General features: G+C 41.8%; 17 protein-coding genes and 2 long non-coding RNA genes across 39 annotated transcripts; 9 read left to right on the forward strand and 10 right to left on the reverse strand.

The window, feature by feature from the left end:
• Positions 1-54,002: 54,002 nt before the first annotated feature.
• On the reverse strand, positions 54,003-123,232 carry bahcc1b (BAH domain and coiled-coil containing 1b). Of its 4 annotated transcripts, none has more exons than XM_049563087.1 (28): positions 122,856-123,232; positions 111,544-111,878; positions 90,655-90,813; positions 86,043-86,153; positions 83,022-85,064; positions 82,506-82,617; positions 81,787-81,971; positions 80,431-80,571; positions 78,930-79,117; positions 77,710-78,094; positions 75,800-76,744; positions 72,770-72,936; positions 70,921-71,057; positions 70,510-70,614; positions 67,161-67,239; positions 66,829-67,015; positions 66,571-66,738; positions 65,368-65,541; positions 64,689-64,933; positions 62,598-62,763; positions 62,262-62,379; positions 61,623-61,698; positions 61,431-61,539; positions 61,221-61,337; positions 60,986-61,123; positions 58,022-59,475; positions 56,849-57,085; positions 54,003-56,309 (listed from the first exon to the last, which is right to left on the reverse strand). In XM_049563087.1, the coding sequence occupies exons 2-28, from the start codon at positions 111,713-111,715 to the stop codon at positions 56,100-56,102; spliced, it is 8,328 nt and encodes a 2,775-aa protein (XP_049419044.1). In that variant the 5' UTR covers positions 111,716-111,878; positions 122,856-123,232; the 3' UTR covers positions 54,003-56,099. The 4 variants fall into 4 exon arrangements, with proteins under 4 accessions (XP_049419044.1, XP_049419043.1, XP_049419046.1 ...); XM_049563086.1 differs by lacking the exon at positions 122,856-123,232 and adding an exon at positions 115,282-115,492; XM_049563089.1 differs by lacking the exons at positions 111,544-111,878; positions 122,856-123,232 and adding an exon at positions 98,260-98,356.
• On the forward strand, positions 59,476-77,699 carry LOC125880529 (uncharacterized). Its single transcript, XR_007448078.1, has 3 exons — positions 59,476-59,613; positions 73,794-73,908; positions 77,120-77,699. It is a non-coding gene; the product is annotated as an uncharacterized LOC125880529 (long non-coding RNA).
• Positions 123,233-154,759: 31,527 nt separating the features above from the next.
• slc38a10 (solute carrier family 38 member 10) lies at positions 154,760-178,099 on the forward strand. Of its 2 annotated transcripts, none has more exons than XM_049562712.1 (17): positions 154,760-154,969; positions 155,146-155,410; positions 157,472-157,589; positions 157,778-157,823; positions 158,002-158,095; positions 158,471-158,614; positions 161,236-161,360; positions 167,643-167,745; positions 168,169-168,351; positions 169,677-169,788; positions 171,209-171,315; positions 171,418-171,571; positions 173,306-173,470; positions 173,552-173,998; positions 174,087-174,155; positions 175,599-175,739; positions 175,833-178,099. In XM_049562712.1, exons 2-17 carry the CDS (start codon positions 155,321-155,323, stop codon positions 177,107-177,109), a joined length of 3,375 nt encoding a protein of 1,124 aa, XP_049418669.1. In that variant the 5' UTR covers positions 154,760-154,969; positions 155,146-155,320; the 3' UTR covers positions 177,110-178,099. The 2 variants fall into 2 exon arrangements, with proteins under 2 accessions (XP_049418669.1, XP_049418670.1); XM_049562713.1 differs by lacking the exon at positions 161,236-161,360 and adding an exon at positions 162,125-162,249.
• A 43-nt stretch (positions 178,100-178,142) lies between these two features.
• On the reverse strand, positions 178,143-181,198 carry ndufaf8 (NADH:ubiquinone oxidoreductase complex assembly factor 8). The gene is made up of 3 exons (XM_049562717.1): positions 180,926-181,198; positions 178,554-178,664; positions 178,143-178,461 (listed from the first exon to the last, which is right to left on the reverse strand). The coding sequence occupies exons 1-3, from the start codon at positions 181,004-181,006 to the stop codon at positions 178,441-178,443; spliced, it is 213 nt and encodes a 70-aa protein (XP_049418674.1). The 5' UTR covers positions 181,007-181,198; the 3' UTR covers positions 178,143-178,440.
• Positions 181,199-181,338: 140 nt separating this feature from the next.
• On the forward strand, positions 181,339-188,738 carry tepsin (TEPSIN adaptor related protein complex 4 accessory protein). 2 transcript variants are annotated; one of them, XM_049562714.1, is made up of 13 exons: positions 181,339-181,475; positions 181,958-182,030; positions 182,305-182,396; positions 182,531-182,624; positions 182,731-182,798; positions 184,742-184,832; positions 185,338-185,409; positions 185,542-185,733; positions 185,820-186,006; positions 186,125-186,238; positions 186,355-186,433; positions 186,529-186,663; positions 186,764-188,738. In XM_049562714.1, exons 1-13 carry the CDS (start codon positions 181,437-181,439, stop codon positions 187,376-187,378), a joined length of 1,851 nt encoding a protein of 616 aa, XP_049418671.1. In that variant the 5' UTR covers positions 181,339-181,436; the 3' UTR covers positions 187,379-188,738. The 2 variants fall into 2 exon arrangements, with proteins under 2 accessions (XP_049418671.1, XP_049418672.1); XM_049562715.1 differs by having other exon boundaries at positions 185,545-185,733.
• A 53-nt stretch (positions 188,739-188,791) lies between these two features.
• On the reverse strand, positions 188,792-191,149 carry si:dkey-21c1.1 (uncharacterized protein LOC100150256 homolog). The gene is made up of 3 exons (XM_049563043.1): positions 191,016-191,149; positions 190,453-190,558; positions 188,792-190,151 (listed from the first exon to the last, which is right to left on the reverse strand). Exons 1-3 carry the CDS (start codon positions 191,030-191,032, stop codon positions 189,894-189,896), a joined length of 381 nt encoding a protein of 126 aa, XP_049419000.1. The 5' UTR covers positions 191,033-191,149; the 3' UTR covers positions 188,792-189,893.
• A 573-nt stretch (positions 191,150-191,722) lies between these two features.
• LOC125880500 (archaemetzincin-2) lies at positions 191,723-197,148 on the forward strand. 2 transcript variants are annotated; one of them, XM_049563041.1, is made up of 8 exons: positions 191,723-191,858; positions 192,244-192,310; positions 194,021-194,309; positions 194,646-194,819; positions 195,321-195,449; positions 195,729-195,892; positions 196,069-196,245; positions 196,471-197,148. In XM_049563041.1, the coding sequence occupies exons 3-8, from the start codon at positions 194,021-194,023 to the stop codon at positions 196,627-196,629; spliced, it is 1,092 nt and encodes a 363-aa protein (XP_049418998.1). In that variant the 5' UTR covers positions 191,723-191,858; positions 192,244-192,310; the 3' UTR covers positions 196,630-197,148. The 2 variants fall into 2 exon arrangements, with proteins under 2 accessions (XP_049418998.1, XP_049418999.1); XM_049563042.1 differs by having other exon boundaries at positions 191,827-191,962.
• Positions 197,149-197,452: 304 nt separating this feature from the next.
• On the reverse strand, positions 197,453-212,452 carry LOC125880497 (monocarboxylate transporter 7). 4 transcript variants are annotated; one of them, XM_049563034.1, is made up of 6 exons: positions 212,164-212,452; positions 204,187-204,427; positions 203,908-204,051; positions 203,676-203,804; positions 201,623-202,606; positions 197,453-200,051 (listed from the first exon to the last, which is right to left on the reverse strand). In XM_049563034.1, the coding sequence occupies exons 1-6, from the start codon at positions 212,164-212,166 to the stop codon at positions 199,759-199,761; spliced, it is 1,794 nt and encodes a 597-aa protein (XP_049418991.1). In that variant the 5' UTR covers positions 212,167-212,452; the 3' UTR covers positions 197,453-199,758. The 4 variants fall into 4 exon arrangements, with proteins under 4 accessions (XP_049418991.1, XP_049418992.1, XP_049418994.1 ...); XM_049563035.1 differs by lacking the exon at positions 212,164-212,452 and adding an exon at positions 207,823-208,203; XM_049563037.1 differs by lacking the exon at positions 212,164-212,452 and adding an exon at positions 208,013-208,037.
• arsg (arylsulfatase G) lies at positions 207,571-221,476 on the forward strand. Of its 2 annotated transcripts, XM_049563038.1 has the most exons (11): positions 207,571-207,691; positions 210,418-210,657; positions 210,856-211,091; positions 213,012-213,126; positions 213,337-213,483; positions 217,814-218,028; positions 218,133-218,213; positions 218,340-218,448; positions 218,820-218,940; positions 220,367-220,457; positions 220,832-221,476. In XM_049563038.1, the coding sequence occupies exons 2-11, from the start codon at positions 210,431-210,433 to the stop codon at positions 221,110-221,112; spliced, it is 1,623 nt and encodes a 540-aa protein (XP_049418995.1). In that variant the 5' UTR covers positions 207,571-207,691; positions 210,418-210,430; the 3' UTR covers positions 221,113-221,476. The 2 variants fall into 2 exon arrangements, with proteins under 2 accessions (XP_049418995.1, XP_049418997.1); XM_049563040.1 differs by lacking the exon at positions 220,367-220,457 and having other exon boundaries at positions 220,832-221,012.
• Positions 221,477-223,178: 1,702 nt separating this feature from the next.
• On the reverse strand, positions 223,179-234,341 carry LOC125880735 (WD repeat domain phosphoinositide-interacting protein 1-like). Of its 2 annotated transcripts, none has more exons than XM_049563451.1 (12): positions 233,915-234,341; positions 231,857-231,939; positions 230,715-230,881; positions 230,515-230,611; positions 228,943-229,040; positions 228,307-228,399; positions 228,146-228,216; positions 227,578-227,685; positions 227,055-227,219; positions 226,854-226,961; positions 226,592-226,731; positions 223,179-226,149 (listed from the first exon to the last, which is right to left on the reverse strand). In XM_049563451.1, exons 1-12 carry the CDS (start codon positions 233,998-234,000, stop codon positions 226,028-226,030), a joined length of 1,338 nt encoding a protein of 445 aa, XP_049419408.1. In that variant the 5' UTR covers positions 234,001-234,341; the 3' UTR covers positions 223,179-226,027. The 2 variants fall into 2 exon arrangements, with proteins under 2 accessions (XP_049419408.1, XP_049419407.1); XM_049563450.1 differs by having other exon boundaries at positions 230,715-230,884.
• A 2,214-nt stretch (positions 234,342-236,555) lies between these two features.
• On the forward strand, positions 236,556-248,320 carry LOC125880548 (cAMP-dependent protein kinase type I-alpha regulatory subunit). Its single transcript, XM_049563120.1, has 11 exons — positions 236,556-236,715; positions 238,324-238,539; positions 240,797-240,967; positions 241,075-241,166; positions 241,251-241,312; positions 241,404-241,450; positions 241,549-241,707; positions 241,808-241,868; positions 242,092-242,213; positions 244,205-244,286; positions 245,194-248,320. Exons 2-11 carry the CDS (start codon positions 238,366-238,368, stop codon positions 245,364-245,366), a joined length of 1,143 nt encoding a protein of 380 aa, XP_049419077.1. The 5' UTR covers positions 236,556-236,715; positions 238,324-238,365; the 3' UTR covers positions 245,367-248,320.
• A 2,594-nt stretch (positions 248,321-250,914) lies between these two features.
• Positions 250,915-269,188, reverse strand: fam20a (FAM20A golgi associated secretory pathway pseudokinase). Its single transcript, XM_049563719.1, has 11 exons — positions 267,659-269,188; positions 264,001-264,194; positions 263,695-263,745; positions 261,089-261,167; positions 260,708-260,800; positions 257,920-258,035; positions 255,696-255,876; positions 253,612-253,721; positions 253,438-253,519; positions 253,295-253,354; positions 250,915-251,708 (listed from the first exon to the last, which is right to left on the reverse strand). Exons 1-11 carry the CDS (start codon positions 268,027-268,029, stop codon positions 251,438-251,440), a joined length of 1,608 nt encoding a protein of 535 aa, XP_049419676.1. The 5' UTR covers positions 268,030-269,188; the 3' UTR covers positions 250,915-251,437.
• Positions 269,189-273,987: 4,799 nt separating this feature from the next.
• On the reverse strand, positions 273,988-297,215 carry LOC125881300 (WD repeat-containing protein on Y chromosome). Of its 5 annotated transcripts, none has more exons than XM_049564389.1 (19): positions 296,672-297,215; positions 295,328-295,574; positions 295,027-295,173; positions 292,472-292,594; positions 292,211-292,382; positions 292,055-292,101; positions 291,822-291,959; positions 291,459-291,647; positions 289,602-289,793; positions 289,039-289,506; positions 288,740-288,889; positions 285,826-286,010; positions 283,757-283,896; positions 282,922-283,070; positions 282,609-282,790; positions 278,412-278,557; positions 277,728-277,780; positions 277,499-277,607; positions 274,325-274,415 (listed from the first exon to the last, which is right to left on the reverse strand). In XM_049564389.1, exons 1-18 carry the CDS (start codon positions 296,740-296,742, stop codon positions 277,536-277,538), a joined length of 2,871 nt encoding a protein of 956 aa, XP_049420346.1. In that variant the 5' UTR covers positions 296,743-297,215; the 3' UTR covers positions 274,325-274,415; positions 277,499-277,535. The 5 variants fall into 5 exon arrangements, 4 of the variants coding, with proteins under 4 accessions (XP_049420347.1, XP_049420345.1, XP_049420346.1 ...); XM_049564387.1 differs by having other exon boundaries at positions 282,609-282,820; positions 296,672-297,213; XM_049564390.1 differs by lacking the exon at positions 277,499-277,607 and having other exon boundaries at positions 273,988-274,415; positions 277,728-277,770; positions 282,609-282,820; positions 296,672-297,213.
• Positions 297,216-299,436: 2,221 nt separating this feature from the next.
• LOC125880457 (myoferlin-like) lies at positions 299,437-332,755 on the forward strand. Of its 4 annotated transcripts, XM_049562968.1 has the most exons (55): positions 299,437-299,673; positions 300,575-300,630; positions 301,015-301,106; positions 309,606-309,714; positions 309,814-309,907; positions 309,996-310,159; positions 311,067-311,195; positions 311,397-311,459; positions 311,539-311,589; positions 311,690-311,720; positions 312,598-312,713; positions 312,861-312,987; positions 314,831-314,934; positions 315,049-315,117; positions 315,221-315,264; positions 315,925-316,007; positions 316,118-316,156; positions 317,940-318,064; positions 318,178-318,291; positions 318,441-318,618; positions 318,698-318,822; positions 319,002-319,111; positions 319,447-319,639; positions 319,752-319,907; positions 320,523-320,654; positions 320,802-320,965; positions 321,480-321,594; positions 321,882-321,984; positions 322,265-322,407; positions 322,640-322,810; positions 323,112-323,205; positions 323,304-323,381; positions 323,661-323,842; positions 324,184-324,342; positions 324,451-324,552; positions 324,639-324,800; positions 325,021-325,186; positions 325,271-325,347; positions 325,495-325,554; positions 327,669-327,680; positions 327,776-327,874; positions 327,978-328,106; positions 328,228-328,383; positions 328,486-328,577; positions 328,692-328,862; positions 329,158-329,306; positions 329,893-330,032; positions 330,122-330,210; positions 330,296-330,391; positions 330,584-330,725; positions 330,842-330,941; positions 331,052-331,245; positions 331,457-331,566; positions 331,710-331,857; positions 332,015-332,755. In XM_049562968.1, exons 1-55 carry the CDS (start codon positions 299,586-299,588, stop codon positions 332,051-332,053), a joined length of 6,234 nt encoding a protein of 2,077 aa, XP_049418925.1. In that variant the 5' UTR covers positions 299,437-299,585; the 3' UTR covers positions 332,054-332,755. The 4 variants fall into 4 exon arrangements, with proteins under 4 accessions (XP_049418925.1, XP_049418922.1, XP_049418923.1 ...); XM_049562965.1 differs by lacking the exon at positions 325,495-325,554; XM_049562966.1 differs by lacking the exons at positions 325,495-325,554; positions 327,669-327,680.
• A 561-nt stretch (positions 332,756-333,316) lies between these two features.
• On the reverse strand, positions 333,317-337,753 carry aarsd1 (alanyl-tRNA synthetase domain containing 1). The gene is made up of 12 exons (XM_049564237.1): positions 337,634-337,753; positions 337,048-337,176; positions 336,186-336,345; positions 336,030-336,087; positions 335,786-335,942; positions 335,477-335,593; positions 334,821-334,951; positions 334,668-334,734; positions 334,119-334,210; positions 333,982-334,036; positions 333,807-333,901; positions 333,317-333,728 (listed from the first exon to the last, which is right to left on the reverse strand). The coding sequence occupies exons 1-12, from the start codon at positions 337,670-337,672 to the stop codon at positions 333,593-333,595; spliced, it is 1,236 nt and encodes a 411-aa protein (XP_049420194.1). The 5' UTR covers positions 337,673-337,753; the 3' UTR covers positions 333,317-333,592.
• A 985-nt stretch (positions 337,754-338,738) lies between these two features.
• Positions 338,739-342,172, reverse strand: ptges3l (prostaglandin E synthase 3 like). Its single transcript, XM_049564239.1, has 7 exons — positions 341,885-342,172; positions 341,636-341,749; positions 341,355-341,421; positions 341,139-341,237; positions 339,354-339,443; positions 339,162-339,224; positions 338,739-338,950 (listed from the first exon to the last, which is right to left on the reverse strand). The coding sequence occupies exons 1-7, from the start codon at positions 341,917-341,919 to the stop codon at positions 338,942-338,944; spliced, it is 477 nt and encodes a 158-aa protein (XP_049420196.1). The 5' UTR covers positions 341,920-342,172; the 3' UTR covers positions 338,739-338,941.
• A 1,698-nt stretch (positions 342,173-343,870) lies between these two features.
• kat7b (K(lysine) acetyltransferase 7b) lies at positions 343,871-353,164 on the forward strand. Of its 2 annotated transcripts, XM_049563187.1 has the most exons (14): positions 343,871-344,076; positions 345,101-345,251; positions 345,348-345,596; positions 345,748-345,830; positions 345,949-346,032; positions 346,179-346,277; positions 346,373-346,483; positions 346,577-346,768; positions 346,890-346,979; positions 347,098-347,238; positions 347,368-347,461; positions 349,425-349,571; positions 350,571-350,677; positions 352,106-353,162. In XM_049563187.1, the coding sequence occupies exons 1-14, from the start codon at positions 344,059-344,061 to the stop codon at positions 352,205-352,207; spliced, it is 1,668 nt and encodes a 555-aa protein (XP_049419144.1). In that variant the 5' UTR covers positions 343,871-344,058; the 3' UTR covers positions 352,208-353,162. The 2 variants fall into 2 exon arrangements, with proteins under 2 accessions (XP_049419144.1, XP_049419143.1); XM_049563186.1 differs by having other exon boundaries at positions 346,373-346,768; positions 352,106-353,164.
• si:ch211-131k2.2 (uncharacterized) lies at positions 352,347-358,530 on the reverse strand. Of its 2 annotated transcripts, XM_049563191.1 has the most exons (6): positions 358,464-358,530; positions 353,981-354,132; positions 353,651-353,747; positions 353,499-353,528; positions 353,215-353,262; positions 352,347-353,054 (listed from the first exon to the last, which is right to left on the reverse strand). In XM_049563191.1, the coding sequence occupies exons 2-6, from the start codon at positions 354,092-354,094 to the stop codon at positions 352,963-352,965; spliced, it is 381 nt and encodes a 126-aa protein (XP_049419148.1). In that variant the 5' UTR covers positions 354,095-354,132; positions 358,464-358,530; the 3' UTR covers positions 352,347-352,962. The 2 variants fall into 2 exon arrangements, with proteins under 2 accessions (XP_049419148.1, XP_049419147.1); XM_049563190.1 differs by lacking the exon at positions 358,464-358,530 and having other exon boundaries at positions 353,981-354,169.
• Positions 358,531-358,620: 90 nt separating this feature from the next.
• On the forward strand, positions 358,621-429,782 carry LOC125880596 (uncharacterized). Its single transcript, XR_007448135.1, has 3 exons — positions 358,621-358,703; positions 414,154-414,252; positions 429,737-429,782. It is a non-coding gene; the product is annotated as an uncharacterized LOC125880596 (long non-coding RNA).
• The last annotated feature ends 1,412 nt before the right edge of the window (positions 429,783-431,194 follow it).

Here is a 431,194-nt window from a genome sequence, read left to right on the forward strand (position 1 = left end):
TCGTTGTTGTTTGGGGCTCAAAACCCACGTGGGGGCACGAACCCTCATTTGCGCTGTCATTGGCTGAGACCCCACACTCAAGACCCGCCCACAGAGGGGCTCACTGCGTTATTGGCCCAGCTTCCGCCTTTGACTCCTCCCCCTCCCTCACCGACTCCCCTCCGCCCCCCCCCCCCCCGCCTTGTTTTTCCGTCCGAGAGGAAAGGAAATATCCCTCTCGCGAGCTCCATGGGCTCGCGCGGGCAGCCGCGCCGCCGCCGCCGCCGCAGTCGTTTCACATCTATCAGGAGGCGCGCGAACTCACATCTGACATTTCGCACCGATCCTCTTACCGGCCCGAAAATACGAAAAAACACGATTACCAGATATGATATTTAACTCAGCGTCAGCGCGCGAGGAGTTTCCCGTCCTGTCGTTTTATCGCCGGTTTCACCGAGACGTCTCTCTGTTTCTTCATTTTCTCTTCATAAAGCAGCCAGCAGCTTCGCTCTGCCGCTATACCGGACACACACACACACACACACACACACACACACACACACACACACATACTTGTCCATGTTCATATGTGCAGTTTTGCAGTGACAGGACCATTAACCTTTAATGAATTAATTATATTACTAAAGATTAACAGGCAAGGGAGCTTAATCAAATTTGGTGGGTGAGAGTATAGCCTCTGGCCTCTATCTATCTATCTATATCTATCTATCTATCTATCTATCTATCTATCTATCTATCTATCTATCTATCCCAACAGTTAGGCTGTATCAGTCTGCACCACTAGAATGTATGGATATCCTATTAAATGACTTATTAATTTGTTACTGCAAAACACTAAATGTACAGTTGCAGTTTAGATAAAGTGCTTCATTTAAGCCTCTGATGCTTTTTGTGGACAGTATTCTATAAGACTGAGATGAAACACTGAACAACATATTCTCATCTCAACTTGTCAAATATTGCCGCTTTGTTAGTGGACTTTCATGTGTAATTGTGACATGCTAGATACCCTCCTGAGTCTGTTATTGACGTTCCGGGACAGCGTGTCAATTTACGCTTTACATGCAGTGTGTCTTTTCAAAATACACTTCTGTTTTCCCAGGAAATGTATAGTTTCTGCTCCTTAGATGCATATGCAGTCTTTTTAAGAATTAATGTGCAACGTCAGTAAAACACCTCGTATTTATGTTTACTTTCTTGTGCAACAAAAGCACGAGTTTCCAGCTCCTTATGTTATGCGGACATCCATTGACATAGCACCGGTATTTGACGACTTTGGTTGGTGGCTGCTGTGTCAATAATTGCTGCTGCCCAGTGTTATACCACTGCGAAAGGTACCTTTGTGCTTTGGTATCCAACACCCAGATCACTGACAAAGTGGCAGCATATGACAAGTTTTTTTTTTTTTGTTTTTTTTTGTTTACATGTAAATTGATTTCTGAGAAACACTAAATATGCCGTTATGGTTTAGATAAAGTGTTTAATTTAACCCTCTAACCTCATTTTTTAGTTAGACAGTGTTCTATATGGGACTGATATAACCCGTTGTAACAATATTGTATCGTGGTCAAAGCTAATCTAAACTCATCTCAATCATTAAACTTGAAGAAATGCAGCCACATGGGCTGTAAAAACAAGCTGCATGTACAGTAAGTGGTAAGAAAACTATATTTTCAGTTGCAACACTCCTTGCTTGATTCTGTTCATATTTTATCATGATTTTATCCATTAGACCAACTTGATGTTGCTGAACAAACTTACATTTCTAGTAAATTGTTTACCTTCTTCCCTCCACAGATGAGAGGCTGTCTGGGAGCTGAACATGTTCAGATAAGTACAATGAGGGCATGTTTTTTGTGTGTAAAAAGTAAGGCACCCAGGCTGTGTAAAAGGCTCAGGAACAACTAAACTTGTTGAATTAGGAGACAGTGATTCTCAGTGCCAGAAACACACAGTGGGTTCCCTCCTCAGAAGCTTAGACTGGAGCTGTGCTGAGAGTTGTTGAATGCCCACAAAATAATTGTCCTTATAGCTGAGTTCAAATGATAAGTTGTTCAGTACAGTCAGCTTCAAAAATGGACAAGATTCTCTCCAATATTTTATGTTTCAGACAAATTGAGGAAAATTTGCGTGGACTTGTGGAAGTGAAGCCTGTTGGCAGCAAGGCGGGACTTCTTAATCAACTTCCATTCTCTTTGTCTTTGCCATGGTCTGCATCAAGTCCTGAGAAAAATATTCCACTCTTTAGCTTGCCAAATTATTATTTAAAAATCTTTTTACAGTTTCTTGCTAACTTTATCTGCTGTTTGGTGCTGGGCAGGGAGGGTAGAGATTTATCTGAGCTTTACTGCTTCACTGCAGCAGACGGTGAAGATGTGGTTGGCAAAACCAAAACACAAATGATCTATGAGTGGTTGAAAAACTCTGTAACAGCTGCAGAATTGGGAATCCATCTTTGCAATTTTAGTATTATGAGTGACCCCTTTCACAGTACATAGAATCAGTGGTGTACTGGTGTAGCACTACTGGGTAGATGGGAAGGTTACAAAGGAGGTAGTGGGTATACTCCTCTATATATTGCAATGGCTTTTAGGCTGGTAGGTGGGTATACTGTAGACAACCAGAAGTGGATGCTCCTTATACTTGTGTATACCCTTCACTACAAGGTATCAAGTCATCTCATGCAGTGTTAATGTACCACCAAGCTTATTTAAATCATGGTAAACTTACTGCATCCTTACGCATGCTTCCTTTTTATTTAAAATGAAGGGCAACTATTCTCTTGATATTGTGTCTTCCATATACCTTATTCGTGAGCCTCACAGACCAGCCACAGTGACTCTTTGGGGGATTTCTGCCTCCAGAACATCCCTCACCCTTCCTCCTCCTCTTGAATTGTTAAATAATTCTGCTAAACTCGGCTCAGATTGAATCTCCTGTCCATTCAGTTCACCTCAGAATCGAGATCAGTCAGCTTTTTCTCGCCTCATCCTATGCCGGAGCCGTGCTGCGGATTTAGCTTGCCTCTGATCCAGCAGCAGCAGGCACGGCGGCCCTCGCTGTGTGACGGCTGCAGGAGGGGAGCTGGGCCAGCGGGGAAGGGGGATACCCCCCGTGTGCGCTCGGCAATTGTTGTCGTGGCGATGGTGGCCGTAGTGGTGGTTGCCAGGGAGATGGCGGTTGCTTGTCTGACCCGTCCCCCTCGTGCTGTCACCGGCATTATTGATGCACGCCGCTGCTTGGCATTGTGGGAGTGCGGGAGGGAGGGCGAAGAGGACAACGGTTAATGAGTTCAGGAGGAACAGGGACTCTCCTGCTCCCTCTTTCCTTTCTCTGTTTCCTCATCACCTCACTCCCTCTCTCCAGCTCCCTCCCCCTCTCTGCTCCCTCTCTCACCCCTTCATTTCTCATGGGTGTCTGTCTTGTGCGAGTGTGCATTAAGAATGTGGGTCTCTCATGATCCATCATGGCAAAATGCACTTTCCCTCTCCTTCACACACACACACACACACACACACACAAAAGCACACGTACACACAAATGCTCACACACCTAAACGGCATACAGACGGTGCACTCACAAAAACATGTTCTCCCACACCTTTGCTCGAACAGCGTAACTGACTCATTCGCAACCACTCCTTTCCCCCTCACTTATACACACACACAGACACATGCACACACACAGATGCTGCCCTGCTGTTATGCCTGAAGGTAGGAGAGCTTGCAAGATTAATAATGACCCCTGACTCCCCACAGACAGACCCAAATATACACAGTTTGGAGAGAGAGGGAAAAAGAGCCAAGGCAAAGAGAATGAGGGGAAGAACAAGGTGAAGCCAAATGGTGACTAAAAATACACACTTTAGACACAAAGACGGAGAGAAAATGTATACAGTTTAGAAAGTGATAGAAAGAAAGAGTGGATGAAGAGGTGGGAAGCCAAACATGCAAAATTGGGCGAGAGGAGTTGTGGATATACGAGACCAGACGATATGTCAACACTAATTGGGCTATATTTAATGTTTTTGTATGTGGACACCTGAAAACCAGGGCCATTTTCAAAGATGGTCTCCAGGGTAGATAAATACAAAATTACCTGCCATGAATTTTTAGTGTGGGTAAGGAAAACCGAGCTTTTGGAAAGTAGTGATGTAAGCCTGGTTAGGGAGTGTGTGTCAAGGTCTCACTTCCTTAAAGTTAGGGGACATGCAAGAGACAGATTGAAGAAAGAATGGTCAAAATGGAAGCAGCAGAGGCCGCAATAGCTGGACTTTTATTGACTGGTAGTTGCCAAAAATGTTGGATCCTAAAATCCCCATAATGCAACTCAATAGTGTTTTTCAATAGACGTAAATATTTGTAGTCCCCAAGCCAAGATCAGTCATCGGGGCTGTAGTGGTTCATGTTTTCATAGCCGCCACACAATACACAGGATGTTGACTGATGCAAATTATGTGGAACCAAAGTTCACAAGCACAAGTTCTGCCCAGAAACTTTTAGCTGGACGCCATTAGCAACATAATGTTGAGGTTAGATTGACAAGCAGATTGGCATGCAAGTCAGTTACACCAAGGCGAGTGCAAGGCAAGAGCTGGAAGACCCGCCTGCGGGTTCCTGTTATGCTACAGTGACAACAGAGAAAGAGTTTGTGTATAAAACAAGGACAATATGCCAGTGTTGCTTCACCAGTGTAGGGGATGCCAATGGAAACACGCCCAACACACAGATGCAGGCATTCAGTGGCATCACCCAGATGTGCCACTCACCAGCATGATACATGTTTGAGCGCTCTGAAAGTTAAAATACAGTCCTAGTGGAACTATTTAAGATACTTTCATAATGCACAAGTTTTCTTTAATTAATCTGTGGGGTTTTTTTTTTTGTATTTTCAGTTTCATAGTATAAGAGATGTAGGTTATAAGAGTCTGTTGTGACCTTTTGCCTTTTGGGAAAGTGTTCAGTGTTTGTACAGTGTAATACAGTGTTTGAAATGCTCCTTATTTGTATAATCAAAAAATCAAAGTTGCCAGTGGGTAAAATGTTACCTGCAAGAGGATTTCATCTGTCTATGACACTTGCACAAAAATGAACAAAAAAAGGAAGAGTTTCCTTACGCGTATGCTTTTTTTCTAGCTACACAGACCTCTTACTGGACTGTGACTCTTACACTAAGGTATGAACTAAACTACGACTTTTATGTACTGTTATACCCCTAATACCCATAATATACAATACTATACTTGGAGGTTGAGTAGTACTACCAATAGGCCCGTTTCCACCGCAGGAACTTCGGGGTAATTTTACAGGGCCGGGGCCGTTGGTACGTGTCTCCACCGCAGGAACCACCCCCGAAGGACAGAGTTCCGGAACTTTTACAGGGGCTAAACAAGTCCCTGCCTCGGGGTAGGTACTCAGAATGGCCCCGAAAGACTCCTGGCTGGGGCTTGGGGATTACTTGGTGCTGATTGGATATACTCAAGGAGGGATGTGACGACAACAGAAAGCAACAAAATAGCCAGCATTTTTTAAACTCAGCAGATGAGGGTTAACTCGTTCATATAGCTTCCGCCGCCATCTAAAAAAAACCTCACTATATGACCCGTGAAAAAAATATTTTTTCCAGCGGATATCTTAGTTACAACATGATTGAGCTAGCAAAGCAGTTTTGTGTTGATATGTGTGGTATTTATTAGTTACGGGAAGTCACGATGTCTAGAAAGCATCAGCTACATCAGGACGTCATCTGTTAAAAGCCTCCCGTTGTCGGATATGACATGAAACTACTCCAGTTAGCTCAATCATGTTGTAACTAAGACATCCGCGGAAAAAAATATTTTCTTCACAGGTCATTTAGTGAGTTATTACAGACACCGCTATTGGCTAACGGCGTCCCTACGTCACCCCAGCCAAAATGGTTGCGCAACGATTACGTCACATCCAGAGGCAGCCCGTAACTTTACAGGAACCTTCCTTGTACTCCGCTCTCAGTGCAGACACAGCGGTTGAGAGGGCCTAGCGAGAGGACGTTCCTGTAGTAGTTCCTGCCCCCCAAATAGTACCAGGAACTTCTTCAGTGGAAACGGGCCTTATGATGAGTAAACTGGAGTGTAAAATTGGTGAAGCAGCCACATGGATTTGTGACTTTCAACAGAGCCAGGTTAGCTGCTTCCCCCTGTCTCCTGTCTTTGTGCTAAGCTAAGCTAAGCTAAGCTAACTGCCCACGAGCTATAGCCTCATATTTGAATGGAGATATTGGTGCATTTCTGCAAACATGACACAAATAGAGTTACAGAAAGATTGTGATCATGGGTGTAAGAAACTGTTGACTGCTGGTAGGAACATAAGCCTTTTTTCTATCAAGCAGTCCAGTCCAGTTCAGTTCAGTTCGGCACACATTGGAATGGTTACTTTTGCGTTTCCATGGTAAAAAGTTGTAAATGGTACCAGTAGAAACGTTTCATAAGGTCCCTATTTTTCACTTTGTTGAGGTACCTAGCACACTGATGTGATACTAAAACTTGAAGCTAGAAGCACTGCAGTCTGTCGATTGGTCAATAGAGAATCAACACTCTTGCTAAGTGGTCAGTTGTGGCTGGTTTTGAAGCTTAAGTAATCACTGTTTATACATTAGTAAACAGTAACTATGCTTTGCTGCCATTTAATTCACTCTGTCAACTACTGGCAGCTGCCGGCAACTTTTAAGGTGGAGTGTTTACTTGCATGTACTCAGTGCATGAGCTGACGACATGACACAATGAACACACATTTTAAGTTTTAATAAAACAACTCTGACCATTCCATTTGTTTTTATTGTCTCTCTTGGATGACATACAGTAAACTTAAGTCATTGGATCTTCAAGTTTTAAAAAATGTGAATATAAATTTCGAGCAGATTAGATGATCTGCAAATATTCTGTTTCCTCACTTTGAGAAAAAAACATGACGTAGTGTCGTTGCAGTGCACTTCAGTGTGTTCCTGAAGCACTACACCCCTGCTCTTGCTTTCCGAGAACTCAATGCACAAACCTGCTGTTTTTAAATATCCCATTGTGAGAGACTCTCACTCCAGCCTGTTCCTCTCTGTACTGAAAATGTGCAACTCTGTTCCGTGGACAATAAACGAGGTGCAGACGTTCCTCTGCATCACTGGTAGAGAGGAAATACAGCTAGAGCTGGACGGGGCGGTGAGTAACAACAACCCCGCCTATATTTCAAAGAATTGTCTGCTGTAGAAACACTTAACTGATCTAGGATCTATATACATGTCCGTATGGTTACATATGGTACTAAAGGTACTAAAGGTACTGGACCCAAAGTTTTTGGTGGCTCTAGGTACTTTTACGCATTCAAATGAGCAGCCCATGCCTTAGTCTTCCTTTGTTAGAACAGTCTCAGTACAGGTGTTGTAATTAATCTGTTTTTGTGTTGAGTTTTTTCCGACAAATAACGCCAAAGTTTAATTGAAGTCTCTGCAAGCTAAAACACTAGTTTAGACACTCATTGTTTAACACCTAACCAGTGTTTTCCACACAAGCTTAGTGTGAGCGTAGCTTAAAGAGAGTGACGGCGAGAGTATTTGCTTTGACAGTGTGTTACTACCTCTCACTTTCTTACGCTAAAGCGCTCTCCGAGTTTTTTCAGCTGTTCCTCTGTCTCTCTCGGTCACACACACACACAGAGAGAGGCTTGTGTGTGCATGTGTGTATAGACACAAAAAAACACTCACAGATACCAGCGGCAATATGCAGACAAATACAGGGATACACACACACATACACACATGCACAGAAGCAGCGGCGTGGATTAATGTGTTTGGCTCAACTATTTCATTTATTACTGTCGGAGGCCTTTTGTGATGAGGGCATTTTTCAGGTTGCTAACCATTATTCCCTCTAGGCCCCAGGCTCATCAAAGGACTGTGTGTGTGTGTGTGCATGTGTGTGTCAGTGTGAGATTTACTCAGCCTTATGGTTATGGTTATGGTCTAACCAAGTAGTCAGTTTTTTTCTTTTTTATTCTTCAGGGGATTCACGTTGCCATTTCTGACTGTACTTAACGCTCCCTCCCCATTTGTCAACACAAGCCTAAGCAGCTCGAAGGCCTGTTTGTTTTGCCATGAAAGGGTTTTTTTTTTTTTGCACCTCTATCATACCTTGAAATATTGCTGAGTGTGCTGTATCCATCAACATACCAAAAGTGTCTGAGAGAGGGAGGGAGAGACGTGGATAGAGAGAGACCACGTCACTCGTCTCTGTCCTGATGTTCTTTTCCCCCCAGTGTATTAAAATGTGTTTACACAGTACTCGGATCAACTGCAGCACAAATTACATGCACATAGAGATATAAACTCAAACCAGATGGCATTGCTTCTGCTCTGAATAATAGTTGGTGTTTGGTTCTGTTTTCATGGGCTTGACTCTGCCATCGCCTCAAGAATAAATTAATTCATCGGTTTATTCTTGGTTTTCTTTGTTTGTCGAGGAACTGGCCAGTGGGCTCATGTGTGACAGTAATGCAATATTTAATTGGAATCATTATGTGGGTAGACCTTGTAAAAGACAGGAAGCCATCGCCATCAAGGGCCTGTCTTCCACCTCATTGCACTATAACTAAAATATATGATTGGCTTAGAGGTACTAAAACACTTCACGTGTTGCACTGTACTGAATGTAACAGGTTGAACCAGCAACATAATGAATTACAGCTTAACTGAGAACAACGTTATGAACTGTGATGTGTTCACTGACTGCTGTACATACTAAAATCCATTTGCTTACCATTGGAAAAATGTAAACACACTAATACATTGATTTTGTTTTTTTAACTTTCCTCACCAACAGCAGGGTCAAAATCATAAATCAGGAGAGCTCCAGGACAAACTTGTACAGAAATTGTGCATTTCCACTGCATGGTACAGCTTCATTTGACTTGACTCGACCATAGGCTGTATAAAGTAATGGACGTAGCTACTGTGACGTCACCCATTGGTTTTAGACTGCTGTTTGGAAGCCTTGAGTTTGGCATTTCACTCGTTGCGATTCTGATTTTTAGAGCCAAAACTGACCGTATTTGGTCGAGGAGGTGGAGCTGTAGATAAGCAAGAGTTGGATCTGACTTGTAAACTGTAGCAAGGCCTCACTGACAATCTGTCATTTAAGTGGCCCCTCCCTTAAAGGAATACTCTGACGATTTGGGAGTTATGCCCTTTTTCTATCATTTTCATATTGAGACAACATGATCGATATCTTTCTTGTGTCCGTACGTCCAGTGGCTGGGTCTTAGCGGTTAGCATTGTGGCTTAGCTTAGCGAATACAATTGAAGTCTATACAGGGTCAGTAGCCTACGGTAAAAGTGAACAAATAAACGTTACAGAAACCCTGAAGCTGGCATTTCTGCACGTGCATTTAAAATAAACATGTTTAAACATTAATTCGAAAAACGAGAGTCCTTTTTGGTCGCTTTAGAAGAAGTTTGATACACGGAACTATAGTGTGTTTACGCCCTGCGCAAAGGAATACACCAGTGAGCAACAGCTGCAGCTGGCTCTGGGACAGGTATGCTAGGTCACTCGGTAAACGAAGAGACGACACGGACCATATTACTCACTCCACTGAAAGATGTCCATCAGCTCCTGCAGGCCTGGGTGTTTTTTCCAGTTTATCTTAGGAACATGAAAAAAAAGTTCCAATCATGCCAGGATTAGTGATTGCTACAAAGTTTTCACTTCTTGTGATGCACTCTCTGTGGTGGTTCCCCTCCTGATGATATATCTGTAGCCTCCCCAACGATGGTAGCACCGAATCGCATTCTGTGCAGAAAAATGATTCCACCTCCGTATGCATAGGTTGGCAAGCCCCGCAGCTACACCCCCAGTCCTCCCCTGACCTCCGTCTCCCCTCGGCCCCTTGCTGTTCCGTTGCCTCAGAGGATTCAGCCTCTCTTCTCGCCTGCTCAGCATCCAACACCTGGAGTTCCTCATCTGTATACTCTGGCTCAAACAGGTATGGCTCTGGATCTGTGTCCGCTACAAGAAACTCTTCAAAATCGCGTTCAAAGTAGTCCATTGCAGCTACTATAGTCCGGAGATATCGTTAGGCTGAATAAACAACTGAGTTCTGTTTACAGGCTACGTCTGTGCCTGTGCCTGTGCGCGGATCACAGTGCAGGATGTAAACACACTATACTTCCATGTATCAAACTTCTTCTAAAACGACTAAAAAGGACTCTCGTTTTTCAAATTAATGTTTAAATATGTTTATTTTAAATGCACGTGCAGAAATGCCAGCTTCAGGGTTTCTGTACGTTTATTTGTTCACTTTTACCAAGTAGGCTACTGACCCCCTATAGACTTCAATTGTATTCGCTAAGCTAAGCCGCAATGCTAACCACTAAGACCCAGCCACTGGACGTACAGACACAAAAAAGATATCGATCATGTTGTCTCACTATGAAAATGATAGAGAAAGAGCATAACTCCAAAATTGTCGGAGTATTCTTTTATGTGTAGCTGTAAGGCTTAATAAAATGTAAATGAATGAGTTACATGAAAATTCAGCCCTCGTACAATTGGCATAAATGTTGAAATTAGCTGTTTTGGAGCAAGCCGCAAGTGGGCATTTAGGGAACTGCAGTTTTTGGCACTTGCACGTTGGCTTCATTTTTCAGCCCTGAAGGCTGCCGCTTGAACTTGACTGAAGTCATTTGTTGCACCAGGTTCTTTTCTCTAATTCGTTGCCCACTGCAGATAGTACCCCCTCTCTGTAAGCGGGATTCTACGCTGATCGCTAGCTACGCCACATGAAACTGGCGTAACATCATTTTCAATGCAACTCTCACAAGAGAGGAAATGGCAAAGTGTATATAGTGTACAGAGTGGTGTATGGTGTAGTTTTGTGGGCTGCCAATTTTAAAAATCTGGGGCGAGTGAATGAAAAAATCGTTGTTGCTATTAATGTAGCCTAGCTATTTAAAAATGGGGCATTTGCGCAGGATGTCCTGTGTTACGCAAGTAACCATTCTAGTAACGACTCTCTCTGACCAATCAGTTGTCTGCAGAACATATGGATGCTCCTTTCTCTTTTATTATGTAAAACACTGAATTGCTGTGTGGAGGAATTGTGCTATCGAAATACATTTGCTATTGCTATTGCAGTGTTTGAAATCCACCTTCTAATGTCAGCTCAGCTTGCTTGGAACCTCCACTGAAGTGGTACTAGATAAAAGTACCAAGTACCAGGTACTCAACACAACTTCTGCAAATGGAAGACCAAAAACAGAGCGAGTGAAGTTGAATAGAGCCAGGCTGTAACATGCAGTGAAAATGCAGCATTAACATACACAGAGTTAAAATTTTTAATTCTTGAACTAATTTCTCCAAGATCAAGAGTTAACATCCAAAGGCAAATTTTGCAGCAATTTGTTCTGGGTAATTCGACACAGCTGCCATGGCCCTTGCTTTTGCCATGAAACCCCATTTAGATATATCTGAGATTCTAGATTTGAAAAGACATGTAAAAACATGTCAATGTTCAAGACAGCCTTGAACTGGAGTGTCAGAGCATACCTGTAAAAACTGAAAATCACAGTAATACTGCTGTTTTTTTTTTTTTTTTTTGCTGTGATTAAATCATCGTTATGTGTTTGCTTTCATTAAAGGGCTAATTGCATTCCTATGTATTGAGCAACTAAGCCTGTGAAACTATTTGTGAAATATGTTGTCATGAAGTTAAAAAAGAAAAAGAACGATTCTCTGAAAAGTTGACATGTTGGTAATAAAAGAGTCCTCATCAGTGTGTGGCTTTTATGAGCAACATGAGTCCAACACACACGAAATGGGAAAAAAAAGAAAAAAGATCTTTCATGCATTAATTTAATGGATGAAAGGGCCAAGAGGGAAAGTGGTTTCGAGTCAAAGCTCAGCCACAGAGATAGACAAACATTTACCGTAACGGGAAAGCTGCTAACATTTCTAGAAATAAAGTGTCAAATTTGACCACAGATTTTAATCAACCTCTCAAACCTTCGGTGACACAGTGTCGACCAGCGCCGTAGAACGTGAGTGTCACAAAGCGAGTATTCAGGGCTACCTTTCACAAACAGCCTTTTACTAAGGCCAATGCACAAAGATACAGTTGGTGTAAGGAGCACAAAACCCAGCGCCCTGAGCAATGGACAGGAATAAGATGATCTAATGAGCTGCCTTCATGTTTCTCTTACAGGTGTCATGAGAGTCTGCTGGGTCCAATGGTTCCTTTGTATGGCTTTATAACAGTTGAGGAATATGAGGCTACTTTTGTGCATCATTTCCCCATATTCCAAGATGATGATGTCTGCATGTTAGAGAAATTGAAGAGTGGTTTCATGAGCTCCGAAATGAAGTCAAACGCCTTCTATCAGTCCAGTGCAGAAATCCATCTTTGTCATCTCTCAAAGAACTGCAGGCTGTTTTATCTTGCACAATCAAAACACTGTTCAGCTCTTGTACAGAAGCACTGGAAGCAGGATTAAGAGGAAAGAATTATACAAATCCAGTAAGGAATGGAGTCATGCAAATCTTTAAGACCACAGATTTTGAAGCAAAAATATATTGAACAATTAAAAGTAAAGATTTCTTGTCTCTCATTACATCTCTCAATCAAAATGATTTCACTCTACTTTGGTGGCTTAAAGTGTAATTAATTTTTTTGTTTATCTCTGTCATCTATCTAAATTGAGTTTCAGGTCTTTCCCTCAGTTTAACAGGCCTTAAAGGTTTTTTTTAATCACTACAATTCCCACATAACGTCATATATATTAAATCAAAATATAGGAAAATGATGTCAAATTAGTTAATTTCAATGTACAGAATGACCTTTGGGTAAAACACACTGCACATGTCAAAAGACACTGACTTGTATCGTGTGGGAGTTATAAAGTTCATAGTCTTTCATTAACAGGAAAAAGCAATAGGGTTCGTTCGAAGCTAAGGTCAAAAATAACTAAACCACAGGAAGTGTTGGGATGTCGGTGTCCACACCATACTTCAACATAGCTTTTTTCTATTGCATAGGTCGTTTTCCCATTAGGGTTATTAAACTTAAAAATGTATAATGTCAAACTCAACGTAATTAAACTGGCATATTAAGAAAAACAAAAATACATGACACATTGTGCCGACAGTGTTCATGACTGTTTCAGCTCTTACTCACATCTCACTGGTCTGGCAGCGGCTGAGATAGTCACGTCCTGGCTCGTGAGAGACCGTTTGCCTGGGCATGTGGGCAATGCGCAGTATGTTGCAGATAAGAAGGCATATCAGCCACATGAGTGGAAGTAGTGAAATATTTTTTCACAGCTAAGTAAGTAGTTGCTTCAAGTGTTCAAATTGTAATCCCCAGATGGTTTTGCGCATCATTGGAATCTTTTTAAAACCTCACATTTTTTTGTCAGACATTCATAAATAAAAACTTGTCACAACTGCGGTCTGTATCTGGAATGCCCACTTGTCAGCAGGTGATGAATGTAACAACAGAATAGACCCGGGCACACTTGGTGATTCTGCACCAGAGCTAGTGTAAGAGCCATGAATACATCTACAACGCTGAAACTTAGGCAAATCTGGCAGCCATATGAGCCACAACAGGGTCATATTCAGTCTCCCAGTGCCAGTGGCGCCCCTAGAAATGTTCTCACAGGGGTGGCCAGATGGGGCCACTGTAAATTTTGGAGTGGCAGAGCAAAACTAAAAGCCATAACTGCATTTCTGGAATTCTTTTATACTGCTGCAGTATGTCTACTCGAAAAAATGTCAAAATGGGAGTTAAAGCTTGGATAGGCAGTTTAATTTTGGTGCCAGTGGGCAAAAATCCTGTCATAACCTTCAAGCGTATTGTAATTCAGGTGGACTACGAGAACACTAGACTTCTGCACCTCCCTGTGACTCTGCTTTTAGGCCATGTTTACATGAAAACGATCATTTTCGTTTTGATAACTATCGTTGTGATGGTCGCCTTCCTCGCGCATGCTGAGTGACTAGAACCGTAATGCGCATATGCGAAAAGTCTCCGTTTTCAGAGGAACTGCATATCGCAAGTTTACATGACAACGGAGATGGTGTCGTTTCCAAAAAATTGCACTCTGGAACCCATTTTCAAAATGTTGCATTTTCAGGCACCCAAAATGCTGCTGTCATGTAAACAATCAGCCAAAACGCGACTTAAGTTTACCGTTTTCTGTTGAAATCATTATATCTGGGCAGCGACAGGAATCCAAAAAGGGAAAATGGACTGAAAAGAGTTGCTAATACCGCACTTTGGCCATCTGTTAACCAAAGCTAAAGACTCACAGCTGTGTCTTCGAGTTCATGTTTATGTACCTAATGTTAGATAAAGCCTCGAATCACAGTGTGTCCTCTGCCTCACTACCCACTGATACAGACCACCTCACTGGAAGGGGAACAGGCAGCAGCTCTGGAGTCCTAGTTATAAAAGACTAAATGACTTTTAGGTTATACAAGGCTATTACTATAGGTTAATACATCAGATGTAGTGTGTAGTGTTTTATCATAAATGGTTTTAAATTCATTAATTGTTTTCGTAAATATAATAAGAGAAGGAATAGACACGTATACAGTAAATAAACAACACTTTAAATGTCTGACTGATCTCCATCTAGTTGGATTTGAGTCATTTGTTTGTCTTTCAGGAGCACTTTGTAAAGAAACCATATATAGTATGTGCTGCTGCTGACTGCCACTGCTGGTGAATTTGGCTGGGGGTGGGGAGTGTGAATGGGGAGCTTCCACATCTGCATCATCAGGTATTAAAACCAAAACCCTGTGGTGTTGTTGCTATGATCACTGACCAGACTGTTCAACGATCTCAGCTGTAAGTGTAATAATTTATGTTGTTTATTATTAATTATGCTGTTTGTAACATGGCTTTTGTTCTAATGCTTGATCTTTAAGAGTTTGATAAGTTACTTAAAACAAAAGTCTGAATCTAAATGGATCCCTGTATTTTTTGTAGCTTTATGTCACAGAGTAAAACAAATAACCAGGAAATTTGTAAATGATGTGTAACAGAAAAGTGGTTATCTAATCTTACAATAAAAGCTTCTGTTAATTTTAACTTATTACCAACATGATTTCTGTTGTAACACGGAGTGTACATCTTTCCCTTCATATCTCTTTACTTTGTGAATTCTGGTGCAGTGCAGTTGAAGCACCAATGGGGGTGAGGGCAGCAGGAACTGTTTTGTGGGCCATCTTTCTGGTGCTGTTTCTTGTGTCAGGTACAGGTCTGCATCACACCATTGCGGTTTGGATATTCAACTCAAAGTCCCAAGAGTGTTAATGACGCCTGTGCATTTTGTGTTTTATTTCAGTTCAACCTTGGTGCGTGACCTACGAACACAGAGAAACCTGTGGCTTAAAGGGCTCATCTGTAGAGTTTCCCTGCTCCTATCCCAGTAATAGTCAGATATTCTCAATACTGGGGTGGTCAAAAAAATTGCAACCTAACATGAGACCTAAGCCCTTGAATCAGACGTCAGCTTATTCGTTTCGTATGAACTACCTTCAGCGTGGAAAAAATGACTGCAGCATGACACTTAGAGGCTTAAAAAAGACTGACGCATCCATCTATTATTTTGTTTACAATTTTAGAAAAGTTACAGGCGATATTGTGACGTGTAAAGGTCTCCCTGGTGTGAAACTTAACATTTTTACATCTCCTGTGAGCATCCGGAAGCGTGTTAGTGGCCAGCATGTGTCTGTTACAAATCTGACATTGATGGAGGGTCAGAGGATAACACTGACTTGTGTCCCCACCTGCGCTTATCTGAACTCCAACCCAGGCTACATCTGGTACAAGAACAACCTGCAATTAAATGGCAGCGCAAACTCGTGCATGTCTTTGGACCCAATCAGTGAGGAGGATATGGGCAGTTATGTCTGCGCCATGATTGGCTATGAGGACCTCCCCTCGCGTGCTGTCAATCTCAAAGTCCATAAAGCACCCAGAAACACTGTGGTGTCTGAAATCCCTGACGGTGGATCGCAGACGGACAGCGTCCTGACTCAGACACGTGGCTATGATGCTCAGAACTCCACGGACCAAATCGACAACGTTTACCTGGAACCCAAAGGTAAAACCATGTTTACATTCTCTATAACACTTGCTGCCGGTGTTTGCGTCGGATGGGTAATTGCAGTAACAGTGACTATATTAGTTATCAAAGTAAAGAAGAGGAAAAGGAGATGTGCTGATTCAGCTCCCAGGCCTCCAAACCCTAACGGTGACATCTACATGGCTCTGGATATCAAATCCATGTCTGATGAATATGACACACTGGACACAAACAGACGCAGCTCAGCTGAGGACACTATTTATGAGAACGTATGTCAACCTGGAAACTCCCTGAGATGAGAAGGAATTACAGTAGCCCATCACCAGTTTTGTATATTATTATAATGTGTATACATTTCATATTATTTCCAATTTATATATATACATTTTGCATGCACAACCAAATTCAGTTCGGTTTACTACAATATGGAAAATAACTTGACTCAAAACTCATATTAAACATGGCTTAAAACAATTTCAAACACAAGTACACAAACTGGCTTCACTATAATTCGCAGCATTCATAGACACACACTTTTAATTATATAAATTAGCCTAGCTGCTAGCGGCCTTTTCCTCTACTCATTTGAAGCCAGGGACAACAGCAACATCTAACAAAGGTAACGTTACAAGATTCAGTTCTATTACAACTCCCAAGGTTCACCGACAAAACAACTTTTCCAAACAAATGTAACATGCTAAGGTTGTTAGCACATGCACGTGGCATTTTACATTGTATAAATTAGCCTAGCGACTACCGAGGGTTCCTCTGTTCTTATGAAGTCAGGATAAATAACACACAAGACTTTAAATGCTATTTTTGTGAGACTTTATTGTCTTAACAATTCATTGTTTCTTATCTGTGAAATAAAAGTAAATAAAAGTTTAGTTTCCACTGAAGGAAATGGTTTTCGGCCTACAAAAATTGCCAGGAAGTCTGCGTTGCAGCAACGTGTAGTTACATTTCTGGGGATGTGCACATCAGGTTGCGGCGTAGATGCAGAGCCCATGCCATAGGTATGGTGTCATTTTAACGCAGAAGTATAAATCCCGCTTAAAGCCTCACTACTCTCCTAAATATACATTTTAGCTAAGCGGTGACCTCTGGGGCTGAAAAGTGAAGCCAACACAGAAGTGCCAAAAACTGCAACTCTTTGAACGGCCGCTTGAGGCTGGCTCCAAAAGCCAGTCAGTCTCCATAGACACCCATGTTAAAATGCCCAACTTTACAGCAGAAATAAACATGTTATTATAGCCTCGCACAAAAAAACTGTTTTGGTCTCTATGGCTAATTTTATCCTTCAAAAGAACTGTACAGGGATTTTTTTATTATTCACCTGTTTATAAAGGCTTAAAGTTACACATAGGCCTAATTAAGCGCTATGGTAGTTACATCTATTGTTATTACAGTCTATGGTTTTAGCTAAGTTTATCATGATAAGTACCTGTTCAGCTGGTCACACAAAGGCTTCAGTTTTTAGATTTCATTGCTGTTTCATGAGATTTTGTGAGACTGTGTTGCATAAGAAGAGAAAAATGCACAAACCTGACTGTGTCTCTTTTTTTAATCATTTATTTATCTCTGTAGATGTTTTTGTTCTGTTTTGTGTAAGTGCAGGCCTGTTAAGAGACAGACGCACACACTTTTGCACAGGATTAGTATCTGCCATCATGGCTAGGGTGTATCACGGTACTAAAACACATACTTTTGTTTTACCAACATGTCATCACTGTCTTTTGCTTTCTGTTTCCGCGTGTGTGTGTCTCTGTACCTGCCATCATTTGCCGTGTGTTTGCGTACTCAGTAGCTCGGGCTAATGACATAAGTAAGCAGACATGTTCAACAACGTATTGGTGCATGTAAACATTGTACGCTGCAGCAGCCACTCCCTCCCTCCTTCTGTTCCTCCACGCTTTTATCTCTCCTCTTATCTCCTGCCCTCTAAATCTGCTCATCCATCGCTCCCTGCCTCTTCTGTCTCTACTCGCCTCTATCTGTTTATCTGTCTCTCTTCCCCGGGCATTCAAATCCTTCCTCGCTGCGCTTTTCTTTCCTTTTTTCCTCTCTTCTCTCTCTTTATTATAATTTTCCCTCTCTTTTTCCTTCTTCTCAAACACCTCCACTGGCATTATTTATTTCTCCCCGCAACTCCATCTGTCTGACGGTCTGCCTGCCTCTCCAGCCATTCATCCACCATCACTCTGTTGCTGATGTGGTGTGATGGAGGAAGTAAATAAACAGAGCCAAAGCCAGGAATCCTAAAAGATCTTGTCTTTGCATGGATGATGGTAATTCATCACCACCTTGTCTCTTCCCTCCCTGTTTCTTCTGCGTATAGGAGGGAGATTTATCTCTAATTGTAATAGTGAGTCAGGTGATCGAGGGAGGGAGGGAAGGGGCGAGGGTTAGCGGGAGAGAGGGAATTATTAAATGTCACCAGTAGTTTGATGCCACCTGGGGCTGAGATGCCATCTTTGTTTTGGGCTTACAGTTTGCTGCTGGTCACATGGATGTTGTTTGGTTTATTGGCAGGTATTTTCATTCCAACTTTCCCTCCTGGCAACAGCTTTTTTTTTTCCAAAAAGAAGGAAGAGGTGTCTGGAAAGCTTCTTCTTTTAGGTGTAAAGCGATAGATGTGATGAATAATTGCAAACAATAGGTGGTGAGAAATAGAGGAAATATTCTCCGGAGGTGCACCTCATTGTAGAAATCCCCCTCCTGCTCTCTTTACCCAGCCCTCCACCTCTACCTCCGCCTCCCTTCCCCCTCCTTTTCCTCACCCCCCCTCCCCATTACCAATTAGCTCTAAGGCCATAATGGATGTTGTTTGCCGTGTTTCCCTGTCAGCGGATTGAGTTAGCGCCTCTGTGTGTGCGAATGTGTGTGTATGTGAGCGTGAGTGATCATCTTATCGGCTCTTAGTACAGTAATGAAACACAGTTATAAATGGCTGCAATCCTGTTAACAAAACAGCACCTGAGTGTAGGCTGCTAGATAAATCAGAACTGGGTCCGTCGCCACGCCGACCCAGCGGCTGTTGCTAAGGCGTGGAATCACCAGGAGACAATTGAATCATTTGCTCACTGTCTGATAAAGCATCTGTCTTTAACAACCGGATCAGTGCTATAAAAAATAACACCATTTGTTATCACTGTGTTTTTTTCCCTTCAGAGTGTTTAGGAGAAGTCTGGTTGAATTTCTGGTTTCGTTATCAAACTGATACTATTAAAAAAATGGCAGCATATTTCTTTGTTTTGCAACATTTGGTGCTTTAAACAGTCATTGCTTTGCTTCTGGTCTTTCTTCATCGCACCATGGTGATAGGGGTTGTCATGCATGCACTGTCTCACACACACACGCACACATTCCTCTGTCTTTGTGCTGGGGGACTATTAAGACAGTGTCTAATGCTGCGACATACTCCAGTGCTCACACACTTAATTGTGTTAATGTTTGAGTTCACATAATCTTTCAGGGCTGTCATTCTCTCAGATTATTCAGCCCTGTTTTCAATTACTGAACGCCTTGACACTGTAGGCCCAGAATGCATGATATACCTGTCCCTGTGTGTGTGTGTGTGTGTGTGTGTGTGTGTGTTTTAATGCCAGTGTTTGGGTGTGTGAACCAAACCAGCAAAACAAAGATTGGGGATTAAGTAGCGTGACTTATTTTCATGATGCCTTTACTTATTTTGCTACAAGGCAGTGTGTGTGTGTTTGTACATCTGTGTATTTGAGCATGCACATACATGATGTGTCTACGCACATTCGTGTATTTATACAAGCAGCTCGGGCTTTCAACGGCCAGTCAGTTGAAAAATTGAACAGCTCCTCCTCAAACTCATTTTGAAACCTGCCTGCAATAGTTTTGGCTACACTCACCGATCACACCACATCATCAGTTATTGTGAATATGAGAGGAGTGAACTCTGTTAGCGTTTCGACACACACACACCCACACACACTAGGCAGCGGAGCATGAGTCAACTGTACGGGAGTAAGAAAAATAAAAAGCACATAGCACAGTCATTGCGTGCCAGAGAGAGCCCATTCAAGCAGATCAGTGGAGTGTGAGACAGAATGTGTGCAAATTGTGTTTGTGTGTGTGTGTTTGCGTGTGTGTGTACTCATGTCAATCATCCCTCAGTCTCGTTACTGCCTATCAACTGCAGGAATGTCCTCACCACGGTTTACTTACTGTCACACAAAGTTGTGTGTGTAACTATGTACAGTCAGGATTATGGTTGGATATTCATCTTGTCCTGTGAAAGCTGTTTATACCAACTCTCACAAAGCTGTAAATATCCAGGTGTATTATGTTCTGTAAATTCTTCATGATGTTTTGAAAAAAATAGTAAAGATAGCATAGCAGTGATAAAGTAGGCTCAAAACCCAAGTACGTATGTTTCACTTATGATGTGATAGCTGGCAAATTATGTACCAGTTAATGATAAATATATCCCTATAACAGGTAACCATCAATGAAGTGATGCACAACATGTTCAGGCAGCAAATAGGAGCAAACTCAGCTTGTTACCTAAAGACGACCCAAAAAAGTGACTTGTAAGAACAATATGTTTGCTCTATTTCCTCACTTTGGATGATGTAATCAACGGAACAAACACACCATTTGAAGTTACTGTTTTGAGATAAATAGGGCTGTATGCAATATGCTGGATGTGTGCGAGTTTATAAGGAGCCCAGTCTCACTCCAAAGTCATCGAAATTCGATGCTTGGGCAGTGACTTGTGGCATCAAACACTGATGACAAAAGCCATCTTTTAATGCCGGCACGATACGTGGCCGGTCACTGTTAGAGTTTAACAGTGCTCGGCTACATCAGGGGGAAACACGATGGGACGAGAACGAAAGTTAATTTGGTGAAAGTCCGAGTAAGGTTGGCTGGAGGGGTGCTGGATGGGTCCAACAAACACTGACTTTCAACTGGGAGAGCAATGTTCGCACCCCGTAACATTATAAAGCCAAACCATGTTATTTTTTTCCTAAACTTAACCACGTGCTTTTGTTGCGTAAACCCAACCATGTGCGGTAGTTGGTGGGGGAAGAAAATCCTCATTTGCATTGTTATACTGACATAGTGCGTTTATTTTGAAAGAGACCGTATGTAAATTGTTAGTCTGAGTGGGCAGAAGTTCGCTGCATAGATCAGCCTCTCATTGGGCGGAACGAGCCACCCGCTGAAGTCCCGCCCTACCACCTCCGGTTGTGTAGCAGTTTTCAACCGTTTTCAGCACGTCCTTTACTAACTTTTGCTGTGTTTGATCTTGCGGGGATGTAGCCATTTTTCTGCCATGGTTCACGTCCTGTAGGCGATATTTTTGTGGGCGTGTTACACCAAAACCTTTTCCCCCTGGCAATTTTTTGCAAGCACCGCCCAGAACGATTGTGATTGGTTGAAAGAAATACAAGCAGCCGGGGCGTTTTTTTCTCCAATCTCAAAGTGAGAGTCGGCCCAGCCAGACCTTTCTTTTCTTGAGAAAGGTCTGGTGAGCGAGACTAGTAAATTGTAAATTACCTGTGAAAACAGAAGTGTATTTTGAAAGAAGACAATGCATGTAACTGGCACAGTGTCCCAGAATGTCAACACTCAACACACCCAGGGTACCTTTCACGTCGTATCTGGACGTACATGGTCCATGAGCAAACGTCGATATGTGACAAGGTCGGAGTGAGAATGTGTTACGATAACAGGACAAGCATTGTCAACAGGATATGATACACTGTATTTGGTCTTGAAAAGTGGAATTTATAGGAGCTGGTCCCTGGGACAGAACCATGCGGCAACCTCCAGAGTTGAAAAATTCAACCAAGATGGAAGTGCCAAGAACTGCAGTTCTTTGAATGGCCACTAAAGGCTGTCTCCAGAGGCCAGTCAATCGGCTGATAGTGTCCTCGGTTTCTCAGTCAGATCCACCCCTTTCTCTTCACAGTGGCAGCCTCTCGCCCAAGTATCTTAACTTCTGGCTCCAAAGAACCAAGATGGCGATGGCAGAAATACCAAAATTGAAGCTTAAAAAAGGGGGCATGCACTGCTTACCTCCATTGACCAACTCCCAATATTCGCATAACAGTAGTGGATGGAAGAGCAAATAAATTCCTCTTTTCTTTAGCAGGCTTTCTGAAAATTCAACTAAAATTTGCATCACATTTGGATGGAAGCCCAACTAGTGTTGTGACATAATACAAAGTGATTTTTCTTCAAACTTCAAAGCTAGACTTCTTACACATAAAGGAACTTCTGCCACATTGGAGCCCTTGCCAGACCAGTTCACACAATGATGATTAAGCCTTTGGCCACCAGGGAATGTTCTCTGTGTGTCGCAGTACACCTGAATTCTAGCGTCTGGTGCCTGTGGCAACTTCTATTTGTGTAATAATTCTCACCACCAGAGGGGGGGATTGAAGTTCCATCCTCCAGCTTTAACTTGTTGCCTATTTAGTCATAATTTAATAGAGATATACTGGTGTATAAGATTTGAAACTCAGGGGTTTTATGGGAAAATCTACAGGTCTCTCTAAAAATGAAAAGGTGTTACGTGTTCATATTACATCATTTCCTTCATTTTTTCATCTAAATACTGATCAAAGAAGACCATCATCATGGAGAGATGTGGTCTAATTTGTGCTGGGGTCGATAGTGCACTGTGTAAGAGGTGAAGAACATGACTTTTCTATATGAGGATAACCTGTCGCTGGAGGGGGTGACAAAAGTCACACCTATGTTTCTATTGACTGATCTTTAAAAGTCAAAGTGTAAAGACAGTTGACAAACCTTTGATCATGAGAGACGTCTCCCTTCACAAACACTCATAAACACAAATGTCAGGTGTGTTTTGCATACTGTGTAGGTGAGCTGATTTATAACCTATCTTACTGTCTGCACAACTGACGAGAAACTCTCCTTTTCCTGTGTCTGGCTGTCTTTATCTATCCAGGATCATCATGTTCATTGGGGTGCTAATGTGAGCGCCTAAATTTCTGTCGCTTTCTCTGATGAGTACAAGGAGGCGAAATAAGGCCTAGTCACAGGGAAAGAAGAGAGGTGATCACACTGCTCTGACAGTTTTATGATGCTCCGTCTTTGTAGGTGGCTGGGCCGACGGCTCTGAAAGCTTCTGCAGTAATTTGCAAGGTGCACCTGTCATTTTATTACTGCTAAAATTAAACGCTTATTAGCTACTCTAAAGGGCATTTCATGCAAAAATACACTCATCCCTATAATCAAAAACATTCTACTTTCTGTGGAAAGTAAAATTTGTAATTAAAAAGGACATGTATATATGTTGATTTCATCATCAGAAAACGTGTGGATTTTTTTTGTCAGCTCACCTCTCTCACAAAAAAGGAAATTTATGAGCAAATTAGAAACAGTGTCTCTACAATTGTATTAAACAGCTGCTTATTGTCATTTAAGATTGGTGGCTTGGGTTTATGATATTTGTCCAGTAAGGCAGCTTGGTCAGTGGCCCCACGCTTCAAACTCTCGGTACTCCGCTAGTGTCACTTTCAGACATGTCAGTTGCTGTGTCAACTTTCCCTCTTTACATGCGACAGTGTTTCAAAAAAAACTTTTGTCTTCACAGAACACAAAGTTTTCGTCACTTAAACTACTTTAGGTTCAGGCGACAAAACTACTTGGCTAGGTTTAGAAAAACAAACATGCTTTGGGTTGAAATAATTATAATAATCAAGAAGTACATCATGGGAAGTGTCAAGTGCCAGTAACTACGTTACGTCATGGATGGATGGATTACTGAACAGGCCTATCAGGCACAGGCCCAGGAGCCCAAAGTGTCAGGGGCTCCCCATCCTTTACCTGCAAATGTCACTAAAATGAACATTTACCAACCAGGCAGAGACTCAAAATGACCTTAGAGGCACAAAAAGACCACAAGGAGATGCAAAGAAACCATAAAGAGACACAAAATAGCCACAGAAAGGGGCAAAATAATGGCCTAACAGGGACTTTTGATTTGAAGCAGGAAGTGGCTGGCTGTCTCCCAATGACTCAGGCTTATAGGGCGAGCCTTGACTCTACTGTCCAGGCAAAAAGACACGATGCATTAAAAAAGCATGCAAAACAGCAACAGCCTTGTCTATCTTGTTAATCTATAGTAGTATATATAGTAGAGGTGATGGGGCCTTTTGCATGTGTGTGCCCAGGGGCCCATTGTCACGTAATCCACCCATGCATTATGTGGCTGACATGAACACCAGTCTCCAATGTGAAAGTTTAGTGTGTCTTTGACCTTACTTGGACTTCTCACTCTGTATACTACGTTATTGCAGCAGATGGGATTATACTGGAGATAGTTGAAAGCCTGGTGCATCTCATACAGCAAGCTGTTCTCACAAACTGTTCGTATGTCTTCCTACGAAAAGTAATGCATCCAAATTCATTACTAACAAATGTATTTTGAAAGGCTGCGATTATGTGACCAGTGTGCTAACGGGAGTAAACAAGGAAACAGTCCTGGTCGCCGAAAGCCACTGACCAGGCTGCCGTATTTGACAACCTGGAAATGAGAACAGTTTGGGAACCTTGTATTTTTCCTACCCAGTCAGATAAACCCTCTCATGCATCAGTTTAGATTTGAGTTTAACCTATATGTTAACATATACCATCTATTCCTAGATATCAACCAGATTAATTTGACGTAGAATACATCTTAAGATATGTCAGATCCTTTTTTGCTCACGTTTTTACACAAGCAGGATTGCTGGTCATGCAGTCGTGGTTTATGAATAAACTAATCTAGGATAATCTCACCATTTAAATGAATAGAGACAGGCTTCCATGGGGAAAGAGGAAAAATAGGGAAATTAATTTCATATACTGTACCTGTATGGCAAAGAGTAGACCAATTTTCAGGAGAATACATTGTCATTTTTGACAAAATGCAAATTAAGTTCCTCAGTTGGTCAGAAATCCAATTTTCCAGAGAAGGATTTTGGAAGTGTTAAAGCTCTGTACCTTCTTTTTTTTTTATTTTATTTTTTTTAACCTTTCTGTTTCTGCCTTTTGACAAACGGGTCTTAATAGCTGTGTTGGGGCTGACCCTTTGTAAACAGGCTGTGGGTCCGGTCAAGGCTGCAGGAGCTCCGTTAGAAGAAGGACAGGCCGGGGAGACAACTGAGGTTGTTTGCCATCAGGTGTGTGTGAAGATATCTCCAAACATTTGGACCCTGGAGATAACAACATGCCAGAGAGGGGGAGGCAGGGAGACAGACAGGGATGAGTGTATTTCCCTGGGACCACCTAAGCTGCCTAATCAAGATATGACTCCACTGCGTGTGAGTGTGTGTGTGTGTGTGTGTGTGTGTGTGTGAGAGAGAGAGAGAGAGAGAGAGAGAGTTTCTGTGTGTCTGTATGTGCCCAAGATAAAAGGCAGTGAATCAGAGGTTTCCCTCATCCTGATCCCCTATAGCAGGTGAAGCTAGGTGTGTGTGTGTGTGTGTGTGTGTGTGTGTGTGTGTGTGTGTGTGTGTGTGTCAGACGACTGGGAGGCTGCTCCCACAGCCCCCATCACATCACCTAGACCATGGAGACCAGACCTGCACAGGAGTAATGAGCAGTGTGCTGTTGTGTCTATGTCACTCAGTATATGTGTGTGTGGGTGGGTGTGTGCGCATGTGTGTGTGTTTGTGTGTGTGTGCGCGTGTGTGTGCATGTGTGTGTGTGTGTGTGTGTGTGTGTCTGTGTGTCTATGGGGGCGAGTGATAAACGTTAGTGCTGTGATGTTGCATTAATTGCGTGCAGAGTCTTTGGTTCCCTCTCGCACAGTTAATGAAGACACGACACGTCGCTCATCCCTCTCTGACGCTCTGCTTTGAGTGCCACTGTGGCCTCCACTGCATTTGAGCACTGTAATTTGGCTTTTAAATGAAATAAATGAGTTATCCGGGAGATCCCAAGGATTACGATTATCATTATTTTTCCCTTAGTGACAAACGCCATGCTGTGATTGGTTAATGACTTTCTTCTGAGTGGCAGCCGTCCTATGGGGTCGTCCGGAGCGAGGAAAATGGAGAGGGAGTGGAAGGCGCCAATCTGTACGACTAATGAGGTGCAATTATATCACTGACTTTCTGTTGACGTGACCCCACCAAAACCCTCTACACACACACATACGCACACACACATTCATGGTGAGCCCTTCAGAGACCCAATTTTAGGTGGTTGAATATGTGGATGTTCGCTGAACTGACAGCTAGCTCATGACAAAAACAATTATTTATGGATGATTTATGTCTTGCCTACACTCCTCTTTGTAGGAGTTTGGTTTATGTTTGTTTTATATATTAATGTTGTGATTTAAAGGGGTACTCCACTCGTTGTACACCTCAAAGTTTTTTGACAGGTCTTGAGGAGGACTGTTATTCTATGGGCTTGAGTTTTCTGTTTGTTCCTTGTTTCATGTTATTCATTCATGTTGAATCTACTTCCTGTTTTATTTTGTAGATTCTCTCCTCATGTGTCATGTATGGTTTTACTTCCTGTCTTTGTGTGTTTTCCCGCCTGTTTTCTGTCACACCTGTCTCGTTAGTCCTTCCCTGTTCCCAGAGTCTTCCCTTCACAACTGTTCTATATTAGAGGCCGTTTACACGTACACAGTGATTTTGATAAACGGAAACATCTTCCTTCGTTTGTGCCCTTCGTTTACACGCAAACGGAGATTTCTCCTCTGAAAACAAGTCTTTCTAAAAACTCCGGCCAGAGTGGAGATTTTGGAAAATTCCGGTTGCGCGTTTGCATGTAAACTGAGATAAACGGAGATAAACGGAGTTATAGGCATAGACATATAGGCAGCCGACGTCACAGTATGCGCCATAACTTGCGCCTGTGTCAAAAGTGCGACCTATGTTGCTATGGTGACAATGGATACATGGAAGGCTTGAGCTTCTCGTTACACTGCCACCTACAGGTTTGGTGTGCTCTTGTGTATATATACACGGGTAAGTGTAAACGAAGATCTTTTTGAAAACGGAGACGGTGAAATGTCCGTTTATGAAAATAGCCGGCAACGTGTAAACGGCCTCTCAGTCTTGTTTGCTCCACCCTAGTGTTTCCTTCCAAACCCTTGTTGTTAGCCAAGGACAATCCCATGTCCTCCTACTCCAGCTGTGTCTCGTTCTTGTGATTAGTTTTCTGTGTATATATACCTATGTGTTTCCCTTTGTTCCTTGTCAGTTCGTCCTGTGTCCTCCCAGTCTTCGTGTTGTCGTTTCTTCTTGGTCTTGCGTGTTCCATTTTGGATTTCTCCCCAAGTTCTTCCTTGTGTTTGTCATGCTGCCCTGGTTGGTTTTCAGTTTAGTTTTGGTTCTTCTTTCATTTGGACTTTTAGTTACCTGCCTGTTCTTGATGTTTTAATTAAAGCTTGCTTTTTGTGAAAACTTCAACCTGCCTGTTACTCTGCATTTGGGTCTTCCCTGAACTGATTTGTGACAGTGATATATAAGCTGACGATTATCATACCGTGTACACTGAAAATAAAATGCAACTGGATGTTAAATCTCCCCTTTATTTTAGTCATTTTCCAAGGGGAGTCAAAATGGTTTCAAGTTTCAATTATGGTAATAAAACATTTGTTAAATCAACAGTAAACCTTCTGTTTTCATTCCTTTAAAGGTCATTCGGACTGATAGTAAGAAATTCTCTAATACCGTCATGCTGTGAAACCACGATTATATTTGGAAATGGTTAACATACCATGAAAATCTCATCCTGTTGCAACCCTAGTAACAATGTATGCAATGCAAACACTTGCAGCAGCATGCCTGGATCATCTGACCATAAAAAGAAATATGTCACAAGCTGACACTGGCTTGTCTCGGAAGTAGAAAATAACATTTGGAAATAGAGTCTTCAGAACAGACTTAAGCCTGAGGTTTTTGCTCACAGGAATTACTTTTACTTACTTTTAATCAATTTGTAGGTTACATGAAAGTTCCAGTGCTTCTTTTTGAACAACACCCTGATAGAAAGTTGAATCAACCAATTACACAGGACCACAAAACACATTTAGTTTCAGGAGGTGTGTTCATTGTCCCCTCTGTTACCCATAACAACATTTACATTTATCTGTGTACCCTTAAAAGGTTGTACCATAGCCAATGAAGAAGCCATAATTTTACCCCTGTGGGATTAACCACTTAAAATAAAACACAGACTCTGACCTGACCAAAGGGAAATGGGACTAGAATTCTGAATTGCCCCCTGTTTGGTTCTAAAGGTTCAGATGGACCTGCGGTAAGAATATACGACCTAGGGATTAAGTGTCTAGTCATGAATTTCTTCTAATTTGTTGTAAGCCTTTGCATCACAGCTACATTATACCCAAGTGACCAAAATTTTTTTGATAGTTAAATGTCTTGTTCTCAAACTTTTCCTCAGTCAAGTAAAGATTAAAATGTACTGGAAAGTCTACCTCACTACTAAAATCAGACCTGAACCAGTGGTGAGGTAGACTTCACTCAACAGAGAAGCGTTTTCAGGCCAAACAGTTCTAGGGACTCCCTGAGAGGAACTGCCAAATGAGGAGCTCCCCCAAATTCTATAAACCATCAAGGGCTTTTTATCTGGTGGCATTTGCATCACTAATGGTAAAGCTAAACTGAAGTACTGTAAGGCAGCCAGTGGTTTTTATAACAATGTTACTTTGACAAGTCATAATCACATCCTATGTCCACCATCGCGAGCTGCTGTTTGTGTTTTGTGTGGTCTATTGTTTTTTTAAAATGGTGCTTGCCAGTGCTGCATTGGCTGTGTTTGACCACTCAACTTACACTTACATTGTTCCTCTTGTGCTAGGAGAGTACTGAAACAGGAGCTCAAAATGTTGCTCTAAGGACTCAATCATTCCTGGATCTTGCAGTGCAGACACCACAAAAAGGGCCTTTCCTGGAACTAGGTTCTCCTAACTATCAAAAACAATCCTCCAGTTATGTCCTTGGTCAACCAGAGTATCATGAGCTAATACATTCTTGCTTTTACAAGACAGGGTTGATGATATTCTCTATTTTTCTGATAGTCAACAAATCACACAAAAAAGCACATGAACAAGGTCTCGGTAAAGTTGGGAAGTATTCAAAGATGGACTAAAGCATTGTTGATTTGTTGATAATAAGAAAAATACAGAATAACATAAGCTTTGACTTTTATCATTGATTTATTTTCTCTCTCAGGTGTAGCCGTGATTTGACTCTGTTACTCCACTTTGATTAATGCACATTGGTGGAGTTGCAGGGCCTATATTCTTCTCGTTTCTTTCTTTTCTACAAGTCTATCTTGTATGGTCCTTCAGCCCATCACCTTAGATACTTCATGTGCGTATGCAAGGAAGATGATGATGTTAATTACTGTATGTTCACACGTTAATGAAGACTAGAAGTCTTTATGTCCACGCTGAAAGCAAAACTGAAGATCTGTTTGAGATGAATTCGCGGCACTGACGAGGCTGGACGTTTTTTTTCTCCAGTGCAGTTTGTAGAAAGCCTTCCACTCTTCCCTTTGTCTGTTTCTCTGAATGCTTCTCTCATTGTCTTCGACTTCTTTCAGATAATCTCATTTAGACTTCCCCTCTTGATTCTCAAGCCTCCTTCTCTTTCTCTCAGCGGAGCTCCCTGCCTCTCTCCCATGGCTCTGTCTTTCTCTCTCTTTCTCACTCACTTCCTCTAAATGCACACAGTATTGATGTTTTTCTCTCCATCATGGCCCCTGTGATGCTTTTCCTCCTTTTAGTTCGCCCCTTTGTCTCCCACCTTTTATTTGTCAAAGGTTCTCTGCAGTGTTTTCTCCCCAGGTATACTCTCCCTCATGCACACAGATGTATAGATATACCAGGGGTTTGACAGAGGTTTTGAAGGCCAAGACCAATACTGGGTTTTATTCTGAAACTGCTGATGGACAATATATATGTCAATGTACAATGTCTATAAAAAAAATGACAATTTTCCTGCTGACCAAATGAACTATAGAAATGTCAATCCCCTAACAAAGATGCTGTGTGTTAGCGTTAGAGGAAAACATGCTGTAGTATGTTTGTGGAAAGAAATACAGACAAATAAGAGACTATGAAAATACCTGAACTGAGTGGACTGCTGCTCAAACATAGGATTTTTTTTTTACTGAAATTCAAAGCTCAAAGTAAGCACAATAGGTTATACCTAGGCTCTTGTGGCTCTTTGTCTGAATGTGTCTGAGGACTGTAATGTGTGGAGCTGAACTGGACTCAAGTCCATAGATGGAAAGATTGTGGATAAAGTTAAGGTATTTTGCTGACTTAATACAATACTACAATACTAATACTGCAGAGCCACCACAAATGAACTAAACAACATAAACTCTTTGATGGTTTAGGTTTAGGATTAGGTGCATTGAAGGGGAATGAAGGAGGAAGCCATCCCCTTCGTTAACAAAATGACAGAAGCTCTCTCCATCCCGACATCATCTGGACACAGAAGTTGTCCTATTCGGACCCAGACCTATAACTGACAATTTATTGAAAATTATTAAATTTGGATGGAACGTTTCTATTTTAACAGCACTTGTTCAGCAGACCAGGAAAATCACAAACCAATTGCATGTGGTAAATCATTTTATGTCATGCTACTCAGCCTATCAAATCTGTATGTTACGACTTGAGTGAGTGAGATACACACACACAGTGAGACAGGAGACAACGGTTGATTAAAAAAAGTGAGTTGAATAAAAGTAATATCACATGGTGTATTCTAAAGAAATAAAAATAGACAGCCAAAACAAAGCTTTTAATCAAGAATGGACTCTAATATGTTCATTCTTCCCACCAGTGGTTCAAAACCAGTATATCTCCTCATATGTTTCAAGACCGTGGCAGTTATTAAAATCAGCAATGTGAAGCATCACTATGAGAAAAAGCACAAGAGTTTCGTTTGAGCAAACATTACCAACATCCCTGTTAAAAATCAACAGATCGCTGGCTGGGATTCGGGCACTTTGTTTGGTTTGAAAATATCTAAAATAAGTTCCCGAACCTGAGTGAATCTGATGAAGCGATATGCGAAACACGTGGTTAGCTTCTTCCTTTGTTTTTAATGTAAGCTGTTAATAAAGTAAGTGTCAACCTGAGTATCCTGGAACTTGAATTTCCTTGATTCATGTGGTTTATCCTGCACCGGCTGGTACCCAGGAGAGAGGCACAGCAGTGCACAGGGTTTCAGTGTTTTTGAAGTTCCTGTACCTGTCGATACAAGTAAACCTTGTTGGAGGTTTTTAAGACAATCCATGTAATGTTTGTGAGAATGCTAGTAGAGATGCACCGATTCAGCTTTTTCAGTGTCAATACCGATCCCGATGCTGTGGCTTTGGGTATCAACCGATACCCGATACCGGTCCGATACCATGGTTGACCTAAAAAGATATATAACTTTACATGTAGAACAGAAAAGACTAGAGGCATCAGGCATTGATGACTACACAGTTCTTTCCTACGATAAAATGAAACAAGATGAAACAGATTAATGCAATGATGAACTACTTATTTTTTAACAAAAATAAGCAATTGGGCAACAGCAGTTGAAATATTGTGAAATAGCTCCACATAGCAGATTCTCTCCTTCGCTCCATGACGTATGACATAGCTCGCGTCACAGTAGATTTAAAGGGAAAGGATTGCCTCAGGCTTTGGTTGCATTTTCTGATACCCGATCCATCTATTTTGATGATATCGGGGCTGATATTCGATCCAGATATCAGATATGTTGCAAGTTGTGACAAAATTTTAAACATCGCAGTCTTCAACATGTTGGCTTGTTGGTCTGTGCGACTTCCAATTCAATCTAATTTTTTTTGGCTCCTTTCAAAACGTACCAGCAGCCAGATAGCCAACATATTTATAAAGACCAAAGGAACACAAAAGCAAGTAGAAAACAACACATAACACATGTTGAACACACAGATTGTATTAAAGAAGTTAACGTAGCCACTGTGACGAAACAGCAATATTAAAACCTTTTGGCTATTGGTGAAATTATTTTAAACATTGGTATCAATATCGGCTTAGAATTTAAAATTGGTGCATCCCTAGTTCAATTAGGAAGTTTATTTTTACATAGCCATGCCCAAAGCATGGCTTGGTTTATTGTCTATGCTACTCTAAATGGGACCATAATTTACAATATGAACACCATGCTGTATTTAAGAAGACTTGAAACTAGCCATTGAGACCATAAACTCAAAAGGAAAATGTTTATTGAGGTCATAAATCAAGTGAGAAGCAGGGCCATTTTCAAATACGTTCCTATGCAATCACACTTCTGTTTGCAACCAGTGGAGTTGCCTCCTGCTGGCCATTAGGAAGAATGCAGGTTTAATGCGCTCTCACATTGGCTTCACTTTTCAGACCTGGAGGTGATGTAAACTTCTTTAATATAGTCTCAGTTGTTTTCTCCTTTAGCCTTCCTAGATGCATTTTTTTCTGAAACATTATTTACTGCAGGTCATCGTGGCACACAGACATTCAACACTGAAAAAGATGACACTTCTTTACAACAACATGACCAAAATGGCTTTGTAGTAGTTAATCTTGGACCCAACAGAGCCCTGACATGAGGATTAATTTACAGTGAAACTGGTGGTTTCTGGTGGTGATTCAGCTGTAACCTTCATGCTTCCTGCAATGTTCACTATTTAATAAAGATAATTTCAGCTTGATATATTGGGCTACCTGTAATAAAACACACACACACACACACACACACACTTGAATGCACATACCACCTTTGCACCTTCTCCTTTTGACTGTAAAAAGCAGCAGTAATAGAAAGCCACGCACCATGTCAAGCTGTATTTTACATTTACAAGCATATCTCCCAACAAGCCAATCTGAGGTGGTGAGGCCAGATGAGGCTGGCTGTATCACGGTCCATCTAGTCAGCAGTTGCTGGTCTTATAAGATGGCCTGTATCTATGCAGAAAGGATATTTAGGGAGAGACGTAGGGCGAGATGAATGATGGGTGGAAGGGAGGACGGATGAGAGATGTAAAAAGAGAAGGCTCATGTACAAGAGACGCCTTAAAGAGCGGAGAGGTTGGTTTCAGTGTGTTTAAGAGCTTTGGCAGAGGAGCGACTACCGCTACTGCGACTGTGGTTTCTGGAGGAATCGATGTGTGTGTCTATGCATGTGTGTGTGTCAGATATGGGGAAAAGGATCCAGGGTATTTTCCTGGCATTTGATGGACAGCTTAACGCTCGGCTTGTAAAAACAGCAGAGCAAAATGTTCCACGTGCCAAAGGACAGGAGGAGGTCACACACACACACACACACACACACACACTCACGCACAATAAAAGTGAAGTGCGGAGTTGTAGTCTTATTTATTAGGGATCCTGTGGTGTGGGTGAACAGTCACTGGGTGGTAGGGCAGTGTGGGCTAAAACCAGATGATGTTTTCTTAACATTTCCCCTGATTACCTCCAACATCTCCCATCTGTAATCAGATTTCCAACATTTCCCTGTAGCCTGTTAAAACCCTCCTGCTGGTGACCACATAGCCTCAATTGGCTCTTGTAGAAATCTTGTGCGCAACTAATAAGATCAAGAGCAATAGAAATAGTGACAGACTGAAAGAGAAATGGCCTTGTTTGCACAATGGCATACAGCACTTGGACTCAATGATGAAATTAACAGATGAGGGACTTTAACACACTACTTTTCTACTTCTTTAATACACTTGTGGAAAGATAGTTCATATTTCTTTGGGTAGGTCATCAGCTACTCACCGTCTCCCCTCCGCTCCCCCTGCCTTTCACCTTCCACATGGCATTCATCTCCTCGTTCTTCTCTGCAAACATCCAGTTTAGTCCAGTGAACCACATCGGAGACGACGTCATTCTTCCGCAGCACAGCCAGCATTGCACAAGCTTTCTGTTTCACTGCCCCCGACCTCTTGGTTTCCTCATACCTATTCCAATCTCAACATGACAATCTTGAACGAGTGTTACAACATTTTCTGTTTGTTGCATTTTGTTGGGTGATTGAGCAACGGAAATGGGAGGCTTGCTGGAAACAGCGGTGGATGATTTTTTTTAAAGTACATCACATTTTGCTTTTCAGCAAGAGCAGAAAAAGCAAAGGTTTATGTAACTATAAAGGCTCTTGTTGTGCGACTTGTTAGGAACTGAATTGAAAGCAGAAATGTTAAGCGAATTATTTGTGAGTTTCAGTGAAGATATCAGAGTTGATGTTGTGATTGTTGCTGTTGCCATGTTGCTTCACATGGCAGCATACAATCAAATACCACATGGTATTTTCAAGGACATATTAAATGAACACTGCTGACCTTCAATAAATCAAATCTTGACTCAAACACTATTAAGATAAAGGAGGGAGAACATACAGAGTTTTTATTGTAGGGAAATTACATCATGCGATGCTGGCCATACACTTTCTGAGAAACCTTTTCTGAGAAATGGTTTCTAGCCATGCTGGCTCTTGGAAATGTTGGTCAGTTGCTCCATCGCATTGGTCTGTACTAAAAATATCTTTATTTCAAGACATTTGGGAATTCCTTCTTTTTCCATGTTGCGCCATCATCAAGTCTAAATTTCCATTTGTCCAGTATTTCAGTTTATGACTAAATACCTTCAGAACATTCCCATCAGCCTCAACTGCACTTTGTGTTTAGTGAATTTAGCTCAAAGCGCCACTGTGCCTGGGTTCAGCCTCATAGAACTGTTAGTGGAAGACCCTTAGTTCAATGCATTCTCAATGCAGGTCGTCATATGCTGATGCTCTCTCATGCCCCTTGCATGTGATACCAATGCCAAAGGCACCTTTTCTGTCTCATGAGACCCTTCAGTGTCTGTATGTGACGCAATGTCTCCTGGGTGAAACTCATAACACGTGGTTGAAGTTGTCAAACAGTTGTTGCAAAAAACATGTTTTGAGTTAAAATACATACATAATTTGTCATAAATACGTCACATGAGTAACATAAGTACATAACAGACTGTGAATGTAGAAAGACAACTGGATACATGATTGGAGGCGGGGCGCTCTTCATTCCTATAAAAGTTGCTCAGTGGTGCATGAAGCTAAAAAAGATTTCCACAGTATCTTCCCCATCATGGGGCCCATAGAGCAAGCACACCAGAAACTAATGGCGGCCAATCGGCTAACTCCCAGTTTAGACCTTTGCTAACTTAAATGTGGGGATAAAGTTATTTCATTCTGCGACTTTCGAATGTTATTAGACCGAAGGAATCAAATCCGGACAGTGGAACAAGTCATTCTGAGGGGGTTGTGACGCTCCCAAAAATGTATCTACTGATTTACAGATGTCTCTTTCACACTTAAAGGATACTGGAAAAAATCTTTTTGAGCCCCATGGCATCACGTGCCGAATGCTGAAGTTGTAATTCCATGTTTGACCACTATAAAATTGTCTTCAAAGCCTGGCGTTGTTCGTGGGGGCTTGTCACATGAGTTATGCAGCATTACATTAAAAAAGCAGCTGACTGGTCTCGTGGGCATGCTTGGGCTGGCCATCAGGCATTTCTGGCAAATGCTGGATGGGGCTTGTGGGCTTCAAGGCCACCACCATCAATGCTGAAAAGAAATTTTAGGGAAAAAAAGACCTGTGGTTGTGGCTGTTGGATGTTGGAACAATCCATCTGATTAGGGGTTAAGGCTCATTTATGCTCAACGTTAAATACGGATTCGGATACGGACGGAGCCTTCTGTCCGTGCTCCGCGTTCATTTTGTCCATACTTCTGCACATTTCCATAAAGCTTACAGATACGGGCCAAACGGAGCAGTACCACCGGGAACCATGGGGGCAGTGTTGCTGTCACTACCCGATACGTAGCTCTAGTGAGAAACGAAGGAGAAATAACAATTCAATTTCTCTCATCGGCAATACTAGAGAAAAGAATTCTCCATCCTCCAGTCGCGATGTATTTAACGGCCTCACCGACCACCGCCTCCTACAACGCTGCATCTGTTTTTGTCTTTTATGCAAGAGGTACATTATCAATATCTCCTCCACAGTCGCCATGTTTGTTTTTGAGTTGTTTGTTGTCATAAACTTTTGACACCGGGCTGCCTCCTGGTGGATATATTGCTTAACATCCATGCCAATGTAAAGGGCGCATGGAAGTATGTGGGCGGTGAAGGTAACATCGTTTGAAATGGACGTATACATTTTCGTACGTAAAGGGAACATAAATGAGCCCTTACGCAGTCCCAAAAAGTTTTATAGACTACCTATACTATAAGGTATGTGCAGCAGTACCAGCCATCTCCATCACCCTCCACCCAGTCAGGTGGTTGTCCTGTATGCTGCTGAACAAAATTCGGCCCTGGCCTTTTTCCTTTACACCGACCCCCCAGAGTGTCAGTTTTTGAGGACGTGAAAATGAGAACGGGCTGCTGAGTCTTGTTAATGAGGAAATTTTGCTCTCACCAGCTTTGTATGAATTAGTAAAATATACTATTTTAAGTAACATATTTTAAGTGTACAGAATGCAACATACTACTTATATATACAAATCTATATAGACACATGAAACACCACCATGACACTTTCGCTGTGTGCGATCAGAGTGATGAGCGATTGATTACATGAATGATGAAATAAGTATTAGTAACAGATGGCTTTACGGTTATCTGATGTTTACATAATGAAAATGATGAAAAGATTGAATGACTCATTGCATTGTGATCAGTTTGTCATGATTAAAGTTTCACAGTGAAGAACATGTTTTTCTAATCTAGCTTTATAGCACCTATCATTTATCATTTATTATCCAGTTGATACAATACATAATGGTGCAATTTTCTAAGAAAAAAAAAGGGAGATACATCCTACGGATATGAAATGTCCCGGAGTTATAAAACCACCCTGGTGTGAGCCAGGCTCAGCTAACTCAAATGTGTAAGAAGCATGTGGTGCCAAATGTCTCAGAATGAAAGAAGCAGAGACTCATTTATCCCTGCAGCAACACTGATTCATTTGCACATATATAACGATGTTGCTCCTTTTGCCTCAGTACTGAAAAAAACTTTGTGTTGCAGTGATGAGTACTTTTTCCTGCACTGTTAATATACTGTCTCTGTTTCTGAGATCGTCTGTTTGGTTAAACAGTACATCAGCTCAGTTGAATTAACAACACATAACTATGTTCAAACTGCCTCAATTCAGATTTTGTATTATTTTTATTTTTCAGACTTGATTTTATTTGTTTGGCTGTTTACATTAATTTTGAAATAGATTCCAGTGAGAACTGGTTGTGGTCCTGAACTGACCCACATGCACAAAAGAACAATAACAAAGACACCACACGCAGCTCACTGTCGTACAGAACCAAGCATGGTTATGTTTTCACTTATAAGTTGATGTGCAGTGGCAGCTATCAATTATGTGAGCAGATAATTACAAGGACAAGGATGGAGGAAGGGTGAGAAATCTTTGATAATTTGTTTTAGTGGAGAAAAGGCTGCTACTTTTGCATGGAGGTGTGTGTGGATGCATATTCAGAGCAAGGAGTGGTAGGATCGTGACATGACGTTAATGGCTTCACTGAAACAGACTTCATCCAAAATTTTAGGATGTAAAGGCCTACTTTTAACGACATCTGTCAGTGCCTTGCCACAATAAGACACTGAGTTCAGGTGAGCTAACTGTGAGTGACATGAAAGTCCCATGATTTCCAAGAGACTGTTCAGACTGCGTTTGCATTGCAAGACTCTGACCTGTATCTGATTTAGGACCACATATGAGAGGCTACGTTCAGACTGCAGGCAAAACAGATTTGTTTCTCAAAGCAGATCTTGAAAGCAGACTGTCCAAATTGTTATTTGCAGGTAATCAGATTGGATTTGTGTGTCCAGACATCACTAACCTATCTGCATGGGTTGCTGTGGTAACGACATAGGCTTCAGTTAATACATAGCAATGCTGGTGACTGGGATTTCCTATGCGGAAGCACGAGATCTGGAGGTCCTTTATTTTGCCCTCCAAACAATTTATTTTGGCGGCAGCCCACAGACTGTTGTTCCTCATGATGTCCTCTTTAGTACTCTGCTAGCAGCAGCAAGGATCTGCTCAGCACTTCCGTCACTTAGAGCTCTGATTCTCTGCCCAAGCCGGATTGGGCCTGAATCATCCCACCATGTTCGGGCTGTACTTTCTCATTATTCCCCCAGGCTTGAATCAGTTTAGGTTCTTGCTTATTTACCTGTGTGTATTTATTCTTTTATTTTTATTTGTAATAAACTGGCTGTTCTTGTGCCTCAGTGGCAGGAGTTTTAATGGACTGAATCAAGAGAGAAAGCAAGAGAAAGAGGGGGATTGTGACTAAAAGAGGGACAGTGAGCAAGTGGAGAACCGAGGGAGAGAGATGGAGCATGTGTGAGAGAGGGACTGAAAACAAGAGAAAGAGACACAGGGGCTGCAAGGCGACTTGGTTGGCAGTGTTTCCCTCCGCTTCCCCAACAGCTGGAGGGATTGATTTTAGGAAGTCCAAACCACATTTGGAGGAGGTTTGAAATGACATTTCAAAGGCATTTTTACAGATGTGGCTTAGTCTGGACACTTTGGCCAACCAAATAGGATTTCAAAGTGTCTTTGAACACAACACACAACAGCGAGGTCACATTCAGATCAGAGCACTGATCAGGCCCAAAACATCCGTTAACACTAAAGAACAAACCAATCAACCAACCATCCAACCAACCAACAAACAAACAAACAACCAAAAAACTGATCTGAGTCACATTTGGGCAAAAACATATCTATTTGGGCCTGCAGTCTGTACATAGCCTAAATGCAATCATAGTCGCAGCCAAAAATAATTATGCAGACCCTGAAGATGGCAAAAACCTACAACAATTAGATTCTAATGAATTAAACTTGTAGTTTTCAACCTCCACTTAATCACTGCACGAAAAATGACGAATCAATAAGTTTATGGCATTATTCACACTAATTAAAATCAATCAAAATAGACTGATAAGCTTATAACAAACTCTAAGACATGTCAAACTGCTGAAACAATCATGAAACCCAAAGAAATTAAAGACATAAAAGAACTCCCTATAGTACATTCTATATGTTGTGCTGATTTGTTATGTGCATTTATCCTGAACCCTGTCAGCAAAGTGGATTCCCTTTGGGGCACCATAAAAAAAGTTCAAGTTAACATAGTGTCTCCACCATAAATGAAGCAGGCATTAACATGAGGCTTCAGCCCTCCAAACATCATCATACTGTCTGAAATGGACTCCTCCATTAGGCTAATATGCCACAACACAATCATCTGCCTTCAGTTCAACGCAGCCTACAAAAGTACACATTTGGACGGAATAAGTCAACATGCACCAACTAAAACAGTATGCTCTCACTCGCAGTGTCTTTCCCTCATGAAGCAGATACAGAATGACATGTGGCAAAAGTCACTTAATCCCCTAGGCCACCGGGGCGCCCCAACCCTTACCTCGTCTGGTCACACTCAACTAGAAGCTGTTCAGTACACTGAAACTAGGTTTCGGCAGTATTATGGTATGCTAGGATATTTAGAAATCCCAGCTGCATAATTTTCAACACTGTCCAAAATGCAGATGTTCCTCTTTCTATTAAACTGATACAGAAATGCTGTATTGAGGTGATATATTGTAGAGCACAGCATACGCCACCAGAGGTCAGTCTCTGCTGGTGAAACAGGCAGTGGTGGGGATAACATTAAAGGACTAGTAAAAAGAGATAGACAGTGGGGAATACTGCTTTAGCTTTATTTCACCCTAACCAGAGTTAGTGATCGATGAAACAGTGGAAAGACAAACCAAAATGTTTTTTTTTTACTGAGATTTATTTTTGAATAATGACTTACCAGCACAAGTAGTCTTACTTCAGGGTGCTCTGGTAGCTCACCACCTACAGTGTGTGCCATTAAGACTGCGTCCTTACCCAGTGGCCTGTGTTCTAGTCTTGCCGTGGGCCCTTTGCTGCAGGTCCTTCCCAAAAATATCTAAGCTATTGTCTTAGTTCAGTAAAAGAGAGAAACTTGAATTAATAAGGTGTACAGTTGTATTTTAAGTTAGAATATTTCCTTGTTGACATTTTGTGAGCCTGTTCGGTTAATAAAGCCAAGAGTTTGTGAAATGTAGTGAACTCGCTGCTCGAACACATCTCCCTGTTGAATCTACAAATGCTTTCATTCATGGTGTACCACGATAAAGTGTCAGGAAGGTATGAAAAAAGTAGATATCGCCTAATCCTGACTGAAACTTTGAAAAAGACAAATAGACAACACTGGTTTCTTCTCTTTTAAAAGACAGTTGGTTGAGGTCACATAATGTGAGGCCCCAAAATGGCGTCTGGTGGAGGCTTTACACCATGCTGTGCTAGACCCTCATGAACAACTGTCATGATCCATGCACTGGTTATCACAGAGACTACATCAATGCTTTTCTACCAAATCCCTTCCACAATGTGACACTGAGGGCTGTGGTTGTTGTCCAGGTTGTTGTTGTTGTTGTGAGGACAGTCCTTCTGCCCAGCAAAGCCCCAACATGCGGTGGTGGTGACTCACAGGAAATGAAGGGATCATCTTAAGCATTAATCACAACCATAGTGTGACGAGGCCTCTTTTCACAGTCTCTGACAGAACAACCAGTCTGTTCGCCCCCTCCCTCCTTCCATCCATACCACACTTACTCTGTCATAATGAGGAGCTGCCACTCAAACTGCTTCAAGCTGCACTTATTGCAACACCGTGGAGGTTACAGGACGAGCCAGCTCAGCTGGGATTAAAGTCTCAGTTGCATTTGTTGAAACAGACTTTAGAGCAATTCAGTGGGCAAATCTGGAGGAAAGAGTTTGGGAACAAAGACTGCCTGTGCTGCAACACACTGGATGGGCCAGATGAAATTTAGCTTATGAATTGAAACACATGCATTATGCATAATGAACAGAGGCCGAAGGGAAGGAGAGACAGAGAGGAGACATCTTGTCATCACTAAAGGAGAGCGATGGAAAGATGGACAAAGGAGATGTCCCAAGGGACTATGCACTCATTCTGCATGGCTGCCTATCCGTCACCATGGAAACTGTGTGTGTATGTGTATATGTGTGTGTGCACTGGCGACCAACAGTGAGCTGGAGGGTGTGTGTGTGTGTTACGAGGAGGGGGAAAAATGTGTAGGTGCTACGCGGGAGGCCTCCAACTGTGTTAGCAAGAATACCTTCGAAACTCACTATGATCACATTCCACGTTGCATGTGTGCGTGTGTGTGTGTGTGTGTGTGTGACTGTGTGTGTGACAGAGAGAGTGTGTGGACTGAGAGATCTTATCATTTAAAAGCAGGACCCTCTGTTGATGAGTGATCTGTTGGATGGTGTGATTGATGAAGGACGGAGTGATGAACGCTTGATGAGATGAAAGAGTGAAGAGCCATCAGCACGCAAAGGCCGACTCACACACACACACACACACACACACACTGAGACGAAGCCCATGACTAAGGCCTCTTATGTGCGTGTGCAGGCAACACACATGCAGGCGCACTTGAACGGACACACAAACTTATAGAACCCAAAGACACATTATGCAAACACACACGCACGCACACACTCGAACACACACCTCCGTGGAAGATGAAGGGACGATTATAGATGAAACGTTTTCTTTGAGCCAACAGAAACGTGACATGAATAGCACAGAGGACGCTGTACAACCCTATAAATGCTCACAAACACACACTTAAACAAACATAGATAGATAGATAGATAGATAGATAGATAGATAGATAGATAGATAGCAGACGTGTGGGCTCTAGTCACATGACTTGGACTCAAATCAGACTTGAGTCACAGAGTCTTAAAAAACAATCAAAAACACTTGAGACTCGACGTGGACTTAAACACCAAATATTTGATGCTTTCCCCAAAGATTTAAAAGTGTGTCATTTTAAAGCGTGCCACAAACCAATAAATTCCCTTTCATCTCCTGATTCAACTAACTTTAATGCAATTTATTCTCAGCAAGTCAAAGCTTAAATCCCTTAATGATCCAGTTTGTTTGAACCAATCTGACAGCATCCAGTCAAGTTGCAGGCGAGAAACTTGAAGAGCTAACTTTATGTTACTGAGCGCCAGCTGGAGAAAATGATACTGAAGGTAATTATGTGGTGGTCAACAAAAACAAATTACAGAATACAAACTAGTAGGTTGAAAGTTGCAGACCAAGACACAACTTCCAACGCCCTTCAACATTTGAAGTTCCACAAAGAACTGTAAGTCAATGCTAATATTAACATAGTTAGTGGGCTTAGCTAACGTTAAGTTAACAGCTAAGAAAGATTTTTAACAAACTTGTTTTTAAAAAATAGACGCAAATTTTATAAAGAATTAAGGAGTTTTGTAAATTTATTATTTTATTTGGTGAAGAGCGAACTCTGTCTTTCTTAGGACAAAAACTGTTTTTGAAATTGTACCAGTATTGAGTGAGACCACTGCAGATGTCAGTAGCAAAACAGGCTGCAATGTAATCAGCTGGGGCAATTGTACACAGTCAATTTACATTCACTAAAAGTACTTGTTTTGGCCACCAGCGGTATCAGATTGTTATTCTAAATGTCTGACAACATACAGGAAAGGATCCCTACAAGGACAGACCCTTTTGTTAAAGAGTAAGATCCTTTTAGTTTAACTGGAAATGGCCTCAAAATCGCCATCATCAAAACCACCAGACTCAATTTAAAGAAACAGTGATTTTGTCATTGTAAAACACACTTCATTCAAAGTCCACAAAAACAAAATAAAACTCACAAAAACCATCTTGGTTTGTCTTCCCACTTTCTCCAACGATCACCAACTCTGGTTTGGTTGAAATAAACTCTTAATTCTACCAGTTAGATGTTAATATATGCTGGCTCATACATGCTAAAATTACTGTTTATTTAAATGGAGTCTGGTGGCTTTGGTGATGGCAATTTTGGGGCCTTAAACTTTAACACAAAAGTCTGTCTCTGTAAGGATCTTTTCAATAATGTTGTCAGACACTTATAATAATAATCTGAGACTGTCGGTGGAAAAAACAAGCACTTTAAGTGGACACACACAGGGTGTGCAGTTGCCCCAAATGATTACACTGCAGCCTATTTTCACTGCTGCCGACTGCAGCCCTCTCACTCAATACTGGACCAGTTTCAAAAATTGTCAGCCGCTGAAACACAAACGTGTTGGAAAATAGGGTCTAAGTTGAAAAATTCCCAAGTTACCCTTTAAGTTCAGTCACACGTGTTTCAACGTACTTGTTTTAACAAATGAATACAATCTTTAAGAAGCATTGATTCATTTCTAAAAAAATGTATTTTTTATCACTCAGTTGTTAAAATGGCATTACATTTGGTGAAGACTACTTTATGACTGAAACTCTGAAACTCAGAGCCAAGGACTTGGGACTTGACTCGGTACTTGAGTGTAAAGACTTGAGACTTCATTGTGACTTGCAATACAATGACTTGGTCCCAACAGACAGACAGACAGACAGACAGACAGACAGATAAACAGGTAGAGTTAAACCTCCTTCTTCCTTTGGTTTTGCTTGTAATTTATTTTTTTCCTGCAAGGTAATTTGTTTGTGGTCAGGCCACACACACAAATGCACGCACACGCACACACACGCACACACACAGAATGAGAGAGAGACCCCTGGCACCTGAGTAGAGTGCCCTTGCTGTGCCAGGCTGTGCCAACATGTGGGTGCAGTTACAGTAAAGAAGCACTGCCAAGACCACTCTGGGCAGGGCAAACAGCTGCCAGGGGCACACACACACACACACACACACACACACACACACACACACACAATCCCTGATCTTAAACCTGCTGCCTCGCTCACACACCTATCCTGCGCTTTCACTACCACAAGAGCACAGCCACAAATTCTGCACACAACTTCCTCGCGCACACACGGCACATAATCCACACATAATCCTCCACCTCTTCCTCTGTCTTCCTTTCTCATGCAAACACACACACACACACACACATACACACACACACACACACACACCTACACACAAACACTTTGCTGAGTCAATGCGGATAACAAAAGACCAAAATATAACCAGGATTTCCCCCGCCTGTCTTGATTTCTGTTGTGTGATATATAGGAAGCTTAACTGTTCCATTGATTTTGTACTGTACATTCCTGGTGTGTTGGTTCAGCTCTGCTCACTCAGCGTGGCGTCTTAATCTCTCAGGATCGCTGTCAGTTGATGAATCGTACAGACAGTGCAGAGCAGCTCTCAGCTTTAGAGACTATAGGCAGAGAAGTTTCGACAGAAAACGTAAAGCAGTGTATGACGGCGGCTGTCTTTGCAGCACGTGCTCTTTGTGTGTCTTACACGGTCTTACATTATCAGTCTGAGCTTGAACGGGTCCACTGAGGCTACTTTGGGTGCAGAAATTGCTATGTTTACCAATTATTCTCTAAATTGTTAATTAATTTTCTGCCATTTATTACCATGGTAACTATGTCTTGACATTAGCCCTGTTCAAATGGGACTGGTATTACCTGGGCTCCTCTTGTGATTTGTAATAACTGCAGAGGTCGTCTGTTTTCTTAATTGCTATGAATCTGCCGTGTGCGTGCAGTGTAAAGTAAAAAAAAAAAAAAATCATCGCAAATTACCCTGTTTCACCAAACACATAGGTCATCAGGTATCATATATACCACATCTCAGTAATTAGAGAGTTTTTTGTTTTGTCTTGTTTTTAAAACTAGAAAATAAAACGATTTGGGGGATTTGTCTGTGCATGTTTTTTTTTCTTTCTTGTTTGGGCCAAGAACTGCCCTGACTGCACTGGTTAATTGTGATTGAGAGCTTGGATTGGATTTTGGGTGAAAATGCAGGAGGCTCATCCAGCTACTCAGCATGGGGAGCCATTTGGAGAGAGGCAGCTTATTGTAAATCAGTAATATTAGGAATTTACCCCCCACGTCTGTGTTTTATGCAGGAAACACAAAAAGGGGGGGGGGGGGTAAATTCCCAAATCGCATTAAGTTTATTGGTGAATCTAGGACAGGGCTACCATTAGATTTCAGTTATGGGAAGAGAAAACTTATAATAAAAGTAAAAAATGAAATAAATTAAAATAATAATAACACATTTTGAAATGTGGCAAACTGGGGCAGCAAGAGGGTTCCTGGTTCAACCCTGGGGTGGGGGAGTCCCTCTGTGTGGAGTTTGCATGTTCTCCCTGTGTCAGCATGGGTTTCTCAGGGTACTCCAGCTTCCTCCCACAGTCCAAAGACATGCAGATTAGGTCAATTAGTGCCTTTAAACTGGCTGTAGGTGTGAATGTGAGCGTGAATGGTTGTCTGTTTCTATGTCTCAGCCCTGCAATAGTTTGATGACCTGTCCCCTGCTCCAGCCCCCCAACAATGCTTTACAGGATAAGCAGTTATGGAAAATGAATGAATCAAAGAAATGAATCCCAAGCTGTTAATTTCAGGTAGGTGTTTACAGGAATCAACATTTTTGCCTTTTAGTCTGTAGTTTGTCATGTGCAGGCTGTTTTCATACATTGTTCGTATGTGTAGCTATGAACAATAATGCACCAAAAACCTAACCTAAAGCTAACCTACGTAAATTAACTTGCCTAACCTATGTAACTTTTCTTACCTAACCTGCGTAACATTATTAACCTAAAACAAACCTACGTAACTTTACTTGGCTGACTTACGTAACTTTACTTACCTAAAGCTGACCTACGTAACTTTACTTGCCTAACCTACGTAACTTTATACCTAAGGCTAACCTACGCAACTGAACTTACCCTAAAACTAACCTACGTAACTTTAGTTACCTAAAGCTAACCTACATAACTCTACTTGCCTAAACCTACCCTATGTAACCTTACTTACCTAAACCCAACCTACATAACTTAACTTACCTAAAGCTAACCTACATAACTTTACACTAAGTAAGTCACTTTGTGATAAGTACGTAATGTGACTAGCCATTTGTACAAACATTCATACAAACCATCATATGAAGATATATTGTCATGTGACACTTGCCTTGTAGGTTGTGGTTGTCCGTTGAGAGTCTCCCCATGGGGAGCTATAGGGCTTTTTCATTGGCACTTTTGGCCACAGAGAGTCAAACCATTCAGCACTGATTTTGCATTTCCGTTAGCAGTTTAAACATGCCGAGTCGCGCCCAAGGCAGATGGGTTAAATCGTGCCTCAAAGTGGGTTGCAGTGACATCAGATGGGCTTCATTATCATTCAGGGATGATTCAGCATTAACTTCCTGTGATGGCTCAACAACATGTTTGTGCCATCCCAGCTCCGTTTTTTAAAGCAATAAGCAGTAATTATAAGACAAAATAGAAACAACTGCCTGAAAATCCATGATGATAAGTAGCTTTCTACCAAGAAGCAAATTTCTGCAGTGCTGGGCTGACACACTGAGTTAAACCGAGTCATGCCGGGCCAGCACATTGTACTGAAAGGGGCTACAGGCCTGGCTCTGTGCACAGGTAACAAGATCTGCCAACTGGCTCCTCTGAAGCTCTCTAATTTACACATTATGTGTTTGTTTCCCTGCTTCTGGTCCCCATAAAGCCTTGTTTACACATGTGCATCATGATGTGGCACATGCCTACAGAGATGACACGCAAACTACAAGCATGCGAAGGTGTTAACATTTAACTATTGTTCGTCGCAGTATTCTCTGAAATGCCAGGGGTCGTACCAATAAAACAAGGATGCCATTTCTAGCTTGGTCACCCTCGTGCCGGGGACACTACTTTGATTATAAACCTAACTTTAAACCACAACTTGTAGTCAGAACATTTCAGTCTAAGATATAACATGTTTGTGAGTGAGCTTCAGAGATACTGGTAGGCAGATGTTTTCCTTTTGGATAGAGCCAGGCTAGCAGTTTACCCCTGCCTCCAGTCTTAATGCTAAGCTAAGCTAACACTCTCCTGTTTAATTTTACAGATAGCTATGACAGTGGTATCCATCTTCTCATCTAACTGTCTGCAAAAAAGCTAAAAGATAATGCTTCCCCAAATCTCAAATGATTCTTTTAAGCATCAAAGCAGACTTTTCCTTTAGAAACTAATTTCTGTCTTTAGAGAAATGCATGTTTACAGCGATATTTAGCATTTGGCTCTGTGCTCCTTTTGCTGTCAGTGTAAGAAGTTACATTGCGGTTGTGCTGCAGTTTTCATTTAATGTGAGAAAGTCTGATGAAATGTAAGGAAATGCAACCTGAATGTCTGCCCGTTAACATCACGAATGTTGCGTCAATTCCCATTTTAAGTGGCGATGGAAGCATGTGAGGAGATAAATCCTCAAACACTGTCACACTGCTCAGGTTTCACATTAATTTACTGTACGTATAACAACCAGACAGGTGTACAGTTACAAGTATTTTGATGACCCCCGCAGTGTAGCTGACAACTCATCAGGAGGAAAGAACATACAGGGCCGTTTGAGGTGTGTGCGTGAATGTGTGTATGTGTGTGTGTGTGCTCGGGTTTGCAGCAGTTGTTTTATATAAATATACTGTACATATCTTTTCTCGTGCTGTCACTGGGGTAGAGATGGCAAGCCTGGCAATCAAGTGCCTCACACACACACACACACACACACACATACACACACATATAAATTCCACCCTGCATCCAGATCGTATCATAAATATCACACACACATTCCCACACAGCAGCTATCTGGTGTCTGTGGCTCGGGTTGCTGTGTCCACTAAGACTTTACAGGATGTTTGACCTATTCTGACCGTTGGAGCAGGCAGCCTCGAGCCGGCCAAGACTCCTCTACTATTCCAAATATCAAATACCAGCATCAGCGATAACCACCAGAGCTGCTCCGAGTAACGTACAACCTGATGTGTATGTGTGTGTGTGTGTGTGTGTCTTGCTTGCATTAAGGAGAGGAAAATCATCACGGTGGTTTTTCTGCAGTTTCCTGTTAAAATCTCGTGGATTAGGAGGTTACGGATGGAGTTTGACCCCAGATGACCCCAAGCCAGCGCACAGGCTATAAAACACTCCTCATCTCTTGCTCTTCCTCCAGCCCCCTGCTCATCTTTATCCCTTTCTACTATTCATGGTTTAGCTTCTTTTTTCCTTCTCTTCTTTCTGCTCTTTGTGCTCTATTTGTTTTCTACAAAACTTGAGTTTGTAGAGAAGTGCATTATGGGTAAATGTTGGGGGGAAAAAATTCCAAATATATGTACAATATGTTTAGAATTACAAAGACTTTTTTTTCATTTTTTAAATTTTTAAATATTTTATTTTAAAAATATATATATATTTTAAATGTTTTTTAAGTCTCACATACGTTTTTTTTAAATTTTACATTTGCCGATATTTAACAATTGAGACGATTTTTAAAAAATGATTTTTTGTTGAAAAACATGTGAGATGTGTTTTGTCCACAATGAGAAAAAAGCTGGTAATTTACAAAGGGATTTTAAGTAAGGATTTTCCTTTTGAGTAATTATCTACGAAGTATTTAAATATTAAAATACACACATAAAATTCTGATAGTTATTTTTAATGTAAATTAACTAAATTAAAGACATACAGTAGAAATAGAAAAAAACATAACATCGAAATAAAACCTGCGACATGTGGTTGAAAAATAAAATAAATAAAAATCAATTGTTAATAATAAAAAAGTAACTCCCCAAGTTTGTACTACCCCAGACTTTGTGCTCAATACACCAGATGCAGTTGGTGTAAAAATAATTATAGAGACAATGTGTATCTCAAAATGTGCAGCTTTAATTTACTGATGGTGCCTCAAATTAAATATAAAAAATGTGTTAATGATCATTTTACCCACGTTAGACCCAATGCCAATAGTCTAAATTCGACAGCAGATTTTACTACAAGCATTGACAGCGAGTTTAAAAAGCTCTTTAAAAACACCAAATCCTGATATATACTGCTGCCGCTGTAGAGCAGAATATATTGCCTTTACATCTACATATGGCCACTTATCCGTGGGAAATATAGCCGACTGCATCACTGTTTTTTTTCTTTATTCTGTGAAATGAGCCAGAAAGTGAAACAAGTCATAAAATTGGGGGGAAATAGAAAGAACAGTGGAGGTTTGTTGGTGTTGTAATGTAGGAGAACATGGACACGACTTCCACACTGCCAAGAATCCATGATTTATGTAAGCCTACCATCTGTTGCCACAGAATACGTTGCACAACTACCAATGAGTCAGTTTGGCTATACGGACATCTACAATGTCACACACATATACACGCACACACACACACACACACACACACACGGATAGTAAGACGGATACTGGTGGCGAGCTCGCAGAGGCTCATATGAACGATGGATGAGGTGAGAGAGAAGACTGCTGATCTCCTTACTCCCACTCTGAGTGACCTGAATACACCCCAGTGCACGCATGGACATACACACACTCACACACACACATACACATACACGGGGCATCTCACTGCAGCTGACAGCCATTCATTCACTTCAGTGACATGCTCAGGCTATATCTAAATGGAGGGCTTTCTCTGGATTGGACACACACACACACACACACACACGCGCTCACACACACTCAAGTCTTTTTTCAATTCAATAATTTTTACATTTTCATCACTCACCACCTCACTCTATTTATTCCATAATTATGTAATAAAGCAGAACACAGATACACACTCTCGCACAAATACAAGCACATAATTACACACACACACACACACACACACACACACATACACACATGCCTACACACCGACAGAGCAGCTCACGATCTATAGCACCTATATTCCTCTAAACTGGCAAGGTGCCTCGGATGTAGTGTCTTTGCTCGCGTCCGCCAGCCCCCACCCGAAAAACTAAAGAAATACAAGAAAAACCTGCCACACCTTTCTCTGACACCTTGACCCTTCACACACACACCTACACACACACACACACACACACACACACCAGCTCGCGGCATGTTTGCTCTCACAACGTGAAAGCCCTCTCTCATTAACCCAGAGGGCACCCCCAGCCTCCCATTGTGCCCCTATCTCCCGCAGCATTCTGGGTAAAGTAGTTTAACAATGTCAACCAGATAAGCCCAATGCAAACCTGCTGATAAGCAGTCAAAGACTGCACTTAATGTCTGTGTGTTTTAAAGGCGTTGGTTGATTGAGGGGCCAATGAGGAGGATGTGAAAGACCAGCAGTGAGCAGAATGGGTGCAGATGTGTGTGCATGCCTGTGTGTGTGTATGTGTGTGGTCACACTGGCAAGCGTACTGTTTCATATCTTTGTAATAACAAGTTAAACTGCCGAAACAGCTAAATGCAGAATACAAAAGGAAAGCAAACACGCAAGCGCACACACATACGGCTGGACAAAGAGCCTGAGTGTGTGCATGTGTGTGTGATTTCAATCTATGGCCAAGGACCATTAGCAAAGTTATTCAGAAAAAATGTGAGTCAACTTTTCTTGTATTGACAAGTAAAGCAGAGAAAAAGGGCAGAGGAGGAGCCGACATTAAAGGTGAACACCACCTAAATAAAAAGTTTGAATATGTTATTTTCATGGCCTAGAAATGTGTAATCAATATTTGCAAACATGAGCTAAGACATTAGTCTCAAACTTGTGATGTCATAGGGTGAAAAGTCTGGAGCTGCTCCATAGAAATAAATACCAGCCTGATTTTGTGGACTCACAGAATGTTTGCTTTCTCTTTTATACCCAAAAAGCTGTATTCTCGTGTAGCGCTCTCAGTTCTGACACAGAAAATGTCCCAATACACAAAATGGTTAGACAGGAAAAGACTATTTGTCATGGTCATTTGACTTGTACAAAAGAAAATGACGATTGTTGTTGATGTTATGGTGACCACGCATATGTGGGGCACACTCACTAGTTTGAGAGTGATTTTATGGTTGATGCTTACACTTATTCTTCTTATCAAACAGAAAAATACAACTGTACACCACTCATCGTAAAATAGACTTCATTCAAACTCGTTGGTCATCTTGTTAGTTAGTCCAGTGTTCCAACAATCACCTCTGGTTTGGTTGAGATAAACCCTTAATTTACTGAGTTAAATGTGAAAACATGTTGATCTGCACGCTGCTTATCCCGGCGGTCTCTGTCTCTCAGCTATCCACTGAGCAGCTGCTCTCACTCGTTCTTTGGAGGCAGCGAAATTAACGTTACATCATGTTCCGACAAATATTAGATCAATGGCAACAAAAGAAAAAATAAAAGAGTAATATCTGTAAAGTTACTACTGATTGTTTATTTGAAAATGTATGCTATCAGGAAGTTTGTACAGAAGTTAGCCCGCTACAGTGGTTACAATGGCAGCAGTACTAAGAAAAATGGCTCGCTAGTCCAACTATCCCTCTACTTCAATTTTAATAGGAATGTCCGTTGTACTCTCATTATATTTATATGCTCAGAACATTCCCCTGGGTGCTTTTTTTGGCCCTCATTTATGAAACAAACATGCGTCAGAAAACTGGGTGCACGGTCATTTCCACGTAAAGCTCGGCATTTATCAGTGTGGACGTGAGCGGATGCTACGATCAAATCTTGCGTCACGTCTCAGCTCGTGATTGAGTCAGCATGGACTTGCAATGCAGTAGTAAATCTGACTGAGTTGGACAGCTGTTATTGGAACAAACTCTGATTGGCATCCAAGCATTTGCAGCCACCTAAAAATGTATAGCCACCACACTGACGCTCGCTTTCTATCATAGCTTGCAGATCCCTGGCTCTGTGGGACTGACTCTAGGCTGACCACAGGATGAACGCCACTTATGCCCGACTCTTAACTTATCTAGGACTTTTCTTTTTTCTTTTTATAGCGACAGATAATTAGAAAGGAATAAGTAATACCTGCAATAGTGTAAATATTTCAACACTAGTGGCCTATAGGTTAATAGACTCTTATCGGTGTCCAACTCAGACACAGGTGCTGAGGTCTGTGTCCTCTGCCACCTGTTATGCCCAAATGGAAGCAGACCCGATATGCACGGACAAACGCCTCTCAGTTAAAAGCTTTTATTTGACTAGGCTATTATAAGAATATCAATATTATATAAAAGCCAAGGACCTAAGCATTTCCATTTCAAGCTCAGAGAAGTTTCTCTTCTTTGTCGTATTACCCTCTAGGTGCGAGGACTCTAAACCCAGAATATATTGGGGCAGGATAAGTAAATGGCGATTGTTTTCAGCTGCAACATTTATAAACGCCTGATCATTCAGTGATTGGCGAGATGAGAACGTTTCATGAATCACACGCAAATCCTATCATAAGGCGATTTCGGCGCTCAGATCTGCACTGGTTTAAATGTTAGATTGATAAATGAGGGACAGCGACATCCTGAACATCTTACCCAATTCATTGTCTGTGGAGCAGCTCCAGACTTAATACGTGGTGACATCACAAATTTGAGTTTTAACGCTTCAGTTTTTGGATTTGGGAGAGAATTGTTCATGTTTACTAGTATTTTTGGACTGTCTTAGACCATAGGAATAACAGTTCCCCTTTAAAAACGCAGCTCAGTAACAATAAAGTTTACTGCCGACATGCAGAGCTGTGCTCCAGAATTCTTCTTCGCGGGATGTCACGAGGCAGCCAGACAGTAATTCAAGGGCAAAGGTAAATCCACCATCCAGACTTTAATGTTGCAATAAGCCGCGTCACAAAGGCTCTGGTTACAGTGCGATAAAAAGGTGTGAATATTTCACAGGAAGTCTCAAATAAAGTGCAGTAAATTTGCGCACTTTGTCCCAGAAACTCCACACCCTGCAGGGGATAATCTCTGTTCTATCCAGCTCTCGCATTACACATATATGGCCTACAAACATACACACACACACACACACACACACACTTAGAGGCGAGCAAAAAAGCCCACAGAAGTACAGAAGTGCATTCAGACTGCATGGATTTATATTGATGTATACACAAGACTAGTACGCTCTGTCTGATGAGCACATGTGCTGCATTTCTGGTATTCTCACACACATATGTGCTCACACACATGCACAAAGTGAGGATCTGAAATCTTGGCAGGCCGAAAGCCGATATCCTCTCTTTGTTCTCTTAATGGTCCTGTTCCGTTTTTATTATTCTGAATACCTGACCCACCTGTACAGCCAGAGGAGACTCTATCCCGCCCGTCGTCTCTCATGAAACTCATGAGATACAGTTTCCCTTTCTCTCCCCATTCTTCCCCTTCTATCAGCTACAGCTACAGTTTCAAATTGCTTCCTCCTCTCGTGTTTTCCCTTTTTGTTGTCTCTCCTTTTCCTCATTCTTCCACGCTTTCTTCTGTGGTCCATTTTCCTCCAGCAGACAAATGATCGGCATTGATGAACACAAGGCGGTATTCAGAGGACTCACACCCAGCAGAAAAGGGGAAAAAAACAATCAAGATGTGTATTTTTTTGTAAGAATCTTTTTTTAATGAAACACAAAAAGGCAATAAAATTAAGATAAATAATTTTTTTCCTTTTGTACATGAGGAAATATTTAAGTCATATTTCCAAAGAATGACTGAAATTACATAATATATTTTAGTAGGCTATCTCAACCATACAAAGCAGTTTTCCAGTGGGTCTAAAAAAAAAAAAAAGAAAAGAAAATACACAATGATGTCGCTTCTGTCAAAAACGTGATGGTTAGAACTGAATCCAGTGTTTCTTAAAGAAAATACAGCTTTAAAAAATAATCAATTAAAGACCCATAAAAGTAATATTTCAAAATTGAGTTTCACATTAGATTCCTTTTAAAGCTTTTGCTTTGCAGTGTAACAGCAACATTGTTGTTAAAAGTCAGTCAACATCCTAAAAAAAAAAAAAAATGAAAAAAGAAAAGAAAAAGGCAATTGTGTTCTTCCCCCCTGTACATCCTATACACTGGCAACAGTCATCACAGGCTTGCATAAACAGTAAGACGATGAGGAAAACAAGCAAACATAAAACACACACACACACAGACAGTTTTTTGGCAAAGCAGGAATAAAAGTGACAAGAAGCATAATTTGTGATTTGATCCTTATGTTTCCTTTTTTGTCTCTCAACATTGTCCCATTGATTGGCTCTGATTGTCCTTCACAGTCACGTGATGCCATTCTGGTTGCCATAGTGACCTCAAGTGCATCAGCTGGGCAGCGTGCAGACAATGTTGCTGCAACGTTTCTCGGAGGCTGTCATAGCAACGCTGGATGAACACGAGAAGACAACGAGAGGAACTCTACTTAAAATACCTCTGTGATTGCAGGGGTCCCGGATTCAGATTTGATTGAACGTTTTTATGTCTTTTTTTTTTTTTTTTTTTTTTTTACATAATTTTTTTTCTTCTAATGCAGTGAAGCGTAAACTCACAGGTGCTTTGGTATGTTTCTTTTTGATGCCAGATAAATATCTACATTTTATATAGGAATACAGGCTAAAATAGATAAAGAAGATTCTTTTAGGATCGGAGAACAGCAGAAACTCAGTTTCTTTTCCAGTATTTGTTTAAAAATAAGCTCCCAACAGGAAATGCACATTCTAAACCCAACAGAGTAAAATAAAGACAAAAAGATTTAGACACATGTTTAAAAAGAGCCTTTTTCTGATTTCCTTATAAAAACATTTCCCAAACACCCTTTCGACATATTCACCCTTCGCCTTAAGCGGGGCTTACAACCACAAAGTCTTCACATCAGTTGTACAGTTTGACCCCAAATCCAAACCTCCAATCCTGTTCAGTGCAGTGAGAGTGAAGGAAACTAACCCGACCTCCTCCCTCTGTCCCCAAAAACCCACCCACACACACCCTAAAAAAATCTAAATAAAATAATCTTCTCTGCAAAAGAAAAAAGAAACAAGAACAAATATATATGTATACTATTTACAACGTGTTATATTATACATGATGCTGTACAAAGCGCACACACACGCTCCATGCATACGTACGCACGCACGCTGCCATGCACGCACATTTCAAATAAACAATCCCAACTACCTGTACATGTGTCTTCGCACCTGAATAGAAGGATGCGAGAGCGAGGTATTGACGTGTATGGCTTGGCGGGAGAAAAAAATTCATATTCCAGCCGCGAGCGCTGAAAACTGCACGTTAAGTACTGGACAGATTAATATTTAGAGTGTTAGACATACTGACAATGTATCATGACATCATCCCTGTTCGATGAGCACAGGTGTACATGTGCATGACCACACACACACGCACGCTAAAGCACTATTTACTTAAGAGCTCATTAAATGCCAAACAGGGCAGCCACTCTGCAAACACACACACACACACACACACACACACACACACACACGCACACACATACACATACACACAAAGTCCAAACTACAGTGTTTTTTGGTCCTGTTGGGGATCTCTCAATCACGTTGTCATCGTCAAACTACCAGTATAAGACCATTAAAACCCTCCAAACCAGTGTGGTTTACAGTAAGTCTGTCCTTACCATACAGTCTCTCCCACTCTCTGAGTCAGTCTTTGTTTTAGAAAGCCAAGTCTGACACCCTCCCTTCATAGCATATCCAAGCGACTGTACTCCAAAGTGCTCATGTCCTTGGTTCATGTTCTTTTGTTGCAGTAATCTTGTCGCAGTGACGAGATACTCTGTTATTTCAGCCACAGGGAAGGCTGGAGACTCTCACTGCGACAAGGAGCCTCAGTCCACATCTGATAAAGAGGTTAAATCTGACATGGATCAGACTTTTCCCCAGAACAAACCTCTAAGTGCCAGTACTGTCGGGCTTTATCCAGTGGACTAGCTCCTTCTCTTACAAGGGACAGATCAATACGCAGAGCCAAGGCTCTTTGTCTTGGTTTCCTCTCTGTCCCCAGCTCCATTCTGAAGGACCATCCTGGAACTCCAGGGCTCAGGTTCAATATTTGGATTTCTCTCTAGCTTGGGGTGCTAGGACACAATGGCCAGGCCGTCGGCACTGATCAGCTGGCCCGTGGTTGGTTCGTAAGTTCCGGCAAGGTAGAACAGGTCGTTGGTTGCGCTGCCGGGCTTACGGTCACGCATCAGGTGATCATACTCGACCTTGCTGACCACCTGGCAACGATGGGAGATGGTCTGCACGTCATTCTCATCCTCATGGCTTGACTGATACAAGGCATTCTGGGAGAGAGACAGGAAAAGTGGTTGATAGATGAGCATGATAATATATTCGACAATCAAAATGTTGATTTCATGAGAAAAGCGGTAAGGCTGTTATCTTTGGTGCTGTTTTCACTCTGCACTTCCCACACATAGTCTCTTTGTCATGTCTTTTAGCGTGGGTTTTCTCATGATGAAGTTTCTGCAAGTGGTGATCTTTTATGTTTGCTCAGCCACGGTGGTTGTTGCTGTTCATGCTAACTACCCAGCTCTTTTTCTATTTATTCCAAACAAACCACTACTGCTGTTGCCAGAAATGCAAAATGCATGACTTCCTGTGTGGCAGAGATTTTTCCTGGGAAAGACCCACCTTACACTGAGTCTTTAGAACTGCAAATGTAACAGTTTCACGAACTAAGTGGAGGTTCAGCCATTCATATCAGATGAGAACAGGGAATAAAAAGAAGCAAAGAGGTAATATATTTATATGAAAATGTCACGGACTGTTACTTTGACCATTCCAGTTTTAGAAATTCTACTTTGCACTCCCTGGCCTTTACCTTGCCGTCGCGGTGTCGCTTCCCCAGGCGAGTCTCCTCCGGGTGGTAGAACCATTTGACCCTGACCACCATGCTGGAGCTCCATGACTCCCAGAGGCTCTCCACTCTGCCCACGTAGGGCAGCTGGGGCCGGCCAGGTGACAGGAACACAGCACAGTCCCCGACACGCACCGTCTCCTTGCCCCTCACGATGGCCTTGTAGAAAAGCTTGCGGGCTTTACCCTTCAGACCTCTCCTCTGTTGGGGAGAGAGAGTAAAAATAGCACTCTCAGTCAATTTATTCAGCGTGGAGGGTTTATTTCACCAATGGCCTCATTTTAGAAATCAATTAAGATTTTTGTTTGGTTTGCTAAATCCAGTCTACCAAAGTATGTTACATTTTGCATGTCAAAAAATAGCTAATGCCTAACACCAATCATAACACCCTGACCCTACTGAGTTACAGAAGTATGTTTTGTGGATTCTCTCTCATCCTTATAAAGACAATACCACTGAAACTCATGTAGAAATTACAAGTACAGTACAGGAACCAGAACCTTGATAGCACACCTATATACCCACCCCATCCTTTCATTTGTTGGGGCATGTCTACACCTTGAGCGTCTTTTAAGCTGCATATCTCAGTCGACAGATGCAGTCACGTTTACAAAGCAAACAACACGGCAGAATGGAAGCCGAGAGTGGCAGTGGTTGCTCAAAACTGTTTTGTTCCGTTATCTCAGGATTGTGACTTAATAATCAGGATAACAGATTCAGAGTAAGTAACTGTAAGTAAGCTTTACAGTGCTGCCACTGTGTACAAAGACTGAGGCAGAATAAGCACTGCAAAGAGAGATCGTATTTGACCGGCACATTTAGTATATGTAATCACAGTATGACCCAGCAGAAACTGCGACAACAATCGGTAGTGAGCTTAAGTAGGTTACTGATACCCAGGACAACAGTTTTGAAACCATATAACCAAGATAATAACGTATCATCGTGAGAAAACAACGATCTGATTAAGTCAGGATTTCAATGTAATGGGATTTAGTTACAAGAAATCACAATTGCTTTAGTTTTGCACGGTGATGAAAAAGCAGAACAGTAACTAAAAGAAGACAGAGACCTTGGAAAAACTCTTCAATAACATCTTGGATAGGGCAAAAGAACATACAAGCCAAAGTGTCGTACCTGTGTGGGGTTGCCGGACCATTTCCAGAGCTGGCGTCCAGGCACATGAGGGGCCATGTTAGGTAGGGGTTCAGGTGAGGACATCCGCTGCCTCTTAGCTGTTGCCGGGTCCTTGGACGCAGGTTTCGGCTGCTGGCTCACAGGACTGCTTTGACTCTGATGGTGGCTGCTAGAAATTCCTTCTTTCCTCTTCAGCTGGGTCTTAGCTGTGCCACTGTTAGCCACCATACTTCCTTTTGACACGAACTCCTTCCTGTCTTCTGCTCTGTCAGCCCGCACCTTTGACCCTGAGACGGCCATGCTGGCTTTGGCCACAAAGCCATGAGCCGGTGCTGGGGCAGTGGGAGAAGAGTTGGAGGTGGTAGGGTCGGGGCTCAGGAGGTCAGAGGCCATGTTCTGCCTGTGCTTTTGTTTGTCCTGCTGGAGCAGTGCACGGCGCAGCAGCACAGAGGAGGACTCTTCGTCAGAGGAGTATGAGGAGTCGTTGTCTGAGGAGCAGAGGGACGAGGAGGAGATGGAGCCGGAGGAGGAAGAGGAGGAAGAAGATGAGGAGAAGCAGGTGGAGAGACGGGAGAGAAAACGGCCACCGCGGTGGGATGTGACTGCTGCACTTCTTCTTGGTGCTTCAGCATCCTGACCATCATCCTCATCATCCTCATCCAGCTCAGAGTAAGAGCTGGGGCAGTCACTCGGGTAGTCCAAACTGAAATCTCCACCTTGAACTCCAAGACCTGCTGACAGAAGATCCTTTCTCAGAGGTGGAGCGCCCTTTACAATAGGCTCAGAACGGACCACAGCACCATCTCTTTCCCCTCCTCCCTTCTTGCCATCTTTAACCAGCAGCGCAGGGTGGATGTATCGCAGCGGTGCTCCAGCAGAGGCGAGACTCTTTCCTCCTTTCCCTCCACTCCCCCCAAGTCGAAGCAGTGCCTTGCCGTTCTTTGTTTTAGGAGAGGTCACTCCTTCATGGTCGAGCTTCACTAGAAACTGTTTCCTGTCACGTTCGCTTACTGGCTTTCTGCTCCCAGCTGCCATTGCCATGGTGACAGCTGAGGAGAGAGGAGAGGACGAGGAGTCCCGAAGCCCCATGGAGGCCACTGTGGCAACCGGTCGCCCTGCTCCAGAGTTTCCACCATTTTTGAAGGTAGAGAAACTGTTGGCGATGCTACTGAAGGAGTCACCTTCAAAAGGAGAACCAAAGATGCCTTTGATAGGCATTGGAGGTGCGAGAAGGTGTGAGGCGGGCCGATGAAACAGCCCCAAGTCTCGCTCTCGTATCCTCCTCTGGGTCTTCCGAGACGTCCCATTGAAGAGGAAGAAGTCAACTGGCGGTCTTTTCCTGGGCGGCGCAGACCAGTTTAACAAGGAAGTGTTGCCTTTGGTTACAGTTTCTGTTACTGATGTCGGTGTGCTGGCAGTCTTGGGCACTGAGTGGACTTTCTTAGGCCTGCCAACTGAAAAAGGAGTCGGCAACAGAGAAGAGTTATAATCAATACAAACTGACAGGTCTGAAGAGCACACTGAGATAATTGTGGAACTAAGAGCTTTGGAGAAACTTAATAACTTTATCTCCTTGATCTCCACCGAGCCAGGTAAGTTTCAACATATCCATTACTCAAACTACAACAAACCTGGTAAACCTGTCTGTCCCTCCGCTTGCAGCGTCAACTGGAGTTTGTGATGAGTTACATGTTGCTCAACTACACAAAACACGCTGATGTCACCTCGTAAAAGCATGATTAATGTGGTCATATAGAGGTTAATTGATAGGCGGCAAACAAGGAATTTTAATTTATGAGACTTTGGGTTTATGCGCCTTTGCTCAGTGCTCTCATCTGACTCGGAGGCATCTGATAAGTGGTTGACAGTTGCAACTGTAAATGAGGTGTTGTTTGGGAGAATTTTAGCATGGCCTGAAGCGCTGTGTGTCTGTGAATGTATCCACCAGTTAGACCAGTACTTCTCAGACAACATATATTAAAGCTTCAGTAGCTGAGTGATGTTCAGTCCCTTAATGAATTCCTCAGACATCAAATAGAAAGCCAGTCTTTCAAACACATGTTTAACTAATAATAGCTGGTTAAAAATGACCTTTCAAATATGCAAAGCTTGACAAAACATGTTTTATTTGGATGGGTGACGAAATATTAAATACAAGGATAGTGAATGTCTGGTTCAGAGCAAGCAGCAACCTCAGAGGCTAAAAAAGGAAGCTAATGTAAAAGTACCAAAAACTGCAGTTCTATAAATGGCCACTTGAAGCTGGCTTTAAAATGAAGTAAATCCGCATAGACCCCCATGTTAAAATGCCCAACTTAAGAGCGGAATAAACATATTTACAGCCTGGTACAAAAAATGATTATGGTCTCTATAGCTAATTTCAAAATTCATAACCGTACGGAGGATAATTTTTTTATCAAATCACCTGGTTAACTGTTATTAAGGCCTAAAGTGCAATGCAAAATTATGGGCATGGGTGCTTTGAGTGATAGGTGGGTGCTATCCGTTGGCAAGTAACTACCAAGGCAACAGCGTAGAGTATAGCCATTAGCTGTTGCTATTTCAGTGTTTTCAGTTCATGAAAGTTAATTGTAATGATTTGGTGTTCTAAAAAATTTGTAGTGTGTTTGGTTGTACTAAAAGACCCTCTAATGAGTCGGATTTTATGGTAAGTACATTTTGTTTTAATAGTTTAAGACTGTTTTTTGCTAGCAAAAATTAGCATTGTCTTGATTAACCATAGATGTAAATGCACCATGCTAACCAAGCTAGGACCTAGCTTTAGAATGATCTCCACCCTCTCATCCAAGTATGGTTACTTCTGGCTCGAACTTAACCAAGATGACGATGGCCAAAATCTAAACTTGAGGCTTCAAAACAGGAGTCCACATCCAATGGCTGATGTGACAGTGGCTACGTCCACTATTGTATACAGAGTGCTGAATATGCTCCTTCCTCCCTCACCTGGTCTTTTCTCTTGGGGCCTCCCTGTTGGATCCTCATTGGCTGGTTTCTCTGTGGGTGTGTCTTTCCTGTCCTGGGTGGAGCTTCGTCGACCGCGACGACCAGGTGAGACCAGAAGTGCTGGAGAGGGTTCCGCACCTGACAGAGAAGGGTTGTTAAATGGTGGTGTCTTTTCTTTCTTTCTTTCTTTCTTTCTTTCTTTCTTTCTTATCCCTCTATTTAAAGCCATACTCACAGCAGATTTGGTATCCTGGGGGCAGAAGTCTGATGTTTGCGAGGGAGATCCTTCCCCTGTCTCCATCATCAAACTCCACCATCACGCTCCCCTCCTTCTCCTCCTCACCTGGTCCTCCTAAAGCAAATCAAACAGGACATTGAACATGAGTTGCTGGGGACGTAATAGTGCATATCTGCAGTATTGATGTTATAGGTGCATCTTGCTCACCTCGGTGGACGTATCCGGGGTAAAGACAGCGAGAACGCTCGCTCCAGTAGGCACAAACTCGCGTCCCTGCAGTCAGGATGGCCTCATTCTGGGGCCGCACATCTAACACCTGGAAAAATCACAAAATTATAACATATGTGGAGTTTCAGTTAAAGCTACTATGTTAAAGATGCTATGGTGACTTAAACTCACAGCTTCCTGAAGTAGTTGCTCCAACGAGTAAATACGGGGGCGATTGCCTCTTTCTCCTTCGATGACAACACTGAATCTAAGAAAAAAAAGGAAAGGAAAATGATTTAAAAATAAAATTTGTCAAAATGTTATTTTAATTTGTAAGGTATAATTTTAGCACAATTTCCACTGTTAGATTTCAAGGTTGTCTTTTTCAAAAAGGGTTTTTGTCATGAGTGCCCAGGTTTTTCACTGGCAGCTGGGTTGGCCGCCACTGCTGTGTGTCTTGGCTTTTGTAGTTGTCTAGACTTCTTGTTTGTCAAGATTCACACAGCTGTCAGGCATTTAACTAAGCTAACGTTTCAACTCTTTTGTAAATCAGAGAAGACTCTTGTTGCAATATGTCTTTTTAGTACTTAACTCCAGGGTTTCCCCCAGGAAATCGTTAAGCTGAGGCGGTTATCCACCCAGATTTTGATGCTCCTCGTATTGGGATCAATAGAAGACGGGAAAAAAAACAATGGTCATATACGGCAGTAGCTGTGTGAAATAGTCACTGTGCTCTTTTCCCTGGAAGGTTGATGTTTTATTTCATGAAGGAGTGTTTTTAGAGAAGGTGGTTTGTATCTGTAGTGAGACAGCAGGGAAGAGGGGGCTTACATGTCAGGCAGGTCCAGAGTTTGAACGCAGGCAGCATACAGCAGCTCGTCCTCCTTGGAGATCAGGATCTTCAGCCCGTCCACCAACATCTCTTTACTCAACACACAGTTTGGCAGGGCTGTGGAGGGAGGGCGTGGCAGAAAGATGGATGGATGGAGAAGATAAAGGGGTGAGATATAGATAATTTGTGAGTGTGTTGAATAATTGCTATGTGAAGTGGAAAGGAGGGACAAAAAAGGCAGAGAAAGAGGTGTGTATGAATGTGTGAAACGGATCCAACATGCTTTTAAAACCTGCATGTGTGTGCGTAATTATACATGATGTGTCACTGCCTACCGGGTATTCTGCAAGGCATGTTGGGAGGGAGGTGGGTCAACTTCATCTCCTCCTCCGCCTCCTCTTCCTCCTCCTCCCCCTCGGAGAAGCTGCTTTCCTCATCCAACCGAAAGCCGTCGTCGGCTGCGAAGCTCTGCAGGAGTCGGCTCACTGCGTGGCCTTTGGCCTGGACAGGAAACAGGATGTGACATCAGTGAGCCTAAAGCAGGATATTGTATCACTTCATCACACTATGCCAAAATGCATCTGCAGTATAAACAGGATCTGCAGGTGACTGAAGTGACTCTGATGTGGCTGATGTGGTGAATTCGTCAGTGAAAAGCAACCGCAGGCACTAACGCCTCTTGTAATGTGATACTTCAATTAAGTCTGCAGATTTTTTTTTTTTTTTACACACCACCAGTGTTCACTCAAAGGTCAAGAGGTCACAGTCAGTAATAACGGCAGCTCTTGAACTGGTGGGACTTCAGCGCATTGCTCAAGGACACTTCAGCAGTGTGGACGCCTTCTAATATAAAAGCTTGAACCCTAATTTAAATTATCAATATCAGACACACACACACACACACACACACACACACACACACACAAGATACTATCCATCTCCAAACTGGTTTAGGCTAGTCTATCCAAAGATGACTGATGACTAATGATGGAAAGTCAGCTCACCCAACAGGTTCCTGCTTGTCTTTAGGCTTTCCAAAGAAAAGACTATAATATAACACATGAGAGATGGTGTGTGTGTGTGTGTGTGTGTGTGTGTGTGTGTTAATGTGTGTTGTCTCTTGGAGTTTTCCACATCAGGAGACCATATATTTTAGTGACAGAAGTTTCATCACCAGAGGGCATGGGTGATTATTTCTCTTTAGTGCTAGTGGTGTGTGTGTGTGTGTGTGTGTGTGTGTGTAGGCATGCATGGGTGTGTAAGGGTTATGGCCAATGATTATCTTTATACTTTACTGTTTGGTTTGGAGTTATGCGTTATTGGACATTCCCTCACTATGAGTCAAAGACTAAGGCAACCTTGGGGCATCTCTCATTAAAATGAATGTGGGTGTCTCGCCAGTGGCTGCTTGCACGAAGACAGTGGGGCCAGAGGTGTGTTGGCACAACAGGCCGGTATGCAAACTCACACCTACGACATGAGCAAATGGTATATTTGACAAAGTCACTGATTTACAGCTGATGCGACGCGTCTCCCCATGAGGGAGTCAAGGTTATTGGCAGATTGAGTCACTTGTAATTTACAGGATTTCCAAACCTCCTGACAGGGTGTGGCTCACTTTTAAGGAAGGATTGAACTTGAGGCGAGGGCTTTTCCAAATTCTCGTTCTCAGCCTTTACCTGCATGCATCAGAAGGCCAAAGGGCGTGACCTTGTGTTAGTCACCTTTCTTTCACTCACATTCCCAGTCCGCCTGAAACACTGTCAGGTTCGGCACATAAAACCACAGCATGTCCCTTTTTTGCTCGTTAACTCATTTCAAGAGTAATGTACGTAATTACGTTCCTTACAACTCAGTGACAGCGGTAATTTATTATGATACTCATTATGTAACCTTTCTGTCACACCTCTAAAATTGGCAACTGCGTCTCACCTTTCCCGTCTCAGTTTTCTTTCCCATGCAGTTCGGTGTGACTGAATAAATATGCCAGCAAAGCCCACAGATTCTGTCGCCCTTAAATGGATGCTGAACTTTAGGGGAGCATTTAGTTGCACGGCCTCCTGCCCATGATATTATCTCCAAATATTGTTGATTTTCTTTTTGATTTAGCTCCAACTGGCAGAATATGTTTTGTGACCTCCTGGATTACAGGAGCAACTGATAAACATGACCAACAGGTATACTGCACAACAACACTTGCTATTTACTTCCCCTGATCATGTACAAAGAAGTACACACATGACGCAGCTGAGGAGGGAAATGCAAGATACAGATGGCAGTTTTGAGCGTGTAAATATGACAGAGAGGTGTCATAAATCACTGCTGTCAGGGAGTAATTTACTTGGTTGAATAGCTGTCACTGGCAAAGGTGAAATATTGCTGTGTCACTGTAGAGTTACAAGCCGCCACCCAACACTGGTCCTCACCTTTCCCAGAATGACCTGTCCTGATGAGCTCTTCCTCATGGTTTCCTTGCTTGCCCTGTTTGCTTCCGTCAGACCTCCATGGTTCCCCCGGCCGTCACCAAAACTGCAGCCCACTGATGGTGCACCCCAGCTTGGCAGAGACGCTCTTTTGGTCCCCTGGTGGTCTGGATGTCCCCTGTCTGTGTTGGCGAGGCTCGGCCTTCTGGGCGCTCTCCTCTGATCTACGCTGGGCATACTCCCAGTGCCTGAGGGTGAAGGGGACATCATGGAAATTAGAGCTGACAGATACAATGCAAAAATGTCAATATCTAATATTAGAATAGATACAGTCATAGCACTGACACAATTTTCTGAGCTATATTAGATTGTTCTGGATGATTTCATGAACAAAGACAATTGCTTTGCATCATATCAACATCACTAACATCAATATTTCTTTCAAAACCCTAGTTAGATTGTAAAAAAAAATCATAGTTGCACACAGACCATCCATAATACCCTGTTAGTGTTTAGCTGCAAGTTTATCCTTGTACATTTTAAAGCATTTCAAAACTAAAACTAATGTAGATTTCTCTAAACCCTATGAAATGTATGTTATCCTTCACTTCAAGTAAAAAAAAACTAAAAGTCACAAAGTTACAAAGTCATAAAGTTGTAAAGACATGTAGAAAGGTCTCACCGGGAGGCCCTGGTCTCTTACTCCTGGCTTTCTGGTTCACTTGGAGCTTGGAGGACTGCGATGAAAAAGGCACGATCCCAGCAGGGTTTGCAGGAGCTTCTTTAGAGGATGAGCTAATCTTGGTGTCACCGGCTCCATCTTCGCTGTCGTAGCTGCCCTCCTCCTCCTCCTCCTCTGTGGAATCACAACATCGATATGATCAGTTGGAAAGCTCCAAGTGATCTAAATGTAAACACTGTTAACTAAGGCCAGGGACTTGCTTGATGAGATGTATTGACAGCAAGCTTTCAATATTCCTTTAGCATCCACACTTCAGTTCACAAGGCTGTGGCCAAACTTCTGTAGTCGTGAATACAAAAGTTGGATGAGAAATGTTGCCGGTACGTGCTCGATCGAACTTTTCTTTGAGGGTTTTGGGACATATTAACTCTATTATTATGCAGCTTGTTCCTCAACTGCAGTTACAGGAAGCAAATGTTGACACACATGCATATATGCAGCGCACACTCACACACAGATTGTTATTGGCAGCTGTGTGTCGCTGACTGCGGGGGTCGTGTCGGGTGTCGACACATCTCTGACACACTTGTCACTTACATGGCGTTCTCGTCAACACTTTGCCTCAGTCACACACACATACACACACCACACACACATCCAACCACTGCTTCTCCATGGTGTCAAGGCCATGAGGTCAGTCAGATTTTCCTGAAGTTTTCACATCAGACCGTCCTCTCTTGTGATGCATTCATTTAAAAATTAGGATGAGTGTCATTGTTTCTCCTCATCTCAAGCCTCCGAGGAGGACATTTTCACAAGGTTGGGGAGGTGAAGAAGAGTGGGGAGGAACCCGGGGTGTGAGATTCTGAACGGAGCCAGAGCGGGCTCACGTTACTGTGTGGTGTTGAGGGCAGGGGTGGCTGTGTTGCATGCCTGTGGCAAGTCGTTAACGGTTTTAACGGTGTGACAGACGAGCCGGGAAGTGAGAGGAGAGCCCCCTGATGACGGCAGACATCTCACTCTCAGACGCTTCACGTGCACACACTCACAGATGCACTCTCATCACGAAATCTCTCAATGTCTGGTTGATGTTCTTCGAGCCATCAGCCAAATCAGCACTATTTGACTCATGTGTGTAACAGCCTGTGAACTCTGCTGGTTGACATGACTACATACTTATATGCAACCTGTAGTTTAACTCACCGCGCTCTGAGCTTTCACTGTCACTCTTCTCTTCCTTAACTTCCTGCTTTTTGGAGCCTTGATCGTCCTTGTGGTGAGCTCTGCTTGCGTTGACGCCCATCAACACTTTTGGCTTTCGACCCCTCTTCCTCTTTGCAGTCTGACCAGCTGCCCAGTCCTGCTGCAGGTCTGACAGATCAACAACAGGAGGGAGAGTTTAGTTTTAGGGTGCTGCTTAATAGAAAAGTGCCTGTCTATATATGCTCCCTCTGTACCCACCTTTTCTTCCTTGTCTGCAGTGACTCTTGGAGGCATCTTCCTCACCAGGAGTCCCTCTGCAGTGCAGCATGCTCGCCGATGGTGCACCACGCTGGGCCGCAGCCTTCTGCTTCAGCTGGGTCACCCGCCTGGCCAGCCTGGAGCTCAGGGCGCTCGGTCGACCTCTGTGCTTACAGCGAGCTTTCATCTGCGGACCGGGAGTGGAAAGCTAATTATTGACTCATTTCTTTCCGCTAATTGAAATATCCAGGAAAGAAAAAAAAAAACATTAGCAGCAGGAAGTGGTTGTCAGTGTGTGTGGATGAACCAGAAGGAACCCCAGAGAGACAGACCTGTGCAGAGCTTAGGCTGTTGAAGCCGTGATTGGACATTTTCTTCCTGGCTTTTTCCTCCAGTAAAGTCAGCCCCGCTCTGGAAAACATGAAGATGCGACACAGACGTACTTCAATGAGAATTTATCATATATAAAACAGATCACAGAACCAATCTGATCACACATTTCTTTCCTTTCATGGATGCTTTTCTCAGCCTCTCTGCTCTCCTCTTTCTAGTTTCGTCTCCCTCTCCACTGGGTTCATTCATTGTCTCACTCTCTCCCCACTCTTCCTCTCTGTCTCATAACTTTGATGAGGTAAGAGACCGACCGTCTGCGCAGATTGACGGCAAACACAGAAATATTCAGCGGCCGTGTGAATATGAAACTCTGCTGAATCACCACATGAAAGGGTAAGAATTATCTGGTGTGAAGGAGAGTGGAGAAGAGACGGAGAGACAGAGAGGAGGAGGAGAATGGTTGAGGGGGAAGGGAAAGAGACAGAGAGAGAGAGATGAAGCAGTCTCGGGGGAGTCTGTCCGTTGACCGGAGCTTCAGGGCTCGATCGATAAACACTAACCTCTATTGAACACCACTCCTCCCTCTCTCTCTCCCTCTCTCTCTCTGTCATTCCTTCATTGTATGCATGCTCTCTCACACCACAGGCAGCCAGCACACACACTCACACACACAGCTCACACACTCTGTTAGCAGCTGGTGTCTGAGGCAGGTGAATCCTATATTCCCACAGAGGGAAGGTTTGGCTCTCAGCATCTCCGCTCCCGGGAGAAGAGAGGAGAGGAGAGGAGAGGAGAGGTGAAAGCAAAGGAAAAGACAGAGCGGTATCTATCTATCCTCCTGTCCATCCAGAACCACATCTGTCTGTTGCAACCCCCACCCAACCTTTGTTCACCTCTGACCCCTCTGAACTTCTAAGCCCTAAAGTTCACCACATGTCACATGCTCACCAATGGTGCAAACTTGACAACAGTTTAGTGAGGCCAGGTGCATAAAGGGCTAATTTTCCAAATTCTGTTGTTGAAGAACCTGTCTGGCCTACACAGAGCCCGACCCTGGCTCCATCGACACCTTTGGGATGGACTGGAATGCCAAATGTCAGTCAGGCCTCAAGGCGTCAGTATGCTTTAAACGCAGTGCTTTTCAGATCATTGAACAGCAGCTGAAACCAGCCCCCCCTCCAAGCACACACACACCTTTCAGGTGCCAGAATTGCAAGGGCTACATCGAACATTTTTTGTAACTTTCCAAAAAGACAATCCAACAATCAAGCCCACTTTGCACGGCCAGATGAGCAGAGCAGAGACAGTGAGTGGGGTTTAAACTTTTCTCTCAAGCTCTCTTTTTCAATTTTTCACATGACTATTGCAACCTAATCTCACTCCCGACTTGTCAAACACTGATGCTTAGTCAGTAGCCCTTGGCGTGAGATATCAACGCACAGAGGCACCCTTTAGTGGCACACACAAGTGTCCTTTTTTGACGCTTCAAGCAACTGCTGTGGTGTAAAGAGCAAGAAAGTACGCATAGGGCAGGTAGGAGGCAAGATGGATGGGTCATACAATTAACTGGGAGACCGCTGTTCGTTTCCCGTGTGAAACCAGAAGTCAATCTAAGTATTTTAACAACAACATAGTGTTCTATAAGTGTAGCATACAAGGCTGGGAACGTATATTACATGACATATGCGACATATGTTGTGGTTTTATTGGCAAAATCTGAAGACCAACGTTTTTCTTTTGCCTTCGTCCTAGGTTTATTTTTGAAGACTGTATGCATTGTACATTTCCTGTAAAAATGGAGGTTTACTTTGAAAAGACAAAGCATGTCATGAGCATAAACTGACACGCCATCCCTGAGCATCCAAAAATGATGTTGAAGTGGTGCTTACAGCATCATAGTTTATCATGTAGGGCCACTGACCAAGCATCAGTATTTGACAAGTTGGGAGTGAGAGTGTGTTGACTATTTTCATCACTTTTAGTGTGTACAGTCTCTCCTTGAACACCTTTAAGGAGTGTGTGGTGTTTTTCCTGTTTGACCAATTGTTGTGTCTTGGCTTTTTCTATGATGGCAGGCTTTTCACCCAACTTTCAAGTGTGACTTTTTTCCTAAGATGTGATTAGTTTGTTTCAGGCCTAACCCGGCCTTTACTGTCCGACAGCAGTGGCCTATCTCACTAATGCTCCTGTAGCAGAATGGGAGCAAATTCATACAGCCAGGTTACTGATGAAAAGCTGACCCAAAGAAATGGATACGTTTTTAGAAGTATCATAATGACATTGGTTTTGGAATGACATCTTCAACGATCACACATAGACGCTCAGGTGTCCACATACTTTTGGTCATATACTGCCGATCAAGAGGGATTGTCTGCCATGTTTGGAAACGTTACTACTCATCTCTATGTCTCACTCTCTCGCTGTTTCATTTCAACCCACAACTCTCTCGAGAAGATGAAAGCGTAAACAAATGATACATCGCTTGTTAATAACAACAGAAACGCTGCTCAGGCACGTAGCGACCAGCGCTACTAATTAAACAAGTTCTGAGTGTGTGTGTGTGTGTGTGTGTGTGTGTGTGTGTGTGTGTGTGTGTGTGTGTGTGTGTGTGTGTTGCACCAGCATGTATGACTAAAGCCTTTCATTGTCATTTTCATTAGCGCTTTCTAATCATGGTAACCGTGACAAACCCTGAGTTTCTCTAATCATTTTATCAAGGCGAGGGGTGCACATGCTAACAGAGGTGGGGCAGCATGAGAAAACACATTTATCATTATGAGTGTTGAACACTGGCTGTGTGTGAGTGTGTGTGTCTGGCTTGTGCGAATGCGTCAGAACGAAAGCGCGCACGTCGAAGGTGTTAAATAATGTGTGGTTGTGTGTGTCGCAGCGGGTGGGTGCGGTGTTGAGTCGTTTATCACTGTAATAACTGTACATCAGGACTTTGTCCGGCTGTATTAATGTATGCTCGAGGTGCACAGGGAATCAGGACATAATCAATGCAAGTGATAAATATGATTAAAAGTGATTAATGATGATTAATGAAGGCCTCATCTCCATTACCTTCTCTCATTTCAAAATCACACCCAACTTACAGCTCCCATCACATAACCCATTGTGTGTGTCTGTAGTGTGTATGTGTGTGCGCACGCATGAGTGTGTGAGCAGCTCTTTCCAGTGCCCAATCAAGCAAATCATCAGCTATAGAGCATTTGAATCATTTCAGCTGAAGAAGAACTTCTTGAAAATCAACTGTGCCTTTCACTAAAAACACAAACAGAAATCAGGATGAATGAGCTGGGCTTGCCAATCACACTGATTATACTGACGCAATATCAGAGGACTGACCTGAGTCTCTTGGAGCTCTCCGCAGCAGCTGGGCCGGGGGTGGACTTGCGCTTGCGGGGGCGACCAGGCCCCCGGCGGGCAGGGCTACGAGACGTCTCCTCTTTCCTGCAGAGAAGAAGACAAGAAGGAGGGGGAGGAGGAGGAGGAGGAGGAGGAGGAGAGAGAGGGAGAGAGATCAAAGATGCAGTCCGGACAGCAGGAGAAATCAGGAGGAAACTTGTATCGGCTACAGGTCAAACTGCATTAGGTATGAGCAGGCAGCAAGTCCTGATAAATCAGGAGGATGCAGCATGACAGCAGAATTGTGAACGTTGGAACGCACGACTCAATCGAGACAAAAAGAAACGTGTGTGTGTGTGTGTGTGTGTGTGTGTGTGTGTGTGTGTGCGCGCGTGTGTGTTGTCTGCTCACTGGTGGTCGTGTTTCCTCTGTAGCTTGGCCAGTTCTCTCTGTTTCTCTTTGTAGCGGCGCTGTAGCTCAGCCAGCTGGACACGCATGGCCAGCTCCTCCCCTCCCATCGTCTCCATGGAGCCCTTCACTGGGCACACCTGACACACACCGCACACACATGGATACACATACATGCACACACAGTCACACACAAAGCAGGGGAATTTCAATGCTGAACACAAACTGAGTTCAACAGTCACTGGATATGTTTGGGCAGCTCGACAATTGGATGGATTTTTCCTGTAACTAGAAGTTTGGTCACTACAACAGTTGGTCTGTGTCAACCATTTACGCTTAAAAGCAAGGATTTCTGGGAGATCGGCCTAATGCTGCATGTAAAAATATAGGTAACAATATAGGTAACCAGCATCAACAAAAGTAAAGAGAACCTTTAAGTGATTTAAAGGTTATTTCTGCACATATTATACTGTGAACTTTTACACCCGCTGGACAAAATTTGCACATCCCTGCACAACTGTGTCACTTTAATACCTTTAAATATTTACATAGTCTTTTACATATCACCATATTTTTTTTTAAATATTCTACTGTAATTATTTGTACATTTAATTTTACATTTGGTCTTTGTATTTTTTTGCACTGTTTAAATTTAGATAATTTAAAATATTCAAAATATTCACTGTAAGTGTAAAGTTGCTTAGCAATTTTTGATTCTGATTCAGATTCATTTATATTTTATTGTTTATTGAATTTTTAAATTTAAAACTAAACATCATTTATTGTAGCTGGATTTATTTCTGGGACTATTTAAAGACAACAAAAGTGTTATTCCACCATGCATCAGGTGGTGATAGTCTCACATCAATTTCACAATTGACGGAATCAGTAAAAAATATTTCTTGCTAGTTCAAAATCACATTTTGTTAAAATATTTACCTTTTAATTTCAGCACAAAACTGCAAGATTCAACCACATAAAAATTACATCACTTCTCATTTCACCTGAAAGCTACAACAGTTATGTCATTACCACAGAGGTAATGATATTTGTCTGACTACAGTGTTTGCACGGATGATTTTAAAGTGTCCATATTTGCACCACTAACTTAGGTGTAGTTTTGCAGGGGACATGTCCACCTCAAAATTTGGAACAAGTGTGGAGGACTTTTACTTTGACAAAATAAAAGACATTTAAACAATAAACTGATGCACAAAAAATGGTGCATAAAAAAATTACCAGAATGCGGGAAATTAAGTGTTTGATGCTGAAAATTTACTTGCCCCCCAAACCCCTTGTTTCATAGGTGCACCCCACCAATATTAAAACAAAATCTCCACCCTTGATCACTAAGGACACTTAAAACTTCATAATTATTGCCATGCAGCATTTAGTGGTAATTGTTTTAGTACAGTATGGTATCTCAGGTCCAGTGCAAAAAAAGAGAGATGAGAAAGAGAAATGTGCAACGGACACCATGAACAGTGCACACAAGCAAAATGTACAATGGTTGATGTATCAGTAGAAACCAGTATGTGCTTTGGGCTAATTTCTTTCAGCTGCTTTGAATAAAAGCATCAGATAAAATCCTAATATACATATACACACTCACATATATATATATACATATATCTATATCTATATAAATATATATATATATTTATATAGATATAGATATAGATATATATAAAAATAGAGCCTACTACAAGTATCATGTTTGGGTTTTAACAGTTCTTTAAAGCAAAGACGAAAATATATGTGTGTCCATTGTTCAACACTTCCCCATATTTTCAGCATGAATGATTTATGTTTGCATGCATAAACACAAAATATGCATTCAGCAAAGCCTCACCGGCTCGTGGCGAGGCGTCCAGCTGCACTTCCTGCGCAGGTTGAGCCTCTTCCTTATTGGACACTGCTGGTCCGTCCCCCCACTGACAACCCCTCCCCCCATCTCCAGGGCACGGGCGGCCGCCAGCGTCGCCAGACTGTGGAGGTCAAAGGTCAGCATGTCCTCACCTGCGTGGAGACGGATTGTTGCGGTTCAGATTGGTACATCACATGGCGGCTGACACAGCGTTATAAAACATGTTGTGCGAATTTACTTCTGGAACGATGAAACCGTGCCTTGAAAAGTGGTGATATTTATGATATTAGCTGTGTAGTTTATTTGATGTACACTGGTGTTCCTGCTTAATCGTACACACGCAAACGACACAAACACACATACACACACACACACACACACACACACATACACGAGGGGGGAGCGGTAGAGAACGATCTCTACATCTGTCACTGTCATTAACTCTGTCATTGTCACAGCACCAGCAGATGAAACAGAATATTCATGAGACGCTCCACACACACATGTAAACACACACACACACACACACACACACACACACACACACACACACACACACAACTATGCAAATAAAACACACTCATTCTGAACACACACGTGCACCTACAGCATTTTCGCTGAGCTGCGCAGACATGGGCATGAGTGTGTGAGGGAGAGTAGGAGAGAAGGAGAACAGTGGGCAGGAGGAAAGGAGGAGGAGGAGTGCAACGCAGAGAGAAGAAGGGAGGGAGGGGATGGGGAGTAAAGGGGAGGAGAAGCAATAAGAGGCAAAGTGTTTATTGAGCTATCTATTTATTCTCCTACATCTCCTCATTATGGACATGGACAGAATCCAATTTCCCCTTTCGAGGAGAGGAGAGGAGAGGAGAGGAGAGGAGAGGAGAGGAGAGGAGAGGAGAGGTTTTTACTGGATCACTCTGTGCACTGGAGCTGCAAGGCCTATTCACTGACATCTGACGTTATTAAAACCTGTGTGTGTGTGTGTGTGTGTGTGTGTGTGTGTGAGCAGGAGATGGAGACCAAGATGCGGTAAACAGAGAAGAAAGAGGAGGGCAGGCACGAAGGATGGAGTCTTCATCTTTTAAAAAAAGAAGACGGGAACGGACAGGATGTGAGAACGACAGGTAACTCCTTAGAGGGAGAGACAGAGCGAGCGGGAATGAGAAGAGAGACGTGGCTTTGTCCTGTCCCGGCTCGCAGAGGTCAATGCCATCTCATCTGTCAGACCTCTGAGCCAATGGCACGCTCCGATTACCCTGACAGGATGACATCACCGCTGACATCACCACGCCTAGTTTAGTATCCTGGAGGATGGCCACAATCAATAGATACCTTCCACCCACAGTATACCACACACTCACACACACACGAACACACACATATCTTTGCACAGTAATAACACCATACTGTGTCCCTAAAGGGAGTGACGGGTGTAATAAGAGGCGGCACAGGGGATTTCAAGGGGAAAAACAAAAACAGTGGAGGAAAATTAAAAACCATTACAGTTGATATGGGCCTAGGCGTCATTAGAGGCCATTAAGGAAGTTTATTGAGCTGAAATTTTAATATAAAGGAAACATGAAGGAATAAAGAAGACTATGACACAAACAGCTCCTCTGTCTATGTGTAAATAGAAGTAATGGTGCTAATTTATACTGGAGGGGAAAGAATCTCTTGATTCCTTAATCTGTAATTGCAATCTCCAGTGAATGGCTGAGATATCCTTCCGCGTCAAGGAGCGGCATAAATGCATCTGTCTGGGATCGGTTTCATCTCCCAAACACATTCAGGATGACAAAAAACGCCATGAGCGGTATTAATAACATTCCATGCGGCGAGGACGGAGCGGGTTTTAAATAAATGTGTTGCAATTTGGAGAGCGTTTTCCACGCCACGACAGGACTTATTGATTTCACACCTATTACACATGCTAAGCACGTGCGTGCACATGTAAACAAATGCACACACACACACACACACACACACACACACACGCCTGTTCTCATGCACAGACAGCTGCAGAGCGACTTATGATTTTTACACTTATTAATTCTGTCGACAAGGCTTGCAGAGGCAGGATTTACACACAAGATTACATTGGTTTAATAAAAAAAAAGGAAAAAGAAGAGGCAGGTGAGGGGGAAAAAATAACAAAGAGGCAGGAGGAGGAGGCGCAGGCAGGGAGCAGGCAGCCTGGTGGAGAGACACATAGACTCTGATGGAGGAGAGCAGGGATTCATCTGGGATTACTTAACAGCTTACACACACACACACACACACACACACACACACACACACACACAGCAGTGCACGCACGCACACAAATGCGGGCGGACGTACGCACACAGATGCTGGCATAAATAAAAACACTTTCTCTCAGAGGGACGAGAGGAAAATAGGAGCGCTTACAGGAGAAGTGTTTTAAAGGAAAGGGTCTAATTAGCAAAGCAAGACGCCAGAGCCTGGGGGACACACTGGGCAGAGCATGTGTGTGTATGTGTGTGTGTGTCCTGGCTTGTGTCTGAAGCTCAGCTTGTTTGTCCATCTCTGTGTCCCCTCCAAACACACACACACACACACACACACACACACACACACACCCTTCCCAAAGGGGAAAATATGGTCTATGGGCAAGAACAGAGAGTCCGAGTTGAGGAAGGAAGCAGGACAGTTAGTGGGAAATGTATGTGTCTATGTGTGTGTGTGTTGAGTTGAGTCGCCACATCTGGGTTGCACACATATGCCAGGCCCCCTTTTTAGTTCACTGTGTGTGTGTGTGTGTTTGTGCAGTCAAGATCTGATTTGATTTTCAAGGGCATTTTGGTCCTTTTTACTGCAACAAGATGATGTAAATTGTACACAGGATGTGTTAAAAACGCCTAATTATTAGGGACATCAGCACATTTTTGGTTTCATTTTGCAAGTGTTTCATATACTTTCAAAGGTTTTAAAAAGAGGTCAATCTGTTAAGTAAGGTTGGAGAGCCACAGCAGAAGAAAAGAAACACAAACTCACCCTCCGTGTCTTTCTCTCTGCTCTCTCTGCTCCTCTGCTGGATCTCCAGCTCCGCAAGTTCTCCCAGTATCTCCATACCATGGTGTGGTGGAGGGCTTGGGGCCTGGACGGCAGGTACTGGTGGATACATGGCATCTCTGGTGGCACACAAAGTTGCAGCAATCAGGAGCTCTAGGCTCCACATGTAGGCCCCTTGGAGCTGAGCCGCTGTGCTCGCTGCAGGAGGGAGGGGGTCAGAGGACGGGGAAGGAGCAGGAGAGTTTGACTTTAGTTCCACCGAATCCTCGCCTGGACTCATCCCACTCCCCTTCTTCTCCTCCTCCTCCTCCTCCTCCTCCTCAACCACCTCTACATTCTCGTCGTCTTTGCCCCCATCCTCCTCCACCTCCTCCTTCTCCTCCACTCCAAATACAGAGTCAGTACATTCTGTTGGTTCAGGCCCCATTTTCTCCCCCTCATCCTCCTCCATGTCCTCTTTTCCATGCTCCTTATCATCCTCCTGCTCTTTGGATAGTTGAGGCTCCTCCAGGCCGGCCTTCTGGCCCAGGCAACCCAGAGAGAGCTCTGCTTTTAGGGCTTTGCCTGTGGCTGTGGCCGCGCAGGCTGGATCTGGAACCGGAGTTGGGGAAGGGCATGGCGGCAATCCAGAAATCTCACTCTCGGGCTCGGAGCATCCCTTTGCTTTCACCCTCCTTTCTTCCTTCTCTTCCTCTGCAACTCCACTTTGGGTTTCCACCGTTTCACAGTCTCTCCCATCCTCTTCTTCCCTCCTCTCCTCTTCTTCAGTGAGAGGCTGGATGTGGCACGGAAGTGGGAGGGACTTGGATTCAGGTTCTGCCGGCTCCGCCTCCACCGTGGCTTGCTCAGCCAGTCGGGCTTCGGGAGGCGAGGGCCCGGCCTTGTAACCCATGGTGAGCGGAGGGTAGGTGTAAACAGGTGGCAGATCTGAAAGACAGAGGAGAACACAAAGGTCAAATAGGTCTTCTGACATAAAACCGTTTTCACAGTCTGACAAACTGCACATAAAATTTATTTACAGGCATCTACAGAAAATAGAAAATCTCCATTGCCTTTAAGTCAGGCCCTTTCCCTTTTAAATTCATTGCCTTTCTGTTCAGGCAGACAGGATGAAGCACGTGATTACAGTTGGCATAATACACTGACAGCAGGGTGCAGAAAACACAGGGAGTGTGTGCTTGCATGTGTATGTGCACAGCAGTGTATATTATACGTACTGTATGTGTGTGTGGGAGTGTGTGAGTGAGTGTATAGATCTATGTGGGATATTGATGACACCCTGCCGTTTTCCTGTGATTGCAGCGCCGGCCCTGTCACCCCTGTGCTCTTATTATTGATGGTATCCCTCCGCCCCCTGACAACACAGCCAGATGAATGCGTATCCTTCCGCCTGTACTTCTCAAGGACCCCTGAAGGATAAGGAGGGCCTGTCTGAAGATTTTCACTGACCTTCCTCTCATGACACACATGCAAGCTCGGACGCACACATGCATGCACGCTGGCAGGTCACACATACACACACTGAGTGCCCATATGCTTTCTCTGACCTTAATGGCTGACCTGCCCGCTGTCCCTCTTTAGCTTTCACAGAAAAAAATTGCACACACACACACACACACACACACACACACACACACACACACACACACACACACACACACTCAAGGACACACAGAGCAAGGGATCAGCCATGCTTCAAACAATTTCTGCAAAATCAAAAGAATACCACGCTTCAAAGACCCGTGCTACATTTCTGCAGCAGCACCCTCCATCTCTCTTTTTTTTTTCTCTCACACTACGTCTCTCTATCTCTGTGTCTTTGTCTCTCAGAGTTCTTCTTTAAATTCAGACACTGTGCTCATTAACCATCCTACAGACTTCTCCACACTCACCTGGTTCTAGGGATTGCGGGTAGTCCTGAGGTGGCTGCCCCTCTCCTCTGTCACTGCCCCTCTCCAGCCCCTTAGAGAGGTGCGAGGGAGCAGGGCTGAGTGCCGGGGAGCGGGGCGCTGCTGCAGCCGGGCTCGGCGCAGGGGTCAGCGGGTTTGGTGGGTGGGGTCGCCTGGACGGGGAGTGGTAGCAAGGCGACTGACGGCTGCTGGGACACATCCCTGGAGATGGCGTGGGCGTCTTGGGTGGAGGAGGGGTATGGGAGAAGGGTTTGGCCACATGAGAGGAGGTGGTGGACAAAGAGGAGGATGAAGAGGAGGGAGTTCTGGATGCGGAGGATTCATGAGGAGAGTCGTCTATGGTGATGGCTTGCTCCTCGGCTTTTCTCTATAGAAACAGAGAGGAAGAAAAATGTAGCTCATGGAATAATCCTCAAAATGTTTGTATAAATACATCATTTTCATATTAATTAAAATATTTCAACCACAGCAATTCAACCCATCTTTTTTTTTTAAATTAAAGGTCCAGTGTGTAGTATTTGGGGGGATATACAGGCAGAATAGAATATAATATAGTATGTTTTCTGCAGTGTACAATAGCCTGAAAAAAAAAGTGTCTTTGTTACTTCAGAATGAGCCATTTATATCAACACAGGGAGAGGGTCCTTGTCCATGGAGATGCACAGCCATGTTTATACAGTAGCCCGGCATGGACAAACCTACCCTACCATACCCTATCTCTCCTACTGCATTATATCTCAAGCAAGAGATGAAGCAGTTTGCTTAAGATAAATAGGACACAAACAGAAATACCAAAATATTTCCAGACAGAAAAGCCTTAAAAAATAAGAAGTCCCCGTCTCAGCCACACTGATTGCCAAATAATATGACAATGTGAGAGTGCAAAAGCATCACACCCACACCTCTTTATTAATAAAACCTTAGTGCCAACAAAAAGAGGAAGTCATTGGTTCAAATAATTATTGCTGACTGTGACTTTGCATATGCCTTTCTTTCAGTGTTGAGAAATATGTGCTGAGAGATCTTCAAACAAATGATTAGCAGTGCTGCATCTTAGTCCTGGCTACTGAAAGGAGGAAGATGGACTAAACTTGCACAAGTTAACAATATTTCCACACTTTCTAGTTCTCTTTTGCAAACAGTTTCACAATATGTTAACAGCACTTCACAAGTTTAGACTACGATGTGACTACTATCCCTACCTGTCCTAAGGAGTGACGCTGCATGTGCTCCATGGCTCGCTGCTGCTGCTGGTGCTGATGCTGCAGGGCGTACAGCTCCTGTTGCCGCAGGAATGAGGAGCGGGAGTAGACGGGGTGATGCTGCAGGTGAGAAGGAGGGCCTCTGCCTCCGTACACAGGGGGCCACAGACCTGACTGCTCCAGAACGTCTGGTGTAGGAAAGAGAGAGAAAGAGACAGATAGGAACATGAGAGTCTTTAGCATACTGTTTGATTTGAATCATAGAACTGGTACCAAAAAAGAGGAAAATAAGACATTTCTACTGGCAAAGTTTTTGAATATATAATCAAAGCAAAACAGTCGGTACAGAAATATTATCATGGCTGCAGTGTCACAGGGAAGTCATAAAGAGAAACTGTGTCAATGGACTCTTGAATTGCTCTTTTGAATATGTGGGATTGCAGAATAGCTCGACCACCTTGGCCAGAGATGTAAAAACTGTGACCTGTGTGAGCTGTGTGTCAGCCTCAGACACCATCAATGAATGCATGCTTCACATCCTCCATTCACCTTCTTTAACTCTTTCTATTTCTAATGATGGTGGTTCTCTATTCAGGGAAACACACAGTTTCTTCAAAGCCCCACCCTGGGCACATATGAATTCAGATACACACACACACACACACGTACATACACACACACCCACGCACATACAACACATCCCTCCTTGGCTGCCTTGTCGCTGGGAACCTTTGTTCTGTGAGATTAGCCTGAGTGGGCTAATGTTTCCCAGGGGAAGGGTTCAGTGGATGCACTTCCCCTCTCTGCAGGAACTCCCACGGAGCGAGGCAAGGGAGGCGGGAGATAATTAAATTTCACAGCCTGTTTGCAAAGCAGCGTTGACGCGCGCGCGCACACACACACACACACACACACACATTCAGACACACACACACACACACAAAAAAGGCACACACATTCTTTTCTCTCTGTAGCAAAGGCTGAGATGTATAGCACAACCCCTAACACTGAGCAATGTCTCATGTTGTTCCAGACATGAACACAACTAACTTTAGATGTTCACACACACACAGACACACAGACACACCCATCCACACACACCCATCCACACACACACACACACACACACACACACACACACACACACACACACACACACACACACACACACACAGAGTCCAGTGCTCCATTACGAAAGAGATGAACGCCAGTTAAAATGGTTTGCATAACGCTGGGCACATGCAGAGGGGGGCAATGGAATGGCTGCTCCCATTAACGAAGCTATAAAACACAGTCCCACTGACAGAGGGACTTAGTTGAGCATTATATTATGATTAGCCAATGATACTAAAACTCTGGGAGAGAAATGGCAGCGGCTCTGATGGTACAAATGGAGAGAAAGAAGGAGGTAGGGGGCAGCAAGTACGGGTAGACAGCGATGTATATGGGCTGTGCTGGATGTATATGTGTGTGCGCTGGTGTAAAAGGGTGCTTAGCGTACCAAGGTGATGATGAGGCCCAGTTTCTGTAGGAAGAACCACCAGCGGGGAGTTGGGGTCTTGGGTGAGTGACCCTAAGACTGGCTGCAGAGGGCTGGGCAGACCTGGCGGGAAGCCTGGGCCCATTCCCACATGGCTCAGACCTGGAATTAAGATAATACAAAACACAGTCAAATGAGGGCAACATTTAAATACTTATTTTAATACTCCAAAAAGATAGTGGTGTGCTCCTTAGAGGGTAAATCTTCAGACTGACTTAACCAGCAAAAAAAAAATAAAAAAAATCACCAGTGCTCTTCAAACATGCAGAAAAGAGGGTAATGAAGAGTTTTGATAAAATGCCTCTGCTCCTCTATGTGTGAGTGCTTGAAGTTTTTTCTTCTCCTCTACATGTTTGATTTTGCTTGCTCATCTCTGTGGCTCATTCATATGATGCAGCTGCCATTCAACCAAAAGCTTTTCAGTTAAAGTTTTTACATTTAATGTTCTAAACAACTTCTGAACCTCTAGATTCAGCATTATTATCAACAATGGCACCATGGTTGAACAAAAGAAAGACAAACATTCATCAATATGAAATCCAAGGAATGTCCCACATGACCCCTGATCCAATGTTATCACTTGATTAAATGGCTGTTATCAGCCTCATAGATATGGGTTAGAAGGCTTCTACTACATCAACCAGTAGGTTCAGTATGTCATTACCAGCTCATTAAATGCCCATGTTTATTATTATGTGGTGACAAAGAAAGCCAGGTGATGTAAGATTAGTATAAAAAGTATGAAAGTGTATGTACAGAGGTGGTTGGGGTGGTGGACGGGTCAAACAAACTCAGGACTTTCACCCAGGAGATGGTGATTTGTGTTCTGTGTGAAACCAGATGTCACCATTGAGTTATTTGGTACATGTAACGTATGTCACGTAACATTATGTTAGTAACAAACATACCTACATTAAACCAAACCATGATGTTTTTTTTTTCTAAATCTAACCACGCAGTATTGGCACCTAAACCAAACGAAAGTAATAGTGAAACCTAATGAAACTGCTCCGGATGCCAACAGGCATTTAATGGGCTGATATCGACATTCTGAACCTACTAGTCGGTGTAGCAGGAACCTGCTTACCCATATCTGTGAGGAAGATATCCACTATTAATGCCCATTTAATCAATTGATGACTTTTGAAAAGGTTGCCACATACCACCCACACTGACTAACATGATCTCAACAAAACAGTACAGAACAAATTAATCTTAAAATGACGAGCATTAAAGGTGTGGACCATGTTGTACATATTAAGAAAAACTGTGCTCACTGGCTGCAAAGACATCATGTGCTGCTCCCATTCTACTCACTATATGAATGCCCCATCCAGAGGGAGGGACTTCCTGTCCTTTGCATCCAGTGGTGGTGAGCCGGGTGAGCAGGGTCCGCCCCTAACCTACTGGCCCCTCCGGGAACCAAGAGGTGAGAGGTCAGGTCACCGTGGCAACTACTGGAAGGGTGGATCCTGGCGAACTCCACGCGATCCTTGTTTTCCCTGTTGTGGCATTAGGCGGGGTGAACTTTGTCATTATCTTGATTATCCCCCTTATTGTCACCATCATCATCACCACCATCATTATGATCATTATCTTCATCCTTGTCATCTTCATTACCACTACTACCATTATAATCATCAAGAAAAGGAAATGTGACGGCAACAGGAACAGCCATCATCTTGTGCCTGGTCTATGAGTTCTCATTATATGTTTTCTTCCCTTAATATGACTACATAATAAGAGCCTGATACTTCAGAGACATCCGTATTAGTCCCCGTAACATTAATGCACCACATCTCATCTTAGAGAGAAGGAGAGAGGGGAAGAGAGGGAGAGAGTGAGGGGGCACAGAAATACCACATCAAAGGGTGAGAAGAGTAAATGGAGTGAGGGGATGAGAGAAAAGGGAACCAGAGCCTCAGACTAGGAAAGAGAAGCCAAAAGAATAAAAGAAATGTAGCTTATCAGATGAGAGGAAAAAACGAATAGATGCTACCGAGTGCATGTGTGTGTCTATGTGAACTTAAGTGTACCTGATGATCATTTCTCTGTCTCTGTCCAAGTGATGAAGGCTGATCTGTTCCTCTGTCATCCTCTTCCTCTCCTCTGCCTCCCGACCGAGTGGATACACAGGGCGTGACACTCCTGAATTGTAAATATGATCAGAGCAACATGCTTATAATACCTGTTAATACCTCACAGATATCATTAGATAATAATAATACTGTTTTAAACATGCATGCTTCTATTCACATTTTCAAAGGAAAAAGCATACCTTCAAATATTCATACACATTATGTCATATTGTGATGTTTATTGCATGCAGGAAATTGAACCCTCAAAATGCTCCCTATATTTCATTACAAAAACTAATGTTCTACAATTCTTAGGACAACCACTGCTCATGCATGAATCTGTATGCCCCTTTACAATGAATTTCTCCCCACCAGTAGCTGTTGTCGAGTATTTAATCTTGGATTTTTCCCTTAATGCAGCCTACAGCACAGAAATAGCATTAATTGACTGTCAGCGCAGTAATGATGTCTGACCTTTCATGCTGGGCAGCACCCTGCCCTGTCTGCTGTGTCCAGGAGTGTTGTCTGGGGAACGATGGGGAGGCCTGGCTACCGCAACCGCAATACCCACTGGAGGCTGACGCACCTCCCCCTCACCTGCCTCCCCCGCCTCCTTTCCACCTCTGTCCCCTCTTTCTCCCTCATTAGTGGAGCCTCGGCGAGGAGGAAGCGATTGTTTGGGAGGTTCTTGCGGCGAGGTGTTGCATTTAGCTCCTCCCCTGTCGCACTTTTCTGATCTCTCTCCACCCTGTTTGAGGCAGCCCAGACCTCCAAAGGGGCCCCGCTGGGGTAGCAGCAAAGGCTGCTGGGAGCTGTAGTTCATTAGGTTCTTCATGGCACTGCCCTCGCCCTCAGTGTTGTGCGATGAGGAGCGGGATAGAGGTGGAGGCGGTTGAGAATGGGGTTGGTTGTGGTCACCGTTTGGAGCTCTGGTGCTGAGCCCTCTTACTTCACCATTACCAACTGATGCATGATGGGAAGCTTTTCTCTGGTCCTCTTGGTAGCCCACTCGAGCCCCCCAGGAAGGTGCTATCTGACCTCCGTCTCTTCCCCTCTCTTCTGTACTTGATCCATGGCTGCTGTGCTGCTGGTGCCGTATCCTTGCAACCTTTTGCCCCTCCCTCTGAGATGTTGCCCCTGACCCCATCCTCCCATCAGGATGAGGACCTGAGTGTGAACAGTCCCTGAAGGGAGGAGTGCTGGTGTCGGTGCCATTCTTGGGTGTGCCCTGTCCAGCACCAGGGTGTGTCCCTTGGGCCTCTAGTGAGGGCCGGTAAACATCGTCCACAACCTCTACATCTCTGAAGGTTGAGGACCTGTCCAAGCTGCAGGACCGCAGCTCAGACTGAGAGCTCACATTGGAGCTGGGTTTGTGGAAATGCTGCGTCTGGTGGCTCCAGTCAGGAGGTTTGTCAGCCTTGCCGTATCCCAGCTGCTGCTGATGTGGCTGAGATCTGTCCTTCTTTTGGCAACTACTTAGTCGGCTAAGGTGATGAGAGGGACTTTCATAAGATCCTTCCCCACTCTTGTCATCTGACTTTCTCCCACCTCCTCCTGCTCCACGGCAGTCAGTGGCTGCCAGGTCTCCCAGTGGCCCAACTGAGGGCACGTAAGTTGGGCCAGTTACTTTTGCCTCCCTGCCAGACCCTCCAGGGGAGGACGCTGGATCTTTGGAGGGCGTCAGTGTAAGAGGTGCTGGGGGACAGTAGAACTCAGGATGAGGGTGGTGGTGTGCATGGTGCAGCCACCCTCCTGCCACTGTGGAGCCCATGTGCAAAGCATGAGGAGGAGGTGGCGGAGGCGGAGGAGGAGGCATGGAGTAGGAGGCCACAGAGTGGGGGTTTGGAGGTGCCAAGATGGCTGTTGCTGCAGCCGCACCTCTTCTCATACATTCATTAGAAGAAGCTGAGGATTCGCTGATCCTCATCTCCCCGTTTATGGCTCCATCCTTGGAGCACCGCCTGCCTCCTCCAGATGGAGGTCTACCCACCCCACCACCGCTGCAGCTGCTCAGTGCTCCCCCTTTTCCTCCAGAGCCAGTCTCTGCTCCTGAACTACTGGACAGTTTACAGGCACTCATGTGTTTTGTATCCTGACTGCCTGAGTCACTGTCTCTGTACTCCTTGTGTCGCTCCAGAGAGTGTCTGTGGTCCTCCTCCCTGCTCTGTGGTGTGAGCTGAGGGAGGAGGGCGTGGTGAGGGTAGGCTTGGTGGTGGTGACTGGATGGGGTGGTGGCAGGGTTCGTCTGATGAAGATGGTGATGATGAAGCTGATGCTGTTTGTCTTTGCCCTCCTGGTGCCGCTCCTTGCTGCTTGATCGCTCCTTCGTCTTTGACACAGATGAAACTCCTTTCTCACCCACATCCTTGGTGCTCTTCCCGCCTCCTCCCCCATTGTCTGTCTCTCGGCTGCAAGAGCCAAGTGGGTGGCCTGGGGCAGTCCTGGACAGCGGAGGAAGGCTGTGACTGGTGGAGAGCAGAGGGGGCTGGGGAGGAAGGCCTCTCAGGTAGAAGTGATCTGGAAGAGAAGAGAGGAATTAAAATGACTTAAGGTGAAGGTTTGTTGAAATCTACAGAGAATCTACGACCTATTGTGCTTATTTTCAGGTTCATACTTGTACATTATATTTCTACTAGAACATGTTTACATGCCTTAATCTCAAAGAAACAAACAAATAAAACACTTAATTTTCCTGTATTCACCCTCAGTCTGTAACGTTCCATTTTAGCGCTGATCTCAGCGCTGTTTCCCATAATGTTAGCATGTAGCTACATGTAGCAGTGTGTGCAGCTGGAGAATGACTATGTATAGCGGCACTTTCTCTCATTAAAACTCACCGATAAAAGCCTCCAAACACCAACAGACATGTTCCAGCAGGAATATGACAACAAAATCGTGGAGAAATTAACAACCTCAGCAACTAAGATTACATGTTTCCCTAATGTTAGCATGAAGCTACATGTAGCAGTGTATATAGTGCAAACACTTGCAGCAGCATGCCTGGAGCATCTGACCATATAAAGAAGTCTGACATCAGCTTGTAGCCAAGGTAGAAAAATATTTTGAAACAGAGTATTTATAACGATCTGAAGCCTGAGCTTTTTGCTCACAGAGATTATTTTACATACATTTATCTCATTATTTGAAACATTTGCCATGTCTATATGAATATCTGACATTTTAACACAATATATACAGTCTGACTGAAAATAAGGGAAAGCATAATGGTTCCCCTCTAAATGTGCAAAGTGGGTTAAAAACATTATTTTTCATATTATTTTTCTAAAATTAAATATGTTAATAGATATGTGGAGAAAAAAAGAAAGAAAAGTTGTCTGACTGTAAAACTAGACCCAGTTACCAGCTGCTCTTACTCCTGTGGTGAGTGCTGATTAAGCAGTTTGGGAAGGTATATATAAAGCAATTTTTTCACTCTGTCACATTCACACACACACACACACACACACACACACACACACACACACCAGCACCCACCTTTCTGAGTTTCATAGAAGCGGTGCTGTCCATAGAGACCGTTGCTATGGTGATCCAGGGGACTCATGGGGAGGAAAGGAGAAGCAAGACTTCCTGAATAGCTGGGGTACCCTGTCAGAGGGAGGGAGAGGGAGAAAGAATTGATGTTTCTCCGCAGCGTTGACATTCAGCAGCCCTCTAAACAAACAGTTTATCTCTACAATCTATCATGAAATGGGGCCATTTTGGAAAACACAGACAAAAAATATGGCCAGTTAGTGCTACTTTCACCATAAATGCACTTTTGCACAAACACGCCACATGAGTTGACATTATTTACAGTGGACAAAGTGGTGACAAAAACCACAGCAGACAGCTACTGCCAAGTGTTTGCAGCATTTAACTGGATGGAATTTGCTCTTCTACAAAACACATTTTTCCCAAACCCAAGACAAATAGTATGAAGCATCGCAAAAACCTCCCTCCTTAAAACACACACACACATAGACACAGTCCTCCCAGGAGGTCACTGGGAGGTGAATGGTCGTTCCACTCTGTTCCTTGTCTTCAAGGACGTTGAACTGCATCACACGATAGAGGAGGTCTTGGTTGTTTGTGTTGTGGGGGCGTATGGATGTAGGGATGGGTGAGGGTCGGTGTGTATGTGTTCAGGGTTGTCGTTGTGGTTGAGGGAGGGGTGTTATTTGGGGGGGGGGGACAGCAAAATCACCACAAGCCCATGCAAATACACAAGTACACAAACACCACATAGGAGGCACACAACTCCACATTAAGGGGCCAAAAGGCTTGAATTGTGTGTGTGTGTGTGTGTGTGTGTGTGTGTGTGTGTGTGTATGTGTGTGTGTGTGTGTGTTCTCCAGCAGCTGGTTTCATGCCCCACAGAGTGTCCTTGCCGGCCCGTTAATTGGCAGCCGTTAAAAGTTTAACGGTGGTGGCCAAAGTAAACAGCACTCCATAAAAACTCATCCTACGCATTCCACAGTCGCACTGCAAAACCACCAACACCCCCTCACTGCTCCCAGCATGTGTGTGTGGGACTCTGTGTGTCTGCGTGTTCATGCTGCAATGTAAATGCATGACTGTGTACACTCCACTGTGTGTGTGTGTGTGTGCGTGTATGTGTGTGTGATTACTCTGACTGGTTAACAACCAGTGAATCTAAATGGCGACAATTAGCCAAAAGGCTCCATCAGCCATCTAAAGCCAATCCCCCGGGTAATGATGAGTGATAAAACTCAGGAGGGAGGGAGGGAGGGAGGGAGGGGAGATGAGAAAGAAGACGAAGAGGGGAACAAAGACGGCAGAGGGACACGGTGGGAAAAAGAAGGAGGGGGAGGAAGAAAGGAAAGGAGGGAAGGAAGGGAAGAAAGGATAGATGAGGTTAGCGATTGAAGGAGCGATGTAAAGACAGTAAAAGTAAAGGAGACACCAGAAGAACAGCGCTGTCAATATGAAAAGCCCCCAATCTGGTGCTGCTGTGAGGCGTATGGAGAGGGGAGTTAGTGTGTGTGTGTGTTGTGGAGGGTGTGTGTGTGTGTTGAGGAGGGTGTGTGTGTAAGTGTGTGAGGGGGGATGGAAGATGAAGGAGGAAGTGAAAGGGAAGTGGAGAGCTTTGAGATGGCTGAGATGAGAGGAAAGAGGAAAGGGAGGTAAGGAGACAAGCGAGAGCACAAAAAACAAGGACAGGTGTGGGAGAGGGAGAGTGAGCCGGTGAGTGAGAGGATAGGTGTGTGTATGTGTGTGTGTGTGTGTGTGTGTGAGGGAGAGGGAGAGAGAGAGAGAGAGAGAGAGAGAAAGAAAGACTTTGCATGTGTGTGTGTGTGTGTGTGTGTGTGTGTGTGTGTGAGGGAATATGTGCTGTTTTTCAAACAACTGTGCATTTCTTCGTGAATATGTCTCATCTGTGACTGTGTGTGTGTGTGTGTGTGTGTGTGTCTTCTCAGTGTGTGTGTGTAGTGTGTGTATCGGCCAGGTTTCTTCTCTCTGTGCTGGCTACGCTCCACTCTCTGGACCGTGGCCAGCTGGCAGACCGCCTACCGGAGCTCCCTGGCTTGAATTCTTAAAAACAATCATTTGTAGTGTGCGTGCGCGTGTCCGTGCACGGGAGTACGCATGTGTGTGTGTGTGTGTGTGTGTTCAGACATCAAAGCCGAGCCACACAGACACAAAATCTGTCTCCCTCTGCACACACACACATTCTTGCTCTCTTTTCACCGCCGCTGCTCTCTCTTGCACGCGCGTTCATGTCGAAGTCCTGCCTCAGACTCTTTCTATGAATCTGATTTAAGACAGTCACTCCAGGCGACATTAGCGTTCATTTTCGGGGCTTAACTGTTGCTATTTATCGCTCGATGAGCTGCAAATGAGGCAGTTGTACAAACAAAACTCTTGTCTCCTTTCAAGCTTTAAAGCTGCATCAGGAGAGATTTCTATATTAAAAAAACAGCTCTTACAAGTTCATTTTATGAGCTTAAATTACAAATGTGGACCACAGTGGAGAAGTGTCCTGTTTCCATGAGTGAGAGACACAGTGTTCAACTTATTGGCCCAAATTAAATTCTGGTGTGTACACATTTTCACCAACAGGATGTGACACATTAAAACTTTAAGGAGGGAAATAAAAACTGTCTCATAAACAGCAGCGTCCTCCAGAAAAATTTGGACAGAGCATCTTTTGCTTCTCTTCCTCTCTTGTACAAAGCCATTAAAAGTTGATATGACTTTTCTTGATTGCACCAAAATTTTGCATCTACAAATCTTGGCACCTGGTAGAATAATGACAGGTAGACAATTTAATTCATGCTTTTTTTTCCACAGCAGACATTTTGACATGTCATAGCAGGAGAAGCACAGGTGTAACTGATATATTTAATGATAGCTCCATTTAACCCTGCATTCACGTGGTGTCAAAATAATCGGAAAAATGAGTTGCCGACCGGGAAAATTCATGTGAACACCCCCTTAAGTCAGATCAGCAACTCAGACAATCGAAAATTTTGGCACAGGAGTTGCTGTATTGACGTTGCATATGCAGAAACATGGAAGATGACAAAGTAAATGTTTGCTTGATGCTAATATAATACAGCACATCTTCTTTGTCGCACCCATGTTGTTTCCACATCACAACTTAAAGCTCATGAACACACCAAAGTCAGAAGAATGACTTCCCAACATCATTTGAGGAGCATGTGAATGCAGCATAAGTGTCCCTGTAAGCTGTGAGTCAGCATGCATAGTAACAGAATGCTGACTCACCTGAGTGGATTGCAGCCAAATTAATGTTACTGAGTGATTACACCTGTGGTCTTCCTGCTATGACATGTCAAAATGCAGTGGAAATGGCCTACTAATGCAGCAGTCAGAGAATTAGCCAAACAGCTTTACTTTGTATGATACCAGAGAGATGAAATGAAGTTTGTGCGTTCACCGCAAGCTGACTGGTTTCCAGTTAATTTGTTGGCAAGAATATTTGGAGATGTCAAATATTTCCCCAAGGCGGCATCACTGGGTGTTATCGTTTACTCACTCGCATTTCTGGGGAAAAACTGACGAAACGTGAAATTCGGATTCTGACCGTTTTCACCGTTAGTTGAGAAACACAGCCTGTGGCGGAAGCTGTCTTTCCACTGAAGCCTTTTTTTGGAGGTTATCTGTTTAGACTCATCTCGCTGTCAAAAGAGAAATCCTCTTACACACACACACACACACACATGCACGCACATACCTGAAAGGGACAGATAACTAAGTCAAGCTCACTCTTTGACCACAAACGGTTAACAGCCGAAAGAGGACATGATGCATGTGGATGCGCACATTTTTTGTGTGCGTGTGTGTGTCTGATCAGGAAGGGGGCCGTTGGAGGTCGGTTAGCCCAGAAGGGGCCCTGAGGGTGGGGCTGCGGTCAGAGGGAGGGGGGGCTGTATAGAGGGAGAGGATGGTGGAAATGGGGGTAAGTTTCAGTGTGTGTGCATGTGTGTGTGTGAGAGAGAGAGAGTGTGTGTGTGTGTGTGTGTGTGTGTGTGTGTGTGTGTGTGTCTGTGTGTGTGTGTGTGTGTGTGTGTGTGAAGGGGGGGTGTAGGAGCTCATGAAACTTAAAACTCACCCCTAAAAGAGAGCAGGGGGCTGAGAGATGATTGAGTGAAAGGAGGGGAGTGAATACAAGAAGGCCGAAGTGTATTGTGAATTACTGTCGGTCATGCTGTTTTTTTCTGTGCTGCATGAAGTGTATTTGTGTGTTTGTTTGTGTGTTTATGTGGCAAGAGGAAGAGGAAGGTTTTGGTCGTGCACCATTTTTGAGAGCGTCGCAGCACGCTCGAGCTCCTGAACTAGAAAACCGCCACAAACACAAAGCCACATGCTTGCTGACATACAGAGGCAGAGGAGGGTTGTGTGTGAGTGTGTGTGTGTTTCTATAAGTAGCATCATCTGAGGCGTCACTGCTGCGCGTGTTTGGCCTCAGCTCAGTGTTGGTTAAACCACTTAATGGCTCCATCACGATCTAATCCCAAACCAAGACCCTGGATTAACCAGAGACCCGAGCACTCTGGGCTGCCTCCTGCATGTGTGTGTGTGTGTGTGTGTGTGTGTGTGTGTGTGTGTGTGTGTGTGTTACCTTCATGTGAGTGGGGGAACCAGATAGGGGAAGCGCTCGAATGGGGTCCAGGCCTGTAGGAGGGGGAGGAAGGGGAGGCAGCAGGTCCCGAGGGGTGAGCAGGGTGGGAGGGCGGCGACCCCAGACTGCTGGCCAGGAAGGAACCCATGAAGGAAGCACCTGAGAGATGCAGAGACTGGAGGTTAGCGAGGTGCACACGTATAAAATCTGACTCTAGCAAGAAAGGGGTGGGGGGTCAACTGAGATACCAATGAGCAAGCAACACCACAGAAGAAGTATTGAGAGAGTCTTATGTATGGCTGTTAAAGTGAGAAAGAGCAGCTGTGCAGCCAAACATCCTCAGAAGTTAAAAAAGGAAATGCTTCATGTTTTCTACACGTCTCAGTTTTTCACACTTATTTGAAAATGCTTCATGCACGTCTGCTTTTAAATCCTTTGACGATGCCTGTGATTTTCCACTTACGCCCAGTTATATAATATGTCGCTTGTTGCTCGCAAACACCCTGTTGCCATTAAAAAATAAAACATGGCGCTGGACATGGTAATCTTCATCTTCAAAATATAAAGCATTTTCCGGCATTACGACAAGAGTTAAAACACTGTTTCAGGACCGAGAACCCTGCATGAGTTTGCGGCTGGATTTTTCTCCTGTTAGCAGGTAAAAAGTCAGACACGGCAGATCTGGATGGTATTACTATAGCTGAGTAGTGTCGTAAAAAAAGAAATTTCATGACCTGCCCTAGAGAAATTAATCCCTTCAAGCTACATTCACACTGCAGCTCAAAGTGTCCCAATTCTGATCATATTTTCTCCTCACATGTGACACACATATCTGACTTTTTTTTCTTTTAAAATTATGATCAGGAAAAAGCTTCAAGGTGACTTTTTTCCCTCCTCAGTTCTGATCTGAATGGGTATAAACTGGGGCCGGAGGCACATGGCTGACATACAGCTCGTATTTGAACGCTCACATAAGAGTTTGTTGATAATTTTCACCATAGACAGAGAAAACAGGGGCCACAAAAGTTGAAGTGAGTGTCTCATGAATTTCACTAATTAATTTTGTTTTGGTGGAGGTATTTTTGGGCCTAATTGGAGGTGTACTATGTTTGCATTATTTGTCAGCGTCCTCTACACTCAGATTGACTTTAAGGGGCTCTGCGAAATTCAGAGCATATTGACTGGACAGAGTTCTCAACATAGTGGTGGCTGATCTGGCGGCTAGCAGCTAATGGTGATAACTTCATAAACAGCATTAAAGAGTGCTGATGTTATTAACAATGGGGGAAATGGAGGGTGGGCGCTACACTTCTGCAACAACGCTGTCCCGTTATCAGCAGTAAAAAAGTGATTTTAAATATTGTTAATTGTTGTGCTGTGCTTTTCTTCTGGTGCTGGTGTTATGTGCAATACATGAATGGCTGATGTGCAATACTGTTACGTTTTTTATGTTTTATGTTTTTATGGTATGTGCATCATTTCCCCCGGACTATTATTGTAAGGCAGCAATACTCATACAGCTCCTGAGTCCAAGATGAATCGTATCGTATCATACTGTATCAGTAACTGCCGTATGATTGCAGTGCAAAGCTGCAGGGATGAGCAAGCCAGTGGGAAACACACGTACTAACATGGACGCATGGCCATACATTCCAACTACAGCAAACCACTGAGTATCTTAGATTACAACACACACAGGCGTAGCTTGACTTTATTTCCTGCTGAGGACGCCACCACAGTATCTTTACGTAGCAAACAGTGGTTTGCTGCTATATGAATGTTCTGAATGCCACATACAGAACCTCTAAGCTTTGCACAAAAAGACACATCCACCTCATTCATTTGAATTAAGCCGGTCTCTTGGCAATAAATCAGGGCGATAAATTTAGCCTGCAACAAGGTGTCATCCACCAGGGTGCTGTAGTGGCCAATCAAATCTTTGCAATTGCACATTCTTGGGAAATCACAACAGGACATAAATACCATTTTTAAAGTTTAGGTCACAATCATTATGATAAAAGATCCAACTATTGCAGCCTTGCTAACTTTTCAGAGTAAACCACATAAGGAAAGCTTCAAAAGTAATGGACCTATTGCTTTAACTGGACTTCCTGCATTGTTGCCCTTCATGTTGTTTTAGCGCAGGACTGTTTGCCCTGAACGTCTGCTTAGATTTGTGTGTTGGGGTTGCTGCTTAAATAAGTATTCATTGCTGGAAGGACAGCCTTTTCATAAAACTGGGCTGTCTATGCAGTAGAAAGATGCAAATACTTTAGATATTTGTGAAACACAACCAGAGAAAACAGAAAAAGATGGTTGTTGCATTTGCTGTTGCTCAAGAGGTAAAAATAAAACTAAAAACCACAAGAATGGAAGCATTGCACCAGACCACTAATGCTCCCGCTGGTGGGTGATGTGATGCAAACTTGGCCATTTTGACACAAGAAACAATATGGTGGAAAGAGACAGAGGGACGGATCTCTCTCTCGATCCACTTTTATACTCTCTGTGTCAGCAGTTGCAGATTAAAAGCTAGTTGGGGACTACTGTGCAGGCCGGTTCAAAACACAAACAAAAAAGTAAAGGTCGTACAAATTGTACATACATAATTCGTCACACCGCAGCTCCTCACAAAATGTTTAGAAATTTAGACTTTCTGGTTGGAACATTACTAACAAAGTAACATGGCCAAGCTTCACAGCCAATGCAGCATCCAGGTTTTCTACAGCCTGTGATCAGCGCAAATAGCAGTTAAACATAACAATGGACGGAGAGGAAATGCAGCGGAAACTTGACACATGTAGGAAACTAGTAGAAAGGATTGTATCTTTTGTTGATTCTCAGCACACACATCTTTTCAACAAGTCTCTTCACTTCTATTCCCACACAAATCAGCTTTTAGTTAGCCCCTGGTAAAGATTTGACCAATCATATTCATAAACATCACACGGGACTCAGTTTTGGAACTCAGAGTAAAAACCTAATTGCACTTTTCATACGGGACTAGGAGTGAGCTCAGATGTTCAATCTCATCCTGTTACAGTTTCAGCGAACTGAGCAAACTGGCTCAGCTCAGTTTGGCTCTGTTTGAATGTATTTCCACTTATCAGCATGCTCTCATTTAGTGGAACAACCCGAACAGTTGTAGGGGAAGGAGGAAACAAATCCATGGGGAATCAGGTAATTAGTCACTGGATGGAGAGAGAGAGAGAGAGAGAGAGAGAGAGAGAGAGAGAGAGAGAGAGAGAGAAAGAGTGGGTTGGGTCGTTACCCATAAATGCTGCCTCGCATCAGAGACAATTACCACAACCACAACAGTCCGCACTGGAGTCACACACACACTCAACTCACACGTGTACATGTACAGTACCCTCACCTCAACCACGACCCGACGCCCTAACAACCACAACCACAAGTGCCTTCAACTGTCTGCCAATCTGTCTCTCTCTTTCGCTCTCTCTCTCTCTCACACACACACACACACACACACACACACACACACATATTAGAAAGAGGGCATGGGATAAATTAAGAGGGAGATGGAGCAGCGGTGTGTATTAGGAGACAAATCAGAAAGAGGTGTGTGCGTCTATTTATACAGCTGGATCTGAAGCAGCGACACACACACAGATGAAGACAATTTAAAAGCCAGAATCCCTCCATCTTTTGCTCTTGATATTTTCACTCTCTGTAGTCATAATAAATTTGGAAGAAGAAGAAACTTTCCCTTCTAGACATTTATTTTCTCTCTTTCGTTCTCTCCCTCACCCTCTCTCAGACAGGATATTTTTACAGTGTTTTTTTTTTCCTTTTCTTTTTTTTTCCTCCTCTAAATCTTTTCTTGTACAACTGTAGATCAGTGGCCTTTCAGCCAGTCATAATAAAACACAGCTCATATAAGACTCAGGCTGGTTTCACAAGGCCCCCCTGGCAGCGCAGACTCTCACACACACATATATAGACACACACACGTCAAATAGAGACCCATACGTGCGCGCTGCTAACTGTATGACATTGACCACAGCAGACATCAGAAAAGAAAGCCAGTTTCCACATGAGCAGCCATGCATTTTTGAAATTACACGAGGCATCTTAAAGTGTCTCAAAGGGCCATAAAAGTTCAGAAGATATTCAAAAAATGATTTCAGACAGTGGTGATACTGATAAGTAAGTTTAGCAGCGTGAATACTCTGCATTCCTTGTTGTCTTTCTTCCCACAGCTGTTCTTTAATCTCTCACCCTCTCAGATCTCCACCCTCCCCCCCATTTCCCCATCTTTTTTCCATTTACTCATCCCTTTCCCTTTCTCCTCTTTTCCCCCATCCCCTCTTTCCTGTCACCTCCCTCCCTCCCTGCCTCCCCCCTCTCTGTCTGTTTTCTGTTGGCGAGTTGAGGAGAAAATCATATTTGCCCGCTCCCTCTGGCCTGCTGATATGGAAAATCATCTCGGAGGCCAGCCACTAACGTAAACCTTATTTCTGTCGCTGTTTTTTTTCTCCTCCTCCTCCTCCACCTCCTCCTCCCCTTCTTTTCTTCCTGCCCTCTGTTTCCGCCTTTGTTTTATCCTGATCCGCACATTCCCTTTCCATCTGTCACCGCTGCATCCTCTCGTAGCTTCCCGTAGCTCTGAGCAGAGATGATGAATGCAAACACACTGAATTAGCCGCAACGGATGAGATATATCGGAGGAATGGTGAGTGAGATAAAACACACGCACTCACAAGTCATCATTGGGTTTGATTTTCTGATCAACCTCAGATCTGTGTCAAAAAATCAACTCTGACCCAAGTGACATGGTGATTATGTGCAGCTTATTACTATATGCATATGTTATTTACCATAAATACAAGCTGCTGACTGAGAAAACAGCTCCATTCAGTCTCCATAGTGGTAATTAAAGTAGAAAATGTGTTCGTATGCCTCCCATTTTTCCCAGTTGGCATCATGACTTGGAAAAGTGTGTCAACACACAAGCAGCGAATCCTCCGATGTTGACAATCCAAGGTAATAAGAAGCCGAATTATGAGTTTCTATTCATACTAATACAGTCAGCTGTACTTACAGTGAGCGAAATCTGCTTTAGTTTATTTATGATTGACTGTAATGTGATTTGCTGAGGGGAAAATCCACTCAAAAACACTTAAACACTGTTTTATAAAAAACAAGTGCTGGAATCGCGCCTTGCTTTTCTGGGCAGGTTTTGCTGCTTGGCATATTTTTGGTATTCTCACGGATAACGGGGCCAAACATAAATTTTGGGATGTCGTTATATTTCCAGCGCAGCCACAATGGAGTTTGATAGCAGCAAATCTGGAGATTCAACAGTATAAACGTCAGGATTTGGTGTTCAGTGCTTCAGAATTTAACAGCCAGAGCTTCAGAGGCGCCATTTTACACTGATGTTTAACAGTCAAACAGGGAGAAATCTATCTCCAAAAGGCAAAAAAAAAAAGCTAAATTCTCCACAGAAAGTAGCTTTTAACTGGGGAAACTGTCACACCATTGCTGCTATGAAAAGTTGATTGAAATAACACCTATGATAATGTGGGAATATTTTACTGTGGAATTTTTGTATTTAACCCCAAAGGATAAAAGTTGCTAAAAAAAAAAAAAAAAGAAAGTTGGCTCAAGTTGTGCAAGAAATGTTGCAATTTTTTTTCTGAGTGCACTCATGTTTTCACACCTTTAAGGCACACTATGACAGTTTTAATTAAGGATGAATCAATCAGGTCTGCTCAAAATGCTTGGCAGTCATGTTTAGAAGCAGTAACACTGTAAACGCTTTCATACAAAATCCAAAGAAAGTGTCTGATGCTGAAAAGCACCCAAAAACGTCAAGGTTATTTTCTCTTTCTTGGATTATAACAGATCAGGTCTTGCATTTATTAAACCAACTCATATACAGTAGATGCAGTATGTTGCATGAACCAAGGTAAAAAAAAAAAAAAAAACTATGTGGAAAAAAAAATAACCCTGCACCCTCTTTTGTGCGTTTGTCTCGGTAGCTGCTGAAGAGTGCTTGATGAAATCTACGGTGAAACAAAACAGCGAGACAACGGATAACAGGCCAGACCGTCCCAAGGTTTCTCACTATTCTAAAGAGAGAAAGAGAGGAGGAGGAGGAGGAAGAGGATGAGGAGGAAGGAGCAAACAGGAGAGGAGAAAAGGGAAGACGCCAAAAGGAAGGGCGATAGTGGTGATATAACGAATGTCACGAGGAGAAAGAAGCAAACACAGATAAAGTAATAGAGTGATAGTCTTTGCTGTAGCTCTCTGAATGGACTGCTGCTGATCAATACACACACACACACACACACACCTGGAAGGATGACGAGTTCAATCGATCTGCATCCGATTGTAGATCAATATCCTCTCGTGCTCTATTGTCACATTTGCCAATTAACAAAAGCCTCTGTCCACACACTGATATACTGAACTCCCTCATACACACACACATACACACACACACACACACACATTTTCCCGACTTCGCCACTGGTGGTGAGTACTGAGAGAGCTCGAGAGCCCGACAGTACAGTCTCAGTGTGTGTGTGCGTGTGTGTGTGTGTGTCAGAGGTTCTGACTCTCGTTAGCTTGGCTGTTACGCTTATTGCCGTACACTTGGCAACCTCTCGTCAGTCCGACCCTTTCATAAGCCTCCAACCACCAAGGGCCCTGGCACTGAGCCTTCAATCTGTGTGTGTGTGTGTGTGTGTGTGTGTGTGTCTGTGTCCGTGTGTCCGTGTGTGTGTGTGTGTGTGTGTATTTAGGGGCAGGAGTCAAGCCAGACCTTTCTGATCTGTTTTGACACCACGGAATTGCACAAGTGACAGGGCTACTCAAACAAGGCGGTTGTGGAAGGCGCTTAGACACACACACGCACGCACACACACACACACACACACACACACACACACACACACACACACACAAAGGTCCGTAAAAGCATTATGGCACTGGGGACACAAACACATTCAATGTGTGAGTAAGCACCCGAGCGGTGCTTACAAAGAATACGTTCAGGGGAGAAAAGGAGTTCTTTTGCTCGACTAGATCCGGATAGCATTTTCCTTCTGCTCTATCTTATTATTCATCAATTGACTCATTCATGTTAGAGAAAGCAGGGTGTGCAAGCAAAGCATGGCATGTCGCCTGGGACGAGCGGCTGTACTGAATCACATTACGGCGGGAAGAAGAGAGAGGACAGAGAAAGAGAAAGGGAGAGAGAGAGGGAGAGAAAAAGAGTGGAGGGGAAAAATGAGATGAAAGAGCTACAAATGAGAGATTTCCCTGTGAGGCGCATAAATCAGCAGACTATGAACAGCACAGCTCAAAGCCTGGCTCCCAGGCTGCGGACCAGAGCCTCGCCATCCACACACACACACACACACACACACACTCCCTCTACTACCATCTCTCTGCATGCACGAGACTACTGTAGTTACATCCCAATCTCACTGCACCTACATGTGTGCGTTTACACCATCAAAAGCCAGTACGGACGCTGAGACGTACATCATCTGCTGGCTGTGACGCTGGGAAAATTACAGGAAATAAAAGCAGGAGGAATTAAATGAAGAGGGAAGAAAACGTGCAACATTGCACCTTGTGTCAACCCAGACTGAAAAGCACCCAAAAAAAAAAGAAAAGAACTCCGTTGTTGTTTTCCGTCAGCGGCGAACGTGGCCCTCAAAAAGCACCAGTAAACTGTGAGTGAGGAGGAAAATGTTCCTGCTTTTGACCACAGACTTTTTGGACGCCACACACCCACCCACCCACGGCAGGAGGAAGGGACATATATGGTCAAGGAGAGCAGGAACTCACAACACATGAGAGATTTTTAGGAAGCAGGAAGGAGGGAGGAAGGGGGGCCATTCGAGTAACTTTTTCCATGTTTTACCAAAGAAAACTGTGGAATTTGGGGAAGAGGGGTCATACGAGACTGGTTCTGCTGCCTGGGTCAGAATGAGACACAAATGGTACGTGCGGGCACACACACACATACTCACACACACACTCACACACTAATTAAAAGCATAAGGTTGCTGATATTTCAGGAAAGCCTGCGGTGAGAGCCAATAATGCAATTCCGTCTAACTGGTGTGTGTACATGTGTGTGTAGCAATCTGTGTGTGATGGCAACCCCCCAACCATAACCCCCACTGTTGCTTTGCAGCTCTGGTAAACACTGAGGAAGCCTGTTTTGGGGGTTCTGGTCGTTCTCCAGTCCGACATGCCTGTGCCACGCCCCTGTGGTCCATTCAGTCTACAGCCACAGCAAACACACACACACACACACACACACAGACTGTAATGATTTGAAGCTGCATGTGCCTGCTGCTGGATGAAATACACCGGGGGGTCAAGACACCAGGAAGAGCACAAAGTGAGTCTAACAGAAAACACGTCACCCTGAGCTGAGAGCAAAGTGGAGACAGAGATGAACAGGTACACATGTGTTTCTTCATGATTCATATGGAGTTCAAACACAATACAAGCTCACCACTTATCAGCGTTTACTACTTTCTGGTTACATATTACAATCTACAGTACATTAGCACACAATCCCTATTAAACACATGTCCTTCAGTGCTGCATTATGGGGCTCTGTTACTTATTAACATGTATTCCTGATTATGATGACGGCTCAAAACCATGACAGTAGACGTTAACAATATGTGAGGACCGTGTGATTCAATGATTTAATATTTGGCCCCGTGTGAAAAAGTACATGCCAAGAGAAGATTGTAGGAGATGAGTCCAGGTTCCACAGCTTCACTTTACATTAAATATACTTTTAAAGAAAATTCACTATTCACCTGCTATGCACTGGAATTCTTTTTAAAGTATTTTAAAATTGTCTTCTTAGCTATCATAACAAATTAAGACAAATCAGGGCAAACCAGCAGCTGCGATGTAGAGCAAGCAAGAGTAGAAACTTTACTATCCATAGTTGAAAGTGTGTAGGATTTAGTGGCATCTAGCATTGAGGTTGAAGAAGTTGCAGTGGCCAATATGAAAATGTAAAAACCCCAGAATTGCAGATGGCACAATCCAGAGCCAGCCTTTGGTTTGTTTGCTCTAGAACGACATGGCGGACTCCATGGAAGAGGACCTGCTCAATATGTAGACATAAATGGCTCATTCCAAGGTAATAAAACACAATTCTTATTTTCAGGTGATTAAACACTAAAGAAAATATAGTTCTAGATATTATATACCATTTCTGCCAATAGATGTCCCTAAATCCTACACACTGGACCTTTGATTGTTCATTGACTAATACCTAAATTTAATAGCATTCTTGCGCTCTGTTTGTCGGCTACAGCAATACTGTTTTTGTTGGTTTGTAAATTTGAATCCATCCACAGATCCTTGGAATTAGATACAATCAATATTTTTACATCAACAGTGCATCACATAACTACTTGTATGTGAAAGGGATTGCTCACAATGACAAACTTGTTCAGAAGTAAGCTCCCCAAAGCGCTACAGAGCATTCTAGCATCTTTTAGCTCATTATTTTAGTTTTCCAGTCTGCAACTTCGCATGTTTAGTTTCAGTCTCACCACTCTCGTAGCATCGTTTTTAGACGCAGCAGGCAACTGTTTACAACAAAAAAAAGCTCAGCATCAAACAGCAGAGAGGCAAAGTTAGCGACTTGCTATTGAACACGGCAGAGCATTTAGCAGCTTAAAAGCCACATATCTCCAACAGTTGGTGGAGACCAAAAATAGAGCTACAAGTGAATATTAGACTGACATTCAGCAAGTGGACAGTAAAAGCACATTAGGAAGGACTAGGCAAAACACTGTCGTTGGGTGAGTACATTCTAGCATCTAACATTTCCACTGCCCCAAAGTAGCCAAAACAAAAAATCAGCTATTGCAGGTTTAGGTAGGAAATACGGTAAAAATTCACTACCCCAAGCTAACTAGAAGCTAGCAAACAACCTAAAAGTAAGAACAATTGTTTAATCCACAAAGTACCATAGCTACAGCAAATATATCTACTTTGATGGTTTACACTTAATTAATGAGTCTGAATGAATTAAGAGGCTTTTTATACATCTTTGCAGCCATATATTTTAAGACAAGGGGATGTTCTTGACTTGGATTTGGTTTAGCTTTCAGGAGAACCTATCTATTTAGAAGTTTTGCAGAAAGAAATGTAAGCCAAGCCATGCAGAAACTGAAGTATTTTGGTGTGTCTTGACTTGTGAAGGCTTGTGATTGCGGCCTCAGATTTTGCAGCATGCAGTGGTGCAGCGTGATCCTGCCTCAGCTAAAGTTAGCTCAAACTCCAGTGGAAACAAACACACCTACGCAGCTGAAGCACAGCAGCAGGGCGGAGGACAACATCCTTTAGGGCTAACCAGCAGAGGCAGCATCCACCCTTCTGAAGTGTCCCTGAGCAAGACACTGAATCCCTACCAACTCTACCAGCGGCTGTAACTGACCCTGCAGTCTGATCCGCCTGCAGCCGAGAAAAGGTGAATATCCCTACGGGGATCAAATATCACATTATTATTACAGTATGCTACTTACAAGCCATCTACAGTGCTTCCTTCAATCCCACACCACAGAGAGTCATATCTCAGTATCACTAGAGCAGGATGTGTGTGTGTCTATGTATAACTCTGTGTGTGTGTGTGTGTGTGTGTGTGTGTGTGTGTGTGTGTTCTACCACGCCGCTCCATATCACCCTCCATCATCGTGAGTTGAGGGGTTGTGGTTCCTAGAGAAGCACTTTACTTAAATTAGACCCTCAACGGCTCGACACGCAGGTGTCAGCGTGTGTGTGTGTGCATGTGTGTGTCTACATGTGTACTGTATCTGTGTGTGTGTGTGTGGGCGTCAGACAGTCAGTGTGTGCCAGTGTGTGTGTGTGTGTGAGGGGGAAGAGACTGAACAAGAGAGAAAAGCGGGATCAGCAGACAGCGAAAACGAGAGAGAGGCAACAAGGGAGCGAGCGGGGGAAGAGAGAGGGAAGGAGCAGGCGAGGGAGGGAGGGAAGGAGGGATAAGGTGAATGAGAGAGCAGGCGAGGGAGGATGGAAGGCTGTGACAGAGCGAGAGAGAGAGAGACAGCAGGTGAGAATAACCCAGTGTGACCTTATTTCAGTATGGCTTTTCCATTCTTTATATTCCCTCATTGCTGTAATATTTACACAGGAATAAAAGATTATTGGAGAGATCCACGGAGAGGAAATAAAGAGGAAGGAAAGAGGGGGGAGAATGGGGAAAATAAACCAAAGAAAGAGGAGGCGAACAGGAGGCTGATGAAGTGGGAAGATTTCAGGGCTGCAACTAACAATTAATTTCATTGTCAATCACTCTGCCAATTATTTTCTCGATTATTCAATTAGTAATTTAGTGTATGAAATGTGGAAAAAAAATAGTGAGAAAAAGCCTATTGCAATTTCTCTGAGCCCAAGGTAATGTCTTTAAACGTCTTGCTCTCTCCAACTAACACAATTGACAATGATATTAAACAGAAACATGCAGGAAATCCTCACATTTGAGAAGCGAGAGCCTGGGATTGAAATGTCTGAAACAACTGATTATCACATTTTAGTTCATGAAAACAGAGGAAAAAAAGGGCGACATCATATCAGCATGCAAATATTCCACCCAAACAAGTCAAACCCTAAAACAAACCTTTATAGTAGAGCTCCATTTACTATTTTTGGTAATTTCTTATTGGTTTAAGTCATTTCGCTAAGCAAAAATACCAAACATCTCCAAGTTCCAATTTCTTAGTTGTGAGGAATAGCTGCTTTACTTTGTCATAGTTGATCATAAACTAAATTTGAACTGTTAATTAGTTTGTGCTAATTATGAAGGGCATTTTCTTCTTGACAAACATTTATTTTCTTGAGAAAGTATTCTTCAGTATTATCAGTAATAAAAGAAATAGTTAGTTGCGCTCATAATTAGAAATTATCGCCATTCAGCAGAAGCATATTGATCAGGTTATAGTATTGTTCAACCAATTCTTAATTTTGTAAAATTGTTTTATACGTCATTTTGTATTCTGATATATATATATATGTGTGTGTTAATATTTTTGATAATGTGCCCTGGCTGCCAAAAGAAGACAAAGGTGTGTTTTCACTGTACACTGCAAGCCGCTGAGACAAAGCTCCACTTCCTGACAGGATGCACCAATTATACACACTTAAGGGAACAATTTTTTACACAAAGCCAGCATCACACTGCATGTCCAGAAATCAGACAAATGAGGGTAAATGTGCTGACATTTTGGGACAGATCAGCAAAACAGATCCCTCGGCTGCAAAATATGTGCGTGTCACAACTGAAGAGAGAAAAACCCAGGAGGCTGCTCCTTTGTTCTACTGTTTTCTGTTATATATCCACAGAATTGTACTGGGTAAGATCATCTTGCGATTGTTTGTCTATTTATTCTTGTGAAGAATTCAGAAATATGTAATTTAGCTTTGGAAATAATGTGAACATCCATGCTACTAAAGCTTTTTTTTTTTAAAAGACAAAGCTGAAACTAATGGAAGAGCTGATGAAACACAGACAAGACCAACACCAAGAGGTTCTGATGAAGCAAGATGTACAAACACACACACACAGGAGGCAGGAGTGAGCGCACAAAGATAAGTGCACACTCACACACAATTGACGTCCCTATATTATGCATGCACACATGCTTCCAAACATTACAAAAACACACATCAAAACGAGCGGAAAAGACAGTAGGCGGTTATTAAAGAGACAAAAGAGGAAAAATAGAGAGAAGGAGAAGAGACACTTTACCAGCAATCAAAGATGCAGAGGAGAAGAGACAGAGAGAAGAAGAAGAAGAAGAAGAAGAAGAAGTGTAGAGGTAGAGAGAGAGAGAGAGAGAGAGAGAGAGAGAGAGAGAGAGATGCAAAAAGGGAGAGTGTGCTTCTAATCAGCCCGGATCCAAAATTTAGACAGGCACACACAGAGGCACAAGCAGTCCCAGTAGGATTAGGACCTCAGCACTGTGTGTGTGTGTGTGTGTGTGTGTGTGTGTGTGTGTGTGTGTGTGTGTGTGTGTGTGTGTGTGTGTGTGTGGTGTGCACGTCCCACGAGACTGATTAGCCATGAATGACTGATGACGGATCTTTGTTGTTGTTTTTTTTTTTTTTTTTCTCCTCTCTCTCTCGTGCTCTCTTTTCTTGTTTTCTTTCTCACTACTCTCAACTCGGGCAAGAGCATGGGAGGGGATTCTCACACACACACACACACACACACACACACACACACACACACACATACATATATAAAGCTGCACACAGCTCCATGTATATTCAAGAAGGCTCCTGAATATACTTAATGCTTTCATGTGTGTCACTGTGTAACGATCCATGCTGTTCCACACAGCTGCTTCTCTCTTTTTCTTACTCTCTTCCCCCCACCTCATACACACACACACACACACACACACACACAGATATATGAACCTTTTTCCTATTAAAGAGCACATTAGCTGTCTTTCACACCAAACACTCAATCTGTTCGATCAGCAGCGTGACTCGGAAAAACCTGAAGGGCCGAGGATTCAGGAGGCAGTCCGTCCACTCTACCTTCCTTAACCTCACCTCCAGATGAACCTACGGCCCCCTCCATCCATCTGAACCCCCTGACAGCAAAACAAACTGGACATAGACCCGCCTGAATGGAGGCCATTACAATATGAATGAGCCAAACAGAGCTGAAATGAATCGAATAGAGAACCAAAACACAACAGCGGAGGAGAGGGCCCTGGCTGAGTCGAACGAGTCAGCTCGAGTGACGATGAGTCAGGCATAAATGTGACCCTGAGACGGATAAAAGCCGCTCGGTCTCAGGTGTCGGAGATAAGGGTTGCCGTGGTTGCACCGCCTTGCTTTGTGGTATGCATTTTCAGGGGGGTGCAGACCTGTGGATGTGGCGAGACTGTGACATCATGTCTGCCCCCCTCCTCTTCTTCCAAGTGATGTCACCTCTCTGTCATGTCGCGTAAACAGGGGGGATTGCCTTGACCCCTCTGAAGAAGTGGAAAGCCATAAAATAGCAGGGAATTATAGCGTCTGCACACACACACACACACACACACATTTGTGCACACACAAGTAGCCACTTTTTTTTCACATATCTTATGACTTTTTCATGCATTCATATCATGAATACCAGCCATGACAGGCGCAAATTCACATAAAACACTGTATATTGTGTTTTTAAATGAACACACACACACACACACACACAGCTCCCCCTCCTCCTGTACAGAGTAAGAAGCTGTTTTAGCCTTGTGTTTTGCGGGCTGTTTAAAATGTCATTTTTCTCTCGTTTCTCTGACTTCAAAGGCGTCGCGCTGAGCTCTCACTCCCTCTTGCCAAATCCTCCAATCGTTTCTGATTTAGTGAGTTGGCCATGGGCCGAGTAGCACCGGGACGGGCCCGTTAACAACCGGCCGAATGCTGGGGGGGGGGGGGGGTATCGAGGGGGGAGAAACAAATGAGGCAATGTGGAAAAGGAGTGGAAGCAGGCTGAAATTGAGACAGAAATAGGAGGAGTGCTGAGAGAAGCTGGTCTGCTAACAACGCAAGGAGGCGATGGGTGTGTGGGGAGTTAGACAGAGATGGGAGCTGGATATAAGAGGTGGGGGGATCGATTGAGAAGAGAAGAGAAGAGAAGAGAAGAGAAGAGAAGAGAAGAGAAGAGAAGGGGTAGGTGGGGGGGAGAGGGAGGTACATGGCTGTGAGGAGGAGGAGGAAGGAGGGCTGGAGGACCACTCGAAAAGCTGAGAGGAGCGAACGCAGAGTGAAGGGGAAGTGAAAGAGGAAAGCAGAAGGAGAGGAGGAAGAGGGAGGGCGAGCATGTGGTCAAAGACGGGTGGAGGAGAGGTCTGGCCAGTAAGGGACAGAAGAAGAAGAAGAAAAAGGGGGAAGAGGAGAGAGAGAGAGAGAGAGAGAGAGAGAGAGAGGGACAGAGAGACAGAGAGAGAGAGAGAAAGAGCACATGGACACAGGAAGTCTGGCGCTTTCCATTCACATGCCAAGTCATCAGATGGTGGTGTGTGTTCACACCCCGGAGATGTCGCAACCAAACGCACCCCACTCCCTTCAAATCACTGCTACCGACAATAAGCAGCTGTTCACATGTTGGATGAGAGTTGGAGATGAGACAAAAGTCCTCTGTCAGTGCAGCAAATGTGCGCTTCACTCAAAAACTCCCAACATCAAAAGGAGTCTCGCTTAATATATTAAAATTATCTATCTCTCCGTTGATGTGACCTTTCAGACGGTTCATATCTTGGTCACAGTTACTGCCGAGGTCAATTTTATAGAGGAATATTCTGGAATATATTTAAATGATGTGCCGTAGTTTGCTTGAAATATCAAAGCATATACACAAGAGTCTAATTTGTAATGGAAATGCCTTTAATGACTTTACTGGCTTTACTTAATGACTTAATGCCTTTAATGCGTCAACACATTTCAAACAGTCAGACTCATTTAACTGATTTCTTTGGCCTTGCTGCATATTTTATTATAAGTTTGGGTAAGTGCAGCGCTCATGTGGGTGTAAAATCAGTTCTCCAATGTTTTGAGGTTGACATAAAAGATTGCGTGCATGTAAAAGATGATTTTTTTTTTCAAATATAATCTGTATGAGAGTGTTATTTTCACATTACTGGTGGGTTATTTGGCCAAAGTAAAATATGATTATTTGCAGGCGGTGTTATGAATGCAGCTAGCTCAACCTTTGTGCATGTGGCATTCAAGTGGATACACATAAAATAATATAGGCTAACAATCATTAATAGAGAAAGGTTGTTATAAGAAAATTCATGCCACAATTATTATGGTCAAAATATTTGTGATTCATGATATTATCCTGATAACTGTCAATATTTGCTTAAAACTCTTAAGTGGCGATATAAATTGTATCACTTTACCTTTAATTTTGTTAAAAAATATGTTTATTCTTATATAAGTGTTGTCTTTTCCTGGTTTTAAAAGCAGCATTACAGTAAAGTGATGTAATTTTCTGAACTTACTAGACATTTTCTTGCTGTTCTATTGTTTGTCTTTACCCATCTGGTCATTAAATCTATATTACTGATGATTATTGATCAAAAATCACATGTCAATATTTTTTGAAAACACTGATAGTCAACCCTACAATATCGTTGCAATATCAGTATTGAGGTATCTGGTCAAAAATATCATGATATTTATTAGATAAGACACATACCTTTTTAAGAGCACCTTTTTTAGTGAAAAACAATCTGAAGTAAGATAAATATAAAACATAAGGTCCACCTGCATAAATAAGGGATACATTCATTTAAAATAAATAGCAACATTGTGTGAGTCTGAGAGTTTTTTATCACGATCCGCAATAAAGTCGAACATCGTCCCATCCCTGAACAGTAACATATATTGACATGTAAGTTTATAAAAAGCTAGAAATCATAGTTTAGTTTAAGGTAAATAGACCAACAGTGATATAAAGATATAACACTGGGTTAAAACAAGCCATTGTCTTTGGTGGCTCTCTGTAAAGGTAAGTGAACCCCGTACTGCACTGGTGCAACACTGACCCAAATCTGGGTACATTGAGACATTTAGAGTATGTGTTTTTTTCTTGAATTGAATTGACAGTTTACACTCTGCTCCTTCCTCACTGCGTCCAATCGCAGCTCGGCTGGCCGCAGCCTCCACCAGCTGTCTCCTGCACACAGGGGGTCGTCTTGCACGCTGCACCCGAGATGTGCCCCTTGTACCCTGGGTAGCTCTGGTGAGGTGAGGGGAGGGGGTTGGGTCTGTCTGAGGCTGATCCACTGCTGACTCATCTCACACACATACACACAAACCATAGACACACACATACACAGAGGCAAGCGTCTCCTCTCTCTCCAGCTTTCACTCTTGAGAGGCAGCGGAGGCGGCAGGCTGAGGAGTCGGGGATGGCGGCCAGTGGGTGCCGTCAGGCAGTGGTAATCTGACTGGATTACCAACCAGGTGGAAACATTCAGCCTCTCGACTCCCTCTCCTCCTCCTCCTCCTCCTCCTCCTCCTCCTCCCTCTCTTCCCCTGCTCCATCCATCTATCATTTACATGCTCATATTCTCTTTTCACCCCAATCTTTCTTTCTTTTATAGGGCCTTTAACATAATCAGTACCCTGCACATGCACACACACACACACACACACACACACACATATCTGCACTACAGACCTGTATGTCTCTAATTGTACAATCATGTACACACACTGAAACTCCCAAGCCCACACACACACACACACACACACACACACACACACACACACAATCTTCTCTCTCTACGTCATACAAATTGTTCGTGTGTGAAGGTGTGTGCAGGTAGGAGGGTGAAGAGGCGTGTCTCATCTGTGCTGCCACGGCGATCAAAGCCAAAGCCGAGAAACTTCCAAGAGAGGAGAGACATTACTGACAGCATCATGATGAATGGACAGGGTGACACACACATGCAGCTACACACACATTTATAGCAAAGAATCGCAGGATTTAGCTGCAGGATCTTCACTAACAAGACTGAACGGGAAGAATGAAGAGGAAGGGGAGAGAGAAGAAGAAGAAAAAGGTCAAAGAGGAAAGATTGGGAGAAATGAAAGAGAGGAGCAGCTCAGAGGTTATCTAGTCCAACCAAAACATTCTGATTATGGTTTATTACTTTTTCAAAGCACAACACACAAGCAGCTTAAGACAGAAACCCTTTAAGGACTGTGTGTATGTGTGTGTGTACAGCTGTGCGCACACATGTAAAATGAATGGAGGCTCTTTCTGTCTGTATTACTAGGTCACACACACACACACATGCACACACACACACATACACAGCCATGTAAACAAAAACCGTCTGCTGTCTGGGAAGTAACACACCTGTTCAATGACAAGCTTTGCCACGCCCTCCATAATACTGCACACCTGTGCTACTGCAGGCTAAACCCAACCTTAATCACACACACATACACACACACACTTGCACAACTACTGCCCAGAGGCTAACATCACAGAAAAAGGGGAAGAAAGAGAGGGAGGCTGGAATAAAAGCAAAGCAGCGAAACAGGGAGGGGAAAGAGAGACAAAGGCTTTCCCACTGCTCCTATCAGTAATCTAAACGCCTGTGTAATATCATTGTGGGGTTTTATCAAATGGGGGCTGAATCTTATGGCGTTGGTATGCGGCTGTCATTCCATCACCTTGTCAAGCGCGACCATATTCAAGCAGACACCATGCTGATCTAAATAAGAGGCTTCAGCAAATTGATGGATTGCAGGTTTTCCGGGATATGAAGAAACAGGGGGGAATGAGAGGTTTTCTTTTTTTACTTTGAATTACTGTAAGTGATATACCCAGTTTGGTCTTGTGAGAAGGTAAAAAAATGTGAGTGTGTGTCTGTTTCCAAAGATCTGAAACAAACCCCCCGTCGAAACCCCCCTCCTGCCCTGGTATGGCCAACCCCACATCATATCTACCCCCTGTGCCGAGGCCTAGGGCCAGGCATACAGCTTTCTGAATCTCTAAGGGGGGCAAGCACAAAGGTAACCCCCATCCTAACCTCCCAGCAAACACACACACACACACGTACCCCAACCCCCATCCCAAAACAACAATCCTCTATGCCCATCATGTCAGTCAAAACCCCATCAGGGACATGCATGGAGAGTCTGGATATCTGGAATCTCAATACAGTGTCATGCACCTTGAGACCCAGTGAGAGGCCCTCTTGAATATATTTCAATAGCATTATCACCCTGCATTACTACGCTTCACCCCCCCTTCCTTTCAACATTACAGAATCATCTTTAAATTATATGTCAGCGGGTAGAAATATCCGTCAAAGTGGAAGTATAATCTGTTTAAATCGTTATGCAAGTTGGATGTGTGTTGTTAAAACAATCCCAACCATCACTTAGGGGTTTATAAATGGCATATTTTATGGTAAAATCATTTCAGTCAAATTTAAAGGAGACATGCAGCTGAATGTCTCGTGAAATATATTAAATATTCTATTAATATAAATCAATTAGATTGAGTTATTGTGTTATATATTTAAATATACTATAGAGCTGTAATTATGTAAATTATTTAATATGTGTTACACCATAATATGTGAATGCACTGCAGAAAAATGCATACTGTAATATATTTTGTACACATTACATTTACAATACACATTTATTAGACACATACATGTTGAATTTTCTTGCATTTTTAGAATATATTCTTAAAAATCCTAAATTATAAAAAATTATAAATATAAATCTTGCACTATTACACCAACATATCTTGTAAATTTAGGATAGGAAATAAAATATGTACTATACACTACAATAATAATTATAAAAATGGCACTTGCCCTCAAGTTTAGAGTCATGAGGACACTTTTTAAGATAAATACATTTTTAATCTGGCTTTCTCTACGTGAAGCACCAGAACCAGGACCTCAAGCACACAAAATATCAAACCAGTTCAGTTTATATTTCTGCAAAAAATGCGCCAAGCTCAGCGTGTTTGACCGTAAATGTGGAAAATATGTGTTTTATTTTAAGAAATTAAGAGTTAAAATTCCGCACTGGACGTCTGCAGTCTTTTTTTTTTTTTTTTTTTTTGCTGTTGTGTAAAACTAATGAATATGCAAATGAGGGGAGACAGAGGATGTGTGGATCCTACACACGACAGACGATATCATTCATAGGCCCGAGTCTCAACGTCTATTTAAAGAAGCCCCTGCATTTGCAAATGATAATTAATGAGATTTCTCATCGGGCACGTTTACATTCATCCGGTTAGTCCAGTTTATAGACACTGTATGATTTCGAGCAGGGGCTTCCTTTCTTTCTTTTCTCTCTCTCTCTCTCTCTCTCTCTCTCTCTCTCTCTCTCTCTCTCCACACACACACACACACACACACACACACAGATACCCCCCACCCCCCTCCCCTATTGAGACAGGATACCAAAGCTACTTGTTAAATCTAATGCATGCACTGTCAACCCATTCGCACCCCGTCACGTCCCCGCTCAATATAGAAACCGGATTTTCTGGTATTACCCGCACCTCTATTAGCCAGAGCTCCCCTCGCCCTCCCCCAGCCACCGCGACCCCCAGTTTGTGACCAGTACACACCAGCATGTGCCCCCCGAACCCAGCAGCACCAAACCCAACCGTGCTCCTGGAGCCACATGTGCAGGAGGAGACTTTGCACAGAAAACTGCAGTCAGCTAATAGCTTTAATTTATTGTTTAATGGGAAATATAAGCAGTGGAATTACCCAATTCTAATTAATTACATCAAATGGCAATGATTAGTACTTTACTAATTGATGAAACCATATAAATCTATGACAAGATTATGCTACTGGAAACGCCTAATAATCCCTGTGTGATAAAGACGAATAATCCTGGAATATTTCTAAAAATTCACGAGAGGTTTAAAGAAAAAAAAAAACACAAAAGGGAGGTGTGTCGTAAATTTAAAGTTAATCTAATTTGCCAAGTTTCCTTGAGGAGGGAAATGTCCCTCAGTGTTACATATTTGGCTTTTACGCGCAACACTAAACTGATCAGTTATATTTATTTTTATCTATAACACACAGAAAGCAGCTTTGTAATAAACAGCTCATTAAATAGAGTCAAACATAAAAGTCTTTAAGATGCCAGCGCTTTTTTGCTAATTTCAAAATGCCCACAAAGTCTGAGCAATTTCCTTCCACAGTAAATTCTAGCTCGTCCCAAAGAGCTTCCCAAGTTTATAATATGGAGAACATATGCTTGAGACAAAAGAGAGCAAGTGAATTTTTTTAAACCCACGCTTGGTCTTTTATGCACATGAAAAGAGCTGCATTGAAAACTGACCTGAGTGCGGACCCATGGAGAGGTGGGACGAGTAGTATTTTCCAGGCTGGAAGTGAGCGGGGTGCTGCACGGAGCCGTGGCCGCCTGGCGCCATCCGAGACGCGGCGCTGTGAACCAACGCGCTCCGCTCCGTCAGGAGGTGGTGCGGAGGAGCGAAATCTCGGCTTTCCATCCCCGGTGAGACGCGATAAATCCCAAATCCGAAGTAAAAAATCCGGAGGCACCGAAGGTCTCAGGCACCCAGATGCAAATAATCCCTTTTATGAACTTCGGGCTCCCCTCGCATTGAGCGGAGTTTGGGCTTTGCAGGGAAGAAACTGAGTCCCCGTCATGTCCTACAAAAGAGAGAGCAGGAGACACGTCAAAGCGCTGACAATAATGAGCCAACCAGGGATGTAGTGCTGAAGAAAAGGCTGAGCTGAGAGACAGTCGCTGTTCATGTTTAGACAAACAACCAGCATTTACAAAAGCAATTCAAATTTCACAAAAACCTTTTAAAAGACCACATTTACATAGCACTCTCACTCGTTTGGTGCTGTCCTCTGCGTTGCATTTAACCACGATTTATGCCAGAACCGGGAAGGTGAGTAAAGTCTGTTCTGCAGATAAAAAGGTGGCTGAACTGAGTTTATGTGGATTTACCCTGCACCTCATCGCTGGCCCCAACAGAGAAGTCTTTGCCCCCCTCTTCCTCCTCCTCATCCTGTGACCAAACACGATGCAAATAACGCACACGGGAGCTTTCTTTATCAGCGAAAAGAATGGAAAGGAAAGGGGGAGGTTTGGCTCAGGTACAAACAAATGGTGCATATACAGTACAAGAGTTCACAGCGGTAAAAGCCTCTCTCGGTGAAGGACGAGTTGTTAAGTATTTAGACTGAACAAGGACTGGTCATAAACAAGCTGGACCTCGGGGGCTCCTGCACTAAAATATGAAGAAAACCATTTGCACAATAACTTCTGAGCGAGGACGCACAAAACCCCTAAAACACAGCGACTAATATCTGTCTTCACAGTGCCAAAAAAACAAAAAGATACGCACACCCTTGTGCTTTGATTAATGGTTGTTGTTTATGTAAATGAAGTTTGATTTCTTTCCTCACTCAGATGTCATAAAATCTGATCCACTGTACACGCGCTTAACATGTGGTTGTGACACTTTAGAGGACAGGATATTCTATGTATTTTTTAAAAACGCAATACAATGTGGGATTGATATAGGATCCAGGAATCAATGGTGTTTGATATGTAGCTTTTAGCAATTACATCTGACTTTACTGATCGCCTTTTTACGCATTAACCAAACTTGTTTCACCCTTTATGTTTGGCTTTTTATAGTTGGCACCGGATTCATAAGTGTGGTGTTGCTTATTAATAAAAACGTTGATGAAACAGCTATTTCTGTCAACTCCTATGGGGTCAGCAGCAGTGGCCCCTCGCCTTCTGGCAATGGCAAACACCATGCATCTCTGCTGCGCACATATACAGTATGTATAGGCTACACTGTAATCACAAACACAAATCAAATCACCTTTATGCTCCAGCGCGAAAGAGCGGGGCAATAAACAGTGAAATAGACTAGGAAATCATCGACTTTATATGTATGCCTTATAGCCTAGGTCATTTACTTAAATAGGGCTCCATGTGACGCTCAGATAGGGAGAGCTGGGCGCCTGCGTTCACCAAACACACCTCAGCAGTCCATCTATTAGGCCTCTCAATGCATGGCACGTCCATCTAGCGCTCTGTAGATGCTGATAGCACCTCCCAGGAATCAACGATAAAGGAACAAAGAAAATATCAAATGCTCTGGTGGACCAGGGGCTTATGAAGTGCATAGGAATATATAGGCTCGGATATTCAAGTCTCCTTTACGCACACACACACGCACGCTGCTCAAGGACTCCCAACTTTCAGGAATTGTGTTTGTAAAGGGGGGAGGAAAAATCTAAGTTCAGCAGCTCTGACAAAGTGAATGTCCAAAGACTCCCAAGCATAAAATATCCAATGCATGCAAATTTCTAAATGCTTCCCATAAGAGTATTTGCCCTGTACTGCAGGTATATTTAAATAATTTAATTTCCTCTTTTGTTTATGGGCACCACGTTATCGTTTCTGACCACATCTAGTCGACAGCAAGAGGAGAAATGAGAGTAGAAAAAGGAGAGAAATGCAGGCTACTGCAAGCGCACTGGGAAAGGCAAAATGGACTCTCTCCTGTCCCCTAGGCTGTGAGAAACAATGGCCCTTCTCTACGGGACATCAATCATAAACCACTCTCGGCTGACATTTGTCTATACATTTTTAAATTTTCAGGCCGTAAACACACGTCCTCGGTGTTTACATTCCACGTCAACAGAGAGCCACTCAGGCTACATTTAACAACCCTGAATCTAAATCCCGTGTTATCGCTCGCCACGCAAACAGAGCGACGTGAGGAGATCGCGCGTAACAGTTTGAGGGAAAATGATCATTTGGATCTACTGTAGTGTGTGTGTGTGTGTGTGTGTGTGTGTGTGTGTGAGTGTGTGTGTGTGTGTATATCTACGTGGAAGGCGTTCAGACTTCCTTCCACTTCACCCAGACTCCCCCAAAGCCCATACACACCTCCCCAAGCGCACACACACACATACACACGCAGACGCGCATTTCCCAAACACGCACACACACACCTCCACCAGCATTGCCCTGCAAAGGGTCAAACTATCGTCAGACCAAAATCCCCCCCTACAAAAGTACCCAATACCGGCCAAAACGACATGACATGCACTCAGCACAAAAGCCAACAAATCCGCAAAGAATTGTGTTTTTCAGATTTCGTGCAACCCACGTTTCAAACACCCCCAAAATACGACGTTTTGTGCCATTTCAAAAGAAATCTATTAAATCATAAACGCGTGGACCTTTGGACAAAAGATAAAAAGGAATTAAAAGACATTCAGTTTCGAAGTGGATCGGGGTTCAGAGGCCAACTGGTTGCCTTCAACAATTTTGCAATAAAGTAAAGTCACAAAGCATAACCGAGACACTAAATCCAGATATTCAGAGGCCGGCTAAACAGGAGAGACAAGCCCGGCCGAGCCGAAGACAGCCCGGCGTCTGCACAGCCTTCATACCGAGGAAGAGGGGAGGGAGGGGGGGATGCAGGGAGCACTGCAGTTTGCAATAAACTGCTCAGTCTCCCTCCCTCTCAAACACACACACACATACACACACACAATAGCAAACTAACAAAGAATAATCTACAATTTAGAATCTATAAAACTACAGGCGTGAGGAGGCGCGCTGAAAAGCGGGTGCTTGTGAATAGTCCTTTGAATGAACCAGAAACACACAAGTAATTTGGCTGTGAAGAGAGGTCAAATCAAAAAGTGACACACATTATCGCCCACAGCTCCAGACTGGACAGGAGAGCACACAGTGAGAATGAGCTCTGTGGAAAATACATCCTTCAAAATGCAGCCAAATTGTGAGAAATGCTGCTTTGATGCAATATTATAATTAGTGAATGAGGGGTGTGTTTAGATTCGGTGAGATAAAGAGATATCAGCTTGTATTTTACTGTTTACTTGTCTAAAGGTATGGCAGGGAGTGTTTTTGAAGAATAGAGCTCCATTTAAATAAAACGGTAAATTTAGGTAAGCCTCTCTTGTATGCAGCACTTGAACTAAAATTTACATTCAGCACAACCGCTAAAAGATTTCTAAAAACACGTCTGTAAAATAATTTCCTACTTACTGGTAAGTTATATCCATAGCGCGGTGAGTCGGTTATAATGAAAGAAAAAGTACAAAAATATTCAAAGTGAAAATCCCCGAGTCGCAGAGATGAAACATGTGGGATTGATTACATCCTATGCTGCTGCAGACTGTGGTGTGCAGTCAGTTGAGGTATGGGAGAGACGCATCGTAGAAGTTCAGGCTTGTAGTGAATCGAGGCTCGTTCATGCAGCCGGAGACTCAGACACGCCGGGAGGAGGAGGAGGAGGAGGAGGAGAAGGAGGATGGAGGGGTGTGTGTGTGTGCGGGGAGGGGTGAACGCGCAGGCCTATTGGTTTGAGAACGACAATGTGAAAGCGTGCCCGTGAGGCGCCCCTCCACCCGCGCCCCCGCCCCACCCTACCCTTTTCCTACACACACCCCCACCTCCTCCTACCCCCCCAGTCGACGGTAAACACACGCCGCGATTGGCTGCCGCTCCGAGCCAATGAGGAAGCCGCCGGAGCCGCGGAGCGAAACGGCGGGCGTTTGATTTGCAGCCCTCGGCGCACTGCGTGCACAAGCAAATGCGAGGAGACAGGCGGCACAGCTCGGCGCTGTTCAGTGCGCGGAGAGGAGAGGAACTGGAGCCGTGCAGCGCTGCCTGCACTTTCTGATCACTGGTGGAGAGCAAACAGCATCTAGCCTATTCCGTGTGATCCCGCTGCAGTTCAGTTCAAATGCTGCATGTGTTCCGAGTGCATCGTTATTTTGCTGTGTGACAGCGATGATGTGATAGTTTTATTGATGCTCCTTTAGGGAAATCCACTTTTTTTCTCCCCCCCCTCTCGCCCCACTGCATGTGTTTTGCTAAATAAATCCTTATTTGCAGAATCTGTATCTGATTTATTGAACATGCAGGCTCGCAGTGCAAGACATTTTACGCACAGCCACATTAAGATAAGAGAAGTTTAGGACCTCTAATTGATAGGCGTAACGTTAAGTGTAAGTTTGATGCTGAAAATGTGTCCACTGGGAGAACATCCATAAAGGATTTTTGTCATATTTAATTCTCTGCTTCCTCTCAGAACATAAAGATTTTTTTTCCAGCTCGCTCAATCCATCAATGTGCCATATATATAAGGGAACATGGATGGACATAGATCCAGACAGGCTTTTGGGGAGAAAGGGTTAATAAAGTTGCTTTATTTTCATCTTTTTTTATAGCTGTATGTCTGTTTACCTGTCTCTGTCAAACACGCACACACACACACAAGCGGGCAAATTGAATCACTGCGTAATTTGAAAGCATTACTGTCCCCGGGGTTAGCCTTGCGCACGGTTCACTAATTTAGCCAATTAAAAGTGGAAGGATATGGGCTTGTGTGTTTCCATGTCGAAATATATGAGCTGCTATAGGCTAATATTCCCGTCCAGGTTTGTTTATACGTGGAGGCAAAGGGTTAAAACTCGGGGCTTCGGCGCTCCAAGGCTCCTGATTGGCTGGCACGCCGCCAGAACTCTGTCAATCACCGAGTGTAAACAAGGCTCTGATTGGCTGCTGGCCAGTCCGCACTGGGCTGCCTGAAAAAAGCAATTACTGCCCCTGCGGTTTCAAGGCGGCCCCGCGCTGAACGATGAAAGGAGATAAGGAGGGGCGGTTTCAAGGCGCCCCCCACGGCGAACCCCGTTGGCCCCAGAGCAAAAGGAGAGTCAAGAGTGACTAAATCAAAGGGAATACGGTAAAAGGGGGGAAATTACACGTTGTATTAAATGTAGAGGCTAGATTCGCGGAATGGTGCAATAACAACTTTGTGTTTAGAAAATGGAGGAGAGAAACGGTAACAAGAAACCGGAAAACAGCTATAGTGCTGCTTCGAGGGAGCTCCTTTCTTTCCTTTTCTTTTTTTTTTTTTTACAAACACGAAGAGAGAAAAGTTTCTGTCCACAAAGACGGACGGAGACGGTGGAGAGAGAGCGATAGGTGTGTGTAGAAATTATAAGATTGAGTGTCGATATTGGAGCTGCAGGACTTGGCTCTTTGTGCCACTGCGCCTAAAATGTCGACTAAAACTTTTTATTGCCAACTGTTCAATAATTAAATGGACATTTCCGCTATTATGCAGCAGCTTAAATGGTAGGTCAGTTGTAATAATACATTAGGTCATTAATTGTCTCTAAAAAAAAAAAAGGGGGAATAGGATTTTTCCAGTATGAAAAAGTGACATGAAAATTAAAAAATATAGGAACTAAATCAATTACATATTTTTAAATATACATCTATATATGTGTGTGTATCCCCAATGAAAAAAAATGTTTGCTTTGTGTCTCCTAAAAAGTAACAAATAGAAAATGATAATATATATATATAATAAAAGCTTGATCCAACTATCAAGTAATATCAAAGTAATACAACTATACATAAGGAGTTTATATGTATATATGTAATCTATATACATACATAGATATAATATATATAATATGTATTTTATATTATATAGGCCTAATATATATGGAGAGAGTTAAAAAAAATAGTTATGTTACTAACTTACTAATTACATATTTATATAAATAAAAAAATATACACATGGCTTGTTTCTTTTTTATAAAATTTTCTATATTTTTTTATGAATATTTCTGATTATTTATATATTTTTTATTTATTCGGGAGCCTTTCTTCAAAGCAACAACGCAGTAAAAATTCAGCTGCATGAAAGCACATCCTCACAGCCTTTCATCTGAACTTGTCCAGAGCTGACAACACTGAACATACACCTCATAAAGTATATGAAGATTGTTCCAACTGATGTCCCCTTACATTATAACACACACTCGCTGCCTTTGCTTTGGTCCAGCCCCCCTCAACAACACACAGTGGACAAAGGAGAGACCCAAGCCGGTCTGCAGCCCATAGATACAGCTTATAAATTGTCTGCGTGGACCAAAACGAGGCTCTCATCTATACAGTAGAATTAATTGATACATATATAATTCAAATCAAATAACGCCAAAGCGAGCAGATTTATCACGTCCGTAATTAGATAATCGTTACCCTCTTTTCCTATTTACATAGCAGCAGCCTGCATTCCAAAGCCCTGCGCTCTCCAATGGGCTTCAGCCACCACGTGTCCACACACACACACGCACGCACGCACGCACGCACGCACACACACACACACACACACACACACACACACACACACGCACACACAATACAAAAAGGTCCAGCTATATTCTGTAGACGTCCACAGTCGTTCCAAGTCGATATTTTAGTAGCTCCAATGTGCTCTCCAAGCAGCAAGACAACCGTGAATCATCATTCATGCATTAACGTCCATTGAAATGACAAGTATAAACTTTGTGCAACTCATAAGCTGCTGCTCCACGCTCATCAGTGTATAGTTGCATACTTATGGATGCAGCCTCACTAAGAAAGAGTATCCATATTACTCTTCAATGTGCCATATGTCACATGTGGACAGTTTGGATCCTGATATTTAGTTTATCCTAACCAAGTTTGCAGTGATGTTGCAAAAACAGTGCAACAAATTAATTTGTATTTTCAGGGTTTTGCATTAAACATCACACCAATATAGGGAAATTGATCATTTTTCCTGATTGCTTAGGACACATTGGAGAAAAAAAAACCTCCTTGCGTAAGTTGGAAATATACATTTTGCGTTTTATTTTGAAATGACTTCCATGGTCTCTCGCCTAACAGTGTTGCCCTCAGCACTAATGACAGAGGGACAATAAAGAATCCTGTTCCGCAGCTCACAAAAGGGGTCCGGCACTTAAAACAGAAATCTGCATTTAATTTATTTAGTGACAAGGAAAAGCCTTTTATAGCTTGATTTTTATTGGTTCGTGCGTGTGGATGAGTGTGCGTGTGCGCAGAGAGAGAGAGACAGCGAGAGAGAGAAATAACACACACACACACACACACACACACACACACACACACACACACACACAGACTCCTCTGGTCCGTGTGCCAGCGCGAGCTACCCTATACGGTGGGGGGGCGCGCGGATAATTAATGCGGATTGACTGATTGCTCTTGAAACAGACCGGTCCTGCGCGCGGATTGTCCTCGAGCAATGAAGCGTTCCTGACTGACACTTTCCACCTTCCCTTCTTCGCTTCCTTCTTCCTTTGCTTCTTCCTTTTTTCTCTCTCTCTCTCTCTTCCCCTTTCTTCCCTCACACTAGACCGGTGTGTGCAAGACTCTTCCTCCGTGGCGAGGAGCCACACATCCCGGCCGCTTCTCTGCCGTCCAGCCCGGCCAGCCGGGGCAGTTTCTCCGCGCTCTGGAGATGTGGCGCCTCCTTACGCGCGTCACAATTGAAAATAAGCATGCAAACATTATTTATAGTCCGTTTTTTTTATTTTGTTTTCACCTACAAGCTGTGGGAAACCACATTATAGTGCAACCTGACATGCAACAGTTCAGCGTTGCTTCTGAGAATATAAGGTCAAACTCACGAGGAGTTATGTCTTCGTTAAAAAGTGGTTTAAGTGCGTTTAAAGTGGGTGCTATACTCTCCACTGCATCCTCAACATTCATTGAATAAACTCCTGAACGTTATATAGCACCACATTTAAAAAAAAGCATAATTCACAGTCAACGGGAAACACATTGGAGAGGCTGGTTTTAAATGAGGTCCAAATGGAGAGCTGTCTCCACGGGAGGCCCTCCATACAGGGCAACCGTCCTATTCTCACCAGATATTTCTGATAGCCCTTTAATGATGCGAATTTCCAAGCGGGGCCGTTCACCAGGGAGACGCCCCGGCTATCTAAAGGTGGTGCAACCTCATGAGACAATAGAGTCATATTAGAGTAGAAAAGCATGCGTAATGTAGCGCTGCCAAGCTTTTGGGGCTGTGTTGTGAAAAACAAGGCTGTTCTGTGCGCTCTGGGCGTGTAACAGCGGTGATGTCGTTCAGAAACCTTTTTTCTTCTTCTGGTGGCCAACACGCTGTGAATATCAACCTCAACAAACAACAATGGCACACATAGAAGGAGAAGAAGACATGATGGAGTCAGAAGTTGACTGGACACAAAAACAACATGACCTTTTCTTCTCTGTGTGTGCAGGACAGATGCTGCTATTTCTGATCATCCTGACAAATAGGCTGGAGAGGAGCTCAGGCCTCTCGCAACGGGGTCACGTGAAATGGTCTGGCGTGTTCTCCTTCACAAAACGCTTTAAAAGACTTTAAACTGTTGGGTGACTAAAGGCGCGTGTCTTCAGATCAAGAGGATGATGGTGCAGTTAGAAGATGATGATGATGGCGATGTTGATGGTGACGGAGGGAATGGCTTGGGCACCAAATTAGTACCTGCCACACAGCCATATATCCGGCTGTAACCACCACCAGGCCTGCGTGGATGAGATGAAAGCACCAGCATCTATTTATGGGCCATCAAAAACACGCAGGTGGAGGCTTTAATTATCATTTGAACATGAGCAGCCATAGCGTGCCGTCCTGCGTGTGTTTGCACTGTAAGCTTATGTAGCAGTTTGTATTCAGACAGGGAGGGGAATTGAATTTTACAGCCGGTGAACTGAGCTGAGCAGATCGTAAAATGTTGATATTATACACGCAAATAATGGGATTAAAGATATCGTGCGTCTGGCACGTGACGGAGCCAGTGCCGCCTCATTTTGTGTATTTGTCTCCCAACATTTCTGTCACAGCAGCACCGTGTACACGCACACACACTTCCATAAAATTAAGATCACGAAACACGTGTTACACTGGGAAAAAGCTCCAAAAATGTTAAAAGTGTATATGTGCCATGGGGTCAACAGGTCAGCTGACCTTCTGCAATTCATCAAAATTTCAAGCAACACAATTGATTACTTCAACCACGACAAAGACTCGGTTTGCAACAATGGTCTTTGCATGACTCATAACTTCAACAGTAACCCATAACGCGCTGCAGTGACGCACTCGCAATTGACTCCCAAGGAAAAAACTTTCAACACTGAGCAAAACATTTTCAGTGATCAGTCATCGTCTCCTCTCGCAGGCTGTTGCTGCTTAACCAATGTTGGTCGTATTTTGTTTGGTGGTGCAGGATTACACCTAATCAGATCACATCTGGATCATCTCTCCAAAGAAAACATCCAGCAACGATTTAATTTAGAGTTTTTAAGTTAAGGCTGCATATCGACAGCAACGGCGTGTTACTGAGTGATCACAAGAGCCAGAGCTGCAGTATCAGACAAAGTTCTGCTTTCAAAAGAAACTGCACGTTATGAATGAGGTATAAACCACTCATATGTCAGCTGCATAATCCAGAATGACACGGTCTCATTACTTGTATTCACAGAAAAAACTACATTTTAATAAAGCTGTAAATTATCATTTCAAACAACGTTTATGTCTAGTATTTTTTTTTTATCATATTAAGTGACATTTACTTAGTGTGTGTTCTTCCTAAAATAAAAATAAATAACAGTATTGTGTGTTTGAGCGATGAGACTAAAGCAGGTGTTAAATGTAGACCCCTCTGCACTGGACACTGGAGCATAACAGTAATACATTGAAGTTTATTTTTCTTTTCTGCAGCTAATGTGCCACAGTGTGCGCATTCAGATGCAAAATATCAGGAACCAGTGTGTGTATGAACATTATATTTGCCTTGACCCCAGGAAGTTAACTACAGTTAATTTGACAGCAAGAAACGAATATAAATAAATAAAGATTTTGAGAAATTAGTGTAAAAGCAAATGTCATAAAAGACTCTCTTCATCAATGTACACATCCAGTCTTATTGCCACTTTTTCGAAGTCAGAAATCAGAAATGTGACCTAAAAAGACGTGTGTCATCTCGCATGGATGGCTTTATGGCCAACGGTGTTGCCAGAAGCTGTTGGTGGTGTGTGTGCGCGCATGTGTGTGAGTGTGTACGTGAAGGTAGGTGTGTGTGTCAGTGTGAGGGAGACACAGAGAGAGTCAGTATCCATATACACTGTTACCGTGTAACTTAATATAACACAAGTAAAGCCTGACAAACTATAACACCCAACTGTGGAGCCGATCAACTAAAGGGAACTACACTTTACATGGTTGAATCACCGTGTTTGTGCGTGCGTGTGCGTGCGCCACGGTATTGGCACATGCGCCCCCCCGAGAGGCCCCAACTGATAAACCTTCTTACATTAACATTAACTCAGTGCTAAAGAAACTGGTCGAGATTTTCAACTCAGAAAATCGCATCCATCTTTTCCGGTTGTCCTTACTGTTAAATTTATATTATAAGATTAAATACAAAAAGTAAATGTTGTGATCACACGTTTAAAATTGTTGGAAGGTTCAAGAAAAAACAATTACGCAAACTTTTTCCCGTGCTTACTGGTAAATAAAACAGACCGCATAATCAGCTCCATCTAAATTTACGCACCTAAATACATAAATAAATAAACACTCCAAATGCGCCTGTCATTAAAAAAACTCTTCGGATTATCCTTAACCCACAACTAACACTTTATAAACTACAACAGTGTCAAAACTCAGTGAAAATACAGCACATAATCCCTTTATAAAAAGTCCTTGCTACATAAATTGACAAATAATTAAACATACAAAATGCAACACCTACCTATAGAACGACCGTGTCCATATGATTGGATTTACGGTTATAATTTTTAAAATAAGCAACCAGAAATGGCTTTCTTCCTCCAAAAACTTGACAACTCGAAAAGGAGAAAAAAATCCTACTTCTACACGCTTTATCCAAAGCAACGCGCTCTCAAAAGTATGGGCTTAAATAGCGCTCCGCTTCCTTTACGCGTTCGCTCTCTGCTGAATTTATCCACCGAGGGGTTTTCCCGGCTACAAGCTCCGGATCCTGTGGATGTGAGTCTCCGTGAGGCTGTGTAATAGCAAATTTATGTCTGCATGACGCGTCCTCTCTCTCCCACAATGGAGCTGGAGCGCTGACATTAAACAGAAAATTGATGGAGAGGCTCTTTCTTTCTTTTCCTCCTCTCCTTCCCTTGCACTCTCTTTCGTCTTAGGAGAGCAGAATGCAGCTTTCTTGCATTTTCAGGGTTTTTTTTTTTAATCAGGGGAGGGGGCAAAGGGACATCATCAATGAGTTACACACCAGGAATACACCCACTTCCATCCCAAGCAACAAAGATATCCTACGAGAAGGCTTCCACACACATTTACGCACCAAGACGCACACACCTTTTTTTCTGACCAGTTTTGTTTGTGATTGTGCTGAACCGAACCGCACAGATGAGAAGGAGGGCAGGAGGCCTATCAATCCTTCAGCATGCATCTTTCTAACCAAACCACCCCTTCCCCTACAAGTTTTTATCAAAGTGAACTATTATGAGTAATCATTCCTCTGTCTATGCACCATGTGTTTAACCTATAACCGTGATGTGGTGGAAGGCAGGCCGTGCTCAGTTTTTATTTGCGGAATAGTTCCGAGTCTGGCATGAAAAGGAGCAATCAGCACTTCTCTGGAAATCCAACTGATATTTGTTTATAGCTGTTTGCTAAATGATATCCCTAATTACCGCCTGGAGGTCACAGTTTACCCACCTTTTTACTACATCAATGCCTGCTATATATAGCTGCTTTCCCCAGTTTCAGAAGGCATTTTGTTGTGAGGATGACCGGCCGGCTCTGCGCACGCAAACACCGGCCGTGCACACACGGGTTCAATTGTAAGAGCACTATAAACATTTAGCACAGGCGTTAAAGAGTCCACGGCATTTGTGCGCGTCTGCCCCGCAGCCTTTGATCAAGTCCAAACGGTCCAGACAAGTTTGTGCGTAAAAGTGAATTTATCTCCCGGAGCTCAGGGCTGCCTCGATGTGTCGCTCTGGACTACAGAAACAAAGACATGATTACAAACAATCGTGCTGTAAAAAAAATCACACAACACACACACAAATAGAGTTTCCATTCGGGGCAGACGTTTTACTGAAGATGCGTAAAACAAATGAGCTGCAGATTGGAGATGAATGCGGAAGGAGCGCAGTGTACGAGCTGCAGCTTGGAAATCATTGCACAAACGCGGCGTGTTGTTGGGAGTCTTCTTCCCTCCCTCCCCAAACGGGACCTCAGCCTCGGCTTTCTCCTCTTCTCCCCCTGCAGCCCCCACCGGCTGCCCCCGTGGGTCACCGCTTCAGGAGCACCACGTCACCACGTTAACCCCTGCATCACCGCGGCGTCCGGGACAGAAGCAGGGCCGGGAAGGGGGGCTGTGCAGAGGGGAGGGAACCCCAAATTGGGTTGTGGGGACCTCCAGGCAGGTCCAGGGGGGCCCCGGCAAAATGAGGAACAGGTTTCTTTCAATTTATTTCAATTCAGGGGAAATTCACCCAACTAGCTTATATTAGAATAACTGCTGTAATTACTCTGCCTGTTTTACTCTTGTTGTTTTCTCTCTATACACACAAGCTCCTGATTTACAAACTACTTTTCTTTCCTTGAAAACTCTAAACAAATGCAATTTAAAATCTTAAAAATGGCTGGAAAAGTCAAACCTCTCTTTTTCTCTCTCATCATATATATTTTCAAGTTATAAGTTGGTCATGTTAAGCAAATTCATGTCAACACTCTCCAGATGTCATGTCTGATTCATATTCCTGATGTGCGTTATTGAAGAGGCATCCAAACACCCATTGACACAATACAACAAAAATCACCCATTGTCTCTTATGTTAAATATTTTTGGGCTGAGTGGACCGAGCTGCGTGAAAACATTTTGACTCGAGTGACATCAGACATTTTCATCTACCAACAAGAAATATGCCTCACCAAAACAAACTCACCAGAGCTCGAGCTAAGTAATTCTATTACGGCTTTTCCAAACCAGCGCTGCCCTCATCACAGCGTTGAAAAATAGAAACTATTCTCAAGACCAAAAGCAACAACAATGCATCCATAAATCCCTCCAGTATGGTTTTGGCTTTGCCTTTGAAAGGATTTATGGGAAGGGGAAGTGGGAGGGTCACGGCAGACCCCACCCACTCGGGAGCGTGACCTTTATTTGTCTCTGTAATGGCCTACTGTTGCATTGTGGGTTTTGCAGTTAGTCCAAGCCCTATTTTACATTTTCAGCAAAGTCATTAAGGATATTTTCGTCTTATTGTGCTATTTTTAAGTCTGATTTATTGTACTGTATGTATGTTATAATCTCATTTAAATAACCACCGGCTTGAATTTAAATTTTAAAACATTTGCAGAACTTAAAATCAGTCTCCCAACCATTACAACCAAAAATATCATTACAGAACAATCATCATCCTCTTCCTGTCTTATCCTAGAAAGTCTTATGATCATAACTTTTCCTGGAAAATATTCACTATGCTTCCTCTTCCTGCACATATTTTCTGTTTCTGTGGTTGGAATGTATCAATGCAAGTTTTTGTCACTTTTAAACAGTTTTTTTCTGCTTTATATTTCACAGAATAGCGTGTAAACTGCAAATTCCTCAGCATAACTTCAAGGAAACTCTGTTGTTCACTTCCTGTCACAGTTGTGAACCCTCGGTCCTCGTCTTCTAACCAAAGTCTCAGCTGTTAGAGAAACGCACAAGCAAACCAGCCTGAGATTGAGCTGTTAAATCGATGCCGTCCATACACTCACTCATCCATCTATTTCAACCCTGATGAAGGACAATTCTGTTGCACACAAGCCACCGCCTGCAGCCTGAAACGTGACCCTTCCCTCCTCATTAGAACGCTCCCAAACAAGGCCAGTTTACAGCTAAACCCCCGGCCGGCCCAGACCCTCTCTGCTCCACACTCTGCTGGTGTTGAGTAAACACACCTCAGCGAGATACAATCAGAGGTGTCAGGTGGTTTTTCACTCCTGGATTCCTTCAGAAAGTATGGATTATATGTGTAGCACCTGTTGGGACAAAGTTTTGTCTCATGGTATTGAAACATCCGTGTTTCTTGAGTGAGTTGTTTCCCAAAATGTCGCACTTTACGGACGTGTTTATGCAGGAAACATCTGCAATATTCATTGCAAAACATGGCAGCTGCAGAAAAGACAATACTTGTCCTTGTGTGTGTGTGTTTCCGACAAGCTTTAAAAGCGACCGTGATGTCGTCCGCACATGGCAGTATTGATAAACGTGGACAAATGTTTGAGATTTACCCTTTGGATGTGATGCTTCTCATTTGCTGTGGTGTAATACAGTTGCTCACTCTTAACCCTGTTCGGAGCCTGCTGCACGTTTATGTGTATGTGGACCCCTGATATTTGTGAGTGTGTGTGTGACACAGCTGTGATAGGTTAAGAATCAGACGCTAAACCTGTTTCTGGTTCCAATTTGAGGCCAGCTCCTCTTTGGCAAATGGAAAACACTTCAAGGTGCCACCGGACCTAAAGATGGTGCCTGTTTCTGCAGTTTACGTGGTCATGTGATTTTTGGAGAATGGAGGTTGTTTGCCCTAGAGGCAAGTGCGCACACACACACACACACACACACACACACAGGCACACTCACACACACACACCAATGCACCTCTTGAAGTTTATAGAGGCCCAGTGACCCCATAGGTGAGCATAGCTGCATAACTGAGACAGCCACAAAAGGGTGAGCTAAGAGAGCAAAGCATCCTGGGATATGACTTCTTGCCAAGGCACTAAATTCTTTCATCTTTGCTCTCATATTGTAATGCATATCATTCATAAAGGAGCGTTACATCACTGCACACACAGTAGTGCCTTTATCTTGGATCTGCCATGTAGGTTTTCATGTCTCTGTATGAGTTATGGCGTGTATGCATATTCTATCAGGCAGCATTAAAACACAGTGGAGTGAAGTGACAAACAGAGACATCTCTTAAATGTCATGCGGGGCCATTCACCCCTCCATGCCATCGTCCATCCATCCTCTTCTCTCTGTGCTTTTTTTTATTGCAGCTGCTAATGCAGCAGCCAGAATTGAAACAAAGCTAGCTTTGTGGCCCCCCCTTCCCTCCACGCTGTCTGCTGACGCGTTTGCTTGTTCTCCATGTCACCCCCTAGCCCTTGTTCCCCTTCCAATCTTTCACTAAAAACTTCTTTTCTTCCTTTTATAATTTTTCCCCCCTTCTCCCCACATCTGCAGCAGCAGCAGCGTCACGCGGGCCTGGCATGGCTGGCCCGGAGAGTCATGTGATCTCCGCCGTGGCTGTTGCCTGAGAGAAGAAAAGGGAAGTGTATGTCAGAGGAACCCTGTTTTTGGCCCAGCTGGGAGGTCAGAGGTCAACTCAACTCTGATCCAATCAGTTCAAACCACAAGAGGGCCCACTCACTTTTAGCCTGTCCTTCCCTCTTGTTGTCCCTAATGCTATGTTTCCTTTCATCTTAGCTTTTTGGCCTCTGGTGTGATGCAAAAAGCCTGTGGCTGACTTCGATTAAAGATGCGCGGATTAACTCCATGAAAGTAAAAGTTACCAAAATATCAGGCGCCTCACCACAACAAGGCCCGGAGCCGGATATTGGCTGTTCGAGGGATAAGTACCACATTCGGATTCATTCATGAAATATCAAAAAGATCAGAAGTGTCATGCCTTTTAGGCCTATGTGTGAAATTAGCAACAGCTGAGCATTAAAGGAATACTTCATCTTCCAAATGATCATTTGTTTATTAATTACTCACGCTGTGTTATCTTGAACTTAGGAAGAAAACTTTGTTTTTCTCACATGCCTCCATGGTGAATGAAGAATCTAAAAACTAAATTAAAGGGCCACTGTGTAAAATGGGTTGAAAACTGTTGAAAACAGTGACATCAGTGGTCAAATTCTGGATTGCAGGGCTCACTCGCTCACCCCTCCGGTCAGGTAAATGACGGTGGCCTCGTAGAGACAAAAAGCCTTGCGCAGACATGAGTTTTTCAGGAGTACGTCTATCTAGCGACAAGGTAAATGTTTATTTAGAAATCTAAACCATGCTACGATATTGTAATAAATCCCTTACGAGCAGGAGACCAGAGTAGCGTTCGGGAAAAAGGCCCGTTTATTTGAGTACTCCAAAAACTCTGGTAACAGTCCAGGGGGTAAAAGACTCCGTCCCAAACTCTGACTCTTCTGGCGTAACACACACAATCCATACACACATTCTCGTTTACGATACCTAGCGGGCACCCCCCCCCCCTCTGCTCCGCCAATCTCCAGCCCGCACACTGACTGACAGCGTAGCCTGTAAACAGAGCTCAGCTGTTTATTTAGCCTAGCAATATCTCCGGACTATAGTAGCTGCAATGGACGACTTTGAACGCGATTTTGAAGAGTTTCTTGAAGCGGACACAGACCAAGAGCCATACCTGTTTGAGCCGGAGCATACAGATGAGGAACTTGGATACTGAGCGGGCGAGAAGAGAGGCTGAATCCTCTGATCCCATTTTGCTGCACAGAATGGGATTCGGTGCTACTGCTGCCATCGTTGGGGAGATATATCATCAGGAGGAAAAGCGCTACAGAGAGTGCATCACAAGGAGTGAAGTCGCTTCTTTTTTTCCTCGTAGATGACGGTTCGGGTTCATTCTCTCCTGTTGCGTGGTAAGTGTGGTCCATTCGCAAACTTTATAACTAAAAGAAAAACTTCCACTACTCTCTATCTACGAACTACTATCTCTCTGCTGTTTCCTCCTCCTTCCTCCTTCCTTCCGCTGTCTTCGTTGGTTTATTTATACACACGAAACGCGTTCTCTGGCTGGCTGGATTGTCCGCTCGGTCTGCCGTACATACATGGCGGCACAAGATGGCGACCTCTCTAAAGCAAAGCCCTTGCTATTAATATATATAAAAACATAATTATAAGGTTACAAAAACCAAACGAATTTTATTTTATGGCAATTATACACTTATATAAACATATTAACGGGTAGAATATTCAGATTCAGATTCAGATTTGACAATAAACCATGCCAAATATTATAACAGGGGTCCACATTCAACAACAAATTTATATTAAAACATCTATAACAACTCATGCAGCATAATCAAAGTCTCATTTTTCCAGTCACATACTCAGTACTTCACAAGCACATGCATTTTTACTAAACCTTACTTTTTATAATACTTCCACATAAACAGTCTCACACATGGACTTGTAGTGCGCCTGGGCAGGCACGTGCGTTCCTGCATTCCATTTACCAGAGCTGCAACACATGCACTTGTCCAGGCACGCTACTTGTCTGCATGTGAGACTGTTTATGTGGAAGTGTTTTAAATAGTAAGGTGTTAGTGAAATCTGTTTTAGGCATGCAAGAACAACAAAGTTTTCTTTACAAATTCAGTGTGACATGAGGTGACATATTCCTTTAACAAACACAAACGCTCTAATGGTGGAATTTCTAGATGAAGGTTTTAAACCAGTTTTGGGAAAAAGCTACACAAGTTCAGATGCACGCTCTATGTAATAGTAGTAATAGTAATAGTAAATATAATTTAGAATGCAACAGAAGGAATTTTCATCAGGGTCAGCACAGGTGCAGCTGCTGCAACACAACTGTAAACTGATGCTGCCACAGGTGTAGTATCAGGAAGTATGGGTGCATTGTCCACTAACAAAGCTCCTTCACTGACTTGAGCCATCTTCCCTGACAACAATAGCTTGTGTATACACCCTCTGTTGATCATGGGATTGGAAGAATGCAGCGATACCAGGGGCCTGAAGAAGAGAGTTAAAAAGTTCTGAGGATTCACCCATGATTGTTTTAAGCATGATTGCTCTGTGTTTGATTTGATTTTAAGCAAATGTGGTTCCAAGAAAACCCTCCGTTGCTCTTTGGTTTCATCACCGCAGAGCTAATCCATCAGACAACACAGAGATCTGTTTTTGAATGCACAGAGAAATGTGAGAGAAACACATGTAGAGAAACTGCACGACTGACAACTCTTCACCACCTTTCTCCTCCAATATCATCCCCGCATCCATAAAGACAGATATGTTTATGTGGCATGTTGTGGAGGACTTTACATGACGCAGATGCATTAAAACATCCATCTTACTTGGATTAAATTATTCTACCTCCCCCACCTCCCCTCCCCTCCCTCCTCTCTGTCTCTATCTCTCCTCTTCCCCAGCCGGCTGTCGTCATCTCCAGCAACAAGTGGCCTCTTCCCCAGATGAATTTTTACATCCGTGGTAATGCAGTCTGCTCCGACACCGAGCAAAACGGGGGCGTTTCATTGATTGTGCTCAGGGGTGACAGGTATATATGGAGGAAGTGGGTTTATTGTTTACAAAAATATAACAGGTACATACACAACACAGCCACTTCGAGGCCTTCCATCTCGCTTTTCTCTTCACCCCCTCTCCCCCCCTCCCTTCTCCTCTTGATCAACCTGAGTGAGCGGGCTGCTCAAATAAAATTTTAGTGCCGTGGTAATGTTGCGGAGCAGCATGGCGCCACAGCTAATGGGGGATCATATCTACATCCCCTCCCGTTCCTGCACCCAGCTCCATGTTAAACCGCAGCGTCTGTCATCATCTTGTGCGCTCGGCACGGGATACAACCGGGCCCGAAAGTTCAAATGTCCGCACATAAAATGAAAATAGAATTACAACAATGTGATATTTCTGTGTTATAGAGGTCATAAAGGAAGTTGGGAAAACAGTCAGTAGGATTTCTTCTTCTGTTGTGGAGGAAAGGTTGGTCACAGTAATTGTGTGGTTTGTGAAATCCCCGAGCAGGCCTTGATTTGATTTAGGAAGCACTCCATCAGGAGAAAATACAGAAAGTAAACAAATAAAAAGCATGATTGTTAATCAATGTACAACTGCAGCGTTTCTCTGCTGCTCAGATAAACATGATGCATGTACAGGGTGGTGTAAATGTTCTGCAGACAACTCCAAATGTTTTATCAAGTCAGCGAAAAGGGTGTGTGTGCATGTGTGTGTACATCATGTGAGCGGAGCATTATTAGGCCTTTCTGGGGAGTTATCCATTAATTCGGGGTTAAAGTCCATTTGCATCTAGACAAAAGGGACATGGGCCATCCATCTCCACGCTGAGGGGAAGGGGGTAACAGAGGGAGGGAAAGGGGGGAGGGGGACGTGTGTGTGCACGGTCATGTGTGTGTGTATGAGAGAGAGAGAGAGAGAGAAAGGGAGGTGAACCGTCCTCTTGCAGATAAATCTGTTGCCCTCAGGGGTGCGTTTACATAGGTGAGGACTGACTGTTCTGCAAGCCGAGAGTGATTTATCTGAAAATACCACCAGTAACCACACACACACACACACACACACACACACACACACACACACCTATAGCACTGCTCTGAATCAATTCCTTCACTATGGATGAAGCAGCCTATTTCACTTCCACTGTTCGTGTGTGCAGATTAACTCACAGCTGCACACTTCCACATGTGCATGCAAACTCTAATATGCACCAAAAGACTGGAGCACAACACACACCAACACACACACACTGCTCAACAACTCCATACACTTTTATATAAAGAGGAGAAAAAAGACTAAAATCTATATTTAAAAGAGGATACAAGTTGATTTCTTTTTTATGTTTTTGCAGAGGATTTTTTTTCCCACTGCAGCTGCCTTCTCATCCTGCTTGTAGATCCTCCCTCACACAACCACAGAAAGGATTTCCTAGCAACGATTATAATGCGCGCGCGCACACTGCACACACACACACACACACACACACACACACACACACACACAAGCTCAACGCTGGGGCTCCCTCCAGCTATCAGCGTGGGCTTCCCCCTCCTTCTCCCTCCTCCTCCTCTTCTCCCTCGCTGCCGCTCCGCCGTGGAGGGAAGGAGAGAGAGAGAGAGAGAGAGAGAGAGAGAGAGAGAGAGAGAGATCCCCTCTTCACAGCTCTCCCCTGGAAGCCCCAGCTGCTGGCTAGACTGCGCGGTTACACGGGCTGCCTGCCTGCCTGCCTGCGCACCGGAATGGCGGTGTGTGGATGTGGAAATGGTTCGTTCTGCGCCAAAAGCGGCCACGGAGAGGAGGAATGGACGGTAGACGGAAAGACTAGGGGGAAAGAGAGAGTGTGTGCGCACGACGCGGCTCGTTTTCACGCGAAAGTCGCGGAAGAGACGGGAAACGGCTCTGTGTTTTCGCAGAGACAGAGAGAGGGAAAGGGGGGATGGGGAAGCTTGGAGAGCTGCGGATACCCGAGAAGTGCGCTTTTTATTCGGTGCGTAATGACACGGCGCGTCTCTCCGATGGTTGTACCGACGTGCTGTTGACGAGAAGAGAGAGAGCGGCAAGGGAGGGAGGGGGGTTCAACTTGTGAGGCTATACCGGCGAATACCGGGGACGGTTTCATATCCAGATACTACAACTGACACGGGAGCAGAGGCTACAGCCCCATTGCGCACAACTCGACGCACATGGCACGCCCCGCTCTGCCCCGCGCCCCCTCCTCCTCCACACTGACAGGGAGGCGTTTGCTGCAGGGCGCCATTTTCAAAAGCCTTCTTTGCATATGAGATTTATTTTGCTGCAGGAGGGCTGCAGCCGTCCTGCCGTCTCATGTTACACTTTATCTGTACAACAACAACACGGACTGAAGAGGAGGAAAAGAGGGGAACGGGACCAAACTTCAACCTGTCAACTATTTTTCTTTTAATGATTATTTTTATTTCAAAGGTGAGAGATTTTATTACTTTGTTTTTAGTAATTTATTAACTAAAACACATGCTGTTTTAAATTAGTAGGGCAATGACTCCACTTGTATCCTTATTGTTTGTTCTTTATGATTTCCACTGCGCTGACATTTTATTTAAATATAAAAAATAAAACACAACAAAAAACGTATTAAGTCAAACAATTTGCAAAATTGCTAATCTATTACACTTATAAAAAGGTCTATAATTATGCAAAATTATAAAATAAAAAAATATAATCAGCCTGTACATAAAATTCACCCAATTTGTCTTTACAAATACAGATGTGAATTAACGTAAAATATAAAACATTACATTCATTAACGGCGATTTCCATCTGTGTCTAAATATTACAGAATTCATCTTATTTAACTTTATTTATTATTTTATTAATTTATTCAGAATATACTTTTTGAAGTTTTTTTTTTCCCTTTTATTTAAATCCTGTTTGAAACACATGCTGGTGCGTTCACGGCGTAAAACCCCGTACTAATAAAACCTAAAAATCGATTTATGGCGGGGTGGGCAAGCTATAATCGCCATGTTGAGATCCTTTGTGTGTGTGTGTGTGTGTGTGTGTGTGTGTGTGTGTGTGTGTGTGTGTGTGTGTGTGTCCAGAGGTCCAACTGCCTGACCTTTTATTTCTACTCAAAATATAGGTTATTTGTTAACAAAAAATAGTCTTTAAATGTTAATATATATTATAAATTATATATTATACTGATTTTATTTGCAAGAAATAAAACAGATTTCCACAATAAGCCGTAGAGAATTTGACACCAGTACGAGAACAGGTTTTTGAACAGATTTAGAGATTTCATCCTGTTTTTATCCACGCTGAAATATTTAATTTTAGGGAAGTCTCCTCTTGTTTCTCGTCGTCTGATCCGGTGTTGGATCTTCCTTTAAAGTGTACAGGCTTCAGAGAAATGTAAAATTACAGGCTGGCTGCAGGAGCAGGCCTACTTTACATAATTACATACGGAGGACTAGTCTGCTCACTTAGAAGAACACGCTTTTAGTTTTACTAATCATCACAGCGAGTACAACAGCAGCTCATTAAAATGCAAACATATTATCCTTATTATCTTATTCGCAGTTTTTGGGATATAGTTTGAACATTTTTGACAAAAGCCAAGATTCTGTTTTCCTCTGTCCGTTCATTTGTTTCACCATCAAACACACTCGGTTACTCTCGGTTACTTTGTATTTTGTTGCACAATCTTTCAATATTGTAAACAACTTCAAACATTTGTCTGGATTTAGGTGTGTTTGGCTAAACTTTACTGACTTTACGCTGTAAGAGTGTGTGTGTGTGTGTGTGTGTGTGTGTGTGTGTGTGTTTTGGGCTGCTGCAGCCAGTGAGGAGTTAACGTGTTGGTGAAGTTAATTCAAAGTGACTGCAGCAGGACGGGCAGCTTTACTGTGGCAGCACGATGAGGCGGTAATAGCAATAATAACAATAACAAGACGCAGACTCACAGGCGGAGCACAAACACCGGAATATTAACGGTATATTAGGTATAGACACGACCATGGCTTGTATTAAATTTTTAACCATGTATGTTTGTTTCTTAAAGCTGCACTAAACTAATGGTGCCTCAGAAAGTTAAACATACAACTACAATAATAATAATAATAATAATAATAATATTTTTTTTTATAAATAATTAAAAATAAAATATTATGAGACAATGCACACATTTTGCTATAGGCTACGTTTGTTATTCTCCATACTTAAATTATTACAATTTTAAAATGTGTCATATGTAGTGGGCACGTTTTGAGGAAAAAAAGTTATACAATATAAAATATTTTTAATTAATAATAAATAAATAAATAAAACCTAAATAATTCTGCTTTGCGAAAATAAAATTGTTTAGATGATACTGTGTCATTGCTGAGTATGCAGTGTCCACGTTTTGACAAAAAAGTGATAAAATACAATATCAAAAAAATTAATAATTAAATAAATAATACACAAAAATTCTAAATAATTCTGCTTTGCGAAAACAAAATTGTTTAAGTGATACTGTTCTTTGATGAGTATGCATTGTCCACGTTTTGACAACAAGTAATAAAATACAATATAAAATATTTAAAATAATTAAATAAATAATAAATAAATACACAAAACTCTAAATAATTGTGCTTTGCAAAAATAAAATTATTTCAGAGATACTTTGAACAAGTAAATACACAATTAAATACTTATAACTCTAAAGCGTGGATAAATATTTTTTGATTTGTTCATTATTTGTTTTTTTTAGTCAGGCTTTGTTATTGTTTTTTTTTGTTTATATATATATATATATATATATATGCTTTATGAGAAGAGAGTTTTGGCAGCTTTACACTTGTGTGCTGTGTTTATTTATTTATTTATTTATGTTCTTTCATATTTGTGCAGAATAAGTTTAAAATAAATGTTTCCAAAACAGTTTGGCCATTTTTGAGTTTCTTCTCTCAAAACGTATCCCAGCCTTTAATAATAAATACACACTGTGTTTATTTTTGATCATTTTTAATAATGTTGCTTGTGTCTTTGTGCCATAATAATTTTTTTAATTAAATAAGTGAAATGATTGAAGATTTTCAGTTGTAGCTTATTTGCCTGTGAAATGATTCTTGTGCGTGCACGTGTGTCTGTTTGTGCATGTGTAATTGTTATAGACGTACCTGAATTATTTAGAAATTTGCAAAACAAACAGTGTGTGTGTGTGTGTGTGTGTGTGTGTGTGTGTGTGTGTGTGTGTGTAACCTATGCAAACCTAAAAGAAAAGGCTGTTGCTGATAACTTCAATTGAATAACGCCTAAAGTGCAAATAGATATAATTAAAAATTTAAAAAAAAACGCACTTAGACCTTCATGTCAGTGGAGCAGAGAGGGTTGTGATGGGGCCACAACAGCAGCGGTGCATGCTGGGATGTGTCCGCGTTGGAGCTGCGTGGCGCACGGAGGTGATTCCAGCAGCCCAGTCGAGGCCACTAAACAGTCAGCGTCAAACCGGGGAGTCAAAGAGTTGATTTACCGGCCTGCACGCTCCTCCTGCAGCACCGATGGGCGTCATGCAGACCATCCATATCTCCGTAATTGCATTGCAGACAATTAAGACGCAAATTAACAAAGTGGTGGGCCTATGAAGAGGAATGTAACGGAGTCAGATGCGTGCGCCATCAGCTTGGCAACAACACAAAAGTTGCGCCTCAGATGTGCAGGTTGTTTCTCCACCTTATGATTTAATTTATTTCCACTCATAAATTCTGATTAAATGAGGACTTTGCACACGTTGCTGCTTTCCTGAAGATATAATTAACTTCCTGGTGTTCACGTTGGAATGGAGGTTACACTTGTTTACCTCCTTTTTTTATTTACCCCATCACTATCATTTAAAACGGACCAGTAAACGCTTTAACATACAAATAAGCACTTTCCCTATTTAGAGAACACAATGTGTGAATGTGCAGCCTGTTGTTGCCTCACTTTACATGAAAGATGCCCATTTTCGCTACCAGTTGATTGTTTGGTAAGACAGAGGCGGAGCTGAGAGGAGGAGGGGTGAGGTGGAGAGGTAGAGGGGGTCTCCTCATCCCTCCTTCGCCTCCACCTCCCCTCTCAGCCCCCGCTGCACCGGGATGGCCTGAGAGAGAATCCCCCACCCTATAGCGAGAAGGCACCCAGCTACGAAATACAATACAAACTCAATTAAATGCAGTCTCCGCTGCGATTTACCGCAATGAATGATAAATTGCTCGTCGTTCTCACACTGTAGGATCTCTGAAATTGCAATAATAGGCAGAATCGTTATGTAAAATATGCACAGGCCCACATTTACCAAATTTAGTCCAGGAGGGGCAACTGTCTGTCTTGGAGCCTTTGTTAGGAAATTCCTGCTCAAATAACCAGGTTTGTCTCTAGAAAAGCTGTGTGTTTAAGGTCAAACTGCAACATGGGCTAAATTGCCACATTGTTATACCCGCAAGAGAAGATGGGCCGCTGCAAAATATATATATATATATATATATATATATAAAATCTATCTACAACTTTCACATATTGCGAGAATGCTGAATAATTTTGTGGCTGTCTAGCGTGAAATTAGTACATGGCAAAAGATGGTTTAGCAGTAAACAATAATTACAAACAGAGAGGAGGTGGAGGAGGAGGAGGGAGGAAGGGAGGGTCTTTACCTGCAGCCTCTGAAGCAGGGAGAACAAAACCACGCTGTGTCATTTGAAACATTCTTTCAAACCCCAAAGAAACACATTTACAACCATTTATTTGCTTTAAAGCACAGAGGTATGTGGGGAGATTGCTTTTTTTTTGCCCTTTGTTGCACATTCATTCAAATTATATATTGCATAAGGATTTCGATATTAAAGAAAGGAAGAGAAGTTTAATTTCTTTACTAAGATTAGATTTTATTGGGGTGAATCTTGTTTAAGTGATTTATGTGTAATTGAAGCCTGGTGAGCGTTTATGTCACTTAGTGACATAATTTTATATAAAGCGAAAAATTTTAATGCGCTTTTTTCTTTGGACTTTTTTTTTTTTAAAACAGCGTTAAAAAAAAAAAAAAAAGCCCCATTGTGGGTTAATATAGCACCAATGCAATAATGGGTTAACTTGACCCAATCCCGATGGGAACTCAAAAGTTATATATTAAAAGAATTAACCCAAAATTGTAAATTGACCTTTACTGGGTCAATATTTAACTCAGTGATTTAAATGGCTATGATTGGATGTACATTTATCGTTATGTAAAATATGCATAGACCCACATTTACCAAATTTAGTCCAGGAGGGGCAACTGTCTGTCTTGCAGCCTCTGTTAGGAAATTAAAATTAAATTGCAGTGTAGTAATTTTATTCTGTTAAAGAACAAACCTGCAACATGTCTGTACTCTGACAGAAATATAAATTCACTATAATCTGTGTAAATCTAAAATACACCGTCATTGCCCATTTTGCAAGTTTAATCTACGGATTTTATAATTTCACTCAGATCATCAGATAAAAGATCAAATTAAAATGTCACCACTCATTTGCAGGCTGACTGTCGCTCATATCCTGCTCAGAGCCAAAACCTCCTGAAGGTTTTTACATAAAAAAAGAAAAGAAAAAAACAATTAAATGATCACGTTAAAAACGTGAATAATCATGCGTTATATACGACTTGACACCGCTGCTTCTAAACTATTTAAAATTATAGATTTTGCAGCCAGAGTCACCTGGTGAGTGTGTAAATATGCAGAGGGTCCAAACCGCTGAAACTCTTTTTATGACTCACATTCACAGCAAATATCACAGTAAGTGGTATCACACTGATGCCAGGTATACGAGGCCCCTGAAGGAGAAGTGAAAACCACAATGACTTTTTAAAAATATGACTTATTTTGGGGTTCTATTAAAAGCTTTTGAGTCCCTCTATGTGTGGAAACTTGTAGATTTCAGAGCAAAGACTGTATCTGGTGAGTCCCTCCTCCCATCAGGCTGTATTCCCTTTGAGACATTCAACGCATAGTTCAATTCTCTCCTTACTGAGGGCATAAAACAACAAGCCCACTATTCATTTGTGAACGTATCTGCACATTCCTTTTTTTCCCCCTGCTCTCTACACACTGAAATTTTCTCATACAAGACTTTCCCAATTACCCTGCTGTGCTGAAACACACTAATTTAATAGAACAGAGAAATCGATGCAGCATTGTGCTCCTTGGGCTCTTTTTTTTTTTTTTTTTTTTTTTTAATTTTAACAGACACCAGCATGTTGACATGATGGGAACGTGTTGGAACTGGGTGCAAAATATCTGCAGAGCGAGCAACGACACTTGCACTTTGCAGGAGTGCGCAGGAAAGCCGTACAGACAGTTTTATTATAAAAATGGAAAACCTCAGGAACACATTCATAAACAAATCAAATACTACAATTTCAAACAGACGTGTCTAATTAACGTACATGTCGGATTGCGAGTTGGGACGGCCAATATTTAGGTTTTGATGGGGATATCTGTGCATATACATACGGCCAACAACGAGAGCTGTGTATCATGGAAAAATATTGATTTTGCAGTGGCCTGAGAAAGACAGACACACACACACCCACTCACTCTTTCACTCCCCCCCCCCTCCCTCCTTTCTTTCCTCTTTATTCCATTAATCTCTCGGAGCAGTGTAAGATACTGGAGGGTTAGTGTAACATAGTGCAGCTCTAATATATTCCAGCCCTCACTTTGCCTGTGGCATCCATATGTTTAATTCCACTACAAATGTTTTGACAGCAAATGAAACTCGTTTCTTTCTCCTTTTTTTCTCCAACATTGTGGAAAAAACAGTTCTTTTCTCTTTTTTTTTTACCTTCTCGCTGCATCTAGAGGGCTTTGCGCTCTCTCTCGTGTGTGTGTGTGTGTGTGTGTGTGTGTGTGTTTCAAAAAGAAGCACTGTGATGCTTTATTTAATTGGTTGTGGACCACCTGGAGTTTCAACATTTCCCCTGGCTGATTTCAGACTCCCTCAGGTCAACTATACATGTGATGTCTATAGCTGCAGAAGAGACAGATGAAATGTGTCATTTGCAATGCTAAACTGGTAATAATGTTGCACGGATTGTTTGTTGTTTGTGTTTTATTTTTTTAAAAAATGCATCAATTTTTTAAAATAAAGAGTTGAAAGGGAGATCTTTGAATGTGTGGCTTTTATTTGTGGAACACACACGCCAATAGCCGCCACCTCGACACACACTCACAAACACGACTATATACTTAAAAGGCACACAAAGCACATAACCTGCAGGTGTGTGTACGACAACGGACAATCGACAAGACACTCTCTGTTTTAGTCTTACACACATGAGGATCTTGTGTGCGTGTGTGGGGAGGGTAGATGTGTCGACCAGGAAGGAAGGAGGCTTCTGAGGTCGCCAGGAGAGAAAGAGGTGAAGAAAGGACTGGAGAGGATGAGAGAAAGCGTGTGTGTGTGTGTGTGTGTGTGTGCGCGTGTGTGCGTGAGAAGCAGGCCAGGGTGGCAGGGGGTTTCTAACTTGTGCTTCCGGTGCAGGATAGCCCATTCATCATTCTCACATGGTGGGTTTACTTTGCCAGTGATAGAGAAAGGGGTGAGGAGCAGCACTACGGGGAGAATTAATGTGTGTGTGTGCGTGTGTGTGCGCACGTGTGAGATGGAGGAAGGGCACGTCAATTGAGAATGGGACCGATGGCCAAACCAGATGTGAAGGTGTGCTGCTGCATTTGCCTGTATATGCCTGTGTGTGTGTTCATGTGGCGGGGTGTGTCACAGGGTCAGATTTACTCCCCCCTCTCCTCCCCCGTAGCTGACACACACATCACATGCCACCTCTCCCTCCGCCCTTTTCTCCCCCATCCTCACCTACGTAAAATGAGGCAAAACACACACACACACACACAGCTGAGCTTTCGCATCGCTACATTCCTCACACACACACACACACACACACACACACATAAAACACAGTGACACACACACTGTCGCAGCAGAAGATGGAGCTTTGCTTAAAGTTAAAGGTGTCTTGTTTGGGATGACATCACACCACAATTGTGTGAGTGGGTTCAGAGTGAGGTCAGGTGACATAACAGATGATCCCGTCATGGTCTCAAACAAACAGCTGCTGCCATGACAACAACTAAATATGCAACAGGCCGGTCCTGAGAAAGAGAAGAGGAGGGGGAGGAGGTCAAAGGCTGGAGGAGGAGGAGGACAGATGAGGAGTCACATCCTCCCGTCAGGGTAAACTTCACCCACCGTGTAGCGACTTCACACCTCCTCTCTGTCTTTCTGCTGCTTTTTTCGTCTGTTAAAATTCTGAATCAGCTCAACTGGAACGGCTTTCTCCGAGGCCCGTGTGGCTGACCTCTGACCAGCAGGATCAGCTGGTGTTGTGTTATGGGAAGTGACAGGAAGGCGTCTCAAAGGATGAGCCACAGCCTCCCCTACTGGCCATATACCTAAACACACTCTGATGAAGACGAGGGGGGACTCGAGGTCTGATCCTGGATCATCTGAATCTGATTAACTGAACCAATTAAAGGATCCGTATGATTAAAAGTCAGCAGACGAGGTGAGATTTGACGGAGAGGTTTTTTTTAAGGGGAAATGGTGAAGGGTGAGAGAGGGGACACTAAGGCGAGGTCGCCGCGGTAACTGGGAATTGGGAACACCTGTGGGATTCTGGGATTCGTCATATCATAGACACGCATGAATAACACACTGATACAGTGTAAATGTGCGCGAGCCTTTCTTCCTTTTTTTCCTACAGACACACACTTAAAAGCACACACACTTTCCTCTGACCTTGTTTGGGGTCACACAGAGGGGGACTGAAATGAGTTTCAAATGTTCACATTATTTATTATTGGGTATCATCTCACTGTACAAATCCCTTACAGATGTTCGCCTCTGGTGCATGCCTGGGTGTGTGTGTTGCTTGTTGTGCGGTGTGTGCGTGGTCAGGAAATGCTATAGAGAGCGCACATAATACTTTTAAAAGGAGGTTGGGTATGTTAGTGATTGGGGAGGCATGGAGGTCAGCAAGCCTTTAAGTGATGGTGCATCTTTGCGTGTGTGTCAGCAGGAGGTGAGGCTCTGAGTGACTGCGGAAGAAATGAGGGATGATCTTTATGTGGCAGCTTATTTGTTTTTAAATGCGGGAGGCTCAGAGGCCCCTAACTAAAGGCATCGAGTGCAAGGGCAAGAGGGGCGTCCGTCACCAGCACTGTCAGCAGACACACAAGCCGCTCCGTCTTGTGATCGGCCCCTTGTGAGTTTCATTTGAGAGAAAACAGCTTCTCGTTTTGCAAAAGGGAAAACAAGCGCGGTGCGGGATGATCAGTCACACACCGGATGCTGTTTCACAAGGTGAAGAGTCAGATGAGTCCGAGAGAAGTGAGAAGCTACACAGTGATGATGTGATCCGGGATCACAAAAAGTTTAAGATACTACAACATTTCACAGTAAAAGTTAAATGTTTGGTTTTCACGTTGTCCTGATCAGTTTGATTTGATCTGGATTCTCAAACAGTAAAACAGTTGTTCCAGTATTTCCCAAATTGTACAAGCAGAATTAAGAACATAGGAAGTAAATATGGTAATATAGCACCTAAATGTAACACAGTGTCCAGATGTATAGCTTCCACTTTGTAATTTTTGCTGAGAATTTGTTTAGTGACCATGCTGAATAAAAAAATTCTGGTAGAGAGATTTTAAAATATTTATTTTATTGGCAAAATTTTATCTAGCTATGCATCTATATATTTTTATATTTTTTCATATATATTTATTTATATATATTATATATTATTTAATTTATTTGTTTGTGCCCAAAATATAGTTAAAATATAAATAAACTAATATACAATAAAAAAAATATTTTTATTCCAGGCCATGTGGACATTCAAACTATATTCTTTTTTTCTTTTGTTTTTAGAAAATACAACTGAAAAGTTCACAAAATAAATAAAATATAAAAATACTAAATTTTACTGACTTTATTTTTGGTGTTAGGTTGCACTAGGAAAATTAACTATCATGACCCTCTGAAGTCCTGGCTGATAACGTCACTAGCAGGCGGTGAAAATCACATGTCTTAAAATTTTAAGTTTCCAGATACGCTGAGGGATTAAAGGGTGGGGGAACGTTGCTTTCTTCTTTGGCCAATAAAACCCACAATAATCTCTGGATTATCTCAAAAAGGTGTTATCACAGAAATGAAAGGCTGTTTTTCTAAGTTAGTTAATAAGATTCATTCAGTTGAACACATACGTGCATTTCTAAAAGGCCAATGACAAAATTTGAATGCAAATTAATTACTTACACTTACACTACATTCTTCATTTTTCTATTGTTAGAAGCAGTCAAATTAGTAATATCAGGATTGCAAAGTATGTTATTAGAATTATTACTAATTTAGAATTTATTCAAATCTGGATTTTCATAAATTTGGTCTTTTGTAGCTTATGGCATTAGTTGGAGGTAGGGAATAAATAGGACAGGTCTACATAAACAAATAAGATCAGATTTGACCATTCTAGGAGGAAAGTCAGCATTTATAACAGCAGAAGAGAGTCTGTAAAGATGGCCTGATTTTCCTGATGAGCTGCAGTTTGTCTGAGGTCTGGTAGCAATGAAACTCTCTGTAAAGGTCAGCGGTGAACTCAGAGGAGAGGAGGAGCGGCGTTGGTCGCCAGGCTCGCCTCAGGACAGGGGGTCAGCTTCGTCGCAGCCTGGACAGGACTGGTGACCTTTCTGATGTCAGAGCAGGGGTCTGTGCATGTGTGTGTGTGTGTGTGTGTGTGTGTGTGTGTGTGTGTGTGTGTGTGTGTGTGTGTGCGTGTGCAGCCTGGCCTGGGGGAGGATTGAAGGCAGGTCATATATAAATGTGCCCACATGTTGAGAAGGGGATACATATCTTTCTGCCTCTGCATTTGGATTTCTGTTTTGTGGGTGGTTCGATGTTGGATATCAGCAAATAAATGAAGAACGCACACATATAGAGGAGGAGGAGGGGGGACATTGGTACTTTGTAAAACACCTCGGGTTTCTGTTTTTGGCCCACACACTAGAGAGTCCTTGGCAGAAGCTAAATGGACGAAAGTAAATAAAAGTGGCCATTATGTGTGGGCTCCAGTAAATAGCTGCTCTCTTGTCTCTCTGTGCTTCAAAAAGAGGGGCGGAAGATGCGATCACGAGGAAAGCCCGTGTCTTTTCTTCTCCAGCCACTATAGAGGGGGTCTGGCTCTCCTTCTCTGCCTCCCCCCTTCCTCTTCTTCTTTACCCCTTTTTTTCTCTCCTCTCTCCCCTTTTCAGCTTTCTCTTTCTGCTTCCTGTTTCTCTCTCCAGTTCACTTTCTGTCATTCCTCTCCTCTTCGTCCTTCTCCTCTCGCTGTCTTGCTTCTGCCCGCCCAGTGTTTCTCAAACATGCAGGAAGGGAGAGATCAATGGTGTCCTCGGAGAGGGAATTACACAGCTGAATTTCGATGAGAACAGAAGAAAAGGAGGAGGAAGGGAGAACAAGTAGAGGCGGGGAAGGCATGTGAAAAGGGAGAGGGGGAAGAAGGATAGTATATCCTTCAAGAAAGAAAAAAAAACAAGAAATGGGAGGAATGTGGAAAACTATGCAGAAGACTGGATGAGTGTGAGTGAGCCTTGCAAGACTTTGAGATCTCAAATGAAAATCCTTCAGAATGAATCTTCATGACTGTAACTTGAGGGGTGTGTGTTTGCATATGTTGCAGGACTGAGATAAGATCCATAACTGTGAGCATCGGCCCATAATTTGTGCTGACAAGTGAATGTGTCTGAGTCTTATTTGCTGGGATTGAAGAGATATTTCCTGTTTATTAGGGGGAATCTGCTGTGTTTGCACACACACACACACACACACACACACACAGAAATCTGACACAAGTGGTATGACAGATGAGAGACACAGCAGCTGTACATTGAGATTTGTATCATCAGTCAAGTCTTTTTTACTGTCCTGGTGTGATGTTATGAGGTGAGATGTTAACATGTATTCAAAGTTGTGGGCTTAAATGTGACCTATGGCCTTTGCTTTAATTCATCTTTAAGGTGGAACATCCTCAAGTTGCAACTGCATTTCGTAGTCAGTTCACCCAAATGCCAAAAATATAAATATATATTTCCCCCCTTACCTCTGACAAAAATTCATGCAGATAGTTGGGGTTTTATTTACTCAGGTTTTTCAGTTATCTGTCTCTTAAATTTTGTAAGTGAGGCTCACAGCACTGAAAATATACATCAATTTAATTCAAGAATATTCAACAAAAATGTCCTGGTTATTTTGGTAATCCACTAACATCATAGAGACATTCTTTCTGATTGATAGTTAATTAGAACATCATTTTAACTTTTTTTTTCCCGAAAAGAAAACAGTTAAAATTGTTTTTAGTTTTTGTTTCTTTGTTTTTTCAAGGGCAGAGGGGGACATTTGTGGGGGACACAAATGAAACAGGAGGGTTTGGAGGTCCTCTGCCTGAAACTTTTGAGCATCAAACACTTACTTTGCTGCATTCTGGTGAATTTTTATGCACCAATTTGTGGTGTAAATGTTTTTTATCAAAATTAAAGTCCTCTGCTACTCTCATGTTTTTATGAAATGGACATGTTCTAAATATTGCGGGGGACATGTCCCCTGCATCAATTTTACACCTATGCCTCCTTATGTTGGGATATCAGCAAAAATCTTAAGGACAGATATCCAAATGTAACCCTTCACAAAAATAACCACATCAAACCCAATCAAATCATACAGGGCTTCTTGGCACAGATTCATCAGAAAAGACAAACTCTGTTTAATTTCAATGTTAAAATCAACATAGAACATCTCAACAACCTCTACACTCACTTCTTCTGCTGATCCGACAGCATTCTGCGCCTCCATGTGGCAAGTTTCATACAGACCTCACAAGAGTCTGTGAGAACATTTCAGTTTTACTAACGAGAAACTTCTCTGCAGGATTTGGAAATGGTCAGCAGAGTTGAGAGCAAAATGTGGCAAACTGTCCGTCCCAGACCTCCAGACTCTTTCACCTCACTACTTTAATGTCAAACCGCTGTCTGTTTCTTGTCATGTCTCCTTTATGTAATCCTTTTGCGGCTGGGAAAATTCCTCTCACTTTCTGTGCGCAGAGCACTTTAAGTGCATTTCAAGAAACAAACATTTAATAAAGGTTTTTTAAGTCTGTATCATACAGGGCCATTTACTGGGTTTGTTCATTCAGGCTGCTGTCTATTCAGTCTCAGTCTGTAATAAATCAGCAAAGCAATAAAAAAAAAACAGGAATAATCAGAATATTCGTTGGGTAAGGACCTGACTGTTCATGTGGTAAGTGCCACTCCTAAAATCCTAATGATGCTGCTGGCACCAGAGAGCCATATAAAGCAGCGTTTCAAATGAAAGGCCTGTTTTCTGGCCGAGCAGCCGCAGACGGCCACAGAGAAAAGAGCGGTGGAGGAGCCTGAGGAGAACCTGGGATAACACCATCTCTGCTGGCTCTGAACTCTGCGCAGGGCCTCGAACGCCGTCAATTACTGGGAGATATACGGGCCGGCCCGTTTCCACCACTTTACTGAGTCCCCTTCAGTTGCAGCCCACTCGGACTGTAAATTATCACTCCCCCGTCCAAGGTTTTGCAGCAGTTTGGAGTCACCAGTGAGACCCTCCTCTGTCTCGGTCCGAATCTGAAGGAATTCCCTCCCTCTGTGTGCCAAACCCCAAACCTTTTGCAAAGCGGAGCTGTGGAGCATGCAGCTGCACGCCCATGTGGACACGCTCACTCGCAAACATTGATTTAAACACACACAAATGCACACAAATGTTCGTATATGGGTATATGAAATCCCCTGGAGCTATAGATCATTGGGAGCAGGTAGAGAATTTAGCATGCGCACACACACACATACACACATACACACAGGCTGTAGATCATTGAGGTGGGCAGGGACGTCAGCACTCCCATACACAGTGAGCCTTATTGCAGAGTTTAATAGAGGAAAGCCAGCATGAATCCCCACAGTCATTCTGTTCCAGTCAAACACACCATTCACTACACTCTGGCCTTGTGTGTGTGTGTGTGTGTGTGTGTGTGTGTTAAGATGCACACATGCAAGTCACTATGTACTGTACATCATGTGCCTCAGTGTGCACTGTGTGACTACATATGTATACAATATGCATGTATGAATGTGACTGAGTGTGTTCTCATGCAATTGTAACACCATGTGTGCTGTATCTGACATCTGAGAGGGAGCGAGTGTGTACGTGTGTGTGTGTGTGTGTGTGTGTGTCTAGGTGTGTGTGTGTCTAGGTGTGTATCTAGGTGTGTGTGTGTGTGCGTGTGGTAGGATGGGGGCCATATTGACCCATCAGTGCTGCTCTGTCACCTCTTCTCTTTATGAGTCTGGCCTTTTAAAAACACACTGGATTTATGGTCAGTTTGGGCGCTATCTCAGACACAGTGTGTGTGTGTGTGTGTGTGTGTGTGTGTGTGCGCGTGCGTGCAGTGTAGGGGAACTTACTTTGAAAGCATAGCTTTTCAAGCTACCAGTTATTTCACATTGGAAGAAGTTGAGCCACAGCAAGGCTATTACAGAGAGAAATCTAATTTGGTTAACTAAAGAAAAAAAATGTTCAAACTATTTTGTAAAATATAGCAAACTGTGCCTCTGATAAGAATTTTTTAAACATGATGACAATTGAGTTCACAGTTCACACATAAATTTTAAAAAATAAAATATGCCATTATTCATGGAAAAGTGCAAAGAATTAAGGAGAATAATTATACGCATGTCACCCAGATGCAAGGTGATCAAACACAGCGTGCACTGAGGAAAGAAGTAATGCCTGCACACTTTTAATTTATTTATTTAGACCTGAAGTTCCAAGTAGGATCAAAACACTGATTTAATTAATGTGTGTGGCATGTAAGCGTGCAGGCGTTTCTCAAAGTGCAAGGAATGCCAGCTTTAGTTTTGTATATCCACCAGTTAGACACCTGACCTCCAGAATCTATGGTACAGGTGGGGGTATTACACCAGGCAGATTTACTCAGTTAGCCAGGTAACTACTAAATTAGCATGCAACAATATCTCTGAACATATGTTAATAAGTAGCGATACTCAATACTTATGACTAGAAAAGTAACGGTAAAATAATAATGATGATAAAAACAAAAAAAATGCCTTTCCTTTTGTGGCCCATAACTGATTGCGGTTTTGGTAGTTAACTACACAAAAAAATGCATAAATATTCAACATGACCAACAGTTTTCATCGGGATATTTTTGATAAATAGTAATTTCTTAGAACACAGTTCACTGTGATGCAGTTTTTCATGTTTGTTTGTTATTTAAAAAAGCCCCATATGTACGATTCCATTCACCTCCATTCAATGGCAGAGGTTTTGTTTCAACATCTTGGGGGGGACACATATGAAACAGGGCGTTTGGAGGTCCTCTGCCAGAAAGTTTTGAGCATCAAACACCTAATTTCATGAATTTTAATGCACCAATTTGTGCCTTTTCTGTATCCATTTGTGGTGTAAATGTTTTTAATGGCAAAAAAATTAGCTAACTGCTTCAATAACTATGCAAATATGAATGTTGTTACACCACCAGTAAGCTACTGCAAACTGCAGTTAAAGTACTAATTTAATTACATGTAGTTCACTACTCCCCTTGCACTGTTTGTGTGTGCGTCTGTGTCGACACTAATGTAGAACATTTGTCTCTTTTGCTGTCAAAAGAGGAATTAAATGCATAAACAATCAAAGTGACAAGAGGGTTACTAGTACTGTGTTACTCCAACTCTACAGAACATTACACTGAGAAAGTTATGAGATATTTAGAAAGGTGAAGATATAATAAATTTGCCATATTCTGAGTTGTTTCCCAGTCTGAGTTTACACACAAGGAATAAAGGAAGAAACAAATTGCCGAAATACTTCTGACCACTTCAGGTATCTTGTCTACAAATAAGTCAGAAGAAAACACATGAAGATGCAGCCTGATGCCTGTTTCAACTGCACCTTAACTTAATTCACATGATGGGAAAATTAAATCTTAGTACTAACAGCAAAACAGGATACAATCAAAAATGTACCCAAATGGGAGCATGCATTTGCAGGCATTAATAAAGTAAAGGACTGAAAAGTTTTCATGCCACAGTAACACATTTAGTTTGGGGTGTAAGCTATCCGAGTTGTGATGTTTACACGTGTTGACCCAAAACCAGGTGATCTGACTCAGAACAGAATTCTTCCTGCATCCAAACAAAGTGATTAATGTCGATATTAACACTTACACACACATTGCACATGCATGCGTACAGAGCTGAGTGGTGCAAATGGCGACTTGGCATCTCTTTCTCTCTGTATGACGCAAAATCCCACGTCATCTGACAATAAAAAAAAAAAAGAAGAAGAAGAAAAAAAAAGCATGCTTCCAAATTGATTTCACAGAGCAAGAACCCCCTCTGGAGATTAACAAAGTAAATTCCACTTCTTCTCTCCAAAAGAAGCACCCACAAATTTTTTTGCTTGAACCCTCAGATAAGCAGACGTGGAGGATTTTCTTGAGACTATACATCCTTTATCTGTGATTCTAGGTGCTATGTAATTGTGGATGGAGTCTAATGTGTGGTCCATTTGCTTCATTAATGGGGCAGACGCGAGCCGTTCAGCCAAGAAAACGCCTATTGTTCCCTTTACCTTCCACATTTTTAATGTGTGGCATTAGTCCAGCAGTTGTTAGTGCTCGACCGTAGTGCTTTGCTGATGGTCAAATGACAAAGTCTTAATAGAATATAGTGGGACGGGCAGGACAAAGGTGGGCAATGTTCAGCTGGATGCAGCCAATTTCTGTGTGAGAGGCCTGCCTAAAAACCCTATTCATAGGCCGTCTAATGCTGGTGCGTAATTAAATGTGATTACTGGAGCAGAGGGCTTCTCTCTCCCTCTCTGAGGGCCACACACAGGACTGGAGGCAGCGTGCATGCGCTCATTAAGGAGGCGCTAACAGATGTACACAAGCAACGACCACAGGCATACCTAAAAATCCAAGCCATATCTCTCTCCCTGGCACACAGACATAAACAGAGGTACAAAATCATGTATCCCCAAAATGTCAACTTTTCAGGCGCTAAGAAAAGCAGGATTGGATTTGAAAGGGAATAAGCCCAAGGGTGGTTGGATTTTTTTAAGCAAGGAGTATGTAATCCTTCAACTGACGTCTAATTGCAGTTGCAAGGTTTTTTACCTGACAGTTCGTAGCCTCCAAAGTGCACAAAAACAAACAAACACATACCAAGTAACACGGCCGTAAATAAAAATCAGGCTAAACTATGACCTTCAGTTGGTGATAATCATAAAGCAAACAAGCAGAAATATAAACAAAAATCAATTATGGTTTCCATCCACACACACACACACACACACACACACACACACCTTGTCTGGCCCGCTCTCCGGTCCAGTTTCCTGGGCAGACACGGTCCCCTGGTGCTCATGGGAAATAGTGAGCATGCCAGGCCCCACAAAGGCGTCCTTTCAGCCGCCCGCATGCTTGACCTGTGCGGGGTCAGCGCTCTGCTTTGTGCCCCGCGCCCCCTGAGTGACCCAGGGTCACAGCGAGGGCCCGAGGTCAAATCCAGATGCCTGCGTCTAATTTCGCCCCAACTGGGTTATCCGTACAAATCTGCCCTAAAATTTGCCCCTGCCAACCCCACCCTAAAACCCACTACTACCTCCACACATGACTGAGTCCCATAGAAATACATAGGCTCTCTGCAGTCTAATTGGACTACTGTGGAGTAGTGCTAACACTCAAGCTCTCTCATACTCTCTGTCTCTCTCTCTCACACACACACACACATGTTGGCCTGACCCCCTGTAACTGCACTAATACCCCATCCCGTGGCCTTTGGTCTATCTTGAGGGATTAGGTGCAGAAAGACACACATACAAGCACAGATACATCCACGCACACACATGCACACACACACTTAAGAGCACAGCAGGCCTGGCTGAGGGTCTACCTTGAGGGATTAGGTGCAGAGAGACAGGACCCTCCAGCCAATCAACCGGTCTGTCACATTGATTTTGAGGGGTCACTGGTGCACAATGGCCAGGGTTTTCCTGTCTTAACCTCTCTGATCACACACATATGCACGCACACACTCATACACATGCACACGTAATGACAATAAACTTTATTTATATCATTTACGAAAAGGGCAGGGCTTGAAAAGTGCATTATGGGAGGGTAAAATCCTGAAAGAATCTTATGAGAATAGAAGCTACAGAAGATTAAAAATGACTGCATATTCAAAGTGTGTTTTCTGAGTTAAAAATTATATTGAAAGAAACTAGAAATTCCTCAGATAGAACTTTGGGCAGTGTTGCCACAAAGGCACACACACATGCGCACACACACACACACACACACACACACAATTCAAACCCCCCCCCGTCCGCCTCTCAAAGCTTCATCACATCCCTGCCTCTGAAAATCCTCCGTCCCCGGGGGAAAAGCTGGGGGGAGAGCTCCCAGGTCAACTCCCCCTTCCAACCCCTCTCTCCTTCTTCTCTTTCCTGGTCAAACAACACAATAGTCATCTATCAGAGAGGGCACCGGGCAGGCGCTGTGCCTAACTGAAATAAACCCGGCCTCTGCCAGCTACATCTCAGGTGCTCGGGCTGAGTTTTTTCTCTGACGTCATCCACAATTTGCCTGTTCTGTTTTAGTCTTTTTAAGTCCCCCCCCCCGCCACACCTCGCATCCCTCTGTTGCCTGTTTCCCTTTCCTGAAGGGAGTCTCTGTGGCATCTGGAAAAACAGGATTCATGTATGTTGGTATTGTTATGATTACAGAGTTCGTCAGTGGTGGGACAACTGGTCAGGTCCTTTAGTTAAGTAAAAATAGCACCATAACAATGGTAAAATACTCAGTTACAGTCCTATAATAGTCCTTCATTCAAAATTGTACTTAAGCAAAGGCGCAGAATTATCAAGCAAAATGTGCTTGAAGTATCAAAAGTACTCATGCTGCAAAAAAATACATGATATTAGTAGACTGTCAGAGATGCATCAAGGTATCAGTAGCATTTTGCTGCCATAGCTGATTGAGGTGGAATTAGTTTTAACTTCTTTACACAGTTTTGTCCAGTGGTTTTAAACCTAGTTCAGATCAGACCCCCACCAAAGAGTCACAAGATAAATTAACTTGTGAGAAGATTACTGAGATAGAAAAAACATAACTGCTCCATAAAGTTGTATCAACTTCCTTTTTTAATAGGCGGATCTTGTTTTTTGTGTGTGTGAAATATTTGACAGTTAGACCACTTTAGGCTACATTTAAAGAAAACTACCTGAAAAATTTAGAAGGTAAATCACTCTTTAGTGGGACTGACAGCAACTCACATATGTATGAAACATGACAAAGGGCCCTAACTAAGTAGACACTGCTGCCATTAAAGGTCAAAAGCTGAAAGCTTGAGAACCACTGGTTAATCTTTAACATTTTATTTTATCAGAAATACTTTATTGGTCCTTTGGGGGGAAAGGGGACACATTGCAGTTGGACTTATACTGTGTATAGGCATAGATAAATTATAAGATAGAAATGAAAATAAGAAGTATGCAAGATAACACGACCTACAATTGCCAGATGGCATAAAATAATATTTGCGCTAATACCAATGGAATATCTAGCATGCAGATTCAAATGTAAAATGAGTGCCTTTTTGAAAGACTTGGTCATCCTTTAAATATACAGGGAAACCTGGCAAGGTGACATTTGTGGATGATAAGGTGGGGTACTTTATTATTTATTTATTTATTTATTTATTTACCTGTTTTCTGATTGATGTGTTCTGCTTTGTACTTGTTTCTTCTCAATTATAATAAATTGTTATTTATTATAATTATTCTGCCATGCTATTTCTTTTAATTGGTATTTATTTTCCTTTCTCTTACTCAGATGTTTAGTTGTTGCATCAGTGTCTTCTGTAACAGGACTGAGTGTTTCCATACACAGTACATATGCATACTTAGATGCTTAACAATATATTGGTGATTGTCTGTAATCACGTCATACAGTATATTGTGTGCTTTATACATTTTGTCTAAGAAAGAGCTAAGATAGATGTGTTGAAAGTACAATAAAAATACTGCAAAAAAAGAAAAAGAAGAAGTATGCAAGACAAAAATTTGATCATGCTACAATATATATCACAATATGTACCACATATAAATATGAAAATATAAGAAATAAGAGACATGTTGTTTAGGAAATAAGGTTTTACAGCTCGGGCTCTTTAAAATATTAGCAACAATAATTGTGGTACAATGTTGCATTTTATTTACTCAATTATAATTATATTATAATATTTACTTTCAAAATATTTTCTTAATGCACTGTACTTTTCATGGGAAAGGGTTTGGAGTGAGCACTTAAAGCGTTCACGGAAAAATGGGACAAAAATTAAGATAAAACGGGATTTTTTTTCTGAAGCCTATCCAGTATGATTTTAATGCCATAAAAATCGTGACTCATGCTCCTATGTGACACTCTGTTATACTAAAGACATTTTTAGGACTTTTGTCCCTTAAAAATATTTAAGATGATGCGGTGAGTCTATGTCAGCCACAACTGTCCAAAGTTAGCCGTCATTGTTACATGCCCACAAGCACACACACACACGTCCACTGTAGAACAAAAGAATAGGGAAAGTTAGGTTAAATCAGTGATTTAATGAATTAATGACTGAACTGATAAATTGATTTAAACATCAAAAAATAAAATAAAATAAACATGACTGTCCCATTTTACCTTTCCAGCTGTCCGATTTTACCTGAACATTTCACTGGGTGAGGTAGGGGTTCTTGATGTGTTTGACAGTCCAATGTGTCTAAAACATTTTACTTGGCAACAGTATTTTCTTTATAAAAATATAGCAGAGAACAACTTCTAAAAGTAGCACTTAAGATAGTATTGTAGCGACATCCACATTTCCCAGCATGCTGGACTGAGTAGTTTGTAGTTCGCTGTTTTCTGTTCTATAATGTCATAACGTTATTTTTGTTATTGTCTATGGCAGTGGTCCCCAACCTTTTTACATAAGGGACCCCTTTTCTATAACGGAGTGAACTGACGACCCCTGACTAAGTGTCATATTTTATGAAAAGTTCAAATTATATTTAATGCAAAACAGTAACAGTACAGAACAACTGAACTGCTCAAATAACCACAAAAGTGAATGCAATTACTGCAGGACGTTTGTGTGAACAAAAAGAAAATAAATCAATTAATTAAAAAAAATAACAATAAAAATCAATAATGAGACTTGGGTGAATTTTATTTGAAGAGTTTCCTTGATATTTAAAAAAAAAAAAAAAACAATTACAAAATACATAATATGGACAAAAAATTGTATAAAAAGTTTCCACAAAATCATTCATAACAGGCTTCTTTTTGGACAAATTCAGTGGTTTCTTCTCCCTGACACTTTGCCATGCCATTCTTTTATTAGCTCTTTGTTTTGTGTTTTTGTTATGGTGTACTTTTCTAAAGCAATTCAAGGCTGTTCAGCAAAGAATGAACGCTCTGTGAATATCACTTGGGCTCAGTTCTTCACTGTGCCTTTATCCTGTGAGATGTATTTTAAAGTTTGTATCTTGAATAATAGTCCAAACTTCAAAAGTAACATTTTAATTTAGTGTTCTTTACTTAAATAAATAAATGAAATCCTGAGATAAAGGCCTAGTGTGTTTATTTGTAAAGTTTTCTTGCACATCTCAAAATGAAGAAGACCTCATGACCCCTCTATGAAGCTTTGGCGCCTTATTGGGGGTCAGGACCCCTTCAATTGGGAATCAGTGGTGTATGGTTTGTCTGCTCAGGACATGATGGTTTATGCTAGTTATTGTTATTTGGTGTTAATTTCGACTTTGCACCATTAGTGAGCTGGCTGTCCCACTTCATGACCCCAGCTGTATTTTTCTTTTGAGTATTTGAGTCTACTGGTAAAGGAATTTGTACTATTAACTGTCAGGTAAATATAGAGAAGTAAAAAAAATAGGCCCTACGTCTCATTTGCCTCTGAAATGTAATGAGGAGAGATGAAGGGAAGGTTTAGTAAAGTAGGCAACAACACAACATGAAATTCCCAACAAATGATAAAACTATGAATATGCTGGAATAAAGTAAAGAGGAATTAAAAATAGGGACGTACCTCCAAGTATATTCAATGGCTCCAAATTCATGACTTTCCCGTGACCACTTGTGGGCGCTCGAGCCTTTCAACCGTCATGGAACCAGCAAGCTGAGTTGTCTTCTCTCCCCTCCTCGACTATACTCTCCACTTCCTGGATACGCGTTCAGAAAAACAGCCAGGTTGGACTTGTCGTTATCCTTACACCGAGGCTCCGTTAACCTGTAGCTCCTACACACACTGAAACGCACATTTGTACCGATAAATGGCCGTTTAACGAGGAAACTTCTCGATGATGACGTAAACAGGACAGCGACGCGGTGGGCGCGGAGGTGGCAGAGAAAGGTGACTAACTAATGAAACTAACGGTTACTTTAGCTTGCTAGCTAAAACCTACAGTCTTTATGACATGTTTTAATTTTAACATATTTTATATTTGTGTTAGTGTGTGTTTTTATAAAGCGACGAAAGGTTAAAGTATGCCACATGTTAAGCTCAGTTGTCTCTGTGTTTACTCCCAGAGCGCCACGTCATTGATCGGCGGAGGAGTCAGACAAACACACCCGGAATTTAGTCCCCCGCTTTCGGACCAAACATTAGACGGTTACACTTCACCGTTTGCCTTCAATGAGCTGCTGTCTCCGTGCTGCTTGACATTTACTTACCGAAGGAGGACCAGACAACAAGAAGGTCAAAATGACGGCGTCTAACTGGGGTCTCATCATGAACGTGGTGAACAGCATTGTCGGAGTCAGTGTGCTCACCATGCCCTTCTGCTTCAAACAGGTGGGTCACCTGCGGATGTGCAGGTGGAAATACGACCCTCTCTTTAAAGCGGTGGTGTTTACTTTATTCACTTGAATAAAAGTAGTCTTGCATTAAGAAGTATCAGCAACAAAATGTACTCAAACAAGTAAAAGTACATATTATGCTAATATGTTATTATTATTATATATATTATAGCCGATATTATTGTTGCATTCAAGGGATAGTTAATAATAATAATTTACTTATACAGCACTTTTTAAACAGTTACAAAACGTCTTAAATTCATGTATGTACACACATACACCAACGTACATACATACACATCCATATGGACAGAACATAGACAAGAGTTACATGATTAAAATAAACAAAAGTAATAGCATACAGACAGAAATTATAAAAACAACATCCTATAGAAATTAGAATTTCAGGAGCTGCTTAAAGCAAATGACAGAACCAGCACTTCTGATGAAATAGGGAAGGCTGTTTCATATGGTTTCACAGTTTGGGAGCAATTTCTGAAAAAGCACAGTCACCTCTGGATTTAAAATATGAACGGGGGAACAGACAGGAGGCCTTGATCAGAGGATTGAAGTAGTCCACTTGTGGAACAGGGGCTCAACATCTCTGCTTTATGTGCAGGGGACAGGCCATGGAAGGCCCTGTAAGCTATTAGGGAAAGATTTTAAATCAATTTCATATTCAACTGGAAGCCAGTGGAGGAAGGCAAGAATGGGATGATGTGGGACTGGTGACTAGTTTATGTTAGCAACCTGGCTGCTGCATTCGACACCAGCTGAAGTTGAGTTATAGAGGACTGTGTAATGCAAGTGAAGATGGAGTTAAATTAACATGCTTCAGTTTGATATAGTTCATCGAGATGACATTTGCAGGCATAAGTAGTGTGGGATGGTACTGAGTTTTACCAAGAGGAGTTTATTTATATTTATCCTCACAGATATAAAACAGCTGGAAAACATTTAATCACACCTTTCAGTGTAACACAACAGAATTCAAAAGCATCACAAACCAGCCATCATAATTACTACACAGTTATTGAGTCAACATCTGTCAGAAGTGGTCTCAGCAAAAAGTAAACACTGTAACCTTCAGCTCGATATTATTTACACTGTGCTTCATTTTGGCCTTTTTGTCCTTTGTGTCACTGTAACCAGTGTGAAGGGAAATTTACACAATGAATGACTGTATCACTTTTTTAACTTCCTCATAAGATCAATGGACGCTTTGTTGGTCACTGACAGCATTTCCATCTGTTTGCGAGGCTGCGTCAACAGTCGTCTTGCTCTCCACATCAAATTATTTGAACACATTGTCTTACAGGTTTTTGCACAAATACCAAACTTGTTTGTTACCCTTTGGTAAAATGCTGTAGAGCAACGCCCACCCTTGTGGAAAACAGAACAAATTTCATGAAGTATCATTATCATCACAGTATGAACTCAGGAAACTGTGCTGTGAAGCGTTTCAGTCTACTTCCTGCCTCACTTTCTCTCTGAGTTTGTTGTGTGGGCTTGCCCCATTTAATGTAGCGTACACCACTGATGACTTTCTCATGTCCATGTAATGTTAGCACACAGGTCTGACATGTCTCAGGTGTTTTATTGCAGCAAATTGTTCTTAAACTGTCATAGACTGAACTGATCTGTAAAATGGCTATGGGTGGATAAAAGTGGTGTCAACTCTCTATACTCTATACTAGGTTGTAGATATCCTGTACATGGATAAGCTGTCCATTCTTCTGCTGTATTGTGAAGTGTGTTTATAATTTTTGGAGATTTTGAGTCTGCTTTATATAAAAGGGCAAGTGTGTTTCCTTAGGACTTAGGTTGTTATTAGTTTCAAGGATGTAAAGTAGTTGAGATAGTTTAGTAGGATGTCAGTTTGAATCCTGGCCAAGGCATCAAGATTCAGTCATGGTCACTTTGAACACAGATGCTTGTATGATGTCATACCAGGACGTTATTTTGCATTTCGTATTTCAATAAGTTGACCAGATTTTAGGATAGCCCTATGTATATGTTAATGTGTGTTTAAGAGTGTCCCTCTGCGCTCTTACAGTGTGGGATAGTGCTGGGAACTCTCCTGTTGTTCTTCTGTTCGTGGATGACCCACAAGTCTTGCATGTTCCTGGTCAACACAGCGAGCAGCACGAAAAGAAGGACCTATGCAGGACTGGGTGAGTTTGAACAGTAAATTATTACTGGCATTTAGCAGTAGCACCCACAGCCATTGTGGCTGAACAGACAGATGAAACAGTTTCAGAAACTTTGCGGAAAACCACATCACTACCCACACTGGTTTTCCCGACACTGCCATCTATTTGTCCACATGTTGCTCACACTGACGTCACTCCCGTCTCCGCAGCCTTCCATGCTTACGGGAAACCAGGAAAAACAGTGGTGGAGATGAGGTAAGTCTTTTTACTAATTCACGACACACATTATGCTGTATTTGTAGTGTACATTATGACTTGATTTTCTACAGATAACTATAGTAGACCTATGAATATAAAGTGGATCTATATCCAAAACCACAGACACTACTAATAATTTGGATTTCCTCTGTACCATCTCTCTCTCCCCCTGCAGTATGATTGGTTTGATGTTGGGGACCTGTATTGCCTTCTACGTCGTGATAGCTGATCTGGGTTCAAATTTCTTCGCTCAGCTGTTGGGTTTACAGGTAGGAGATCTTTATTTGCTGTTCATCTCTCAGTCTGTGTGTTTCATATCCATTATTCACCTCTGCATTCCTTTTAACATTACTGTTAAAGGTCCAGTGTGTAGAATTTAGGGGGAATAATAAATCTAATAAATTTGTTTATTCTAAATAGAAGACATTTCAGCTGGTTGCAATATTCAATCCTCATTGCTACATGCCACTAAATCCCCCTAAATCTTACACACTGCTCCTTTAAGCAGTCAAAACCGCTAATAACTGAAGTAAATGTTGGCGTAATAATATTAAGGTAAACCAACATATTACTGTACGAACAGGTAGAGTCAAGTCTGTAAGATAAGAAACAAGGTTGTATTATTATGTCACTATCCTCTGAAGGTGACCAGCAGTTTTCGCGTGCTGCTGCTGATCGCCGTGTCTCTGTTCATCGTCCTCCCTCTGAGTCTGCAGAGGAACATGATGTCCTCCATCCAGTCCTTTTCCGCTATGGCTCTCATGTTCTACACCCTCTTCATGTTCACGGTGAGCCCACCAACACACAGACAGCTGCACTCTGTGCTATGCATCTGAACACCTTGGCTTGGCTTACAAGGCTTGACAATCAAAATGCATGAGGTAGAACTGCCCTTGAGAAAGCCTTTTAACCACAGTAGGGCATGCAAAGTTGATCATAAAGTACAGTGATAATCAAACATCTGCAGTACAGAAATTTTGATTAAATTTGCTTATAATGGCAAATGATTGCTGAGATTTGTTTTTGCACGTTTATGTTCTCTATGTTGTGTGTTTTCCTGAAGTAATAGAGTTGATTCTGAAGCCAATGTGCTCTTAACTGTTGTCTTCTTACCAAAATATGTAGTACACATAAATATTAGATGCATTAATAACCTGCAACATACTTCATTGGTCTTGCTCTCTGTTTAAATGTGTTTGATTTCCAGATTATTGTTGTATTCTGTGTTAATTTCTGTTTATTCACTCCATTGTACAGGACTGTGTCTTCTTTACTGACAAAGTATTGTCTTGCTCCTCTTTTTTTAAAGAGCAAATTCACACTAAATCACATCAGGCAGAAAACAATTGCTGCACTGCTCTTTATAGGCTGAAACAAAGGCTTTCCCCTGGGAAGAAGACAGCACTTGGAAATGGCCACTAGAGACATTTTAAGCACTGTAAGTGTAAAGTAAATGGAGGTCACATAGTCAACTCCAGTAAATCACAAACAGTTGCACCATAAGGGATTTAACATTCTATATTTGCCCATTTGCTGCCAGATATAAAGATGTCAAATGCATTTTAATATTCCAGACTTTTTTTCAAGCCCATTTATTGCTGTTTGTACAGCATGTCAAACGCATTTGAAATATTACTTGTATTTTTTAGGGAAGACTTTTATTTTCTTAGCCTGACAGTCCTGTTTGCACATATCTTTGTGCCCATGTCATTCAGTGTTTAGTCGCAACAACACTGTGGCAGCGTGCTGTTTAAATATTTCTGAAATTTATGCTAACCTCAACGGTTAGTTGGAAGATTCAAGGTCAGCCCTTTGATAACGTTGCAGTCATGTCTTTCTTTGAAACATTTTAATCATGCTGCACTTCTGGCTACATTCCAACCAGTAATGTCCACACAGGGGACTGTTTAATACAAAACTGATTTGTACTCCTTTAAGATTTTTCTTTTTTCTGGTTGAAAGATATATTCCCTTTCCACTGTGTGTTTTGCAGTAGCCTTTCAGATTTGTTTGCGGGGTGAAAGCAATACATCCACAGTGCAAACAAGCCTCAAATGGTGAGGACTGCAACTAGCTGAAATTCCTCCCATGTGTCAAGCATCAACTCCTGGTTAGGTTTCCTTTACCGCTCCTTGTCCAGGAGATTTTTCAACAGAAGCTGAATTATTCGTAGAAGTCTCTTCCTGTTCAAAATAAACAGACCAGGTGATTAAAACCAGTAATAAAAAAAAGAAGAATAAAGCAGTTTCATGTTACAAATTTTACCCCTTTACTACCAAAAGTAGCATGTGTACGCAGTGGGGCCGCTATCTACGGTGGCCGACACAAAAACACGCAGACACAAATGGCCCTATTTGGAGCTAGTGTTGGCAGTGCAACACAGTGCACTCCTGCTCCTTTTGTAGATATAAACGTCTCATTCTAAGATAACAAAAACACAATTATTGTTTCAGGACACACAAAAGAAAACACACTAGCCAATATTCCATTTCTTCCAATATATCATCCTGAATCCTACACACTGGACCTTTAATTAATTGAATAAACTTAGTCTATAACGTGCCTTGGTGACACGTTCAAATAGCTGTTTTTGTCCTACAGACAGTCCAAAGATACTCGCATTACATCGCTCCCAATTATTGGACCAGTCATTTCAGTACTAGTGCAAACTCGGCAAAGGAGTGCACATTTTCATGCAGACCTTCCAGTCCAAACAGCCATCAGCACAGCATGGAGCACATTTTGGGCTAATAAACATAAATCAAAATCAGTATTCCCACAATTACTCAAATAGGACACATGGTGCTGCACTCATATGCCAATTAGGTAGTGACTGGTGCAGCTATTTCTAATAGGACGTTCTGTTTGCATTTCACATTAAGCAGCACTTAACACACAGCTCTGATGGATTTTTGCTTCTTAGGTTGGGGTGTGGGCAGAGGTGCAACATACTAAAACAGTTGGACTCCAGCAGGAGTTTTCTGCCTCATGTAATTCAATTTACTCTTTAAATGCACACACAGAGTTTGTGTGTGTGGTTCTGTTTTACTGACCCGTATTGCTGCTTTCACAGACCTCTCGCCGCCATTCACAGTCTCTCTGTGTGACGTGACGTGTAGTTCTGTAGCATGGCGGATAACCTGGAGCAGTGGTGTGGTGTGTGTCTGGCTTTAGACCCAGGCCCCAGCCCAGTCCAGACCCTTAACCCTCTAACAGTGATGTATCTCCTTCCCTCCCTCCTTTCAACCTACCCTTCGTTTCTCCTCTCTCATTTGCACCCTTTCCTTCTTTCTCCTCCTCTTTTTTCCCCTCGTGTCCTCCTGCTCTCCCTCACTCTCCTCGACTACCTCCTCTCCTCCTCTGCACCCTTTGTTTGCTCCTCTCTGTCCCACTGCTGCTGTTGCTGTAGATAGTGTTGTCGTCTCTGCGCTACGGCATAATCTCAGGCTCCTGGGTGGAGCGGGTTCACCTGTGGCGCTTCAAGGGCGTCATTCAGTGCCTGCCCATTATCGCCACAACCTTCTGCTGTCACCCGTAAGTAAACCACGGAAACCACCCCCAAAATAACACCACCGTAAGGGCAGTGGGGAGGGGTGGAGAGTGAAGGAAGCCTGATGTTTCCCCAGTAACTTTACGCTCCTTAAATCCCCCTCAGACACCTTTCTGAACCTTCCACCTACTCCTCTCAGTCATCCCCATTTTTTCACCTTCAATTTGGGTTTGGTCTGAGCCATTTCAGCTCTGTGAGTGTGTCTGTGTGTGTGTGTTTGGTGGCAGTAGTAAGGCAGAGGAGTGTAATATACTAAGGTGAAATCTTTGCCGCCCTCCCACCGCTGCCCCACGCCCTGGATGAGCAGCCTGGGTGTGGGTGTGGGAGGCTGGATGGTTATGGAGTGTTCCGCTGTGCTTTTGGGACTTTATCAGGTAATTAAAGGAGCAAGACGTAAGAAACACATGCTGATCGAAAACCTGTGGGACAGTTTTTGTCTAGATTACCCTTTCATAAGCCTTTTGTTTTTATCAAATTTATGATTTTACTTTTATTCATCACATATCATAGTCATTTTTTCAGCTGTGACAGGTTTTTTGTTCAGTATGGGGTCTCTTGTCATGTCTCTTTGTTGTTTCCCTTTCTTCATTTTCTCTGGTTTTCTCTCCTCATTGATTACTTTCATTATCTGTCTGTGAGCCATCAGCATTGGTGTAGCCCCCCACCCTCCTCTTCTTCGTGCTCTTCCCCCACTTGTCTTCATTTGGTTCGGGCCGTAACCCCCCCTCCCCCCCCTCCTTCCCCTCAGATGGTGCTGTCCTCGTTCAAACACGGGCTGCTCAGCGGCTGGTGGCTAGTGCAGGTCAATGTGGTGCGCTGGGAGGGTGTGTTTCGCTGTATCCCCATCTGTGGCATGGCCTTCGCCTGTCAGTCGTAAGTACACCTCTCGCCCCCTCCAACCGCACAGGACCATGTAATGAAACTAATGTCAAACAAGATTCGAAAACAAGCTTCAGATTAAAGAAAGTCTGACAGTTGTCCTGTAATCATGTGGTGGGTAGATTCTTAAACCTACTGTCTCACATCCACAGTGATCCCTCATTGCATGTAGAAATTGAGCAAACGTCACAATCAGTGCATGTGCACTTGCATCACTCCCTTCAGCCAGAGCGGAGGGTTTGTGGTGAGTTTTGCTGTGTAAAGAGACACGCTAATTTGTGCTGGAGATGAGGTGGTTGTTAAGGGATTTCTAGTTTGCAACAGGAGGCTGCTTATTTTTGCTAATGTGCTTTTCACAGCCAGCTCATCCCTTTTTCATCTAAGATATCCTGAGACTTTAAAGACATTTGTCCACACTCTGCTTTTGTCATTTAGTTGTGAAGAGACTTTTAAGGCCCAGACACACCAAACCATATCAAAGAACTAGTGGCTACAGGCTTACATGGCCTGTGTCTCGGCCAAAAAGTTAAACACACAGCAAAGATTACAGCCAGTAGCCAACTACTGTGTATGTTCCGTGCCTGCATAAGAGAAAATGGCTCCATACCAGCCATAGATTTTAATTATACCTAGATACCAGATGCAAAGATGGCAAAATGTTTCTAGTTTCCGTGTTTATTGTGATGATGTCACAGATTTTTAAATTGCCTTTCTTGGCTTGAGGGAAGTTTTACAAATGTAAAACATCCATGAATCAAAAATTCATAATAGAAAGAGTCATAATTATCCTTGTTGGCAGTTTGAGGTGCCCTAGCAACAGTTTTACAGACGTCTCTTTTATAATGGTGGCCTATAGGGAAAATGCCTTATGGGCTGCAGGGGATTTTTTTGCTGCAGTACCGTGAGTGGCCACTGGGAACATTGTAAGCAAGGCTGCGCAGCGCTCCCGAGAGCGTGATAGAAGCAGTGGTCTGTATTTGTCATTAAAAAAAGGGATGCTGGAAGACAGACTGGATGGATTCAAGATGCTAGTTAGCCAGTTAACACATTAATAACACATTAACAGCGCAATTCAATGCTTGGCAATGTTTGCTTTACTTGCTGAAGTTTTTCATTTACGGCACTGATCTGAATGGCCAGTCAGAGTGATTTCACTCACAGGAGAAAAACTTTTTGGTGAATTTTCTGTTCATGTTCCAATCAGTTTTTCTGATCTAATACTATAAAAATGGCGAAATATAAATGGATGCTGACCTAGCTCGTGTGACAAATACTATACATACATTAGATTTTTTTTTTTTTTTTTGCCAATTAGTAAGAGGGCTTTCATGGCAATCTTTGCATTAACTTTACCCACAGTGACTGCAGAGATCACACTACTACTTGTCACTTCTCATGCTGTATTCACTCATTTGTCCGTTTTTATCCATCTGCATGCTCTGTCACTGCCTCTTTTGTCCTGTCCTCTATGCTTTAGTGCTTGCTCTGGGTTTGCCGTGAATTGCGCAGGTGAAGGGTAACGTGAAGGTCTAATGGGATCTGGGTGTACAAAGTCTTATCATTGATTTGAGTGTGGTGCTGGGGAAGGATGTAGGGAGTGTTCTGGTGAGGTCATTAGGGGCCAGATGTTTGGGTGGTGCTGCTGTATGGGTTTGTTTGTGTGAAAGAGAGAGTGAGGTAAGTGGCAGGAGTGGGTGACCGTCGCCTTGAGACTGAAACGAGACTTTAATTAAAGTAATCGCACATGGCCAACATAACATTATGGTATGGCGGGGCGTGTTCATTAGAAGTGAAGTGTGCGCACGTAAGGAGAAGAAGAAAGTGTGCACTTGTGTGTGTTTGCGCTCGTGTGTTTTTGTGCGTTGGTTCCCACTCGCAGTGCTGAGTGATATTTGGCAGGGTGATTTCTTGGCCTGCGGTCAGGCCGAGCGAGGCTCCGTTAGGCGGCAGGCAGCTAAAGCCAAACCACTAATCAACACATTGGACTGCCGCCACCTTACAGACACACACTGATGTATTCACAGGCTGATTAAACAGCTCTCAGCACATTGGATTTTTATTACATTCATGAAATGTGTTTACTTTCAGTTAAAACATTACTTAACATCACCATTATGACGAGATGGGAGCTGGCCCCGTTGTTTTTTGGCTGCGCGCTTGAATAGCGAGGAGCAGTTAGCTCATAATAGAGGGACATAAGAAAAACATGTGCAGCGAAAATGTCCCTCTGTGATGCTACTGTCAGCATGCTCTCAACTCCAAGTTAATGATATTACCTACAGCACACACTCAAGCCCTCCCAGCACACAAACACACACACACACACACTTCCCCACATTCACTTTGAAGACCTTCTCCGTCATATTTCCTCCATTAAAGGCAGCGTCAAAGAAAAACCGCATTAGCCTCTGAGTCAGGACTATTGAGTGACCATTAGGTACTTCAGCTCCCCACTTACAATATGCCGTTTTCTTTAACCTTGGCTATGAGATTTACTGGTTTGCGGATTAAACAAGCGTCAAGAAAAAGCACCACGGGACAGTGCTTGCTCATAAAACCAGAGTGTGTGAAAGAGAGACAGGCAAAGGGGGAACGAGAGGCAGAGAAAGTTATGGTTTCTTGATCTCTCTCTCTCTCTCTGTCTCATGGTCTCTCTTCTCTCTGTTTCTTCCTTCCACATATATATGAGGGAGAGGGAGAAAGAGAGGGGCCGAGCACAAAGAGTCCGCCAGGAAAGTTTATAATGCTCTAAAACCTGCCAGGCGCTTGCTGTTATATATAAAGCCTGTAAATTCATGGGTTAATGTGCCGACGGTCCCCCTCCACGCCGCCACGCTCTCTCTTATAGCGCAGGACAGAAAATGACAGAGGGAGACAGATACCTGTGTTTACAGACAGGCCGTCTCAAGTTCAGCTTCACACAGCCTTGACTGCTGTCACCCACTCTGTGTCACACACATAGATGCACACACTCCTACACGCTTCACCCCCACTGCCGTGACATTACTTCCATCAACTGAAATTAAAATATTTGTTAACATGAATTGTTAGTAAATAAATGTTTGCATTATATTTATGATATGAAAAAAATCCAAATGCTGAAAAACTTTGCATTCATGTGCATGTCAGATGTTCTTACAGATACACAACTTATTATAGCATTATATCCAGACCTACAAGCGTCTAAATTTTATCTGGCTGGTTTGATGGCCCATTTTTGCAGGTAATAATCAACTAATCAGTTAACAAATCACGCAACAAATTATAAATGATGAATTAGTTGGTTTCTAGGTTTAGCAGTTCCTGGATGAATGGGAAAACGGAGTCGATAGATGAAACAAAACAAGCACGTTAGCTAGAAAACAAAAATAATTCACCCTTATATATAAATACAGATAATGTAATTTGAAGGGGAGCACCACCTAAATTAATAATTCCAATATTTTATTTCCAAAGCCTAAGAAAAGTTCTACCAGTATTTGTGGACATGAGCTACTCTCTCTCAAAGCCAGAAACCAGAGAAGTAAGTCTTAAACTTGTGACGTCATAGGGTATAAAGTCTGGAGCCGCTCCACAGACAATGACTCTACATTATGTCCTGTGAATATTGACTCAGACATTAGTCTTCCTGATATGTTAAGGAACTTTTTATATGAATTCTATCTCTATCATAGGTGTTCATTTCAGCACGTCCCCCTCAGTATTTACAACGATAAAAAAAGTAGCAGCTGACTTTTATTTTGACAAAATTAAAGACATTTACATCATAAATTCACACAAAATCACAAATTGGTACAGAAGAATTTGCCAGAATGCAGAAAATTAAAGTGTTGGATGCTCAAAACATTCTGCCAAATGACACCCAAACCCTTTCATTTCATGTGTGTCCCACCCAGTATTGAAACAAAACTTGCAGCCTTGGTCTGTTCACGTATTTTTTTTTTATCTTTAATAATAATCTAGTTTACAAAAAAGAACAATTTACTTTACTTTTCTTCACAGAAATGATTGAAATGCTAACATATAGGCCTACTCTATATATATTTTTAAAGTTGTCATACACCCCTTAAAATCAAGAAGGCCTTCGCGACCCCCCCGTGAAGCTTTGGTGACCCCTAGTGGGGGTTGGGAACAAGTAATCTACAGCATCTTTCCCAATTTATTGTCTCCGGAGCAGCTTCAGGCTTTATACTTTGAATTTTAGCACTCTAGCTTTTGGATTTGGTAGAGATGTTCATGTTAACTCATATTTTTGGACAGTTTTAGAGCATAGGAATAACATGTATGAATGAATTTTGAAAATGGGCATAGCTCCCCTTTTAAGTTAATATTTGAAGGTGGCAAACTGCTGTTAATTGCAGTTATCGCTCAGCTGCTAGTCTGAGTGGGTGGAAGTTCGCTGCAAAGATCAGCCTCTCATTGGGCGGAACGAGCCACCCGCTGAAGTCCCGCCCTACCACCTCCGGTTGCAGTTTTCAACACGTCCTTTACTAACTTTTGCAGTGTTTGATCTTGCGGGGATGTGGCCATTTTTCTGCCATGGTTCGCGTCCTGTAGGCGATATTTTTGTGGGCATGTTACACCAAAACCTGTTTCTCCCCGGCAATATTTTTGCAAGCGCACCGTTGCTGTGGCACAGCCAAGAACGATTGTGATTGGTTGAAAGAAATACAAGCAGCCGGGGCGTTTTTTTCTCCAGTCTTAAAGTGGGAGTCGGCCCAGCCAGACGTTTCTTTTCTTGAGAAAGGTCTGGTGACTACTCAGCTGCTGAAGAAAATTGGTCATTGATCAAAAGTGTCTGTTTTGTTTCTCGTCACTCATAGATTTATGCCATCTTGAGCTCCAGCAGGAGGCTTAAGCCACTGTGATATTTTATTATCTCAAACAAAATCATTTTTTATCAATTTTTTATAGTTTGTTTGATTTGCTTGTTTGGCTTTTGAAGAGATTTAAGAAGTTTTGCAGATGTTGTTGTGAACAAATAATACAGATAATCCGCAAATTTACATCATTCGGAAATCTGAATAAAGTTTAGTAGACAATATAAATCTTAATTTAAAGTGTTAGTGATAACTTTAATTGGCTCCACAACCAAAATGCAATCACTTATCTGAGCTAGATGCTGACAAGGACATGAGGCGAGACACGCATTGTGTGATTATTGAGTGGCATAAATGGGCCTCCATATGGCTGCTCAACAAAAAAATCTACAAAGCAGGTTCAACTATCAAAGTTTAACTAAGTAAATATCAAGACTCTCATATGTTGCACTCAGAAGTTGTGTATCTGATAATCCGGACAGCACATGAAAGCGCAGGAGCCGCACCACTGTGGTCTTGTGTCACGCAGCATGCAGAGTGTGTTCTTGGGCTGCTTGTCTCTCACAGGCAGGTGCTGCCGACCTACGACAGCCTGGACGAGCCGTCCGTCAAACGCATGAGCACCATCTTCACCTCGGCCCTCAACGTAGTCACCATCTTCTACATCACTGTGAGTGGAAACGCACTTCCACACACACCAGCCACCACTGTGTACATTGGCTACATTTGCAGCTGTCACTGCTGTCACATGGAAACATTTTGATGTTGTGATATTACAGACTGTCTTAAAGTTAATAGATGCTGTCAGTCACCATTTTCAATTCTGTATCACAAGAACACTTTTTCCTGTGAGAATTGTGACCGATATTATATTTGTATCAGTGGTAAAATTGATCTTTTGCATAGGCCTTAAAGTCTTTTTGAAAGGAGATGTTTCCAGCTGACACCACAGCACTTAATTTCATATAAAAACAATAAGGAACTTGACCTCAATTCTAAAAAAACAAATTCTCCTACATATTTATGTCTCCTGCTTGCTTTTTGCTTCTGTTCCAACCCTGCATTTGGTTTCCTCCACCTCTCTCTGAACCAGGTGGGCTTCTTCGGTTACGTTAGTTTCACAGAGGACATCGCCGGCAATGTGCTGATGAACTTCCCGTCCAACCTGGTGACAGAGATGATTCGGGTGGGCTTCATGATGTCTGTTGCTGTCGGATTCCCCATGATGATCCTGCCCTGCCGCCAGGCCATCAACACCATGCTTTTTGAGCAGCAGGTGAGCCATACAAGTTCAGGATACAAGTTCAGAAACTGAAGTTAGTGTATGATGTGTGTAACAACACGTCCTTCCTTTTTAAGTAAATGAATTCTAATATAATACAACTCGCTACCTTATTATTGTGGAACCAACACTATAGTAGTTGTTCTCACACATGTGGCTATGGCTATCACACAAGATGCCACCTGCTACTCAGTATTTTGGGGTTCAGTGTCTTCGACATGCAGACTGGACGAAGGGCCAGGGGTTGAACTTGATTAGTGGATAACCCATTCTACTTCCTGAGCAACAGCCGTCTGCCAGAAGAGACTTGGCTATACCGTTTCTACGGCAAGCTATTTGGGGCAGGCAATGTAGCAAATCAGGGACTAATTCTTGCGTAGCTACACGTGATCTCATGTGATCACTTGATCCCATAAATCCAGCTGCCTGTTGTAAATATGGAAACACTTGAAATGTTTGTGCTCAGGAACATTAAAGCTTCCATTTTGAGAGAATTTTAGTTTTACTATTTTGATTATTTAGTTTTAATTCATGTGTTGTCTCATGTGAGGCAGTTACTTCTTTGTTGGTTCCAAATCAGAAAATCAAGAAAATAATTATATGCGATGATGTACTGTACGGTTATTTTAAATTATTTCTTGAGTGAATTTACAAAACAATAATTATATTGTGGTATATGTAAAATTACATATACTGAGATAGAAAATTTTGGCCATGTGGCCCATTCTTACAGCTCTTACCCTCTCTGTAAGGCAGTTTCACAATAAATAAAAACAGAAACATGTTGCTCCATGTAAGCAGAGCCCCCTGTCAGCACCTGCTGTGGAACCAAACTGTTACGTCAATTGAATGTTAATTGTATCCAGACACTGCAAGCACATAAACACATCTGACTTGTAAAAATCCTCTGTGTCCTTTTGTGGTTTAGAAAAAAACCTGTAGCATACAAACAATGTGTACAAGTTGTTCTTGTGTTTTGATCTAGACTGTTGATACCCCATCTTTTGCCTCTGTCAAGGGAAGAGAAATTTCTGCTGGTGTTTTCAGTGAAAGCCACACTAGTAGTACTGACCGTTGGCAGTATGATGATGAGTAATAAGGCAATATTGCGCAAAAGGATTGGTGTGGCCACAACACTTGAATGTAGTGGAAACACTGAGCAGAACAAGCTACCCAAGAAACAAAATTAAAGTCACACTATCCAAAAAAGCAAACCCAATTCTACTGTAAATTTAACGTTTGTGAGAAATGATTCATGGACTTGTTTATGTAGTCTTTTCTCGTGTCTCTCTTGTCTAATCTCTGTCTCCGTCTTACAGCAGAAGGATGGGACGTTTGCTGCCGGGGGATACATGCCTCCTCTGCGCTTCAAGATGATCACCCTCTGCATAGTGTTCGGCACCATGCTGGGAGGCATTCTCATCCCCAACGGTACATCCTGTGTGTGTGTGTGTGTGTGTGTGTGTGTGTGTGTGTGTGTGTGTGTGTGTATATGTGAACAATCAGGCATGGATTGAATGGATTGAAATTGTATGTGTGTGTGTGCGTACGTGTACAGCTCACTGACTGGAGGTCTTTAAGGTGCATGTGTTCCTTTATGTGGGCGGAGTAGCCGGGGAGCTTTACGACGTGTGTGAATGTGACTTTACGAGTCAGTGACTGTCACACTCTAACACAGTCCTTAAATCAGGGCCCTAACTTTTATCTCCTTTTAGACGGGCAGACGGGAAGATAGGGCTATTATTCTCCCAGACTTTCTCTCTCTCACACACACACACATACACACACACAAATATATGTACACACCAATATTGGCTCTCTGTCAGCTTCTTTGAGTCTCTCCGTCCCACTCACAAACGGCTCCAAAATGGTGGAGATGTAAAGGTTAGAATGAGTTTATGTTTTATTCATTCTTTTATATGGTGGCTGTTTGTTAAACTTTTGATTGGGTGCGTGCACACACACACTCAGACACACACACACACACACACACACACACACACACACACACACACACACACACACACACAGCGGGTTTGGCTGGCTCTTTGTGTATCTAATCAGACTAATAGACTGAGGAGAAGGGAGGTAAGGACCCTGGGGAGAATGGACACTAAATCTGAGGGAGACAATATGGTGTCCGTCCTCTGGATGAACGATGGGTTTCCAGGCCCGACGCCCAGCCGGCCCCGGTCCACAGAGACAGGGGTGGGGCCAGGGCTCACTGCTGCCAGGAGCAGGGTGCCATGGACGGGAGCCTGGGGCTGGGCGGGTGCCGGTTATGAATGGCAGAGGCAGGTATGAATGGGGATAGTGATAAAGAGCTCAGATACGAAGAATTGTTCTGGTTTTATTTAAGCAGGCTCAGCAGGACGACCACCAGATTTATTAAAAAAAAAAAGGCAGCCAGCACAAAGTGTTAACTCCTGCGTGGGAGTGCGTGCACCAGAGTAAGGTTGATGTTGTTGAGAGCAAGGCAACAAGTATTGCATGCAACTTAAGGCACACTCTACACCTGTATGTCACAGTCTGTAAAACTGCTCTGCCCCAAGTGCCTTATAACCAACATCCGTGCCCAAATTTGTGAGTTATGAGCGATGCAGTTATCAGAAAAGTAAACAGACTCTCATTCCTGAAGCTGGATCTTTCATCTGTGTCTAAATTACTTTTGTTTAATTATTTAAACTGTTTATTCATTACCTACATTACATTTTTGGTCATTATTTCAACATGCATTATTTATTTCTACAACTGCAGAATTACCCCTCGGGGTTCAAGTACCCCTGGCTGGAAGTCACTCTACAAGACCACAAGATGATCTCTGCTTTTGTCTTTCCCTTTCTGTCTCTAGTGGAAACCATCCTGGGTCTGACTGGAGCCACCATGGGCAGCCTCATCTGCTTCATATGCCCTGCTCTCATCTACAGAAAGATCCAGAAGAACGGCATCATCTCACTGGTGACTTAGTCAGAATCGGCTCTTTCCTAATCAGTTGCTCAGTGAAAACCAGTTTGTAGTCACTGACATGCTGTGCTTCTCCCCTGTCTCTCTGTCCTGTAGCTGGTGCTGTGGGTGGGTCTGGGCATCCTGCTGATCAGCACCTTTACCACCCTCTCAATTTCGGCCAGAAGCCCCGGCACCAAGGGTCCACTTCATCCTCCTCCAGCACCTGTCAAGAACAACCAGCAACTACCAGACTTCGTAGAACTGCTCGGTAAAGATCATGACACGGGCTAATGGCTGGCAATCACTTATCTACTTGATGGACTATAGAAGAGAGTGGTTTACTAATGAGCCATGGAAACATTTACCTCAACGGGCCGGAGCCAGGCTTGTCTGCAGTGTCTGAGCTCGGACAGCAGTGCCACGTGTAATTATTTCATGCAAAAGACACCGGCGGCACAAGAGACATGTTTATTTCTTGTTTTATTTTCAAAGTCGTGGACTACAGCGCCCTAAAACAGCGGCGTAAAGAGAATACGAGCCAGTGGCAAAGGGCCAGCGAGATTCAAAACAAAAGCACAAAGCCACGGCAAAAGAAAGGCTCTCTTTCATCTCTGTGAGAAGAAAAGATGGAGACAGACAGAGTGACTGATAGACAGACAGGCAGGGTGAGGAGATAACCTCTTGATAATATCTGAGAGCAGCGCTGAGTGCTCGACATTGATGGAGCGAGAGTGATGCCCTTCAAACTTCAGTAATTCCTCTCCACCCCTCTACCTCTGTTCATTTCTCCTGCCAACCCCCTTCCCCCCCAAAATACATTGTCTACACCCCCCCCCCCCCAATATCTCCTGTGGCAGCTATAAAATGCCTGCGAGCTCTCGCTGTATAAAGGGAAAAGGGTGATACGGGTTTGGGGAGGGTAGAAGGGTGCAGACGAAACAAATGGAGATGAGATGGAGAGGAAGCGTTTGAGTTAATGTTCACAGTTTTAGCGTGGAACAGAAGGGGCTTTTAGTTTTACCTCTTCTACTTACCTCATGGTTCTTCAATAGCATCTTTTTCTAACCTGTTCACTGACTCCAGCAACATCCTTCAGCCTCCATCTTTGGATTTTTTCTTTCTGTTATTTTAAACTTTTTTACTGCTTTTTTTCCACCTCACATTTTGACTCCAGGTGAAGCCCATGTGGTCCAACCTTACACCTGTTTCCCGTTTGTCACTTTCAATTTTAATTCATCTCCCTCCCTCTCCTCTTCTCAATTATTTCACCAGACCAATTGTGCCCGTTTCACCATTGTCAGTATTTGCTGCCACCTAGTGGATCTACTCCTCAGTAATAGCCGGCTTGAAATCAATTACATCCAAGAGCATCAGCAGGCAGAGTTCATGCGAGATATGCTGAGGTGTTCATTTATTTTAATGCCAGCAGTTAATGTGCGTAATAAACACAACTGTACAAGAAAATAAAATCTGCATGTCAAGGCCGGTGTTAAATAGTAATGCGCTAGAATACAGTCATTTTACTTTTCTCAGACAAGAGAACATAGTGGGCTAAATGAGGTGTCAAAATTATGGTTTCTTAATTTAGTCGCAGTAATGTGCGTCATATTTTTCAGACTGTGTGTACTGGCTGTGTGAGAAAATGCAGCAAAGGCAAATAAAAAGCAGACAGGAGCGTAAAAACTTTTTATGGTTGTGTAAATCTGATGCTAAAGGACTTATTTACTCATTGTGCTTTAAAGGAATACTTCACCCACAAAATCAAATACAAATACCATATGTATAATAATTACTTACTCTGTGTTATGTTGAGTTAGTGTTGTGTTTATTAAAAGCAAAATTCTATCAAAACATCCGTTTACAAACTTTCACACAACTCGAGCAGTATAATCCAAGTCTTATTTATCCAGTCGCACACACTTTGCAGTATTTAAAACAGTCTCACATACGAGGAGCGGTGGTCTGTGTCCTAATAGATGGTGGTCTTTGTGTCTGTGTGTAGAAAATCTTCCAAACAAGAAGCCAGTGGAGATAGAGAAACCTGACCTTCCAGCCGTGGAGGTGGTACAACCGCACAACCAAGCTGAGCCCCCCCAGATTAAAGGACCGGTGGAGCTGCCTGAGAGGAAGAAGGAGGAAGAGGTGCAGCTGGACCGCCCTGATGCTGGTAAGGAAACTGAACCTAAGCTGGAACCTTCACTGGATTATCATTGGACTGTGTAGAGTTAATATCATCTGTTTTTTCCAGGTGTCGCTGTACCAGAGGGCGAGGCCCACCGCCATGAGCCACCCATCCCTCATGACGAGGTCATGGTTGACACGAGAAAAAACAACGAGGAGCTGGAAGAGGAAAAGAAACAACCTGCAGGGGGAGGAGAGGAAGAAGCTAAAATAAATAAAGAGCCAGGTTTAGGGCATGCTGCGGAGGTAGTGGACATAAAAGACAACAAGGTTGAAGAGAAACCAAAGCCAGCAGAGGCTGTTGTGGGGAAAGAGGACGTGGATTTAGGTGGAGGTGAAGTCCAGTCCAATGAGATAGCAGAGAAGCCTGCTGCAAAGGCAGACAAAAAGCAGGATGTTCTCCAGCTAAGAGAAGTGGAGAAGCTCGATCCTGTGAAAGATCCTCTTGCAGGGAACGCAGCTGTGGTCAATCAAGTCGATAAAGTGGGCAAAGCTCCAGATGCTGCAGGGAAACGTGAGTGCTTGTCTTTCTTCTTGTGAAACTGCAGTTTAAAGGAAGCTGGGTAGAAAAACATTGACCTGCTTATTTGGTGATCCTTCAGCTCTACTTCCTGAAGGAGACGAGGCTCTAGCCGCAGACAGCAAAGATACAGCAGACGAGAAGATGGATGGTGAGTAGAGAGGAAAACTTTCAGGGGTCCAGGGGCAAAGACTTGAGTCAATAGTCTGGTTTGATGTGACTTTATCTGAAATACAGCTACTTCAAAATGTTTTGGTCCCGCCAATTCAAGAGATGGTGCACATTTAACCCCCAAACATTTAACAATCATAGAGCAGAGGAGGGGGATGCCAGTTTCTCTGAAATCAGTAGACTGCATTGACCAGAATGCAATGCAGCTGTAGCTTTGTGTGATTGGGGCTTGCAGCTATGAAATTCAGTGTTCCTTTGACAGTGAGACCAGCACATTTCTTTTTTCTGTTCAGCCTTAAGTGGGGTAAAAATGACGGCATCTCGACTGCATTTTCAACCTAGTACTTAACAATTACTTTAAAGTTATTCTTGTAAATGAGAGAAGTAAAATAAAAAAGACTGAGGCAGTTAAATAGCAGTAAAACACTTAATTACAAAATATATATTACAAATGATGAATTAAGGTGGCTTTTTCTTTAATTGGCCATGTTGTAAGATACGTTGAAGGATTTGCTATGTTCTGCTGCATGCTACCTCTCTTCTCCCTACTTCACTTTGCTTGTTTTATCTTACGTAATCTAATGTCCGTGATCGGTTCTTGCTTATTGTGCCTGTTTGTGATGGTGCATATCGGTTAAAAAGACAGCAGAGATATTCAAATCCATTTCTCTCTCCTGCTTCTTGACCCGGCTTGATACACCACACAGTCTTTTTTTGTCTTTTGTTGACTTTCTTGTTCTGTTTACTTTTGCCCTCCCTCTCTCTCTCTCTCTCTCTCTCTCCTCCTCCATCTTTACCCCTCTTTTCTTCCGTCCTTTGCCGGACTCCTATCACAGTGATAAAAAAGCTGGTCGCAGGTATGAACTCCCTCTTGCCTCTTCTCTTTGTCTCGGCCTGTCGCTTAAATGTTCTGTTGTTCACTCAGTGGGCCAAGTTAATAGATGTTTACATGTACGTGCAGCACATACGTTAATAAGCCGGTTTATCATGTAACTTAATAATGTGCCAGTGTAGTGTACACCCACTCACCTTGCCCCCTAACATAGTCTGTGTGTGTCTAAAGCTGCCCATTCCAGTTCATGTTTAAAGAGTTAGTTCAATATTTTTTAACTTGTACCCTATATTACTATGTTTTTGTGTCTAAGCGAGTAATTGGAGCAACAATCATCATTGCTCCCATTCGTCACTTAGACACAAAAACACAGGAAAATAGTGTCCAGTTTGAAAAATACTTAGTTACCCCGTAAGGCTACAATCTAGAAATGTGTGTTAGAATGAATCGATGACAGAACTAAGCCATAGTGAAATATTTCCCCTCCCTTCTCACCTAGAAACTGGCCCTACATCAGCCTAACTAAGCTTCGTAACTAATGCTCTGAGAGCAGGTTGTGATTTATTTTAATTCGATGTTTTTGCCATGTAGAGGGCCAGCTCGACCACGCCGTGCTACTGCAGGTGATCAAGGAGCAGCAAGAACAGCAGAAGAGACTCCTTGACCAGCAGGAGAAACTACTGGCCGTCATAGAGGAGCAACACAAGGAAATCCACCAGAAACAACCTGCTGGTGCGTGCACACATAAGCAGACATGATACTTGATAATAAAAGTGGTAGTGCTGAATTTAAGACATAAATGTGACCGAGTGTTTTAACTTAAAGGGGGTGCTGAAGGTGAGGGAGAGAAAGGCGTCCAGGATGGAGTGGAAGTGGACTCCGACAAGGAGGCAGCTGGAGTTGGAGCCGGGGCCAGAGCCGGGGCTGGAGCCGGAGCCGGAGTAGCAGAGCCTCATGACATGGCCCAGAATCAAGCACAGACCGGGGATAAGGGTGCTGAGGTCGGGGCTCTTAAAGTAGCTGTTCAAGCCAATAACAGGGAGGATGGCCATGCTGCAATTGGAGGAGAATCCCTTAAGCAGAGCGAGCTGGGGGCGAGGGGAGTGCCACTGGGAAAGAAAAGACCTGATGACCGCCAGCCTGTACCCCAAAACGACCAGGTGGCTCAACTTAAAAACGAAGAAAGGAGCCTGGATAAGGAAAAAGAGAACATAGAAAATCTTAAAAAAGAACGGATAGAGAAAGAGGTTCAGGCAAGACTGGAAAAAGAACGCCTTGAAAGAGAGAGAAAAGAGAAGCTGGCCAAAGAGCAGGAGGTGCAGAAGGAAAGAGCAGAGAGAGACAGGATAGAAAAAGAAGTGCAGGCAAGGTTAGAAAAAGAACGGGTGGAAAAGGAGAGACAGGAAAAGCTGGCCAGACAACAGGAACTAGAGAAGGAGAGAGCCGAGAAAGAGAGGATAGAGAAAGAAGTGCAGGCAAGGGTGGAAAAAGAACGACTGGATAGGGAGAGAAGAGAGAAGCTGGCCAGAGAGCAGGAGCTGGAGAAGGAGAGAGCGTTAAAGGAGGAACTCGCACAGAAGAAAGCTGCCGGGGAGAGACTTCAGCAGCAGAAAGCAGACAATGAAGTAGTTGAGAGGGTGAAGAAAGAGAAAAAGGCAGAGGAGGAGGCTCGAGAGAGGCTGGCCCAGCTGAAGCAAGAGGCAGAAGACAGACAGGCTGCACAGGGGGCTGAGAGAGAAGACGGCGAAGCTTTGAAGAAAGGAGGACGAGACCTCAAAGAGAATGATGCCGCTCAGGCGGACCCCAGAGAAGGTGTGGAAGACGGGGCCGTCAAAGCCGAGGCTCACCCCCAGGGCTCCCACGAGAAGGTCAGGGACCAGGGAGAGATGGATCTAAAGCGGAGGCGCAGGGCACTGGGACCCGGAGACGCTGGAGGGCCCCCGGAGGAGACTGGGGTGTCTAGAGGGGTGCCGGGGCTGGAGCCCCTGCTGGAGCTGGGGGGCTCAGACCTGCACGCTGCCCTGGAGGATCGGCTACTGGCTGGGGCTATGGTGCACTCGCGGCAGATTAAACAGGCCTCAGAGGATGAAGGGGCGAAATAACACATCACACGCTCCCAGATTCTCTCTCAACGATTGGACAGTAACTTCAGCACACGCTATACACCTGCAGAAAACTTGTAATACTGTGGACCATGATATCGATGCCTTACGTTCTTTCTTGCCTTCAGAAATGTTGTGGACAAAGAGGAACATTTTCTCTTTCTTGATACTGTGCGCTCCAGAAATAACCCAAAGTCTTTATGAAAGAGCAAAGTGCGTGTAAATATTAACTTATTTTTGTGTTTAAGGAGGAGAATTTTGACAAGGTTATTGTTGAAATGTATATAAATCTATGCAAATACCATTCTATTACGTGTTTAGACAGGGTGGATATATTAATGTCTGTAGTTGAGTTTCTTTTTATCACCACCTCTGTGGCGTCTGTTTGTGCTTTTTGTCTCCTGTGCTGTTTTTTCGTTAAACGTTGGGTTAGTGTGTTTGTGATACTTACTTTGAGCTGTAAATATTGTAAATTCATTTTAATTGTGAACCATGTATTGGATGTGATGTGGGTTCAGGCGCCTTGGTAAGAGTTGTTTCATTATACTTTCATTCGAAAGTAACTGAATTCAAGCTCATGCTGGAGCTACGAGGTATTTAATGTAGCCTTACTGTTTGATAAACTGTGGACGACAAAGCAGCCGGATCCAGGCCATCACTTACGGAGCATTCCATCTTCGAAATCTGTTCCTAGTTGATTTATTAGTGCCTTCAAATCCATATGCTGCTGTTTTATTAACACAAAATGTGGCAGTCTTTTTGTTTCCACTCTTACTGTAAACTACAGTGATTATGAAAGTGGAAGGACATGTGGGCTACATTTGTAATGTTTCTTTGTAATCCAACTTTTCAGATAATTCCTCCATCAGATGGCATTTCAACACATTTTGGACCTTTGCTTAGTACAAAAGGCTATTTTTGTATTTTTCTATGGGGGTTGAATTTCTGTACATTTTGCTGGTAATAATAAATAAAAACATCTCTATTACACCCCATGGCTGTTTGTTTGTGTTTCAACAATAGAAACTGATAATATCGAAAGCAAAATTTTATTCACGTCTGTATATTACAGTCAGTCTTGCATATTCAAGTATAAAGCGGTACAACATAACACGCAGTCTCTATTTTAACAGTGTCATAAAAGGTGTGTGTTGGTTTTTCAACACGTTAAAAATATTCAGCTCATTTACAGTGCCAAGTACAGGAAGTGTTAACATCTACATAAAATGATACACTCAACACGTGGGACTTGGAGTCTTCTCCCACAGCACTGCACCGTAGAGGTCTGTCCACTGTATTCGCCGTTCTAACAAAGCCGCGACAGTTTCCATTCATTTGGCTTTTTTCTTGGCCTGTAATAAAAGATAATTATTTTGGATGATAACTATCCACTATATCACCACTACACAAGACCAACAGGAGGATTGCTGACTTTGCCACTTACTGCATTTGTAAAACAGGTCTTCAGTGCTGTGAATTCCTTGGCACACATGTCCTTGGTCAGCTCCTGTCTGCCTGTAGTGGTAGCTGCTACACACTTCCCATACGCTGCTGCCTGAATCACACACAAGTTGACATTATGCAAAGGGAAACGGTTATCCTTTTCCCTGTCTGTGCAGGATAATGTGTGACTTAACAAGAAAAATTCACATTAAAGTAAATTCTCTTCTCTGTTACTCTACCGTCTCGACTCTGCTGACCTCTTCTGTTTCATTTTTAGCACATCCTTCGCCATTCTCACTACCTGGTTTCTTTTAGGGCTGCAACTAATAACTATTTTCATTGTCAGTTTATCTGTCAGTTACTATCTTCATGATTCATTATTTGATTAGTTGTTGGGTCTAAAATGTTATAAATGGTCAAAAATGTCAATCAGTGTTTCCAAAAGCCCCAAATGGTGTCCTCAAATGTCTTGTTTTGTCCACAACCCAGATATCAGTTTACTGTTTTTTGATTATTTTTTTTTCTTAAAGAATTACACAAACAGAGTAATATGGCTGGGCAATATATGGACATTATCGAGATCATCATATGAGACTAGATATCTTAAAGTTTGGATATTGTTATAAGTGTTATCTGTTCCTGGTAAAGGCTGTAATTACAGTAAAGTGACGTAATTATCAATACTTACTGGACTATTAGCTGTTCTACTGTTTGCCTTAAATCACTTAGTCATTACATTCACATTACTAATGAGTATTTATTTAAAATATCTTTGTGTCAGTATTTTGTGAAAGCACTGACAGTCAACCCTAGAATATTGTTGCAATATCGATACTGAGGTATTTAGTAAAAAAATATTATGATATTTGATTTTCCAAGTTGCTCAGCCCTACCCATTAGTTGATCATCAAATTAATTGTCAATTAATGTAATAGCTGACAATAAATCAATAAATCATTTGCAGCTCTAGTTTCTTTGCACTACAGCTTTAGTTATATTGTACATAATATGTGTATACTACATGTGCATAAATGCACAGTAATGTTTTTCTTCATTGTTGCTATTACTCTATAATTCTATCTTACTTTATGGGCTTGTTTATGATTTCCCAAATGTTTATCCTCTGGTAATTACTATCCATATAGCATAGGGATGTAACTGCATTTCATTTTGCAATCCTGTATTGAGTACTGACAGTAAAGCTCAACCTATTCATCCAAAGCTAATCCCATATCCAATTGCACTGCTAGGCCTGGGTATCTGAGGCTTCAGCCCTGAATGTTTTCAGAAAAGCCACTGATCTAAAAATAAAGGCTATATGTATTTTTAAAAAGAAGAATAGGCCTCATATTTGAAAAAAGGCACAGGATCCAATAATGTGTCATTTTATTGATGCATCAATGCACAAAAATAATATACTGTTGCTCTAAAAAGCAAGTTTTGGGTACTGTATACTGTTTTTATTCAAGCTGTACATTCTGTGTGGTCATGTTCACATGCAAGAGAGAAAGTGCACAGGCGATCACTTTAATGTTGCAGCTGGTAAAGGTGGAGCTCATTTTAAATGCTTTATGTACTGCTGGGTAGTTTAATCTATAACAATACATCATCAGTTAGTTCATTATATTTTACTAAATTTAACTGTATGCTTTAGTTACTTTGAAGTCCCAGATTATTAAAACAAAAAGCACAATATTTCCCTCAGAGATGTAGATGAGTATATGCATAAAGTTGCATAAAATGGAAATACTCACATGCAAGTACCTCAAAATTCTCTTCAATCTAATGACAGCAGTTGTGCGGTATTCTGTTTCAACTCAGTACTAATCACATCACAATTCATAATTAATCTTAAAAGGGAAAAAAACACGACACAATTTTAAGGTAAAATAAGATGCAAAAATAGATAAGGATAAGGATCCCAGGATAAGATCCCCCCAGACCCTTTTACAAAAGGTTGGGACCAAGCCCCCAATGTCCTCAAATTATAGAAAAGCCCCTGCACACATCCTACATATTTCAATAAGCATTCAAATAATTAAAGAAAAGAAAATACAGATGGTCAAGTGGCTGATAGCTGCACAAACGACTGGGTCCAAATGTCTGATATGTTCTTTACAATTTCATAACTGGCCTGCTTTTATAACCTGCACTCCACAGAATCATAGCAGTCAGCATGGTGGCGTTCAAATGCCGTTGGAAAAATAAATGGGATGCTCACTTCAGGGAACTGCAAAAAATACAGCCTATTGCTATATAGGAAAACTGTTATGTGATGCTGTTTGAATTGGCACAGTCGTCTTGCTGGAATGTATTTCAGTGTGAACCATATGTCTGAGTTTAATACGTTCATAGAATTAAAACTAAACTTACCTCTCCTGCACACTGGGCAAAAAGTTCCGGGAAAAGTCTCATTTTTTCTCGACTTCGACTCCAAGCATTAGACCCAGACATGGTTGTTGTTCAGGTGTTAACAGGGGTCCTTTCGGTTTTTATGTCAACTGACGGGCCCGATAGAGAACCGATAATACTTCACAGTCTGTTAAATGTAATAGCAAACTCATAAAGCGTTAAATAAATAAAAAATACACATCAACCAGAAGATGAAGCGTTTATATGAACCACGGACAGCGCCATATTGTTGACCCTGTCATCACGGAAACATCCAGGAAGATATTCAGTAATGTGATTCGCACATTTCTCTGTCAATCAAAGCACTCTTGGAGTTGATTCGCTGTATTTCGACTGTAGGCGTAACCAGAACGCCAATAGACTCTAGGATTGCTACTTGCTGTTCCATGATTGGCTAGCTGTCACCTCGAGCCCCGCCTTCCCCACATACCTCGGAGGAAGATGAGTAACCCGCAGCCAGGATTGCTAAATCATGGCAACATTTATGGAGCGACTGGCCTTTCTTCAGAAAGTAAGTGCTGTTTATGGTCATAACTAGTTGTGGAAACCAGTCACGGATAAACGGAGCATTACGAGTACGACATACGTTACCGTGTCTATTTGAATTTAAGTTGTGCCATCACTAGCTTGCTATTAGCCTGCTAGCTAACAGCAAGAAACACACTTGGTAATTGTACTTCATGTCATTTTTCTGCTGAGCTGCCAGCTTGTTCCGTTGCAGTCTTAAAGCAGCAGCAGCAGACAGGCGCACAGCCATGTTATAAGTGTCTGTCTGGCCAAAGCTAACCTGGTGCTCAGACCCCGGTGTCATGCCAAGTTTGAGTCCATGTCAGTGTGTGTGTTCCCTCGTCAATTAAACTGCTAAACACACAGGTTAGCTTGTGTTTAAACGGTTTGTGGACTGAGCAGTTGTCATAGTGTCATAGTCCTTATTATGAGCTTTGAACTTGTGTCACACCTTTTTCTTACCATCATCTTGTCCACCAACTGAAGGTCCCCACTCTAATGAAGGCTACAGCAGATGATGAAAACCCCTGTCCTGGCTACCTTTTCCAAGAGATTGGAAGTATCCTTTGTCAGCTTCTGTTGTGGTTCAGTCAGCAGCTGCGGTCTCTGATGATGATGTAAGGGTGATAGTGGCTCACATGATGCATGCAAATGAAATGATTCATCTGAAGTTGATTTGAAAGGGTTGAAATCCAGAGTTAATAATATAAACATGCCAGTGGGGAGGTGTTCTTTACAGATATTCTAACCGGGGAAGAATCATTTTGTCCAGATCAGACATACTCGTCTGTTACGCTGTGGTGGTAATATCCTTAACCATCATCGAACTGTAGAAATCTCCCATGAGTCTTCAGGATGCGGTCAGTGTTTGTTGGAGTACCTTCTGGAGAGGCTGCAGGTGGAGTCCTGTCATGTCAAACTCAAGGTCAGAGCAGTGTTACTATTCACATTTCTGTCTGTGATATGAAACTGTGAAAGGAGCTGTGTTTTAAACGGTGGTGATTTTCCTTCCTTTCCTTTCTGTGAGTAATCACTCTGCTCATGCTGCTGGTGTTTCAGGTGCTGAAGATCTTTGTCCATCTTTGCGGTCATGGCTCAAACCATTTCCTCACAGAGCTGAGAAGAAACTCTACCTTCATCCAGCAAGCATCAGGTTAGATATTTGTCATCTGTTCTTTTAGCTGCATTTAACTCTCATCACTCTGCGGCCGCTCCGTCACCTGATTACTCACTCACTGTCAGGTGTTTTGCTTTTTCAGTTTACAGCGGCCCTCCTGATCCCATCCATGGCACAGCATTGTACCAGAAAGTGAGAAACACAGCACAGGTGAGATGTAGCTTACATTTAAAGGGTAAGGTCAGTATTTTCCAACCTGGACTCTATTTTGCCATGTTTTGTGTCTAAAAAACAAATTTTTGAAACTGGTCCAGTATTGAGCAAGAGCACTGAAGCCAGCAGCAATATTATGGAAAGGATCCCTACAGAGATAGAGCTTTTTGGTAAAGAGTAAGATCCTTTTTGTTTAACCAGAAACAGCCTCGAAATCGCTCTCGCCCAACCCACCAGACTTCATTTAAATAAACAGTTATTTCACCTAAATAAATAACAGGCGCCGATAAATATAATAATAATAATAATAATCTGAGTATGTCAGTGGCAAAAACAAGCGCTTTTAGTGGACATAAATTGACAGTGCAAACATGCCCAGAATGGTTACATTGCAGCCAGCTGCAATGGTCCCACTTTATACTGGACCAGTTTCAAAGATTGCTGTTTCCAGTAGTCACTTAGACCCAAAAACACTGGAAAATGGCGTCCAGATTTAAAAATACCTAACTTACCCTTTAATCATCATGTCAAACATACAGTGGTGGAAAACATCATCTCAAACATACAGTGGTGAAAAAAAGTTTTCGGACACCCTTAAAATTTTACACAATCTCAAGCCTTTCACACTGTTGAGGGGTAATCTTGTCCCATTCTTCTTGAATTACTGCTTTTAATTCTTCTAAATTCTTTGGTTTATGCTTTGAAACAGACCTTTTGATAATCCACCACAGATTTTCAATGGGGCTCATGTCCAGGGATTGAGCTGGCCACTCTAAGACCTGGATACTGTGCTCCTGCAGCCAAGTTCTACTGGCCTTGGATGTGTGGCAAGGGGCATTATCTTGTTGAAACATCCAGTTTTTACCTCGACGAAACAGTGCACGCGCAGAAGGGAGCATGTGGGTTTCGAGAATGGTACAATACTTGGTAGAGTTCAATGTGCCATCACAGACAGTGAGATGACCAACACCAGCAGCACTCATGCATCCCCAAACCATGATACTGCCTCCACCATGCTTGACAGTAGGTACTGTACATGCTGGAGATAATGCTTCGCCTGGCCTTCTGCGTACCCTCACATTAGTAGGAGGAAGATAAAGCTGGAAACTGGACTCATCTGACCACGAAATCTTCTTCCAATTCCTGGCTGTCCAGTTCTTGTGTGCCTGGGCCCAACGATGCCGGGCTAACCTCTGTCTCTCATTGATCAGGGGCTTCTTGATAGCCTTGTAGGACCTTAAGCCATGATCTAAAAGTCGGCCACGTACAGTGTGGGTGGAACACTGGACACCAGTTTGGTTTGACCACTGCTGCTGAAGCTCCTGTGATGTCATTCGGCGGTTTTGCCTGCACATGCGGATCAGGATGTGGTCATTTCTTGCTGAAGAAACCCTTGGACGCCCAGATTTTGGTTTGTCTTCCAAGCTGTTGGTTCGTCTGTATTTCTGCAGAGTGTATCCAACTGCTGAAGGACTGCATCTGTACTTCCTGGCTATCTGGCGGCAGCTGTACCCTTCCTGGCTGAGAATCTTTATCTTCAGGCGTGTTTCCTGCGTTAGGTTCCTTGTTTTAGCCATTTTTGTGTCTGAAGAACTTTCAAATGTGCTGGCTTTATGTAGACACGAAGCTTGGCAACAAAAATTGTGTCTTTTAATAAAAAGAACGACCTTCATCACTGGTACCAAAATGACCCAATACTCAAAATTTCTTATGTATTTTTATGGAACCAATCAATTTTAAGTTTTTAATGTTTTTTTTTTAGGATTTATTTAGTATTTTGGCTGTGACTGTACTAAAAGAAATTGCACTTGAAGACCTAAGAGTGATTCTTAATCCAATATTTCACAAATGCACAGGGTGTCCGAAAACTTTTTTCCACCACTGTACATCTGTGACAGCTAAGCACTCTAACACTCAATTTTTACTTTTTCTATTAACAGGAAGTGGCCAGGTTGCTTTTCACAGATACAATTCCCACCAAAAGCGGCATCTCCCCGCTCAAGCAGCCCCACCTAGGAGCCCCAACAATGGGTGAGTAGCAAGAAATTGAAGATTGAAGTTGGGCATAGCAACAGTGAGAAGCATGCGAGGTCCAGATCAAGTCCAAAAAAGAGCGCCAATGTGGCAAAAACACCTGTGCAGATGTACCAGGAGTGTGTAGAGCCTTTAAATATGGAGGACTTAAAATTCAAACAACTGCTATTAAAGGATTTATGTGCTGTTCATCTAAATGAAAATTAAATGTTCTTGGTTTGGGTTTTTACTGATAAAACAGATGACAGATTTGATGATAAGAGATTCATTAGATATGGAGCTAAACAAATGTCGGCATTCAACCAACTTGGAAACAAATCAAAATTGCCGGAACCCATTCTTACTGTTATACATAATGATGCTGTCCATCATCTGAAATATGAGGGAGCACATAAGTGTCTATAAGGAGGCTTGAATGATTTTAATCAGTTACATAAGGTTCTTTGTATCTTGTGAACTGAAAGCCCAGCGTACAATAGGTCTCCTGTGTCTCTCCGTCCAGGTATGGGCTCAGCAACTTCCCACAGGTCAGGAATGCAGGGCTTTGGATACAGTCCAGGGAAACAGGGAGCAGGTGAGTGATAGACCACCACACACACACACACACACACACACACACACACTGACTGCACACAGACACAAATCCAGTCAAGCTTATCATCTGTGTAAATTTCTGTACCGTTATGTCTGTACCTGTGCCTCCCAGCAGGCGGTGACTCACTACTGGATAAGATCCAGAAAGCTGCAGAGGTAGTGGCCAGTGCTGTCCTTCCCCCGACCGAACACCAGGGTATCCGTCTCCATGACAACCATTACCGGGCCGTAGTTGCGCCGTCCGCACCCATAGAGGTGGCGGTGCCTGCGTGTGCCTATAACCTGCCCACTCGGGCACCCAAAGGTGAGATTTTTGCATGTGTTTGACTAGACTTTATCAAGTTTGATTAAAAAAAATTCAGTTTGACCCCTCGTGCGTCTTCATCACAGCATCGACCCAGCGGTTCCCAGGGCAGATAGGAGGCGGCTGGGAAGAGACCGACAGTGGCAACAGCTCTTCTCACAACTCTTCTCAGGATATCGCGGCAAACAGCAGGGCCTCTGTTGGCAGCAAGTCGGCTGGTACCGGGAGCCAATCTGGGGCCAGCAGAGAGAGCAGCGGGGACCTGTCAGACCGGTGAGTGGCAAAGTCGACCCGTTGCACCAGTAGTTTGTTAAGAGCTGGTAGATTAGTCTATGAATGTCCAGTGTCTCCACATCATTGTCAGTCTGCCTCACACATTGTCTGGTTTCAGTGTGGAAGCCCTGCAGTTGGGGGACTGTGGCCAGGAGATGGCGCTAATCAACAGACTAACTGAAGGATGCAAAGTTTTCCTGTCCAGAGAGGAGAGCCAGCACTTCATCAAAGAGTCAGTGCACCTAAAATCAGACCTCAGATACTTCTGATTCCTCCTTTATGAACTGTATTATTTGTCTTTTTTGTTGTTTCACAAATGGCCTTACTTCTGTCTCATCAATCCGTCAGGTGCTCCACTCTCAACTGTGAGGTCGTGCTGGAGTTGCTCTCAAGCAAGCTTCAAGATCCCTCAAATACTGTTAAGATGGTAACAATAAATACGATTCACTCAAGATCCAGGTTTTCTTCATGATATCATTCAATCCTAATGCACATATCTTTGTTTTCCTCCGAATCCTGCAGCGGGCACTGTGTGCCGAATCATGCCTCATGACCTCTGACCTCCTCTCTCTGGAACAAATGTTCGGATCAACGCAACGAAGGCTCCGCCAGCTGAGTGAGGGGGCTCCAGGACCCGTGGCCAACAAAGCCACCAAGGTGAGCAATAAAAAGCTACACATGGTGAAGACTGATAGGACAGAACTAGATAATACTCAAACTGGGGGTGTGTTTTTTTGTTCTTATCTCCTCGTACCAGATCCTGCGACAGTTTGAGGCTCTGATGGGTGGATCTGTACACACACCAAGGCAGGATACAGTGAACAACAGCCACCAAGCAACAACTAATCAGCTTCCAACATCTACATACTCGGACCCTTTGCTACCAACTCACTCTGCTGACACTAACCTCAACCATTATCAGCCGGGCATGTCACCCACAGGTGTCACCCCACCACCAAATCACCCATCTTCCCCCTCTTGTGTAGCCCAGGGAGACTCCTCATGGGAGCTGATGGATGGCGGCGATGAGGAGAAACTTTCTCCTGTTCTGCAAGAGCCACTTAGGACTGCTGAGCGCGATCTTAATTCAGTTGCTGAAAAATCAGAGCTTAACATGGACAGAAGCTCGTCCCCTTCAGCCGAGCCCCAGAGTGAGCAGCCCTGTCTGAGCAGACTGTCCCTGTTCAGCGGTATGGAGCTGGTGACTAAGGGGAGACCTCTGTGTCAAAGAGAGACATCCCAAACAGAGACGGACACCGCGGATGACAGCTTAAGGGAGGAGCTACCTGGCGATGGCGCTCCTTTATTTTGCAATGCAGTCACCTGTGATAGCAGCCAACCAGTATCAGCCTTCTCATTCGTCAACTTTTGACCACAACTTTATACAGCTGGAACTGTCGTGGTTAAACCAATGATGTCATCACGTATATCCTTTTAGAAATCTATTTAATTTTATAAACCAAGATCTGTAAGCTTACTATAAAGAGGGCAGATTCACATTAAGTTGGGGTTTTCTGCTCCTATCTGTATGGTGCCTCCTTGGAAATTGTATTAAAGCAGCAGACTGGGGGAAGAGAAAGAGATTTCGGACACATAATAACCGTAGTCCTTTAGTGCAATCCACAGTCAGCTTGAGAAACCCCTCAACTGTCACACGCGAGGACTAGTATGGAAGCTATGTTGCTGTTTGTCGGCTAATCCCTCAAAAGTATTTAACAAGAATGGTTGTCTTGAATTACCGGTTGTTATTATTGACAGTTGCTTTATCTCAGGATTCCTTTCAGCTAACTGAAACAACTCGTACGCCTCTGCAGCACGGCCTAAACCTCCGAGGGAGAACCCCTCGTTTTGTAATTTGCACTACAGTTGTTTTTCTTATGGACTCATAAACCTTACAAATGAGAGTTGTCTTCCTTATTTTTTTGGTACTAAGCTATTATGTCGGTGTCATGAGTGTTAGTTTACAAATTATTTATTATGTGTGCTCTGTATTGATTAAACATACCTGTGAGAGTGGTGGTAGAGTGCATGTATATGATTAAAGACTAGTTTGGAGAACTAATGGAGGAAGTGATTATTGAGATATTGTGTGTGCATAACAATGTGTGGAGCATTAGCATAATGCAAATGCAAGTTGCTTGGGTAACCAAATCAAAGGCAAGTGATGCACCAGTTTAGTGGACCAATATCAGTGTCAGTCGATATATGTTTCTCTGTTGTGTGGCATCAATTTTTCACAGGGCTTGACACTAACTGTGTATGGAGGAGAGCTAATTAATGTTAGCCGTTAGCAGCTGGTGGCCAGTACTAACAGCTAATGGAGGTTGCATTGAATTACATCATGATGTGTTCCATCTCTACTCAGTAAAAGTGAGTATTGGACAAAGGTAAATTATAACTTCATCGTGATGTGTTCAAATGTAAGCTTGTACAAGTCAGTTTTTGGCAAGAAACTATGTATGAAACTAAGTATGGTATCAGTCCAGAATTTCACAGTTGGTGCATACCTATAAAAGGCAGATTGCCTTCACAATCTCACCCTTGTCGTTTTAGTTACATACTGTACTGTGGTGTTCAGGGCTGTGGAATGTGGCACACACGACACGCCAAAATGGTAATCCAACCCACCCAATGCACATGAACGCCACTGATGCATTTTGTTTGAGTGAACACAAGCTATGCTGCTGCACATGCTGACGAACAATAAAACCTGCTGTATTTTTGTTGCAGCACTTACACTATAAATGAGTCAGTATTTAAATGGCATCAGTGACATAACGCAGTCTTCACTTTCAGTAACGCTTTATTTCAATGTCAAATGATTTTGGAAAATTACATAAAATATGAATCACTTTCACATCTCTCATTTTATTCGCAACACAGTGTACTGGTCATATTGAACCATACATTTAAAAAAAAAAACAAGTATGGCTGACAGGCGTATGACGCATCCACACACATGATGTGTAATATGTTAAACACATGGTTACAAACTGATCAAACTGATTTAGAGAGCTTTTTTTTTTTCTTTTCTTGAGGCTGTTTTTGTGAGACACACTGTGCTGAGCATTGCACCGCCTGAGCCGCAGACTCCAGTGCCTGCTCTCACAACTCTATAATTAGCCAGGGTCTAATCTGAGGTTGGATTTTGGTGGTGAGGCTCATGAAGAATCTCTGTTCTGTTACCTTGAACCCACTCACCAACCACACCAGAATATTTCAGATTTATTTAGATAGCAAAAGTGACTGCAAGTACACTATAATTTAAGGTTGTGACTTTGGTTAGAGAAAACAAAAAAGGCCTGAAATGTTATTTTACTGGATTGTATTAATAATGCTCCTTGGGAGTGACTCTATCGGCCTCCATGGACTTCCTGTGTGAATGGGATCACAGCTCCCACTTCACGGATACAAACATGCGACTGATGTCCCCAGTTGAAAGTAAACAAAATGAGGAGTTATTGAGTAAAGTGCTTAGCTTTATTTAGTTTTGCAAGCACTTTGGATCATCACACGTTTCTCGTGATTAGCACCAATGAAAATGTCCACGCATCAACGCACGCATGTAAAGAGAACGATACCTCTTTATAAAGTGCACAGGGTGCGTGCAAACACACACACACACAAACACACACCAATACTGCACAGAAAACCACAGTGGCTGGGCCATGGAAAGGCGGATGTGCTTATGGTCTTGACAAATGGTACATGGTGAGGTGGGGATGAGCCTTTGTGCCCAAAATCTGTAAACCTCCCCACACGTCATCCCCTTCCCCCTGACCCCCGAGTGTGTCACTTGAGGCTTTCGAGGAGGAGCCACCGTGCCTGTGGTGTCAGCACTGATGGGCCAGGGACTAAAGGTCAGGAGAGGGGGTCAGAGGTCACGGTCATGTTGAGCCCGGACGCCCTCTGGTCTGCAGACTACTGAAGTGCGCCTCCCTCAGGACTCTGTTGATGTAGTCGTAAGAGACACTGCTGCCGTCACCATGGAAACCGTGCTGCAAGGAGCTATTGGAGTCTTCAGGCTTTGGGCTGAGGGAGTACTGGTTGATGCAGTTGTTCTGGCTGTGTATGCACGGCCTGGTGGTTGCCACTATTGCTCTCTCTGGACTGCTGATCCCATTACTGCTGTCGCTGCTGGAAGACTGCAAAACCAGAGAGGAGATAGGCTGTGAATTGTAGCCGCATGGATGGACGCAGAAGCTGTAAATAAAACATCCTGAGCTTTTTCTGACAGTGGTGCATTGCATATGTGATGCGGAGTCAAATGTATTTATACACATGATGCCAGGCTGTTTGCTCTATCTATAAATCCCAATGTGCTTCACACTAGATAGAGAATAAATGACCTTGGCAGTTTCGTCCTGTCCCCAAAGAAGACTTTTATCACAAACCTAAATCTGTGTGATGATCCAAAGGTGGATGTAATGATGAATTCAGTCTCACCTCTGAATCCAAATCTGACACAAACAGGCTGGGACCCCCTCCTGACCTCTTGGCCTGAGGACTCAGCTGTTGGTCCTCCTCACTGTCACAGCTACGGTGTCGTTTCCTGCGTGAAGCAGAAATGGAAAGGAACAGAGAGTGTTGTGAGTGCAGGGGACAGTGGAGTGAACATAAAAGTGAAGAGTAAGAGTGTGACAGACACGATGCAGGCAGGGGGAGCGAGAGATGGGGCGGAGAATGAAAGACTATCAAAAAGAGAGAACATGAAGAGGAACCAAAAATAGCACCTCACACTCAGGCAGTTACATGATCAGACATGTGGCACTCCCATTATGTGAACACACTGATTAACATACCCTGGGGTCTATATAGAGATTTCACATAGTGTGGATATTATATTGGTCCTGCTTTAACAGATGTCTAGATTTTGGTTTTAGATTAATATGTGTAGTATATGATCTAGTTAAGATGTGGCATTACAATAAAGTGATACAGTTATCTAATGTAAGGTTGTGTGTAATGATGAGGCTGTATTCATGACGAAGATGTGTTAAAATGGTTACCTGCTGTCAGTCAGCATTTCTGCAGTCTTGACGGGTGTTATTTGGCAAAGAGAAAGGCTGACACTCCTTGTGAGCCGAACTGAGATATCTTCCTTCAAAGCTTTGGCGATGTCACAGCTCCACGACCATTTTGTAGAAACTCAGCACAGCAGGCTTCCTCTCATCTCATCACAAAGTCTAGGATGTGTGATAGTGAGCAATCTCCACACGGCTGAAGCACAGGTCGCCGTAGGAAAGCACAACCCTCAGCTGTGGGTTAGTTCAGACCTGTCACAGATCCAAGTCCAGTCCGCCCTGCCTGCCTGCCTACGCCTCGGTGGCGGAACAAACTGCTGCTGGGCGTCTGAAAGCTAACCGGCTAACTACCAGGTATTCTCGTTTATATTCTCGTTTACGCAGTGAAGTCTCGAGGAGCTCCAGGCATGACAGCAAAAAAGGAGCAAGCTAGCCTGCTAGCTGCTAACGTTATATCAGCTGCCTGTCAAGCTAACTACTTCGGCTAACTACCGCTGCACTATGCTAACTCAAAGTTCTTCCGCTTTCGTATTCCGTCCGTCCACTTGCCGTTAATAGCGGTTAACTGTTGCCTGTACTTGACAGCACTCCGACGCGAGAAACTCAATAACTAAAGTTTAAAATACATTAAATTCTAATGTTGTCCGAAGTGAGATAAGCGACACTCCAAGACTGTTAGGTGTGACATCGCAGCGAGGCTTGACTTCTTTGCTGGTCGTCAATGTTTCCAAAGTCAGAAGCTCCGCCCCTGTGTTTACCTGACGTCATCGGGATCAGCGCAAGGCGGAAATGGCTTCCGGTGTCAACACGGTTGACTGCGTGTCTACGGTGGGGCATTATATCCTTTATTTTCACGAATAAGTTAATTAATTTGTCATAAAAGGATTATGATAGAGTCTCCAGGACATGCTTTTGTGCCGTTAAACGGAAGTGTAGGTTATATAATATTTTTATTAATGTGTGTAAAGATATAGCTTTTTCATTTCACACTAACACTTCCTTGTTGATTTTGTTTATCTGTTTTTTTTCTGCAGCTACCTCTGCTATTTCACATAGTCTCATTGTGTTGTATTTTACACACTTGCATACATTTCTGTCCAATATTCTGTGTGTATATTGTCTGATATTTTCTCTAACATATTACACATTTTCATAGAAATGGGCATTGTTCAGATTTTCATTGTCACACCATTTTTGTCATATGCATCCACAGGTAGCCATAAGGGAGTGATATTCTTTCAGGATTCACAGTAATTCACACAACCTCCACATCCTCACTGGTAAGTCAGGGAGTCCATCAGTCTTTGCTAGACTTAATTGTGCTATATTTATTTGGGGGGTTTGGCCATGCCTATAGGTGGATTACTGCACAGGCCCAAAGGGCACAGGTCCAAGGGCGTAAAGTGTCAGGGGACCCCCTGGTCTTTACCTGCAAAATGTCACTTATATTAACACGTAATGACGAGGAAGAGACTCAAAGTCACCACAAAAGAACTGCTAAGTGACACAAAACAACTGCACAAAAATGGCAAAACAACCATAAAGAGACACAAAACAACAAAAAATGACACAAAAGTACCTCAAGGAGACAAAAAAATTACCCCAAAAAGACCCAAATGACTACAAAAAGACACAAAACAACCATAAGGAGACACAAAATTAATACAAAGAGACTCAAAGGACTAAAAAACGACAACATTTTCATCCTATATTCTGTATATATATTGTCTGATGTTTTCTGTAACATACATTTTCCTTTGTTAGCAGGATCTTATTTAACTGCTACAACTGGGCATTGTCCAATTTTCATTGTCACATTATCACACCATTTTTGTCATATACATCCATAGGTAGCCATAATGGAGTGATACTCTTTCAAGGTTAAATAACAGTAACTTGCACAACCTTCAGATCCTCACCGGTAAGTTAGATAGTCCATCACTCCTAGCTAGATTTCATTGTGCTACATTTATTGGGGGGGTTGGCCACACCAGGCATAGGTCCAGGGGCCCAAAGTGTCAGAGGGAACCCTGCAAAGTGTTACTTAAATTAACGTAATGTACAACAGACTCACAATCACCACGAAAAGAATACGAAAAGATTCAAAAGGAGCTGCAAAGTGACACAAAATAACTACAAAATCTGGTAAAACAACCATGAAGAGATACAAAACAGCAACAAAGATACACAAAACAACCACAAGGAGACATAACATGACTACAAAGAGACACAAAACAACCAAAAAAATGACACAAAATTACCTCAAAGACACCCAAATGACCACAAAAGACACAAAACAACCAGAAGCAGACACAAAGAGACACAGATGGACTCTTATTTGGTTGCTACAAAGGTTCACATGACTGGGCATAGATCAAATTTTTATTGTCACACCAATTTTTCATAAGCATCCATAGAAAGTCTTAGGGTAGTGATACTCAATCTACAGTCTGCAAGCCAAATCTGGCCCACAATAGAGTGAGCACTGACCATTTTCTAATTGACAATGAGAAAAAAATGTTCACACTGGGAATATTTTTTGTACTTTGAGTGTTAATAAGGTGCCAGAGTGTTTAAAACAGTAGAATATAGATTAGATAATATTAGAATATAGCTTGTTTATCAATTAAAGTTGCAGGGGTGGATCCCCAGGACCCCCTGACAGAGATCTAGGCTAAGTCCTGAATGTCCTTAAATTCTAGAAACGCCCCTGTGTACAGCTGACCTGTGTGAGACTACACAGATAAGTGAGCACAGAAAATGCTGAAAAGTTAAAAACAGGGAATTCAGTCAATATATATATTGATAAACAAGATCAATATTTGTTCATTAACTGGCTCCTGGCCTGTCATTTTCAACAAGTGGCCCCTGGGTAAAGCAAGTTGAGTGTCCCTGTCAGAAAATGATCTCTATGTGACAGCAAAGCTATGTTGAACATTTCACCTTGACTTCATCAGTAACCATCTTGATCATGTATATCTTTCCTTCAGATGAGGGTGATCCAACACTCAGTGGAGACACTGCAAACAGCTTTGGTCTCCAATCGTCAGGACTTGATTAAACACTACAGCAAGTACACAGAGAAAGAAAGGCAGCTTCTGGAGGAAGCATTCCACCCAGGGCAGCCGGGTTCCCTTTTCCAACTCATCACAGTGCACTCTGACTCAGACTGGATCTCCGCTCACCCTGAGGAGCCGCAAGACTTTGAGGGCTTCTACAGAGACCCTTACCGCAAGGTCCCTAATGCAAGCTGCAATACTATTTATATTCAAACCATAGGTGAGTGTGCTTCTGTCTAGCACGGAGAGAGTCTCTGTATTCCTCAGTCCTTGTGAAGTGTGTGGGAGCGTGTGTGAAAATGTTTGCACAGCACTAGCCACAATAAGATGTCCTTTTTTGCTATTTCTGAATGCCAGTACACAATCCATTCAAATAAACATGTGACTATAGTGCACTAAATGACCAAAACAGGACAAGACATGACAGAAACTACGTTTAAACAATGGTGTGGGCTATACAAATGGATGAGGCATGTACAGTATGCTGTACAGCAGGTTTCTGGACTCCTTACAGAGGTGGCTGCCTGGTATCAATTCTACACTATGTTTCTTGTAGGGTCCTTTGGGGAGGCAGGGCCCCAGACAGACCAGTATGTGGAGTGGCTCAGAGAGTACTGCCAGGCCTTCTTCTATGGGCTCTCTGTCAAGTTGCTGCCAGCGGTTACTGTGGCTGAAACAGGATGCTCTTTCAGGGTTAACAGTTACTCGCACAACCTTCAGATCCTCACTCGTAAGTTAGAGAGTACACCACTTTCACCTAGACTTCATTGTACAATATGTATTGGGGGAGGGGGGTTGGCCACACTCATAGATGGATTACTGAACGAGCCTTCTGGGCACAGGCCCGGGAGCTCAAAGTGTAAGGGGACCCCTACACGTACTGACCAGGAGCAAATCACCACCAAAAGACTAAAGATGCAAAAAGATCTAAAATGTGAAACAAAACAACTACAAAATCTGGCAAAACAACCATAGCAAGACACGTAATGACACCAAAGAGACCCAAAACCCCCCAAAAATATGCATAACAACTACAAAGACAAGCAAAACTACCCCAAAGTCTGTGTGTCTTGCTCCTGTGCAGGCAAGATGGTGGGGCCCTTTGTCTTACAAACTGCCCACAGCCACGCTCCATGTAGAAATGCAAGAGGATGAAGTGTAAAATGCAGTGATCTCCAACTGGACTATGCAAGACTTTACTTTGTTATTAATGTTTTCTTGTGAAATTTAGGTGACCTGCTACGATTCCTGGGAAACAGGAAACCTGAAGATGCTTTCTGTATTGTTGGAATCACAATGATCGACCTCTACCCCAAAGACTCGTGGAACTTTGTCTTTGGACAGGCTTCTCTCAGCATGGGTGAGATTTTACCACAAAGACTTAACTTAATAATAATAATAATAATAATGATAATAATACTCCTGTGATTCTAAAGAAACTGTTAATCTGTTAAAATAACCTGTTATGTCGAGGACAATGTCAAAGAAGAAAAAGACACTGCTTGACAGTCAAAGTGTATCATACACCTATTCAAGAGAATCGGTAATGTGGTTGAGCTGCCACTAGATGGTGCTAAAGTAAAATACATACAGCTTTGTCATCGACATCCTCACTGCTATGTCTCAACTGTGTTTGCAGGAATGGGTGTTTTCAGCTTTGCCAGGTATGACGACAACTTCTACAGCAGGAATTATGCTGGGATGCTGAAGAAGAAGCTTCAGCCAAAGCAGAGGGACTACTCTGTGTTTGACGGATATTACACTCCCCCAATCACTAGCACACTGCTGCTTCGATCCTGCAAGGTTACTAACAAACACACTCAACCACTCACTCAATTTTGGTACTATGAACCTCTGAATCGTCCTGCCAAAGGTCGTCCACACATTCACTTTTATCAATACTGATGATAAGTACTGCTAGTTGTTTTTTTGTTTTTGTTTTTTGTCAGAAAACTCTAATGTAAGATATGTCTTTCCAGACAATGACCCATGAGATCGGCCATATGTTTGGAATAAAGCATTGCCAGTGGTTGACCTGTGTCATGCAGGGCTCCAACCACCTGGAGGAGTCTGATCGAAGGCCGCTGGATTTCTGTCCCATCTGCCTTCGTAAGCTACAGAGCGCTATCGGCTTTAACATCACAGACCGGTACAAGGTAATACCAACATAAGTTCATATAAAACTTCATCATTTTAATTCCTTTTTTACAGTATACACATACAAACAACATAGTGCTGCTCTGGTGTTAAAATGAGAACAACATGATTACGTCCTTGTTAAGACAGTACCATCATGACATACATTCCCAATGACAGGTTGAATTTTATTCATTTTTATTGCAGCTCTAGTAAGTATGCTAATGTTAATCTGTGATCAACAGGCCCTATTGCAGTGGATTGGTCAGAGTCAAATGTCCAGACCAGAGGAGGCCTCTGCCTGTCAGTCTGTGCTCCACTTCCCCAAACCCACTGAAGCTTTTCAGACATCCAGACTGTGGCTTTACAGGTGCCTGGACATACTAGGAAATAGTGCGGTATAGTGCTCATCCAAAAATCTGTATAAGTTCAGGATATGCATGCAACAGCTCTTACCTCGATACCCTGCAAAAATATGTGCGGAACATTCTTGCTGCTGTTTGTTAAATAGAATCTTAGTTATGTTTATGGCTGTTGCGGACAATTTCAGAATGACTACATGGCTCACTAGAGACACTGTTAGGTGTATATTGAGTTGTATTGGTTTGACAATGTTAAAGGGCACTTGTGTTTCCAGGCAGAGTGAATCGCTGAGCTTAGATAATGTTTCTAAACTAAAGATGCAATGTGTACATAAAATATATTTTAATGTGAAAGTTTGTTACAAATACAAGAGCAGTTGAATAAGTTGCTTTAAGGTTGAACTTTACAAAAACAAAACCTTTACACTTTATTGAGTGGTTCAAATCACCGTGTTGCTTTATTGTGATTTAACACATTTTCATTACAAAAATAGATTAAATCTGACATCTCATATCACATAACACTGTATCAAATCAAATAAAACACTTTAACTCACATGATCTCCTGAGCTTTATGTTATTTCTATAACACTTGTTACAGAATTTGTGCAAATTATTATTTTGCTGCTACAGTTACATCAGTGTTTCTGGCACTTGTTAAGGTATCATCACCAGCAGGTAATTAGTTCATCAAGTATCAGTGTTGTAATTTGCTTCTGGAATATCTGAAACTGTAGGTGTCCATTGCGGACATGTCCATATTTTCCAGGCACATCTCTCACGATTGTTCATTAAAGGACCAGCATGTAGGATTTAGTGGCATCTAGTGGTGAGGCTGCAGATCACAATCAACTGACAACACTTCCTTCACCTCTCCGTTTTTGTGTGGGAGACCCGAGACCCAACCTGGGTCCATGATTTGCTATGGTCAACAGGTCCGGGTCTGGTCCCATGCTATTACCACAGGTCCCAGGTCTGTTTATCATTGTGAGTAATACCCAAGTGGATCCAAGAAGACCACTAATTAGCACTGCTGACCAGAGAAACACCTAAGTGTGTGTAATGTGTGATGTTCAGGCTGACTTAGGATCAGATAACAATAGCTAAAATGAGGTGAAAAAACCTTGAGCAGTAGCGCCAGCGAGTTGGAGGTGAACCGGAGGAAAGGTGGATAGTGAGCCCGACAATATTCAAATTGATGTTACATGAAAACCCCTTTTGTTTCTCTTGGTTGATGGAGACTTATGGCCTAAAGGAATATAAATGATTGAGGAATGGACACATTCATACTTTATGGCTTCTTCAAAGTTAGAGTCACCACTTTTTTCATCTCTCTTTGTTGCCATAAAATGGACTCAACGACTGAACTGTGGAGAATCTAACCAGGGGAAGCATGCCCATATATACTTAAAAGAAGGAGAGGACCTGACCCAATGGTGTCAGAACAACATACTCAATGTCAGCAAGACTAAGGAGCTTACAGCGGACTTTGGGAAGAAATTACACTCCCCTTAATATCAGTGGGTCCTCAGTGAAGAAAGAGCGGACAGCTTCAAGTACCGTTGTGTCCACATTACTGAAGGCCTGACTTGGACACAGCATACTGACTCGGTGAGAAAGGCAAGGCAGAGACTGTGTCACCATGGATGCTTGGGAAAATTCCAGGTATCCCCTCGAATACTGAGGAACTTCTGCTCCTGCAGCATTAAGAGCGTCCTGACGGGGAACATCACTGCTGCAAAGACTGGTTCATTCAGCTGAACACACTACAGGTGCTTCTCTATCCTGCTTAAAGGATGTTAACACCAGGCGCAGCAAAAGTTAAGAAAAGGAGGGGTGCACTAGTAGGTCACCAGGGACAGCGTGTACCGACCTGGGTTCAAGTATGTCCCAGGGTCTTGCTGCAAGTCCTCTCATTTTATATTTCTCTCTCTTTCACTGTCAATAAAGCATGAATAATGCCCAATAATATCTTAGGTAAGCCAGGAGAATTATTGCGGATCGCAGCCACCCAGATAACCACCTTTGCTCCCTGCTGAGGTTGGGAAGAAGGTAATGGGCCCGGCACTAAAAGGCTCAGGAAGAGCTTCTACCGTCAGGCCACAAGGATCCTAAATAAGGGTACTGCCCTAAAACTGCCCAATCATACAAGCATATTCATTATTACAGTGTTTTTATGCACAAATTAAAGGAACTGTATCTTATGATTTCATAGGACAACTGAATTGATTATTTGACTGATATCAACAAAAGGTTAAGCGTGTTTGTGCGCTTGATCTTAGCAGCTTAAAACTATCGTAAACTGGTCATTGGGAGGAATTACAACAACTCACATACAACAACAACAAAATAAGTGACAGTACAATAAAATTAAAATAGATATCTAAAACATTATTAAATATTACAAACAGTAATATGGCTAGGAACAGTATGTTGTATCTAACATTAAGAACATTTTTAGTGGTAACAGCATTTTTTGGTAGCAATTTTTATTTAAGGGTTTGCGTAGTCTATAAAGTAAAACAGAGTCCAAGGTCTCTGTCCTCTCAGACATGCACCAGGTCAGGTCTGTAATATCTCGGTCAAAAACAAGGTAAAGGTAAATATAATTGTAAAAATGATCAGGTCCAGTCAGTTCTGTCATTTGGATCTGTGAAGACCTTTAATAGAAAGAACCTATGGTGGCCTTCACTTCACCATGTTTGGCATGTAGAAAACATAGCAGGGCTCATGGAGGAGGACCCACTCCCTACGTAGATACGAAGGGTTCTAAGCTAAAAAATGAAAACATGGGCAGAAATATTATACCCCATTTCTGCCAATAGATCTTCCTAAATCCTACACACTGGACCTTTAAAGCAAGACTACATCAAAACCATACTTACATTAATCTAATTTAAAAGTGTAAACTTTATAAATTAGTATTGACTCTGAAAAAAACAGTGTGGTACATTAGGTATGTAAGGCACGATTGTTACATACATATTGTAGTGTAAAAGTTCTTCAGATTGCTCTCAGAGCCCAGACCTACAACAGCAGATCATCAACACTTTTGTTCTTTCTCTTCACCATTTTCATGTCTCTTGAGCACTTGCCAGCTGTACTCTTTAGATACTATTTTACCTTCATATGGCTTGACCCTTTTATTACCCTTATCCTTATCTTATCGCCTCAAGCAAAGCGTATGACCTCCTGGCCATCTTTTGTGGCTTCTGCCTGGTCATCTACAGCAGAGCAGTCCTGGGGACTTTCACTTCTTTTGTCCAGTTCATGCGCTGCACTTTGTTTCTTTGACGCCCCTTCCCTTTGATGTACCTCTTCAGGGCGTTTTGAGTTCTTCCTCCTACAGAGTAATCCTCTCTTAGCAGGTTTGACCAAACCCAGGAACAGGGCACTGAGTCCCATGCCGACTGCACAGGAGTAGAAGGCAGATCCATAGTTCTGAGTCACATCCACCAGCACACCTGGGGACAAAAGGAAAGGAAGCATTGAAAGGAGCACTCCAATGCACTACTTGGCATGACGAATACAACTCAGCATGCGGAAACAGTCGTATAATGTCTTCTGGGGCTTAGAAATGACCCCAATGGTGTCATTGTGATGTCAGTGGGGTTATTCTAGCTTGGGCATGAAAATTTTGACACAGTGTCTGCTGACAAACTAAAATGTAGAGTTTATAGGACATTTACAAAGCTATTCATTTGCATTTTGGGACATGTAGGGTCCAATGTAGACATTTCGGCATCTGCTGCACCATATTTGACCATTCTTTTAGTCAATCTGTCTCTTGCAAGACCCTAAAGTTTATGGAGGTGCAGTACTAAAAAAATGGAATAGCCCTTCAAAGCAGTGGTTCCCAGCTGGTCCAGCCACAGTCAAAATTTCTTTAATACATTCAGCGTCATACTTGTTAAGTTTAGCAATGCAGTTGGGCTAGTTTGCTGTCTCTGTCAAGTAGCTGTCAGTTAGTCTCTTACGCTACGGCAGAAAATGGCACTTCAAAATAAAAGCTCTGTATCAGAAATTCTCTGTACGTCAAAATAAAGTATGTTTTCTACATATTTGACACATTTGCAAGTCACTTGTGGTCCATTCAGGATAGACCCCCACTTTTGGACTGGGACCCACCAGTTGGGAACCACTGACTTAAAGCAGACAACAGCTATTTTACTATCAAGCCTGTATAAAGATGATATATCTGACATTACTGATTATGATTTCAGTGTCAAATGCTACTCTATATATTAGATTTGACATAGATCACATTGCTATTTATCCAAACGAGACCTTTCTACCAACTTTGTATCATAACAATGTGGGTAGTATGTGTAAATGAACTGTAGTAAACGTCCTCCATCCTAATGGTACCCAGATGTCCCTGCTCATCTCTCAGCTCAATTATTTTTGCTGGCTCTTGCTCGAACTACAGATTGTACTTTTGGGTTTTTGTATGCCCGCCACTACACACACAAAAAGTGTAGAAGCGTAATGACAGAGAGAGAGTTCTGGCCTTCTCTATCCCAAATGCAGGCTAAACTCTGATCAAACACTAAATCTAGGCGATGCTGAGCAAATATGAATCAAGATTCTGTTACAGCGTTGCTTTTTTTCTCACCACAAATGTTTTCTGAACAGTTTTTTGAGCTTCTTGTTTAACTATACTACAAGATCATTTGTTACTAGTCACCCACCTATGGAAGCATTTATTAGTCTGGTGTGGTGTAGTGCATTCTGGTAGTTGTAGGTTTTCTACTTCTTGGGCAAAAGCAATTGCCACAGCCCTTTTCTTCAGTTTTCTCTGGTCATGTAGTACCAATTTCAAAAGTATTTGCGTCCTTCTACTGCATAAATGGCCCAGTTTTAGGAAAAGAAGTATAGTGAAATACTTCTTAAAGTCATAGTCTGCCATTCTTTCTTCCTGTGCCTCTCAATCTTTCAGCTTTAATTTTACCGTATTTGCACAATAAATGCATACAGTCATTAGAACCGTCGTGTTTACAATTTATAGTAACCTTCTCATTATGAGATAACTTACCTCCAAGTGGGGGTCCAGCCAGCCCAGCAAAGCTATGTATGAACACATAGACACCAGCAGCTGACGACATCCTCTCTATGCCCACCACATCATCCTCAGCCAGGATGGGGATGTGGGTGCATGCAAGGGTTCCCATAAAGAACCCATACACAGCGCAGCACACAGCCAGGCCGTAGAACTCTCTCACCAAAGTAAACCCGACTAAATCCGCAGTCATTACAATCACACATGCCAGAAGCACGAGCAGCTTCTTCTTCCTTAACCGCTCCCGTGTTAAAACCCACCCGATGGAGAATCGGCCGAAGATTTCAGCCACAGCCATGGTGGAGAGCATGTAGGTAGCACGGTCCCGCTCCACACCTCGACTCACGCTCAGCTCGATGACGTAGAGTTGAGGGGCGAAAAAGCCCAGCGTGGCGAACAGTCCGAACAGAGAGTAGAAGATGAAGCTGCACTCTCTGAGGATGGAGAAGTCCAGAAGCTTCTTTGCAGAAGGCTTTTCATCGCCTGATTTAATTTCCTCATCTTGCATCGCTTGTTTCTCGGCATCTTTGCACATTTTCTCCCCTTCAGACTCTAAAACCTCTGCCTCACTCTTTCCCACAGATTCACTTGCTTCTTTGTGCAGTAAAGTCTTCTCCTCTGCACTGCCGATGTCTGCATCCTTTAGAGACTGGATGCCAGAGTCTCCTGTGCTCTCAGAGCCTCTGGTTAGCTCATTGTCCAGACTGTGGGAGGTATTTTGTGCATGTGAGGTATTGTTTATCATAGAGTCCTCTGGATGTGTGTTCTCTAGCTTCTCTGGTGCACCGAGTGCTTCCAGTTCCTTTGGGGACAATCCTTCAGTCTCTGTCTCTCGGGTTGCTTTGGGTTTGATAACGATTGGCCGAAGCAGAGCGCCACAGATGATGATGGTGCTTTGCAAAGCTCCTATCACTGCCATGGTGTGTCGCCAGCCGATATGGTCCCTCAGTGCAGAAAAAGCTGAGGGGCGAGAGGAGGTGTTTAGTGATTGTTCATCAATAAAACTGCATATATTAATTATGGAGTGTTCAAGATTTGACTGCTGTGGAAATGGACCTAATAGAAACAAATGACCTTGATCCTGTTATCAACAGTTGCTATGAAAAGAGTGTTGCTTTGTCTCTCAACATCCATCTGCTGCTCTTCACTGAAGCCCAGTGATTCCCACTATAGGCATGAATCTTTAAAAACAGTTTACATCCATGTCCAGACTCATATGTTGCCATGACAGTAGACAGTGTTTCAAACATGGATGCTGCTGGAAAGAAGCTATAAAATCTAAACATGGACATACAGTACACGTCTTCAACCCGACAGCACCAGCTGCGCCAGGCTTTGAAGTTAATGTTCATAATGGCCAAACAGTGGACAACTTCTGAGTCCATCACGTGATGACATTTTAGTCCCAAAAAGATTTCCAAGAGATTTCCATAGTGAAAGAGGCATCTGTAAATCAGTGGATACACTTTTTGAGTGTCCTACCCGGACTGCTTTCAACATTTCCAGACTCTGCCCATAACTGTCCCAGTCCGGCACTGAGGTCTTGGTCCATACATTTGTCACATCTCGTACTGACTATTGTAATGGAGTTCTCTCTGGCCTTCCCACCAAACTAATTAACAGGCATCAAATCATTCAAAACTCTGCTGCCCTGATCATTACCCGCACCGAATCATCTGACCACATCACCCCATTCTCATCCAACTACACTGGCTCCCTGTTCAGTACTGGACTGATCACAAAAACCTTCTGCTGACCTTCAAAGCCCTCCAGGAGTCCACTCCCTCCCGCTCCCTGCGCTCTTCCTCTGCTGGTCTCCTGACCATTCCCACCTCACACCTCAGCACCATGGGTGCCAGGGCTTTCAGCTGCACTGCTCCCATGCACTTTAAAATTGAAAACATGATGCCTTTGGCCACCGTTGTCGCCAGTGCGGAGGCATAAAACCACATACGGTTTTCCTAATCCCCCTAGAAAATGCTTGTCTTCACCAACTGTATACAACATCAGTGGAAGCTCTTGCACTCACCTGGTGCCAGAGCAAACATGGACAGGGATTCTCCAGTGGAAGCCACAGCTGTGACCAGAGACCGTCGACGGTTGAAGTACTGGGAAAGTATGGTTACAGTGGGCAGGAAGGTCAAACAGTAGCCCAGTCCTGCACAGTTAAAAATATGCATGTTTTTAAACTGTAATTCAGCTACGTAGACAAGACAAGCTGCTTAACAACGAAGACGAAAGGGGAAAAGGCAAGTCAATACCTGCAACTAATCCATAGGTGATGTACATTTGATTGATGGAGCTGGTAAAGCTGGTTGCAATGGTGCCCGTGGCAATAAGTAATCCTCCAGTCATAACAACAAGTTGGAACCCAAAGCGGTTCGTCATCACAGAGGAGAGAGGACCTGAGGACCCATGGAGAACAAAATGTTTTGTGTAGACTAGTCATTCTCACAACATCATTGTCATTTCAGTCTATAGTCTGTACTTTCTTTGGTTTTACAGGGTTGCACCAAAGTGACCTTATCAGCTCTACTCACCATTAAAGGTCATGACAAACACACAGATGGAAACAATCCAAGAGACCCGACTGTTGGTCTCTCCAAACTCCTCCATTAGGTCCTGGAGGAAGATACCAAAGCTCTTGATGGTGCCATAGGTGAAAACCTCCACCAAGAAGAAGGCAACGGCCACAACCCAACCCCAACCTCCATCAGGGGCTTCTGGGTACACATTGGGCCCCAAGAGGCGTTTCCCCTTGAATCCACACAGTGCCATGCCCTGTAAGAGAAATGAGAGTTATAGCGATTGGCATCGTGGGCCATAGTTCGTAGCAGAGCTGTGAATCAATTCAGTTATGCACTGTGCTGGTTTTTCCAGGGGCAGTCAATAAAACATGAATGTGCACTGTGCACTAACCTCGCTGACTCACAACACAACACTGGGACCCGCAGTGAGTAGCAGCACATCAGATAACTCTGTTTACACTACAGAAACACACATTTAATACAGACATGCTAAGATATTTATAGTTAAATAGACGACAGTTTTGTAAGTTCAGCCATGTTACCGACAGGTTTAGGTAGAAGAACTGTTGTCAGATTTAGTATTTGGATAGTAATGTACATTTTGCCAAAAAGACAGTGAATCTCAGAACATCTTTTCTAAATTTGTAATATTGTTAAGCTTTTTTGGGACACAATGCATTAATGGTTAGTTACAATGAATGTAATACCTACTTTTAAATGTATCATATTGTAAAGTTTGGTGTTTTTATTGTGTTATAATATTTTGATTAAAGGTACTTTTTGAACACAAAAAAACTGAAGAGGAGGCTCTCTGAATTACTGGAGTTAGATATAGATTGAACTGATTGAACTGATTACACAGTTTATTTACATTTATTTATATTTAGGTGTTTATTTGTATTAGCTTTTGGGGTATTTTTTGTTTTCTTTCTTCCCAATTGTTCTTCTTTCTCCTTGTTAAAGTTTGCTGCTTGATGTCATTCTTGTGTGTTTAACAATGATAATGCCTTTTTGCTATTTAAAGATGCTAATGAAGTTTCTTTTGTTAGGTCAAGTTCAGCAACAACAAACATCAAAGGCTACGGATGCCTCCGTCCTGTTCAACTTGTTGCTCAACACCAGTCAGGTTTTGTCAGTTCTGTCAAAACTGAATCACTCTGCGCTGAAATGTTTTGAACTGCTCCTTTTCTCATCAGATAGATACAGTCAGTTGAGGCAAACATGCTCCTGAAACCTGCTGGCTCACCTGTGGGGTAGTAAATGTGATTCTTTAATCCTATTCCCCCTCTTTAATCCTTCTGTCTATAGCAGCTTGCCTTCTGAATGAAGTGGTTCTGTACATACGTACCAGGCTGCTGTTTAATGTAGGCCTGCAAACTCTGTCAGAGCTGTAACCAAAGATGGTAAGGAGGAAAAGGCAGCAGTAGCTGAAGTCCAGCCCCTATTTGTACAAGGCTGGGCCATAATCATTGATAAATGCAAAGCCACATTGGGGGAGATAAATTTGATCTAAAACCCATTTAAATGACCTTTTGGCCCTGATTTTGGGTAAAGCATCACAGAATGGTGCACAGTTTTATTTACAAATTGTTTATATCAGCCCTTTTGCCTTAGAGTCTTCACGGTAAGACTTTTTGTCCCTTTTTTGACTTCACTGTTACTTAAACATAGCACAGTCTTATTCTAATATTTGCTTTTCTTTGTAAGAATGGACAAAAGAATGATAGACAACCATTAACTCAGTCCCATATTTTGAAATTTTGCTAGAGTTATAAGATTATACTGGGCATACCGGGCACAGGTCCAGGGACCTAAAGTATCAAGGTCCCCCCCGGCCTTCACTTGTAAAATGTTAAATGTCAAATTAACATGTATCAACCAGGAAGAGACTTAAAATGATCACAAAGAGACACAAAAAGACCACAAGGAGATGCAAAGGAACTCCAAAGAGACACAAATCAACTACAAAAACAGGCAAAAAACCCACAAAGAGACACAAAACAACCACAAGGAGACACAAAATGACTACAAAACCAAACAAAACAGGCACTAAACTACCTTAGAGAGACACAAAATTATGTCAAAGACACCCAAACAACTACAAATAGACACTTAAAGAAACAGAAGGAGGAGCCCTTCTGTGTGGAGTTTGCATGTTCTCCCCGTGTCAGCCTGGGTTCTCTCCAGGTACTCCGGCTTCCTCCCACAGTCCAAAGACATGCAGATTGGGGACTAGGTTAATTGATAACTCTAAATTGTCCATAGGTGTGAATGTGAGCGTGAATGGTTGTCTGTCTCTATGTGTCAGCCCTGCGATAGTCTGGCAACCTGTCCAGGGTGTACCCCACCTCTCGCCCGATGTCAGCTGGGATAGGCTCCAGCACCCCCGCGACCCTCAAGAGCATGAAGCGGTTAGAAGAAGAAACAGAAGGAGATGCAAAATGACAAAAAAAGACATCAGATTGCCTCACACAGACACCAAACAACGAAAAGAACACATAAAATGACTACAAAGAGACACAATACCACTATAAGACGCATAATGACTACAAAGACAAGCAAAAACACCACATAGTCTGTGTTTCTTGCTCCAGTGTAGGAGAGGTGGCGGGGCTCTTTGCATATCTTTCATATGCCCAGGGGCCCATTGTCTCATGAAACGCCCATGTTTACAGCTTTGACATGATATAGGATAGATCCCCAACCCCAGGCAACTTAAAAACACATTGTTGTGACCTGGTTTGCACTCTTTCCATTGTGACAGTTCAGGGAAATGTCACAATGGAAAGAGTGACAGTTCAGGGAAATCAATAAGCAATTGTAACATGTATTCAAGTTTGGATGTGTTTAGGGTTTGAAGTCTCAACCTGGAACCTGCTAAGGAAATACGAACAACAAACTCCATTCAGTTTTAATCAACAAACATATTTACTGCCTCTGTAATAGGATTATTTCATTAGTCACAACAGTTGACTTTCCTTGTAAAAACCCTCTACTCACAAGTTATTCAAGTGTAAACAAAAACAAAGCATCAACAAAGAGGAACAGAGTCACAAGCTGGAACTAGGCAACAGGGATATTATGGACATTAGTGTGGATAAATACAGTACTTGTGTATCCAAAACCAAAAACTTTTAAAAGTAGTTCCACTAATAAGTATTTAGCCTATTCAAGTATTACTGAATTCTATTATCCATAAGGTACATGGCAGAAAAACACCCCCCCCCCCTCCCCCCTTTGGTTTTGTTTTGTTGGTTGCTGTTTAGTTGGATACACAACCCAGATACACGTCGTTATTTTCTAATGATTATTACATTATTTATCACGCGCAAGTCACGTTTCATTTGATTGTGTTGCAATTTCTTTTTTCTTTTTTCTTTTTTCTTTTTTTTTGGCGGGGGTGGGGGGTAAATTCGTCGCAGTCATAAACTCAGCGCTCGTGCGGCTGACGCAATGAACCGGCTGCGGCTCGTGGTCCGTGTGGACAATGTAACTCAAGTTGCCGCTCACACACTGTGTAAGTACTTTTAATTCGTCCGTTTGCGCCATACGTTTACTTTAAGACGCGCTGAATCTATATCTTGCTACTTACAGTTACTATACTTAAACAAAATAACGAAAAACGTATATTTAAGTCGTCGCTCTCACCTGCTTTGAGCTACTTTCAGACGGAGGTTCGGGAATCCCGTCTTCGCTCGACTTAATCCTGCCCCGGTCGTGTCGCGCGCTGCCTCACTGTACTACACACACTCTCACGTGCACATGTCCGCAAACACTCACACGTGGAGGCTTGCACAGTCACACACACACACACACACACACACACACACACACACACCTATACAAACATGTTCCGTCTGATACAGGCTTGCATTCATGAACACCCCCTCCCCGACAGGCGAGGCGAGGCGAGGGGGGTAAGAAGGGTTAAAGAGATCTGGTTACAGCCAGTTCTCGTCTGCAGAGGCCCCCCTCAAACTGGGGAGCAGAGTTGTTTGGGAGTCACTCAACAAATTCCCCTCACTTGGATATACCCACCCTGTCTGACAGGGGAAATTAGAATACGTTAATTACTCCTCATCCTTAACCACAAATGCTGATATTTTCTATATATAAACACTTAATACTTAATAAAAAATGGTGATGAATCTGTTTAACCCTTTTAAACCTGAGCAAATTGGCTTGATTTCTTTTAAAATCATGGGAAGGCATGAGCAACGAAAGAAGAAATGACTCAAATAAGTAAAAATAAGTAAAGTGGAATAAGTAAAAAAAAAAAAAGAGAGAGAGAGAGAGAGAGAGAGAGAGAGAGAGAAGAAAATTAAAAACAAGAAAATGAGTTTTTAAAAAAAAAAAAAAAAAAAAAAGATAAAATTACCTGGAAAGAGTGCTTAAAGATATAATAATTCTGCAAAATGTAATAATAATAATAATAATAATAATAATAATGATCATTATAAATATTGTTTCCCTGAGCTTTTTTCATTTTTCCCTGTTTTTTTTATTTTTATTTTTAAATAATTTTCTAAATATTTTTATTTATTTATTTTTTTTTTGCAATTTTGTGGCACATTTCTTACCAAATTGCGCATTGCCGTTTTCCCATATTGTTGAAAGAAATTGCACCAATCTGCTCATTGTTCAAAGGATTCAATACTTGTGAAAGAGGTCTGAAAGCAACACAAGGAAAGTGATGTCACTCCAGGTTTCAAAGGGTTAAAGGGACAGTTCACCCCCAAATCAAAAATATATATTGTTCATCTTAGCTGTAGTGCTATTTATCAATCCAGATTGTTTTGGTGAAAGTTGCAGAGTGTTGGCGTTATCGGCTGTAGAGATGCCTGCCTTCTCTCGATTATAATGGAAATAGATGGCACTCCGCTTGTGGTGCCTAAATAAATAAATAAATACATTTGGAAAAACTCAACAGCAAGGTAAGGTAAGGTAAAACTTTAATGTCCCCAGGGAGCAATTTGGGATACAGACAGTAGTCATAAGTAAAACAAAACAGACAGTACAATACATAACACACAGGATCCAGAATCACACACTGTCAGGGGTAAATCATGGACAAATTAGTGGTCACCACTGGTAAAGATACGTGATAGCAGATGGAACAAAGGATGATCTGTAACAACTAGTGCTACATTTAGGGGGACAAAACCTCCAACCTGATGGAAGCATCCAAAACTCAAGATGGAGGGGATGTTGAGAGTCTGAGATTACAGCCTCTCTTCGTACAGATAGGTTATTAAAAGTAACACCAGTGATCTTACAGCACAACTTGACCACTTTCTGTCTCTTTCCAGAAATCATGACCCGGTTACTCAAGATAATCCACAGACATTGTTGTGTTTAATGTAGGAACTATTTTCTTTGTACACAGCTATACCCATCAACTGTATCACCGTGCAGAAGGAGGCATGCATCTACTCCGACCTCACCTAGCACCACTGAGCTAGCCAACGTTACAGCTCAGCGGAGGAGGATGCCATTAATGCTTACACGTCGAGCTGTCACGAGCATGAACCTGTCGTCCATGAATAGATGCATGCCTCCTTTTGTGCAGTGACACAGTTATCAGGTGTAGATCAGTAGAAAGAAAAAAATTCCTACTTAAATCTGCTCACAAGAAGATCTCTGGATTATCTTGAGTAACTGGGTCATGATTTCTGGACATTGCTGTTGAGTTTTTAAAATGTTTTTGGCACTCTGAGCACCACAAGCTGAGTGCCGTGTATTTCAGTTATATTAGAGGCAGGGCATACATCTCCTCAGTCGATATCTCCAGCACTTTGCAACTTATACCACAAAAATCTAGACTGATAAAAAGCACAACAGGTATGAGGAAAACATGTATTTGTGGTCAACTGTTTCCTTGCACTTAGGCTGGAACCACTTGATCAGGCATTCCTTCCTTAGTTGTCTTTGTGTCAAAGAATTTGACCTGCTTTATTAATGACAGGCTGATACACAAGTTGAGCTTGATATTCTTGTATGTTTTAAAGAGGATAGGCACATTAGATAGACACAAACAACTCTGGGCTTACTGTAAGTCATTATCAGAGACACTTAATATCCTCTCATTTTATCAGCATCACAGTGTTTATATGCCCGCAAGGTTATAGGAAGAAATAGGAAAATGGCTGTATTTCTCTTAATGCCTGAATCCAGACAGGTTTCTTGTTTACATGGTGTGCATGCCACCCAAGGTTTAAATGAAACTAACGTAACCCATTGCAGATTTTGACCCAAAATGGCGGAGGGCTTCACCCTGTTTCTTCTGTCTGGAATGCTGATGTGTGGGCTGCTGCTTTACACGGTGTCCCGACATGGAGCTGATGTCGATAAGACCAGTAAGAAGCCCAATTTCATCATCATACTGGCAGATGACATAGGCTGGGGTGACCTGGATGTCAACCAACCTGAAGGGAAGGCAAACAATACGCCTCACCTCAACCTGATGGCCGAGCAAGGCCAGAGGTAGATAGTTTATGATTTTATACTTGATCTGTCTGTGTCTGTAGCACCAAAGGCCATGTCATGTCATTCAAGTTGAAATAAAATCCCATTACCTCACCTTTTTGATACTGAAGTCTCCAGGGCTTGCACTGCACAGGAAAGGTTATCTATGGTCGCCTGAGTATCTCACAATCATTCGGATGTCCCTACTGCTTCCAGATTGACAGACTTCCATTCTCCCGCCTCAACCTGCTCCCCATCCCGTGCTGCCATACTGACAGGCCGCTATGGCCTGAGGAACGGGGTGACACATAACTTTGCTGTGGGCTCTGTGGCCGGTCTGCCTCTGTCTGAAGTCACTTTGCCCCAGCTCCTACAAGAGGCGGGATATTACACCGCCATGATCGGGAAATGGCATCTTGGCCACAATGGACCATACAGCCCAACTAACAGAGGTAAGCATGAGCTTGATATTTATACTCCCAAAACCACCAGGGACCCAACAAAACACAACAGGCAGGAATTTTCAGAAAGGTCTGAAAATTCAGGTTGGACTCATCCCTCATCTTTTCCAGCTATAGCGTAAAGTTTGCTCCCAAAAAAACCCCCAGATTTCATCTAAATTTAGAAACAATAGAGATTGATTTAGGGTTTTGCTTACAGGAATAGACAAATCGAAATGTAAAGGAGCTGTTTATGACATTCAGAGCATTAATATAGCAGCAGATTATTTGCTATGTAAAGATATAGTGGAGTAATGACATCCTTAGCTAAAAATAAAGTTATACTCCCTCTGGGTGTGTTGTAATCCGAGCCTCTGTGTGTATCCCACTGGTAAACCAATTGCGCCACTTTGCACTGTGTTCATACAACGTTGACCAGTGATAATGCTGTCCTGATCCACAGCACTGGACAGCACTGTACCACCTCCATGTTGAGAGCTGTGTGCAGACAATCCCATCTCGTACTCTGAAGCATAGATATACTCTGAATGTCGTATACAGCTCCTCCAAGAGCAAAAAATACATATTCCCATTTACTGTTCGCAATATTTTACCTCTGTCACCTCTTACGAGTCATTTGATAAATGTAAAGTACAAAAAACATACAGGTAAGATTAAATAAAGTTACCTGAAACCTCAGTAAACCAAATGCGGAAAGTCGCCCGCCACATCCGCAAGCTACATTAGGGTAGGTCAAAGAAGAGTAAGATGAAAAAATAAGGAAAGACGTATAAAGGTATGACAAAGACAAAATAAAACAACACTCTAAGGTTACAATTGAGCCTTGAGGATCTGCAAATTGGCAGCATGGTTAGTATCAGTAACAGAAGAAGAGCTGAGACCCAAATACAGTGTAACGCACAAGTATTTGTTTAACAGTTGAAGGATTTCAAACATTACACAAATGCAAAAGTATCTTTATACGCTACATAAAACAATGAGATATGAGCAAACACACTGTTCCTGTTGCACCACACTGTATCTTTCCAGTTCAGTGTTATGGTGTCAGGCAGTGTTTCCATACCATTCCAGCCACATCAAGTGTGAGAGCGAATCCTCACTGCAGGGAACGGACCACTCAGGACACAACTTTACGCAGCTGTGTCTTATGAGATGACACACTTGCTGTTGACTATTGGCCCACCACAGACTGAACAACAGCCCCCACACTCCTCCTCTCAGTCTTTACAGGGGTGGAAGTCCCAGCTCCTCCACCTCACCTCAAATGCCCTTGGCCTGTGTGTCACATTATATTTGGCGCAAGGCTGAATCCCAATATACCCCTTGCCCTTACCCCTCAGTTTTGCATTGTCACGTCTAAGGGTAGGGTTTACGAATCCTTGTTGGGAGAAAAGGTTAGGGCAAAGTGTTAGGGCTACATGGCCCTCCAAAGGTAAGTTTTTCAATGGCACAGAGTGTTCTGAGAAATCAACTCAATTGCACTGAATCGGCACTATCTTGGCAATTGTTGGTTATTATTATAAATTTATGTGATGATACCATAAAAGCTATAGTCGTGTCTCTTTACGTAAACGCCTTCTACGATAACTGGTGACATTTCAGAGTCTTGGAGGGAAGATTTCAACTACTAACCCTTTTAACATTTTTCTGAGGGGCAAAGGGGCACTCAAAAATGAAGGGTTGGGGTAAAAATAAGAAATGAGATTGGGCCAAAGCCATTGGAACACCCATTGTCAATATCTCCTCCAATATGCAATGTGTAAATGAGTGTTTGTAGATGAGTGTATACATTTATAGTCCAGTCCAAATATAATCCAGCAGTGTGGGTTGGGTAGATGCTCTTAAGGTAACAACAAGTAATCACGGCTGTATTTCTGAATATCTGCACCATGTGTATTGTCTCTTGAGCAGGTTTTGACTACTACCTAGGTATTCCTTACAGTAATGACATGGGCTGTACTGACAGACCTGGATATGATTTGCCAAGGTGCCTTCCCTGTGACGCCTCTGGACCTCAGGTGATCAGGTATGGCTCTGTGCTCCTACTTACTGTAAAAGCATGCCACATGCCACTCTTGACGTGTTTTTTCTTTAAGATCAGGCCACACCCTGCCTCCCTACACCTAATTAACTTATTCCAAAACCTGTAACCACTTGACGGCCTCAGTAAAACAAATGTAAACACATACACATACCATTTATCATGTTATTGTGCTTTCTTGTTCACATGGTCCAGATTGAAGAGGAGTGCACATGGAGGCTGTTATTCCAAAGTGGGCCTTCCTCTGATCGAAAACAGCAGTATTGTGGAGCAGCCGCTTGACCTGTGGACACTAACAGAGCAATACAAATCTTCTGCAACCAGGATTATACGCAATGCGAGGTACAATACAGCTGCAATCCAACACAATACACAATGGAACAAACCATTTAGACAACACATTTGAATCTGACATAACCGGTTGTATTACAAATCCTCCTCTCCTTCTCATCTTTCTTATACTGCCGTGTGGGAAATAACATGGGTGTGTGTGTGTGTGTGTGTGTGTGTGGGTGTGTGTGTGTGTTTGCATTCATAAAATGGCCAGAAGTTAGAGGGTTGAGATCTAATGTCAGACCAACAAAGTACAGTGTCATTGTGCCTACATACATATGCAAATAATGATATTGTAAATCATAAGTCTGCACTGATTAAAAACAGCATGCTAGATGCAATCACCTGTTCCCTGTAATAGATGTTCACAGCCTGCTGCAGAGCAAATACACCTTGAATGAACCTCGAGCTAGGGCGGCTACTGAAACTAATAATGCAGACATTGTGTTTTAGCCAAACAGGGCCTCCCACCAGCAATAGTAAGCTTCTACTTCTGTGTCAGAGTGTCAGCCACTGACTCAGCAGCCGGTGAAACCTAGTCTGTCAGGTGTGTCTGCATCACTGTACAGACAGTGTGAGAGTCTACTGAGGAAGTGAAACATGTTAGACAATAAAGAAACGAAACAGCCAGTGAATATCTCAAAGTCCAGTGCACTGTCACTTGAGACAGTGGTGACCTAGTCATGGTGTGACCAAGACAACTTTATACTGGAGGCTATAATAATGATGCACAGAAAAGTCAAGGTCAGGATCACCCAAGATCAAGTCTAAGGAGTTCACATAGGTGTGGATGTCAAGGAGGACGCAAGGGGACACGTTCTCCCTCAATATTTAGAACATGTGCATTTGTCCCCCTCATGTTGGGGTAACATAAGGAGGGAAGCACAGCTAAATCAGCAGCTAACATTAGTAACTACCTGTAGTTCACTGCCTTCTAAAGCCATATACATGACCATGACAGGATGGGGTATGAGGAATTGCTGCAGTCCACAAAGCAGAGCACCAGTCTGTCCTCCATGTTTATGTAAATGAAGGAATACAGTGGGGTCCAGAAGTATGACACCACGTGGAGAATATCTAATATTTTCGTGTAATCCTTTAAGTAATAGGAAAGTTTGAGGACTCAGAAACACATAAAATGAAGAAGAAATACGATCTTTCAACATTTCTAGTTTAGCCTTTAAATTCAAGCAAATTTCTGGCATTGGCCAACTTAACTCGTTTGTACAAAAGGTCATATTTCCTTGAGTTGTATCCCTACCAGTGAGACTGGATTTGACTTGATCTGCTCATCTGAGACTCATTTAAGTAACTCATCTTGTAGCCAGTGTTCACATTATAAATATGGCTGTGTCTCAAGTTTCCTGCAGATTATTGCTCACTAAGTAACTTTGTGATAGTGGGAAACATGGCATCAGAACTAAGTGAAAGTGTCAGAAATTGTTATCATAAGTTGTTGTTGTCATAAGCAAAGAGGGGCTTATCAAATAATGGCTAGACCAAAGGTTTCTAATGGGGCAGAGCACTGAACTCTAAAACACAGTGTGTCCCTGGGCAAGATACTACTAATAATAATAATAATTATACATTTTATTTATAGAGTGCTTTTCATGCTACTCAAAGACACTTTACACAAGTTAGAAATTATCATAAAACAGAATACGGTAAAATACACAGAACACCATTCACACATTAAATGGTGTTTTAATGTTTTTAAAAGATGAGTTTTGATGAGTGATTTGAACTAGGAGGGGTCAGTGCAGTCTCAAATGGGGCAGCTATGGAGAGGGCTCTGTCACCCCAGGTCAAGGTCAAGGTCAAGGTCACATTTATTTCTATAGCACATTTAAAAAGACAGAAGTCACCAAAGTGCTTTACAAGAACACTATGAAAATTACAATACCACATAAATAGAATGATAAATACCAAAATATAAAAACAGATACAAAATACAAAAAAAAAAAAAACAGAAACAAATATAAAAACAGACAGACAGTTAGAAACAACATCAGTTACACATAAAAAAAAACCTGAGACAGAGCATACGTATATTACACAAAGTCAAGTCTGGCTCACAACGGGTTCAAAAGCTAACGAGAAAAGGTAAGTTTTTAACGATGATTTAAATCTTCCCAGGGATTCTGCATGTCTAACATGCAATGGCAAGCTATTCCAGAGCTCCAGTAATTGGTCCTGAGTGGTGGAGTCAGGAGGTTGGCACCATAGGAGCGGAGACTGCGGGAAGGAGTGTGGTGGTGGAGCAGGTCAGTGAGGTAGGAGGGGGCCTGGTTATAGAGGACTTCATGCATTGTTGGATAGGGAACCAGTGGAGGTTCTGAAGGACAGGGTTGATGTGCTCGCGGGAATGGGCAAGCAGACAGGCAGCAGAGTTCTGGATGTACTGAGGACTTTGGATGGTGTTTACTGAATCCCAAATTGCTCCACATGACTGTTCTCTCAGTGTGTGAGTGTGTGTGAATGGTTAACAGAGTAGCAGGTGGCACCTTGTACGGTGGACTCGGCCATCAGTGTATGAATGCATGTGTGAATGGGTGAATGTGACATGTAGTGTTAAAGCACTTTAAGTGGGTGGAAGACTAGAAAGGCACCATACAAATGCAGATCCATTCCATTTACTATGAGGACCAAAGACTTTCCTCTACAGCCACCTGACCTTAACCCCACTGAACATTTTTTTGGGGCACTTGTAGACGAGAAAGCCAGGCATTTTGTGACATCACAACGAGCTCTGGAACATTATCAAATCACGCTGCAGTAACATGGGTCATCAGGTTTTTAAGAAACGTGGAGCCATTAAAGCAAAAGGGGAACATACCAAACACCAAGATATTCTGAAATTCATGTAGGCCTACATTTTTTAAAGATCCAACTTTTCAATGAAATTGCTAAACTGATATTATCATGTTTAACGGGGAAAAAATAGTGTTATATTCGAAAACATTTGCAAAATAAAAGTATCTTGGCTCGTGGTTTCGTTTTTTGGAAAATAGTGGAGTTGTATTTATATATGTTGATACCAAAAAGATGACATAATACCAGCTGGATCCAGTAAAGCGTGAAGCTTGGGGAAACGAGTTCCCTGCTACCCTAGATCAGCTTATCTGAATAATCTGCCAATAGAGTTTAACACAGTATAACACAAACGCCCTTATTATGTACTGCCCTTGTGAGACTTCAGTGTGTGTGTGTGTGTGTGTGTGTGTGTGTGTGTGTGTGTGTGTGAGGGACAGGGAGAGGGCGGTAGATCCTGCTGTGTACAGCTGGCTGTGGGAGGCAACATGCCTTCATGCTATAGTACAGGGTCATGTGAATTTGTGCAGTTATCAGTCATAAGCTGTCAAGACCCAGCAGTGTACACGCATACATTCAGAGTAGTCGTTCGAAGTAACTAATGCTGTGTTCCAGTTATGTCAGGAAGTTGGAAAGTGCACATGGCTACAAAGAAAAATGTAATGGCAACATGGACTTTGAAGTGAAAAATACACTACATTAATTGTGCACATTCACACCCCATGACTAACAGACAGAGGAATTTCCATCATTATATCCACAAAATATTCTTGAGTCAATTTTTCAGCAGTGTATAACTTCAAATCCATAAAAAATACAGCAAGAAGTGTTTGTTTAAAGGGACAGTTCACCCCAAAATCAAAAATACATATATTTCCTCTTACCTGTAGAGCTGTTAATCAGTCTAGATTGTTTTGGTGTGAGTTGCTGATTGTTGGAGATGTCAGCCGTAGACATGTCTGCCTTCTCTTTAATATAGTGGCACTAGATGGCACTCGACTTGTGGTGTTTGAAGTGCTAAAAAAATTGTGCACCAGCTCGAGGAGGACACCATAAGTGCTCTCACACTGTTACAAGTACGAGTCCATGAGTACATGCGCACTTCCTCCTGTGCGATGATATGGTGTAGTTCAGTGTAGTTTGTTAGACAAAAGATAGTTCCTACATGAAACCGCAAGTGTGGATTATCTTGAGTGACTCTGTCATGATTTCTGGAAAGAGACATTGCTGTTTAGTTTCTCAAATACATATTTTTGGCGCTTTGAGCACCACAAGCCGAGTGCCATCTAGTTCCATTATTTTCGACAGAGGGCAGACATTTTTACGGCCAATATCTTCAATACCTGGCAACTCACACCAAAACAATCTAGACTGATAAGCAGCTCTACAGGTAATGGAAGAAAATTGTAGTTTTGGTTTGGAGGTGAACTGTCCCTTTAAACATAAATCTCCTTGTAAACAAATATTGATTCAAAAAACGTTTGCCAGTAATAATTTGTTTGCATCACCAAATTTATTGTCTCTGCAGGGAGCGAGGACAGCCCTATCTCCTCTACATCGCCTTGGCTCACATGCATGTTCCTCTGGCCCCTCCGCTCCCCCCAGATGCCTCTGCCGCCGCCCGTCGCACAGATGACGACACAGTGTACAGTTCCAGCCTGCGGGAGATGGACAGCCTGGTGGGGGCGGTAAAGAGCACCTCTGATGACACAGACATAGACAATACTCTCATCTGGTTCACCGGTTAGTCAGCTGGATGAATTATGTCTGCTCTTCCACACAACCAGGGTAGTCTGTTATTCTCAAAAAGCCTTGATCACAGTCTAATGTGTGTGTGTTGTGTTTAGGTGACAACGGCCCTTGGGAACAGAAGTGCCAGTACGCAGGAAATGTTGGACCTTTTATGGGGAAGTGGCAGACCAGCAGAGGTATAAAAAACTCTTATTGAGAAACTTGAATCTCATTTCATGCATGCTCTATGAGATGATTGATAGTGTACATTGTATTGCTGTGAATCATCATATTCCTAATGTCACTTCTGGCCTGTGTGTTAGGTGGGGGCTCGGCTAAACGGACCACCTGGGAGGGAGGTCACAGGGTGCCAACTGTGGTTTATTGGCCCGGGATGATTCCTGCAAACACCAGCAGCTCAGCCCTGCTCAGGTACTCCTAATTATAGATCCTGTGTTTACTTTACACACCCTATGTGTATGTAAGGACTTAGATTAACTAGATGTGACGGGTATAACCCTGTTTACCAAAGCATAGTGCTACTCCACGAGGCAGGAGGATGTATTCAGAGACATTTGTAACCATGCTAGCAGGAAGGTCTCCACTTTGGTTCAGACTGAAATATCTCAATAACTACTGCATTTTTGGCTTTTACTCAAATATATCGGTGAGTGTTGGATGCATTGCTCAGAGGATAAATCCTAGTGGCTTTGTTGATGCTGTGACTTCTCATCATCAGGTCGAAATTTCAAATAAAAGGTTGAATACATGATGCAGTCCTTCATCTTCATGCCCTTTTGCAGTGGTATGGACATCTTCCCAACCCTTCTGTCCCTGGCCGGGGTGACTCCCCCCTCAGATAGACGTTACGATGGCACTGACACCACAAATGTCCTCCTGCGTGGCGAACAAACCGGCCATGAGGTACTTGTTTTTGTTTTCAATGTTTCTGTGGTTTATATCAAAGCAATAAGCACTTTGAGGCCTTGGTTTACAGCTAAGGGACGTTGTTTGGCACGGTGTGGAGCGGAGGCTTAATAATGCCCTGAGCAGTGGTGTAAGGTAGTCACAACAGGCCCCACTGCACACTATAATGATGAGCCCCAGTGCATGCTAGTTACTGTTCACATGATCAAATAGAGACTTGATATAAGACAACATCAACATACATGTTAAGCAGCATTCATCATTGTATCATTTATCTGTAGGCTATCAAAATATAGGAATAAGAAATTAGACATTTAGTTGAATCGTATAAAGGTTCAAGGTTAAAAAAAAATGAAAAGATGGGTTTACACATTTTGGGTTTACTTGACTTTATACTTCATTCTACCGAACTCAGAGCTGTTGTCCTTGTTCATGGACACTTTTTGTGCCATCTAGTGGTAGTAAGAGCAGAATACACTAACCTATGTAAAAACAAGATGGCAGCCGTCTCTGCCAAGTCAGTCTGCAGCTGATCCTGACACAAAAGTGGACAAGGTCCAAAACCTGATCACATGTTATGGTTTAAACTTGTTATGAAACTTGTTTATCTATGATTACTTATGTTTGTAATTTGATATGGCAAGAAATTTGACCAATTTTAGCATCAGTTACAAGCTAAGAAACTGTTAATTAGGAAGTACTCGTTTGAAGATTTTGGGACATTATTCTTGTCCCATTTAAGGACATTGGGAATTTATTATTATTAATAATGTTTAGTGGTTTTTTTAACAGTTTCACTCTTTGACTTCTTCGAACACAGGTGTATTTCTGAGGTTGCAATCTGAATCACTCAGGAGGGCCTGCACTCCATCCAACACATTGTTGAAGAGCACATGACGAAGCTACACCATAACAGATAGGATATCGCTTGCAATTGACAACATAGCTTGGGAGCAGTGAACCAAATAAAAACATGCAAGCTAAATAAAGTTACGTTGTTAACTTAGCATGGAGGGCTGGTGTAGTTTGTTTGTTTTGGATGGAGCTAACAGGCCAGTGGATTGGGCAGCAGCAACGACAGTTGCCGTTTAACATTATTTCTTCCAACGAAGCAACAGGACACAGTGGGCTCTCTGGCTGCTCAAACATAAATCCCTCTAGGCTCTCTTTTTTCTTTTGCAGCATCTTTGTGGGTTTGTTTGTGCATTAACTGAATGACAGTATTGTGTACATTACTACTGGCGGATGATAAATGATTCGGGCTTCAGTTGGCAGTAGCTCTGGATCCAGCTCTAAATGCAGCTGAGCCAATCATGATAAAGGACTGGAACCTGTTTTACAAAATAATTTTCCCTGTATTGTAAGCGGGGGTTGTGCACTACGGTCTTGTTGCAGATATGAGTTCCTCTCTTCTTCCTTGCAGTTTCTCTTCCACCCTAATAGTGGTGCTGCGGGGAAGTTTGGTGACCTGCAGGCAGTTCGAACAGGGAAATACAAAGCTTTCTTCATCACGGGTACGGGTTATAGACCGGTCATATGTGTCCACAGTGCAAAAATCCATCAGCTGTATTACAGGTGTAATGTTGTAACTCTAATGTGAACTGTTTGTCAGCAAACTGACAAAACGTTGTTCTCTAACAGTGATGATGTGTTAAATCATGTATGTCTGCTGTGCTGCTTGTTATGCCCTACCTCCATGGTGGATGGTATGCATGATATTATGTCAACATGGTGGCGCCAGTCCAGTGGTCTGTCTGCATTCCCAGAGCTTAACTTCGTTCTCATAGTGATATTACTGATATTATGCCTGTTTTCTCACACAAATTTCATATTTATTTAACATTCTTTTTGCCAAACCCAACAGCTGTCTTAAATAATTCTTCTGCAGGTGCAGCAGAGGCATGTGGGGGTGCAACAGGAAGGCAGCAGCTCCACGATCCGCCACTGATATTTAATCTAGAGCATGACGAGGCTGAGGAAACACCCCTGAAGATGGAGACACCTGAGTACCAAGCAGTAGCGGAAAGGGTCGCCCGCAAGAGGGAGGAGTTATTATGGGACATTGCCACTGATAAGTCTGTGTCCTCAGCAGACTACAGCACAGACGTATCAGCAGCGCCTTGCTGCGACCCTACACAGGCTGTTTGCCGCTGCCACCCGCTGGGCTGAGGAGTGGGGAAAGCACACACACACACACACACACACACACACACACAAACACTCTCACAATAGACTGAAAGAGAAGCAAACAGATGTGGAAACAAATGTCTCCTTTAGATGTGCTCAGCTGTTTGTTTGTAGAATGTGGTTTTTGGGAGGTTCAATGTCCAGATGCAGCAGGAGACGTGCAAACAAGCAGAGAGCAAAGAGATGCAGGCCGCTGAACTTTGGCCAGAGGGGGAAAATGAGATCTGATAGAAGACAAAGGTACAATCTGTTAATCACTGTAATTCATGAATTAATGTTTGCTGATGTCTAATACTTAGATTTATCATTATTTTTTGATATTTTATGAATTAAAGGGTAACTATGATATTTTTAGACATGAACCCTATTTTTCCATATTTTTGTCTTAGTCATTTAAGGAAACAACACATTTTGAAATCACTGGTTCCACTTTCCATTACTCCAACTATCACCAGCTCTGATTTGATTAAAATTAACTCTTAAAGGGAAATTTTGGTTTATTTCAACCTGTCTCCTATCGTCCTAAATTTGTTTCAAGTGATTAGTGACATAAAAATAATAGTTAGCATGTTAGCCGTTAGCCTAGATACAGCCGGGGCGCATAGTAGCGTCAGACCTGTTAAAACGTAAGTGAAAGGGCATACTTTAAGTGCAAATTTAGTCCACTAAACAAGTTTTTTTTCCACAAAGACCGCCTCATATCGTTAGGATAAATGTCAGAGAACATATAGAAAATGACATGTAAACGTGTTGTCTTCCCTTACCGGTGTGGTGCCATGTTTGTTTACCATTTAGCTCTGCTTTCCAAAGCGCGGCCAAAATATCGCGAGAACAAGCAGCGATCTCATACCGTGCCTGAAATCTCGAGAGAACAAGCAGCAACAGCTGGAAGGCAGAACTGGACAGTAGCCTGAAAAGTTCATTCATTTATTTTTGAAAGATTTATAGAATAATGGCTGACATTTTGCCAGACTTCGACTTTGTGGAGGAGGAATTTGATTTAGCAGAGTTTGATTGCCGCCCTTATTTATTTGAGCCAGAATACACTGACGAAGAGCTTTGTGAAATTGAAGAACGGAGGAGGAGAGAGAGACAGAGAGGAGCAACAGGTAGAGGACGAGAGAGGAGGAATGGCTGCTGCAAGGCTGCGTAGCTCTGGAGATTGGTGGTGTACCTGTGAATGCTGTGCCCCAGTGCCCACAGAAGAGGAATGCCTCTGTTGCAAGGAATGGGACCGGTTATTTTCAAGGTCTGGATGTGACCAAGGACGAGACATCTCCACCTGGAGTAGTATCCAGCTGGGCTTTATCTAGAGCTCGCGAGATATATTTCGGGCGCGCTTTGGAAAGCAGAGCTAAATGGTAAACAAACATGGCACCACACCGGTAAGGTAAGACAACACGTTTACATGTCGTTTTCTATATGTTCTCTGACACTCTAACGATATGAGGTGGTCTTTGTGGAAAAAAAGCTTGTTTAGTGGACTAACTTTGCACTTGAAGTATGCCCATTCACTTACGTTTTAACAGGTCTGATGCTACTATGCGCCCCGGCTGTATCTAGGCTAACGGCTAACATGCTAACTATTATTTTTATGTCACTAGTCACTTGAAACAAATTTAGGACGATAGGAGACGGGTTGAAATAAACTGAAATTTCCCTTTAATTCACCCAAAAATGAACAAAAGGGTGGGCCTATGCATGCTGAAATTACTACTTATTTAAAAGGCGTCTGGTGGGTTTGGCAAGAGGGATTTCAGGGTTGTTTCTGGTCAAACAAAACGGGTCTTACACTGTCAGTGGCAAAAACAATCACTTGTAAATCCTATTGTCAAATTTCTTTGTAGTTGTTTGATAGATTTCAGACAGAGGGTCTAGTCCAGGGCCCCCTGACCCACATTCAGTAATCCATCCAGCCTGTTAGTCATTTAAACACAAAAACATGGGACAATAAGATCTAGGTTGAAAAACACCAAAGTTAAATTACAGGATTCAAACATAAGCAACTGAAATTAAGCTCTTTAAAATCAAAACTACAATATGCAGAGTTTGAATCACTTCTCAGCTTTAATGAGTCTCTGGTGTAAATGTCCAGTACTGAACAACTCAATGCAGCGTAAGGGTGTCCTAACAGTGCCACCTTTTGGCAAATCAAATGGTATTACCATGTTACTTATTACAACAGTACTATATATAAATGTTATATATATATACATTATACACACAGTAAAAATCCTCAATATGTATTTACGCACGGTAAGTCTATGCGTTGATGTGTAATACTTAAAACATTTTTTTGCAAAAGAATAATTAATACATCAAAGTAAAAATGACTATGACTTGCATGTTAACATGAATTCAGCATCACGTAGTAAATAAAAGGTCTTCAGGATATCACTGAAATTCAATGACCTATAACGTTGTCGTACACAGCTTCACCATAAAAGCTTGTTCACAGTTAGCTGTTTACTGTTCCTCCTCCACAGAGCCGACTCCTCCACATGTATTATCAGGTTACATTTGTGACTTCCGCAGGTGTTTAGTCTCGTCTATCCCTACCATAATTAGTATGACAGCTGCATCTGCAAGTCATATAATACTCACTGCATGTATCATGATTTAAATAGTGTATCGCGCTTACAACATCTATTCCTTCTTGAGTGAACTCCTGCTCGTCTTTACTGAGGTGTGACACATTTAATGCCCATTGATTAGCTCCCAGATTCCTGAGGCCTGACTGACAGAAATGCCCTTATGATACATTTTCTTCAATCTTAAAAGAGATGATTAATTTTATATTAAATTTATATTATTGTCTGATTGAGCTTGGCTTGTTTAGAAGCTGTTAAAGTTACCTTTCAGGTGACATCTCAAGAGCATTTTTGTGAATCTGGCCCCTGGTTATTCTACATCAGCTGCAGGCCAGGTCCGCTTCTCATCTCCTCTACTACCTTGGCATATTCAAGTCTGCTCACCAATACGCTGCCAGATCAATCACATGTTCATCTGATTGCTACCATGATATTGTGCAACAATAACATCATTGTGTTGTCAGAGTTTCATGGTTTTAAAAAGACGTTTAACACTGTTGATAATGGCGTATTATGGGAGTTAAAGCCCCCCCTCCAGACACGTTTTAAAGTATGTTTAAAAAATTACACTATGATTAATATTTCGTTTAACATGTTTTTTCCACATAAAAAAAGGAGGGAAAAAACAGAAATGGTGACGGAGGCACATCTGCTCCTTCTCCAATCTGTATAAACTGGCACATTCAGTTTGCAATGGTTTTCAGGTTGAATGTTGTGCCACAGGCCTTAAGGTACGTTTTTTTCTGAGAAGTTACCCAGTCAGCAGCGACATGTATATAAACCCTACTGTATTAAAAAGGCAGTGCATTTGCATAACACATCGTACACAACAGGGTGTTCAACGCACCACTGTTTCCATCGAAATAAGCTTTTTACTATATGTTTTCGGGGCTGAACGCACCCTGGATATCTGCATATGTATAAAGAATCTGTGGGCAATGGTACAAGATTTTTGTATTGGATCCCACCAGCTAGCTTTTTCCTACTTTACCTGCATTTATATACAGATATCTCCTTATAAACATTAGCTGAAATGTTGTCTGGACCTGTCTCAAGTTGCTAATTGAACCGTAAGCAACACTTGGCCTGGATATCCGCTAGCCACACCGTATCTCCCGAAATATTGGCCATTACAAGCTGTTGCGAGACACTTGTCTTTAGGGCTTTTTGTCAGGGACAGATTTCTTGGTTAAGGTTAGGGAAAGAAATCGTCGTTTGGGTTAAAATAAATAGATGTATAACTTCTCCCATGAACCCGTTACAGCAGAGACTTTACCATTATCAAGCGATAGCTGATGGGGTCCAAGATTGCTGCTTGTGCTAAATTGACCAATGACAGAGCATCAAAAGCATCAAGATGGCTACCGTTAGGGTTAAATAAAACATCAAAGAGATTCAGCCATACGTGTTTAAGTCTCAGTCATATCCAGACTCAGACGAGGAGTCTGTTGTGCACCAAAATCTACGACTAGCAGATGTCTCAGAATGGTAAGTGTAGTTAGCATCTTTTATTGGTTCATGTTGTTTGTTAGCTTGTAGGCTAACTGGCAGTGGCTGACACAGCGTTAGTGGTTGCGAAACATACAATAAAATCTGTTACAATGTTAACAGTGTGTTCACATTGTTATTATGTAATTATACATCAGATGTCTCATCAAAGTTTGCATTAAGATATATTCCGTCTGGCTGAGATTTTATTTTACAGGTAATAAGTTCGCTCTTTCTTTGCCACTGTCTCATCCCCTCGTCGATATGTGTTTGCTGTATTAGTCAGAGATTGGCTTTTGTATTAGTGAAGTACCTAAGCTGGCTTGTGTACGTTTGAATTTTAGGGAAGTGCACAGATATCGCCCCCTTCAGTAGAGGAATGTGAAAACACCTCTCTAGTAACAAACTGGACAGATTCAAGTCAGTATCGTCAAGGTCAGACATTTTAGGGGACATAAACAGACGAAAACACATTTTTGAGTGGAGGGGATCTTTAACAGTGGGACTCTCAGACAGTCTTTGAGTGTGTCTAACATGATGTGAATGTTTTTAAATGATGAGTGGACCGTCCACTCTTTTTTTCTTTTTTTTTTTTTTTAATCTTTATTCCTTACAAAAAGTGAGAGGAACGCAGAATACAGGAACACCAGGAAGTAACATTCTGGTAAGATTTGACCCTAGGCCAGCAGGGGTACACATGGGAGGGGGGGTGGGGGGTGCCACAATGTTTCAACACGAGTATTTTTGTCCACCTTCCCTGCTTGAACCAGTCTGAGTGTTATGCAGGGACGGTTGTTTCACGGGAAGGGAGGGTTTGGTCAGTTACTCTGGTTGCCGACTGGAGGGAACTCGTTCTCGTCATCCAGGCAGACAGGGCCCTCAGCGAACTCGTGTTCTGGGATGACCTCACCCTTCTGGGCTCCACCATCCTCAGAGTAACCTGGGAAGAGAGGGAAAGAGGAGAGGATTTTGTAGCCGCTTACATGCTGACTTTTCTCTCCATATGCTTTGGAATGGATATACCATAGTGTACTGCTGTCAGAGCTGAAATGCCATCTTAGACTAGAGTTGCAAAACTCACTTTATAGGTGCTTTACAGTTTTAATAATCTTCAATTAAGTGTGAATGAAGACATTTTTTTAACATTGTCGTCAACTTCCAGCCCCTAAATCTACAATCCAACCTCAAGTGACAACTAGTTGCTATTACAAAAGCAGGTTTAAGAATTTGCCTAACAACAGTGGAAGCAGTGGTTAAAACATAACACATATAGATGATGTAGTGCACAGTAGGGTTTAAGGAGTAATTTAAGTATCCAGTAAGACAGGCCAGTGTTGAATCTTGGAGAGGTTTTTTTAAGTGTATGTTCAGGAATACTGTACCCATGAGAGTGGTAGAGGAGGGCGGGGTTGAAGGGAGAGCCACTGTGGCAGCGTACGATTGGCTGGCTGGTTGGGGAGAAACATCCTCTTGATTCTCCTCTTCCTTTTCTTCCACCTGCTCCTCGCTGGAGTCAAACAGCCTGTGCAGACAGAGCAGACAAAGACTCAACAACATTGCAGCACCCAAATCTTTCTGATAAAACAAGCAGAAAACAAATCTGTGCGTTCCAATAACCATACTACCACACTAAGACATACACACCTGTGTTTCTGGACCAGGACACACTCGCCTCCATCCTGTGGATCCACATTATAAATGTAGAGAAACCCGTCTGAGGACGCCACCAGCAGGCGAGGGAGCTTCTGAATCCTGACGAACAAAACACACAGGAGACATGAACAAACCTACACATAAATACACCTCTTGTATAAAACACCCCTCTCTTATCTAGCTCTGCCTTACGTAGCCAGGGCGCAGATGTTCTTCAGGCCGAACATGTTGAGCCGAACCGTGGCGAAGGCCCTGTCCTGATGCATCATGTCGGACACTTGAGCGGGCAGGTAGGTGCTGGCTGCTGTGAACATTTTGCCCACATATGCAGACCATGTGGGAGACTCTTCGTCTTGACTGCAAGGAAGTTAAAGTAAATAAAATAAACTAATCATTGCTGGAGACTTCTATAAAACTACATTATCTATAGTAAGCCTCTTAGTTGAATTTCACAGGCACACTCCTGGATGCTTTACATCAGAAATACAGCAGAGGGTGCTGCTCATTCCATGCACTGTCCTTTTCTGAACCATGCAAGGGTCAGGGAAGGACAATGCACTGGAAGCAGACCTCTAATACACAGAAATCACTATCACTATTGTAAAGTAATGTTCAAGAGGACAACATTTTACCAGAGTTTAAAAAAGGTCAGCAAATAACAGGGTTTATTTTGATCTGGATGAACTTAAGTATGTGTATGTTAGTGTGTGTTTACCTAGGGCTGTGCTGCTCCAGTTTAAAGATATGGACCGTCTCAGTGTTGCTGGAGGCACACAGGAACTGGGCATCTGCGCTGAAGGACAATGAACTGATGCTAACATATCTGACAGACACGGAGGAGAGAAGAGGACAGCACTCTTATGGTTAAATGAACATGTTTATTGAAAAAATACATGCACATAATTGATATTTTTTAAATAACTAGGCCGTATGTAAGCCAAATTTAACACCACTTTTAGATTAAACCTGATCACTGAGTGTATATGCATGTGAGTGTGTATATGTGTTTGTGTGCCTCTACAGTGTGCTCAGTCTCATGTTTCCACCATTAAACTGCTCAGATTGCTGTAGTCTTAATCACTGATACTCACTCATTGACACAGTGCAACCACAACCACTTCCACTGTCTTACTCAGCTAACTGCTGAGTAACAGAAGGGTCATTTAAACTGCTGACCATCCTGTCACAAGCCTTTTGTTTAATCTCCACCATGAATCATCTCCTCCACAATTTACTTGTTAATGCTTTTTTTTTTAAAACCACATGAAAATATAAGCGCTAACCTCTTCATCCCTCGGCGGAATTCAAACAGTCTCTGTCCTTCGGGAACACTGAAGACTCTGATGACAGTGCCCTGTAGAGGAGGAAGTGGTCACACAGAAGTTGGAGGGCAATAAAACAGAAAGAGGGGTAAAAAAAAAAAAAAAAAAGAAGGAATCCTTACCTTCTCTGAAGCGCTGGCCAGTTTGGACCCAGAGGCGTTGAAGGTGAGGGCCGCCAGGGGGCTGTCATGGGCTTGGATCAACGTCAAGGTGCTCTAAAGGGGGCAAATATATGTCTAATGACATCGGCAGCAAAACTGAGCTGCTTGCCCTCATGGGGTTTTCAAGAGATATGATAACAGCTCCATTTTTGCCCTCTGTTACCCCGCCACCACTGTCGCAAAGACAACTGGAACCGTTGTCCTTAGAGCCTAGCAGCTACCACAGTTTCCACAGTTACTTCTGTTGTTTCACCATCTACTATCTCCACTACTGAGGATAGTAACTGTAAAGAATTTACCGTACACTAATACTCTTTGGTAACTGGGGAAAGCTATAGATAGCTACTGGGAAAAGACAAAAGCTCTTCCAGTTTTGGATGCGCGATGGTTGACGCTCTTCCCTTGTGCTGTAAATTAAGGCTGTACTTTCCCAGGAGATCCTACCCAGTGGCAGACAGAATTGCGACGTGAAAATGAGGCTTACAGGTAACCAATCAAACTGCAAATGGCCTCATACTTCTATAGCCATGACTTAGAGCAATCAACACTTACTTCATAATAATAGTTAAAGCTGAAAACATTTGTATTTCCTCTCACCAGGTTGTTGGCATCGTAGACAGTGATCTCTCCAATGGTGGCACTGCCCGGGTACGCCAGGTATGAGTTACTGTGGTTGACGGAAAGAGCGCAGAGACCTACAAGGGAGTACAGAAGATGGTTTATAGGCAGTTTCCTCTCTCTTTTTTCTTCAACACACCTACTGGACTGATCTCCCGTTGCCTTACTGTAGAGCTACATATGCGTTGTCTGTCTGGATCTATTGTTACCCTGGAAATCCAGAGTTCTCTCTAAAGCACAATTTGAATTTGCTCAGCGAGTCACTCTGACAATCAGTAATGATGCTCATTACCCATGCCCTTGGAGCCGAGCTGCACCAATCACATCGGTGTATCTGATATAGGCGGGCCAGAGGCGAGCTAAACAGATGACGACAGCTCTGCGATGACGAAGTCCGGAATCAGTCAGTAAACACTGCAAGATGGCTACGGATGAACACCAGTTGTTTGAAACGGCTCTGGCTGTTACAGTGAATGAGTTAGACTTGGCTTTTTCTCTAAAAGAGAAACTGAAGACGGCGCTTGAATCTTTCCTTTGCAAGAAGGACGTTTTTGCTGTTTTACCGACCAGATACGGCAAGAGTCTAATCTACCAGTTAGCTCCGCTGGTAGCACTCTGGATACATCACCCCATGTATTGTTCTGATTGGTCGTAGTGTTATCCAATTGCAGTGATATTTTCAAATGCATGCTTGGTGCCGCCCCTCGAGTTGGGCCATTTGCATTACTCATAGCCAGACACTAAATCTTTCTAGATTTGGGTCTGGATTTCCAGGCTAATCCATTGTAAGTATTGTATTTCATTTTGAGCATCTACTTATAATGCAAGACTAAAGTGTTTCTGTAGGGAAGTAGCTTTAAAGCAGTGCTATGTACATCCTGGAAAACAAAATAACATATTCTTCATCTTTATAATGGACACTGAGCTTATAAGCAATAAAATGCACTCTTGCTCATTTCTTTACCGACGATGGTTTGGCTTCTATAGCCTTTCTTTTTTGGGTATGACCAGTAGCTTCTGTGGGCTAATAAAGGCATCTATCTTATCATGGCTGAAGTTAGCTGACTGTTTGGCCACCTGGTTAGTTTTACAAACTTGTTCTACAACCAACATTACTGAGTCAGTTTGTTGGCTTTATGTCTCCTCTCTGGTTGTACTATGTGCGATAGCATTCAGAACTACGATGATTAGTCAATTACTCGATTAGTTGATGAACAGAAAATTAATTGGCAACTGTTTTTATAATCGAATAACTGTTAAAGCAAATTTTTAAATAAAAAAACAAAACAAACGTTTGCATGATTGATTTTTTTAAAAGATGGCTTCTTTGCTTTTCTTAAAACATGCCATTTGAAGAAGTCGCCCTGGGCTTTGGGGCATAATGGGCAGAGAAACTGCTAATGAAAATAACCCTAACAGCTGTCATCATTGTCCTGTAAGTGTCACTTGTGGCCTCTATGTAGCAAAAGTTACACAACATGACTTTAAAGTGAAGTACTTCACAAGATTTAAGGTCTATTTCAAGATGTCTGTACAACAGCTTGAGCGTACCTGTGGGGTTGGTGGGTGTGTTGAGCAGGGTCTTAAGTAGCTTCATGTCTTTGATATTGTGGATGTAGATCGACTCCTCCAGGCACACCACCAGCCGCTGACGTAACAGTGACACAGTGACAAAGTGACAGCCACAGTTGAAGAGAGATCGCCATAACAAAAACATCACAGCTACAGAAAGATCTACTTCCTGTCCTTACCTGTCTGTTGAGCCTGACGGAGAGGATGTTGTTGGAGTAGCTGTAGTTACAGATCTCGGTGCCTTTCTTGAAATGGTAGACGTTCATTCGCCGTGGCATGGACAGACTGACCACCACCACCAGGCTGCTGGAGAACAGTCTCTCCACTATATATACGTCTGGACACTCTACTGGGAGAGGGGCAACAGGAAGACCTTGGATTGCAATACTTTAACTCAGAAAGCAATGTAAGCTCGTATCACTGGTGCAATAAAGGCAAATATTACATATTTTCTTGTCAAGACCTACACAATTTACTGCACCTCACTGCGCAGAAGGAAGTGTGCATCTACTGCTAGCTCACCTAGCACCACTGAGCTAGCTAATGTTACAGCTCCACAGACGAAGATGCCATAAATGTTTACATTTCTTGCTGTCACAAGCATGAGCCTGTCGTTCATGAGTTGATGCACGCTGTGCGGTGATACATATGATGGGTGTACTTCGGTAGCCTAAAAATAGCTCCTACATGAAACTGCTCACGACAAGGTTTGTGGATTATCTTGAGTAATTGGGTCATGACTTCTGGAAAGAGACATTGCTGTTGAGTTTTTGAATGTATTTTTGGTGCTTGGAGCACCACAAGCAGAGTGCCACCGAGTTCCATTATATTTGAAAGAAGGCAGACGTCTCAGAACTCAGCAACTCACACCAAAACAATCTAGACTGATAAACAGAACTACAGGTTAAAGAAAAGAATAATGTATTTTTGATGTTGGTGTAAACTGTCCCTTTAAGAGAAACTGTCAGTCCCCAGACACAGAGAGCTCAAACTTCCTCAAACCGCCTCCAAACTTTCTTTTTCGTTGTTGGTATTGAGGATTAGAAAATTGAGCGCTCCTGTGTTTACCCTCTGTGTGCAGCAGAGTAAACATGTTGTGGCCTGTCTGAGCCGTTGTACGACCAAGGTGAACCTGACCACAGCTCAAATAATACTGTGTGGACTTCCATCACTCTGCAGTGATGTCACCACAGGGAGGAGATGCTGCTGGTTCACAGTGTACTTTCTGTACATGCATGCTGTCATGTGACATGATATACACTTCCTGTAATTTTAACTCTTTAAGACTACTGCAAACAGTAAAGTACGGCGTCCATCTTACCTCCCTCGTGGATGCAGTCCAGTTTGTCCACAGCAGTGACTGAGAAGAGCCGGTAGCCGGTCTTGGTGCCCACTGACAGAGAACTACAATAGGAACACAAACAGCCTTACAGCCACAGACACCATTGTTATAAGAGGAAAAACACCCTAGTAACACTCGTCAGCAGATTGTGAGACGATGGGCTCCTGGGCACAGACATGCAAAAAGCCTAACTATCCTACCTAATTAGGAGCAAGACACACAGACTTTGTGGTATTTTTCCCTTTTTTTGTTGTTGTTTTGTGTCTCTTTTTAGTCGATGTGCATTTATTAGTGGTTTTGTTTCTCTTTTTAGTCATTTTGTGTCTCTTTGCAGTTCTTTAGCATCTCTTAGTGGTTGTTTTGCATCTCTTTGCGGTCTATTTGTGTCTCTTTGTAGTCGCTGTATGTCTCTTTGAGGTCATTTTGCCTCTCTTTGTGGTTGTTTTGTGTCTCTCTGTAGTCGTTTTATGTCTCTTTAAGGTCATTTTGTGTCTCTATGCAGTTCTTTAGCATTTCTTAGTAGTTGTTTTGCATCTCTTTGTGGTCTATTTGTGTCCCTTTGTAGGCGTTTCATGTCTCTTTGAGGTCATTTTGCCTCTCTTTGTGGTTGTTTTGCATGTCTTTGTGGTTGTTAAGCATCTCTTTGTGGTTGTTTTGTGTCTCTTTGTGGTCTTTTTGTGTCTCTTTTTTGTGATTTTGAGTCTCTTCCTGGCCACTAACTGTTAATTTTAGTGCCAATTTGCAGGTGAAGGCCAGGGGGCCCAATGATAACACATTACAGTTTTCAGTTACAATGATTAAAATAAGTGATTCGATGAGTTATATTTGCTGTCACACAAACGACACACACAATTTGTTGTCAACATTTTGATACACAAAGGCAACTACTTGCTTGCAGTAAAATAATCCCACAAAACATTTTCTATTTGTTTGGTATTACTAGTACAGATTAGTAAATGGATTTGGTTAAAAGGAATAGCTCACTATTGAAAAGAATGAGATTATCCAAGCACACACACGAGCAATCACTCGTATAGTTCTGCACAAAACAGGGTAAAATCTATGTGTATACCACTGTGTCTACGACTGTTAGTTTCCATCAAGGAAACAGTACAGGCTCAGTGTGATCACACGTTTTTACATCATACACTTGAATGAGCTCAGAGAACTTCTTTACAGTACTACTGATAACTGAACCATCACTGGCCACACTGTTCAGGTGGCATGAGACCAACATACAGTATGTTCATAACTGACAAGAGGCAGCCACTGGATCAGATTCAGGCGTTACCTCACCCAAGGATGGCAGCCTATATGACATGATGTCTTCCAGACTATCTTATCTTGTTTAGACAGCAGAGCCATAACGCAGCTGCCTTTTGAAATCTGTTAATTTCCTCTCGGGGAAGCTTGCCTTATCTTATCATGGCTGAAGTTAGCTGGCTGTTTGGCCACCTGGTTAGTTTTACAATCAGAGCCAAAGCAGATGTTTGTGTAAGGTGACACACCTGTGTTCTGCTGGATGTGTCTGTTATAGGTAATAACCCCTGAGCATGGGACGGTGGACACTTGGAGCACAGATGTTAGAGGAAAAAAGTGGCACTGACTGTAAAGCTACTTTCAACAATACTGCTATAACCTTAGAAAAATACCACATTTGCTCTTACAGTTATTTATTAGTGTGTAATATGGTATAATAGTCCGGTTTTCAATTAATTACGTAAAGCTGGGTCTTATTACACAACAGCGATAGGTTTGGTTAGTAAGTGTTTGGTTTAATGTGCAACAAGCCATGAAGATTAACACAGTGGCCTACTTCACTTTCAGCTGCTGGGGACTTATCTGTAAGTTTTAATGAGGGATACAGTAGTGTCATTTTGGACGCGCGCACACACACACACGCATCTGCCTAATTGTTCGCGCTATTATTATTAAGTGGCATGAAAATAAAACATATACTACTGTAAATAATTATGCAACAGTCAGGTGCATCAAGGAGATTGAGTTCAAGCTGGGCCCAGCCCGCAGGTCGCTTACGTGGTGTCCTGGTTAAACGAGGCACAGATGAAGGCTCGGTGCACGGCGGGGCCGTCCGGCACGTCCTGGGACTCCTGGGACTCCATCCGAGCCGCCGAATTCCTTCTCCTCTCGCTGGCCGAGGTCGGAGGCCTTGGGCTCGGGTCGATCCCCGCCGGAACCCGCTTCCCCTCCTCTGCCCCCCGACTCCAAGCGCCACGCTCGCACTCTTCGGGGAGAGGAATATCCGGGCAGGCTGGCTCAGATGGCACACATCACACAGCGCGTGCACTGTCCCAAAATCTGACCAGGGTCAAATAGAAACGATTTCACCTCCTTCACGAGCCGTTTCGCTTCAGTCAGTCGACAGACACTGTTGTTATTATGTTATTAACTTCCAGTATTCACACAGCAAAACAAAAACAGCTGATGGGTGGATGCGTCATTGTGAGGTGCGTCCTGATTGGCTGGCGGCAACGTGTCAAATCCTCCTTCCTGGTGTTCTATTGGTGGAGCTGTTTAGAGCTTCTAAGTGATTTGACATAAGAGCTGTCAATCAATTAAGAACCGCCTATTTAGGTGAAATATGGTTGATTGGCCAATTATACTTTCAGTCTTGTCACGAGGAATTGTTTTGATGATTTCATTGGATGAAAGATGTATCAAGCTTTTTGTCTGACTGTGCAGCGACACATCAACGAGCCAGGGAGAGATGTGCAGCAGCGGCATAAAGCTAACTTAGTCTTATTTGGCTTTTTAAAAAAATGTATTATAATAAAAAGTATAATTTATTTGTTTGTTTTAACTTTTATTTTTTTCATTTATTTATTGTGTTTACATAGCTTCAATGATTAAACCCAAATACAGGTGCTGAATATTGAAACATTCCCTAAAATGTAATGTATTTATTAGGCTACACACAACAAATAGGCTTGGGACAACATATGTAGGCCCTTGTCCCTTGTGAATTACTGAACAGGCCTACCGGTTACTGGCTGAGGGGCCCAGAGTGTCCCCTCTGGCCTTCACCTGCAAAATGTAACTCAAATTAACACATACCAAGACTCAGAATGAACACAAAGGGACAGAAAAAGATGCTAAAGAACTGCAAAGAGACACAAAATAACCAGAAAGGACACAAAATTACCTCAAAATGACACACAACAACTACGCATAGATGCAAAAGTACCAAAAGGATACACAAAGTTACCACCAAGGAAGAAAACTACAAAAAGATGCATAATAACTACAAAGACAAATCACAAAGTCTGTCTGTTTTGCTCCTATGTATGAGAGGTGATGCAGACTTTTGCATGTCTGAGCCCTGGGGCTCACTGTCTCATATTCCATATGTGCTGGTGGAACAGTTACTGTGCTTGATTCAATTTTGTGAGGTACTTGTATTTTATATATATATATATATATATATATATATATATATATATATATATATATATATAATAACAGTTATCAATATCTACATTATCATTATTCAAAAAACATGTTATGAAGACTCATAACACTTAACTGATTCATTTGTGATGCATCTCATCTTGTAAATACATTTTTTGTTGTTGGTAATTTCTATTACTATTATCTATTTGTATTACTGCTTTTTGTTTTTAATGTATGATTATTGTTATTTAATATGTGAAGTATCTTCATAAGCCATTCTTGGCTTCTAAACTCTGCTGGACAATGCTCAAACTTTTCAAATTCTTACTGTCTTTTCTGGGGCAATATTTCTGCTGAGGGACTGTTCATTACTTCTGAGGGATGGGTGGTGCAAAAGAGGGGATGCATGTCAAATAATTTTTTAACACTGGGAATGGACTTGTGATTTTTATTTTTGGCTTAGGGCAGGGGCATATACATTTAAATTGTTGTATTTATTCTACCCCAGACTTTTAAGGAAAACATGCACAGAAGGCATATTTTCTTCATAAGTTGCTAAAATTAAATCATTTATTATAGTCAGAACTTACAAAAACAGGTATCTGTGGATTTTCAAATTTCCGACAGTCCTTGGACACATCATGTGCAATTAAGGCTTCAGTCAGGAAAAAAAAAATATGGAACCAAATCTGAGTTTAAAACGGTGATATTTCATCAAAATCACTTCAGTCTACACCTCATCTAAACTTTGGCCAAAAATGAATGGTTTGCACAAACTAACCAGAATGAAATGAATGAAAAACCGAGGCTTTTTAAATCAAAAATCTAATAACTAATTTATGGTTGAGGGAGGGTCAGACATTTTCATGACTCAGTCACTCAGAGAGGCTCATGTTAAAAAATATTTGTAGCTTCAGGGATGGTCAAAATTAACAAAAAAATTTAAGTCACAGTTTAGCCACCCCCCTCCTTCTGATAAGTAAAGAACAGTCTCTTGGTCTCTTGAGTACTTTTGCTTTTGATAGTTAAATAGGCTAGCCTCATGTTTGAAACCGAAAGAAGTCCATGCATGCTGCAGTGAACCAGGAGCTCTAAACAGAGACAACACTAAGAGATTCCTGTTATCAGTCTAATTTTTAATCGGATATCAATCGATTTTTTTCGCATTTCTGAGCTATTTCCTTGACGTCACGGTTTCCGAGCGGGCTCCTTTAAGGTTGCCAGGGGTTACGGGCTCACATGTCAGAACGAAGAGAATTGACGTCAGTGACGGCTGTTGATTGGTTCTCAGCCGTATCCGGTGGGGCAGCGGTCCAGGGCTCGGGAAAAAAAATCGAAGCGAGGAGGATCTGGTAACGGTACGCTTTGAGAAATACCATCCATCCCGAGTCGCTAACGAAGGGCTCGGCAGGAATTTACAGTTTATTGTGAGTATCTGTGTTTTACAGCTCGCGGCTCTTGTGACCTCTGGATAGGTGAAATTTGTTTCCTCCGTCTCTCGTTTGTTTATGATAGAACTCAAGATGGCGTCATTGGAGGAGAGCTTTGCCTTTGCACGGAGCTAGCGAGCTAGGCATCAAGTAGACACACTCTCTGACATTACGTAGGCCGAAGACAGTTAAGCTAACGTATAATACACATATTATTAACACATTTGGTGCTTACTGGTTGTTGTAAATGAGGGAGGTGGCTTTTTTAGCGTTAGTCCGCTTGCTGTAAGTAACTCGGCTGCAACCGTCAGCCTCCTCATGAAGCCTTGCTGACCTAGACGGTGTTACAGACAGGGCATTTGCCTCACAGTGGCTTTAAAGGCGATAACATTCACTCAACTTGTAAACCATTAGATGCGTTATCATCATCCATCCTCCTGCATACCTCGTTGTCACTTGTTCAGCAAGGTCATTTGTGCATCGCAGTGTTTTCTCTAATTTAATTGACAGCCCGCTTCTTGGTAGACAGAAGATGCGAGGCTGCAACTCAGTAACTGAATTAGAGGATTAACATGTTAATTACACACTTTCACTACCTCACATATTTCAAATTAAATAACACTTACTAGTAATGTTAGGCAGATGAGCCCTGCTGTTGGGTTTCTAGTCTTAGCTCTTAGTTTATCCCACCTGGTCTGAAAACAGTATCATTTGTCACTTAGTTATTCCTGTGGTAGGTTTAGATTAAAGCAAGCCTGCCAAGTTTCCACCATGAGTGTAGTTAGTTGCATAAAGGCTTTGCCAGCCTCATCTTTGATAACATGGCTAGTAATCTCCCCTGGGCCTTGTCAGATTAGAAATTATCTGAATCCTGTTACACTGATGCACTTGCATGATACACTTGCAGGGACAGGATGGAATCGGGCTGTTTGTCATTTTTATGCATCTAAAATGCACATGTTGGTTACACGAGGCCTTCCTGTTTTAGACTACACAGCTAGATCATGCTCAGAGCTATCTGAAGAAGCTTATATCACAGTGGCCAATCACATGATCTGGGATCTGTCAGGCTATTTTGCTCAGCGGCAGCATTGTGGTCTGAAATGTTCAAACCCCGAGCAAGTGCACTCACTTTTATGGGTTTTTTTTTTTAACAGTGGATTGATTCAGTGGCCTTCATTTCAGCATTTGTCTAAAATTAGGCCTTGTGTATGATACTGCCTCTCAGATAGAGGGCTTTTTTCAGGCTGGTGAAAAAGTTGCATTGTTTTGAGTAAATAAACCCAGGCAGGATATACAGTGTGTCTTTCTGAGTTTGTTGTTCGTGGTCAGATATTTGTGATCACATCATATGACCAGCTCTCACTCCTGACACTGAGAAGCTCTCAGGCTCATTGGTGCCAAAACAACACCCCATCTCCCAGTGCCTTCTCACTCTGGTTCTATTTTTCTCACGTTCTCACGTTTTCTGTTTGTCTATTTCTCATGATGACACAGAGACACCCCTACTCTGTGTTGCTCTCTGGTAATCCAGTGAGCCCACGCTGTACGAGCGGTGATCTGAAAATCGTGCCCCTGTTCCTCATTGCTGTCCATTCTCTCCAGTACAAAGGTTAGAGGTCACAGAGCAGGGTCGTGGTTGTCGTCATGGCATCTGGAAGTACGAGCAGTGAGGAGGAGCGGAGCCTGAGGGAGTGCGAGCAGTACGTGCAGAAACACAACATTCAACAGCTGCTGAAGGACTGCATTGTCCAGCTGTGCACCTCCAGGCCGGACAGGCCCATGGCCTTCCTCAGGGAGTACTTCGAGAGGCTTGAGAAGGTTTGTGTGTGTACAGTACATTTTGGTTATCAGTTTGAAAGCTGAACATTGTATACTCTGACATATACACCAGGCATGTACTGTCTCGTAAGCCAGCTAATATTTGCCATCATAAATTCAGTTTATTTACACTTTGTCAGACTGTATGTCCTTTTTATTTCTCAGCTCAGAAAAACACATAACACACTAGATATCATAATGTCATACATGAAGCATTTTTTCAGTAATTTAGCCTGAAGTACTACTACGTACAATTATTTTTTTATTAGGGGTGAGGGAAAATATCGAGACAGCACAGTATCACAATATTTTGCATGGCAATATTGTGATGATACATGGACAACAAGGATTTTTTTTAATACGTCAACTTTTAATTTTGCAGATACAAACTGAACTTTTGGAGGCCTATTAGAATAACAAAAACAAATTATTTTTCAGTCAATTAGATGCATTTTGCTGCAGTAAAACTGAAGTGAGATGAACAGACTAAACACTTTATTTAATTAGATAAGTGGAATTTAGATGAGTGGAAAAAAGGTAATAAATCAAAATATATCACAGTATATTTCATAGCTGTACTCAGCATGTCGCAGAACATTTAAAATATTTGCAAAATATTGTATCATGACTTAATTATGGTGGTAATATTGTCTTGTGAAGCTTCTGGTGTTTCCTACCCCTAATTTTAAGTAATTTTATCAATAAGTTTGCTAATCATGTTATCAATTAAAGCTTCTTTATGTTGTAAACTTTTATTTTGTCATCAATGTGTCCAAGAACAACAATTTGGCTAAGATACACATAGCAATAGCAAAAAAAAAAATAAATGTTTGTAACGTTAAGAGTGGGGAAGCTTTTATGTGCGGAGTTCACATGTTCTCCCCGTGTCAGCGTGGGTTTTCTCCGGGTACACCAGCTTCCTCCCACAGTCCAAAGACATGCAGGTTAATTGTTGACTCTAAATTGCCCGTAGCTGTGACTGGTTGTTTGTCTCTATGTGTCAGCCCTGTGATAGTCTGGCAACCTGTCCAGGGTGAACCCCTCCTCTTGCCTTATGTCAGCTGGGATAGGCTCCAGCCCCCATCACCCAAAACAGGATAAGCGGTTATAAAAAAAATGAAAGAATAATAAGCTTTCTAGCTCATGTGTTGACCCCACTTCAGTGCTCAAGTTTTATTATTTTCTCTTTTCAGTTGTTTCTGCGTCATGCTCACTTAACAAAACACTGCACCACAGGATTTTTGTATACAGTATACACATGCTTTGGACAAGATTTTGGACTTCCTAAGTGAACATTTACACTAGGATCATGCTTGCTGAAGCAGCGCTTAACACAGGATGCTACATTTGCTAAACATACTACTACGAAATAGTTAGGCAAAGCTGCTGGATTCAAACAATTAATTGAATTAAAACACATTGCACATACAATGATTTAAATTCCACATTACCACGACAATGTATTGTTTGCAAAAGTGTTTCTGAAACTACTGCTTGTGTGCTATGTACAGCTAGAATGATGCACTCATAAATAGCTACTAGCTAACTAGCTTTTTAAGTTTAAGGTAGGATTTATTTTCTCATTCTTTTAAGTATCTTTTATAGCTTGTCATCCTCTTATTTAGCAGTTTTTTCTCTCAGATGCCCACCTGACAGTAATTTTTAACTTGTCTTTGAGCATATTATTAGCTATACCAAAACATAGAACTGAACAACTTGGCTGGAAATAGTTTTCATTTATTTTTCTAGCCTCTGGAATGACTTGCCAGGCAGTCTAATAGCTGCAAAAACACTGGATGATTTAAGGAGGAACTCCAGACTTTAGTTTAAGTTGTGCTTTTATTTGAAAACTTGATTGAATTTATTGGTTTTCTTTAATTGTATGTTGTGTTTAATGTGTCAGTATATGTTACAAAGTACTCTTTATGTAGCACTTCATATATTTATTTATTTTTTTAAAGATATTTTTTGGGGCATTTCGGCCTTTAATTGACAGGACAGACAAGCGTGAAATGGGGAGAGAAAGAGGGATTGACATGCAGCAAAGGGCCACGGGCTGGAGTCGAACCTGGGCCGCTGCGGCAACAGCCTTGTACATGGGGCGCCTGCTCTACCACTAAGCCACCGACGTCCCTATGTAGCACTTTATTACACTAAAGTGCTTTCATACATAATCCTTGACTTATGACTTGACTTTGGGTGAAATGCAGCGGCTATAAACCTTGTTGGCTGACTCCATCCTCTCCCTCCCCACCAGGAGGAGGCCAAGCAGATTCAGAACCAGCAGAAGGCCAGCAGTTCCCGTTCAGACTCCCGCGATGAGGAGGTGTCTCCACCCATGAACCCTGTGGTAAAGGGTCGCCGGCGGAGAGGAGCCTTTAGCGCAGAGGTCTACACAGAGGAGGACGCAGCCTCATATGTCAGAAAGGTTAGACATGCATGCAAGTCAGCCATTGCAAGACTGTTGCAACACTTAAAATCTGCATCAGCAATCTTGATAGTATCAGTAAGAAAAGTCGCATGTTGGTTTCTCAGGTCATTCCAAAAGACTACAAGACGATGGCAGCCTTGGCCAAAGCTATTGAAAAGAACGTTCTCTTCTCACACCTGGATGACAATGAGAGGAGGTGTGCGTCTCAAACACATTGTTGTATAAATACAGTTTTGATGAGTGTTCAGGTGATCAACTCACATATTTGCTCCTTTTCCAGTGACATATTTGATGCAATGTTTCCAGTCACCTACATTGCTGGGGAGACAGTTATTCTTCAGGGTAGGATGACGTCTTTTTACTGCTTAGTTAAACAAATTTAAACTATAGCATGTCTTTGTGTGATGCTGACATTATTGTTGTATGCACCCAGGTGATGAAGGTGACAATTTCTATGTTATCGACCAAGGGGAGATGGATGTGAGTATTATATCCTCGTCATAATGTACAGAAAATGTTGGGTGGTTTTTGTCACATTTCATTTTAACGCCTTTGTTTCTACCCTGCTAATCTGCCAGGTGTATGTGAACAATGAATGGGTGACCAGCATCGGGGAGGGAGGCAGCTTCGGAGAGCTGGCCCTGATATACGGCACCCCGAGGGCGGCCACAGTTAGAGCCAAGACCAATGTCAAGCTGTGGGGCATCGACAGAGACAGCTACAGGAGAATACTTATGGTAAGGAAATGTTTTGTGATGAAATTAATTAAATGTAATCCTTCTAAGTCTTGAGTTTAATTTTTATACAGTTACACTAACATAAAAATTGTCTCTTCAGGGAAGCACTTTGAGAAAGAGGAAGATGTACGAGGAATTCCTCAGGAAAGTGTCCATTCTAGGTGCGTTTACTTTCCACATCAGCCTTATCCTGAATCTTAAAAATAGAAAGATGAGATTACTTGTGTCTTTTTTTGCTGAGATGAAAATAACCTGAAAGAGGATATAAAAATATCTCGCCTAAAAACAAAACAGGTTCAACCTTCTCAAATAAGACTTTTTTTTCTTAAGGGTTGTCTGTCATTTCAGCTGACTCCTTTCTTCTGTGCTCTCCCCCCTCCTCAGAGTCTCTTGACAAATGGGAGCGCCTGACAGTCGCTGATGCCTTGGAGCCCGTCCAGTTTGAGGACGGACAGAAGATTGTTGTGCAGGGAGAGCCTGGAGATGAATTCTTCATCATCTTAGAGGTGCACACTTGATCACTAACTTTCTTTCACACACCCACACATGCCTTCGCACACGCTATGTTTGTCACAACAACAGAATTTTACCTTTGAAGTCTGAAGTTTAATCAGTTCTATAATTGACTGCTGCCCCCGTTACATCAAACACTTTAGGAGGTGCTGGATCCACTCGTCGTGACTTAATGCTGTTTCATATTTGCAGCTATTGGACTCCAGTGAAACTGTTACAATCTCTTATCCACACATGCACGCCCTCTTGTGGTGATGTGAAACTCTCGCCTCACCCCCAAACATGTATTTGATCTTTGAGCTTAAACAAATGGTCGACCAACAGAAATTAAATTTGAAGGTTATTTTTTGATCTGCAACAATTATGATCATCAAAATAATAAAATGCAACAATGTGACAAAGGGAATGTGACGTTAATGTCACACTCTTGTGATAATCGCGCTCTGTTACCTGTGCTTGTTATGGTGGTGAAGTATTTGGACAAATGCTGTGTTTAATTAGCCTTGGAATTAAGAGCTGGGAATGATGGCACACCCGAGTTGACTGCCTTCTAGTCAGAAAAGAAAGATGTTGTTAGCGATGCCAGTTTATAACAATGAATTACAGTGTATTTGGCGCAGTCAAACGCTGTAGCAACATTTCCACAGATAGAGGTTGGACAGTACTCTGTGTACAACTGTTTTCATTAGACACAAGTAAGACAGAAGTGCTAATGAACAGTGTGACTTTAGCTTTCATTACTGCTGATGCGCAGAAGAGCCATCTTAGATTTCAAGGTCGGGGTTAGTGAGGTTCCTCTAACTTTCCGAGTTATAAATCTGCCTTCAGGAGGCATTTTAAATGAAAATTTTCCCCGGGAACTTGGAAATTCTAACTTCCGTGTGTAAATGGAATCAATCAAAATCAATCACAATAAATAACCAGAACCATATGACTTGGCAGCCCAAGACTGGATTACAAATCCCGATGCACTATCCACTTACGGACATGGACACATTGTTAATTGTCTGATTTTTGGACTGAGTCGGTAAACTTTACACAAGTTTAAAAGTTACAGATCACTAGAAGCTCATTAACAATATTACAGTGGTTTAGTGCAAGATCTGCTAACTCACAAGCTGACAAACTGTGGGAGCACAGTCATACTTGCAAAGATAACGTGGCACTCAGATATGACCATTTTTTTGCTTCTTTTTTTTCTGTGGGTGAGATAATTAAAACAATTTGAAAACATCATTTGTGAAGGAAATTATGACACCTGAATTTACATTGATTTTTTTTTAAATGAGATTTTTATTGACAAAAACCCCAATTAATCAGGAAAATATGCAGCAGACAAAAATAATCATTAGTTTTATCAAAGTATTCAAAATGAATAAAAAACAAGTATTAAATTTATTCTCACTTAATAGGATTAACCTGCTGAACTGCTGAGTATTGTGAGTTTACATGTATGAGAACATTTCAGTAAATTACTTTATTCAGTATGTAGGTATTTTTGCTTTTGCTTTGACACTGATTCAGTGTTGTCGTTATGTGATAGTTTTATTAAATTGATTGAAATTTGAATGTGATGACTCCAGGGCCTCTGAAATTAATTGTCGACTCTGTCCTAAATGGAGAAAAGACAGATGCTAAGTAATGTGTAACATGTGTGGACAATTCATGATGATTTAATGAACAAAGGCAGGATGTATCATCAAGTCCTGTTTCTCACTATTAAGACATTAAACAATTTATGTGACCCTTTAATGCTTAATGGGTGATGAATTGACTTTAAACTCATGTTTATTATGTTACCAATTATTTTAAAACCTGTTTGCTACTCTTAGACACATTAAGTCATTTAGCTACTTTTAAAAATGCATTTTTATGGAGATGATTTTTTCTTTTCTGCCAATACAAGGGCTCCTGTAACTTAAGGGATAAACAAGATAAAGCTGCTTGATCCAAACTGATCTGTGTGTGTGTGTTTGTTTCTCAGGGTTCTGCAGCTGTGTTGCAGCGTCGCTCAGAGAACGAGGAGTTTGTGGAAGTGGGGAGGTTAGGACCCTCTGACTACTTTGGTAAGAACTGAAACATTATCACAGCAGTCTTTTATTTATTGATTTTATTTTGTGGTGCTGTTTTTAAGTAAAAACAAAAAAAAGGAAACAATAGAAAAGTCCGCTCAGTAGAGAGACAGATCTCTGCCAGGCAGCCATCGGAAGTAATCACAGCCACTATAGACAATACATGCATTACAAGTGCATGAAGTGGAGTTGTCCTTCCCGGGTCCCTTACTTTCAAGATGGCAGCGAAGATAACAATACAGTGAGTTTTTTTTCCCCCCAACTTAAGTGGATCATAACATATCAGGTATGGAATTAATCTGCAGATGGTCCAGTTCAAAGTGAGACCAAACTTTTTAATGGATGTCAGTTTTTTAACCAAGGCCAAAATGTGGCCTTTCACTCTATGATTTTGCTATGTGATTTTGTTGAGGAACTGTGGCCTCTAGTGGCTGGTTAAAAGGAGTGAGGAGTAAGCAGATAATAAGTGGATAAGATAAAATAAGATAAAAAGTGGGGGAAAAAACACTGAATAAAACAGTTTTTTTTTTTTAATCAATTGTGAATCATCACAACCACGAGAGATCCTTGAGCAGACAGTCACAAAAATATTAGAATGGTCCAGTAGTTTGCCAGATTAACTGGAAACAGACATGCATTTACTCACTCATGCACACGTGAATGCACACACACACAACCAAATGCATGATCCCCATCAGGCTTGCACCTGGTGGAAATAATAAACTAGAGGCACCACACACGCGACAAAGATGCCATCCTTTTTTTTTTGCTTAAATTTAAATATTTGCGAACGATGTCTGAAAGCAGCACAAGAAAAGTGTTGTCATTCCATGTTTCAAATGGGTAAGGGGTTTATGTTTTTTGAGATTTTAAACTGTGTGTGTGTTTGTGTGTTCTCCAGGTGAGATTGCTCTGCTCATGAACCGTCCCCGTGCTGCCACCGTGGTCGCCCGCGGCCCCCTAAAGTGCGTCAAGCTTGACCGGCCCCGCTTCGAGCGCGTCCTGGGTCCCTGTTCAGACATTCTCAAACGTAACATCCAACAGTACAACAGCTTCGTCTCGCTGTCTGTCTGAAGGGAGCGTCTCTCCCCACCCTCACCCTTTCCCTCCACCCTTTCCCTCCTTTTCTCCTTTTAGACCCAGGGTCCACCAATGCAATTTGCTTTTTTGTCACTTTCTTCTTCTTCTTTCTGTTTTGCTTTCCTCCCCCCCTTTTTTTTTCTGTTTTACACACTCAGATCATTTTGTTGTTACCACCCGTCACGCTGAGGTGACTTTCAGCCATTCACCAGCGCTTGTACCAGCTGCTGTACGCTACCTTGTAGGCACAGTTACATCACATGTTACCTATGTTATATATGTATTTGCTGGTTACGCTTTCTTTTTAAACACAAAGCAGGATTGCTAGGAGATCTGAAAGATGTTAGGGTCTCAGACTGATGAGACAGGACAATCAAACTTTACATGGCGCTTTTGGGGAATTTGTTACAGATTTATGTTGTAGATTGACATGAAGAGAGGACTCCTTCTTCCCCGTTAAAGAGTTTCCTTTTGGACATCCCTTAGCCTGATTAGATATACAGCGTAGAGCTAAAGGAAGAATATGATCGCATCAAATTTTATCGGACGTTTTTAGGTTCCAGCTACACGATGGTCGTGCTCCGTATGTTGTTTCTGGTTACCTTCGATCGGCATGATGAGACAATGACAAGTCTGTTTTGCTTAGTTCGAGAGAGCTTGAACAACTTAAGGTTTTTAATTTTATTGTGCAGCTACCAGGCTAGTGCCAAATGTCGATTATCGTCACAACGCAAAGATGCATAGCCGTGGAAATGCAGCGCGCGTTCTGTTCCCTGACTATTTGGAGCTCCAAACAGGAAGTAGTTATTACCCTTACTGTCCTCTTAATCGGTAGAATGACCATACAAGAACTGCCTTGACTACTCTGAGGAAAAAAATAAAATAAAAAAAAGAAAGGAAAAAAAACAAGAGTATTAAGTGTATTTCAGTATTCAATTTTTTTAGTATATACCAAATAACTTGGTCACTCTTCTGCTATGGTTTGTAATCAAAAATGTTATCATAGTATAGTTAAAACGATCATAGTTATTATATTATTATCATTGATTAAATGATAAACTTATGGTTTGGAGTGATGGTGATCTTAAAAAAACTATGTTTAACTGTCTTTTGTAAACACTTATTTTTCCATAAATTCTATTTTAGGTGTCCAGTGCCACAAAGTAAATAAATGCTTCTTCTTGTCAACCGACAAAAAAACAAAAAAAAAAACAGTATGTAATCGTATTGTGTAAAACGTCATGGGTTTTTAAAAATAGATCAAATGGGTAATTCCAGGTTTATTGAAGTGAAGTCTTGAAAAGAAAAAAAAAAAAACGAGATGGTTTGTGGATTTCAGGACAACTGAAGTATTTATGTATTGAAGCATCACAGGCAAGCCGATGGGCAGAGTGAGCGGATATTTATTTAAAACTAGTGTCATTGCTTATTGCCTATTAAAAAGGTGGCTGTCTTTTCATCAGAGTAGCTTGTGATCTGTTCTCTATGCTTACTTGGCATGATGTTTTAGGCATCCAGTGATCCGGTATGAATGGAAGCGTGTATTAAAAAAATTTAAAAAATCTTGCCCTGCAGCTGCGTGCAGAAGCAGGAACTTTGTCAAATATTTGGTTTGTTACTCCCTAGCTTAACTGCTTCATGACTATTTAGATGGCATATGATGTTTAAGTCTTTTTTCTTTTTTGTTTTTGTTTTTTAAAGATCTTTACCAAATCACAAAATGTTGACTTCTGAATTATCTGAATTATAGGCTTAACTCTTCATTCCTGCCTCACTTGTCTGTTACCAGAAATGACATAGAACCTGTCATGTGTTTCTGTTTGTACGGAAGCAAATAAGTGTCAAAAGTATTTTAACAACCACTCAATACTTAATAATGAAATTTAAATATTACTGAATTCATAGTATTGAAATATTTTACTTTCTAGCCATTTATGTGAATTTATTTGTTCTGAATTCACCTCTTTGGAATTAAAATATGAATTTTCTTGATTTGCAATTTCAAAAGCTACATTTGAAAATTTTTTTTTTCAGTGTTCATTAACTCGGATCCCCCAAAAAAAACATGTTCCAGATTTTTCAAAAATTAGATATTTTGACTTGAATTGAATTTTTTTTAATGATTTTTTTTTTTTTTTTTTTTTTTTAAATTCTGAAACTTAAATTTTCTGATCTAAAATTTTGAACATGGAGATAAATATTCAAATTCAACTTTAAAATTGCAAACAAAAAATTTGGTATTCTAGTTTTAAAGAGATGAATTCAGAAAAAATAAATTCCTATATATATGGCTTTCAAAGTAAAATTTGTCAATGCTATGAAGTTATCTGTGTTTAAATTTCAACACTTAGTAATCAGTGGCTGATAAAGCTGAAATACTTGTCCCTTACATGCTTCTGTACTTTTGTCTCATTCAGAGCGCTCGCTTAGAATCGAGATGTTTGTTTGTACGTCCAAAAAGATTTGATTTTGGTGCCGATTGCAGGGTAGTCAGGTTAGTGAGGAGAGTATCCGTTAATGGACATGAGTGATGTGTATTTTTCTTTACAGTTACATCGATCATCCTCATCTGATCCTTATCCTGATCCACAGGAGGTGACTCCCGTTAGGGGGCGTGGGTTCGACTCACCTTTTATCGAAATATTGTTTTCGTGTAAATAGCGGCATCATCGGTTTTAGTCCAAAATGTTTTTAGCCACACTGCAATCGTCCCAGTTTGCCTTAGCTTATCTAACCTGGGCTTACAGTAGTCAGTCAGTCACTCCTGCTAGCCCGACCTTCAGTGAGTTTGTTAGGCCTGCAGCACAGAGAGCTGCAGGCGATCAGAGGACCATTCTTTTTCTATTCTACCCTGTATTCAGTTTGACCTCCTGTATGTGCAAAGATGTTTATCCTTTTGGTATAGATTGTTCCAGATGGCAGTTTAAGCAATAAAAAAGTAAAAATGATTCAGCTTTGTCTCAGGAGTATTCCTTTATGTTACACCTTTGACTGTGTTACTGTACCTTTAATGGTGGTTCTGGTTCAGGATCAGGGCTACACAATATAAAGCCACACCACATCACAAAGGTGCCCTACTGGATTGAGATCTGGTGACTGTGGAGGCCATTGGAGTACAGTAAACTCACTGTCATGTTCAAGAAGCCAGTTTGATTTGAGCTTTGTGACATGTTGCGTTATCTTGCAGGAAGTAGCCATCAGAAGATGGGTACACTGTGTTCATAGAGGGATGGACACGGTCAGCAGCAATACTCAGGTAGGCTGTGGTGTTTAAACCATGCTCAGTTGGTACTAAGGGGCCCAAAGTGTGCCAAGAAAATATCCCCCACACCATTACACCACCACCATCAGCCTGAACTGTTTTTCGATATTTTCCCTGTATCGGACCATCCTCTGTAAACCCTAGAGATGGTTGTGGGTGAAAATCCCAGTAGATGAACAACCATGCCATGTTCAAGGTCACCTAAATCACCTTTCTAACCATTCTGATGCTCAGTTTGAATTCAGCAGGTCATCTTGGCCATGTCTACATGCCTAAATGCACTGAGTTGCTGACACGTGATTGGCTGATTAGCTATTCATAGTTGAACAGGTGTACCTAATAATGAACATTCAATTTTGGCACAAACGTCCACTTGGACTCCAACCATGAAGTGACTACAATTTGGTGGTCAAAGGTCACTGTGAGCTGACAAAACAGGATTTTGGCCATAACTCAAGAATTAATTTGCTAATTATGACAAAATTTCACACAAATGTTTGATACATTATTAAGTGACAAAGCTCAGCTTCACTGTGGCATCATAATTTTCTGCAAAAGCACTTTTTGGCCGTTATTTAACGCCATAACTCAGGAACAGAAGGGGAGACATTTGGTTGGATTCTGAATCTGAGACAGTAATCTTAGGTGCCCACTGTGAAACTGTGGTGGTTGTATAGCTCTTCTGTGCTGGGGGGAAGACACGTGTGAAGCATCTGTGTTTTATAGAAGAAAATACACTTAATACCTTTTAAATAAAGTCTTCACTACACAATATTATGAGTCTGGACAGATGCGGATGTAAACTGCAACTTGACTGGTTGGTTGAGGCATTCAAGGCGATAATTCTAGTTTGTGTTAGTTCAAAAAGAGTGTCAGCAGAAAACTGCATTTTAAAATATGCTGTTGCTGGTGTTAATGGGGATCCTAATAAAATAAGAAGAAAAAAGAGAGGAGAAAAAAAAGAAAATGAATCTATCATTGTTTATTGGTGCCTTTTGTGTTCAATTTTTTCTAGTAAATATTGTAAATAATTTATTTTATTTTTTTTATTTAACATGCCTTTTTTTGTATATAAGAATTACACTGAAAGCAGTGGAAATGCAGAACTGAGGACACTTTAATATTCGTTCCTTATTTTGTGCAGCCCCATTTAGGATGCTTCTAATGGACCCCCAGTTATGTAATTACCTCCTGTTACTGTAACTTTAAATGATGTGAAATTAGTTTCAAGACAATCTCACTAAAACTGGACACAGAGTGTGTAACAGGCTCTGAAAACAGCTGTAACATGATATCTGTCCACCAGGGGGAGACAGGTCACTGCCCTGAGTGCGGAGAACCCTTATGATAATGAGTATTTATTCCTGTACTGCAACCTCTATAAAAAGTGTAAAATATTTTAATCTACACCCACATTATAGATGTTTACCTTTCCCTCATCCCTCCTCTGTAAAGTCTCATTATTTTTAAACATGCCTTTTCTGGTTAATAATCATTCAGTTTTTCCTCTAAGAGGATTTTTACGACTGTAGACATCTTAGGTCATTTTTCCGTGCTGTGATATTTTCAAATAATGAGCAAAAGTTTTAAACTTAATTATTAAAAATTGTACTTGGCTCTGGGAGAGCACACCAACATGTGCCGCTTTAAAATTGTTGCTATTTAGTTATTTGGAAAATTTCAGCGTGTTCCTTCATTTCCTAATCTGCCATTCTTCATTTTCGACAGGCATTTTTTAAAAGTTTATTCCTGCTGCTGGGTTTCAGTGAAGATAAACTGTGGTATGAAGGTATTCGCCAGCAGTGTAGTGCACATTGTGGGATCTTGCCTCTTATCAGCCTCCCTGCTTGTGTTGTCAGGCTGATGTCTGACTTGATTTGGCATCATTCCCCCAGCTCTGAAGTCTCTTTAAAATAGTTGTGGTTATTCGTCTTACTTTACATCAGACAAAGACCTGGAATGTTTCAAGTTTGTCAGATAGGAACAAAGAAAATAACAAAGGCCAAAACTCCAGCTTGTTCACAGGAAAACACAGTCACAGAATAATAAAAGGAAAACGTTGGCGTTATTATGATATAACACACATCAGTTGCTTTAGGTTTGTCGTTCCTCTGTCTCAACCCGCTTTAGTTGACAGCTCTGTGGTGAAGCTGTTTAAACACTGAGGGATTTACAAGTCTGGAAAACGGGGTGGAGGAAACTACATGGCTGTTTTAAGAGGTGGTACTTTTTTCACACACATGCATCCAAAAACACACTGACACTACCATTACTTGCAGGTGGTAGTTTCTCTTCAAAATAGTTTTATTTTATAATTATAACATCACATCACAAAATTCACGAGCATTAATTTGGTAAACAACTGATCCAGTGCATCACAGCTTTCTCCTATGAATATTTACTGTATTGCTGATTTTGATGTGTCTGACGATGTAGCTTCATGTATCAAAGAAGTCTTACTGCTTTTTGATGTTTAAAATTTCTCTGAAAATGTTTAACTTAAGAGTATCAATTCCAAATCTAATTGATGGATGAAAAGTTGTCATAAAAGGGAATTTATGACCATGAAAGGAACAAAACCAAATAAAAAGGATCCCTCTGTGATAGGAATTTAAGGCCTGCAGTGATTCACGTCCTGAACCTCCACAGTAAGATTCCTTCCTCTCTGACAAGCTCTCAAGATTTCACAGCATCTTCCATTTATGGCTTGTTCCTGAAAAAACCATCTGAGCCAACCGCGCTTCATTGTGAAGTCATCTATGGTGAAAAGAGCAGCAATGGAGAGCAGCGACGACATCCTGGGTTACCTGACCTTTTCCGTCTCTGTGGCGGTCTGAGGTTTCGCTGTGGATTTGATAAAGTCCTTGGTGATCACCTCGTCCTCACCCAGCCTCCGGACGCAACGCTGGACCGTTTTTAGGACCTTCTGTAACCTGCGGTCCAGGGCTAAGAGGTGGGGCTCCGTTAGGATCGGCTGTAAAGGGTCACCTTTCAAGGACTCCCTCATCACATCGCTGAGTCTGAACTCTGGTCGGGCGAGCAGCTGGAGCCGCAGCAGTGTGGAGCGCTTTATCCTAGAGAAGGAGGATGAGAAATTCATTTTCCTGCCTAAACTTGTTTGCTTCTTTAAAAATGACACAAGGTCTCTTTTTGTTTATAAATTTCAGGTTGCATTTTAAGTGTATATACACAGCTGTATGCAACATTCAGGGTCTGAGCTGAGGTTGCCTGCAAACAGCTCTCAACATGGAGGTGGTTGAGGGAGTCCTTAGCATTGTCCGCGGTTCACTTCAATCTGTGGCTTATTGCTGCATGCCGTCCCTTCTCTCTGTTCCCCCTCTCCTATCTTCAGCTGCTCTATCCAATAAAGGCAAAAAAGCCCCAAAAATAATTTTAGGATAAAAAAAATGGAAGTGGCTGAGCCAGGGCCCCAGGAACGCTACTCAGCCTTGCTGCCAATTTTTCCCAGTGGCCACTCGCAGTATTGCAGCAAAAAAAATTTTCCTGCAGTCCAGAACACCTTGAACTGCTTAAAAGGTCAGCTACGACTCTTTCTATTATGAATTTTTGATCCATGGAGGGTTTTTTTAAATCATAAAACTTGAATCTAGCTGAGAAAAGTAATTAAAAAATCAGTGACATCATCACAATGTAGAGTGTGCGAGCTGAACGGGAACTCTCAGGAGATACACTACTGCGCATATTCAACGGGGAAGTTAGCACAGAAGCTAGAAACTTTTTTGGCATGTACATCAGGCAAGCAACTCAATTGGAATGAACAGGCACCATCTTTGGGTCCGGTATCTATGGGCTGAGCTGGGTGCCTGCAGCAAACGGTGCTAACAGCGCCTACAGTGCTAACAGTGCCTACAGTGCTAACAATGAGCAATGTAGGGTTACCCAAAGTGGACACTCTGCTTCTGCAACAGTTATCAGCGGGAACTACCATATTAACACAGTGCAGAACTGCAGCAATTAGCTAGCCAGTGCAACACTAGTCTCGCTCACCAGGCCTTTCTCAAGAAAAGAAAGGTCTGGCTGGGCCGATTCTCACTTTGAGATTCGAGAAAAAAAATGCCCCGGCTGCTTGTACTTCTTTCAACCAATCACAATCGTTCTGGGCGGTGCCACAGCAACGGTGAGCTTGCAAAAATATTGCCGGGGGGAAACAGGTTTTGGTGTAACACGCCCACAAAAATATCGTCTACAGGACGCGAACCATGGCAGAAAAATGGCTACATCCCCACAAGATCAAACACCGCAAAAGTTAGTAAAGGACGTGTTGAAAACGGTTGAAAACTGCTACACAACCGGAGGTGGTAGGGCGGGACTTCAGCGGGTGGCTCATTCCGCCCAATGAGAGGCTGATCTCTGCAGCGGAATTCCGCCCACTCAGACTAGTGCAACACACACAGGGACTCACGTTCACCAACACACGCATGGCCAGACAACACCACAACAAAAAACAGACAAGCGCAGATTACAACACATGATGGGAGCATGACTTCATTCTCTGCTCAGGACGCCTTTACTCCACTATATCTTCACATGGGAAATAGCTGTTTGTTGCTATATTAATAACCAGAATGTCACATACAGAACCTTAAAACCCTTCAAATGTCCAAAGAAACAAACAAGCACTTTATAATATGTCACTTACATGCAGCACTGAGTTAGTGGAGCCAGGATGGACATCTCATCTTGAGAGTGCCTCCCAAACCTGAGCACAAGATGCAATAAGGGAATGAAACCACAAGGCCTAATTTCACTGTAATTTAATGCTCTGTGTTATTTGTGTCTCACCCTCTGGCATTGTCCAAGTGGAGTAGAAATCCTTCGTCTCCAAATTTAGTAAAAATCTCGTAGTGGTGTCTGTCCATGTTGCCTGTAACACAGAGACAAACACTTTATAGAAAGAACGACCGTAAAAGCTGTAGTGCTTGTGTGAATAGTAGACGATGAAGTGATGTGACATACTTATGAGGAAGTCGAAGATGGACATGTCTATGATGTTGAGGAGCCGGTTGCCTGAGTTATAGGGATACAGCTGCTTTACGGTGTCACAGTAGAAAGGATTCACTTCCCACCTTTAAAAAACAGACATAAATAACATCATTCAAAAGTTCTGATCCAGGACCTGTTTACTACATTTTGACCACACCTTTGAAACAATGCGAGAAAACAACATTTTAAAGCTACCCTTCCGTTAACTTAGATTTTGAGGCATTATTATAATGATATAATGATGAATCCCACTCTGTAGATTTATGGAACAAAACAGGAAGAGGCGGCTGGATGACTAGTGAATGGTCTAGTAAAGAAAGAAAGGGTCAAATTAAACAAAGCACTCTTTCATCTCTTTTACCCTTAAATGGAAAATCCTTTGACCAAAGAGATAAACATCTGATTTGATTCAGCAACAACAGAATTTATGGGCAATCTGGTCTTTTATTGTATTTTGAAAATACTGAAATTTACAATCTGACTGGAGGCCACCAACTGACTCAACCGCAGCTGGATCATAGTCAGCGTCAGTGAAAGACTGTAAATTTCCACCATGTTTAACCTTTAACTAAACCATATGGTGAACATATTTTCAACAATACCCTTGCCACATATACACTGAACAAAATACGAAAGGAATAGTTTTGTTTTTGTTTTTATTTTTTATGAGCTGAAATTAAAGATCTAAGACTTTTTTCTTTGCACACAAAGGGGTTATTCAGCACCATTACAACACAGGTGTGTCTTGGGATGGTCACAGTAAAGGTCACTATGAAATGTTCGGTTTGATCACACAACACAGTGCCACAGATGTCCCAAGGTTTGAGGAGGTGTACCATTGTTATGCTGACTGTAGGAATGTCCACCAAAGCTGTTGTCCCTGAATTGAATCATTTCACTACTATAAGCTATCTCCAGTGTTGCTTCCATGAATTTGGCGGTACAACCAACCAGCCTCACAACAGCCGGCCACATGTAACCACAACAGCTCAGGACCTTCACATCCAGTGCACTTACTTACTAAGTTGGATGTACTGCCAAGAATTTGGATGGACTGCTAAGAATTTCGCAGTACATCCAACTAGTTGAATGAGAAATAATCTACATGTCTAGAGAGATGATGGCCGATTGGATGTACTGACAAATTCACGGCAGTAAAATTACTATTCTGTTAACAGGCATCAGCAATGGCGAATATTCCTGCAATCAGCATACCAATGGCATTGGCATGAATTTCGCAGTTTAACCAATCAGCCTCACCACCACAGGTCACGTGTAATCACATCAGCTCAGGACCTTCGCATCCAGTGTTTTCATTTGCAAGATCGTCTGAGACCCGCCACTCTAACAGCTGATGCTATGACTGGTTTGCACAACCGCAGACTTTTTTCACAAATTGTCATAAATTATCTCAGGGAAGCCCATCTTAGTGACTACTCTCACATGATTATGCAGGTAAAGCAGCTAGATGTGGAGGCCCTAGGCTGGCTCACTAGACCAGTTGGATGTACCCGCCAAGAATTTGGCAGTACATCCAACTGATCTGATGAGAAATTATCTCCATGTGGTCTTTGAATGTGAGGCTGGTTGGATGTACTGCCAAATTCATGGAAAGGGCCTATGGTAGTAAAATGACCATTCAATTGACGGCTAATGGCAATGGTGGACATTCGTGCAGTCAGCACGCCAATAGTACTCTCTCTCAAGGCTTTGTGTTGTGAGATAAAGCTGCACACTTCTGAGTGGCCCTTTATTGTGACCATCCCAAGGCACACCTGTGTAGTAATGATGCTGTTTAATCAGCATCGTCATGCCACAGCTATCAGGTGGATAGATAACACAGATTTACACATATTTGTGAACAATCTAAGAGAAATAAGTCTTTTGTACGCATATAAAAAGTCTTAGACCTCTTATTTGAATGTATTTTAACATAAACAAAAGTATTGCTTTTATATTTTTGTCCCATGCATTTATATTATAGGAGGTCAAATGCAAGTATTTTCCTATGAAATAAAATGTTAATCCTCTTGAGTGCACAGAGATTGGGGTCTTACTCTTCTCGTCCAGTGAAGGTGTAGGAGCGTATCCAGGGGTTGGGGATGGAGATGCGGGGAGCAATGCTGAGGCCGGGCAGGTAGGCAGACAGCGAGCCCTCCAGCAGGTCGGGGCCCCCGCACACTGCGTACTCCGTTTTACACACGTAGAGACACTTGGCAAAGAAACATGTGTTGTTTGCTGTTGGGAAGCAGAGAGAAATGGCGGAATGCAAAATGAGTTTCGTGTTCACATACAATTACATGCTGTTTGATCAGCTCTGCCTTTCCCGCCAACTGTGTGCTGTGCCATTAACAAGAGCAACATCAAACTGAACTAAAATAACTCACAGCCTTAGTTTTACACAGATTTGTCTTGTTTGCAAAGTTATATGTACATACTGCAGACACTGAAGTGTTATTAAAATTACATATAGAATAAACTGGTCACATTGCTGCTGAACATGGTCATAATACTATTTCATCCGTTTAAAATAAAATGAGAAAGTGTGCTGTGAATTACACATATATTTGTCCATTTAAATGATAATTTTGCAAGTCAACAAGGTCACAGTTTGTTGTATTACCACTGAGTTTTGTGTGAAACCACTCAGTGAACTATATCTCTCATTCTGCACAATGTATGTCACCAACTCCAACATGGTCGTTACCTTGGCTCACATGTAACATTGTCTTATGTGATGAGTTTTATCCAGTGACTCCTGTCTTTTTGTCAGCTGGGAAGCAAAAGAACGATTACAACACATTGCTCATGTGAGTACACCTAGGAAAGTCTTGACATCACTCACGCGACTTATGGAGGGTGTAGTCTCTCTAATTATGTATTTTCACGGTCTTATATTTTAAAAGTTGTACAAGAAACTGCGACTTCCTTGACTTGCAAAATTAGCTTTTAAACTGACAATCATATGTGCAATTCATGGCACAACCAACTACAGCGCAATTTTTTCTCCCAAAATAGGGTCCCATGGTGGTCCAACAGAAGGAGAAGGAGTTCCCCTTTCTATTTGTGCTCTTGCTGAGAGTTAGATGGGAAGATTGATATCATTCTCACAGAGGAGAGTGGTATCAATCTCCTCAGCCAAGTCTTGGCAAAAAAAAGTGAAGTGTATTCCTAAATATTAAGAAATTCCTTTAAAGGTTAAGTATGTACAATTTAGGGGGATACATTGGCAGAAATGATATTGTATTCATAACTGTTTTCATTAGAGTATATTCACCAGAAACTAAGAATCATTGTTGTTACCTTAGAGTGAGCAGTTTCTATATATTTGCACATCTACATCTGCCATAGAGTTCACCATGTTGTTCTATGAGACTGTCCTCTTCCAAAATACATCCACAAAGGGCATTTTTACACACAGAAATTACAACCCATATTTTATCATTATGGGAGCAAAGGAAAACAGGGAGGGGGGTCAAACAAACACTGGACTTTCATACCTTATTATCAATTTTAAGCCAAACCATGATGCTTATTCTAAACCTAACAAAAGAGTTTTGTTGCCTAAACCTAACCCTATAATTTTGGTGTAACTCCATCTGTTTCCTAACATTACCCATGTGTTTAACACTACGACAATTAACGGTCATATAAGCTGTTCTGTCGTTTATAAGTTAGGCACACTCATTTAGGAAAAGCTCCAATGGATCACACTCAGATGTATGATTTATGTGGTGGTGTGGTTAGGGGCACAGACTGTATAAAAAAAGATGGACGTCACAACAGCTCCCCTAAAGTCAAAGCCAAAGCATCTTGATTGCTCCCTGGTGGCTGGCTGCCGTGCAGGACATACACCCAACCCACTCCATGTGAGTGGATGAGACATGGGCCAAAAAGATTAAAGTACCCTTAAAATAAAGTAGTTCTTATCATGCTACTGTATGTTCAAGTGTTAGTTTTTCTGATAAGTTTGGTTTTAATTAGTTATTTGATGCTGCTGCTTGCTATTGGTTGGACAGGTGTATGGGGAGGAACTTGAGAGATGGACCCTGGCTCCAAATGAAGTTACCAGCCTAAGATTTTAGCAGCCTTATCCGATAGTTTGGCTTCATTTTTGTACAGTGGGGACAAGTGGAGATGCGTTGTCCATCTTTATACACAGTCTATGTTTTGGTTCTACAGTAGTCCAGAGCTGGCAAACCAAACATGGGCTCTAGACTGTCGTTTTTGCATTGGCCAACATAGCTCTCCTACATGCTTGAAACACAGCTGGTTCTTTACCTGGTGAGGTGAAGAAGACAGCTCGTAGGTCTTCATTGTGGGTGACTTGGAGGACTTCTCCTGTGACGTTCACCAGCCTGCCAGCCACCGGAGGGACTCTCCGGAAGTCCAGGATCCTGAAAAATAAGTTGATAAGAGTCAGAGGAAAACTCCAGTAGGAACTGCTTCTTGGGTGAGGAATACTTCAAAGTTCACACAGTTCATGCTTACATAAATTTAATGTAAGTGTAATGTGAACCCTGTCAGGATGATGGTATCGTTATCTCTGTCTCCTCACCTCATTTCACAGGAACCCGCGGTTTATTTTCACTGATTCTTATCAATGAATGTTTCCCACTGACAGTCTCCACGCTGTATAATTTGGCTGGCTGTGTTCATACACATCATCAAGAGCTTATACCTCCCCAAGGACCCTATTTCAGTCATGTCTCACAAACAGTAATCAAACAACTATCAGTGTGTGTGTGAAGCTGAATGGCTGTTTCTCAGCTCGTCGGCATTCCCCAACTGCTGATTGCTCGCGATGATGATAAGGATTTGGCAGCCACCGCAGACACAACAGAGAGAAACAACACACTGCCACAGATTAAAAACACACCGCCTTAAATTAAAAATAGGAGAGAGCAGACAAATGATCCGTCTGTTTGTGTTTACTAACAGAAACTGTTACTGATTCTAACATTTTAAGGACTAATATATCTTTATAATATGAGCAGATAAACAGAGTAATAATAATTATAGAGACTGTTGAGTTGTTGACGTGGCGTTTCTGTTGTTTTCTGTCTGGTGTGGTGAAGCGGCGACTTATCATTGTGTGTGGCTTCTTAATAATACTGTCTCGCTCAGATGACTATGTTTCAGAGTGAATCACTTCACCTCAGCTGATGTGCAATTACACAGGGATGTGTGTGTGTGTTCTGGTGTTTGCCCATAGCCTGTGGTTTCTACTGATCAGCTAGTTTGGAAATCCTGGGTGGGGAAAACATGTTGCAATCTTTCGCATGGGGTTGGTGGTTTATTTGTTGGCAGCAGGAGACGTAGTTTTCATTTATATGTATTTGTTGGATACCAGTTAGGATTTCTAGGATTTTTTGAAATGATTGTATTTATTTCTGTTTATCAGTGGTATGTTACAATAGGAATGTTTTCTCTGCTTATTCAAAGTTCCTCTCCTGGCAGTGATTAAACCCTTAAGAACGTATCTCTGTTAATCAGAATTACATGTTTGGAAAAGCCCTTCATGCTTTAAAATGGCTTATATGTACCTCTACACAATTGCCATATTTAGTATGCACCATAGACTGGAAGAAATAATGGACGTAGATACCGTGACACATCTCTGACATGAAGTGAAACTGAAACTTTACTTTAAAAATACCAATACGTTGCTACACTTGGCTTCGCCTCTGATACCTCTTTTTTGCCATAGTTTTATGGGAATGGTTCCTAAGGATTGTGATGTAACAAACCCTGGAAGTTAGAATCCGTGTTTTTGAAACTGTCATTCTGTAGGTACACTGCAGTTCCAAGGTGAAAATGCTCCGCCATGATGTTGACTGCTTTTTTCACTCATGATATGTCATGTAGAAAATAAAAAACACCATATGGACATGTTGACAAGACATGCTAACATGCTCGCGATGACAATGCTGAGGCAAAGCAGGTGTCATGTTTATCATGTTGGCCATCTTAGTTCAGCTTGTTAGAATGCTGACCTTTTGTCAACACGCAACTTGTGTCTTAGGTCACTCAAAACAAACCTTTTTTAAAACTCCTCTCCAGAGTGAAGAATGTCAGGAACTCTATTTCCAGTGCTGATGTGAAGACAGGTAAAACTTTTTGACTTGAAATGTCAGAGTGTGCAGCGTTATCTCCTTTGTGAGGCATCACAAAGGAGGTGATATTTTGTGCAAAGGCGGACATTGTCAAAACTAGTGCTGGTTCTAACCTTGCTTTTAACATGTTTACATGTAAATGTACAGTTACTTTTCAGCTATATTGAGAAAGAGAGGCTTCAGAATGTACTATGGAGGTCACTGCCACATAATAGCCTTCTTTTCAGGCATCTGATTGGCCAACATCTTCTTCTTCGTCTTTGCATGGCTCTAGGGTTATGGTAATATCGCTGACTGTGGATGTGACATGGTCTTGACAGCGCTTCAGTTGTGTTTTGTTGTTTTCATTTGGGAATTTCTGTGAGAACAAAGTGTTGTGTGGACTTGGCCTAAAAGTCTTTAGGATTCATCTTCTGAGGACAATGAATGTCAGTACAAATTGCAATGCCAATCCATCCAGTATTTCCTGAGATGTTTCAGTCTGGATCAAGGTGGTGGACCATCCCTACAGCAATGGCACTAGTATGACATCAGAACTTTGATATATGATAATTGAGCATTATATGTGTTTCTCAACTGCTCATAATTTAAAATATAGGCATGTCACACCGCTGTTCAGTAATTTAACAGCACTGGAAGCCACTAATAACTCATTTTTACTTACCTTTTTACTTCCTGCTTTTAGTTGCCCATTTGCATCACGTATTGTGCTTTTAAAATAAAGAGCCCTGACAAAAACATTTGTTGCACTTCAGTATGCACCAGAGCCATAACTGGAGCCAATAAAATGACAGATGTGCAACAAAAAATAAAATTGCCCCCAAGCAGTTACCACTGCTGCATAAATTCACTGAGAGACCACTTAAAATACACAGAGTGTGTCAGAGACGGCAGTAAAACAGGAAAAACAATGAAGTGATGATGAGCGTTACAAGAGGAGAGGAGGGCTGTACCTGTCCAGGTGAAAGGCAGCAATCTCTGCGTTGTGTCTCTGGAAGTCAACGAAGTAGAAGAAGTTCTCTGGCGTCTCCTGGTCCCTCTGCTGCCTGACACACACACACACGCACACACAGTTAAGACGAACACAGTGATTAAGCTGTCAGCTGCAATAGTCAGCAGTATATAATCAACACCACAAATACTGTTATTTTAACACATACTAGATCATTTAGCCTGACGTGAGTTAACATGATGTGAGATATTATACTGTAATATAATGTTTAAGTGTTTAAAATGTATTGCAGAATGCAGAATGCTCCACCTATTGGTCACTGTAGTCCACTGATGGTGTTTGATATGGACCAGGAACTCTATAATGTGGATTCAGTCCTCACCTCATTGGTTTGAACATGGCTTTAGCAAAGTTTTGCATCTTCAGAGCCAGTTTCAGGTGATGTCCGCTGGGCTTCACAACTAGAACAGAGAGACGGAAAGACAAAGAAAGGTTTCGTTTACATAATGTAGAAATTAGACTGTTAGCTCGACAAAGGTAAACACTTAGTCAGTATTTGGTTTTTATCTTATTGCCCCGGAGGCCAGATCAAACTGGAACACTTTCTTGATCTGCCAGTTCCCTGTGATAAAGTAATTGGGGGTTGGTCACACAGCTTGCGCTCTGCTCTCTCAGCAACATGCATTCCTGTCTGTCTTGCTGTCTGGCTGTATATTATGTCACAGCAGTAGCCCAGACTAACCACACACACGCCTTCCCCCTGCTGCGCTCAGTCAGACCCTAGGGTATTAATAGTTAACAATCAATCAAGGTTTACAATCAGTACTTCTGGAAATGAGTAAAAAGGGGACCAAAACTGGCATATGCAGCCTTTCAGGCCGATGAACACTGTCGCTCTTCGGTTATGCTGGAATAATGAGAAAGTCTTTTGAGGTTAAATTTAAACTGACGGGACGGATTGTTTTGTTGCATTTCTTCTTGGCAGTGAATGATGTTTGTGTGGTCAGCCACTTCACTGCTGGTGAGGCAGAGACAGGACAGAAAGCAGAATATAAAAAAATATGTGCAAGTCTGAAAGTTTGGAAAAGTTTGGAGCTCTTTTTGCTAATAAAATTTGATTTAGTGTTCATATTTTGACATGAAAAACTATACCACATTCTGGTGTTTTTCATCCTGGACTCTGTTTTCCTATGTTTTTGTGTCTACGTGACTAATGGAGACAACATTTTTTAGAATTGGTCCAGTATTGAGAGAGAGCAGGGAAACAAGCTGCTACGTAACCATTAAAAGGACTAGTTTTTGCCCCCGACATGCTCAGATTGTTACCGTGGTGTTTAAGATAACCCTAAGCTACCATTTCTATACTACAACACAACAAACTCATCCTGGCACTATCCAGCTCTCATTAATGTCTTCACCATTGTCATCCTGCAACAAGTCACCTCTTGTGAGACTTCTGAACGAGACTTGGTCACAATAACAAACAGACCAGTGAAAGGTAAAGAAAAATGTTTCTCCGTAGGGTCCTTTCCATAATGTTGTCAGACGCTTATAATAACAATCTCAGCCTGTCACTGGCAAAAACAAGCACTTTTAGTTCACGTAAATTGACAATGCGAACATGCCTTGAGTGGTTAAATTGCAGCCTGTTTTGCTGCTGCCTGCGCTCTCTCATTACTGGACCACTTTCAAAAGGGGGGCTGCCCGTTGTTCCGACGGCTCGAAATTCCGAAGCCCTGTTAGTCTTAAAAATGCCTCATTGGACTGAAAGCCCATTACGCCGACAGCCCGTTATCCCAAAAACAAATGGCCATTGCTCTGAAGTTCCATATCTCTGAAAATACACACTCCCTACAGTTAGACAACACAAAATGCTTGCATCGTACATTTCTGCTGACCATGGACACATTTGCTGACAACACTGCTGTTAACGTTTGGTTATGTCTTGGCAGAAAAAACACTTCATTATGTTTTGGAAAAGATCATGTTTTGGCTTGTAACACCCACGTTTGGTGGCACGAAAGTCACTGGAAAAGCAGGGTCTGGTCCGTGAAATACACACGGATTCATTGGCTCAAACGGCTGGCTGGAAAACACCACCAAGGGTCAATAAAAACACCCATGATTGATGGCTCAAACACCACTAGGTAACTGAAACTAACTGACTTTTGGGCAATGGACATTTGTTTTTGGGATAATGGGCTGTTGGAGAAATGGGCTTTCGGTCCAGTGGGACATTTTTTGAAATAATGGGGCTTTGGAATTTTGGGCCATTGGAACAATGGCATGGCACCGTTCTAAAACATTTTTTTCCATCCGTCACAAAAACATGGGAAAATGGGGTCCAGGTTCAAAAACACTAAAGTTTCCATTTAACCCATCCATTTGTATCTGTTATATAAAAGCTTTATTATTTATACTTAGCCAACAGCTAGCTTCACACTCTTCCATCCACCATATCTGCTTTTTTTTCTTACAATAACATCCACTAAAAGCAGCTTTGTCAGTAACTTTTTCAATTATACATCCATACATTTGCAGCTTTGGCTTGCGTGCTGCTCAGAGGTACAGTATGAGATGACAGCGTAGGTGGCGGCTGGTGTGTAGGTTGATGCCTGGAAACACTGGCTTCCCTCAGTGTATGCAGACATCAAACATTTAATTAAGAGTTCTGCCTTTGAACACAAACGCACGCCTGCTTTTTTTTGTTTGCCCCAGAGCAAGTGTCTTACACAGACAGACGAATCTGGATTTTGATGCCAAACCAACACAAAATCCTTCACTATCACAAAGGCAGCAGTGTGTCTCTGACGGTACCGCCAAGCACAGAGAGAAACAAAATGAGAGGAACAAAGAGGCTAGTCAGAAGTTGAGCATTCACGCCGTTACACGCTGTACATAAAACTACAGAGCTACACAACATCACATGCAAGAGAAAGAAAGAAACCCAAACAGATAAAAAAAAAAAAAAAGCCTCATTGATCATACCTTGGGAACAATCGCATGCTCCTTTTAGGGCCTTCTCATCCTGAGTGTAATCTGTGAGAGATAAAGGTTTGTTAGCTCATAATTTAGCACACATTGATCTCATTAAAGGTAATAAATACAGCAATTTTATGTCAACACTTCATCAGCACAAAGATATGGACACAGCCAGAAAGTCTGCATCTCTAACCGCTTTGACTTTATGGCACAAAAACGAAGTGAAACCAAATGGTGGCTACATGTCACATCAATCACGCCAATCACAGTTAATTTTACACTGACATACTGATCCATCCATCCATCTCTCACCTGCGCTGATGACCGTCATGCCTTGCATGTCCTTGAGCAGTTGTGGGATGGCAGGGTCATCTCGGGAGTACAAAGCATAGCGGTTTATTCCCAGGTGGAACTTCATCCAGCTGGCATCGGGGTCGAAGGTCACTTCATGCTCAGTCACAGTGATGTTGGACACAGCCGCCGCTTCGCTGTATAGTTTCATATGTCTGTGGAGTAAGAACAGAGATTAACCGTGGGAAATGACCACAAGTGATATAAAAACTTTATTAAAAGAGTTAGTGATATGTTTTATATGGGTTTTTTTTCACAAGTTAAAAGTAGAAATACTGCAGTCTGAAAATATTCCATTACAAGTGAGAGTCCTGAATTCAAAATGCTACTTAGTAAAACTACAAATGTGTTACTGTACCAGCAAAATGCACCAAAGTATCAAAATAAAAGTACTCATTATGCAGAATGGCTCTTTTCACAGTGTGTTTTATCACCTTTTAAAGTGGAAATTGATCACTTTTTTCTTCAGTTTATCTTTATGCAGTCAATGTTTATGGTACAATTTAATGGCAATAGAATAATGACACTATCGGTGTTTAGACTGGTTCCTTATAAGCCTTACTTTTACTATGAAATTCTATCTGCCACCTGGTACCAACTCACCAAACATGAAGGCTTGATTTATGGCACAAAGGAAGTGTGTCAACTACTGCAGAGCCAAAACAGGAACAGCTTTTGTTTTCCTTGGTAGCTATCTCCAGTTACCAAAGAGTATCATTGGGTGAGGTTACATGATGGCTTCTCATTAGTTAAATAAATCTGAATGAAATCATCCAGAATTAAAGTCTTTCCAAGTAGTTTACATGGGAAATATTCATTCCGAATGAGGGTTTACACGGGAGATCAGTTTAATCGCCTTTATTCGGGTCCACGCAAGGTTTGGGGCAGGGAAGGTTTCTGATTGGATAGGGGGCGGGGCGGATGTTACATGTTTACGTTTACCGGAAGAAAACACTGTAGTCCTCGTTCCAGATAACAAGATGCTTGACGACGCCGTTCTTAGTGCCTTTTTCGGGCTTGTTTTGCTTATATCCTTGAAACAGCAGTACGACAACAACCTTGTTCTGCTAATGCTTCGTCTGTTGAGGAGGAGAAGGGAGGTAGAAGGTTGAAGAAGGGAGATAGAAGACCGTGCTGTGACGAGTGGAAACCGGTTAGTGCAGCGAGTCGCGCGTGTTATATACGTCATCGCGCCAGAAGGGCAAGGAAACGAGCATGTGCAGAAAGACCGGAATGAACTTAAAGAGGAATGAGTGTATATAAATGCGAGAAATTCTTTCATTCAGAATTAGAAACAGAATATTCCAGCCCCTTACATCGGAATGAATTTTCAATCGCATTGGCCATTTTCATTCCAAATTAGGTGTTTACAAGATCACTTTTAATACGAATGAACTTTCATCGCGAATGAAAAGGGAATTAAACTGTCGCACTCATTGTAAGTTCTTTGCAGTTACTATCCCCAGTAGTGGAAATGGCACCTGGTGGAACAACCAAAGTAACTGTGGAAAATCAGTCTACTAACTTTTGTATTATTTATAAATTCCTTTATTCCACTGAACTTGGCTCATCTATTTATGTGTCTACTTGTTACTGTATGTTATAGTATGTGTGGAAGGCAAGCTGTTCAGACAAATTGCCCCTAATGGGATTATAAAGTTGTCTGAATCTGAATCTGAAACTCTAACCAGCAAAAGAAAAAGAGCCTCGTTGCTGGGCTTTGAGGAAAACGGAAAGCGATCCGGTTGTCTTTGCGACAGCGGTGCCAACAATATCACTTAGAAATGCAAGAGGGGAAAAGATGAAAAGTTGTCTAAAGTTGCACTTTATTTAAATGGTGTAGTTTGTCAATGTGGAGCCAATTTCAGATACTTAGTGCTGGAAAAAAGTACAGTGTTTACCTCTGAAATGTAATAGAGTAGAGGCATAAAGTAGCATAAAATGGAAAGTATGTTTAAATTGTTCTTAAGTACAGTACTTGAGTAAATATACGCCTTTCCAGCATGGTTTTATCAAACATTTCCTTGCTGCAGAGGGGTTGTGAAAACCGTGTTACATGAGGCAGGCGACTGAATAAGACCAGGGCTCTTGCTGTGCTCTTGCAAAACCTGGATTGCCAAGTGTCTTAAAAAAAACATTCACTGCTTGCCAATAGTTTCTTACAACATTTTCTAAAGGCTGTATTTTATTTTGGAAAGCCCACAGATCTGGAGCAATGCTTGGTGCCAGAAATCCAAGGCAAAGTGCATTCAACAGGTTTTCTTAGCAGCAGGTCTCACAAGAATGTGTTTGAAAATGAAAGAGGATACGATGTACCACACGGAGATACGATTAATAGCACACCCTGTTTTATAACTGCTTTTATTTGCTTGTTTTTCCCCCCATAGCCCAATCTCGCATCCACATATAGAGTTTTATTAGTTTGTCTTATGGGCTCTCTGTCGTTTTTAACAGCAGTTGTAACAACCCTCTGAATTTCCACAGCCTCCTCTCCTCGCTGCTATACTTAAATCCTGAGCAACAATAATCTGAGACCAAAACAAATAAGTCTGTGGTGAGAGCCGCACCACATTGCCAGGAGCCGACCGCACTGAATGGGACGGTCATCTCCCAACCCAAACAGACTCCAGCACGGGCTGCATGAAGTGCAGAGATGATAGAGCGATGGGCTATAAATATGAGCCATCAGTCACCCGGTCGGCTTAAGTGACAGATCAGGGTAATCAGGACAAAGGACAAGTGCGGACCACAGAGTTTGGAGGAAGTAGAGAACATTCTAACGGTCATTTCCTGCAGTGTTTGCCAATAAGAACAAACACACACAAACACACACAAACAGGTCAACGGGTCAGTTTGTTTTAAACCTGTTTCCTTCTTCAACATACAAATAAAACCGTTTTTCAGAGCCATCATAAAGCTCTCCTAGGTGTGTTTGTTGCAGTGTTGAGATGCTGTTGCAAGATTTAGCAAGTCTTAAACAAGCCTTTGGGCTATCCATTGTTTGTGTGCACATTTGTAAAAGGCAGCAAGGAGAGAGAGAGGAGATCCTTGCTCATATTTCTTCTTATTTTCCACTATGAGAGCCCAAAATCTGTATCTCTGGAGGGAGTGCACTGTGTCGGGAGAGACAGACAGCCTCACAAGCCAAGACGGCAACGGCTCCCACAGATTAAGATGAGCTTTAGCAGTTTTAAATCCGTGTTTACCTTAAAGAGAGCGTTCCAGATGCGAGCTCTCAGAGTGACATGTTTGCGAGGTTTTTTCTGCCACCGTCACACTCGACATTAGACTTTTGTGACGCACAGAATTGTCTACACATCCGGCTGTCTGTCTGTGGGTGTACATCCGTTATCATCAACAAATGCATAAGTGTGTTTATGCGCGTGGATGTGTGTTTGTGTGCGTCTGCGTAGGGTTTGGCCGTGGTGTCAGTGACCCTGCCCCGTGACCACAGTCAAGCCCCAGCGCGCCCTCTCACAGCCAAAATGAGCATGCTCCTCTTTCACAATAAAGTTGAGCAACACAATCCATGTTTAGATGATTGTCAGCTGTTACAAAATCATTTGCTCTGGGAATGTGTAAATGTGATTTTTAAAATCTAAAAACACCTGAAACTCACCTTTCCCAGCGTGACACCTTCTTTCTGTAGTACTCCATCAGCTGCTCCGCTTGCAGCAGCCTCTCCTCCGGCCCCATCGCCGGAGTCTGGATGTTGTACAGAGGGTGAGCGAACAGCCTCCCCAGCTTTGAGCCTCCATCAGTAGGCTCAGATGTGGTACCATCCAGGGGTGGCGCAGAAGTCCAGTTGGAGAGCTGCGGGGTGGCGAGACCCCCGTGTCTGGGAAGGGTGAGGTTGTCAGAACCACATGGGCAGAAGTGATCTGATCTTTGCCCCACGCTCCGCAGCTTTGGCAGGAGGATGAAGTAGAGGTCAGCAGAGAAGATGGCTGTGAGGGTCACGGCCAGGAAGAGACGGTCTCTCCTCATCATTGTAACAGAGAGAGGGGAAAATGTAGAAAGAAATCCCTGACTATGTGCTGCTCCAGAGAGTGCGAGGCATCACTTGTAGGCTGCCTCCAGTCTCCCACACAGTCAGCCAAGGCAGAGGCGAGAGGTAAGCAGTCAGAGGTTGGTCCAAGGCTGTCTCTTTCTCTTTCCTATCTGTGTGTTTCAGTCTGTTCCTTCCAGCCTCACTTCTTCTTCTTCTCCTCCTCCTCCTCCTCCTCCCTTGGCAGCGACTGAAGAAAGAGCCGAGCTGAGAGCAAGCATGTGTTTGCAACAGTCACTGACAGTTTGGCTGCTTCCAGGGAACCTGCTGCTCTTAGGACGAGAGCGAGAGTGTGTGTGTGTGTAAGAGAGAGAGCGGAGAGGGAGTGTGTGCGCTGAGGCTGTGTATCTGCAGGTATGTACACAAACATCAAATTACAGGTTAGTGGGCTGAGAGAGAGTGCAACAAGGGTGCAGAAAACACACACATGCTCTGAAGCAGAAGCCCCTGGGAGTAGGGAGGGGTGGAGACAGTGTATTTCTTCTTGTCACAGCAGATCTGAATGAAACAACATCCAGCTTGCGTGTCCACTCTGATGCAATGTGTGTGTGTGTACAACTGCAGGTCCAAGTCCACATTTCATTCATGTGTGTGTATATAAGCTGGCTGCCTTCCACCCCAATTTTCTGGGAAGGTGGTGAGTGTGCAGGTGTAGCTTTACAGGTATAAAAGTGTCTTAAGTGTGTGTGAGCATGTGACTTGCCTTGACATCCGGCGAAGGTGTGAGGACAAGATTCCCTTCCCTCTGTCATCTTCCAGTCTCTTCATTATGTAAAGTGCACTTTCGCTCCTCCTTCATCACATCAAGTCTTCTCTCCTCCTCCCATCTCACGCTTCATGTCATCCCTGCTTCAATCTTTCATCATCCCCTTTGCTCCTCTGCCATCTTTTCTACCTCTCTCCTCTCTTCTCTTTCCCCTTCTCCTCCCTTTCTCTCGTCTTTTTCGCCACAGACCTCCAGTCTGCTTTGCTCCAGGCAGAAATTCCCAGCTGCACTTTCCTTCCTGCTGCAGTTTCCCACACATGAATCCCCTGCTTTTCTCCCTGTCACGCTGATCTACAGAGAGAAGCAAGTTCAGAAAGAGGCAGCGCTTGAGAAAAAAAACAAGTTCTTGCACAACTTCAAATGAGGAAACACGCAGGGAGAAATAACGCCTCCTCTCGTTCACAAGCCACCTTTTCTTTCCTCTCTCCCTCTCTGATTCCTGTGAAAACATACAGTGTGTAAATCACCATCGCTGCTCGTTGCCCGTTACAGCTCTAAAAGCCTTAAGCAGCTTTATACTGAAGCAATGAAGACCTCAAAGGGCAATTCCCTGCCTGCATCTGCGCTGTTGCTGCCGTGGAACATCTGTCGTCTGTTTATGTGTGTGTGTTGTTGTTGTTTTATGTGTGTGTGTGTCTAAGTCTGGCAAAATTACACGTGAGTGTCTAGGAGTTGTTCTCCAGGGTGTTTTATCCCCTCTGAAGAGAGAACAGGCTGAAAGAAGTCTTTGCTGATGTTGGAAATTAGTGAAAGGAATCTTTAACCTGCCATTTAGCCAGATCGTAAAAGAGCTTCTGTTTTGCTTCCGCACACACACACACACACACACACACACACACACACACACACACACAGGCTAAGTGAGTGAATGCCTCTTGTAAGGTTTTTCGAAGAACACAGCTACAAAAACAACAAAAAAAGAGACGCTTCTGTTGTTCTTTTGACCCAAATGCATGGTGTAAAAAATGTCTGCGTTCAGACCAGTGGAAGCCACATTTTTTACAGCTGAATAAGCTTTCCATTTTAACTTTCTGTCAGTTGTACGTGTTCTCTTGAAACTGTATTTCCAAACTGACTTTCATGGCAAAAAAATCCCTTTAACTAAAGGTCCCACTGTCTCACAGACAACAACCTGAAAAAATGTATGTTATTTGGCTTTTATTCCACTGCACATAAAAAAGGTAAAGATAAATACTTTTGTTTAGAAATGAAGTAACTTAATATCAAAGAATCTGTGCACATCAGTGGAGAGATGATACTTCTGTCAACACAACACATTTCAGCAACGCTATGTCTTACAGATGCCTGAGGAGGCAAAAGATGACTTGCCCTGGTTGTCCCAGCTGTGTCTGTTTGTATTTATCCCAGAGAAACAAACCCTGCCATCTCCCCGCTAAAACATCCAGACCGGTGCTTAAAATAACCCATTTTTTTTAGGGATGAGCGGGCAAGCACATGCAAAGAAGTTGCAAAATCGAATATGGGAAGAAAGCAAGCGAAAATAGGGCACAAAGTCCTGCGTCACCAATTTGTGCAATTCAGCAGACCTGTGATGATACAGGATGCAGGGCTGAGCTGAGATAAATGGGTGAGATGGCTCAGATGTCTGTCTGGATGTCTGTCTGTCTGGATGTCTGTCTGAACGACCCAGAAGTCTCAAATATCAGGAAATTTCATACTGCTGATAAAAAATACAACAGTAAGGGTACTGTGAAGCTGCTGTTTCACAATACAAAGGAAACACACATAGCTAAAATGTTTAAAGCAGTAGTTTGTTAAATACCCTTACTGAGTTAAACATAAAGACTGGAAACAAGGAAACAGCTAGCCTGTCTTTGTCTGAAATTAATGATATGTTCTGGACTATAGACTGTTTCATTGCTACTCTGTTGCTAGGGCAACAGCTTTGGTCCCTGTTTACTTCCTGTGAGCTACCAATCAAACTATAAAAGAAGAAAAGGTCATTTTATTTGGTGCCACTTCTATTGGAGTCAATAGGGCATGCATGGCAAATCACACTATAACATGTCACATGTTTGTTGTTTCATTCAATCATTCTATCAAATTTTTAAAAAATCATGTTATGTGATGTTTACTTACATTTTTTATGTAAATGTGTGTGTTCATTTTCCTTGTAATTGGTCTTTAAACAGATTATGGCTCTGTCCGTCAGCTGCATCTCAGCCCCTGTTGGGTCCAAGGTAGCTAACCTACCTCCTGTTAGCGAATATATGTATAATACATATCAATGGCTACCAAAATTTAAACTGTAAATGATATTAATTAATATTATTGTCAGCAAGTGGCGCTACTCGCAAAATTGTTATATATTCGGACCTTAATCACTTACTACTTGTTACGTTGTTTACAATGAACTAAGTTAGCATTTGCACTATGTTTAGCTAACGTTAGCCAGCGCTATCTCTGCTGAGTTACCCTGAGTAGCAAATGTTGCCTCTGAAGCTTAACCATTGTCATGACTTATATGTGTGCTAGCTAATTAATGTTAGATGACTTACATTAGTACGAATGTAAATTACTGAAGCAAACTGCTGTAGACTAAGGTCTAGACTAGTCCTAGTTAGGCCAATATTTACCTACCCTAACTGAGTCCAGCCAGAATAAACTGAGATGGTTATAATTACAGTCAGGTCAATTATAACATGTAGGACCTGCCTTGTTTGTTTATCTATCATGATATCATGTTTGCCATCTTGAGACAGATCTGTGACCTGTTTGAAGACCAGTAAGAAAACAAACACACACATTTAAAAAAAAAACGTCATTAACATTATATAATGTGTGTTTTGCAATCTGCTGGAAGGTCTTTCAGTTAAAGGTGAAACAACACAGATATGATGTGTGATAGTGTCATTTGTCGTGCCTGCCCCGTTGACTTCAATAGAACTGACACCAAGTCTGGCTCCTAGAACGCTGTCACTAACATCATGTCCTTTTCTTCCTTTATAGTTTCCTTGTCAGCTACTGCAAAAAGAAACACTTCAACAGGAAAAGGGACCCACTCAGAATGTTCATGTTGTCAAGACCAAATCATCGAGACGTCTTGCTAACACCTACAATCACTTCTGGGCAGACAACTGTCAATTTATTTAATTGTGGAGACATGTGCCATCTTAAAGTTTTTTTTTAGGTGACTAAAAGTTAGCATTTGCTCAACACTGGGTTTTCTACCCGCAAATTATTGTAAATAAACATTGCAATTCAGTCTTATAGACTTGGATTGAGACAGTAACTTCCTGGGGTCATTGCTGGTTGCCTGGCAACCTCATAGTAACCTCAAGACTCTGGGAAGTGACTGTAGAGAATGCTAGAAGGTTGCCACCAAATGAAACTGGCATACAGATATCAATACTTGTGTTAGCAGCTAGCTAGCTATGAATGTTTCGGTTAAAATAGAAGGTTAGGGTTACGTCTCATTACGTATAAGATTATGTCTTCAAGTAAAATGAATTATAAGGTAGATTTTTGCTCTGATTTGCCTCATATTAATCTGTGTCATGTTGTGGCAGGATTGAAACAACCATGTAGAAACGCGAGTGCTGATGCTTGTACAGTATGCCTGGGTTGATGTTTGGTGACTACATTTTAGTATCTACCCAGAAATAGCACAGAGCACTATAAAACTCTTCCACTGGCACTTCTGGCTGCGTGGAGTCAAACCATTTCACGTTGATTTGCTTTTCCATGACTAGATGGGCCAAGCTGCACTGAGATGGACCAGCTCAGGAGTTGGGCCCAGGCGCGACCACCTCCAAGCGGGTTGCTGTGACGGCAGATGGGCTTTATCATATTTATTTAATGTCAACATTCAATGATGATTCAGCGACATGTTTAATGTTTGCTATTGTCAGACATAGAAGATATTTCATCAGTTTCATCTGCATCTAAAAAAAAAGCAAAGAGAAAAGAAAAGAGAGTGGCAAGCACTTGGTCTGTGGATGAAACATAAGCCCTGCTTACTGTTTAGAGCAAGAGGACCATGCAGGCAGCAGATGGGCATTCGGCGTGCATTCGTGCGGTGCCAAGAGAAAATTAAAAACTCCTCCAACGGTACAAGAAAGTTGTTGACCACAATAACACCAGCAGGGCGGACAGAAAAATGTTCTATGGGTTCACAAGTACAAGCCCGCCATCAGTTAAAGACAAATCTTAAAGTGGGTCAGGCTGTTCTCATGCACTGATTGTACGTTTTCCTATGAAAAATTAATGCACCAAAACTCTTACACTTCCCACGCAATCATGAGCCAGTTATGTGTGTGCAACCCTTGTATTTGGAAAGTCTGCAATCATGTGACCAATGTGCTGACAAGAGTTAAGTAGGAAGTAGTCCAACAGGGACACACACTAGAGGAGTGGATGGGTCACAAAACACAGGACTTTCCCCAAGGATTTTTCCCAGGGTGAGTTCTTACCCTAACTCTTACCAATCCCACTCCTCTTGCCTAAACCTACCCATCCCAAGGAACGAAGGTGACGAGTACTAGCCAATCAGAGTGAGAGTAGGACGGGTCATGACTGGTGTTCAGAACTTTATGATCTTTGAATGAATTTTGAGTCATTTTAAGGTAAGTTGTCACCATTTTTTCTTCCTAAATCTAACCACAGTAACTTTACTTGCCATGTTTACCTTACTGTGTTTCCTAAAGATGCCCAACCATGTTTCTTTTCCTAAACTTAACCTCAGTAACTTTACGTTAAGTTTGTAACTTTATGTTGCTATATAATACAAACCATTGTATGAGTATGTGTTGAGTGAGTAGCCCTGTTTTATGGAGATGCAAGTTCCTGCCCCACTGGGCTGACGCAGTGTGTCACACGAAGTCAAACCAAGCTAGCACGTGTATGAAAAACGTATGAAGCTAAGGTACAGCCAATTAGTTACAGTAAACTTAGCGTAACTGTAGTTAGGGGGAAACACGACAAGTTGTGATCTTATGGGAGGTCACGTCCTCGGGCAAGAAACAGTCTCGCACATAACCCCCCATTTTTTTTCTCCTTTGAATATAACCAGACTAGCTGTTTCCCTGTTTCCAGTCTTTATGCTATGCTAAGCTAACCGTCACCTGGCTGTATCTCATATTTTGAGTAGAGAGTGGTTTCTATTTTCTTACCTAACTCTCAGCGTATGAGTGCAGGTCTTTCCCAAAATGTCAAAACTACTCCTTTCAAGTAAGAGTTGGACCAAACATCAGGAAGCGAGCAGGGTTTGGAATAGATGAAAAAGAATAAGACAAAAAAGCCAAACGCTATGTGGTGCAGTCAGTATCGCAGGCTGTTTTGAAGAGGGATATGTGCCAGCACAGTATTCATATGACATATTAAAAAAGACATATTCGATTTAGAGTTTCAAGACGACTTTATAAAAAAAAAAAAAGGAAGGCAGAAAAACAGCATTCATGTCTGCATCTTCGTTTATATCTGACTGGACAGGTAGGAATCTCACTTTTCCTTCCAGTTGCTGTGAGCTGAGCCTTTCGCTGCCAGTCAAACTCTGATACCACACCCCAGGGATTGTGGGTAAATCCTCAGTGGAAGCATCTCCTGGAAAAAGAATATGAGTAGAAAAGAGGAAAATGAAGAACAGACTTTTCAGCTTCAGAAAACAATTTTCGTAAAGATGGAACAAGTTTACACAGCAGCAGCAGCATCAAGGCATTTCTGACATTCTTCCTTCAACAAACATCTCAAGTAGTCGGATGAATCAGTGGAAGTCTTTTTAACTTCCTGTCTGACCTCTCGGCAGTCGGTCCAAATAAATTGGCAGCTACAGAAATATCAAGGCCACAAATGCACAGTGTGGCAGAACAACGCATAATATAAAGGGATGAGGACAAGGAGAAGTAAACAGAGACAGGCTGAAGAAGCGCCACAGAGAGAGAAATCAAGAGAAAGATTTAGAGTAGTTAAGATAAAACATAAAAGAAGGACGTGGATAAGACATGCACTTTCCCATCAGATGCATCTAAAATAGAAAGGCAGTATCCCTCTATTTCTTCCTTTTTCCCTCTTTCATTATCCCTTCATTTTCATTTTTCTGGACAACTTCAGCCTGAGCGTGGAGCGCTACAGCCACAGCCCATACAAAAGGAAGTGGAACGGCGCCCTCACATTCCTCCTGAATTGATCGAGCCTTTTATAGTCGCGTGTACTAACCAGTATTTTTATGTTGGCCACTACTGAATGTCCACAAACCTCGACAATAAACACTCCCACTATAGAGTAATTACATAATACACTGAAATTAAAAGTGGCAACGCTGTCTAGAAGAGTTTATTGATTGTTCAGTAGAAAATCAGTCACTATAGCAGCAAAGAGCAGAGCATTTTGAAAAATAAAGAGAGACTATGAGTTATGCTGAACAGCAGCCACTTCAAGTCCCAATACATGGAATAGTGTGCTTAAATAGAAATGCTAAAAAGTAGCTTCATAGTAGCACAAGTAGCATAAAGGCAGAACTTTAGCAAACTGACTCACTTGATCTAAGTTAGCTAACATTAGCCACAACAAGCTAATGCTCATACCATACCAGACCACAATTTTTGTATTCTTTTTTGCACAGCAGATTAAAGGAATAGTTCAGCATTTTGGTGGTACAGTCATCGGCTTTCTTTTCAGTTCAAAGACAAATAAGAAGATCAACCACAGTATATTAATTTTGAAGCTAGACACTTTGCCTGGTTTAGCCTAAAGACTGGAGGAAGGAGGAGACAGCTAGCCTGGCTCTGTCCAAAAGTTAGGGTTGGACTGATGGCAGTTAGTCATCAACCGCATATTCCACCATCATGATTTGAAAGCACCCCGAGTCCGTCCGTCCATCCACACCAACACCAGGGTGCTGGTTTGCGCTGGTGCTAATGGCATTTATTGCGTGCTTAAAAAATAAAGATTCTGATTTGTCTACTAGATGAACTATGGGCTGCCACATGGACAACCAAGTTTGTCGCTGCCATTATGAAGACAAAGCAGCATCCCAAGGAGATTATTAATAAGTTACAAAAACACTGCATGCAACTGTCAGGAATCCCAACTCTGTTTGTTTTCATCTGGTTTTGTTTTCATGTCTAATCACTAACTCTCCTGTCATTTCAGATCACGCCTCCCTCTCAGCCCATTCAGTCTGTTCATTACCTGCACCTGGTTTTCCCCACCCATCTCCACACCTGTGGCTCATTCTCCCATCAGTCCTTCATATATATCAGTCCATTTTCCCCCACCCTCTGCCACATTGCCTTTCTGCCAAGCTATCCAGCATACTTTCCCTTTTTTGCCTGATCTTCTGTTTTTGACCCTGCCTGCCTGCCCCTTGTTGGATTTGTTTGCTGGCTGGACTGATTTCCTGGTTTTAACTCTGCCTGAAATGATCTATTAAAGTTGACTTCCCTGCAACTCTATTGCCTCTTTGTCATGCATTTGGGTTCAAACCTGTACTGGTGAATCTTACAGCAGTAGACCGCACACCACCCACCAACGTCATCATGCATTGTGCATTGTGATGTTTCACTCTAGGTATGTCTTGCCAGTAACTACAGTAGTCTGACATCCTTGTAAAACCCCAAATTGTCATTTTTACACTTCACTTTTTATGTAATTTGAACAAACAGGATATAATGTGTTAATGAGTAGGCTTGAGAGGTTTTAGTTAAAGGCTTTTGATAAGTTTAGAAAGAGCCAGGCTAACTGTTTCCCCCTGTTTCCAGTCTTTGTGCTAAGCTAAGCTAATTAGCTGCTGGCTGTAGCCTCTTATTTGCTGTACAAAAAAAGTGTGGTATCAGGGTGTTGGTATAGTAGCGGATAGTGCCGACGCCCCATGTACAGAGGCATTGCCTTGCTGCAGCGGTCACGGGTTCAAGTCTTGCCTGTGACCCTTTGCTGTGTGTCAGTCCCCACTCACTCACTCTGTTCCCCATTTCACACACTGTCCTGTCCATTAAAGGCAAAAGCCCAGAAAAAAATCTTTAAAAAAAAAAAAAAGTGTGGTATCAATCCTCTCATCCTAATGTTGGCAAGAAAGCAAATAACCAAATTTCTTACGGTGTCAAACTATTAATTTTAAGGTACACTCTGCAGGAATTGTCGGTTATTGTTTGCGAATAGTATTGCCAGTGAAAGTGAGAGCCAACCCCAGATTCCCTCTGGTTTAAAACAAGCTTTGTGCACTTGCTATTTTGCCTCACTGTATTTGCATGTTTTCTCCACTGTGTCCGCAAGTTTTGTAGCTTCCTCTTGGATGCATGCTGCTTACTGTCTGGCACATGGTGCGCCCTGTCACTACCTGTTTATAAAGTCCCGACCTTATCTTTGTGCTGTGCCCAAAGATGAGAAGAAAATAAGAAAATACAGGCAAAGGGCAGAGTCTCTGCAGATTAATACAATTCCACGCACTTCTAGAGGGTTACAAGTGATGATTAAGAGGGATTACCACTGTGTAAGTCTCTACATTGCTCTTTTTTTTAGGAAAAGCAGTATATCTTTAATGTTGATTCGGTAATTTGTACAGTTTTTAAACAACAAAGACATGCAAAAGTTAGAAAGACTTCAATAAATTATTTGTTATCCCAGGTATTAATCCAGCCAGTAGGAGGAGGAGAGAAGGGAAAGGATCAAGTAATCAGTGTGACAGTCACCTGCAGGACCAGCGCCTGATGGGGCGAAAACAGCCAATCAACAGTGATTGCTGTGGCGGATGTCATCACACAGATGTGTCCTCTCTTGACACAAAGCATCACACAGATACTGACACACACACAGTTAATAGATGGATGTGCATGCATGTAGGGAAGAAAAGAAGTCACTTGAGATGAGGATGACAGGTATTAACACTCATCGGCTGCAGATTGTGTGTTTACAGGTTACCATGGGTTGCTGAGGTTGCTCGTGGTCATTCTCTGCTGGGCTGCTGGACGAAGCTAAAGTGGATGACAGGAGACACCATTAGTTAGTGTGTGTGTGTGTGTGTGTGTGTGTGTGTATAACTGTGTCTGGGTGTGGTTGCTAAGAAAGCACAGCTAATCGCTTATTTTGGCAAGCTCTGTGTAACGGGCAGACAGTGAAAGGAAAGTGTAGGAAATGTCTTGCAGACACACACACACACACACACACACACAAACCTTGAGCATTTGTGCACTTTAATTTTTTTTTTTTTAAACAATCTGGCTTGCGTCTCTGGAGCAGAACATTGCCCAAATGTTCCCAAGCTGAGCTCCAGACTTCAGAGGAGGAGAATGTGAAGAATGCTCTGACTCTTCTCTTCATAATGTGGTGAAATTGGACATGATTTAATCAGAGTATCAGGTTTAATTAGCTTGGAAGGCCATCCCGACCTGTACGTTTAAAGCCTTCTCTGCAGCAGCAGCAGCAGCAGCAGCAGCAGCCGCACACATGTGTAGAGGGATTCTGGCGAAAGTGGTAATTACTGGAAGGGAGATTCCCAGTGCACAGTCAAATGTGACTGGAGATGGCCTGGGTCAGGGAGAGGCCATCTGCGTATGTGTGTGTGTTTACAGCACCTCAAAACACCTGTTTGCACAGAATGATTACCTTCAGAACAGCATTCCTGCTGTGAAGTTTGACCCCTGTTGGTGGGGTCAGGCTCTCGACTTTTGACCTCGCTGAGCACCGTTTCGTCACTCTCAGTCCTCTCCTCTGTGTCTTCTGTTGCTTCTGTCAGTTTCTTCTGTGTCTTCCTGTCGATGTCAGAACCAAATGATATTGCTCTTTGCTGAAGGGACCTCACTTGTGCAAACACAAAGCTGTTTACTTTAGATTAGACAGGTTTCCCAGTTCTGTTCATGTCACTGAACGAGACAGGATCAGTGATCTCTGCTGGATAATGTTTTGTCACAAAGTCAGATATCTGTGCGAGTGCTTGTTGTTAGGTTTGATTTAAACCAGAACTGTTCTCCAGTTCTGTGGTGAATTTGGCCTGCACTTGAGTACTCTGTGTGCTCCTTCTGTGTGTGTGTGTGTGTGTGTGTGTGTGTGTGTGTGTGTGTGTGTGTGTGTATCTGTGAGTGTGTGTGCGTATTATAGCACTGCTGTCCTGGGTAAATTGAAACTGACTGATCATAATTTTAACATTTGAAATTTTACACTGATTAACTGTTTAAAAGACAGCTGAAAGGTTCAGGACTTTTGTGGGAAAGTTTTGCAGCCTCTACGTTGAAGACAACATCTTGTTGCAACTATGTATATGTGGAATTCTTTAATGCACTTGCTGTTTACACTGTTTACACTTGCTGATGCATTATTAAAACACGTGGTCCTATACAGTATTTACTGCTTGGCAAAAGGCAAAAGACTGGACATATCCACATAGCCCAAACAAGTCTAAGAGTCTACAGTGTGGTGCAGGAATGAGTCCTTAAACCCAGAGATGAGTTAGCATTTTAGCACCCTTGTCTCATAGGCCATTTATTTTTTGAATGGGTTTTTGGTTAGATGCCTGAAATAAGGTCTGTGGTTGGTTAACACAAGCTTAAGAGTCTTTCACGTTTTGTCCTATGGCGTCAGTAAATACCACCCTTGTAAATTTTGAAGGTTTTAGATGTCTTACAAAAAAGTGGTGGCCAAATGAGACTAAGAGCGTCATCACACTGAACAGCCTCCACAGTCTTGTGGTGGTGGTGACATTGAGTCATACAACCATGGTGTGGTTCGTTTATAGCCTAATGTTAGCCTATTACTTCTGGCAATTGCATTTACATTTCAGTTTTAAAAGTGGTGTTAATTTGTGAAGCTTATGTTGGCAAACAAAAACATGTAAGTATCATAAAGTTCTGCTTGCCACTGAGCTAGTTTTCTGCAATAATCCAAAATTCCATGGAAACATCCTATTGGGTTTTTTGTTGCAGAACAAGGGCAATGTTAACTTCTGCATGGGCCTGCAAAAACATCATCCCTGCAGCACTCTATGACTGTATATAAAGATGAACAGCATGACAGTCAAAACATCTTGATTGCAGTAGGGGTCATAAACCCCGCCCCCTCCCTGTTAGTTGATGAGACATGGGCAAAACTAGAAAAAATTCAAAAGAACATGTCAAATCATTTTTTTCTAAAGATGGTTTCTATAATTTTAGGTGGTTCTTGCTTTATTTGATGGTATAAAAAGGGGTTTGTGACATTACGGTTGACACCAATGAGTGTTAATCAGTGTGCTTGCAACCAATGGCCCTGGACGAGTGTATGGATGGGAACTTGGCATTGTGGTTCCACTTCTCAAATGCTACTGCACAGACTCTCACTCCAAAAGTTCAAGATATCTGGCCATATCCACAGCACTTTAACTCCATTTTTGTAGAACAGGAGTATGTGGAGACGTGTTGTTCATCTTCACATACAGTCTCCAGGCACAGCGCTTTGAGACTAATGCTAATGTCAGCAGAGTAACATGCCCACAATAACAAAGCTAACAGGTAGGTATAATGTTGATCATGTTATTAGTTTAGCATGTTAGCATGCTAACATTTGCTGCAGAGTCCTGCATTGGATACCTGGCAGTGGATCAGCAAAATAGATGATTCAATTGTGGTATTTTGTCCTGATTCTTGGTTCTGGTTGAAAAAACAAACCTATGGGTTGGAATGTGGGTGTTAGAAGATGCATACATCAGAATAAATTGAGAATAATGATAATTGATTTACTGTTTTAATGGTTTTATCCTTTATGTCAGCTCTGTCATTTGAGCCACCTGGAATATTAGAGCTGCTTCACTCAGGTGCATTACTAACAGGCATGTTAACTGTGGAGATGTGCCGCTCAGTATTATGTGAGTAAGCAAAAAAATATTCACTTAAATTGTATTGCCTGAATAATCATCATTTTAAAATATATTATCTTAGTTTCACATGTATAAAAAATCCCCAAATAATCACTTTTAAATGTGCTGCCTAGCTAATTTTTTGGAATAGCAAGTGCATGGTTATAGCATTTGTGGTTTTGGGTCAGGCAGTAGATCTTGTGTTGGCGAGTCGGGTTGGGTTGCAGAACTAATTGGTCATATGTGCGGGTGGCGGGGCGGGAGCTGTAACACATGTTGCGGTTTTGGTTTGGAAGCGGGTCTTGAGAATCAGATCTGTGCTGGACTCTGATTTGCTAATTATCACTAAACACAAAGTACAGCTGAGGCTGATGGAAATGTCATTTGCTTTGCAAGATTTACTTCGGCTGACCGACCAACAATGCCATCCTTGGAGCCGCAGCTCTGGCATGACTAAAAAAAATCTGAATTACACAACACTTATGCAAGAGCTACAGAAGAGACACTGAAATGTTGTCAGCACTCTGTGCACGGTTGCCCAATCAGGAGCCAGAGAGGCAGTGACAGCAAGAGCGTGAGACAAGATGATGCAAACAACATAATTGCCTTTTAGACCACAGTCTTTTTCTCCCTCGCTCTCACATGTATCTAAGCATGTGCTGACTCTGTCTGTCACTTCACTGTACTCTGTCGTCTCTCTTTAAGTTTCATTACTTCAGAGTGTTCTCTCCTTTTTGGTTCATGTTACCCAACATGTGACAGCAATACAGACAAGCACACAGAAAAGGCCTGGGCCAAGCCAGAGTTTGTGACCTTAAACCAAACTGAAGTTTCTATTAAAGACTCGAATGTCTGCGGAAACAACGGGGGAAGTTTCTTTTGGAGGACGCACTCAACCATGACGCACTCCTCTATATTAAATTTGGCACCCAGCATTCCCTGTTGACATCGTTACTTGTTTGGACATCTCCTGCACACTCTACTATGTGTTGGCGGAATTAAATGATAAAATCCCAAAAAGGCTGCCATGTTTACACACGTCATCCTCAAAATTTGGACTTTATGATCCAGTATCCTTCACGGACAGCATGTGTGCAGTCATTTTTAGCATTTATGGCCTCAACCATGGAAGAGTTAGCACACTAAAAGCGACACACAGAGTCAATCTGTTAACCCTCAGTCGGTTTAACAAATTAGGAAAAGTTAGCCACCATTAAATTTTAGATCAACCTGTGGCATTATTTGTGTTTTGTTTCTTGTATTTGAAGGTGCTGTATGGTAAATGGTAAATGGACTGCACCGTATAGCACCTTTCCAGTCTTCTGACCACTCAGAGCGCTTTTTACACTACTCCATTCACACACACATTCACACACTGGTGGCCAAGGCTACCATACAAGGTGTCACTTGCCACTCAGTAACCATTCACACACTCTTACACACTGATGGAACAGCCATCGGGAGCAATTTGGGGTTCAGTATCTTGCCCAAGGACACTTCGACATGCAGACTGGAGGAGCCAAGGTTCGAACCCCCGATCTACCTCTGAACCACAGCTGCCCCTATGCAACTCTGGAGAAGGATAGTAGATAGCTGAATCTTATTACGAGTTTGCCAAATACCAATGCTTTGGGTTGGTAGTCGGACCGAACCACCAACTCAAAGCCTTGGTATTTAACAACATGGGAATGAGGCTTAAACATTTATGGATGAATCCCTCTGATGTTTCCTCTAACGCTACCCATCTTGATGTGCACTTCTCTTTCACCAGTCAACCTAATGTGAGCAGCACTGGAGAAAGCAGAAAGTGAAGCAATACCTATCCCAAGTACATTTCTCAAAGACTTCTCAGAGTTGTTTAAAACTATGTGGGTAAACCATGCCAAACAAAATTAGAGTAAGTAAACTATAAATGTGTCTGTAGAGGGACTTTAATATATTTCCTTGAGATACAGAGACAAGCTCATGAGCCACACCTCTGGTAAGTAGCTGGGTCACTGATATTCCACATCACTTCCTGCCCAAAAGAACCCACGTGTCCACCGTCCTTTGTCCACAGTCCAGCGGAGCCGTCAGCCGAGGCTGTGAGGATGAACAATCTGTCAGCCACCTCAAGGACTTCCACACTTACTAATGCTCTCTCATGAGCCTTCCAACACTGCAGCAGAGGAGGACGATCATAAGCTGGCTGTGTGGAAAGAGAACACCTCAGGTATAGAGGGATATACAGTACAGCATACATTTTTTATGTATTCGCACTGCCTCACACACACAAAGACATACACTCACCTCGCGTTGGATGTCCAGTGCATAGTGATAGATGTCCCAGATCTGAAGCCAGCCCGCTGTGTCTCCGGAGACCAGGATGGTATTTGTAGTCTGATCTGAGCTCAGGCACAGCACACGCTCACCTGGCTGCTGTGGAGCATAGAACTGGCCTGGAATAGGGGAAAAAAAAGAACTTTATTCATGCAGTTTTCCAAACATAACAAACCCAAATAAAATGTAGATGCATTTACATTTTTATAAGAGTCTCCTGTAGGTTTGGACTCCTGAGGGTCTACAAGGATAAAGTTGCATGTGTATAAATGTAGTTATAGTCAGATTATGTTCCAATTTCAAGAACACTGTCTGAACGTCTGAGGCAAATTGCTACCCTTTAATGTTATGTCACACATCTCCCTATTATGTCACGCTATCAAATTCCTCTCTGCTAGAAAAATGTATGGACACATAATACAGACATATACACACACACACAAATGCACACTGGCTCACTCACACACCCATGCATGCTCGTACACATATGCCGCGGTCACAGTGCATGAATCCCACACCACTAAACACAGATGGGATCTGGAAAGAGACATAGTTGTGGGCTGCCAGGAATGGTACAGGCAGGAGGCCAAGTCGACAGTTCAGCCTAACTGTCACTGCTCGGGCTGTTTGTAAATCCATCTTATGGGAGGGTCATTACCACTGACAGCTGCTTGTCAATTGCTCGTACAGTTTGGTGCTTCGACCTCCCTCATACTGGGAGAGTTTTATTCTAAATTCATGTTCTTCATACATTCTTCTGAATTATACACTAAGCATCCACCCTACCTCTCTCTTCCCCACTCACCATAAGTGTGTGTCTGTCCAGTGATGCTCCAAAAGCAGACACAGCCAGCCTGCGATGACACCAGGACACCTCTGTTCCTCAACTTCCTGTTGCTGGCCCGATGCTGAAGGAACAAGAGGCTGTCCACAGGGGGCAAGGTTCTGGATGCACATGAGCAGAGGAAAAAATAAACAAGCAATAACAAAGGATATCATCCACTAAGGATGCAGTACTCATGAGAATATTGTATAGTTTCCATCTAGGCACTTTTTTAAAAATCTTTTACTTGGATGACATTTATGACATATTTGTCAATCCATTTTCATGTGCTTATCCAAGGCTGGGTCGTGGGGGCAGCAGGCCAAGCAAAGCACCCCAGTCGTCCCTCTCCCCAGCAACGCTTTCCAGCTCTTCCTGGGGGACCCCAAGGTGTTCCCAGGTCATATGAGATATGTAACCCCTCCAGTGTGTTCTGGATCTACCCCTGGGCCTCCTACCAGCGGGACGTGCCTGAAACACCTCCAGCGGGAAGCACCCAGGAGGCATCCTGATCAGATGCCCGAACCTCAACTGACCCAACTGATGCAAAGGAGCAGTCCAGATGTCTGCACTCCTTACCCTTTCTCTAAAGCTAAGCCCAGCCACTTCACAGAGGAAACTCATTTCAGCCGCTTGTATCTGTGATCTCATTCTTTTAGTCACTACCCAGAGCTCATGACCATGGGACATGTTATTTGCTTTACTCTCCTTGTGTTTTACATGTGTTTAGTTTATTGTACAGCACTTTGTAACTGTGTTTTGAAAGGTACTATATAAATAAACGTTCAGGGACCATTGGTTTATTCTTTAACAATGTATTGCATTTCGTAGCATATTATATGTTTGTTTTTCTTTAATGCAGTACAATATTGTCCTCTGAAGTGTTGTGGAGTAGAGGTATAAGGTAGCATAGAGTGGAAATAGTTAAGAAAAGTAAATAAGTACCTCAAACACTTACTTAAGTACACTTCTTGAGTAAATATAATCAGTTACAAAGTCTTAGAATTTATTGTGTTATCCTTAACATTTTTGGAGAGTAATAAAAAAAGATTAGTGTCAGTTTGATTAATGTCAAAACTTGTAAGATACATCAAGTATCCCACATCTGGTCAGTGGTGCCTATGATATCACAAGTGATGAAGTGAGGAGACAAATTTTAGCTTGCTCAAAATGAGTTTATACTGGGACGGTTACAAATCTTAGCAGGTCGACCACAGACTATAAAGATAATCGATGTAGCCACCATGACGTCACCCATTGGTTTGTGGGCTCCCATTTTAAAGCCTCTAGTTTGGCATTTGGCCATAGCCAACATGGATATTTAGAGCCAGAAGTGACCTGAGGTATAGGACTACACTGGGATTGGGATCCCAAAAGTCCTGCGGGACCCAACACAAACCTCATAGGAACACTTGGTTTTATCTTTGCTGCTTGTGGGAGCAGGCAGTCGAAAAAAACATGTGGGTTCAAGAGATTAATTAACTTGAAGGATGAAGACGCCAACAAGTGAAGCAGAAAATAAGATAAAAGCAAGACATTACAATACAAAAGAAAAGTAGGGCGTATTATAGATAATTATAATAACACTGAACCCCAGGGACACCAGAATAACTGTAATTATGAATGAAATTATGCACTAGAATGTAATTTCAGTAGCTATTACTAACAGTTATGATTATCTTTCCTAATACCACAATAAAATAATGTGTTTTCCCTGTGGCAAAGTAGAAGACTCAATTTATTGATAATCAATCTCTTGTGTGGGCATGTATGGTCAAAGTGTTTGCGGGTGTAGGCTGGAGCTACACCCAGGGTGTGCAGGAGGAGGATTAGGAAAACAGTCTTGCACAAGGCTTTAACAAGAGGTGACGATATTTGAACGAATTTTAACATGTGTTTTTGGGCATTTTTAACATGGGTGTCTATGGGGACTGACTGGCGTCTGGGGCCTCAAGAGGTCACTTGAGGAACTTCAGTTTTTGGCACTTGGTGTCGGCTTAATTCTTCAGTTGCCACTTGAAGATAACACACACACAGCTACATTTTCTCACCCATTCTGTGTCCGTCTCTGTAAGTGAAGCGCTGGTCCTTGTGTCTCAAGCCTCCAGATAATGACCTCTCCATCATGGCTCGCCGTGGCAACAACGCCCAGAGCAGAGCACTGACACACGGCCAAGATGTCTGATTTGTGGACACCGCTGGACTTCCATGACATGCCAGCTCTTACATACAAATCCTATACGTACAGTAAAGATGGCAATATTAAACAACAGCAAAGCTTGTTACTGATTACATAAATGAAGGAAACATTTGAATGTAATATTCAGGTTCAAAATCAATAGTCCTGTGCTGTATTCCACTGCGTGCCTGAGCTTGTTGGTTGAAATTGTGCAACTCCTTGCACATCACTTCTCACCATGTGACAGTTTACAAATGATCTGAAATCACATGTAATTGTTTGTGTTGCCTTGTGGAAAGCAGCTCTATTTCCTTCTCTGCTTTACTGATTTTGTTTACACCTCTGGGCTACAGTGTTGAGGTCAGCTCTTTAAAATGGACTACGCGGAGGCTCAGCATGATGGACGCCAGAGAAATACTGCTGCAGATGTCTTGCATGGCATGGATGTCTTTGATCTCAGCAGGTGCGTGTGTAAATGTAATTTACGTCATTCACTGATACCATTTATTCTCAAAAAAAAACCCATCACCTGCTTTTTTATTTTTTACTGAAAATGTTTTCTTGCAGACCTGGCTCTGCTGACACAGGGGGCTTTATAATGAGAAACATTATGAGTAGGGGAGAAACAGGACTGGGAATTTGCTGGAGAAGCACAAATACTGCATGTTACTGCTGTAGTCGAGGGATGAATCCCACCGCAGAGCAGATGGTAGTTAAAGGTTGAGAGGTAAAATGTAACACAAGAATTTGAGGTCTAAAAATATGCACGTCTAGACTTTTGTCTCATGTTGCAGGTCATACTGGTGTTTATACTGGCACTGGCAATGCTTCATCTTTATTTCTTATAAAATGCATAAATGTGTCAGTGGATGTGGTGAATCTTTTTTATGCTCTAAAACGTTCTAGACATTACTAACAATAAAAAAGACACAAGAGGTCTGATTTAAAGATACCACAGATTCACCTACATATTTATTGGATGTATTCAAATACAGTTTGTGCTACAATTGCAGGAAATATTTTCTCAGGCTGAACGACAAACTGTTTCTTAACAAAAATGTAGTGTTTTAAGTCTGTACCAGATTAGTCACTATGGTGACAACTGTTTGTGTGGGAATCATCATCCAGCATTCAACATCTGGGGAAGAACTTGTGGATGAGCAAAGGCGTGTAGGCTAAGACTTTTCGATGTGTGCATCTTGATGTATTTAAGATTTTTGGTCATTAGTGAATATGCGTGCTGCACTTCCCGGAATCGCCTGTCAATCTAAAGTTCTTGTAATGCATTTAATGCTGTGATTCTGTCTTTCTTGTCCGTCCGGTAATGATATCTGCTCACGCTAACTGCAGTTATCCTATTTTTCTAAACAAATGGCTCTTACTGTTAGAAACATGACAAAGTATTTTTTGTCCAGCAAAGCATTTTTCCCTGAAAAGACCTACCAAACATGCACAAAATTAAGAATGTCTTGCATTTTTTTCTTACTTCAAGTTTGATTATGTGAGGTATCCTGCGGCAATGCGCTAAAGAAAGCAAGGAAGAACAACACTGCTAGCAAGCAATATACTTGAACAATGTGAGTTCCAAATTTGTACAAAAAAATGGGTGTTACAAATGTTTATTATGTGTTAAGGTTGTACAAATTGGTACCTTATATATTCTGTACCTTGACTTTCAATTGAAAATAAAGGGAAAAATGTAAGACCTGGAATATTATGGTTCATTATTACCTCCATCAACAAGTGTAAGTTTTTGATTCAACTTTTCTTTTTGTCTGTTTGTCAGCAGGATTACAACAAACTGCTGGCCCAATTTTCATGAGACTTGGTGTAAGGCTGTAGCGTGAGCCAAGACAGAATTTTGGAGCAGATCTAACTCATGGGGTGAATACGCTAATTATTTTTCACTTTCGTTAATAATGTTAGATAGGGCATTTGGCCTCAGTGTAATAAATGGCATACATCTTCAAATCCAGTGGATGTTAGTGAAGTTCGGTAGTGCCAGAACAGCCAATTTTAGGAATCCAACAGCTCCATATCACAATCCACATTCACAGATACCAGTAATCCTCTGTAGGGGACGCCTACAGAGGATTACAGAAAGCAGATTCTATAGAGCACTCAGGGAGAACTGATACAATTGTATTGACATTTTTTCTCAAACTAAGTTGTGGCTATGGAAACGTAAGTACACACATAATAGGTTATGCAACTAATTACACTCTTACTCGCATCCAAATGTGAATTATCTGCAATAAAATAAAATAAAATCCAGCAGACATATAAGGAAAAATTTACACTTCCCAAGAGCAAGCAATAAAATTAATGTTGTAAAAATACCTAATAAATGCACAGCTGAGGTAATAAGGTTTCGGTAAGGCACAACAGCATTTTAACATAATTCAAATAGTTTTGGAAATATATCCAGAGATATAGTGGTTGTGCTTGCAGATGTGCATATCAGTAAAGACTGGACTATTGGCCTTGGCAGACTGGTGTGTGCTCTCCAAGTTCCCTTCTATTTATTTTGTTGTGTTAGTTAAAAGTAAACAGTTAAAGAGTAACTTAAAATCTTGTTTTGCTGCTATTCAGGGGTTTATGTTCTCACTTCGTTGTAGTGATACTACATGGCTCTACTCCCTCTGACATCACTGTTATGTGTGATTACAGGTGCAACAGGCCTGAAACATTCAACCAGAGAAGGCAGGGAAACACTGATTCTCAGCCTGGTGTAAAGTCACTCTATGTGAGAGTGCTGTGGATTGTCAATTTAAGTTTCATTTTACCTTGGCAGTTGCAATGTCATACTGAGCGATTCGCTGGCTCCACCCCACAGCCAGCAGCTTGTTGTCATGGAGACAGGTCAACCCGGTGACCTCAGAATTGGTGACAGGCTCCAGTTTGTGCAAATTAAGGCCATTTAGTAAGTTCCACACCTGCTGGGGAAACAATCCTCTCATTAACAAACTCTTTCTCTCTGACTTTCTCATATATGTGAAATAAATATGTATACACATTGTTGGTGCACCAACTGGAACAAATTCAGCATTTTTGTACAAACTGACAGTGAGAAGTGGTATCAAACCTTAACAGTGCCATTGCGAGCCCCAGTAATCAGTCTTTTGTGGGAGGAGTCTAGTGCCATGCAGGTGACGGCATCCTCTCCATGAGCGTTTAAGATCTGAAGTCGCCTCCTTCCTGTCTCCACATCCCACAGAGACATAGATGAATCGACATGTCCAGTCACTACCTGTCTCAGAGCGGGGTTGTACAAAGCGCAGGAGAGGGCAGGACCACTTTGAATTTTTGGTTCCCTCTCTTCATCTGTCAGCCATCCGCCCCCTCCTCTTCTTGTCTCAGCCAGGTTGAGCAGGGCCAGGTAATCTTTGCATCCCACCACCAGATGAGACTGTGTATGCTCAGGAAGAGGAGGGCTCAGCAACAGGAAGGGGAAGTTGCCGTGTTCTGGGATTCGACCTGGCTGCTGGCAGGGGAACTGCAGGGAGACGGCTTTCAAACAGTGATGACTGGAAATGTCCCAAACCCTCAGCTCCTGACAAAGAAACAATTCATTCACTTAAAAATAAACAAGCTCTGTTGTGATCATGTTGCGTAAAACAGATCTAAGCATCATCTTTAATGACTCACAGCATCTCTGGAGTAGCTGAAGATCTGCCCAACAGGTTGGTAGATAGCAACATCCAACACAGTGGTGCGGTGACCCAGCAGCGTAGCTACGGGACGTGTGGTCACAAATCGAGTCCATAGTCTGACTGTTCGGTCACAACTTCCTGTGACTAGCAACTGCAGAGACGCATTGTAGTCAAAACATTTAGCTCCCTGAAATGAGACAAAAAGACCAGGATGGGATACAGAATATGTTGCTTAATGCAGATACACATGAACTGGTGTATAAAGGGACAGTTCACCCCCAAAATCAAAAATACATCTTTTTCCTCATACCTGTAGTGCTGTTTATCCATCTAGATGGTTTTGGTGTGAGTTGTTGGGTGTTGGAGATGTCGGCTGTAGAGATGTCTGCCTTCTCTTGAATGTCATCGAACTAGATGGTACTTGGCTTGTGGTGCTCAAAAAAATACATTTTAAATAGTCAACAACAGTGTCTCTTTCCAGAAATAGTGACCCAGTTACTCAACATAATCCACAAACCTTGTTGTGAACAGTTTCATGTAGGAACTATTTTATTTCTACCAAACTACACCCCCCAACTGTATCACTGCACAGAAGGAAGAGTGCATCTACTGCTATCTCACCTAGCACAACTGAGCTAGCTAACGTTAAAGCTCAGCCGAGGAGGACGGCATTAATGTTTACATTTTGCACTGTCACAAGAACGAGCCTCTGATCCATGAGTAGATGCACACGTCCTTCTGCCTGATTATACAATTGGCGGGTGTAGTTCGGTAGAAAGAAAATAGTTCCTACAGGAAACTGCTCAAAACAATGTCTGTGGATTATCTTGAGTAACCGGCTCATGATTTCTGGAACGAGACATTGCTGTTGAGTTTTACAAATGTATTTTTTGTGCTTTGAACGTCTCTACAGCTGATACCTCCAACACTCTGCAACTCACACCAAAACAATCTAGACTGATAAACAGCACTACAGGTAAGAGGAAAAATATATATTTTGATTTCGGGATGAACCGTCTCCTTAATGGCTCTGTCCCTTGAAAAATAAAGCATGTTCATGCTTCTAAGATATAAATAAAGTCAGCTGGTTTCAATATTTTTGAACTGAGGAGTTTTTCATTGTTAAAATGTCCAGACAGTTAATTGGAGTATAAAATGAGCATGCTTGCTCAAAAAAACCCCATTGTGAATAACAGGAAGCATCACCACCCAGTTTAATAACATTTTGTGCAGTAGCATTACTTTTTCTCTCCACAGTCAGTGGCACCGTCTGCTTCTGCATGCTGAGCAAGAATCAAATTTAGAAAGAAGTAATTTGACTCACATTTCATATTTGTTCTTCTACATAAAATTGGCTCGGGATAATTCAGTGAATGGGGGATGCACTATTTGCATTTGCCATGTAAGGACATTTATTGATTTCTAAATAATTTTAATGGAGTGAAAGTGGATTTCCAAACCCTGACCCACCCAGTTAGGACAGGGTCACCCAGACCAGAGTACTGTGACATGTGTTCATCTGACCTTGATCCACATCAAAAGTATATAATGACAAAAATCATTATACTCTCTCCCTGTTTTTTTATGTTTCATTTTTCTCATTCAACTTTAATAGAGAAATAAATGTCTGGAAAGAGTTGGAATTCTGAGAGACTGAATCACTGAGTGCTTAAACCTGACTTTGTGAACATGTGTTTCTGAAAGTTCTTAAAAATTCAACAACAAAAACTTTCATTATACAAGTATAACCAAAAGAATAAAGTATGATGCACTATTACATAATACACAACACATAATAACCTGCTATTAGCATCAGACAAAATCACACTGTGTCATTTTCACTGTCGGTTACCTGCTTAAGTTTCCAAATATAAGGCTCCTGCTTCAGTGACACATTCATAAAGACCACAGAGGTGGTGTCACTTTCTGATGATGTCATGACTACATTGGTGTCAGGCTCAAACATCACTCTGTTGATTGGCTCCTGGTGGATGTTGGGGATGTGACGGTAGGAGACCATGTCGCTGTGTTTACCGAGGTCCTGTTGTCACGAAGGATAACAATAAATGCTTATATGTAAAATGGTGTGAAATCAATAAGTGCTTATTATTGCTGACTCACTGTTACACTGTTTAAAATTTGGGTTTGCATGGCACTTTTCTCTGTAGGAACCAGAGACTGAGCTAAGTAATTAAATAGACAAGACCATGCTTACTGGAAAAAAGATCCTCTGCGGGCCCTTCTCTGCCTTGGATGGATTTTTGAAAAGACCTTTAGATGGGTTCAGGAACCACATGAGATGTACACCTCCTCTTTCATCCCCCAGTAGCAGCAGTGAAGGTTGCTTTGGACACTTTGAGGGAAAAACCACATGAAGTGATGAGTTTATTGATTTTCGAGTACATCTGTGAAGCAAAAAAGGACATCTCAAGGGAATAGTGGTCCTACCTGAACATCATACCAGTAAAAAAGAGCAGTCGGGACACTACGAAACCCTTGGAGCAAAGATGAGACAAGGAGTTAACACTTGAAAATTTGGATAATTGTACAGTCACTGATTCTTATTAGTGAACAGCTCAGTTTAGTAACAGCAATCACGTATACCAAACAAGTGGACATCTTCAAACAAACTGCCCATGGAGACATTGACAAAATGCAAGTCCCTGCAGTCGGTTGCTATGGCAACCTTGTGGACATTGCCCATAGAGACAGCATCAGTGGTCCAGCCTCTGAATCTCCTGGTGTTGGCCACTTCCTCTGTTGGATCTCCAGCAAGCTGCATTAAATAGAATTAAATATAAAACATGTGAGTGAGTGTGTTGTGCTTCCATGTGAATGTAAAAGTAGTACCATGATGTCACTCACCCCTAGGGTTTTGAAGATGTGTAGGCTGCTGCTCCAGACAGTGATCTGGCCTCCCTTACTGACACTGACATAGCGGAGTGGAGGAGGGTGGGAAACAGCAACCACACGCACTGTTGGCTCCCGCTGTGGAGGAATGAGTTAAACTATAATGAATTAAAAAAAGGTCATTGGAGCAATAAAAGTATTACTTTTAGAAAAATGATGTATAAGAAGAGCAAAGAAAAGAAAATTAGAAAACTGAGTGCAGCTAGTAAACTTGTCACCCCGCAGAGGATGCTAACGGCAACTTCTGGAGCAATCAATATGCCTCAGCCTGCCTTATAGCATTGGCAGCAAACACTTTAAGTATCATTTATAAAAACGTATATGTGCTGTAAGTTTTAAACCCAAATAAAAAGATTAGTGTTAAAGCCCAGGGCAGATATCTAACCTGGGAACAAGAGACAGACAAAAACAAAACTCATTTTGGGGCAGAAAACCTCCATTGGCTAACAACACACACAGCTGGCTAACGTTGTTAATATGCTAGCTAACTGCTAACACATACAGCAGACAGGCAACAGACACAATGCAACATTTTTCTCCACTGGAGCCCTGTTTCTGTCCACCTGACAAATATAAATCTGATATTCACTTTCTTTTTTAACTTCATTTTGGTCTCTGACAACATCTAAGGTGCTTTAGCTTGCTAACGTTGGACTTTCGTCACCAGCTAGCATAACTGCTATCTTTGCCAGTTGGTGCTGGGCAGTGAACTTTGCTGAAAGCCTCTGACTGGTAAGTTGGTAAGAATAAGACTGGCCTGTATACTCTTGCAGTAGGCTTGTCATTATTAGTGACCTTTTTTTTTTTTTTTACATTAAATGTAACATAAGTTGGGGTTACTTACATGTAAGTTAGTGTAGGAATGTTTGTTTTATCAAAGTTACATTTATTTGTTAGGCTTTGACTGAGTAAGGTTTCAAAAACTACCTATTATTGAAGTCCATATTAAAGTTTAAAAATACATATTTTTTCCTCTTACCTGTAGTGCTATTTATCAATCTAGATTGTTTTGGTGTGAGGTAACGAGTGTTGGAGATATCAGCTTTAGAGATGTCTGCCTTCTCTTGAATGTAATGAAACCAGATGACACTGCTTATGGTGCTCAAGGAGGTAAGAAATACATTTGAAAAACTCAGCAGGGATGTCTCTTTCCAGAAATTATGACTCAAGATAACCCACAAACCTTGTTTTGAGCAGTCTCATGTAGGAACTATAGAGTGCCCCAGAAATGAGTCGTAAAACCTGGAAATGAGTTAGTGTTTTTGCACTGTTTTTGCACATGTCAGTGGGTTTTTGGTTAAGATGCCTGAAATGACTTCTTTGGATAACACGAGCTTCAGAGAGTTTCACGTTTTGTTGTACAACATAAAATTTGTCAGTTAGTACCACACCTGTGAATTCTGAAGCTTTATGTGTCTTAAAAAAGGCAGCTGCTGATAGCTAAATGACACTCCAGGATGTCATCACGCCAAACATGGCTTTACAGCCTTGTTGTGGTGGCGATGTTAATTCATACGATTGTGGTGTAGTTCAACAGCCTAACATTAGCTTTTTACTTCTGGTGATTGAATTTTGGCTTCAAAAATCATAAAAGAGGTGTTCATTTGTGAAGATTATCTTGCAGACCAAAACATGTAAGTATCATAAATGTTTGTTTGCCACAGAGTTTAATTTGAGCAAATAATCCAAATCCAATGGAAAAATCCCATAGGCTTGTTGACGAGAGGACCAGGGTAACAGTAACTTAGCCCAGAAAAATAGAAAAACAGGAAAACATCATCCCCAGAGCGCTCTTTTTGCTTTCTACCAAAATACACCTGCTAACCGTATCACCACACAGAAGGAAGCGTGCATCTACTAATGGATGAGAGACTTGTACTCGTGACAGCGCAACATTTAAACCTTAATGTGCATCCTCCTCAGCTGCTGAACTAAAATGTTAGGTAGCTCAGTGGTTGCTAGGTGAGCTAGCAAGAGATGTATGCCTCCTTCTGCGCGGTGATACGGTTGGTGAGTGAAGTTCAGTAGAAAGAAAATAGTTCCTACATTAAACTGCTCACAACAAGGTCTGTGGATTATCGTGAGAAACCGGGTCATGATTTCTGGAGAGAGACATTGCTGTTGAGTTTTTCAAATGTGTTCTTAGGCACGTTGAGTACCATCTAGTTGGCATCTAGTTCCATTATAATGGAACACTCTGCAACTCACTTCAAAACAATCTAGACTGATAAATAGTGCTACAGGTAAGACGAAAAATAGGTATTTTTTCATTTTTGGGTGGACTGTCCCTTTAACCTAGCTTCTGCATTCCTTGAGCAGGTAGACACAAAGTGGGTGCAGTCCGTCTCTACACAAAACTACACAGATCTATAAGTCTTTCAAAAAACCTTTAAATTTGGCACCCCCATTTGGCCTTTCAGTGTATATGTTTAACCACTGGAACATCCTACAAATATGCACACTTACTTCTTACTTCTCATATTACCAGATATCGAATGTTGGATTTCTACCTTGTTATAAGAGCAGTGTCTCATCAGTGGCTGGGAGTCCAGGAGAGCAGCTCTGGGGATGGAGGCTCTTTCTCTCTGAGTGTACTCCAAAAGCAGGTAGGAACAAAGCTGCTGCCAATTCACCTCCCCGGTACAGCGAATATCTACCTGGATATGAAACAATGGCCTTACATCATCATCCTAAAACATGTGTTGGCACAATAAGTTTATGCTGATGGGTGGGCTGTATTACACTATTTTACAGCCTGTAAAGTATGTAGCTAATGTACTTTCTCATAGACATCTCTTTATTTCTCCTTACCTCACTGAAGAACCTTTCAACCCATGTGTCCTCAACATCTGGACCGACCACAGACCTCAAAACATCCCGGAACTCTTCAAATTTCATTCCATGCTCTTCATTTCCTCCTCTGTTCCTTCTACTCCTTCCTTTAGGCCTGTTTTCGTGTGTCTGTGCTCCAGCTTTTGGATGGGTAAATGCATTTCTTAGGTGCTGCAGGTGCTCAGGGCTCAATTTTTCTGCAGGACTTACTCCACAAGCTGGATCACTGCAGCAATGATCATAAAAGAAAATATTAATTTGTGCGGAAATTGGGTAATTTTTCAGTTTACTTAATTCTTGTGTGTGCAGGTGTACAGCTGCTTGAAAAACATGGAGGACATAAGCATAAAGAAAGAAGTAAAGACAGTGTGGCTATGTAGGATTGAAGCCAACAGAGGCCAAAGACTGATTAATTGGGGATAATTTGTTGTCTTAGCATCACTTATTTATAGTTTTTGTTAATAAGTTTTGACTGTTTATTAATTCCATCAATGACTGCCTCACAGCATGAATGAATGCAGCACTCCCAAGTGGCAGCTTTGGGACGACACACTGCTGATCCAAAAGTCAGTCTTTCAAAAAACTCTTTATGATGTATATCCATCTGAAACATCCACTAAGTGAGAGGAATATATGTGATCTGAACAGTGCACCTGGTAAATGTTGCGAATGGGGAATAAGTTTGATTTTGGGGGACGTGCTTAAAACATCAAAGTGTTCTTCACCACCAGCAGCTCCTGTGTGGCCCCGTTGCTCAGGGAGACTCCAAGCTGGAACAATAAGTCACATGTCTCAGCATTGTGAGCTCTTTTCCAGGTCCATCAGGACATGCATGAGTGGTCCTTTACATCATACACATTTCTCACTAATGCTAATGGAACCATAAAATAATTAAGTAATAAAAGTGTATTAGTTTGCTGAAAAGGGAGGTTAGAAATGGCTGCTGTGTCTCAAAGAGTTGGCGACACTGTGTGTGAAGGGTGGAAGAAATCCTTGTCAGTGTCTGAGTGGAGAAAATATGTGAATCTGAACCAGAGAGATGCAAATGTACAACTCAATAGATGACTTGTTTCTTGTACTGTCAGCTGAAGATTGAAACTGGCATATATATTTCACAGTATTTTTTTATTTGACAGGAAGAGAGTTGAGATGTTAAAATGTGAGATGATGTCACACAATATAGACAAATTGTATGACATTATGGTGAAGTATTGTGAGGTATAGCCTGCATACCACATGTAAAATTGACAAACAGGCTTTTGTATGCAGTAACAGGTCATATACAGTTTATTAACAGTGATCAACAAGCCAAAGAAAACTCACCAAAACCTGCTGTATGGCACTTCTGTCTCATAGAGCACCCATGGATTTTTTCTGTTTCTTAAGACATCCATACTGATAACTGGAGCCTCACTGTTTGAACCCTCTTTAAATTCTTCCAATCACCAAACACTGCTCCGTCTTTGCCCGTTGAATTTTACATCCAGTCCAAAGATGCAGCACCTACAAGTGTTGAAGCCAGTCTGAGATCGTCACCATGCTCTGAGTCTAAACATCCAGGGCCTTTGTTGCCATCCCTTCCTCTTGCCTTTCAGGCAAACCTGATGTCCTCAAACAAAGCTTCTCGTCTCCAAACAAGGAAGGAATGTCCACGTCCACGGATCAATAAGTCATCCGTCACAAGAGTTTGATTGCTCAGAGAGGGGGAAAATCAACACATCGCTGGTGAGGAGAGTGTGGAGAGATGAGTGTGTCCAAAATAACTGAAAGTCTGCTGGGGGTAACGGAGCCACAAACCCTACAGACAGGCCCTCGGTGGATTAATCATTTATAGACGCAAAGTTAGTCAGAAGCACCCAGGAGAGTTAATATTGGTAACTTTCACACAGGGACACAGGGACAGGGACAGTTGCACTAACATAATAAGGCCTATGAGGACGTCCTATAAATTGTACCGAAGTAAATGTCCTGTGCAAATATATTCTAATTTAAAAAGAGTTAAATCAATGATTCTTTGTCATAGTTTCACTTCTATAAGGAATGCAGTTTAATTATTGCCAGGCAACTCACAGCACTCTTACTCACCACTTCAATGAGCATGAGCCACACTGGCCTCTCACCATGTCTAATGAAGGTACCCAAGTCCCAGCGGAGTCTGGTCTGCTGGGCAAATCCTTGCACCTGGTCTAATATTAGACCTCCACACACCAGTAGCCTGTACTGTAACTGGCTCAGATATCGGCATAATACATGTGTTATATGATGCAATGGCCAGTAATGAACAACAGAATATAATGGCACACAGTAATATACTTTTTCCCAGCATATTTTGGCTTGTTATAGTGAGATAACCACAGGTGGAAATAGCAAGATGAAAAAAATGTCACCTGTTTTGCCATGTCGCCTTTTTACAGCAGGGTCTGTCATAGCAGTGATTAGTGAATCTTTGAGGGTGACCTCAGGCATCTCAGGAGGACACATTTGTCAGCATTTCTGCAGATATACCAGACTTAAGCTTCTGTTCCAATTAAATCAGGAGGCAGGAATATAATTGTTTCCAAAGGTATAATGTATTATGCAGTAGAAATCAGGAACAGCAATGATATTAAGTAGTGCAAAGACAGAAGCAAGAAATGTAAGCTCACATTCCTGGGCACATTGCATCTGTACAATCAAGGTTAATTTACCGTCATTCTACAACACAGGCATGCAAAACAAAATGCACTAGTAGTCCATTTTAGGCTGCATAACAAACAGTTATCTTATGGTAGAGATGAGGATGAGGTGGAGTTGAGGAGAATTCTATTGCATAAATATTCAGGGTGTTTTCTGTTTGTTTGCTGGAAATGTATCCCCTACTGATGCAGTGCTAGCAGACCTTTTTTTATTATTATTATCAAAGAGCCTTGTATAGTATAGTAGGCTATTTATTAGAGGAGTGGAGGATGAGGTGGAGTTAAGGAATTGCGGTATATTTATGGATTTTTTTATTTGAAATGTATTTATTTATTCATTTATTAATTTAATTTGCCTTTGTTGAAATGTGTTTTTGCAAATACAATGCCATTCAGGCTTTTTTAGGCCTTGCAGTGGTGATGAGGTAGGTTACTTTTAGGCAGGAATGGCTCTCCCAGTCAACTATCAAATATACATGCTATTGCACGGAACGGCCACGAGATGGAGCCACAGCCAAAATATGTGATAGCAGTTGTAGTCTATTATACAAAAGAAGTCATCATGGTGGATTGGAGGATGAGGTAAAGTTGAGAAGTTGCAGTATACTGTATATTTCAATTGCATACATACTCTGTTTTTTGTTTTTTGTTTGTTTGTTATTTTTTTGGTTGGGGTTGGTTTTGCTTTTGTTGAAATGTTTCCTTGCACATGCAATATTATTCAGATATTTTTTTCCTTGACAAAGAGCCTTCCAGTAGTGATAAGGTAGACTATTTATAGGCTGGGGTGGCCCCTCCCAGTGTCAACCACCAAATATATATGCTATTGCGCCGTACAGCCACTAGATGGAGCCACAGCCAAAATATCTAACAGGAGTCTTCCACTTTATGACACACAAGAGAAAAACTATTTTTTAATGGTGAAGTGGAGGATGAGGTGGAGTTGATGAGTTGTCATAAATTCCAATTGAATTTGTTGTTGTTGTTTTGTTTCTGCTTTTGTTGAAATCTGTCCCTGCCCATGCAAAGCCTCCTCCCAGTGCCCCCGTGTCAGCTCTCAAATATACGTGCTATTGCGCAGTACAGCCACTAGATGGCGCCAGAGGCATAATATTTGATCAGTGCTCAACCATGCAGAGGCAGTGTACCCAAAGACTGGCAGGAATCATTAATACAAAGGAAACATCTGGCGCAATTGAATTCACGAAACAAAATAATCGTTAGGGCTATTACAATATGTAAATGCTCTGGATTCAATGAGGAAAAACGGAACTCCTCTCTTCCTCTGTCAGTGATACAGTCTGTGCCATCTCCTCTCAGCTGTACTCACACGATGGCAGCAGCAGCTCACTGACTTCCACTCCGGATAATTACACCCCCGTGATCCGCCCCTATTTCCCCCTTGTTCTCACAGACGGGACTTGGAAATATACTTCCTCAGCCCTGCCCTGTCTGCTTCAGTGATGGGGCAGTGAGGATGCCAAAGCACGACAATCCTGTGTAGACTTTTTTTTTTTTTTTCATTTAATTCCTCAACTTCTCTGATTTAATCATTTTTAACCATGTTGCGGGTTGTGGTAGAGTCGGCTAAAGGTCTGCCTAAGAAGAAAGTTGGAAGCCCTGATCCAATCACCTCTGTGATCTTTAAAGGTAAGACTCATTTTAAAAGTCCTTTAAAGTTTTAAGTGTGTGTGCTGTGCGGGGAAAATCACGTATAGCCTGTTATTTGGGGATCAAGAAGCATGTGAAATGAGCTTTTGACACTAATGTGAAGTTCATAGCCGCTCAATTCACTTTACTTTTATCTAGCATGACGTCATTTTATGGATTTAATAGTTTTACTGTGATTTTATATGGTAGTCCAATAAATAAACTGTACAGCAGTGTTATGCTTAAGTGTTCTTGTACTTGTGTATTAATTGAAAGTCCAGTTTTCCATGTATAATTGAAAAGTTAAAGACAAAAGTGTCAGAGTAGTCCCTGTTTAAATGTACAATGTTTAAAACCCTAATCTGCACAAGTAGTATTGCATCATTAAAGACTTTCCCAACATGTCACTGCACATCCAGATGCAAAGACAGCTGGGTAGGGACCAAGCTTGGACCTGTCGTGTACAGGTGAGCTCAGACATGTCATGGAGAGAAAAGGCACATTAGGTGGTGCAGGGAAATTGGCCTTTAGCTACTGAATTAAAATGGCATCAGATATAGAGTGGCATTGCCTCCCTGATGAGGAAACAGTCCTGGCAATCAGCCCTGGTTACTCTCAGGTGTTTTCTTTGTACCCATGTCATTATCATCACCCACAGGTGTGGCAGCTTCTCTGTTTTTTTAGCCCTCCTTCCCTGTGAAGGCAGCCACTGCAGCCCACTGAAAACAACTATCACTCTTTTTGCAAAGCATTAAGATCTATGTAAATTTACACACAGCAGTGATTTGACGTTTTCCACAAAACAAGTGGGTAAAATGATAATAGGGGTATGCCTGTGTGTCCCAAACTGCAGAGATTGAGTGTAGAATAATTAATATTCACAAATATATTTCCCTTTCAGATGAGAAGAAGAAAACAAAAGCGATCGACAGTGAGCTGAACCCTGTGTGGAACGAGGTAAATCTCCATCACACACACACACACACAAACATGCACATACTTCTGCCTCTCGCTTCTACTTTGATTTTTAATCTGAGTTAATTTCAATCAGCTTCTAAGGAAAGCTGGAAAAAATGATACATTACAAGACGTGCCCACTTTAAATGCAGCATTACACATCACATGGTAAACATATACAGTACTGTGACATCACATCATATGACTCACAGTACATATCGACCATGCCAAAAGATAATGTGATGGATGTAGATAAATCTAAGAGTTTGTTGCACTGGCTGAGTTGACAAATCATTATTTACCCACAATTTTGCTTCTTCAGGACATAACAGAAGCTGAAGTACCACATCTGATGGACTGTGTATCCCTCATCTTGTCTTGCAGGTGCTTGAGTTCGATCTGAAGGGCATTGGGCTGGACTCTAGCTCCTACATAGACGTGGTTGTGAAAGACTATGAAACTCTTGGGAAAGATAAGTAAGTGCAATACAAACTCGAGTTCCCCGTTTAGCTTTGGCTTTTGTGCAACAAGCCGGATCACAGCGATGGGAGAGAAGATGTGTGCCTCACCTTACTGAATCACAGTGCAAACAACTTCTTGTCTGAACAAAGGCTTTCTGGAGAATGGGTCTGTTTTTATTAGACGGACGGTTAGCTAACAGTCGCTTTTTCATTTGTATGGCTGTCAGGTTTTTTTTTTTTTATTACAGTTATTCAGATACAACGAAGGCAATCAAATATAAGCTGTCACTAGCTCAGCCTCAATCTGAAGTACCTTGGCTGCAAAATAAGTATTTGTACACAACCTGCTGGTTAGGATACACGTTAATATCAACACTGTCACTCTAATAGACAAGAAGTTAGATACTATCATAGTAACCCTGTGTTTGAGTTATGTAGCTAGCTGTTCCTGCCCCCTCACACCCTTCTTGCCATGCTGAGACTTGCTGGCTTGTGTGGGATGGCTGATCCTGATTGGGTAACAATGAATGGATGAATTGCTGTTTGTGTTCTCTCCCTCTTTGGGATTTTTGTGGTACTGTGTCACAGAGGACAGGATCAAATCTTAAAGGAAAATACTTTACTTGGCAGTTACTTGCCAGAGCATTGCAGTGGTGTAATCCTAGTGCATACAGTATGAATGAAACTGTGTGAGGAGAGGTGCTGTAAAGCTAAATACTCCCTAAGTTGCCCAAAAACAGTTGAAGCTTGTTGCTTCCATATAAAGCCTGAGTCACATATGGGACCAATCTGAATCAACCACAAAGAATGTTTCCGCGACATCACTAATTACTGTGATCAAAGTCTCATCTATGATAAGAAAACAAAACACATGAAAGTATCTCTTTATAATTTATGTCTAACACACCATGTTCACTGTATATATATTTTTCTGTTCATGAGTTTTATCAAGTTAAAGTTCCTCTAGTGCATGGGACGGTCATAACTGAGGGTGGAGCCTTTCAAATGTGCCTCTCCAGCACTGAGTCCATGTTAACTTGAGTAAAGTTTTCCACTGGGCCAGCCCAGCTGCCACACTCCCTCCAGATCTACGCAATGGGAGCAGAGAAGGACTTCTCTAGCAGTTTTCCAGCTGCTGTAATGGGTAATCCCTGTCGTCATGGCAATGAAAGAGGGGAACCAGAAAAAAGCAATCGGTGTCTTCTTGACTAATTGGTTTTTAGAAAGGAATGAGGACATGGTAGGACAAAGTTCTCCCTGTGTAGATAGCAACACAGTCTTCATCATAGGATCTGAATGTTAAATTCTACCTATAATGAATTTCATGAGTTAAATTATGGGCAAAATGTCTTTTTTCCTTTAAACCTATTCTTTGGGTGTGACATTTGATCAAAGTTTGAATTTCTCTCTGCTTTAATTTAAATCTTTTTAGAGGTTATTTGCGGAAGTAAAGCCATTTTATATTCACCACATGATCCCTTAAAGCAGTGGTTCTTCATGCCCCTCTTCAGAAGCTAAAATTAAGTTCATGAACCCCCAGTCCTACAAGTTTTTTAATCAATCATTAGCAATAGTTGGAGATACAACTAATAAGAGGATGCATGTTGAATTTTAGTGAAATAAAGGTTAGTATTATAGCACAAGCATATATATAATAATCTTATATACTTTCACTTCAACTTTCACTCCCCTGGTCATCGACACCCCACCTACAGTAACTCTATGCCCCCCAGGGGGGCCCGCCCCACTGTTTGAGAGCTGCTGCATTAAAGTATTTCAGACAGGCCAAAACAAGACTGCAGCCACAAGTCTACAGCCATGCCAGCAGCTCTGTGAGGAATTACTTAAGCACAGCTGTGCTTTCAGCCAAATGCTTTAATCAGCAAACTGACATGCTAACAATGCCAGTGCAGGTAATGCTGGTGTGTTAGCAGGCTAGCATTTGTCAATGAGCACACCAAGTACAGCTGAAGTTGGAAGGGAATGTCATTAGTTTTGCAGTAATTCAGTCATAAATTAAAATATTGGACCGATGAAGGCCAGATGACTAGTCAGGGAATCACCAGGGCGGCTACACAATTACAAATCATCCTCTGGGGAGCATGAATATCTGTTTCACAGCAACCCTTTCCATACTTGAGTTTTCAATGAAAAACAAAAACGCCAACCTTATGGTGGTGTCAAAGAAAATGTCAGGGGTTCACCTAAGTCATTTGGATCAATCCTCTGGGAACTATGAATCTCTGTGCAAAATTTTGTGTTAATCCATCAGATAGTGAATTTATATACTTTTCGCTAGCAAGGACCATGCCACAACAATATGTCATTTAAATGTTTATTTGTTACTTGTTGAGGACTGGTGAATGGATATAAGTGGGGGGTGAAGGTGGCAGAGGGATGTCTTCTGTTAGATTGGTCTGGGAGGATGTATTGGAGATCGGGCAGAGACTCAGTGTCGGGTTTCCATCTCAGGCGTTTTTCCACCCAAGCTGATCACAGGCCCCCCAGACAGTACCTAGAATGAGACATAGGAAAGGTGTGCACCAGATTGAATAAGAAGAGATGAGGAGAGAAGGGAAGAGAGGATGAAGGAATGTTGGTAGGCATAAGGTAGGGAGGATGATGGGTTAAAGAAAGGGAAAGTGAGGGTGGGTCGAGAAATCTGAGACAAACAGCAGGATGGGTTGACCAGAGCCCTGTTGTTCGAAACCTAGATAAGGGATTAAGCCAGGATATGTTGGTTATCCTGGCTTAATTTAGCGTTGATTCGGTTGTTCGAAAGCAGAGGCACATATGTTGCCATGGAGATTTATTCTGTACACTGTGTAACAACAACCAGGCTTAGTTTAGCCTGGTGCCTTACCTGTCCAGTCAGCTGTCACTGCGATCAGAAATCAGTGTTTTTTACCATCATTTCATGTTCTTATGTACGTATTTGTCTCATTTTTGAACAAAATACATTAAGCTTACAATAATAAAAAAAAAGGCTGTCAGGCTGTTCAGCATCTGTGTCATGCTACAAATATATTTTCTATGAGCACCACATCACTGACTTCTTATACATTATGTAGTGTGTACAACTGTTAATTTGTGAAAGGAACTTTAATCGTAATTATGACAGATCCATTTGTGCAGCAAGTGTATATTTTTAGATTACTTACGCATGCAGTCGGTCCGCAATTGTCTGCCACGCATTTTCTCTCTGCTTAATAATTGCTGTTGTTTCCTTTTTTAGTTATTATATGTTTAACCTCCTCATAAATCTTCATGCTGTATGTGCACATCCTCATCCTCTGGGGACCTTAAATGTCTGCAGCAGTTCACAACAATCCATCCAATAGTTGTTTAGATACTTTAGTCTGGGCCACAGACTCATTGTGCTGCCAGATAAAAAAGTCAGGGGCTCAACAGAGTCAGTGGGATGCATCCTCTGGGGACCATAAATGTTTGTAAAGATTTCATGGCAATCCATCCAGTAGTAATAGAGAGGTTTCAGTCAGGCAGACTGACATTCAAGTGAATGAAATCAAAAGTGTCTAGACAGTGAAGAAGAATATGTTGTATCTTTGTTCTTCTGAACTGTCTAACATTGACTAATAAACCCTTGTGTGTATTTTAGCCACTCATCCGGGAAAATGGTACTTGAGGTGTTGAAGGGATTAGGGCACCAAGATTGATCAGAATTGTATTGTATTAAATTGTATTGTTAGATAATCCTGTCATAGTTTCCTGATTCCGGTTCACTCTTCTTGCCACTCAGACCTCTTGATTAGCTCAGCCTACAGCCCGTTGTTTTCAGCTAGCCTTTGATATAATAGTATAAAACCTTGCTCTGAATGTCAAAGAGAATTCTACATCCTTGCTGTGAACTTCCGTGTCCACTGCATGCTGAATAAAACTCCCCTGAACCAGCCACAGAATGGGACCTGAAAGAATTCTCTTCAAAAACAGTTAATTTTTAACCCTAATGTCCCGTCATCTACTGCTTTGCATGCTACTGTTAAAGAGCATTTTTTCCTACTCATTTCCACATTAAAATAAGGTTCATGAACTATATGAATACACTGTTAAGTTCTACACAACAGTGCTACAGACTTTTAGAAGTCATTGCAGGGGTTAGTTTTTTGATAACGCTAACATGGCAGGGAAAGGGCCATCTAAATATTATCATTACCATTAAATATTAACCTGTGCTGCATGAATACACTTGGAATGATTAAATGTGTGGATGGTAAAAACCAGGGTTAAAATGTTTCATAGGAAATGGCTGGAAAAGTGTTTCCGCATCAGAACCATAAGAGTATTGTTCCATTTCCCGTCTTATAAAATGCAGAGTCAGTGAGTCTGTCCAAATGTTTAATCTACCTTGTTTGTTGAAAGGAATCCTGGATTTTAGGGCCTTGCAGGGCTGAAATCTCTGTTGATAAATATGTCGCATAATCACAGAGCTGTGATGTTCACACCCTAGTTACAGATCTGAGATGAGTTGTATCATAACGCTCATCCATCTTAACAGATCTGTGACAGTTAGTTATGACAGGGAGAGGGTGCTAACTTTCTGAACTGCAGCCCAGCCAAGGACACTCTTGCTCTTGTGGAGCTGCTACAAATTTAGTGGCAAGCAGCACTGCTGTGTGTTGTCTGACTGTAGGAGGCTGACAAAGGGAAAAACAGCATCTACATCCAATAATAACTCTATACGCATAATTCTACCCTGTCTGTGGGTAAGTGTTGTAGGTTGGGACTTAATCAGCTGTGGTGTGACTCAGGGCTTGGCAATAGTCACAGTGTCTGTTATGGTCATTCCTCTGTGTTTACATAGAAAACAAAGGGGAAAATTGTGCGTCAAAGCATGACTTACATATTCTGCTCACAACATACATGCAGTACTGGGTGGTAATAATTGTCCTATGACTTTTGGGAAATGTTAAGGCAAATGTCAGTGCTAGCCAGGGTTTGATACTGTACAATCATACCTTAATCCTTTTCATATTTGATTGCTGTTATCAGAACGCAGTCAAGCTGAAAACAGGAGTGAAAAATATATGAGAAGGGGCAGTAGTTTGGAGCAAGAGGCAGTTTGCAGGGAAAAAAATCCTAGGAGACCGGATGAGTCACATCCTACCTGAGGCCACTTTTTGATTAAGTTCAACATTATCGCTGAGAAGCCATCGCCAAACTACACTTGAGCATTGTTGGTCACCCAGTGAGAGTCAAGGCTACATACCAGGTTTATAGAGTCACTGACTCTATGGAGAATCCCCATGTCAGCCTCCTTCCTGATGCAGTACTGCCAAAACAATAACTCTCATCCTCTCTCCTCCCAACAAAACACTGTCCAGCTATTTGTGTTGTGACCTAAACTTATGGTAACCTGATATGCAGCTGTCTGAGTAGTTGTATAAAGTGCATTGAATTATTTATTTATATTGCTTGGCTACAGTGGAATGCAGCACAGATTTTATGGTCTAATGCTTCAATGTATGCTCCTGGTATTTGCTTTGTCCTTGGAATTTCTTGTCAGAAGACGTCAAGTTGGGGGTCTTTTATAGGAAATTTCTTGGTCTCATGACATTTTCCATCCAGGCCAAGTAAAAGTTGTTAGCAACATGGAAGAAATACATCACTTTAAATGTTTGGGTCCAGTTGGAAGCTTGTTCTAGCCAGTCTTGGATGTATCCGAGTCTGAACCTACAGTGGTGTCGGTGGATCTAGCGTTCGTAGTGAGTTTCTGTCTTGGGTAAATTCCTCCCATCAGGAATGCTGCCAAAATAATATTAGTTCATCCAAGGAATCATAAAGTTTACATGATGTACTGCATTCCTTTAGCTACATTGTGTAAAACTAATGAAGTCTTGCAATAAAAAATCCTTCATGAATGTTACAATGTTTTTTGTTGAAGGTGCAGTTTGTGGTGCTGTAGAACAGTACTGCATTATACAAATAGGAGTTTCTATTATGTAGCCCACCTCCATGGATATAAATGAGGTGGAAAAAAAAGAAACATCTGTGCTTCAATTGTCTGGGTGTCTAAAGAGATAAGATAGAACTTTATTTATTTAGAGGGAAACTGCCCTGCAGCAGTTGCAATACAAAATGGAGGAGTGCAGATACAAAGAATGCAATATACAAGGACTAAAATAGCATTACACAAAAAAAGGATAGCAAATATTAAATAAATACTGCAAATATAAAAGAAGATAACAGAAAAACTGAGGTAGTTGGTGGAAGAGTTCAAGAGTTCAGGATGGTCGAATGATTTATTTATTGGCAACATTTGAGATTTGGAGAATATTTCTTCTTCCCAGAGTTAATAGTTTGTTGTTGCTTTCATATTTACTCATTAAGTGTCCGGGCATAAACAAGGCGCACACTGAGCTGTGTAGTTTTTGGCTGCACACCAAAACAGGCACAGCAACAAACCACAAGCAATAACAAACTGCTTCGGAGCCATTTATTCAACTGACACAGCGTGAAAAGGCCACTGTACTTGTTTAACAAGAATCCAGTATTATTGTTAGTCAGATCAAACAGGGACAGAGAGACGTTTACATTTAATTTTGTCCTTGAAATACCTAAGACGTTAACAGAGGAATGTGATTGTCACATCTCATAGAAACTCCTCTTCATTTTTATCCGTTACTCACGGCCGTTTCTTGACAACCTTTTGATTCATTTGTTGTTTATTTTCTACTTCATCATTAAATGTTTCTTCATTCCTCAGGGAATGTTGTCATGAACAAACCATAAGGAAAATGTTCACAGAGGCAAATGACTCACTGTGTGATACAGATAATGTTTTTGTCATCAGGAAGTTCCTGTGATTTCCAGCCAGCTTGTCAGGTTTACTGGATTGTTATCTGACCAGTGGAAAAATAAGAGGTGGTCTTGTTTGAACGCCTCTGGTTGTGTTTATAGCTGGTGCTCACATGACCTTCAAATGGAGAGGTTAGTTCATCTCAGTTCTGCAGTCTCCGATGATTTAAACACACCATGAATCAGTGGCAGGTAGCGTCTCTGCCGTGTTGACTGTGCACTGGCTCATGGGGTGCGTTTGTTTGTCTGAGCAGGCAGGGTTTGTTAGCTCTGGGTGGTGACCTGCTATATGCCCCTTTTGTGAGTGTGACTCGGAGTGCACATACAGCATTTCATTTCTGTTTGTTCTGAAACCTAATTACTGATATCTCAGCTCACTTTAATGGCAGGCTGAGTTTTGCTACGTTAAATCTGTTCATGTTATACACGTATGAAATTACAGTATTTGACCATGGACACATACGTGTATGTGTTTATCTTTTTTGTGTTTGTTTTCTGTGTTTATCATCTGAGAAAAAGCACAGAAAAGGAAAAAGTATACACATGTTATATACATAACCATATTCTGACATATACATACACTGCTAAAAAAAATTAAGGGAACACTTAAATCACACATCAGATCTTGATGAACGATTTATTAAAGTTGTAAATCTTTGCTGATGTACATTGTATAATGTGTTGAGAACAAAATTAAGTAACAATGGTCAATGGAAACCCAAATCATCAACTCACTGAGGGCTGGATTCAACATCACACTGAAAATCATAGCTCCTGATGAGTTGATGGGTGGTGTCCTGGGGATCTCTTCCCAGACCTGGATCAGGGCATCAGTGAGCTCCTGGACAATATGTGGTGGTATTCGGCAATGTCTCATGCACCAATACGTAACATCCCATAGGTGCTCAATTAGATTTAGGTCAGGGGAATGAGAGGGCCAGTCAATGGCATCAACACCTTCGTCATCCAGAAACTACCTACACACTCTGGCCACATGAGTCCGGACATTGTCCTGCACCAGGAGGAACCCAGGACCCACTGCACCAGCATAAAGACAGTCACTCTGAGGATTTCATCCTGGTACCCAACAGCAGTCAGGGTACCGTTGGCTATGACATGGAGGTCCGTGCGACCCACAAAGGATATGCCTCCTCCTCAGACCGCCAAGCCGCTTATGCTGGATGATGTTATAGGCAGCATAACGTTGACCACGGGGCGCCAGTGGGGGACCTGCAAATTCTGGTGTTCTCTGCCGAATGCCCTTCGAGCTGCATGGTGCTGGGCTGTGAGCACAGGTTACACTAGAGGACGGTGAGGCCTCATGCCACCCTCATGGAGTCTGTTTCTGACAATTTGGTCAGAAACAAGCACACCAGTAGGTTAACTGACTTGGTGTTATACTGTGACAATAAATTGTTCCCTTAATTTTTTGAACAGTGCACAATCATACGTGTTAGGCCTGTATACTCTGTGTGTATCTTGCACAGTAAAGGTGATGCACATACTGTCCAGAATAAAAGGATTCACTATTTTAAGATACATAAAGTATTAAAAATTTCCAATTCATTTTTCATGAATGTTGAGTTGATGAATAAAGCTGTCCCACCTTTTGATTATATCTGCATTCTTGCTATATTTTTGCTTTGTACAAATCTATTCATGTATGTCACGTTTCCCTGCTGTGTTTTTTCCTACCAGATTCCTTGGGTCAGCCAAAATCTCTCTGAGAGACCTTGCCACAGGTCAAATGAGATCATTACCCTCCAAAAATGTTCCTTTGCTCAATGAAGGTGGACAGAATATTGGAGTAAGTGTCTTTTATAAATTAGAAAATATAAGCAACAGATTAACTTTCTTTTTAAGGAAATAAAAGAAATAATAAACCATCCAATCATTTTCTTTTCAGGCTACAATCAACCTTGTTATTGGCTACGATCCTCCAGCTAATGCTGTCCCAAACCTCAATGATCCTCAAGCAGGAGATGCCACAGTGGATGCTGGTATGCTCATGTAGTGATGCAGTAATAAAGGTTTACTGGAAGCATTAAATTGCTAGGTATTTGATCATGTTGTTTTTCTGATAATTAGGTGGTGGTGGAGGTGGTGAGGAGGGGGATGAAACTCAACCAGATGGGGGGCAAAGTGGCTCCGCTGGGGTACCCTCATCCCCTGGTCAGTCTGCTAACCTTCGCAATCGGGTAGCAAGGGCACAGAATCGCCACCGACTGGCCAATAAACCCCAGGACTTCCAGGTCAGTGTTTTTATATGCAGATGATGAACTCATTTGAGTCTTTTCTTGTATAGCTCCAAATCAAACGATAAAAGTCATTGTTACATGATTAGTTACATAGTTAAAATGTCTTTAAAAGTATTCTGATGACCTACATTTCAAGTTGTAGAAAAACTGTTGATTCTGTGTTGCTTTTGGCCCATCCATCTCACTGTTTGTGGGGGGAGCGATAGCAGTATGCATTGCTGTCTGCACATTTATTTAACTACTTTAAATGAATAAACCCACAGTGGATGCTTGTAGTGACTCATAACAGGGTCACACGCAAGTGTGACCTCCATTCATTTAATCACAAAATAACCATATTCAAATTCAAAGCAATTTATTTGACCCCAGGGGGGAAATTTGCAAAGGCACATGAAGTAGGACAGTGACACACTGTATGGGGAAAATTTAAAAAATGCAAAAAGCTGTCTACCATATGACACCAGTTTAACACGTAAATGCAAAAATAAGCTGCGCACACGATGACAGCAATTATAACGATGCACTTGTACCTCAGGTTGCCTTTTTGTAGGTTACTTTCCCTCTAAATGGTGTTTTTTAAAAGTCAGAAAAATGAACAGTCAGTCAGAAATACATTTTTATTACTTTTTTTTAGCATAAACTACCGGAAAATACTTCACAAACTGCACAGATAAAGAATTATTACCCATCTAGTTTTTTTTTTTTAGTTAAACTTAGAGTCTATGTTAGTTTCAGGTGGCCACAATAGTTATTTCTTGCTAGGTTAGGGTTACTTTGGTCACATAGCTAAAAGTCTACAGTGTATTTAAAGAAACTGAGACGCTCATGGTCACAATTCAGATAGACTCATACTGTCATGAGTTAAATTCATTAATCCGCTGTGATGCCGTGTGTCTTCCAGATTCGTGTCCGCATCATTGAGGCCCGTCAGTTGTCGGGAAACAACATCAAACCAGTGGTGAAGGTTAATGTGTGCGACCAGACCCACAGGACGAGGATCAAGAGAGGAAACAACCCCTTCTTTGATGAGGTACTCTTACTTCAGTCTCACACAGAGATACAACGTACAGCACAGATTTAAAATGGAATAGAAATGTGCTCCTTTGGATTTTGTTGATTCGCCTCACACTTAAAATCATTTTGCAAGGGTTAGGTTGTGTTGGGTGTCCACTTAAAGTGTTTTCCCTTCATCTATCTTTATTGAAACTTTGCATGTTTTGTATTTTCGCAGATATTCTTCTACAATGTCCACATGCTGCCAGCGGATCTGTTTGATAAGCACATCAGCTTCCGGGTCAGTTCACACAGATTTTGACGTCCTTTCCTCTTGTCAATACGTACAAATAAATAAACAGTGAATTCTCTTTCTGCAGGTGTATAACTCCTATTCACTGAGAGCTGACAGTCTCATGGGAGAATTCAAGGTGCCTGGCCTCATTTTATCTCTTCACATCATTGTTACTAAGTAAGAGTGTGGTTAATGTCATATGAGGTTTACTGATCTGGTTTTGTTCTTACACACAGGTGGACGTTGGTTATGTGTATGATGAACCAGGTAAGCTTGTCACAAACCACAGATTTGTGTGTCATTTACATTTGCTCAGAGAGTGCTGTTGTTTGGCTTGTGGAGGTCAAAAAAATCCTATTTTTAGTCGGTTTTCCTGCTGTTTGATAATGTGGAGAACAGGTGTTTCTAAAATGTGATAAATGTTTTTTTTCTCATTTATTGTTAAAGCAACTATTATTGATATGAGTGGTGTCATTCATAGTGATAAACTCACATTTTCACCGGACTCTGCAGTTCTCCTCGACTCTACAGAGCTTTTTCACGTCTTTAGTGTGTCGTCGGTTTTCCAACCTGACTATTAGATTTTCTTCAGAAGTTGGAGGAGACCAAAACAGAGCTAAAAGGAGAGTTAGAGTTAAATTTACATTTGCTAGGTGGCCAGAGACACAATATCCGAAAAGACAATGATGATGATGATGTATATAAGGAACTGTTAGCTAAAAAGTTTGCCATATCGGCTACAAAAGGTGATATGTCAGTGATTTTTTTTTTTCAAAGCCCATTTGATGCTGCACGCAAGCAGCCAAAAAATCAATTTTTGAAGGGTTGATTAGAATTAAACAAACTTTTTTCCTCAAATCATTATTTGTTTATTCGCTGCATAAGAAAAAATATGCAGAATTGCTAGAGAATTCATAATTTAAAATGATTAGTCTTCTCACCTTTTCAGTTTTACTTTGTTGTTTTGTTTTTTCCACTTAGGTTAGTTTTTACAACTTAGAGAGGAAATAATATATACTGTAAGCTGCAAACAAGCACAAAGTGTGAAGTGCTTTTCATTTACATTCTACCTGACAGTGCTGCTTGTGTCAGTGAACTCTGAGTGACCTTCGTGCTGTACATGTATGTACGTGTTTCACTGCAGCCCACTGTGTCATGAGGAAGTGGCTTCTGCTGAACGACCCAGACGACTCCAGCTCGGGGGCTAAAGGCTACCTCAAAGTCAGCCTCTTCGTAGTGGGAGCTGGGGATGAGCCTCCGGTACGACTCCTGACTGACTGACTGCAGCATCACAGATTACTTTCAGTGACGCTGGTTGCTTCCTCTTTCCTCATGTAAATATGGTGGCTCTGCCCCTCACTCTCTCTCACAGTCTCTTTTCTGTTCTTTCTGCCTCACATGCTGCAGGTGGAGAAAAAGGAGTCAAATGATGACCAGGATGACATAGAGAGTAATCTGCTGCTGCCGGCTCGGGTGACTCTGCGATGGGCCACCTTGTCACTGAAGGTGTTCAGAGCTGAGGATGTTCCCCAGAGTAAGACCAGAGTCGTATTTAGAATTAATATAATTAATTTATATATGTAAAACATGTCTTGTGTAAAGTTTAGTTTGTTAAAACTTTATTATTTCTCATTTTATTGATGTCAAAACTGATAAAGCATACAAACATGCAGCCCAAAGTGCTTCACATAGCAAAATTAAAAACTATAAAACTATAAAATATTAAAAATCCATAAATAGAAGTCCATAGAATAACATAAAATAAACACCAAGCATAAAATAATGATTGAAACCAATGATTAAAACTTAAAACTAAGGCTCTAACATTACTCCAAATTAAAATCCAGGATTAAAAGAGAGGTCTTTAATGTCCTTTTTAAAAATACAGAGAACTTTTCATTCTAATATCCCGAGGCAGCGAGTTCCACAGTTTAAGGGCATGAAATCAGAAGGCACTCTCACCAGTGCTTTTACAGGACACATGACAAACATTTAAATGTTAGCAGTGGAGGCTAACAGTGACCTGGCTGGAACATAACATGTAAGAAAATCTCTGATGTATGGAGGAGTGAGGTTATTAAAACTTTATGAACAAGTAAAATAACTTTAAAATCAATTCTAAAAGATACAGATAGCCAGTGTGGTGTCATAGGCAGTGGGGTAATGTGGTCCTTGTCCTTGTTTTAGTTACTTTGGCTGCAGCATTCTCAACTGTTTGTAGTTTTTTTATAGACTTTTTAGGAAGTCCAGTGGAAAGGGAATTACAATGGTCTAAACAGTTGGTAATAACAGCATGAGTGAGTATTTCAGCATTAGATTTGGGCAACATTCGTGAGATTTTTTTTAAAAAAAAGGATGATTTAATGACCTTGTTAAATTCCGCAGTAAAAATTAAATCAGAACCATAAATTACTCCCAAGTTTGTGATGTTTCTTTCTATTTGTTAAGGCCACCAAAGTCCTAAGTCCTACTCTTATCTTAAATAATTAATTTATTATATTTCATTTCACCCATATATAACCAGGTAAGTCCCGTTGAGATCAACAGTCTCTTTTACAAGGGAGACCTGGCCAGGACAGTAGCGCACAAAAAAAAGTTACACTCAAAACAACCACACAATAAAAAACATAAAAGATATACAGTAACATGTAGAAATAATAGAACACCTATGCACAATGACAAAAACCAACCGATTAATTCATCCTTGCACTTATGAGAGCTTTGAGCAGAGCACATCAAATCTTTCTTTCCCAGCTCGGTCCGTGCACCAAGACCAGACAAAACTAAATCTTGACCGTAGCTACAGGGAGATCTCCTGTCAATCAAAGTACAAATGTATGACGGGAGTTTACCCAGTATGGCATTATAAATGAACAAATACCAGAGACTGAGCCTACAGAAGGTCAAAAATGGCCAACCAGCCCTGGAATAAAGTGTACAGTAATGACTGAGGGCTTTACAATTATGATACGCAGTATCTAACGTGTGCCAGCAATGTGCAGATGCATTCATGTACAACAGATCACCATAGTCCAGAACCAGTAAAAACTAGTAGCAACCAGTCTTTTTCTAGCCTCCAAAGGAGAAACACAACTTGTTTCTGAAATAAAAACCCTAACTTCAGCGTCAACTTTGTAAGGAGATTACCAGCCCGAGGTTAAAAAGTCAGGGAGTCATCAAGCCAAATACCAAGATATTTGTAGCAAGTCACAACCTCTAATATTTCCTTCAGCAGTAATCAGGAGTGTTCACAGGCTTCTTCCTAGCATTTGAGTAATGCATAACCTAAGTAGAAGAGTATAGGAGAAGAGTATAATGCCATACTGTTAAAAAAAGAAAAATAGTTCATTAATTTTTCCAATGTGTTCTGATTTCAGTGGATGATGCATTCGTCCAGACCATGAAAGAACTCTTTGGAGGAGATGAAAACAAGAAGAACCTGGTGGATCCCTTCTTAGAGGCTCGCTTCGCTGGCAGAAAGGTTCCCGATCATTTGTCTCTTTATAGCTGCAGGGGTAAATGTAAGAATGCTTAATGTAACACTGCTGCATAACAGAACAAAAGTTCATGTGTTGTGTTTTTTTTGTCTCTCCAGCTGTGCACTCAGATCATTGAGAAAAATGCAAACCCAGAGTGGAACCAAGTACTGAACCTTCAAGTGAAGGTAAGAGAAAGCTGTTTTCTAAACCAGCACAAAAGTAAGAAAGTAATACACACCATGAAAGGATTTCAGTAATTTTTTAACCTGCTGTTTGTATTTTCTGTAGTTTCCCTCCATGTGTGAGCGTGTCAAACTGACAGTTTTCGATTGGTAAGTCAAACAAGATTGCCGTTTATATTTAAGAGATTGTAGCCTGTGATATTGTGTGTTCAAGAAGAGGCAGTGTTATTTTGTTCCTGGAGGATTTAATGGTTGGGAAAGTGTACCACAGAATTCCTGCAGTGAGGTCAGTTGTGTTGTGTGTGTGTGTGTGTGTGTGTGTGTGTGTGTGTGTGTGTGTGTGTGTGTGTTTCCATGCCCCATCACCAACCACATGAGAATACTGTAGCAGCCCTATGACTCAGACTGTGGAGGCCCCTCCCTTCCCCTCTGTAACACGCTCTGGGATCCTGTTGGCACCGTCTGTCAGCTAATTTTCATTATTGTGTGTTTCTGAGCGAGCAATCAGTCAAATAACTCACGTCCAGGAAGGCTGAGGGGAAATAAGTGCAAGAGGAAAGGTTAGAAAAACTGCGCGCCTCTGAAAGTGTTGAAAACACACTCGGATCCCAGGGCCAATAAATACCTTGTTGAAAAGATGCAGGCATGAACACCACAAGAGAGACACTGTTTTTCTTTACTTCCCTCATAGAGTTAGTGAACAGGCAGAGCACAACAATGTCCCTATACTGTGAAATTTGCATGTATTTAACAGTTACAATGGTGTGTGTGTATGCAGTGTGAGTCTAAAGGTGTCCTGTGTGCCTGCAGGGATCGTTTGACAGGAAATGATGCCATTGGCACCACATACCTGAACCTGTCCAAGATAGCCTCCTCTGGTGGAGAGATCGAAGGTATTATTTTTGGATTTTTGATAAGCCTGGATCTTTTGTGAAAACTCTCATGCACCTGTGTGTATTAACATCTAAATGGAACTTGAATTGTCCTTTTTCTCCTGGAATAGAGGAACATGCAGGAAATGAGGAAATGCCATCGTATGAAGGTTCAACTGTGCTCTTTTTTGCTCTGTGTTGCATGCGATGTAACGCATTAAAGGAACAGTAACACCAAAATCAAAATACACATTTTTCCTCTTACCTGTAGTGCTGTTTTGTTAATCCAGATTGTTTTGGTGTGAGTTGTCGAGTGTTGGAGATATCGACTGTAGAGATGTCTATGGCAAGCCGTTTTAACATTTAATCACTAAGTCCGACTATCCGGAATTACCATTATAGATATCTATAACGCCATTTTGACTAGTAGTAATGTCATTGTGACTAGTATGAATTTTAATTTAAGATAACTGTAACGTCATTCTGACAAGTCAAAACTGAATTACAGATATCTGTAATGTCATTTTGACTAGTCAAAACTGAATGACAGATATCTATAACGTCATTCTGACTAGTCAAAACTACAGCTACAGATATCTGTAATTCAGTTTTGACTAGTAAGATTCAAACTATTTTTGCCATTCATGTTTATGGGGTTTGTCATTATAGATATCTACAATTACATTATGACTATCTGTAATTCCAGTTTGAGATATCTACAACGTCATTTTGACTAGTCATAATTCAGTTACAGATATCTACAACGTCATTTTGACTAGTCATAATTTGAATTCAAGATATCTACAACGTCATTCTGACTATCTGAAACTCAATTCAAGATATCTAGAAAGGACCATGTAGATATCTTCAATTGATGATAATTAAAGATATCTTGAACTTGAATTATGACTAGTCAAAATTAAATTGTAGATATCTCAAACTGGAATTACAGATATCCACAATTCAGTTGCAGATATCCGCAATAACAATTGCAGATATCTGCAACTACGTTGGAGATATCTATAATGACAAACCCCAAAAATAGTTTGAATCTTACTAGTCAAAACTGAATTACAGATATCTGTAATTAGAATTTTGACTAGGGAAAATCTAATTAGGGATATCTTGAATAAGAGTTTTGACTAGGCAAAATTATATTGCAGATATCAGTAATGAATATCCAGTCTAGCGATTAAATGTTAAAACGGCTTGCCATAGATGTCTGCCTTCTCTCGAATATAATGGAACTAGATGGCACTCTGCTTGTGGTGCAACCAACCATATCACTGGGCAGAAGGAAGCATGCATCTACTCAAGGACGAGAGGCTCATGCTCGTGATATTAATAGCATCCTCCTCGGCTGAGCTGTAACGTTAGCTTGCTCAGCGCTGTGCGGTTGTGCGTTCAGCGGGTGTAGATCAGTATAAAGAAGACAGTTCCTACGTGAAACTGATCACAACAAGGTCATTGGATTAATCACGTCATGATTTCTGGAAAGAGACATTGCTTTTTGCTGCTTTGTGCACCACAAACTGAGTGCCATCTAGTTCCATTGTATTCAAGAGAAGGCGGACATCTCTCTGGCTGATAGCTCCACCAGTCTGCAGCTCACACCAAAATAATCTAGACTGATAAATAGAGCTACAGGTAAGAGGGAAAATATGTATTTTTGATTTTGGGATGAACTCTCCCTTTAAGCATGTTGTGCACACTGATTTGCTGAATAATTCTAATTCTGTGCGTGCACATTGCTAGTAAAGCCGTGCTGTGCTCTGTTTTGAAAGTAGTATTAGGATGTGTTTAACCGTTTTGTTGCCGCAGTTTCTGCCGCCTGCTTCGTCTGCCCATTACCACCGCCTCCAATGCAGCATCACTGACTTACTAACATTAAAGCTTTGCTTGGCTTAGCTTGAGTCATAATCATATAGAGGTTAAGTCTAATTATCTCCACAGCTAACACAGGGCAGTCTGAAGTGGGTTTCCTCCCTGTGTTCGGGCCCTGCTATGTCAACCTGTACGGCAGCCCCAGAGAGTTCACCGGCCTGCCAGACCCCTATGAGGATCTCAATTATGGCAAGGTAGTGATGACTTGATTTTTCAGAATCCTATCTGTAATATTTCTCTTCACTTCTATCCCTGTCCTACATTCCCTACATTGGTTTTTCAGTAGTTCATATCAATGTCTTTGCAGGGAGAAGGAGTAGCGTACAGGGGCAGGGTCCTGGTGGAGCTGTCCACTAAGCTGGAGGGGAAAGCAGACAAAATAGTCGAAAGTATCTCCAGCGATGACGTCCTGGTGGCGCAGGTACTGTGACTATCTATCCACACAGTGATACCAAGTGTAGCTCAGTTTGACAGTAGTGAGGTTTCTCTTGTTTCTTGTTACAGTTAATTTTAGTTGATTCGGATACTGTCTACCTCTCTTTCCCTTTTCTGTTTTTATCCCGACACCAGAAATACCAGAGGAGGAGGAAGTACAGTCTGTGCGCAGTCTTCCACAGCGCCACCATGATACAGGAACCAGGAGAGCCAATCCAGTTTGAGGTCAGCATCGGTAACTACGGCAACAAATTGGACACCACCTGCAAACCACTGGCCTCAACCACTCAGTATAGCTGTGCTGTATTTGATGGTGAGTGAGGAAGCTACTATCTGATGTGACACACACTGGAGACACATTTAAAACATGAATTTTTGTGTGATTTTTCCAGGTAACCACTACTACTACCTGCCCTGGGCGGACACTAAGCCAGTGGTTGTGGTTCTCTCATTCTGGGAGGACATCAGCCACCGCCTGGATGCTGTCAACATCATACTCTACATTGCTCACCGCCTGGTAATACTGCATTATCTTCTGTCATCTTCAAAACCCTAGAGTTTGATTTATTGATAGGTTTGCAGCCAATAAAGCATACTGTATTGTACTAATGTTTACTGTGTGTCTGTACAGTGTGAGAGTCTATGGTAAAGGTTTCAGATTGGAGCATATTCCTCACCGCTATTGTATTGTTACAGGAAGCCAACCTGGAGGCATTCAAAACTGCCATCTTGGCTAAAGTCCCTGACAACCAACTTGTAGAGGTGTGGCTGAAGTTGCTCACTCAGCTGATTGAAGACCTAGAAAGGTAAATTGGGGATGTGGTGTTGCTGAAAAATTCAGCAAGATGCATGTCTGTTGTCTGTGCCTCTTTTAAAGGAACACTTCACCCCCCAAATGATCATTTGTATATCAACTGCATACTCTGTGTTACATTAAATTCGTCAGGAAAACTTTGTTTTTCTCGCATGCCTCCATGGTGAATGAAGAATCCACAAACAGAGAATATTCTTGATGAATTGAAGGCATAGGGGTCCACATTTAACAACAGCAAAACTTTATCCATAGCAATGTTTAATTCAGTATAATCTCTGTTTGTGTGTTGTTTCGACTGAAATTAATTTTGTATCCGCTCTCCGTCAGTTTCCCCACACCGGAGCTGGAGGGCCGCTCCAACCTGACATCTCTGGACATCCAAATCAAAAAGCTGCGAGACAGCGCATTGACCACCATCAAGGAAGGAGCCAGGCGTATGAGAGAGGAGGCCAGAGAGATCCGTGACACTCTGCCTGACTTAGACTCCTGGCTGGACAAGCTCAATCAGCTGGCTGAGGAGGTACGTACACAGCAAGCTTTTGTTTTGAGCATTTTAAATTATGCTTTCTAAGCATTATGTTGTTTGATTTGCCCATCCACAATGCAGTATTTGTTCACATGTTTTTGTTCAGCCCCAGAACAGCATGCCTGATGTGATCATCTGGATGTTACGAGGTGAGAAGAGGGTGGCCTACAGTCGCATCCCCGCTCACCAAATCCTTTTCTCCACATACAGCGAGCAGGCCTGTGGTCAGTACTGTGGCAAGACACAGACTGTCTTTTTACAGGTACACACCTGCAGTTTCTTATTTGTGCATATCATAAAATGAAATGAAAGAAAACATACAATTAACAAACAGACATAAATATTTTTAAATAATTTAAAAGGAAAAAAAGGATACAGTTTTCAAATATTATATACTAGAAATAAAAAGAAAAAAGCAAGGAGGAAAAAGGAAATAAAAACAAAGATTACAAAAACATATTGGCTTACATACACTGTATCATAACTCATTTACATAGAAATGTACTCCATCAGGAGATGTTGTTTTAAGGTATTATTTTAAATTAAAAACTAAGGAGTGACTGCAAAGTGAAGCAGGACCTTTTTTACTTTATAGAAGATCAATAGCTCTAGTGAGATAATGGTGGATGTGAGCCCACCCAAAGGTGATGGGAAGTGAATTATTAAGAAACTGAAATATAAAAGTATCTATTTGCAGGTTATTGATGTCAAATATGTCAAACAGTTTTTATTGTCTCACCCTAGATAACTCATTTTAAACTCAGAGGTAGCAGCTTGGTACTTTACTGGTGGACTTTCTGGACTTAAAAGGTACTGCACCAGAAACGATTCCTCTAAAATCATGATGCTCATGTGATTTTTTTTTTCCCCCCCTCAGTACCCCATGGACAATAATAAGGGCCAGAAGATGCCTGTTCAGATTAGAGTCAACATGTGGCTGGGTCTGACCGCACAGGAGAAGAAGTTCAATTCCTACTCTGAGGGAACCTTCAGTGTGTTTGCTGAGATGGTACATCACTGTAAAATATAACATATGGTTATAACGCATCTCTCACAATAAATGGTGTAATTTTCTATATTCATAAAGTATTGCCGAAAAAGGCATATGCAGTTAAATCAACATCTAAACCTGAACATGTCCTCCTGTGCATTACAGTACGAGAACCAGGCCCAGGTGTTTGGGAAGTGGGGGACGACGGGACTAGTGGGGCGCCACAAATTCTCAGATGTAACAGGCAAACTGAAGCTGAAACAAGAGTACTTCTTGCCCCCGAGAGGATGGGAGTGGGAAGGTGAATGGTTCATTGACCCAGAGAAAGCGTGAGTATAATTGCAGATGACCATTTTGCATCCTCCCTCCTATAAAATGCACTTGTAATTTGCTGTTTCAGGATTCAGACTAGTTACATGTTTGAGTAGAAAAACAGGTCTTCCACTGGGCATGCACACTCTGTAGGCTCAAGTGGAGGAAGTGGGCTAAATCTGCTCTCTATTGTTTACATTCCTCTCGTGCCTCAGACCATGATTTAATGACAAAGTACCAGATTGTGCCAGTGAGCTGGAAGTTATTTACACTTACTTTTTTAATCTGCCTCTGTCAACGCAAGTACAACCACTATCTATCTGCATATCATGAATGAACCATTAAAACTGCCTATGCTTCATTTTAGAAACTTCATCTTATTAATGTTGCTGCATGCATTTCTGTGGGTTTTTTAGTGCTACCACTGGAGGGTGCCAAATTTCCCACACTGTAGCTGTAAAGTAGGCCTTTGTAAAGTGTGTTTCCATGTGTCACACACAGATGTTACATATGTTTGACATCGCATTTCAGTCTGTTAACAGAAGCAGATGCAGGACACACTGAATTCATGGACGAGGTGTTCCAAAATGAGACTCGCTTCCCTGGTGGAGAGTGGAAGGCTGCCCCTGAGCCTTTTACCGATGTGGTGAGAACAGCACGCTGACATGCAAATGATGTGCAGGGTGGCTTTAAATATTACACAAGCACAGTTTGTAGTTTCCTGGTCCCTTTGACACACAGCACAGAAATATTCATGACTACCACCCCACACTTTCTTTTAGTTATTTATTGACTTTGGTGGCCATTAATATTACCACTCAGGTTTCCTCCAGATGCCTTTTATGGAATCTAATATGAGTCGGCCAAAACACATTATGAAAATACACAAAAACAACGAGCTTATGCAACTAACTGAGGTTTTGTGTTGCACAGAATGGAGAGAAGAGCCGTCACCCTGGAGAGTTCGACTGTCCTCCAGGCTGGGCGTGGGAGGACGAGTGGACTGTGGATGACAACAGAGCCGTGGATGATCAAGGTGCAGCCTCACTGGCCAAAATCTAGAGTGTATTGTTATTCGGAGCATAGGAACCAAATGACTGAATAGTGCTGGATGGTTTTATTTACAGATCTTTTTTTCTCCTGGTTCCCCCGGGGCTCTGACTCATTCTCTCCTTCTTACTAGTGCATAATAATGATAATAATAAATTAAACTCACATGATGAAATACAAACCATATGTTCTTGTATCCAAACAATAATGAAACAAAGTAAAATAGTTTGTGCAAATGTGTCTCTTTGTGTGTGTGCACTCCACAGGCTGGGAGTATGGAGTCACCATTCCCCCAGATGACAAGCCCCGGTCCTGGGTGTCTGCGGAGAAGGTGTACCACATCCACCGCAGGAGGAGGCTGGTCCGACCTCGCAAGAGAGTTGCGCTGCCTGCAGGAGGAGCTATGGAGGTCAGCACAGGACAGGACAAAGGCAAAAAGGGGCAACAGGCCTATGTGGTCGCAGCTATCGCAATTCACATTTGTCATGTAGGAAGTTAATTTTGCAAACTCTGACAATGTGATCAAGAAAACTGATATCCAGGTGTCTCTCACAGTAAATAATCTCACACTACTAATGGCTGTATAACTCAGATTTCCAGTTTAAAAAAAAGGTTAAGCTATTTGTTATCTTTGCTCACAGAGGCGAGACCAAGGTGACCCAGAGGGCTGGGAATTCTCTTCTCTGATTGGCTGGAAGTTCCACAGGAAGGAGCGTTCATCAGATACGTTCCGTCGAAGGCGCTGGAGGCGGAAGATGGCGCCAGAGGACCGGCTCGGAGCGTCAGCCATCTTCCAGCTGGAGGGGGCGCTGGTGAGCAAACACAGAAAAGTATTCTCATTTGAAATGCGTGTTTGCGTCAGGATCTGGGTTCATAAAGACAGCCTGTTTGGCTTAAATAGTCAGAATGCAACACTAAAGTATCTGTCCACATATGAGTCTGAGAGAAATGGCTTGCATAAAAGCATGAACCGGATCTGAGTCACCAAATATTTTCAAATATTTACTTAAGTATTAAACACATCTGCAGTGCCATGGTGTGTTTTGGCAGTGTGTGACGTGTGACGTGTGAACAGGTAGAGGCTTTGAGGCATCCCTTTGGTTTACTCTGCAGGGTGTTGATACTGACGAGAAAGAGAAAGGCTCCAAGGCTGATGCCACCAAGATGTTTGGTGCTAACACGCCCACTGTGTCGTGCTCATTTGACAGTGAGTGATGCACATAGTGACACATATGAATGATCATGCACATACAAACCAACATACTTAAGTATATGCAACTGAATAATGTTTTGTTTTCTCCACAGGGTCACATATGTACCATCTTCGTGTCTACGTCTATCAGGCACAGAACCTGGCATCTATGGACAAAGATAGTTTTTCTGGTAAGAGAGAGGATAAATAAGTTAAGGGATGTCTGACAACAAGGTGAAGTGGGGTATATATTCTAAGTATAGCATAAATTTTAAACTGATTTTTTACGTCCACAGCAATACATTGATTAGCTCCTGTGGTGGTACTCCTGTCTGCTTCTCCAAAACATCCAAACTATCCCCTTTTAAGACTGCTGATGCATTTCAAGTGTCACATTTAAAATGAGAGGAGCCTGATGAATGTGAAAACATGACCATTTAACCACACGTTTTGTTTTTTTTCCTTCGAAGATCCATATGCACACGTTTCATTCCTGCATCTTAGTAAGACAACAGAGAAGCTGCGGGCAACGTTGAACCCAACCTGGGACCAAACTCTGATCTTCAGTGATGTGGAGATTTATGGAGATCCAAAGAATGTTGCTCAGCAGCCACCTAATGTTGTACTGGAGTTCTTGGACCACGACCAAGTGGTAGGATGTTGTAGATATATATTTGTACAACTAATACACCTGGTTTCAGTACTAATGGAACCACAAAATTATGTCCCTTTTTAAATACATCTAACTGTGGGTTGTTGCAGATAATTGCTTAAGTATTTGTCTTTGGGAAAATGAAATAATTTGGGTGAAAATCTCTCAGGCACAAACAGTTCATTGGACATTTTACACTATGAACTGCCTTCCAAATAACTCTTTATGTATTCTCCTTCCTTTTAGTAATGCCCACCTTTCCTCTTCACTGAAACCGTAATGTTTGAGAGCATCATCTAAAGGCGTGAAAATATAACTGTGACATGTTCTCTCCTGCCCAGGGGAAGGATGAGCTGCTGGGCCGCAGTGTTTGTTCACCACTGGTGAAGCTGAATCCAGGCATGGATGAGACACCCAAATTGCTGTGGCATCCCATCATGCAGAAAGGTCAAAAGGCAGGGGAGGCGCTCGTGGCTGCTGAGCTTATCCTTAAAAACAAGGTTTGTCCTGAAGGGAATATAGAAATGGCTACTGTGATGTGAATTCTTGTAAAGTTACTGGTAAAAACATAAAAGTCGGTATAATCCATACTGTCTCTGTCTTTGTAGTCAGGCGAGTCAGAGCTTCCCCTGGTTCCCCCAAAGAGAGCGGAGAACCTCTACATGGTTCCTCAGGGCATCCGGCCTGTGGTGCAGCTCACTGCTGTGGAGGTAACGCACCACCTTTACACACCATCCCTCTGAACAGATGCACATAATGACCCGAACATTAACTCAGTTTGTATGTCTGTGTTTAGATTCTCGCATGGGGCCTGAGGAACATGAAGCCGTACCAGCTGGCCGCAGTGTCTTCACCCAGCCTGATCGTGGAGTGTGGAGGACAGAGGGTGGAGTCAGCCGTCATCAAGAACATGAAGAAGAGCCCCAACTTCCCTAGCTCCGTCCTCTTCATCAAAGTGGTAATAGCAGGGTTACACTGGCTAGAGCATGTATGAAACAAAAGCAAACAAGTGTCTGGGAGAGAAAAGTATAAAGCTAATACAAAGGCTAAATAATGTTAGCCAAAATCAAAAGGAGTATTGTGAAATTTTTGTATCCTCTGCACTAGAAACCTGAAAAACCACCTCAAGGTGAGTCTTAACGCTTCAGTTCTTTCTCTTCTCTACACCCTCCATCCAGCTCCTTCCAAAGGAAGAGATGTACACACCCCCTATTGTGCTGAAGGTTATCGACCACCGTCCATTTGGCAGGAAGCCTGTGGTGGGTCAGTGCACCATCACGTCTCTGGAGCAGTTCAGATGTGACCCATACGTCATCACTGCAGAGGGAACCATGTCTTCCAAAAGTAAGGAGGCAAACAAAAAACTACAAATGACTGAGAGTAATCTGATACAATAATGGCAGATAAATAAGTTCCCACAATTTACAGTGGCTCTGATGATGGCGTCTCCGTCCAAACATCTCTCCATTAACATGGAGGAGAAGAGACCACTGCTTGAAACTCAGGTACAGTTAACTCCACCGCCGTGCCACAACATATCCTCATGTTGTTTGTGATGACTTACTGTTTATTCTTCTTTCCTCTTGTCACCACAAAGTGCAGAATTTGACTCTCTAGTCAAATTTGTCAAACTTAATTACTCTGGCTTACAGTTTATGTACAGCATGTCAGCTGCCATCAACAAAATGGCTTCCCCTACCGCCTCCCACTTTGTATGTATAGTTACTTGTTATAGCTTTCTAATTCACAAGGCTGGGCACCAATGACACTGGAAGGCTGAGATCACTTAATCCAAAGCACGACAGCAAACTCGGCAACAGCCTCATAATAACGTCACAATGCCATTAATCTACTTGGGAACTGTCACAATTACTGTGATTGTACTTAAAGGAATATTTCATCTCCCAAATGACCATTTGTATATCAAGTACTTACACTGTGTAATGTTGAATTTGTGAAGAATGCCTCCACGGTGAATGGAAATCCCAAAATGGAGAAAATTCTTGATGAATTGAAGTCACAGGGGTCCGCATTTACAACAGCAAAACTATATCAAAACATCTGTGTACAAATCCAAGTATCATTTATCCAGTACTTCCCAATCATACAGGGAACTAAATTAAAACTTGAATGTTCTCTTCAAAGCCAGACTCCATTGAGAAAAACAGTGATTTTACCTTACTGAACCTGGGAGCTGCTGGTCTAGCACTGCCTCCATCAGTAGTTAGTTGGTGTTATTGTGTGACTTTGGTGAGTCTGGATGTACCCCTCTAAACACAAAAGTCACACAATGACACCAACAAACTAAATAACCAAGGCACTGGTAGATCGGCAGATCAGGGTTCAGTGAGATAAAATTGCTGTTTTTCCTCAATGGATTCTGGCTTTGAAGAGAGCATAGATAAGTTTCACTTTATGTTCAGTGCTCTGTCGGACAAGGCCATCTGGGATGTATTGAGCATATTGTATTGAATGAGACCTGAATTGTGTGACAGTTTGTAAACAGATGTTTTGATATGTTGTTAAATGTGGGCCCCTATCACTTTAAATTCTTCAAGAATTATCTCCGTTCTTTGATTGATTGTTAACCGTGAAGGCATTTGAGAAAAACAAAGTTGTCTTCACAAATTCAGTGTGACACAGGATAAGTAATTGATATACATATAGTCAGTTTTGGGATGAAGTATTCCTTAAATTGAACTGTCACCCAATTAATGAGCACATTTAATTATTTTTCCACAGCAAGGGCGTAACATGGAGCAATTGTAGGCCCCGAGGCATCCAACTCATAGAGGGCAATTTTGCATTTGAACCATCGCTGCCATTATGTGGTCGGAAGTACAGTTTCTAATTCACTTAAAGTTAGGCATTTTGGGAAATGTGCTTATTTAATTTCTAAGATTCTACTCTGTCTGTAGGCTAAATATGAAGCTAAGTAGCTGTAACCTTATCCTAGCCTGGCTCTGGTCAAAAGTAACAAACTCCACCCACCATCTTTAGAGCTCACTAATTTAATTGTTCACTCTCTAATTGTTTGTTAAATCCATGCAAAAACCAAAGTGTAAAAACAGCACATGGAGGTGTTACAGAGGTTTATGTGCCAGCCAGACTATTTCTTGGCCAGACACAGTCACATCCTGAAGTCTCTGTTGGTTTCTTATCAACCTCACACTGATGACAAGGCTCCAGGAAGTCACTACGCCTGGCCAAGAAATAGTCTGGCACATAATCCCCTGTAACTCGTTGTCTTTACACATATTTTTATGCAGTTAAACACAAGAGGTGTAACATGTTAATAAGTGAGCAATTGAGGTGTGGTAAGTGGATTTTATTACCTTTGGATAGAAACAGGCCAGCTGTTTCCCTGTTTCTAGTCTTCATGCTAAGCTAAGCTAACCAGCTGCTCTTCTCGTCCAACTCCTGGCAAGAAACCAATATATGTGTATTACGCTATTATTATAGACATAACTCAAAGCCAGGTCTCACTCATGGTAGGCTTGAGTATCACAACCACCTGTGCCATGTTGCAAGTGAAGGGACAGGTGGTGGGAGTGGCTCCCCTAGAGGCGCAGGGCCTTAGTGCAGTTGCACATTCTGCACAGCCCTATGTTACGCCCTTGTTTTCAGATTCTCTGTGAATCGTGAAATCGCAGCTGGGATCTCCTTTTCAAACTGTCCTTCACTGTTTCACTTCCCTGTCAATACTTATGGCCTATTGTTTGTACTGTGTGTTTGTGTTTTTGCATATTTTGTCAGTACTGTATGTGTATATATATCTGTGACTTCTCTTCTGTTTTGTGTCACGTCCCATCTTGTTTCTCCAAAGATTGTAGAGAAGGTGAGAGTAAACAACACGACTGAGATTTCATATTCTTATTCCAACTGCAGAGGACCATGTGTATGAATATTAACACTGTGCATTTTAATCTTTAGGAAAAAGAGACAGTTGATTGGTGGAGTAAATTCTACGCTTCAACTGGAGACCAGTTGAAGTGCGGGCCTTACCTCAAAAAGGGATATGACACCCTTAAAGTTAGTTGGCTTTTTTCTTCCTATACAACACACTTCACAATGTTAAGTCACTTGCTTTTTTTCCTGAGCTGTAGATGACCTCAATATGACTGCATATTTTCAGGTGTATGAATGCGAACTGGAGAATGTCCCAGAGTTCAAGGGCCTGACTGATTTCTGCAGCACTTTCAAACTGCAGCGAGGCAAGACTGAAACTGGGGATGATGACCCCACTGTGGTTGGAGAGTTGAAGGTAGATTGAAGCAATTCAGAGCACAAACACTTGATCAGCATCTATCAAAATTAAAGCTGACGAGATTCAGCTCAGGACCAAGCCCAGTTCTTAAAATGTACATGTGTTTACTTACCTGCAGGGTTCATTCAAAGTGTACCCTTTGCCGGATGACCCAGGTGTTGCTCCCCCTCCCCGTCAGTTCAGAGAGCTGCCAGAGAGCGGACCTCAGGAGTGTCTGGTCAGGATTTATGTGGTTCGGGCCATAGACCTGCAGCCCAAGGACAATAACGGCAGAGTGAGAATAAATTTGTATTACCAGCAATAAAAGCAGCATATTTCAACAAACATGGCCTATCCAACACCTTCTGCTTGAACTTGTGTTCTCTCTTCTGCTCAGTGTGATCCATACATAAAGATTTCTCTGGGAAGGAACACGATCGACGACAGAGACCATTATTTGCCCAACACCGTCAGCCCTGTGTTTGGAAGGTAAAAGCTATAAACGGACTCATTTAAGCAATGCAGAATATAAAATGGATCATTCTTTGAAGGTAAATCCAGTGCACCTTCTCACTTGTCAAACACTCTTTTTGTTTTGTTTAGGATGTTTGAGATGACGTGTTTCCTGCCCCAAGACAAGGACCTGAAAATCTCTGTCTATGACTATGATCTCCTGAGCCGTGACGAGAAGGTCGGCGAGACTGTGATTGACCTGGAGAACCGCTTCCTGTCCCGATATAACTCCTACTGTGGTCTACCACAAACCTATTGCATGTAAGGAAACACCTTAGTAGCTCAGTAGGGGGACTTGGTTTGGGAACCAGAGGATAGCCACTGCAAGTCCTTGTACTGACCAAGTATGAAGTGTGGGCTGGAAGCTGGAGAGCTGCCAGTTCATGTTCCTGGGCACTGCTAAAGGTGCCCTTAAGTATGGCACCAAACCCCCAACTGCTCAAGGTGCATGTCTATGGGCATCCACTCACTCTGACATCTCTCTGGGAAAAAATTAGGAAATATTCCTAAAAACCTGCAGTCATCATCCTCACTTTTGTGTCTGTTTGTGTCTCAGTTCTGGTATCAACCAGTGGCGGGACCAGCTGAAGCCATCTCAAATCCTGGAGAACCTGGCTCGTCTAAAAGGCCTGTCCAAACCCAGGACAGAGGACAACGGCACATCGCTCACCTTCCATGGCACAGAATACACGCTGGCTCAGTTTGGTAATGTCAATGGCTTAAAATATAATATGCAGTATGTATATTACACTGATTCCCCCCTACATCAGTAACAAATATTTTATGTAAAAAGTCATTACAAATATATTTTTAAACAGGTATTAAAGGAGAAGTGTGTAGGATTTAGTGGGATCTATTGGCAGACATGGAGTATAATATTCAGAATTATGTTTTTATTAATGTATAATCACCTGAAAATAAGAATCGTGTTTTCGTTAGTTTAGTATCAGTCATTTATATCTACACAAGGAGTGGTTGCCTTGCACAAACCCCTCCATGTACCGCTATGTTTCTTCAGTAGCCCAGAACAGACAAACCAAACCCTGACTCTGGAAAGGGCCTCCTGTGTTTTTATGTCTTCAAGTGGCAGCTTGAATTTGATGCCACAAATGCACCTCAAGGTAATATAGGTAATACCACACACTCTTGAAAAGGAAGCGTTAAGGAGAGGGGTATTCACATGGATGCAATCTGCAATCTTACCACTAGATGTCATTAAATCTTTTTCCCACATCTAATAATATCTAATAACATAAGCCTAACTGAGCTGTAATATGTTTTTCACACCCAGAGAACAACAAGGAAATTCATCAGCACTTGGGTCCGGCCCGAGAACGCCTCTGCCTCCATGTGCTCAGAAAACAGGCACTTGTCCCTGAACATGTGGAGACCAGGACCCTTTACAGCACCTACCAGCCAAATCTCTCTCAGGTTAGATGTCACAGCTCACACATGCTCTATCTGTACACATCAACCGTGACGCAGCTATTTTGTAAAACCTATATATTGTGTGAATTTAGGGAAGGCTTCAGATGTGGGTGGATGTTTTCCCCAAAAGCATCGGGCTCCCTGGACCTCCCTTTGACATCACACCACGCAAGCCTAAGAAGTGAGTTCTGTGCCACTCTTCAGTATCTCATCACTGGTCACATCAGATGTCAATGAGTTAACGTTCACTGTGCTTGAATGTTCAGGTTTTTCCTGCGTGCTGTCATCTGGAACACGACAGACGTGACTTTAGACGAGACCAGCATCACAGGAGAACACATGAGTGACATTTATGTCAAAGGGTAAGGCTGATAAATCATTTTAGTTTTTTTTTTGGTGACTTATGATACTGTTTGTCATCAGCAATCATTTCTCAAATCCTCTTTTAGATAATTTACTATTTAATTCTTCAAAAGCAAAGCTGTATAGTATAATGAGTGAAACCTTTTGAGAGAAGACAATGAATGCTTACACCTCTTGTTCCCATTTGCCAGCTGGATGCCAGGCATGGAGGAGGACAAGCAGAAAACTGATGTCCACTACAGGTCTCTGGACGGAGATGGCAACTTTAACTGGAGGTTCGTCTTTGAATTCGAGTACCTGCCTGCCGAACAACTTTGTCTCGTGTCCAAGAAGGTGAGGCTTGACTAGACTATTGACTTGACATAAAATAAGGACCATTTTGACACTGTACAGATGGAAAATAATATGACCAGTGTTGAACATGTTTTCACTTGTTCTTTATCCAACAGGAGCGCTTTTGGAGTCTTGACAAAACAGAGTTCAGGATCCCTCCCAAGATGATTGTTCAGATATGGGATAACGACAAATTCTCATTGGATGATTACCTCGGTAAGACGCTCTACTCAAAGTTAAACCAAAACTTAACTTCTTTCAAGTGTTTAATTTACCCAAAGACCAACATTACCAAACCTGACCGATAATGAAATTCTCTGGTCCAGGCACGCTGGAGTTGGATCTGCGTAATCTGGTCGCTCCTGCAAAGACTCCAGAGAAGTGTTCTCTGAAGATGATGGATGATGTGGAAATGGGGGCTCCACTGAAGACGGAGAATGCCAAGTCTCTGTTTGCACAGCAGTCAGTCAGAGGCTGGTGGCCCTGCTCCATTGAGAAGGATGGACAGAAAGCCCTGGGTGTAAGTATGAAGAGAAAGTACACCAAGAGATAGATGGCCTTGTTCAAACCTGTACCAATGAGCAAATGAATCAACAGTGACAGGGTTGGATGGAAAGAGAATTCAGTATGAGTTCAAGACTTTTTGCAGTACTCTTGGCAGGAATTTTAGAGGACACTGTTGACTGAAACTTGTTGTATCTTGCTCATGTCTGCTGGTTTTGTGCGTACAGGGCAAAGTGGAGATGACACTGGAGATTGTAAGTGAAGCAGACGTAGATGAGAGACCTGCAGGAAAAGGCAGGGATGAACCCAACATGAACCCAAAACTGGATCCTCCAAAGTAAAAAAAAAAAACCCCACCTTTTTAACCATATCAGTTAACACTCTTCAAATTAAATCTCTGACATGTATTTTATCCATTTGTCTTAACTGCCAAAAGGAGGTAATAAGTTCACTCATGTCTTTCATTTCCATCACCATCAGACGCCCAGAAACATCCTTCTTTTGGTTCACCAACCCATGTAAGACCATGAAGTTCATTGTGTGGAGAAGGTTCAGGTGCCTCTTCATCGGACTCATCATCCTCATCATAGTAGTGCTCTTCCTTGCCATCCTGTTGTACTCTTTACCGGTAAGCACCGTCAAGAAGAACCTGAGGGTAGTGGTCATATATTCGAAAATCATTTGGTCCAACTGTTAGTTGTTATTTGCTCTTATGGGGCAGGTAATTAAAAAGTCTTAACATACACAGAAGCAGAGATGTGACTGTTCTCCTTTACCTTTTCCAGAACTACATCTCAATGAAGATAGTGAAACCACTTCAGTAACTCGACAATGGAGGAGCAGAGGAGCTGGAAAGGACACTTTATGTCTACAGGATGATCAGGATAACTGCCAAAACCATCTCAATATCTCTTTTATTGCCTATAGTATTTTTTAAAGGGCTAAATGGGGCGCTTGCACAATTGCACTATATTGTCATATTTTACCATGAACACTTTGTCTACACTGCTAAACTGTGACAGACTTGTGAGCAATACATTTTTTCAAACCCCTGCTTTTATCACACGCTGAGGGATGAGAAACTAGAACCCCTGTACAGTTTAATGCAGTCTAATACAACTGTCCTGTAATCAGCTCTTATAGTTTTTATATGTTGGTGATGGTGTGTGAAAGAGATTCACCTCATTGAGGGTTACTGGATGCTGTATTTAGTGGTTATGTTGGATTGCACTGTACATTATTGTAAGGTGTTGCTGCTGTTTTGGCATACTGTCTGCAAAAAAGATGATTAACAACAGTTAAATAAAAAAAAATAAATATAGTAACTATTAGAAAGTTTCACTGAGGTAGTATTTATTAGAGGACTGCTGTATTTGATTGCATTAGTGTACAAGGGTTTCTATTTATCTGGTCACTCAAAGTAATCCTGCCAAAAACAACTTAAGACATTTAATGATGTCAAGTGTGTCTGTCTTTTGTATATTATATATTCACCTATCTTTTAAATTAAATATATTAAAACATTATTCAGCCGGTGTTTGTGTCCATTATCAGTGGGGAAAAGAGAGGGGGATTATTGAAATTGTCTTTTAATAAAAGACCATAAACAAATGCTTTCTCTATATAAATGTTATACAGTATATCAGCCACCATCCGTTAAAGCATACCTAAAAAGTTGTGTCAGGCCAAGCACACCTAAGGAGGCTAGAAGGTGCATTCAAAGAGCACATGAGCAGACACCATTCCTTTATTTTTAACGCTATCGCAGCTCCAGTTCAATTGCCCATGCGTTATACCCAAAAGCTCCCATGAGGTCAAAGACCATGCCCCAGTATTCACTAAATAGCCTTGGAGTCGGCCATGTTGCACCACCATGTTTCTACAATAGCCCAGAATGGACCAACCAAACAATGACTCCAGGGAGGACCGTTGACATTTTTACATTCCTTGAGGGGTGTTCACTTGGTTGCAATCTGCAACCTCACCACTAGATGCCACTGAATCCTACACAGTGGCCCTTAAATGCAGCCCCACATTTAAATATAAAATGGCATATTACTGAGGAGAAAAAAAAGACTGAAATCTGATCACAGAAAATAAGGTTTAATGGATAAGGTTTTAAATGAATATAACTGTATGTGACATTTAACATTCAGATATGTACAGCACATGTTGTACATTAGTCCCAGTTATATACAGTACATGTTGACAGAAATGGTCAGTTTCTTGGTATCTGTACCTAAACACATTGATTGTTACCTTAAAATATGACTAGCTAAGACAGTTGGATAAACTAACCTCTTTAGTTTCTGAATGCTTAGTTCATAAAAAAAAAAATCATCTGGTTTGAACCATTGTTGGTTTTATTCTTCCTCTGAGGTGTCTTTACAGTGCTGCTGCAGGAAAGCCTCCACCTCCCCTCTGCGTGCCAGGCTGTTGGCTTTGCCTTGGAAACGTCCATTTTTTCCTGCTCCCTTCCCTTGGAGCATCTCTAACACCCTGGAGAGCACAGAGAGTCATATAGTACATAAACTTTTTTTAAGCTGAGGCTAAAAAATATGTGGTGGCGGCTCTTACTGTGGTCCCATCTCAGCCACTCGTTCACTGGGTCCAGCCAGTAGAAACAAACCAGGTCCCTTCTCCTCTCCAACAGTCAGGAAAACCAGAGTTTCCTAAGAGGAGACAAAAGGATGCTTAACCAAGATATTTAACAGCTAATGCCAAGAAGTAAGCAGTCAGGTTATAAACTTACCTCAGTGTTTATTTCATTGGCAATGATATTCATGAATTCATTGTCACCCTCTTTCCTGTAGAGAAAAAAAAGACACCATTTTCTTTCTGAAGCACTTTTGCAGATGTTTGTACTTCAAACTCAGCCAGGTCTCTTACTTGTGCAAGCTGAAGAAGTTGCCTCTCTGGGGGTTGTTGTTAAAGTTCTGAGAGATGATGACAGCCATGTCTCGTAGCAGGCTCAGGTTCGTCTGCCCAAAACATTTTGAAGAAAGTTAGGGAGTCTATGTACATTGTGTTATGTTGCAAAAACATAGGTGATACAGTGCTTGCCAGGAGGAAACCCAGATCATGGCTGTACCAACTAAACTCCAGCCAGTGCTAGACCTAGAGGGGGTCTGATCCCGGACTGCCCCGACACCCCACCAGATCAGCAAACATTCTGTTGCTGCCTATACATAGGTTATACTCTGAACAGCCCTGGCCCAATTTAAACCCTGGTTGTGTTTGTCTGAGCATGTGTGTGTACAGAAGTGCATCTGTGTTTGGGGTGAGGTGAGGGCGCAAGAAAAATATTTGCACTGGGGCTAAACACAATTATGACACACTGCTACAGCAGGAATTGCTTATCTACAGTTCTCAAACATAAACAGCACGTGCAGTGTGGGAAGCTAGAGCAAAAAAAAATCACTGATGCAATTTTCTTACTTTCTGTAGTAGCTTAACAGACTTCTGCAACTTGTCAACGGCCTCAACGTGCTCATCAGGTCCAGTCCTGTTGAACAACAAGGATTTTTTTCACTTCAAACTCTGTGACTGAGTTTAACTCACATTGGTGATATTTGGATGACTCAGACTTACTTTAGAAGAGACACGAGTGATCGCTCTGTGCTGTAGCTTTTCTCAGCATATTTCAATACCCTGTTTCCCGCCAGGAAGATCAGGTTGGTTTTGTTTTTCTTCCCTTTCTCAGTTCCCAGTAGTTTTATCACCTACAATTCAGATAAAGTGAAATGTTAAAAATATGACATGACCGTGTGAAGTAATGTACGCAAGTTAGATGAGTCTAGGGTTGGGCAATATATCGATATCCTAACAGAACACAAGATATCGTCTTAGTTCTTGGATGCTGTAATATCAGAAGTGTTGTCTTTTCCTAGTTTTTTTTTTTATTATTTGATTTTTTAATTTTATATACTTTAATAATTTATATATTTATATATATAATTTATAGGCTGCATTACAGTAAAGTCATGTAATTTTCTGAACTTACTAGACTATTCTACCTATTGTTTTATTTGCCTTTACCCACTTAGTCATTATGTCTACATTACTGATGATTATATCTCAAAAATCTCATTGTGCAAATATTTAGTGAAAGCACTAACCAACCCACAATATCGACAGAGGTAGTTATTAAAAAAATATCATGACATTTGACTTTCCCCAATATTGCCCAGCCCTAGATGTGGCACATTTAAGTGCTTATGTGTCTGCATGGGTGTATGAAGTCAAACCTGTAAGTGACTGAGGTTAGACACGTGGGTTCCACAGCACATGTTGGCATCGACGCCCTCGATATCAACAATCCGAATGGGCCCTGCATGGTCGTCTGGCAGCCCTCGACTCCTCACCTGGTTCACACACACACACACACACACAACTCATATCACATACTGCACATGTAAAATCTGCTTGTAAAGTTAATAAATGCACTACATTCAACATCAGATTTGTTTTGAAACCATCTAAAACCTTGGCTTTTAAGTCATTGATCACACAGTAAAAGGATTGTATTTTAGCACCAATAATATCAGTATATGGACCTTTTCCACAGCAGGATCGTCTATAGAGAGAAGCTGGACAGTGACAGGGATGTGGACTCTGATCTTTTCATTTACGACTTCTTCCAGGGCCTGGAGCTGGGCAGGCTTCACAGAGGGAGTGTCCAGTTCAATGGTGCTTCTTTGACGCCCCAGCTCCCTGAAGAAAAAGAAAAAAAAAATAGAGGAGAGGTAAGCCCGCAAGTTTTTGTGGTTACAGTGAAATAAATCTGCAGTGGTGATGTACCAGGATGTGGTCTTGTATCCAAAAAGGTTATCTGCCAAAGCTGTGATCAAATGTTGACCTGAGAGACAGAAAGAAGCCAATCATAGCTTGTAACAAGTGTATCACACCAATATATGATGCAAGACTCCCTTACCTTATTCATTTAGTTTTGCTCACCTGAGTGTTGCTGCATGTGATCAAATCTCCTCTCCCAGTCCACCTTTACTTGCACCTCCTGCCCCACCTCCAGAGGTGAGGTCACAAAGTGTACAGCTTCAGGCCCCTGCCTTGTCACCCTTAAGACTGGGACATCTCCTATTAACCCATGGTCATCTGGCTGATAGAGGAGGACACAAAATGTGAAAATTAGTAATAATATCATGTACTATGTTTTCACTGCTATGTTTTAATTTGATACAAACAATTCCCAAATAAGCAACATGAATGTTTATGTACATTCATTCATTCAGACCTTTAATTAAGACTCTGGAAATCAATTGAGGGAGACCCCCATTTTTTAATGATGCCGAGCATGAACAAAGAGCCATCATGCATGTCAATTAAAACAGAAATGAAATCATACAAAACAACAAACAACAATAGCAATAATGATCGCTAAAAGTACAAATACAGGTTGATAAACGTGCTGAGGTGTAGATGTATAGTTATAAGCATTTACACTCAATTAAAACACGATCAGAATTCAGGGAATGTGAAGCAACAACCTATTCTGTGAGCAAGTACCAAGATTATGTGAGGTTCAGCTTTATAAATGAACAAACACCAATGCTGTTCCCGCCTCACAGCCAAATGTGGCCAGCCAACCTTTTGGTGGTAAAGGTTGCAGTGATGGGTGCTTTAACAATCACCTGTTATGAACTTTAGGAATATTGAATAGATTCAGCATGAGTAGCACTGGTGAACAGCATCCATTTGGTTTTGTCTGAGTTTAGTGCATGCTTCTGGTTACACATTTGCAGTTATCAGTGACAGGTAATGCTTGATGCACAAAGTATGATTTTTTTATAAATCATCTTACCTGGCCACCTCCTTCAGGAAACAAGATGGTGTCTTGGAGTTTGACATTGAAGCCCTTTAGAGTTTGTTTCTTCCCACTGACTTCATGTTTGAGCTCAGCTGGGCAGCAGGAGACCACACAGGTAACAAACTAACACAAAAAAACAACACAAGAAAAAAACTTAACTTTACTAAGGTTTGGGTTTGCACAAAAACAGAAGTATGAAAGCAACTGCGTGCATTTTGAGCGCGAGATGCTGAGTAATATTTAAAGAAACAAAAATTGTTGACATTTTGACAGTGGGCTCTGGCTGACAGCATGAATGAGAGAGGCTAGCTAGTAGTACATACATTAAGCTACTACTCTTTTGCATTGCCACAACATTAAATACTTCAACAAATGCTAAATGTGCAGTGCCCTAAAACAAGTTAAACAGTAACTTTATCAGTTACAGTGGGTACCGTTAACCAGCTCGTGCTCACACTGTAGTTAGCAACCATGCTAATCCCCTCAGCAGAAAATGAATGTAGCCTAATATGTAACGTCAGGTGTTGTCGCGTGCTATAAACACTTTAGTCATGACAAACTGTCTTGAAACTGTTCATACCTCTTTCATGTAGCAGTCTCGTTGACACTGAAAAGCCATTGTGGAGTGTTTTAGAGGAGAAAATCCGCCTGAGACACGAGCTGGTGTTATGCAAGTCAAACAGACGGCTACAGCTGTCGGCCTAGTACGGCAATCAATGTAGTCCAAACTTAGTTCAACCGACTTTGTTTGGCTTCGAGTTTTTCTTTCTTTCTTTCTTTCTTTCTTTCTTTCTTTCTTTCTTTATTATTTATTAATATTTTTATGTGACATAGCTTTTACTAAAAAACAGAAAATAGAAAAAAAACATAATAATAATGAATAGTGAATAGAATTTTGCTTTTTAAGTCAAACATTGAACAGACTTGGCCATATAGGTGCATAGATAATAATATACTAATAAAATATATAATAATAAAATACATACAGTGTATGTAAAACATGTGCTAGAAACCCATACATCATTAGGACTAATCATCTGCTGCAATGTAAGCATTTAAAAATTTTTGATGAAGTGATATTTTAAAAAAAAAAACATTTTTAAAAAACTGAACAAAATTGATATTAACAAGATTTTTTTGCACTTTTTTATTGTCTGTGTCTATGTTCTCTGTGTGAACTATTTTTGGCTATACCAAGAGTGAAGAGGGAATTTTATTAAGGATACTTTTGGCAGGTAGAAAGCCATAACTCGCAAATGGTTGCAAGTTGATCCCCCAACATTAGCCCAATGGCTGGGGACATTAACTAAACATACTGTATAGACATACTTACTTTTCTCTTAAGGCTTGAGCTAGAAACATGTACAAAATGTTGGGGGAAATGGATTGTGTATAAACGAGTGTGTATGCCAGAAAGTAAATGAAAAGATGTTCAGAGATTTGACTTTGTAAAACCCATGAAGACCTCTTATTCTTTGTTTAAAAAAAGAATGACGAGGGAATTAAAGAAACTTGCATTTATATTGCTGCATTACTGCCATCTTCTGGAGCTACTGAAACTAACATCCATGTTCTACCACACTCACCCCCATAATCCAGTATAAAACCTTTTAATTACTGGTAAAAGTCTGTTAACATCAAATATTTTTCCCCATTCTCCGTATCATAATCACTTTCAAACCACAGTTGATAAAGGTCTTTTTATTAAAACTGACAAAGATATGTCAGCGTACAGTGGACAATAATATGCCCATAAATAATGCCATAGAAAATATCACATGTATAAGAACTATTTTGGACAATAACATATCAAATCACCTGCAAATATTACAAACTCCAGAAAACAAAGCTTCAGTGTCCTGGCCCTTAAGGAGAGAGGGTGTGAGTCTCAATCAGACTGTGGAGAAGAGGGAAGAAAGTGGTCAGTGCCAACATTTAGATAATCAGTCAAATACTGATTGTAGTCATACACCCAGATTCATACAGGATTGCTATTTATAACCATTACTCTCTTGGCAGTATTTTTAAGGCAAAACACAAGTGATTTAACAGATAAAAGAAAATAATCCATGTTGCATTTAAGTAACCTCTACTAGTACTGCACTTACATCACTAAGATCATCCATATCTGGTGTTTGTCCTTTATTACTGGTAGCCAATTCTTGGATCACCTGAAAAAGAAAAGCCAAGTGTTTACAGAACCTAAGAGAGAAATTATGTGAATAATGCAAAGTACGTGCACGGTTTCCTAAACTCTTAATCATTATCACCATAACAGAAGAGTTACTGCATTTACTCACATCCATGTATCTATCGTACTCTTCCTTTCCTTCATCCTCTTCATGCTCCCAGTCCCTCCAGTTATCAAAGTCTACATTTATCCAGCTAGCCTGTAAAGTGAAGGAGAAGCAGCACAAAGTTAAGTTGAGAGGGGATGCAGGAACACCCCGTTTCATAATTACAGCATTGCTGGCAAGTAGTTGCAGAAGTGTGGACTCAAGTCACATGACTTGGTCTAAAGTTGGGCTTGAATCACAGTTGATGACTTTAGAGTTGACTTGACAAAATCAAAAAATACTTGCAAGTTAATCTGGACTTTAACATTTAAGACTCATGTCTTAATTTGGGTTAGAGCCTTTTGACTTGAAAATACTTTTTGCTTTCTCCCATTATCTAAACAGTGTGCAATGAATCATTTCCTTTTTTTTTTTAAATCAGCTAACGCTAACACTATTCATTCCCAGTCAACACTTAATTTCCCAGATCCACTTTGTTTGAACCAATCCCACAGCACCCAATCAAGCTGCAGGAAAGAACCATGAAGAAGTAACATTACATTACTGAGCACCAGTTTCAAAATTTGATACCAAGGATAATTTCCTTCACATACAAAAACTGGTGGTCAGCAAAAAACTTTACCATACTAAAATTTACCATATTACTCTGTTGTTAAAATGCCATTACTTTTATTAGAGAGCCTGTTATGACTTGTTTTGCACTCGAAACTCAAAATTTAGGACTTGGGACTTGTTAGCCTTGACTTGGGACTGGAGTACAAAGATCTGAGACTTATTTGTGACTTGCAAAACAATAGCTTGGTCCCACCTGTGGTAAACTGTGTTACCTACACACCTACAGAAAAGTGTACTTTGAGATTAAGTGTTATTCAAAGGAGTCAAACCTGTGTCTCTTTTTGAACATGTGTTTTTCTGAGCAGCAACAGTGAGTCAAGAGTTTTTCAACTAAGTGGTCGGAACCTCATGTAGTATCTCTTGATTTGCATGGTGGGAAATACAATAAATCATTCTGAAATATGTCACTATTTCTATATGCTCTTAAAAATACAATGCAAACATATGTCATAAGTAACAGCTAAGTGGGCTCCATCCAATTCAGACAAGTGTTGGTGAAAATGTGGCCCACAAAGTGGAAACCACAGTCATATTTTCTGGTCCTACCCCAAGTTAAGCAACTTTTGGAAGGGTGAGTTAGATGCCCTGAGAGCAAAATATCCCCAAAGATCCAACGTACAACATCTGCATTAAAAAATATATGGGAACTGTATGAAATGGAACAAATCATGTATGCATTGAAGTTGCAAAGACCAAAATCCATTAAGAGGTGGAGTCCTGTAATGCGTCTGTTGATGCAATAAGGGAAAGAGTACATGTCGTCAAACAGGTATGTTTGTATGGATACCTCTTTTATTTATCATCATTACTGGTATCTCATTTTCTTTCTTGTTCCTTGCAAGTTTGAAGTACATCTTATCACACTTGAACACTTCACCGTATTTGTCTTAAACCTGGATAGATGTTATGGCAGCTGAAAACTTTGTAAAATGGTCATAGTACTATGCACTATGTGAGCTATGTAAAAACTGTATTGTTTGTGTGGTCTGCTGAAGTTGAAATAAAAAATTAGTTTAAAAAAAGTGTCAAAAAATTCACATTAACACTGAAAACGTCTGAGATCATGAGAGTGTTTGGACCTAAATTGGGAGCGCTGCAGCCAACGTTGAGAACTAATGATGTAAAAAAAACCTTGTGACCAATCCGTTTTAACACACAAACACACACACTCACCTTTGCCTCATCTCTCTGGAGACGTGGCCATGCATAATCAGGCTTCATTTTCCTCAGCAAGACATTGATGCTGCGGTCAAAGACTTTTTCTCTGCAGTCCTTTAAAAGTGTTTAAAAGATAAAAATGCACACTGACTGTAAATTCCAGCTTACAACATGACATGAAGAAGTGATCATATTCCTCTGGTCTCATCATGTCTGAAATTGGATGCTTACATGCTTTAGAACTTTCTCGTAGAAGTACAGCTCATTGTAGATCACATCATCCTCATCGTTTTTGCAGCTGTTGTGAAGACAGGACAGCATTGTCAAGGGAACAATTTAGTGCAAAATATACACAGCATTTTATTGTATAGACAACTGGCCACATTATCATTTCACTGCCTGGAAAGAAAACCTTGTTGCACTAAGTATATTACACAAGACAGAGGTATAGGGATCAGGAAAGAGATCTCACTGACATGGAAACAAAGCTGCACTTATGTGTTTAAACTCACCATAAAACAATTTTATCTGTCTGGATATCAACCTGGACATCTTTAGGTTTCTGAACCATGAAGTTGATGGTGACATATTTCTTCCTGTCAAACCACCGCGCTTGTGCTGGCTGGCTGTTAAGACATAGAGACACTGTTATACTCATGAATCAAATCATTTTTTAGGATTAGCTGAGAAGCACATGTTGGTCACTAGTAGTAGTAGTAGTCGTAGTAGTAGTAGTAGTAAGAGAGACAGGCAGCACTCACCTCTCCTCTGGTCTGACAATTTTGGGCTTGTTCATTTTAATTCTTGCGCAACACTACGACAGAAATTGCTTTCTTATTCCTTTGACTTCCAGGGAGTTAAAAGCATGTGGCTTGTTCGTTGGGCTGTGTGCTTTAATGCAGTGTCCTGGCTCTGGAGGTTATATATAGAGCAGTTGGTATCAGCTGCTGGGAGGGTTGCCTGCCACAGACCCTTCCCCTGCCCTTTATAGGCTGTCCGTGGAACTCTCGGGAAAACAGATGCATTCTCCTCGTTCTCCTCAGCTGCCCCCCCCGACTAGGTGATGAGAGGGGCTGAAGTGGGGGCAGGGACACACTAAATAGAGGAGTAAGACAACAAATGGGACATGGATAGAAACAGCATGCATTTGGAATCACAGTCAATAAACACCTGACGCAAGCTCTACTCTGAGTATTTGTGTTCTTTTCATACATTAAGTGATGAGCAAACCAACTTACCACAGTTAAGGACGCTGAGCTACATTTAAATTCTAGATATTTTAAGGAACTTAAGGGTACTTTGTATCAGTTTAGATTTTTGACCAAAAATTAAACACATTCTTACATTTTTGTTTCATATTTAAAAAAAAAAAAAAAAAAAAAAAGTTTACAGATGACAAAGTTGTAAGGGCATCTTGACACCACTACACCACTGCTGGAAACTTTGTGGTGATTTTGCCTCCTTTTTTGTTGAAGTTATTTTATGTATCTTCATAGTCATTTTGTGTCACTTTTCAGTTGTTCTGCCCCTTTCTGTAGTCATGGTGTGTCTATTTGGGGATTGTTTTGTCTGTTTTTGTAGTTATTTTGTGTCTTGTCAATTGCTTTGTGTCTCTTTGTGGTGATTTAGTGTATTTTTTGCCTTATCCCTTTATGTAGTTATTTTGTATTTCCTTACTGTGATTTTTTTTGTCTTTTTTTACTTGTTTTGTAGTAATTTTGTGTCTTTTTTTGGTTGTTTGTCTCTTTGAGGTAATGTGTGTTTTTTTTCATTGTTTTGTATCTCTATGTAGTCATTTTATGTCTCTTTTTGGTCGTATTGCCTCTATTTGCCTTTTTGTAGTTATTTTGCGTCTCCTTGAGGTAATTTTGTGTTTTTCTTTCGGGTAATTTCATGTGTTGTTGCAGTCATCTTGTGTCTTTTTCATTTGCTTTGTGTCTCTGTAGTTATTTAGTTTCTTTTTGGATGTTTTGCCCCTTTATGTAATTATTCTGTGTTTCGGTCATTTTCTGTCTTTTATGATCATTCTGTGTCTTCTTGTAGTCATGTTGTGTCTCTTTTTGGTTGTATTGCCTTTATTTGTAGTTACTTTGTATTTCCTTGCTGTCATTTATTTATTTTTTTATTCTTTCGTATCTCTCTGTAGTCATTTTGTGCCTTTTTTTGGGGTTGTTTCCCAACTTTTTTGTAGTAATTTTGTGTCTATTTGAGATAATTCTGTGCCATTTTCATTTAGTGTCTCTTTAGTAATTGTGTGTCTCTTTATGGTTGTTTTTGTAACTACTCTCTCTGTTCCTTTGCAACTCTTTGTGGTCTTTATGTCTTTTCCTGGTCAGTAGGCTACATGTTAATTTGAGTGATATTTTGCAGGATCTGTGTCCAATCCATCTATGCACCTAAGGGTGGTCTTAGTTTGACCAACAACAACACTTACATAGAACCTAAACATTTAACCCATTAGATAAAGTTGAATGCTCAAGAAGACCTAGTTTCTTGATATTTTTGTCTGATTTAGAGACAGTGTTTTATGGCCTATTCATTAGAAAAGTAAGGTGCAAATTTGAATGCAGACACTCTATTGTAAAAGGTCCTGCTAACCTAAATCTAGATTAGATTACTAATCTTCATTTAGTAGCTACTAGATTACTAGTGACTCGATGCTGCACTGCTGTGGGTGCCCATAGCAGTGCGGCACAGAGTCGCCCCCTGCTGGTGTGGCGGCTCACTCTTCACAGACTCTCACCGGAAGTGCTATTCTCTACTCTGTCAGTGCGGGGAATGCGGCGGGTGAGACCCAGGCAACGCTGTGTACATACAAACTTCTGCCCAAAAAAAAATCAATAAATAGTTTCCTTTCGTCTTTTTGTCCAACGTTTGGGGGATTTTACCATTTGTGACTACTAACCCGCAGGAAGTACCGCTCACCAAGCTGAAAATGCCTCGTAGACGACAGGTAGGAACAAATGTAGGTCGCACAAGAGGGTAACGTTAGCTTAGTTAGCTTCACTCTCCGGATGAGGCGAATGTTCCACCATATTCCATTCAATAAGTTGACAATTGAGCATGCCAAAACATTGCATTTGTTTTACATACCTCCAGTCTATCAAACTGCCTTTAACAATTGTGTTGTTTTTAAACTGTATTTACGCTTGTTGTCATGGTTTACGTTTATCAAAATTTTCAGTTATCGTTAAAGTAGGACAACTACACTTTGATGGGCGGCAACGAGAAGCTAAGCCATATCTAAAACTTTAACTCGGGTATTTAATGATAATCGACGTTGCTTTGTGGGTTATATGTGTGCCGAACTAACCATGAGACCATATTAACCTGTATTATTTCTATAATATGTAAATAGGCACATTAACGGAAGCACCAACAACCACAACATCTTAAAATGCAAGATTTGTTAATGGAGTTTGGTACCACCGTCTATTAGCCGTATGAAAAAGAGGACAGTTTAGCTAGCATTACACGCGAAGCTAACAATATTATTAGGTTGCTGAGGTGCTAACTAGGCTATATGTAGGCACTACAATGGCTATCAGCTGCTACATTATTTGAATACGTCAGCTGTTCTTCTAAAAGACGCAAATGCTAACTGTGGTGGAAGTGTTAATCACAGCTGTTTACCATACCACAAATGCAGCTAGCAGCGAGCTAGCAGCTGTGGCCTTTTCTCTCCAGTAATAATTTTAGAGTTAGCTGGATAGAAACAGCGGGCAAACCGATAGGCAGAGCTCTTGATACACAAGCATTTCGTTGTCCCAGATTTTGGGATGCTGGTTTTATTTATCCAAATCAGCCCTCAATAGCAAGCTAACCTCATTGATTGTGCTCTGCAGGGCAGACTCCTATTGTCATGTCTAATGTACATCACTGACACTTGCAATGGCACATCAGCCTTTACATTTGTGATCCATGATTACAGAATTTGTATAGGATGCCTCTCATTTTAAGTTTCCCCCCCCTGATAGAGACACATGGTCGGGAGTGGTTCAGATGGAACTGAAGACTCTGACTCCTCCGCTGAGAGAGAACAAACCAACAGTTCAGAAAGTGATGGAAACATGCCCAAGAGACAGCGCCTCACCAGAGCCTCTACTCGCCTTAGCCAAAGTTCTCAGGGTTGGCCATTATCCTTTAAATACAATACAAAGTTTCTACAATGCACACCATCTTCACTGTTTAGTAAACATGATGGTTTGACTCTCTTTACTTTAGATACTCCCGACTTGAAGCGAGCTGCAGACCAGGATGAATCTCCACCATTGACGCCCACAGGAAACGCCCCCTCCTCTGAGTCTGAGCTGGACATCTCCAGCCCCAATGCCTCCCACGATGAGAGCCAGGCCAAAGATCAAGCTAACAGAGACTCAGATAAGGACCTCTCTCATCGACCCAAGCGCCGCCGCTGTCACGAGACGTATAACTTCAACATGAAATGCCCTACGCCAGGATGCAATTCACTTGGTAAAACCCCTGCCCTTTTGAAAATGTATAGGTTCATCAAGGGTCTCTGACTCTTTACATGAACATTATGTATTTGATTTGTACTCAGTGGCATCCTGCACATAATGTCTCTGTATTCATATACATTACTGTCTTTTCTCAATTTGCCCAGGTCACCTTACAGGAAAACATGAACGTCATTTTGCTGTGTCAGGTTGCCCTCTTTACCACAATCTCTCTGCTGATGAATGCAAGGTGAGTATCTCAGAAATAACTTTTAAAGATATAATTAAAATTACTATAAGTTACTAAGACCTAGCTGCATGGGAAAAAATATTTGACAGTTTGAGCTGCATCTTCCTCTTCATTTCAGGTGAAAGCCATCAGCCGTGAGAAGCAAGAGGAGGAGGTGAAGAGTCAGGAAGAAAACAACTCGCGCCATGCAACTCGTCATCAGGTAGCTTCTTTTTGCAATGATTGGCATCATATCAGTTGTGTTCACTATCCCACAGGAAGAACATGAATGTTATGTAGGACCTCACATTATATAATTGGTTAATACAGTAACAATGAAAGTTAATGTATTTCTGTCTCGATTTTCAGACACCAACATCAAAACAGAGCAAATACAAAGAGCAGGTGGCTGAGATGAGGAAGGGGCGAAACTCTGGCCTTCAGAAGGAGCAGAAGGAAAAGCACATGGTACATCACGTAACATATGACAACTTCATTTTTATATTTGTATAATGGAAGTTATATTTTCTTACCTCCATTCCTCTTTCTGTTCTGGCCCAAAGGAGCATCGGCAAACACACAGCAACACCAGAGAGCCTCTGCTAGAGAACATCACCAGTGAATACGATCTGGAGCTCTTTAGAAAAGCCCAGGCCCGTGCATCTGAAGATCTGGTAATGGGCTGTTTGATATCTCCCATCAGTGTCACTCTTGAGATAAGATTTCATATATTAAAACAATCTTATCACGTATCTTCCCACCTGCAGGAGAAGCTGCGGATCCAAGGTCAGATCACCGAAGGCAGTAACATGATAAAGACCATCCTGTTTGGCCGCTATGAGCTGGACACCTGGTACCATTCGCCCTACCCTGAGGAGTATGCACGCCTGGGTCGCCTCTATGTCTGTGAATTCTGCCTCAAGTACATGAAGAGCCAGACCATTCTGAGGCGACACATGGTGAGAGCCAGAGACCGAAATTTTCAAGTCATATTTATATATCTATTTACTACATGTGTACATGCTACTTAGGGTTTTTTTTAAAATAACACTGATGTGCATTTATTATGTGTCTTTTTAGGCCAAGTGTGTGTGGAAGCACCCTCCAGGAGATGAGGTGTACAGAAAGGGGGGAATATCTGTGTTTGAAGTAGATGGCAAAAAGAATAAGGTAGGCGACTCAGACTTTAAAATCTTGACTCCTTCTGGTTTTGTTGATATTGGGACAGTGACATTTTACTTTTAAGACAATAAATGAAGCAAGAGATTGAGCGCCATTTTCTCCCCAGATCTACTGCCAGAACCTGTGTTTACTCGCCAAGCTCTTCTTGGACCACAAAACGCTCTATTATGACGTGGAGCCTTTTCTCTTCTACGTCATGACTGAGGCTGACAACACTGGCTGCCATTTAGTGGGATACTTTTCAAAGGTATATGGAAAACAAGTGTAGATTTATGGTGTGTGTAAATACAGTATCAAAAAATTGGATATTGTATAAATTAAATTTGTATACAGATACAGCTGGAGTTTTTTTCTTTTTTTTTTTAATCACTTCCAGGAGAAGAATTCCTTCCTCAACTACAACGTATCCTGCATCCTGACAATGCCACAGTACATGAGGCAGGGCTTTGGCAAGATGCTCATCGACTTCAGTATGTATATTTTTTACTGATTTTTCCATTATTTTGTCAATTGTTTATTGAGCCAAAATCACAATCATAAGTGCTGACTGCTCTAACAGTAGGAATACTCAGTGTAAAATGTTTATATTTATTTACTTTTGTAAAGTTATTTATTTTTATTTCTGTGCTTAAAAAAAGTCCTGGTGGAGTATGATAAAATTAAAAAGACTAAAATCTCAAAAAATATTTAGGTATATGAAGGAAAAATGAGTTTTATCTGAAATTGGTTCTTGCTTGTTTAATGAATTGCATAATTTGTCTAAGTTTTAATTAATAAATTACTATCCAGAGCGTTAGCACTATATTGAATGAGACAGTTGTTTGTAGAGCTGCAACAATCAGTCGATCGACAGAAAATTAATTGGCAACTATTTTCATCGTCATTTTTTAAGCAAAAAAGCTAAAACTTTGCTTGTTTCGTGCCTCTTGATCCATCTTCAGTGATACATGATAATAAACTGAGTAGCTGTGGATTTTTGGACTGTTCAGGGTTCCCACAGTCATGGAAAACCTGGAGAAGTCATAGAATTTCACAGCATTGTCCAGGCCTGGAAAAGTCACGTAATTATTAAAAATCTTTGACCATTTTGGAAAAGTCATGGAAATTTGTTGTATATAATGAAATTGTTACAATAATTGTCCATGGATAACCTTCCACATAATATAACATAATTGCAAACTAATTTTTTGTAGTTTTCAATGTAATGTGTCGACGCGTGACAGTGTTTTGTTTACCATCGCGTACGTTTCGTCATTGTCTCCCTAGGTTTGTCTCTCCCCTCCTGTATGCCAGCTAGCTGAAATGAAGTTTAAATAGAGTTTGAATCTCATATGTTTGAAAATGCAGGGCTAATGCAAGAAAACATATTCTTTCTTTGGTCCTTGAAAAGTCATGGAAAAGTCTGGAAATTTTGTCCATGAAAATGTGTGGGAACCCTGACTGTTGGTCTGATAAAACATAACACTTGAAGACGTCACCTAGGGCTCAGGAAAATTACACAGCATGGCACGTTTCACTTTTTCTGACATTTTGTTGGCAAAATTAATCATGACAATTATAGAGTGCCCCAGTGATGTGATGTTTTTCTTTAGGCCGATGTGAAAGTTAGTATTGCACCAGTTCCCTCATCAAAAAGCCAACAGGATTTTTCCATTAAAATTTGGATCACTACAACAAATAAGTTCTGTGGTAAACTGACTACTTACATGTTTTGTTCAAAAAGATAATCTTCACAAATGAACACCACTTTTACAATTATTGAAGCCTTAATGCAATCGCCAGAAGTAAAAAGCTATAACATTAGACTATAAACAAACTACACTATGGTCGCGTGACCTACCATCACCACCGGCATTGCGTGGGCATTCTGTAGTCTCATTTAGCCACTTGTTAGTAGCCTCCTTTTGAAGACGCTTCAAAGTTCATGATGTGTATTTGCAGACACATTTTATGACTTAGAACAAAACGTGAAAGCCCCCTTAGGCTTGTGTTAACCACAGACACTATTTCTGGCATCTAACCAAAAACCCATTGACTTTGAGACAAGTAAACATAAAGGGTAAATGCAAACTCATTTCTGGGTTTTAGAACTTTGTCCTGTGTCACTCTATTTGCAGATTAATCAAAAATGAAAATAATCATTAGTTGCAGCCTTTGTAACTTTATGTCTCCCCTATATATCTCCACTTGTAATAGCATTAGGTAAAGCACAGTGTGCATTTTGTGTGTATGATGCATGAGCCACTGCAATATTTGTCATCCCAGATTTATTGATTAAATTGTGTGTTTTAATTGTTAGGATTTTTGGCATTTTTCGGATAAAATCAGTATTATCTAAATGTTATCACTGTCTCTTTTCAGACCATACTGAAATATAGTTTGAATGTGCTTTTCTAAACTGCTCTTGCTGACCATCTTGTGTGTTTTGTTTAGGCTACCTGCTGTCCAAAGTGGAAGAGAAGGTTGGCTCACCAGAGAGGCCTCTGTCTGACCTTGGCCTCATCAGTTACCGTAGCTACTGGAAGGAAGTGTTACTAAGATACATGTACAATTTCCAAGGCAAGGAGATCTCCATCAAAGGTGAGTGAGGATACAGCTCACAGCTCAAGCAGGTGGCCCGCATGCCTTGCTCTGCCACTGTTAAAGGTTCTGTGTATGACCTTCAGAGCACTGATAAAGCAGCAAACAACTGTTTTCTGTGTAAAGATACGGTGGAGTAACGGTGTCCCGAGCAGAGAATGAAGTCACGCTCCCTGTGTCTTTTGCAATCTGAGCTTCTCTGTTCTTTGTTGTTGTAGCTGGTCAAGTTGCATTCACATTAGTGCATGTGTGCATCCTACTGGTTAGCTCATCTCCACCTCTCTGTCCTCGTATACCGATTATTGCTGACAGCGTCGTCCTGACCTGGAGGCGGGACTGTGTTGTCACAGAACTCTAACGCCCAACCTCCAGTTCCCCGCAGATCAGCACTTTTGCAATTGTCAGCACCGTTTGCTCGGACTGCAACTAAAGTATTATTTTCATTTTTTCAGTTAATCTGTCAGTTATTTTCTCCATTAATCAATTAGTTGATCAGTGTTTCCCAAAGCCCAAGATGCCATCCTCAGATGTCCTGTTTGTCCACAACCCAAAGATAGTCAGTTTACTGTCATAGAGGAGTAAAGAAACCAGAGTGTTCACATTTAAGAGGTTGTAATCAGAATTTTGATATTTTTTTTTCCTTTAAATTTTACTTAAACGGATTAATCAATTACTAAGTTAGTTGGAGATTCATTTAATTGTTGACAACTAATCAATCAATAATTGCAGCTCTACTGTTTGCGCTGTTATCACTGTTAGCTGTGAGCCACCAGCTAAGCCACCTCCATGTTGAGAGCCGTGTGCAGACAATTCTGGCTCAGACTCTGAATCACAGATATGCTCTGAATGTCATATACAGCTCCTTTAAGATAAAATACAAAATGTTTGTAACATGTAGCTTGGTTGAGAAAGCTTTATTAACACATAAAAAGATCATCTTTGAACATAAACATGCTTATACACAACATATTTACTGTTGTAATATTTGTGGATCCGCAGAGATCAGTCAGGAAACTGCAGTTAATCCGGTGGACATTGTGAGCACCCTGCAGTCTCTCCAGATGCTCAAATATTGGAAGGGAAAGCACTTGGTGTTGAAGCGACAGGTAAGATGACGGCCCATTGGCCTGTTCAGATTGTCTGTTGTTTTTTACTGTTGAGTTATCATTTCTCTAAATAATTTTACAAAAACAAAATGTTCATTTTAATAGATCATGTCGACAGAATCCTCATATGCAACTGAAAAGTTAATTCTAAAGTACTTTAATTTTCTCTACTAGTCATACAAATCATATTAAGGATAACTTAATATGCCACACACAACAGGCTGTGATGGAAGCACACGGGGCAACTGAACACCATCACTCTATGTCCATTAAAGTGATTACTTTCAGCACACACTCAGGATCAGATTGTTATTATAAGGGGCTCAAGTGTCTCTTTACCTTTCACTTGATCTGGTCTGTTTATTATTGCCTCATTAAGCAGAAGTGTCCTTCTGAAATATCACGAGATGTCACTTGTTGCAGACAACAGTGGAAAACGAGTGAGATTTTGAGAGAGTATAATAACTGGAGTAGTTTATAGAAAATGTATTTTAGTGTATGTTTACATCTTGTTGATGCTTGTTGTTATTACACTGTCCCCTTTGCTGCTGTAACACAGCAAATTTCCCAGCTGTGGGAATGAGAGATGATTATCTTATTAAAAAAAGACTGTGTACAGGGGTTCATACAGTAACTAACATTACTATCTTCATTTATTGCCACAGGTTTCTCCTTGATGTATAGGAAGGGCAAATATAGACGTAAAATATAATGAATATATATCATAGATCATATTATACCGTCCCTTCATACATATACTCCGGGTTACAGAAATACGGGTAGAGGTCACATTCAAAAGCCTCATTGAAATGGGGTAAATAATCATCCACCATATTGAATATCTTTAAGATAACACTAAACTACATTTACTATAAACTACTCCAGTTATTATACTCTCTCCAAAGCTCACATTTCCACTGTTGTTCTCCTGCAACAAGTGACATTTTGTGATATTTCAGAAGGAGACTTCTGCTTAATGAGGCAATAATATACTGACCAAATCAAGTGAAAGGTAAAGAGACACTTCAGCCTCTTACAATAACAATCTGAGCCTGTCTGTGAATGAAAAATGAAAATAACCACTTTAGTGGACAATGGTGTTCAACTGTCTTGTGTGCTTCCATCACAGTCTGTTGTGTGGCTGCTGGCCGCTGCCCGCTCCCTCAGTACTGGACCAGTTTCAAAAACTGTTCAGTCTCTGACAGGAAAATATGATCCAGATTGAAAAATGTTGAAGTTATCCTTTAACTTGGACGTTTTCTGATGTTGTTTTGTATATTTCAGTAAATATTGGACCAAATTCTAAGACATTACTGTGATGATGATACTCCTAATGTATTTTTCCTGTTATAAATGATAGTAATGCAGCTTTGCGTGAATGTAATCACCCTATTTGACAGCCAAGTTTGTTCTTTTTCTCCCTCCTAGGACCTGATAGACGAGTGGAAAGCGAAGGAGATCAAGCGCGGCAATAGCAATAAAACCATCGACCCGAGCTCACTAAAATGGACGCCTCCCAAAGGGACATAAGCACTAAGATCCTCAGGCTACTGAATGAACTCACCTCCAGCCTCACCAGCCACAAGTAGCCTCGACCTACGAACTGTCAACAAAGACCAGTGTCCATTCTTTCTTTCATGATTTTACCCTGCTTTATTTGTAACTGAACTTTTTTTTTTTTTTTTTACTTTTATATTTTACTTTCCTTTAGACTTTTAAGCTCCATACGTTCCAAGTCCAATGATTGTTGACTTTAACATTGTCAATTAACAGCAGAGAATCTTTGTCCTGTTTTAAAACTGCCTACATCTACTAAGCTTTGAATGTTAAACGATAAATGGTCCAGTGTGGTGGATAACATGAATGTTTTTGCTTTGCTCATGCAAAATAATACATACCTTTAGCAGCATTTACAGGCTGTTATTTTTATTTCCTTTAAGAAATGTGCGTTTTTGAAGATGGTAGATGTTTTTTTTTTTTGTTTGTTTGTTTGTTTTGGGATTAACACAATAATTGTTAGCATGAATTGATCAGTAAGCAGAGTGTATTTTGAGGAGTACGATGTATGGTAACGTCTTTGGTTGGTGTAAAATTGTATAGATCTTAATAATGTGTACTTTTTTTTCCAGCTCCATCAATACAGGATTTGGACCCATTCCTCTGATGAACCTGCCAAACAATGGAAATAATGAATTATAGATATTTTTAATTTGCTCAGAATATGATAAAAAAAAATGACAATACCACTGTAAGAATGCACATAGAAATAAAACAACCTCAGGTTTTTATACTGATACAATCATACCTTGCTTGAGTGGTTTCTCCGAAACATCGATCGCAGTGGTTGTCGCAGGTGGAATCCTCCTGGTTAGAGATTCTGTAATAAACAGAAAACCTTTCAACTCAACATTTCAGTGGGACTGTATTTGCCTTGCAATTGGAATCATAGCTGTTAAATGTGTATTAGCAATTTGATATTTTTAATATCAATAAAGCTGCTTTGATATTTTGACACGAGTGTTGGTGTTTGTGCTCACCGCCACTGGAAATGCTTCTTCCCATCAGACCTATGAACACTTTTTTTCCTACAAATGTGAGAAAGATCACACTTACAAAGAAGCAGTTTTGTGGTTGTAATGCAATAATTATACTAAAGTTGCTAAGGTTACTGTGGAGGAGGAGGTTGGTACAGGCTGCTCTCCCATATATTCCAATCGCCTTTGGCTGATAATGTGGGTAAACAGCCAGAAAGAGGTGGCTGTATATCTGCGTATACCCTCCATGACACCAGTGAGTCTGAAAGTAACATCAAGCTACTTACGTCTGTCTGCATTGGAAGGTTTCTTTATTCCTAAAGGGAAAAAAGAAACCAAAATCAGAAATGTATTTATAGTCATGTACCACCCCAAACCACAGCTCTAGAAAAGGGGACATTTAAAAACTTTGTCATGCATAGATGAGATTAAAGGCCACCTGAGCGTTTCCCCATGAGTCCATAGAAGCGAAGGGCGTTAGATCTTTTCATCAGAGTGGCCATTGGGTGGATCAGACCTGCCTCCAGTGATTCATCCTGCCAGGAAAAATCCACACTTTTGATATATTTTTTGTAGTTAAAAAAATAATATTGGGATTGTGCCACACAGAAATGAACAGGTGCACTGTTTTACCTAATTTTAGTAGGTAGTTACATTTTTATTTTAATAGTTACATGCATTTACTGTCTTCATTTATTTTTGACTAAACAAAAATACTCAAAAAACAAAAAAGGAAATAGGGAATTGGTTTAGAATTGTAAATATTTACCTGCCACTCTTTGGGCAACCCTCTCTCCTCTTCCGCACTGGAAGACAGTGCCTGATCGATTTGCACCAAAGCACAAAAAGTCACAACAACAAGCTGAATCTTCCACTTATCCATCTCTTGGCTTTGCTTCTGTATCTCCTCAATCAAAGCAGCTTAAAATAAATTCAAAGATGATATGGTGCAGATGTGATTCAGTGCTATTCTGTCTGCGCCAACTGTACCCAGGGTGCATTTATACCAATGCACGCCACGCTGCTCAACTCCTCCCCTCCCAAACACGATAACACACGTCTACATGGCATTTGGAAACACCCAGATTTGATATATTTCAATAGGATGTCTCTTTTCAGCTCAGGTATCAAGTACTTTGCGGTTATTACACATTCAATATTTGATGAATCAATTGAACACTGTGTTCCTTCTGTTGTTCTACAGGTGGAGCCAAGTGTGTAGGTTTAAACGGGGGACAAGGGGGTCCTCTGCATCAATTTATGGTGTAAATGTCTCTAATTTTGTCAAAATAAAACTCCTCTTCTACCTCCATGTGTTTTTTTCGGGTGGGTGGGGTTGCATATGTTGCACACACAAAAAATCTACATCCATGGTTGGAGCTAAGATGTCATACAATGATATACAAGCCAAATTCTAAGAAAGCCTCGCATGTTCAATAATATTAAAGCTTAAATATTTACATTTGACATGCTCACCTTTCATTACCATTTTTATTAGATAGCAGGATTGCCACTGGTCTAATTATATCCTCGTGACGTGCACGTGCTTCTTTGATATGACCGAGGAGGAGGAGGAGGAGGAGGGCAGGACATGCAGGCGTGCAGGGTCTTTGACTGATGCTTTGCAAATATGACCATATGCTTTGAAGCGAGTGCTTTATTGGTTAGCCAACTGACTTGGGCAGCTCCTTCTTGATTTATGAAGCTGGGACACGACACCGATGTGACCTCTGACCTCAGATCTGTATATTAAGACTAGAGTACTGAAAGTTGCATGTAACATTAACAGTCAGGGGTCAAGCAGATAATGAAAAAAGTGGCTATTATCTATGAAAGCCTGCAAATGGACAGTTGACATTTCAAGTGCAGTGGAATATGTATGAAATGTGTTGCATGTCAAAGCCTGAGTAATGTCAATATTTGTACATTTTTGATTATGCGATATGTCAGTAGGGTTCTTCATTTTCCATCTCCGGAGATGATAACACTGTTACTAAACCTTTTTATGATTTTTTAGTAACTTAAATGCTCTGTTCTAATGAAAGAACTCCTGCTATAGAAATTTTTTGAGAGGCTATTACTTAACAATCCATGCGCTGTAAGGACGCCCACTCGAAACAAAGCTGACACACACAAATGACAATCAAATGCTTTGATCCACACACAGGTGCTTCTAAAAGCAAGAAAAGCCCCGGGACAATTAGGCCTGAAAGGCAATTACACCTGAACAGCCCCTCGTGCGCACATATAACCCACGGCTAACATGGAGTGCCAAATCAAAAGAAATCAGAGGCACAACATTTGCATATGAAATGGTTTAGTCACAAAGAGCTCCCGTAATGACACAACACTGTATTTCCATGAGACGCAGGGGAGCAGTTCGGTGGGCCATATCGGTGTTTGCACTCCTCACTGCTGGTGACTCAGTGCAGGTGTTGAGTCTGGTGTTAACCTCATACATTTCACCTTTAAATATGTGACTCCTTAAGTGTTTCGTTGTCAATCTATAATCTTATATGACATTTCAAGTGATGCACAGCACGTGTAGTCATTTGCATGGGCCTTCTTTAGAGAGCTTTGATTCTGATGAGCCCAGAAATACGATACCTTGATTGCTGTGGATCACCTTGATGGGATATATAATAAGCCAACCAGGTTTCTGTAACAACTGTAACCTGACAAGTTTAATTATAATCGCTTTTTATGCGTGTCTGGATCATGCTTGGTTGAAGAGATTGACGGTGCAACATGTGCATCATGCGTCACTATGATGTATTGTTATTGGTTTTTACTGAGGAAATGAAATAAAGAGTCTATCTCATATCCCCTGCTATCAGACTATCCTTAATTTAGCCAATTACAGGTTGTACCCTGTTTGAGTTGGCTATGATTTTGAAGTGTTGACTTTACCTGGATAACAACTTTATCAACATGGGCCAGCTCATCAAGTTGAGGTTTTAAATGTGCACTCTACAGATTTTAGACACAAAGTTCAGTTTACTCATCATTTATATTATTATTTTATTACTTCAGGGACATTTTTATGCCTTTATTGGATTGCTGAGTGTGGAGAGATAACAGGAAATGAGGGAAGAATGAGATAACAGACACAGGTCCCATAGCCGGACAGGGGGGGAAGGTGGACTATTGCACGCAATGTTTTTGTAAATTATTGATAACTCAGAACACTGCTTTGTCACGTTTTGACCCATCCACCCGATACGAACCCAATTTTCTATTAAGCCTTACCAAACTCGCCAACGACTGCGGGTGGATCGATCTACCGCGCACATCATAGTTCCCGGCAGCCAGACAAAAAGCCTGATGTGGCAGCTGGATATCTTTTAAACCTCTGCCATCTATAAATCAAAATGAAGCTTAATTCTGTAGTTTTTAGCTGTAGTCTATGTTAATTTCCTCTATTTCAAAAACACAGTCAAAATATTAATAAATGCAAATGCAGCATCATTGGAATTTAAGATTATTTCCTTCAACTGAAGGATATTTTTATATACATCATTATTGATAATTGTTCCTATTTACAAAGCAAAACTGAATCTTTGCATTTATGAACCTTTTTGTCAGTTGTTTGATTGAATGTTTCCCAGTTAACAGGGTGGTGATGGGGTTTCAGAGACTTCATAAAACTTAGATAAAAATAAAACTAAAGATAGATAGCTAGATGAAAAGTGGGCTACAGTACGAGGATGTGGAAATATATTTCATAATGAATTATATGCCAATATTAAATCAATCTGAAGCATTAAAGGCACAACAATTTTATTGCCAATGAATATAAGGTTAGAGAAGACAACATCTGCCCGATTTAATGGAACTTCCGGTAAAAGCCACACCCACTTCAGGTCCTGTATCTGAATACACATACAGGGACAGATAATTTTTTTGCTTGAGCTGATACAGATGATGATGTTTCAGTGGACAGAGGGGTTGTTATAGCAGGGCTAGCACAGTAGCAGTATGTCAAAACAACATAGCAACAAATAAGCTAATAATACCTTGCTTTAAAAATTTCAATATTAATGATGCCAGTAAAAAATTAAAAAGTAAAGTAAAAATAAATAAATAAATGGCAACTGAAATTGAAAAAAAGTACTCAAAATTACAATGATGATGATGATGATGATGATAATAATAATAATAATAATAATAATAATAATAATAATAATAATAATAATAATCGAGTATAATTTTTACCTAACTTTTGTCTTTTTTCAAAAAAAAAAAAAAAAAACCCAAACCAAACAAAAAACAATTTATTTATTTATTTATTTTTTTTTAACAATTTGTGGGACATTTCTTACCAAGTTGCTCATTGCCTTTCCCCCCATGTTTCTGGAAGAAATCGCACCAATTAGCTGAAGATCCAAAGGTTTAAATGGAATTTAAATAACGTTTGAAAGCATCACAAGAAAAGTGATGTCGCTCCAGGTTTCAAAGGGTTAAATCAATGGTGCTGCAGGTTATATGAGTGTCCTGAGATAACTTCTGTTTTTTGATACTATATAAATAAAATTAACTTGATTTGACATCGGTCCTTTGAGCCAGATTTTTATTGAACAATAAGGGCTGTCAAGCTCAGATAAGGTGTATCATGGATTTCTTTTAATTCATTTTTTTTTATTATCTACTAGCCTAAAACTACACATTCACATCAGTTATAGACTTTTTTAAGTTAATCTGCAATATGCATTAATGTAGATTTGTTAAGGTTTGCGTCACTTAGTTTTTGTAAAAGATTCGAAACTTTATTTAAATCTTTACAGAAGAAATAAAACGTGACAATGCATTATCATTATGATATACATTTAGTTTAGCCAATAGTAACATGGAATGTAAGACGACCGTGAAACGTCCCGCCAATCAGTGACAGTGGGCGGGGCTTCATGGCCAGCCTTGATATTGGAGCGCGAGAGGTACGGAACAGGTGTGACACCCCGCCGGGATAGAGCTGAACAACACTGCAACCGCATGAAGAACTGTCTGTGTGGGGTGTAGTTATAGTTAGTACAGCTTTAGCCTACGTCGACTATATTAATAAAAAGGTTGTACTTGCCCTAATTAATGATGGTAACTGATTTGATTCATCACCCGGCGAGCAGCGGAGTGACCCAAATCAAACACGACAACAGGTGCATTCTGGGTGTGGCTAGCATGCTAAACGCTAACAGGCTGTTGGACCTGTTGGGCCTATGTGTTCCGATGATTTTCTACATTCACTGAGGAACTTTTACCTTTAGTTAGGTGTGTGAGGCCTTTCTGCTGTCTGTGTCTGCAGAGCCTCAGTCAGCTTAGCGTGTTTGTAACCTCTGAGGAACGCCATGGGACAGAGGGGCTGAGTGGACTGGTTATACTGGGACAGAGAGATGGAGAGGACTGGTTATATTAGGCTTTAATAATGAAGGAGCAGAGATGAACCTGGAGCACATTTTGGAGGACCTCGCGGTGCTCAAGACTTACAGAGTGATGTTCGGGTGAGTAAAACAAACTACCCCAAAGAAAGTCTACAACCACCTGGCAAGGTAGCATTGTGTGTGTTCTGATCATATTGGTGGGAAAGAAAACCCTGTGCCTTGCTTTAGTATGTGTGTTTATGAGCTGTAGCGGATGTGACGTTTATATTGTCCATGTTGTCTGCCCTGCTGTTGTTTTATTCTGCTATTGAGTCCTTGTTGTAGGCTGTCTCGCTTAATGACACTTGATGCATCCACCACAGTGGCCACAGCTCTTTTTTTGATTGTTGATTAAAGTATTGAGGTTTTTTTTTTTTTGGGCTAATTCTAGTGAGGCTATACAGAGTAAGTTGATGTGTTTTTATAGTTGATAAACAGTGGTATGCATGGGCGGATTATGAGACAGTGGGCCCCAGGGCCCAGGCATGCAGAAGGCCCCACCACCTCTCCTACACAGGAGCAAGACACACAGACTTCACAGTTGTTTTTAGCCTTTTTTGTCTTGTTTTGTGTCTTTTTGTAGTTGTTGCGCATCTCTCTGTGGTTTTGTGTCTGTCTCTTTAGAAGAAGAGGATATACTTTATTAATCCCAAATACACACATTAGGGTTGTCAAAAGTATTGATACTCTGAAAGTATAGATACTCAAACACTGTATCCGGATACAATACTTATTTACAAAAGTATCGATACTAACAGTGCACGCCACCTCAGCGGCTGTCGGGTGCCCGCGACGGGTCCGACGGACACGCGTTGTGCAGGCAGCGTCTGGCAGGCACAGATCCCTCACTGCATCCCGGCTTGTTGTCGTCGCTGTGCGTACATGCACACATTTCTGTTGCTGTAATATGGCCACCGTGGCTGCAGGAGGATCAGAGCAGCCTGTTCTGGTCAAAAATGATAAAGGAAAAAGTGCTCTTTGGAAATATTTAGTGAAGTGAACACAGCACGCTGCAGATGGCAGGTGCAGCCCCTCCCCTCACTAGCAGCTGAGCAGCTGGTGTCGCCAGCATCAAAATAAAATATAACTTCTAACGTTAATGTGGGAGCTAAGCAGAAAACTTTATCAGTCATGCCCGTCTGTAACATTAATAGACAATGTTAGTTTAACAGGACAACACAATTATGTGTCTGAAAAGTTATGTTAACTGTAAAGTCACAGATTGAAGCTGAAAAAACGTTTGGTTTCTCCTGTAACCCCTGGTTCTCTGATCACATAGTGAGGTAGAAACAGGAGCATCCTGAGCCTAAACTACCAACTCTATTTGATCAGCAATGAAAATATGGTGCCAGTTCACCAGAAGCACAGAAAATAAACAGGGCTGTAGATAAATACATTTGTATGGACAGATCTTGTTTCTGGTTGTTATTTATTTTGGGGGGATTTTTTGTTGTCATCATTGATGTTACTGTTCTGATCTTTATTTAAAAAATGACATGCCTCTTAATTTTTTGCTGCTGTATCGAAAATGGTATCGAGCATTGAATACTTTCCTGGGTATCGATATTGAGTTTGAAATTTTAGTATCGTGACAACCCTAACACACATATGCACAAACAGGACTTATACAGGGTTTAGGGTTCGGTGCCTTGCTCAGGGGCACCTCGGCAGTGCTCAGGCGGCAAAGTGGCACCTCTCCAGCCACCAGTCCACGTTCCATATTTGGTCCCTATGGACTGAGCTACTGCTGTACACTGCAACCTAATGTAGTCGCTTTGTGTCTCTTTTGTAGTTGTTTTGCGTCTCTGTGGTGGTTTTGAGTCTTTGTGGTCATTTTTTAAATCTCTTTGTAGTTGCTTTGCCCTTTTCTGTAATTGTGAGTCTCTATGCAGCTGTTTTGCATCTTGTCATAGTTGTCTTTTGTTTCTCTTTAAGGTCTTTTTAAATCTTTTTCTCCTCAAATGAGATTTTAGCAGTTAAAGGACAGGGGGCCCTTACACTTTGGGCCCTGTGCCCGTTCAGTAACCCATCCATGGTTGTATGCACAGGCTGCAAAACTTGTCTATAGCAAATGGAATTTACTATGAATGTGGACATAAGGGCTTTTGTTGCAGATGTATTTTCACTTGTGTATAAGCTGATATTTGATGCAATTTACTTTGTAGCCAATAGATGTTCTTTAATTGAGTACTACCATCATATATCATTCCTCCCTCTTTAAAATATGTATTGCTGCAACATTTACTCAGAATACATTTTAACTGGCCTAACTTTTTTTCCCTTTTATTTAAGTACACTTATAGGGCTGCCACTAACGATTATTTTCATTGTCGACTAATCTGTCGATTATTTCTTCGATTAGTTGACTAATCATTTCATCGAAAAATATGTTAAAATGTTGAAAAATGTCAGTCTGTCTCGCCCAAACCCCAAAATTATGTCATCTAATGTCTTGTTTCGTACTCACGCCAAAGGGTTTTAGTTCACTGTCACGGGAGAGTGTGTAAAGCTGCCAATATCTGAACGTAAGAAGCTGCAGTAAGAGTATTTTGGGGTACTTTTATAGTACTTTTCTATGAAAAATGACTCAAACCGATTAGTCGACTCCTAAAATAGTCACTGATTATTTTTATAGTCGATTAGTCATCGATTAGTCGACTAATCGTGGCAGCCTATATACACTTACACAAGTACTTTCACTTTACTTAAGTAGTACTTACTTTACTTGAATACTCCACCTCTGCTGAAATGCAGCCAGCTGTGTCACACTTCCCTACACCAGGCAGGGAAGTTGTACACAACACATACAATACACAATATCTGTGTATAAGTTCTTTGTGGTCTGAAAAAACAACAACCCAAAAAACATACTTTCTATTCATGTGAATCCTACAATTGCTTTCATAGAATTTTTTGTAAAGGCAACTTGTCAATTCACAATTCAGCGCTTTACCTATAGAACTGTTACATTAATTAGTCTGAGAATGAACTAAATCCATTTAATTTTATTCCTCACATAAGAGAAGATATAGATGCATAACTATAAATGACACAAGATGGCACTCGAGGACGGCTCATTGTCAGAGCTGAGGGCTGTAATCTCCTGCTGACAGCTACTGTGTTATCAGATGAGTCAAGCCCCGCAGATGCTGCGCTGCGGTGAGTTTAGACTAGAGGCCTGATATCATCACTGCTTATCCTGCCAGAGAGGCTTTAAGGAGTGCTATCTCCACACAATCTGGACCCATCTTAACACTGACAAATGAGTCCATTCATGGAGACTAAGTGGGCTTTAGTGGAGCTGGGCAGTCAGGTAAAGAAAAGCAACAATGCTGCTGTAAAAACTGTCTTAAACTTTAAGATGCATAAAAATCGTTCCTCTAAGTATTTTTTCAAGTTATAAAACTCTAGATAAAACTATGAATTACCATGGGATGTGATCCATAAAAGTCCTCCATAAAGTATTCCTGCCTTACCTCGCTTTCATCAGTGTATTAATTCTTATTCCAATAAAGGTTTTCCGCATCACTTGTTTAATGCTTGTGGCAGGTTACATCTCATCCAGCAGGTGGCAGTGTTGTCTAACAGATAAAATCAAAGCACCAAACTCTACAGTGCTTCCCTCCACCTCACTGGATATGTTTAAGAGAGACTTAAAAGTCCTTATGATGAATTTATTGGCTGACATTTACCAAAAAAATAAAATAAATGAAAGAATGTGCAAGAACTGCCTTGGTCAGGCGCACATGTTATGATTTGTCTTTGATTTTTATGGTTCATTTGTGTTCTGTTTGTGAGTTAAAACTTGAAACATTCACAAGTGTCAGCACACAGAATTTTAACCACCACAAAGAATCTGGATCTGGATCTTGTAGTTTTACACAGTGGACTGGTGATGTTCTGGCTGTGTTGAATTAATAAAAGATGAAAACCCTTGTTTGCTGTGAAACGCTAGTTTTGCATAAATCAAGAGGAGCTTGGGATTTGTTCAGACCACAGTGTAGAGCACTTTTGGAAAAAAAAAATTCAAAACTGGCACCACAACATTTAGAAAAGATGCCACACTGATAATTATTGTACATCCGCAGCTAAGTTTTTTGAACTGACAATGGCATGAAACTACAAGTAAAAATGATAAATTCATATTTCCTCATGAGAGGAGACATGAAAACAATTAGTCATCCCAATGAAGGTGAGGTGACAAATTGTTTGCATGTCAAAGTATCACACACAAGAATAGATCAGACATCGTATGACAAAGGCTCCGTCTATACAATAGTAGGCGGTACAACCTTGCGTACATGTAACTATAAATTATCATAGGAGTTTTTGCTGTTGCCTGAATGCCTCCTAACTCTTGTTCCCTGAGTTGTTTTTCCCGTTTGCTGCCCTGTGGCACTTTGCTGTGGTTTCTCCAGAGAGGCATACATTTTGGCTCTTCACGGCTCTCTGAGAATGAAATATTGCTGTCTGCCTTTGCATGCTCAGACTGGGGGCTTCAGGCTGGTACTGTGGTGATCCTGTCTCTATGTGTCTAACAGTGGGAGACAGGCTGGTGTCATGGGATTGACTGCACCAGTCGCGAACCAAAAGGAGCATGGGATGTGTATCATGTGTGTTTATGTGTTTGCATCTCAACACCAAAGACCACAGAAATGCCAAAACTGTCTTTTTCTCTTGAGAAAATGCAGTGCTCCACGGCACACACCGGGCGAGCGCCAGTGTAAGCGCACTGTAAAGAGCGGACGTCATCACTATTAGATAATAAAGGCATTCCCCCGCCTGTGCACTCGGCAGGTTGTATGGATGTCTTATCGCAGTGGTCACGCTTTTTTGGAGATGTTGTCAGGTGGCTGAGGTTCACTGGAGCTTCCTCAAACATAGCAAACAGATTTCTCTTGAAAGGCCTGTGTAGGAAGCAGCTGATTCTTGACTTTGAAGTTATGCAATATCAATGTGAGGGATATTGAAAGGAGGAGATGTTCAGTTAAATGCCACAGTGTCATTAGTGCTGTAACTGTTCTGGCATTATTCTCAGTAAGAATTCTTCCATTGCTTAGAACAGTGTATTATGACCTTTTCCTTCTGATTTGCATATTGGTACCATCTCAGAGTTACATTACAGGTTATGTCAGCTGCCCGTGCTATTCTCATTGAGTCACCACTGGGTGGTGATGTAATTACTTTAGGTATTTTTTTTATTGGCAATAAACCTATTATGAAAGTGTTGCCTGAGCTGACCTTATGATATTGTCCAACATGTAGCCTGTATTTAAATTAGTTTACACTATTGTTTTCAGGAAGTGACTAAACATCATTTGACATAAAGGAATAGTTTCACACAGAGTGACGCAGGGATGACGTTAATTTCTAGACCAGATCGGAGGTTAGCATCGCTCTGGTTCCCTCGTCAAAAAGCCAGTGGGATTTTTTTCCATTGGATTATTGATTATTGTAGAAAATAAGCTCTGTGGCTAAAAAATATTTATGACACGCTTTTTTTTTTTTGGAAAATAATCTTCAGTAAAAAGCTAATGTTAGGCAATAAACAAGCACCATGGCCATCTGATTTCAATGTCATCACCACAACGAGGAAGTAAAGCTGTGTTTGGTGTTACGATGTTCTGTAGTCTCATTTAGCCACTTGTTAGCAGCCGTCTTTTTTAAGACACGTAAAGCCTTCAAAATTTACAAGTGGAGTATTTTTCTGACGTATAATATCTCGTAGAACAAAACGTGAAAGTCTCGTGAGCTTGTATTAACCACAGACCCATTGACTTTGAGACGAATGCAAACTCAGTTTCAGCTTTTTGGAGTCGTTCTTGCACCACTCTATTTTGGGAAATACACTTTTTTGTCTTCTGGTGGAGAGTTAGACGGAGTCAGGCTTGTTGTTTCCCCCTGTCTCCAGTCTTTGTGCTATGCTAAGTCAGCCAGATACAAACATGAGAGTGGTATCAGCCTTCACGTGCTTATCTCGGCAACAAAGCCAATAAAATATTTCTCAAAATGTCAAACTTTTCCTGTAGGTTTTAGGCCTTCGTCATCAATGTGTCGGATCCCTCTGTCTCTGTAGGATTGTTTGTTGTCTTTTCCCACCCTCATCACAGTGCTCATCTGTTGGTTCTTAGGTCAGAACCCACAGGTCCCCAGAGGCCCACAATTGGCCCCCGTTAGTGATGTTCTTGTTTGCTGGGCTCTTGTGGCTTCTTCGACACTCTCAGCCTATGGCGAGGCCTCGTTCGGTCAGATGTGCTTACTTTGTCGGGGAGCCAATCGCCAATTCATTCCCAAAGCCTCAGAGGTTCAAAAGCCAAGTGCATAATTGCTCCTTAAATCAATCTGCAAATTTCGTGGTATCCGAGCTGCAAACAGTTGGCCTGGAATCATTTATTCATGAGGAACGGCTGTCCATGGTATGTATTTACAGTCACAGAAAATACTACAGTATCCTGGAGAAAATTACGTTTGAATCAGAGGAGATATGTTCAATTATGGGCTTGTGGTTTGCATACATTTTACATTAAGCTCAGTCCAATTCATCCCATTTGTTCAACCTTTATGGGTATCATTGTGTTTTTGTGGTTCTGATGGTGGGACAGACCACACAGCAAGAACTGTGTCCCGGCTCTGCATCTGAGAGGCTTCACCCCCATAGTTTGAGAATTTTTCCCTCAATCCCTCTCCATAAACTTCAGTCAGCTGCTGCTGTGTGTGAGACAGAGAGACATTAGAGGCAGGCAGTGCGGTTGCAGCAGTGTCACTTTAAAAAAAATAGACAGGACTCATCTCCACCTTAATAACAGCTCCTCTCCACACACACACACACACACACACACACACACACACACGCACACACACTTTGATGCCAGGGGCTTTACGAGTCCTGTTTAATGCACACCGTCCTGCTCGCTGCTTCTCCCTGTGTCTCTCTTTTGAGTTTTCTGTCTCTATCTCCTTCTTCCTCCTTCCCTCCCTCCTTCTGTCTTTCTCTCTCTCTCTCTTCACTCCTCCTCCTCTCCCTGCTGTATTTGCAGGCAGCTTTAGTGCCAGACACCCTGAGGCAGCGGTAGCGCCAGCGAGTCTTCCCACCTCTGTTTTTGTGGTGGGAGATGACATGTCGAAGCTTTGAAGGGCAGGGGAAGGGAGGGAGAGGGGGAGGGAACGGGAAGGGAGGGAGGGAGCACATCACTCGGCACGGAGGAAAAGCAAGGGACCCAGAGAGAATGTCATGTGGCCTGCAGTCCGCCCAGATATTCTCTTTCTCTCTTTCTTTCTCGGGCTGTCTATGTGGGCAGGCAGGAATGGCGACAGGAAGCAAACCCCCCCCCCCCTCCTCCTCCTCCTCCTCCTTCCTCCCTTCATCCTCTCCTACCCTCCTTCAGCTCTTCACTCACTCAGTCACTCACTCCTCATGTCTCCCCCGCTCCACCACCCCCTTTTTCCTCTTCCCCATCCCATCTCCCCTCGCTGGGCCCAGTTTCTGTTGTGTGAATTTCCCGAACTCCGTCCCCCTCCCCCCTCCCTCCTTCTTTCAGTTTGTCTGCCTCCCTCGCCCACAGGCGTGCCCGAGCATCATAACTCACTTGGTGTTGAAGTGTGCTGAGGTGTGTTGAGGTGTGTTGAGGTGTAAACTGTGAGTGAGTAGCAGACAAAACATGCTTGATTTCAGATCCTGAGGCATAACTCATCCTCTCATCTGAGAAAGGAAAGCAGCAGTACTTTTCCAAAATAATTGTTCCATCAACCCGATCGCCAGAATAAATGTTGGCATTGTATGTTATGCAAGCTACAGATGCATTACATTTGTACGTTATTATTTAATGTGTATGTTAAAACTTTACATTTCAACAAAACTGATATTACAGTGTTATTAGGCTTAGGCACAAAATCCACATTGTTGTTGTTGGGAGAAGATCATGTTTTGGCTTACCCGATTTTGGTGTCCCAATCCCAGCTAGAAATGCAGCGATGTCTTGGTAAAAAACAACCGCTTTTCTTGCAACATCCAAGCAAGAAGTGTAGCAATGTCTTGGCAAAACCAACCAATTTGTGCACTATCCTGGCAGGAAACTCAGCGATATTTATGTAAAAAAACAGCTGCTTTTTGTGGCACTATCCCAGCTGGAAACACAGTGATGATACGGTATAAAACAACGCTTTTTTGTGGCACTATCCCCGCTGGAAACTAGGGCTGTAGTCAACCAAAGAAAATTGCACATAATCTTCAACTTATTGATTAGTTGTGGGGAAAAAAAAATCTGCACTTTATTTTTACTTCTGCGGCGGTGTGTCTGTGTCACTCTGCAGTTACACCTCCAAAACACTAGTTGGCGGTGAAGGACTGTGTTGAGTGCTGTAAAGTTTAGTTCAAATCAAACTTTATTTATATAGTTGATTTAAAACACATTAAATATGGCTTAATAGAGACAATTTTAAACACAAGTACGCAAACTGGCTTCACTATAAATCGCAGAACTGACAGACAAACACTTATCTTTATCTGGATACATTTCCCCCACCAATACAACATGCTAACGTTATTAGCACAAGTCTGTGGTGTTTTAGATTGTATAAATTAGCCTAGCATCTAGCAATCTTTTCCTCTTCTCATATGAAACCAGGGACAACAGCAACATTCAACAAAAGTAACGGCACATAATTTGGCTCCATTACAACTCACAACATTCACGACAAAACAACTGTCTTATACTAAACACATTTTGCAAGCAAATACAACATGCTAACATTATTAGCACAAGCCTATGGCATTTTACGTGGTATACAGTAGCCTAGCGACGAGCGGAGATTTCCTTTGCTCATATGAAGCCAGTATGAATCAATCAAGTATAAATCCCTGAAGGATAAATCACACACACGACTTAAAATGCTATTTTAGTGGAGGCTTTACTGTCTTCACAATATATTATTTCTTATCTGTGAAATACAAGTAAATAAAAGCTTTGTTTCCACTGAGGGAAACGGTGTCACTATACAGAAACTGACTGGAGGTTTGCGCACTATTGCCAACTCCTCAGTAAGAAAAGTAGCTATTGGCTGTCCTAAAAGTCGCTAGAAGTCGCTAAATGACATCATCGCCTAATTTGCATAATTGTCCACATGCATGTAATTGTAATAGCTGCTGTAGGAGAGAGGAATAACGTTGTGGGAGGGACAAAAACTGAGTAAAAAAACACCCTGAATATGTTTAGAACTACAAATGAACCTTCTTTCAGTGATTTATATTAGGCAAAGAAAATTTTACATTTACATCCCGCCCTGACTGTAAACCAGGTCGGGATCAGAGTGATAGGTCAGCCATCACCAGTTGTATAAAACAACTGCTTTTTTTGTGGCACTATCTCTGCTGGAAACACAGTGATGATTTGGTAAAAAAGAAATGCTTTTTTTGTGGCACTATCTCTGCTGGAAACACAGTGATGATTCGTTATAAAACAACTGCTTTTTCGTGGGACTATACCAGCTGGAAACACAGTGATGATTTAGTATAAAACAACTGCTTTTTTGTAGCACTATCCCCGCTGCAAACACAGTGACAGATTGCTAAGAAATACCTATATTTGGTGGCTAAAAAGCTGGTGGAAGAGCCAGTGATCACTTGCTATAAAACAACCGGTTTTGTTGCTCGTTGGTTTCAAACAGTGGTCTGCAGTGGCCTGTTTTGCTATATACCATTTCACTTTAAAACGTTGATATGACACTTATGAAACCTACAAATTTTACTTATGCATGGTTTTCAGAAATTTTTCAGATGATGCCAGTATTTTGTTTGCAATTGAGCTGGTTCCGTATACTTCATATATTTTACAAACAATGTCAAATTCAGGTCCATGCCACTAAAATAACTAGGAAATGCCTCTTAGAACCACTTAAGAAAGAACTATAAACGGTCTAATCGAATACCTGGAAATGTGGGCTGGGCTCTCAGGTATTAAACTGTTTATATCTCCGGAAGGCCGGGTTTGTGTACTAATTTGTGTATCAGAGCAGAGGGATTAGCACTGAGACAGACAGGATGGGGCCCACAAAGTAATGATCAAACATCCTCTCAGATATGCTCTGCTGAATGTATGGGACACGGTCTCAGCTTTGTTTGGCTCTCAGAGAAAACACAGTGATTTCTCCCAGTCAAGCAGATAAAATGATGAAAGGAGAATGGAAGCCTCCATTGGGGAATAAAAAAAGTTTCCACTGGCTTTGATATGGGCCTCTGATGGCACTTCAACCATACCTGCTTGTTCTTATGTGGCTGCCTTCTCACCTGTGTATGTTCAAAGCAGTTGCACATAAGTCACATGTTGTAAAGCACCCTCTACATCACAGACAGGGACTTTTTAGGTGGGTATTTCTCAGAGTAGAGACAGTAGATATATTCAGTACTGAATGAGAGACACGTTTTATGTTATTCTAAATGAGTGTGTGGGTTGGTTGTCTCATATTCGTCTACTCTCAGCTCAACAAAGATAACACAGGATAGACTGAAAATGAAAACAAAAGAGTAAGTTACCTTTCTGGTTCAGGTGAGCTCACTGAAAGCCCTGTCTACTGTATGTGTGTTTGTGCACATACGCGTGTGTGTTTGTGTCACCGTATGACATACTATTTGTGTCTGCATGTGTTTTGTATGGATTGTAGCACTGCAGGCCAGTTTGATATTTCAAGTCATTACCAGCGTCAGAAAGGGAAGAGATTACAGGGTACAGCAGCAATAACACACACTATTAGCAAGACAAGGTGTTATTATGCCTCTGGTGTCAGGTGAGATGTCAGAGCAACTAGTCTGTGTCATGCTTACAATTGCTGGATCAGCAGGCTTACACAGTAACAAGTGAGTAATGCAAACACATTAACAAAGAGGCAGGGATATAAATCTTTTCTGTGATTCTCTGCTCCGTATTTTAATAAGCTAATTCAAGATTTAATGAACAAGTTCTTGATTTTAAAGTAAAATATTTTGTGCAAAACCACAGATGTTACATTTGTGCATTATTACGTAGCGGGTATGTTGTTGTGGTTCGGTTTAGGCACAAAAACTACATTGTTGTTAGGAAAAGATCATGTTTTGGCTCAAAATACCCGGTTTTGGTGGCCTAATCTCGACTGGAAACATAGCGATGTTTTGGTCAAAACAAAGCCGCTTTTTCGTGGCATTTCCTTGCCGGAAACGCAGCAATGACTGTAAAAAACAAAAACACTTTTGCGGCACTTTCTGGCAATAACAGTTGCTCAACCAGCAAGCTTCCAAGGTAACAAGTGAGTAATACGAACACATTAACAAAGACACAACAGTATAAATATTTTCTGTGATTCTGTGCTTTGTATTTTAATAATGCAAGACTTTGCTGGTCCAGTTCTTGATGTTACAGTAAAATATTCACTGCAAAAAACCATTGGATTTCATACAACACGACATTTTCAAACATCTGGTTGTGTAACTAGTCATAACATTGCAACATATAATCCCAACATTGTTTGGATAGAGTCACAAACTGCAGTTACAGTGCAGTTTTTTCTTTCACTTTCAGATTTGAAATTTCCTCAGAGAACTCTTCCCTTCACAGTCAGTGTGTTAAAAGCATTAAGAAAAACGCTCACGGCCGCAAATGTGGATGAGCACATAAATTTCGCCTGCCTCTTTTTCCCCCTCCGTCTTTCTTGTTGCGTCTAAATTTTCCATGCCTGGCCTCCCTACTGCTGAGAGTGCTGTTCCTCGAAGCCGCAGTGTATTTTGAAGCAAGGTCGGGAGAGAGCCAGAGGCTCCAAAATCAGGCACAAGACTCCCAGTGTTCCACTGTTCGGCTTGCTCTTGGCACCAGCTCCTGACCAGAGAGGTCTAGCTAGCCACAGCCACTGTGTGTGTGTATGTGTGTGTTTGTGTGTGAACATATATAGCCCTCCCCCCCTTCCCTAACTTCTAAGCCTATATAGAAATAGCTTTGGTTGACTCATTTATGGGCTCTCCCACATAGAAACAGTACCTAGGTGTGAGTCAGAGAGGCTCGAGCACAGTTTCTGTTGGATGAATTTTCAGTTTTTGTTATAAACCCCAATCCGTACTCTTCTCATGTGCACACAGTCTCCCCAGTAGTACATGAAACTGAAGTGTAGGAGGGCACAGATGTACTGGAGTTTGACAAATCTGAACACACAAGCAATTCAGGGGAGCTCCTCTAAATTGGTTCCATACCTTGGCTGACAGTGGTGAGGTCATCCCCCATAGAAAAAGAATCTAAGCTGGTGATTCTGACAATGCTCAAATTTCATACTTTCCCTGCTGCTGTCATTACAGACCATCATCCAAAATGTCAGGTCTTTACAGGAGGATTGTCTGTCTTCAACCGTAACCTGTTCTGAAAGATAGACCTACAGCGTTTTGTTTTAAAGACGTGAAAAAAATGGGTGTTGGGGGATGGGTTGGACCTCACATCAAAACCTCACACTCGATTAACACATATGGATCTGACATTAATCCTGAAGGTTCCCCTAAGTATGTCAATGGAAAGCCATCCGTCTGTCTTCATCCTCAGACGGAATATCCACCCGGGGTCTGGAAGTCTAGGACGCAACACGCAAAACCACAGTGAATATAAATAAATGGCTGTATTTCTCTCCCTGCTTTTGTCTGGTCAGGACACTCCGTGTAGAGCCTGCCAAGTTGAGCATCTACATTTGGGTTTGGCTGTTCCCCTCTCCCGACAGCTCAGCCCGGGCCAAACCACAGGAAAAGGAAGCGAAAAGGTCCTCTCTGAAGGGCCTATAAAATATTGTCTCGGGTAAAAATGGCCGATGTGAATGGCAACATTCAGTCTCTCCACTACAAACAAAAAGCCTTTGAAGGAGAAACACTGGGGCAGTCACTGTTGTTTTTGCTACCTTTGCTGCCCAAACTCTCGTGTTTTACTGTTTTTCATACTTCGTTTGAGTTTCTTGTAACTGCCTTGTGTTTTCTGGCAGAGATATAGAGCATGATATGGTGTAATAACCTCTGAGAACGGCACTTTAACTGTTTATTGGCACAGCCGCAGCATAGTTATGGCTTCAAATTACCTGGAAACACAACCTAATATAAAGGTTGTAAGTGTGATCACTGCATATACAGCATATTTCTAAAATGTTGGACATCTCGGAAATGTACATGACAACCTGGTAAATCTGTAAATATGTTTGTGTAATTTACTCAACCAATGACTCCAGTTACCTATTATTTTAACTACCACAGTTTAATTTGATATCTGTCAAGTGGCGTTGGAACTTCCCTGGTTCAAATCCACAAAGCAGCTGGGGACATCTTGAGGAAAAGAGATAAACTTAATGCTGCTGAAGTGCCTTTAAGCAAGTCATCCGAACCAATTACTCCTGCTCAGTTGCTGAAGGTATAGTTAATATGTAGTTTTTCTTGCCATCACGGATCAAAAAAACCATTGGGTGAAAAATTTCCTCAAAAAGTAGGGTATTTTATTTTTGAAAGAAAATACTGTAAAAGCATTAGTTCAACATTTTGGAAAAAGTGCGAATTTGCTGTCTTGCCAAGGGTTAGATGAGAAGCTCGGTACCACTCTTATGTTTGTGTGCTAAATTTGAAGCTACAGCTAGCTGCTGGTTAGCTTAGTTTAGCATGAAGACTGGAAACGGAGAAAATCTGCCTACCAGCACCTTAACTCAGAACACATTGTATCTTTGTTTAATCTGTACAACAACCAAAGCGTAAAAACAACATGTTGTTAAGTAGGGTTATGTGCCAGACTATTTCTTGGCCCGGCGTAGTTACTGCTAGACTCCAGGAAGTTACTGTGAAGTTATTTTGTTTAGTTTTTTTTTGTACAGATTGAACAAACAAGATTAGGATTAGACACCAAAACCCAGTGCCAATATGGCACCGGTTCCAATAGGACCGTTATCCACTAGACCGAATCACAACGCAGACTCTGGTGCCTCATTTTGGTGCCAGATAATGTGCATAACGAGTGTGATCAAAAGAGCGAGAGAGGGCATGTGTGTGTGTGTGACGGTGATTGTGACAAGTGAAGCTGCAACGACCGGAGCAGATGGTATAAAGTTGAACGTAGCAGTGCAATGTGAGTACAGTTTAATGTCAGTGTATGACTGCTACAAGTCTTCAAGCTCCAGGGTGCTTCTGACTACCTGCTGATTAAAGTGAAGGGGTTTAGTCCCGGAGTTAGCAAGCAAAGTTAGCCTTCAGTTGAGACCAGACCAGGCTCACTCAAGGTGGACTGTTAAGGTGGACCAGCTGTCCTTATTGTAGTGACAGTCTCAGCCACTCCTAACAGATGTTGGTTGCTGAGTCTCTCCTGATTTCGGGAGACAGTTATTGATGCTCAAAATTTACGTTGCTATTAATAGTATCAGCCATCAGGGGCCTGTCTGTGTGGAGTTTGCATGTTCTCCCTGTGTCAGCATGGGTTTTCTCCAGGTTCCTCCCAAAGTCCAAAGACATGCAGGTTAATTGGTGACTCTAAATTGTCAGTAGGTGTGAATGTGGGCGTGAATGGTTGTCTGTCTCTATGTGTCAGCACTGTGATAGTCTGGTGACCTGTTCAGGGTGTACCCTCGTCTCTTGCCCAGTGACAACTGGGATCGGCTCTGTTATGTAAATTTGTTAATAACGTTTGGCATGTATTCATATTTATATATTTAAGTATACTGTAAATGGTTAAGTTTTAATATATTGTTCAATTTCATGGTAAAATTTGCCTTTGCAATTTAAAAAAACCAACAACTTTTTTTGTGAGCATCGGCTCAGGTACCATATAGGCACTGGTACCATTTTAAAAGTGTAATTTCAGCACCAGTATCAGAAAAAACTCAAATGATACCCAACCCTAAAAAAAGACATTATGTGTTCATTATTGAGCTTCACAGGTGCTGGTAGGCAGATTGTGCTTTCTATGGACACAGTCAGGCTAATTGTCTTTATGCTAACCTAAGATAACTGACCGTAGCATCATATTTACTGTACACACATGAGAGTGATATCCTATAAAACACTTTGAATGACTGTTGTTTGAACGTCCAGTTGAGACATCCTGTTATGGTTCAAAAAGTAGCTCCAAAATGGCAGCTGTGCTGACGTCCATAACGTTACCTGGCTGTCAGCTGGACGTCCTGCTTGAGTATTCAAGCAACATCAAAATACAACGTCAGCACAACCAAATAATAAACTAGCAATGTCCCACACAGGTCTTGTACCCTAGTCTCTTTATTCATTCATCCACATTAGACCATAGACCATGGACTTTGTTGCTCTTTATACTACGTCGCTTGACTCTCTGGCAAAAAGCCCTGAAGGCTTCTTCTCCCATGTATGATCAAAGACAGCGTGAATAAATACTTTTGGCTCTAATAAGCAGCACAGGCTTGAAATGATGAGACAGGAGTGTAATTTATGGAAAGATATATGTAAATGGAAAATCCGTTTAAATGGGCGCCAAATAATACTGGTCTTTGGACATGGAGTGGATGTCACATATATATAGTGTTGTATTAAAAAAAACAATAAAGATACATGGTTTTGCCTTTTTCACAGCAATAATATAATCAATATTTCCTATACTGTAAGAGAGGGTCTGAATGGACCATTATTAGACATGGAAACAAGATCACCATCTGACCGTCTGCCTCATAACCACATTGCACTTTCTGGCGTACAATTGGGACCGTTTTTGGCCAGTAATACAATGTCACTGTCCGACCACTGTTTGCTGGGATTGACTTTCTCTTGTAACTCTTAGCAAGAAAACAAATAAGCATATTTCCCAAAATATAAAACTATTACTTTATTATTACTGCGACGGTTGTGAACTTGGTCAGAACTCCTTTCAGCACCACTGTGTATAATTGTAAACCATCAGCACAGTCGGGATCTCCTGAATAAAATCAAAACATTTTGAAACTGTTGGAAGCCACTTCAGTTTTTAAGTGTCCGTAATCTGAACCCTGAAATCAGTTCCACAACTGCCAATGGCTGAGTTACAACTCAACCAATGTACAGTATACCTGCAGTGTAAACGCCTAGCCGTGAAATTGAACTGATATGTGGTGGTGGCGGTAAGGACCTCTTGCATTTCAATGTTTTTCCATCCTTCCTTCGTGGAGTTTTAACCCCCCAACAAACACACAAACACACATATATAATACAAACCAATGTCACAAATACTTAGAGTCAAACAGTAAAGCAAACTAGTCGCCTCCTACACACACAGACACAAACCAAACACACAAACATGCACCACACACATCCTCCCATCCTCCCACCCACTGTCTCTCTCCTTGACAGTGTCCGTGACAGAATCACAGACACATTAGGGTTGCGTTTACTGCACGTACACATTTCTACACACTCACGTGTACCTATGTAGGTGCATGAATGCACGGCTGAACGCACTGGTGCAATCGGTGTATGCACGCACAAGGTGTGTGCGCGAGAGCTCGGTGTGCCAATGTGATGTGTGTGGACGGCCATCTGGTCACCCCTGCCATGCCGTGGTCCCTGTGAAGTGCTGTCAGCGTGGCCGTTGTGGTCTCCCGTGGCGACTGGAGGCTTGCTGCACAGCACTTCCAGCCCAGGCAGCCAACCTCAGAAAAGGAAATTTGGGTCGCTCAAATGGAGGGGTTGCTCCTGAGCTATTTACAGAGCCCTCTACCGGTCCAGCGCCACCCACGATATTCCATATGAGAACCAGTGTGTGTGTGGTGCCTGTGGTGTGGTGTGTGTGTGTGTGTGTATGAGTGTTGGGGTTGAGGGTGGGGTGGGGGTGGCGGGGTAAGTTGCTGTGTGCATGTGTATGTGAATACTAGTGCTTTTATGAGGAAATGCAGGCTTTATATTTTTATGTCTGCAGGCATTGTGCGGTGTGTGCTGCCATACAAATGCATGTGTATTTAGTGCTTTATTAAAACCCATTATATCCTATTATGAGAAACTCTCCACTCTGATTATGACCTGCAGCCAATTAGATAATTAGCAGCAAAAAACAAACAATACACCTTTACATGCATTGACTCACTTGTCAAACGCCATAGATTAAACAAGTCTCATTCATTCTTTCCTGCACAATGAGAACATAAAACCGCCAATAAATCACTGTCAGATTTATGGATATTTTATCTAAAGAGGGCATACCAAAGCCGAGATCCTTTTCCGACTTTGCCTGTATAAACATTTGGGGCGTCATGGTTGCTGATCGTGGAAATGCGATGAGGATACGGAGAGGAGCGGAGCCTCAGATTAATGAGAAACCTGCCTGTAGGAAACTTTGGTTCAAGTGAGATCATGGGCATTTCTCGTTTGATGCCCATCAATTGGGTTTAGTGGTTTCCTGGTTGAGCCCTGTAGACGTGTGGAATAATGCTGAAACGGAGCTGCGAATCCGTTCGCCAAGACGCTAAGGATCTGTTGTATATTCGCAGTATTTCAGTAATAAACCACATCACGCCTACTGAATAAAACCATGACTCAATGTATTGAGAATTGGGGAAAATCAGTTGACCAGACGAACATGGTTGTTGCCATATCACGAGCTGCGGTAGGGTGCGCTTCATGTACAGGAGCTTAAATGAGCACCTCGCCTACGTGATGTATCTGAGAGAGGTAAGCAAGTAAACAATCTCTTAAAACGCCTACAGGCTGAGGACGGTCCACCGCCACCCAAGGGGAGACCTCCAGCATTTCTCAAAGTCTCCCTATGTTGTGAATATTAGGTTAAGGTTATTTTAGGCCGACCCGCTCAAGAAGCAAATTACAGTGCAAGAAAGGGGGTGAAAAACCAAGTGGGCTGTCCACCATGTAATTTTCCTGTTTCTCTTTCAAAGGATGAGGTATTCCTCGAGGAAGCCCTGTTAAATTTACAAGCCATGACCCCACATCAGCGGGAAGGAGGCTCCTCTGACAGGGAAGAAGAAGAAGAAGAAGAAGCATGAGATGCAGCTTTATGAATTTATATCTAGCACTGGATGGAGCTGTGTTGCTGCTTTTCAGACTCGTGTCAGTTCGTTTGAGTTAGAGCAGGTTATCAGAAGTTGTTTTGCTCGGCATTCAAAAGAACGCGATAAATCATTTACCTTGGGTACTTCTGTCACTGTTTAGCGCTAACGCTCATGCACACCAAACTTGGCTGGTATAAAATTCCTCAATAAGACCCGCTGGCTGCTCTTAAGAAACCTCACCCTGAATAAAGGTCTTTCCTGCCTGAACAAGAGAGCAGCCTTTAGAAGAATGAAGATGATCACTGCTTTACTCCTCAGGTGTACCTTCAGACGTCTCAACCGTAATTATGCCAGTCTGGGAGAATTACAGGTACCCTGGCATTACTTCTAATACACACATACACACACACTTACTTCTTCTTTATCAAAAGGTACTATACTCTTGTTTTCTCATGCTTAAAGTTCGTAAACTCTTCAGAAAACCATTTAGCTTTGTGACTTTGATCTTTGCCAAGAGCGCCTTACTGGCTATAATTATATGCTAAACATCCCATGCTAAATTGCAACTAGGGAATTCATGACACTTGAAAGCAAGTGATTGACAGCGTTGACATACAATACTGTTAATACACATATATATACATCATCATCGATACCTCCTACTCCAGAGCATCCTCATGTGCAAGCTGCAGTACGAGGTCGTATATTCTTCCTCTAAGTTTCCAAGGGGCCCCTGCAGTGGTGTGCGGAGGGGGAGGGGATGTGCGCTGCAGTGCGGCTTGCTGGTTAATTATGGGTCGCGAGCTGCAGCTCGGCTGGCCTGGGCGGGTGTTGGAGCCAGTGGGTCTGGCACAGGGAGGTCTGGCCACAGACCCCGGCGGTGACGGCATGAAGTCTGGGACGAGTCAGAACACCAGCCCGGGGTTTGGAGCATTCCTCGCATTCCCTCCTCCCATGGCTGCCTGCCCGTGTGTGTGGATGTGTGTGAGCCGGAGAGCGAGGGAAGGAAATGTGTGAAAGATGCAATGTGTGTATGTGTGTCTATGTTCATACAGACATGTATCAGAGCATGTTTTATATCCGGGCTGTATAGATGGATAGTGCATCAGAGCTCAACAGCAAAGCAGCATCAACCACCCCAACAACAGTCACGATATCTGAGCTGAGAGCGAGGACAGCTAAGTCAATGATGATAATGCTGTCATTGACTAGACAGATTTCTTTGGCACACTTATATAAGTAGCTCATGAATGATTTTGACAGGCAGAAGCAGTCTAATATCTTGTAGACTTGTTTAAAACGGAGCAGAGCTCAGTTTCATGTGTTTTCCCAGTTGAGGAACAATTCTGTCCTGTAGGCACAAGCCAGAAAACTTGTGTAAAATATTTGATTTCCTATCATTTTACAGTATAAAAAATAACAAGAAACCTCTGAAACCTGAACTTAACTTACTTACTATGGGAACTTTCATAACAGAGAAGCACACATATTGAAACTCACCTTCATATAGTTTCACACTCACCAATGTTTTAATAGTTCTGCTTTATGGAGGTTTGCTTTCAGATGATTGGCAGCAGGACAGCACATGCTGGGTGTAAGAGACGGCAGGAAAATTCATTTATGCAAGACAGTAAAAGATACAGTTTTTTTACTCTTACAGGAATACTTCACCCACAAAATCAATCAGTAATGCCATGGTACCTTGGATTTGTGAGGAAAACTGTTTTTCTTGCCTGTCTCTACCGTAAATGGCGAACATATTGATTGATCAATGAATTGGGGACCACATTTAACAACAAAACATGCATTTAAAAACTCTCACACAACTCATGCTGTACAATCCAAGTCTCATTTATCCAGTTGTATGCTCAGTACCCCCCAAACACATGCATTTTCTCTGAAAAACCTTTTGAAGTTTTTGAGTCTGGCTTTAAGTTTCACTTTCAGTTCAGTTGTAAATAGTAAGGTTTTAGTTAAAATACATGTTTGGGAAGTACCAAGCATCCAACCGGATTAATGAGACTTGGATTTTACTGCACTAGTTGTATGAGTCTTTACACAGATGCTTAGATGTGGTTTTGCTGTTTTTAAATGTGGTTCCCAGTCAATCAATACATCCATATGTTCACTGTTTTCTGTGGAGGCATGGGAGAAAAAAAGTCTTCTTCATGAATTCAAGGTAACTGCTGCAATATTTTATGCAATATTTTTCACCTCTTGAATGTATATATTGTTTCAATATGAATGCACATATTGCTTTTGCTAACTCTAATTCTATTGTTGTTTACTTCACTGATGTATATATTGTAGGTAAATTTTCACACTAACAGCCTCAGCAGAGTGATGATATATATTTTAATATTTCAATTTTAATATTTCTTTATATCTAGTGTGAAACACGGTAGCAAATGCACTTTTTATTCTTTATTTTAATGCACATTTAATTTCTACTTTATTTTATTTATTGCTCTATATTTACACACCTTTTTCCTACACTTATTCTTTCTTTCTTATTCTTCTTATAATTTACATCGAAGCAGCTGTAGTGAATAAAGTATTTCTGATTCAGATTCTGCATGACTAATTTATACACAAATGGTCATTTTGTGGGTGAAGAATTTACTTTAATATACAATTTATTTTCAAACAATTCTTTGCAACAATATTTGACATTGAGTTGACATGAGATATGCTAAATGCAACTTAGCTGCTTAACATTGTGACACTAAAAGTTCAGTTAATCGGATGAAAGTTGATTTTATAGTTTTATAATGTCTAAGAGGTTCCCCATAATTTCATTGCACATTTCCTGAAAAGAACAATGTGAGATGGTACTACTTAAAGAGGGAGAAAAGTAAGTCCTAAAAAGAAAATGAAAAATAAAATGTATTTAAGCTCAACTGAATATTATAATTTACTCAATAATTGTGAAAACTTATTTTTTTGTTCCTTCTTTGATCACTGCAGCAGATCCTATTAATGTATGCTGCTCACCTGTAAAAGAATTTCAGAGTACATGTTCTGCACTAAATAAAAGATTTGTAAAATTGTTTGACTGCTAGTGGATCAGTTTTCCTTATAATTACCTTTTAGACTCAAAATTGTTCTTTCCAGGAAACATCTTAGAATTTATTTGGAAATTATGTGTGTGTAAAATAAGCATAAGCCAGATCCCTTCTTGCAGGTCCCTATATGACATAACAAAGTATTATATTTCTATGAGTCTGGGTCGCAGTAACTGAGATTAGGTGTTACATCATTCTCAGTGGAAGTTAAGTGATGTGGTTTAGTCGTATGCCTGGTCAGAGATGACTCTCGGCAGGTGACTCAAGCATTTTTAAAGCATTTTCGTGTGTGCTCAGAGGAGACGAGACCTGCTGTAGACACACAGACAGGTGAGTGGGCAGCAGAGCCGACGAGGAAGTCTCCGCACACTGAAAACACAGATCAAAGCACGCTGCATGTCAACAGGCTCCCGTGTGTACATAGCTCAGACTATCCTGCACAGATCTCTGTATCTCTTTCTCTGCCGCTCTGTCAAAAAAATTTAGCCTTTTTCTTTTTTTAAAGCCAGCCACGTCAGCTCACCTGCATGTGTTGTAATAAAGGTGCTGCTACAGTGTCAGTGTCAACATATTGACATGTAGTAACTTCATTCTCATTCAGCTGTGGAAATTTCACAACTGTAAAACGGGGGAACTTATTTATAGCTCTCTTGATGTTCAGCTCGGCTTTAAAGAAGGAACCTCCTCAAATGTGCCTTCATGTATAACACTCATATCTCTGCAGCTTCACCCAAAGGTAAAGTTTGCTCAAAAATAGCTCCAAAGTGGGGGAGAGGGCCACCAAAAAAGCCCTATTTCTTTCTCCCCACACAACCTTTATTTTGACAAGCTTGGGAGAATAGGGTATTTATATATGGGGCTGTGTGCTGTGGTTTCTCCACAATTACAGAGTGGCAGTGCTTAGACTGGGAGGCGTGCTGGAGGTTTATGGAGGGGGACATGAGGGGACCAGCCCTCCCGAGCCTCTTACAATCTGACGTATGGACACGAATACCACACATTCACACAGAAACATGACTTCTGCTAAAATACTTAGAGTCAAGCACAAAAGACAAACAAAGTGCGCAGTCATCAGGTGGGAAAATATATTTGATGCATTTAAAAGTATGAACAGAATTTGTCCAGGCTGAGCCAAACCTCCGCAGCCCCAAACCTTTACATTGCAATGAGGCTCAATTTCAGTGTTTAGAAGGTGGTCAGTAATGTTTTGAGTGGTTCTGGCGTGGGCCGGAGAGTCTCTTTGTAGATCTACTGTATTATGGTTGCGATATAAACAAGGATTTTCTACCAAACGTCTTGCACAACCGCTGCGAGCCACGTAGAGGAGGACAGTGGGAGTTTGTGTTTGTTTCGTGGATGCTGTGTTGAATCTGGCGTCGGCCCTCTGCAGGGGTGAGCAGAGGTGGGAGGGGAGGGGGGGTTTGTGGTTTCTGCCGGGGAGCCTGGAAGTCAGTCAGGGCGGTGGCTTGAACCACCTTCCCTCCACAAGCCGACATCCACCCCGCTCCCCAAGCGCACATGTGAACGCACATTTTCACAGAAGCACATATGAGCACATATCAAACTCGCAGGCTTCATCTAGGCTTTTGTAGTACAGTGGATCGGGGAAGATGGCGTGCTAGGCAGGCAACAGGAAATACAAGACGGCCTTGTTTACAAGAGGAGCACGTGATGCAGCAGCTACACACGCCAGAAAAACTGCTGCCACATGAGAGTAAAATTAATTAAACACCTCTTTAAAAGTCTCCAAATCACATAGGTAGATCTTTTGATGAGGATATAGACTTTAATTTTCATTTTTTTTCCTCCCCACTGAACTTTATATTGCTTCAGACCTGCTCATGCCTGTCTATATGTCAGGCCGGCTTTGAAATGTAATACATCTCCAGGGGTGTGAACACTCAACGAGCCGGCAGTGAGCTTGTTGTGTCTCTGCACTAGAATGACAGATACCTGCAAATTGAAAACAAACAAGCAAAGCTGGTGCTGATGGATGTACCTACAGTATTCTCACTTCACTGACATACGTTTCATAGCTTGGCACGGTGGGCGCTGTATGTGTCAGCGACATGATGATAGCACTTTCATCCTGTTTTTTTTAATAATGCCAAGCTGATCATCTGATTCTCCTTGTTCTTGTTTCCAGGCTCGCTCTTGTTTCCTCCTACGCCTGGATTTAGTCACCATGGCGGCAAAACAAATACTTGCATCAAATGTAGCATTTCAATCACAAAACCTGCATTTTCCACCCACATTAAAGGATATCATGGTTTGCGAGTGGAGACAACAGTGCATTAAGGTGTACAGAAGGTATTGTGGGCTTGTTTGCATTTGTGGTTGGTAGTCTTAGGGTGTATTGTGATGTACACAGTGTGGTTTTAAGCATAACTGAGAATAAATGGGTGAATTTGGTGATGTCACGGGTACGGTGAAATGTTGAGATGAGTCTATGAATAACTCACTGTAACATGAGCTGATTGTAACCATACCCACATGTCTGGCTAAATGTTTTCAAGGAAATATGATTGTTGGATCAGTTTTCGCCCTCAGAAGAGTGTTGCATTGTTCCGATGTCATTGTGCAACAAGCCATTACAACAGATGAGTCAAAATGCAACACAGATTAACATTATTTAAATCACTCCTACTTGTATTTTAATTATAGCGTTGCTGTTATAAGCACAATACCACTCTATTAAAAGTGAAAGTCCTGCATACAGCATTTTAAATTAGCAACAAAATGTGTCTAAATTATGTTGAACGACCCCTTTAAGTGTTAAATTGTATTCATGTTATATAATTGCAGGGTTCAACGCTAAGGTTTTTTTTCACTTGCCTGGTCGGGCAAGTTGGTCAGAGATCTACTTGCCCAAAGTCAGTTTTTACTTGCCCTATAAAAATTGTTTAATTTAAGCGGCTATCAAATAACAAAGACTGCAGTTATTTTTATGTTATGTAATCTTTATTCACACTGTATTTATTAATTAAAACAACATATGTCATGTATTGTAGCTTAATTCCTACACAAAAATGACAGTGTCAGGGCTTAAAGTGAAAAATTTGTCAATCGTTCTCCGTCTATAATTTTGCGCCCTACTTGAGCCATGCCCACCTCTATTTATTTTTCACCCCTCTCTCCAGTTCTGCTGTATTAACACCGGGTTTAATATATTTTGCTTCCATCTCTCTGCCCTGCTCTACTCTACTTCAACGCTACTTAGCTCTCTCTCTTCTCTACCAGTAAACTACCACATCCACCAGTTGCACAAAACGCACACAGCAGTGTTTCCCCTAGGATGGAGTTGTAGCAGCGGAGGTGAAGCACACGCATGAAAAATAATTTTCACATGCGTGAAACTTTTTTGTATGCTTGCAAAGCACAGCCTGCTGGGATGTTTCTATGTATCTACTGGCACCAGAAGGGCTCTTTAGGACTAAGTACATACAGTACATTTGTGCACAGTAATGAGCAGGTGAAATGTCTGTCTAGCTTACATATGAGGTGTCTCAAGATTTAGGAACATACAGTTTTATTGAATATAATAAAGTAAAAAGTCACTTGACATGGTGCTGTTTTGTGCTATGACCTATTTAAGTGTTGGAAGTTGTTATTTACGTGACAACGCCTGAACGCAACACAAGCTCAGCATGAGTGCCGTGCTGAGCTGCTGTGCAAGCAGCGTGTTTGTCTGCATGTAACAGCAGACAAACTGCACCGGGCTCGGGGTCAGGTTTGGTCTGGAAAATGTGGCCCGAGCCACTCTAGCATGATCACCTGTGTGTGTGGTGGAACTCCGCCGTGCGCGATACAGAGAGCAGAGGAGAATTGTTAACGCGTGACCATGTAGAGACAGAAATGACATGATGGCATAACACCATAAATAGTACATTGTTATGTTATTATATGAAGCGTCCGTCGCGCAACATAATATCAATGGGGGCTGTGGGCAGGACATTGTTACACAGCTGTGCCTGTGACTTCAGGCAGAGAGACCGCTGCATCAGAGCCGAAGAGCACGATTAAAATACATGTATTTTATCAATTAGTTATGAACTTTTACTATTTTTAGCAACTTGCCCGATCGGGCAAGTGAGTTGTTAGTTTACATACCCAACGGTGAGTTTTACGGGCAATCGGGCAATCCTTATTGTTGAGCCCTGAATTGGATTCTTACTTGTGATGCATTAACACATCAGCAGCATTTTAATGTTGTAGGGGATAGAGGTAGTTGTCATGCATATGTTGGGGGGTGGTTTAATCCACAGCGATGCCTAATGTTTTCCAGTACAATCGTCATGTTTGTACGAAGTACGACTATCTGGAGGAAATGCATGTACAGGGTTGTTTCTGCGTCCAACGCAGTCTCACTTTGACCACGTTTGGTCATGGACTTTCCACGTCCAGTAATGACGAGAAAGGTACCCTGAGTGTGTTGGATGTTGATGTTCAGGGACACCATGTCAAGTTCTGCCTGTTACATGTGTTGTCTTCTTTCAAAATACACTTCGGTTTTCATAGGAAATTGACTGTTTGCACACAGTCCCTTTCAAAATAAATGTACTACGTCAGTAAAACACTGCAAATTGATGTTTTTTTGGCTTCAACAACTAATGCATGTGGTTGGGTTTATGCAACAAAAACACATTTTCATCATCATTTTCTAAACCTAACAATGTGCTTTTGTTGTTGAAGGACAAAAATGTCAATTTGCAGTGTTGTACCAATGTAGTGCATTTATTTTGAAAGAGACTGTATGCAAACTGTACATTTCCTGTCAAAACGTAAGTGTATTTTGACAAAGAACCAATGCATGTAACAGGCTGAAGGTGACACGGCATCCCAGAATGTCAACAACAGACATACCTAGGCTACCTTGCACGTCGACATGGGAAGTCCCCGGCCAAGAGGTGATATGTGATGAAGTCGGAGTGAGAATGTGTTGACACTGGCAACACATTTCAGCTTTGTTATGCCAGAATAGACTATCTTGCGGTATCCACTCGTAGCGACTACAGCATCAGTTTTTATTCCCTTTTTAATAAACATTTAACCAAAATCACAATCTTCCCGTAACTTTAATCAAAGTGCATTTCTTGCCTGAATCTAAGACAGGCATCTGGATGCAAACTTGGGGTTGTGGTGTCAAGGTGGCACAGCATGGCACCTCCCCTCTGGCTGGTAGCCTAGGTAGCTGCCTAATGTCGCTTATAGGAAGAGCTGCCATGGAACGTTGGAGAACACACTGGAAAGTTTAAATAGAAATAAGAAATTAAATAGAGCATCCTGATTTGTTCAATGAATATGTTTCAATTCCATTTAGTTGCATTTACCTTTAAACGATACACCAACATTTCCACCTTCCACAAGCATAAAACTTTTTTTCCTTATTTCAAGATTGAATTTCTGGCATTTCCACTTTCGTTTTTAATGCTCAATTTAAAAATGCGAATAAAAAGAGGCGGATGAAAATGCACTTATTTAGTTGAAATATTTCACACCTAATATCAGCATCGTCAGCAGCAGCTACACAGGTTTGTCACCAGAGACATATATAGGGCAATTTTATTTTCTCTAGTTCTTCCTCTTCTCTCGGCACTCAGTGGCAGATCAAATAGGAGCTGCTCCCGTCACCTGTCAGAGGAATGTGCCAGCACTCCCATCCATCAGCAGCTTGACTAGAACAGGTATAACTGCAGCTTGCTGTAGGCCCCAAAGAGCCCCCAGGGGCAGCAGCACCTTACCTGGTGGATCGGAGGGGATGCGTGTGTTCAAGTGCGTGCGTGCGTGCGTGCGTGCGTGCGTGCGTGTGTGTTTGGTGTGCAAGTAGTACAGATCAACACACAGGTTTGCACTCACGCATGTTTACGAGGCATCGACGCAGCCAGCGGTTCCATCACGTGACTCGACATGTCCTGCTCTGCTCAGCGGCCTATGTGATGTCTGCGGTTTAGACAGGGCGTTCCAGCATGTTCACCACCAACCTGGGAGAAAGAGGGGGATTTGGCATGTGTCAACAAGCATACCTGTAACCTGGGAGATGTGCCCTGCAGGCACCTAGTGATTTTCTCATGATTGTGATGGCCAGACACAGACGACAGGGCTTGCAAAAGTAGACTCCTCAGCAGGACTGAGGTGGCTTAACGTGGCGTCAGACACACACAACACCGCATTCCATTGGGATGCTCTTTATGCAAAGGGAGGGGTGTTACACTAAGTGTGTGTGTGTGCGCTTATATGCCTGTTTGTGTCAGTCTATCACAATTACTGTTTGTGCTTGTGGCCACTGAGGGCCAGTGTCATGGTAGCGCTCAGGGAACAGAACACAGGTCCAACCCTGAGAACCTGAGGAACCTGAGTAGACGTTAGGGGACTAACGGAGTCTAAGGGCTTAGGCCTGGCCCGACACAAACACTTACCTACTGTGTCTGCTGTCTCCGTCACTGTGTACTGGAAAACAAGAGCTTTGGCGGAGACACTGGATCTGAGGGGTACCCCTGGGCTCCTACCCAGGCCCGAGCTTTTTGTTACATATCTCATGTTTGTTTTCGGTTTTTGGTCATGTTGAAACGATACTGTATCACTCACAATATTCCTCTTGTGTTTTTTCCTCTCCCATGTCATCCTGAAGTCTTTTCTCTGAAGTGGTTCCCAACCCCAAGCAACAACAAGGTGGCCCTAAATGTGAGGGAAAGGTGTGCATGAGGGGGCATTAATCTCCCTCTGTCAGTTTGGAGACAAAAGAAGGTCCTTCCTGATAAAAGAAAAGCCTCGCGTGCGAGAATACGGGGGGTCTCAAAGTGACGGCTGGCATTGCATGACAAACAAAAGCAAATGATTGTCATCAGTTGTCATGGGGCACAAGATGAAACGCTTACTCAAGACAGATGAAGAGAGTAACTCCAACTGTTGCACTTCTAGTGCCGCCACACCTTAAGACTGCTTTCTGTTTGATCTCAGTTGTCACTGACGCCTTTGTGAACTCCGGCGACAACAGAGAGCTGCTAGCACATTTTCTTTGTATTCCTGAAGTGTCTGTGCATGTGAAGGCATGCGTACATATTTTTGTCTATAGGTATACACACTTAATTTACATGCATGTGTTATATCTGGTCAGGGAGTATGTGGTAACAGCCCATTTGCTTCATGACAGCAGTCATTATGCTGGAACTTCCTGTACTTCCTCTCGTCATTAATTTACATTAGCGTTTGTAGTCCTTGCATATTGACTCAGGCTAAAGCCTAACTGAGGCAAGCTGATATGATAATTAAGATAAGCTGGCTGTAGACCCTGAGGTTAGTGTTCCTGGTCGAGTTGTGTAATAGTAATAGCAGGTTTCCTCCACGACCAGGGATAGTGAAGCAGGGGAATCTCTAATTGCCCCAATTATCAAGGGAAACCTGCATTCCAGCAGGTGGTAGAGTGAGCGGTGCTATGACAGTAACTGTGCCATTAGCTGCTCATTAGATTACGACACTACAAATGACTGGAGCTCAATTTCACCCTGTCCCTTGCATGAGTAAAAGGTGGGCAGAATCATATTTTTGTTTGTGGCAATTGGCTGTTTTAATAAAAGAGATAGGTTACAACCTTTGGCAAACACGGATTAAAAACTCATTGTTTTGGGTGTGGTGATTTGTTTGCTCTCCTTCCAACGACACCGTTGTCACCATTCGCAGAGAACAGGGTGGCACGCTGGATCAAAACCAAGGCATTGACACATTGTAATCAAATATTCACCTCACATGAACCATGACTTATTAAGTTCACAGAGTGCTCAGGGCCATGTTCCTAGGAGAGTTATTTCATTGTTGTGTTGCCAGCTTTTTACCCTATATGGACTCAGCTGGTTTTAACCGTTTAGATGCAAAACAAATTGAGCATGTGATTTGTGCAGTGAAATGTAAAGATGTGTTATTTGCAGAGTATCCTATCTTGCATGCACAGGTATTCAAACAAACATACACCTATAAGATCAAAAGGTGCCGGAGCATGGGAAGTGTCAAGGCTAATGCCGTGGCTAAGCCTTGGCCATCTCGTGTCAAGAGGTTTGGATTAGTCACACTGTGAGGTGTACTGGATGCATTATTTATTAGCTAGCTCGCTTGTTGTTTACACCTCCACCACTACCCGTCCTCCTGCCAGTGACACCAGAGGTATAAATCCTAGCTGGCAGGAGAACGAAGAGAACATTAATTAAGGAAATGGAGACAAAGTGTAGCCGGACCACACTGACACTTACTTAATACCGCTGCCCTGTCTTCCTTCACCTATTTATTTAAAAATTATTATAGCAAAGGAGCAATAGGCGAAGTCAAAGTTGATCAGCAGTCAGTCAGACAGCGTTAAAACCTGATATTCGTCACTGTCACTGTGGCAGGCATTAGCGGAGGCAGTGGGGTGACACGCTCTCTTGTGTTCAAGAAGTTACAAAGTAGTGTTAGGCCAGAGGTCTTAGAGGAACTAATGGACAGAGGTGAAGGGGTTTCAGAGTCCTCATGAATTATTGAATATGATCAGGTTTCTCGTGCTCTTGTATACGTACAAATGCTCGGGCACATGGGAGCAGGACCCTGGTTCCTCTTGCACAGTGGAAAGAAAACCAACACCTGTAATCCCTACAAGGTGCAGAAGAGCAAAGGATCAGACTGCTGAGACCTGAGTCTGTTTTGGGATGTTTGAGCCCACATGTGCAAAGACATGTGTATGTTGGCCTGTAGTCCAGTAGAGTGGTTATCGCAGAAGGGTGTTTCATGTTTGAAAGATCCTCATGAGCTTACAGGAGACAAAATCTGAACATATACAGTTACAAATTTAATGAATAAACAAGTATGAGGAAAATGAAATGCAGCAAAAAAGATGAACAAAAAGTTAGGTATTTACATAAAACCAAATTTCCTAGAATATATTTCACTTGCAATCCTAAACTCTTGTTGTTGGTAATGTGTTGTGAATGTGATTTTCTAATCCTTTAAAGAACAATGTTGGGTTTGTTGACCCTTATTAGCATTGCCCATAAAATGCTGGTGTTCTTGGCTGGTTTTATTAAAGCTTAGCTAAATTAATATGCAACAGATTGACTTTAACTTGCAGTAACTGATTTTGTGGCCTCTTGGTGGTGGTGGTAAGGCTGTAAACATAACACTGACATATTATTACCCTTTTAATTGTTATGGTTAGGAATTTAAGTTTATTTAAATGGGGAAAAAAGGCCCATTGACACATTTAAAAAAGACGTATGTAACTGTGGAGAAAGATAGTTGATTGCTGAGTCTTAATCTCAGGGCCCAGTTGTTTTAATCTGGATCACAGTGACTCAGATTTGGAAATCCCATGTTTAGCTGTTCAGGATCAGCGAAGCATTTTGCTTTTGTTACAGTTTTTTGTCGGCAGTCTGCCAATAAACACACTGCAGTTAGCACCTATCGCCATACATGCTGCCAAGAAGAAACAAACAGAGATCTTTGAGATTATAACTGAAAATAGCGCCCTTTAAATAGCAGGAAAATATCGCTCCATTGACTTTAAACCAGGTTTATGTTGGTCAACAGCGCTGCTTCAGAACTGCAATATGTTTGATATCACAGCTTTTTGGGGTGAATATGCTATTGGAGCAACATCCTTTTTTTCTTTCCTGTACTGGCAGGTTTAATAGGGAGCCTAATGTCTCCTTTATCTGCTTTATGGAAGTAACTGATAAACAAATCAAGTGGAAAAACATAAATGAATGTCTATGTATTTGACCGACTGGGATCAGGATAAACTAGTTGCTTGGATCAAATGTACCAAGATCCTTCCAAAAAAACTTGAACAACACATACTGAGGGTTTGATCCAGATCAAAACCAAAACTGGATTATGGGATCTAATCCATTTTCAAAATCCTTTTCTTTCTTTTGAACATCCCCTTTTCAGAAGTTGATCCAATCCAATAGCCAAAATCTGACCTGAGTTCTCTGAACAGCTGTGCCCTGGTCGTCAAATACCAACCCTTTGGGGTGATGGTTTGGTCTCACTATCACCATGACCTGAGAATAAGACTCAACAATCAACTGTCTTTCTCCAGAGTTACATACAGCACTTATAACCGATACAGAGCAGGATAAGTATTCATCTGGTGACAAATGAAAGACCAGTATTTACTAAGGCAGGTTCCGTATATTTGATTATGCGGATATTTTTTCATTAGATAGGTATTCAGTTTTCAATATTTGGATTTTGATAGGCCTTCTTTTTTTGAGAATTTATAATAAAAAAGTTATAAATATGTATATAAATGTCAGTGTTTCCCATGCATTCATTTATTTGTGTGGCAGCTGCCACAATATCAATGAGTGCCCTAAATTGATATGTATTTTTTACTTTTTAAATTGGGTAAAATCTCTTTTCATTGTAGAGCTGCACAGCCCCTCCTTGCTCCACTCAGCCCTGCGAAGTGGGATTAATACTTGTGTGTATGATTTATGCCCAGAGTCCTGTGTGTGATTTAACCGCGAACGATAAATCACACACAACACTTAAAATGCTATTTTATGCGGCTTTACTGTCTTTACAATTTATAGTTTCTTATATGTGAAATGAACACAAATAAAACTTGCTTTACATTGAAAGAAATGGTTTAAATTCACAAAAATAGACGGGAGTGTGGTTACAATCCTGGGGAGGTGCATGTCAGCCTCTACGTTGATGCAGAGCCTACGCTGTATATGGCGTCGATACGATGCAAAAGTATAGATCCCGCACTGACAGGACTAACTGTTAGCATCACACGGCTAATGTTACCTAACCGTTATTAATGGGTTTAACAACAGAGGCGAACTGTTTCGGTGTCGGTGTGAGTTTAATGGGACCAATTACTGGCTTCTGTGTTAGCTCGTGCTAGCTGGGCAGACCTTGAACTGAATCTTATAAATACAAATAAAAAGTGCTAACTTTGTTCGAGCTAGTATGCTGTTGATTACTACAGAAGCTCTGGAGTCCAGAAATTATATTTGGGACAACCCTAATACACTCTCACTTCAGTCCTTTTTAGCACTAACTCCTGAGCAGCTAAATGTTCCACTGAATTCACATGCTAATTGCTAACTTAGCTTGCTGTGTAGCGCTAGCGTGCAGTGGTTTTTTGTTGGGTTTTTCTTTTAAAACCGTCTGCTGTGGCCAGAAACAGTAAGAGTGAACCAAAACAGTAAAGTTATGAGCTGGAAAACAATGAAAAAAAATTAATACAATAAAGCTCTGAAGAGAAGTGCAGAATCAGGTCATAATTCTCTGTGGGTTCATCACTACAAGTTGGTGACCCCTTTCACATTTCACACTGTCATTTGATCCATTGTTGAAACAGAAATGTTCATTATAGCAGCTTTAAAATAATAGTTTAAAGGATGAAGTTGGTCATGACAGGTAGCCTGGATAACTTTGCATTTTGTCAGTTTATTTATACTGTGCTATACTGTCACGTGCTGTATTTATTCATTGATTTAAAAAAAAGAAAAAAATCACATACTTGTGTGTGAATGTTAGTGTGTTTGTGCAGTGGCGTGTTCATATGATCATATGATAGAATTTCAGACCCCATGCTCAGCTAAAAGGGGAAAAGCAGCACCTTTACTGCCATCCACTTTGAATTATTCAGCTGTCTTTACCTACAGTATCTCCGATCTCCAGGACGCGTGATGGGCCTCCTCAGCTCCTGTTTCCTCCCCAACACTAATTACATCTACATTTTGACAGCCCGCCTGTCTTCTAAGGAGAACCATTATGAAGTGCTCTCTATTAGTATAATAGCAGAAGACGACGAACTGAAAGACTTTGGGGAACGGAAACACTTTCTTGATGCCTAATAAATGGCACTCTAACGTTCTAACCTAGTTTACCTGTCTGACCAACGGTGAATTTCCCTTCATGCAACTTCTATGATTATCTTCCTGTCTGGATTAACACCTTGAGGTGTTGTACCTTTTAATTAGCGCTATTGTGATTTAATAAGTGACTACATTAAAGGGAACACTATTATTTATGTAGTCATTTTAGGTGTGACACTTGGCTGAAACACTTAATCTTTCTTGACACACTTAGGACACTAATTAAAACATCTTGTTCTACTTTTCGATGCTGGCGCCTGTGATGAACTACTTGTTACAGATCACAGTTGGCACGGAAGACCTTCCCCTATATTGAGGACTTTATTTATAAACTATGCAGGGAGAAGAGACAGCTCCTGATGACCAGAGAGGTGCATCAGAGCAGCTTCAATAGAGAAAGCAGACTTTGAACCATAAATCACAGAAATTTGGAGGTGTCCACTGCAGACTTTTCTGACTATGTTAGCTCATGGTGTACGGAGGGAGAGTGGTGGTGTGTGTGTGTGAGGGGGGGGTCTGGGCATACTCACTCCAGGGTGCAATGGAAAATCCCATCCCATTCCATCCTGTCCTATGTATTCCCTGGCAGTGAGGTCATGTTGTCTACCTAACCACAGGCCTCGGGGACTGAGGCCTGATGACTGACTGAGTGATGCTATTTCACCGTGTGCGATCACTGGGTGGCAGTGTTGAGCCAGAAAGCTGGTGGAGGGAGTAACTGGGAGGAGGACTGGATTCTGGCTTTGTGCAAGTACAGTACAGTGTGTTTGGATTAACATGTAAACAACCAACACACGGGATATGAAAACAAATCTATGACGTGTGTTTATTCAGATTTGCAGTTTTCCCCAGCCATCACCCTACTATCAGTTTCAGGTGTAAAGGCAGTCAGAGCACAGTGCACCCCACACACCCCAACTTTTTCTAACTGAGTGACCCTGTTGTTCCCTCGGGGCCCTGCAGGTGACTGAGAGCATTGTGCGTTGCTGCTGGATCCGAGGGACTTACCTGTCACCAGCTATAGCCCAAAGGACAAGCCCCTGTCTCTGCTTTGTTGCAGCGGTGACAGGGGGACAAGGGAATACTTCCAAGGGAACTTTGTTTCCGTGATCAGATGATGATGAAGTGACCTGGTCTGGATTCACATGTGTTGATGGCGGCTGTCAGCGCTTGTTTGATGGGTGGCTGTCCTTCAGAAGGGCCAGTGGATTGATTAGTGTTAGCAATGAGAGAGAGAGCTTGTGTGTAGAAAGTGCTCCATTTATTTGTTAGGGATGGACCATCAATTGCTATATTGTGAGGGCTGAACAATATATTGATATTATATTGATAAATAGGGCTGCAGCTATCAGTTATTTTCTGTAATTGATTATTCTTTTAATCCATTGATTGAGTAATCCAATATGAAATATTTTTGCTTCATTAAAGAGTAATAGTACTTACACGCAAGAGAAAATAAGACAGGTCTCTGAAATGAACAACTAATTTTTCCTTCTCAGAAAAATCCACTTTTTTACTGATTACATAGCGTACAAAAATTAGACTTCACATGCTATTTAAACCACCTGATTTTGGGGGGGTATTTTAAGTTTTACTCAAGAAAATAAACACATAAAATAAAATAATCAGCCAATTTGTGAAAGTCTAACCAGCGACCAGACTGTTTCAGGTATTTAAAAGGGAAATGTTGCTGATTTTCAAACAGCTTTGTGTCACTGCAGTGTGGGCAGTTTGTGCAGATGACTGGTATTTGGCTTCCCTCCATGCTGCCCAGAACTCCCCGCTCATCCACTGGCAGGGTTTTCCGAGTTTCACGTCATCTGCTGACGAGCATGGAGCTCCAGGTGCTGGCAGCTCCGAGGGAGGCTAACATAAATGCTAACGTTAATGTTAACATCTGTCAGGTCTGCTCTGTGGTCTGGATGCTTGCCGTTGAGATGCTGAAGTCCTGATGCTGTGCTGTTGTTGTAAGCTAGTTTGGTTTTACAATAGACGCACTGTTTTGTTTCAGTCGAAACGATCCCAAACTGCGGACAGTTTCTGTCGTTTTCTCCAGCCTAGTCTCGTCTCTTTCCTCCTCGCTATTTTCTCTCGCTTCCATCATTTTGCAACCTACACTATCAAATCTGGTCTTCTATTATGAACAGGGTTGTCAAGAGATTGATAAAATTAATCTAATTGATTACATTAAATTACACTAAATTAACCACATACATCAACTTTTGCTTAAAAAATTTCACTTCAAGTGAATTTTGGCAGATGTGTCGCAGTAAAGCTGCTGGATTTTGGACACAATTGTCCCCCTTGTCCTCTACCACCAAAACTGGTCTGCAGTCCATTGCAATCCATTTTGCAAGGGAGTTAGTTCGTTGGTCACAGGTAGACTTATTCAGTTTGCTTCTCAATGCCTGGTTGAGCATGGCTTGATGAGGCTAACTGCTAGCGCTAGCATCAGAGGCTGTGCTAGCTCGTACCTCCAGGTTTGCTGCTAAATGCTTTGTGTTGAGGTGATATTTCAGGCTTGAAGTACTGCGATGGTATGAAAATTCCTTACTGCAGAAATTGCAGAGAACGGTGATCCTATCAACAGTTCTGTCTGGCCGTTTTTTAAATGGAAACGTTCCATTCGAGGGCCAAGCAGCGTCATCTCGTCTGCCTCCATCATGTGACAGAGCCACTGTGGCCTTCAACGACGCACCGGGTCAAAGGGCACCACAAAACATGCTAAATTAATGTTAAATATTTAACGCATTTTTCTGATTAATTAATTGAAAATATAACGTAATTTTGACAGCCCTATTTACGAGCATTGATGTATGATTTTGAAGTGCATTCTGCATGTCACGTATCCACGGCATGAGCCCACTGTGCCATGCAAATAATAATCCATGTGAAATACAGTGCACCATATAAAGTTACATGCATTAAGCAAAGTTTCGATGCAAATCATTTGCATTGGTGATTTTCGGAAGTCAACTTTCTAAAGTTTTTGAGGAGTTGTTTCAGCCCTAATTGATATTGTGTTATAAGACAGGATATCATCTTTGATTTTGCATATCGTAATATTGTAAGTGTCTTGTCCTGGTTTTAAAGGCTGCATTATAATAAAGTGATGTAATTTTCTGTACCTACCAGACTGTTCTAGCTGTTATATTATTTGCCTTTACCCATCTAGTCATTACATCCACTTTACTAATGATTATTTATCAAAAACCTAAGTATGTTAATATTTTGTGAAAGCACCAATACTCAACCCACAATACCGTTGCAATAACTATTACAAATTGTGATAGCTGATGTTCTCTGCATCTCCCTGCCTCAGTCGTGAGTGTGAATGTGCAGTTTATATATTTTTAAAATGCTCAGAATGTTTGTTCCATATGTCCATGTCTTTATCCATCTCAAGTCCTGACCCTTTGCACACTTTCAGTAAACCTCTCTGTCTTGGTTGTTCTGGAGTGGAGACATGCCCCGCTCTCCTTAATGGCCCTTTGTTCAACCTGCAGGCTCACAGGTCAGGGGGTCAACTGCACCTGAGGCCGATTCCCACATACAAAAGCTCTGTGTTTACTGGCACCAGGCCACCACTTTCCTGTCTGCTGCGAGGGGGGGACAGAAACACATAGGACAACATGATGGAGTAGCTACAGATAGAAAATATGATAGAACTGGTTGTTTTAAGTGTTTTTGTGTCCGTATGCCTGCGCATTTGTGTGTTTGTTAATATCATGACATAAAGAATTACCCCCGTGTTTTACAAGCAAGTGTTGGAAGTAGTCGTTAAGTCGTTAAGTTCTTATTAGGTTAGCTTAAGGGATGAAGAATACAACCAATGCTCGAAATTTTTCCATATTAGCAACCTGAGCTCACAGGAAATTTAGAAAGAAAGGCCCACTTTTTCATTTGATATATACAAAAATAAGTGGACTGTGTGGGCTCGACCAGGGTGGCATGTTACAGTAAAGAAAGTGAAACCATGTCCAAAACCTCACCATAACCTCAACCACCCAAACCAAATTAAATCTAACTTCAGCCCCAGACATCTAAATCAAAACTGAAGAGGCGGAGCAGGAGTTTCAAAACTAATTAAAATGATAAAAATTTGCATTGATGTTACAGCTATTTTTAAAGGAAATGTAGTACACTGAGCACCAACACATCCAAGAAATGATCCCGCGCAGTCTCATTAACATCTGCGGCTGTCAGAACGATAGACAAAGAATGTGGCGCTTCAACGGTAATGGTAAGTATCAATACTTCCCACTGCGTCCAACACAAATATCATGTAATGCTCTCTAACCCTGAGCATGGAAATCAACCAGGAAGCAAAGCCTCAGCAATTCCCCGTACTTCCTGCATCAGAGACGGCCATTCCCAGCTCCTCTGGCACCGAGTCAAGGACAGCAGATGGGAATCTTTAAGCTGCCACACATCCGCCCACGGACGGGAGCAGAAGGGGGCTGCACTGGCCAGATTGAACTCTGAGATGGAATAAAAGAAACTGTTGGGTGCTGCGTGGGACTGGGTGGGGTCGTCGGAGGGGTGTGGAGGGGGGATCCTACCTGTCAGAACATGAGTGGAACAGGTGAACCCCCCGTCCCCAAGGCCCTGCTCTCATTTGCTTGCACACAGACAGACACACACACGCACACACATCGGCCAGCCCCCTCCACCTGTCACTTGGATTGGGAACCAGCAGGGTGCCTGTCTCCACCCATCCTACCCTCTTTCACCCACTTCATCTCTGTCACACCCCCTCTTTTTGTCCCATCCCATTAGCTTGGGGCTACCTGTACTGCATCTCTGTCTCTGCCACCCTTTTAATTTTTCTGCATTAAGCTGTTTCTGAGTCATTTTTAATATAGTTGTGTAAATGATTTTGGCCTTTAAAAGTCTACACATTTTCAGAAGAAAAGATGGTCACTTTCATTTTCATTAAAAAAAAAAAAAAAGTAAAAATGATGCTATAATACTTTAGATACACTTCAGGCTCATGAAATTCTAAACATTTGTTGTATAAAAGTGGTGTCTGTTCACTTCAGTCGTTAAGTATTGTATTCTGCTTTTGGTTTGTTTAGAGCGAATGAGAAGAAATACGTAGTTAGGTTGCGTGAGCAGTGACATCATCAGTGTTTGAGACAAAGAAAAGAAACACGAACATTAAAAGAACAATTTTTAAAAAAGCAACACAGTTCATACTCCTTCATTTTTAGTGAACTGTGGGGAACTGCAGCATGAAACACCCTAACTAAGCACCAAAGATGGGACTAAAATGAAGAAGACTTTTTGCCATAACAGTCAATGCGAAGGATGACGATATGTGATCACTACACAGCTCTGCATGGTAGCAACATGTCTCAGGGGATGGTGGTCACTCACTTTGACCACCACTTTAGTCTAGACTAAATATCTCAACAACTATTGGATGGATTGGCCGTGAAATTGCGTGTAGACATTCATGCCACCATCAGGATGAATTTTAATAACCATGGTCATCACTTTATACCTAGTGCCATCATCAGGTCAACATTTTAAATTGTCCAGAATCACTGTCAAAATCCTGCTAATAGTCCATAAAGCACTTTAATGGTTTGGGTCCTCATCAGGCAGAGGTTTCCTAGATGTATCCAGAATTAGATCCAGTTCCAGTGAGGGTGCCTTTAGTTACTGTGGTCCTGCTTTCTGGAAAAAGCTGTTAACCTCGGCTGTCTGTGTTTATTGTGATTAGCAAATATTACAATAATGAACTAAACTGAGATGGATACAGTGGTTAACATTATATATGCTTATCATCAGCATATTAGCATTGTCATCGTGAGCATGTTAGCATGCTGATGTTATTTAGCTCAAAGCACTCCAAGTACAGCCTCACAGAGACGTTAGCATGGATGTAGATTCTTTACCTCTGACTCCAGTCTATTATCATCCGCTGCATTCCTGCAGTTGCAAGAAATAAACTTAAACTTATGGAAATCTATTCATTCCGTTTTTGAAAAATAGAAAAAAGACCTGTTCAAATGTTTACTCTGCAAACAAGCGGAATAATTGTGTTTTCATTTGGGCTGATCAAACTTGAGTCAGAGATGGGGCTGTTTTTGTTGGATGCTGAGTGTGTTGATCTGAAAACTGGACCTTATGCCTGCCTTATATCAAATCCATTGTAATTATCGTCGTTATCACGAGTGCTGTGGGCATGATTCTCCTGCCTTCCTAAAAAAGAAAAAAAAAAAGATTATTATCTTTAATATTAATTGTATCTACCACAGCAAGAACAAGAGCTAATAAAATTTCAACACAAATACACAACTGAATTTACAAACAATAATAAATAGGGATGCACAATATTGGAATTTTTGCCAATATCTAACAACTCATTTGGCTGATAACTGACACCAATTTATCCATTTACTATGAAAAATTATACAACTTTCTTCCCTGAATCCTCTGACTTAATAAACCTCTTTACCTGTATGCTTGCACCAATAAGGTTTAGCTTTAATTTTTACATGTATTTTTATTTATGTAGGCGTATTCATAATACCCTGTTATCTTTGGTTAATGGCCCTTTCATCGTCATTTACAAGAATGCCAGGGTTAACTGTTCTGCGTCGTTGCTGTGGTGGTTTATAAGCACAGTAGGAGGTGACTGTGAAAGGGTTGCACTTATTTATTTTAACATCTGTTTTAATTTTTGTCACTTATATTCTTTATACATACTTGTGTATTATTCAGATATGATGTGTTGTTACCTGTGCTGTATCATTTACCCGATTATACATGGTGACTTTGTCAATTGAAAAAAAAAAAGTTAGTTAGTTTGTCATATCTGCAGAAATCGGCATCTTGACCAATTCCGATTTTTCATTTTAAAGCCAATATTGGCCGATACAGACGACATACTGATATTATTGTGCATCCCTAATGAAAAATCAGATTTGCAAATTTAGTCTCCTTATTTTTTCTTTCTTTTTTTTGTTCTTCATACTGTACCCTGGATGGCTTTGCCGTTTCAATATCTCTTACTCTAATACTCCCTAAACACACTCCACTGCACCATACCCATAAATGCTTTAGCATGTTCTGACTGTGACCCATTAGATGGACTAGAGGTGATACCCCCACTACAGACCGACTGTTTGGTTTTCGATCTTTGGATTATTTTTGTCTCTTTTTTATTTTAATGTTTGAAAAACAAAAACAACCCTTGAGAGGCGCCCTATGGGGCCACCTATGTCGCCTTTAGGAAGATCCGCCTCTGATTATCACAGTTATCAAGTATACTGCTTTTCACTACACTGAAAACAGCACATACACAGTATTAGAAAGTCAGGCTGGTTTAAAATTCCCACCAAACTTTGTTAAATTCAAGGAAATTAAAGTGGTGACTCCCTCCTCTTCCTTAACAGTAGTGTTCATGGTACCTTCCAGTCAACACTTAACCCCCAGCTGCTACAGTGAGGCTCTGCTGCCAACATTAGATGACTGTGGTTATACAGCGCAGCCTCTAGGTGTGAATTTATGTAACCATGTCAATGTGTAGCAGTTAGGAAGGAGCAAGCATGCTTGGTTAAGTTTCACTAAATAAATACTGGTTGAAATAATAAATAATGTTTTGGTGTATAGATGACAGGCAGTGAGTCACCCTGCACAGCATGGTCTGACTCACCTCAACAGCGCCAAGTCGCAGACAGCTGCTGAAACCTGTTATGATGAGTACAGAGACAGAGAGTGTTAGCTGCACGCAAAGTCCTCATTGTAAACGGTTTAACTTGCAAATACAGTATGCAGAGTTTGAGCCGAGTTTCTTATCCTGTAGATCTAAGAAGGATACTGCCTCTGCACTCATTTGACATGGTGGCTCAAAAGCTTTGTGGGAATGGCAGTGTTCATGCATGTTAACGTTATGATAATGCCTGTGTGTGCTGAGCAGCTACCTGAGGGGCTTGCTGTTTTACATGGCCTTTTAAAAGTTTCTGTGGGATTAAAAGAGGTTAGACGCACACAACACACTGCTATTTCCCTTAGGCAAGAGAGGAACCTTTCCACTCTCTGCTCACACTCCACGCTAGTCACGCAAGCCCCATGAGAGATAGGTGCACACACACACACACACAGTCACAGGAAAACACGCAGACGAAAACCTTAAAAAAAAAATGAGTCAGAGGAGCAACTGTGGACGAAAATTTGTATGTTGTGTAAGACTGTGTGTGTGGGTTATGTGGTGACTTGTACATTGTGGCCCTTATTTTTGTATTCGCAAGCATCTCTGTTGTTTTTAACTTGGAGAACCTGTGAAAACTTTGTGGTATTAATGTTAAGTCTATATTTGCATTACATAAACAATGCAGTGTTGGCACTATGATCAGTTAACACGGCTACTGGAAATACATAAATGCAAAACAGCAGCAAAGTAACAATGGCCTGTCACTACTGTGATTCTACTTTGGTTATTTAGTGCAGTGTGTGTGTTAGCACGCAGCATAGTTTCAGTGAGAAAACAAGAGAGGAGGGCCTATTCAAGCAGGATGCATGCTTCAGAACAGGCTGCAGGGCATCGCTGAATGACTGATAGGAGAGACCTTTAAAACAAAGCTCCTGACATACATGTACATGGACACACACACGCACAGCGCTCTACACACACAATCCAAAATGAATAGAAGCAAAATCTCTCACAAATCCCTGCCCTGTCTGTCTCCTCATCTTGTAATGACAATTTTTTCGTTCACGACACACACAATCTACTGTAGCAACTATAATTCAAGCCGATCACTCAGAGACAAAAGCTCTCAGGCTTTGTCTTTCATTGACGTATCCACCCACTGACGTACAGCAACGAACCAAGTGGCAACTGCCAGAGCCGGCGACGGGTGCTTTTCAACCTGTCATGGACTTTTGTCTGTGTGTATGTGTTTTCTGCATGCACATAGCCAGACACTGAGTAGGAAGTTGGGTGGAGGTCAGGCACTGTCTTATTTAAGTCCCAATGTCCTTGGTTGCAGATCTTAATTTCAGTTGCCAGGTGTGGGGTTTAGACCCTCTGAATTCCAGAGCTGCATAAATGCTCTCAGATGCTCTGGGGGTTAAAATGTACAGGGGTTAGGTGTGCTGCATGGGGTCTTGCACCCGGGGTGGTGTGCATCTGTGGGAGAGCAAGACGGAGAGAAAGAGGCAGAGAAAGCAGAACCCAGACAGCCAGTCTGTACGTGAGAGAACTTCTGAGTCGTTCCTCGTGTGATCAGTGGCATTGAGGGTTGGAGACTTTTGTGGCACTGGCAGGGATTTTGAATTATAACGGCCACAAAATGTCACCGCCACTCAAACCACATGGTGTGGTAGATGCACATTAGGGCCTCATAAGTCTCAAGCATGGCAGCTTTACTGTAACTCTTTGTGCTCGCTGTTCCTGGAAGTCCCACACAATGTGTCCAATGCTATTCCATGTCAAAGGACAATTAGGCAGCTCTGAACTTTAACATATTTGCTCACAGTGGTCAGGACATTCGGTGCATGATAATCCAAAAGTGCCAGAGAGAGCATGACTTCACTCTTCTCCCTTTTAATCTGTTTAGAAAATCCAAAATGGCCGGCCCGGCGCTGCAACTGCAGAGCTGCTCAGTTCATATACAGTGTGCAGGAAGTGATTAACAGTAAAAAGATCAAAGGCGGTGGACAGGATAAACATTCTTCCCTGGGACCCTACTCCTCCGGGGTATACAGCACCACTTCCTCTTTTTACAGACTGACTGCTGCCTCCACCGCCACAGCACAGCACACACATTGTCACCACATGAGGGAATGACCCACAATGTGTGTGTGTAGCAGACAGAGAGAGATATAGAGATACAGAGGGGGATAGATTGGGTGATGTGTTTATGTGTTGTGGGGGTGTGTGTGAGACTCTTGAGAGCTGAGGTAACATCCAAGCTGCACTTAGAGTTTGAAAATTATTATGTTGTTCAGGCGAGTCCAAAGGCTTGGCTTATGCTAATTTCCCACATGATGCTCTCGCTGGTGCACAGCTGTTGCGCTAAAGCACTGCTATTGGGAGTTGATTATGTGACCTGACCAGCTGCGGGTGTTGCAGAGGAGAGTAAAGGCAGGAAGGGAAGGAAACCCTCTCTGATGTCAGCAGTGTTGGATATGCAATGCAAATTTGAACCAAAGCTGTTACTATGCAGAGCATTTTTGCTGCATGTGTGAATTGAGGAAGGACCAGAGGGGGTAAAGTGTGTGTGTGTGTGTGTGTGTGTGTGTGTGTGTGTGTGTGTGTGTGTGTGTGTGTGTGCGCATGTTTCTGTCATGCATATGTGGAAAAAAACAAAACAAACATAACCCCTAAACACTAAACATAATCCCTATTAAATGTTCAGTGTGTCAGATTTAGGGGGATATATATTCGGTGCCTGAGCAAGGCACCGAACCCCCCATCCGCTCGGAGCGCCTGTCATGGGCAGCCCACTCTGACATCTCTCCACTTAGTGCATGTATAGGTCCAGTTTGTGCATGTGTGTGTTCTGACCTGTGTGTAATTGACAAACAGAGTGAAAAATTGAATTTCCCCTCTGGGATTAATAAAGTATAAAATATATAAAATAAGACGTATCTACATAAAATATATCTACATAAAGAGCGGGTCCTCGTCCACAGTGTCCACCATGTTGAACTGCCATATTTCTACAGTAACCCAGAATGGACAAACCAAAAATAGGGCCATTCACGTTTCCATGTTTTTGCGTCAGCCATTGTAGTTAGCATAGGGTGACCATATTTTGATTTCCAAAAAAGAGGACACTCGGCTGGCCACGACATAGCCTACTTAGATGATACTCGCAGTTTACTCAAAGATGCCTTATAATTTTAATATATTTAAAATTTATATGTATGGATGTATGGATAGAAAATTAGGTTATATTACAAAATAATATCTCTCGGGGACACATACACACACTAGAGTGTGGTGATCCGAGCCCGATGGTACCCGGCGGGTTGGCCGGGTTTGGTCAAAAATGTAGCTATAAATTGTATTCGGGCTCGGGTCGGATTCGGTCAGCTTTCAGTGAAAATGTAGTGTAAAAATAAATAAAATCCTATTGTCTGTCCTGTTTATTGCTTGGGCGCTGTTATTTACGTGACAACACCTGAACATAACACACACAGACACACATTGGCTGTTTGTTTCTACCTCTCCCCTCTCTGGAAGTCTTGGACCTCCAGCTGCCCGCCTCCACCTTGATTAAACGCTGAAAATAAAATAAAAGAGGGAGACAGGTTTTTCCTATTTTATCTTATTTTGTTTTATTTCTCCCTCTCCTCTCGCTGGAAGCGTCGGGCCTCCCACCTCCCGTCTCAAACACGAGGTCTCCCTCTCCGCAGCTGAGCACCCACGGCGCACGCCCGGCCTGTTAAATAGCCTGTAACCACTGTGTGACACAAACTCAGTGCTTTGGTCATTAAATAATGTCAGGCTCGGTTTGGGTTCAGACAGAAATATGCTGCCCGTGCCGCACTCTAACACACACACAGACACACAAACACACGGAAAACCGGACATTATCATCAGTTTATAAACACTCCCCGGACGCCCCGGATGGGACATGAAAAGTGGACATGTCCGGGCAAAAGAGGACGTTTGGTCAGCCTAAGTTAGCAGCCCCTCCGTGATGACCTGAACAGCATCAGAAAAACACTGATTTTTAACATGAAACTGCTTTATGCAGTGTTTTTACCAGTTTAAGTCACAAAGTCCATTTTTTTGATAAGGGGATAAGGTGAGATAAGATAAGGATAAGGTGACCTCTGTGCATAATTCGGCTCCCCATAAAAACCTCCTGAATGTCTGGATCTTAAGTTATCAGAGATAAAAGGTGAGCACACACTAGCAAGTGCTGATTTTTAATGTGAAACTGCTCTATTCAGTGTTTTTACCAGTTTTAATCACCTGGTCTGCTTGTGTTTGAGACAAAGAGACCTCTGCGGATAATTAGGCTCCCGGTAAAAACTTCCTGAACAATGAACAGTTAAGGAATTCTAACCAGGATCTCACACTTAGCGTATGGGAAAAGCTCAGCTGGTTGCAATCTGCAGTCTTCACTGCTAGATGCCACTAATTTCTACCCACTACTCCTTTAAATACAAAATTTCCATATAACCGTTAGTATAACATTGCGCAACAGTGACACCAGTTCAGCATGAGTTCCTGCATGAATCATCCTGTTCTGAGCCTCATTTTAAAATGTCTAGAGTATGCTGGCAATCAGTGTCAGGCGTTGCACAACACTCACAACACAGTATGACTGCTCATCTTATGGATCTTGGTTTAATCTTTTGATATTGAATCTGTGTTTACATCAATATCAAGGCATTCCTTGTTGAATCTGGGACTATCTTCAACCCCCCTCCAACCAGAGGTGAAACATAACCTCCTTTTGGGCAATCAATGGATGGCAGATCACAGGCCCTTGAGATCTAAAAGAGACAATTATCCTCAATTGAAGGCTGACAGGAAGAACAAACGCTTCATAAGTGGTGCAGGGGTCTTTCTTCTCCTGGGGGTGGGGGATTAATCTACTGACAGGGGGCCGGCGGAATGACCAGGTCACATCGTAGCCAGGTGAAAGACCCCACAACCTGTTCTCTGAATAACAGGATGATGGCTGAGTGATCATAGTCTGTGCATGTATATGTGGAAAATCATCCCATTACAGGAGGTCCGGTTTGCCCAACAGTGTGGCCCAGAACGAGACTAAAAATACAGCGTCTGACCTTGTTTTTTCTTTGAAGCTCGAGTCTCAGGGACAATGTCTTTGTGTTGGGTTCGATGATGGCTCCAGCAGCCTTTGCTGTGGTAGGCACCAAGCGCCGAGTCCAAATGTGGGTTTAAAAATAGCGAGGCCTCTGGATGTGCGGCTTGCTCTTGCTGTTTCTCTTGGCAGATTGGGCTCAGAACATATTGCCCATAATCCGCTTCATATGCAAAGCTACATGATCTGATTCAATGTCTTGTTGCAGCCTGCCAGTTATTCTCATAGTCAATCAAATCTGAGAACACGTTGACGGTGGAGTGATATTGACATAGGGAAATAAATTGTTACGCTGCTGTTTTTGCGTGCTGTCTCTGACGTAACAAACAAGACATTTTCCTCCACATCTCTGCCAGAGCTCGGCCTTTCATTCACATATTGGTTACAAATGAGCCTCATTTGGAATGATAACCAGAGAAATGCACATATGGCTTCTAGTGAAAGACCCACATTTGGCCTCTCTGCCTGCCATTAAAAAACATTTAATCTGATAGAATCATTTGTCTTTGCGTCTGAGGCCAGGCAAGTCCAAGGGCAGCTTCCAGCACCTAATTGGTCAAGAAGATCATTGACATCACAAGAGGTCAAAGGTCAGTCTGGGACAACCTTGCAGGTTCTTTGGTGCCAAGTTTTGTTTGAGAGTTGCCAGGTGTGAAAAGCTTTTCTTGTTGTTCTTGGGCTGATGTGAACATCTGTGTCGGCCGACTGGCCGGTGCAGAGAAACAGATTCAAGCTGAAGCTGGGGACGTAATTTAGAGAAAACACACTTATGGGTGGGGAGCGGGAATGGGAATTAAACATCTCTGTGCTATGCATCAAGGGTTTTGCAACATACTGTCTGAAATATTTCAGACATTATCCAATCTTGCTTCTTGGAGAACAGCTTAAGTGTTTAAAGAACATTAGTAGATGCAATTTGTTGTGCCACATAAGAGATTGACTCCTTGATTGGGTTGCATCGACTGTACATAAATCTTTAAATCTCATAAAGGATTGAGGCAAGCGGGTAGAGGTTACATTAGCCACTACTAGCATAAAGGTGTGGTCACGCCAAATGTGAAGCTAATTTTTCATGCGGCCCAATTACATACACACAGATGCAAATTTGTACCATGTGACATAAATAGACGTGAATATGTGTCTGCAAGTTAAAATGTTTCATCTTGAACAAATAAATGTGTATGATCCTGTGTTGTAAAAGCCTGTTAGTGTCAAGATCTGGTTGAGATTCTCCTAACTTCATTGAGAATTAGAAATGGAAGACAAACTTATTGTGGACATCCTGGACTTGTTTGCGTTTCTTGCAGAGGTTTCGTCTCTCATCCGAAACGCAGACGAAACCTCTGCAAGAAGCGCAAGCAAGTGCAGTTACCCACGATATAGCACATAAGATTACTATGACCTGGATGACTGAGAATCTTCACTGATAATTTGTCAACATCTGTTTTATCTAATAAGATCAATCTATTCAGCTGACTTCAGCCATTTTTCTTTGCAGTAGCAAAATGTATCTAGAGGACTGAAAAAGCCATTGATTATAATTATTCTAGTAGACTACCTAAGTTTTAATTGTATTTGTTATATAATAAAAAAATGTTACTTAGCACTGTGTGACGATACAATATTGCCAAAAAAAAAAGTATCGCAATACTATGCCGTATCAATCCGATAGCTGCCTTTCCCAGTTAGTTACCAAGCTGTGATAAACTCTGAAAAAGCGTCCGTTTTTTCACAAATAACATGAGGTGAAAATTTGCTTTACATTTGGCATGAACATACCTTAACACACATTTAAATCTCTAACTGAGCTGTTGACTGTCAGTTGATTGTGGGTAATGTAGGTTCCATGTTTTGATAAGGAAGAATAACACTTGGATAAAAAAGACAGTATCTATGTTTGTGCTGCATGTGGTAGCCTACTACCACATGAAAAAATATTTTTTTAGTACTGTACACGTCTTAGTTAAATTTTTAGTAATGTGTAGTATATCTGTTGCAAGGAAACGTCCGTGGTATGGAAAGCAATCGACTGTGTGAACAGAAGGTCAATTTAGCATCGGTAATTGTAACACAGCTTCCAAATGTAACAGATTTTGGAGCCATAGTATATTAAACTTGGCTTTCCTTGTTTTGCAAATAAAGGTATGACTGTGTTTTATTAATATATACATGGAGAAATATTTTTTTTTAGTTAGATGTATTTATGCAATTTAGAATGAGCAGGAAATAGAAGATGCGGCAATCTAGCATTTAGTCTAATGCTAATGTTGCTAGCATAATGTTTTTGTAGTTTGAGGTGTACATTTTTTAAGCAAAAATTTCTAATTAACATCATCATTAAACAGCATTAGGATCAAGTGTTTAGATTCATTCAGAGTTAGATATGTCAACTTTTATTTTTCAGTCTAAAGGGTCACATATTAGCAAACTAATGCTAGTCTTGTTGATTGGTTCAGTTAGCAGTAGGGTGAAAATATTCAATAAGAACTAATCTCAGTGTGAAACGTAGTTGGTGTGGTACAACCTGTTTTAATTTAGCGATGCATAAATATCCACATACTGAATCATAAGTTAAAACTTACTAACAGCTGGTGCAGCCGTTGCATCTTGAGTCCAAAACCCAGCAGGCATATCGACTCCTCTTAAAATATAAATAGACAGTGTTTACTCACACATCTAGTTTCCCCAACAATAGCCTACCCATGCGCCTGACCCCTAATATAAACACTACATGGCTCCTTTCCCCCAGTGGCCCAGAGGGGTGCAGGTGGTCCACATGGACACCTCTATATGGGCTCTGACCCGGGTTCAAAGGTCAGACCCCTCAAATGATGCCCTTCCTTGCCGCCCATAATTGCCCTGTTTATTTTTAGTCCACACTGGGCTGTGTTGAGCTATTAAAAGAAACACGAACATGAGGCTGTCTGCTAATTACTGTTGGGCCAGCAGACCCTCACTTTCCCTGATTGCTACCATATGCTAGCCCACTCAGAGAGGAGAGTCTCATCTGTCACCTTCACTGTCTCTCAGCGGTTTTGCTGTTTATGTAGCGCTGCAGGATGGCACTTTGCTGCAAGTGTGTGTTAACGGAAGCATCTGTTGGCTTGAAAGCAGAAAAGTTTTGTTGAAAATAATGTTAATAAATGTCCAAAACTATATAACTAGTTTTAATATAGGCATGAAAGTCGCTATCTTCAGGATGGATTTGTCTCTAATGTCTCGCACTGCTCTTAAATTCCCCAAAGTCACATCGGAGATGCTCACAACAAGACAAGTCATTTCACAGGATACACAACACGACAACAGATAGTTATCACAGAGCCATTGCTGGCAAGTATCAGTAAATCTGGTTCGAGCATTTAAGGAAGCAGTAAGTAATTGGGTCGATTTAGGCCTATTTGTGGTCAGAGCGAGGTTGAAATAAAGCAGCAGAGGCGGCCATCTTGCTGGAGTTGTGAAGTTTACAAAGGTTTGATTGCAGTAGGAAGCTGGTTGTGTGGATTAGCAGATGGACCCGAACAAAGAGAGTACACACTTCTGTTTAGTCTTAGAGACTGTTATAGGTGCGACGGACATTTGATATTACGATTATAGATCTGTTATTGAACTGAAATAAATACAATAAAACCAGATTTTATATGAAGTGCAACCTTAATTTCTGAACAGGAAATGTATTAAATTGAATTTTAAATGATATTAATTTGTGTCATAGCTACTTATATGCATTTATTTTGTCACTGTAGAGATATTGGATGTTGAATTGGTGTGCTCTTATTTGTAATTTTTCCAGTTTTTATGTGTTGACAAAAGGCCCTTTAACTTACTCGAAATCCTGAACCAGCTCTTTCATTTCAACATTTTCTGATTTGCAGCTACTTGTTTCCTGGTGCTCTCTTGTCCCTCAATGGCAGCTTATGTTGCCGGGCGGTAACACATGTGTCAGCGGTGAAGCCGGAGCTGTCATGAAAGTGTCTGGATAATGTCAGACAGCACAGGCCCACCCGTCTCGCTCTGCTCTGATGGATTGGGTTTCCGTTGCACCTAGATGCACACAAACCTGCAACTTCCTGCAGAAATGAATCACTGAGTGGTGGTGGGGGAGATAGATATTCGCAGGAGAGCAATGCATTATACTACTTAGACCTGTTAGGCAGCTATGATGTGATGTTATGCTTCCTGAGCAAATAAATGACTCTGGAAACGTCAAAGCGAACCCAACGACAGACCTGTTCATGGTCAATATCCGAAAGAAAAGCCTTAACGTGAGGATGACTTGGATCTGGCAAGTTTAAGAAATATTGGTCATGACTGGCAATTCATTTGCACTGTGGAAATGTTAATTTGGTTCACCAGTAAGTGTGGTGTAATAATTTGTTTTTTAAAACATGCAAAAACTAAACTGGGTAAATGTTTAACCTGATACCAATCTGTTTTGTTGATCCTGGAATTGAAATCCTTGACTGTGGTGTAGAAGTACACACGATTTAAAAACTTAGACTAGCTCAAATTGTTGTTGACAAATTGTAAATTAACATGATCTAATGTGAGTAACACTCAGAGGTGGGTGATTCGAGTCACATGACTTGACTCGAGTCCGACTCAAGTAGCAAATTTGAGGACTTAAGAGTTCCTTTACTAACATTAACGAAAGACTCAACTTGACTTTCATGACTTGACTTGGACTTGAGACAGATTACTTGAACGGACTTGATTGTGTTATTAAATATTTGAATTTTTCTGGATATTGAGAAGTTACATTTTATTTTTTAAAACATAATCTGGTGCAATGCTTACAAACCTGGCAACCTACAAAGATGTGGTAGACCATCAGAGGCCAAGGCACGAGGAAGCTATCGTGGGGGGTCTAATCCAAAACTAATAAAATTTGGATTCAAGGATTAAGTTGTTGATGACAGTAGTAAGAAGAGAACAGCGGTATGCAAGGTCTGCAGCTCAATAATCAGTGACATGATCACCACAACGCACATCCAACTTCATCTGCCGCTACATAACCCACATAGAAAGGTCCAGGAATTTATCTTTTTACCTGACTTATTAGCTTGGCCAGATCATCAGAATTTCATATGATGTGACTTAAGACTTGCTTGATCTTAGCAATGAGTTGACTTGCCTTGCTGACTTATTGCTAGGCCTCAACTTGACTTGCTTAATTCTCACTGCAGTAACTTGAGACTTGAAGATTAAGACCTGAGATCTGCTTATGACTTGCATGTGACTTACTCCCACCTTTGGTAAATTTATTCCTCTATAAAGTGAATAAGAGACAAAGTACGTGTTACTTGTAACAAAAAAGGTTTAAAAAAGTATATATAAATTAATATAGATACGAATTTCTTCAATGTATACACTTGTATGGAACTAATAACCAAAATTAACCCTAATATACACAGGTGCTGAATGTCAGTAGATGCATCTCAGTTATTAAAGTGGTTAAAAACTTGCCAATAGCCACTAATGTGCCGAAAAGGTACAAGGTTTCTGAATATTTGCAGTTGCATATGCAAGTATTTTGTTTACAAGCTTTGTTCATAATTGCCTGTTTCCTGACAGTTTAAGTTGGGTGTTAGATAGGAAGCTTGAGGCCAGTTATTACCCTTTTACACCTCTGTTAATCCCCAGGCACTGTCACCACCCAACTGTCCATCAGCACAACAAAAACAAAAAGAATGTCTCTGTGTTTCCCATAGAAGTTTACATTTTATATTTGCGCCCGCAAATACTATTTGAAAGATGCAGGATTGTCACACTAACTTGAGAAAACCCCATATGTGCTGAAGCTGAAATCAATTAGATGTAATAGGACATGAGGAAAATGTGATATAAAGAAACTAAGGAGCAATGATTTGATAACCTGGAGACTGATGATCGTGTTGTGGCAGCATCTGGTAACACTTTGTAATAATGGCTGCTAACCCAGGTTATCAGGCCTGCACGATGTGGATTACTTTTATCTTAGCGTTGGAATCTTGAACTTTCTGCTTTGTGAAAGCCTTAATTGTGGAAAACTCTGAGATTTTGCTTTTTGGTTTGGTCTGCCGGGGTAACACCCAGCTGTTGCAGAGATGTTAATATCTGGAGTGCGTCAGGAGCTTTTCTTGCCACTATTGCTGTTGTTTGTCTTCCCCCCCTGTGTAACATGGTGTGACTTTATGTGGTTGAGGTAATTCTTCAATGTGCTGTGCAGATGTACAGTAGATTTCATTACAGCACGTCTTGCTGTTTGTGTGAATACATTTTGTTTTGGCATGCGTCACTCCTCTGGTCATACATTTGTTAATGTTTACAATATGGTGATAGTTCATATGATCATAGACATGCAGAAAAAAAACTTTTGTAATGTGTTGTCTATGGAACAAGATTCTTAGTTAAAGAATTTACCATACTATTATATAGTTATTAAAGTTCATTTGAAATTTAAGAAGTATTAAATGCATAGAAGCAACCAAGCCTACAGCCATGCTAGAAGCTCTGTGACTTTGTACCTTGGTATAGTGATGAGGTGCTTGGTAATGTCAGCATGCTAACATGATCACAATAGCCGTGTTTCTGTAATTGTATTTTTATGAATATTATGAGGTATCACATTAGGAAAGTTGTGTTTAAACAGAGAAAAATTGAAAAGTGTTTGCATTGGCTCAAGGTGGTTTTTCTGTAAATCAGCATTGCAACCTCTGGGAAATGACTCTTTTTTCTTTCAGGATTTGATCCATTCGGTCCAATAGAATTTCCAAGATCGAGAAGAGCTGCATGAATAAATAATTGTATCCCCATTCAAGTTAGCGGAGCGCTTTATTGGAAGTTAGCTGCTCAGCTTGCTAAAATCTGTTGTGCGCCTGTTGTATTGGCCCAGTGATGCTGAAGATCTTGAGAATTTTATACCCAGGAAGTCAAATCTTTTGGGTTTCATGTACCACTGAGCAACTGTCATAGGAATGGACAGGGCCCTGCCTTGAATACTGTATCCAGTTGTCTTTATACATCCATGTTCCAGACAGCATGAAACATGGCCAATAGAAGCTGACATAAAATAACAATTTGTTGCCCAATTAAAACAATTTCCTGAAGAGCTGTCTACTTTTAAATGGTCAACACTTCTGTTTCCAGTTTGCAGCCTCTACTTCTTCTACTATGTTTGGTGGATTACAGCCATGCATAAATTGTGGCCTGTACAGGCAACTTCTGACCAAACGACACTAGTCTAGTAGCCTAGTTTATAAACTCCAAACCAGTTAGTGGACACCTGCCTAATTTGCATTTCTTTTTTGTGAAAGTTCACGTATGACTTGTTTAACGATTGAATGGACTGATTGACCATCACTACCCTCTCTAGACATTGAGAGCATGGCTAAAATAATGTAAGGTTTCTGCATATATGAGCATACAAAAAAGTGCAGATCTATATGTTGTTGTGGGTGTTCATTTTCATATTCAGTATACAGACTGTAGAGGCTGTGGTTACGCTGTCAGGCTCTATATGTAACCAGTGGGAGTTCCTGGGCCACTGTTGCCACCCAGACAGCTGCTGTGGAGCACCAGACCACCTGATGAGCACCTCAGCCTGATGAACACACCTGATGGCGCTCCCTGCGGCTCTGCTCTCCCGGGAGCCTCGCAGACGGCTGGAACGTCGGTTTTGGGAAACCGTCCAACAATAACACGGAAGTCAATGGAAACTGAGTTTGAAAGCAAAGCTCATAAAATCACCAATCGCACTTTTATGTTTGCTAACAGTCTGGTGCCACTGAGGAGGAGCCCCTTTAATGAGGCTTCGCTCAGTTATTCATAATGGAAGGCTCAGTAATAGAAAACTGCTGTGCATCAGTTTCACATTTTTGAATGATAGCCAAACCAGTGAAGCATAAAAACCTACAAGGTTGTTGCAATATAGCATGAAATTCAAGACCTGAGTGTTCCAAACCCAGTGCCTGGTCCTCCTCCAGAAAACTGGAATCCTCTCCAACTGGGATCAATGGCTAGCTTCATGGGACACTCCCAGTTCCTCTACCAACTCCTAATCTTCCTGAGAAACCAAGGTGGGACTCGTGGGTGAAAAGGTCACTGTCCCCCAGCATTCCTGGCTTGGCAGGGGGGCAAGGGTTGGGTTAAAATGGAGGGTAAGCAGGGGCATTGTATGTCCAGGGGAGGTAACTTAGTTGGGTTCGACCCTTCGGCTTTTGTTGATGGTTTTTGTTGTCATTGTTGGGTCGACTTAATACAGCATTCCTCCTGGCTCTGCAGTGAGTGTGTACTGGAGAAAGGTAGCAGTAAGGGGGAAAGACGACAAAACAGACAGGTTTTTAAATCTTACAGGAAACAATAGAAGGTGACCCCCAGAGCCATTTTTGGCCCTTGTGGCCTTCAGGGCCTTGAGCAGAAAACTGCATAACAATAACACTAAATAGGCTGAGAAAACGTGAGCGACCTGAGGAAAGTCACCTGAGGGAAGATTTGAATGAATACAGGGATAGATGCTAAAATGTGTAAGCACTGCCCACACGGGCCACCAAGCATCTAAATCAAGCAGCCAAAGTACATTTTTTAAGGCCCAACAGCCTTCAGAAAAGACAGTTTAACACAGCTTTAAACAGGCTTTCTTAATTTTGACACTTGAAAAGACATTCACATATGGTTTATTCTCTCACAGTCTTTTAGTACCGTCAGTTGTTTCTTGACTTTGTTATTATCATCTGTAGTTGATAGTGGTATAATAAAAACACCATTTCAATAAGGGCTGCACGATTAGTCAAATGATTATGTTGATGTTAACGCCATCAGCCAACAGTTCGCCGAAATCTGCTGCCCACCGGCTGCTAACAGCTAACTAGCTCTCCTCCCAGTGATAACAGCATGAAGATGTGGTCTGTTGTAGTCCCTTGATTTAGTTTGTCATTCCCTAAACAATAGTTAAACATACAAAACCCCTTTTTGTCCCAGAGGCTTCCTGGAGAAGATCTCTGTTTGTCTCAAACACATTGTCTGTCGTCACTGGGACGATGGGACACTGTTAGTCTCGAGCCCTGGCTGGCCGATGACAAGTACTGTTTGCTGTTTTTGTAGAATATTGAACTAAAAGGAGCAAATGAATCAGGATGTTTGTGTCTGCACTTGCCTGAGGAGGACTAAATGTACAAACCCGATATCCCATCAAGAAAGACTCTCACTGCAGCCTGTTCTATTTTGTTCTAAAAATGTTGGCGTGCAACCTGTTTTGCAGACAATAAACCAGGTGCAGACGTTTCATCAATGAGGAAATACAGTGTGTGCTGGACAGAGCAGTGAGTGAGCCCTGCCTACATTTAAGGGGCACCTAGACCTAGGGTCTAGGTACCATGTCTGAAGGGTAACTTTTGGTTCCAAAGATACCATACCGAAAGTGTTTGGTGGAAACTGGGCTTTTGTGGTCGCAAGGGCCCCCTACTGGTGATATCTGTTGGCCAAAGAGGAAACATTTGTGGCCCCAGGTCATTGGGCCATCGTTGATGTCAAACCCTATCTAAACAAAGCAAAACAAAATGTGAGACTCCAGATTAGTTATTTCACTCTGTTTACCTGTAATACTTAAGGAGACCATGTGCTGCTGATTTTTACTGTGATAAAGACTTCCCATAATTCAAGTTTTTCCACATCTTAACTGCCCACTTCCCATATTTCAGTTTATCTGCTCATCTTAAAGGCTTGGTTTGTCAGAATCCACCCTTCAAATGACCTACATCAAAACAAAAATTCATTAGTTTGCCTGAAGTGACTTAGCCAGAGCTAATGGGGTCAACCTCTGGTCAACCGAAGCTTCACCTACCTTCTTTGTCTTTCTTTTTTCCAGCTCTTGACGCAGTCTCCCAGGGCAGTTCACCTCAGACAGCTTTCCCATCGTTACAGGCCTGTCTCACTCCTCCTGGGCTGCTCTTAAAACAGATTACAGGTAAATTGGTTGTTTTACCCCGGGGCCTTCTGTCACTGAAATATGGATGTGTTTGAAGTGCTGGCCTCTACACAGCCAATGAAGAGGTTACATGTTTGGGTATGAGCAGGATCAGTCATTCTGCTGGCGTTATCACCACCAGTTCGTCATGTCTGCTAAAGCTCGGCTAAATTCCTCAGCCCAAGATTACTATCCTCAGGTCATTGCTTGCTCCTCAGTTTCTCTCACTGCCTTTTTTTAAAAGGCTTTCTGCGTAGCACAGCCACAAACAAATATGCTAGTGGTGGAATATGCATGGTTTTGGTTGGTTTTGTGGTTATGAATTAGGTAAGCTCTCAAAAGAGAAAGAGAAACAGTGCACTTACTCAGCTGCCTGCTGACCACAAGGCATATTTGTCTACACATGCAGATTTTAAGAAGTAGCCATGTCTGTTATCTGAAGTTCCACACTGAGAGACTTTCCTTTCTGCCTCATTCGAACAAGGAGACCTGCCAAAGCTCCATCCATCAGATAACCGTTTCAGTTTTTGGGTCAGGCACATAAGAGGAACATTTTGCTCGGAGCATTTTTTATGCAGTTGCCAGGCAGAGGTTTTTCAAGGCTGGCCCAGGGGAGCAGATTATGACTAATGAGGTCCAAGTTAACGTGACCAAGAGGAGGCAGCTGGCGAGCAACAGGCTCCGGTTTAAACCTTTATCGTGAGATCTCTCCGTGGGCCAGACTGAGGGACAAACCCACAGGAAGTACATCACTAACCGACGCCGGTCACGTCCGCCACAATGAGCTACAGTGACTTATAAGGAGATCTTGGAGAGGACGAGACATTTGGGTTAGCGCTGACTGGATTATTTAAAGGGGACCTATTATGCTCATTTTCAGGTTCATACTTGTATTTTGGGTTTCTATTAGAACTTGTTTACGTGCTTTAAAGGAATACTTTACCCGCAAAATGACCATTTGTATGTCAGTTACTCACCGCATGTTATGTTAAATTCGTGAAGACAACTTTGTTTTTCTTGCATGCCTTCACGTTGAACGCAGAATCCAAAAAAAGGCGAACATTCTTCATAAATTAACAGCAGCAAAACTAAGTCACTCTGTTTAAAAACTTTCAAACAACTCATGCAGCATAATCCAAGTCTCATTTATCCAGTCATATGATCAGTACTTCTCAAACACATGCATTTTTGCTTAAAACATTATGATTTAAAATATGTCCGGTCTCATCGTCTTCTACTACTACTACTACTTCTTCTTCCTCTTCTTCTTCTGTTAAATAACAAAGCATTTAAGGTGCATTACCGCTCCCTTTACAAGGCTGTGGGTGGTTTGATTTAGGGCTGGGTGATATGGCAAAAAATATTATCACAATAATTTTTCCCATATTGATTGATAACGATATTTATCACGATATATAATATAATTTGATAATGCTGCACATTTGAAAGTTAGCGAGATAATGTCTGACACCTGAAAAAACCAAATGATTTTCCAGAGAAATATTTCCTGCCTGGGCGCTCGTACCTGCAATCTTACACTTAAATTAATTTCTTGAAACCGTCTTTCTCCATGGTGCTTATGGGCAACACATCTTTGGCTAGAAAGTATGAGACTGCATCTATTATATCTCTGCTCCTTTTTGATCGCTTCTCATATGGGGTTATGGTGGTGAAAGAAGATATTATTGATTGCTGTTTTGGTTTAGCCCCACTAGCACTGCCCACAGCAGCAGAAGTGCTAGGCCGTTGAGCAACACTTGATGGTGGACTTACTGCAGTTTTGGTCCAGATTTCCATGCTCTCAGTGTAGTCGCTGGGATGCCACCTTTTCAGGTAATGGAAAAAATGTGTTGTGTTTTCCGTCCTGGTTGGCACGAGCTGACAACATATTTTGCAGACTGTCTTTGTCCGTGTGTCGTCACCTTCCAAATAGCCAAACCACTTCCAAATTATTAACGTTGTGCAACTTTATTCACAATTTCGTCCGTTTTTGAGGATAACGCCAGCTCTTCTTCGGCTTCACCACCACTTTCCTCCTCACTTCCACTCATTTTCCAATCTTATCATTATGTCTACGCTACTTTCAATTCCTCCTCACCTCAGCACAAACTCTGCAGTGACAAATGGGCGCGTAAAATGATGCCCACCCCCAACACTGCAGATTGACTGACAGCTCTGTTAACTTCTGCTGCATGATTTATCTTTGTCTATCCATATCGAGTAAAAATGACAATAGTTTATCATCGTCATCAACATACACTTTATTGCGATCCCGTTTCGACATCATTTCATCACTCAGTCGTAGCTAATACTAGCCAATCACAACACAGAGAGACAGAAAAAACAGTAAGACCTTGCAGTTGTGTCCTCGGAGCAGATAAAGTATAAAGTAATCCGTCACAAACTGATGTCAGCTTGTCTTGAAAGTAGAAAAAAAACTGTTGGAAACAGTTTATCTTTATGGCTGTCTTGCCTTATGAAAAGGATAGGACAGGATGAGCGTGAAAGGAAGAGAAGAGAGGAAGGGGACGACATGCAGCAAAGGGCCACAGCTTGGAATCAGACCCACAGCCACTGGGCTAAGGACATTGCCTTGGTACATGAGGTGCCCACTCTACGAGGTGAGCTACTGGATGCCTGAAACCTGAGGTTTTGCTTACAGGGATTACTTTTACATACATTTACCTCATTATTTGAAACTTTGGCCACCTTTAACATCTGACATTATAGCATTATATATATGACAGAAAATAAGAAAAAACATCGCAGGTCACCTTTAAAAGGTTATGTCAAGTACTTCAATCAGACTGTAAATCAGTGTTATGTCTCTCAGTGTGCCTAAAACTATAAGAGGTGCTATATGTGATTATGGCAGATGGTATTGTGGTTTCATTTACATCAACTGATGAGGTTACACACTGTATATGCAGAACATCTGTTCACTGGTTCCCCTGTGTCCCCAGTTTTGTTGTGGTGCTCATGTTTTTACAAGACTGTACAATACTCGCAAGGGACGATCAATAGACGATGCTTCATGTAGAAAAACCTATTCACTTTTGCATTTTATTAATGTTCATGATCAATTACAGATGTATGAAATTAATGAGAAAAAAGTTTTGAATTAAAAGTTCTCCATGTATTTCTTCAGTGTAATGTATAGAGAAGCTGGTGGAGGTTCCAAGTTTCTCCAGTATGAGGTTTGGTCCCATGCGAGCAGTTTTGTTTTCCCCTCCTGCTGCTTTATTGAAACCCCTGTTGTCATAGCTGACAAACAGAAATAAGTCATCAGTAATTGTTTTGTGGTTCTGGGGCTCAGGAATCAATTATTATGCCTCCCTAGAAATAATGTCCTTGGTTGATTTAAACACAAGCTCCCCCTTGGCAAGTCATCAGGGCTAATTGAGACCTGGGGAGCTCCACTGCAGGGCGATTGTCAAGTGTGTTGTGGTGCAGCACAGCCCCTGATGAATGTTTTTTCAATGAAGAAGATAATATAAATTTAGGCATTACTAAAGCTGTGAGTGTGCACAACACCAAAAAAGTCTCTAACCCCTAAAGTTGTCGATTAATACAAACTCCCAACTCAACCTCAGTTACCTGGCTCCCTCCTTGGGGCACAGGACAGCCATTCGCAGTTCCAGGGTGAGAGCAGCAGGTGTGGGAATAATCTGGGACCCACCCAGTTAGCCGGGGCCCCTATTCACACTCCGCCCTAAGCTGCCATCCATTGTGTCCTGGTGGCTGAAGAGGAGCAGAGGAACAGGACAATTATGACATTATGGCTGGGTGGTTGAGCAGCAAGTCCCAGCTGGTGAGAAACAGAAGGGAGGAATGGGCAACCAGAGAGCGACAGTTCCCACAGGAAAGCAATCCACCACATAGAGAGGCAATGTTTTGTCTTTATCAGGGGTTGTCTGTGAAGCTGGACCGCTCCGTCGGGAGGAGTAACGACAGTGATAAGATTTAATTCCAGGTCCCTAAGCAAAGGTGTATGATTTGATTCAGCTGAAGTCTTTTTTTTCAAAACACATGTTAACTGTAGAGTAAAATATTTGGTGGAATACACCTTTGAACAGTGGGATCTTATTTTATGGACAGTATACTAAAAGTGGGAATCTCTAGGTACTTCACTATTCCATTCCAATTCAGAGACGATTATAAATTTTTTTTTTTTTTTTTGATTTCCTGATTTGATTTGATTCATTTGACAATTTAAAACAACTATAGAAATGGTAATAAAAACAAAGATTGCACTCACTAAAAGGCAGAGGACAACGCAATAAAGTTAAATGAATAACTTCTTTCCATTGTGGCCCTCAAAGCATTGTATCGATGCATCTTGACACATTTTGATGCATCAAATTATTATTATTATTATTTATTTTATTTTTTTTTAAGATTTTTTTGGGGCATTTTTAGCCTTTATTTGATAGGACAGACAAGCATGAAAGGGGGGGAGAGAGAGGGAGTGACATGCAGCAAAGGGCCACAGGCTGGAGTCGAACCCGGGCCGCTGCGGCAACAGCCTTGTACATGGGGCGCCTGCTCTACCAGTAAGCCACCGATGCCCCGATGCATTAAAATTTTTGATTTCTTTACATGATTTATCTTTTTTAAAAACAGCATATATGTAATTATCAATACTTACAATAAACATGAATTTACTTATATTATTTTTTATCAATATAACAGTAGTAACAAATGAAGGAGAAACTCAAGAAGCACCCTAGCTTAGAATGTACACGATGAAAACACACAAAACACATGTAACCCCTGCTGTAGACAGTGTTGGGAGGGTTACTTTTAAAACATATTTCACTACAGAGTACAGAATACAGCCCTAAAATGTACTTTGTAACATATTCTATGTAAGTAACGTAACCTATTGTAAATACTTCAGATTACTTTTGGAGTAATTCAGAATCATCTTGCTGAGCTCATGAATTTAGGTCTTATATTTCCATGCCAGAAACACACAATAGTTTTCTGGCTGCGCATTTCCTTTGCCATTGTCATGTGGCAGGTGCACTGTACACACTTTTTAAAATCTGTTAATGCGAAATAAGCTAATTTTACACTGTGTGCTAACAGCACTTAAGCATCACTCTGTCAAAACGGAAGCCATTTAATATGCACTTCCCTTATATCGTGTAAACAAACCATGTAGGCTACCTTTCAGCTTGTTGCACGCATGCAGATGTTGCTGCATAAAAGATGGGCGAGTACTTGTGATCTTTCTATGTTTGCACTTTTTAAGTAGAAAACACATTTCATATTGTGATTATGAGTATGATATACAGTATAGCCAACAGCAAGTAGGTTGTTCTTAGCGATGGTCATTTAATGTTACCAGAAACTTTCTGCTTCCTTGCGATCTCCCTCCAGCCAGCTGCCACCATTTTAGGTTTTTGTAGTGACATGGGGAGGTGTTGTGTAGATAACTCCTAATTTCAACTTTACAAATCAGCCATTCCTCGTCCATTTTGGAGCTTAGAAAGTTAGCATCAGGGATGAATAGAAACAGAGCATCTGACAAAAGTGCAGCTCAAAACAAAAACACTGTCAGTCGCTGCCAGTTAAAACATTCCAATGCAAAATGCAAACTGACGCTCACTCACATGGCATTCAGTTATGACACCGTGTTAGAGTGAATAAAATGAAAACAAAATTTTTTCCTTTAGTAATCTATTTAATTACTCATATTTTGTATTTTACATAAGTATCTTAGTTACCTGTATTCTTTTACTCCCCAACCCTGATTATATACAATTATTAACTATCACAGGTTATATCCAACTCACTGTCTCTGTGATCTGATGGTGTGTTTTTACTGAACCGTATCTTCTATAACTTATTTTTGCAGAAGCAAGTAGCAGCACTGTAGAAAATGCTAGTTGTTCCTCCTGACATGTGAGCCAGTCAGAGCTCATGTAGCATATAGAAAAGGTCAATTTAGCTGGTAGGTTTGACTTCTGTCAACTGAAGCAAAACAAGTCAGTGACATGACAAGTCAAAACAAATGGTTATTGGTAGACTGACCAACCTGGCCGTGAGCCGAGTCTATGGTAGGACTTGAACATAAACACCATAATGTGACTTTGACAGACTTCTGTTTCAATTAATCTCAACTTTTTATACTGATGGAGCACTAAACATGAAATACAGCTGATGGAAATATCATTAGTTATGCAGGTATTTGGACCTGAACCAAGGTATTGGACATATTTAAAATCTAAGCTAATGATGGCACCAGATAAAAAGTCAGGGTTGCATTAAAGTTATTATAAATGTGTACTAAAATTCATTTTTGTGTGGCAATATCGTATAATCACACAGCGCCAAGTATCTTTTTTTTTTTATTATATTAATTATTAATATGACAAATACAAATTAGACTTTTCATAGCCTACCAGAATAATGTAGTCAGTTGCTATTTCAGTTCACTGGATACAGTTTTCTGCCGCAAATAGCTTAAGTGAGATGAACAGACTGAAAACTTATTAGATGAAACAGATATGGACAAAATTTTCCTTTGGGGACATAATTAATACAGTTGAAAAAGGTAATAATCGCAATATATCACAGTATATCATAATAATATTGAAGTGAGAGAGGTCAGAATTGTGATATCATGATGATGATATCAACATCATAATTGAATATCGTGATAATATCGTATCTTCAATTCTCTGGTGATTCCCACCCTAATAGGTGATCTTCCAAAGACCAGTTCTAGGAGGTTATCTGGGAACCTTTTAGTTGTGCTGATTAAATATTATCATAGTTTGATATTTAATGTATACAGTCCTGTTTTTTAATTTCAAATATGACATCTGCTCCTCCAACTTCTAAGCAGCATTCCTGTTTAGTTCCACTCCGTCCAGGTGTTTGTGTCTCTCGCGTCATTGCCTCATCCACTAAACCCCGACCACTTTGACATCAAAGCGGAGGTGTGTTGTTCCCTCTCCACACTGAGGAGAATGTCATGGGAGAATGACCCTGCGAGAGGCTGGTGCAGCCTCAGGACGATGTGGAGCCACCTGAGAGGAGCGGTCAGTGCATTCCTCTGTGTCTCTGCGCTGTAAAGGCTGAGTGGCCTGATGCTTGGACGGTCACATGTCTGAGAGAGAACTCGTTTGACCGTCATGTCAGAGCTATAGACCTTGACTGGGTGTGTGACACTGTAGTAAGCAGCTGGTGGTATGTCATAAGAACAAAATTGTTGTCTTAAGTCAACTAGTGAAAAGTTAGTTAGACGATTTGGGAAACAAGACTCTTGACTCTCTTGCCTAGAGTTAGATGAGAAGTTTAGACATCATGCAGTAACATTGCTGAAATTTCTCCTGTACTTTCTCTTAATATTCTGTGTAGAGGAAAAACACGAGAAGTCAACTCCAGTTGCACCAAATGTTCTTAACCATCCAAATCTGCTCTTGCCCAGGTGTGTTTAATGGTTATCCCACTTGATCGTAAATTGGAGGCTCATGACCAATTATTTATTTGCATAGGTAACGCCCCTTACAAACTATATAAGGGCAGGTGTTGTGCAGTGTGTAAATACTCTGGCACATGCCCAAGTATTGTAGAGAAGTTGCCCCAAAAAAAAAAGAAGAAGAAGAATGTCAGCAGTGATGAAATTGACGTGCTATTAGATAAATGTAAACAGTAAACATGAATTTTCAGAACATCAGTACTGGCATTACAGTAGAATCAAAAACCCAGCAATGATGCTGCAAATGCAGCCCAGTCATCAGAAAAAAAATGTTAGCATTGTATGTTTCTGTAAACCATGAACTTTTTTTCATTGGCACATTCCAAACACATCATATTAATGTTTCTTAAGTGATGTAGAATCGGAGCTGAGTTTGGATGGATCTGTTAACCAAAACATTGATGTTTCCAGTTGGGATTGTGCCCCCAAATCTGGGTATTTATAGGCTGAAACATGATCTTTTCCTAACTACAGTCAATTGGTTTTTGTGTCTAAACCTAACCACATGTTAACCACAGCGTTGACCAAATGTACAGTTTAAATGTATCCGCTACATAATGTTGTGCAACTGTAAGGTTTGCACTATCATACGTCAACATTTTTTCTGCCGATTGGGTTGGTAAATATTGTGACAGCAGAGGGCCAAAGCATCTAAGAGCAGTTTGTAAGTAATTCAGATGCTGACAGAAAGCAATATCATGCAATCATTTATAGTCTGAAGTGGGATCAATGGACCAATAATATTTCTTTACCCCACAAGTTGAACAATCCATTCATTATAACTATTAACATATATATATACACATACAATAAACTCATTTTGATTATATGTAGTATATGTGTTATTTTATGTACTTTAAATTTAAAACTTTTTTCCTTATGAGAAGAACAAAAATGAGAAAACAATGAATCCCAGATATCAGTGGTTGCTAACAAAATAAGGACAAATTGTGTATACAAACAAAAATAAGAGTAAATTTGTTCATTACAGCTACATTACAGAAACTCTTGGTCTGCACCCTGTTGCCCAGACTCCAGGACGTAACTGGTCCCGACCAAGAAATAGCCTGGCACATAACTAACTTTAAAACTGCGATTTGTCATTTTTACACTTGAGTTCTTGAACAGAACAAACAAACAAGACATAATGTGTTGATTAGTGAGCTTCGGAGGTGCTGGTAAGACCAATTTCGTCACCTTTGGATGGAGCCAGGCTAGCTGTTTCCCCCTGATTCCAGTATTTGTGCTAAGCTGAGATAGCTGGTTGTAGCTTCATAATTTAGCAAACAGCCATAATGTGGTATCAATCTTCTCATCTAACTCACGGCAAGTGAGTGACTAAGCGTATTTCCCAAAATGTCTTTCTTTTCCTTCAAACCTTAGTGAGAATGCTCCAGCCGTTATGCTGTTATGGCATACTGCATTGCTTTAGTTTTTTTTTTGTTTGTTTTTTAAGATATTTTTTGGGGGGCATTTTTTGCCTTTAATCGACAGGACAGTGAAGCGTGAAGGGGGGAGAGAGAGAGGGAGAGACATGCAGCAAGGGACTCGAACCCAGGCCGCTGCGGCAGCAGCCTTGTACATGGAGCGCCTGCTCTACCACTAAGCCACCGACGCCCCTGCTTTAGTTTTTAAAGAAGCAGTGGGACTCCAGTGATGTGTTTTGGGTGGACTTTCTGCTCATTAAATTTTAATTGAGTCAGCTACAGCTGCTGTCACTATCTTATTCTTTGTTTGTGTATTCAGACTGCTAAGTTATACAGTCCTCTGTTGCTTCTTCCAGGAACATCACATCACTGTATAATGTCTTTTGAGTTTTTCTCATTGAATACATGGACCCACCTCTTCAACAACAAGCTTGCTGAAGCCGCAACAAGCTTTTTCATCAACAAGGGCATCTAATATTACATTTTTTGATGGCTTTACCTTTAATATAATGTCAACAAATTCAAATTGAAATGCATGATCAAAGCTATTAGTCTTGATGTTGACTGCAATAACAAACCTTTCCCATAGTCATATATGTCAGGACAGTCACTCCAAGTCCTTTCTTTAGGGGTCATTGTGTCTGCCCTCTGCTCTGTCCAGTTGCATACCTGAACCGACGCTGTAAGTAATAAAGTAGGACCTCCTTTGATCTGATGTCCCACCCAGAGGCTTCTCCCTCCGAGCAGACAATACTCTAATTCATTACTGGACCTGCCTCTTCAAAGCTCAGCCACTCTTCACTGGGAAACTCTAAACTTAGGCCCCAGACAGGCTCTTTTAAACACCCACTCACCCCCTGGGCACTGAGGTGGTGGCTGGATGAGTCCACATAAGTCACGGTAGCCTGCACATATCCCCTCCTTAGCCCCGCAGCACCACACCTATCCCCCTCAGGTGACAGGTGGATTATTGGGCATTGGTATTTCTGCATTTTTCTGCCCAGTTACAAGCACACCCGTTGACTGCGGGAAAACGTCACAGAAGAGCTGCAGAAGGATTTTTTTGTTCCTGTAAGATGGCAACTGTCACACTCTGCCCAAAATGGTTTAAAAAAGGAAGAGACCTTTTATGAGATGACATGATAAAAATCAAAGTAACTTCTTAGCATCCCCTGTCCTTTTATCACGTGTGTTCAAAGCATCACTTTACACTGGGATGTGTTTGTTGTTGCAGTGTAATCCCTTGTTATGGCCTCAGATGGGCTGAATGGCTTGTTGGGCACTCAGGAGACCATTGAGCCACTTGACTTACACAGGCTGGTTTGGCTTGTTTAACTTTGGAGATCTGTTGATCTGCTGTTCTGTGGCAAAATTCAGTTTTCCCATGATTTGTGTGTCTGTGTTGTTGTAGAGATTCAGAGTGTGGGTATTATTATGAAGCCCTCTAAGACTGTTAGGCCTTCACGTATAAACACAGCTTGGCTTGACTAAACATGTTTTAAAGTATTTTAGTTGTGTTCAAAATACAGGGATAAACGTTGTGAAGGAACACACACCATTACTGAAGTCACCATATGAGCAGCCATGTTAGGGATGTCAGCAGTTAACTGTTGAGAAAGCAGCTATGCATGTCAATCGAAAGGTTAATTTTGTTACCCTCCACTGTACTGCACTGTGTACCACCAAGGTCTGGTGGGAGACAGCTGGCTAGCTGTATTAATTTGTGTAATATGGACTGGAGGATGGCCACCATATTTCTGCGGCAACATCATCCTGTCACCAGTAATCGTGAATGAGCGGCACCACCAGCTAGCTGCCACCTGATTTGACTGGTGCACAGTGCAGAGTAACTAAGGCTAACATTAGCTAGCCAGTGACGATCAGAGGGTGGGAAGTGGGTACTATGACTGTTTCTCAATACCAAGTACGCCAAGTTTGGCCTTGCGCACGTGGGAGTTCGGACTTGGCAAGTTCGACTCCGGAGTACAAACTCCCAAGGACGGCTGCCATTGCCGCTAGTCTGTGAGAAATGCATTCAGGGATACCTGGCTGTCAAAAGTCCACACAAGTCACCTCCCGATGCATCCCCAATGGAACAGGCAGAGCAAATTCACATCCGGGCATTTGGACTGTACTTGACTGGATGCGGACTTGGAATTGGAACAGTACTTGGGTTGCGACTGATGATGTTTCACAAGTCTGCAAGAACACAAGTACAGGCAAGAATGCAGATTGAGAAACGCCTTATGTTTTTCGCATGTTAATGCAGCCAGGCGGCTGTCTGTTAAGTAAAACCAACAGAAAATAAAAAAAGGAATGACATTTACATCACATTCATTAAAATTTCACCACCTCTAAATGGATAGCGTTTTGAAATGTGTCGCTAAAGCTCACTGCGTCAGTTGAGCACCAGGCTAAAAGGAAAGGCCTCTTGTATTTCACATTATTTTTTGTCCTTAAAAATAACTTGTTATTTACCAGTTTATGGATGTCGGGCTATCCAAAGCAAAATTATCCAAACCTGACATCACTAAGCTCTTTGCTCTTACATAATTCGATATGCTGAAGAGCAGTTCTCCCCTTGGGTGGTAAGAAGTTGAAAACCTGCACATCTCAGCATCTCATTTTCCCCTCTCTCTCTGTCTCTTTCTCTCTGACCCTGTTTACCCACTGCTTGCCAAGTCTGATGTCAGCCTGCTGCACACAGGGTCCCTGAGTGAGTGTACAGTTTCTGTTTTGACACCCGTTCCTAATTACACATGTAAATGATTGATCACCTGGACTTGGCAGGGGCAGCGGAGATGGAAGTCCTTGTTACACGATGGCTCTGCGATTATGTCCAAGTTCAGGACGGTTTCTGCTGCCGGGAACAGTGGAAACAGATACCTGCGATGGCCCGAAAGCTGGGAGATTAAGTTCTGAGCCCCCGCCATTTGGACCAAAGACTCATCCTATTAGCAGTCCTTGAGGAGCGAGTTGCACAGGTGCGGCTAGATATCTATGGCTCTTTGTTTGGTCTAATCCCACACAACTTAAACCAAGGCTCACTGCCCGCACCTTCAAACCGGCTCTGTGACACCTGAGGGGACTGGCCGCTGAAAGCAGAACTCAGCTACTTTTGTGAAATGTGATTTGGCTAATTGATTTTGGAGTGGCCAGCCTGGAGTGCCTGGGGAGAGAAAGAGGCGCAGGGATGGACTGTGATGGAAGCCGAGGGTGCTTCCTTTTTATGCAGAGCAATACAGGCGGTGAAATGAACCTGCTCCTGCTGCTAGAGTTCTTTCCTCCCAGGTACAAAATGATGCTGAATGCAAGATACAGGCATCTTAGCTCAAATTGTTGAGAAAATAAACAGTGACCTGAAGCCAGAGACCGTGTAATGCTTTTACAGATGGGGTGAGAACTTTCCCTGTTCTGCCCGGCAACAGCTGTTGGTCTTTCTGTGCTTTGACTCAGGTATGGAGCCAATCTGAGGGCCAGGAGGGTTTTAACCCCAATCTTCTCTTCTCTCGTCTCGCAGCCTGGCACACATGGGCTGTGCAGCTGCACTTCCCATTGATCTACTGGGCTGCCTGGATGGCTGGCTGGAGGGAGATAGATTGGAGGGGAAATGGCTTAATTGTCCTCACTCTCACTGCTGGAATGCAAATAGCCCTCCACCACTGGCCTCTACTGTGGGGAGAGCCCCACTTTGAGAAACCAGCGTCCTGTTTATCGTGGGTAAGAGTTTAAAAAAAAGAAGTACATGTGATAAAGCACATGGAATCACCTGTTTTCTATATTTTTGCGATCATCGTATCAGATGGGTAATTTCATCATTTTAGATTTTACATTACCTCTCATTGTCCAATAAAGACGAGCCTCACAGGGCGCCTTTACCATTCGTCAGCCAGAGGTCAAACAGATAGACAGGTGAAGGGTCATGATTCATGTAGAGAAGGCAGGAGATGAAAGAGTTAAAACTCTGAGGCGTATGTATCCTGTCTGACTTTGATCTCCGCCTCAGGTAGCTCTTTCATAGCCACCAATCTTGGCCAGGAGCTGATGGGAGGCTGCTCCCTTTGAGAGCGGGCTTGCTCAGACTGAGTCCGTCTCCTCGCCTTGACAGAGTGCTGGCATGACACGACAGACATCCACACAAAGTCCACAACAAATCCTCAAAGGTGTTTCTCTTGTTTGCCCACTCTACCGATTTCATCAATTCTGTTTTTATTTTTATTTTTTTCAATTATCAAAAGAAGGAGGCGATGTGGGGCAAGAATGCAGGCGGGGAGGGAGGCCGGGAGGGCGTGTTTTTGGTGAGGTTCAAAGATGATATGAGCAAGTCTCTCAGGCTTTGATGTTTCTTGGCAGGCTTCAGACAGCAACTGACAATCTGATGATCTGGGAGCACAGGCCCTTTTTAAATCCCCGACACAGCCTGGCCCCAGTCGTCTCGCCCTCCAGTGACAAACGGTTTAATATGACAAGGTTAAACACCTGAAGCACTGCAGCAAAATGGTCAGGACGAAGCCGAGGTCAGAGGAGCAAACTTGAAACGCTGCGCGGCTTAGTAGTTTACTATGACTGTTCACTTATTCATGCTTGTTTTACAGGTCTCCTCTACCTTTGCAAATGTATTCTTCAGAAAGAAAATGTCAAAATGATGGTGTTAATTAAAACTGTAATTAAAGCTGCCATGAGTAATAGTTTTTATATTAATGTATCACATGACTACCTGCATGTGAACGGTGTTGCTTTTAATGAAAAAACCTGTTGAGAATATTTACCTGGCTTTTCAGGTTTTCAGAGATTTCCTGTCTGAGGAAACAAGTATTTGTTTTGGTTTTCTGTCCACTGACTTTACTGTTTTGGTTCAGTCTCACTTCTCTCATCTGCGATTAGACCCATGCAGGAAGCTGTTTTCAGTGTAAAAGCTCCAAAAAAAGCCAATGTGTGCTTCATGCTCAGCATTAAACAGCAAAGAAGCAAAGTCAGCAACTAGCATGAAAACAGTGAAACATTTAGCAGCTAATGAGCCAGATGTTTCTCCCAGGAGATGGTGGAGACCAAACACAGAGCTACAAGACAATGAATATTGGACTGAACATTCATCAGATTTTCAGAGATTTACTGCCTCTTTTGAGTCTCTGTTTTTGTTTTCTGTCTTCTAACTTTACTATTTTGGTTCAGTCTCACTTTTCCCATTTGCATTTAGACACATACAGGAAGCTGTTTTCAGTTTAAAAGCTCCAAAAAAAGCCAATGTGTGCTTCATGCTCAGCACCAAACAGCAAAGAGGCAAAGTTAGCAACTAACATGAAAACACAGTGGAACATTTAGCAGCTAACAAGCCAGATACTTATCTCAGGAGATGGTGGAGACCAAAAACAGAGCTACGAGACAATGATAATTGGACCGAACATTCATCAGGTGGACTTTTAATGAACACGCAATGTTGCTCGGAAACTGCTGGATGTGATTTATAGCTAACTGTGTTAGCTAACAACTTCACCATATCAATTCAAAGGTGATAATGTGTCGGGGTTGTGTTCATGGCTTGTTTCTGCTGCCCACAAGTGGCCAAATAAATCAGTTGTCATGGCGTTAAATATTTTCTTAACCATCTCCTTACTTTACCACCTAAAAATTTGTTTAAACACATTTCATTATTTGGAGCAAACTCTTTAAATTTGTTTTTAATTATATTTTCAGCTTTGAAATAACATTTAATTTGTTTAGGAATTATGGAGAAATGTTAAGTAAAAAAGGAGGCTAACCTTACACAGGCTTTGATTAAATGTTATAGTAAAGTAAATTTTCATTATGTTTGCTTTGTCACTGTCAACTTCCACCTTTCCATTGTTTTCTTACATGAGGATACAGTGTTAACATTATTATGTATATTTGTTTTTTAGGACAGAATACTTAGGGTTTCACATCAATGGATTATCTTTTTAAAAAGTTCTAAGTAGATTGTATTAAAGATATCTGTAAATATTAAAAAAACAAGGGAAACCCCAGGGAACAGTCCATGAACTTGTCCAGATTTTCACTTTTGATATTTTTCTGCTTTCTCCAGAAAACCTCCAGCAATCTGTGACTCTCTTTCTAAAAATGTGCACTGACTAAAGAGTTTTCACATGTAACGTATTCCCACGCTGCATGATGTAAAAAAACAAAACAAAAACAAATGATACCTACAGCAGTCACATATCTTAACATCAGTTTGCCAAGTTTTTCTCTGAGAGATGCTGTCATTTGATCGGCAGTGTGTTACAGGCTGGGTGCTGTAGGGCTATTGTGTCCCATTGTAGGTCACAATGGAACTTAACACTTGACAGAGCCAGGGCTTGTTGTCAGGAGCTGAACTTGATCCTGTCAAGTTGTTCCCATTGAAGAGCTATAAAGAAAGGGCTTTGACCTTGCGGCTGTGCGAGCTCTGTATCAGGCCAAATATTAATTCTCTATTCAAAGGATATTCATGTGTAATAGAGGAGCTGCTGTAGGTATCTGTGCTTCACTGGAAACTTGTTGTGACACGTAGGTCACATGTTTCTAAGATTCTCATCCTTTCTGATGTCAGGTAAGAGGATTGCGTCACTTAACCTGGCAAGGCTGCCCAGATGACCCGTACTGCTGCCTAGACAGATGTCCCATCCTCTGGGGGCTTTTCATCCCCGTCACCTCTGGCATTTTCAAACTGACGCTTGCCTCACACACTGTTGCCCTGCAGGACCACAAAAGGGGGCTTCACGTTACCCAGAGGGGCAGGTAACTTCAGATGGATAATCCTTGGACCTGGTAAACCGGTCTTTTAACAAGACCTACTGTCTAAACCTGGCAACCCTGAGCTGTGTGTCATTGTGTGTTGATTGGGTGTGCATGTGTGACTCCCCTGGGCAAATTATTGTCCGGTATGTTCAGTATTTCCACCTCCGTCTGTCAGCTCCCAAGGGAGAGGGAAAACCAAAAAAAAAAACTATAAATGTTCTTTTCTTGATTTTTTTTTTTTTTCTTGTCCAAACAGCTTGTTAAAGCTATGGGCCTTTCTGGCTTTTCAGGCATTGTGAGTCTTTTTTGGGGAGATTTATGGCTTGAAAACACTGTCTGTGCATTCTTCATACTTTATTTCCCTCACAAACGGTCTGAGTAGCTGTCCTTTGAAATCCTGCAGGAATGTAACGTCAGATGCCTCCTCAGATGCTTGTAAAGAGACAGTTAACCAACCGAGCAGCCCTGGCAGCTTGTGATGCCACTCCCCCAGCTGTTTTGACCTCATGTGAACTCATATGCCATCTCAGCCACCAGGCCTGGCAGGATCCTCGCGCAGAGACAGCCGTCTTCTCTCTCTGCCACTCATGGAGCCGCTGCCACCCTCTTGTTGCCCCACTGAATCATGCCAGCTTCCAAGCTTTTGTTTTTCTACCCGCCTCCCCCCCTTGGTACTGGGGGCAAGATTTACAGTGGAAAAATATACTATATTTTTCCCCCCATGTTGAGGTGGTGAGTCTGGAATGTGTGTTTGGGCAAGATTTTTGTGAGGAGTGTGAAAAAACAACAGAGCTGTAAACACCAAGGGTAGACCCAGACTGGCTTCTTTGTTCCAGATGTGGAACAGGCACACACTATTAGTGCAGCTCCAGCCAAGAGCACTGGGCTGGAACCCAACGCACTGCCACTACTGTCCCACTGGCTGTCCATCAGCTGGGCTCTGCCTGCATCTGTGTGGACAGGTTACTGCATGATTCTGCATGTGTGTGTGTGCCAGCGCGGTAAATGCGCGCTGGAGCCGCAACCAGACTGCTGAGGAAAGTTAGAAAAAAAAATCACCAATGTGTAATTTAGACGTATGACCGCCGCTCTCTCTACAAATGAAGGCGTTTAAATCAGATGCCCCGCGTGACACCGGGCTCAGGTTGCAGCAGAGTGGCTTATATGCGTATTACGCGTAAAGGATTCCAGACGAGGCCCCCATATTCAACCAATCAATTAAAAGTTTAAGTCGAACAGTCAGCGGCAGTGGGCGATGCTGCTGTCATCC

The sequence above is a fragment of the Epinephelus fuscoguttatus genome, linkage group LG20 (genome assembly GCF_011397635.1).
Source record: "Epinephelus fuscoguttatus linkage group LG20, E.fuscoguttatus.final_Chr_v1".
NCBI classification, from domain to species: Eukaryota; Metazoa; Chordata; class Actinopteri; order Perciformes; family Serranidae; genus Epinephelus; species Epinephelus fuscoguttatus.

Excerpts from the sequence above, each read along its gene's own strand:
- bahcc1b (XM_049563087.1), bottom strand. The coding sequence starts at position 111,715 with ATGGAAAGCCGAGATTTCGCTCCTCCGCACCACCTCCTGACGGAGCGG. Across the intron at positions 86,154-90,654 it reads GTTCCCCCACTCACATGAAG|GGTACCCCAGCTATTCAGGA; the intron begins GTAACACACACA and ends TCCCTCTGACAG. Across the intron at positions 61,338-61,430 it reads CCCCGGATACGTCCACCGAG|GAGGACCAGGTGAGGAGGAG; the intron begins GTGAGCAAGATG and ends GATTTGCTTTAG.
- slc38a10 (XM_049562712.1), top strand. The coding sequence starts at position 155,321 with ATGACGGCGTCTAACTGGGGTCTCATCATGAACGTGGTGAACAGCATT. Across the intron at positions 158,096-158,470 it reads CTCAGCTGTTGGGTTTACAG|GTGACCAGCAGTTTTCGCGT; the intron begins GTAGGAGATCTT and ends TATCCTCTGAAG. Across the intron at positions 173,999-174,086 it reads TCCAGATGCTGCAGGGAAAC|CTCTACTTCCTGAAGGAGAC; the intron begins GTGAGTGCTTGT and ends GTGATCCTTCAG.
- ndufaf8 (XM_049562717.1), bottom strand. The coding sequence starts at position 181,006 with ATGTCTGGGTCTAATGCTTGGAGTCGAAGTCGAGAAAAAATGAGACTT. Across the intron at positions 178,665-180,925 it reads TTGCCCAGTGTGCAGGAGAG|GCAGCAGCGTATGGGAAGTG; the intron begins GTAAGTTTAGTT and ends TGTGTGATTCAG. Across the intron at positions 178,462-178,553 it reads AGACCTGTTTTACAAATGCA|GCCAAGAAAAAAGCCAAATG; the intron begins GTAAGTGGCAAA and ends CTTTTATTACAG.
- tepsin (XM_049562714.1), top strand. The coding sequence starts at position 181,437 with ATGGCAACATTTATGGAGCGACTGGCCTTTCTTCAGAAA. Across the intron at positions 182,031-182,304 it reads CCTTTTCCAAGAGATTGGAA|AAATCTCCCATGAGTCTTCA; the intron begins GTATCCTTTGTC and ends ATCGAACTGTAG. Across the intron at positions 182,397-182,530 it reads CCTGTCATGTCAAACTCAAG|GTGCTGAAGATCTTTGTCCA; the intron begins GTCAGAGCAGTG and ends CTGGTGTTTCAG.
- si:dkey-21c1.1 (XM_049563043.1), bottom strand. Across the intron at positions 190,152-190,452 it reads TGTCAGATTTGGATTCAGAG|TCTTCCAGCAGCGACAGCAG; the intron begins GTGAGACTGAAT and ends CTGGTTTTGCAG.
- LOC125880500 (XM_049563041.1), top strand. The coding sequence starts at position 194,021 with ATGAGGGTGATCCAACACTCAGTGGAGACACTGCAAACAGCTTTGGTC. Across the intron at positions 194,310-194,645 it reads TATTTATATTCAAACCATAG|GGTCCTTTGGGGAGGCAGGG; the intron begins GTGAGTGTGCTT and ends TGTTTCTTGTAG. Across the intron at positions 195,450-195,728 it reads ACAGGCTTCTCTCAGCATGG|GAATGGGTGTTTTCAGCTTT; the intron begins GTGAGATTTTAC and ends CTGTGTTTGCAG.
- arsg (XM_049563038.1), top strand. The coding sequence starts at position 210,431 with ATGGCGGAGGGCTTCACCCTGTTTCTTCTGTCTGGAATGCTGATGTGT. Across the intron at positions 218,029-218,132 it reads TACTCTCATCTGGTTCACCG|GTGACAACGGCCCTTGGGAA; the intron begins GTTAGTCAGCTG and ends TGTTGTGTTTAG. Across the intron at positions 218,449-218,819 it reads AGCAGCTCAGCCCTGCTCAG|TGGTATGGACATCTTCCCAA; the intron begins GTACTCCTAATT and ends GCCCTTTTGCAG.
- LOC125880497 (XM_049563034.1), bottom strand. Across the intron at positions 204,052-204,186 it reads GTTTGTCATGACCTTTAATG|GTCCTCTCTCCTCTGTGATG; the intron begins GTGAGTAGAGCT and ends ATGGGTCCTCAG. Across the intron at positions 203,805-203,907 it reads CACCTATGGATTAGTTGCAG|GACTGGGCTACTGTTTGACC; the intron begins GTATTGACTTGC and ends TTAACTGTGCAG.
- LOC125880735 (XM_049563450.1), bottom strand. The coding sequence starts at position 234,000 with ATGGAGTCCCAGGAGTCCCAGGACGTGCCGGACGGCCCCGCCGTGCAC. Across the intron at positions 228,400-228,942 it reads TCTACGATGCCAACAACCTG|AGCACCTTGACGTTGATCCA; the intron begins GTGAGAGGAAAT and ends TGCCCCCTTTAG. Across the intron at positions 226,962-227,054 it reads AACATCTGCGCCCTGGCTAC|GATTCAGAAGCTCCCTCGCC; the intron begins GTAAGGCAGAGC and ends TTTGTTCGTCAG.
- LOC125880548 (XM_049563120.1), top strand. The coding sequence starts at position 238,366 with ATGGCATCTGGAAGTACGAGCAGTGAGGAGGAGCGGAGCCTGAGGGAG. Across the intron at positions 238,540-240,796 it reads ACTTCGAGAGGCTTGAGAAG|GAGGAGGCCAAGCAGATTCA; the intron begins GTTTGTGTGTGT and ends CCTCCCCACCAG. Across the intron at positions 241,869-242,091 it reads CAGGAAAGTGTCCATTCTAG|AGTCTCTTGACAAATGGGAG; the intron begins GTGCGTTTACTT and ends CCCCCTCCTCAG.
- fam20a (XM_049563719.1), bottom strand. The coding sequence starts at position 268,029 with ATGATGAGGAGAGACCGTCTCTTCCTGGCCGTGACCCTCACAGCCATC. Across the intron at positions 261,168-263,694 it reads AGCATGCGATTGTTCCCAAG|TTGTGAAGCCCAGCGGACAT; the intron begins GTATGATCAATG and ends TCTCTGTTCTAG. Across the intron at positions 251,709-253,294 it reads CCACTAACTCAGTGCTGCAT|GATAAAGCGCTCCACACTGC; the intron begins GTAAGTGACATA and ends CTCCTTCTCTAG.
- LOC125881300 (XM_049564387.1), bottom strand. The coding sequence starts at position 296,742 with ATGGATGTCTTAAGAAACAGAAAAAATCCATGGGTGCTCTATGAGACA. Across the intron at positions 292,383-292,471 it reads ACATCTTCAAAACCCTAGGG|CTTGCTGGAGATCCAACAGA; the intron begins GTGAGTGACATC and ends TATTTAATGCAG. Across the intron at positions 291,648-291,821 it reads CGCAGAGGATCTTTTTTCCA|GACCTCGGTAAACACAGCGA; the intron begins GTAAGCATGGTC and ends TCGTGACAACAG.
- LOC125880457 (XM_049562968.1), top strand. The coding sequence starts at position 299,586 with ATGTTGCGGGTTGTGGTAGAGTCGGCTAAAGGTCTGCCTAAGAAGAAA. Across the intron at positions 311,460-311,538 it reads ATAAGCACATCAGCTTCCGG|GTGTATAACTCCTATTCACT; the intron begins GTCAGTTCACAC and ends CTCTTTCTGCAG. Across the intron at positions 314,935-315,048 it reads CTCGCTTCGCTGGCAGAAAG|CTGTGCACTCAGATCATTGA; the intron begins GTTCCCGATCAT and ends TTGTCTCTCCAG.
- aarsd1 (XM_049564237.1), bottom strand. The coding sequence starts at position 337,672 with ATGGCTTTTCAGTGTCAACGAGACTGCTACATGAAAGAG. Across the intron at positions 336,088-336,185 it reads TCACATGCAGCAACACTCAG|GTCAACATTTGATCACAGCT; the intron begins GTGAGCAAAACT and ends TCTGTCTCTCAG. Across the intron at positions 335,943-336,029 it reads GGATACAAGACCACATCCTG|GGAGCTGGGGCGTCAAAGAA; the intron begins GTACATCACCAC and ends CTTTTTCTTCAG.
- ptges3l (XM_049564239.1), bottom strand. The coding sequence starts at position 341,919 with ATGAACAAGCCCAAAATTGTCAGACCAGAGGAGAG. Across the intron at positions 341,422-341,635 it reads ACAGATAAAATTGTTTTATG|CTGCAAAAACGATGAGGATG; the intron begins GTGAGTTTAAAC and ends TCTTCACAACAG. Across the intron at positions 339,225-339,353 it reads AGTACGATAGATACATGGAT|GTGATCCAAGAATTGGCTAC; the intron begins GTGAGTAAATGC and ends TTTCTTTTTCAG.
- kat7b (XM_049563186.1), top strand. Across the intron at positions 346,769-346,889 it reads CCATTCTGAGGCGACACATG|GCCAAGTGTGTGTGGAAGCA; the intron begins GTGAGAGCCAGA and ends GTGTCTTTTTAG. Across the intron at positions 347,462-349,424 it reads CAAGATGCTCATCGACTTCA|GCTACCTGCTGTCCAAAGTG; the intron begins GTATGTATATTT and ends TGTTTTGTTTAG.
- si:ch211-131k2.2 (XM_049563191.1), bottom strand. The coding sequence starts at position 354,094 with ATGGATAAGTGGAAGATTCAGCTTGTTGTTGTGACTTTTTGTGCTTTG. Across the intron at positions 353,529-353,650 it reads ACTCATGGGGAAACGCTCAG|GAATAAAGAAACCTTCCAAT; the intron begins GTGGCCTTTAAT and ends TTTTCCCTTTAG. Across the intron at positions 353,055-353,214 it reads AAGAAGCATTTCCAGTGGCG|AATCTCTAACCAGGAGGATT; the intron begins GTGAGCACAAAC and ends TGTTTATTACAG.